Source organism: Lissotriton helveticus, chromosome 11, assembly GCF_964261635.1.
Source record: "Lissotriton helveticus chromosome 11, aLisHel1.1, whole genome shotgun sequence".
NCBI lineage: Eukaryota > Metazoa > Chordata > Amphibia > Caudata > Salamandridae > Lissotriton > Lissotriton helveticus.
In genome coordinates this window covers 202,312,971-202,889,686 of record NC_136072.1, presented here as the reverse complement: position 1 = coordinate 202,889,686, position 576,716 = coordinate 202,312,971, and the positions used below count along the sequence as shown (strand labels likewise).

At 45.3% G+C, this 576,716-nt stretch overlaps 1 protein-coding gene across 4 annotated transcripts; it reads right to left on the bottom strand.

Annotated features, from left to right (window-relative positions):
* Positions 1-175,656: 175,656 nt before the first annotated feature.
* CCNL1 (cyclin L1) lies at positions 175,657-557,663 on the bottom strand. Of its 4 annotated transcripts, XM_078667163.1 has the most exons (11): positions 442,271-442,760; positions 442,106-442,180; positions 398,770-398,879; positions 335,454-335,574; positions 328,779-328,843; positions 299,182-299,281; positions 252,090-252,194; positions 251,844-251,985; positions 228,441-228,549; positions 209,132-209,215; positions 175,657-176,405 (listed from the first exon to the last, which is right to left on the bottom strand). In XM_078667163.1, the coding sequence occupies exons 1-11, from the start codon at positions 442,646-442,648 to the stop codon at positions 176,063-176,065; spliced, it is 1,632 nt and encodes a 543-aa protein (XP_078523289.1). In that variant the 5' UTR covers positions 442,649-442,760; the 3' UTR covers positions 175,657-176,062. The 4 variants fall into 4 exon arrangements, with proteins under 4 accessions (XP_078523289.1, XP_078523292.1, XP_078523291.1 ...); XM_078667166.1 differs by lacking the exons at positions 442,106-442,180; positions 442,271-442,760 and adding an exon at positions 557,496-557,663; XM_078667165.1 differs by lacking the exon at positions 252,090-252,194 and having other exon boundaries at positions 442,271-442,916.
* Positions 557,664-576,716: the final 19,053 nt, after the last annotated feature.

Here is a 576,716-nt window from a genome sequence, read left to right as displayed (position 1 = left end):
CAGAGCATATGAGGAGACAAAGCAGCCATTTTAGCTGTATTGCGCATGAGCAAACATTTCCCACCAGAACTGCGAGTACGTCACGTGAGTGTGACTAACGCATGCGCAGAAAGAAACCCCGCCAAGCAGCGGCCATTTTCAGTAGCAAGAGTATTAATGTTAGTAAACACCGAGGCAAGCTTCACTGGGACACCCAAAATGTCGAATAAAAGGGAAATTACTAAGACAAACAGGTTGGATTACGCTGTTACATGTTATTCGAGGTTCATGAATTCAAGCAAGTCGCGTAATGTGCGAATCCTTGCTCCATCAATCCCCTCTTTGATGATATTTACTATCATCACAAAACCAATGGAACCAGATGCCAACTTTCTCTCACACCTTGTTCATTTCAATTTCTTCCAACATTCTATTCAGCTTTTCTTTCGTTTCTTTGTTAGGGTGTGAATTCTTCACCCTTTTATAAATCTGATTATTCAGTTCCTCCAATTCAAGTTCATCCACACTCCGTTTCACACCTCTTTTATTCACAGTATATTTCTTTTGGTGTTTGCGACATTTGCAACAGACAAATATGAAGAATATAATAAAACCTATTATGGCAATTGGCATCAGTACCTTAAACAACAAACCCCTACCTAATTGTGCAAACCAAGGACCTACAGCAGAGAGACCATCAGTAAGTCTTTTCCAGGCACTGTCAACCTCCAGTGGTTTAAGTTCTTTTTCCAAATTTGTAATGTTCCTTACATACCTTTGAATTCCTACACTTTTATCAGGTATGTAAGTGCAACAATGTTGCGCTTTCAACATTCGGCAGACTCCGGTGTCAAGAGCTAGTCTGTCCTGTAAAACCATTGATTTGATCGCAACCATTTCGGTATTGACCATCAGGAAACCTCCAGCAGTGTCGGTAGATAACCGATCTACTACTGTTGACAATTTGCAAATTTTGTTTGAGTTCAGAACCACTTCCACTGCAGGTATTATTGCGCTAAAAATATCTCCTACAATCTCACCAACAGATTCTCTTCTATTGCGTACTAATTGGTAAGTTTCTTCATTGCTTCCAGTGATTTTTCCCACATGGTATATCTTCGGGAAGACAATACCAAAATAGCAACTCCCGTACCAATGGTCGGGCAATTTGAAGTAAGCCTTGTTCCCACGAATAAAATAAATTCCAGGAAACACAGGCTCTGTCCCATCTTTGAAACCCCAACCTCCAATTACCTTGTAATTATGCTCACATTCACTGGAACCGATGAAAACATTGTTATAATAACTAGTCATTTCCCTTTTAAGACAGAGCTTCCCCTCCTTTTCGAAATCAAGGAGCATAGCAGCCGTAGCTCCACCATTTGAGGTGCTCCCTATACTTTCTGCCCATTTAGGAACTTTATGGTTCCTGTCTTTTGCTTTCTTTTGGAAACTCTCTCTTCTTTTCTCTACCATGTCTAGAAACTCCTTTTCCTTTTCATGTAAAGAACAGGTCAGGTTATTTTTATGTGCATCATCTATATTAATTTTTCCTACAGTTAGAAAATAATCACTCATGAACTTAGCTACATCTCTAGTCGTCTGTACAGGGTTTAGGTTTCTTCGAACAGGAAGTTCAGAAAATGTCACGTCATAGTTTGAATAGTAATACTGTAAAGGTCCTCTTTTGTAAAATAAGCTAGTCAGTACACTACAGGAAATTCCATAGGTTAAGGGCAAGTGATGATAAGTCACGCCTTCAGCTACAGAAGTAGGTAGCTTCCTGCAGACATAACAGTCGTCTATTTCCATAGTTTCTACATAATGCAATAACAGGTTTGCAAAAACGTTTAAATGAGTCTTGTTCTTAATCTTGTTAAAGTGTAATCCTTCCTCATCTGGTGCTTCTAAATTTAACTGTCTCCGTTTCAGGCTCAGTGGTTTGTCCAATGTGTCTACTCTTTGTGGTGTAATCCTAGTGTGTGTTTCTACAGTGTCGTCAGGTAAGTTATTATTCGGGTACAGGCTTGGATTCTTACTCATCAGAGAAGGAAGGGTTACAGTCAGTCCTATCCAAAGAATCAGTACTATTGCTACACTGCATAAACATACTTGGCAGCATGTTTTACAACAACTACGTCTAGGTCTTCCATTCACACTTGAATCAGACATTTTTGTTTAACAGAAGTTTTCCAACCCCTCTTTGTAACTTTGCACAGATAGTTTACACTGGGCAATTTCAGGTTGGTTCGTCTTCTTCAGCAGACTGGTCAGTTGCCTGTTCTTCGTCACTCTCGTCAGTTATATCAAGATCCTCAAATTCCTCCAACACCAAGTAAGTCCATTCAGTATCTTGATACTTTTCGTTCAGTCTTTTTATTCGGTCACTCCTTCGTTTGGAGCTCTCTCCAGTTGGCCCTGCTATACGGGAACTTTGTCTTCTTTGCTCAAGTTTTTCTTCTACTGTTTTTAGTCTCAGTCTCAGTCTTTTAATAAACCTTGGTTCGTTCTTTTTCTTTTTCTTGAGTCTTTTAGCTGGTACTGTCATTTGGCTTTCTTCTTTTCATTTGGTTGTGGCACTTCTGCTTCTTCTTTTTCCCTTCCTGTCTGACTAGTCCCAGGTCTTGTATCTGTTTCTTCTGCCTGGTTACTACGCTGGCCTTGTTCAGGTGTAAACTGGATTTGACTTTTGGGCGTTTCAATTTCTGTGTCCTGAACACATTCGTCTAGTTCTATCTGATCCTGTTCAAGCACTTCGAACCTTTGATTTTCTTCCGCTTGAACTTTCGCCCTAATTTCTGTCTGTCCCTTTTCCACTTCAGGAGTTCTTGGAGGTGTGTCGATCACTTGTTCTGTCCCTATTTGATTTTCTTCTTCATCAGATTTGACATGGATTTTGATAATCTGATTGTCTCCTCCTATTCCTGTCTCTTCCCCACTATTCCACTCTCTGTCTGCGTAGGTTTGACTTCTTGTTCTGATTGGGTCATCAGTCAGGTCGATTATGGGTATCCACTCATCTTGACTGGTGCTTGGTTGTTCATCATCAGCTACTTCAGGACCAATGTCTGGAGACCCCCTCAGCTGGACAACCTTCAGCGTAAGTTTTCTCGTCTTCGATCACCCTCTTAGTATGGCTGGCATGGATCCACTTTGGAATGCCGGCACACTTCACCGCTGTCGTGGTCACCAGTATCACTTGACGTGGTTTTCCCCACTTCGGTGCAAGGCAATTTGAACGAGTGTGTTTCTTGAGTACCACCCAATCACCTGGAACCAACTTATGGACTGGAGTTGCTGGACTGGCGACGGCGTCTTCCCCAATCTGGCGAGAGATAGAGCGCACTTGGTCACCTAGTTGCTTGCAGTATTCAAGTACCAAATCATCAGAAATGCTTATCAGTTTGTGTCCTGGTGCCCATGCCTGCCTCATCACTCTTCCCATCAGGATTTCATGGGGACTCAGGCCTGTTTTTCGGTCTGGAATACTTCGGATTCCCATCAGAACAAGAGGTAAAGCCTCTATCCAGTTCATGTTAGTAGACTCACACATCTTTCCTAGTCTCAACTTGATAGTGCCATTCATCTGTTCCACCACTCCAGAAGCCTCTGGACGATATGCACAATGCAGCTTTTGTGTAATTTTGAAAGCTTTACAGAGCTGATCAATTACTTCATTCTGGAAATGCCCACCTCTATCTGATTCAATTGTGACTGGAACCCCGAACCTGGGTATTAGTTCTCGCAGTAACAACTTGGCTACAGTGATGGCATCATTCTTTTTGGCCGGTTAAGCTTCTACCCATTTTGAAAATAGGCAGACAATGACAAGGACGTATCTCATTCCTTTACAAAGGGGCAACTGAATGAAGCCAATCTGCAATCTTACAAAAGGATCTCCTGACTTCCCAATTTTACCCATTTCAACTACTGTTCTCTTTCTAGCGTTGAACTGCTGACAAGTCAAGCACCTCTGGCAGAGTGACTCTGCTACTTTCCTGAACTTCGAACTGTACCATGTCTGTTGGAAAACACGAACCATGGCATCCCTACCAACGTGTGCATCTCCGTGTATAAGTCTGGCCATAGAAGCAAGCAAGCGATTAGGCAACACAGGCATACCATCAGGGCCAACAATGACACCATCCTCGCTTCTCTGAAGACAACCACGCTTTCTCCATTTTCCCTTTTCCTTTGGTGTCGCAGCATGCTGCCAATCTCTCAATTCTTCCCAAGTAGGCACCTCCTCAAACACCATAAGTTGGCAGCTGTTTCCGTATCCCCCCAATTTGATATTGACAGACATTCGATGTCTGGCACAATGTTGGGCTACTTGGTAAGCATATTTATTTCCTACTGTCACATTGTCGTTTCCAGATTTGTGAGCAGTACATTTGACCACTGCCAATTCTTTTGGTAACTGGATTGCATCTAATAAGTATTGTACAACTTTTCCATTTCTGATAGGAGTACCTGAAGAAGTCAGAAATTCCCTTTGCAGCCAAAATTGGCCAAAGTCATGCACAACTCCATAACCGTACTGACTGTCAGTATATACGGTTATTCTTTTGTTTTTCCCAATTTTACATGCTCTTGTCAATGCAATCAATTTGGCTACTTGTGCAGACTTTACTCCAAATAGACAGGAGGCTTCTATAGTGCGTTTTAATGTGACTACAGCATAAGCAGCACTTAGACCTACAAGTTCGTGTCTCAGACATGAGCCATCCACAAACAATTCGTAATCTTCTACAGGCAGGGGCATTTCCTTGATATCTGGGTGTGGTTTAGTACTGAACTCTGTCAGGTCAATGCAGTCATGCTCGACCTCTCCCTTTGCTTCTGCAATTAGTGAGTCTGGTAATAGGGTAGTTGGATTTAATATGTTACACCTAGTAATGACTACATTTGCAGCACCTACAAGAATCCTCTCATATTTAGTCAGTCGACTAGGGGTGAGGTACTGAGTTTTAGTTCTTGTCAGTAAGATTACAACTGCATGTGGAACATACACGGTTACAGGATGCCCCATAACAATGGATTCACTCTGTTCTAGACTCATGCAAGTTGCAGCTACAGCTTTCAGACATCCGGGTAATCCAGCAGCCACTGGATCTAAAGTAGCAGAAAAATATGCCACTGGACGTCTAGTCAAACCATGGGCTTGGGTTAGGACTGACAGTGCGCAATTGTCTCGTGTATCACAAAACAGTGAAAATTCTTTAGAATAATCAGGCATGCCTAAAGCAGGGGCTGTACACAGATATTCTCGTAATTTAGTAAATGCTGTCAGGCTCTCCTCATTCCATTCCACTGGGTCTTTTGCTCCTTTCTTTGTCATTTTTATCAAAGGCTTTGCAAGAACTGCAAATCCCACAATCCATTGCATGCAGTAACCTACGACTCCAAGGAACATTCTGACTTCTTTCTGAGTATTGGGTAACTGCAATTTTCGAATTATTCTGATTCTTTCTGAAGTAACTTTCCTGATACCCTTCTCTATCTGGTGCCCCAGATATTTTACTGATTTGGTACAGAACTGTAGCTTGTCAGGTCATACTTTATGTCCTCCTTCACCTAGATGGTTCAGTAGGGCAATGGTGTCAACAACACAGTCTTTCTGACTCTTAGACGCCACCAAGAGGTCGTCTATATATTGCACCAAAACTGAGTTCCCAGGTAAGGTTAAAGATTCAAGGCACTTTTTCAGAATTTGATTAAAGATTGAGGGGCTTTCTGTGTACCCCTGAAGGACGCGATTCCAAACGAACACGTGACTGTCGAAAGCAAATGAGAAAAGAAATTTGCTGTCTGGATGCAATGGGATCGAAAAGAATGCATGACATAGGTCAATCACAGTGAACCATTCAGCATCCCAGGGGATTTGATACAGGATTACTGCTGGGTTCGGAACTATAGGGCAGCAGGGAACAACGATTTTGTTTACCTTTCTCAGGTCCTGTACTACCCTGTACTTGCCACTAGGTTTCTTAATTCCAATTATGGGTGAGTTACATGGACTACTCAACACTTCCTGTATGATGTTGGCTTCTAGCAATCTTTTTATTTCAATGGCAACTCCTGCTCTCACTTCTGCACTCATTTTGTAAGGCTTGGTATTGGGGTAAACTGCATTTTCTTTCATGGCTACATCTTTTCCAGTAAAGTCCCATACTTCTGGTTTTACTGTCTGTTGGAGTTCTTCAGGTAAGTCTTGTATAGTCAGTGGATTAATTTCTGAGTCAGGTCTGATTAACATTAATTTGTATATGCCATCTTCGTCTGGGGTCTGAATTTCGACGCCCTTTGGTGTGCAAAAGATGGTGCAATTCATTTTGCACAGCAAATCACGTCCTAATAAGTTTACAGGACTGGTGTCACAAACTACAAATCTATGCATTTCTTTGAAATTCCCTATTGTAATCTCCATGGGCTCAGTAACTGGGGTACTAATCAATTGATTGGATACACCCACTACTTGGATTGCTTCTCCCGAGAGGGGTAGGTTTGGAACGTCTGCTGTTCTCACAGTAGAACGGGTAGCACCAGTGTCCAACAGAAAGGTGACATCATTGCCTTCAACCTTTCCTTCAATGTATGGCCCTGACTGGTCTACCGGCAAGGAGGCGCCAAGTACGCACTCCTCGTCCTCCCCCCTCAGGCCCCGTCAGTAAGGTTCATCACAGAGAAAAGTGTCATTCAACAGAAATTGCGAAGTTGCTGCATTTCTATCCTCCTTGCCTCCCCAAATTTCTATGTCTTCACCTTGTGGTGTCTTTCCCTTATAGTTCGGTCTAGGTGCACGAGGCAACTGACGCGCCTTTACCTGTTGCTGGGTCTTTCTTGGTTTTTCATTCTGCGTCAGTAGATTTAAATCAGGGGTTTGAGGATTATTATGCTGTGCGTATGGACACTCGTCTCTCCAGTGCCCTTATTTCTCCGCACTGGTGACAGGGGAACTTCTTTTTGGCTTCCTCTCGACTCATTTTCATTCTAGGCTTTCCTCCACCCCCTGAACCTTGATTTTGGGAATTCTTATTCATTTTACCCAATTGTTTTTCCTGCTGTTCCACTAGTTTTACTTGTGCCCACATGACCTTTTCTTTCAGAGCCTTTCGCTTATCAGCCATCTCGTCTTCACAGTACTTTGCGTACCGTAAGACCTCATCAATCTTCTTTGACTGCCAACAGATTTTAGTGTCTTTGATCCACTGACAAATTTCAGGTCTTAAACCGTCTACAAACCTGTAAATAAAGTGGGTCATATCCTTCATCTAGATGTTATCTATACCTCTATATGTTTTAAACACCTGTAACAGTCTTTCATAAAAGGAATGCACAGTCTCATCTCTTTCCTGTGTAGTTCTATCTATTCTGGTCCAATCAGTTTCCTTTGCAGGCACCTTTCCTTTCAAGTGTAACATCACTTGCTGGTATTTTTTCATTACCTCATCAGAAGGTGCTCTTGAAATAGGATCCCTCGGGTATTCCTCACTAGGGCAACCAATGGCAATTTTCCAATCTGTCCACAAATCTACGGGAACAACTATGTCGAAAAACCCATCCAGATCTTTCCACAGGCATTTTTGTACTTTCACAAACCTTTCCATCTGCCTGTACCATTCCACTGGTTTCTCTCGCAGTTTTGGAAAGTCATTAGTAAAAGACACAATATCCTGTCTGGACCATGAAACGTGCACATACTTCCCACTTGGCACTTCTCGCATGGGGTATAACTGTTCTGGCTTGTCTGCTTCCCTTAAAGCAAACTCAGAAGTCGTCTGTTTGGACCTAACCTCTTCCTTTTTCTTTGCCCACCTGGCTTTCCATTTGTCTACATCTCCCCATTTTTGCAACACGGTCAACAATTCTTTGATCTGAACCTTTTTTCCTGACACATTCATATTCTCTAGATCTTTATCTGAGAAATCTGCTCTATAGGGTTTTTGTAATGGCTTTGATTTGGAAATATCTATTCCCATACTAGCTGCAGTGTCTGTTAATTTCTCATGGAGCACTCTGGTATTACGGGTAAGACTCTTGCAGATAAACAGCAGCTCTTCCTCAGAATAGGTATTTAATCTGTCTAACCCCACATTTCCGACTGTCAGTTCTTCCATTTCGATTCTTAATTTGTAAATATCTAATGGTTTTGTCTGGGGAGTTTGTCTCTCTAATTCTCGACTCCATCTCTCAATCTCTTCAGGAGTCACCAAGGTGACACTCTTGGTACCTGAAGTCGATTCCATTTGAATATCTCTCGTATTGAAAGGATTATGTCTCTTCTGCAAACTCCTTCCTGAGTTCCTAATCGGCAAATCCATTAAAGAAGCTTCAGATTCACACTCACTCGTCTGATCATCTACAATTAAGGGCTCTTTTCTTGACTGCATTACATTTGGGGTAATAATTGGGGCTCTTGGATTCCCTTGTCTATCCCCATACAAAGGAACAACTGGTCCAATAGTTACTGGGATTGTCAAGGCTTCGGGGCTTGTATTTAACTGGGAGAGTTTCTGAATTATTTTGGTTCTTTGTTTGGGTAGAGCCTCTCGCTCTTTTTCCTGCAGCATTCTTTCCAGGTTTATTTCAGGTACTATTTGCGGACTCAAAGTTGGGGCAGTTGGATGCGTCATACTTGGTCCTTCACCATAATTAGGTTTTGGGAACAGGCTTCCTGTGTTTAAGGATCTCGGTTCTTCCTCATAAGGAGGTCTTGGACAAAAGTCTCTTTCACCTGAATATCTTGATTCTCCGCTAAATGGTGGTCTTAGACAGGTGTCTCTGTCACCGATGGGTCCTAGGCCCTCGGAATAGGAAGGTATTTGACAACTGTCTCTTACGTTTACAGATCTATTCCCTTCCTGACACGGGGGTCGTTGGGAGTATCCCCTATACTAGACAATCTGGGTCCTTCATTATAAGGAGGCGGATTTTTCATAAACATGTCATCCAATAAATCATCATCTGAATTCCCACTGGACACCCAATGCTTGGTCTTTTCTGTCTTTTTCTCTCCCACAGGACCATCCATTGCCATCATTGGATACAGTCCTTCTACTATCATATTCTGCCTCCACTGTTTCATTCTTTTCTCTCGGGTTTCGGGTTTCACTTTAGGATACCATTTGGTCAACCCTTTATCCATTCAGGGCTTGTCTCTCTCAAAAGCCTCTATCTCCCATTCCTCTAGGGCTTCGTACTGCGTTAATCTGGGTCTGGGATGTAAATCGTTCATTCGGGTTCTCAAGTTAAACAGAATCCTGCCATAAAATGTACCTTCCAATGGAAATGCCAAAATTCCGTCATCCTTCGTGTATTCTACCCAATTTTCCAACCACACACACGAGTGGTACCCTTTATCAAACATCATGAAAGATGCGGGAGTATTAGGTGGCGGAATGACAACACCTTCTCTGGTTTTGATAGGTTTGTCCTTTTTGAAATAATTCTTTACTTTGTCTACTAAAGTCATTTTTCTCTTGTTTCCGTACATAATGTTGTATCTACGACCTTTCCACTTCTCTTTTCCAAACCCTAAATACTTTGGATCAGGTCTAGTCTCCGGGTTAGTTATATGCCACATATACTTTTCCCGCAATCGACTCTGTTTACAAGTCACTTCTAATCCAGTTGCGTCTTTTATTTTCGTGCAACCAATCAAATGCACAAATTCAAATAATCTCGACCAATCGGTGCGCGGCCTTTCGCGAGACAGGTTCTCACGCATCGGCACTCACCCCTCCCTTTACAATTCCAGCTCCGCTACACACCCGCTGTTTCGACCAATACCAGCGCGGCACAGAGTGACATCAGAGCAGCTCCGCAACTGACTCCCTCCTTTACAAGGTAACGGAAACTTTATTTCTTTCTTAAAGTGCAAGTGCGTTATTTAATTTACAACATAGAAACATTCGCCATTGTACTAGAGTGTCTAGAAAGAAAGATTTGTTTTACTTCAAGTAAACTACTTCCATTTACTTTTCAATTACTACGAGTAGAACCCTTCTGCCTACCCTTCACTCAAGCGCTAGGGAACCTGCTACTTCTTTGACTCATCCACTTCTTTTCGGGATATATACTAAGTCTAAAGTTTCACTAGCGAACCCTTTTGCTATCACTCAAGCTCCGATGAACCTACTACTTCTTTCTCGTGTGATCCTTGCTAGGTTATATCACAACTGAAGTTTCATCAGCGAACTTGTTGCTATCATTTATTCAAACATACATTCAGAAAAACCCTAATTAGTGCTTCCAGTTCTGCCTAACATGCACCAATTTTCCTCTAGCCAATGACCTCAAAGCGACGTGGATTCTCCTCACCACTCGCTATTCAATTCCCCGGGGATTCCAGACAAACACGTAACATTGACTAACGAGTTTTTGTTAGAACATAAATCAATATAACAGCAAGAAAAACAATTTAAAACATTTCATAATTTTCAAAGCAATAAACATTTGCAAATGTGTTTAGCAGCAAAATTTTCACAATTAGCAGCAATAACTTTTTAGCAGCATACGACCTACCTAGCTATCTTAACTAATCCTGCCTAACTTTTAACTAGTCCTTAACCATTTCTTCAACTAGTCCCTAACCATTTTCTTTAACTAGTCCCTAACCATCCTCTGGCTACCAGAAAATGACTGATAGAGCGCGCAGGTCACCCAACCAACAAATTTCAATATACGTATCGGGCCCATAAAATTCAATTTATCATAAACATTAATCAGGTGACCTTACACTCTACTACCAGTAACCCAGTTACTTCCTATATATTTTCTGTTGTACCCGACTTACCAATCCACCGTTACGGGTACTTAATGACCACGATGAATCAGGGAGCTAGCTGTGAAGAAAACGGCAAACAAACACAAATACCAACTTTATATTTTCATAAGAAACCACAGACTACGGGGAAGTTTTAAAACCTTTATCTAGATTTCAGATTCAGATAGCATGAGATTTATTACACATAGGCAGTCAATAACCAAGAAAATGAAAAGCACATATCCATAGAGGAAATAAATCAAGCTAACCATTTGGGAACAAGAAACAATGCTAGTCAGTAAGTTCAGAGTTTAGACTTAAATGAAGTGACTAAATTACGGGAAATTTTAAGGACACACTAGAAAGTCGCTATGGGAAAAATACCCCTGATATACGGGTAAGGAGAAGAACTTTAGTTCATATTGCGAGACTCTGGAATACTATACACCTATAGGGAAGGTAAAAAATGGAACACACTATAATTCTAGAAACATCAATTCAGCTAGCAAAAGGAGAAATTATAAACACATCTATATTTCATAAACGAGTCTGGAGAAATGTGCTTAAAGGAAGGGTAACATAGGACCATGCTAGAAACAGCAATAACGTATGAGCTTTTCATTCAGTAACTTTTGCGAAAAGCATGGAAAATCAACTATGCGCAAAGGTATGTCTTTATTAAAGCAAAAGACAGAAAAATAGAAGGTGCAGTATGGAGTTTTCAGCACTATATTTACCTAGAATGGTGTGAAGACCAACCCTTGCCACGGATCAGTCAAGGACAGGAAAAACCCCAAGAAAGGACAGTCATCAGTGGGACAGCAGGTGCAGAATGGACACCCCAGGACAGGACAGGAAACCCAGATTAGGATCAGGACAGGACCACCAAGGCACGACCAGCACCCGCAGTTTGGAAGAAACGCCTGCGCTCCACCCTCTCTGCAGCTATCAGCCAGAACCCCGATTGGGTTATCGATTTTCCCAGCAAAGTGCTCTGCCAGCACTTTAAGGTTTTATATGCAAAACCCTGTGAGTCTATGGAAATTACTGACAGAGTGCTCCGCAGCCCTCTGTATCAGTCACCTATTGAGTGCGTTGGGTCAGTGACAGGTCAGCTATTCGGACAAGTCGGACAATTTCCCTAGCTAAACCTAGGCTAGTTATACTGTTTTTGGGTCAGTGTACCACCCCCAAAATGTTGCAAGTGTCAGAATCCCCAATTTCGATTGGTCCTCAAGTAGGATAGGTCAACACACCAATCATTTTTCACTTCTACAAGCTCCTATTTACATATTCTGGGACCGCCTATTGATTTTGGGGTTCCCATGACATGTTCTACAGAATACAATGGATTAATTACAAATGTATCCTTTGCAGTACAGTTCGGCTCAATCCTGCTGGGTCGCAGGTCACTTTCTCAGGAGCATCTTGACTGTGGCTGCCAGCTGGCTGAGTTCCACTGTTCAAGGTTGTCTTCCCTCTGCCAGGGTGACATGCGCAGTAGAGATTTTCAAGATGGATTCACGAGTGTCTCTCAAACCCTGAAGAACGCGGTACATGAAAAGTAAGCAAAAACAAATTAAAACACAGAAATAAATGAATACACTGTATACCATGAATAGCTACTCTATACCCCTTATTTTATAATATCTATAGCGTTAGGGTAAATGCGGAACAAACAACTTTACAAAAGCAGCTTTGCAAGGACAGAGCATATGAGGAGACAAAGCGGCCATTTTAGCTGTATTGCGCATGAGCAAACATTTCCCACCAGAACTGCGAGTACGTCACGTCACGTGAGTGTGACTAACGCATGCGCAGAAAGAAACCCCGCCAAGAAGCGGCCATTTTCAGTAGCAAGCGTATTAATGTTAGTAAACACATAGGCAAGCTTAACTGGGACACCCAAAATGTCGAATAAAAGGGAAATTAGTAAGACAAACAGGTTGGATTACGCTGTTACATGTTATTTGAGGTTCATGAATTCAAGCAAGTCGCGTAATGTGCGAATCCTTGCTCCATCAGCCCCCCTCCCCGCGCCGCGGGGGAATTAGCCCAGCGACGATGGGGTTAAAAGTGATTATTCAACATGAGGCGTGATATAATTGAAATTTTATTTCATTTTGTGTACAGTCCAAAAAATACATTTTCTGATGTACAACGATGACCCCTGGACCTTAGGGACTTTCTCAAAATGGTCAATAATGGGGATTTTTTTAATGTTTAATCTTTTGACTTTGAATGACTGTTTAATGTGAATCATTACTTGTGGTAATAAAATAAGTGTGCTTAGAGTAATTTAAAAGCTAGAAATTGGGCAATATACAAGTAGAAGTAAAACTCTATAAAAAATGGCAATTTTAGTCACTGTGAGGCCTTAAATGTGGTTATCCAACATGATGCGCAATACTATTGACATTTTGAATCATTTTTTGTACCTTCCAGAAAAATCAATGTTTTGGTTAAAATCGATGACCACGGACCATAGCAACTTTCTACAAATGATCAGTAATGGTGATTTTTTTTCAATGTTTAATCATTTGACAGAAAATAATTGTTGGAATTGAATCATCACTTGTGGAACTAAAATAAGTGTTTTTAGAATCATTTTCATGCTTGAAATTGGACAAAATGCTAGTTTCTCAGTAGGAGGAAAGGTCTATAAAAATAGCAGTTTCTCTCACTCTGAGGCCTTAAAAAGTGGCTATTCATCATGAGGCATGATGCAATTGATATTTTGAATCATTTTTTTGCACTTTGCACAACATTCAATGACCCCCGACCTTAGGGACTTTCTCAAAATAGTCAGTAATGGTGATTATTTTAATGTTTAATCTTTTGACTGTATATGACTGTTGGATGTGAATCGCCATTTTTGGAATTAAAATAAGTTTGTTTAGAGTCATTATCATGGACAAAATCAGGCAATAGACTAGCTACTGAGTAGAAGCAAAATACTATAAAAATGCCAATTTTAGTCAATGTGAGACCGTAAATGTGTTTATCCAATATGAGGCAAGAAACAATGGATGTTTAGAATAATGACCCCGGACCTTAGGAACTTTCTCCAAATAGTCTGTAATGGTGATTTATTTTCGTGTTTAGTCTTTTTATTTTTTTTTTTTTATTTTTTTTATTGGCAGATTTTTCCCATATTTTTACATACATACAGGGCACGACAAGAGCATTTATCTTACAAATATTTAAACATGTTATCAGAAAAGAAAAAGAGGAAAAGAGAAGAAATACAATATTTTGTAATCTCGATACATACCCAACAATATTAACATTTTCTATCCGAATCCTCCTAAACCAATAAAGACATAATTCACATATTTCAATCCAAACTCTCTTCCTTCCACCGGATAATAGGTCCCCAGATCTGCCTACCAGTTTTCCTACCATTTTTCCCCTTTCTTGCATAAATCTCTATCTCCAAATTATAAATTGAGAGTAATTTAGCCAGCCATTGGTGATATGATGGTGCTTTAGGGTCCAACCATGCCGATGCAATAGTGAGTCTTAATACTGCCATAGCCATAAACAAAAAGTATTCCCATCTCTCACCTACCCTGAGGTTACTCTGTTGCTGTTCATTTCCTTCTTCTTTTACCCCCAAGAGAATAATTGGCGCTGTAAGAGTAACATCTATTGCTAAGCTTTGAAGAAAACCCTCAATATTTTTTATCATTGGCTGCAATTGAGGGCATATTGCCAGAATATGTACTAAGTCTGCTTCAGGATCCCCACATCTGAAGCAATTAATTCCAGATATGCCACCCCATTGAGCTATTTTAGCAGGCGTATGATATAAGTGATATAGTGTTTTATAGTGTTGTGCCTGTAAAGACGCCGAGCATAACAATGTATATCCCATTTCTAAGGAAATATCAAAAGTTTCCTCACTAATATTCAAGCTATGTTTCCACTTGCTTGCCCATTTCTCTATATCATCCTCCCTTGAGGCCAACAATTCCGCATAAAATCTCTTAATGGTGCAATCCTCCCCTGCTTGTATCACTTCCATGATTGCATTTTTGTTAAACCCTAGTGGACCACCCTTCTTATTATATAAAAAACTCCTACTTTGTAAGTACTTAAAAAATTGTCTTTTATCTAGTGCAAATTTAGTTTGTAATTCAGAAAACTGGTAAACTCCCTGCTGCCCCAGGATGTCTCCAATCTTTCTAAGCGCTTTTCTTTCCCATTCTCCCAATATAGTCCCCGAAGTGATTTCCTCGGAAAGATTCGGATTTCCTTTCAATCTTGTGTATGCATTATATCGCCCTAACCCAAACTTTTTTATAAAAGCTTTCCATACAGTATATGCGGCAATGAGTGTCTTAAACCGTGTCCTTTTGTAATAACTGGGTTCAGTAAACTTCAAAAAAACATTTTCTGCTTCTGGCCCTATTAAAAACCATATATTGCCAATGAGCCTAACTCATTCCCTCCTTCATCTTCTCCCCCTCCCACCAAACCCACCATATTCTGGAGAGCTGCTGCCCAATAATAAAACCTTATATCTGGCAGTGCCCAACCACCCCTTTCCCTCGGTAGGACCATGAACCTAAGTGCTCTCCTGGTTTTTCCCTTTGCCCATATAAACCTGTTAATCATATTTTCTATCCTTTTAAATACATTATTCTCAAATAAGAAAGGGATTGCTCTAAAAAAATATAAAAACTTTGGCAACACCAGCATTTTTATCACATTAGTCCGCCCCAAAATTGTTAAATGCAGATTATCTATTCTATCTAAGTCCTTTCGTACTTTATTTATTAAAGGAGTTATATTTGTTTCCACTAAATTATCTAACTCAGCCGATATGCTCACCCCCAAATATATTCCCGATTTAATTACTCGGCCGTCTGTACAGGGGGTGTGGCGGTTCTTAATAATCTGCGTCTTAGCAGTATTGAGTTTATAACCCGAGATTATTCCAAACTTCAGGGCTTCAGCTTCTACTTGGGGAGTAGCCTCCGTTGGGTCTGGTGTAATAACTGCAACATCATCGGCATATGCCAATATTTTACAATGGCCCATCCGAGTGGGTAATGATTTTATTAAAGGGCTCACTTCTATTCTTCGAATTAATGGGTCCATATACATTGCGAATAACAATGGGGAGCAAGGACACCCCTGCCTTGTACCTCTCATTATCGCAAATTGAGTAGTAACCCCCGCATTCACCCTAACCGAAGCCATGGGATTTGCGTATAGCGCTTGCACTGCCTTAATAAAGCCCTTTTTAACTCCTACCCTTTCCAGTGTAAACCACAGATAGCCCCAGGAGACCCGATCAAATGCTTTTTCTGCATCTAATAACATAATTGCTATCGGATCCCCTGAGGCTGCTGCGGCATCAAGCAGTGTGATCACTTTGCGCGTGTGATGGGTGGTACCCCTCCCTGGTATGAAGCCATGTTGATTTTTGCTCACCACCCTATCTATTATCCTAGCGTATCTTGTCGCCAATGCCTTGGAGAAAATTTTTGTATCCGTATTCATTAGCGTGATGGGCCTGTATGAGCCAGGTTCTTCTGATGGTTTCCCTTTTTTTAAAATTATAACTATCTCGGCTCCTCCCCAAGTCTTCGGTATTGAATCCCCATTTTGTGCCTTTAGCATTGTCCTAAGCATATCTATTTTTAAGACCTCCCAGAATATTTTATAGAACTCTATTGGGATTGTGTCCGGGCCAGCTGCTTTTCCAGATGGGAGACTTAATATAGCATTTTTTATTTCTTCCTCCTCAAAGATCTCCTCTAACCCATCTGCTTCCTCATCCGAGAATCTAACCACCGGAATATCTTGCAAATAATCCCTGATTTTCCCGAAATCAGTCCTTATCGGCTCCTCATATAGCTTTTCATAAAAAGATCTAAAAACTTCCCTGATTTTCTCGGTCTCTGTATGTATTGTACCAAAGGAATCCTTAATCTCCCTTACACTACCTAATGCTTCTTGTTGTCTTGTACGAACTGCTAAAGTTCTGCCTACTGTTTCACTAAACTCGTGACAATTTTCTCTTTTACTGGTATAAAGTTTTGCAGCTTTTCTAGCGATATCACCTTCAGCTTCACCTTTCACTTTTAACAATTTCAGATATGCATTTTCTACAGGGGTTCCACTCAAAATACATTCCTCTACACCCTCCTCAGCCTTTAGTACTGCCTCGGCTATTTCCACATTTTTCATTTGTTCCTGTTTTCTCCTATACGAACTAAAACTTAAAGTCTCTCCCCGTACCCCCGCCTTAAATGCATCCCATGCTATCCCCACAGAGGTACTATCTCTATTATTCTCAAAGAATTCTTTAATCCATAACTTCATGTGCTCCACATATTTTTCTTCCGATAACAATGCTCTTTCAAAGGTCCATTGCCTTGTCTGTTTGGTAGTTCTTAATGTTCTCACCGTAAGAGTTAGCGGGTTATGATTGCTTAAAATTCGCGGTAGCCTATCTATCCTGGATTCTATTAGAATTTCATTTGAGACAAAGAAATAATCCAATCTCACGCATATTTTATGTGGGGCAGAGTAGTATGTATATCCCTTATTCCCTGGCATTTTTTTCCCCCATACATCATATAAAACATTATTTGTCTCTAATTCTTGTAAAGCACGGCACATTCGCTTTTTTCTGCCACTGTAGTTGCCAAATAAGTCTAGACCCAAACCATCAGCACCATTAATATTCAAATCTCCCGCCATTATAATTCTCAGAGCCCAAGTAGCCAATTCCACATCTAAATATTGAAAGATCTCTGGGTCATCCTCCGTTGATCCATATACGCTTATTAACGTTGTCCAGACCCCATCAATCCTACATTCCACCATTGCCCATCTTCCCCACTGATCATGTGCCTTCTTTCTCACACAGATATTTTTATCTCTGGATAATATAGCAACTCCCCTTTTTTTTACATTTTGTTGTGAAGCTACCAAAACTCGAAAACCCAAGTGCTTCAGAAAAAACTCTTGTGAGCTCATAACATGCGTTTCCTGAATAAAAATAAAATCTACGTTTATTTGTTTCAATAACAATGATACCTTGAGCCTTTTTTGGGCCTCATTTAGCCCACATACGTTCCATGTTACATATTTCGTTCCCATAAATGATTCTTTATGTATCTAATATGTACCCAGCTATACTCATATTCATACTCAAACTTTATCACTCTATGTCTTTTTATTTTTTCACTTATGCTTCTCCTTCTTTGCAACCTGCTGACTCTCATATACCTTTTTTTATCTCCCTCTCCTCTTGCTCCTGCCTTTACTTGCATTACCAATTCTGTCTTTTTCTGCTTTTTCTGCCTTTTTCGCCTTGTCGTGCCCTGTCCCTCCCCACCCTCCCCCTCCCCTAGACTGCACCCCTCCCCCCCTCCCTCCCTACTGGCAAAGAGGTCAATAATGACCTCTGTCTGACAGCCGATTCTCCCCAGAGGACCTCTCCGCTCCCACCCTCCCGAAGCATCATTTTATACAGTCTATATCAATCTATATCCTTAATGATAGCTACTCATACTGCTCCACCCTTATTGTTTTATTTTCTGCTTCTTGCATTTCATTGTTTCTTTTTTTGTGTAACATATTCTGTTTGTCTTATGGCTACTGCTCTCTCATTTTGTGTCTTTCCATCTCTTTGTGTTTTCATTTCTTTTAGGTAATTCAAATATTCCTGTGCTACTATTTCTGGAAAAAAAAAACTGAATTGGCCATTATGTCCAACTTTAAGGCGGCAGGGAAACATTAAATAAACTTCACAACCCATATTCTGAAAAGGCGTTATTAGCTGCCTCATTCGCCACCTTCTCTCCACAGTCGTGTGGCAGAAGTCTGGGCGGGTGAAGAATGTAATATCCTTATATGAGCGCTTAGACATAGGTTTTGCCTTTTTAATTATTTCCTCTCTGAGCAAGAAATTTCCAATATATACTAAAATAGCCCTTGCTTTTGAATTTGTATTTAGTCTTTTTGACTGTAAATGACTGTTGGATGTGAATCATCACTTGTAGAAGTAAATTAAGTGTTTTAAGAGTTATGTTCATGCTCTAAATTGGGCAAAATACAAGTTTCTCAGTAGGAGAAAAAAACTATTAAAATGGTAATTTTGTAGCTCTGAGGCATTAAAAAGTGGTTATTCGACAAGAGACACAATACAATTGACATTTTGAATCATTTGTTGTACAGTCCAATAAATCAATTTTCTGATGAATAACGATGGCCCGTAGGAACTTTTCCCAAATGGTCAGTAATGGTGATTTTTCCCAAATGGTCAGTAGTGGTGATTTTTCTTATGTTTAATCTTTTGACTATAATTGACTTTTAGATGTGAATCGTCACCTTTGGAATCAAAATACGTGTGCTTGGAGTCATTTTCATGCTCAAAATTGGACAAAATACAAGCTATTGAGTAGGAAGAAAAGTCTATAAAAATGGCAATTTTGGTAACTGTGAGGCTTTAAAAAGTGGTTATTCAACATAAGGCACGGTACAATTGACATTTTGAATCATTTGTTTTACACAGTCCAAAAAATACTTTTTCTGATGAAAAATGATGACCCCAGACCTGTCGAACTTTCTCCAGATGGCAGTAATGGTGATTTTTTTAATGTTTAATCTTTTGACTGTAGATAACTATTGCATGTGAATGATCACTTTTGGAGCTAAAATAAGTGAATTTGGAGTCATTTCCTGCCCAAAATCGGTAAATAAAGAGGCTTCTGAGTAGGAGGAAAGGTCTAAAAATGGCAATTTTGGTCACTGTGAGGCATTAAAAAGTGGTTATTCAACATGAGGCCCAATGCAATTGACATTTTGAATAATTTTTTGTACAGTCCACAACATTTTCTGATGAAAAACGACGGCCGCGGACCTGTTGAACTTTCTCCAGATGGGCAGTAATGGTGATTTTTTAATGTTTAATTTTTTGACTGTAGATAACTACTGCATGTGAATGATCCTTTTTGGAACTAAAATAAGTGTGTTTAGAGTCATTTTCCTGCCCGAGATCAGTCAAAATAGAAGCATCTGAGTAGCTGGAAAAGTCCGTAAAAATGGGAATTTTGGTCACTGTGAGGCTTTAAAAAGTGCTTATTCAACATGAGGCACAATCTAATTGACATTTTTAATAATTTTTTGTACAGTGCAAAAAATCAATTTTCTGATGTAAAACGATGGCCAGTTGAACCTTCGCCAGATGGTCAGGAATGTTGATTTTTCAATGTTTAATCTATTGCATGTGAATTATCACTTTTGGAACTAAAATAAGTGTGTTTAGAGTGATTTTCCTACCTGAAATTGGTCAAAATAGAAGCTTCTGAGTAGGAGGAAAAGTATGTACAAATTGCAGTTTTGGTGACTGTGAGGCTTTAGAAAGTGGCTGTTCAATATGAGGCTCGATCCAATTGACATTTTGAATCATTTTTTGTACGGTCCCAAAAATAAATATTCTGATGAAAATCGATGACCCCGAACCTGTCAATTTTATCCAGTGGGTTAGTAATGGTGATTTTTTAATGTTTAATCTTTTGACTAAATGACTGTTGGATGTGAATTATCACTTTTTCAACTAAAATAAGTTTGTTTAGAGTTATTTTTCTACCCGAAATAGGTCAAAATAGAAGTTTCTGAGTAGAAGGAAACATCTGTAAAAATCGCAATTTTGGTCCCTGTCAGGCTTTAAAAGTGCTTATTCAATATGAGGCACAATGCAATTGCCTTTTTGAATAATTTTTTGTACAGTCCAAAAAATCTATTTTCTGATGAAAAACGATAACCCTGGACCTGTTGATTTTTCTCCAGATTGTCAGTAATGGTGATTTTTTAAAGTTTAATCTTTTGACTGTTAATAACTGTTCGATGTGCATTATCACTTTTTCAACTAAAATAAGTGTGTTTAGAGTCATTTATCTGCTGGAAATCGGTAAAAATAGAAGCTTCTGAGAAGGAGGAAACATCTGTAACAATGTCAACTTTGGTCACTGTGAGGCTTTAAAAAGTGGTTATTCAACATAAGGCATGATCCAATTGACATTTTGAATCATTTTTTGTTCAGTCCCATTAATAAATTTTCTGATGAAAAACGATGACCCCAACCTTTTGATTTTCTCCAGTGGGATAGTAATGAGGATATTTTAATGTTTATTCTTTTGACTGTAAATGACTGTTTGGGGTGAATTATCACTTTTTCAACTAAAATAAGTGTGTTTAGAGTCATTTTCCTGCCCGAAATTGGTCAAAATAGAGGTTTCTGAATAGGAGGAAAAGTCTGTAAAAATGGCAATTGTAGTCACTGTGAGGCTTTAAAAAGTGGTTATTCAACATGAGGCACGATCCAATTGATTTTTTGAATCATTTTTGTACAGTACAAAAAATATATTTTCTGATGAAAAACGATAACCCCGGACTTGCCGATCTTTCTCCAGATGGTCAGTAATAGTGACTTTTTAAAGGTTAACCTTTTGACTATAAATGATTGTTGGATGTGAAGTATTAATTTCCAACTAAAATAAGTGTGTTTAGAGTAATTTTCCTGCTCGAAATTGGTCACAATAGAAGATTCTGAGTAGGAGGGAAAGTCAGTAAAAATGGCAATTTTGGCCACTATGAGGCTTTAAAAAGTGGTTATTGAACATAAGGCATGATCCAATTGACATTTTGAATTATTTTTTGTACAGTCCAAAAAAATCAATTTTCAGATGAAAAACGATGACCATGGACCTCTCGATTTTTCTCCAGTAGGTTAGTAATGGTGATTTTTTAATGTTTAATCTTTTGACTGTAAATGGCTGTTGGATGTAAATGATCTATTTTTCAACTAAAAAAGAGTGTTTAGAGTGATTTTCCTGCCCGAAATCGGTCAAAATAAAAGTTTCTGAGTAGAAGGAATGTCTGTTAAAAGGGCAATTTTGGTCACTATGAAGCTTTAAAATTTAAAAAGTGGTTATTCAACATAAGGCATGATCCAATTGACAATTTTAATAAGTTTTTGTCCAGTCCAAAAAATCAATTGTCTGATGAAAAATGATAACCCCGGACCTCTCGATTTTTCTCCAGCAGGTTAGTAATGGTGATTTTTTCATGTTTAATCTCTGCACTGTACATGACTATTGTATGTGAATATCACTTTTGGAACTATAATAAGTGTATTTAGAGTCATTTTCTGGCCCGGAATCGTTCAAAATAGCAGTTTCTGAATTTAATGAAAAGTCTGTAAAAATTGCAATTTTGGTGACTGTGAGGCTTTAAAGTGTGGTTATTTAACATAAGGCATGATCCAATTGACATTTTGAATCATTTTTTGTTCAGTCCAAAAAATCACTTTTCTGATGAAAAACGATGACCCCGGACCTGTCGATTTTTCTTGAGATGGTCAGTAATGGTGATTTTTTAAAGTTTAATCGTTTGACTGATAATAACTGTTGGATGTGAATTATCACTTTTTCAACTAAAATAAGTGTGTTTAGAGTCATTTTCCTGCCCGAAATTGGTCAAAATAGAGGTTTCTGAATAGGAGGAAAAGTCTGTAAAAATGCCAATTTGGGTCACTGTGAGGCTTTAAAAAGTGGTTATTCAACATAAGGCATGATCCAATTGACATTTTGAATCATTTTTTGTTCAGTCCCATAAATAAATTTTCTGATGAAAAACGATGACCCGGACCTTTTGATTTTCTCCAGTGAGATAGTAATGAGGATATTTTAATGTTTATTCTTTTGACTGTAAATGACTGTTTGGGGTGAATTATCACTTTTTCAACTAAAATAAGTGTGTTTAGAGTCATTTTCCTGCCCGAAATTGGTCAAAATAGAGGTTTCTGAATAGGAGGAAAAGTCTGTAAAAATGGCAATTGTAGTCACTGTGAGGCTTTAAAAAGTGGTTATTCAACATGAGGCATGATCCAATTGATTTTTTGAATCATTTTTGTACAGTACAAAAAAATATATTTTCTGATGAAAAACGATAACCCCGGACTTGCCGATCTTTCTCCAGATGGTCAGTAATAGTGACTTTTTAAAGGTTAACCTTTTGACTGTAAATGATTGTTGGATGTGAAGTATTAATTTCCAACTAAAATAAGTGTGTTTAGAGTAATTTTCCTGCTCGAAATTGGTCACAATAGAAGATTCTGAGTAGGAGGGAAAGTCAGTAAAAATGGCAATTTTGGCCACTGTGAGGCTTTAAAAAGTGGTTATTGAACATAAGGCATGATCCAATTGACATTTTGAATTATTTTTTGTACAGTCCAAAAAAATCAATTTTCAGATGAAAAACGATGACCATGGACCTCTCGATTTTTCTCCAGTAGGTTAGTAATGGTGATTTTTTAATGTTTAATCTTTTGACTGTAAATGACTGTTGGATGTAAATGATCTATTTTTCAACTAAAAAAGAGTGTTTAGAGTGATTTTCCTGCCCGAAATCGGTCAAAATAAAAGTTTCTGAGTAGATGGAAATGTCTGTTAAAAGGGCAATTTTGGTCACTATGAAGCTTTAAAATTTAAAAAATGGTTATTCAACATAAGGCATGATCCAATTGACAATTTTAATAAGTTTTTGTCCAGTCCAAAAAATCAATTGTCTGATGAAAAATGATAACCCCGGACCTCTCGATTTTTCTCCAGCAGGTTAGTAATGGTGATTTTTTCATGTTTAATCTCTGCACTGTAAATGACTATTGTATGTGAATATCACTTTGGAGCTATAATAAGTGTATTTAGAGTCATTTTCTGGCCCGGAATCGGTCAAAATAGCAGTTTCTGAGTTTAATGAAAAGTCTGTAAAAATGGCAATTTTGGTGACTGTGAGGCTTTAAAGTGTGGTTATTTAACATAAGGCATGATCCAATGGACATTTTGAATCATTTTTTGTTCAGTCCAAAAAATCACTTTTCTGATGAAAAACGATGACCCCGGACCTATCGATTTTTCTAGAGATGGTCAGTAATGGTGATTTTTTAAAGTTTAATCTTTTGACTGATAATAACTGTTGGGTGTGAATTATCACTTTTTCAGCTAAAATAAGTGTGTTTAGAGTCCTTTTCCTGCCCGAAATTGGTCAAAATAGAAGTTTCTGAATAGGAGAAAAAGTCTGTAAAAATGGCAATTTTGGTCACTGTGAGGCTTTAAAAAGTGGTTATTCAACATGAGGCACGATCCAATTGATATTTTGAATCATTTTTATACAGTACAAAAAAAATCTATTTTCTGATGAAAAATGATAACCCCGGACTTGCCGATCTTTCTCCAGATGGTCAGTAATAGTGACTTTTCAAAGTTTAACCTTTTGACTATAAATGATTGTTGGATGTGAACTATTAATTTCCAACTAAAATAAGTGAGTTTAGAGTCATTTTCCTGCCCGAAATTGGTCACAATAGAAGCTTCTGAGTAGGAGGAAAAGTCAGTAAAAATGGCAATTTTTGCCACTGTGAGGCTTTAAAAAGTGGTTATTGAAGATAAGGCATGATCCAATTGACATTGTGAATAATTTTTTGTACAGTCCAAAAAATCAATTTTCAGAAGAAAAACGATGTCCCCGGACCTCTCGATGTTTCTCCAGTAGGTTAGTAATGGTGATTTTTTAATGTTTAATCTTTTGACTGTAAATGACTGTTGGATGTAAATTATCAATTTTTCAACTAAAATAAGTGTGTTTAGAGTCATTTCCCCGCCCAAAATCGGTCAAGATAGAAGCTTCCGAGTAAGAGGAAACATCTGTAAATATGGTAATTTTGGCCACTGTGAGGCTTTAAAAAGTGGTTATTCAACATAAGGCATGATGCAATTGACATTTTGAATTATTTTTTGTACAGTCCAGGAAAAACAATTTTCAGATGAAAAACGATGACCCCGGACCTCTCGATTTTTCTCCAGTAGGTTAGTAATGGTGATTTTTTTAATGTTTAATCTTTTGACTGTAAATGACTGTTGGATGTAAATTATCAATTTTTCAACTAAAATAAGAGTGTTTAGAGTGATTTTCCTGCCTGAAATCGTTCGAAATAAAAGTTTCTGAGTAGGAGGAAATGTCTGTAAAAAGGGCAATTTTGGTCACTGTGAGCCTTTAAAATTTAAAAAGTGGTTATTAAACATAAGGCATGATCCAATTGACAATTTGAATAATTTTTTGTCCAGTCCAAAAAATCAATTGTCTGATGAAAAACGATGACCCCGGACCTGACGATTTTTCTCCAGATGGTCAGTAATGGTGATTTTTTCATGTTTAATCTTTCCACTGTAAATGACAATTGCATGTGATATATTACTTTTCGAACTATAATAAATAGATTTAGCGTCAATTTCTGGCCCGAAATCAGTCAAAATAGCAGCTTCTGAGTTGAATGAAAAGTCTGTAAAAATGGCAATTTTGTTCACTCTCAGGCTTTAAAACGTGGTTATTCAACATAAGGCATAATCCGATTGACATTTTGAATCATTTTTGTACCGTCCAAAAAATCAATTTACTGATGAAAAACGATGACCCCGGACCTGTCGATTTTTCTCCAGATTGGCAGTATTGGTGATTTTTTTAAGTTTAATCTTTTGACAGTGAATGGCTGTTGGATGTGAATTATCACTTTGCAACTAAAATAAGTGTGTTTAGAGTCATTTCTCGCCCAAAATCGGTCAAAATAGAAGCTTCTGAGAAGGAGGAAACGTGCAAAAATGTCAACTTTGGTCACTGTGAGGCTTTTAAAAGTGGTTATTCAGCATTAGGCATGAATCAATTGACATTTTAAATCCTTTTTTGTACAGTCCCAAAAATACATTTTCTGATGAAAAATGATGAGCCCGGACCTGTTAATTTTCTCCAGTGGGTTAGTATTGGGGATTTTTTAATGTTTAATCTTTTGACTGTAAATGACTGTTGGATGTGAAATTATCACTTTTTCAACTAAAATAAGTGTGTTTAGAGTCATTTTTCCTGCCCGAAATTAGTCAAAATAGAAGTTTCTGAATAATAGGAAAAGTCTGTAAAAATGGCATTTTTGGTCACTGTGAGGCTTTAAAAAGTGGTTATTCAATATGAGGCACGATCCAATTGACATTTTTAATCATTTTTTGTACAGTACAAAAAAAATCTATTTTCTGAAATAAAATGATAACCTCGGACTTGCCGATCTTTCTCCAGATGGTCAGTAATAGTCACTTTTTAAAGTTCAACCTTTTGACTATAAATGACTGTTGGAGGTGAAATATTAATTTCCAACTAATGTAAGTGTGCTTAGAGTCATTTTCCTGCCCGAAATTGGTCACAATAGAAGCTTCTGAGTAGGAGGAAAAGTCAGTAAAAATGGCAATTTTCTGCTGTACAATAAACCCCTGGCGCATGTTGCTGCCAATGGGCACATCTCACGAGACTTCCCTCTTGGCCGAGGCACGAGGCAGGGATGTCCATTGTCCCCGTTGCTCTTTACACTGATCTTGGAACCGCTTGCGATCTGGATCAGATGGGAACCCTCTATCAAGGGACTCCGTTGGACCGATGTGTGGGAGGACCGCATATCCCTATGCACTGTAGTTCCTATTATCCCAATAGGCTCTGCGCATTGGAATAATACCTCCAATAGTATAGACCTAGACCAGACGTTAACTAGGTCTTCTACTGTCGATATTAGACTTAAAGTTTTGGGTTTGCCAGCTAGCTCAGAGTTCACTAGAAACTTTCTCGAATAGGCAAGGAGGAATTGAACCTCCCTGGATAGACAAGAAGGGATTTAGTTTTTGACAACCATAGAACATGACAACTTTGCTCTCCCCTAATCAAGAGTGTATCTCTAGAGTCGTGTGAAAACAAAAGACAACTTATTTTACTCAGTCAGTACGTGCATTCTTAGTTTCACCAGTTTGTAGAGAAAAGGAAGAGACGGGCGTGTTCAATAAAAGATGTTGTTTATTGATCAGTCTCTTTTCTCGTACAAGAGAAATGGATCGATATTATCGCAATACTTATGGTTAAGTAAAGTGCATACAATAAAAGCAGAATTATGAAATAATACTGTAAAAGCATTGATATGGTTTCTAAGCCATATGCTATTTAAAATGGATAAAATATGTACATACACATATACATTCGACTAATCGTACTCAACTGGTGCTTCTAACCACGCCTACCCCGGTGTACCTGACCTAAGCCTAATACGTGGGCTGGAGTAGAAAGTAGCAGTTTTGAGTTAAGTTTGTTTTGCCAAGTGACTGACTCAAGAATTCTCTGCAAGGGGTTATTCAGTTCTGTACCTGAGATCTAGGATGGTTGAGGGATGGTATCTCTCGTCTGTGGTCTCGATATTCCAAGCTGCCTGCAAGGGCTGCTCGGAAGCGCCGGAGCTGGATTTCTCGGCAGGAGAAAGGCAGCGTCTCGTTCTCAGCGCGTCAGGAAGGCGGGGCAGCGCCAGTGGGCTTCGCTCTCTGCTGGGCTTCGGCAAGTCTCGCTGCTCCGATCTCGTCACCACCGCGTGTGTTTGCTTAAGGCAATGTCGGTAATATTTATACCTGTAAGGTGCCGAGATTGACGTAAGGATGGACATAGATACGTCAATAAGGATGTCATACGAGCTGGTCGTTAGCACATTCTTTTACTGAAGTTCTTTGAGAAATCAAAACAATGGCCGCAGGGATTTTCCCAGGTTGTCATAGGTTTGATTTGTTTTGAGAACTCCGTATGCCTTATCAGGGGCTGGAGGAATATTGCTTGTCTAATTAGATGGCAAGCGTTATGACCTAATCAGATAACGCGCTCCTGTGCCGTGGTCTGGCTTAATCAGATAACGGTTTCTGCATCATGGGATGGCTGCTAGTTAATTTGTTAACCAGAATAGGGTCAGAAATAGGGGGATCTATACAGAACCTATAGGAATACATCACACCCACTCCACGCTAACTATGGCCATATTTACGAATCTAGGCATAGTAAAACATACTGTAGAGTATCGTGTATACCTTACCACCCCAAAATACACATAATGCATTTTGAAATTATGTAATATACGGGAAAAAAATAGTCACATGTACTATATGCACTCAAGCAGTAGAATAATGCTAAATTAATCACGCATATGTATACATTATTAGTAATTGAATATGAGAATTACACATGAAATGGCTCTTAATACAGAAGAAAGGTTCGAGACCACTTCATCACAGTTCAAAAAATATTTATGAACATACCAGCGGGCAGCTAATGTCTATGAAGTTTCTAAAAATAGAAATTAGTTCTCTAAGAATAGTTCTTACTTTAAGCAGAAGATAAGTGTCCCGAAAAATGTATAAAAAAATTTTGGGGCTGCTAAAAAAATTGCTGTCCGTGAACTGGAGGAAAAAATTGTTGTTGCTACTTTATTATTAAAGTTGAAGGCCAAATTCAAGGTGTCGGGAACGCCGTGTGCTAGCTTGCTCAAGAGTCGTTATTTCTGCTCTGGTGAGAACATCATATCATTGAGACTGCTGAAAAAGCTGTCAACAGCTTCCTGTGAGAGTTCCACTAACTCGGAATAAGATGTAACCATGCATTCATGTGCATGATTGTCTCCATTGACGTTTTGAGTAGTATTGCTGACAGAAGGTCGTACCTGATCGATGCTGCTTTCATCTTGATCTTCACTACCCCTTAATCGTAGTGGTGAAGTTTCCACGAATGCCGTCATCAGGATTGGCAGCCGTTGAGGGCAGCACAATGCATGAGCCGTTACCGGACCCAACAATGTTTCTGCATCCATTGGCGCATCCGATTGTAGCGTCAGACAGGTGTCCAACACGCATTCTTCTCCGCACAGCATGCACCTTAATACAGGTAAAACACATCTTTGCCATATCGGCCGAAATGAAAGAAACCAAGTCATGTTCAGGTCTCTAAGCCGGGTTAGTCCCAGGATTTTTGATATCTGGTCCCGGTATCCAATGGCTCGGATTGTTTCTTCCCTTGTCGCAGGTGTTTTGTCTGTGACATGGTTTGCCATAACGAAATATTAGGACCAAGAATAGGATTCCTGCAATTAGTCCCAAAATGAGGGGAACTCCTCCAAAAATCGAATGGACGAGGTCTGGAAAAATACCCAGTATGGCTTTGAATGGTGTTAATGCCCCTGAAAACAATGTCTTAAATACATTTGAGACTCCACTGGTATCAGAAATATTTAAGATTTCATTCAGGATTTCTGCGAAATGTATGGGGGAATTAGTTGATAACAATGAGTGAATCTCTGCAGTCGTCCTTGCGACTAGGAGATCATACGTTTCTTTTGATGACGTGAGCCTGGTCGGCGTCTGAAGAAGCACTGTACTGTTAAAGTATCAATTCGAATAGAAGTAATTTTCAAGTTAGGCCATGTCCTTGCCTCCCTGTCTGGAAAGGAGCTGGGGAACAATAAGCGTCCACAGCACATGACCTTCGCAGTCGTACTTATGAGATAAGGAACCCCGGGCTGTAGACTACAACATCTGCGATCCACAATTAGGATGTAACTCCCGTTATAGAGTCTTTTAAAGAATGGTTCTATCTCTGTTGCAGGTGTGCCTAGCTGGTGACATGAAAGGTTATTTGAGTTCCCTTCACAGGCTCCATGCAAACTAATTCCATTACACAGAAGTGTACCGCTTAGTGACATTGCACAATTATTGCCACTAAGGAACACTTTCTGTCCTTTATTACTGACACATGCATGTGAATAGGGCAAGTTCCATGTTGACTTAATGTACCCTTTTCCCAATTTTTCGTACATGCCAGCCTGTATATATTTTTGGCAGTATTGAAACCTGAAAGTAGATATCGGAATATTAATTATCCCATGTATTATCCATTCAATGACAGGTCGTTCTGACATTGTCAATGGTAATCTCTCGAGTTTCTCAATGCTCAGGATTGTATAATCAGCACCCTTTTTTGCCATACTGATTTGTTTATCAGTAAGGTTAAAGATATTGAATAGTGACGTTGTGTTGATTAAACGCCGAGGCACATAGCCTGAACGCAGATTTTGTAACGTCCATCCAAGCTGTATAATAGAGCGCAATTGCGACTGGCCGTGTTGTAACAACAGTAAGTCTTGCGATATTATGTCGATTGCTGAAGACACAATGCTGTCCAATGAAAAAATTCTGGAGGACAAAGTCATTAACCCATTGTCCACTACAGAAAGCGATTTTTCCAAATTAATACGGTCAATTTCCCGTATACTTTCTGCTGTCTCAATTTGAGTTATCTTCCAGGCCTCGTTGTAAGCTGCATATATAGAGGCTGCTATGAAGCGTTTTTGACGCTGTTTGCGCAGTCCCATAATGAAATCACGCAAGTCAGCACCATCAGTAAGTAAAGTTAGGTGTTGCTTAATTTCTGTCAGTGTGGAAGTTTGTAGCCATTGAAGGCAGAGTTTGCCCACACTGTAGGTGGTGATTATCCCTGGGTGTTGTCTTTGGGAATATCTAGGGTCTAGCCTGGTCAATGTGAACCCCTGTGTTTTGTTCAGGAATCTGTCTTGACAGTTATTAGTATCTGTGGGCCAGATTAACCATTGTTTCCAATCAGGATTTGTTCTGTTTTGGTTTAATACATAGTTTACGTCTATCTCTTCATCTGCAGAGTTATTGCTGTTCATTGTTGGTTTTGGAATAGACGGTTTATTTAAGTCTTTGATTTTGGCTAATCCAAGACAGGTAGTTTGTTGAATAGTGTCATTCAAGAATATAATTTGTTCTGGGATCATGCAGGCTCTAAACAATGATTCTACACCCTGAACTTGCCATTCTCTTGTACCCCAAACACTTTTTACTTCCACATTTTTGTCCCAAACATCAAAACCAAATGTATTCATTTGTTCAAAAAATGAGTCCGAATATATCAATTTCGTGTTTGTAAGCATGGTTTTTGTTCCTGTCTTATTTGACAATTTAAAATAAAATGTTTCAGCTTTACTTGTATTGAACCCTGAAAAATATGAATATTTGTCATAAAAGGTTCTTGAGCTTCCTTTTGAGGGGTTGCACAATGTTCCCATTGATTATAATTTAAAACATTTCTAGGTTGTGCAGATTTATGTAGAAAATGGTTACCATAGTGGTTGTAGCAGTACATACTATCATAATTAGACGAACCCTGCAAATAATCATGTTTGGTAAATTTAGCAGACATCACTAGGTCAGACATCATGTCATTAATACTTTCAAAGTCCCAATCATCAGCAAATTAGTTTGGTTTTACAAAGTCACTCAACGAGATCTTGATTTGGTGTAGATATTTGAGGATTTCAACCGGACCATAAATTTCATAGTCAGTATTGTCCCATGCTACCCCACCCGGTATTGGATTGGCTGTGAAGTTGACTGAAGAAAGTTCTCTTTTCTCGACGTGTGTGGCTTGAGGATCAAGTTGATTTTCTGGCTTGCTGTGTCCATTTTTGCATATTTTCCCTCAATGAAGCGTCCCAAGCATAGTACCATGATGAGCCAAAGTATGAGGATAAATACACCAAAGGACACCCAAAATTCAATCCATGGAGAAATCAGATAGGTTTCTTTCAGTTGTTTCAAAAGTTCCTTAGCTTTGTCTTTAATGGTTTTTGTTGATGGCTGTGTCTTTGATTCACTGAGATCTTCAGAGGAATCATTGAAGTTTATGAAGTAGCCGGATACTGTTCTATCAATTGTTCCAATTGCTTCAGGATTACTGTTTCTTGCATATGTTACTTCATTGTAGGTTGGTGTGTCTCTACTAAACGTTTTTATTTGGGTTTTCAGAGGTGTGAGTTCCATTGCATTGTTGCATAGTCCTTGTTGTTGTTCTGTAGGTGTTTCGAATGTGATTAGCCTTTTAGTTAGCACCTCTGTACTTGTAGCAAACCTCGCTGTTCTACTACTTATCGGGAGTCCACTTGGCCTACTGTTTGTTATCGGCCACATGATTGTGGTTTTACCAGGTCGATGGATACAACTCGGTTCTCCTTTTTACCAGCAAGCGGCGGTAGTACAACTGATCTTGTCCCGTTGATGGACAAGACAGGAACTGCTTTTCTGTAAGAAGGCCCAAATTCCTTCTTTACCGCGATCTTTTCTCTGACTAGATCCCCGATTTTTGGAATCCAGACAGGTCTTGCTGGGACAGGCGGTGTTTCTTCAGTGGTTGTTGGCTGTTGTTTCAACTTTATGTTGCTTAGGTCTTTTCTTGTTTCGTTTAAGTCCTGCAAAATAGCCAAACGATCTTTGATATCAAAGCTTTTTTCTTTCACCACTGAAGTCTGACTGTCAAGATCTAAGACTAACATCCTAGTCCCAAACAATAATTCGTACGGACTGAATCCCTTCAGAGAATTTCTTGGCAGGTTGTTTAGACTACGTTGGACACTTATTAGATGTTTGACCCACCCAGCTCCCGAACCTAATACCTTTGCTGTTATAGATTGCTTTATGTCACGGTTTTTTCTTTCAACAATTCCGTTTCCCTCGGGATGAAATGGACAAGAATACCGCAATGCAATGCCCATGCTGGTCATGGCCTCCTTATAAGCTCTAGAGCTAAAGGCAGGACCCTGGTCAGAATGCAGCATGCCAATTGCGTATGTGCCGATAAAGACTCGCAAATCTTTTATAACAGTTCTGGCGTCAGCCGATCGCTGGGGCCACATCCATATGAATCTCGTGCATGAATCCACCGCAACCAAGATATATTTATAGTTACCATCCCTTTCTAAGGGACCACAGTGGTCCAGGTAAACACAGGCTAGTGGTTTATCCGAGATTAGAAGGGGCGTCTGTGCTGGTCGTCTCACTGTTGATACTTTCATTTTTTGACATATTTCACATTCTAGAACATAGTTCCTGGTTTGTCTTCTCATTTGTGGCCACCAGTATCTCTGTTTTAATAACGATACTGTGGCTGAGACGCCAGCATGTACAGAAGCAAGTCCTTCGTGTGCCGCTATGATGAGTCCTAACCTATGTTCCATGTTTGGAATTACTCTATCCCCCACTCCAGGGATTCGAGCAAATGGAACATTATTCGCATCAGTTATGTATGAGTACTTTACTGGAAAGCCTTTCGGGAGTGTTTCTATCGCATCTTTTACTGTAGCGCTGACAGCTTGTACTATATCGCTGTCTATTTTTGTTTTTGACCGGGTGATGGCAGCTACGGAAGCCGTTTGCACAGCTGCCTTCGCGGCCTCATCAGCCAATGAATTCCCTGCAACGTGAACGCCATCACGTTGATGACTCAGTGTATGTATCACGTGAGTCTTTGGTAGTTCCTTTTGTAAAAGAACTACTTGTTCCCAAAGCATTTTATGCTTGATTGTGCCTCCTTTTGCATCCTTAAAACCATTCTGAATCCAGATCTGTAAGTATTCATTGTAAGACTGAACGCAATAATACGAATCACACACTATGAGTGTGGGGAATTCCCGATCGGTATTTTCAAGCGCCATCTTGAATGCCAGTAGTTCTGCTCGCTGAGCTGTACAATCTCCTAGAGATTGTGTTTTAGTGACCGCTGGTTTGAATTTCCCATCGTGCCAGCGACCTTTTACAATCGCGCACGCAGCACTGTAGGCTTGCTTACCACCTACTGCGGGTTGTGCTGATCCGTCTGTATATATTATACAGCCGTAATGTTCTAGAGGCAGGATTTCGGTCGGCAGCGGACATTCGAACTCATATTGGAGAAACTCTTGTGTTTTTAAGTTAGGATCAAATTCGTATGCCACGTCTGTTGCAGCAAGAGAATTAGCCCATTGTATCCATCTCGGATGGAGCGCTTTAGCATTCGGTATGCTTGCTTTTGTTACAGCCTCTAGGGCTGGTATCGGTGTAACGATTATTATTCGTTTACCTTGTGACAGGGCTCGTTCTTTTGCTATAGCTGTCTGTGTTGCAGTAAGAATTTTTTCCGTTGGGCTAAATTTCATTTCAGCTTTAGTGTACAAGTGTGATTTGAATGCAATTGGTACCTTTTCTCCCTCGTTAGAGGTCAGGTATGTGAATCCGCATCGTCCTGGGATGACTCGAATCACAAGGTTGCGTGTGTTATCACGTGTTTCTAATTTTGTTTTAAGTAACATATCTGTTTGTAAGGATCTCAGAATTTCTGTGTGTATTTGAGTCCAATTGGTTTTTTAAAAATCTGGTTTTATTAGATCATAAAGGGGTTTGACCCTTTCTGCGTAATTTGCAATGTATGTTCTTCCGAAATTTAGGAAGCCTAGAATTGACTGTAGGTTTTTTAGTGTTCTAGGTGCTTGGAGTACGGCACATTTCTCTAGGAAATTGTCAGCCAGGCTATTGCCTTCACTTGATAATTCATATCCTAAGAATAGGACTGTTAGATGGACAATTCTAGATTTTTTAAAGTTGAATTTGTAACCCTCTGCTGCGAACCCAAGTATTATGGTGTTCACTCTCTTCAAGTGAGTATCCAAGTCATCATCTGTTAGGTATATGTCATCGACATAAGATAATGCTTCGTCATCATATGTGTGTAGTAACTCTGTTACTCTCGCTGAGAATAATCCTGGGCTGTTCTTGTACCCCTGGGGTAACCGACAGAATTCTTTTTGAGCGCCATTTATTGAGAACGGTGACAAGTATCTGCTCTCTGGTGCTATATTTTGACAAAAGAATCCATTAGAGATGTCTAATGTTGTTTTATATTTTTTGCGCACTATGTTATTCATTAGTGCAGCACTATGCGAGTTTTGCACTGCAAAAGTTTTGCAACATGAGTTAAGGTGTCTGTAATCCAAAACTAGACGATATGAATTGTCTGGTTTGGAGACAGGAAACAAAGGGTTGTTCATTTGTGAGGTGCAAGTTTCAATCACCCCCTGGTATTCTAGTTGATCTAGAATTTCTTTTACCTGTTTTTTAGCTTCTTGCTTGATTGGATACTGCCTTTGTGCAGTAGGTTGTGATTTTAACTGGATTTTGTGTGGAGGAGATTCCTCATCCCATCCCACATGATTTTTATATAAAGCAGGAGCTTGAGCTACTGCCCACTTTCTTGCAAGTGTATATTTTTTATGAATTGGAATATGATTTGAGAAGGCAGGCATAATTATTTCTTCGCCATGTGGGCACTCCCTGACAAACTCTGGTGGCCAATCTTTTTCAGCTAGAAGGATGTCATAGCCCTTGTAGAGATTATCCCAAAAAAGGCCCCTTATTTTTCTAGTCTTATCCCCTTCTATACGTAAAGTTATTTCATATATTTTGTGAGGTTTGCCAACTCTGGTGTCTGCAGTTTCCACTTGAATGTATTCATTCGTGTCCACTGTCTCCAGATGATTCATAAGGACTTTGCGCGCTATGCTCACTTCTGCTGCGCTGTCTAGCATTGTCTGAGCCCACTCTCCGTTTTTCAGCTGTGTCCTCAGTATTCTCGGCATTGTTGAATACTTTAATACTGGCTACCTTCTTCTTTAGAAACTGTAATTTTTTATTTGGATGAGCAGGTTCCTTGTCTTTGGACTTGACGTGCCCTTCCCTGGGTTCCGATCGTCTTCTTCTTTCCGATTTCTGCGAGGAAGTCTGAAAAGATTGAGAGGGACGTGTATCAAAATCTTGATATCTATCAGGTTTCTTTATGTTATCCCTATTTCTAAGGTTGTATCTTTTCACAGAGAGCTCCCTTTGGGGAGACTTGGGTCCTTGGTCCGGAGATCTTTCTCTCCGCCGAGGAGACCTTCCTCTGGACTGGAATCTTTTTTCTTTTGGATTGGATTGTTTGTTTCCATCCCAGTTCTTCTTTTGATTGTTTAGATTATTTTTAATAAATACTTTTTCAGGACTTTCAATTAGTTGGGGCTTCACTGGTATTCCACCCAAACTATCTCTACCTAGTTCTTCATAGGATTTTTCTATAATTCTGGCAATTTCAGCTGGTTGGTCTGCTATATCTGTCTCTTTTAACCTCTGACGGATCGCCACATTCGCTGCTTCTCCTTTTATGTTGGCCAGTAATATAGTCGAGACCTGCTTGAAGTCTTTTAGTAATTTCATACCGAGAGTTAAAGCGGGTTCTGGACCGTATTCGTCTTGAATTTGTTTTAGCACATCTGGTATTACTGACATGGATGGAACTCCATGTGTTTTTGTGTAAATGGAAGCAAAGACTGTACCCCAAGTGTCACAGTCCTCCACGTGTGGTGCGATTCCCATTGGAAGACAGATAGTCAGAATCCTGTGTTTTTCTACCGGGGTGGTATCTGGAAATACCGCCTCTATTTGGGTGATTTTTTGTGCTAACCAGAATGGTATTTGTTCCCGTTTAGCTGGTACTTTACCTAGGCAGGACTGTATGTTCTGTGGTGTAATTTTATTTGTGTTCCCCTGATGAGGGGACAGCTGTGGAATTTTAATTACTGGTTGGACAGTTGAAGTCCGCATTACATATTGGACTAATTGTCTATATATGTTAATTAATTGTTTTAGTTGTACTAAAAGGTCTGCTGCAGACATTCTTTCGATGTCTGGATGTGGTGTGTATCCGGCTAGGACCGGCCACGTTGCTCCTGGTCTACCTAGTGGACCGAGCCTGGTGATGTGATTATTATGTTTTAGGGCGCCATTAAACAAGAGCAGGTGCTCTTGGAATTTGAGTGGTACTTCCACTTCCTCGAAAGGAATGTACTCATCAGGAGGTTCCTCTGTTTTGTAATAGTGGAAGACCTTTGTTACAGCATTAGCTGCTGGAAAGTTTATCCATGAATAGAATACCTCTGTCTGCCGATATTCGTGTGCCTCAATTACGAATATGACTGTACCACCTCTTGGTGTCAGTCCATTTTCTATAAGTTTTAAAGTTACAGATTTTCTTATGTTGACCGGGATGAGTATTATATCAGGGTCTGCCTCTTGCATAGTATTATCAGCTTCTATTAGTTCAGCTGCTAATCTAACTCTCTCTCTTTCATCATCACTTTCTGACATTTTACTGTCAGGAAGGTTATTCTGTTTGTTTGCAGATCAGGTTTCTATGGAAACAAAGATAAGATGCACAATATTTTGGAACAGTGTATCCTTCAACGTTGATTGAACCAAAAACCATACATAGGAGTTCCCTCCTGCGAGGTTTGGCGGATTTTACCTCTCACCCACTCCAGATGTCTTTGGAGTATTATGGGAAAAAAGGGTCTGAGTGAAAGAGCACGACTGAGTTACTCTAAAGTCTTGCGTTAGTTTTATCGCCTTTCCAAACGTTGGGCGCCATGTAGTGTAGTTACTATTATCCCAATAGGCTCTGCGCATTGGAATAATACCGCCAATAGTATAGACCTAGACCAGACGTTAACTAGGTCTTCTACTGTCGATATTAGACTTAAAGTTTTGGGTTTGCCAGATAGCTCAGAGTTCACTAGAAACTTTCTCGAATAGGCAAGGAGGAATTGAACCTCCCTGGATAGACAAGAAGGGATTTAGTTTCTGACAACCATAGAACATGACAACTTTGCTCTCCCCTAATCAAGAGTGTATCTCTAGAGTCGTGTGAAAACAAAAGACAACTTATTTTACTCAGTCAGTACGTGCATTCTTAGTTTCACCAGTTTGTAGAGAAAAGGAAGAGACGGGCGTGTTCAATAAAAGATGTTGTTTATTGATCAGTCTCTTTTCTCGTACAAGAGAAATGGATCGATATTATCGCAATACTTATGGTTAAGTAAAGGGCATACAATAAAAGCAGAATTATGAAATAATACTGTAAAAGCATTGATATGGTTTCTAAGCCATATGCTATTTAAAATGGATAAAATATGTACATACACATATACATTCGACTAATCGTACTCAACTGGTGCTTCTAACTACGCCTACCCCGGTGTACCTGACCTAAGCCTAATACGTGGGCTGGAGTAGAAAGTAGCAGTTTTGAGTTAAGTTTGTTTTGCCAAGTGACTGACTCAAGAATTCTCTGCAAGGGGTTATTCAGTTCTGTACCTGAGATCTAGGATGGTTGAGGGATGGTATCTCTCGTCTGTGGTCTCGATATTCCAAGCTGCCTGCAAGGGCTGCTCGGAAGCGCCGGAGCTGGATTTCTCGGCAGGAGAAAGGCAGCGTCTCGTTCTCAGCGCGTCAGGAAGGCGGGGCAGCGCCAGTGGGCTTCGCTCTCTGCTGGGCTTCGGCAAGTCTCGCTGCTCCGATCTCGTCACCACCGCGTGTGTTTGCTTAAGGCAATGTCGGTAATATTTATACCTGTAAGGTGCCGAGATTGACGTAAGGATGGACATAGATACGTCAATAAGGATGTCATACGAGCTGGTCGTTAGCACATTCTTTTACTGAAGTTCTTTGAGAAATCAAAACAATGGCCGCAGGGATTTTCCCAGGTTGTCATAGGTTTGATTTGTTTTGAGAACTCCGTATGCCTTATCAGGGGCTGGAGGAATATTGCTTGTCTAATTAGATGGCAAGCGTTATGACCTAATCAGATAACGCGCTCCTGTGCCGTGGTCTGGCTTAATCAGATAACGGTTTCTGCATCATGGGATGGCTGCTAGTTAATTTGTTAACCAGAATAGGGTCAGGAATAGGGGGATCTATACAGAACCTATAGGAATACATCACACCTATATGCGGATGATATCCTGTTGTACCTCACTTGCCCCAAAAAATCTATTCTTGAATTATTGAACGTATGCGAGAAGTTCGGTAGGATGTCAGGTTATAGGATTAATTGGTCCAAGTCCATCCTTTATGTTCTCGCTGGCCCCCCACCTGTTCTACCTGTGGGTTGCCCCTTGAGAACTACTGCAAAGGCATTCAAATACCTGGGTGTATACATTACGCCGGACCCAAATGAATTTTACGTTTTAAATCTCCGCCCCCTTCTGGAACGGTTTAAGCGCGACGTTAAGGTATGGAAGGCTCTCCCTCTCACGCTCTTAGGCAAGGCGGCATTATATAAAATGATGGCACTCCCGCGCTTTCTGTATGTGTTGGAGAACACCCCGTCTCCGGTTACTGTATCATATTTCAAAGCTATAGCTGCAGCAGTTTTACAATCTACTGTGGGGCGGGAGGCCACCGCGTATCGCACAAGACAAGTTAACGAGAGGCTGGTATGATGGGGGGATAGCACTTCCAAATGTTGAGCTATATTATTGGGCAGCCCATCTCAAGCAGATTTATTCTTGGCTGCACGCCTCGCAGACCGAGCTTTGCTGATAGACAGTGTTTGGAGTGCAGGGGGCTGTTAGGAAATCTTTATAGCCGTCGCATGCCTCCGGACCTGGTTGGCCCGACGCACCACTCTGTGCAGCTTTGGTACAAAGGAAATAGGCATCTTAAATGTTCTGGTACTATCACGCAAATGACACCGCTGTGGGACTCATACAGGTTAGGCCTTCTTCGTAATAGTAAAGGGTTCCAGGTCTGGGACACCATAGGCATTTCGGTGGTGGGCGATCTCTGGAAGGAGGGAAAGGTGGTAGATTTTTCACACCTGCAAACACAATATGAGATGGCGCAGGCGGAGAAGTTCAGATACTTTCAAATTAGGCATGCGCTCCAGTCGGCTATACCGACAGGTGCCGTCCTGCAGGAGTCCTCTCCTCTCGAGGACAGACTCCTGACGGAACATATGCCGGATAAAGCCACTTCCTTGACCTACCGGAAACTGATCAACAACCTCCCGGACACGACATCCACACTGAAACAGAACTGGTCCAGGGATGTGGGCACCTTTGAAGACTCTGATTGGCAGGAGGCCCTCTCTTCCCCCCGAGAAACAGCAATACCCTCCAGGTTAAAACTGGTTCAACTTAAAAATATTACATCGTACGTACTTCACTAGAACGACACTACACAAGATAGGGAAAGCTTCACATAAATATTGTCTAACAAACTGCGGGGAGGAGGGGACGCTCTTCCATACTATCTGGGACTGTGGACACATAGCAACATATTGGACAGCAGTAATGCGTACACTTTCTCAAAATATAGATGTTTCCTTGTTGCCGGAGCCCCGTTGCTGTTTACTGAACGTATGGGAACCCAATGATCTAAACCACCGGCAACAAGACTGGGTAATGTTAGGCATGATGGTGGCGAAACGTAACATCGCCATGTTATGGGGTTCAGCAGCTCTGCCAACACTCAGAAAAAAATGCAGGGATATGAATGAGGCGATGGTGGCGTAGAAGGCGGTATTTGTCCACCGTGGATGCCCCAGGAAATGGGGAAAAATCTGGGGATCCTGGAACAAATTTTGAGGTTATATTTGTGAGCCGCCAGGCATTGAGGAAGAGGAGATTGACTCCTGAATAATAGAGAGTGGATATAAAGAAATGTTGCAATGTTTAAAAAAAAAATGGACATTTTGGCCACTGTGAGGCTTGAAAAAGTGGTTATTGAACATAAGGCATGATCCAATTGACATTTTGAATAATTTTTTGTACAGTGCAAAAAATCTATTTTCCGATGAAATGTGATGACCCCGGACCTGTCAAACGTTCTCCAGATGGTCAGTAATGGTGATTCGTTAATGTTTAATCTTTCGACTGTAAATGACTAGTACATGTGAATGCTCACTTTTGGAACAAAAATAAGTATGTTCACAGTCATTTTCCTGCCCCATATTGGTCAAAACACTAGCTTCTGAGTAGGAGGATAAGGCTGTAAAAATGGAAATTTTGTTCACTCTCAGGCTTTAAAATGTAGGTATTCAACATAAGGCATGATCCAATTGACATTTTGAATCATTTTTGTACCGTCCAAAAAATAAATTTTCTGATGAAAAACGATGACCCTGTACCTGTCAATTTTTCTCCAGATTTTCATTAATGGTGATTTTTGTAAGTTTAATCTTTTGACAGTAAATAACTGTTGAATGTGAATAATCAGTTTGCAACTAAAATAAGTGTGTTTAGAGTGATTTCCCTGCCCGAAATCGGTCAATATAGAAGCTTCTGAGTAGGAGAAAACATCTGTAAATATGGTAATTTTGGTCACTGTGAGGCTTTAAAAAGTGGCTATTTAACATACGGCATGATGCAATTGACATTTTGAATCATTTTTTGTACAGTCCAAAAAATCAATTTTCTGATGAAAAACGATTTTTCTCCAGATGGTCAGTAATGGTGATTTTTTTCATGTTTAATCTTTGCACTGTAAATGACTATTGTATGTGAATATCACTTTTGGAACTATAATAAGTGTATTTAGAGTCATTTTCCTGCCCGAAATCAGTCAAAATAGAAGCTTCTGAGTTGAAACAAAAGTCATAAGGCATGATCCAATTGACATTTAGAATAATTTTTTGTACAGTCCAAAAAATCCTTTTTCTGACGATTAACGAGGACCCCAACCTGAGAAGTTTTCTCTAAATAGTCAGTAATGGTGAATTTTGGAATGTTTAATCTTTTCACTGTAAATGACTGTTGGGTGTGAATTATCACTTTTTCTACTAAAATAAGTGTTGATAGTCATTTTCCTGCCTGAAATTGGTCAAAATAGAAGCTTCTGAGTAGGAGGAAAAGTCTGAAAAAAATGGCAATTTTGGTCACTGTGAGGCTTTAAAAAGTGGTCATTCAACATGAGGCACGATCCAATGTACATTTTTTTTTTTTTTTTTTTTGGGAAGTAAAAACTTTTATTGCATCATGTACATTACACTGCGGAATGCCTACAACCCGATGGGCCGGCCGCTATAGTGTATTTGAATCGTCCACATAACACCACATTGATTTCAAAGGAGTATTCATCAGTGCAAAACACAATACCGGTGTTTCACTGGCAGGGTGAGGCCTTTACCGCAGTTTACCCGAGATAAGTGGTCTTTGATTTCCCATTTTTACAACCAAGAAAACAAACAAATTAACTGTGTGGAACACAAATGTGGTCATTTCTATTTGAATATTGATCAGCTGTACTTAACTTCCCTAGGTTCCTATGCTAGAACATGGCGTTAGCACCTCTATCTCTATAAGGGTCTAATCTATAACCAGTCAGGTATGCCTTGAACTTGTAATCTTGTGAGTGTCTGGCCCTGTAGTCTGGCAAGGCCACTTAGTGAGGGTTCTCTTTCCTAATTCTCATCCCTCTTGCTCTCCCAGAACGTGTTGTGACCCGTCACTCCTCCCCTTCATCATCTGATTCATCCGGGTCAGTCTCCGGCAAGGGGTCACATATCTCACCTCTATACACATTCCATTTAGACCAGATCTTATTCCACTTCCCCGGGCAGGCACGATTGGAATACACCGCCCTTTCTGTCAACATCACCTTATCCATATTTGAGCACCAGTGCGACTTGGTCGGTACTTCTGGCACCCCCCAGCGCTGCGCAATATCTCTCTTCGCCACTATCAATCCCACCGCAACCCAAATCCGTCCGAATCTGGAGAGATCCGTAGGTTCCCATACATTAATAAGGCACCTCTTCGGTTCAGGCAACAGTGTGGTTTCCAGTGTCTGTGAGATTGTGCGAAGTATCTGTTTCCAGTATTCTTGGATTCGGGGGCAGTCCCATATGGTATGGAAGAATGTACCCTCTTCCCCACACCCACGAAGACAGTAAGGGTGCTCTATCCTGTGAATGCGGTGTAACATTGTTCTAGTGTAGTACACCCTATGCAATATTTTCAATTGTACCAGTCGTAGTCTCGCAGAGATGCCCACCTCCTTAGGCGACGCCAGTGCCTCATTCCACTCGTGTTCATCCATTTCGCTGATGTCCTCCTCCCACTTTATCTTTAATGTCAACGTAGGGTCTGGGAAATTGTTTATCAGTTTGCGATAAGTGAGGGATGTTGCGCGCTCAACCATGAATTCCGTAAGAAGGCGATCCTCTAGTGGGGACGATTCAGGCAGGTCAGTGTCTACGGGCAAAACCGCCAGTAGCGCATGCCTTATCTGGATGTATCTATACAATTCCCTCTCATTGAGATCATACAGTTCTTTCAGTCTATTGAAGGGTATTACCCCTCCCTTTTCCCAAAGATCTCCCACCGTGGAGATCCCTATAGTGTCCCAGTGGGAAAATCCCTTGCTGTTTCTTAGGTGTCCGAGGATTCGGGAGTCCCACAGTGGAGTTAGCTTGGTGATTTTCCCTTTCCAGCCCAGAGCAGCTGTCGCTGTGTGCCAGATTGTGACCGTTAGTCTGGTGGATCCCACTAAAGTGCGGATTTTACGGCGGTCATATAGTGGAGTCAACATGCTGACCGTGCCCAGCTGTCCCCTGTCAGCCTGAAAGGCTGGCTCGGCGTGAGAAGCGTGAAGCCATTGGTTGATGGGCTTAAGGTGCGCCGCCCAGTAGTAAAGTTTTAAACTGGGCAGAGCAATGCCGCCCTCAAACCAACCTCTATGTAGTTTTGATTGGGCGATACGAGCAGGGTGGGTCCCCCATAGGAGGTTGGATACCAACGCTGCGACTGTCTGAAAGAATTTAGGGGCTACCGGGTAAGGCGTGTTTTCAAGGACATATAAAAATCTGGGCAGAGCCATCATTTTGTAAAGTGCAGCTCGTCCCAGGAGCGTTAGTGGAAGTTCCGACCAGAACTTGACATCGCGCCTGAGCCTATCTAAGTGGGGTTTCAGATTTTTGTCAACGAATTCTGCGGGGTCCCTAGTGACGTGAATGCCTAAATATTTGAACGATGAGCCTGCTTTCCGTAGAGGACAATTCAGGTCGAGGGTCGGAGACTGCCCCCTCAGAACATAAAGTTCCGATTTATTCCAATTCAAGGTGTATCCAGAGATCTTGCCATGAGCGTCGCAGAGCCGTAATAGGGCTGGCACTCCATCGTCGGGATTAGTTAGATAGATCAGCATGTCGTCTGCGTATAGCGACAGCCGATCCTCCCAGCCCTCCCTCCAGCAGATGCCCTTAAGCAGAGGCGAGGTTCTAATGAGCGTGGCGAGTGGCTCCAGCGAAATCGCAAATAGCAAGGGGGAGAGGGGACATCCCTGTCTCGTGCCTCTCCCCAGCGAGAACATCCGCGAAGTATGGCCATTGGCTACCACTCTTGCCACCGGGTCGGTATATAACAGTCTGACCCATGCAATAAATCGGGGTCCAAATCCCATGCGGGACAGCGCCTCAAACAAGTATGGCCATTCCACCAGGTCAAACGCCATCTTGGCATCAAGGGCCAATATCACTGCCTGGGACGGTATTGAGTCTGCTCTGGCTAGTACCCCGTGTAGGCGTCGCAAATTCAACGCAGTGTTTCTGTGTGGCATAAACCCTGATTGATCCGGGTGTATCAGAGAGGACAAGTGGGGCAAGAGTCTCATCGCCAGGAGTTTAGCGAGTACTTTTGCTTCTGCATTGAGCAGTGAAATGGGGCGGTAAGATGAACAGTCTTCCGGCGGTTTGTCCGGTTTGGGGATAGTCACTATAGTCGCTACTCTTTGGTCTGGTGGGAGCGTGCCATTTCTCTGACATTCTTTAAACATTCCCAGTAGATGTGGACTGAGAGCCTCAGGTATTGCTTGGTACCATTCTACCGGTATCACGTTAGGCCCCATCGCCTTACCCGGGTTCAAGGCACGAATAGCCAACTGTATTTCTTCCGCGGTGATATCGGCCTCTAGTTCACCGGACACCTCTGAGGACAATGTTTGGACCTCGATCGGCGCCAGCACATCCCTGGCCATTTCTGGGGTGATTACATGGTCAGGGGTATATACCCGTTCGAAATGGTCCGCTAGCAGATCCACAATGTGGTCTAGGTCAGTATGTAGCGTTCCATATTCGTCCCTTAGACGTGGGATTCCTCTAGAATTCCCTTCCCGTTTGTCGAGCCACGCCAATAGTTTCCCGGCCTTATCACCCACTTCATAGATCCTGTTCTGGGTGTCAGTCATACGATCTTTAACCTGCATACGTAGGTGGTCGTTGTAAAGCTGTTGTTGCAGTGGCAGTGCATGTAGAGTGGAAGGAGTGGGGTCTTGTTCGTGTATCTTTGTTAATTCCTGCAGAGTCAGTTGTATACCGTCTAGTTCCTGAGAGCGTTCGCGCCGGTAACCTGTGATTGTGTGTATGGCTTCCCCCCGTAGGACCGTCTTATATGCCTCCCACAGTACCTCGGAGGAGCCTACCGAGTTTATATTTTCAGCGAAGTACCGTGTTGTTGCTGTTTTGAGAGCTTTACGAACTTGGGGAATCTTGAGGTAGGTAGCCTGTATGGGGTACATGCGCCTGTGCGTTCGTGTCCGTGAGGAGAGTGTGAGCGTTAGCGGGGAGTGATCTGAGATCCCTCGCGGGTGAATTGTCATTGTATCAATACGTTGGAGACCGTCTCCCAGAGTCAAAAAGTGGTCAATTCTCGACAAACTCCCATGCACTGTGGAGTGAAAGGTGTATTGTTTGACGCTGGGGTAGAGGTGCCTCCAAATATCTGTCAGGCCTATGGCTGTTAAGAAACGTTGGAGGCGGGGGATTCCTCCTGCGGGGGCCGGTATGGGGAACCTGTCGAGTTGGGTGTCAAGTATCGCGTTGAAATCCCCTCCCAGGATAACTTCCCCTTCAGGGAGAGTCAGAATAAAATCGGCCAATTTAGGGAGTTGTACTGATTGCAATGCTGGTGGAATGTATACTGAAACCAGGTTAAGAAGCTTCCCCTCCCACTGCCCCTGAAGGGCTGCAAAACAGCCTTGGTCATCAGTTTTTGTGAGTATGGGGATAAAGCTTGTGTTTTTCGGTATCAGGACCCCGGTCCCCCTGGATCCCGACGTGAAGTCTGAATGGACTATCATCTTGTATCCTCGTCTATCTAAGGCTTTAACCGTACCCCCTGTTAAATGCGTTTCTTGCAGCAATGCTATTGAGGGTTTCTGCCTCCTAATCGCGGTAAGGACCAACCCCCGTTTAACCTTGTCCCCCAGCCCTCTCACATTCCAGGACATGATACTCAATGCAGGGCAGTGCATCTCTACATCCATCTCACTCCTCTCCGGAAGTAAAACATTCGTCATTGGATATTCCAGGGCTAATAGTGTAACGATGGGGAAGTGTGGTGCGGGTGCCGGGCGCAGATTTGCCCACGACTGATTCAGAAGGCCAAATGAGAGAGTCATCTACCCGTCCTCCCTTCCCACCTTGGGTTGATCCACTGTCCAATGTTCTGCTGGGAGCCGTCCCCACCTGCTTGACCCTCCTGCCTAGTCCAGATTCATAGGGAAGTCTAGGTACCTTCCTTGACCGTGAAAGTGTGTTCCTAACTGTAACAAAACCATCCCCTCCCCAACCCCCCCTCCCTGCATCCCTGCCTAACGGACTTTCAACTGCCCGCCTCCCCAACTGAGCAGAGTGCTTTACCCATCCCGCAACCAGAGTACTTGCGCGTAAGGGGGAGAGTGTCTCCCCGAGCAGGCGGCATCCCTGCGTGCTTCCGGTACAGTGTCGCCAGAGTCCAAATGCAGCTGTAGAGTGATGTGTCGACGATCAGCAATCTTCACCAAAGCCCTTTTTTCGAGTAGGGGTCATTCCTCACCGCCAGGTCCTGTAAATCCATGTGAGGGCGATCCTTCTGCTCCACCTCGACTGGAAGACTGTGTGCCTGCTCCGTTGTTCCCTCCGCGTTCGTGATGTTGTCTGGGTGGTTTCCGCTGTCGGTCCACAGTACGCCATCCCTCCAACCAGTCCCGGGCGGCATCGGGGGTGTCAAAAAACCACACTTTGTTGTCCGCTACCACTCGCAATCGGGCTGGAAATTGCATTGAGTACTTTAATTCCTTTTCCCGCAACGTTTTTTTTACCTCCAAAAACGTCTTCCTTCTCCTAGCGACCTCCGCCGTGTAGTCTGGGAAGAACGCTATTCTTGAGTTTTGGACCTGGATGGCCGGTGCCATTCTTGCGGCCTGAAGGATGGCGTCGCGGTCTCTGAAATTGAATAGCCTTGCCAATATCGGCCGAGGTGGCCCTCCAGTCTTAGGCTTCCCCCCGGGCACCCTGTGGGCCCGTTCCACCGAGAAGAAATGTGAGAGCCCCTTAGGTTGGAGCCTGGTTTTAATCAGATCCTCTACATAGAGGTCCATTGCCCCAGTGTCTTCCGATTCCGGTACCCTCAAAATTCGGACATTGTTGCACCGAGAGCGCCCTTCCTGGTCATCCAGCTTGTCACGAAGCAGTTTGTTGTCCGTCTGTAGACGCTCCATTGCTGTTTGTAGTTCGGACACATCCTTGGCCACGGATTTAGTAACAACTTCCACCTGTTTGACCCTTTCGGATATTTTGTGGAGGTCCGCCCGGATCAGGGTGACCTCGGTAGCTGTAGCCCCCACTGTCGCTTGCACCTGTGCCAGTGCCGCCAAGACGTCTTCGATAGTGGCCTTCTTGGTCCCCTCCGTCTCCGTCATTTTCCCGGCCGTCTTGCGTTGGTCCTGGGGTGGGGAGTGTCTGTCGTATGCGAATTTGTCTAGCTTGGCCTGGGTGGCATTTTGTCGAGGGCCTCTATGCGTCATGTTTTGGAGCGCGCCCCTGGGCAGGGCACCCGAATACGCCTCGAATAGTATGGCCTGTTCTGAGGGTGTACAACAATTCCTCTTGTGTCCGCGACTGCTGGTCCTGGCCACCGCCTCCAACCCGGGTAACGCAGGGCACTACGTCCACACCAGCAATTGGCGCCAAGTCTCTCCTCACCTCTGATCAAGGCCCGTTGTTCTCAGCTCTTGCGGCCAGCGGGGCGTAATGGATCCGAACAGGTTCTAGTGTATGATCCCGAGTACTGCTTACATGAGGCGTACCCCCTGGCGTGTGTACCGCCGATGGATTCAGTGCCCTGGATAGAGTCTTAGTAGGAAAGGAAGGGGGGGAGAGAGTGGTCGCCCCCCGCCGTTCGCGGCCATCGTCGGTCATCTGCTGCCAAGGGTGTGATATTTGATGCAGCGGAGCCTTCTGTAAGCATCCGTGATCCCGGCCCAACCACCGCCAAGCTGGGGCCGCTGCCGCAGGGCCGTGACATACGTTTGGCGTTAAGAGATGGCGGCACTGTGTTTTCCGGCCTGCGGTGTAGGCGGAGGCCCCGTGTCCGTCACTACTGCCCCCTCGGTCAGTGTCGGGGGGTGCGGGGCTCCGTCCGTGTCACTGGACCCCCGGGGTGAAGGTCGCGTATGGCTCGGCAACTCTCCCGACGAGCCGGCACTTCCGGCCAGGTGCGGCCGGCGAGAGTCAATTTCCGGTCGGGGTCCGAGGTAACTACAGCTCCGCTGCCTCCCGGCTGTTGTCAGGCCCCACCTCTTCTCCGGCTTTGTTCGTCCTCCGAGTCTGCAGCCTCGCCGAGTCCGTTTCAAACTTGCAGCGCTGAATGCTGCCGGGACTCCGGGTCCTTTCCACCCCTTCCGCCACTATCGAATACAGGATTATTGTTCCGGATGAGTGCGGGAAGCCACCACCGCTCGGGAGCCTCTCTAGGCTGCGGCCGCCATCGTCGGTCGCTAGCCACGCCCTTCCAATTGACATTTTTAATCATTTTTTGTACAGTCCAAAACATCTATTTCCTGATGAAAAACGATGACCCCTAACCTGAGGAATTTCCTCCGAATAGTCAGTATTGGTGATTTCTTTAATGTAAATCTTTCGACTGACGAATATGAATCATCACTTTGGAACTTAAATAAGTGATTTTAGAGTCATTTTCATGTTTAAAATCTGGCAAAATATAGCCTTCTAAATAGGAGGAAAACTCTATTAAAAGGGTCACTGTGAGTCCTTATGAAGTGGTTATTCCACATGAGGTGCAATACAATTTACATTTTGAATCAGTTTTTGTTCAGGTCGAAAAATCAATTTTTGGATGAAAAACGATGATCTGGGGAACTTTCTCTGAATGGTCAGTAATGGTGATTTATTTAAAGTTTCATTTTTTGACTGTAAATGACAGAGGGATGTGAATCGTAACTTTTGGAGCTATAATAAGTGTGTTTAGAGTAATTTGCATGCTAGAAATATTGCAAAATATTGCTTCTGAGTAGTAAATAGGGCGTATACAAATAGCAAATTTGGACACTGAGGGTCTTAAAAGTGGTTATTCAACACGATGCTCGATACAATTGACGTTGTGAATAATTGTATGTAGATTTTAAAAAATCCACTTTTTTGATGAAAACAATTACCCCTGGTCTAAGGAACATCCTCCGAATAGTCAGTATTGGTGATTTTTTTAATGTAAATCTTTTGACTGTTGAATGTGAATCATCACTTTGGATCTTAAATAACTGACTTTAGAGTAATTTTCAAGCTCAAAATCTGGCAAAATATTACCTTCTGAGTAGGAGGAAAAGTTTATTAAATGGGCAATTTTGGTCACTGGGAGTCCTTATAAAGTTTTTATTCAATTTTCAATCATTATTTGGACAGTCCAAAAAATCAATTCTCTGATGAAAAATTATGACCCCGGACATGTCAAACTTTCTCCAGATGGTCAGTAATGGTGATTTTTGAATATTTAATCTTTTGACTGTTTATGACTATTGCATGTGAATTACGACTTTTGGAACTAAAATAAGTGTGTTTTAGAATCATTGTCCTGCCCAAAATAGGTCAAAATAGAAGCTTCTGAGTCGGAGGAAAAGTCTATACAAATGGCAATTTGGTCACTGTGAGGCTTAAAAAGAGGTTATTCAACATGAGGCACAATCAAAATATCATTTTGAATCATATTTTGTACACTACAAAAAATCTTATATTTTGATGAAAAATGATGATCCAGCTCCTTTCGAACTTTCTCAAGATTTTCAGTGATGGTGAGTTTTTTAATGTTTAATCTTTCGACTGTAAATTACTATGGCAACTAAATTATTAATTTTGGACCTAAAATAAGTGTGTTTATAGTCATTTTCCAGCCCAAAATAGGTCAAAATAGAAGCTTCTGAGTAGGAGGAAAAGTCTGTAAAAATGGCAATTTTGGTTACTGTGAGGCTCTAAAAAGTGGTTATTCAAAATGAGGCATGATCCAATTTACATTTGTAATCATTTTTTGTACAGTCCAAAAAATTAATTGTCTGATGAAAGACAATGACCCCGGACCTGTAGAACTTTCTCCAGATGGTCAGTAATGATGCTTTTTTTATGTTTAATCTTTTGACTGTAAATGAAAATTGCATGTCAATTATCACTTTTGGAACTAAACTAAGTGTGTTTAGAATCATTATCATGCCCAAAATAGGTCAAAATAGAAGCTTCTGCGTAGGAGGAAAAGTTTTATTTTTGGTCACTGTGAGATTTTAGAAAGTGGTTATTCAACATGAGGCACGATCCAATTGACGTTTTGAATAATTTTTTGAACAGCACACAAATTCTATTAAATGATGAAAAACAATGACCCCTGACCTGTGGAACTTCCTCCGAATAGTCAGTATTCATGATTTTTTTAAAGTAAAACTTTCGACTGACGGATGTGAACCATCACTTTGGAACTTAAATAAGTGACTTTAGAGTTCTTTTCAGGCTCAAAATGTGGCAAAATATAACCTTCTGAGTAGGAGGAAAAGTCTATTAAATGGGCAATGTTGGGCCTGGGAGTTCTTACAAAGTGTTTATTCAATTTTGAATCATTTTTTGGACAGTCCAAAAAATCAATTTTCTGATGAAAATGATGACTCCTGACCTGAGGAACTTTCTCTGAATAGTCAGTAATGGTGATTTTTTTAATGTTTAATCTTTTGGCTGTAAATGAAATACAGATGTGAATCATCACTTTTGGATCTACAATAAGTGTGTTTAGAGTCATTTTTATGGTTGAAATTGTGCAAAAAACATGCTCCTGAGTATGAGTAAAAGATTATTAAATTGGCACTTTTGGCATTGGGAGGCCTTATAAAGTGGTTATTCAACCTGAGGCATGATAAAATTGACATTTTGAATCAGTTTTTGTACAGGTCAAAAAATCTATTTTCTGATGAAAAACGATGAACCCGGACCTGAGGAACTTTCTCTAAGTGGTCAGTAAAGGTGATTTTTTGAATGTTTAATCGTTTGACTGTAAATGACAGACGGCTGTGAAGCATCACTTTTGGTAATATAATAAGTTTGTTTGTATTCATTTTCAGGGTGGAAATAAGTCATAATACAAGTTTCTGAATAGTAGATATAGCAGAAAAAAATGGCAAATTTGGTTACTAGAAAGTCCTCAAAAGTGGTAATTCAAATTGAGATGCGATACCATTGAACCTTTGAATCTTTTTTTGTACAGTTCAAAAAATAGCTTTTTTTCTGATGAAAAACGATGACCCCGACCTGAGAAACTTTCTTTGACTAGTCATAATTTTGGAATGTTTAATCATTTTTATGCCCAAAATCTGTCATAATACATCCTTCTGAATTTCAGTAAAAGTCTATTAAAATGGTAACTTTGGTCACTAGGAGGTCTTATAAAGTGGTTATTCAACATGTGGTGCGATACAATTGAAATTTTGAATCATTTTTTGGACTGTCCAAAAAATTGGTTTTCTGATGAAAAATGATGACCCCGATCTGAGGAACTTTCTCCGCATTGTCAGTAATGGTCATTTTTTTAATGTTTAATCTTTTGACTATAATGAAATACCGATGTGAATCATCACTGTAGGAACTATAATAAGTTTGTTTAGAGTCACTTTCATGCTAGAAATATGGAAAAATACATGATTCTGATAAGTGGATAAAGCGTATACAAATGGCAAATTTAGTCACTGGGGGTCTTAAAAAGTGGTTATTCAACATGAGGCTCAATACAATTGACGTTTTTAATAATTTTATGTACATTTAAAAAAGTCAATTTTCAGATGAAAACGATGACCCTTGACCTGAGGAACTTCTTCCAAATAGTCAGTATTGGTGATTTTTTTAATGTAAATTTTTTGACTGTCAGATGTGAATCATCACTTTGGAACTTAAATAAGTGACTTTAGAGTAATTTTCATGCTCAAAATCTGGCAAAATATAACCTTCTGAGTAGGAGGAAAAGCATATTAAAAGGTCAATTTTGGTCACTAGGATTCCTTATAAAGTGGTTATTTAACATGAGGTGCAATACAATTGACATTTTGCATAATTTTTTGGACAGTCCAAAAAATCTATTTCCTGATGAAAACGATGTTCTCTGACCCGAGGAACTTTCTCTGAATAGTCAGCATGGTGATTTTTTTTATGTTTAATTGTTTGACTGTAAATGAAATACAGATGTGACTCATCACTTTTGGAACTTCATTTAGGGCCAGATTCTGATGCGGTTAGGAAATCTTCCCGATCTAATCAGTGTGGAAATAGTTCCAGACCAACTCAGATCGGGAGAGTCGACGGACCGAGTATGAGGCATCCGGATGCTTCCAGATACGATTTGGTTGGACTTCCATTAACTTCTATGGAAGCCTATGTTCCTAACCGCATCGTAATCTGGCCCTCAGTCAGGAAGACACGTTCCCGATCCAATTTGGAAGTAGCAAATGCCATTAGGAAGCCTTCCTAACCGCATCGTAATCGGGCCGTAGGTGGGAATGTTTTCCTAAACAGATCAGAATCAGGCCCTAAGTGTGTTTAGAGTAATTTTCATGCTCAAAGTCCAGCAAAATACAAGCTTCTGTGTAGGAGGGAAAGTCTACAAAAATGGCAAATTTGGACATTGGGAGGTCATAAAAAGTTGTTATTGAACATGAGATACAATTGACCTTTTGAATCATTTTTGTACAGTTAAAAAAATACATTTTCTGATGAAAAACAATGACCCCTGACCTGGGGAACTTCCTCCGAATAGTTAGTATTGCTGATTTTTTTAATGTCCATTCTTTTGACTGTCGGTATGTGAATCATCACTTTGGACCTTAAATAAGTGACTATAGAGTCATTCTCATGCTCAAATCTAGCAAAATACAACCTTCTGAGTAGGAGGAAAGTCTATTAAAAGGGCAATTTTGGTCACTGAAAGTACTTTTAAAGTGATTATTCAACATCCATTTTCTGATGAAAAATGATGACCCCGACCTGAAGAACTTTATCTGAATTTTCAGTAATGGTGATTTTTTTTAATGTTAAATCTTTTGACTGCAAATGACGGTCAGATGTGAATGATGACTTTTTGAACTAAATAAGTGTTTAGGAGTCATTTTCATGCTCGAAATTGTGCAAATTAAAGTTTGTGAATAGGAGTAAAAAACTATTTAAAAAAATTCCACTTTTGGGCATTGGGAGGCCTTTCAAAAGTGCTTATTCAACCTTAGGCATGCTAAAATTGACATTTTTAATTTTTTTCACAGTAGAAAAAATTCATTTTCTGATGAAAAACGATGACCCCTAACCTGGGGAACTTTCTCTGAATAGTCAGTAATGGTGATTTTTTTAATGTTTAATCTTTTGATTGTAAATGAAATACAGATGTGAATCATCACTTTTTGAACTACAATAAGTGTGTTTAAAGTCATTTTCATGCTCGAAATCTGGCAAAGTACTAGCTTCTGAGTAGTAGATAAAGCATATAAAAATAGCAAATTTGGTCACTGGGAGGCCTTATAATGTTGGGTATTCAACATGTGGTGCGATACAATTGACATTTTGAATAATTTTTTGTACTGTCCAAAAAATGAATTTTCTGATGAAAAACGATGACCCTGACTTGAAGAACTTTATCTGAATTTTCAGTAACGGTGATTTTTGAATGTTTAATCTTTTGACTGCAAATGAATGTCGGCTGTGAGTGATGACTTTTAGAACTAGAAATAAGTGTGTTTAGAGTCACTTTCATGCTCAAAATTGTGCAAAATACAAGTTTCTAAGTAGGAGTAAAAAAATATTTTAAAATGCTACTTTTGGGCATTGGTAGGCCTTTCAAAAGTGGTTATTGAACCTGAAGCATGATAAAATTGACATTTTGAATACATTTTTTACAGTCCAAAATATGAATTTTCTGGTGAAAAACGATGACCCCGGGCCTGAGGATTTTTCTCTGAATGGTCAGTAGCGGTGATTTTTTTTAATGTTTAATCTTTGGACTGTAAATGACAGACAGATGTGAAGCATCACTTTTGGTACTATAGTAAGTTTAAGGGGTCCATTAGGATGGCGGGCGGACTTTGTCCGCCCGCCACCCTAACGGAGATCGGGACCGCCCGCTTAAAGGGCAGGGGTCCCGACATTGGCATTAGGATGCCCCCGCCACAGTGGCGGGCGCATTCCTCAAGTTAACATTGTGGCGGGCGGTGCTCACTGCACCGCCCGCCACAATGTCAAAAACAAATGCACGCATTTGCATAATCGAAGCGGCAGGCACAGCGCGGATTATGCCACCCCCCTTTGGCCGTCACTCTGGGGCCCACAGGGGGCCCCTGCAGCAATCACCGCCTGCCTTTCCGTGGCGGCATTTCCGCCCCGGAAAAGCCCCTAATTTCAGCCGTCGTAATATGGCGGGTGGTGTCCATTGGACACCGCCACCATATCATTCCATCACCGCCGCGGAAGCGGCGGACGGTCTTTCCTCCGCCGCTGTCCCCTCGCCATCCTAATATGGCGGGGGGGGATCCAGGCATTGGTGTCGGGCGGATTGCCTCCGCCAGGCCGGCGGTGGCCACCGCCAGCCTGGCGGAGGCAATCCGCCCGACATCATAATGGGCCCCCTGGAGTCATTTTCATGGTAGAAATATGGCATAATACAAGCTTCTGATTAGTAGATAAAGCAGAGAAAAATGGCAAATTTGGTTACTAGGAGGTCCTAAATAGTGAATATTTAACATGAAATGTTTAATAATTTTTTGTTCAGTTCAAAAAATAGTTTTTCTAATGAAAAACGATGACCCTGGACCTGAGGAACTTTCTCTGAATGGTCAGTATTGGTGATTGTTTTAATGTTGACTCATTTGACTGTAAATGACTGTCAGATGTGAATGATGACTTTTTGAACCAAAATAAGTGTTTAGAGTCATTTTCATGCTTGCAATCGTGTAAAATACAAGCTTATGAGTTGGAGTAAAAGACTATAAAAATTCCAAATTTGGTCACTGGGAGTTCTTAAAAAGTGGCTATTCAACATGAGATGTGATACAATAGACCTTGTGAATCCTTTTTTGTACAGTTCAAAAAATATTTTTTCTGATGAAAAACAGTGATCATTGACCTGAGGAACTTTCTCTGAATAGTCATTAATGTAGATTTTTTGAATGTTTAATCTTTTGACTGTAAATGACTGTCGGATGTGAATGATGACTTTTTGAACTAAAATATGAGTCTTTGGAGTCATTTTCATGTTTGAAATCGTGCAAAATACAAGCTTCTGAGTATGAGTAAAAGACTATTAAAATGGCATTTTGGGCATTGGCAGTCCTTATAAAGTGGTTATTCAACCTGAGGCATGATAACATTGACATTTTTATTCATTTGTTGGACAGTCCAAAAAAACATTTTCTGAAGAAAAACTATGAACCTGGACCTGACAAACTTTCTCCGAATTGTCAGTAATAGTGATTTTTTTGAATGTCTATTCTTTTTACTGTAAATGACAGAAGGATGTGAATCATCTCTCTAGGAACTATAATAAGTTTGTTTAGAGTAATTTTCATGCTAAAATATGGCAAAATGCAAGCTTCTGAGTAGTAGATAAAGCATATGGAAATGGCAAATGTGGTCATGGGGAGGTATTAAAAGTGGTTATTCAATATGAGGTGCAATACAATTGACAGTTGTAATCAGTTTTTAACAGTCCAAAAAATCAATTTTCTGATGAAAAACGATGACCCCCGGACATGAGGAACTTTTCCGTATTTTCAGTAATGGTGATGTTTTGAATGTTTAATCTTTTGACTGTAAATGACTGTTGAATGTGAATGATGACTTTTGGAACTATAATAAGTGTGTTCAGAGTCAGTTTCATGCTCAAAATCAGGCAAACTACAAGCTTCTGAGTCTGAGGAAAAGTCTGCATAAATGGCATATTTGGTCACTGGGAGGTCTTAAAAAGTAGTTATTCAACATGAGATGCGATACAATTGACCTTTTGAATCATTTTTTGTACAGTTAAAAAAAATTCATTTCTGATGAAAAACAATGACTCAGGGCCTGAGGATCTTTCTCCGAATGGTCAGTAATGGTGATTATCTTTTAAAGTTTTATCTTTTGACTGTAAATGACAGTCCGATGTAAATCATCACTTTTGGAACTAAAATAAGTGTGTTTATAGTCATTTTCATTCTCGAAATCACCAAAAAACAAGCTTCTGAGTAGGAGGTAAAGTCTATAAAAATGGCATTTTTCGTCACTGGGAGGCCATACAAAGTAGTTATTCAACATGAGGTGCGATACAATTGACATATTAAATCATTTCTTGTACAGTCCAAAATCATTTCTCTGATGAAAAACAATGACCCCCGGACCTGAGGAACTTTCTCCGAATACTCAGTAATGGTGATTTTTTAAATCTTTAATCTTTTGACTCTAAATGACTGTTGGATACGAACCATCTCTTTTGGATCTAAAATAAGTGTGTTTATAGTCATTCTCATGCTCAAAATCGGGCAAAATACAAGCTTCTGAGTAGTAGATAAAGCATATAAAAATGGCAAATTTGGTCACTGGGAGGTCTTAAAAAGTGGTTATTCAACATGAGAAGCGATACAAATGAAGTTTTACATCTTTTTTGAACAGTTCAAAAAATAAATTTTCTGATGTATAATGATGACCACTTACCTGAGGAACTTTCTCCTAATGGTGAGTAATGTTGATTTTAATGTTTGGACTGTAAATGACTGTTGTATATATATCATCACTTTTGGAACTACAATAAGTGTGTTTAGAATCATTTTCATGCTCAATATCAGGAAAAAAATCATGCCTCTGAGTAGGAGGAAAAGTGTACAAAACTGGCAATTTTGATCACTGGGAGGCTTTATAAATTGATTATTCAACAATGAGGCATAATACAATGACATTTTGAATCATGTTTTTTACAGTCGATAAAAACTATTTTCTGATGGAAAAAGATGACCCCAGACCTGAGGAACTTTCTCTGAAGTCAGTAATGGTGATTTTTTAAATGCTTAATATTTTGAATGTAAATGACTGTTGGATTTGAATCATCACTTTTGGATCTAAAATAAGTGTGTTTAGAGTCATTTTCATGCTCAAAATCAGGCAAAATATTAGATTCTGAGTAGGAGGAAAGGTCTACAAAAATGGCAAATTTATACAATTTGAGGCCTTATAAAGTGGGTAATTTAACATGAGATGGAATACAATTGACATTTTGAAGAACAAGTTACTTACCTTCGTTAACAATGTATCTGTAAGAGACATACATTAGTTATAGATTCCTTACCTTAGAATTACCCCTAGGCATCAGACTGGATCCAGAGAATTTTTTCCACAGCAGTAGCCTTGTGTGTCGGTAGGTGGCTGCAGCCGACTCTGCATCAGTCATTGGGGTCATGGTCGCATGGGTGACGTCGAATTGCCTACTTAGAAGCAGCCCTTGCACGCTGATGTCAGTTCTGGAACGACTTTCCATGCCAGAAGCGAAGAGCCATGAAAGACAATGACCACTGGTTCGCCACACTAGGGCCCTGCAAGGGAGTCCCTATCCCTAGAAGTCAGTTTGCAGAGCAGGGAGGATGGGTGGGGTGGATGAATCCATAACCAATATATATCTCTTAGAGATACATCGTTTCCGAAGGTAAGAAACTTGTTAATCTAAAAGAGGTCCAAAACTTTTCGTATTTGGGGGTTTCCCTTGATTTCAATTTCACGTGGAGGCCCCAGATTGAGAAAAGTAAGTTATTATTTACTCAAAACACTATACCCATCCTAAGAAAGCAGGGTGCAAGCACTAGCAAAGCTGTGTCACCAGCATTAGAGCTATTTAAATTTAAAGTCCAATCGGCAGCTCTCTATGGTGCTGAGATGTGGGGGCCCATGTCAAAGGATGTTTTCACAGTTTTGGAGAATAAATTCATGAGAACCCTTGTAAGGGCCCCCAAAAGGCACTCCTTTATTACCACTTCAGTTGGACCTAAACGTTAAAAGAACCGACCACCACACTATTGTTCGGCCCCTAATGTTTTGGGTGAGACTCTGGCAAACACCAGAACTGCTTGACTACAGCAATGGGTTAAAAGAGGTAATGTGTTTGGATGTATGGAACACTAATATATGGCTAAAACATGTTAGATTATGGTTTAACAAAATAGGTTTATCTCAATTTTGGGAGAATCCGGAAAGGTTACCGTACAATTAAAAAAAATGGTGAAAACGGCTTTTTGGGGTTTTATTAACAACCAAATAACTAACTGATGGAAATAGTGGCGGGATTTTAGTAAACAACTTTTTAAACTTCAAGGATGAGCCTCTTTTTGAGAATTTCCTTGATGAAGTCGAGCCCCCGCTAGCCAAAACCCTATTCATGAAACTAAGATATAGTAACCTTTTGACCAACTCAACCCTGGCACGTGGTCTAGAATGTTGGTAATGTTGATGATACAACGACCAGCGAAACCTGTATTATGTGCGAGGGCATTCTCAAGGAGGAAGACCAGCATATCCTTCTCTACTGCCCAGCCTATGCGTTGGCCAGAAGAAAGTGGATTAAACCTTTATGCAATCTTTTGGGAATAAGGTCATGTAAGACAGCACTAAGAATGATCAAATCTGACACAACTCGAACAATAGTATTTAGTGTCAGTAGATTTTTGCTTTCCATCCACTTTGTGCACAGTAAAAAAGGCCTAAAGCTATAAGGTCAATGTTGTATACCACTTGCCCATTTGGTTTTATTTGTTCAGTGGTTTGATAGTATGTATTTTTATGGTTCACTTTCCAGCTCCTTGTCCAAACGTATCTCTAGCCAGGTATGCCACCACGTTTTTATTTTTGTCTCTTTTAAACTGTTTTGATTTTATCAGCAACAATTGTTAGTTGTTCCAAAAATGGTTTTTGATATGCATTTTGTAAATGAAATGTGCTTGCTATGCAAATCTTTTATGGCCATGTAGGGCCGAAATAAAGATCAAATTGGCAAAAGAGACTATTAGTTATAGATTCCTTACCTTAGAATAGATACCCCAGCAATAACAACCCCTTAGGGGGGAGTGTGAACCAAATTCATACCAGAAATTCCTTGAGGACAGTACGGGCAAAGTAGCCATCCCTCCAGACTGGACTATCCAGGCAGTAATATCTGGTGAACATTTGCATAGAAGCCCACGTGGCTGCCTGGCAAATGTCAATGAGTGGGACTCCCTATGGCAAAGCAGTAGGTGCTGCTGTAGCTCTATAGGAATGAGCCCGCAGCCCCACTGGAGGTTCTTTTTTAGCTAAAGTGTAACAAATCTTTATACAAAGGACTACCCATCAAGAGATGGTACGCTTTTGCACAGCCCGACCATTCCTGGCAACCACATAGCCAACACAGAGTTGATCGTCCACCCGGAAATCCTTTGTGTGGTCAAGGTAGAAAGACAGCGCATTTTTCAGGTCCAGACAGTGGAGTCTCTCCTTCTCCTTGGAAGGGTCTCATAGGAGGGAAAAGGTGGGCAGAGTGATAGTCTGTCCAATGTAAAAAGGAGTGACAACTTTAGGTAGGAACGAGGGTCTTGTTCAAAGCACCACTTTGTCCGGATGTACCAGGAAGAAATGGGGCTTAGAAGAAAGAGCCTGAAGCTCACTCACTCTGTGAGCAGAGGTGACGGCAACAAGAAATGCAGTTTTCAGAGTGAGAAGCCTAAAAAAACAGTTTTGAAGAGGCTCGAAGGGAGCGCACATAAGGTAAGTCAAAACAAAGTTCAAGTCCCACTGAGGCATTATGAAAGGAGATGGAGGTGAGAGATGAATAATGCCTTTAAAGAACCTACTTACAATAGGGAACTTGAACAAAGAGGGCTGATCTGGTAGCCGAAGAAAAGCAGAAATGGCTGCCAGAGAGCCTTTAAGAGTGACCAGAGCTGAACCATGTGGGCCAAAGAGAAAAGGAACAAAAGAACATCAGAAAGAGGGGCAGAAAAGGGATCCACAGCCTTTGCTGTGCACCATGCCACAAACTTGTTCCATCGACAGGCGTATACCGCCTTAGTGGAGGGATGCCTGGCTGACAAGATGACATTACAGACTTCGGGAGGAAGGTCAAAAGCTGTCAACTGTTGCCGCTCAATCTCTACCCAAGGAGGTGGAGGCTGGACAGGTGTGGGTGGAGGACCGTCCCCTGCTGCTGCGACAAAAAATCTTTCTGAAGGGGCAGTCTGATCGGAGGATCGATAGCCATGCTCAGGAGGTCGGGGTACCAGAATCTTTGTGCCCAGTCTGGGTCCACAAGAATGACTTGAGCCCAGTTGTGCTTGATCTTCTTCAGCACTCGGGGCAAAAGTGGTACAGGTGGAAAGGTTACAGGAGTCAGTAACTCCACTCATGGCGAAAAGCGTTGCCGAGCAAGTGCCACCTTGGAAACTCAAACACAGAAAACTGCTGACATTGCTCGTTCTCTTCGGTGGAAACATATCTAACCAGGGCTCTCCTCACTGCTGAGAGACCTTGCACCACCTCTGAGTGAAGACGCCATTTGCGATACACCAGGCACCGATGGCGGAGTTTGTCTGCCCTGGTGTTCAGAGAACTTGCAGGTGTTGAACCACCAGGGTCATACCACCAGGGTCATGCCCTGATGTTCCAGCCATGTCCAAAGGCAAAGGGCCTCTTGACGAAGGGTCCACGACGGTATACACCCGTTACAACGGATCTTTTACTCCGCACTACCATTACAACGCGACCATTACTCCGCATACCATTACAACGCATTGCGCTGGGGGGCGCTCTAGGATAGGGAATAAGTATAATTTACTATCCAACACCTTCCCTAGGGTCCACGGGGACTGGAGTTAGAATAGTAAATTATACTTACCACTATCCAGCGCCCCAAGGCGCTATGCGTTGTAACGGTATGCGGAGTAAAAGTCGCGTTGTAATGGTCTGCGGAGTAATAGTATGCGTTATAACGTCATACATCCGTCCACGACCCATCCTGCTGTCAGAGACACTTCTATAGTACTTGCGCAGGAACAGAGATGCTTATTCCCGATGCCCCCTTTGGGAAACACCAGTGCACCACTGCGGAAAAGATGCTCTAAATTTCTCCTCAAGAGGGGGTAGGGGGATTGGATAAAATAACAAAAGACAGAGGAGACTGCCAATGGTTATTCGCTTCCTGCTCCAATCTTCTCCTCAGCAACGCTAGCTTCAGGTCTTGGCGCTCAGGAGGCTAAATAATGACTGTTTCACAATAGGTGGAGTTCCCTGTTCTATTTGTAGCAGGCTAGGATCGCTGAGGTGAACTGAGAAGGAGTATTGGAGGTATGGGCACTACTGTATATGGCCTAAGTGGGAATTATAGCAACAACAAGGAACAAATTGAAAGTCAGGAAGTAACTAATGGACACAAGAGTTAAAAGGGAAATGTGCAGAATTTATTACAACCTCCCAATATGGGTTACAGTCTAAAATATAATACAAAATGATTAAAAACCACCTAAGGCGGTAATACGGTGTATAAAATTAGTCAAAATGTAAAACAGTCGACGCGGCGTTTCGGTGCTTGTAAGTCTTGACACCTTCTTCAGGACATTAAGGACATTTGACTTGGTAGCTGTATTTTTATCTTATGTAGAGAACGCTTGTCAATTGCAGTTCAATTTTGATATAGGATTCACCGGATGAATATAGGTCTTAAAAATAGACCGGCGTGATTGTTATATATGCACGGAGAAGCCACCGAAGTCAATTCTTTATGATGATAGGGTGTTTTCTTATAAGGATTGGATTTCTTCCTGTGGCCAACATTGATGGTCGCTGATAAGTGGGTCTCTGAATATCCACTAGAGAGTGATTCCTTTTAGTCAGGAAGTTTTAATGTCTTTTATTTTCAAAGCGGCCTCCCTGCTCCTCCGTGCGTTATCCTTCCTTCCGATTCATTCCACATCGGAATAAAGGATAACGCACGGAGGAGCAGGGAGGCCGCTTTGAAAATAAAAGACATTAAAACTTCCTGACTAAAAGGAATCACTCTCTAGTGGATATTCAGAGACCCACTTATCAGCGACCATCGATGTTGGCCACAGGAAGAAATCCATTCCTTATAAGAAAACACCCTATCATCATAAAGAATTGACTTCGGTGGCTTCTCCGTGCATATATAACAATCACGTCGGTCTATATTTAAGACCTATATTCATCCGGTGAATCCTATATCAAAATTGAACTGCAATTGACAAGCGTTCTCTACATAAGATAAAAATACAGATACCAAGTCAAATGTCCTTAATGTCCTGAAGAAGGTGTCAAGACTTACAAGCACCGAAATGCCGCGTCGACTGTTTTACATTTTGACTAAATTTATACACTGTATTACCGCCTTAGGTGGTTTTTAATCATTTTGTATTATATTTTAGACTGTAACCCATATTGGGAGGTTGTAATAAATTCTGCACATTTCCCTTTTAACTCTTGTGTCCATTAGTTACTTCCTGACTTTCAATTTGTTCCTTGTTGTTGCTATAATTCCCACTTAGGCCATATACAGTAGTGCCCATACCTCCAATACTCCCTCTCAGTTCACCTCAGCGATCCTAGCCTGCTACAAATAGAACAGGGAACTCCACCTATTGTGAAACTGAAATCCCCCTCCCTGATATTGACAACAGGGGACCCTCCATCTTTTTGAAGGCTAAATAATGACAACACACATTACTCCTAACCTCTACTGTCTCTCTACGATCCCTCTATTTCTCTTATTCAACTATGGTTGACGTACCAATATAACCCTCTGCTTCTGCTTCTGTTCTATATTTCACTTCTATATTATTGGTCAAATTTAATATGTCTGTCTCAGCTTATTCTTTTCTGTTGGAATAACTAACACATTGATTATTAATTATGGTGTTATCGGTACCTCTATTGTTACTTATTATGGTCTAAAATTATTTTGACATACCTAATCTGGTGTCTTTCTCTATCTTCTGGTTCTTATTATAAATATATTTTTCTTATTTGCAGGTACAAGATCTTTGGCAGAAGTTCTCTGTTGAGTATTCAACTTAGACACTTATTTTCTAAAAGTTATATTCTACCGTAGAATATTTAGTCTGACTAACACACTGTAATTATCAAAGCTTATTCTGCAGTGCCAAGAACACATGTCTATGACTCTCTCTGACTTTCTTTCTTTGACTCTCCTTCTGGTTGTCAGCCTCTCGTCCTTTAGTGCGTCTAACGCAGACATTTGTAGCCACTTATCAATCTTCAGTTATTTCCTTTCTTGTCAGTTCTGCGCATGAGCCCGAGCAGAACGCTATCTTCAAAGAAGAAAGCGAGCGTCGGGAAATGCGTGTTGAATCCTTCCGAGAAATTCTTCTTTCGACGGTCTCCGAAACAGGGCACAAGAATTGAGGAGGGGAGAAACGAAGAAGAGGGAAACCCCTGACTAAACTAACTCAGGAACACAGGGAAAACGCTACCGCTTGGACCTCGAATTCAGGTGAAGTGCGCCAACATTCTTAGTTGAGCGCTTCACATAGAATTCTGAGATGCACTTCCAAAAGACTAGAATGTCACCCTGCCCGGAGCGTCGGCCATCTTGAAGTTCTTCACTTTCCAAGCCTAGCTCCAGGTCAGAGTTCTTCTCTTCTTGCTGCTTACAAAGGATTTTTTGGCACTTATGGAACAAAGAGAAAGTTCATTGTTTGCAGTAGTCCTCACACCTGCCCTGTTTGTTGCAGTGCCACATAGTAGTGGTGTTGTCTGGGAACACCTGCACTGCCTTCCCCTTGAGGGAGGGAAGGAATTACCTCAGTGCCAAGCAAATCATCCAATGCACAAACAGGTTGATATGGCGGCTGGACTCAGCAGGAGACCAGACTCCTCTGCTCTCTGCCTTTCCCAGGTGGCCACCCCATCCCAGGAGTGATGTATCAGTCACCACCGTGAGGTCTGGTTGGGGAAGGGAGAGAGATCTGCCTCTGACCCAATCCTGGCTCATTAACCACCACTGCAGTTGTTGCGCAGTTCCCTCCGAGATCTGGACGTAGTCGGAGAGATTCCCCTGATGGTGTGCCCACTGTAACTTCAGGTCCCACTGCAGAACCCCCATATGCCATCTGGCATGATACACACGCAGGAGGCCATGAGGCCCAGCAGCCTCAAGATCATTCTCACCGAAATTGGGATAGAGGCTGAAACATCGGTGTTATAGCCCGAATATCATGAACTCTCTGCTCGGGAGGACATGCTCGAAACTGCATTGTGTCCAGAACAGCTCCGAAGAAAAGGAGCGACTGAGAGGGAGCCAGTTGTGACTTCGGCACCTTAAGAGTGAACCCCAGGGAATGCAGAAGGTCTGCTGTAATCTGGAGGTGGGAGACGGCAGGCTGGGGCAAGCCTGCCTTCAACAGCCAGTTGTCAAGATAGGTAAAGACTGGAACCCCAGCTTTTTATACTCCTTTATAAGATTTCTATATGTTAGTAGTTTATCATCTTGATTATACTGCCCTCTCCCTATCTGCTCCTGGTGCCTATATTTTTTCTTAAGGCCCCTAAGGTCTTGTGAGAACCATGGGGCAGAAGGCATTTACCAATATTTTATGCTGCTTCTTCTGGGGGCTAGTTGGGAAACTGCACCATTAATCCATGAATCATACATTATTGACGCTTGTTCCAGATCATCATGAACTACTGGTAGTGTGTTTTTTTAAATAAATTATCAAATTTCATTATATTAATTGTCTTCCATGCCCGCTTACTACTCACCAGTCAAGTTCTAGTTTGGTCAATTAGGGGAGCAGGGATGTTCAGTTTAAACAGTATAACTTTATGATCCGCCCAGATCAGAGATAGTAGTTTATCAATCTGAATATTTGAATGACTGTAAAAAGTCCCATCCAATCTATGACTGTGTGTTTAGATTCTTTTTCATGCTCGAAATCTGTCAAAATATTAGCTTCTGAGCAGAAGATAAAGTCTATAAACACGGCAATTTTGGTCACTGTGTGTCCCTAAAAAGTGGTTATTCAATACGAGGCACAATACAATTAACATTTTGAATAATTTTTTGTACATAAAAAAAAAAATCCGTTTATGATGAAAATCGATGACCCTGACCTTAGGGACTTTCTCAAACTGATCAGTACTGGTGCTTTTTTGAATGTTTAATCTTTGGACTTTAAATGACTTTTGGATGAGAATCATCACTTATGGAACTAAAATAAGTATGTTGAGAGTCACTTTCATCTTTGAAATTGGGTAAAATACTATCTTCTGAGTAATAGGAACAGTCTATAAAAATGGCAACTTTTGACACTCAGGCCTTCGAGTGCTTAATTTAACGAGACATGATACAATTGAAACATTTTTTGTACATTCCAAAAACTCAATTTTCTGAAGACAAATTGATGAACCCTGACCGTTAGGGACTTTCTCAAAATGGTCGGTAATAGTGATTTTTTTTAATGTTTAACCTATTAACAATATATGACTGTTGGATTTGAATCATCACTTGTGGAATCCACGACTCTACTCGGCCCTGCTTGTTGCAGTACCACATGGCTGTGGTGTTGTCCATGAATACCTGCACTAACTTCCCACTTGACAGAAGGAAGAAATGCTTTCAATGTCAAACGGATCACCCAAAGCTCAAAAAATTGATGTGGACCTCTGATTCCGACAGTAACTAGTGTCCACTCATCTCCACCTCTGCCAGGTGGCAGCCTCATCCCAGGAGTGACACATCTGTCACTACTGTGAGATCTGGTTGGGGAAAGGAGAGGGGTCTGCCTCAGACCCAATTGCGATTTGTCAACAACCACTGCAGATCTTTTGCAATTCCCTCTGAGAACTGGACGATGTTGGAGATATTCCCCTGATGCTGCGTCCACTGGAACTTCAAGTCCTACTGCAGAGCCAGCATACACCATCTAGTGTGTTTTACCAAAAGGATGCAGGAGGCCATGAAGCCCAGCAGCCTCAGAGTTAGTCTCAACGAAATCCAGGATAGAGTATGAAACATTGATATCAAAACCAAACATACTGGACTTGCGGCTCAGAAGGATAGGCCTTAAACTGCACTGTGTCCAGAACAGCTCTGATGAAAGGGGAATAGGGGAATATGGAATACATCTTTGGTGAGCTGATCAAGGTCCTCTTGTAACTCCAGTGACTTCAGCCTGTGGGTCCTCTTGAGGGTCTTCTCCTGCTTCAGAGGGCTCCCCTGCTTGCTCGGGCCTTCTCTGACTCTTCTGCTTGTGGCGAGACCCTTGGACCTTGCTGGTCCCAACATTGCTCCTTCTTCACTTTTCACAACTGTTTCAGTTGCCAAGGCTTTCTGGTGCTCCTGGCAGACACAGACCCCCTGCTTCTCAAGTTCTGCTGTGGGACAGCTCGTGCATTGCTCCTGGCCTTCCTCAGCATCGCCTGGTAATTACAGCTGCAACCACAACATCACAGTCATCACTCTTGAACCTTCTGACATTGGTGGTCATTGCACTTCCGTGCCTCCTTGTCACTTCCTAGTGGCATAGACTGTCCTCTTTACTTGCAGGTTCCGCTCTTCAAGAATCCACCCTTGGATTCCACCGGACTCTTACACAGTCTTCACCAGCAACATCTTTTCTGAAGTCCTCCATTGTTGTCTATGACAGTTTCAGATGTCACTTCGCACCTATGCACAAGGCTTCCCTGGTGTAGGCATCCTGGTTCCTGGGGTATCCACGGTTTGGGTGACTCTCCAACCTTCTGTCTGCCACAGGGTTTCTTAAGGGTCCCTCTTTTTCAAAACTGCAACTTCACCATTCACGTTGACTTCTATCAAGTATGTGGCTGTGTTTCCATGCTGTACACATCCTCGGGGTGAGGGGCAGGGGGTTTCCTGGCTACTTACCTAGGGTGGTTCCTTGTGTCCCCAGCTCTTCTGAGTCTCTTGGTCCAAGTCCCTACTTCCATCACAGTATGCACTCCACCTTGTTAGTACGTGGTCTGGTCTCCTCTTAGAGGCCACTGTGTATTGAACTTACTTACCCATTTGCAATTGAAATATTGTTGTGCATTTGTGTTGATATCTCCGGTAGGAGCTATACCAATGTGTTAGTGAGTGTTGTGTAATATATGGACATTTTTATATGTGCACTGTGTGGCTCGTTTTCGTTTAACCTACACTAAGTGATTAGATCTGGTAAAAAACAAGCTGCTCAACACTCCTACTGGATAAGCACGAAGGCTGCTCCCCACAGCTACCACTTTGTAAGAAAATGCCCTCTTTTTGCATGGTTGCCCCCACTTTTTGCTAAACTGCTGATGTACTTTGACTTAGTGTGCAAACAGGAACCCAGGGCTTATGTTCTTTCCCTAAACTGCATTAAAAACAAAATCCAATTGGCAGTCTTTGGCCTCAGGTCAGTCCCTTGTAAATGGTACCAACGGCACTGTTGACAGGGAATGCCTCTAAGGGCTGCAGCACTTATTGTGCCACCCTTAGAGCCCCTGTACCTTTACACACTGTGTGTTTTGGTGAATAACAAAGTGAAGAGTCAACAGGTTGCAGATCTCAGTGTGCCATGCCTACAAGCCACTGCCCTGGCATAGGTCTGCCACCCCTCTAGCTGAGTGCACTATACCAGTGGTGAGGGTACAGGTGCATGAGCTCTGTACCACTACAGTGTCTAAGCCAATTCTTAGACATTTAGACCTTGTAAGTGCAATAATGCCATTAACCCCTTCGCTGCAGGGCTGATTCCCCCGCTGTGCTGTTGGCCGGGGGGGCGTGCACAGCTCCCCGGTGCTCATGACGAGCTCAGCTCGTCATGAGCCACGGTTCTCGTGTGCTCATGACGAGCTGAGCTTGTCACGGCCACACCCGTTTTAATAGAACGTTCAGCACAGCGGGGGAATTAGCCCCACGTGCGAGCGTTCTAACGGCCGTGACGAGCAGAGCTCCTCATGAGCACACGGGAACCGTGGCTCATGACAAGCTGAGCTTGTCATGAGCGGGGGAGGGGTTAAGAGTATATGGTTTTGGGAGTTTGTCATTACGAACTCCACAGCCTCATAATGGCTTCACTGAAAACTGGGAAGTTTGGTATCAAACTTTTCAGCACATTAAACCCACACTGATGCCAGTGTGAGCTTTAATGAAAAATTTACTCAGAGGGCATCTTAGAGATGCCCCATGGAAAATGACTTAACAGTAGTGTCTGCTTGCCAGCTGCCACCACCAGGCATGTTTCTGGACCCCCTGGGTCGAGAGCCTGCTGCTCTCGGGGTTCTGAAACAATGTACATCCTGGACGAGGAGCTAAGCCTACACCCCAGTATGGTTAGGGTCCAGGAAGGACCCTACCCATACTGGGAAGCTTGCCGCCTTTGTGAGCTACCCCAGGCCTTTGCTGCTTCCAGCAACTGGCCCTCACCAGTTCTGGCCCCAAGAGTTTGGGCAGGAAAACCAAGTGAGGAAGGAAGGTGTGCCCACCCTTGCCAACCCCACCCCTCATGTAAGGAAGACAAGGTGAAGCACAACTCTCAGTCCCCACCATCTTTCAGCTGGGGGAACCCAGCGAACCAGAGTGAGGCATATACCTCCCTCCCACTGGAGGACGGCATAATAGGGGGTGCACCCACCCCAAGGAAGGGACGCATTGGTCCCAACATTTACCTACCTGTAACACCCCTAAAACTAGTATTTCGGGGCGAGACTGAACCTTGCCCCCTCAGACAAGAACCGACCGAGAAGGACCAAAGAAGCCATGCTGAAACTAAGACGAGGACGGCCACGGACTTGCCCCCAGCCCTACCAGCCTGTCTCCACCTCAAACCTGCAACAGCAAAATGCGGGTGTGTCCTGCAGCCAGAAGCCTCTAGAACCCAAGGGACCTGCCCTGCCTTCCATACTCAAGACTGTCTCCTGTGAGCACCGGATTTGCTCAACAACAGACTCTGGCTCCAGCTAAATCTGCATGTCTGCACCACTCTGCACCCAATGCTCATGGTCCGAGTTCGAGTGGCCAACACCACAAGGAGGTCTACCTAACTATCCCGAGACCTGGTTATCTCTGACCTGCCTCAAATCTACAAGTGAAGTGTGCAGCCTCTCTCTGGAGGATCCCTCAACCGCGACTGGAGCTGGTAAGAAAACCCAACGCCTACAGACACCCCTGCATCAGACAACCCACGGCCTCAGGTGGCCCAACCGATGGTGTCCCAGCATCCCCAGGCATCCCAACTTACCTCTCCAACGGGTGGTCCCCTCAAGAAGATCTTCGTCCCCGGGCCTGCAGTCTTTGTGCGACTGAAGAATTCCCATTGAAGAATGCCAAACCTGTACCCAGCCGCCCCTGAGCTGTTGTGGGTGTACTTTGGGTGCCAACTCAGATCCCTCTTAGGCCCTTAGCCTAACACCAGGTGCTTTGCTCCCACAACCTTGTGACCTGCTCGTGAGCAGCCACCAACCGGAGACCCCCTATCCCTGTTGGATAAGATTGAGCTTCAGCACTTTGCACCTTGCCGCCCTAGGCCGATGAACAAGAGAAAAATGGCAAATTTGGTTACTAGGAGGTCCTAAATAGTGAATATTTAACATGAAATGTTTAATAATTTTTTGTTCAGTTCAAAAAATAGTTTTTCTAATGAAAAACGATGACCCTGGACCTGAGGAACTTTCTCTGAATGGTCAGTATTGGTGATTGTTTTAATGTTGACTCATTTGACTGTAAATGACTGTCAGATGTGAATGATGACTTTTTGAACCAAAATAAGTGTTTAGAGTCATTTTCATGCTTGCAATCGTGTAAAATACAAGCTTATGAGTTGGAGTAAAAGACTATAAAAATTCCAAATTTGGTCACTGGGAGTTCTTAAAAAGTGGCTATTCAACATGAGATGTGATACAATAGACCTTGTGAATCCTTTTTTGTACAGTTCAAAAAATATTTTTTCTGATGAAAAACAGTGATCATTGACCTGAGGAACTTTCTCTGAATAGTCATTAATGTAGATTTTTTGAATGTTTAATCTTTTGACTGTAAATGACTGTCGGATGTGAATGATGACTTTTTGAACTAAAATATGAGTCTTTGGAGTCATTTTCATGTTTGAAATCGTGCAAAATACAAGCTTCTGAGTATGAGTAAAAGACTATTAAAATGGCATTTTGGGCATTGGCAGTCCTTATAAAGTGGTTATTCAACCTGAGGCATGATAACATTGACATTTTTATTCATTTGTTGGACAGTCCAAAAAAACATTTTCTGAAGAAAAACTATGAACCTGGACCTGACAAACTTTCTCCGAATTGTCAGTAATAGTGATTTTTTTGAATGTCTATTCTTTTTACTGTAAATGACAGAAGGATGTGAATCATCTCTCTAGGAACTATAATAAGTTTGTTTAGAGTAATTTTCATGCTAAAATATGGCAAAATGCAAGCTTCTGAGTAGTAGATAAAGCATATGGAAATGGCAAATGTGGTCATGGGGAGGTATTAAAAGTGGTTATTCAATATGAGGTGCAATACAATTGACAGTTGTAATCAGTTTTTAACAGTCCAAAAAATCAATTTTCTGATGAAAAACGATGACCCCCGGACATGAGGAACTTTTCCGTATTTTCAGTAATGGTGATGTTTTGAATGTTTAATCTTTTGACTGTAAATGACTGTTGAATGTGAATGATGACTTTTGGAACTATAATAAGTGTGTTCAGAGTCAGTTTCATGCTCAAAATCAGGCAAACTACAAGCTTCTGAGTCTGAGGAAAAGTCTGCATAAATGGCATATTTGGTCACTGGGAGGTCTTAAAAAGTAGTTATTCAACATGAGATGCGATACAATTGACCTTTTGAATCATTTTTTGTACAGTTAAAAAAAATTCATTTCTGATGAAAAACAATGACTCAGGGCCTGAGGATCTTTCTCCGAATGGTCAGTAATGGTGATTATCTTTTAAAGTTTTATCTTTTGACTGTAAATGACAGTCCGATGTAAATCATCACTTTTGGAACTAAAATAAGTGTGTTTATAGTCATTTTCATTCTCGAAATCACCAAAAAACAAGCTTCTGAGTAGGAGGTAAAGTCTATAAAAATGGCATTTTTCGTCACTGGGAGGCCATACAAAGTAGTTATTCAACATGAGGTGCGATACAATTGACATATTAAATCATTTCTTGTACAGTCCAAAATCATTTCTCTGATGAAAAACAATGACCCCCGGACCTGAGGAACTTTCTCCGAATACTCAGTAATGGTGATTTTTTAAATCTTTAATCTTTTGACTCTAAATGACTGTTGGATACGAACCATCTCTTTTGGATCTAAAATAAGTGTGTTTATAGTCATTCTCATGCTCAAAATCGGGCAAAATACAAGCTTCTGAGTAGTAGATAAAGCATATAAAAATGGCAAATTTGGTCACTGGGAGGTCTTAAAAAGTGGTTATTCAACATGAGAAGCGATACAAATGAAGTTTTACATCTTTTTTGAACAGTTCAAAAAATAAATTTTCTGATGTATAATGATGACCACTTACCTGAGGAACTTTCTCCTAATGGTGAGTAATGTTGATTTTAATGTTTGGACTGTAAATGACTGTTGTATATATATCATCACTTTTGGAACTACAATAAGTGTGTTTAGAATCATTTTCATGCTCAATATCAGGAAAAAAATCATGCCTCTGAGTAGGAGGAAAAGTGTACAAAACTGGCAATTTTGATCACTGGGAGGCTTTATAAATTGATTATTCAACAATGAGGCATAATACAATGACATTTTGAATCATGTTTTTTACAGTCGATAAAAACTATTTTCTGATGGAAAAAGATGACCCCAGACCTGAGGAACTTTCTCTGAAGTCAGTAATGGTGATTTTTTAAATGCTTAATATTTTGAATGTAAATGACTGTTGGATTTGAATCATCACTTTTGGATCTAAAATAAGTGTGTTTAGAGTCATTTTCATGCTCAAAATCAGGCAAAATATTAGATTCTGAGTAGGAGGAAAGGTCTACAAAAATGGCAAATTTATACAATTTGAGGCCTTATAAAGTGGGTAATTTAACATGAGATGGAATACAATTGACATTTTGAAGAACAAGTTACTTACCTTCGTTAACAATGTATCTGTAAGAGACATACATTAGTTATAGATTCCTTACCTTAGAATTACCCCTAGGCATCAGACTGGATCCAGAGAATTTTTTCCACAGCAGTAGCCTTGTGTGTCGGTAGGTGGCTGCAGCCGACTCTGCATCAGTCATTGGGGTCATGGTCGCATGGGTGACGTCGAATTGCCTACTTAGAAGCAGCCCTTGCACGCTGATGTCAGTTCTGGAACGACTTTCCATGCCAGAAGCGAAGAGCCATGAAAGACAATGACCACTGGTTCGCCACACTAGGGCCCTGCAAGGGATTCCCTATCCCTAGAAGTCAGTTTGCAGAGCAGGGAGGATGGGTGGGGTGGATGAATCCATAACCAATATATATCTCTTAGAGATACATCGTTTCCGAAGGTAAGAAACTTGTTAATCTAAAAGAGGTCCAAAACTTTTCGTATTTGGGGGTTTCCCTTGATTTCAATTTCACGTGGAGGCCCCAGATTGAGAAAAGTAAGTTATTATTTACTCAAAACACTATACCCATCCTAAGAAAGCAGGGTGCAAGCACTAGCAAAGCTGTGTCACCAGCATTAGAGCTATTTAAATTTAAAGTCCAATCGGCAGCTCTCTATGGTGCTGAGATGTGGGGGCCCATGTCAAAGGATGTTTTCACAGTTTTGGAGAATAAATTCATGAGAACCCTTGTAAGGGCCCCCAAAAGGCACTCCTTTATTACCACTTCAGTTGGACCTAAACGTTAAAAGAACCGACCACCACACTATTGTTCGGCCCCTAATGTTTTGGGTGAGACTCTGGCAAACACCAGAACTGCTTGACTACAGCAATGGGTTAAAAGAGGTAATGTGTTTGGATGTATGGAACACTAATATATGGCTAAAACATGTTAGATTATGGTTTAACAAAATAGGTTTATCTCAATTTTGGGAGAATCCGGAAAGGTTACCGTACAATTAAAAAAAATGGTGAAAACGGCTTTTTGGGGTTTTATTAACAACCAAATAACTAACTGATGGAAATAGTGGCGGGATTTTAGTAAACAACTTTTTAAACTTCAAGGATGAGCCTCTTTTTGAGAATTTCCTTGATGAAGTCGAGCCCCCGCTAGCCAAAACCCTATTCATGAAACTAAGATATAGTAACCTTTTGACCAACTCAACCCTGGCACGTGGTCTAGAATGTTGGTAATGTTGATGATACAACGACCAGCGAAACCTGTATTATGTGCGAGGGCATTCTCAAGGAGGAAGACCAGCATATCCTTCTCTACTGCCCAGCCTATGCGTTGGCCAGAAGAAAGTGGATTAAACCTTTATGCAATCTTTTGGGAATAAGGTCATGTAAGACAGCACTAAGAATGATCAAATCTGACACAACTCGAACAATAGTATTTAGTGTCAGTAGATTTTTGCTTTCCATCCACTTTGTGCACAGTAAAAAAGGCCTAAAGCTATAAGGTCAATGTTGTATACCACTTGCCCATTTGGTTTTATTTGTTCAGTGGTTTGATAGTATGTATTTTTATGGTTCACTTTCCAGCTCCTTGTCCAAACGTATCTCTAGCCAGGTATGCCACCACGTTTTTATTTTTGTCTCTTTTAAACTGTTTTGATTTTATCAGCAACAATTGTTAGTTGTTCCAAAAATGGTTTTTGATATGCATTTTGTAAATGAAATGTGCTTGCTATGCAAATCTTTTATGGCCATGTAGGGCCGAAATAAAGATCAAATTGGCAAAAGAGACTATTAGTTATAGATTCCTTACCTTAGAATAGATACCCCAGCAATAACAACCCCTTAGGGGGGAGTGTGAACCAAATTCATACCAGAAATTCCTTGAGGACAGTACGGGCAAAGTAGCCATCCCTCCAGACTGGACTATCCAGGCAGTAATATCTGGTGAACATTTGCATAGAAGCCCACGTGGCTGCCTGGCAAATGTCAATGAGTGGGACTCCCTATGGCAAAGCAGTAGGTGCTGCTGTAGCTCTATAGGAATGAGCCCGCAGCCCCACTGGAGGTTCTTTTTTAGCTAAAGTGTAACAAATCTTTATACAAAGGACTACCCATCAAGAGATGGTACGCTTTTGCACAGCCCGACCATTCCTGGCAACCACATAGCCAACACAGAGTTGATCGTCCACCCGGAAATCCTTTGTGTGGTCAAGGTAGAAAGACAGCGCATTTTTCAGGTCCAGACAGTGGAGTCTCTCCTTCTCCTTGGAAGGGTCTCATAGGAGGGAAAAGGTGGGCAGAGTGATAGTCTGTCCAATGTAAAAAGGAGTGACAACTTTAGGTAGGAACGAGGGTCTTGTTCAAAGCACCACTTTGTCCGGATGTACCAGGAAGAAATGGGGCTTAGAAGAAAGAGCCTGAAGCTCACTCACTCTGTGAGCAGAGGTGACGGCAACAAGAAATGCAGTTTTCAGAGTGAGAAGCCTAAAAAAACAGTTTTGAAGAGGCTCGAAGGGAGCGCACATAAGGTAAGTCAAAACAAAGTTCAAGTCCCACTGAGGCATTATGAAAGGAGATGGAGGTGAGAGATGAATAATGCCTTTAAAGAACCTACTTACAATAGGGAACTTGAACAAAGAGGGCTGATCTGGTAGCCGAAGAAAAGCAGAAATGGCTGCCAGAGAGCCTTTAAGAGTGACCAGAGCTGAACCATGTGGGCCAAAGAGAAAAGGAACAAAAGAACATCAGAAAGAGGGGCAGAAAAGGGATCCACAGCCTTTGCTGTGCACCATGCCACAAACTTGTTCCATCGACAGGCGTATACCGCCTTAGTGGAGGGATGCCTGGCTGACAAGATGACATTACAGACTTCGGGAGGAAGGTCAAAAGCTGTCAACTGTTGCCGCTCAATCTCTACCCAAGGAGGTGGAGGCTGGACAGGTGTGGGTGGAGGACCGTCCCCTGCTGCTGCGACAAAAAATCTTTCTGAAGGGGCAGTCTGATCGGAGGATCGATAGCCATGCTCAGGAGGTCGGGGTACCAGAATCTTTGTGCCCAGTCTGGGTCCACAAGAATGACTTGAGCCCAGTTGTGCTTGATCTTCTTCAGCACTCGGGGCAAAAGTGGTACAGGTGGAAAGGTTACAGGAGTCAGTAACTCCACTCATGGCGAAAAGCGTTGCCGAGCAAGTGCCACCTTGGAAACTCAAACACAGAAAACTGCTGACATTGCTCGTTCTCTTCGGTGGAAACATATCTAACCAGGGCTCTCCTCACTGCTGAGAGACCTTGCACCACCTCTGAGTGAAGACGCCATTTGCGATACACCAGGCACCGATGGCGGAGTTTGTCTGCCCTGGTGTTCAGAGAACTTGCAGGTGTTGAACCACCAGGGTCATACCACCAGGGTCATGCCCTGATGTTCCAGCCATGTCCAAAGGCAAAGGGCCTCTTGACGAAGGGTCCACGACGGTATACACCCGTTACAACGGATCTTTTACTCCGCACTACCATTACAACGCGACCATTACTCCGCATACCATTACAACGCATTGCGCTGGGGGGCGCTCTAGGATAGGGAATAAGTATAATTTACTATCCAACACCTTCCCTAGGGTCCACGGGGACTGGAGTTAGAATAGTAAATTATACTTACCACTATCCAGCGCCCCAAGGCGCTATGCGTTGTAACGGTATGCGGAGTAAAAGTCGCGTTGTAATGGTCTGCGGAGTAATAGTATGCGTTATAACGTCATACATCCGTCCACGACCCATCCTGCTGTCAGAGACACTTCTATAGTACTTGCGCAGGAACAGAGATGCTTATTCCCGATGCCCCCTTTGGGAAACACCAGTGCACCACTGCGGAAAAGATGCTCTAAATTTCTCCTCAAGAGGGGGTAGGGGGATTGGATAAAATAACAAAAGACAGAGGAGACTGCCAATGGTTATTCGCTTCCTGCTCCAATCTTCTCCTCAGCAACGCTAGCTTCAGGTCTTGGCGCTCAGGAGGCTAAATAATGACTGTTTCACAATAGGTGGAGTTCCCTGTTCTATTTGTAGCAGGCTAGGATCGCTGAGGTGAACTGAGAAGGAGTATTGGAGGTATGGGCACTACTGTATATGGCCTAAGTGGGAATTATAGCAACAACAAGGAACAAATTGAAAGTCAGGAAGTAACTAATGGACACAAGAGTTAAAAGGGAAATGTGCAGAATTTATTACAACCTCCCAATATGGGTTACAGTCTAAAATATAATACAAAATGATTAAAAACCACCTAAGGCGGTAATACGGTGTATAAAATTAGTCAAAATGTAAAACAGTCGACGCGGCGTTTCGGTGCTTGTAAGTCTTGACACCTTCTTCAGGACATTAAGGACATTTGACTTGGTAGCTGTATTTTTATCTTATGTAGAGAACGCTTGTCAATTGCAGTTCAATTTTGATATAGGATTCACCGGATGAATATAGGTCTTAAAAATAGACCGGCGTGATTGTTATATATGCACGGAGAAGCCACCGAAGTCAATTCTTTATGATGATAGGGTGTTTTCTTATAAGGATTGGATTTCTTCCTGTGGCCAACATTGATGGTCGCTGATAAGTGGGTCTCTGAATATCCACTAGAGAGTGATTCCTTTTAGTCAGGAAGTTTTAATGTCTTTTATTTTCAAAGCGGCCTCCCTGCTCCTCCGTGCGTTATCCTTCCTTCCGATTCATTCCACATCGGAATAAAGGATAACGCACGGAGGAGCAGGGAGGCCGCTTTGAAAATAAAAGACATTAAAACTTCCTGACTAAAAGGAATCACTCTCTAGTGGATATTCAGAGACCCACTTATCAGCGACCATCGATGTTGGCCACAGGAAGAAATCCATTCCTTATAAGAAAACACCCTATCATCATAAAGAATTGACTTCGGTGGCTTCTCCGTGCATATATAACAATCACGTCGGTCTATATTTAAGACCTATATTCATCCGGTGAATCCTATATCAAAATTGAACTGCAATTGACAAGCGTTCTCTACATAAGATAAAAATACAGATACCAAGTCAAATGTCCTTAATGTCCTGAAGAAGGTGTCAAGACTTACAAGCACCGAAATGCCGCGTCGACTGTTTTACATTTTGACTAAATTTATACACTGTATTACCGCCTTAGGTGGTTTTTAATCATTTTGTATTATATTTTAGACTGTAACCCATATTGGGAGGTTGTAATAAATTCTGCACATTTCCCTTTTAACTCTTGTGTCCATTAGTTACTTCCTGACTTTCAATTTGTTCCTTGTTGTTGCTATAATTCCCACTTAGGCCATATACAGTAGTGCCCATACCTCCAATACTCCCTCTCAGTTCACCTCAGCGATCCTAGCCTGCTACAAATAGAACAGGGAACTCCACCTATTGTGAAACTGAAATCCCCCTCCCTGATATTGACAACAGGGGACCCTCCATCTTTTTGAAGGCTAAATAATGACAACACACATTACTCCTAACCTCTACTGTCTCTCTACGATCCCTCTATTTCTCTTATTCAACTATGGTTGACGTACCAATATAACCCTCTGCTTCTGCTTCTGTTCTATATTTCACTTCTATATTATTGGTCAAATTTAATATGTCTGTCTCAGCTTATTCTTTTCTGTTGGAATAACTAACACATTGATTATTAATTATGGTGTTATCGGTACCTCTATTGTTACTTATTATGGTCTAAAATTATTTTGACATACCTAATCTGGTGTCTTTCTCTATCTTCTGGTTCTTATTATAAATATATTTTTCTTATTTGCAGGTACAAGATCTTTGGCAGAAGTTCTCTGTTGAGTATTCAACTTAGACACTTATTTTCTAAAAGTTATATTCTACCGTAGAATATTTAGTCTGACTAACACACTGTAATTATCAAAGCTTATTCTGCAGTGCCAAGAACACATGTCTATGACTCTCTCTGACTTTCTTTCTTTGACTCTCCTTCTGGTTGTCAGCCTCTCGTCCTTTAGTGCGTCTAACGCAGACATTTGTAGCCACTTATCAATCTTCAGTTATTTCCTTTCTTGTCAGTTCTGCGCATGAGCCCGAGCAGAACGCTATCTTCAAAGAAGAAAGCGAGCGTCGGGAAATGCGTGTTGAATCCTTCCGAGAAATTCTTCTTTCGACGGTCTCCGAAACAGGGCACAAGAATTGAGGAGGGGAGAAACGAAGAAGAGGGAAACCCCTGACTAAACTAACTCAGGAACACAGGGAAAACGCTACCGCTTGGACCTCGAATTCAGGTGAAGTGCGCCAACATTCTTAGTTGAGCGCTTCACATAGAATTCTGAGATGCACTTCCAAAAGACTAGAATGTCACCCTGCCCGGAGCGTCGGCCATCTTGAAGTTCTTCACTTTCCAAGCCTAGCTCCAGGTCAGAGTTCTTCTCTTCTTGCTGCTTACAAAGGATTTTTTGGCACTTATGGAACAAAGAGAAAGTTCATTGTTTGCAGTAGTCCTCACACCTGCCCTGTTTGTTGCAGTGCCACATAGTAGTGGTGTTGTCTGGGAACACCTGCACTGCCTTCCCCTTGAGGGAGGGAAGGAATTACCTCAGTGCCAAGCAAATCATCCAATGCACAAACAGGTTGATATGGCGGCTGGACTCAGCAGGAGACCAGACTCCTCTGCTCTCTGCCTTTCCCAGGTGGCCACCCCATCCCAGGAGTGATGTATCAGTCACCACCGTGAGGTCTGGTTGGGGAAGGGAGAGAGATCTGCCTCTGACCCAATCCTGGCTCATTAACCACCACTGCAGTTGTTGCGCAGTTCCCTCCGAGATCTGGACGTAGTCGGAGAGATTCCCCTGATGGTGTGCCCACTGTAACTTCAGGTCCCACTGCAGAACCCCCATATGCCATCTGGCATGATACACACGCAGGAGGCCATGAGGCCCAGCAGCCTCAAGATCATTCTCACCGAAATTGGGATAGAGGCTGAAACATCGGTGTTATAGCCCGAATATCATGAACTCTCTGCTCGGGAGGACATGCTCGAAACTGCATTGTGTCCAGAACAGCTCCGAAGAAAAGGAGCGACTGAGAGGGAGCCAGTTGTGACTTCGGCACCTTAAGAGTGAACCCCAGGGAATGCAGAAGGTCTGCTGTAATCTGGAGGTGGGAGACGGCAGGCTGGGGCAAGCCTGCCTTCAACAGCCAGTTGTCAAGATAGGTAAAGACTGGAACCCCAGCTTTTTATACTCCTTTATAAGATTTCTATATGTTAGTAGTTTATCATCTTGATTATACTGCCCTCTCCCTATCTGCTCCTGGTGCCTATATTTTTTCTTAAGGCCCCTAAGGTCTTGTGAGAACCATGGGGCAGAAGGCATTTACCAATATTTTATGCTGCTTCTTCTGGGGGCTAGTTGGGAAACTGCACCATTAATCCATGAATCATACATTATTGACGCTTGTTCCAGATCATCATGAACTACTGGTAGTGTGTTTTTTTAAATAAATTATCAAATTTCATTATATTAATTGTCTTCCATGCCCGCTTACTACTCACCAGTCAAGTTCTAGTTTGGTCAATTAGGGGAGCAGGGATGTTCAGTTTAAACAGTATAACTTTATGATCCGCCCAGATCAGAGATAGTAGTTTATCAATCTGAATATTTGAATGACTGTAAAAAGTCCCATCCAATCTATGACTGTGTGTTTAGATTCTTTTTCATGCTCGAAATCTGTCAAAATATTAGCTTCTGAGCAGAAGATAAAGTCTATAAACACGGCAATTTTGGTCACTGTGTGTCCCTAAAAAGTGGTTATTCAATACGAGGCACAATACAATTAACATTTTGAATAATTTTTTGTACATAAAAAAAAAAATCCGTTTATGATGAAAATCGATGACCCTGACCTTAGGGACTTTCTCAAACTGATCAGTACTGGTGCTTTTTTGAATGTTTAATCTTTGGACTTTAAATGACTTTTGGATGAGAATCATCACTTATGGAACTAAAATAAGTATGTTGAGAGTCACTTTCATCTTTGAAATTGGGTAAAATACTATCTTCTGAGTAATAGGAACAGTCTATAAAAATGGCAACTTTTGACACTCAGGCCTTCGAGTGCTTAATTTAACGAGACATGATACAATTGAAACATTTTTTGTACATTCCAAAAACTCAATTTTCTGAAGACAAATTGATGAACCCTGACCGTTAGGGACTTTCTCAAAATGGTCGGTAATAGTGATTTTTTTAATGTTTAACCTATTAACAATATATGACTGTTGGATTTGAATCATCACTTGTGGAATCCACGACTCTACTCGGCCCTGCTTGTTGCAGTACCACATGGCTGTGGTGTTGTCCATGAATACCTGCACTAACTTCCCACTTGACAGAAGGAAGAAATGCTTTCAATGTCAAACGGATCACCCAAAGCTCAAAAAATTGATGTGGACCTCTGATTCCGACAGTAACTAGTGTCCACTCATCTCCACCTCTGCCAGGTGGCAGCCTCATCCCAGGAGTGACACATCTGTCACTACTGTGAGATCTGGTTGGGGAAAGGAGAGGGGTCTGCCTCAGACCCAATTGCGATTTGTCAACAACCACTGCAGATCTTTTGCAATTCCCTCTGAGAACTGGACGATGTTGGAGATATTCCCCTGATGCTGCGTCCACTGGAACTTCAAGTCCTACTGCAGAGCCAGCATACACCATCTAGTGTGTTTTACCAAAAGGATGCAGGAGGCCATGAAGCCCAGCAGCCTCAGAGTTAGTCTCAACGAAATCCAGGATAGAGTATGAAACATTGATATCAAAACCAAACATACTGGACTTGCGGCTCAGAAGGATAGGCCTTAAACTGCACTGTGTCCAGAACAGCTCTGATGAAAGGGGAATAGGGGAATATGGAATACATCTTTGGTGAGCTGATCAAGGTCCTCTTGTAACTCCAGTGACTTCAGCCTGTGGGTCCTCTTGAGGGTCTTCTCCTGCTTCAGAGGGCTCCCCTGCTTGCTCGGGCCTTCTCTGACTCTTCTGCTTGTGGCGAGACCCTTGGACCTTGCTGGTCCCAACATTGCTCCTTCTTCACTTTTCACAACTGTTTCAGTTGCCAAGGCTTTCTGGTGCTCCTGGCAGACACAGACCCCCTGCTTCTCAAGTTCTGCTGTGGGACAGCTCGTGCATTGCTCCTGGCCTTCCTCAGCATCGCCTGGTAATTACAGCTGCAACCACAACATCACAGTCATCACTCTTGAACCTTCTGACATTGGTGGTCATTGCACTTCCGTGCCTCCTTGTCACTTCCTAGTGGCATAGACTGTCCTCTTTACTTGCAGGTTCCGCTCTTCAAGAATCCACCCTTGGATTCCACCGGACTCTTACACAGTCTTCACCAGCAACATCTTTTCTGAAGTCCTCCATTGTTGTCTATGACAGTTTCAGATGTCACTTCGCACCTATGCACAAGGCTTCCCTGGTGTAGGCATCCTGGTTCCTGGGGTATCCACGGTTTGGGTGACTCTCCAACCTTCTGTCTGCCACAGGGTTTCTTAAGGGTCCCTCTTTTTCAAAACTGCAACTTCACCATTCACGTTGACTTCTATCAAGTATGTGGCTGTGTTTCCATGCTGTACACATCCTCGGGGTGAGGGGCAGGGGGTTTCCTGGCTACTTACCTAGGGTGGTTCCTTGTGTCCCCAGCTCTTCTGAGTCTCTTGGTCCAAGTCCCTACTTCCATCACAGTATGCACTCCACCTTGTTAGTACGTGGTCTGGTCTCCTCTTAGAGGCCACTGTGTATTGAACTTACTTACCCATTTGCAATTGAAATATTGTTGTGCATTTGTGTTGATATCTCCGGTAGGAGCTATACCAATGTGTTAGTGAGTGTTGTGTAATATATGGACATTTTTATATGTGCACTGTGTGGCTCGTTTTCGTTTAACCTACACTAAGTGATTAGATCTGGTAAAAAACAAGCTGCTCAACACTCCTACTGGATAAGCACGAAGGCTGCTCCCCACAGCTACCACTTTGTAAGAAAATGCCCTCTTTTTGCATGGTTGCCCCCACTTTTTGCTAAACTGCTGATGTACTTTGACTTAGTGTGCAAACAGGAACCCAGGGCTTATGTTCTTTCCCTAAACTGCATTAAAAACAAAATCCAATTGGCAGTCTTTGGCCTCAGGTCAGTCCCTTGTAAATGGTACCAACGGCACTGTTGACAGGGAATGCCTCTAAGGGCTGCAGCACTTATTGTGCCACCCTTAGAGCCCCTGTACCTTTACACACTGTGTGTTTTGGTGAATAACAAAGTGAAGAGTCAACAGGTTGCAGATCTCAGTGTGCCATGCCTACAAGCCACTGCCCTGGCATAGGTCTGCCACCCCTCTAGCTGAGTGCACTATACCAGTGGTGAGGGTACAGGTGCATGAGCTCTGTACCACTACAGTGTCTAAGCCAATTCTTAGACATTTAGACCTTGTAAGTGCAATAATGCCATTAACCCCTTCGCTGCAGGGCTGATTCCCCCGCTGTGCTGTTGGCCGGGGGGGCGTGCACAGCTCCCCGGTGCTCATGACGAGCTCAGCTCGTCATGAGCCACGGTTCTCGTGTGCTCATGACGAGCTGAGCTTGTCACGGCCACACCCGTTTTAATAGAACGTTCAGCACAGCGGGGGAATTAGCCCCACGTGCGAGCGTTCTAACGGCCGTGACGAGCAGAGCTCCTCATGAGCACACGGGAACCGTGGCTCATGACAAGCTGAGCTTGTCATGAGCGGGGGAGGGGTTAAGAGTATATGGTTTTGGGAGTTTGTCATTACGAACTCCACAGCCTCATAATGGCTTCACTGAAAACTGGGAAGTTTGGTATCAAACTTTTCAGCACATTAAACCCACACTGATGCCAGTGTGAGCTTTAATGAAAAATTTACTCAGAGGGCATCTTAGAGATGCCCCATGGAAAATGACTTAACAGTAGTGTCTGCTTGCCAGCTGCCACCACCAGGCATGTTTCTGGACCCCCTGGGTCGAGAGCCTGCTGCTCTCGGGGTTCTGAAACAATGTACATCCTGGACGAGGAGCTAAGCCTACACCCCAGTATGGTTAGGGTCCAGGAAGGACCCTACCCATACTGGGAAGCTTGCCGCCTTTGTGAGCTACCCCAGGCCTTTGCTGCTTCCAGCAACTGGCCCTCACCAGTTCTGGCCCCAAGAGTTTGGGCAGGAAAACCAAGTGAGGAAGGAAGGTGTGCCCACCCTTGCCAACCCCACCCCTCATGTAAGGAAGACAAGGTGAAGCACAACTCTCAGTCCCCACCATCTTTCAGCTGGGGGAACCCAGCGAACCAGAGTGAGGCATATACCTCCCTCCCACTGGAGGACGGCATAATAGGGGGTGCACCCACCCCAAGGAAGGGACGCATTGGTCCCAACATTTACCTACCTGTAACACCCCTAAAACTAGTATTTCGGGGCGAGACTGAACCTTGCCCCCTCAGACAAGAACCGACCGAGAAGGACCAAAGAAGCCATGCTGAAACTAAGACGAGGACGGCCACGGACTTGCCCCCAGCCCTACCAGCCTGTCTCCACCTCAAACCTGCAACAGCAAAATGCGGGTGTGTCCTGCAGCCAGAAGCCTCTAGAACCCAAGGGACCTGCCCTGCCTTCCATACTCAAGACTGTCTCCTGTGAGCACCGGATTTGCTCAACAACAGACTCTGGCTCCAGCTAAATCTGCATGTCTGCACCACTCTGCACCCAATGCTCATGGTCCGAGTTCGAGTGGCCAACACCACAAGGAGGTCTACCTAACTATCCCGAGACCTGGTTATCTCTGACCTGCCTCAAATCTACAAGTGAAGTGTGCAGCCTCTCTCTGGAGGATCCCTCAACCGCGACTGGAGCTGGTAAGAAAACCCAACGCCTACAGACACCCCTGCATCAGACAACCCACGGCCTCAGGTGGCCCAACCGATGGTGTCCCAGCATCCCCAGGCATCCCAACTTACCTCTCCAACGGGTGGTCCCCTCAAGAAGATCTTCGTCCCCGGGCCTGCAGTCTTTGTGCGACTGAAGAATTCCCATTGAAGAATGCCAAACCTGTACCCAGCCGCCCCTGAGCTGTTGTGGGTGTACTTTGGGTGCCAACTCAGATCCCTCTTAGGCCCTTAGCCTAACACCAGGTGCTTTGCTCCCACAACCTTGTGACCTGCTCGTGAGCAGCCACCAACCGGAGACCCCCTATCCCTGTTGGATAAGATTGAGCTTCAGCACTTTGCACCTTGCCGCCCTAGGCCGATGAACAAGTTACTTACCTTCTGTAACAATATATCTGTAAGAAACATAGGTTAGTTATAGATTCCTTACCTTAGATTCCTTACCATAGAATTACCACCAGGTGTCAGACTGGATCCGGAAAGTTTTTCATCAGAAGTACCCCTGCGAGTTGGAAGGTGGCCTCGGTCGACTCCACGTTCGTCGGCGGCGGCGTGGTCACCGGGATGACGTTGCAGTAGCTACTTAGACTCCGCCCTCGCACACTGATGTCAATTCTGTACACAACTTTCAGAGCCATGCAAGACACTGACCAGTGGTGCACAAAACTAGGGCCCTGAAAGAATGACAACCCTAGAAGTCAGTTCGCAGAATAGGGAGGATGGGCAGGGCGGTAAGGATTCTATAACTAACCTATGTTTCTTATAAATATATCTATACCGAAGGTAAGTCACTTGTTCATCTGAAAGAAACAATTAGTTAAAGATTCTTTACCTTAGAATAGATGCCCCAGCAATACCAACCCCGGAGGTGGGTCTGCGAACTAAGTTCACACCAGAAAATCCTGGAGAACAGAACAGCAAAAGAAGTCGTCTCTCCGAACTTGGTTGTCCAGGCAGTAGTGTTTGGTGAACGTGTGCAGCGATGCCCATGTAGCTGCTTGACAGATGTCATTAAGGGGGACTCCTCGTCCCAAAGCAGTGGTAGCTGCTGTCACCCTGGTTGAATGGGCGAGCAGTCGCACTGGAGGCTCCTTCTTTACCAAAGAATAACAGGCTTTGATGCACAGAACGACCCACCTGGAGATGGTCCGTTTGTGCATGGCCTGACCTTTCTTAGCGCCCACGTAACCAACAAAGAACTGGTCGTCCACCCGGAATTGTTTGGTGCGATCCAAGTAGAAAGAAAGGGCACGTTTTGTATCCAGACAGTGGAGCCTCTTTTGAAGGATGCAGAGGTGGAAAGAAGGTGGGCAAAGTGATGGTTTGACCAATGTGGAAAGAAGTAACAACCTTGGGAAGAAAGGAAGATCTAGTTCTCAGGACGACCTTGTCCGGATAGACAGTCAGAAAGGGAGGCGTGTCATGAAGGGAGGCTTGGAAGAAAGAGCTTGTAGCTCACTCACCCTGCGTGCAGAGGTGATGGCCACCAGAAAGGGAGTTTTCAAAGTGAGAAGTTTGAGAGGACAGTTATGTAGCGGCTCAAAGGGAGCGCACATGAGGTAGGTAAGAACCAAGTTCAAATCCTACTGAGGCATTACAAGGGGAACAGGAGGACAAAAATGAGTAATGCCCTTAAGGAATCTATTTACAACAGGGGACTTGAAAAGAGAAGGCTGGGAAGGAAGCCTAAAGAAGGCTGAAATGGCCGAGAGGTAGCCCTTTAGGGTGCCCAGAGCAGAGCCCTGCTGGGCCAAAGAAAGGGGGGCAAAAGAACCTCAGAAAGAGGGGAGGAAAGGGGATCCACAGCCTTTGATGTAGACCATGCCACAAATTTGTTCCATCTGCAGGCGTATACCTTCTTAGTGGAGGGAAGCCTGGCTGCCAAGATAACATCGCAGACTTCTGGAGGCATGTCAAACGACTTCAACTGCTACTCAATCTCTATGCAAGGAGACTGGACAGGTTCGGGTGGAGGACCGTCCCCTGCTGCTGCGACATAAGATCCTACCAAAGAGGCAGTCTGATCGGAGGATCGATGGCCATGTTGTGCAGCTCGGGATACCAGACTCTTCGTGCCCAATCCAGAGCCACAAGAATGACTTGGACCGGCCGCGCTTGATCTTCTTCAGCACTCTGGGTAGATGTGGTAAAGATGAAAAGGCATATAAACGACCGCAACTCCACTTGTGACGAAAAGCGCCGAGTGAGTGCCGCCTTGGAAATTCCAACGCACAGAACTGCGGACATTGTGCGTTTTCTTCAGTGGCAAATAGATCTAACCAATGCTCTCCCCACTGCTGAAAGAGACCTTGCACCACCTCCGAGTCAAGATGCCATTCGTGTTCCATCATGCACCTGTGGCTGAGTTTGTCCGTCCTGGTGTTCAGACAACCTGCCAGGTGTTGAACCACCAGGGACATGCCCTGATGTTCCAGCCACTTCCAGAGACAAAATGCCTCCTGACATAGGGTCCAGGACCCCACCCGCACTACTCTCCCTTTCACAGCAGAAAGGAATGCCTTCAGTCCAAGACGGATCACCCATAGTTCCAGAAGGTTGATGTGGAGCCCGGACTCAGCTGGAGACCAGAGGTCCCTGATTTCCGCCTTTCCCATGTGGCCGCCCAACCACCCCAGAAGTGATGCATCTGTCACCACTGTGAACTCTGGCTGGGGAAGGGAGAGGGACCTGCCGTTGAACCAATCCTGGTTCGTTAGCCACCACTCCAATTGATGTGCAGTCCCCTCCGAGATCTGGAAGCAATTGAAAGATTTCCCCTGATGCTGTGCCCACTGGAACTTCAGGTCCCACTGCATAGCCCGCATATGCCATCTGGCATGGTCCACCAGCAGAATGCAGGAGGCCTTCAGACCCAGCACCTCAGAGTCATTCTGCGAAAAACCCGGACTCGAGGCTGAAGGATCAGAATCATAGCCCGAATATCCCAGACTCGCTGTTCGGGAGGATAAACCCGAAACTGTGCGGTATCCAGAACCGCTCCGATGAAGAGGAGCTTCTGAGAGGGGGTCAGGTGTGACTTCACAATGTTGATAGAGAACCCCAGCGAATGCAGGAGGTCTGCCGTATTCCGGAGGTGGGAGACGACAGCCTGGGGTGAGCCCGCCTTCAATAGCCAATCGTCGAGATAGGGGAAGTCCGGAACCGCCTATCTGCGCAGATGAGCTGCGACCACCGCCATCACTTTCGTGAACACCCAAGGGGCACTTGTAAGGCCACATGGGAGCACAGTAAACTGAAAGTGCTTGTGGCCTACCGTGAACCGCAGGTAACACCTGTGAACCAGCAGGACTGGGATGTGAAAATAAGCGTCCTGCAAGTCCAACCCCCCCCCCCCCATCCTGTCGCCAGGGTCGAGGGCAGACTGGACCTGAGCCAATATCAACATTTTGAAATTCTCCTTCCGGAGGAAGCGGGGGATGTTCCTGAGATCCAAGATAGGACGCAGACCGTTGTCCATCTTGGGCACCAGAAAGTAGTTGGAATAACAACCACAACCCACTTCGGTGGCAGAACTTTCTCGATGGCTCCCTTGGCGAAGAGAGCCATAACTTCCTGTTGGAAGTAATTGAGGTGGCATGGATGGAGAGGTAGTCTCAAAGAGGAGGGAGTAGCCCCTTCGGACTATCTGCAAAACCCACCTGTCCGACGGGATGTTGAGCCAGAAGGGGAGGTGATGGAGCATCTGCCGCCCACTGGCCGATGGTGGCCCTGAAAGGTTGGACTTGAAGGCTGCTGTAGAGGGGGTGCTGGTCGACTGGCCCGCCTGTTAGCCCCCAGAACCACGACAGGGGGTCCCACGTCCCCGGCGCGAAGAGGCTGGACAGCTTGCGCAGGCCTGTGGCAATGGGCGGAACATGACGGGGGACCCCTTTCATAGCCATTAAAAAGGGGCGAAAAGCAGACTGAGCAGGATGACTGGTGGAATTCAGGCCTAAGGATCTGGCCGTAGCCCTGGAGTCCTTAAAGCGCTCAAGCTCCTTGTCTGCTTTGTCACCCAAGAAGCAACGGCCATCAAAGGGCATGTCCAAAAGCATAGCTTCAACATCACCCGAAAAGCCAGTGGACCTCAGCGGGGTGTAGCGTCTTAGGGCTACTGACGTTGAAATCCTCCTGCTCAGCGAGTCGGGGGAGTCCAGCCCACACTGTATGGCGAACTTTGCTGCATCTCTCCCTTTGGCCACTGCAGAGGAGAGCACGGCCCTGGCCTTCTCCGGGCACTGCGGCAGCACCTGTGCGACCGTGTCCCATACAGAATGGGAGTAATGGCCCAAGAGGCAGTCCTAAGCTGGGGAATGAAAACATTTTCTACCCAATAAGGTCCAGCTTCTTGGATTCCCTATCAGGTGGTGCAGTAGGGAACACGTCCTTGGAAGTCGAGGCTTGGATGGCCAAGCTCTCAGGGGTGGGGTGTTGAGAGAGGAAAATGGGATTGCACAGGGCCGGGCAGTGGCGTTGGGCAATCATCCTATCCACTGGAGTCTCTGTGTTGGGCTTGGACCAAGTGCCCAAAACGATGTCCGTAAGGGCCTCATTGAACGGCAGTAGGGGCTCCAAAGAGGCCGCTGCCGGTTGAAGCACCTCGGTCAGAAGGTTAGTCCTAAACGCCACCATAGGAAGCTCAAGGTTTAAGGCCTCAGCCACCCTATGCAACACCACTTTGCTTTGGCTGTTTCCCTGTTAGCCAGATGCTGCTGGTGCTGCAGGAGGACGGACTGACCCACTTCTTGTGTTTTCAGGTGCCGCCTCCCCGAGGACTCGCTGGTGTGAGCGAGAGCTGCAGTCGGCAGGCTCAGACCAGCGCTCCCAGCTGGAGTCCTCAGGGTCAGAGGCCAGGAGAATCCACACGCGCAACCCGGGGGACTGCGAGGACCAGCAACCCCTGCACCGACCAGCTGGTTCCTCTTCCCCCAGGCGCCACGCCCACCGACATGCCCACCGGCGATACGTTTATAAACATCATCAACCCCTCCGCGACGCGGGACGCGCGCGGGGCGGAGCACGGGGCGAAGCCCGGGCCAAGGGCGGGCCCGTTGTTGCCCGTTAGTGACCGGTAGAGACCGGACCGGGCCACCCCTCTTAATCTCAGCAACCCCAGAAACCTCAGCCAGTAGATCAAAACAATGCCGCCGAAAACCAGGAGCACTACAAAGACTAAATCCAAGAACGCTCAGGAGGTAGCACGAATAACCGGGCCCATTGACCTATTTATTTCACGAACTAACGAGGTAATCAACCAGAGTATCTCGCTTCTTGAAAAAAGAGTGTCACTGGACCTCATGAACGCGAAACGATCATCCCTAGGTTCCATAGCAACCGCTACTTCTCCTATTCACCTTAACTCTCATAATTGTTCCCTCCCTGTGTCCGTGTCTGTTCCTGACAGTAATACAGTCCCTTCCATAGTAGACCTCTCAGTAACTCAGTTCGAGTCTGACCTATCATTAATATCAGACGACCTAGAGGCAACCCCTGATTTGGCGGCGTGTCAAATCCAGGAAGAATCCCAGACTAACTCAGATTTGCACCACCAAGGAGAAAGGGAAGGAGCCATTTCGAAACAAGGCAGCACAAAACCTATGGACGATACAGTAGTCACTGCTTCTCATTCAGGTCATGTCACGGACTATCTAAACCTCACAACACAAACCCTCCAACAAAACACACTACCCCCCCCCCCGCACCCAATCCTCCTCATCTTACAATCTCAAACGAGGCTACCAACAACCTCTGCAGAACGTGCAATGTCACTTCACAAGTTCTGACCACAGTAAAAGATCTCATGTTCCAGTATCTGAAACCTATCCAACTTAGCATCAGAAATCTGGAAGCTCAGCTGAACATACTTTCTGCAACAATTCTTGATACCAACACACGCATAGAAATAAAGGGCCAGCGAAACGTTCCGCAGTCCTCAAAAACCTATCCCCAACCACAACCGCCTAAAGCAATAAAACGATCGAACCCGACTCCCCTACCCCCAAAAAATCAAAAACATAATACTATGAACCAAAATTCACAAACCACAACGCCCCGTTTGCAGCAGAGCAAAACCACTGTGGTCCCGAATCAACAAACACCTAACATAGGCCCGACTACCCAAGATACTCCAGGTCTTGTGACAAATAATTCCAGTAATCTGCAATCGATAAAAAAACCAGCACCTCCTCCACTAAAATCAGCGGTCCCCCAGCCTTCTCCCAAATTTCTCCCCAAAAAAACACCAGCAATCAGACGCCCAGTCCATTTGCCTCCTGAAGCCACCCCGTATACAATAATACTTACCGGTGTACCAGAACTAACTCACGATACACCCGAAACTGCATGGTCACTTAAGAACAAGGTCATGCAATGGCTAAGCATTAACAGGCCCTTAGAACCCCATCACTCGGGAGGGATCTCCTCAACCCGCAGGGTAGTATGGGTAGGTAAAACAACAAAAACGACCCGCGGGGACTGCATTATAGTAACCTGCAGAGACCCCTCCATAGTGGATCACATCTGCGCATGGCCCTCGCTGGAAAAAAAGGGGGGAATTGATGCTCGGCATCTCTCTTTCTTTTATCCTCCAGCGAGACAACATCGTTACACTCCATCTTGGAACTGGCACCAGACTCCTAAAGAACCATGGAACCAGTCGGAGTATACCTACGACCACGGCAGCAGAAACGCCCCGAGGGATTGGCCAAGGCAATACTGGCAAGATAGGCCCCTTCAATCCACCGAAGGCTGGCAGGGCTTTCCAACACAGAACCGCTTCGACTGCCTCGAGATGGTCGATTGACCACTCAGGGTTGAACCCAGGATCATAAATTCCATTATCACCCCACATCTAACCAACCCAATTCAGCTCCGAGTTGACTCGGTCCCCACTCCATGCAATCACAAAAACCTACTCCCGGTAACTGCAACTGCCCCCTTCAACATCTTTAACAACTCTACCTGCACAACCTTAACAGAACGAGACAGAACCACTACTGGCTCGTACCACCAGCAAATCACAATCCTTAAAGCTGTTTCCAACCCCGCACAGGTCCAAACACCTCAACCGTCAGAAAGTCAGACTGCGAATACCTTGTTAGTTACATCACACGTCCCCGTTGACTCCACAAACCTGACTTTATCCATTGCATACTGGAACATTGCAGGCTTATCCTCAAAAATAACATTGGGGCCATGGTTAGACACGGCCAGAGAACACCAGATACTGTGCCTACAAGAAACCTGGGGCACAACCCCATTACACCTCGCTGGATATAAAACCCTGTTCACCTCAGCGGTCCAGGGAAATATGGGTAGACCAAAGGGGGGGTTAACGACCTATGTCGCTAATACCCTCCCTATCAGAGTGAAATTATTAAAGGAGTCTCCAACATTCCAAATCATGTTAATTACGCAGATAACCGCACCCAAAGACAACATTAATTACATATTCATAAACTACTACAATAACTCTAGTACTGCGGATTGCTGGTCAAACCTTGAAGAGATCGCTACATCTTTATCCTCGTTCCAAAACGACAATAATGCATCTACAACGCATATCGTCTGGGGTGGCGATTTTAACTCCCCTTTGTGCCCAAACCGCAAAAAGGGAATCTGTGGTCTCCAAAATGAACTTGGTAACCCCATACCCCACTTCGCCCACTCGACAAGTGGAAACAAACTTAATGATATCCTATTCTCCTTAGACATGGATCACGTGAATGAATTGGTTGACCCGCAGCAGGACTTTTCACCTACCTTTCATGGGCGAGGTCATTCCACTACCATAGACTACATAATAGCTTCCAATTCACTCAAAGGGCAATTAGCGAACTTTCAAATTGGGTCAAACCCAATAAGCGATCACTATCCGCTCAGCATAAAACTCACCATCTACCGGGCAAGAGCTCACCCTGTAAAGCTGAGCTCCCTTAACCAGCAAACACTGTCCATGAACAAACTGAATGGGTATACAGTGAAATGGGCCAAGATTGACCCGGAAGAGGTGACACAGAGGGTCCTTGGAAAAACTGATCAATGGCTATCCAAATGTATGTCTCTGGAGGCACCACCACAAATAATCGTCAGTAGTTTCCAGAAAATTCAGGAAACAATAAGGGATGAGCTATTCGTCAATCTGAAAAATAAGATTAAGTTCCCTACCACGAGATGGTTCGACACCGCTTGTCGGAAGGCACTTTCATCTCTTAAAGAAGCCTTGCGTAAACCCACGAGAGATCCTCACGAAATCTCCTGCCTGAGAAAAACATACAACTCTGCAAGGCAAGATCGCAAAAAACTAATTAAAAAGGACCTTTGGCTACGTTTACACGATAGTGCCCGAAGAAAAGACAGTACCGCATTTTGGCAAACCTTAAGATCTCCTTTCCTGGCCAACAGTACAGACACCGAACATCTCGATGTGGCAATAACCGAGGAAGACTGGGTTTCCCACTTCGCAAAAATATTTGGACTATCCTCAGATTCTGCAGCAGACAACACAACATACGAGGGCCAGCAAACGAGAAATGCCGTCTATCCGATTAAAATATACTTTCATTGTAATGAAATCACAAAAGCAATCAGGGCCTCCAAAACAGGCAAGGCCCCCGGCCCTGACGGCGTTCTAATGGACTTGTTCCTTCACGATGTAGACTTTTGGTCGCAGATAATCACCCGGGTTATGTCAGCAGTAGCGTCGATCGGTCTTTTCCACTCATGGTCAACCTCAATTCTCCTACCCATCTTTAAAAAAGGCGACCGCAATGATCCCGCTTGCTACAGACCAATCTCCCTTCTGGACTCCATGGGCAAGATTGCAGGCCGAGTACTCCTGGACCGACTACAATCTTGGGCCCGGGAGAATAACATCATAACCGACCTGCAATATGGTTTCCAGAGGGGGCTAGGGACCGTGGAGCAGGCCCTTAATCTTGTTCTCCTCGCTGGCAAATACGTTCACGCCAAAGGAGGAAACATCTTCCTCGTCTATGTCGACCTAAGTGCGGCATTTGACTGCGTCCAGCACGCGAAACTCTGGCAAATACTAAGCGACCTCGGCGTAGATCCCCCGATAATAACCTTTCTACGAGAACTCTACTCAAATGCAGAAGGCCGAGTAAGATTTGGTATCAGTGGCGAATTGTCCCGTTCATTCCAAATACAGAAGGGAGTAAGACAGGGATGTGTACTGGCTCCCTTCCTGTTCAACCTTTACACAAATGGGCTCGAACAGGCTATGTTGGAAGGGAGCCAGGACCTCCCCCAGATAAACCATCGCTCGATACCCACATTGTTGTACGCTGACGATTCAGTCATTTTAGCACGGACTTTAAATCAACTCCAGACACAAATAAATAAATACGCAGCATTCATGGACTCACTTGGTCTCAAAATAAACATCAAGAAAACTTTCACAATGCATATAGGTCCCAGGATTAAAAACCCAAAACCAATAATGGTTGATAACAACAAACTGGAAAAAACCCCAGCTTACCCATACTTGGGAATCCTAGTGGACGACGCAATGAATTGGCGAAAGGCAATTGAAGCCAGGAATCTTCATTTCCGGCGTGCAACATCGGCACTTACCTCTTTCTCGAGGAAACTGGGGAAACCAGCTCCACCCGAACTCCTGACCATATACTATGCAAAATGCCATAGTGTGGCCACTTACGGAGCTGGCATCTGGGGCCATGGACGTATCGATCAGTTACAGGTCACTGAAAATGCTTTTATAAAATACATCTTAGCCCTCCCTCAAAGTTCCCCGATACTAGCTTCACACCGAGAGCTTGGCTTGGAATACATCATTGACACCGTCCGATGCCAGCCTATCTTATTGTAATTAACAACAAGGGGTGGTGATGGACAGAGTCTCTGAATTAAGCAGAAAACTCTCACCCAGTCAAGAGATCAGGGCTAGATCCAACACCGTTTTTTAGCTCACTGCATCATCCCAGTTTCAGAACCTGGCTGTATGCAAATTAGTCTGTTCCTGTCCCAGCGCATGATGGGAACAGGGCAAACCAAACTACAAAGCCAATTCTTACACTGGAAAGGAAACAAGCTACCGGGGACCGGTTTCTGGCATTTCAGCCTCTTCGGCCCGGCTTGCTTGAATCCTGATGGTGCAGTGAGCAAGGGACTCATGTCTGAGCATACCCTTCCACGCTTAGGGTGGACAAAATAATTAACAACAAGGGGTGGTGATGGACAGAGTCTCTGAATTAAGCAGAAAACTCTCACCCAGTCAAGAGATCAGGGCTAGATCCAACACCGTTTTTTAGCTCACTGCATCATCCCAGTTTCAGAACCTGGCTGTATGCAAATTAGTCTGTTCCTGTCCCAGCGCATGATGGGAACAGGGCAAACCAAACTACAAAGCCAATTCTTACACTGGAAAGGAAACAAGCTACCGGGGACCGGTTTCTGGCATTTCAGCCTCTTCGGCCGGCTTGCTTGAATCCTGATGGTGCAGTGAGCAAGGGACTCATGTCTGAGCATACCCTTCCACGCTTAGGGTGGACAAAATAATTAACAACAAGGGGTGGTGATGGACAGAGTCTCTGAATTAAGCAGAAAACTCTCACCCAGTCAAGAGATCAGGGCTAGATCCAACACCGTTTTTTAGCTCACTGCATCATCCCAGTTTCAGAACCTGGCTGTATGCAAATTAGTCTGTTCCTGTCCCAGCGCATGATGGGAACAGGGCAAACCAAACTACAAAGCCAATTCTTACACTGGAAAGGAAACAAGCTACCGGGGACCGGTTTCTGGCATTTCAGCCTCTTCGGCCCGGCTTGCTTGAATCCTGATGGTGCAGTGAGCAAGGGACTCATGTCTGAGCATACCCTTCCACGCTTAGGGTGGACAAAATAATTAACAACAAGGGGTGGTGATGGACAGAGTCTCTGAATTAAGCAGAAAACTCTCACCCAGTCAAGAGATCAGGGCTAGATCCAACACCGTTTTTTAGCTCACTGCATCATCCCAGTTTCAGAACCTGGCTGTATGCAAATTAGTCTGTTCCTGTCCCAGCGCATGATGGGAACAGGGCAAACCAAACTACAAAGCCAATTCTTACACTGGAAAGGAAACAAGCTACCGGGGACCGGTTTCTGGCATTTCAGCCTCTTCGGCCCGGCTTGCTTGAATCCTGATGGTGCAGTGAGCAAGGGACTCATGTCTGAGCATACCCTTCCACGCTTAGGGTGGACAAAATAATTAACAACAAGGGGTGGTGATGGACAGAGTCTCTGAATTAAGCAGAAAACTCTCACCCAGTCAAGAGATCAGGGCTAGATCCAACACCGTTTTTTAGCTCACTGCATCATCCCAGTTTCAGAACCTGGCTGTATGCAAATTAGTCTGTTCCTGTCCCAGCGCATGATGGGAACAGGGCAAACCAAACTACAAAGCCAATTCTTACACTGGAAAGGAAACAAGCTACCGGGGACCGGTTTCTGGCATTTCAGCCTCTTCGGCCCGGCTTGCTTGAATCCTGATGGTGCAGTGAGCAAGGGACTCATGTCTGAGCATACCCTTCCACGCTTAGGGTGGACAAAATAATTAACAACAAGGGGTGGTGATGGACAGAGTCTCTGAATTAAGCAGAAAACTCTCACCCAGTCAAGAGATCAGGGCTAGATCCAACACCGTTTTTTAGCTCACTGCATCATCCCAGTTTCAGAACCTGGCTGTATGCAAATTAGTCTGTTCCTGTCCCAGCGCATGATGGGAACAGGGCAAACCAAACTACAAAGCCAATTCTTACACTGGAAAGGAAACAAGCTACCGGGGACCGGTTTCTGGCATTTCAGCCTCTTCGGCCCGGCTTGCTTGAATCCTGATGGTGCAGTGAGCAAGGGACTCATGTCTGAGCATACCCTTCCACGCTTAGGGTGGACAAAATAATTAACAACAAGGGGTGGTGATGGACAGAGTCTCTGAATTAAGCAGAAAACTCTCACCCAGTCAAGAGATCAGGGCTAGATCCAACACCGTTTTTTAGCTCACTGCATCATCCCAGTTTCAGAACCTGGCTGTATGCAAATTAGTCTGTTCCTGTCCCAGCGCATGATGGGAACAGGGCAAACCAAACTACAAAGCCAATTCTTACACTGGAAAGGAAACAAGCTACCGGGGACCGGTTTCTGGCATTTCAGCCTCTTCGGCCCGGCTTGCTTGAATCCTGATGGTGCAGTGAGCAAGGGACTCATGTCTGAGCATACCCTTCCACGCTTAGGGTGGACAAAATAATTAACAACAAGGGGTGGTGATGGACAGAGTCTCTGAATTAAGCAGAAAACTCTCACCCAGTCAAGAGATCAGGGCTAGATCCAACACCGTTTTTTAGCTCACTGCATCATCCCAGTTTCAGAACCTGGCTGTATGCAAATTAGTCTGTTCCTGTCCCAGCGCATGATGGGAACAGGGCAAACCAAACTACAAAGCCAATTCTTACACTGGAAAGGAAACAAGCTACCGGGGACCGGTTTCTGGCATTTCAGCCTCTTCGGCCCGGCTTGCTTGAATCCTGATGGTGCAGTGAGCAAGGGACTCATGTCTGAGCATACCCTTCCACGCTTAGGGTGGACAAAATAATTAACAACAAGGGGTGGTGATGGACAGAGTCTCTGAATTAAGCAGAAAACTCTCACCCAGTCAAGAGATCAGGGCTAGATCCAACACCGTTTTTTAGCTCACTGCATCATCCCAGTTTCAGAACCTGGCTGTATGCAAATTAGTCTGTTCCTGTCCCAGCGCATGATGGGAACAGGGCAAACCAAACTACAAAGCCAATTCTTACACTGGAAAGGAAACAAGCTACCGGGGACCGGTTTCTGGCATTTCAGCCTCTTCGGCCCGGCTTGCTTGAATCCTGATGGTGCAGTGAGCAAGGGACTCATGTCTGAGCATACCCTTCCACGCTTAGGGTGGACAAAATAATTAACAACAAGGGGTGGTGATGGACAGAGTCTCTGAATTAAGCAGAAAACTCTCACCCAGTCAAGAGATCAGGGCTAGATCCAACACCGTTTTTTAGCTCACTGCATCATCCCAGTTTCAGAACCTGGCTGTATGCAAATTAGTCTGTTCCTGTCCCAGCGCATGATGGGAACAGGGCAAACCAAACTACAAAGCCAATTCTTACACTGGAAAGGAAACAAGCTACCGGGGACCGGTTTCTGGCATTTCAGCCTCTTCGGCCCGGCTTGCTTGAATCCTGATGGTGCAGTGAGCAAGGGACTCATGTCTGAGCATACCCTTCCACGCTTAGGGTGGACAAAATAATTAACAACAAGGGGTGGTGATGGACAGAGTCTCTGAATTAAGCAGAAAACTCTCACCCAGTCAAGAGATCAGGGCTAGATCCAACACCGTTTTTTAGCTCACTGCATCCTCCCAGTTTCAGAACCTGGCTGTATGCAAATTAGTCTGTTCCTGTCCCAGCGCATGATGGGAACAGGGCAAACCAAACTACAAAGCCAATTCTTACACTGGAAAGGAAACAAGCTACCGGGGACCGGTTTCTGGCATTTCAGCCTCTTCGGCCCGGCTTGCTTGAATCCTGATGGTGCAGTGAGCAAGGCACCACCCCTTGTTGTAAATTATTTTGTCCACCCTAAGCGTGGAAGGGTATACTCAGATGTGAGTCCCTTGCTCATTGCACCATCAGGATTCAAGCAAGCCGGGCCGAAGACGCCTGAAATGGCAGAAACCGGTCCCCGGAAGCTTGTTTCCTTCCCAGTGTAAGAATTGGCTTTTGTAGTCTGGTCTGCCCTGTTCCCATGATGCACATCCTTTTGTCTCCTGTCCTCTCACCACGGGGTGCCGTGTCGGCATGTCTTTTATCTTTCTGTTTTCATAATTCCCTATTCCGTTTTTATTGTTTGGTTTTCCTTCCCTCCATTTTCCTTTCCCTTCCTCTTCCCCCCCCTACCCAGTCCCCCTTCCCCTTTTTCCTTCCTGCGTCCCAGAGGGTACTGTGACGGGCGGGTTTTCATGCATTGTCTTCCGATCCCACTGTTCTGGCTTGGTAGTGTCCCGGGTGGCGGGCGTGTTACGAGGATAACGCTCAGGGGTTGACTGTCTCTCACAAATCCTGATTTCTTGAATGCATTGTGTTGTCCCCCTGATATTTTGCCCCACGCCCCCTTCTTAATGTTGAGGTTGATTACGGGATATCGGATGCCTCCGTATTGCAAGTGTGCCTGTCATATGTCCTCTCCCCTTATTGTAAAATTAAGCCTTCTTTACTCCTGTGTTTTAGCCCTTTAGTTTCTGTATTTCTTTTCCCCTATTGCGATTATACGGCCTCTGCTTTGTATTGATTGATTATGTACTATTTGCCTGATGACTCCTGACTGTTTTGTACACTGCAGCCGGCCGGCTTGGTTGTGGGCCTCGATTTGTCTTCTTTTGATATCAATAAAGGTTTTCAAAAAAAAAAAAAAAAGATTGTCACTTATGAAGTGCACAGTAATAAAGGAATCTCTGTGACAAAAGTAGTAACCATGAACCTAGGCACATAAAATGCTGCTTTTTAAGATGCATGTTACACGTTCTTTGCAGTAGGCACATTAACCCTCTGTGCTACATTAGTTAAATCAAAGCTGCCACTGAACAAAACTCTTCTCGCTCTCCAGCAGGTATATTAATCACTGGCATTCTCTTGACACTTTTATTGTTGCTGGAAAGCTGCTAATTATACAAGAAATGTTTTGTGCTTTTAAAACTGTTGCCTACGGACCCCCTGGGAATGTGTCACGGACCCCTGGGGCTCTGCGGACCACAGTTTGGGAAACACTGGTCTAGACCACTGGCCTCACCCAACTCCTCTCTCTAGTCCCGTTCTTCCAACTGGTCTGCCACAGGTCTTCGAACCCTCCCAGTCCGCAACCTCCTTTCGTAGCCACTCAGGGCAATAGGGGAGTCCACGGCAGCCACAAGAAAGCGGACAGAGCAGAAAGATAACCCTTGAGAGTACCCAATGCAGAGCCCTGCTGGGCAAGGGTGAGAATGAAAAGAAGGATAGCAGATAAAGAAGCAGAAAGAGGGTCCACAGACCTTTCTGCTGTACAATATTTTACAACCTTTTGCAACAGCAGGCATATATCTATTTAGTGGAGGGCCATCTAACCACCAAAATAACCTCACATACTTCAATAGCAAGGTCAAAAGCTGTCAACCATCGCCATTCAATTTCTAGGGATGGAGGTGGAGAATTGACAATTTCAGGTGGAGGACCCTCCCCTGCTGCTGAGGCAGAAGATCCTTCCGAAGGGGCAGTCTGATCAGAGGATCGATGCTCAACTTCAGAAGCACTGGATACCAGACTCTTCATGCCTTAGTCTGGTGCCACAAGAATGACTTGGTCATGGTTGTTCTTCATCTTCTTGAGAACTCTGGGCAGAAGTGGTACGGGCAGAAAGATGTACAGTAGGCCTGAGCTCCACTCGTGATGAAGAGGCAGCAAGCGATTGCTGCCATGGAAACTCCAGCACGAAAAGCTGCTGACATTGCACGTTCTCTTCAGAGGTGAACAGATCTAACCATGGCACTCTCCACTGCTGTAAGTGACCTTGCGCCACCTCCGACAGGAGACACCATTCGAGATCCGCTAGGCATCGACAGCTGAGTATGTCTCCCCTGGCATTCAGAGAACCTGCCAGCTGTAGAACCGCCAGTTTTGCCCTGCTGTTCCAGCTATGTCCAGAGACCTGCTTGTTGCAGCACCACATGGCGGTGTTGTCGGTGAACACGTGCACTTACTTCCCATTGACAGAGGGAAGAAATGCTTTCAATGCCAACCGGCTCGCCCGAAGCTCCAACAAATTGATGTGGAGCTCCGACTTCGCCTGAGACCGGTGTACACTGAACTCCACCTTTCCCAGATGGCAGCACCATCCCAGGAGTGACGCATCTGTCACTACTTTGACATCTGGTTGGAGAAGTGAGAGGAGCCGGCCTCTGACGCAATCGCGGTTCGTCAACAGATCCCTTGCAGTTCCCTCAGCGATCAGGACCATGTTAAAGAGATTACCCTGATGCTGCGCCCACTGAAACTTCAGGCCCTACGTTTGAGCCCACATATGCCATCTGGCGTGTTTAACCAACAGAATGCAGAAGGCCATGAGGCCCAGCAGCCTCAGAGTCAGTCTCACAGAAATCCAGGATACAGGCTGAAAGATCGATATCATAACTAACAAGTTACTTACCTTTGGTAACGCTTTTTCTGGTGGACACAAAATCTGCCTGTGGATTCCTCACCTTTTGAATACCCCCTGCGCCAACATTCCGCAGGAAAATTATTTTCTAGCTCTCCCACATCGACGTGGACGTCACAATGGACAGGCTCCGCTCGCAGCACCGTAGGACGTCATCGGAGCCACAAAAGGACCTCGTTTGCGTGCTGACGTCAGTTTCACAAATTATTTCCGTGTCACCGAGGCAAACGGGCAGACCGAAACATTTTCAAACATATACATAGCATATTAAATATATTCAGCTCCAAACGTCCCCCTCCCCCGCCAGGGAAGGAAGCGGCCGCAGTCGCGTGGAGATTTTCAAATAGATTTTATTGCACAAACAATAGGACGCGTTTCGGCAGACGTGCCTTTTTCCTCTGTGTCAACCTTAACTACAAGAGTTGCCACCATTTAAAGCTAACAATCAAAATAATTACACATTTTCTGTGTCAATTCATTAACATCAAGGACGGACAAAATTCTCATTGTGACTTTGGTGGCCATTTTAAAGTGGTTTACTTAATACTCAAAGAGATATGAAACCATTCCATCAATTGTAAGATATTAACTCGCCATGCTTTTAAGTCATGTAATATGTCATCCATGAAAACGTAAATGTAAACAATTAAGCCCTGTATGGGCAATGACACTCAATTTATAATGTTTTCAAAATTGAGCCCTATATGGGCTTAATGATGATATAAATAATACATTCAAGTTACTGAAAAAATTAATTAATAGTTCTGTGAATCAATTTTCTCATTTGTATGCAGATATTGCAACATTCCTAGTCATCAAGAACATGGAAATATTTACTTCAGTATTGGCAGAAAGCGAGATATATATATGTGTCATCGAAAACATCTATAGAGTAAGATGTTATTATCCAAGATGTATAGAAAGTTCTTCTTCAGAATTAAGGCCAAATGGGATGACAGTGTGTAAATCAATAATTTACCTCGATTCAAGCCTTCGTAATTTTTGCAATCCATCGCCACCTCGGTCACTCACTGGAATATGGTCAATACAATAGAATTTTAACAATGATCGGTCACTATTATGAACTTCGGAAAAATGTCTAGCCACCGGATAAGTGGGATCTTTATTTTCAATAGCCCGGGCATGCTCAAGGATTCTTTTTCTGGCAGGATGTTTGGTGCTGCCAACGTAAATTTTCATGCAAGGACAAATTAAACAATAAACACAAAAAGGTGTAGTGCAGGTTAAGAAAAATCTTATATTTCTAATGACTTTTGTGCCTGGCAGTTGAAATGTTTGGACCTTTGTGCTATCCTTACAGGCCTTGCATTTGGAGCATGGAAAGAAACCTGTCATAGTGTCTAATCTGGGAACAAAGGGAACAGCTTGATAATGACTCTTCACTAAATGGTCTTTCAGCGATCTACTGCGCCGTAAAGTTATCTGAGGTTGTTCTGGTAAATCATTTCCGATCACCAGGTCTGACTTGAGGATATGCCAGTTCCGGTTAAGTATCTGTCTCAGTCCCCCTGCTTCCCCAGAAAATGTAGTGATAAATCTACTTGATTCTGTATCTTTTTCTGTAGATTGTCTACGTTCTTTGAATAGACTATTGCGTGAAATTTTCTTTACCTTTTCCAAAGTCTGGTTTAGTAGACCACTCTTGTATCCCCTGACCTTAAAACGATCAATAGCATCTTGTGCTGCTTGTTCGAAATCTTTATCATTCGAACAATTTCTTTTGAGGCGAAGTAGTTCCCCCATATGGGATACTTTTTTTCAAAGATGTCTGATGACTACTACTTGCCTCAAGTGTAGAATTGCCGGCTGTCGATTTTCTAAACAGCTTCGTGCAGATTTTGTCATCTTTGATAAATACTTGAAGGTCTAAAAAGGATACTGTGGTTTGACTCATATGTCCACTAAAGTGGAGGTTCAAAGGATTGTTGTTAAGTAGTTCAAGGTATGACTCTGCCTGAGATTTGGAGCCTTTCCATAAAATGAATAAATCATCAATATACCGATGCCAAGCTACAGTGCAGTTTACATATTCAATGAAGGGTTCCGCCCAGGCTACCTGCTTCTCCCACCAGCCCACGAATAAATTTGCGTAGCTGGGGGCGAAGCAGGTGCCCATCGCGGTCCCCCTTATTTGCCGGTAATGTTGCTTATCAAAAAGGAAAATGTTATTACAAAGAACAAATTCTGCAAATTCCAACAGCATTTCATTGTGTTCAGAATATTCAAGAGATCTTCCTTTAAGAAAATACCGCACTTCCTGTAAGCCCTTTTGATGATCAATAACAGTATATAAGCTGGTTATATCTAATGTGATCATCCACATATCCGTTTCCCAGGGTATATCCATGATATTCTTGATGAAATCAGTAGAGTCTTGAATGTAAGAGGGCAATGTTTTGACAAAGTCTGCAAGAAAAAAGTCAATGTATTGGGACATGCAGTCTGTTAGGCAGTCAATGGAGGAGACGATTGGTCTGCCGGGTGGCCGTTTAATGTCTTTATGCACTTTTGGTAAGTGATAAAATTTTGATGTTACGGGGCACGGGCAAGACAGAAATTTGTGCTCCTTGTCGTTAATCATCCCGCTTCCTGCCCATTTTGTAAGCAGTTCATGGTATTGATCAATGCTTATATTAAATATATACACATATGCCAAATCACAAATGCACAATTAGTAAAAGTAAAGAGAAATAGCAAAGGAAAAGTATTTCTCATTATTAAGATATAAACATGATTACAATTTTTTTAAAAATTGGTAGAAGCAGATGGGCAAAGGGGAGGAGGGTGGGAGTGTGAGGAATCCACAGGCAGCTATTCTATCCACCAGAAAATGTGTTACCGAAGGTAAGTAACTTGTTCTTCTGATGGATACTTCTGCCTGTGGATTCCTCACCTTTTGAATAGACTCCCAAAGCCATACCTCTACCGGAGGAGGGTGTCCACCTGACTAGACCAAAAAATCTTGCAAAACAGAACGAGCAAAATGGCCATCCCACCTAACCTCAGAGTCCAAGCAGTAATGCTTTGCAAAGGTGTGGAGGGAGGCCCAAGTTGCTGCTTTACAGATATCTAGAACAGGTACACCTCTAGCCAAAGCAGAAGTAGTAGACTTCGCTCTGGTGGAATGAGCTCTGATACCTTCAGGAGGGTCCTTCTTGGCCAGGGCGTAGCAAATCTTGATGCACAAGATAATCCACCTGGAGAGAGTCCTCTTGTGCACTGCCTTGCCTTTCATCTTTCCAACATAGCCCACGAAGAGCTGATCGTCTAGCCTCAGATCTCTAGTGCGATCCAAATAAAAGCTGACAGCCCTCCTAGGGTCCAACCGATGCAGTCTCTCTTCCTCCTTGGAAGGGGGAGGATAGAAGATGGGTAAAGTAATGGACTGTCCCAGATGAAAAGGGGTAACCACCTTTTTATTTTTTTTATTTTTTTTTATTTTAGAAAGATTTTATTGAGAAGAACAAATAATAGAGCGAGCAGTATACATACAGCTAATGCATATAGTCAGTCAATGAACAACAGCTCAGCGCTCATGAATCAACAAACAATAACCACATTGCCAAAGGTCACATTGCACAATAGTACAACAGCCACACCTCACTGTATGCAGTCTAGAAAGACAAGGTCATGTTGCAAAGCAGTCCCACCCATCACGTAACATAGCGTAATCCCATTGTCCGAGGTAGTAAAGTCTTTCAACAGAGCAAAAATAAGTACCCAGTTAGGCAATCAAGTAGAAGACGATTCAGCACAGGATAACAGATATTCTCGCAGATGGGCCCAGATGTCCTGCGGCCTCGGCGACTTTGACAGTTCCTCTGCGTAAGTCTCTAATTGATCGCGACTGCATACCATATCCTTAAGCCAGCCATCTGTAGTGGGGCTCCCCCGACTGTCCCAGGTGAACAAGACACGTCTCTTTGACAATAGTAATGCTAGTTGCACAAAGTTCCCAATCCTCCCACGTAACTGCGGTCCATGACCCAGCAGACACAACAACAGAGTGTTATTCAAGCTCAGACCCGTCATGTCATTAAGCAGTGTTATAACCCTACCCCAGTATTGAAGGATCTTCAGGCAGTGCCATGCCAAATGTACAAAGCCAGCCCTCCCCATTCCACACCGCCGGCACTCATCCGTCGCCCGAAGGCCAGCTCTCCACAGTCTATAAGGGGAGTAGTATGTTTGATGAAGACATTTAAGATGTATTATGCGAAGATTGCTGTTGGACGTTAGATGCCCCGTGATTGAGCATACCTGTATCCAGTCCTCTTCAGTCAGAGGGAGGTCTACGTCGGTATTCCAGCGTTGCAGACATGTAGAAATGTCGTGTGGCGTGTCTTTCTGTACAGCCCTATATAGCTGGGTGATCAGTTTTCTTTTCGTGGGGGCTGTGATTACCAGCTGCAGCGCTGAGAGGGTCTCTGGCTCAGCGGGGAAGCCCGGGTAGTGGTCCCTAATTGCACGTCTCAGCCTGTAGCATGTGAATTGAAACAATAGTGTAGGATTATGGATGTATGCTAGATCGTCCCCTGTTAAATAGGTGCCTTCCGGGTATAAGTCACTCATCTGCGTAATACCCGCTTCTCGGAGTGCTCTGACAGATCCCTGATCCTGAGCCACCGATAACGCTGCGTGACCTTCTATGGGCAGCGCGGGCGCGTATAAGGGAAGCTTTCGTGTGCGGTCACCGATCGCCTGCCAGGCCGCCACTGTGACGTCAAGTGTATTAATTTCTACTTTGGGAGTGTGCCTGCGCATGTGCGTGAGGATACCTCACAAGGGGACAGGGTGGGCGTCACCCTCCTCTACTGCGACATGCGGTATGAAATCATGCGGTTTGTACCAATAATAGGCGTATTGGGCCTGGCAGCAGAGGTAATAAACGTAGAAGTCCGGCGCATTAAATCCGCCTCTGTCATATGCGAGTGTCAGTGAATGCCAACTAATTTGTGGTTGCTTCGCGCCCCACACCAGTCGCAGCAGTTGAGTACGCAGCATGGTAAAGAAATGCTTGGTAAGCGGGACAGGTATATTACAAAAGAGATCTAAAAACTTAGGCAGCACTATCATCTTTATGACTGCGATTCGGTCCGCTAGTGATAATGGAAGGCATACCCACCTGTCAATCTGCGTGACAAGCGTGGTGTAAGTCACCCCGTAATTCTCAGAGACAACTATTTTTGGGTCCCTGTGTACCCACACCCCTAGGTACTTAACTGGCTCTGTAGACCAAACCAGGGAGTATTCAATGGCAGGAGAGGTGGTTACCGCAGTCAAAGGGATGATCACAGATTTGTCCCAATTTATAGAAAGACCGGAAAAAAGGCCAAATTTGACATATTCGCGGAGGACAGGGGACAAATACTGATTGGGTTCTCTGATATAGAGGACCATGTCGTCCGCATACATTGAGATCACTACTGGTCGGTTGTAAAAGGTAAGAGCCGCCTCCTTGTGCAATTGCCGCACTTTACAAGCAAGTGGCTCCAGTACAGTAGCAAAAATGAGTGGGGATAGAGGGCACCCTTGGCGTGTGCCACGGCCGATCCCAAACGGTTCCGACGTGTCTCCTCCCACTCTGACTCTTGCGGATGGTTCTGCATAGAGTATCTGGATCCACTGAATGAAAAGTGGCGGAAACCCCATTCTGGGGAATATGTATAGCATGTATCTCCACTCTATCGAATCAAATGCCTTGGCGGCATCTAGGAGGACCAAAACAGCAGGCAGCTCCGGATTCAGGACATGTAGCATTGCAAAAATGGTACGCAGGTTGAGGGACGTAGAGCGATCAGGGATGAACCCTGCTTGATCAGGTAGTACTAAGAGTGGCATAAGCGGCTGTAGTTTTGTGGCAAGGATTTTAGCTAGTATTTTAGCGTCCAAGTTAATAAGGGACAAGGGACGGTATGATTCGCAATACTCAGGGGATTTATCTTTTTTTTAGGAGGGTAATGATCATCGCCTGCCGAAGGGAGGGGGGGAGCTTGCCCGACTCATAAGCTTCCGCATACATCTCCAAGAGAGGAGGAGCCAGAATGTCGGCATGTGCTTTATAAAATTCGGCAGTCAGGCCATCAGGGCCAGGCGCCTTACCGTTTGGGAGTGATTTAATAGCATCAACTACTGTCTCTATCTCTACTGGGAGGGAGAGGTATTTACGATGCGCATCTGATAACCACGCACACGCCACATCGCCCAGGTAGTCACTCATGGCCTGTTCATCCATCTCAACCTTGGAAGTGTAAAGCGTGTCATAGAATTGCCGGAATTGTTCCACTATAGCAGCAGTAGAAAAATTAGTCTGCCCGTTCGAGTCTACAGTACGCTCCACTGGGAGGTAGTCCACTCTACTCTTCAGTCACCCCGCCAGTGTTCTTCCCGGCCTTTCCCCTTCGCCGTATCTCCTGGCCACGTGGCATTTGGATAAATATTTAACCTCCGTCTCCGCTAGCGTGTTATAGTCTATGAGTTTGTGTATGTCGGCCAGGATGGCCGAGGAAGGAGTGTGTTCGTATTGAGTCTCTAAGTCTCGTAGTTGTCTCTCAAGGGAGGTTAATCTGCCCCGTATGTCACGTAGTATCCCTGCAGAAGTGCTAATGCAAGTACCCCGAATCGTGACCTTGAAGGCCTCCAACAGTGTTTCATGACTGTCTACCGAACCCACATTGACGCAAAGTATTCGATGATGGCTTTTTTTATGGTGTCGGCGTAGAAAAGGGGTAACCACCTTGGAAAGGAAAGCCGCACTGGTCCTTAGAACCAACTTATCCGCATGAATGGTGAGGAAAGGAGGTTTCGAACTAAGAGCCTGAATCTCACTTACACTCCTAGCCAAGGTATTGGCAATCAAGAAAACAGTTTTAAAAGAAAGAAGCCTCAAAGGGCAAGAGTGAAGATGCTCAAACAGAGAACCCATTAAAAAAGTAAGCACGAGATTCAAATCCCACTGAGGCATAATGAAAGGAGTGGGAGGAAACTTATTTGTAAGGCCTTTAATGAACCTCATGACAATGGGGGACTTAAACAAAGATAGCTGGTACAGGAAACATAAAAAGGCCGACAAAGCGGATAAATTGCCCTTCACAGCAGCTATAGCACAACATTGCTGTGCCAAAGAAAGTGAAAACTCCAAAATATTAGACAAGCGGGCCGTCAAAGGTTCAAAGTCTCTCTCTCCGTACCACTTAACAAACCTGGTCCATCTGGAAGAGTAAACAGACTTAGTGGAGTGTCGCCTGGATGATAAAATAACGTCCACTATCTCTGGCGGGAGAGAGAATGAACTCAGGTTACCCCGTTCAATCTCCAGGCATGAAGGTGCAAGCTCTGGAGGTGGGGGACCATTGACCTCCAGATCCCCCAGATGAGCACCCCACCCTAGAGTGGAGGCATCCATGAACATTGTGGCCACCGGCGGAGGAGACAAAGGGCTTCCCTTGTGACAAGTTGCCCTGCACACTCCACCGAGTCAGCTCCGCTGGAGCTTCTCTGGAGATTCTGATTAACTCCCTGAGATCTCCGTTGTGCTGATACCACTGCCTGCGGGGGCACCACTGGAGTGCCCTCATGTGCCATGGCGAGTGCATGGTTGACCAAGAGAATGCAGGAAGCAAACAGACCGAGCAGGCGAAGAACCTTCAGGACTGGAACAACCGCTCCATCGTGAAATAAAGGAACCATATCATGTATGTCGAGAATCCTCTGCAGAGGCGGGTATGCTCGACACACAGAAGTGTCCAGTATTGCCCCCATGAACAGGCTGCGCTGAGAAGGCACCAGGTGAGATTTGGGTACATTTATCGAAAAAACCCAATTTGAACAACAGATGAGTTGTCACTTGCAAGTGGCATGAAACCAACTCTGGAGACTCCGCTTTCAACAGCCAGTCATCCAGGTAGGGGAAAACAGGAACCACTGACCTTCAGATGAGCCGCAAGCACCGCCATCACCTTTGTAAAGACTTGAGGAGCGGAAGTAAGACCGAACAGAAGAACCGCAAACTGGCAGTGTTGAGATCCCACCGTGAACCGGAGGTACTTCCGATGCGACTTTAGGTTGGGGAGATGAAAATACGCATCCTGCAGATCGATGGACACCATCCTGTCTTCCTGTTGCAGCGCAACAAGAAACTGAGCCAAGGTCAACATTTTGAACTTTTCCTGCCTGAGGTAAAGTTTCAAAATCCTGAGGTCAAAATTGGTCTCAAGAAACCATCCTTTTTGGGATCAGGAAATATCGTGAGTAGCAACCCTGACCCATTTCCTGCACCGAAACCACCTCTATCGCACCTTTTTGAAGCAATGTAAGAACCTCCTGCTGTAAAAGCAGTAAGTGGTCCTCTGATCACCCACCCTGGCGAGGAGGGTAATGAGGAGGAAACTCCAAAAAGGGGAGGGCGTACCCATTCTCTACAAGATTCAAGACCCAACGATCGGACGTGATCAGTCTCCAATCTTGTAGAAAGTGGGACACCCGACCTCCAACCGGACCAATATGTTCTAAGATGGGGGATCTAGAATGGCTTTCCTGTTGTACCAACGATGGCGGGAGGGGAGGTAGAGGAAGAAGAGGAGGATTATTGTTGATTTGCACCCCTGAGGCCTCTTTTATTCTTCCCTCTGTATGATTTGTACAAGGGATTCTGTTGTTGCGGACCCTGTTGAGTTTGCTGGCGACCACAAAAGGAAGCAGATCTCCCAAAACCACAATACCGTTTGTAACCATATCCTCTGGACTGCACCTGGAGGCCTCGAGATCTTGCAGTAGCCCTGCTGTCTTAAAAACGTTCCAAGGCTGAGTCCGCCTTTGAACCAAAGAGTTTTGACCCATCAAAGGGCAAATCCAGCAAAGTCGCCTGAACTTCAGCTGAAAAACCGGATTATCTAAGCCATACTTGCCTCCTTGCAGCCACAGAAGACCCCATCACATGAGCCAGAGTCTGCAGTGTCCATGCCCGATTGCATCACCTGACGTTCCGCAGCCTGCGAATCCGTAAGGACTTCTGAGAAATTGGCACGATCTTCTTCAGGCAATTTCGGGCCAATTGTACAACTAAGTCCATCAAAGCATGGATATATCGTCCAAGAAGGCAAGTCGCTCCTAGCTTGCTCCATCTTCTTAGAATCCCTATCACCCAGAACACAAGTGAAGGAACCAGAAGACTGCTTTGAACAAGAAGCCTGGACAACCAAACTCTCCGGTGTCAGATGCGATGACAAAAAAAACGGATCACCAGGGACAGGCCTGTACCTTCTCGAGATGGAATGAGAGACAGCCGGAGCAGATAAAGGCTTCTGCCAAACCTCCAGGATTGGTTCTGTTAAAGCATCTGTAAAAGGAAGCAGCGACTCATAAGTTAATGATGCATTAAAAACTTCTGTTAGAATGTTGGACTTTATCTCCGCTGAGTGAAGCTTAAGGCCCAATAAATCAGCCGCCTTCTTTATAACCACATGGTATGGTGTAATGTCCTGTACAACACCTCCACTTGCAGATGGAAGATTATACTCAGGCTAAGTATTGAGGCCACTAGCTTCATGAAGGCCTTCAAACTCGTCCATAGAGTCCACAATCTCTCCTTGCACCTGATTTTTTTAATATTCCTCCTTCTCGAGGAGCCTCTACGCCTCTCTCCTGGAGCGTTGTTTAGGTAACAGCATCGGTGGAGCCACACATGGCGCTGGTGATGACATCAACGGTGTCGATGGAGGAGCCTCAGCTTTGAACCTTGACGTCAATCGAACTCGAGGTGGCGCCGAATCAGCAGCCGAAGGAGTCAGAGGAGCTGAGGTGGAGGATCTCGGCGCCGCGAAATGCCAAGCCGGAGTCGATGGCAAGAATGGCATGAAATGAGCCTGGGGATAGAACTGAGGAACACCCAGGTTGAAAGCCAAAGGACCCACGGGGCTTGAAGGCGTGCTGGATGGAGTTGAGGCTCTGGCAAACATGCCAAACATCGCATTACGGAAATGCGAAGAATCAGACCCAGGAGCAGTAAAAGGAGGATATGGATCAGTACCTCCTGAAGAGGAGTCACCTTAGGTCGAACTGGAACCTGAGGAACTGGCGATGGTGCCCGCACAGGTTAAGTCACACGGACCAGAGAGGACTCACCAGGCGCCAGAAATGTCGCTGGAGCCGGTGAAACTTCATGTTGCGAAGAAACCTCCGAAGCCGGTGACGCCGCAGCTGGAGATGGTACCGGCATCGCCTGAGGAGAAGTAGATGGAGAGATAAAGTCCTCCCTCCGAGGTCGCTCAGCCGGAGTCGGCGACCTCGAAAACCTGGCCTTCAAAGATTGATGTTGAGAGGCACGTCTTCTCTTGGATTTCTTATGCTTTCTTCGACCTCGAAGTGTGAGAAGACGAAGACTTCACTCTCTTCCTAACTTTCTTCTCCTCCTTGGCTTTGGCCATAAACAACTTGGCTTCACGCTCTTTAATCGCTTTGGGATTCATCTTCCTGCAGCTTCGGCATTCCTCGATGTCGTGGTCCAAAGATAGGCACCACAGGCAGTCATCATGCGGGTCCGTGATAGACATATGCCCGCCACACTCTCTGCAGGGTTTAAATCCAGTCTTCCTAGAAGTAGCCATCAGGAACAATCAAGAGATACAAAGTTTTCTTTAGAAGAAAATGGAGAGCCCCTAGAAGAAACCGTGAGGCGTCAACGGGGGGGGGGTTGAACCGACAGCACGCCGACGAGGTCCTTTTGTGGCTTCAATGAAGTCATACGGTGCCGCAAGCGGAGCCTGTCCATTGTGACGACCTCGTCGACGTGGGAGAGTTCAGAAAGAATTTTCCAGCAGAATGCTGTCCCAGGGGGTATTCAAAAGGTGAGGAATCCACAGGCAGAAGTATCCATCAGAACTGAACATACTGGACTCGCAGCTCAGGAGAGTAGGCCCTAAACTGCACTGTGTCCAGAACAGCTCCAATGAAAGGGATCGTCTGAGGAGTCACATGTGACTTGATACATTTATAAAGAACCCCAGAAAATGTTGGAGGTCTATCGGTGTCTGAAGGTGGGAGACGACAGCCAAGGGCTAGGACGCCTTCAACAGCCAGCTGTCGAGCTAGGGAAAGACCGAAATCACTAACCTGCAAAGTCACGCCCGGTACCGATTGGGGGTGGCGGGGAGCAGGGGGGTTAAGGAGAAAGTAAATTTAAAAAACTTACCTCACTGCCACGTCTCTCCTCCTTGCCCCTCAGTACCGCCAAAATAGAACACGAAGCACACCCAAGCGCCCTAAGCCGATCACAACACTGCACTGCAGAGTTTTGATTGCTCTGAGCGCAGCAATTCGGCGCTCAGCCATGGAATAGGAGCCTGGGCATGTTCTCCACCCAGTCTGTAAAGCAGCTTGGGTAGAGAACACGCTAAGTGCGCATGAATGTTTGGCCAGCCAGCCAAACATTCATGCGCGCTTACAAAGTGTGCTCGCCACTCCCCCTGACTCCTGTGTCAGAGCAGCCCCACCTCGTCCTGCAAAGCAGGACTAAATAAAATGATAACCGTGAGTTATTATCACTTTATTTCGCTGCTACACAGCAGTGAGGAGACGCTCCTCCGCCTTAGCGCTACTGTGCGCAGATTAGCTGCAACCACCGCCATCACCATGGTGAACAACCGAGGGGCGTAGTTAAGGCCAGAATGTAGCACAGTAAACTGAAAGTGCTTGTGGCCTACCTTGAACTGCAGGTAACGTCTCCGGCCCGGTTGAATGGGTGTAGGAGGCTGGCTTAGTATATGGTGCAAACCTATTTAGGTGGTGCACATTGCACTAACCCAGGCAACCCTTATGGCGATTTTAGTGATCTTTGATAGCCATAGAAAGCTCTGAAAGTGGCATCTGTGGAGAGCAGGCTTTTCACAAAGGAATGTTAAGCAGCTTATTTTACCAGTTTAATCTTATGGTGCAAGTTATATGAAAAAGAACCACTGTGTTTATATAAAAATACATCTATTTATTACACAACACTCACTAACACATTGGTATATCTCCTACTTGGAGATATCAACACAATACACCCATATATTTCAATTTAATCAGGTAAGTAAGCATAAAGCACAGTGGTCTCCAGGGGAGACCAAACCATATACTTTAACAAGCATTTGCAATGTTCTAGGTCTCGCATTTATGAGTTTGAGCTATTGACATTGTAAATGACAATGCCTTTTATGTGTTGTTTTTAAAACCTAAAAGGCATTGTCATTTACAATGCCAATAGCTTAAACTTTCAGAAAGGCGAGACCTATTGCATTGCAAATGCGTGCTATAAAATAAAGATAAGCGTTAGGAGACAGCATGTCCTGCCAGCAACAGCAGGCAGGACAAAGCTATTTGAGAAAATAGTGCTTGAACGCTGTAATGAAAGCCTACTGAGCAACAACACGTAATAGGGGTGTTGCCATGGGAGGTTACAAAATTAGACAAGGTGGTTCTAAGTGACTACTATGCCTTTTAAACAATGAACAGCCACAGTTTACAGTGGACCATGACACAAGCCAATGAAAAATGTGGGCGGCATGTCTCGCAGAGCAGCACATGCGCTGCCCAGGCTCAACCTAAAAAGGGATGCGATCTACAACATAGGATGGGACTTGGACCAGAATACCCAGAGAAGCCAGGGACACAAGGAACCATCCAAAATAGGTAGCAGGAACCACACAGAGACTGTGTAAAGAGTGGGAACACAGCCATGTGCTCAATGGAAGTCAATGGAGAAGTCGCTGTTGCAGTTTTCAAGGACCCTTCCCAGAGGATCCCCCATAATTCCCTTGGAGAACAGAAGGTTGGAAGCCCCCCCCATGGATGCCCCGGCAACTAAGATTACCTCCACCAGGGAAGCCAGGTGCACAGGGCTGAAGAGCCATTGGAAACCTCTATAAACGACAATCGATGACTTAGATTAAAATGCCTCTGGAGAAGACAGCGAAGTCAAGTGGAATTCAAGGGTGGATTCTGGAAGTGAAGAACCTGCAAGCAGAGGGGACAGAGTCTATGCCACTCGGAGGTGCCCAGCAGGCACAAAGGCAATGCCTACCAAGGTCGGGAGGTTCAGAAGAGTCGACGGTGAACTTGTCGCTGCAGCTGTGGGGACTATGCGACGCTGAGGGAGACCAGGAGCCGTGCACATTCTTTCCAACGTCAGATGTCAGTGACTAGGTGGTCGGTGTTCGGCAGGAGCACCAACAAGCCTTGGTAGCCGCAACTAGAATGGAGAAATTAAAATGAAGGCGAACGTTGGGCGCAAAGGTCCCATGGACTCAGCAGCAGGGACAACAGCAGGAGAGTCAGAGCAGGCCCTGAGCAAGCAGGGGAGCCCACTGAGGCAGAAGACCCTTAGGAGGACCCACAGGCCGAAGGCACAGGAGTTGCAAGAGGACCTCAAACAGCGCACCAAAGATCAAGGCCCAGGGTGCAGAGGATGCGGGGAGGATGCTGATCTTAGAGGGAAGAGATGCTGGAGGCTGGAGCTTCTTGTAACCGGACGATCTCTGGTGTGCAGAGCCAACAAGCCTTGGCAATGGCAAGTCAATGTAGTGCACAGGGGTGTGATCCCAACGGTTCCGAGGGATACTGGCCTCAAAGTTGCTGAGACTATGAGTCAGGCCTCGAAGGAGTTGCAGAACCACCACTTGTGTAGATGAGCCTCGGGAAGTCTGTGGGACGAAAGGAAAAACAGACCGGTCAGCTTTGTTGCGATTTCTGCAGATACAGGGGAGGGACTACTTCACTCCAAGGGAGATTTCTTCAGGTGTCCTTAATGCCAACAGGTCTGTTTAAGAACGTGGCAGAAGCACACACACAGATGACGAAGATTATTTGTAGAACAATGAGACAAGGAGCAGCAGGACTCTTCCTTGGTGGAGTCTCAGTTGAAGTGTCCAGGCGATCGAAGAGCGACGTAGTTTAAGGGCTGAGTCTCTGAAGAGACTAGGTCTGTCAAAAGGCATGTCCATCAGATTAGCCTGGACATCACCTGAGAAGCCAGATCTGCTTAACCAGGTGTTGCGCGGTAAGGACACCGTCTACGAAACCACTGCCCAGCGAGTCAGTAGTGTCAGGGCCACAACTAATGGTGAATTTTGCTGAATCTCTTCTGGCCTTCCCTGCCTGAGAGAGTACAGCTCTGGCCATCTTCGGGGCCTGTGGCAGCAAGCATGTAACCATCTCCCAAAGAGTGAAAGAAGCAGCCAAATAAGCATGCGTTATTCACGGACCACAATGCCAGGCTGGTGGATGAAAACATCTTACGAAGTGTGTCTAGCCTCTTGGATTCCCTACCTGGAGGATCAGAAGGGAGCGTCACATGTGATGTCGATGCCTGGACCAGCAAGCTCTCAGGGGTGGGGTGTTGGCTGAGAAACCTTGGGTCACCCGGAGCCAGGCAATGGAGACGCGCAATCGTCCTGTTCACAGAAGCCCCTGTGGAAGGTTTGGACCACATGCCTAGGACAGCAGTCAGTGCTTCATTAAAGGGCAATAGGGGTTCAGAGATAAAAGCCCCAGGCTGCAGCACTTTGGCTAGGAGATTAGTCCTGACATGCACAGAGGGCATCTCTAGTGCAAGGACTTCAGCTGCCCTCCTTACCACCATGGTATGAAGAGACAGTGGTCCAGTGCTCACTGCACCACTGGGTTCAAGCTAGCCTGGCTGAGGAGGGGTGATGCCCTGAAACCGGTCCCAGGATGATCCTTTCCGGTCCAGGGAGGACCTGGCTTGGCAGTTTGGGCTGGACTGTTCCCATGAGGAGCAGAGTCATGATGATCTACATATGGCTGGGTCCAAACTGGGAGGCGCGGTGAGCAAAAGACTGGTGGATTAAACACAGATCCTTATGACTTGGGGTGAATGTTTGCATTGTTCAGTACTCCGTCCATCATTTGTTCCTTTTGCTCCTTACCACCATGGCAAAAGAAGCCCCCTCCTCCGTCCATCATTTGTTCCTTTTGCTCCTTACCACCATGGCATAAGAAGGCCCCTCCTCCATAGCCACAGTCGGTTGAGACAGCATGCCAGAATCTGGGGATGTATCTAGTCCATTGGCTTCCCCAAGTTCCTCATGCCAGTCCATCTGTTCCACAGACACATGCTGATGTTCTAAAGGGTCCATAGACTCCTCCCAATCCTCTCCTACGCTTGAAAAAGTCCTCAAAATGCCCAGGCAACAACACAGAACCTCTGTTTTTTGCCAAAGTCTGCATCCAGCATCTGGAATAAGGATGGCGCTCAAACCGCTGCTGGGCGCCGGCGGCAAAGGCACAATACTTCGCGTCCGACCGCACAGAATGTAGCGTTTACAGGACATGAGTCATCAGGGATTATATCCATGAGGCCCCACCAAGGGGGAGGGGGAAGCAGAGGGTAGCACCAGCTCCCGGAAATGGGGGGGGGGGCGCGAAGTCAACAATGGCTTCGGCTCTGCAGAACCGTGCCCAGAGCATCAGTGCTCCTTACTTTGTCAATGGACAACAGTCAAAGCGAAGAAGAATTCCGCTTGGACTGCTTCTTCTTGTATGTCTTCCCCAAGTGTCCTAAGGACCTAGAGCAGGGGTCTCCAACCGTTTCTGCAGTGAGAGCTACTTCTGATCAGTGAAAATCATTGTGAGCTACTAAATGCCAAGCAACTCGCGCATTTTTACGAGAGACACCCCCATACGCAGCTTCATTGACTTTAAGCCTCATTTCTTCAGAGACCATACTGTGATTTCCACATGCACTGAAGTTAAATGATTCCCCGTGTAGAGAAAATGAAAAAATCAGTTCAGTCGCTTGAAAAGTGAAAATAATATTTTTTTTAACAAGTGGCTGTTTTCTTTCCATTACATCTGACAAATTCTGTGTTGGTACACAAAATATGTGGATCTTTTAAAAAACATAAAGGGTGGCAGAATCTGGTGCTAACCTATGATGGCTGCATGAAAGCAGTGCTCAACCAAACAGTTTGTACACATTGTGAGGTGCACAGCAGATTCCTTGTGATCGAAACTTGCTGCTAGTGGTGCCTGGGGATGGTGATCTGGTGATTCTGCATTAGCTCTGTTCTGCTTGGTGACTTGGCGGTGCATGGTCTCAGAGGCCTGACAGCCACTGGGGCAGTTGGTGAGGCTGGGGTAGTACATGTGTCTCTTTTGCTGTGTCGTCCAAACCTACTGCTGGTGCCCCAACAGATGAAAGTGCCTACCTGACACAGCATATTGCTGTGCTTGTGAGATTCAAGTGAGCTCAGGGAGAAGAGCTGCTCCACCACCAGTCACGTGCTGGACCTTGATGCCACAGACAACAAATAATTCAAGGGTCTCATATTTGCATGTCAGATGAAGCCTTGTGGACAATTAAAGGAGCATGCTAGCTGATTATATATTTTTTATTCACATATCACTGGAGTGACATTGGAACATGCGCCACCCACCATTCTTCCCTGCCTCGATCCTCCTCTACAACTTCGGCCCACTAATGAGTAATCCGGAGCGTGCACTGCGCAGGAGCCCACTCATGTTGAAATGCCCAGCTGAACTTAAGTTTTGAGAGCAAATTATTGCATGGGCAACTAATGGTGGACTCAGTCTGATAATGTATCATGACCCCATTCTGTGCAATGTATTAATTAATTCCCCTTTCGATAACAAACCCCTTTACACCCTCGCCATGCAACCAAGCACTGAATCCATACTCATCACGGTACTGACAGCTGACCTGCTGAAAAGCACATTTCTCTCTTAACACCGACATACATCTGAGAACCTTTCAAATAAAGTTACCTAAATATATGACACCAGCAGGCGAATCATATTACATAAGTGCTAACTGCCTGACCTGCAATGTGGTATTGAAAACAACCAGTAAAGACGCACCATGGACAACTGACTACCCCTTGAACTAAAGCACACCCATCCATGTACACGATGCAATACACATGTTTAAAATTATTGAACTCATTTCACTTTCACATTGAATAGCAGAAACTGATACTAGATCAGTCGCTTAACAAGCCCCTAGCCAAGAATACACAACCAAAGGAGATCTGGTTGAGGGAAGTCCCAAATGCCACAAAAAGGGCCCCTAGAATGTAAAAGTGCTTATTTGCAAAACTATTTGTGGGCGCTAATAACACAGTTCTGCCCCCTGCTGTCGGGAATACACGAATAAAGGTCTTCTCTAAAATGTAAATACATTTTTATGTTGCTCGATTGCGGTCTGTAGAGAAACATCCAAAATCCAATTAATCTGTTCCCAACACTGTCAATACCTGGTGCAAATTAATTTAAGAATCACGGGGCAAGGTGACACCAAGCAGGAGAAAATAGCCTTTGAGGCCAGACAGACGGCTTTTGTTAATTTCCCCTGCACTGCCCCGCCAGCTGTCACTGCTCACAACTAATAAAGCAACCACAAATATTTTAGCACATGGCTTACCGATTGATCTGTTGCGGCTTCCACGCAGATCAGAGATTCCGTCACTGGCAGCCTGGAAAAGGCAGGTGGTCGGTGGCGTAGCTAGGGAGGGGCGGGTGGTGCAAGTACTGGTAGGTTAGAAGTTCATTACTGCCTGCGCCACGCTACTGCCATGTTGTCAAGATTTCCGGCCTCTTTCTGCACTGGTGTTCCATGTTTCACCGTCCCCCGTGATTGAGCGTCCCCCATGTGTTTGTGCGCATGCGTACTGACATTGCGCATGCGCATTTGCGTTTTCATGACGTTTCACTACGTAGGCTATAATTCATTGTACCCCCTTATCGGCGCACATTCGTCGCAGACCAATCAGAAGTGTTCATGACAGTCCATCCAATCATCGCTTACTTAGATTTTGTATCCCTTGCATGTAACCAATCATCTCATTATGTGGTGTATCTAATACCATGACGTTGTTCGGAAAATTCCTTTTACGCTGCTCGTCGGTGAGTAAAGTCTTGCATCCTTTCTCCTCATGCGCATTTATGTACGTTATGTTTGATATTTGTACGAATTCTTAAGTCTTGCATCCTTTCTCCTCATGCGCATTTATGTACGTTATGTTTGATATTTGTAAGAATTCTTAAGCCAAAGTAATGTTCTGCGTTTCCTGGCAATGCATATTTGCAACTTTATTTATATATAAGCCACCCATATGTGTCTCTTTTATAATCTGCTACGCATCGAGTTACATTTGCAAATGGCGTCTGCCCGTTCATTATCGAGCGAATGTTAGTCTAAAGACCGCCATGTGCCTGTTCGGTACGTTCGAACTTTAATGTGCTTTTTTGTAATGCGCAATCAACACAAATGTAGAATTATTGTTGGATGTCTGCTGGCAATGCATATTTGCAATTTTATTTGTATTTAAGCCACCCATGTGTTTTTCTTTATAATCTGCTACGAATCTAGTTACGTTTGCAAATGGCGTCAGCCCATTCATTAGCGAGCGAATGTTCGTCTAAAGTCCGCCATGTGCCTGTTCGGTACTTTGAATTGCGTCTGTGTTCAAACCCAACATGTGCTTGTTTTGAATGCCCAACCAACACAAATGTAGAATTATTGTTCGACGTCTGCTGGCAATGCATATTTGCAACTTGACTTATATTCACCCCACCCATGTGTGTTTTTTTTATAATCTGCAACGCATCGAGTTACCTTTGAAAATGGCGTCAGCCCATTCCTTATCGATTGATTTGTACTCTGAAGCCCGCCATGTGCCTCGTCGGTAATTTTAATTGCGTCTGCGTTCAAACCCAACATGTGCGTTTTTGAATGCGCAACCAACACAAATGTAGAATTATTGTTCGACGTCTGCTGGCAATGCATATTTGCATCTTGACTTATATTCACCCCACCCATGTGTGTTTTTTTTATAATCTGCAACGCATCGAGTTACCTTTGAAAATGGCGTCAGCTCATTCCTTATCGATTGATTTTTACTCTAAAGCCCGCCATGTGCCTGGTCGGTACTTTGAATTGCGTCTGCGTTCAAACCCAACATGTGCGTGTTTGAATGCGCAACCAACACAAATGTAGAATTATTGTTCGACGTCTGCTGGCAATGCATATTTGCATCTTGACTTATATTCACCCCACCCATGTGTGTTTTTTTTATAATCTGCAACGCATCGAGTTACCTTTGAAAAGGGCGTCAGCCCATTCCTTATCGATTGATTTTTACTCTAAAGCCCGCCATGTGCCTGGTCGGTACTTTGAATTGCGTCTGCGTTCAAACCCAACATGTGCGTGTTTGAATGCGCAACCAACACAAATGTAGAATTATTGTTCGACGTCTGCTGGCAATGCATATTTGCAACTTGACTTATATTCACCCCACCCATGTGTGTTTTTTTTATAATCTGCAACGCATCGAGTTACCTTTGAAAATGGCGTCAGCTCATTCCTTATCGATTGATGTTTACTCTGAAGTCCGCCATGTGCCTCGTCTGTAATTTCAATTGCGTCTGCGTTCAAACCCAACATGTGCGAGTTTAAATGCGCAACCAACACAAATGTAGAATTATTGTTCGACGTCTGCTGGCAATGCATATTTGCATCTTGACTTATATTCACCCCACCCATGTGTGTTTTTTTTATAATCTGCAACGCATCGAGTTACCTTTGAAAATGGCGTCAGCTCATTCCTTATCGATTGATTTTTACTCTAAAGCCCGCCATGTGCCTGGTCGGTAATTAGAATTGCGTCTGCGTTCAAACCCAACATGTGCGTGTTTGAATGCGCAACTAACACAAATGTAGAATTATTGTTCGACGTCTGCTGGCAATGCATATTTGCATCTTGACTTATATTCACCCCACCCATGTGTGTTTTTTTTTTTATAGTTTTAACCATGTATGACAAATCTTATATAATTTCAGGGAGCAGGATGTATAGGAATGTCAAAATGGGAGTACTTGTTGTACAGTGATCATATGAACATACTCTGACTGTATGTAAGAAGTGAGTGGCCTGAGTTCCAAAATTGATGTTAGTGGCTCAAAGTTTTTTAAGAATTAGTCACAAACGGAAGTATACTCCAGTTCACCTACCCGAAAAGTCATGGAATAACATCATTTTGTTTCAGTGGATGAATTTCGATTTGAAGCTGAATTAAATGTACTGTGTACATTATCCGCTACATGGGTGGTATGTCTGAGGTGGTTGCTGTGAATTATTTACCATGGCCGTGTTGGTTAATTAAGTTTAGCCACCTGTCCGTTGAGATTGATGTTCTTCAGCATGCAGTTGGCTTGATGCCAGCAGATATCATCCTGTTCTGCTTCCATGTATTCACACTGGACACAATCACAACAATCGGGGGGCTCTTCTTGACCTCAGCCTGAGTCTTTGCGTTCAGTCGACTCTCCTTGTTGAACCCCAGTGTGCCTGCAGTATTGACACAAAAAACAAAAATTGAAGGCGGCACACACTTCTTCATGCCTAATCAACCGATCAAAGACTGATTTACTCGTGACACAACTGGCTCAGATGGTCCAGATTCCCCTCTTCACCAGTAAGCACTATACCTAGCAGGGGTGGTAGACGTCTGGTCACCGTTACCAACAACGTTTGAACCATAGCACTAAGTACAGTTTAGCAACATGAATCTTAATAGGTTGACTGTGCTGTGCATTATTACAGAGTCTAGTGGTTTGTTGCAGAATCATAGCTTAATTGATGGCTGTTTTCCTCGCACCAGATGTTGGTGTCAACTAGACACCTTTGGGTGTACTTGCAGTGACATCGGCACTCTTCCTGGGGACGTGCCCACCGTTGTGCGCTATCTTGAGACTCTTGTCTTTTTGAGACTCTTGAGGGTGGGGGGGGGAAGCATTTTTGGTCGCTGGATTCTTGAACTTGGCGGCTGTCTTATTGGGCAACTTCTTGGAGCCCAGCTCTTTTTTGTTCACCTTGAATAATCTAGAGGCCTGGTTACTCCAGTTTTGCTCCGAGTTTCTTGTAGTGTTGTCTAATGTCTAATCTGTTTTCTTCCAAGATGTGCTGCTACTACTACTGGTATGGACTTTGTAAATACCCGTTGTGTTGTTTTGAATCCCAAAAGGATTGACTTAGAACTGATAGTATTCACCATGTATGACAAGTCTTATATAATTTCAGGGAGCAGGATGTATAGGAATGTCAAAATGGGAGTACTTGTTGTAGAGTGATCATATGAACATGCTCTGACTGTATGTAAGAAGTGAGTGGCCCGAGTTCGAAAATTGATGTTAGAGCCTCAAACTTTAAAAAGAATTAGTCAGTAACGGAAGTATACCCCTGTTCACCTACCGAAAAAGTCCTGGAATATCATCTTTTTGTTTCAGTGGATGAATTTCTAATTAAAGCTGATTTAAATGTACTGTGTACATTATCCGCTACATGGGTGGTATGTTTGAGGTGGTTGCTGTGAATTATTTACAATGACCGTGTTGGTTTATTAGGTTTAGCCACCTGTCTATTGGGATTGATGTTCTTCAACATGCAGTTGGCTTGATGCCAGTAGATATCATCCTTTTCTGCTTACATGTACACAATCACAACAATCGTGGGTCTCTTCTTGACCTCAGCGTGAGTCTTTGCGTTCAGTCGACTCTCCTTGTTGAACACCATAGACTCAGGCTATCTTGTTTGGTCGGGTATGGCTCTGACCCTGGCAAAGACTTTTACAATCCACCTGCCTACTTGCATTTTCCATTATCTTTTAAAAAATTTCCATTTTTCCGTTGCCACCTTTGTGATAAAAATGGGTTAGTCATTAATGTAATTTAATGATCCTTTGCTGACCTTCTTGGTCGTATCGTATCAATCACCGCCGACAGATTTTGATGCAAACGTGGCGATGTTCATCGACACCTTCTTCTTTTCATTTCTCAATCATATACTACATCTTTATCAGATTGTGAGTTAACGATGCTTATGAAGGACGTTGAACATCATGGTTACTTGGCACAAACTATGCACTCCCAGTGATCAAAATCATTGGACACTTAACGCACACTCCTCACAAGTACTGACCTGTCCATAACCTAACATAATGATGTTCTTTGATTGGAGGTTAATTCAGACTTCTGTGGGCTGATGGGTTGGTGATCCTTGTCAGGCGACCTGTCAGATGTTCCCCTTCTGCTTGAAGGATCCAATATGCAACAGTACACTATATTTATGACATGAATTTTTAAAAATATGTTTTAATTGCAAATTCAGACTTTATGGTTGTATACAACAGTGGCTTGCTCTAAATATACAAGGACACTTATCGTACCACTTTATCAGGTAAATATTAAGTTTTATTATAGTACTGTCTGTCTGTCAACATTTACTTTTATGATCCCTGTGAGATGTTCAGCTCCTTGGCAGCGGGGTCAGCTTTCTGGGCCACTGAATTCTTGGTCTTGCCAGCTGCCTTTAATCCTGCTTTAAAATACAATAGTATTGATGGACATGCGTGATGTTTCAGGTGCGTCAATTTTGTACACGTTGACCACAGCATGAGTATTTTTGGAGCTTATTGGCTTGTGGCCCTTGATTGTGCTTCCCATGCAGTGTTTGACAAAGACTTTGGAAATTATGAATTGTTGTGGCATTGTCTGATGCTACCTGCTCCATCAATTTAAGCGTACACAAGAGAGTAGACCCATTGTAAGGCAGATTCTTAATCTTGCTTTGATAATCTTCCATTGCCAAAATGGTTTTCGACCTGTGTGGCGCATCTGACCAATCTCGGCGGGCAGACGGGTTGTTGACACCCTCTTTTGTTGTAATCCAAGTCATTTTCATTCTTCGTCTTGAACATCTTGCTGGATGAAACAGCAAACCCACCCACCTCCGCAATAAAGATGAGACTGGAGAAGATGTTGCACATACGTGGACAATAATAAAATAAATAAACCTTGTAGAAGGCATATTATCAAGGAATTTATCTCTTGGTTTTTTTTGCCTTTAAAAACCCAAAATGCAGAGATACAACTCCCTCCATATCAGGAACAGTGTGCTAACATGCAAATACGCATGTTAGCACCCTTTTTCATTCGCTTCACTTTGCATCTCTAAAGAGATGCAAAGATGGCGTTACAGCGAAAAAATGATAGGAGAAATGTTGATATGCGACATTTCAACCATTATCAATAATTAGCAACTGTAATGCATGAATATCATTGATTTTTCAAAGTTCTTGAGGCATGCGGCCTATTTTTGTTCCTTTTGCGATAAACATTGAATATACCAAGGTTTATCTGCGATAATTCTGGAGATGCTTAGGGTAAAACAATTTGTCGCGATGTATCGCAAGCGATAAATATAGGTTGACGTTGGTAATATTCCCCTAGATGTGTAAAAGGCTTTCTTGAATATTCGAAATTAATCGAAAATGGGTTAAAAAAAAAAAGCAAAAATAAAGCCCAATGCTGGGAGGCACTAAAGGAAGAATCCCAATGTCACGGGAAGTACAGCAAAAGGTGTGACGTTGACGCCCACATCTGGTACAAGTTAAAAATAAGATTTGGCTACGATTCCACAGCCAACTACTGGACCCCGTAATAATGCAAAACACAGGGAAAATATTATGATTCATGTTAGTGCTGTGGTTGAGACGTTGTTGGCAATGGAGTCCAGACGTTTACCAAACCTGCTAGGTATAGTACATACTGTTGATGAGAAGAATATGGACCATCTGAGCCACTTGGGTGACGATTTATTCAGTCTTTGATTGGCTGATAAGGCATGAAAATGTGGTGTGTGGACTTACATTTTTGGTGTACGTGTGGCAATAGTGCAGGCATACAATTTCTTATATACCAGGTAAGATCTTCAGCCCCTCTTTCCACATGAATTGTATTATAGGAAAAATATGATGGTATTCAGCTATGCTTTACACTTTCAATCGCAATGAAGTGGAGGCCAATGTTGCCTTGAATTTATAGGCTAAATTTTTTGTCTTTAATGTCATCATTAAGTGACAATGTAGAACTGCAGAGAAGACGGACAACGTCATTAGTTTTATTTGCTCACGGATGATTATAGACTGAATTTTTTGTCTTTAATGTCATCTAAAGTGACAATGTAGAAGGGCAGAGAAGACAGACAATGACATTATTTTTAATTGCTCCGGGGTGATTACAGTATAAGTACGCAGATATCCACTAATACGGAAGTAATGCTACAGATGTGTGCTCTTAACACATTGCGAAAGTAAAGGATTTATAGTAAACGACAACTTTAAAAAATGGGTACTTAGATTCAATGAAGGGCAGTATTTATCAGAGAACGAATAGTTTCAAATTTAAATCAAGATGCGTGTATACTATAAAAGGCAGATCATAAAAACTAAGTTTTTTTTTAAATTAATAGGTACCCTTGACTAGATTAACTTTCAGGCTCGAGTCATAAGGAATATTCGTGTTGAGCAAGCAAATTGAGAGAGATAGCTAACAGTAAGAAACTGCATAACACATTTGCAACGGCCATGGCTACATTTGTAGACTCCAGTACCTCTAGACGCCATTTGGAAGTGAAAGTGAATTTGATTTGATTTATGTTTTAAGCCATGCTTCTTCGCACCAGTTTCCGATGCTATTTCTACATGGTTCTTCCTACACTTTCGGCATCAGTGTATTAGGGATAGTTGGATACTTACAGAGAACAATTGACATACAGTACAAACTTATCCAATGTAAATCTATCTGGTTAAAAAAAGTTGTCAAGTTTTTACAAGTGTTGAAAATATCTATGTAACTCAACTGAATCTGAATACGACATCTGAATAGTAACGCAAAAAGCAGAATAACATTAATTGCCCGGCAATATAGAGGACAACACTTCCATAGATTGCTTAACATTAAAGTCAAAGGATTTATTTACAAGCATTAAAGATTATTTAGGTATACAGATAAATGTAAGTGATGAAAATATGAGTAACTTAAGTGTTTACATCCATTTTTTTAAAAGTACACTTGAATGTCTTAGTGATTTTTCAGTGTCATATATAATGTCAGCAGTCAGTACTATGTCAGGGCTGCACTGTACAGTTAGGGAAGAGATGTGGCACCACGTAGGGTGACTGACTCCGGAATCTGGGATCACATATCGATCAACTGCAGGAGATTAGGCAAGCACCATGTGACTGTGGGCAATAGCTTCCTTTATCTTCCGTGTGATTTTGCGCTTAGCAAATGTGAATTATTACTATTATTATAGTTACCAAGTTTCCATGTTTCATTTACTAACATATAGATCGAAGAATATTAAAGTTTTCATAATTCAATTGTCACCATCTCAATACATTGATGCTAACAAAAGAATGTAGGCCCTTGAAAAAAATATCAGGAGACAGCGACCATGTTAATGTACAGCCAAACATGCAAAACAAATACTTACTGTGTGAGTGATTTTGAACATATGTAACATATATCAGTACTAAAGAAAGATGTCACTGAATGACCATTCTGAAACATTGAAACTATTTTGACCTGTTCTGTACTGTTGTTTCAGTGTTTGTGGACATCATGTTCACAAATTAAAACTAAACAGAGAGCAGTACAGAATTTTGAAAAATAGTAAGAAGTATTTGTGGGCCCAAAAATTTTGCTGTAAAGTACAGAATTTTAATTTTAAATGTTACTCTAGGAATTACAAAGTTTGAAACAATTTGTGACTTTTGATACATTCTCATCAATTCTTTACTGTAATGTTTCTATTTGTGATGTATGATGTCAAATGTATGTAATATTTATTATGCTAATAAATGAATTTAATTGTTACATGTGGAAATTATTTTTAAAAAATGAAATAAAGAATATTTAAAAATAAATATTGTGACTTCATTGTCAAGTCTTTTTGTACGCAATATGCATGGAGATGGTGCATTCAATTGTTGTGAAACGCACAAACACGAGTAGACTGCAACTAAAGAACATTGCAGAAAGGTGAAAATAAACTACTTTAATAATTTTGGGATTAATATGGCATGCAAGGGTAGCATATAAAGTTGCTTCACATCCTTCTTGGTTTTTAACGAGAAGGGTGAATGAGGTCTTGCAAATACAATTTGCACGAAAAATGCAATAAAATGCAAAACAAAAAAAAAAGGGAAAAGTCTGCATGAAGATTGGCCATTGCAGGCATTTTCAGAGTGGATACGCACAAGTTGGTGTCTAATAATGAATATGAAGTGGTGGATCAAACATGAACTGAGAGGGCAACGACAAATTTGAGGGAGTACTTTCTTAGCTGTCAGTAAAGTTCTGTACTAAGGGTATCTCTGTTATAGTCACTGGATGAAAAATAAGTGCAATAAAGACAACTTGACAGAGTAATTTACATTACGCAAGGGGTCCATACAAGTAGGCAGGAATATTCATTAGATAACAAGTATAACAGAGATAACCCTAGTACAGAACTGCCATTACAGATAACAAAGTACTGCATAAGCCTTTGAAAAACAGGTGGCAAGAAAATGCTGGAAGGTCCGTGGGTGGTGAAGGCTCAGTCGATTAATCAGTGTCCTACCTAGTATGTGGAAAAAGTAACACACAGTAGCAACCGAAGACTGTTATTTTATGTAACACCAACATTTTTTAGGTTGTAGGGAGTGAATGTAAATGGGTAAAGTACATGTGCACAAATGTCCTGGTGTGTTCAGAACTCTGACTAGAGCATGGAAGAGTCAATGTCCTACATTATACATAAAACGAAGCCAAACTGCATGAAAAGGTAAGACGATCTTCTACAGAAAACGGAAAATCGGCTGAAGAAGTGTACAAAAGTACAACAAACACAATGTGGAACAGATTGCGATGACAGGTGCAAAAAAACTATGAAAATGCGGTGTTCGCAAAAAAACAAAAAACGGTAGAATATCCCAAACGCCAAGCAAACTGGGGGGGTAACAATGTAGTACAACAAAGAAATGTAAGTGGAAAAAGTATATGTCACTGTGTTTCAGGAGCTGCAAAGGACGTGCAGCAACACTATCAACGCACACTCCAAAAATACAACAGGCCTGTATAAGCTCCAATTTAAGTTTAAGGGGTACGGAGAACCACAGGGAGCAAAAACACTATCTGCTCACCATAAACCACAATGAAAGCATAGTCAACGCACAGTAGCAAACTAGAATAGGCCAGTATGATCTCCCTTTCCAGCAGACATAATACCTGCCCCCCATCAACTCAAGCCAATCCCTAGTCAACGCACACAAAAAACATGGTGAGCAGAAATAGTAGCTGCTCACAATGAACACCAGCCAAACACTAGTCAACACAAACTCAAAACCAGGAACAGGACTGTATAACATCCGTTTTCATTTGGGGGGAGGGGGGGTACAAAAAAGCTTGGCGCGCGGAAATAGTAAGTGCCCCCAAATCAATGCAAGCCAAACTTAAGTCCACGCACAGTAAAAAGCTAGAACAGACCTGTATAAGCTCCCTTTTCACTTAGGTAAAAAAAACTCAGAAAGCTGAAATAATAGCTGCTCCCCAATCAACGCGACCGAAACTCTTGTAGACACACACTTAAAAGATAGAATGGACCTTTATAAGCTCCTATTTTGACTTAGGGTGTACAGAAAAGCAAACCAGGAACAGCCATGTAAAAACTCGCTTTTGATTTAGGAGGGATACACTAACCACGGTGAGCACAAATACTACCTGCTCTGCTGTAACGCTTGCCCTACCCAAGCGAAAATACAAAAAAAGCACAGAAAAGGCCTGTATAAGCTCCCTTTTTGACTTGGAGGGTACAAAAAACAACAATGAGGAGAAATACAAGCAGAACACAATGAATGCCAGGCGAACACTAGTGAACACACTGTCGTGTATTTCTATAGGTCCTGAATCGATCCCCCTATTCCTGACCCTATTCTGGTTAAACTACCTAGCTAGTTAACTAACAGTCAGCCCATGAGGCAAGAAATCCCCCATGATGCAGATACCGTTATCTGACGCAGTCACACTACGGCACAGGAACGTGTTATCTGATTAGGTCATAACGCTTGAGATCTAATTAGACAAGCGACATTCCTCCAGCCCCTGATAAGGCATACGACGTTCTCATAACAAATCAAACCTATGACAACCTGGAAAATCCGTGCGGCCATTGTTTTGATTTCACAGAGAACTTTTGCAAAAGAATGTGCTAACGAGCAAGTCGTATGACATCTTTATTGACGTACCTATGTCCATCCTTACGTCAATCTCGGCACCTTTAAGGTATAAATATTGCCGACCTTGCCCTATGCAAAGACACGCGTGGTGACAAGACGGAGCAGCCATACTTGCCGAAGCCGAGAGCAGAAGCAGACCCCGCTGGCAGCAGCCCCGCCTTCCTGACGCGCTGAGAGACGCGCTGCTATCTCAAGCCGAGAGACCCAGCACCGGCGCTTCCGGGTAGCCCTCGCAGGCAGCCTGGAATATCGAGAGCAGAGAAAGAGATACCATTCCTCATTCATCCTAAATTCCAGGTACAGAACTGAATAACCCCTCCTAGAGAATTCTTTAGTTATTCACTTGGCAAAAACAAACTTAACTTAAAACTGTAACTTTCTATTCCCGCCCACGCATTAGACTTAGGTCAGGTACACGGGGTAGGCGTATTTAGAAACACCAGTTGAGTACGTTTAGTCAAATGTATATGTGTATGTAAATATATTTTAATCATTTTAAACATCATATGGCTCAGAAACCATATCAATGTTTTTACAGTATTATTTTATACTATTGCTTTTAATGTATGCACTTTACTTAACTATAAGTATTGCAATAATATCGATCCATTTCTCTTGTACGAGAAAAGAGACTGATCAATAAATAACATCTTTTATTGAACACGCCCGTCTCTTCCTTTTCTCTACATTCTGATGAGACTAAGAATGCACGTACTGACTGAGTAAAATAATTGCCTTGTGCTCACACGACTCTCGAGATTGACTCTTGATTAGGGGAGAGCAAAGTTGTCATGTTCTATGGTTGTCAGAAACTAAATCCCTTCTTGTCTAATCAGGGAAGTTAATCCTTCCTTGAACATTCGAGAAAGTTTCTAGCGAACTCTGAGCTTAGCTGGCAAACCCAAAAATTAAGTCTAGTATCGACAGTAGTAGACCTAGTTAACGTCTGGCCTAGGCCTTTACTGCTGTAGGTACTATTCCAATGCGCAGAGCCTATTGGGAAAATAGGAGCTACACTACATGGCGCCCAACGCGTTTGGAAAGGGCGATAAAACTAACGTAAGACATTTAGAGTAACTCAGTCGTGCTTTCTCACTCAGACCCCTTTTCCCAAATACTCCAAAGACGTCTGGAGTGGGTGAAAGGTTATTATATCCTCCAAAACCTCTCAGGAGGGAACTCCTATGTAAGGTTCTTGGTCTAGTCAACGTTGAAGGATAAAACAGTTCCAGAATATTGTGCATCTAATCTTTGTTCCATAAAGAAACCTGATCTGCAAACAAACAAAATAACCTTATTGACAGTAAAATGTCTGACAATGAGGAGGAAAGAGAGGCAATTAGATTAGCTACTGAAATAGCAGATGCTGATGCTACCATGCAAGCAGCAGACCCGAATATAACACTCATTCCGGTCATTAAAAGGAGATTTATAACCTTAAAACTTATAGAAAATGGACTGACACCTAGAGGTGGCACAGTCATATTCGTAATCGAGGCACACGAATATCGGCAGACAGAGGTATACTATACATGGATACATTTTCCAGCAGCAAATGCTGTAACAAAGTACTTCCACTATTACAAAGTAGAGGAACCTCCTGAAACGTACACTCCTTTCGAGGAGGTGGAAGTACCACTCAAATTCCAAGAGCATTTGCTCTTATTTGATGGCGCCCTAATACATAACAATCACATTACAAGGCTCGGTCCTTTAGGTAGACCAGGAGCAACGTGGCCGGTCTTAGCCGGATACACACCACATCCAGACATCGAAAGAATGCCTGCAGCAGAGCTGTTAATACAGCTAAAACAACTACTAAAAATTCATAGACAATTAGTTCAGTATGTAATGCGGACTTCAACAATTCAGCCAGCGATTAAACTACCACAGCTGACCCCTCACCAGGGGAACACAAATAAAATTACACCACAGAACATCCAATCCTGCCTAGGTAAAGTTCCAGCTAAACGGGAACAAATACCATTCTGGTTGGCACAGAAAATTACCCAAATAGAGGCGGTGTTTCCTGACACCACCCCATTAGAAAAACACAGGATTCTGACTATATGTCTCCCAATGGGAATCGCACCACACATAGAGGACTGTGACACTTGGGGTACAGTCTTTGCTTCAATCTACACAAAAACGCACGGTGTTCCATCCATTTCGGTAATACCAGATGTGCTAAAACAAATTCAAGATGAATACGGTCCAGAACCTGCTTTAACTCTTGGTATGAAATTACTGAAAGACTTCAAGCAGGTCTCGGCTATATTATTAGCCAACATAAAAGGTGAAGCAGCAAACGTGGCGATCCGCCAGAGGTTAAAAGAGACAGATATAGCAGACCAACCAGCTGAAATTGCCAGAATCATAGAAAAATCCTATGAAAAACTAGGCAGAGATAGTCTAGGTGGAATACCAGTAAAACCGCAACTGACTACAAGTCCAGAAAAAATATTTTTTAATAATAATAATTCACCAAAAAAGAACTGGGATGGGAACAAACAATCCAATCCTAAAGAAAAGAAGTTCCAGTCCAGAGGAAGGTCTCCTAGGCGAAGAGAGAAATCTCCAAACCAGAGACAAAGGTCACCCCAGAGTGACCCCTCTGGGAATAGATATAACCTTAGAAATAGGGATAATATTAAAAAACCTGATAGATATCAAGACATTGATACACGTCCCTCTCAATCTTTTCAGAATTCCTCGCAGAAATCGGAAAGAAGAGGACGATCAGAAGAGCACGCCAAGTCCAAAGACAAGGAACCTGCTCAACTGAAAAAGAAATTACAATTTCCTAAAAAGAAGGTAGCCAGTATCAAGGTAGTTAACAATGCCGAGAATACTGAGGACACAACTGAAAAACGGAGAGTGGGCTCAGACAATGCTAGACAGCGCAGCAGAGGTGAGCATAGCTCGCAAAGTCCTTATGAATCATCTGGAGACAGTGGACACGAATGAATACCTTCAAGTGGAAACTGCAGATACCAGAGTTAGCAAGCCCCACAAGATATACGAGATAACATTACGTATAGAGGGAGATAAGACTAGGAAAATAAGGGGACTATTTTGGGATAACCTATCCAAGGGCTATGACATCCTTCTAGCTGAAAAAGACTGGCCACCAGAGTTTGTCAGGGAGTGCCCTCATGGCGAAGAGGTAATTATGCCTGCCTTCTCGAATCAAATACCGATTCATAAAAAATACACACTTGCTAGAAAGTGGGCAGTGGCCTTAGCACCTGCTTTATATAAAAATCATGTAGGATGGGATGAGGATTCTCCTCCTCACAAAATCCAGTTAAAATCACAACCAACTGCACAAAGGCAGTACCCAATTAAGCAAGAAGCTAAAAAACAAGTAAATGAAATACTAGATCAGCTAGAATACCAGGGGGTGATTGAAACTTGCACCTCACAAATGAACAATCCTTTGTTTCCGGTCTCCAAACCAGACAATTCATATCGCCTAGTTTTGGATTACCGACACCTTAACACATGTTGCAAAACCTTTGCAGTGCAAAACTCACACAGTGCTGCACTAATGAATAACATAGTGCGCAAAAAATACAAAACAACCTTGGACATCTCCAATGGATTCTTTTGTCAAAACATAGCACCAGAGAGCAGATATTTAACAGCTTTCTCAGTAAATGGCACTCAAAAACAATTCTGTCGGTTAGCCCAGGGGTACAAGAACAGCCCGGGGGTATTCTCAGCGAGAGTAACAGAATTACTACAACTATATGATGATGAAGCATTATCTTATGTCGATGACATTTACTTAACAGATGATGACTTGGAGACTCACTTGAAAAGAGTGAACACCATAATACTTGGTTTCGCTGCAGAGGGTTACAAATTCAACTTCAAAAAATCCAGAATTGCCCATCTGACGGTCCTATTCTTAGGATATGAGTTATCAAGTGAAGGTAAAAGCCTGGCAGACAATTTCCTAGAGAAATGTGCCGTAATCCAAGCTCCTAAAACACTAAAAAACCTACAGTCAATTCTAGGCTTCCTAAATTTCGGAAGAACATACATTGCAAATTACGCAGAAAGGGTCAAACCCCTTTATGATCTAATTAAACCAGACTTTAAAAGATCCAGTTGGACTCAAACACACACAGAAATTTTGAGATCCTTACAAACAGACATGCTAATTAAGACAAAATTAGAAACCCGTGATAATAAACGCAACCTTGTGATCCGAGTCATCCCAGGGAGATGCGGATTCACATACCTGACCTCTAATGAGGGAGAAAAGGTACCAATTGCATTCAAATCACACTTGTACACAAAAGCTGAACAGAGATTCAGCAACAAAGGAAAAATTGTTCAAGCAGTTCAAACCGCAATAGCTAGAGAAAAAGACATAGCTGACGGTAGACATATCACAGTCAGGACAGCTGAATCAGCCTTTGAGGCATTAACAACACCGTGTAATTTACCATCAACAACATTGGATCCAGAATGGATACAATGGGTGAATTCAATTACAACGGACAAAGTATACTACTACTTTGATCCAGAACTAGAAGAATTAAAAAATCTAAAATATGAAGACGTATCCTCTGCCAATCGACATTCTGCCTCTACGACATTACGCCTGTGTGATCTATACAGACGGACATGCTCAACCCTCCGTTTGGGGAGAACATGCATACAATCCCACATGTGAGATCACAAAAGAAGTGTGGCGCGGAGGTAAACTAAGACCTCTATTAACAAAATCACACTCAGTAGAAACTAATTCAGAACTACAAACTGAAATAATAGCTTTGAAAATGGCGCTAGAAAATGCGGATCGCGAATTCCCGACACTTATAGTGTCAGATTCATATTTCTGCGTCAAAGCATATAACAAGGATTTGCAGACATGGATTCAGAACGGTTACAAAGATGACACAGATGCACCAATAAAGCAGATATTTCTCTGGGAACAAGTAGCTCTTTTGAAAAAAGAACTACCAAAGACTCACGTGACTCACTCACTGAGTCATCAGCGTGATGGCGTTCACGTTGTAGGGAATTCATTGGCTGAAACAGCCGCAGCGGCAGCCAGTAAACCGGCTCCCGTAGATCGAAAAAAGCGTACATTAAAATACATTGACGGCGAAACATTGCTGGCGGTGAAAACGTCATCAAAAGGCGACTGCTCAGCGTTACCGATCAACTATCCACTCAATTATACATACATAATCGATGCAAACTCCGTCCCTTTTGCTCGAATCCCTGGAGTGGGGGATAGAGTGATTCCAAACATGGACAGGAGACACTTGTTAATCGCAGACGCACACATGGGCGAGGGTCTCAGACACCTTAAATTAAAAGATTCTCTGGAAGAATTACAATCACGGTACTGGTGGCCAGGCATGAGCCTGCACTACACCATGTTTGTAAAAAACTGCCCAAACTGCAACAGAGATCGCAGTGGGGAGAGAAGCAGTTTAATACCTCGTCGTATCAAGGCAGATAATATTACCAACAAAAAGAATGGCTTGCGATTAACATACACAGGCTAGTTCCACTTATAATGTAGATCCACAGCACTCGGCTGACGTCCGGACTGTTATACAAGATTTGCGAGTCTAAATGGCATATACGCTAAGAGCATGCTACGTTCGACCATTTTTTTTTCACTCAGGCAATCCAGCCTGGGGGGGGAAAGAATGGCCAAATGAGCACAGCCCAGCGGGAATCTTCTCACTTCCTTCCTGAGGGTATGGGATGGTGTAAAGAAAAAACCAAGGCAGAAAGCAATCTATAATGGAAAGGACATTAGGTTCGGGAGCTGGGTGGGTCAAACATCTAATAAGTGTCCAACGTAGTCTAAATAACTTGCCAAGAAATTCTCTGAAGGGATTCAGTCCGTACGAATTATTATTCGGAACTAGGATGTTGATCTCTGACCTTGATAGTCAGACTTCAGTGGTAATAGAAAAAACCTTTGATGTCAAAGACCGTTTGGCTATTTTGCAGGACTTAAACAAAACAAGAAAAGACCTGAGCAACATACAGTTGAAACAACAGCCAACAACCACTGAAGAATCACCACCTGTCCCAGCAAGACCTGTCTGGATTCCAAAAGTCAGGGATCTAGTCAGGGAAAAGATCGCGGTAAAGAAGGAATTTGGGCCTTCTTACAGAAAAGCAGTTCCTGTCTTGTCTGTCAACGGGACGAGATCAGTTGTACTACCGCCACTTGCTGGAAAAAAGGAGAACCGAGTTGTATCCATCGACCTGGTAAAACCACAACATGTGGCCGATAACAAACAGTAGGCCAAGTGGACTCCCAATAAGTAGCAGAACACCAAGGTTTGCTACCAGTACAGAGGTCCTATCAAAGAGGCTCATCACATTCGAAACGCCTACAGAAGAACAACAAGGACTATGCAACAATGCAATAGAACTAAGACCTCTGAAAACCCAAATAAAAACATTTAGCAGAGACACACCAATCTATACTGAAGTACCAAGTGACAATGCAAAAAACAAGAATCCTGAACCAATTGGAACAATTGACAGAACTGCATCTGGTTACTTCATCAACTTCGATGATTCCTCTGAAGGCTTCAGCGAACAAAAGACAAAGCTAAGGAACTTTTGAAACAACTGAAAGAAACATATCTGGCTACTCCATGGATTGAATTTTGGGTGGGTTTTGGTGCATTTATCCTCATACTTTGGCTCATCATGGTATTTACCTTGGGACGCTTCATTGAGGGAAAATATGCTAAAATGGACACAGCAAGTCAGAACATCAACTTGGTCCTCAAACCACACACATCTTCACACGTCGAGAAACGAGAACTTTCTTCAGAACTTTCTTCAGCCAACTTCACAGCAATTCCAATACCTGGTGGGGTAGCCTGGGACAACACTGACTATGAAATTTATGGTCCGGTCGAGATCCTGAAATATCCACACCAAATCAAGATCTCCTTGAGTGACTTTGCAAAACCAAACTCATTTGCTGATGATTGGGACTTCGAGAGTATAAACAATATGATGTCTGACTTAGTAATGTCTGCTAAATTTACAAAACATGATTATTTGCAAGGTTCTACAAATGATAGTATGTATTGCTATAACCATTATGGTAACCATTTCTTGCATAAATCTGCACAACCTAGAAATGTTTTAAATTATAATCAATGGGAACATTGTGCTACACCTCCAAAAGGGAGCTCTAGAACCGTTTATGACAAATATTCATATTTTTCAGGTTTTAACATAACTAATGCTGAAACATTTTATTACAAATTGTCAAACAAGACAGGGATGAAAACCATGATAACCAACACAAAATTGATATATTCAGATTCATTCTTTGAAAAAATGAATACATTTGGATTTGATTATTGGGACAACAATGTTGATTTGAAAAGTGTTTGGGGTACAAAAGAATGGCAAGTACAGGGTATAGAAGCTTTGTTTAGAGCCTGCATGATCCCAGAACAAATGATATTTTTAAATGACACTGTTCAACAAACCACCTGTCTTGGCTTAGCCAAAATCAAAGATTTAAATAACCTGTCTATTCCAAAGCCAACAATGTTTAGCAATAACTCTGATACAGATGAAGGAATAGACATAAACCATATACTTAACCAAAACAGAACACATCCTGATTGGAAACAATGGTTGATCTGGCCCACAGATACAAATAACTGTCAAGATAGATTCCTGAATAAAACACAGGGTTTCAAAATGACCAGGCCAGACCCTAGATATCCTCAAAGACATCACCCAGGGATAATAACAACCTACAGTGTGGGCAAATTATGCCTTCAATGGCTACAAACTTCCACACTGCCTGAAATTAAGCAACACCTAACTTTACTTACTGATGGTGCTGACTTGCGTGATTTCATACTGGGACCACGCAAACAGCGTCAAAAGCGTTTCATAGCAGCCTCTGTATATGCAGCATACAATGAGGCCTGGAAGGTTACACAAATTGAAACAGCAGAGAGAATACGTGAAATTGATCGTATTAATTTGGAAAAATCACTTTCTGTAGTGGACAATGGGTTAATGACTCTGTCCTCCAGAATATTTTCATTGGACAGCATTGTGTCTTCAGCAATCGATATATTATCGCAAGACTTACTGTTATTACAACATGGTCAGTCACAATTGCGCTCTATTGTACAGCTTATTTACAACAAGGGGTGGTGATGGACAGAGTCTCTGAATTAAGCAGAGTACTCTCACCCAGTCAAGAGATCAGGGCTAGATCCAACACCGTTTTTTAGCTCATTGCACCATCCCAGTTTCAGAACCTGGCTGTATGCAAATTAGTCTGTCCCTGGCCCAGTGCATCATGGGAACAGGGCAGACCAGACTACAAAGGCCAATTCTTACACTGGGAAGGAAACAAGCTTCCGGGGACCGGTTTCTGCCATTTCAGGCGTCTTCGGCCCGGCTTGCTTGAATCCTGATGGTGCAATGAGCAAGGGACTCACATCTGAGTATACCCTTCCACGCTTAGGGTGGACAAAATTATTTACAACAAGGGGTGGTGATGGACAGAGTCTCTGAATTAAGCAGAGTACTCTCACCCAGTCAAGAGATCAGGGCTAGATCCAACACCGTTATTTAGCTCATTGCACCATCCCAGTTTCAGAACCTGGCTGTATGCATCACCACCCCCTTTTCTGTATCGTTTTTGGCCACTAGGTGTGGCAGGGTATACTCAGACATGAGTCCCTTTCTCACTGCTCCATCAGGATTCAAGCAAGCCGGGCCGAAGAGGCTGAAATGCCAGAAACCGGTCCCCGGTAGCTTGTCTCCTTTCTGGTGAAGAATTGGCTTGGTAGTTTGGTCTGCCCTGTTCCCATGATGCACGGGGCCAGGGACAGACTAATTTGCATATAGCCAGGTTCTGAGCTGGGATGGGGCAGTGAGATAAATAACGGTGATGGATCAAGCCCTGATCTTTGGACTGGGTAAGAGTGGTCTGCTTAATTCAGACACTCTGTTCATCACCACCCCCTTTTCTGTATCGCTATTGTACAGCTTGGCTGGACGTTACAAAATCTGCGTTCAGGCTATGTGCCTTGGCGTTTAATCAACACAACGTCACTATTCCAAATCTTTAACCTTACTGATAGACAAATCGGTATGGCGCAGAAGGGTGCTGATTATACAATCTTGAGCATTGAAAAACTAGAAAGATTACCAATGACAATGTCAGAACGACCTGTCAGTGAATGGATAATCCACGGAATCATAAATATTCCAATCTCAACCTTCAGGTTTCAATACTGCCAAAAATATATACAGGCTGGCATGTACGAGAAATTGGGAAAGGGGTACCTTAAAACAACTTGGAACCTGCCCTATTCACATGCATGTGTCAGTAACAAAGGACAGAAAGTGTTCCTTAGTGGCAACAATTGTGCTATGTCACTAAGCGGCACGCTTCTGTGTAACGGTATTAGTTTGCACGGAGCCTGTGAAGGGAATTCATACAACCTTTCATGTCACCAGCAAGGCGCACCTGCAACTGAAATAGAACCATTCTTTCAAAGACTCTATAATGGGAGTTACATTCTTATTGTAGACCGCAGATGTTGTAGTCTTATGCCCGGGACTCCTTATCTCGTCACCACGACGGCGAAGGTCAAGTGCTGTGGACGTTCTTTGTTCCCCAGCTCCTTACCAGACAGGGAGGCAAGGGCATGGCCCGGTTTGAAAATTACTTCTATTCGAATAGACACTTTAAGCAGAATGAAAACAGTGCTTCTTCAGACGCCTACAAGGCTCACGTCATCTAAAGAAACGTATGATCTACAAGTCGCAAGGACGACTGCAGAGATACATACATTATTATCAACTAATTCCCCCGTACATTTCGCGGAAATCCTGAGCGAAATCTTAAATATTTCTGATACCACTGGGGTCTCAAAGGTATTTAAGACAGTATTTTCGATGGCATTAACACCATTCAAAGCCATACTGGGTATTTTTCCAGATTTCGTCCATTCGATTTTTGGCGGACTTCCCCTGATCCTGGGACTAATTGCAGGAATCCTATTCCTAGTCCTTATTTTTCGTTATGGCAACCCATGTCACAGATCAAACTCTCGCGACAATGGAAGATACGATCCTAGCCATTGGATACCGGGACCGGATATCAAAAATCCTGGGACTCTCCCGGCTTAGAGACCTAAACATGACTTGGTTTCTATCATTTCGACCAATGTGGCAAAGGTGTGTTTTACCTGTACTAAGGTGTCTGCTATGCGGAGAAGAATGCGTGTTAGACACCTGTCTGACGCTACAATCGGATGCGCCGGTGGATGCAGATACACTGTTGGTTCCTACCAAGGTTCACGCACTGTGCTGCCCTCAAAGGCTGCCAATTCTGATGACGGCATTCCTGGAATCTTCACCACTACGATTGAAGAGTAGTGAAGTTCAAGATGAAAGCAGCATCGAACAGGTACGACCTTCTGTCAGCAATGCAAATCAGAATGTCAATGGAGACAATCATGCGCACGAATGCATGGTTACCCCTATTTCCGACTTAGTGGAACTTTCCCATGAAGCTGTTGACAGTTTTTTCGAAAGCCTGAATGATATGATGTTCTCTCCGGAACAGAAATAGAGACTTTTGAGTAAACTCGCACACGGCGTTCCCTGAATTCGGCCTTCAACCTTTAAAAATAAAGTCACATGAACAATTACAATCCAGTTCACGGACAGCAACTTTTTTCAGCAAGCCCTTAAAATATTTTTCTATATATTTTTTCCCCGGGACACTGATCTTCTGCTTAAAGTAAGAAACTATTCCTAGAGAACTAAGATTTCTATTTTAGATACTTTGTATAGACTTTAGCTGCCCGCTGGTATGTTCACAAATATTTTATTATGTGATGAAATGGTCTCAACCTTCCTTTCTGTATAGCTATATTAAGAGCCATTTCATGTGTATTTCTCATATACCAAAAAGCAATAATGCATTACAATGCGTGTTTACTTTTGCATTTAATTCATAGCTTAAGTGCATACAATATATATGACTGCAATTTTTCAGTATATTTGAAAATTTCGAAATGCATTTATGTATTTTGGGGTGGTAAGGTATACACTATACTCTATAGTATGTTGTACTATGTTATACTATGCATAGATTAGTAGATATGACCATAGTTAGCGTGGAGTGGGTGTCGTGTATTTCTATAGGTCCTGAATCGATCCCCCTATTCCTGACCCTATTCTGGTTAAACTACCTAGCTAGTTAACTAACAGTCAGCCCATGAGGCAAGAAATCCCCCATGATGCAGATACCGTTATCTGACGCAGTCACACTACGGCACAGGAACGTGTTATCTGATTAGGTCATAACGCTTGAGATCTAATTAGACAAGCGACATTCCTCCAGCCCCTGATAAGGCATACGACGTTCTCATAACAAATCAAACCTATGACAACCTGGAAAATCCGTGCGGCCATTGTTTTGATTTCACAGAGAACTTTTGCAAAAGAATGTGCTAACGAGCAAGTCGTATGACATCTTTATTGACGTACCTATGTCCATCCTTACGTCAATCTCGGCACCTTTAAGGTATAAATATTGCCGACCTTGCCCTATGCAAAGACACGTGTGGTGACAAGACGGAGCAGCCATACTTGCCGAAGCCGAGAGCAGAAGCAGACCCCGCTGGCAGCAGCCCCGCCTTCCTGACGCGCTGAGAGACGCGCTGCTATCTCAAGCCGAGAGACCCAGCACCGGCGCTTCCGGGTAGCCCTCGCAGGCAGCCTGGAATATCGAGAGCAGAGAAAGAGATACCATTCCTCATTCATCCTAAATTCCAGGTACAGAACTGAATAACCCCTCCTAGAGAATTCTTTAGTTATTCACTTGGCAAAAACAAACTTAACTTAAAACTGTAACTTTCTATTCCCGCCCACGCATTAGACTTAGGTCAGGTACACGGGGTAGGCGTATTTAGAAACACCAGTTGAGTACGTTTAGTCAAATGTACATGTGTATGTAAATATATTTTAATCATTTTAAACATCATATGGCTCAGAAACCATATCAATGTTTTTACAGTATTATTTTATACTATTGCTTTTAATGTATGCACTTTACTTAACTATAAGTATTGCAATAATATCGATCCATTTCTCTTGTACGAGAAAAGAGACTGATCAATAAATAACATCTTTTATTGAACACGCCCGTCTCTTCCTTTTCTCTACATTCTGATGAGACTAAGAATGCACGTACTGACTGAGTAAAATAATTGCCTTGTGCTCACACGACTCTCGAGATTGACTCTTGATTAGGGGAGAGCAAAGTTGTCATGTTCTATGGTTGTCAGAAACTAAATCCCTTCTTGTCTAATCAGGGAAGTTAATCCTTCCTTGAACATTCGAGAAAGTTTCTAGCGAACTCTGAGCTTAGCTGGCAAACCCAAAAATTAAGTCTAGTATCGACAGTAGTAGACCTAGTTAACGTCTGGCCTAGGCCTTTACTGCTGTAGGTACTATTCCAATGCGCAGAGCCTATTGGGAAAATAGGAGCTACACTACAACACAGTAAAAAACTAGAACAGCCCTGTATAACCACCCTTTACACTTAGGAGGAAGCCAATAACCACGGTGAGCAAAAATATTACCTGATCACCAGTAACAACAGCCAAACCCTAGCAAATCTACAAAAATTTACAACAGTACTGTATAAGCTGCATTGTTGACTTAAGGGGGTTAAGAAAAAGACTGTGAGGAGAAATAATAGCTGCTCACAATACACAACAGCCAAAACCTAGTGAACTCACAGTAAAAACCAGGAACAAAAACTCACTTTTGAATTCGGAGGGACTGAATAACCACGGGGAGCAGAAATACTATCTGGTCACCAGTAACGCCAGCCGAACCCTAGCCAAAGTACAATAAAACAAAAAAAGGCCCGTATAAGCTCCATTTTTGATTTTGGGGGTACAAAGAAGTACAGTGAGGAGAAATAGTAATGAACACAAACTAAAAACTTGGAACAGGCCTGTAAAAGCACACTTTTGTCTTCGGAGGGACACAAGAACCACGGAGAGCAGAATCATCACATGCTCACCAGTAAAGCCAGCCAAACAAAATTCTTGAACAGGCATTTTGTAAACTCCCTTTTGGACTTGGGGAGTAAAGAAAACCACGGTGAGCAGAAAAAGTACCTGATAACAATGAACACCAGCCAAAACCTAGTGAACTCACAGTAAAAAACAGAAACAGGCCTGTAGAAGGTCCCTTTTGACTTAGGACAGACACAATAACCACGGTTAGGAGATATACTAACTGCTCACCAGTAACGGCAGCCGAACCCTAGCCAAGGTACAATAAAAAAACCATAACCGGCCTGTATAAGCTCCTTTTCATATCTTAAGGGGGGGTGAGAAAACCTCGGTGAGCACAATTACTAGCTGCTCACAATGAACACCAGCCAAACCCTGGTGAACACACACTAATAAACAGGAACACATCTGTATGAGCACCCTTTTGACTTACCAAATAACTAGCTGAAACACCCTGAAATCACGGCCTAAAAGCACGGAAAAATATAAAACACACCATTATCGCAAAATCTACATTGGCCATAAACACACCCTTCAATTCAACACAAAAATCCAAAGAAATACCCACACCTGACACACCAGACAATACACACTACCTTTATCTCACCCAAGCCCCGTCCCCCTAGCGCAACTGGGAGACCCCCAAAACAATTTCCAAAACGCCCACTGGATAACATTGCACATCGTAACCCAGCACAAACATTGCTATTTTCAACACGAACACTGATCTGATACTCTTCAAACTTGTCATGACACTAGTTCCAGCGATTACCAACAATGACACCAAAAAACCACAAAATACATCAAATGGAACAAGTACAACTTTTGACCGGAAAACACGCCCCCCTGCAAAAACCAAAAAGGACCGTAAAACAGGCAAATCTAGACATAAAAACTAAACAATCCCTCCAACACTTCCCTACAACAATATGCCTGAAACGGAACAGGGCCATGAGCCCTAGACTCAGGGAACACTACTTAATCGCCCCCGAAGCACTAAAAAACGGGAAAAAAGACACATTAAACCCCGTAAAAACAGTCACAATCACAGAAACCTAGACCTGAGCCAAAAAACACCTGCAGCTTAGCCTAGAACCCTAGCACAAAGCCCAGGAACAGAGGCCTTAACGCGAAAACAGAGACATAAACACCATACCAGAGCCCAGTCTAAAAACACGGTCAAAAAACACCTTTCCCTTCCTTCGATTTTGTTGTAAACACTTTCAACCCAAAGTAAAACTTCAAAACCCTCACCCCATCTCTCATAATCAATTGAGAAATAGGTAAAACACAGTACAATCGCGCCCTGAAGAAGCGCAAAATCAGACTTTAAACGGCCTAAGACCACAAAACAAGTGGAAACGCACTAAGAAAGTAGACCCACAACACCCCTTTCCCTGCATCAAATTTCTTCAAACAACTTCTAATCAAAACTAGATATTCACTATTAGGACCCCAGCCCTGTCACTCCACAAACGAATAGCCGGAACACACTACATTCAAGCCGTCAAGATTGACAAAAATGAAAACATGCCTATGCCTCAAATCCCGTCAAAAAGCACTTCCACACTAGGCCAAAACACCACTTCCAGCCACCATTTCTCTACAAAACAATTACTACCAACAAACAACATCCCGGACTATCAGCCCAGTTCGCATACTCCAATACAGAACTAGCTGCAACACACACCAATCGTGTCCCGAAAACACGCTCAAATTGGAAACAGACAAGGCATCAAATTGCGTTTCTCCAAATATCAAAAATATACAAACCTCCTTCAATTTTCTAAAACACTTTTCAGCAAAAATAAACACTCCCAACTCTCACCCTATCTCGCCAAATCAGCTAAGAAGTAGATGGAACACACTGCTATAGCGCACTCAAAACACGCACAAATTTCAAAACCGAACATTTTACTAAATTCGACATTTGACAAACACACCCTTCCGTGCCAGTTAAAAATCCCCAAAATTAGGCACACCAGCCAAAACACTGTCCATACCACTCATCCAAGCCCCGTCCTCCTATCGCAAATAGAACACCCCCAAAACAATTTCTCCAAGCGCCCAAAACCGAAAATCGCGCCTTCGACAAGAAATGCTTTTTGAGCACTTGCAATGCTTGAATGATCTTCCAGATTACAAAGAAACTAGTTAGAGCGATTACCAGCAATCTCAACAATTATCAACAAAATCCATCCACTAGAAAGGGTACGAATTTTCACCCAAACACGCCCCCCAAAATAAACATCAAAAACGTCCCAAAATTAAACAAAATCTGGACCAAAAAACAAAAAAAACAATGAAAACCTGCCCAACCTCAATATGCACGAACCTGTGTCGGGCACTGAACCCTAGAATACAGGAACCCTACTTAATAGGACCCAAAGCACTAAAAAAATGCATTTTCACCCACATAAACAGCCCTAAAAACGAGTCAAAAACGAAAACACCACTCTACTTACAAACTTAACATAATTCAAAAGAAGGATTAAAACAATATTTGAAAAATAACTTGCTGTAAAACATTCAAATGGCATGTTTTCAAAATTAGTTGCATCAATTTATAAGAAAGGCTGGCGTAAATCCACTTGTAGAAACTAATGGCGGACGTGGGTAAACACATCGACGGTCTACCAGAAAATACAACGTACTACGAACAACTCCTCCACGTCACTTACTTTGCCAAAATTTAGATAATTAAAATGGTCGAATTAAAGAATATATTAATAATGAAATTCTTCAAAATTAAGAAAATAAAATGTTATCAAAATTAATTCCATCGTTTTTTAAAAAATTTTGGCTCGCAATAACAACTTTTGCAAAAAAAATAGCGGCTGTGTGTGAGCACATCAACCATCTAACAGAAGCTGCAATGAACAATGAAGAACGAAACAATTGGTCGCGTAAAACACTTTTGCAAAGAAAGAACAGTGATCCATAATCCCCTGCCACCCGTGTGGCAGTGCCCCCCTGTTTTGCGCATGCGTACGCATGCGCACATTACGGCCGATTACGTGGTACCATGCCCACCATCATTCCGTGTCATCATCATTGCGCATGCTCTGTTCAAACATGGCTCGCTTCTCGGGCAGACCGCGCCCGCGGGGTCCTTGTGCAGACACAGCCCGTCCCCGTACAAGCAGGACCCCCTACCTGCAGACCGGTATTGCCCCGCATTAAAGCTGCTACGTATTTATTTAAAATGTAAACCGTGTACCCGGGAAGCGTGTTAAAAAAAAATATTATACGAATGATCACAGTGCATGTTGCGATGCTAAGCTGCCTGCCTTACAACATCAGCGTGCCTCTTGCAAGACCCCTCTCCCTTTCCTGCTGTAATCAAATCTCCATCGTGGATGGTGATTAATATGACATTCCTTAACATGAATTTAGAACTGTTCCAGCCTCGTACACCGCCTCGGGCTGCTGGCGGGGATACAGTGTGTGGCTGCACCCCCTACGTCACGGGCCGGAGAAGGGCAGAGAGCGCTGCAGGAGATAGTTGCTTTGCACTGTATCCCCGTGAGTGGCTGCACACGTAGAAGCTACAAAGAAACAATGAACAACTCCTCCCCCGTGACGTAGGGGGAGACAAAGCGCAATGGGGGAGCGACGGAGAATAGCTCTGTTCTGAGAATCGCTGCACCCCGTGACGTAGGGGGTACAGAGCCACATGGGGATACAATGCTTCTCGGAACACCGGCACATGTCATGCAGATTGAAAGCACGGTGCCTCGGTGCGAAAGGCAGGTGGGCGTAGTGATGACTCAGATGACGAACAACGTCATCCTCTTCAGCCCGCCCCTACCCCCCAGCTAAGCTCAGTTAAGCCTATCAGAGCGGTGAGGGCGCAACAGCTATTAAAAAAGGACGAAAAACGTTAAAAGAAAATAAAGGGTTACAAGATCAAAATGCTGGGGCGAGCTACTCACAGGACCTTGGCGAGCTACCGGTAGCTCGTGATCGACCGGTTGGAGACCGCTGACCTAGAGTATGAGGAAGAAATAACTTACTTACCTGTAACTGCAGTTATCCAGTATTGGTATCTTTCATAGATTCACATGCCTGAATCATTCCCCTTCCCACAGTGCAAATAACATAGCAGTAAATAGTAAAAAAACATAGGCCTAATAGATGCAAACATGCATTGTATAGCCTATTAGTCTCCTTTTGTAAAAAGGACCAAACTGAAAAACACGACCAATCAGACACCAGCACCCTGTAGAACCTTCCCAAGAAAGGCTGAGTTCCTCAGATTTTCCGTCACAAGTGTGGTAAGTATCGTAGTATAGAGGAAGCCTCTCCAGGGAGGAGGGTAGGTGCATGTGTATCTATGAAAGATACAAATACTGGATAACTGCAGTAACAGATAAGCAACTTATTTCTTGGCCAGTATAGGGGTATCTTTCATAGATTCACATGCCTGAATCAGAATAGCAAACAGTGCCCTATATGGATAATGGAAGCGTATCTATATATATATATATATATATATATATATACACGCGTATTAGCTGGTAAGCACTATAGTGGATGGTGGGTAGTGCTAATATATTGCTTAGTAGCATATTAAATCTGAAAAGTGATGGAGCGTAAAGCAAACATGTTCCATTACTAAGAAACAGTCAAAGATGTAATATACTGTAGTAAGCATAGATTTGCTCATGTCAGTGTATTTAACAATATTCACTAGTACATGGTAAAAGAAAGATGATAGATAGATAGATAGATAGATAGATAGATAGATAGATAGATAGATAGATAGATAGATACATAGATACATACATATATAAATATCCAAGCAGCAATGTGGTCAAAGCTACCAGAGCGCTCAGCAGCAGATGCAGAGTACAGGCCGGACCAAAGGCCAGAAAGTAAATTTTTCGGAAATTATTAGTCACACACACCAGTTCTTCTTACTCCAAAAGATTTATTTCACAAACAGTCAGTCTGTCAGCTGACGCGTTTCGGCCTACTGTGACAAAGGCCGTCAGGCCGAAACGAGTCGGTTGAGAGACTGACTGTTTGTGAAATAAATCTTTTGAGTAAGAACTGGTGTGTGCGACTAATAATTTGCTAAAAACAAACATATATATATAATAGACACTTAACAAAGTGAAGAGCGAGTTATTAAACTTGGACTGATATTTTGCCCAGACTCTCCCATTGACTACGCACAAACGGGAATAGACATGTATGTGTTTGTACGTAAGCTTAAATTATTTAAAATTCATAGGAGTAAACAAGAGGGTAGTCTAGCGCAAGATGAAAATGTTACCGCATCTATCAGTGATATGGAAATCCTAAAGACACTAGAGAGCCTAGGCAATGAAGAACCCCAGATATGACACAGACCTTTACCTTGTCTAATCCTAATGCGAATACCACAGCACCTAGTTTAAGACACGACCCTGTGACTAAAGTAACCACATCATTTAGAGCCAAATCTAAATATAGACCTCAGCGACCATGAGACAATATATCCTTCACGACTTAGTCAATCATGACATCCTACAACTAGTAGAAACTGGTTGGTAGACAGAAACTGACTAGAGAACTTAGAGAGGCCCTCAGGAACCTCCAAAATGACTATACGATTATAATTAAACCATCTGATAAGGGAGGTAATATTGTGCTTTGAGAAAAGAAAAGCTATATCCAAGAAGCTATAAGGCAGCTGTCAGACACCACCCGTTAAGAAAAACAAAAACATCAAGGACATAGTTGTCAGATCCAGGATGCCAACTATGAAGGCCAAAAGTCAAAGAAGCATAGTCACTGGGGCTCCAGTGACTGGAAATCACAAATGTGGAATTTGTAAAATCTGTCCACAAGCAATTGAGACTACAGAATTTATCTTCAACAACACACCCATTCCCTTGTTGCATATGACAAATTGTAAAACCACAAACATTGTCTATCTGTTAGTTTGTCCATACAACAAGGGATATGTCGGCGAATCTTCACGTTCCGTATGTACTAGAGTCACGGAACATAAATCAGCAATTCGTACGCGAAAGATGAATGCCCCCCTAGTCTCTCACTACCTAGACAAGGGCCATAAACCTGAAGAAATTCAATGGATAGTCCTGGAAAAAATTGTGGCCAAGTCGGGTATCAACATGGATAAAATTCGCCGAAAACGTGAGGTGTTTTGGATATTTACTCTGGACACCTTTAAATCGGGCTTGAATTCCGAAATCCCTTGGCAGCAAGCGATTTTATAATCATAATATCTGGGTATGATCATAAAAAACATAGATATGTTTATCTTTGTTACCGCAGTGAGTGTCTGGTCATCTGGTGCTATGTTTGTGGTGCCTTACATCATTCAGTGTACTGAGGAGAAAATTATGAAATATTGACAATCATGTCTAGTACCAGGTAAACGTCTATAATTATGTTAATAGCCTATAAGAGCTTTTTATTTGTCTACACAGTTTATTTAGTGTTCTGAATAAAATTACCATCTATATTTTTGAAGTTCTTCGTTCATAATATATGCAGTATTAATACAACTGCCCCAGATCTTAATTTCAACTCGTTATTTACACTTGTCAATTATAACTTACAATTATAAATATTAGATCGTATTATGTATAGACGAAGAATTAGTCGTTTATTTTCGTCTTATAAAAACGTAAGTGCCCTATAAATAATCTTGAACAATAATAGATCACTGTATTTCTTATGCACATTAATAGCCGTGAACGGAAGTCTTTCTTCCTCTGCTTGGGTAGTGTTGACATCATCAACTAGGACTTCAATACAGTCTGTTTTCCGTATCGATTGTATTCCTGAGAGCCCGGAGATGAATACAACATCTTGAGACCTATGTACGTCATCAGGACGCGCTGAGGCAATAGGTATCAGCTGTTGTGCCTTAAGTGGCAGGTTAAAAAAACGGGTCTACCTATATAAAGGTAGAACTCGAACAACTCGCTTTTACCGCCGCCATAGGAGGGAACAAACGAGCAGAACCCCCGTCTGGATACGTATCATTCAGAGACCGAAGGTATGTTTCAAAAACGATTAAAACCACTCTGGTTGGACAATATCATCGTTTTAGAACAGGGATTTATAGTTATCAACATATTTTTCTCTATTCTATCTTCATGTTGCAGGTTGCCTGACCTACATGATCTTTTATCCGGCGTATCTATTCTTACAATCACGCCAAGGTAACTTTAATAAAGATGTAACTTCTGAAGTGATTCATAAACTATCAATCAGTTTGGTACAATAATGTTGGTTTATTTATCTTCTTAGACTAATTAAATAAACAAGAAAATAGATGCCGGTACCCTGCGTCTCCGGTCTATTTCGTCTACAAACGTTTCAAGTGAAGTGAAGATTATAAATAAATATTCAACAGAATTCTGAGGTAGGAATTCCCAAAGTAAAGTTTTTCTAGAAAATCAGTTAGCGGAGTGTTTTGTATCAGTATAGCCGCATTTATGATGGACTACTTTTACGCCTTGTCTGCATACAGTCTTTATTAAAATCTTATTGCACATATCCGTATATTCTTAGCGTATGTACTGCACTGTGACAACTGTGCATATGATGGGTAGAAATACACCTTAAAGGTAGGCTTGTCGCTTTCAAGAATCAACTGCTTACATATAATCATTAGACTGTAACGGTACGTTAACATTGTAGATAATCTTTTGAATAGACAACAAACGACAGAGTAGGGGGCCCTGTGATACATAAACACATCTGCAGGGTAGGCTTTTAATTCCGAATAATCAACTGTTTGCATATAATTATTAGACTGTAACGGTTATCTATTATTGTAGATTATTTGTGAACAGACTTCAACTAACACTGATAGGGGCTCCGTGATACATAAATATTATCCCTCTTGTTTCCACCTAAACAGAGTCAGGTAACCTTAAAGAAGTCTTCATGAAATTATAAAATAAGACTGGATTTAATACCCTTGGGCTACATACGAAATCAATTACACTGAAGGGCATCTACTTGGACCTATCAGGTATATTTATGTTTTAGGCTATTATTTTTCAAAGCACTATACCATTAATATCTAGTGGCTTAATAGGATTACATGTCTATCTTTCAGTATGCCATAATTTGATGCCATTTAAATAAACCTGCCCACATAGGGACCAGATTTTCCGTGTTGTTTTCACGAAGCGTCTTTCTCCATGTAAGTAATAATGGCTGCTCTTTTCTCTTTCTTTCTTTAAATAGTGGAAGTTATATGTTGACATAACCAATGCTCTATTTACATCTAGAGTCATTTGCTGCCTTTGCTTTTTCTTTAAACTTTTTACCCATTTTGGAACTGTTAGTTAATGACCCCTTTTGCAATATGGATATACTTTGCTTGGAGGTGACGGATAGAATGCAAGGAAATGTATCTTGTTGAGGCAAAAATCATAATGTATGGTAGAATTTCAAGACCTAATGTCAGTTAGATATAAATTAGAATGAATAATCTTCCATTGGGCTAAAATGAATAAATAGATGGTTTATTATATATGATTATGAGTGGTTGCACTGAAAAACAAATATCGTGTATATATGCATTTACACATGAAAAGTTATAGACCCTTTAATAACTGTACAGCTTTGATCGTGAATTATTGAAAGAGATCTTGATTTATGTGCATTTCACTTATATGAATTTTTTGTATTTGTTTTGTCTGTTTAGGTCTTTATCACATTTTTTTATATATGTTATGTACGAATGACGGTCACCTGACGAAGGCCCTTTGGCCGAAACGCGCGTAGTTCCATTCAACCGCATTGCCTTCATCCAATTTTCCAACGACTGGTTATATCGTATATCACATTTGTTTCTTCTGTTGTTGATGATATTGTGTTTATGTATTTGTTTTGTTTACACTGATTGTTTTTGCACTGCTTTATTTGTAAATAATTCTCATTTATAGAATTTGATTGTCATTTATAAAATTTGAAAACATTTTTAAAAGGAAAATATGAAATGAATAAGTAAAAATGAAAAAAATAAGAAAATGACTGAAATAAAAAGATTTAATAATTTTTGATATATCAGTGTTTCAGCATATATTTATTCAGTTGCTGTACAGTAGATATTATTGCACGTTGGTCTAGGGTCTATATATATCCTCAGAGTTTGCTACACCTCTTCTCTACATAGACACCACCCGTTACACCAGAGTAGATCCATCATATCTGGCCAAATTAGAGACTAGACTTTTTGACCACCTCAAAGAATGGTCTGATGATAATCTTCTAAACTGGGACAAAACTAAATTCCTCAGAAATGAAATTCCAACTGTCCCGACTCTTCACCTACTCCCCACGGTTCATAAAGACCCTGTGCAGCCACCAGGTAGACCTATAGTATCGTCCAAGAACAGCCTGCCGCAGAATGTCTCGCGTTATGTGGACTATTTTCTAGTAGACTATGTAAAAGACCTAACATCTCACTTCAGAAACACTAAAGATTTTCTCCAAAAAATTGAAAACATCTATTGGGAAAGGCATTTCTGGCTGGTATGCTTAAACGTAGAGAATTTGTATACCAGCATCAGGCATAATGACAGACTTAGGGCATGTGAGTACTTTTTAAAGTCCAGAAGCCCTTGAACATCTTGAAGCCCATACCAAGATGCTGTTGCAAATGATTGAACTATGCCTTGTGGAGAATATCTTCATGTTCAATGGAGTGCTATACAAACAAGCACAGGGTACTTCTATGGGCACCTGCTTTGCCCCCAGCTATGCCAACCTTTTGGTAGGCTGGTGGGAGGAGCAGGTGCTCTCGAGTGAAACCTTGGAGCACTGAACCAATAAGGTCAATATCAGGCTCAGGTATATAGACAACGTCTTTTTTGTCTGGGAGGGTAATGAAAAAGATGTCCTGATATTTGTTAATGTACATAATCAGAACACCGTTAACCTCAAATTCTCCATGCAACATAGTCAGGAAAGTGTTGACTTCCTCGATATCAAGGTCACAGACAAGGTCCAAAAATTGGACACTGAAGTTTTTAGGAAAAAACTGCTGGCAACTCGGTGTTATATGCTGATAGTTGCCATCCACCGAACTTCAGAAGGAGCATCCCCTTTAGTGAATTTCTCCATGCTAAGAGAAACTGCAGCACAGATGAAACTTTTGAGAAAAACAAAACTGAAATGAATAAAAGATTTCAAGCCAGGGGTTATCCAACTAAAATGCTAAAGAGAGAACAGGAAGTTGACGAAATCAAAAGGGTGGATGCACTGTACAAAGCACCCAAAACTGATCCTGCTAAATCTGATTCTAGCATTAGATTAATCACCACCTACAACTCCCAATCCCCACAATTTAGCCAAATAGTTAGGAAAAGTTGGGACATACTCTTACAAGAGAAAACTTTCAAAGAAAAACTAGGCCCACATCCATCTATAACCTATAGAAAGGGCCACTCGATAAAAGATCAGATTGTAAGAAGTCACATGGAGAATAAGCAACTTACCTGGCTAGCTAAAAGAGGAGGATTCCACAAATGTGGAAAATGTAAAGCATGTAGCCACAGTGATAATGTGAGGGAGGTGATACTGCAAAGAACAAACAGAAAATGGTGTATTCGTAAAAACATACAATGCAACACAGAATTTGTAGTTTATGTTATCACTTGTCCTTGTGGCATATAGGTTCAACTACCTTTCCTGTCAAGAAGAGAATATTTGACCACTGGCGAGCCATCACTAATAAAGATTTCACATACAGCACTGCAAGGCACTTTAACCCATACCATGACAGTGACTTGACTAAAGACAAATACTTTGCCCGTGACACTATCCCTAAAAATCGGAGCGGTGGGAATAGAACCTTGGCCCTACGTAGATCTGAATCCAAATTCATTCTCCAAGCTGGTAGTGTTGCTCCCATAGGGATGAATAATGACGAAGAAATGCATGTGCATCTCTGCTTGTATTAAATCATGTAAACCTCCTGCCACCTGAAGGGAACTCCGCTTCCAAATAGTTTTTAATGCACGGACGTTCTTTTTCCTTTGTGACTTACTCTCTCCTAGGTTTTAGACCTGCTTTGATACTGCCCTAAGGAAAACAATTACCTTACAATATGTACTGTATACTTGCTCTCTTGCTAAGAATGTGTGGCTAGCATGTAAGACATGTGATGCAACGATTCATACTAATCACTATCTATCTCCATTTGCCTTCCTTTAGATTGGACCAGTTGGAGTGAATGTCACCGACTACAGATAAATATACAAGCACGGAGTTTTGTGTTCGTTCCCACAATCACGTTCTACTTTACTAGTGATAGGTTTGAAATTTTGTTTTGAATTTTTTGGTTGTGACAATCTGCCTATATAGGCGTAATCCATAATGTAATCACAGAGAAGGCTCTATGATTAATAATTTTTTATAAGTTACTCTACTTTGACTCGTTAGCACTGATAGGTTACTATACCCATGATCACGTTCTTTATGACCTAATTCTCTTCTGTTGATACACTGTATATAACCTAGCACTTAGAGAGACTCATTGATTATCACATTGAGATATATATACTAAATATATATATATTTTGTTCCTTAGGTATTTGTATCTATGACGACTAATGCTCTATGAATGCTGGGTACTACACCCTGATTTTTCTAGTTTGATGTTCTTTTACTACCTTGAATCTAAAAAACTTTATTTGAGATGGAGTAAGATCATGCGTTTATTATTTATTTTTTGTTATACATATATATATTGTCACTACATGTGAATTAATTAATGTCACTTACGTGGTCTCTGGATGATAGTGTAATCCAGAGTCTGTTCTTTATTTTCATTTGTTGAAGGAGGAAAAAAAAAGCATTTAACCATGTGAGCCGGGACTGTGGTCATGTGACCAAGAGCTGGATAGCTCAAAATGCATCTGTTTTTTTGCCCGTAATTAAATATTTTTCTCGTATCTGGATCGGTGTGGCCCGTACTTCATTTGAATGGTGAAGTTGCCTGTTGTGTGTGTGTGTGTGTGTGTGTGTGTGTGTGTGTATATGTATGTATATATATATATATATATATTCACTGAAAAAACCATAGGTTATAGACCATATATAGTTAGGAATTAGCATTTACTAAACCTTATTTTACTCACACAAAACCATTGAAATTCCATATATAGTTAGTTGCACTAACTATATATCGCGCACCCGCAATCCACTGCTGATCATGTCACATATTACATCATTCATGACATGGTCAGTGACATCACTGATGACATCACTGATGACAACATCCAGTGATTATGTGTTTCTGTAAAGTTTAAATATGTTTTACATATTGAAGAATGAGTGGATGTATAAGTGTCTGAATGAAGGTTTTAGTAGGTGCGTGATTGACTGCATGAGTGAGTGATTAAATGCGTCTTACTGAATGCACGGGTTAGTGACTAAACTGTCTAAAAGTGTGCATCAGTATGTCTGTTGTTGTGCAAGCTGCTGCACGTGTTGATCAGTAGCTATATAAGTAGCTATATGGGTTATTGATTGGTTGCACAAGTATTTGTATGGGAGACTGAGTGTGTGTATGGCTGGCTGGGAGGTGTGTGACTCTGTGCAGATCAATGTGTACTTGTATCAGTGATTCTATAAGAGAGTAACTATGTGTTAGTATATGTTTCAAAAATGTAAGGTGTTCTGTGTTTAACTGTATAGATGAGAAAATGGAAGTGTGATTGATTCTTTTCAGGACTGACTAGGTGTGTGAGTAACTCCATGGATGAGTGGCAGAGTGTGAGTGTCTGTATAGGTGTATGAGTGCATATGATAGTGTTGTAAAGATGAGTGATTGTATGTATGAATGATTGTATGAGTGAATGTGTGTGTAGACATAGGAATCAGTGAGTGCGTATGTAGTAACTAGTATTGGTGTGTCAATGGTTTCAAAAATGATACTCTCTATTTAACACTGGGTGTAACGGAGGTTATATTAGAGTGTGAGGAGATGCATTGTATTATCACATGAATGATATCATCAGTGATGTGATCATTGATATCAAGTGAGATGTCATCAGTGATGTCATTTGAGATGTCATCAGTGATGTCATCAGTGATGTCACTGACCATGTCATGAATGATGTAATATGTGACATGATCAGCAGTGGATTGCGGGTGCGCGATATATAGTTAGTGCAACTAACTATATATGGAATTTCAATGGTTTTGTGTGAGTAAAATAAGGTTTAGTAAATGCTAATTCCTAACTATATATGGTCTATAACCTATGGTTTTTTCAGTGAATTTTCAAGGTTTTGTAAATGCTAATTCCTAACTATATATGGTCTATAACCTATGGTTTTTTCAGTGAATTTCATTGGTTTTTTAACAGCTAATATCTGTAGCTGTAAAATTTATTCTTCTTTAAATCCAAAAATATATTTTATATGTTTATGAATAATTATTTTTTAAAATATTTTTTTTTCTTCGTTCCCGCTTCGCGAATCGGGAACCTTACAGTAAAAAAATGTTCAGAAAAATAAAAAATAAAGTTCTTTTCAGAACTACCTCCCCGTTATTAAAAAATTGGTACAATATTTGGAACTGTGCCAACCTCTATTTCTCTTAGTTCGCTTCCTAGTTCGCTCGCTGGTACGCGAACTGGAAGCGAACCAAAAACAGTAAGTATAAGGGAAGGAAACACACACTTATGTTAAAAGAAAGACAGCTATAGGGGAGTAAACTAGAGATACTATTACCCATAATCCACTACTGATGATGTCACATATTACATCATTCATGACATGCTCAGTGACATCATCAGCAGAGGATTGCGGGTTTTTTGGCAACATGCCTTATCGACGGTTTAATAACGCTGCCTTTTGCTTTATATAAGTTTTCAAATTGTATGAAATATATACCAATAGGTCTTTATGAACCTTTAGGTAGTGCTTTTGTTCATGAGGTCTGGTCGCTTCCATACACATACAGATGTTTCAAAGATGATCAAGAAGTTTATCTGAATGGAGAGGAATGCACTGAGACGCCAGATCATTCACTAATGTGTAGGCACATACAGTTACACGATTCATGCAACAAACAGCGACCAAATATGGCTTGCGTGATGCAAGGCACGCCAGTTCCTGCTATCATCCCCACGTTCAAGTTGTTGGAAAATGGTAGTTATTTGATGCTCAATAATGAAGATTGTTCTGAGTTAATTAAAAGTATTCCTTTTATCGTAACAGTAAGTGAACGGGTTATTTGCTGCAGAAATGTTCTATTTCCTCCCACACATGAACATAGGGAGTTTTCAATCTGGCCACAAATACCAACCTTGGGACACGTTTCAACGGCATGACAAGAATAAGAGCTCTTTTGTCTCAGAGAGAGGTGGCCTTGAGTTCGGCCCGTGAAACTTTCGTACTTCACATAGCGAACACCCGTACACAGGTTTGCCTTTCAATTTCAGCAACATGTTTCCGACTATCTTTAACGCATCCTCCACAAAATCCCTGGCACACTTTTTTAAAGTTGTTACCAGTGGTCTCGTGACTTCATTTGAGAAAATCTTTGGAGTCATCCCTGCTCCCTTTCATTCCATTTTCTCCACTCTGGTTCGTGGATTGCATTTTTACTTGCATTACCAGCGGACGCTCTTGTACTTTTTTACATTTTTAAATATGGATGTCCCTCCTATGCAACCTCCGACCCTGCAGCTGCTGACACTGTTCCGCAATCGCATGCTAGAATATTATGGCACAATGCCGTTGGCGATATTAAGCACGGCATATGGATTATCTTTTCGGTTCTCCTACTTCACCTGTGTCCAGCCTGTATTTCACTGCCTGACCTGTGATTTCGATTGGGCCATTGATTTGTGTCTCTGCGGACCGGTTTCTCCTGACGTCGACTTTAATCAGCTGATGACTCCTATCATTACTCACGAGTTGATTTGTCCTGGCGAAAGGATTATGGCTGTGGCATTGATGCATGGACTACTTGGTCCCTGGAATTTACTGGCGGCAGCACAGTCTTTCTTGGAACACAGCTTTCTTGAAAACCCACCGAGCTGTCCTCTGATGGTGATAGAGGATCCGGTGCTGGGAGAGCACGTATGTTCTTTTCCGCTTTTAAATTGGATGGCTGAACTGTTTTCGGATGAAGACGGTGACTTCCTGTTGGAGGCTGTTGCAGCTTATTTTGCATACACAGTTATGTCATAGACCTTTTTCATGTTTCATATGCTGAGTACTAGCATTTCATTGACAATTCATTGACTTAATTGTCAAGTTTTTATTATTTACCTTGCCTATTGGCTTAAGACTCGATAAAGTACTTGGCTGTTTTATTTTTCTTTAGCATTGAATTTTCCTAGTTTTTAATGCTTTACCTTGCGGACCGTCCACATATAAACTTGCAATCTGCTCTCATGAGATGGCACTTCTATTATCTTATTCAGTTCGTTTCCGGATCATGAGGAGGTGTCATCTAGGTCCTGGATATCTTTACACCGTGTTAAGTTAGCATGGGCTCATTACCGGTTTAAACGCCATTTTTCCTTTTTTGCAACTTCTGCACACGACATTTAGTTGTTGCTTTAGCTTTCCACCTAGTAGTTCATCGTGGTTTACATGAGAATAATATGTTATTGGTCTACTATCTGCTTTACTTGTTAAACTATATCTGTACAGCGAGTGCTAAAGTTTCAAGAACAACACGGTACAGAATTGTTATGAGGTCTGATCTCCACGACTTCATACTCATAACATAAGTGCAACTTCTGCCAATTCTGGGCATGAGGCGGGTTTTATATTGCTTTGCCGAACACACATACACAACAGTTGATGCGGTTCACATGAAGAGAGAGCTGGTGTATGCTGATGTGATTCCTTCAAATCTAAGACACTAAAGTATGGGCACGCCCTAAACCAACACAAAGAGACCTTCTTAGCAAATAATATAATATGTGTATTAGGGAGGGTGAGATATAAGCAGCCGCGGGCCGTGGAGGGAGTTACGGTGAGGCAGGGAGGCGGGGAGGGGGAGAAGCAGGGTGGAGCCCTCTCTACCTTGCCCCTCCCCCTCCCCGCCTCCCTGCCCCACCGTAACTCCCTCCACGGCCCGCGGCTGCTTATAAGTGTTGCTAACTCTTATTCATTTACAGCATGTTAACATACTGTCACCATTCGCTTTTTATGTACTAGTAACTATGCTGGTAATTTTGCTACTGATAATATGTGTACTTGTATTCTCCACCCTGCTTCTCCCCCTCCCCGCCTCCCTGCCTCACCGTAACTCCCTCCACGGCCCGCGGCTGCTTATAAGTGTTGCTAACTCTTATTCATTTACAGCATGTTAACATACTATCACCATTCACTTTTTATGTACTAGTAACTATGCTGGTAATTTTGCTACTGATAATATGTGTACTTGTATTCTCCACCCTGCTTCTCCCCCTCCCCGCCTCCCTGCCTCACCGTAACTCCCTCCACGGCCCGCGGCTGCTTATAAGTGTTGCTAACTCTTATTCATTTACAGCATGTTAACATACTATCACCATTCACTTTTTATGTACTAGTAACTATGCTGGTAATTTTGCTACTGATAATATGTGTACTTTTATTATCTAAGATACTACGCCTGAGAAGACGGCATTAGTAAATAAACATTTCAAATACACATGTGTTCTTCTTAACTCCATGTTCTGGTTTCTAAGAAATATATAACGACCGACTGTTCATGAGTTCCACGTATCCTGAGGTACTATAAGTTCATATTCTGGATTGTCTAAACATTGAGAGTTTGTTATATCCAATGTGACACTGTACCTAGCTTGCTAAATAGTTTTTGATTACTAACGTGAGTTTTGGGACACCCTAATTCGCCGAGGTTCCAATCCTCTGTCCACAGTTCTGTGTGAGAACAGAAACCCTGCGACAGGGGCACCCCCGACCCTTGCTGGACCTTCATCACACTTGCGATACAACTCCAGCAATGCGCCACCTTTACGGCACAGATACATCACGCATCTGTGCTGTTTTTGCCCCGTGATGCGCCGCATTGTAAATGCAGCACACCATAGGTGACGGAACAGCGGCACAGAATGACTAACACATCCCTGGTGATGCGCCAGTCATCATAAATCTATCCCTATGCTTCTTATCTTGTTAGAGATGAACCGCCATATGTATCATCAAAGTTATTTGCATTTCCTAAATAGCGAACTTTAAGGAATAAATAGCGATTCTTTACCATTCCTAGTTTGCGATGAGCTATTTGCTAATTAGCCGAATGTAGCCCAATGAAGCCCAATGTAGCCCAATGTAGCCCAAAGATGGCCGCCAGACACACAAAAAAACAAATGTAGCCCAAATATCAGCCAGATGTAGCCCAACTATAGCCCAGTGACAGAATGACCAATCAGCTTCGCAAACCTCCGTTACGCGAAGCGGAGCGCTGTTACAGATATATATCTTTTTTTGAACGTTAATTTCTCAAAATCCACTGGAGCACATATATTGAGACCTAGCAAAGGCACATCGGGCTACCAGTCCCTAATATTTTGCCAAGTTTCGTGCAAATCCATTCAGCCGTTCAATTATTATTTTTATTATTTTTTTTTGCCCCGCGGGGCCCTTTTAAAACCTCCACATCAAACCTAGGGGGTCAGCGAGGATCTACTATGCCCCCTTATAGTTATTTCCCCCTTTGTTTTGACCTCCTCTTGTCTCTCGATCCTACCGAGAGACAAGATGGCGGCCGCTACGGACTGTTTGGAATGTTGACAGACGCCGGAGAACCAATCAGCTTCGCTTCACAAAGCTCCGTTGCGCGAAAAGTCCGCGAACCAGAGCGCTAACCGGTCCGCTGTTACAGATATATATCTTTTTTTAAACGTTAATTTCTCAAAATCCACTGGAGCACATATATTGAGACCTACAAAAGGCACATCGGGCTACCAGTCCCTACAATTTTGCCAAGTTTCGTGCAAATCCATTCAGCCGTTCGGGCTAAAAGTGAGGCCAACCGCCCTATGGAAAACTCAATGTTAAAAACACGTTTTGGGACCCCCCTTTTTTCTCGGCCCCCACTGGACGAACCCCCCCCAAATTTTCAAGGGCTGCTCAGAAACAAAATGTGCCATTTTCCTGAAAATTTCAGCCAATTCCGTCCACAAACGCCAAAGTTATTAGACATAGAATTTTCAAAAAACCCATAGAGAAAAAATCCTAACTATATATACCTACTGGCGACCGCCAGTAGGTAATATATATATATATATATATAGTCTCTATTTTTTAAACAGCCATCTAGAACACCTCTAGCAAAAATGGTTTACTTTAGTGAAAAAGGTTTCGTAGTACTGCCTGTCCAACAGCTGCAACAGCTCTGTGCGATGACTCAAGGCAGTGATGCTGTGAGAACGTGTGGGTTGTCTTCCACGTTGCCGTACTGCAGATTTTGTCAAGTGGCACTCCGACAAATAGAGCAACCAAAGCAGACTGCTGTAGTGGAGTGCGCCCATACAGTTCGTGATAAAGGCATGCCCGCCTTGTCGTGGCAAAATTGTATTGCATTTGCTACCCAACTAGCTATGGTAGCTTTGGTGACTGCAGTTCCCTGGCAGTTTTGACCGCAAGCCACAAACAACTGGTTTGATTTGCGGATCTCTTTTGTCCGTTGCAAGTAAAACTTGAGACATTTATTTATGTCAAGAGTGTGTAAAGTTCTTTCAGCCGGCGTGGACGGGTTAGGGGAAAAAGTTCTGAGGATCACTGGTTCATTCAAATGGAACTGAGAGGGCACCTTCGGAATGAACTTAGGGTTTGTTCTTAAAATGACTATCATTAAAAAAGCGCAAGAAAGGATGAGATATAGTGAACGCTTGTGTTTCACAAACCCTTCTTGCGAATGTGAAGAGCCACAAGGGTGAACTTCCAGGTTAAGAATTTCAGTACTGCTTTATGTATAGGCTCGAACGGTTGCCTCATCAACTGAAACACTACATTCAGTTGCCACTCTGGAGGTGGAGCCTTGATGGGTAGAAAAGTCCTAGACAGGCCTTTCATGAGCTCGTTCACTATTCTTGATGACCATAACGAGGGGGAGTTGGGCAATCGTCTGTATCTCGATATAGCAGCAAGGTGAACCCTGACCGAAGTGTGTGTGCGACCAGATTTTGCTAAGGAGAGCAAATAAGGTAAGATTTCCTCAGCAGCTGAGCGAAAAGGATTTAAGGCTTTGCGTCTGCACCATTTACAGAAACGCTTCCACTTAAGTTTGTATGCTCTTTTGGTGCTGTCAGCTCTCAACTTATAATTTCTTTACAATCCTGCGCAATGTTTGGGTCTTTAAATTCAAAGAATTCAGAAGCCAAGCATATAATTGTAGCGTAGTTGGTTCCGGGTGACACACTTGGCCCTTGTTCCTGAATAACAGTGTTGGCGTAGGGAGGAGGCGAATGGGCATCACTTCTGACAACAGGAGAAGTTCTGAGTACCAGTGTTGCCTGGGTCATCTAGGGCTATGAGCAGAATGCGACAGCGTTCCCACTTGATCTTCTTGAGGCCCTGGGAATCAGGGGTAGGGGGGGGGGGGAGCGTACACATTGGTCCCTGACCAGCACATCAGAAGCGCATTCCCCCGAGATCCTGGGAGAGGGAAATCTGCTTGCGAAGAATCAGCATTTGGGTATTTCTTAAACCTGGAACATGTTCAGCTGTTAAAGAGATCGTGTGGAGTGTTAGCCAGTCCCAAAGTTGTTGGGCATCTTGTGACAGAGATAGGAACTTGGTCCCTCCCTGTTTTTGATATAGAGAACATGCTCGTGGTGTTGTCCATGCAGACTAGAACCGAGGATCCCTGAATCCGTGGGAGGAAAGCTTGGAGTGAGATATGGCTTTCAACTCTAACCTGTTTATATGCATTTTGCATTGAGCTGAGGACCACTTCCCTTGAAAATCTAGGTCCTGTAAGTGTCCTTCCCAACCTTCCATGGAAGCGTCTGTTGTCACGACGTAGTCTGGAATAACTGGGAGTAAAGAAAGCCCCTTGGATAGATTTGATTGCGGAGTCCACCAGAGGAGAGTTTCTTTCATTAGCGGAGTGATATCTACTAAGTCGTCAAAAGAGCCTTTGGTCTGTATCCACAGACTTTGCAGCTCCTCCTGAAGAGGTCTCGCGTGTAGTCGAGTCATTGGCACCAGGTCTATAGCCGATGAAAGCATTCCCATTTTTTTCTGGACAGTTTTAGTGCTAGTGTCTGCAATTGTTGCGGTCTTTCCTGGGAAAGGAAGGCCTTGTTCTGAATGGTGTCCAGAATTGCTCAGAGAAAACCCATTCTCTGGCTTGCAATGAGGGAGGATTTTTGATAGTTTCATGATAGGTCTAATCGCTGAAACAGAGAAATGCAATCTCTCGTGCTGCTTCCACTAGACGAACTGATGGCGCTTTCAGAAGCCAATCGTCTAGGTATGGAAATACTGGATGACCGCTTTTTAGGTTTCGCCTGGCGATAGCTGCGCATGCGCTACTCTCGCCAGAGAGGACCTTTTGCAATCTATTCTCCAAAAGCCTTACATGCACGCACAGGGATGGACAACGATGGCTGATCTCGCTATTTGTCCAAACCTAACAGCATGCGCGTGGATGTAAGTACAGTGAACAGTCCGCCACCATCTTGTTGAACACGCCGGCTTCCTTCAACTCTGGCTCCAGAGATGGGCGCGCGCGCATAGCCGTGTGCTTTTACTTTAAACACGCTGCAAGCCGCTTATCTGTCCAGAAATTTCCCTTATGATTTAGGGTGTCATGCAGTAACTTGAACGGCAACAGCATTCCTTTTGTTATGTGGGCGCGACTTGTTCTAGTTAAATTTGAGTTTAAAAATCAACAGCAACGAAACTACAATGTGCCTGGTGATCTAGCTTCTAGTTTCAATAAACTGCAGCAGCGCCAAACTACTGTACAATCCCACACTCCAGCCAGGCACGTGCCAAACAGGACAACCGAGACTCACGTTGCGACAATGAAGAGGGAATGATATCGATTTATTAAAGCGCCACTGACCGCAATATCAGTGAGCAGCCGCGTGCACCACGTCACCGGGGTCAGGCGAGCGCCGCTCTCTTCCCCAGCCTGGCAAGCGCTTCCTTTATTCCAGTTCTACAAAGGAACCAAAACAATTGCTGCACTAATTGCGCTGCCACCTTTGGTTCCCCCATCGCTGCAGAGCTGCCCCCTTAGATGGGAGAACCTTGACACAATGTCTCAGAAGGCCCCAATTACGGGCCTCTCTACAGGAAGCTCTTCATTTTATTATTAATAATACTGGCTCTTGTTCTGAGGTCCTGGAGTGCTTATTCCAGCATGTGCGGCCATTACTGGTGCTGGTCCTAGTGACTTGCTAGGCGCTTAGCTGCCCGCCTGTGGCTGGTGAAATACTGCAATATTCTCCTCAGCCCGGGGGTGGGCGTGTCTCCAGTCCACGCACAGTACAGAGCACGTGTATGTACAATCGCAGCGTCCTCATATATGTGACAGGAAGTATGTACTAGCGGCCATAAGAAACATGTTAATCACTTGGTAAACAATACTCCGCCCCATTTCATACACAATAGTCACATCTACACAGTTTCAATACCCTATTTCAGACCTGAACATTGGCCTGTTTTGACCTCTTAGGACCCTGATACACACCAGCCTCAGAGAATATCTATACAAGTCTCGTCGGCTGTTCAAAACCGCACATCCCCAGCAGTTGAACATGAGGGGAGACATATTGGTCCATTTACAGGGTGTAAATGGTGGCTTTTAACTTCTCACACACTGTTGCAGAGCCCTAAACTCGGGTATGAGGTCTAAGTTTAACATGTCTCTCCTTGCTGCCGGATGAAAAGCAAGGCTTCTGCAGCTCAGTGCCCATCACTCAACATAACACTGCAGACCCCTTGGGCTGCAAGCACCAGTCTTCCAAGTCTCCTCCAGTCTGGGGGACCAGAGATGCTCTTGTCCCAGTGCCAACAGTACTTTGCACAGTGGAATATGCAAGACACTCGGAAACATTCCAAGTGACGACAGCAGCAGACAGCCATACCAAGTCAAACAGTAGCCTGCAACATATAGGCTGTTGTGTAGTTAGGATTCACATTGGATTTAATCTGGAGGACTGAAAAATATTGAAAAAGATGTCCTATAAGAAACTGGCTTTATAACCCTTGATGCTTATGTGATTATATATGAAAAATTCCACCACTATGAACACTGCACCGTCTGCACTTTAAATATTTACCTGTTGCCTGCTTTGCATTGATTTGATGAGAGGCCTAGTTTCCGTTTTTTGATACACTGATTGTTGAATTTATAGCATGATTTATTCATTTTCAAGGTACAATTTCTGTATGTTAATTCTTTGAATTAATATCCCCGGCCAGCTGTCTACATATGTATCAACATTACCCCAGTCCTAGATAGTTATATGGGGGTTGGTCCATGTTTGAAAGTATTCCCATGCCTGGATCAGCACCAAGTTTAGCATGAATGTCACACTTTAGTTTCTTGGTTTTGTGCAAATCAATATACTACTTTGAGATAATTGAATTTAACAAGCATTAAAAATGCAATAGGTCTCGCCTTTAAGTTAAAGCCAATTGCTTTGCTATACAATACCATTAGCAAAGCAAATGGCTTTAACTTAAAAAAAGGCGAGACCTATTGCATTTTCAATGCTTGTTCTTAATGCAGCTTCTACTGGAGCCATGAATTTCTTGAAAGTTCGTGGAGCTAATTTGAGGCCAAAAGGAAGTACTCTGAATTGGTAGTGGGTACCAGCCACTGTGAACCTTAGGAACTTTCTGTGCTCTGGGTGAATAGGGATATGGAAGTACGCGTCTTCGAGGTCCAATGAAGTTGTCACAGTTAAGGCGGCGCAAGATGTCTGCCAGAGTTACCATCCTGAATGTTTGAGTCTTCAAGAATGTCTCCAGATTCCTTTCGAATGAGGAAGTAATGGGAGTAGAAACCTTTCCTCCTCTGCGAAAAAGGGACCTTCTCTATTGCTCCTTTTTGAAGCATGTTCTTCACTTCGTTCTTGAGCAGATGCAGATGAGGGGGTGCAATCCCCGGGGGGGGGGGGGGGGGCTTGGGGGAAGGATTGGGTGGTATATGAATAAACTCCAAGGTGTGGCCATGAGATACGAGTTCTAGGACCCACTTGTCTGAAGTGATGTTGCGCCACTGGTGAAAATGCATGGAGAGCTTCACTACTTTTAAGGAAGAGGAGCACTCACTGGTACCCAACTGAGCTCACTGCTTGCGGCTGGAGTCACGGCCTTGGGATGCTGGCTTCTGTCTTGAGCCTTGACGAGAGAAACAGGCCGTAGTTGGTTGGCAGTTATATTGCATCTGATATCCCTGTCAAAATTGTGGCTGGTAAGATTGATCGGTCTGGGAACACTGGTAATTGCCTCTGTAGCTTGAGAAACCCCAGCCACGAACTCCCCGAAAGGGAACCTCGCGGTATTGAAGGGTTCCTAGAGCCCTAGCTGTGTCTGTATCTTTTTTGATCGTAGCCAAAGCCTTATCAATGGGACTACCAAACAGGCTATCGCCATCATAGGCCATATCCAAAATTTTGGATTGCACTTCCGGTCGGAAACTTGTTGCTTTCAGCCACCCTTGACACCGTAGGACGGCAGCACCCGCTAACTGCCTAAAACTGGTAGTGGCAATGTCCATAGTGGTGTCAATCAGTCCCGATGCTGCTCTTTCTCCTTCTGAGATGAGTTTGGTAAACTCATCCTTATTTGCTTCCGGGAGGAAGGATTTAATCTCCCCTACATCGGACCATAGCAGACAATTGTATCTGCTCAGGATTGCTAGAGCGTTTGCCGCCCTTACAGAAATCGCTGCCATCGATGAAAATTTCATTCCGATGGTGTCAAGACGCCTACCACCTTTATAAGGTGGGGAGGTAATAGGAGCGGACGGATTCTTCGAGCGCCTCTGAGCCGCCTGCAAGATTACTGAATCAGACTTGGGGTGACCAGTTAGACAAGCAGGAGAGTTCTCAGGGGCTCTATACTTCTTATCCAGTCTCGGCAGGACAGGGACCAGAGGCTGGCGTTTTATCACTTTCACCCCTTCCTGCCAAATGTGATCGATGATGGGTATTGACCTCACACTTTTTCTGGATTGCTCCTTAAAGTCATAAAAAAAAATCTGTATTCCTGATGCATGGCAGTTGGTAGGTGGAGCCGATTTGGAGCCCTGTCTATATTATGGAAACCTCCTATGTCCTCAGGAGGTGAATCCGACGGGCCTTGAGGTGGTGGTGATGGAGTTGGTATCACAGTCATCTGCGGGTGTCGCAGGGTCATGTATCTCACCCTCTTCCGGCTCTTCTTCAGAGGTAGCAGGGTCCTCTTGTGGAGGCAGGGATAATGGGACTTGGTATCATAGGAGGCGGCAGTGGTGCTGAAGTTGCTGGCGGTACTATAACTTCCTGTTCTTGAGGAGGGAACCTCCTTCTGTAGTCCTGCAGCATACTTTGGAGGTATAACAGTAACACTGCTGGGAATTGAGCAGGTTGTAGCACAGGCTGCTTTAAGTATCTATATTGCCGATAGTGAGTAGGAGGGGCTTCATACTGTTGGTAGTATTGCTCCTCAACAGTCATCGTCCTCTTGACATTTAACGTTCAGCTGCGAGGGACTAAAAGCCACTCCAAATTGACCCTTCTCGACGTCTGTATCTTCTACATCCAGAAGATTGCTGGGAGGCACAGGAGAAATCTTTGGGGCTTTAAACTCCATGCGCGCCCTCTGCAATACCGGCGTTGAAAAACTGGTATACATTACTGCTGGTGAGATTGTAGTCGTTGACTGTGGTATTGCTGCCGTCGACAGCACACAGTCGGCGATTGTGCTGCCGTAGTCGAAGGTGGCGCTGCAGATGGTGATGCTGTCGTCGGTGATGGCTTTCTCGACGAAGAATGCTTGCTAGTCAACGGTGCGGTCGACATCAAGGCTCTCGATGTGGAAGCCTTAGACGACAGAGGTGTTGATGACGATAACGGCAATGTAGACGGTATAGAACCTTTGAGACTTTCAGTCGAAGAGGTTATCGTCGTCGACTGTCTGGAAGATGACAGTCGTAGTTGAAGAAGTAGCAGGCAAGGCTATTGAACCGGTTGAGGAGGTTTTCTTACAAGATTTCGTCTTAGAAGTACCTGAAGGCCAAGGGGATGAAATCCCTGAGGAGACTATATTTTTTCTCCTGATTAAGGGATTCTTTTGCCATGAGAGAGATCTTATGTTAATTCCTTTTCTCTGCAGGCTGTCCCTCAGCTGACCTCTGTCTATTATAAGACCTGGAGGAAGTATCATTTTCCTCATCTGAAGAGGCATCATTCTTCTTTCTTAGCCATATTAAGAGCCGTCCTTCTCTATCCCTTATGGTTTTAGATGGGAAAGTGCGGCATATCTTACAGTGCCTTGCTTCATGCTTTGGATAAAGGCAATAAATACGGTCTTTGTGGGCATCATCAATGTGAACATTCTTCTTCCCACAGGACTGGCAAGGCCTGAATAATCCTTAGAATCCGACATAATCTTGATAAAGTAGATGATATACTTATCTGAATTCGCTGTAGAACTGAGCCAGGCTCAGAGAGACTCCCTTACACAACAAAGTGCGGTGAAAATCTGAGGAACTCAGCCTCTCTTGGGAAGGTTCTATAGGGTGCTGGTGTCTAAGTGGTCGTTTTTTTCAGTTTGGTCCTTTTTACAAAAAGAGACTAATAGGCTATACAATGCATGTTTGCATCTATTAGGCCTATGGTTTTTTACTGCTATGTTATTTGTACTGTGGGATTCCCACTATGAAGAGGTGGGAATGATTCAGGCATGTGACTCTGAAAGATACCCCAATACTGAATAACATGACATGGGTCTCAGGGGGGTGGTCCCACGTCCACCCTTTATTCGATCGGAACCAGGATCTCTGAGGAGTCTCGTCAGCCGGTGTCGACTGCCAGGACACCAGGAGCTTCACAGCTGACGAATAAGTTACTTACCTTCGGTAACCATATATCTGTAAGAGACACATTAGTTATAGATTCCTTAGCTTTAGAATTACCCCCAGGCGTCCGACTGGATCTGGAGAATTTTTTCAGCAGCAGTACCCTTGGCTCCGCGTTAGTCGTTGGCGTCATGGACGCCATGACAACGTTGCGGTAGCTACTTAGACACCGCCCTTGCGCGTTGAAGTCAGTTCTTTTATACAACATTCCACGCCAGAAGCACAGAGCCATGCAAGACACTGACCACTGGTGCACACAACTAGGGCCCTGAAAGGGACTCCCTGACCCTAGAAGTCTGTTTGCTAATCTATGTCTTATAGATATATCATTACCGAAGGAAAGTAACTTGTTCATCTGAAAGAGACAGTTATAGATGCCTTACTTTTAGAATAGATACCCCATTAATACCAACCCAGCAGGTGGGTCTGCGAACCAAGTTCTCACCAGAAAGTCCTGGAGAACAGAACGGCCAAAGAAAAAGTCTCTCCAGACTTGCTGTCCAGGCAGTAGTGTTTTGTGAGCATGTGCAGAGATGCCCACGTTGCTGCCTGACAGATGTCATTGAGGGGGACTCTCCGTCCCAAAGCAGTGGTAGCTGCTGCCGCCCTGGTGGAATGGGCACGCAATCGCACTGGAGGCTCCTCCTTTGCCAAAGAGTAGCAAACTTTAATGCACAAAACTACCCACCTAGAGATGGTCCATTTGTGCACAGCCCAACCTTTTTTGGCACCCACGTTGCCAACAAAGCTGGTCATCCACCCAGAATTGCTTGGTGCGATCCAAATGAAAGGAAAGCGCACGTTTCGGATCCAGGCGGTGGAGCCGCTCTTCCTCCTTAGAAGGATGCGGAAAGAAGGTGGGCGAAGTGATGGTTTGACCAATGTGGAAAGAAGAAATCACTTTAGGAATAAAAGAGGGTCGAGTTTGGAGGACAACCTTGTCCGGATGAACGGCCAGAAACTGAGGTTTTGAAAAAAAAGCCTGGAGCGCCTGGGTGGCAGGATTCGCCATCACCTCACCCACTGGCACACCATGTCGGACAGGTCGGTTTTACAGATAGTCCGAAGGGGCCACTCCCTCCCCTTCGAGACTACCCCCTAGCCATGCCACCTCAGTACCATCACATGTTTGAGGATCATCTGGCCCTTCTTCAACAGGAAGTTACGGCTCTCCTAGCCAAGGGAGCCATTGAGTGAGTTCCTGCCCCAGAAGTAGGTTGTGGTTGCTGTTCCCACTACGTTCTGGTTCTCAAGAAAGAAAAAAGCCTGCATCCTATCTTGGATCTCAGGAACCTCAACTGCTTCCTCCGGAAGAAGTTCAAAATGTTGACACTAGCTCAGGTTCTGTCTGTCCTCGACCCTGCAGACTGGATGGTAGCGCTGGACTTGCAGGACGCCTATTTTCATATTCCTGTCCTGCTGGCTCACCGTCGTTACTTGGGGTTCACGGTAGGCCACAAGCACTTTCAGTTTACCGTGCTCTCCTTTGGCCTTAGAAGTGATGGCAACCAGAAAGGCAGTCTTTAAAGTGAGAAGTCTGAGAAGACAGTTATGTAGTGGCTCAAAGGGTGCACATACAAGAAAAGTAATAACCAAGTTCAAGTCCCACTGATGCATTACGAAGGGAACAGGAGGAAAAAGCGGAGTAATGCTCTTAAGAAAGCGATTTACATAAGGGGACTTGAAAAGAGAAGGCTCATTACTAAGTCTAAGAAAAGCTGAAATGGCTGAGACAGCCCTTAAGTGTGTCCAGGGCAGAGCCCTGCTGGGCCAAAGAAAGGAGGAAAAAGAGAACCTCCAGAAAGCCGAGCAGAAAGGGGAGCCATAGCCTTTGCTGGGCACCATGCAACAAATTTGTTCCATCTGCAGGCGTATACCGTCTTAGTGGAGGGACGCCTGGCTGCCAAGATAATGATACAGACTTCGGGAGGAAGGTTGAAAGCTGCCAACTGTCCCCGCTCAATCTCCACGCAAAGAGGTGGACGCTGGACAGGTTCGGGTGGAGGACCGTCCACTGCTGCTGCGACAGATGATCCTCCCCAAAGAGGCAGTCTGATCGGAGGATCAATGGCCATGTGCAACAGCTCTGGATAGCAGACTATTCGTGCCCAATCCGGAGCCACAAGAATGACTTGGGGCCGGCCAAGCTTGATCTTCCGCACTCTGGGCAGAAGTGGTATAGATGGAAAGGCATATAGAAGACCGCAACTTCACTCACGACGAAAAGTGTCACCTAACGAATGCCTTCTTGGAAATTCCAACCCGCAGAATATCAGACATTGTGCGTTCTCTTCGGTGGTGAATAGATCTAACCAAGGCTCTCCCTATTGTCAAAAGAGACTTTGTACCACCTCCGAGTGAAGACGCCATTCGTTATCCATCATGCATCTGCGGCTGAGTTCGTCCGACTTGGCGTTCAGGGAACCTGCCAGGTGTTGAACCACCAAGGATATGCCCTGATGTTCCAGCCAGGTCCGGAGACGGAGAGCCTCATTACATAGGGTCCACGACCCCACCCTGCCCTGTTTGTTGCAGTCTTACATGGCAATGGTGTTGTCCGTGAACACCTGCACCACTCTTCCCTGGACAGATGGAAGGAATGCTTTCAGTGCAAGAGATGGCCCGAGGCTCCAGAAGGTTGATATGGAGGAGAGACTCCAGAGGCCTCTGATCTCCACCTCTCCCATGTGCCCGCCCGCCCTAGAAGTGATGCATCTGTCACCACTGCGTACTCCAGTTGAGGCAGGGAGAGGGATATGCCATTGACACAATGCTGGTTCGTTAGCCACTACTGCGATTGACGTGCAGTGCCCTCCGAAATCTGAACGCAATTGGACAGATTCCCCTTTTTCTGTGCCCACTGCAGAACCAGCATGTGCCACCTGGCATGATCTACCAGCAGGTTGCAGGAGGCCATGAGCACCAGCAGACTCGGGGTCATTCTGACCGAAACCCGGAATAGAGGATGAAAGATCGGAATCCTAGCCCAAATATCGCCGCTGGGGAGGATAGGCCCGAAACTGTGTCGTGTCCAGAACCGCTCTGATGAAAAAGAGCTTTTGAGAGGGAGTCAGGTGTGACTTCGGCACATTGATAGTGAACCCCAGTGAGTGCAGGAGGTCCACCATTGTCTGGAGGTGGGCATTGACTGCCTGAGGCAAGCCCACCTTTAACTGCCAGTTGTTGAGCTAGGGGAAGACTGGAACCCCCTGATCGGCGCAGATGAGCTGCGACCACCGCCATCACCTTCATGAACACCCGAGGCGCTGGTAAGGCCAAAGGAGAGCACGGTAAACTGAAAGTGCTCGTGGCCTACCGTGAACCCCAAGTAACGACGGTGAGCCAGCAGGACAGGAATATGAAAATAGGCGTCCTGCAAGTCCAGCGCTACCATCCAGTCTGCAGGGTCGAGGATAGACAGAACCTGAGCTAGTGTCAACATTTTGAACTTCTTCCGGAGGAAGCAGTTGAGGTTCCTGAGATCCAAGATAGGATGCAGGCTTTTTTCTTTCTTGAGCACCAGAACGTAGTGGGAACAGCCACCACAACCTACTTCTGGGGCAGGAACTCACTCAATGGCTCCCTTGGCTAGGAGAGCCGTAACTTCCTGTTGAAGAAGGGCCAGATGATCCTCAAACATGTGATGGTACTGAGGTGGCATGGCTAGGGGGTAGTCTCGAAGGGGAGGGAGTGGCCCCTTCGGACTATCTGTAAAACCGAACTGTCCGACATGGTGTGCCAGTGGGTGAGGTGATGGCAAATCCTGCCACCCAGTGGAGATTGGTGGCCATGAAAGGTCAGACTAGGAGTGTTTTGAGGTTGCTGCAGAGGGGGTGGTGGTGGACCGGCCCGCTTGCTGGCCCCTAGACCCATGACGGTGAGTGCCACATCCCCAGCCACGCAGTGGTTGGACAGCTTGCGCCGGTATGTAGCTCTGGGTGGGTCATGGTGGGGCACCCATTACGTAGCAACGAAAGTGGCAAAAAGCAGACTGCGCAGGACGGGTGGTGGAGAGACCCAAGGACTTGGCTTTAGCCTGTGGGTCCTTGAAGCACTCTAGCGCATGGTCTGCTTTATCGCCGAAGAGGTGAAGGCCATCAAAGGGCATGTCCATCAGGGTGGCTTGGACATCCCCGGAATAACCAGTCGACCTCAGCCAGGTGTAGCGTCTAAGGGCTACCAACGTTGAAACCGTCCAGCCCAGCGAGTCGGCGGTTTCTAGTCGGCAGCCTATAGTAAACTTAGCTGCATCTCTCCCCTCGGCGACTGTACGGGAGAGCATGGCCCAGGCCTCCTCCAGGCACTGGGGCAGCATCTGCACTACTCTATCCCACACATAGGGTGTGTAACAACCCAACAGACATGCAGTGTTTACTGACCGCAGTCCCAAACTGGAGGAAGAAAACATCTTCCCAAGATGGTCCAGCCTTTCGGATTCCCTATCAGGTGGAGCAGTAAATAATGTGCCTTTGGACGTGGAGGCTTGGACCACCAAGTCCTGAGGGGTGGGGTGTTGTGAAAGGAAACTGGGGTCGCCCGGAGCCGGGCGGTGGCGTCGGGCAATCATCTTATCGACAGGAGCCCCTGTGCTGGGCCTGGACAAGGGTCCCAGAAATGATTTCAGTTAGGGCTTCACTGAATGGCAGCAGGGTCTCCAAAGAGCTCGCTGCCAGTTGAAGTACCTCTGTCAGGAGGTTAGTCCTGATTGCCACCATAGGTAGCTTGAGATGGAGTGCCTCAGCCACCCTACGCAACACCATCGTGCAAGAAGCTACCTCCTCCGTAGCCATGGTAAGAGAAGACTACATGCCAAGGTCTGGGGAGGTATCCAGACCACTGACTTCCCAACTCCTCAGTCCAGGTCATACTCTAACTGGGCAGTTAAAGGGTCACCAGACCCCTCCCAGTCCTCTTCACCGTCTTCCGGTTACCAATCTGGCCTAAACACACCAGGGAACAAAAGTGTACCTGTCGGCGCAGGATCCGTCGTCAGTTGACACAGGTCCGGCTCCGTGTCAGGCTGGAGGCCGGGGTCGACGACCGCTGGAGACACAACCGCGTCGTCTGCGGACATTGTACCGGTGGATTCGGTGCCGGGGGAGGTGTTATGACAGGTGCCTATCTGGATCCAGGCCAGGATCCAAGGGCACCTTGCGGTGCAGACGCCAAAACAGTCAGCGGCAAAGGCCCAGGGCCCCCAGCAGAGTCCGTGGGGTCCGAAGGAGCGCCTGCAGAATCAGGCTGCCCAAAGACAACATGCATCGCTTCGTAAAAACCTCGAAGCTGGGCAGGGGTTGCTCTGGGTCCCAGGAAGGGAGGGAATCTTGGAGTATCACTCGTCGTGTCGGCCGTTAAGTTGAAGAAACTATGCTTCTTCTACTCCTTGTGCTTCGACTTACCTGAGGAGTGCAAAGACTTAGAGGAGGAGTGGTGGTGGTGGCTCCGCGACAGATCCCTTGACCTCCAGCGAGCAAAGACTTCGGATTCATGGTCCGGCAGTCGGAACACGTCTTGGGGTCATGGTCGAGTTCCAGGCAGCACAGGCTCATGCATCAGACATCAGCTTTCGTCAGGAACCGCAAGTCTTGAAACCGGACATCCCTTGTGCACCAGGAGTCAATGGACTCAAAAACGATGTTGACAAAAGTCGAGAAAAAGTCAGTCAAAAAGTGACTGGAGGTACAGCGCTCTCTGGATCTGAGCTGGCTGGCTACCGCAACATCATCCCGGCGACCACAACGCCCAACGACGAACGTGGAGCCGACCAACGCCACATTTTTTCGTGCCGGGGTACTGCAGACGAAAACTCTCCGGATCCAGTCGGACGGCTGAGGGTAATTCTAAAGGTAAGGTATCCATAACTGTCTCTTTCAGATAGTCCGAGCACAACTGTGTTGTGGTCGCGCTCAATCCACCAAAGACATCCAAGTTGGGTGTCTGTTATTGAGATGGCACGGTGATGGGCGCCACACAGTTTAAACCCTGTACATCTAAATTACATGCCCCAACACACTAGAAAACAAATTGTCACCAAATAAACTGTCATAAACAAGACAGAGGGGTAGCTCTTCTCTAGAGTGGCTCTTAACTTGCGTGGAAATAAAAGAACTGATGACCGTGTGCCCAGGTGCCGCCTATATAGGTGACAGACATCAGAACCGACGCAGACGTCACGTGGAGCTGAATGGAGCCACCCCGAATCCAGCAAGACGCACGGAATCTGCAGGTAGAAGTCTCCGATTCTTGCCCCCCTCCAGGATCCTCAACAGCCAAGGGGACTTCATCCCCCCAACCAGTAGTGTGCCAAAAGGCGCATTTGCAGAGTGGTTGAGAAAGGGGGCAGGACCTCAGACGAGGTCTAAGCAATCCTGCTGTGGGGGGACTTCCTTGTGTTAACAATGGGGTATCTTGGCCCCAACGGACCCTCAGCAGCATAGGGGACTCCATCCCTTAATGAGTAGAAAGCCAGGAGGAGCATTTGCAGTGGTTGAGAATGGGGACGGGACCTCCAACAAGACATCCATCAGAAATCCTGCTTTGGGGTAACAAAGGTTTCTTGGTCCCCCAACTACTCTCAGCATCCAGGGAAACTTAATTTGGGATGGTCGGGCAATACTCCGCCTGCTCACTGAACTCAACAGAATTTGGTGGAGTTATTCGCTAACTACACAAGCTCTGCCTAGCCCTAGAAGAAAAGGTCAGCAACATAAAAGTCATAAGTGAGCAGAACCCACTCAGACACAAGTGCATCCACTCACACACCCAGGTTACAGTTACAGGGATGTTATAGTTAGGATATAGAATAAAAAAAAAAAAAAACCTTTGAAAAACCTTAGAAATTCACTGAAAAAAAACAAATGTTACAGGGATATTCTAATTAGGCTCGGATTTCACTCATAAAAAACATACAAATTCAGCAGTTCTAGCTACCTAAGCTAACTAGAACTTACACACCCGCAATGCACTGCTTACAACTCCACATATTACATCATTCATGACATGGTAAGTGATCTGATATCATCCACTGAACCACGTACACTTCATGCAACATCTCCTACACGCACTCACATACCCATGCAAATACTGATGCACTAACTCACTCATGCAGAGCCACTTTCACATCTACAGCGACTGACAGCCACTCGCTCACCTAAACAAAAACACACAGCCACTCACTTATCTTTAGTCTCATACCCACTCACTCTTTCATACACCACTTACACAACTACTCAATCACCCATACACTAATCCATAGTTACTCACACATCCACCTATTCGCCCATACAGCCACACATACCCATTCACACACAGAGATACAGACACTCACATAATCTAGGTTTCAAAATAGAATCACTCAGTAGTACTCTGGTAATCACTGGTAGCGCCACTAGAATCTGGAACTCTGCCCAACTCACTCAGTCCAACCACCTGCCTAGCAACCTTTGAAAAGGACTGCAAGCTCCTCCTATTTGACAGACATCTTTGTTAATTCACCCTCAACCGGACTTTCTTCACTGTACCCTAATCTGACTTTAACTGTGTATGCCCTCTGCCCAAATTGTTGTAACAGTCACTGCACATCCACTGATGTAAATGTCTGAGTTTAAATATTACTGTAACCAGCTGCAACCCTGTATCCTCTGTGTTGTTAAGCACTCTTATGCCTTCGGGCCATGTCCGCACTATATACAAATGCAAATAAATAAAGTGAACTAATTTAACTTTTGTGATATCTTAGTATATATGCTTAACTCTCCAAAACTTTAAAAAAACACTCACAATCACTGGATGATGCCAGTGACCATGTCATGATTGATGTAATATGTGAAGTCATAAGCAGTGCATCGTGGGGGCATAAGCTATAGTTAACTCAAGTAAACTAAATCCCTGCAACCTGTGTTTTTTTCAGTGAATTAATCTATGTGTATGTATGTGCATCTGGGCGCTTGCTCCCGGGACACCGCACGTGGCAGGACTGTTTAATGCTTATAACTTTGATGAGGATCCCCTGGAAGAAAAACATGTTCTCCACCTTGTTGCAGTGAAGTGGGGAGAGGGTGAGTAAGATGTAGGGCATGGAATGATACAGAGGCAACAGAGTGAGAAAAAAAACACCAGAAGGTAAAGGGTTGCTTTAAGGCTTTCAGTTACTATCGAAATTTCAACTTTAGTGAAGAGGTATTGAAGTGAAAAATGGTTTTCGGCACAAACAAGTGATATAGAAGATTCAGGACCCAGAATCCATATTAAACCTAGATTCCCCCCTACCTTTGGCAAGTATCAAAGCAAGGTATTTTTAGGAGACATCATAGGGACAGGATTTTCCACACTTTACACTTTAGAATCTATCATTCCCTTAACAAGATCAAGAAATGTATGCAAAATACCTTTGAATAACTATGAACAAGCAAGCACAATATAATGATTTTGCTGTAAACCGAGGTTTCAAAACAATGGCTTTATAGAAAGGTATTCACTAATAATCATTTTAAGGAGTCGTATTTAATTGTAAAAATCTGTTCCTACATGTGTAGACTAAAACCAGTGTAAGAAAGTATCCACCAATGTTTTAGCAAATAGCTACCTAAATAAAATAGCATCAGCAACAACTTTGTATAAAAATAAGATGTTTTACAGAATTTTCAGAATATTCCTTACACAATCCACAACTTGCATCCAATTTTACCTAGCCATGGTTTTCAAATAATGATACTGCAAAGGTATTACAGTGTGCAAAAACTAAAAGATCAAAGTAACAAATATTAATTTTGCAACTTTGAGTTATAAACATTTTGTAATCAAATTAAGTCCTAGTTCTCGGTTTGAAATATTACATATTGATATATCAGTTTATGAAAGCTGAAACAAATGTATCCAAGCACACAGTAATCAGTGCCTGTGCCTGCTGTGCCCAGAACGTCCACTACTGTGATGCTTGCTTTTATGCGATCTGTCAGATGATTTAGATCTTTCATGCCTATATCTGTGATGACCTTGGTCATGTCTATGTTTCTTAATATCTGAATAGTCTCTTGTTTTGCTGTGGGAACGAGAACGTGATTTTTTCCTCTTGTGACCATGTCTGCTTGAATTCTTCCGGTTATAGCTGTGATGTTTGATTTTAAGATGAGGTGACCCATGGGTATGACGATGACGAGGACTTCCACTGTGACTGCACGATCTACTTCTTGATCTGGAGCTGTATGTTCCAGATCTACTTCTTCTGTTGAAACTGGTAAAAAAAAAAAAGTTTAACATGCATATGCATTTCAAAACTACATGAAAAGTATGCAAACAATTGAGAAGTTATTGGCGAATCACCTTAATTGCATAAACCATGGCATGCTAATTACTCATTCACAAGAAACAAATACATGGAGGTTCATAGATGACAATATTACCTGTGACTATGCTTGGCAAATGTAACCATATTTTGAAGGAAAATTACTTCCATCCAACTATGAATTTTCAAAGTTGGTACCTTATGTATTACCATGCATTATATGAATCCCCACTTTCAGGTTGGAAACACCGGAGAGGCTGATTCTACTAGGTCTGGAGGTCTTTTACTTCATATTTCCAGGACAGTGTCGGAAAAGATTTTAAAGACGTCAGTTCTCAATTGTGTCTACAGGGTCCACTTCAAACCTCAATGAATTCTTAAGATGGTCTGTTTTTGCCAGTGGTGAACAGGTCTCTTGATATGGATCTTCCGTATATTTAAAGAAAATCATCAACTATTGCCTTCTATTTCACCCGCAACAGCATGTCAGGACCAGTCCCTTTGCATGCATTTATAACACGGATTTCACTAGAGGCCCTAAACGAGCACACCACAGGACCAGTTGACAGCAAACCTGCATTGGCAAAAAAAAAAAAAAGTTTGACATGTATGATGGCCTTCTGGGCTCTTGACAACCATTTGCACTCTAGTGTGAGTCATCTCTTTTGGTGCAACATAAGCTATCCCAAGACAGTAGGATATTTCAGAGGCCATTTTGAAGTAAGCATAAATAAATAGGGCCATGTCCTACTCGCATAGTTCTCAATGCAGATTTTGGTTAGAGCAGACGTTTGGCAGGGTAGCTCTAGCAATGTCCAGGAGAGCCTTGGAGGAGCATGGTAGAAGTGAGGCTACATTTAGAGATGGTAGTTAAGTTCAGATATGCTTATTGAGTTTTTTTATGAAAGACCTATGCTTATGTGATCAAGGAGACGGTCATATGGTGGAATTAGCAGGGAAGCACAAATGAAAATAGTTTTTGGATAGTTATAAGAGTGGTCATAGTTTTATTATTGTGCCAACTGCTTTTACGGTAGATTTTTTACTTGATCAAAAAGATTACACAAGTACCCAAAGGCAAAAAAAAAGACGTCAAAGGTTTGGAACACGTTTGCTTAAGTGCCTCAGGACAGTGCAAGACAAAACTGAGACTGGAACCTCTGAAACCGATTTAGGAAAGAAACACATTCTTTTGAAAGGTGACCAGAAACACTACATAACCTATCAGGGAACACTAATACAAGATTCACAGCTATTTGTTTGTGGTGAGAAGTAAGTATATGCAAATAGACACCTCATAGTATTTCTAATTGGAGTGATATTGTATATAGAACTGCATGAGATAATGACAGTGTATGATCCTGTTCCAGGTCTCCTTCCACACAGTATCCTCCCGCCACACAACCTCTCTGGTTAAACAGAAGTCCATGCTGCCAAAGGGTGGGCTAAGAAGCACTGATCTTGAGCACCAGGGCTGAGACACATTTCTTGTCAGTGTAACACTGCTTAATAAAACAAAAAATACCGTAACGCATTGCAAGTGTGCCAAGAAAACATATTCTGTGTTTAGGTGGACATTTCTAACCGCTTACATAGTATTTTTCAACATCGCAAACTTGTTGATCACACCCCAGCAGGTGGCCTGCAATATAGCTGGTATGGTGTAGGCCCAGCTCTGACTTCCTGCAAAATAAGGAGCTCCCTGCTGGGCAGAGACCACTTTGCCCAATATGCTGCCGCCAACATGGCAGAGCAATTTTGGTCCAAATATGAGCCATCTGCGCCTAGGCGGTTGCAAAACTTGTGGTTCCTCCATCTGTATCAAGACAGGAAACCCGTGAGCTCAGCTAGTCGGCGGAACTACTGAATTACAGAGGTTGTACCATTCCAAACTCTAAATGATGCCTGGAAAGTACATAGTTCAGCAGGAAAACAGGATGGGGATAGGCACGGCTAAGCGTTTGAGGAAGGAAAGTAAACCTGAGCTGCCCTAACCATTCAAGGAAACCAAGGGGTAACCAAACAAGGAAGATGGAAAGGTACAAATTGGCAGATTGGAAAACCCACCAGCAGATGCTGCCAGGCAAAGTCTAATGCTCCGACTGGTATTTAAATCTTTCCAGTTCTTACTGACCAGGAAGTGCATGGTGTTCTAGCTCTTCCCACATTGCCCTGAAAGTTACGTTCTGTATTCCCTGGTGACTCCACACCATCAGCTCCCCAGTGGCCCACTTGCCATAAAGACCAAAGCTGGCCTATAGCAAGCTAATATTGTGCAGCATAATAAATGTGGTTATATTCTCTTGATACCTTAGGGATTTGGATTCAGGTTTCCATTCCAGACACAAATGCGGTCATGAGTGTATTGAGTGTAGAATCAGTTTTGGCTGTTCTCCTAGACAAATAACGTAATCATTAGGCATCTCAGTTTTTAGTCAGGCCATGTGGGATGGACAGGACTCAAAACAGACCAATTTAGAAGAATGCCTTCTTTCCTGATCCAAACTAGGTACATGACTAAACTGATAGGTTCTTGAATGTCATTATACGAGTTAATACTCGAAAGCTGTCTGCTGGGTCTGCACAAACGACCCAAGGAGCGGATGGTCCAAAATAGATTTGCGGACTTGGCTGTGCTTATAGCAAAGCGTGCCATCACAATGCAGTGGAAATCACCTCCCCCCCCCCCCCCCTACACATCTCCTATGGCAGACAGCAATGGTCCGCTGGGGCACAGCGGAGAGGAAAACAAGTTACTTACCTGTAACTTTGGTTCCCCAGTATTGGTAACTTTCATAGATTCCCTTGCTTTGTATCATTCCCCGTCGTCGGAATGGGAGCCTCGGTAAATAGAAAAAATATCATAACCATAGAAACAAAAGAGAAAATAGGCCTAGGCCTCATCTCATTTTGTATCATATCACCCTCTTTGTGTAAAAGAGACCAAACTTTCGTCAGGACCAATCAGAACAGCCTCACCCCATAGAACCTTCCTGAGAGAGCTCAGAGCCTCAGATTTTCGTACGCGTTGTGCAAACCGCCACTATCTCTGTAAAAAGACTGAGCTTTCCCAGGGGAGGAGGGTGGGCGCATGGGAATCTATGAAAGTTACCAATACTGGGGAACCAAAGTTACAGGTAAGTAACTTGTTTTCTTACCCCAGTATTGGAACTTTCATAGATTTCCATGCTTTGTATCAGAATAGCTAGCAGTAAATCACCAAAGCACATTTTGTCATATATAAACACATAGAGCATCACAGAAACAAAATGTGCAATACAGGAAGGAGGGATTGTAGGGAAAGCTCACCTCTCACTGAAACAGATTCCCGAGGACTGCTTGACCAACAGCAGCGTCGTCTTGTCCTGTAGACTCCAGGCAGTAGTGCTTCGTGAAGGTATGAGTACTGCTCCACGTTGCTGCCCTGCATATGTCCTTGATCATGACTCCTGAAAAAAGAGCCACCGAAGATGCCACCGCTCTTGTGGAATGCGCACGAACCTTTCTGCCCAGAGGTTTGCCTGCTTCCTGATGGCAGAATTGAATCGCATTGGAGATCCAGCGGGAAATGCTTGTCTTTGTAAAGCACATCCCTTCCGTGGTGCGCTATAGGCGACAAACAACTTTGAGGACTTTCTAAAGGACTTTGTGCGCTCCAAATAGAATTTCAAGCATCTTTGAACATTCAAAGAATGCAATGTTCGTTCCGCCGGAGTCGAAGGCGCGGAAAAAATGATTTTAGAATCAAGGGTTCATTCTGATGGAACTCGGACGGAACCTTCGGGATGAACTTTGGATTAGTTCGAAGGATAAGAACATCTCTTTTGAATTGAAGGAAAGGTTCCACTATGGACAGCGGCTGAAGCTCACTAACCCTCCTAGTCGATGTTAGGGCTAAGAGAAGGGCTAGCTTCCAAGAAAGGAATTTCAAGTCCGCCTTGTGAATAGGCTCAAACGGAGCTTTCATTAGTTGAGCCAACACCAGGTTCAGCTGCCAAATTGGTGGAGGTGGACGAACTGGAAAATACATCCGAAACAGGCCTTTCAAGAACTGTTTAATAATTCTGAAAGACCATAGAGAAGGACCTGATGAAGTTCGCCTGAACCTTGAGATGGCTGCCAGATGCACCTTAACTGTAGAGTGAGCCAAACCAGACTTAGCCAATGATAGTATATATGGCAAAACTTGATGAGGAAGAGACTTGTAAGGCCCGTCCGCGCCTGGACCGCGCCCAGCGCCAGGACCCCTGGCCCCCGAGAACGCCAGCCTACACGACGGACGTACGACCCCACCATCCTCAACGCACTCAACACCGGCCAGATCCCCGGTTGCTACCGAGCCACCCTGCGACGGACCCACGGACCCTTCCACTGCCGATCCTGCAACTTCTCCTGCATCCGGGCCTGCACCGCACGCGCCAAGCAGAGCAACCGCAGCAACCACCTGAAGTGCATCCTGCTCAACACCCGCTCCGTCCACAGACACGCGTGGAACTCTGGAACCTCCTCGACACCTCGACACAACATCACCAGACATCGCCTTCCTCACGGAAACCTGGATGAACGTCTCCTCAGCCCCCGACATCGCCATCGCCATCCCGAATGGGTACAAGATCATCAGGAGGGACCGCGCCAACCAGACCGGAGGAGGCATTGCCATCGTCCACAAGAACACCATCCGCATCACGACAGACTCCAACGACACCTTCGCCGCCGCCGAGCACCTCCACTTCCAGATACACACCGATCCAAAGACGACCCTCAGAGGCACCCTCGTCTACAGACCCCCGGGACCACGCACACAATTCAGCGAAGACATCACGGACTTCATCAGCCCACACGCCCTCCCCTCCGCCGACTACATCCTCCTAGGAGACCTCAACTTCCACCTGGAGAACAACAAGGACCGAAACACCGCCGCCCTGCTGGACAACCTCGGACTCAAGCAACTGGTCAACACCCCCACCCACTACGCCGGCCACACGCTTGATCCCGTCTTCTCATCCAGCAAGTACATCACCTTCAGCCACTCCACCAGACTCCACTGGACCGACCACAGCTGCGTCCACTTCAACTTCAGAAGAACCATGACCCACCACCACCCGCAACAGGTTCCTCACAGGAGCTGGAGCAAGATCACCGCCGACCAACTCACCACCTCCCTCAGCCAGAACCCACCCGCCAGCACAACGGACCCCAACGAACCCCAACGAACCCCAACGAAGCCTGCGCAGACGACCTCGCACCACTGAAGAACCCTCCCAGCAGACCCAGAAGCAAGAAGGCCTCCTGGTTCACCGACGAACTCAAGGACTCCAAGAAGACCTGCCGCACCCTCGAGAAAGCCTGGCTCCTCGACCAGACCACTGACAACATGACCGCCCTCAAACACACCACGCGCAAGCACCACCAGCTTATCCGCACCACCAAGAAGAAATCACTGAAGGAACGTCTGGACAACAACGCCCACGACAGCAAGGAACTCTTCGCATCGTCAAGGAGTTCTCCAACCCCAGCACCGGCAACAACAACATCACTCCTTCACAAGATCTCTGCGACTCTCCGACCTCGTTCTTCCACCGCAAGATCGCCGGCATCCACAACAGCTTCGGCGCACCATCCACGCACCCAACCGTCGAACCAACGCCCCCCACCGCCACCCTCCGCACCTGGACCACGGTGACCACCGAAGACACAGCCCGCACGATGAACACCACCCACTCCGGATCTCCGACCGACCCCTGCCCCCACCACGTCTTCAACAAGGCAGACTCCACCATCGCACCCCAACTCCGGAACATCATCAACACCTCCTTCAACACCGCCACCTTCCCTTAGAGCTGGAAGCATGCCGAGCTCAGCGCCCTACTGAAGAAACCAACAGCGGACCCCACCGACCTCAAGAACTTCAGCCCCATCTCGCTCCTCCCTTTTCCTGCTAAAGTCATCGAGAAGATCGTCAACAGACAGCTGGCCGCCTTCCTCGAGACGAACGGATCCCTCGACCCCTCGCAGTCCGGTTTCAGAGCCAAACACAGCACCGAGACCGCCCTCATCGCAGCCACCGACGACATCCGAGCCCTGCTCGACAACGGGGAAACAGCGGCACTCATCCTCCTGGACCTCTCTGCAGCGTTCGACCATGTCTGCCACCGCACCCTAGTTCAACGCCTCAGCAACATCGGCATCCAAGAGATGGCACTGGAGTGGATCATCTTGTTCCTCGCCGGAAGAACACAGAGTCCGCCTCCCCCCGTTTCGATCCGAGGCCACCGAAGTCATCTGCGGCGTACCACAAGGATCATCACTCAGCCCCACCCTCTTCAACGTCTACATGAGACCTCTTGCAGCATTCGCACGCCAACACAACCTCAACATCATCTCCTACGCCGACGACACCCAGCTGATCCTCTCCCTCACCAGAGACCCCGACACCGCCAGAACCAGCCTACACGAAGGGATGAAAGACGTCGCCGAGTGGATGAAGAACAGCAGCCTGAAACTGAACTCAGACAAGACGGAAGTCCTCATCCTGGGACCATCGCCCTCCGCCTGGGACGACTCCTGGTGGCCCCCTGCCCTGGGCACCGCTCCCAAGCCAACGGACCACGCACGCAACCTGGGCTTCATCTTGGACTCCTCCCTCTCGATGACCAGACAAGTCAAGTCAACACCGTCTCATCATCATGTTTCAACACCCTGCGTATGCTTCGAAAGATCTTCCGATGGATCCCAACCGAAACCAGGAAAACGGTCACCAAGGCACTCGTCACCAGCCGACTGGACTACGGAAACACCCTCTACGCCGGAACCACAGCCAAGCTACAGAAAAGACTCCAACGCATCCAGAACGCCTCCGCCCGACTCATCCTGGACATCCCCCGACGAAGCCACATCTCCGGCCACCTGAGGGACCTGCACTGGCTCCCCGTCAACAAGAGGATCACGTTCAGGCTCCTCACCCACGCACACAAGTCTCTCCACGACCTGGGTCCCAAGTACCTCAACGAACGCCTGACCTTCTACACGCCCACCCGCCAGCTACGATCTACTAGCCTCACCCTCGCCGCCGTACCACGCATCCGAAGAGCCACCGCCGAAGGCAGATCCTTCTCCTACCTGGCGGCCAAGACATGGAACTCCCTCCCCATCCACCTTCGGCTGACCCAGGACCGTCTCGCCTTCAGGAGACAACTCAAGACCTGGCTGTTCAAACAGTAGCGGACCCCCTCCCCCAAGCGCCTTGAGACCCTCCCGGGTGAGTAGTGCGCTATACAAGTGTTATGATGTTATGATTGATTGATTGATTAAGGATGGAGACGGTTTCTCTGACACCACAGGCAGAATCTCGTCCATTTTGCTTTGTATGTCTTATTAGTACTTGGCGCTCGAGCCTGGGACAAAACCTCTCTACATTCCTTGGTGAGATTCAGATGTCAGAATTCTCTGTATTCAGAAGCCACGCTGTTAAATGCAGCGACCCCGGATCCGGATGGAGCACCTGACCTTGATCCCTTGATAACAGAGACGGAACTAGTTGCAGGCGAATTGGACGATCCTGAGACAGTAGAAGAAGTTCTGTGTACCAGAACTGTCGGGGCCACGCTGGAGCAATGAGAATCATCCTGCATGGCTCCGCCTTGAGTTTCCAGAGCACTCGTGGAATGAGGGGAATTGGTGGAAAAGTGTAAAAGAATGCGCCTAACCAAGACATGGAAAGCACATTCCCCAAGTATCCCTGATGGTGTTCCTTGCTTGTGTAGAACCGGCATTTGGCGTTCTCCGGAGCCGCAAAGAGGTCTATGGTCGGTCTTCCCCAGACTGAGAACACTTTCTCCAGAACTGACTGGTTCAATTCCCATTCGTGATTCGCCTGTTTCCGGCAACTTAGTGCATCTGCTGTAACATTGAGAGTGCCTGGCAGGTGTTCCGCTTGTAGAGTGACTTTGTGAAGAATAGCCCAATCCCAAAGTCCTTGGGCTTCCTTGCCAGAGTTTGAGATCTCGTCCCCCCTTGCTTGTTGATATAGTGCATGGCCGTCGTATTGTCCGTCCGGACCAACACTGTGCGATTTCGAACTCTCGGGAGGAAAGCTTGCAAAGCTAACCGAACAGCTGTCAGTTCCAAAAAAATTATGTGGCACTGGCGCTGTTCTGGACTCCAGTGTCCACTGATTTGAAGTTCTTGGAGAACCGCTCCCTAGCCTTCTAATGAGGCATCCGTTAGGAGATGGTGGAAGTCTGAATGTTAGCCCCTCGGCGTTGTTCTCTTTCACCAACTACCACTCGCATGCCTTTTCCATCTGCGGTGTAACCAAAATGTTGTCGTTGAACGAGCCCTCTGCCTGGCACCATTGTTTGTCTAGTTCCTCTTGCAGAGGACGCATTCGCAGTCTGCAATGCGGTACTAATGGTATGCAGGATGAAATCGATCCGAGCAGGGACTTGTAGCACCGAACTGAAAGGGATTTCTTTTTCTGCACCTGGCGAGCTGAGAGCATCAGTTTTTGCTGACGTTCTTCTGAAGGACGAGCTTTGCACTGTTTCGTGTCTAAAACGGCCCCTAGGAATCTTGCGGACCTGGAAGGTCGAAGAACAGACTTCTTCTCGTTGAGCTGAAGGCCCAGGTGATTGAACAAGTGGATGCAAGTTGAAATGGCTCTGGAAGCTTCCTGGAAGGATGGAGCCTTGACTAGCCAGTAGTCCAAGCAGGGGAAACCCTCCAGGGATTGCTTTCTGAGGAAAGCCGCCACTGGTGCCAGCACCTTTGTGAAAATCTGTGGCGCCGATCGAAGGCCAAATGGAAGAACTCTGAATTGGAAATGGCTCTTGCCTACTGTGAAGCGTAGATATTGCCTGTGAGCTGGGTGGATCGGTACGTGGAAGTGCGCATCTTCTAAATCCAGAGACGCCATATAGTCTCCCGGGTTCAGAAGACTAAGAATACCCTGGAGAGTGACCATCCGGAAAGACAGATTGATGAGATAAGTGTTGAGCTCTCGGAGATCTAAAATGGGGCGCCAAGTATCTGCCGTATTTCGAACCAGGAAGAACCTGGAATAAAAATCTCTGCCCCTCTGGGAGAGCGGTACCGGCTCTATTGCCCCATTGGTGAAAAGCTGGTGGGCTTCGAGGCGTAGCAGACCCAGATGTCTTGATTGATTGGCGCCTGGAGCTCTGGTTGGAGGAAGATCTTGGAACTCCAACGTATGGCTACTCTGAACAATGTTCAGGACCCACTGGTCTGATGTTATTTTTCTCCAGCTGTCCAGACAAAAAGATATCCTGCCCCCTACTGATGTAACTGTCAGGGGAGGAACAGTAGAAAGAGCCAGGAGGCCGCTATTGTCTCTTGGCATTGCCACGACCCTGGCGATTCAGACGCCCTCCCTGAGATTGGCGAGTGTAAGACGCCGATTGGCCTTGGCGTTGATTTGAATATTGAGTCTTGTAAGACTGTGAAGTCTGCGTTGAATATCTTTGCTGGTTGCTGCCTCTATAAGCAGAGAAACCCCTGCCTTTCGCTCCTTTGAATGGGATCTTTCGATAGGTCAATGATCCCAAGGACTTTGCCGTGTCAGTGCCCTTTTTGATATTTTGTAGGGCGTCCTCAACATGTTTGCCAAACAGCATTTCACCATCAAATGGGAGGTCCAGGATCTTATTTTGGACCTCTTGACGAAACCAGGTAGCTCGCAACCAGCCCTGACGGCGCAATACCGCCGAACCGGCTAAAGCTCGGAAAGCAGTGGAAGCAATGTCCATCGCACAATCAATCACTTCCGAAGATGATCTCTCTCCCTCCAGCAGAACTCTCTTGGCCTCCTTCGCTATGTCCGGCAGTTGTTCCACAAATGGCTCCAAGTCGCACCACATCTGGCGATCGTACCTGCCTAGAATAGCCAGAGCATTCGATGCCCGGACAAGAAAGCTGGCCATGGATGAAAATCATTTACCCACGTTAGCCAAGCGCCTCCCTTCCTTGTCTGGAGGTGTAGTCAGAGGCGTCAATGGGCTTTTGGATTTGCTCTGTGCTGCCTGCGAGATCACAGAATCGGGCTTAGGCTGTCCAAGAAGACACGCTGGACTGCCCTCTGGGGCTTTATATTTCTTCTCCAGCCGGGGAAGAACAGAGATGACTGTGGCCGGGTTTTGCATGATCTTGATTCCTTCATCCCACACATGCTCAATTATGGGAATGGACCTAACTGACTTCCTGTATTCCTCCTTAAAGTCATAAAGGAAACAGTCCGAAAGTTCATTTGTAATTGGCAGTCCAAACCTCCTCGATGCCCGTTCCATGAGGTTATGAAACCCCCCAATATCAGTTGGAGGAGACACCGCCGTGTCCCGTCCCACAACATCCGGATCTTGCAACCCACTTTCGTCGAGATCCAAGTTTGGGTCTTGCAAAGGATCAGTTAAAGGATTACCCTGATCATCGTCATCATCATCCCTTACATCCTCATTGATGTCTCTCTGAGGTTCAGGGTCTACTGGCCGTGAGACCACCACTGGTATGATAGCTGGTGGTGTCTGAGGTACCACCGGAGTAGGAGGCCGTTCTGGCTGCACTGTAGACTGTGGTGGAAACCTGTTTCTGTAATCCTGCAGCATCAATTGTAGATCTGAAACTAGAGAAGCAGGCATGGCCACCATGTCTTGACCCATGCCCGAGGGATGCTGCTGTTGAGAAGCATAATGTTGTACCCCTGGGTCATCGTGATGTTCATAGTATTCTTCAGTGTCCGTCTCTTGACACTTGACAATTAAATCTGAAGGACTGTAGGCATCCCCATATTGACCCCGTCCTCCTCTTCCTCTGACTCATCATCCAGCAGCATTGTTGGAGGCAAGGATGTAACCCGTCTAGGAGATGTCATATCTGGTTTTATTTGAAGTTTCTGTATCGGAAACTGCATTTTTTGAGTCGTGGACGGCCTCGTCGACGGATTAGTCGTCGAAGGAGCAATCGTCGATGGAGTCCTCGTCGACAAAGGAATCGTCGACGGCCCACCGGACCTCGTCGGCAAAGTCATCATCGTCCACAAAGGAGCGATCGTCGATGGCCTTGTCGACGAACTCATCGTCACCAGCATACTCGCCGTCGTCGACGCTGACGTCGTTGTCGTAGTCTTCGTCGCCGAAGCAGCCGTCGACAGTACCGTCGATGACATCACTAACGACGATGAGGCAGAAACTACCGTCGACAAACATGAAGGTATCTTAAACGTCGAAGTCAAAGGCGTCGTCGCCACCACCGTCGACGACGCCAATGGAGCACTTGAAGGTTTAGAAGAAGTAATCGTCGTCGACGTACCAGCCATTTTTGTCGTCGACGGACGCTGTTTTTTATAGATTTCGTCTCTGGAGTGACTGCTGAGGGTTTTTTGCCGTCTTTCTCCTTATGGGACTTCTGAGAAGTGACAGGAACTTCCTTGTTGTCCTTTTTGGCTGTGTCCATCTCAGCAGCCTGTCCCAGCCTCTCCTTTTCACCTCGGTGAGGAGATTTAATGGGACTAACCATCTCAGACCTATCAGAGATCTTATGAGAGGTTTTAACAGGAGGCTCATTAGAAGTAGAGGGAGAAGACCTAACCCTCTTCTTGGATCTCCTGGAGGTCGAGACAGATGAAGAAGCCTCCTCATCAGAAGAGAGCACCTCCTTCCGAGTCTTCATATTCTGAAGCCAGGTCAACAGCCGGCCCTCTCTGTCTCGCAAAGTCTTTGTAGAAAAAGTTCTACATATTTTGCAATTTGTGGCCTTGTGGTCAGGATATAAGCAGTAAATACAGCGGTCATGCTTATCCTCCACAAAAAGTCTCTTTTTTCCACAGGATGCACAGGACCTGAAGAACGCCTTCTCCTTGTCAGACATTGTTGATTGAAGTTGAAGTAATAAGCTGAATAGAATGAAAAACTGAGCAGAGCTCAGTGGAGACTCCCTAGCACAAGGTGCGGTAGAAAAATCCGAGGCTCTGAGCTCTCTCAGGAAGGTTCTATGGGGTGAGGCTGTTCTGATTGGTCCTGACGAAAGTTTGGTCTCTTTTACACAAAGAGGGTGATAGGATACAAAATGAGATGAGGCCTAGGCCTAATTTTCTCTTTTGTTTCTACGGTTATGATATTTTTTTTATTTACCGAGGCTCCCATTCCGACGACGGGGAATGATACAAAGCATGGGAATCTATGAAAGTTCGAATCCTGGGGTAATATGATTATTAGACAGGCGGAATTTAGAGGACTACGTAAGATCCCCATCTCTCTAGATTGGAACCATATGCTCGAAACATTCAAAGCCATCGATATGCTGCCCCTCCAACATCGCAGAGCTGTCCTGGCCCAACCGCAAATTCCACATCCCCAAGAGCTAAACTGCATTCTTCCTGATAATACTGTTTCCCCCTTATCCCTCGGAGGATCTAGAGACCTATACATATGTATACTGTGAAACAATCTGTTATCTAACGTGTAGATACAAGCTTTATTCGCCTCACGCTATAAGTTAGTGGACCAGGAACTGGGGAGGGGGTAGTATTTTGTTTTTGTATAAAGTATATACAGTTTAGCTTATTAGATACTCATGGGGCTGCTAGGAGTCCGATACCTTGCTATTTTATTGGCATGTATGTTCCGATTTTTTTGCTGCTAAGAGAATGTATCAATGTTGTGATATGTGTTCTTGGATACGGATGTCCACATTATCATTTACATTTTGGGAATAATATGTGCACTCATGTTTGCTACCTTTTCATTCTTAGCTTCCAATTGCTTTGGAAATGCACCGAATCGATGTATTCCTATAGGTTCTGTATAGATCCCCCTATTCCTGACCCTATTCTGGTTAACAAATTAACTAGCAGCCATCCCATGATGCAGAAACCGTTATCTGATTAAGCCAGACCACGGCACAGGAGCGCGTTATCTGATTAGGTCATAACGCTTGCCATCTAATTAGGCAAGCAATATTCCTCCAGCCCCTGATAAAAGGCATACGGAGTTCTCAAAACAAATCAAACCTATGACAACCTGGGAAAATCCCTGCGGCCATTGTTTTGATTTCTCAAAGAACTTCAGTAAAAGAATGTGCTAACGACCAGCTCGTATGACATCCTTATTGACGTATCTATGTCCATCCTTACGTCAATCTCGGCACCTTACAGGTATAAATATTACCGACATTGCCTTAAGCAAACACACGCGGTGGTGACGAGATCGGAGCAGCGAGACTTGCCGAAGCCCAGCAGAGAGCGAAGCCCACTGGCGCTGCCCCGGCTTCCTGACGCGCTGAGAACGAGACGCTGCCTTTCTCCTGCCGAGAAATCCAGCTCCGGCGCTTCCGAGCAGCCCTTGCAGGCAGCTTGGAATATCGAGACCACAGACGAGAGATACCATCCCTCAACCATCCTAGATCTCAGGTACAGAACTGAATAACCCCTTGCAGAGAATTCTTGAGTCAGTCACTTGGCAAAACAAACTTAACTCAAACTGCTACTTTCTACTCCAGCCCACGTATTCGGCTTAGGTCAGGTACACCGGGGTAGGCGTGGTTAGAAGCACCAGTTGAGTACGATTAGTTAAATGTATATGTGTATGTATATATTCTATCCATTTTAAATAGCATATGGCTTAGAAACCATATCAATGCTTTTACAGTATTATTTCATAATTCTGCTTTTATTGTATGCACTTTACTTAACCATAAGTATTGCAATAATATCGATTAATTTCTCATGTACGAGAAAAGAGACTGATCAATAAATAACATCTTTTATTGAACACGCCCGTCTCTTCCTTTTCTCTACAATCTGGTGAAACTAAGAATGCACGTACTGACTGAGTAAAATAAGTTGTCTTTTGTTTTCACACGACTCTAGAGATACACTCTTGATTAGGGGAGAGCAAAGTTGTCATGTTCTATGGTTGTCAGAAACTAAATCCCTTCTTGTCTATCCAGGGAGGTTCAACTCCTCCTTGCCTATTCGAGAAAGTTTCTAGTGAACTCTGAGCTAGCTGGCAAACCCAAAACTTTAAGTCTAATATCGACAGTAGACGACCTAGTTAACGTCTGGTCTAGGTCTATACTATTGGAGGTATTATTCCAATGCGCAGAGCCTATTGGGATAATAGGAACTACACTACAAGAAGAGTTCATACTCTGGCTGTTTGGGCTGCATTTTCAATAAAATAGGAGCCTTAAAGACACCAGGCAGTAATGCTGCCAGTTGGAAATAGCTTGGCACCCCTAGAAGGTTTCCAACTGGACCCATTACCTTTCTGGCTTGGGTCATCTACCATGTAATCCTGAACTTCAATCCCCACCAACTCTTCATAGCTTTATTCTTACAACTTGAGGGACAGCATTCAGGAGCAATGATTTGTAGTTCTAGCTCTTTTCTGTACAACTGCAAGTCACACTGTTTGTCCACATACTGTGCAGGTCAGGTTTTTGGAAGGAAAGCTTTGTTTGCTGTGGAGGTAATGAGTCTTGAACTTTATTCTCTAGGTAGCACTGATCATCATGTCAATAAAGCACGACTTTCCTTTCAATCTGACTGACTGGCTTCCTCGAATGTACTAGTTGTATGCTCCTCCCCCAACTGTATTTCTGAAACTGCTTTTTAGGGCACTGGTAAAACTTCTCAGAAGGTCATGGTTTACAGGTTAGTCATCAGCAAGGTGGTTGTCAGAAAACCATGACGGCCAGAACGGTCTAGGGTGACCTTTGTTTGACAGGGTCTCCCTCAGCAGTACCGAATGAATATTCACAAAGGAGGCTGGCCTTAAATGGCGGTCTTATTGGCATGTGTTTTGGCCATTATGTTGAATGTAGAGGAAGAATATTTTCTACAAATGTTTTAACAGCTCTCAAGTAAAACTATTTGCTCTCTTAATGGGTCAAGTATTTTTTGGCTTCTTATTCTGTGGTCGACACAGTTAACCACACCTTGCTGACTCAGAGACCGCAGGATATGGGCACGGGGGCATGGCTCTGGCATGGCTGAAGTCTCACCTTAATAATCGTTCACAGAAGGTAGCGTTGCAACCCTATCAACCCTATCAGTCTGAACCTTAACATCTTTGGTGCGAAGTCCCTCAGGAGTCAACGTTGAGTCCACTTCTGAAAGAGCAGACTGAGGACACCTTCAAGAGCTGCCTGAGAGACATTGCGCTGTGGATGATCAACAACAAACTCAAACACTGGAAAAAACAGAGGTGATGTTTTTCTGGGCCGAAGTGGTTCCCAGCGCCGGATCACTGGTGGCCGATGAAAATGGGACCACCCCCTGCAGCTACTATAAAAATCTAGGCGTGAAGTGGGAGGTTGATCTTTCATTCTCGGCTCAAATAGGGCAGACGACAGCCACCTGTTTCAGCAAGCTGAGAAATTTGCGGACATTTCTGCATCTGCTACCAGAGGATTGCTGGAAAATCATAGTCCACGCCATGGTGACATCTAGGCTGGATCATGTTAATGGCCTCTAGTTGGGATTACCAAAGTACCTAATTAGACGACTACAGATGGTACAAAATGTGGCTGCAAGACTGATTAGACGTGTACCATTCCGCCAGAATGTCTCTCCGCATATAAAAGAGCTCCATTCGTTACCAGTGGCAAAAATAATAGTTCAAGGCTCTGACTTTGGCATTTCGAACTATGCATGGTAAATGCCCAGTTACCTGAAACAAAGGCTATGCTGCTATAGGCAGTCTTGCTCATTGAGGTCCAATTGCATTATCCGATATGAAGGAAACTGGAACACCTTTTATTGGTGACACCATAGCATCACGGCCTTTATTCTTTTGGCTTAGTGCTGGCTGAACAAAGATTTGGTCCTCAACCACCAGCTGCTAAGGAAGTGCTTTCTCAATATCACACGCTTAATGTTCCTTGGTTTAAATATTTAAAAAGATGCTTCACCGAGCTGGGGCGCCCGGACCGGTTTCTTAACCCAAGTATGATTGTAAAGGCTGATGTAGAGCTTGTTAAAAGAAGTTATTCCTTAAGGAAAAACTTGGAACGTGTAGAGGCAGACTTGAGAAAACCAAGCATACGTAAATTTGCTATACTTAAAATTACCCCTTTAATGGAGCCTTATTTATTGTGGCCTATAACAAGTCACGAGCGGTTCCTACTAACAAGGTTCCGGCTGGATTATTATCACTTATTATTAGCCGTTCCCAGGGGGTCACACAGAGGCCACGTGTTACCCTCCTGCGGCTGTGACAATTTGTCTCCGCAGGATGTGGTACACTTTTTATTTATCTTCCCCATCTATGACGTTCCCCGCAGGTTCTATCTGAAGCCTATACTAAAAAGATTCAATTTTAAACAGGTGCGCCCGGCTCTGTGCTACTTACAAATGGCAAAACCTGAAAGCACTTTATGTCTGGTTGGATTTCTTCAATCAGCTCTAAAAAATAGAAATCGTCGAGAAGAGTGATGATCCTTTTTAACATTGTATTTTATACTTCTGTATATGAAAAGAATTGTATAAAATCTATGGGGATTTTGTTTAAAACATCTATTTTAACAAAGTTTTACATCTATATTGTAACATTGCTTTTATGGTTTTTAACATGAAAAACCGAATAAAGTATTTGAAAATGAAACTCCCACTACCAAATACTTACCTCAAAACCGATGACACTATTTTCCTCCATAGCATAACATGGACTGTTTTTCTTGGAAAAGTTTAAGTGTGGAGCTTGAAAACCTTAAGAAATTCTTTAAAATTGTACTAAAAAAAACGACTTTACTTACCTGTTTGCAGTAAATGTCCCAGAGTAGTATCCAGGTATACTACTCTGAGTAAGAAAAGTAATCTCAAAAGAAACTTACCTGTAATTTTACTGAAAAGCCCATTCAAGTCTATGTACTGTATTTACAAAGTATTGCATTTCTCTGAAACCATACAGTAAGTCAAAGTGCATATACAATTTCAATTCAAACTGTTTATAAACTGCATTACTACTGTAAAGTATTTACTGCTTACCTGTGCTAGGCTTGCTTGGTTCTAGAAAATAAAATAACTAAAAGAATATTGTCATGCAAAAACAATTGGTCTGAAGTTCAGTCTGAGTGCGTGAATTCACTTGCTGACCAAGTGTGTATAACAAATGCTTAACATTGTCCTCTGATCGGTCTTACTACTCAACCATACTACCACAAATAGAGAGTGAGGTGGTATCCAACTTTACCTCCGTCTACCTTTGGGGTTCCACTGGACTCTGCACACTATACCTCACTTTGGTATTGTATACACAGAGCCAGCTTCCTACAATGTGATATTCTTCTTAAATATCAGCCCTTCTTTTCAGAGTCACTTTAGTGGAGATATGGCCAGTCTGTGGATCAATATACAAAAGCTTTTGTTTCGGGTCCCATTTTTCAATTGGGGCATCGAAACTGGGATTTGTAGTTTTCTGCACTTCAGTCTGTTTCTGCGCTGAAGTTTTCAGTGCCGGAGTCGAAACCGTTGATGTTTTCAGATTAGACGATTTTGTTCGGACCGAATGGTGGGGGTTGGTGCCGGACTTGTGTTTCAACCCCGAAGGTTTAGGCTCCAAACTTGGTTTGGAAAGAGTCTTTTCGGAGCCAGAAGGCTTTTTGGTATGCTTCGAGGCCGAGCCAGAGGGCAGGATGTCAGAAGCGTGGTCTTGATGCAGACAGGGGTCTGAGGGCGCAGGTTGGACAAGAGCCTTGTTTTTAGTTGAAGGTGTCTCTTGGGATGAGGGGGGCGCTTTGCTCACAGTACGTTGACCATGTGGGATGTCATCCTCTTGGTCAGATTCGAAATCTGCGTTGTCGACCGGCTCTTGATCTTACTCTGTTCCCATGGCCTCGCTGGCTTTTTCGTCCTACTGTTGACCGAAGTTGTCCGGAATGGAGCTTGTGTGCTGGCTCTGCATGTCGCGATGCCAAGCCAGAGGGTCGCAAAGTGTTTTCTTTGAGCGGAAAGCCTGGCACGCGTCGCAGTCTTGCTTTCTGTGCTCGGGGGACAAACACAGGTTACACACTTCGTGTGTGTTGGTACGCGGGTATTTCGCATGACACAGAGGGCAGAATTTAAAGGGAGACAGGTGCTGTTGAGGATCTCTAATAAACAGGACCATGTCATCCGCATACATTGGGATTCCGACCGGTCAGTGCCTAAAATTGAGGGCAGACGTTCTGTGCCTCTGCCGAATCTTACATGCAAGCGCTTCGAGCACTAGGGCAAATAGGAGAGGGGATAAGGGAAAGCCCTGCCCTGGTGCCTCGCTTTATCTGGAGTGGTATGGAGGTGTGACCGCCCACGCGCACCATGGCTGTCGTATCTGTGTATAAGATCTTGATCCACTGTAATAGGACACTAGGGAACCCCATCTTGCGTAGTATATAAAACATGTACCCTCACTCTATAGAATCAAATGCCTTAGCTGCAACAAGCACGATAGCGGCCGCAGGCAGGTTAGGATTAAAGATATGGAACATAGAAATAATAGTGCGCAAATTGTGGGAAGTGGATCTTTCCGGTATAAATCCAGACTGATCTGGAAGTACAAGGATGGGCATTAAAGGTTGAATTTTTGTAGCTAGTATTTTTGCCAGTATTTTAGCGTCTAGGTTAATTAACGATAGGGGGCGGCAAGAGTCAACCGAGGTAGGGTGTTTGTCTTTTGTAAGAAGTGTGATTATCATGGCCTGTCAAAGCGAGGGGGGCAGGCTACTGGATTCATGTGCTTCTGCATACATTTCCAGAAGATGGGGCACCAGAAGGACCGCATACGCTTTATAAAATTCTGCTGTTAGACCATCAGGTACCGGGGCCTTATCATTAGGAAGGGAAAGGACAGCATCTTTAACATCTGTTTCATCTATAGGAAGGGATAAGTATTATCGATGTACATCCGACAACCATGCACAGGCATTGTCTGATAGGTATTCTGCCATGTCGTCTTCAGCCGCACAACCTTGTGCGGTATATAATGCCTCGTAGTATTCCCTGAACTGTTCTACAACAGCTTGTGGGGTGAAATGCTCTGAGCCACTTCTGTCAACAATCTTGTTGGTCTAATTATGATGTTCACGAAACAGTAGTCTGACGGCTAGGACCCTGCTCGGTCTTCCCCCTTCACCATACGCCCTGGCTATGTGGCTCCTCCCTCTATAGCACGCTTCTGTTACTGCTAACTTGTTGTAGTCTTCCACCAGTGCTCTCATGCGGGCGAGTAACGCATTAGATAGCGCTTCCCAATACTCTTTTTCCAGCCCCTCCAGTGCTGTCTCTGTTTTGGAGAGTTGCCCTCTTATGTCCTTCAAAATGCCCGATGAAGTGCCTATACAGACACCTCTTATTGTCACCTTGAATGCTTCCCAAAGTGATGCCTGACTTTCCACAGTCCCAGTGTTTTCATCCGAATAATGGACTATGGCAGTTCTGATAGCTTTGTTAAAAATGGGATCAAGTAGTGCTTTAGGACGGCAACGCCATGTGAATGGGCGATGTGGATTAGATGGGATACGCAACTGTAGAAGCACAGGATTATGATCAGACAATGTGCGGGGAAGTGTGTGTGTGTGTGAGTAACCCAATTGTTTGCGTTTTCATTAAGCAACCAGTAGTCCAGCCAGGACCAGCTGTTATGGGCGGGTGTAATATACGTGCCTTCCTGAACTTGCCCATTCCACAGCTGCCAGACATCTACCAGACCTAGCTCTGACATAGCTTCACGGATACATTGGGCAACTTGTGGTGTACGAGCCCCTGACGGATTAGATTTGTCTGTTTGTGGGTCTAGATGTGTGCTCAGGTCTCCACCCCATAGTACTGCTGTGTCGGGCCAGGATCGCAGAATAGTGAGCATTTGCATAAAAGGTGTGGGATCATCAACCACTGGTCCGTACATATTTATGATGGTGAGAGAAGTCATCCCCAGTTTGCCCTGTACCATGGCGCACGGCAGTCTGCATCCGTGTGAGTGTGCGTGGGGCAGAACGGATACCCTTCTTAATTAGAATAAGCACAACAACTGCATATGAAGAATAGGACGAGGCCAGTTAGGACCCCGACCACCTATGGGCCATTTTGGAGTCAGTGCGTTTGTTCAGGTGGGTCTCCTGCAACAATGCAATCTGCACATTATGCCTGTCCAAGTATGACAGCACCTGCCTTGTCTTTTTTGGGGAATTGAGGCTTTGAATGTTCCATTTCATGCACCGGTATTCATCACCCATTATCTATTCTGAAAGATCCTGATATGTATCGTGTATATGGCCAACAGCACTCACTGAACGATATCTCTGTATTTATCACTGCATCAAGCACTCTGATCTCATTATCGACAGCCTCTGGATCCCCACTTCCCGTTCCCTCCCCCCTCCCACTTCAGCAACCCAATCTTGCCAAAGGCAAATCCCATTAACATACCCAAACTTAAGAATGAAACAGTAGTAGTGGGGTATACCCAATAGGGGACGTAGAAGCTACAACCACTCCCCAAGAAACCGGGGTAGGGGCTGCCTTAGGAGTTTTAGCGCTACCCCCCCAATAGCCCACTATGCTAACACTAGGGGAACATCCTAGACATTATCTGCAAACCTCTTGCCGCACGGAGCGATTGAGAATCATATCTAGTTGACCAGAGCATCGCAGAACATCTTCAAGAAAGCCCCCGCATTCTCAGTTCTAGAGAACCCAGTGTATGTGCATTCAGGCGCTGCCTAGTGCCATTTGCAAACAACATTACATTGTTATATCTCAATGTTAACAGCAGAAAAATAAATGTTATTCAATAAACACAGCCCATCTTTAGTAGTGGGTCACAGTCATGGAAAACATTGACATATTTCCAATTAGGCCGCTAACTCTGTGTCATTTATGTAGCCAGCGTAATAAAAGGATATAGAGTGGAAAATAGGGCATGCATCAGTCAATCATCAATGTCAGACGTCTGCGTGGAGAAACGCTGATGTTTTCCAATTGTTTGGCGTGATCCATGGTAAGCTTCGGGTTTGAGAATATCCTGGCCTCACGATTTGTACCTATGCAAAGCCGAGCTGGGTACAGCATAGCGTATGGGATCTGTTCTTTCATGAGAAGTTTGAAGTTTTGACGCCTTGGAATTCTTTACGCGCCGCCTGCACTGTAGCTGTAAAATCCGGGAAAAAGGACAGGATGCTGCCTTGATTTATGGTGCCCTTTTGCCGGGTAATGCGTAGTATAGTGTCCCGATCCCTAAAGTTTAGAAGTCTCGCAATAATGGGTCGAGGTGGAGCCCAAGGCTTCGGACGCGGCGCCAGGGACCTGTGCGCGCGTTCGATGGCAAACATGGCAGAGAGGCTCTCAGCTCCGCAGATGTCTCTGATCATGGACTCTATAAAGTCTTCCAGTCACCCCACGTTTGTGGATTCTGGTAATCCTAAAATACGCACATTATTGCGCTTCAATGCCATCATTTTTAGCCTGAATCACCGCCTGGAGTTGTGTGATGTCGTTGGTTTTGGCTGCGACTTGTTGTAGACCGTCTTCGTGACTGAGATACATTGTTCAGCCTCGCCGATTCGCGTCGCCTGCTTGTCCAATTTTGCGGACATGTGGTCCATCCGACCACTGAGAACCTCCATTTTCCCATCTATCGACTGTAGGCTGGCCTGGATGGCGGAGATTGTTTATTCTATGGCAGAGGGGGCCTACGCAGCAGAGTCTAACTCAGAGTCTGAGGCTGCATTTTGCCCCCTTTACGTAGTTCAAAGGAAAGCCTCGGTTGATTTTTCTCTGGTTTACCCATGGCTTTTGGTGGTGTCCGTGCAGGTTAGTGACCAAGGGTAGCTGTCAGTGGTTCGCAAGGCAGTGGATTTTTCACCAAGGTACTATTGTTTAGCTAAGGGGTCCCTCTGCGCCAGTCGAGTGTCCCTCCTCTTTGCAGTTGTATAGGAGCAGCTAGAGATGAATGCGCACCCAGACCACCCAGTCAACGCCAGCCCACAGCCAGCGCAGTTCAATAGTCGCTGTAAAGCAGCAGAGTCTCTTCAAAACGGCCGAGGGCTTAAAGTGGATTTCCCAGCGAGAAGATGGCCATCACTCAAGTGGGCTCAGCAAAAAAACAGCTGTGTCTAGGGGTAGGTCAATTATAAGAGGTATCCAGTCTCTAGGACAGGCCTGGTGCGGGTGCTATTCAGTGCTTCTGCCTGTATAATGGCTGCCACAAGCAGGACCTCAACAGTGATGGGGCGCCCTATGAGGAAAACTGGCCTAGCGCACTGCCCCATACCTTCTTTTGATGCCCCTTGTCTGTGGGAACACCCATCAATAATTACAGGCAGATGGCGCTGTATATTTCGAAGTGCCTCTCGCCGCGTGAGGAGTTCTGTCGGTCGGGCTGCGAAATGCAAATCAGACGCAGGCCCACCGTGGTCTATCCTGTCAGTGCAGACCGGCAGCTCGCGCGAGTGCAGCTCTCCGTGGCAGCCACGGGGACTTACCTCAGGATTTGTGGCACCCGTGACTCAAAATCCAGGGAACCTCAGCGCGGATCCGCTAGGCAGCACAGCTCACTTTCAGCGCCTCACCGCAGGGCACGCTTCGATAGTTTTTTCAGCGCCGCCACAGGCTGCCCTCGCCAGGCCCGTCTCACCCCCAGCAGCAGCCCGGGAAACGGCCTCAATTCCTGTTGTCAGGTCCAGTAAACTTCTCTTGCACCAACGGTGACAGATTACGGCAGCCCGCCACAGAGGCTTCAATATCTGCACAGTGGACAGAGGTAATGGGCTTTCAGGGAGCAGGATGCTGTAGGATGCTGTAGGATAATCAAGGCGGCCGGCGGAGCAGTACTACAATGCGGCCATCTTGCAGTGTGCCAAGCCCCCCCCAATGCGAAGTATTTGGTGAATTCTCTTGGTGCACTAGTGACTCAGAATGGAAGGACCTTGAATTGGTAATGGTTTCCTGCTATCACAAACCGGAGGGTATTTGCGATGTGCTGGGCGAATGGGGATGTGAAAGTTCGCATCCTTTAAGTCTAGTGCTGACATGAAGTCACCTTGAGGAAGAAGAACTGCGTTACTTACCTGTAACAGCAGTTATCCAGTATTGGTGTCTTTCATAGATTCACATGCCTGAATCATTCCCCGTCGTCGAGACGGGAGCCTCCGGTACATAAAAAAGTAATGTCCTATAGACATACATAGAGAAAATAGGCCTAAGGGTCTCACCTTAGTAGCCTTTCTTTGTCCTTATGCAAAAAGGACCAAACTCTCACAGTCAGCCAATCAGCTCCGACCTCCCTCTAGAACCTTCCTGGGAGGAGCCTCAGTCCCTCAGATTTTCGTACGCACTCAGCTAGTTAGGCGTAATATTGTGAGAGAGGGATGTGAGACTTCCCAGGGGAGGCGGGAGGGTTGCATGTGAATCTATGAAAGACACCAATACTGGATAACTGCTGTTACAGGTAAGTAACGCAGTTCTTATCCAGTATTAGGGGTGTCTTTCATAGATTCACATGCCTGAATCAGAGTAGCTAGCAATTAGAAATGCACATTTGTGATGGAAAGGTGCCCTGCAGGCATGTTAGACAATGCACACATTGTACTATAGCATGTAAAAAGACAGCATAAGCAGAGCATCACAATAGCAGATAATGTGCATACCTGGATGGCGGGATGAGGGAAGGCTCACCTCACTGAAAGAGATGGCGTAGCACCGCCTGGCCCACTGCTGCATCCTTCTGAAGTTCGAGATCCAGGCAGTAGTGTCTGCAGAAGGTGTGCGGTGACTTCCAGGTCGCCGCTCTGCATATGTCCAGGATCGGCACTCCAGCGAAAAGTGCTGCTGATGAGGACATCGCCCTGGTGGAATGTGCAGTGACACGATCAGTCAAAGGCCGTCCGACCTTGGTATGACAGAATGCAATCGCTGAGGAAATCCATCTCGAGATGCTTTGCTTCGTGAGAGGCAGGCCCATTCTTGGATTGCTGTATGCCACGAATAGTTGCGAGGATTTTCTGAAGGCTTTGGTTTTATCCAGATAGAACTTTAGACATCTCTTGAGATCTAAAGAATGGAGTGCCCTTTCGGCTGCGGTGGAAGGGTTTGCAAAGAAAGACCTAAGGACTATAGGTTCATTGAGATGAAAGTCCGAAGGCACTTTCGGTATGAACTTTGGGTTCGGTCTTAACATTACTCTGTCCTGTCTGAATTGCATGTATGGATCCTGAATGGACAGGGCTTGAAGTTCGCTCACTCTCCTGGCCGATGTTAGAGCGAGCAAGAGTGCAGTTTTCCATGAGACGTATTTGATGGATGCCCGATGAATGGGTTCAAAGGGATGCCTCATAAGTTGGTTGAGAACTAGGTTCAGATGCCACAGTGGGGGGACTTTCCGAGGCCTCGGAAAGGATCTATAAAGCCCCTTCAGGAATTGTTTGACAAGTCTATTGGACCACAGGGAAGGTCCCGTGAAAGTTCTGGTGAACCTCGATATAGCTGCTAGGTGGACTTTTATGGATGCATGTGCCAGTCCTGATCGTGCCAAGTGCAGCAGGTATGGCAATAGCTGTTCAGGTGTGACGAACAGCGGTTGCAGGCCCTGGTCCGAACACCAAATGCAGAATCTTTTCCATTTGAGAGAGTAGGTTTTGTTGGTACTGTCTGCTCTCGCTTTTGCCAGTATATCTCTGCAGTCCTGCGGGATATTTAGGCCACCGAACTCTCTGTGCTCAGGAGCCAGGCCGATAAGCTGAGCGATTGCAGGTTCGGGTGTTGCACCTGCCCCTTGGACATCGTCAGGAGGTTCGGGTGCTGTCGCAGACGAATCGGTGTCTTGATAGAGAGCCGAAGTAGATCCGAGAACCAGTGTTGTCTCGGCCAGTACGGGGCAATCAGGATCAGGGTACAGGGCTCCGCCTTCATCTTCCTGAGGAGCCTCGGGATCATGGGAAACGGAGGAAAAGCGTACGCAAACACGCTGAACCAACCGATGGAAAAGGCATTCCCCAGTGATCCCTGTTGGGGATGCCAGCTTGCGTAGCTTGGGCATTTGGCGTTCCCCTTGGTGGCAAACAGGTCGATTCTTGGGACTCCCCATTGAGAGAAGATGTGAGTCAGCGCGCTGTCGCTCAGTTCCCACTCGTGGGAGAGTGATCGTTGCCTGCTTAGGGCGTCGGCGATGGTATTGTCCTTGCCCGGCACATAGTCTGCTTTGAGTGCGATTCCCTGCAGCACTAGCCAGTTCCAGATCTTCTGCGATTCGCGTGATAGAGAGAGCGAACGCGTTCCTCCCTGTTTGTTGAGATAGTGCATCGTCGTGGTGTTGTCCGTTTTGACGAGCACTGGGGAGTGCCGGATGCGTGGTAGAAAGGCCTGTAGTGTCAGATACACGGTTCTCAGCTCTAAAAGATTGATATGAAGCTGTTTTTCTTGAGTGTCCCATTTGCCGCTGATCCGAAGGTCCTGAAGGACAGCTCCCCATCCCTCCAGGGAAGCGTCCGTGGTGATCACCAGAGGTGTTGCCGGAAGGAGAAATGACAGTCCTACGGTCAGATTTTTGCGACGCCTCCACCAGGTAAGACTCTTGGTCATTTTGGGTGTTATCCAGACAGTGTCCTCGAAAGAGCCAGTACTTTGAGTCCATTGGCTCGCGAGCGCCTCCTGCAACGGGCGCATTCTGAGTCTGCAGTGAGGGACAAGGAGTATACAGGAGGACATCATGCCCAGGAGGGATGTATAGGCCCGGGCCTTCAGGCGTGTCCTGGTCGCCACAGCCGTGGCCAGGGACAATATCTTGTCTGTCCTTTCCTTCGAGGGAAAGGCTCTTGCGCGCTCGGTGTCCAAGGTTGCTCCGAGGAAGGTAATTTTTGTCGTAGGGACGACACAGGATTTCTTGAGATTGAGGGTTAATCCCAGCCTCTGAAAAAGATTTGTGCAGGCGTTGGAGGATTTGGCTGCGTCTTCCTCTGAGGGTGCTTTCACCAGCCAGTCGTCTAGGTAGGGGAAGACCTGGGGACCCATTTGACGCAGGAAAGCTGCCACTGGTGCAAGGCACTTCGTGAAAATCCGCGGCGCGGATTTGAGGCCGAACGGTAGTACCTTGAATTGATAATGTTGCCCTGCAACCTCGAACCTCAGGAATTTTCTGTGACACTTGAGGATGGGAATGTGGTAGTAGGCATCCTGGAGATCCAAGGATGTCATGAAATCTCCTTTTTCTAGAATGCCTAGTATTTCTTGAATCGTCACCATCCTGAACGATTGGCTTCGTAGGAAGACGTTGAGCGCTCGGAGGTCCAGAATGGGCCGCCACTTGTCCTCTTTCTGGCGTACAAGAAAGAAGTGGGAGTAAAAGCCCTTCCCCTTCAGGGGTGCCGGAACGCGCTCGATAGCTCCTTTCTTCAGCATTACAGAAATTTCCTGGAGAAGCAGGCGTAAGTTTTTGTGCGCCCGCCTGCGAGGAGGAGTCCTGGGAGGGATGGTGGTGAATTCGAGGGAATGGCCAAAACGTATAATTTGGAGAACCCACCTGTCCGTGGTTATGAGTTGCCAATTGTTGAGGAAATGGGTCAATTTTCCTCCAATTTGTAAGGATGGATAGGGTGGCTGGACTGGCTGGAGTAGCTGGAGTAGCTGGTCACTGGCGGCCGCCAGTGCCCCTCTTTGTATTCTTGCCTCTGAAGTTAGATCGCCCATAGGATGATTGACGGCCTTGAGGTTGCTTGTGTTGGTATTGACCTTTGTTAGTATAGGAGTACGAGGACCTATTCTGATAGGAACCTCGATACGAGGACTGTCCTCTGGATCTGTTGCCTCGAAAGGACTGGTTCCGGGACTGTAAGGTACCCAGAGCCCTTGCCGTATCCGTGTCCTTCTTCATGGTTTGCAATGCCTCATCGATTTTGGACCCAAAAAGGTGCTGGCCATCGAAGGGCATGTCCAAGACCTTGGACTGCACCTCCTGGCGGAACGACGTCGCTTTAAGCCATCCTTGACGGCGTAGGACCGCAGCTCCAGCAAGTTGACGAAAGCCAGTCATGGCTGCATCGATAGCACAGTCTATTTCGGCTGCTGAAGATTGACCCTCCACTAGTAGAGCCTGGACTTCCCCATGGACTGAGTCCGGCAGGTCTGACAAATATGGGGCTATGTCTTCCCAGAGTTGGCGATTATAACGCCCCAACAAGGCAATGGAGTTGGCCACCTTGACGGTCATGGCCGAAGTCGTGGTGAACCTTTTGCCGATCGTGTCCAGTTTTCTTCCTTCTTTGTCCGGAGGAGCGGACAGCGGGGAGGAAGGGTTGCGGGAGTGTTTCTGGGCCGCTTGTGTGACCACTGAATCCGGTTTAGGGTGCCCATTTAGGCAAACCGCTGCAGACAGTGGGGCTTTGTATTTTTTGTCTAGGCGCGGAACAACCGCAGACACAGAAGCGGGCGTCAGCATTATTTTCTTGCCTTGTTCCCATAGAAATTCTATTATTGGAATAGATTTAGTCGTCTTTTGAGTCTGCTCCTTAAAATCGTGCAGGAAGCATTCAGTTTCTGTGGATTCGATAGCCATATGGAATCTCTTCGCCGCTCTTTCCACAATTTTATGGAAGCCGCCTATGTCTACCGGCGGCGAGTCCGCATGGCGCGGTTGGGGCGATGCTGGTGAGGACGCCACATATTCATCCTCCTCATCATGGGTAGAGTGGGCCTCCTGGACCTCTCCTTCTTCCAATTCTTCCTCCTCCTCATCCTCGTCTGACGACACTACCTCCTGAGGTTGAATCTTCTCATGGTGGGCCTGAGGGGGAGGTCGAGACGGTTTTGTGGCTGCCGCTGGGTTATGAACGATAGGCGGCTGATCTCTACTGTCAGCGTCCGGGAAGCGTTGTTTGTAATCCTGTACAAGGAATTTCAGGTCGTTCACCAGAGCAGCAGGTAGGCATATCATGGGGGTAACCTCCGTGCTGACTTTAGTGTGGACGGAGTGCTCCTGGTAAGAGAATTCCTCTACCTCCTCGTCAGTGCTTTGGCATTTGACGTGTAGGTCCGAGATGGAAGTAGCGGGGCCCAGGTGGTCATCCTCTTCTGAGTCTTCACTCTGGAAGATTTCGTTAGGCGGTTGCATCTCCACTTTGCTTGGAGACGTGGTCTCCGGCGTAATATGCGGCTTAGTAGACTTGCCCAACGCAGGACTGGAGGTGGAAGCCGCCGAAGGCGTCGTCGACGGTGGTAGCGTGAGGGATGACACCTCCACGAGCTTGGTTTTCTTCAATGTGTCCGGAAGCGTCTTCGTCGACGACGAGTCCTCTGTCGACGGCAGCTTTAACTTCGTCGACGACGACGAGTCCTTCGTCGACGGTAGGGTCCTCGTCGACGGAATCTCCGTAGACGGCAATTTGGTTGTCGACGACCGTGACGTCGTCGGTGCACTCGTCGACGGCGAGCCCGTCGTCGATGTCGTTCTCGTCGACGTTTTCGTCGTCGACGTCTTCGTCGTCGATGCCCTCGTCGATGCTGTCGTCGTCGGGGCTGTCGGTGGTGGGTTCGTCGTCGTCATCGCCGTCGACGGCGTAGTTTTCGTCGACGGAGTAGTTTTCGACGTCGACAGGGTCTTTGTCGTCGACGATTTCAGCAGTAAAACAGAGGAAATAGGCCTACCTGTCGATGACGATGATGGAGATGTCATCGTCGACGGTGAAAGAGACAACGCTGACGTCGTCGACACCGTGGTAGTTACTGAGGTAGTCCTCTGGGCAGGTCTGCTAGATGCCTGAGCAGGCTTTTTAAAAGTCTGAGTATCCTTAACAGACACAGAAGATGTCGTAGATCTTGCCTCTGAAGACTTCTTGGCTGTCTTCCTAGGAGGGGTGTCTGAGGGGCCAGGGGAAGTTACCCTTGGCCTCTTGAGAGACTGCTGAGGTTTTAGAGACACTACTTTCGGAAGATTCCAGAGTGTCTCTGTCCTTGAGTCTGTCGAGCCAGATGAGAAGGCGGCCTTCCCGGTCTCTCACGGTCTTTCTAGGGAAAGACCTACATATTTTGCAGTCTGCAGGGACGTGGTCCGGAAAAAGGCAATATAAGCATAAGGTATGCTTATCATCCACATGGAGCCTTTTCTTCCCACATGAAGAGCAGGCCCTGAAAAGGGCTTTCTTCTGGGATTCAGACATCGAAGAAAGCAGTGGAAAGAAAACACTTACTGCCTCAAAGTGTTACTGAAGTAGTCCTTGAAGATTGTAGAATGAAGATTCACTTTTCAAAGGAAAGTAGATGATTTATAAGGAATCCTGAGAAGAGCTCAGGCTGGAGACTCCCTAGCACAACGTGCGGTAGAAAATCTGAGGGACTGAGGCTCCTCCCAGGAAGGTTCTAGAGGGAGGTCGGAGCTGATTGGCTGACTGTGAGAGTTTGGTCCTTTTTGCATAAGGACAAAGAAAGGCTACTAAGGTGAGACCCTTAGGCCTATTTTCTCTATGTATGTCTATAGGACATTACTTTTTTATGTACCGGAGGCTCCCGTCTCGACGACGGGGAATGATTCAGGCATGTGAATCTATGAAAGACACCCCTAATACTGGATAAGTGGAATTACCTGTTGAAGTGGGACAATATGGAAGCGCTCTGATAGTATGCAGTGATTCAGAATATGTACACCTAAAAATCAGTCAAAGGGAGCCGACCGATTTGGGAAGAAAGTACACCGATTAGACACCTGACCCTTGATGATGGCTCTATAGCTCCTTTGAGAGAACTAGCACTTCCTGTTTGAGCAGTTGTTAATGTTCCAGAGAGCCTCTATGTGTGAGATGGAATACTAGGAGTGCTGGTGAGTTCCAGGCAATAACCATGTTGGATAATGTCAAACACCCACCAGTCTGATGTTATGGAGTGCCAGGTGGGAAGAAACTGCTGCTATTGACTACTGGCAGGTGTTGAATGATCGGGGGGTAATTAAGTCACTGTTAGTTTACCTGATTGAGCATTACAGGTTGGTGTACCTTTGCCCTGACCTTTGAAGTGGTTACTTCTATACTTGCCTCTGAAATACCCTCTAGATGGAGAGATGTGGGTGTGCGATCTGTAAGAAGATGCAGAGGCATCTGTAGATGTTGCTTTGGAACCTGGTCTCGAATAAGAGCGAGAAAAGAGCCCCGAGGAGTGGGTGTTTGAAGTGCCCCATGGATTTGGCAAACTGTCCTTTTTCATCTTTTCCAAGGCCTCATCTACTTGTGGGTCGAAAAGAAGCTCCTTATCAAACGGGATGTTAAGTAAAGTGTGCTGAACTTTGGGTTTAAAACCAGAGATACGCAGCCAGGTATGCCTGCGTTCAAGGACACTTGCATTAATGCCTTTGGCGGTCGTATCCGCGGAGTCCATCTAATGGAGCAGTTGGGAATTAACTTCCCTTATTGAACCAGTTCCTGCCCATTCTTTTTATGTTCTTCTGGGAGATATTTGATGAGTTCCTCCAAATCATTCCAGTGAGCTCTGTCATACCTTGCTAATTATTCCAGTGTGTTTGCAATTCGCCAATTATTGCTGGATTGCACAGCCACCCATTTGCCTGACACATCAACAAGTTTGGATTCCTTATCAGGAGGTGGTGCGTCAGCTGTAGTTTGAGAGCTAGCCCATTTACAGGCATTTGAAACAACGAGGTAGTCTGGTGGAAGCTGGCCTCGAATGAAAATTGGGTCAGATGGTGCAACCTTATATTTCTGATCAACCCTAGGGGTGATAATGTGAGTCTATGAAGGATCCTTAAAAGTAGCATCTGCCTGGCAGATCATTCCTTTAAGCATTGTAAGAGATTAAGACGAGTTGTGTGTGGTGCACAAGGTCTAAAACAAAAAGTCTTCTTCCATGGATTCTTTATGCAGTGTAAACCCATGGTATGTTGCTGCCCCAGCAATAAGTTCTTGATATTATGTGGTATCATTAAGAACTGATGGCTTGGAAGGTTATAGGTCTGGATATGTATATGCATCTCCGGGGGGGAGGGGTGGGGGGGGGGGGGTGTAAATGTTATAATTCTGCCAGGGGTCTGGTGGTGCAGGTGCTCCATAAGTCATTATCACCCACCCCAATCAGCAACTGGGTCTGTATGTATAGATCCCGGAGGTGTAATATTAAGGAATTCTGTGGTGAATGAGGTAGAGAAGGTACAGATAGTGGTATGTAAGATGGAGAAGTAGGAGGAATAAGGTGCAGAGGAACGGTAGCATTGTCCTTTTTCTACTTCTTGGGCAGTGGGAAATCAATAGCTTCTTGAAAAGAGGTTTGCCGCTTGGGAGAAGGCCCAGACGCAGTCTTTGCAATAAAGCGGTCAGGCTCTGGATGGATATGGATCAGATTTTGTTTCAGATTGAGGCTCTCCTGCACGGTTTCCAAAATAGACTCTGACTGTAGTGAATGCAGATTTTGGTTTTGCGACCGAAACAATTTTACTTTTCAAAACCGAAGAGGTCAGAGCCGAAGAGGTGGAATGTCTGCTCAATGTGGAATTGGAAGGTTTTATCTGTGCCTTCGTTGCCGAGCCCGAGGGCGGGGCAGCTGAAGTGGAGTCTGGAACCAGACCATGGCCAGATGGCAGTGGTGGTCCGGAAGCATTTTGCTGAAGTGGAAACCAAGTTTTAATGTAGGTAGGTAGGTAGGTAGGTTAGTGGTTTGAGTACTCCTTGACTTAGCAGCAGATCGCGCAACATCAAATCGATCTCAAAGTCGGAGTCTGTATCTTACGCACAGAAACGGTACCGAAAACGGTTTTGAACCAGAGCGTAGTAATACATTTCCAAACCAGATGGCAGAAAAAAAAACAATTTAACAATGGGAGTCGATGCCCATGTGCACTATTACCCAGAGAAGGAGTCGTGACTCGAATGTCTTTGAAGAAAAACAACTTACACACATCCGAACCCAAAACTAAATGGCATTAGTATGTAAAGCATGTGTATCTACAGCCACACATGCCTCATACATAAGCTTTCAATCTTAATTTTCCTGTTCCAAGACTTCACCCAGTTTGTAATTTGAATTAGTTTTCTGTTTTTGCTCAGAAAACATGAGGCCATGGCTACAAGTCACAGATAATCAGTCACCTTTTTGGTGGCAGTGACTCAGACAAACTTGAATCGAAAGATGCTGCTCAGCTACAGTATATTGTAATTCACATGGATCAAGTTGTTCAAAGGAGTAATGCTATCTACTTTCTAGTACTTTCATTGTAACCATGGTTCCTCATGTCTAACATTCTGGGGTTATTCGTGTACTATCTAGTTAACAAGCTGAAGGAACACACTAGGACATCACTACAATTTCTCTACATCCCCTTTCCTCCAGTCCCCAATAACCTTCCACCTTGCAGGTTCACACCAATACTAAGAAGCTCACAACCTATGTTGTAGTATCCGAAGTGTGATCCACGAATCACGGAGTTTCACAAAACATTTGGTCCATGATTAAGGGCTATGCTTTGTACTGTCACCACTGACCAATTTGGACAATACCACACATTCAAGACCAACAAGACCAATAATGAACAATGTATGTAATGAGTAGCATCTTTGCTATACAAAGTGTGACCTTTATTTTAGAACGTGAGTTACTTTGACAAGTTTATGATTACTTTTAATCCATTATTAGATGTCCCATGTTCAAAATAAGATTAACTGACATGTTGGCATGTCAATAGTCAGGATTTCAAATATATACTTACTGTCTCCTAGGGGAGTGAGATCTAGACCTTGACCTTGTCCTGGATCTAGAAATGCTTCTGCTGCTTTTACCATCTTTTCGCATGCTATGTTAAGACAGAAAAAGGAAAATGTTACTTACCCTATAAAGATCGGCTTGTAGTGCACTAGATTAATATGCTTTACGTACTGCTGTCAACTAGAGATCGGATCAGACATCAGAATTTGTGTTTTCTTCGAAGAAGCTACGAGTCATGGGCTACTGTGTAACGTCTCCTCTATTTCACAAAACCTGTGTATCAACTCCACCCTTAGATTGTTTCGAACAGCTGGTGAAAGTGGAGTGCAGAGAATAGTAGATATGTGCTCTGCGTGTTGGTTTAACATGCTTATGGAGTGAAATAACATGCCATCTCTATCTGCTCCTGGGAAGGATAGATGGGTGCATCTGCATATGTAGCACTACAGGCTATGAACAGATGCTTACATGCGAGCATTTTCTGTTCCTAACATGGGCGGCTGTATTGAAATATCAACATTTGTAAAGCACACAACTACCTCCGGAGAGGTGTGCCAACGCTGGGGGCTGTAGATACACATGCTTTGCATTAACTGTCAGACAGGTTCCCCCAGATGTTTAAAGCAAACCTTTCAATATAGTCTGGTCACATATAGCTTGTTCACAAGCAAATGTGTCAACATAGTAATGCTTTGAGAAAGTATCTGATAATGACCAAGCAGCAGCTTTGCAAATATCCGCAAACGGTATGTCACACAAGAAAGGCATGGTGGCTCTTTACTTTTTTTTTTTTTTAAACGGTCGTAGTGTGCTCCAGGGAACATATCTTTCGTCTTTGCATAGCAAGTTTGGATACATTTAACAATTCACCTTGAAATGCCTCCTTTACAAATGGACTAAGTCTTCCAGGGTTTAGCAAAGGCAAGCTCATTGGTCTACTGAAAAAGTTTAGTCCTATCAATACAATACATGACCACACATTTTACATCTAAGGAATGCAATTCTCTTTCCTCTACAAAGTTTAAAGACCACTGTTCTAGAGAGATTGGTGGATGGTAGGGACTATGGTTGTGGTAGAAGCAGTGGAGGTGAGTGGCTGAGTGCAGAAGGCAATAAAGGAGGGCTAGTTCTTCATCGAAGGAATACCTCAGCTTCTTGGGAATTAGAGGAAAGTTACTTGAGACTTACTCTTGGAGCGGATTTGCAGAAATCTTTCAGGTATGTAGACGGATAAAGAGCTGCTATTGTCTAGCACTCAGTTTTTCAAGAAACAGTGCCTCGGATCACTCTGATCTGTGTTGACTATTGAACATGGATTACGGCTTCAGCGCCAACTTCGGCCCCAAATAGTGAGCACTGACTGCCTTAATCAGCTAGGGTTTTCAACCTCTTTCCTTGAGAGCCCGCTTGACTGAATCCTTACCTCTGTGTTAACAGGAGCTAGAAGGCAGAGATGCACTAGATGCAAAGCTTTCCCTTGAGAACTTGGGCTAAATGCCCCTCCCTTGGGAGCGGTGCTCTGCCTCAGCACTAGGCCATTTAATTGAATGGGGCTCTGAAGTTGTGTTCGAACCAGGGTGGTGCTTCACGGTCTTTGTCATCTTAGTTTTCATTTCCCATAGACACTGAAGCCGAAGGGGTCCCCCCTTGAGTTTCTCTCCCTTGTAGGCACTTGATAGTCTGTCGGCTGCGCCCCAGCTGTTGGGCTGGTACTCTAGAGGGCCTGTCTCTGCATGGAGGGGGTCTAGTTCGCCAAAGATCTAAAGTGTCTCGACAGAGGTCTGGTGCTGTACCTTTAGGAATGCCCAACATCTTCTGCACCTTGCAGGTTTTTTTGCAGAGAAAAGCAATACAAGACTTACAGACCCTGATTTTCTCGGGGGAGAGACCAATAGTACTTGGTGTTGCACTATGGGCAAAAACAGAAGGGTGTGCGTTCCCTCAACCTCTACCTGCCTGCATTCTTTGAGCCGTTTCACTGGAAACGGAGAAGGATTTAACAGTCTTTAGTCAGAAATGTAATCTTCCTTTGTTTCTGTTAAATCGTTAGCTGTCAACCGAGAAACTGACAAACCACACGCAGGTTGTTTTCCTATCATCAAAGTTGAGATTAAAGGACAGCAAGGTTTGAAAAAGGCACAACAGCATGTTAATCTCTAAACTGTTACTTAACACATTTGAACCAGAGGGCGTAAAAAAACCACAATCCAAGCGTAGAGTTGGCGCCCATGTGTATTGTGGGCAAAAAGAGGAGTCACAGTATCCTGTAACTTGAAGCTTCTTTGAAGATATAACACTTGCAATGTCCAAGCCCAAAACCAAATGCCAGGAGTATGCAAAGCTTGTGTACACCTCACAAACATATTTAGCATTTAGAACTAGTAAAGATTAAGCATCCCGAAAAAAGCTCAATACATGGTCTACTAATACACCTGCAAGATATCCTGAAGATTTTTTGTTGCAAAAATCTGGAGACAGGATGCCAGAAAACAAACCACTGCTGCACCCACTACTTCACTTTACAGAAAAAAGAACCCTGTAAAAAACGTGGAGCCATCTGAGGTGAAATTTTCTGCACAATTCAATTATCCTTTCAGACTTGGATAACTAATTTGTATAATTAAAGACCAAACACCTGTGAATGACAGTTACCAGAGATCAAAGTGGTCTTGTACTTGGGACCACAGAGAGCAAAGAACTACAGTACATGGGATGGTACATAGAACATAACTTTCTCCACATGTGTGTGGTGCAGGGGTTATGGAAAGATGGGAATCAAACGTGGGGCAATATGTAGTAAGCACTAAGCTTGACCTACCAGGCAGCTGGAACAATAAAACCTCGCAGCAGCAAGACTGGTACATGTAGCCAAAATGGAGCTAAGTGACTGTGCCCATCAAACATTAAGAAGCCAGAAAGAGTCCCTTGCTTTAGGTTGAGAGCAAAGTACAGTAGCAGTCAAGCAGAGGGGACTGCATACAGGAACAGAGCCAAAATCAAAACACTACCTTGCAATAGTGAGAGGTGGGGATACTGGCACCCAGGTGAGACATGACCTGCAAGAACTCCAGGGGTGTGAAGGTGTAGGACTAGCTTCCTACCTACTGGGCCTCCTGTACTTGTTTTTCGTCATCAGAAGAGTGGTGAGTGCCTGAAGAGAGGGGCACAGAGCACTCTGCTCATCTCAAACACCTCCCTACTTCTCCAGTCAGACAAATTGAGAGGCAAATGTGGGAATAGTAAGATTGAAGAGGTGGTTGTCAAAAGCAAAGCCTGGTGCAGCATTTGGTTTTAAGCGATCTGGGCAGAGATAACCAGGAGAGCGTACTGGCTGTTAGAAACAACAACAAAGGTGTGAAATTAATGCAAATGAACTAGATGGACAACTTCACCTAGAAAGTGAACAAAATCCTTATAAGTACAATTTCACCACCTTCGGGATGAGTGGGAGAGGTGGAAAGGCGTACACAAATATCCCTTACCAGCTGATCAAAAGGGCATTCCCCTTTGACCCTGGTCAGTAGTACCTTTAGGCAAAGTCTCGGCATTTTTTGTTTGCGTTGTCCACGAAAAGAATGATGCTTGGACGACCCCATGCTTTGAAAATGCCCAACAACTTGTTGTTTAGAACCCAGTCCTGCTGGTCCTCGAAGTGCAGATAGAGTCTGCCTGTGAATTCTGCTCTCCCAGTAGGTGTATTGCTGTACTCAATAGATCTCACTAAGAGCAAATACCAGAGGGCCTGAGCTTCCAGCAATAGAGTCCTCAATCGAGTTCCTCACTGTTTGTTCAGGTAGTACATGGTGGTCATACTGTCTATCTGTACTAGAATGGAATTGGTCTCAATCGAAGGGAGGAAAGCCTTGAGAGCCAGATGCACTGCCTTCAACTCCAGCATGTTGATGTGGTACAACTGCTCTTTTGTTGACCATCGACCTTGAGTCTGGAATGACCCTATGTGAGCTCCCCAACCCTGGAGGGAGGCATCCGTGATCATTGATTGGGAGGGAGGAGCCCGATGGAATGGAACCCCTTCCAGAAGATTCTCCTGTCTCATCCACCATGGTATTGATGCTCTGGCTGTGTGCGACAGTTGTATCCTGTCTTCCCACCAAGCCGTTCTTTGATCGCACTTGCTCTCCAGATCCTGTTGTATGGGACACATTCTCAACCTGGCATTGGGTACCAGAAAGATGCAGGATGCCATTGATCTTAGAAGAGATGCAACCTGACGGACCAAAGACAAGTTCTTGCGTAGGATCGGCTTGCCCTTCAGTGTGATCTAGAACAGTCTCTCCTCCGAAGGAAACACTTTTCCTATTGCGGAGTCTATTGTTGCCTCCAGATAGTGAATTCTTTGCGTGAGCTGCTGAGTCTATTTTTCGAAGTTTATGTGGAGACCCAGCTGCTTGCAAAAATCTAGACATTGTTGAAAATGGTTCTTCACGCTCTAGGGGAGGGACCTTTCAGGAGCCAGTCGTCAAGATAGGCATACACAAAGACACCCCTGAGTGGTAGAGCGGCTGCCACTACTGCCATGCACTTCATGAACACTCGGGGAGAAGATTTCAACCCAAAGGGCAGCACCTTGAACTTATAATGGAAGGACCCCACCGAAAACTCAGTAACTTCCTGTGATGAGGATTGATTAGGACATGAAAGTATGCATCTTGCAGATCCAGCGAACACATCCAATCTCCCTGCTGTAGATGTGGATATAATTGATGAAGGGCCAACATGTACAACTTTTCTTTTCGGATTGTAAATGTAAATGTATTGCGACTTATATAGCGCACGTATCACCCGAAGGTATCAAGGCGCTTGCTTAGGGAACCCGTCCTGGTATTCCCCTGTGAGATACCCCCGCAGGGTATCCACAAGGTGAAAGCCAGGCATCCCGCCGCGAGGGGCCTTAGTGGAGATTAAGCAAGCTATTGCCCAGAGTCGCAGAGTGTGACCCCGTGAGTCGAGTAGGCACCGGAGCGAGAATTGTCGAGTCCGTGGAATTTTTGAGTCCGAGACCCGCCGAGGCGGGGAATCGAACCCTGGTCCACGGCCCATCTCAGCTTCCGGGTCTGCCGCATCTAACCACTGAGCCACGCTTCTCCACATTGACTTGTTGAGTGTCCGAAGGTCTAGAATAGGCCTGTATTCTGACTTTCAACCCTTCTTCGTCACTAGGAAGTATCTTGAATATACTCCTTGACCACGTTGCGCTGTAGGAACCTTCTCAATGGCTGACTTTCTTAGAAGGATAGATACTTCCTGCTGCAGTATTTTCATCTGGTGGCATGTTGTTTTGCTGGTGGGATTGAGGGAGGCCGATGTCGAAAACGTAGAGTACACCCACTCTGCAGCGTAGTTAATACCCATTGGTCTCTTGTAATACTCTGCCACTCCTTTAGATGATTGGCAAAACTTCCCCATACCGGAGTGAACAGCAGTGTTTGAGGAAGCGGACCCTCATTGTTTAGTTGGTGTTTTTGCTGAGGTAGTCTACTGACGAGGGGTTCCTCTTCCTCTAGGGGTACGACAACCCTGGTAATGGGCCTTCGATTGACCCTTCTGTCGCCTATGATAATGAGGGGTTTGAACGCTCTGACAGACGGGCCGCCTATCGTAGGGCCTGTAACGGCGCCGGAAATCTTTTTTCTCCTCAAATACAACCGCCTTCAGGGTATTGAGTTCTGACTTCATCCTCAACATATCATCAGTGTGAGTGCCAAACAAGGATGAGCCTGTAAAAGGAGGGAGCAGACAGCGTCGCTCCATCAGCTGCAGCGCTGATCACTTGGTTTGCCACAAAGCTGCCTTCCTGCACAATTTCTTCAAAATATCTGCAGGCTTCCCTTGGCAGGTTCTCTGTGAACCTTTGAAAGGAGTCTCACTAAGATCTGTCATAGCGCCCCAACAGGGCCGAAGCGCTAGAGAACTTCATCATGGTGGCGGACATGCCACAGACCTTTCTCCCCCATGCATCCTGTGTTCTGCTCTCCTCATCTGGTGGAACTGTAGATCAGGAGGCTACTGCGTGCATTTTCTTAGCCACAGCTATAACAACAGAATCTGGTGGAGGATCAGATCTGAGAAATAAAGGGTCTTCCTCAGGAGGCCTGTATTTCTTCACGATTCTGGCTGGCGCGGCCTTGAGTCTTGCCGGTGTCAGAAAAATGTCCATTACAGGGTGTACAGGCTGGAGCAGACCCAGGACCAGAGGTAGCAGTGATTTGGCTGCTGATCTCTGATGCAAAGTCTTGAATATGACGGAGGATGAGCTTTGCTGGGTAGGCATAGCGATGTTTAATTTGTTTGCCCCTCTTGATAGAACATCATGAAAAGTAACAACGCCACCCACCGGAGAGATTCTCAACGGTGGGCTGTCTGTCAGAGTCGGGGAGCAGTCCCTCTTCGAGGAATGGGTGGAAGAGGATGAACTTGTTGGAGACCTGTGTCTTCTCCTTTTTTCTCGAGATCTGGATCTTCTTCAGATTCTGCTGCAAACGTCGCATCCTCGACCTGGCATTGGGAACTAGAAAGATGCAAGATGCCATAGACCCCAGGAGCGAGGCAACCTGCGGACTGAAGGTTGAAGAGTGCAAAGAAGCTGGTTGCACTTCAGAATAATAAATCATAGTCTCTCCTCCAAAGGATACACTTTCCCTGTGTTGGGAGTCTAGTGTTGCGCCCAGATAGTGTATCCTTTGAGTAGGGTGATGAACTGACTTTGCCAAGCCGACATGAAGTTCCAGGCGCTGTAGCAAAGTTAGACAGGACTGTTACTGCGTCTTTGCACACCGGGGGATGAACTCTTCAGAAGCCAGTCATCGAGTTAAGAATAAATTAACAGCCTTGGCAGCGTAGAGTAGCTGCTACTACTGCCATGCATTTGGTAAAAACTTGGGGTGACTTTAATCAGTAAGGGAGAACTTCGAACTGGTAGTGTTGGGCCCCTACTAAGAAGCGTAGGAACTTTTGATGGCATGAGCGGATTGGTACATGGAAATAAGCATCTTACAGATCTATCAAGCACATCCAGTCTCCTTGCTGGAGGTGAGAAGAACTGCGTTACTTACCTGTAACAGCAGTTATCCAGTATTGGTGTCTTTCATAGATTCACATGCCTGAATCATTCCCCGTCGTCGAGACGGGAGCCTCCGGTAAATAAAAAAGTAATGTCCTATAGACATACATAGAGAAAATAGGCCTAAGGGTCTCACCTTAGTAGCCTTTCTTTGTCCTTATGCAAAAAGGACCAAACTCTCACAGTCAGCCAATCAGCTCCGACCTCCCTCTAGAACCTTCCTGGGAGGAGCCTCAGTCCCTCAGATTTTCGTACGCACTCAGCTAGTTAGGCGTAATATTGTGAGAGAGGGATGTGAGACTTCCCAGGGGAGGCGGGAGGGTTGCATGTGAATCTATGAAAGACACCAATACTGGATAACTGCTGTTACAGGTAAGTAACGCAGTTCTTATCCAGTATTAGGGGTGTCTTTCATAGATTCACATGCCTGAATCAGAGTAGCTAGCAATTAGACATGCACATTCGTGATGGAAAGGTGCCCTGCAGGCATGTTAGACAATGCACACATTGTACTATAGCATGTAAAAAGACAGCATAAGCAGAGCATCACAATAGCAGAGAATGTGCATACCTGGATGGCGGGATGAAGGAAGGCTCACCTCACTGAAAGATGGCGTAGTACCGCCTGGCCCACTGCTGCATCCTTCTGAAGTTCGAGATCCAGGCAGTAGTGTCTGGAGAAGGTGTGCGGTGACTTCCAGGTCGCCGCTCTGCATATGTCCAGGATCGGCACTCCAGCGAAAAGTGCTGCTGATGTGGACATCGCCCTGGTGGAATGTGCAGTGACACGATCAGTCAAAGGCCGTCCGGCCTTGGTATGACAGAATGCAATCGCATGAGGAAATCCATCTCGAGATGCTTTGCTTCGTGAGAGGCAGGCCCATTCTTGGATTGCTGTATGCCACGAATAGTTGTGAAGATTTTCTGAAGGCTTTGGTTTTATCCAGATAGAACTTTAGACATCTCTTGAGATCTAAAGAATGGAGTGCTCTTTCGGCTGCGGTGGAAGGGTTTGCAAAGAAAGACCTAAGGACTATTGGCTCATTGAGATGAAAGTCCGAAGGCACTTTCGGTATGAACTTGGGGTTCGGTCTTAACATCACTCTGTCCTGTCTGAATTGCATGTATGGATCCTGAATGGACAGGGCTTGAAGTTCGCTCACTCTCCTGGCCGATGTTAGAGCGAGCAAGAGCGCAGTTTTCCATGAGACGTATTTGATGGATGCCCGATGAATGGGTTCAAAGGGATGCCTCATAAGTTGGTTGAGAACTAGGTTCAGATGCCACATCGGGGGGACTTTCCGAGGCCTCGGAAAGGATCTATAAAGCCCCTTCAGGAATTGTTTGACCAGTCTATTGGACCACAGGGAAGGTCCCGCGAAAGTTCTGGTGAACCTCGATATAGCTGCTAGGTGGACTTTTATGGATGCATGTGCCAGTCCTGATCGTGCCAAGTGCAGCAGGTATGGCAATAGCTGTTCAGGTGTGACGGACAGCGGTTGCAGGCCCTGGTCCGAACACCAAATGCAGAATCTTTTCCATTTGAGAGAGTAGGTTTTGTTGGTACTGTCTGCTCTCGCTTTTGCCAGTATATCTCTGCAGTCCTGCGGGATATTTAGGCTACCGAACTCTCTGTGCTCAGGAGCCAGGCCGATAACCTGAGCGATTGCAGGTTCGGGTGTTGCACCTGCCCCTTGGACATCGTCAGGAGGTTCGGGTGCTGTCGCAGACGAATCGGTGTCTTGATAGAGAGCCGAAGTAGATCCGAGAACCAGTGTTGTCTCGGCCAGGACGGGGCAATCAGGATCAGGGTACAGGGCTCCGCCTTCATCTTCCTGAGGAGCCTCGGGATCATGGGAAACGGAGGAAAAGCGTACGCAAACACGCTGAACCAACCGATGGAAAAGGCATTCCCCAGTGATCCCTGTTGGGGATGCCAGCTTGCGTAGCTTGGGCATTTGGCGTTCCCCTTGGTGGCAAACAGGTCGATTCCTGGGACTCCCCATTGAGAGAAGATGTGAGTCAGCGCGCTGTCGCTCAGTTCCCACTCGTGGGAGAGTGATCGTTGCCTGCTTAGGGCGTCGGCGATGGTATTGTCCTTGCCCGGCACATAGTCGGCTTTGAGTGTGATTCCCTGCAGCACTAGCCAGTTCCAGATCTTCTGCGATTCACGTGATAGAGAGAGCGAACGCGTTCCTCCCTGTTTGTTGAGATAGTGCATCGTCGTGGTGTTGTCCGTTTTGACGAGCACTGGGGAGTGCCGGATGCGTGGTAGAAAGGCCTGTAGTGCCAGATACACGGCTCTCAGCTCTAAAAGATTTATATGAAGCCGTTTTTCCTGAGTGTCCCATTTGCCGCTGATCCGAAGGTCCTGAAGGACAGCTCCCCATCCCTCCAGGGAAGCGTCCGTGGTGATCACCAGAGGTGTTGCCGGAAGGAGAAATGACAGTCCTACGGTCAGATTTTTGCGACGCCTCCATCAGGTTAGACTCTTGGTCATTTTGGGTGTTATCCAGACAGTGTCCTCGAAAGAGCCAGTACTTTGAGTCCATTGGCTCGCAAGCGCCTCCTGCAACGGGCGCATTCTGAGTCTGCAGTGAGGGACGAGGAGTATACAGGAGGACATCATGCCCAGGAGGGATGTATAGGTCCGGACCTTCAGGTGTGTCCTGTTCGCCACAGCCGTGGCCAGGGACAATATCTTGTCTGTCCTTTCCTTCGAGGGAAAGGCTCTTGCGTGCTCTGTGTCCAAGGTTGCTCCGAGGAAGGTAATTTTTGTCGTAGGGACGACACAGGATTTCTTGAGATTGAGGGTTAATCCCAGCCTCTGAAAAAGATTTGTGCAGGCGTTGGAGGATTTGGCTGCGTCTTCCTCCGAGGGTGCTTTCACCAGCCAGTCGTCTAGGTAGGGGAAGACCTGGTGACCCATTTGACGCAGGAAAGCTGCCACTGGTGCAAGGCACTTCGTGAAAATCCGCGGCGCGGATTTGAGGCCGAACGGTAGTACCTTGAATTGATAATGTTGCCCTGCAACCTCGAACCTCAGGAATTTTCTGTGACACTTGAGGATGGGGATGTGGTAGTAGGCATCCTGGAGATCCAAGGATGTCATGAAATCTCCTTTTTCTAGAATGCCTAGTGTTTCTTGAATCGTCACCATCCTGAACGATTGGCTTCATAGGAAGACGTTGAGCGCTCGGAGGTCCAGAATGGGCCGCCACTTGTCCTCTTTCTGGCGTACAAGAAAGAAGTGGGAGTAAAAGCCCTTCCCCTTCAGGGGTGCCGGAACGCGCTCGATAGCTCCTTTCTTCAGCATTACAGAAATTTCCTTGAGAAGCAGGCGTAAGTTTTTGTGCGCCCGCCTGCGAGGAGGAGTCCTGGGAGGGATGGTGGTGAATTCGAGGAAATGGACAAAACATATAATTTGGAGAACCCACCTGTCCGTGGTTATGAGTTGCCAATTGTTGAGGAAATGGGTCAATTTTCCTTCAAGTTGTAAGGAGGGATAGGGTGGCTGGACTGGCTGAAGTAGCTCGTCACTGGCGGCCGCCAGTGCCCCTCTTTGCATTCTTGCCTCTGAAGTTCGATCGTCCATAGGACGATTGACGGCCTTGAGGTTGCTTGTTTTGGTATTGACCTTTGTTAGTATAGGAGTACGAGGACCTATTCTGATAGGAACCTCGATACGAGGACTGTCCTCTGGATCTGTTGCCTCGAAAGGACTGGTTCCGGGACTGTAAGGTACCCAGAGCCCTGGCCGTATCCGTGTCCTTCTTCATGGTTTGCAATGCCTCATCGATTTTGGACCCAAAAAGGTGCTGGCCATCGAAGGGCATGTCCAAGACCTTGGATTGCACCTCCTGGCGGAACGACGTCGCCTTAAGCCATCCTTGACGGCGTAGGACCGCAGCTCCAGCAAGTTGACGAAAGCCAGTCATGGCCGCATCGATAGCACAGTCTATTATTTCGGCTGCTGAAGATTGACCCTCCACTAGTAGAGCCTGGACTTCCCCTTGGACTGTGTCCGGCAGGTCTGACAAATATGGGGCTGTGTCTTCCCAGAGTTGGCGATTATAACGCCCCAACAGGGCAATGGAGTTGGCCACCTTGACGGTCATGGCCGAAGTCGTCGTGAACCTTTTGCCGATTGTGTCCAGTTTTCTGCCTTCTTTGTCCGGAGGAGCGGACAGCGGGGAGGAGGGGTTGCGGGAGTGTTTCTGGGCCGCTTGTGTGACCACTGAATCAGGTTTAGGGTGCCCATTTAGGCAAACCGCTGCAGACAGTGGGGCTTTGTATTTTTTGTCCAGGCGCGGAACAACCGCAGACACAGAAGCGGGCGTCAGCATTATTTTCTTGCCTTGTTCCCACAGAAATTCTATTATTGGAATAGATTTAGTCGTCTTTTGAGTCTGCTCCTTAAAATCGTGCAGGAAGCATTCAGTTTCTGTGGATTCGATAGCCATACGGAATCTCTTCGCCGCTCTTTCCACAATTTTATGGAAGCCGCCGATGTCTACCGGCGGCGAGTCCGCATGGTTCGGTTGGGGCGATGCTGGTGAGGACGCCACATATTCATCCTCCTCATCATGGGTAGAGTGGGCCTCCTGGACCTCTCCTTCCTCCAATTCTTCCTCCTCCTCATCCTCGTCTGACGACACTACCTCCTGAGGTTGAATCTTCTCATGGTGGGCCTGAGGGGTAGGTCGAGACGGTTTTGGGGCTGCCGCTGGGTTATGAACGATCGGCGACTGATCTCTACTGTCAGCGTCCGGGAAGCGTTGTTTGTAATCCTGTACAAGGAATTTCAGGTCGTTCACCAGAGCAGCAGGTAGGCATATCATGGGGGTAACCTCCGTGCTGACTTTAGTGTGGACGGAGTGCTCCTGGTAAGAGAATTCCTCTACCTCCTCGTCAGTGCTTTGGCATTTGACATGTAGGTCCGAGATGGAAGTAGCGGGGCCCAGGTGGTCATCCTCTTCTGAGTCTTCACTCTGGAAGATTTCGTTAGGCGGTTGCATCTCCACTTTGCTTGGAGACGTGGTCTCCGGCGTAATATGCGGCTTAGTAGTCTTGCCCAACGCAGGACTGGAGGTGGAAGCCGCCGACGGCGTCGTCGACGGTGGTAGCGTGAGGGATGACACCTCCACGAGCTTGGTTTTCTTCCATGTTTCTGAAAGCGTCTTAGTCGACGACGAGTCCTCCGTCGACGGCAGCTTTAACTTCATCGACTACGACGACGAGTCCTCCGTCGACGGTAGGGTCCTCGTCGACGGAATCTCCATAGACGGCAATTTGGTCGTCGACGACCGTGACGTCGTCGATGCACTCGTCGACGGCTAGCCCGTCGTCGATGTCGTTCTCGTCGACGTTTTCGTCGTCTTCGCCGTCGATGCCCTCGTCGATGCTTTCGTCGTCGGGGCTGTCGATGGTGGGTTCGTCGTCGTCGTCGATAGGTTCGTTAAAGAGGATGTCGTCGTCGACGGCGTAGTTTTCGTCGACGGAGTAGTCTTCGACGTCGACAGGGTCTTTGTCGTCGACGATTTCAGCAGTAAAACAGAGGAAATAGGTCTACCTGTCGATGACGATGATGGAGATGTCATCGTCGACGGTGAAAGAGACAACGCTGACGTCGTTGACACCGTGGTAGTTACTGAGGTAGTCCTCTGGGCAGGTCTGCTAGATGCCTGAGCAGGTTTTTTAAAAGTCTGATTATCCTTAACAGACACAAAAGATGTCGTAGATCTTGCCTCTGAAGACTTCTTGGCTGTCTTCCTAGGAGGAGTGTCTGAGGGGCCAGGGGAAGTTACCCTTGGCCTCTTTTGAGAGACTGCTGAGGTTTTAGAGACACTACCCTCGGAAGATTCCAGAGTGTCTCTGTCCTTGAGTCTGTCGAGCCAGATGAGAAGGCGAACTTCCCTGTCTCTCACGGTCTTTCTAGGGAAAGACCTACATATTTTGCAGTCTGCAGGGACGTGGTCCGGATAAAGGCAATATAAGCATAAGGTATGCTTATCATCCACATGGAGCCTTTTCTTCCCACAGGAAGAGCAGGCCCTGAAAAGGGCTTTCTTCTGGGATTCAGACATCGAAGAAAGCAGTGGAAAGAAAACACTTACTGCCTCAAAGTGTTACTGAAGTAGTCCTTGAAGATTGTAGAGTGAAGATTCACTTTCAAAGGAAAGTAGATGATTTGTAAGGAATCCTGAGAAGAGCTCAGGCTGGAGACTCCCTAGCACAACGTGCGGTAGAAAATCTGAGGGACTGAGGCTCCTCCCAGGAAGGTTCTAGAGGGAGGTCGGAGCTGATTGGCTGACTGTGAGAGTTTGGTCCTTTTTGCATAAGGACAAAGAAAGGCTACTAAGGTGAGACCCTTAGGCCTATTTTCTCTATGTATGTCTATAGGACATTACTTTTTTATTTACCGGAGGCTCCCGTCTCGACGACGGGGAATGATTCAGGCATGTGAATCTATGAAAGACACCCCTAATACTGGATAATATATGTGATGGAGAGCCAGCATACAAAATGTTCGTCTTTGGATGGACTTGGTCAGTATGCGATTTTGGAAAAGGGGGGTGGTGATGGACAGAGTTTCTGAATGATGCAGAATACTCTTACCAAGTCAATAGATCATGGTTTTAATCCATCACCGTTTTTTAGCTCACTGCACCATCCCAGCTCAGAACCTGGCTATATGCAAATTAGTCTGTTCCTGTCCCAGTGCATGATGGGAACAGGGCAAACCAAACTACCAAGCCAATTCTTATACTGGGAAGGAAACAAGCTTCCGGGGACCGGTTTCTGGCATCACAGCCTTCTTCGGCCCGGCTTGCTTGAATCCTGATGGTGCAATGAGCAAGGGACTCACGTCTGAGTATACCCTCCCACACATAGTGTGGACAAAACCGATTTTGGAAAAGGGGGGTGGTGATGGACAGAGTTTCTGAATGATGCAGAATACTCCTACCAAGTCAATAGATCATGGTTTTAATCCATCACCGTTTTTTAGCTCACTGCACCATCCCAGCTCAGAACCTGGCTATATGCAAATTAGTCTGTTCCTGTCCCAGTGCATGATGGGAACATGGCAAACCAAACTACCAAGCCAATTCTTATACTGGGAAGGAAACAAGCTTCCGGGGACCGGTTTCTGGCATCACAGCCTTCTTCGGCCCGGCTTGCTTGAATCCTGATGGTGCAATGAGCAAGGGACTCACGTCTGAGTATACCCTCCCACACATAGTGTGGACAAAACCGATTTGAACTTGTTGGAGACCTGTGTCTTCTCCTTTTTTCTCGAGATCTGGATCTTCTTCAGATTCCGCTGCAAACGTCGCATCCTCGACCTGGCATTGGGAACTAGAAAGATGCAAGATGCCATAGACCCCAGGAGCAAGGCAACCTGCGGACTGAAGGTTGAAGAGTGCAAAGAAGCTGGTTGCACTTCAGAATAATAAATCATAGTCTCTCCTCCAAAGGATACACTTTCCCTGTGTTGGAGTCAAGTGTTGCGCCCAGATAGTGTATCCTTTGAGTAGGGTGATGAACTGACTTTGCCAAGCCGACATGAAGTTCCAGGCGCTGTAGCAAAGTTAGACAGGACTGTTACTGCGTCTTTGCACACTGGGAGATGAACTCTTCAGAAGCCAGTCATCGAGTTAAGAATAAATTAACAGCCTTGGCAGCGTAGAGTAGCTGCTACTACTGCCATGCATTTGGTAAAAACTTGGGGTGACTTTAATCAGTAAGGGAGAACTTCGAACTGGTAGTGTTGGGCCCCTACTAAGAAGCGTAGGAACTTTTGATGGCATGAGCGGATTGGTACATGGAAATAAGCATCTTACAGATCTATCAAGCACATCCAGTCTCCTTGCTGGAGGTGAGAATATATGTGATGGAGAGCCAAGAGCCAGCATGCAAAATGTTCGTCTTTGGATGGACTTGGTCAGTATGCGTGCATCTATTTTAGGTCTGAACTCCGCTTGAGACTTTTCTTTTGCACCAGAAAGTATCATGAATATAATTCTCTTCCTCTTTGAGAGGGAGAAACTTCCTCTATGGCAGATTTTTCTAGAAGAGAGGCTACTTCTTGCTGCAGTTGTTGCAGCTGGTGGCATGTGGTTTTAACAGGCGTAATTGCTGGAGGTGGATAGCAAAACCGTAGAGTACCCATTCTGAAGCGTACTCAATACCCATTAATCTCTCGTGATGCTGCGCCACTCTTGAGTTGACCCCAATGGAGACCAATGTCTCGACGTTAAGCATTGTGTCAACGCCAATGGAGACCGGCTCCTCGACGTTGACAGTCACTGGCTTGACGTCAACGAAACGGGCTGAGTAGACGCTGGTGATAATCGCCGATGGAATGACGCTGAACTTGTCGCTTCCTTCGGTGTAGTCTTCGAAGACAAGCGGCATTCCAATACCTTTGACAGTGGTGGCAGGAGAGAAACCAGAAATGTCGGGCTGCTTTGCTTCGCGGGTGGAAGCATTTTTGATGCCGAGCCGGACAGCGAAGAAGAATAGATGGGGATCTCACTTCTAGAACTAGATTTGGTTCTCCTCTTCCTAGGAGATCTTCCTCTTGAAGTAGTGGATTTCTGCTTTTCTGAGAGGCCATATAGGCGAATCCTCTCTTTTTCTGAGAGTACATCTGGAAAGATGTTTGCAATGTTGGCAGGTCTCAGGGAGGCAGAGAATGCAAACAAAGTAAGAATCTGTTGACGTTTTTGCCACAAGAAGGGCAAAGATCAAAAAGAGAAAGGATATTTTGACCAAAAAAAAACCCACAAAATTGCGTCACAAAATGGTAGCTCCTCACTTCAACAGCGCACTAATCATCTGGTTTGCCACCAAGCCCTCTTACAGGAGAACTTCATCGAAGTCTTGACGATCCTCTTTAAGCAACTTGTCTTTGAATCTCTCCTAAGACTCCCATAGAAACCTATCACAGCGACCTAAAAGAGCTGAAGCACTGGATACCTTCAAAAAGGAAGCTGAGATGCCACAAACTTTCCTTCCCCAAGAGTCCTGGGCCCTGCCCTCTTTGTCCGGAGGCACCGTTGAAGAGGACGCCACTGCACGAGTCTTTGCATCTGCAATAATGACAGAATTTGGAGGTGGATCCACCCTCCGAACAACCTATGCGCTCCTCTAGCCAGCACCTCGTGGAACGCATCAAATCATCCACCAGGAAGATTCTTGAAAATGGACTGTCCGTCAAGGTGGGAAAATAGTTCCTTTTTGAACAATGTGTGGAGGATGAGGACCATGAAGGTTATCTAGGTCTTGTACGATGGCTACGTGACTGGAACCTCCTTCGTGGCGATCGAGTTGCTGTCCGAGCACGTTCCCGACCTCTGGGGAAAATTAGTAGGCGAAAGGTCTACAGTCTGAACCAAGTGAGCCAGAGGCGAGCGGTGCAGAGGCTAGAGTAGTCAAGAGCTTGCTCCACTTGCATGGTCAGGCCTCTAAAAATCCACTTGCAATTGCGAGTGAGGTTTTATCAGGTCGAGCTATTTTCAGCATTTACTCGTCCATGCTGACGAGTTAACTTAAGCTGAAAGTAACAGGCGTTCTGTTCATTTTAAAAGTGAATGAGCAATAAAAAAAAGTCTTAAAATCTTGTTTTTGTCTGGACACATTTACTGTCTGTTCAAGAACAGAGGTCGTATGTCAGTTTGTCTTTTTACTAATTGTAGCTTATCTGTTCCTGGAAATTGGTGTTTAATTTTCTCTTATTATAGTTAGTGCTTTTTGTCAAGTTATCGGACTGTAATTGTGAAACACAAGATTGTAAAATAACAGGTTTCTAACATTTAAACAGCTTGTAAATTAATAGTACAAGTACTGAAAAATATATCAGTAATTATGAAATAACTTTTCTACTGTAATTCAGAAGTGTGATGCAAACAAAGATTTGCATAGGAGAAAATAAAATCGGAACACTTCACTTGGCAATGTACAAATAAATATTTGCAGAAACTTGATTTCCAGACATTGTCCACTATATAGTTTAAGAAATTCTGAATTCACATTTTTGAAGTTGCTATCATATGTGATGAAGAAAGTGGCATCTCAGCGAATTAAAATACTTGCCCAGGACTACATAATTTGAAACCAGTTTATTGGTCAAGAGCATTATAATTAGATCAAGTAGTTTAAGTCCCTAGCCTGGAAGGTCTAGTATCACTTCTTGTATTTTCAAGGCCTGATTGTAGAAGACTTCTGCCAGTGGTGCACTGTTAACAGTCAACTGGGAGAAAGGTGCACTCTTACTCTGTGGTGCCCCATTCTGTGTCTGCCTATCAGGAGATGGAGAAATGGAGCTGCTCTACATCGACAGAGGCAGTAGGTTGCAGGAATCTCCCTCGTTGGTTCAGGGGTGCCCCCTAAATATAGTCTTTAGGGGACATTTAAGGGGTCTCGAGGTCAGTAGCCAATGGGATTTGACCTTAGGGTTACTACACCCTTTTGTGTGCTAACCCCACATGGGGGAGTGGGCATAATCCCGAATCCTCATAGGAGAGTGCCTGCCATCTTCAAGATGGCGGGCACTGAAGAATGGGCTTCACCTCGCCTCCCCTACCTGAGGGGTGGGGTTGGCAGAGATGGGCACACCTTCTGGACTTCTCTAATTTTTCCCGCCTGTCTTCCAGCTGAAAAGCGGGTAAGACAGGAAGGGGCCTGCTTTTGATAGCAGGAGAGGCTTGGGGTCGTGTTACAAAGTCAGAAATGCCTTAAAAGCTCCCCTGTCGCAGACGGATCTTCCCGACCTAGGGAAATTGTGACCACCTCCGCCCAGGAAAGGCTTTGTTTCTGGGCCTAGGGAGTGAAGGCTACCACTTCAGGGGTCCAGAAACAGGTCTTGTGGTGGCAGGCTGGTGTTGATCAGTCAGGGAACCCACCAGAGGCTGGTCGTTTTCAAGGGGCATCCCTAAGATACCTCTGGGTGCATTTTTCATTAAATCTCACACGGGCATCAGTGTGGGGTTAATGTGCTGAGAAGTCTGATATCAAACTTCCTAGTTTTCAGTAAAGCCATAATGATGCGGCGGAGTTCGCAACGACAAACTCCTAGCACCATACACTCTTAATTGTATTACTACACTTATGGTGTTTAAGAATTGGTCTAGACACTGTAGGGGTAGAGGCCTCATGCACCTGTACCCTCGCCACTGGTTTAGTGCAACCAGCTAGAGGGGTGGCTGATCTATGCCAGGGCAGTGTGTTGTAGGCATGGAACACAGGGATGTGTGTCATGTCGACCCTTCACTTTGTTCTGCACCAAAACATGAAGCCTGCACAAAAAAAAAAAAAAAGATATATATATATATATATATATATATATTTTACAGGGCTTCTAAGGCTGGCACATTAGGTGCTGCAGCCCTTGGAGGCCTTGCCTGGCCACAGTGCCCTTGGTAACCATGGTACCTTTTACGAGGGTCTGACATGTGGCCAGAGATGAGCCAATTGGGGGTACAAGGTACAGTTTTGGGAAAGAACACAGGCCCTGGGAACCTGATTGGCAGGGACCCAGGGCACATCAGTACTCTGCAAAAAGTAGGGGGGGGGTTACTGCAAGAGAAACCCAGCTTTCTACATGGGCTAACTCAAAGATCCCAAGAAGAATTAACATATCAAGAACAAATGTGCTCACTGATTAGAGAAATAATATAAATTATCATGCTGTGTCAGTGCAATACAATTTTTTTTAAAAAATGGGCAAATAAAGCTAGCAAGCTGAAGAATTAACATATCAAGCACAAATGTGCTCACTAATTAGAGGAATAAAATAAATTATCATGCAGTGTCAGTGCAATACAAACACTTTAAAAACAAAATGGGCAAATAAAGCTAGCAAGCCACACAGCTACCAGGTTCCCCTGTTTGTATCCAAGAGGCCACACCACATGCTGAGTTAAGTAGGAAGGTTACTGTCTGTTGTGCAGGAGAGGCAGGGTGTTTCGAGTTAGTGAGCATAATTCATTATTTTAAACTAATGATTGGTTTACCAGATCAAAAACAAAATATTCTTGTTCAACAAATGACATGTGATCACATTTGGTTTTCAAAATAGATAAATCAAATAAATATGGATTTCTGATGTAAAACACTTACTATCCAAATTATCCTCTCCTTGTTTATATCAAACATTATTCAAATAATACTCAATGTACGCAGCCTATAAGCACCTTCACCATACATATTTATCAATACAAGCACATACCCATTAAAAGGGCTTTTAGATTGCGGTCCATCTTCCAATTCTTTTTTAAAAGACTTCACATTAATAGAAATAGGTGATTTCTCCTCCATTTTCATCTCCCTTGGCGAGGCTGTAAAATGTATGAATAGACAACCAATAAATAGCTTATATTTACAAATTGAGCTTATTCTTTCCCATCACAAACAGTAAAGATACCCCATGTCAAATACAGACAATACACAGTTATTGTGATTATAGAACTCTGCTTCAATGGCGGTATCTGCACAATTGCGGATTTACCACGGTACAAAATCAACAACCTTTAGCAGAAAGCGTAGTTGTCAACAAAACATTGTTTCTAGCTTAAAAGCGCATACATTCAATAAAGTACAAAACTCTTTGAAACGAATATGCTACTTACCAGTATGCATCTGTTCTTGGCATGTAGGGCTGCTGACATTCATATCTATTGCATAGATTGCCGCCTAGTGTTGGGTCCGGATGATTGCACATTGTTGTCCTGGAAGAGTCTTCGAAGTATCACGAGATAGGTGGCTCCTCCCCTGGACTACAGTGCGCATGGGCATCGACTCCATCCCCAGATTGTTAGTGTAACACCGTGAGTGATGACCATGCTAAGAGTAAGTGTAAGTGCTGCAGCCGCTACAGGCGCCGGGGAGGAGGGCGGGCGATATGAATGTCAGCAGCCCTACATGCCAAGAACAGATGCATACTGGTAAGTAGAATATTCGGTTCGAGGCATGTGGGCTGCTGAATTCATATCTATTGCATAGAATACATAGCAGTCCCTCCATTAGCGGCGGCCGCCTGTGCCAGCTGCAGCAGTTTGAAAAAGTGTTTTTAGAACAGCCTGCCCTACAGCTGCCTGCTGTTTGGAGTGCACATCTACACAGGAGTGTTTTGTAAATGTGTGTGGTGTAGACCATGTGGCTGCTCTACAAATGTCTTCTAAGGGAATATTTCCAAGGAAAGCCATGGAGGCCCCCAACTTGTGGGTGGAGTGTGCCCTCGGGGGGGGGGGGGGGGGGGGATCGTTAAGGTGCGCTTTGCTTTTTGATAGCAAATTTGAATACATTTAACGATCCACCTGGCTATACCTGCCTTGGAAATGGGGTTGCCTTTGTGTTGTGCTGAAAAGGCAACAAAGAGTTGTTTCGTCTTCCTAAAATCTTTGGTCCTATCAATGTAATACATTAAAGCTCTTTTGACGTCAAGAGTGTGGAGCATTCTCTCCGCCACTGTCTCAGGATTTTGGAAGAACACAGGCAGTTCAATAGTCTGATTGATATGGAACTGTGAAACCACCTTTGGAAGAAATTTAGGATTAGTGCGCAGCACCACCCGGTTGGAATGAATTTGTATGAATGGCTCTTGGATGGTTAGTGCCTGGAGTTCACTAACACGTCGCAGCGATTTATTCGCTATCAGGAAAGCCACTTTACACGTTACGAACTGAATCTCACATGAATGGAGAGGCTCAAAAGGTGGACCCATCAGTCCGGTGAGGACCACATTAAGGTTCCATTCAGGAGCTGGTGGGGTCCTGGGAGGAATGACTCGTTTGAGCCCTTCTAGAAAAGCTTTAATGGCAGGCACTCTGAAAAGGGAGAGATGCTGCCTGTTTTGGAAATAAGCCGCTATGGCGGATAAATGTATCCGAATGGAAGCATATGCTAGATTGCATTTGTAAAGATGTAGCAGATAACAAATGATGTTGTGCGTGGACGCGTCAAGCGGGTCAATGTTGTGTTCCACGCAATAAATGACAAACCGCTTCCATTTTGCTGCGTAGCATGCTCTGGTGGTGGGCTTTCTTGCCTCCGGTATGATATCCATGCAGTCAGGAGGTAAGTTGAGGTAGCCAAACTCTAAGACCTCAGGAGCCAGATCGCCAGGTTGAGCTGTTGCGGATCTGGGTGCTGAATGTCGCCATGGCTCTGCGTCAAAAGTCTGGGTGTGAGGTGCAGCCTTTGATGCGGTACCACGGAAAGTTCTAGAAACGTGGTGTACCATGATTGGCGGGCCCACGTTGGAGCAACCAGGATGAAAGTCATCGAGTGTTGCCTTAGCTTTCGTGCCACCAGCGGTATTAGAGGTGCTGGGGGAAAAGCGTACGCAAATTTGCCTGACCAGTTCATCCATATCGCATTGCCCTGCGACTGTGGGTGCAGGTGCGGGAACCTGGCGGCAAAGCTTTGGCATTTGGCGTTTTCCCTTGTGGCAAACAGGTCTATCTCTGGATGACATATGCCTTGTGTGCGAATATAATAATATAAACGCATCCCTACCCCCCGTTTTTTTAACACATCAGGATCACACAATAGGACACTCACGACCTGTATGTTTAAATTACTAAAACGTTGTGAACAATGTTTCATGAGTTAAACTGGACTATGTTTGTGAATATGTGTTATTTATTTTCGTTTCTTTAGGGCTCCTTGATAAAGGGCATGATTGCCCGAAATGCATTGAAGTAGTTCATTGAATCAATTGAACATGTAAAACGATAAATGATGATTTAATCAATTTTCATTGAATATGCAAGAATAAATATTCAAAGTTACTAATAAACAAATCGATAAAACAACATTTCTAAACAGTGGAATCTGTCTTTTTTGGACGAACCAACATGTGAGTGCCCAACAGTAGGGATGCGTTTATATTATTATATTCGCACACAAGGCATATTTCAAATAGCGTGAATGGTCGGTCACGCCACCTACTGGAGCACCCAACCCTAAACTAAATCACTCAATCAACCAAGTACAACACCAAGTCTTCAAGCTCAACCAAAACGCTGTGCACCGTGCCTATTGTCTCAGGAAAACTATCTCTGGATGACCCCACTGCTGGAAGTACGGGTGGAGTACTGATGGATGTATCTCCCACTCATGCATCTGGTGGCTGTACCTCCTGAGCAGATCCGCCATCTGATTGTCCTTGCCTGGGAGGTGTTCCGCCATGAGGAAGATGTTCCTTTGAATGGCCCACTTCCACATGCTCTGAGCCAGATAAGACTACTGTGGAGAGTGTGTACCTCCCTGCTTTTGAATGTAGTACATGGCTGTCATGTTGTCCGTCCGGATCAACACGACTTTTTTGCACAGATGTACCTTGAATGCCTTCATTGCCATGAAGATTGCCATCAGCTCTAGGTGGTTGATGTGCATCTTCCTTTGCTGTGTTGTCCATAGTCCCTGCACTGTGTAGTGGAGTACATGAGCTCCCCAACCCTGGAGAGAAGCGTCCGTCATTAGGATGATCTGTGGAACAGGCTCCTGGAACGGTCTGCCCTTGCAAAGGTTGTGTGGATTCCACCAATGCAGAGAGTTGTGCGCCCGACCGCTCACCAACACTAGGTCTTTTAATTGTCCGTGAGCCTGATTCCACTGGCGTGCCAAGCACTCTTGAAGCAGACGCATATGTAGCCTCGCGTGCGGGACTATGAAGATGCAGGAGGCCATCATGCCTATCAACTGCATGAACACTCGTGCTGGAAGCGAGTGTTGCGGTCTGAATTTGTGGATCAGCGACTGAATGCTGTTGATCCTCACAGATTTTGGCTGAGCTGTGGCTGCCAGAGTATGTTATGTTATGTTGTCTTGTAAAGCGTATGGCTACCCCAGCAATGGGGCGTCCCAGCGCTGTAGACCACTGGGGAACCCGTCCTGGCTTTCCCTGTGAGATGATCCCTGCTGGGTATCTCCAAGGTGAAACCAGGCATCCCCGGTGTATGTGGGGGGGGGGGGGGGGGGGGGGGGGGGGCGTTGTGAAGATGAGGCAAGCTAATGCCCAGAGTTGCCGAGTGTGATCCCTGGTTAGAGTAGGCACCGAAGCGAGAATTATCGAGTCCGCTGCCCCTGGTCCACGACCCTGCCACGTTGGGAATTGAACCCTGGTCCCAGGCCGTCCTCTGCTTCCAGGTCTGCCGCCTCTAACCAGTGAGCCACACCACTCCACCACTCCAGTATCTATTGTCGCGCCCAGATACTGCCGTACATGGGCTGGCTGAAGGTGCGACTTTGGATAATTTAGTGAGAAACCCAGATCGTGAAGAAGGTGAATGGTGTGGGACATGTTGGCAGCACACTGCTGGGCTGACTTTGCCTGGACAAGCCAGTCGTCCAGATAAGGGTAGACGTGAACGTTTTGTCTCCTGAGGTGCGCAGCCACTGGCCCCAGGCATTTTGTGAACACCCTGGGCGCTATGGTCACTCCGAAAGGGAGGACTTTGAATTGGTAATGCGGATTCTGAATGGTGAATGAGGTATTTTGTGTGTGACTGATGTAGCGGAATGTGAAAATATGCATCCTTTAGATCTAAAGTGGCGAGGAAATCTCCCTGATTGAGCAACGAAAGAACCTGCTGCAGTGTTAGCATATGAAAGTGTTCTGAGAGAATGTACTGGTTTAGGGGCCTGAGGTCCAGTATGGGCCGCAGGGACCCGTCTTTCTTTGGGATCAAGAAGTACAGGGAGTACACTCCCGAGCCTCTTTGCTCCACTGGCACAAGCTCGATTGCCCCTTTTTGCAGCATGACGAGCACCTCTTGCTGCAATAAGTGCAAATGCTCTGGTGACATAGGACGGTGCTTTGGTGGGATGTTGGGTGGAGTGGACGTTAACTCCAGACAATAACCGTACTGTATAAGTTTTCTGACCCACCGTGTGTGGTGATGGATTTCCAGACTGGCAGGAACCGTTGGAGTCTCCCCCCGACAGGTGTTGTATGGTCGGCGGGCAGTGACAAGGCGTCACTGTTTGTTGGTGGCGGAGTATCGTGAGTTGTTGTTACCACGACCTCTGCCCTTGGTGCTGTTGCCGCGATAGCCGCCTCTACTCTGTTTGTTGTAAGAGGTTTGCACACCACCTTTAGTGTACTGTGTTTGCTGGGACATCTGGCCTCTGGAAACACCTCTATTGCTTGAGCCACGAAAAGTACTACCCCTGAACTGCTGGGACTGGAGAGCCCCCATGGACTTTGCAGTCTCAGTGTCTTTCTTTATTTTTTCCAGGGTGGTATCCACCTCAGGTCCAAATAAGTGATCAGGGTTTACAGGCTGATTGAGGATGGTGGTTTGTATCTCTGATTTGAACCCGGAGATTCTGAGCCAGGCCGGACGCCGCAACATTACACTTGTGTTAATGGCTCTGGCCGCTGTGTCCGCTGCGTCCAGTGCACATTTAATAGAAGCATTTGAGATGAGCTTCCCTTCCTGAATGAGCATCTCCACTTCCTCTTTATACTCATCTGGCAAGTGTTGTAGCAGGGTCTCAAGTGTATCATAGTGTGCCTTGTCATATCTGGCCAAGAGTGCCTGAGTGTTTGAAATACGCCAGATATTGACCGCTTGAGCCGCCACTCTTTTCCCTGATGCTTCTAGCACTTTAGATTCCTTGTCAGGGGGAGGAGCATCACCAGTAGTTTGTGAATTTGCCCTCTTCCGGGCATTAGAAACAACTAAAGAGTCCAACGGCAACTGGCCCTTGATGTAGGTAGGGTCGCCAGGTGCCGGCTTATACTTCTTTTTAATTCTGGGGTTTATAACCCTGGCACGTGTGGGTTCTTTAAAAATGTCTGCAGCATGTTTTAAAACACCCTTGAGCATTGGCAGAGTCTTGACAGTCTTTTCAGAGGTGGAAAAGGTATCAAACAAAGTCCACGTCAATGGGGTCAGCATGCAGCTGGACGTCGTGATTTTTAGCAGCCCTCTCAATTAGAGCATTAAATGCCGCAGAACCCTCAGTAGGTGAGGTTTTGACAGTATATACTTGAGTGTCCGGGGCAGTTTGCGGATCCCCTGGGTCCCCAGCATCTGCCCATGAATCATGGTGATCCTCAGGATCAGTGTCGGCAGGGAAGTTGTACTCATCGTCCCCTTCCCCAGCCTCCACATCTGAGTAAGTGGGTGAGGGTGGAGCAGTGTCCTGAGATCGTGGATTAATCGGTTCAACCAGAACTGGGGAATCCGTAGAAGCCTTTTTCCTCTTCAAAGGAATTGTGTAGGACTCCATAGGCTGTGCCGGCGTGATCTTTCGCTTGTAGATGGAAAGTTTACCGGTGTCGATAAATTGTTCCGACTGCTGCTCCAGTAGGGGTTGTCGATGTTTTGTGCTTACAACGGCACGAGGAGGCTTCGGCCCCGTGGACACCTTCATGGGCGCGTCGTCGACCGACCTGGGCTCAAACGCCTTCCGCTCCACTTTCGGCGGCAGCGTGAACTGGATTGGCGCCGTCGACTTTGGCGGTTTTGCAGCAGGCTTCGGGGTGTAAGTATCCTTCGGATCGACCGCGGAAGCCTTGTTCCTGATGCGTTGCAACGAGTCAGACACCTGCTTCGTGAAGGATGCGGACGGTTTCGTCGACCCGACTGGTGTTGTCGATCCACCAGCATGTGCTGACTCTAGTGTACTTTTGGCCTTTTCCGGCCGACGTGCAGGATCGACAGCTTTTGGAGCTCTGAGTCCTTTGTCTGTGTCGACGGACTTCGGTGCCGACGGTTTCGGGTCGGCGGCCTTGACAATCTGTTTTGGTGCCCCAGTCTTCGGCTCGACGCCCTTCAGCGACTTTACCGGATCGACAACCTTCTTCGGCTTCGGATGCCCCAACATGTCTGAAGACGTGGAGGCGACCAAAGCGACAGGCGTCTTCTGTTTCGACGGCGTCTCTATCACTTTCGGTTTCGTTGAGACCGAAGCTTTCACTTTCGGTTTCGATTTGACCAATGTCGGCTCCGTAGAAGTGTCCGTAGCCGGGCCCGTAGGCGAGACCGTGGATCCTAGTGCAAGATCTTGGGTAAGACCATGTGGCGATCCCTCGACCGGAGCCTTAGTGATTGTTCGAACGGGGCATAGCTCTTCACCCGAGCTATCTTCCGTGGCCCCATAGGCCTCATTGTCGTCTCCTACCTCGTCGACGACGTCTTCTGTATCGAGCATTTCGACGTCTGCATCGTAGTTGGAGTCGATCTCCGCCGCTGGAGTTGAAATCGGCTCCCGATCTTCCTGCTCGTCTGCTTCTTCCCCCTCGAAAATGTTCACCGTGTCAGGGGCCGTCTGCTGGGCCTCCTGGCGCGCCACGCGCCGAAGTCGAATCGTCTTCTTGGAGCGAAAACGGGAACAAGCCATACAGTTGGCCTCGTCGTGATCCGGCGACAGGCACTTGTTGCACACCGGGTGGACATCGATGTGGGGATACTTCGAGTTGCACACGGGGCATCTCTGGAACGGGCTCCGTTCCATGCTGTGTCGTCGAATAAGTCTGGCTGCGTTGACTGGGCCTCGAGCACCGAAGAGCCACGCGACTCCTCTGGATGTCCGACTCGGGAACTGAGCCGGAACAGAGCTGGGCACCGAACGCAAGACAATACCGACGCTCTAGGAAAGGCCTTCGGGCCTAAAGGAAAGTTTCTATTGATTCCGATGTTGAGTGATCAAATATGCATCCGAACCCAATGGCAGAAAAAAACAATCTGGGGATGGAGTCGATGCCCATGCGCACTGTAGTCCACGGGAGGAGCCACCTATCTCGTGATACATTGAAGACTCTTCCAGGACAACAATGTGCAATCATCCGGACCCAACACTAGGCGGCGATCTATGCTATAGATATGAATTCAGCAGCCCACATGCCTCGAACATACTGCTGCCTCCGGTGAGGGATAGGGTTTCATCTGAGGGAGGTACTCAGAGGATAGCGATGCGAGGCAGGCGGAGGAGCACTGTGAGGAAGAGAAAGAAATTAAGCTCCCCTGCTGTGTGAGATTTGTATATGTAGGAGGAGCTGGGAGGATAGCGCTACGAGGCACCGCAAGCCGCTCTGTACCTACTGGCAGTGGTCATCTGGGGTACGGGAGCATCTCTGTCAGTGTCACAGTGAGCAGTGCTGTGAGGTACAGAGAGAGGAGCGCACCTTCCAGTGGGAGTCAAACTGGTTCATGGAGGAGGCGCCCAGAGTATAGAGCTGGGAGGCACAGAGGGAGCAGCAGCGCCAGGTGCAGGTAACAGTCCTGTGAGGTACGTACATAGAGCAGCCTGTGGCGTAGATGGTGCTGCACTGTGAGGTACAGAAAAAGCATCAAACCCTTCAGCAAGTGTCAAAGATATACCTCGAAGAAGCGCCCAGAGGATAGCGCCGAGAAGCGCAGCTGTAGCGCACTGTGAGGTACAGGCAGCGGGAACACGGGTGCGAGGTACCTGCAATACACCTGTGAGGTAGCACAGGAAGCCTGTGTCATACATGGTGCAGCTCAGAGATACGTGGGTAGCACGGTGGCCTCCAGTGAGGCGCAGGCTTAAGGTAGAGTTTCACATGGACGGTGTACTCCGAGGACAACGCTGATAGGTGCTGCAGGAATGCTGTGAAATACAGCGGGAGCAGCAGGGCCAGGTCCAGGTAGCTGTCCTGTGAAGTAGGTACGTGGAGCAGTTTGTGGCTCACACAGAGCGTGAAAAATGAGTAGCACCGTGAGGTAGAGATGGTAACAAGGCAACCTCCAGGGAGGTGTATGATAGAGGCCGAGTTGTGTAAAGACGAATTACGCAGAAGATAGAGCCGAGAAGCGCAGCAGTAGCACGCTGTGCGAGGTACAGCGCGGATGTGAGGTATATACAGTAGTCCTGTGGGCTACGCACAGGGAGCCTGTGCTGTGACACACATGATGCAGCACTGAGAGGTATGGTTGTTAACACTCGGAGGATAGCGCCAAGAGGCGAGCAGGAGCAGCGCTATGAGCAGCAGGGTCGTTTACAGGGGCAGCACTCGGAGGTACAAAGGGTATAGCGGGTGAGGTACGTACACTGTGCAGCGAGGTACACAGGGTGTGCAGCACGCAGCCAGTAGCATCTCTGGGCTCTGTGAGACATGATTTTTGAGCAGCTGTCGGAGCCTTTGTCAGTCTGTCTGGAGCTCTGTCGTGTGTCCTTCGCCTTATCTCTTCAAGTCACCTCTCTTTCTTTACCTCCCATCAATCAAGCATCGTGCTTCGGGCCCCCTCTCTTCTCATGTCTCTGTTGGAAACTCTCTGCTCCTCGCTCTGTCTCTACACCCCGTGGGCTCCTCTGTGTGTCTCACTACCTCGGGCACCCCCTGTCTCGTGGTCTTATTTACCATTCTGTGCCTCGAGCTAAAGCACCCTGCAAACACAACATAACCCTACACAAATAACATAACGTAACCTAACATGACATGGGTATTTGTTAAGCACACGTTCACCCTTGGGTATCTTGGCGCTGAATAACAGATGTTTACTGTTACCCAACTCAATGAGACTCATTTTATCGTCCTCAGAAGGATGAAATGCTGAGTGGACCCGGTCTACTTACCTCTGTCTGTCGGTGTCTGACAGTGCTGTGGGTCTCGGAGTGTCAGTAAACGGTCTAGTTACTTACCTCGGTCTGTCTGTGTCCGACTATACTCAGTGCCTGACTGAGCTGTTGGTCTCTAAGTGTCTGTCAACGGTCCTCTCTAGTTTCCACTGTCTGTCTGCCTCTCAAATAACGTCAGCTCACCTTCAGGTGTCTCTGAAGCACCTCCAGCCATGCCTCCTTAACTCTTTCTATTCTTGCTTTCTTACACCCTCATCCATTTCCCATCCTCCCATTCCTTGGCGCATTTCTTCCTTCTTCCTCCTTTCATTCCATACTTTCTTTTTTTCCTGGTCCTTCCTTCATCCCTTCTTTAATTTCTTCTTTTCTTACCTTCAACCCTTCCTTCTGCTTTCCTTCCTCATTTCCTTTCTTCTTTCTATTCATCCATCATCCACTTCCTTTCTCCCTCATTCCTTCTTCTATCCCTTCATTTCTTCCTTTCACATTCTTTTCTTATTTCCTCCTTCTTTATCCATTACTCATTTAATTCCTCATTCCATTACTCACCTTCCTGCCTGAATTTGTTGCTGTCTTCTTTGATGTAATCCTTCATTTATACCTTTCTTTCTTTTAAACAGCACAGTACAAGCACATTCTCTTTAGTTTATAAAGCTGCCTCAGGCCCTCAAATGACCCTACTAATGGTAAAGTTTGAGTTTACACACATTTTCTAATTTGAGTTCACTTTAAAGTTGTTGCCATAGGCTTCTCAAATGTTACAATATGTTATATTGATTCGCAGAGCGCACTAATCAGGTGAGGTCTTTGATGTGCTTATGTGAAGAACTAAGTCTTCAGCTCCTTGTGAAACTCAAGTGAGGAGGTAGCTCTAATGTGTTTAGGCTTGTGGATGTGGGTAGAGGTCAAAAAAGGAAGTGGGTGGAGCCACTGGAGGTTGTGGACGGAGCCGGGGAAGTGGATGTGGCCTCCTAAAAAATGTGAGCACCTGCACTTCATATTTTACAAATTAAGCACTGCACACCGGAAAGCGGAAACCACTTATACAGTAACCACAATAATCCACCTCCAAATTGTTTTTATCATAACGCTGAATTGAGTTACCTTCCTAAATGAGCATTGCTTAAGCCAATGTCTCTGGCCTATAAATGAAAGAAGCTCTTAATTTCATCACTCAATAACTCATTATGCATGCTCTCTCATTCGACCTTGAACTCTTGAATGCATGCATTCATCCATTCATCCATTGACTTGATTTTCACTTCACTCCCTTATGAATGATGTGATTTATAGAGCGCAACTATCACACCGTGTGGGCATCATGGCGCTAAAGCAGAAACGAGACAAGAGGGGAGAGCAGTGGTACGATTCTACCAGATCAGATGAGTGAGAAAACTAAATTGTCACACTCCCTTTGCAGCCAAACCTCCTGGCTTTCTCAATGCCAGGTTTTACAAAGTCTTGAATTCAACGTGAAAATCCACATGACTAAAATATTGCGCAGCACACCTACAGCAATCCTAGTATTTGCAAAAATTATGTAAAAGTCATAAGGGAATTGTTTTTTTTAGCTTTGCACACCTCCCAGACGTGATTGACTGTTATGTCAAAGTGAAACATGCTGTAATTCAAAAGCTAACATATTATTAGATTGCCATGCCAAACAGATACATCTTTCTCCGTATTTCCTGAAGAAAAATGAAAATTGCATACAAGTGCACAAGGCACTGTGTAATCTGCTAACTAGTGCCGCTCCACCCCTTGAGACAAATTCCTAAACCAAGATATTTGTCACACTGGCGCTCCTGGCACTGCTCTGGAACAAATTCACATTCTGCTCATGTCCAGCTGAAATTACTTTTTACGAGTAACTTACCCAGATGGTAGCATTTTAAAGTAATAAGTATTCTGTTACACGCTTCTGTAAAAGTCATTTGAATAGGATGTAAAAATGCTCCCCCTTTGATTAAAGATAAAAAAAACGTTTTAAAAGTGGAAAGCATTTTTTGTCTGCCAAAATTGCCACAAGTCCAAACCTGTTGCAGGGTTTGGATGGGGGTGCAAACCATGAACCCGCGCTTATTGGTGGGAAACATGCTGCAGGGTGGCTGTACATCGAACAGAAAGGGCTCAGCGTCAGCTAAGGGGCTTCACTAAATCACGCTATCAGGACAATCCTCTCAGAAAGTCAAACCATATTTTCAGTTATGTCAATTTCCCCTTACCCCTGCTCTAGTCACTTATCTCTGATCCCCTGCCTTCAGCAAGTAGCCAGCTGGATGGCAGGGTGTGAACTCACGAGAACAAAACTGAAGTTATGCAGCTGGGCAACAACTTCTGCAGAAATCTCACTAGCCCTCTACAGTAAGTTGCCTTCCTCACAAAGCTTGATAGAGTCTTGGGATGTAGCTGAACCACCAAACTAAAAAACTTGCTGCCAGTTGTTACGGCACCCTGAGACTGTTAAGGAAGGTTCTTTTGTAGGTGTCTCTATGTGTGGGTGGCTCTGTCTGTGTGAGGGTGGCTCTGTGTAGGTGGCTCTATGTGGGTGGCTCTGTCTGGGTGGCTCTATGTGTGTGTGGGTGGCTTTGTGTGTGTGGCTGTAAATGCAATAGGTCATGCATTTGCGAGCGATTAAGCTATTGGCATTGTGAATAACAATGCCATTTATTTATGATTAAAAATAAAAGTAATGAGCAATGCCAATAGCTCTACCTTTAATAATGCAGAGACCATTGCCTTGTAAATGCTTGTTTTAAGATTGGGATGATCGTGGCTGATTTGTGACAAGGGGGGACAATTCCTGACTTGAGGGTCTCATTGAGAAAAGTGAGAGGAGGGGAAGGGCAGGTCAGGAAGATGTCGCGCAAGATGTAAGCCGGGCAGATGTCGGAAGGGGATCCAGATTTGACGCAGGGGAGCAAAGGGAGAAAAGTTTCTTTAGACAAAGAGGAGTTATATGATCAAGGTGGTTGGTATTGGGTGGTGAGTCGGGGTTTAAAAAGGCTGGGGAAGGAGGGGGAATGTTGGCCTTAATGTCTGCAATTTTTTTTATAAAGAAATTATTCAACGAGTCACACAGGGGCTGGGAAGGTACAGGCTTGGAGGTAGTCCTGTCTGAAGAGGCTAATTCAAAGACTGTGGCGAAGATTTCTTTGGGTTGGTTCTCTGCCCGGAGGATCTTATTAGAGAAATAGCTGGTTTTAGCGTCTAGGATGGCTTTCTTATACTCAGCCTGGATGGAGAAGTACAGTGATTTAGAGGCAGGGCAATAAGTACGTCTCCAGGCACGCTCTGCTCGACGGGCAGTCAGTTTTTTCTCCTTGAGGTCCGGGCTGAACCATTTATTAACGTCGTGGGCGCGTCTTACCCTAATACGCCTAAGGGGGGCCACCTGATCACAGGCATTGGACAGCCATTTCTTTAAAGTCTCTGCTTGAAGCGGTGTGGGAAGTTCCTCTATAGCTGGACTAGAGGCTAAAAGAGAGGAGCAGAGAGAGGGAATATCAACTTTGCCCCAGTTGCGAGCCCAGATGTTCTTGGGTAGGGGGGGTTTTATGGTTAAACTTAAATCCAAAGAAAAGGAAATCAAATGATGATCGGACCACAAACAGGGGGTGACAGTAGGAGCAGGGATAGGGATATTGAGAGACCAGACTTGGTCCAAAATGTGACCCTGAACTTGGGTTGGAGTATGAATATGTGATATAAAATTCAGACTGTGAAGTGATTCCGTGAAGTCTCTGGAGGGGGCGTCTTCATCCGGGTCAGATGGCCAAAAATTAAAGTCTCCAAGTACCAGGACTGCCGAGTTATTCACCGCCAAAGTAGTTAACGGGTCCTGAAAAGCCGAGAGGAAATGAGGCATATTTTTGGGGTGGTCGGGGCGATACATCAGAACAGAAGTGATTGTTGTCTGAAAGGAGTTAGAACGTACAACCAAGTAGTCAACTGCTGGAATTAATGGAAAGGATAATAGTTGAAAGTGTAAGTTGGAGCGAATAATCAGGGCCACTCCTCCTGCTTTGCCAGGAGGCCGGTCTGCCCGTAAAGCATAGTATGAAGTGGGCAGGGCCGCGAGTAAGTTGGGCAGGGAGTCCTGGCAGAACCAAGTTTCCGTGAGGAACAAGAGGTCCGGTTTTTGAGTGTCCAAGAAAATGAATAAGTCGAGATGGTGTTTTACAGCCGACTGTGTATTTAATAGGAAGGCAGAGATGGTCGATGTATCACTTGCTTGAGGAGTGGGGGGACTGGGGCAAGTGACAGGTCGGGATAGTGAAGGCAGGTTGGGTGGTAAGGAGGGTAGGGGATGAGTGCGTAAAATCCCGGCTTCCATGACATGCCCCATCGCTGCTGGATTCAAGTCCCAAGGGCCTTGGTGTGCGCCGAGCATATCGGGGGAGTAGGAAGTAAAATGGGCATAATGCCGTGCCCCTGACCCCGTCCGGCCGCGCGTCCGAGAAATGCACATTGTTATAGGGGAAGAGGAGGGGCGTTGCCTCGCGCCCGTGGCTTGTGGAGTGATGGCGGCAATGATTTTTCCAACCCGCGGCACCATGTGGATGATCTGCAACACCCACTTGTCCGATGTGATATCGCGCCAATGGGGAAGGTGGAGGCGGACCCTGCCATCCACCGGCGTGGGGTGCTCCACAAAGCTCGGATTAGGACGGTTTGGAGGTAGAAGCAGCGGGGGCGGAGATGGACTGACCCCCACGCTGATTCGCGGAACTGCCCCTGCGGAAGCCGCGTCTGCAGCCGTGCTGAGCCTGGTGCTACACAGGCTTGCTGACGGTACGTGCCTGGGCACCTCTGCCGTGGCCACGAAAGTAACGAAAACCGGGAGTGGCCGGGCTCTTCGCAGAAAGACCCAAGGACTTGGCCGTGGCCCGCGAGTCCTTAAAATGCTCCAATGCACTGTCGGCCTTATCGCCAAACAGGCGAGTGCCATCAAAAGGCAGGTCCATGAGCGAGCTCTGGATATCGGGCGAAAACCCGGTAGAGCTCAACCAGGCGTGGCGACGCAGCGCAACAGTCGTAGAAAATCGCCCTGCCCAACGAGTCAGCGGAGTGCAAACCACATCGAATGGCAAACTTAGCCGCATCCTTACCCTCAGCAACCGCCAGGGAAAGTACAGCCCGGACCTCCTCAGGACACTGTGCCAACACCTGAGCAACGGACTCCCACACTGAGTGGGAATAACGACCCAATAAGCAGGCAGTGTTCAGCGACCGCAGCCCCAAGCTGCCCGAAGAGAATAGCCGCTTACTGAACTGACCCAACTTCTTAGAGTCCTTGTCTGGCAGAGCCATGGGAAAGGCACTCTGCGACGTCGAGGCCTGGCTGACCAGACTCTCAGGCGTAGTTTGAGTGGTCAGAAAGGCGGGGTCACCAGGCGCCGGGCTGTGAAGCCTGGCAACATCTTATCCACAGGGGGCCCTGTGGCTGGTCGCAACCAGGTACCAAACAGGACATCGGTGAGGGCGTCATTGAAGGGCAGCAGCATCTCCAGCGAAGTAGACGCCGTCTGGAGCACCTCGTGAGGAGGTTAGTTTTGAGGGTCACCAAAGGACGATCGAGGTTTAGGACCTCAGCAGCCCTACGGAGGACCATCGTGTAGGAAGAGCCCTCCTTTATCGTGGTCAGGGAGGGGGGGGGGGGGGGGGGGGAGGCAAACCCTGGGTCAGAAGAGACAGAGGTCGCCTGCGTCCTCCAGATAGTCACCCCAGTCCCGCTCGGAGTCACACTGCCGGGAAAGAGGGTCCTCGGACCCCTCCCAGTCCTCCTCTGCCGCAGGACAAACTGTGTCCGAAACGGTGCCGTGAATGGCATCGGCCGAGGCTGGACTGGTGCCGCATCCCAATGCGGCGAATCACAGGTAGGAACAAAATGGTCCTGGAACCGGGGCAAGGGTGGAACGAATGGCACCCACTGCAGTGCCGGAAGTGGAGCCGAGGGTGGCGCTGGGGCCGGAGCCGGCAGGGCTGGACCTCGTGGCGCCGGAGCCAACGGCGCAGGATCCTGTGGTGCCGAAGCCGGATCCGACTGTGGCGCCGAAGCTGAATCTGCCGGCGGGCCAACAGGATCTGGACACGGGACCGTGGGGCCCGAAGGTACGCCGGCGGGAGCGAGAAGCCTAAAAAGGCGGTCCATGGCAGCAAGAAACTCTTGCACCTGTTCAGGAGTCGCCAACAGACCCAGGTAAGGCGGGTAGGCCGCAGGACTCCCAGGGAGCCGCAGGGGCAGAACCACTGTCCCCCTCGTCCGCATCAGAGGACCGATGGGGGGGGGGGGGGGGGACGACGTTGGAGAGCACCGCGCTTCTTAACTTCTTTTTATGGCGTCGCTTACCGGAATCCGAGGGCGAAGACTTTGAGCCCAAGGAGCGACAACTACGGCCCCGCGAGCGGTCCCGGGAACAGTCCCTTGACCCGGAGCAGCGGTGGGGCGAATCCCGGGCCTCCAGCAGTTTCCGGCGCCGCTCCCTCAAGGCCTTCGGGTCATGGCTTGACAATCCCGGGATTCGTGATCAGCCTCCAGGTAGTAGAGGCAAACATCGTGGGGGTCCGCCACCGAAATATTGCGACAGCAGGCCCCGCAGGACTTAAATCTAGGCGTCCTTACTCGCACCAGAGAAAACTAACACAAGACAAATGTCTCAAAAAGATAGTCAAAAAATGACTAAGGTACGTGCTCTATCCAGATCTGCGCTTGCTGCCGCGGAAAAAGAAAGAACTGATGTCAGTGTGCATGGGTGGCACCTAAGTAGTCTGAAGTCATCTCGCCGCATACAACGCCAGCGACGGACGTGGAGCTGCAGGACGCCACCTGCTGACGTGCAGGGGTACTGCTAAGCAAAACTTTCCGGATCCAGTCCGACAACTGGGGATATTCTAAGGCAAGGAATCTATCACTAACGTGTCTCTTTCAGATACCTGCAGCTTTGTCATCACCATTACAATGCTTTTTAAAGACCAGTTAATTAATCTGGTGCAGCCGCATGCAGACAAACAGCAGACCACAACATCTCCTCTCCCCCACGTTAGCCAGGCAGGGGGCCCTTGCTCACGGGCCGCATTAAGCAATACAAGCACATTTAAAAAACCAAGCATTCTCGGGCCAAAATTGCAGTTTGGTCTGCAATGCTTTGGCTCCATCAAGTGGCCAAGGAATGCAACAGCAATGATAATCAGTGACACACTGTTTAAACAGTCAGCTAATTTTCATCCGGTAGGTTACTGTTGGGCAGTCTGTTTTAACTGATTTCCAGACAGCCACACACCACCGAACACTACCACACACACACACACTACACCACACCACACACTACACCACACCACACACACACACACACACACTACACCACACACACACACACTACCACACACACACACACACTACCACACACTAAACACCAAATTAGTCTAAAATATGCCAAGAGTGCGGTCAAACATGATATTTGTCAAGGAAGCTTGCCCAAACTGGGCATCCGCCTGGTCCTGTGTATCAGAATCTAGGCATTAATGGCAGGAAAAGGTGTGTACCAATTGCCATGCAGTCGCTTTACATATCTCTTGAATGGGTATATTCCTGAGAAAGGCTGTAGTTGAGGCTTTTCCCCTCGTGGAGTGAGCCTTTGGTCTACCAGGGACCGATTTGTTAAGTAACTGATAAGTTAAAGGGACACAAGACACTATCCATCTGGAGATGGAATGTTTAAAGGAAGGGAGACCACTGCACATCAGACCATAATTCACACAGACTATCTGACTTTCTTCTGCTTTTAGTTTTTTCCAGGTAAAATTTTAGAACCCTTTTTAGGTCAAGGGAATGTAACTCCCTCTCAGCAGGGGTGGAGGGGTGGAAGGATTTGGAAAAAAGGTGGGAAGAGTTATAGACTGATTAATATGAAAATCCGAGATCACCTTAGGCAGGAAACTCAGGTGGGGTCGGAGGACCACTCGATTAGCATGGAAAATTAGATAAGGCTCTTTAAAACATAGGGCCTGAATCTCGTTCACTCTGCGAGCAGAGGTATTTGCCACTAAGAAAGCAGTCTTCCACGTAAGGTGCTGCAATGAGGCTTTGTGAATGGATTTGAAGGGTGGACCCATTAATTTAGAAAGGACTATGTTAAGCTCCCAGGGAGGCGAAGGTGATCTAATAACAAGGTAGACCTTTTTCAACCTTTCCAGGAAGTCCTTAACTACGGGTATCTGAAAAAAAGACCTACTTAGGTGACTTTCTATAAGCTGTAATTGCCGCCAAGTGTGCTTTAATAGAAGTAAACTGAAGACTTGATTTAGCCAAGTACAAAATGTATGGAAGAATAACCTGTTCCTGACCAAGAATGGGATTTAGTCCATTGGCTGTACACCACAATGACGATAGCATTTATTGATTTTGTTTGTAGTTATTGATGGTGCTCAGTTGAGTTTTGACAAGACTGGTGAGTGTTTTAAATTTCACCCTTTTAGATTGATATTTTAGTATCATGTGTATTGTAGGCTCACATAAATAATTATAGAAGTTTAGAGTGGGTATAAGGTTTAGTTTGATATTTAGGCACCTTAGGGAATATTCCGGGTCTTATATATCACGCTGTGGGACATAAGGTTGCACGTGTATCACTACTTTGGTGTTCTAGCGATTTCTTCTTTCCCCCGCCACTCCAGGTATTTATTGACATAAAAGATCGAATTGGTTTCCTGATTGATTGTTTTCGCGGTGTAGATATATATATATATATATATATATATATGGTATAGGTGTACATAAGATATGCTTTTTGTTGAGAGTTAAAAGTATTTCTTGACTTCTTAGGTGAAATTGAACGATTATGCACTCGACGGCCCTAGTCCTGATGAGGCCAACTAGGAAAGTGGCTGAAACGCGTCGACAAATTTTGAGACACCACAAAAAATTGAAACAGTATAGAACAATTTGGGAGTAGCTAAAAAAAATAGGGGTTTGAATTGATAAAACCGCCAGGTATCTCCAGGATGGCGATCTAATTGGGAAGGGATTGCATATTGTTGAATACAAGTGAGGTGCAACCCTATTTGAAACAAGAGCGAAGAGAGCAAGAAAACAGTAATTTTGTCTGTTTTTGTGCTTTGTGCACAAAATGTAAATACGTGTATATATATATATATATATATATATATATATATATATATATATATATATATGGTGTTATGTATATATATATGGTGTTAAAATGTTTGTGTATATGTATTTTTCTAAATATAAAAAAGATGATTTCTTTGCTTAGAAACTTATGAAATAAATACAATTCAAAGAACTTAGAATCTAGTAGACAGATTGTTTGACCATTGACTATGGATATTTGAAATAAATATAAGTTACTTAAAATTGATTTATATCTACAGGAAGAGTTAAATTAGGGTTCTCTTCATCTTACTGTTAAGTATACCTATTTATCCAGAGGCATTGTTTACTTTGCGAGTTGTATGTCCTTACCCAGGTGCCTTAGGGTTAATTGGGAAACCTTACCCACTGCCATGAGATAGTTAATATTCTTTCCATACTATCAGGTTGTTTTTAATCATGACATCTGGACGATTCTGAATATACATACTTTTAACCCTTATAGTCATTTTTAACTTTCACGTTCACATTGCACTGCACATCATCAGCACCCATATATTTTGAAAGCACTTTGGCTGAGTTGATCAGGAGTAAGAGGTCAAGTGCCAACGCTGTTAGCCGATAAGCGACATGGGCTACATAGACTCAACTCCAATGTTTTCCAGATGATGAGGCTCCGCCAGAGTGGTGGGCTGATGGAATTCATACTCATGCCAGGTGCTAGGCAAATTATCTGAGTTTGATGAACATCCCTTCTGAGCTCAATATTTTAGTTTGACTAAACAGACTAACTATCTCCCTTGTGTTATATATGTATTGTATTAGGGGTACGGAGATTTATTGGTCAGTAAATACTATCCCCTGGACCCCCTATCACATCAAAGTATTTTTCGTTAATTGGGTTGCCCCCTGTTTTAAATAGGGCCTCAGCTAGGAGGCAGCACCTAGCACAGATGCCATGCGAATAGCCATGAGCCACTAGATCTGATGCATCAGCTGCTGCACTTATGACCTGGTACGCTACAAGTCTCTTTTTAGCCATATAATGACAACCTATGAGGCTACTCTGTCCTCCTTCTCCTCTATCTCCATCATTAAAAAGTGTTTGTGAGGGAGAATTGTGCTGTTTGCAAAAACAATTCGAAATTATACGCAAATGCTTTGTGCCTGCCCTTTTTTTACTTCATGATGACCAATTTTCCCATTGTAGCCTATGTATATAGTCTGCATAATCTCTAAGTGTCTTTGCACACCTTCCTGAAGAAAAGCCAAAATTCTACACTTAAGATATATATTTAAGTGCCCTGGGGCCCCCGCATGTGGGCAGGACTATTCAGTGATTAGGACTTAACATCGAAATCCCCTACATGAGAAGTGAGTAGTACCAAATGAAAAATGTAATTGTCTAACCTACTTGTGTCTTGATATCTCTGCAATAATGTCCTGTAAATGTATGTCTTTACTATGCCTTTTGTTTCTTGTAAATAAGACATTAGCGCTCTTCTAACATATAATCTGTGGAGAATTATTTTGCTGAATCAAAAGTTTTTTTTTTTTTAAACTAAGGCTAGTAATTGTATTTTCTAATTAAAGTGCCAAAAAACACTTAAAGATAAACAGTTAACTGGTTCACGTTATCATCATCTTTGTCCCGGTTCTTTAATAGTTAGAGCCTCTAATTTGCTAAACGCTTCTTTCTGATGTAATTCCAACTGGAGACTGGTACTTTCATTTTGCTTTATGCGTACCCAAAAGACTTTCATGAATCCACCGTGGTGCTAGGATCGCCTGTGGTTGATGTTATCTTTTTACCCCTTCTAGAAATCGTTTAACAAGTATTGCAAAAATAGTTTTTGCCTCATTGCCTTAGTAAATGCTGCTAAAGGTGACAAATGCACTCTTAAGGAAGCACAGCTTAATTTAAATTCAAGTAAATATGTCATTTTGTCTCTTCTGCCAAATGTATCTGCAAGTCAAGTTCTGAGCACCAATTAATGCTCATTGTATGTACATTTCGCTTCAAGGCCACTTCTATTTGATGGTTTCCTGGCCTTTACATATAACTTCTATACACTTTTCAGTTAACTGTAAATATTGGAATTTTAATAACTGATGAGCCATGCTGCAGGGAGGTAACATTTTCCCCTTTGTAGTTGGCTTGGTATATAGGAAGTTTTGGTATTCTTTCAATGACTGACTCAACAGGTATAAAACAAGGTTAACTCTACAATGGTGCAATTAGATGCATTGGCTTGTATATCTCATCTTGTTTTGTTCTAGAGCATTAAGTGGAATTAAGGAAAAAGGATCTGCAAAGATCCCCGATCAACTGAACGCAGCACCCAAACAGACTGGGATGCACTCTTGTCTGGATAAAAAAAAGTTACTTGCAGTAGTGATCTTTCTGGTAGATACTCTATCTACCTGCAGATTTCTCATCTGTAAAACAACCTCCGACATCAGATTGGATCCAGAAACTTCAAAGCTTTGAGGTCCCCCAAACAAGGGCACTGGCCTTGCTCAGCGACTCAACTGACATCAGATGAAGCCACCGAGGCCATATAGTGCACGCACTGGGGCACAGCCGTCAGCTGTCCTCCGTTTTTTTCCAATGGATCGAGACTAGAGGGCATAATGACAGTGAAAAATGTATGCAGTACCAAAAGAATGCAGAATGGGATCTTATTAAATGTTTTTTTATAAATCATTAATCAAACAGGGAAGCAGGAGGGTCAGTGAGGAATCTGCAGGTAGAAAGAGTATCCAGCAGAAAGAGCATTACAGCAGCTAAGTTACGTTTTCTTCTGATGGCTCCTTCTACCTGCGGAGTCCTTATCTGTAGGGCAGATTCCACAGAAATACCCTTTCTAGGCAAAGAATGGATGGATTTTTATACTAGGAAGTCTTGTGGGACTAACCTAGTGAAGTGGCCATCTCTTTTCGCTTCAGAGTCGAGAAAATAAGTTTTAGCAATTTTGTGCAGGAATGCCCAAGTCCCCGCCTTGCAAATATCTGCAATTGGAAAGCCCTTACAAGAGCAGATGTGGTTCATTGGGCTATGTTCGAATGAGACCAGATTCCCTCAGGCGAGTCTTTCTTGGCCAAGGGGTAGCAAGTTTTGATGAACAGAACAATCCTTCTTGAAGGAGTCCTTTTCCGAACAGTCTTCCCCTTTTTGGCACCTCATTAGCCAATGAAGAGTAGATCATCCAACTCGTGTTCCTTGGTGCAGTCTAGAAAGTAGTTGTCTTCTAGACTATGATCTAACCGATGCAACTGCTCCTCCTCCTTTGTGGGATGAGGGGGAGGGTAAAAATTCAGAAATAGTGACTGACTGGGCAAGATGTGAGAGACCACCTTAGGAAAAACAGTAGCCCTGGCTCGCAACACCAACTTGTCTTGTGGGGAAAGGTAGTGCAAGGAGAGCGACAGCTTGGGGCTTGCAACTCATTCCAACTCCTAGCACAACCACAAGCGCAATCATCTTGATTGTTAACATACGAAGGCTACAATTGTCAAGGGGCTCAAATAGAGTCACTATAGAAAATGTATGAACCAAATGTAACTCTCATTGAGGTATCACAAAGGCACTGGGAGGAAGAAAGTTGGTTTGGCCCTTGAGTAAACCCATGACAACCAAGGACTTCAACAGGAAAGGCTGATTCAGCAAACAAAGGAAAGCAGACATGGTGGCTAAAAAACCTGTCACAGTGCTAATGGCGCGATCCCTCTTTTAGAGAGGGAAAGTCCAAACTGCACCATGAGGGATAACTTGGTCTGCAAGGGATGCACACTGTGGTTAACACACCATGGAACAAAGTTACTCCATCTGCCGGATTAGAGGGGCTTAAGGAAGGGGCCACGTGCAGTTAAGATGCCAGCAACCACCTCTGGTGGCAGCTGAAAGGAGCTCAGTTGTCCCCACCCAATCTCTAAACATACAGGTGTAAGTCTCCGAAATTTGGGTGCAGAACCATTACCCAAACTGGGAGAGAAGATCCGGCCTGAATGGCAGGTGGAGCTGGGCATATGTGGAGAAGCACAGGAGGTCTGCATACCACACCATTCTCGCCCAATCCAGGGCGATGAGAAGGACTTGGGCCCGGTCTTAGAAAATCTTCCTCAGAACTTGAGGAATCAAGGGTTCTGGAGGCTGAAAACAGCAGGTGAAAATTCCACCTCGACTGAAACATTTCCGCCAAGGCTCACTTGAAAGGATGAGGGCACTGATAATCCTCGGTGGAACCAAAGATGTGTTGGACTAATTCTAGCAAAAGATGTCACTCATGATCAGCAAGATGACGCAGGCTCAGACTGTCGCCTATGAATTTCAGTGACCCAGCTAGGTGATGGCGAGGAGCCATATCCACTGGCAATGTGTCCAAGATCAGTGCCTCAAAGCTTTCAGAAAAAGGAGACGAGACTGTATTCTTTTTTGCTTCTAGACATACCACATATTCTTTGTTTTTTCCATTAAGATCTGAACAGACTGAACCACAAGGGAGGGGAGGAAGGTCTTGTGTGCCAATCTACTCGCCTGTGAGTCTAGCAGGTTGATGAGAACCACCTGCTCCTCTGGAGACCAGAGCCCTCAGTTCTCATTGAAGATTTATCAAGAAAAGTCTTGTTGCCTTGCATTCATTTTCTGCAGTTGCTACAAAATACAGCCAATCTGGTGGAGGATGGGACTAGAGATTGAGTAAGATTTCCCAGAAAGGTAGCACGGGCTGCTGAGAACTTTCACTATTTGTCTGCCATCAATCGTCTGCAAATATCTTCAATTTACAACTTACAAAGAGCATAAAAATCTTGTTTGGTATTATTGGGATTTTCTGCCAGGTTATTAAAAAAAGAAATTAAAACTGAAAGATTTACTTGCAACAATATCCTCGCAGAATAGCAAAATATTTCCACTTTTAATATAAATACAATCATGCTGAAGCTTATGAAATCTATTAAACTTACATGGTTTGGACGCAGGTGAGAAGCCACCCATATTAGAAAGTGCTGGTGTTCCATCAGGATTTAATCCTTTTGCTTTGAGTTTGGCCTCCTGAAGGGCAGCTTTTCTTCTTTCAACTTCTTTCTCCAACAATTCATAATTAGGCTGTAAAATAAATCACCAATTGAAGCAAGAATACTAACATACTAAATATTTGTACTAGTGCAATGGGGGTGTCATTAATATTTGTGCTATTACACAAAACATACCTTTTTTCTCGTGTAAAGCTTCAGCGTCGTTATGCAGACTTCTTGAATCTCATCTTCTGTAGCTCCAAAGAGTACAAACCAGTGAGGACGGGTAGGCAGTGCAATCTAAGTAATAAAACCAAAAGGAAATGTTACTTACTTGTAACAATAGTATTCCAGAGTCACCATCTTCTTTAGAGCCACAAGCACTGTAAATTAGCTAAAGAAACAAATGGGTGGTAACAAAACATTTTAGCAAATATCACATTTTTGGCTTCACAACTTTAAATAGCCTGCTAGGTGATTTAACAGCTCTTAATTATCACCAGTCCATTTAGCAGAGTCTACAGCACAACTTGTTAGTGCAGAAAGAGTTTAATACTAAATACTCCACTGAGAAGAGACTGAGCAGTCTGTATGAGACTAGAAAAGTAAAAGTCTAATAGGGTATAAGAGGGAACCCTTTATTAAATTGTGGATGGAAGATTGAACAGAGCATGAACTGATGCGGGATCTCTTTAGAATAATTGCATGCTAGAGTGATTTTCTGGCAGAAATGGCTTGCACGCAATGATGTATAAGGCTACTGTGAAGTGGTGTGATGCTGTACTCAAATACTGCAATTTTTACTTCAAGAAACCTCACCTAGAAATACCTGGCTTCAAAACCATGATACAAAGCCTTCACTACAAATAATGTTTTCCTAAACTGTTTTCTAAAACCAAGCACTTTCCACTATTATAACAAACTTCAAAATATCTAAACTAGAAAAGATAACCTTATTAAAAACTGAATAGTCCATTAGGAAGTTTGATGGGTAACGTTACAGATTCCCTTTAGGCTATCACTGGATTTATGCTTAGTGTACTCTTGCTGCTTGATTTGAGTGGCACACACTGTTTAGGTCAGACCAGAGTCCCACTAAGGCAACCCCCAATTCAGGGTGTACGAAAAGTGCCCCTTTTTGTCATGGTAATTCTCACTGTATGAAACTGGTAGATATTTTTTGACTGGTATGCACTGGGTCGTGCTAACCAGGCCCAAGTGCCAGTGTTCTTTTCCTAAAAATAAGGTAAAACTATCTATTTGTAACACAACTGGCACACACCTTGGCACCCCTGTAAGTCCCTGGTACCTAGGGCATTGGTACCAAAAAGGGTCCCCAAGCGCTGCAGCATGTATAATGCCATTTCAAACCTCGGGACAGAGAAAACCATGTTTGAAAACACTCCATTGAAAACCCACTGTGTGCGATGCCGAACTCACTGCATGTAATTTATGTAAGTCACCCCTACAGCAGGCCGTGTAGCCCTAAGGCAGGGTCCACTGTCCCTGTGCTGTCTGGCTCAATTACTAGAATTGATAAGTGAACAGGAAAGCCATCTTAAGTATATGTACTGGTCACTGGTCAATACGAGTTCCCCAGCTACATGATGGCTTTACTGAAATCTATGGTGTTTGGTATCAATAACCCATAATCTGTATAGTTGCCAGTACTACTAGATTTTTTATAACATGCACCAAGAGTACATCTTGGAGGTGCCCCTCTGAAAAACCCATCAGTATCCTGTGTGCTGGCTAACTGGTCTTGTCCAGCCTGCCACCACAGACAAGTTTCTGACCCCTGGAAGTGAGAGCCCACATTCTGCAGCTAAAAACAATGCCTGCTCCAGAGGCAGGTGTTAACACCACCTCCAGCAGGATGGCTAGTGAATTAACATATCAAGGCGAAGGGTTTCAAAGGCCCTACCGCTTTGATATGTGACCTTGGCTTCCCCAAACATGGGAGATGTCACCCCCTTGCGCTGAGGCCCATTTTGCACCAGGACAGGAGGGAAATTAGATATGCAAGTAGGCGAGTTGCACCCACAGGCTAGTCACACCCTTAAGGTGGGCTGCCTCATATGCTTCACCAAACAAGGATTACACCATCTTTATTTAGGTTGAAATAGGAACTCTGGAACAGGGTTATGACCACTCCCCACATGAAAATGTAATATAGGGGGTGTAGTGACCCGAAGGCTAAGTAGCCCATTAGCTACTACTCTTCACGCCTCTAAATACCCCTAAATTATTCAAGTGGCCCTCTGACGCACCTAACAGAAGGACAAGGACAAAAAAAAGAGCTTAAGAAGTGAGAATTGTGGACTGAAGTGCCAAACCCTGCCGGCTCCTGTCCAAATAATTCCAACAACCCAACTCGTCCTGCAGCTGGGCATCCTCCAAAAACCTTGCATGGCCACCAGCACTTTGCTAACCAGTAAGCATCTTAAAGTGCAGGAGCCACTTCCCTGCACGCCGCTAAGTCCGGTTCACGGTTCTGCCGTCCACCGGGTCCACCAACGCACCAGCTGCCCAGGAGGTGGCTACCGTGCACCAAAGGATCCGATCCGTCTCCCCAACAAGTCTGGAGACACCAGGACCCCCAGGAGCCATGCTGCACCAACGCCCGGGCAGACCAAGCAAGCTTGGCACGGGTTAATATAATTAATATTTTTAATGGCAGGTTGAACAATACAATTAAGCTGATTGAGAATTTCTGTTACAGTTTTGTAAACGCTTTTAATACAGTCGAAATTACTGTTAGATTACTTTGAATTACTTTGCAGATTACTTTTTGGATTACTTTTTCTACTCAGCGTGATGCACCTAGATATTGCACTGGGACATTTTCTAGAGAAATGGTATGTAAGCAATTTTTAGTTAATAGCAGTATTTCAAAGTTCAATACAAAACCAACTCCACACTTAAAACCATGTTTCAAGAAAAAACAGTCAGTGTATTCCTATGAAGAGATGGAAAGGAAAATGCTACTTACCAGTATGCATCTGTTCTTGGCATGTAGAGCTGCAGAGTTGTACACTTAGTATTAGATCGCCACCTGGTGTTGGGCTCGGATGATTGCAGGTTGTCGTCTTAGAAGAAGTCTTTGTAGTCACGAGATAGGTGACTCCTCCCTTGGACAATACTGCGCATGGGCATCGGCTCCATCCTTAGATTGTTTTTCGCCATGATGGGAAATGGAGTTAGTATGAGTAAAGAAAAAAGGATGTCCATGCGTATGCATCTAAGTAAGATGAAACTGGAACGGATACAAGTCAAGGGGAGGCGGGAGGGCGTGTACAACTCTGCAGCTCTACATGCCAAGAACAGATGCATACTGGTAAGTAGCATTTTCCGTTCGAGGCATATGAGCTGCAGATTGTACACTTAGCATTGATTGTACAGCAGTGTCTCCCCTAGCGGTGGTCGCTTGTATCCGTTGCAGTGGTTTGAAAGAGAGGTTTAAGGACAGCCTGGCCTACTGCAGCTTGCTGCTTGGCTTGAACATCAATACAATAGTGTTTAGTGAAGGTGTGTGGTGTAGACCATGTTGCTGCCTTGCATATGTCCTCTAGGGGTATGTTTCCTAAGAAAGCCATAGAGGCTCCTAGCTTGCGAGTGGAGTGCGCTCTAGGAGGAATTGTTAATGTACGTTTAGCCTTTAGATAGCATATTTGTATACACTTTACAATCCACCTTGCGATCCCACCTTTAGAGAAGGGATTGCCTTTGTGTGGAGGAGAGAAAGATACAAACAGTTGTTTTTCTAAAAGATTTAGTTCTATCTATATAGTATAGGAGAGCTCTTTTAACATCTAGAGTGTGTAAAGCCCTTTCCGCTACAGAGTATGGGTTTTGAGTATGATTTAAGTGAAAAGGAGTGATGACCTTTGGAAGAAATTTTGGATTAGATCTAAGAACCACTGTGAGGATGTATTTGAAAAAATGGTTCTCGTATAGTGAAAGCTTGTATCTCACTTACTCTTCTAAGAGCGGTAATAGCAACAAGGAAAGCTGTTTTCCATGTTAGGAATTGCAGTTCACATTTATGTAGAGGCTCGAACGGGGGTCCCATGAGTCTTGTAAGGACAATGTTCAGGTTCCACACAGGAGAAGGTGGCAACCTGGGTGGGATTATTCTTTTTAATCCTTCCATGAATGCTTTGATTGCAGGCACTCTGAAGAGAGACAGATGTCTGTTTTGTAAATACGCTGCAATTGCTGCAAGGTGCAGGCGTATGGAAGAATATGCTAAATTAGACCTTTGCAGATGTAAAAGGTAACAAATGATATTCTGGATGGAACCATCCAGGAGATCAATTTGATTGTTTCTGCAATATATTGCGAATCTTTTCCATTTAGCGGCATAACACGCTCTGGTAGTGGGTTTCCTAGCCTCTTTAATGATATTCATACAGTCTGGTGGTAGGTTTAGATAACCAAACTTCAAGACTTCAGGAGCCAGATCGCTAAATTCAGTTGTTTTGGGTCTGGGTGTCTGATTTCTCCATGGTACTGTGTTAACAGGGAGGGTGTGAGCTGTAACTTTTGATGTGGAACCAAAGAGATCCAGCAGTGTGGTGAACCACAGTTGGGGTGCCCATGTGGGAGCTACTAGGATGAGTTTGAGAGACTGTTGTCTGAGCTTGCGCACTACTAATGGAATCAGTGGGAGAGGCGGAAAAGCGTATGCAAATCTGCCTGACCAGTTCATCCATATCGCATTGCCCTTGGACAATGGGTGTGGAAACCTGGCGGCGAAGGTTGGGCATTTTGCATTTTCGTGGGTGGCAAACAGATCTATGTGTGGATGACCCCACCTCTGGAAGAATGGCTGAAGAACTTGTGGATGTAGGTCCCATTAGTGAATCTGTTGTGACTGCCGACTTAACAGATCTGCTATCTGATTGTGAACTCCTAGAAGGTGTACTGCCAGCAGATGTATATTTAGAGGAATGGCCCATCTCCAAATGTTCTGTGGGAGCTGGGACAGTTGCAGAGAGTGTCCCCCCCCCTGTTTTTGTATATAGTAAATGGCTGTCATATTGTCCGTCCGGTTTAAGACAGCTTTGTTTTGTATTTGTAGTTGAAAAGTCTTCAGTGCTAAGAATATGGCTAGCAGCTCTAGATGGTTGATATGGAACAGTTTTTGTTGATTGTTCCATTGATCCTGAGTTGTATAATGTAAGAGATGGGCTCCCCATCCTGTGAGAGATGCGTCTGTTGTGAGCACTAACTGTGGAACAGGTTCGAGGAACGGCTGCCCCTTTGTCAAGTTTTTGGTGTTCCACCATTGCAGAGAGCGATGCGTGCGGCTGTCCACCAACACCAGGTCTGTTAGTTGACCTTGAGCCTGGTTCCACTGTTGTGCTAGGCACTCTTGTAACGGGCGCATTTGCAATCTTGCATGTGGTACTATGAAGATGCAAGATGCCATCATGCCTATTAGTCTCATGAACACTCTGGCTTGCAGAGATTGTTGTTGTTGGAAGATTGTGACTAAGGCTTGAATGCTCTGTATCCTTGCTGGACTGGGAAACGCTAGAGCTGTAGATGTGTCTATTATAGCCCCTAGATACTGGTGTACATGAGAAGGCTGCAGGTGCGACTTGGTGTAGTTGATCGTGAACCCCAAGTTGTGCAACATTTGAATTGTTTGATGTGTGTGTTGGACACATTGATTGAATGACTTGGTTTTTATGAGCCAAATCATCCAGATAAGGGAAGACATGTCCTTTTGGGGAATTGGAAAATACAGCGAGTAAACCTCTGTTCCCTGTTCTTCTAAAGGAACTAATTGAATGGCATCCTTTTGTAAAAGTGACAGAACTTCTTGTTGGGAGTAGAGTCAGGTGGTCTGAAGACATTGGACGCTGCCTGGGAGGTACGTGTGGAGGGGTTGCTGTAAGTTCTAGGCAGTAGCCATGTTGGATAATCTGTTGTAATGGAGTTCCAGACAGGCAGGAACTGTGTTAATCTGCCCCCTACAGGACTGGAATGCTGTTAGGGGAGCAGAGGGAAGTCACTGTTTTGTGGCGGGAGAGGATCGATTGCTGTTGTTACCGCGACCTCTTCCTTTGTTATTATTGCCTCTGTATCCTCCTCTAAAATATCCCTTGTTAGAGGATGCTTGTGTGTGAGATTTGAAAGATGTTGTAGCGTCTGCTCCAGTTTGTTTGGAGCCTCCTCTGTAGAAGGAGCGACGAAAGGAACCTCTAGCTGGTGTGGACTGTAAAGCCCCCATAGACTTGGCGGTGTCCGTATCTTTCTTCATCTTATCGAGTGCAGTGTCCACTTCTGGGCCAAATAATTGTTTCTGATTAAATGGTTGGTTTAAAATGGTAGTTTGCACTTCCTGTTTAAACCCGGAAATTCGTAGCCACGCATGCATCCTAAGTATGACACTGGTATGCACAGCTCTAGATGTGGTGTCTGCCGCATCTAGTGCACATTTTATTGAGGCATTTGAAATTAACGTGCCTTCCTGTATGAGGTCAGTTGTCTGAGCTTTACACTGATCTGGTAGGTGCTCAAGTAGCTTTTCTAATTGATCATAATGAGCCCTATCGTAACGAGAGAGGAGGGCTTGTGTATTAGCTATACACCATATGTTAGTGGCTTATTTTTTTACCTGACGCATCAATGACTTTGGATTCTCTGTCAGGTGGGGGTGCTTCGCCAGAAGTTTAAGAATTTGCCCTTTTCCTAGCATTGGACACAACTAAAGAACCTAATGGTAGGTGTCCTTTAATGTAGACTGGGTCTGTGGGTGCAGGCCTATATTTTTTCTCAATTCTGGGGTTCAAAATTCTCGAGCGTACAGGGTCTTTAAATACCTCTGGAGCATGTTTGATGACCCCTTTAATCATGGGAAGAATTTGAACAGACCGTTGAGACTGTTCAAAGGTATCTAAGAGAAAATCCTCCTCAGTCTCATCAGAATGCATAGTGACTTTGTGGTAAGCAGCAGCTCTGTTTAACAAATGACCAAAACCAATGTTATCCTCTGGAGGGGAAGGTTTTGAAGGGTATAACTGTGGGTCATGAATATCAGGCGCATTTTGTTGGTTTGGCAAGTCCCATATAACGTCATCCACATGGTATGGGAAAGGCTCATCTACATCATCCCGTCCACCCAGACTATATTCATCAGCATCATGTTGAGGTGAATGTGATGATAAAAGTGGAAAATATGCAGGAGAGATTTGAGGTGATATGTGAAGAGGAACAGTAGGAGGAGGAGGTATAGAAAAGGAAAATTGCATAGGGGATGTTGCACAGTCCTTTTTCTTGGCAGGAACCACAGGTGTGGGCGGTGCATCTGCTGGTCTCTTTTTGTGAGGTCTAGCTTCTACATGGCCTGTTTTTGGGTCGATGTAGATCTTTTGTCGAGGATCTGGCAAGAAAAGTTCCTACTCATGTACAAACTTCTTCGGCGTAGATTTTTTCAGTTCCAGCCGAGGTTGTTTTGTGTCTTTAGCCTTGGGAGGTGTTGAAACGTCCTTTTGTGTAGTTTTCGGTGCCGAAGGTGTTGTTTTCGACTTGATAGACAGGTTCGAGGCCTCGGGCACATCGGAATCAGGCCTTGTGGGCTTTGGCACTGAAGAAGGTGTTTTCGGTGTGGGAGCTGGTGTCGTCTGCTTCGAGGCGTTGGACGATGGCTTCACACTTTTAGGTTTAGAAGTGGACGGCTTCGGAGCCGGTACTTCTTTCGGTTCCGATACTTCTTTAGGCTTCGGTGCCGAGAGGTCTTTCTGTTTCGGTGCAGAGCTAGGTTTGGATTTTAGTGCCGATGGAAGAGGTGGAATCGGCACATGCGGCTTGCTCGGTGCCGAGGACTAAAAGGCTTAGTTGTTTTCTTCGGAGCCGGGCTTTCGAAGCGGGTGTTCGGTCTCGACTGGGCCCAGCGGGTGGAGTGCGGACCTTTGCCTTTGGTTTGGGAACTGTATGTGGTGCAGGGGCAGTAGTACTCACGCGCTGACCCGATGGAATGGAGTCGTCTGCCTCTGATACGATCTGGAGATCAGGTGAATCTTCTCCGGGAACGAGCGGGACCTCTTCATCGAAGAGATCTTCCAGTTCTGGAGCTGATCATCTCATTTCGCGTCGACAGGCCCTCCGATCCCAGATGGTTTTCTTTGATCGGAATGACGCACAAGCTGTGCAGGTCGATTCGTTGTGTTCTGGCGATAGAGGTGGCAGACCTCGTGGTGATTGCTATGTGGAAACTTTGCTCGACATCCGAAACCAGTGGCGGAAAAAAACAATCTAAGGATGGAGCCGATGCCCATGCGCAGTATTGTCCAAGGGAGGAGTCACCTATCTCGTGACTACAAAGACTTCTTCCAAGACAACAACAAGCTGCAATCATCCGAGCCCAACACCAGGTGGCGATCTAATGCTAAGTGTAAAATCTGCCGTTCATATGCCTCGAACATGCTACTTACCCAGTATGCATCTGTTCCTAGCGAACAAGTTACTTACCTTCGGTAACGATATATCTGTAAGAAACAGTAGTTAGTATTAGATTCCTTACCTTAGAATATCCCCAGGCGTCAGTCTGGATCCGGAAACTTTTGCGTAGCAGTACCCCTGCGCGTCGGTAGGCGTCGTCTGCAGGCGTCCCCTGCGGCTCCGCGTCGTCGGCGTCGTGCGCCGTGATGACGTCGCTGGAGTATATAGACGCCGCCTCCGCGCGCTGACGTCAGTTCTTTGCACACAGCTTTTCCGCGCCAGAACACGCAGAGCCATGTGAGAACCAACACTGGTGCCATTTGAAACTAGGGCCCTGAAAGGGATGTCCCTAACCCTAGGTATCAGTTCGCAGAACGGGGAGGATGGGCGGGGCGGTAAGGAATCTAATACTAACTACTGTTTCTTACAGATATATCGTTACCGAAGGTAAGTAACTTGTTCATCTGAAAGAAACAGGTTAGTATTAGATTCCTTACCTTAGAATAGATACCCCAGCAATACCAACCCCGGTGGTGGGTCTGCGAACCAATACAACCTACACCAGAAAGTCCTGGAGGACCGAACGGCCAAAGAAGCCATCCCTCCGGACTTGACTGTCCAGGCAGTAGTGCCTCGCAAAGGTGTGCAGCGAGGCCCACGTGGCCGCCTGGCAAATGTCCTGCAAAGGGACTCCCCGGCCCAGGGCAGTAGTAGCCGCCGTGGCCCGAGTGGAATGGGCCCTCAGCCCAACAGGAGGCTCCTTCCGAGCCAAAGAGTAGCATGCTTTGATGCACAGGACGACCCACCGAGAGATGGTCCGTTTCTGTACCGCCCTTCCCTTCTTCTCACCCACGTAGCCAACAAACAGTTGGTCATCCACCCGGAACTGGCGCGTGCGATCCATATAGAATGAAAGCGCACGTTTTGGGTCCAGACGATGGAGCCGCTCTTCATCCTTTGAAGGATGCGGAGGCGGGAAGAAGGAGGGCAAGGTGATGGACTGCCCAATGTGAAAAGCAGAGACTACCTTGGGCAGGAAAGAAGGTCTGGTCCGAAGAACCACCTTATCAGGATGAACAGACAAGAAAGGAGGTTGAACAGAAAGAGCCTGGAGCTCACTCACTCTCCTGGCAGAGGTGATGGCTACCAGGAAGGCCGTCTTTAAGGTGAGAAGACGGAGAGGACAGGAATGAAGGGGCTCAAAGGGAGCGCACATCAGGAAAGTCAAAACCAGGTTCAAGTCCCACTGAGGCATCACGAACGGAGCTGGAGGATACATGTGCGTGATGCCCTTTAAGAATCTTAACACAATAGGGGACTTGAACAAAGATGGCTGATCAGGTAGCCTCAAGAAGGCGGAAAGGGCAGAAAGATAGCCCTTGATAGTGCCCAGAGCAGAGCCCTGCTGGGCAAGGGAAAGGAGGAAGAGGAGAACCTCAGATAGAGGGGCAGAAAGGGGATCCACAGCCTTTGCTGTGCACCATGCCACAAATCTGTTCCACCGGCAGGCGTATACCGACTTTGTGGAGGGACGCCTGGCTGCCAGAATGACATCACAGACTTCAGGAGGCAAGTCAAATGGCCTCAACTGTCGCCGCTCAATCTCCACGCATGGAGGTGGAGACTGGACAGGGTCGGGTGGAGGACCGTCCCCTGCTGCTGCGACAGAAGGTCCTCCTGAAGGGGCAGGCGGATCGAGGGACCGACTGTCATGCTGAGTAGCTCGGGATACCAGTACCTTCGAGCCCAGTCCGGAGCCACAAGGATAACTTGGGCCCGGTCGCGCCTGATCTTCTTCAGCACTCTGGGCAGAAGTGGTATAGGCGGAAAGGCGTACAACAGACCGCAACTCCACTCGCGCCGAAAGGCGTCGCCGAGCGAGTGCCGTCTTGGAAACTCCAACGCGCAGAACTGATGACATTGCGCGTTCTCTTCTGTGGCGAATAGATCTAACCAAGGCTCTCCCCATTGCTGAAAGAGGCCTCTCGCCACATCCGAGTTCAGACGCCATTCGTGATCCACCGAGCACCGACGGCTGAGTTCGTCCGCCCTGGCGTTCAGAGAACCTGCCAGGTGTTGAACCGTCAGAGTCACGCCCTGACGTTCCAGCCATTGCCAGAGGCGCAGAGCCTCTTGGCAAAGGGTCCACGACCCCACACCGCCCTGTTTGTTGCAGTACCACATGGCGGTGGTGTTGTCCGTGAACACCTGCACTACACTCCCGTTGACAAAGGGGAGGAATGCCTTCAGTGCCAGGCGAATCGCCCGCAGCTCCAACATGTTGATATGGAGCCGGGACTCCGCCGGAGACCAGAGGCCTCTGATCTCCGCCTCTCCCAAGTGGCCACCCCAGCCTTGGAGGGACGCGTCCGTCACAACCACGTGCTCCGGCTGGGGAAGGGAGAGGGATCTGCCCCTGACCCAATCGCGGTCTGTAAGCCACCACTGCAACTGTCTCGCAGTGCCCTCCGAGATCAGGACATGGTCGGATAGGTTGCCCTGATGCTGGGCCCACTGAAACTTCAGGTCCCACTGCAGAGCCCGCATCCGCCATCTGGCGTGATGCACCAGAAGGATGCAGGAGGCCATCAGCCCCAGAAGCCGCAGCGTCAACCTGACCGAAACCCGGGATAACGGCTGAAAGATGGGAATCAGAGCCTGAATATCCCGGACCCGCCGTTCCGGGGGATAAACCCGAAACTGCGCCGAGTCGAGAACCGCTCCGATGAAAGGGAGCTTTTGAGAGGGACACAGGTGTGATTTCGGCACATTGATGGAAAACCCCAACTCGTGCAGGAGGTCTGCCGTCATCTGAAGGTGGTGGACGACTGTCTGGGGCGAGCCCGCCTTCAACAGCCAGTCGTCGAGGTAGGGGAAGACTGAAACCCCTAACCGGCGCAGATGAGCTGCGACCACCGCCATCACTTTCGTGAACACCCGTGGGGCGCTGGTAAGGCCGAATGGGAGCACGATAAACTGAAAATGCTCGTGGCCTACCGTGAACCGCAGGTAACGCCGGTGGGCCGGCAGGACGGGGATGTGAAAGTACGCATCCTGCAAGTCCAACGCTACCATCCAGTCGTGTGGGTCTAGAGCAGCCAAGACCTGAGCCAAAGTCAACATCTTGAACTTCTCCTTCCGGAGGAAGCCGTTGACGTTCCGTAGATCCAAGATAGGACGCAGGCCTCCCTTGTCCTTCTTGGGTACCAGAAAGTAGTGGGAGTAGCAACCACACCCTACTTCTGGCCCAGGAACGCGCTCGATGGCCCCCTTGGCCAAGAGGGCCGTAACTTCCTCCTGCAGAAGTGTCAAGTGGTCCCCCGACACACGGTGGTTCTGCGGTGGCATGGCTGGAGGAGTGGACTCGAAGGGGAGGGCATAGCCCCTTCGGACAAGCTGCAGCACCCACCTGTCCGATGTTATCGCGCGCCAGCGGGAGTGGTGATGGCGAACCCTGCCACCCACTGGCGTCACGTGAGCCCGAAAGCTCGGACTAGGAAGGCTTGGATGCCGCAGCGGAGGGAGGCGTGGACTGACCACGACGCTGGCCTCTACCGCCACCACGGCGGAAACCACGGGCGCCACCGCGCTGGGGAGCGCTCTGCGCCGCGTGGCTGGCAGCACGTGTGGGACCTCCTCTCCCTTGGCCACGAAAGGGCCGAAACGAACCCGTCTGCTGGCGCTGGGTCTGGGTCGAGAGACCCAAGGACTTGGCCGTGACCCTGGAGTCCTTGAAGCGCTCCAGCGCGTGGTCCGCTTTGTCACCAAATAGGCGACTGCCATCAAATGGCATGTCCATAAGCGTATTTTGGACGTCTGGTGAGAAGTTGGCAGATCTCAGCCAGGCATGGCGACGAATCGCCACCGTAGTGGACATGGCCCGTCCCAGTGAGTCCGTGGTGTCCAGACCACAACGGATCGAGTACCGCGCCGCATCCCGGCCTTCAACAAAGGCCCGGGTGAGCTTGTCCCGCACTTCCTGGGGGCATTGCGGCAAACACTCCTCGACCGTATCCCACAGGGAGTGGGTGTAGCGGCCCAAGAGGCACGCGGTGTTACAAGACCGCAGCCCAGCACTCAAAGAGGAAAACACTTTCTTTCCGAATTGGTCGTACCTCTTTGATTCCCGGTCGGGCGGAGCCGACGGAAATGCGGACTGCGAAGTGGAGGCCTGGATCACCAGACTCTCCGGGGAGGGATGGGTGGACAGGAAGGCAGGGTCGTCCGCGCAGGGACGGTGACGCCAGGCAACGTTCCGGTCAACCGGCGCACCAGAGGCGGGCCTGGACCAGGTGCCCAGAAGGACATCCGTCAGGGCCTCATTAAACGGCAGCAGAGGCTCCTGGGGGCATGACTGCGGTTTAAAAACTTCCGTCAGGATATTCGGTTTGACCTTCGCGACGGGGAGCTCAAGGTGTAAGGCCTTGGCAGCCCTCATCAGGACCACCGAATAGGCAGCACCCGCCTCGGACGCCACAGGGGACGGAGAGACAAACCCAGGGTTGGGCGACTCGTCCAGGCCACTGGCATCACCCAGATCACCTACCCAGTCCACATCGTACTGGCAGGCACGGGATAGAGGGTCCTCAGACCCCTCCCAACCCTCTCCATACTCCTCCTCGTCATACCCATATTCTGGGTCGACGATATAGACATCGGGGTCAACAGGCCCCATCGGCGTCGGGTCCGGCGTCGGCCGACGCCGGTCCGGCTCCGAGTCCGGAGTCGGGGAGGAAAGGGGGGTGGCGCCGCGCGGCGTCGGTGCCGGGGACCCGACGCCGGCCGGAGCCGACGGCGGAGTCGCTGCACCACGCGGGGGCGGTACCATGGGCTGGCCCACAGGAACCGACGCCGGAGAGGCCGGGAGACCAGCCGGCGACGAACCAGAGGGAACCAGCGGCGCCGGGGCCGGAGCCACCGGCGGCGCCGGGGCAGGAGCACCCGAACCGCTCGGGCCCCCAGACGGGACCGACGGGCCCGCAGGCGCCGAAGGCCCCGCCGGAGAAGACCTCGCCCTCATAGCAATGAGGAAGGCCTCGATCTCCTCACGCGACGCGCCTGCCCCAGGGACCGACAGGTGTGGGGCAGACGGCGTCGGCGACCCATGCGGGACCGCGGGGGTGGGGTCACCCGAGCCCCCGGCCGCAGCACGCGGGCGTCGGGGGGAGTCGGGGGTGCGATGGCGACGCCCCGACTTCTTGTGCTTACCTGACGAGCCGGAGGAATGGTGGCGACTCCCGGAGCGCCCATGGCGGCTCCGCGACCGCTCCCTCGACCGCTCCCTCGACCTCCGACCGGACCGGGACCGCTCTCGACGCGGGGCCGACAACCGGAGTTCGAGAAGCTTGCGGGACCGCTCCCGCCTAGCTTTTCCAGTCAAGGCCCGACAGTCGACGCAGGACTCCACGTCGTGGTCCGCGCCCAGACACCGGAGGCAGAGTCGATGGTGGTCGGTGACCGACATCATGCGGTCGCACTCGTCACAACTCTTGAAACCGGGCATCCTACCGGCACCGTAAAGAAGTTAACAAAAAACTTGGTCAAAAGACCGGAGTACTGCTCTTCGGATCTGCGCTAACTGGCGCGGAAAAAAGAAGAACTGACGTCAGCGCGCGGAGGCGGCGTCTATATACTCCAGCGACGTCATCACGGCGCACGACGCCGACGACGCGGAGCCGCAGGGGACGCCTGCAGACGACGCCTACCGACGCGCAGGGGTACTGCTACGCAAAAGTTTCCGGATCCAGACTGACGCCTGGGGATATTCTAAGGTAAGGAATCTAATACTAACCTGTTTCTTTCAGATATATAGAGCTGTAGAGCCATATGCTTTAGCATAGATAGACATCTGGTGTTGGGTCCCGATGTTTGCACTTAGTTTTTGTTCCAAGAAGTCTTTGTAGTCACGAGGTAGGGGACTCCTCCATTCGGTGATAGTGCACATGGGCATCGACTCATCCCCAGATTGTTTTGCCGTAAGGGTAATGATGAAGTTAGAGTAGAAACAGATGTCCATGTATAGTGTATCTAAGTAAGATGATACTGCAACAGTTATAGGTACACGGGGAGGCGGGTGGGCGCATATGTCTCGACAGCTCTATATGTCAAGAACAGATGCATACTGGGTAAGTAGCTTTTTCAGTTCGAAGCATATGAGCTGTAGATCATATGCTTTAGCATAAACTGAACAGCAGTTACTCCCAAATCGTAGCTAACCTGTATCTCTTGCAGTGGTCTGGAATAGTGTTCTTAAGACAACCTGGCCCACACTATCTTCTTGTCTCGGTAACAGCTACACAGTAGTGTTTTGTGAATGTGTGTGGTGTAGACCATGTTGCAGCTTTGCAAATATCATCTACGGGTACGTTCCCCAAGAATGCCATGGAAGCCCCTAGTTTGCGTGTAGGAATTGCATGTAGCATATTTGTATACATTTAACTATCCACTGTGCAATACCTGCTTTTGATATAGGATTGCCTTTATGCGGTGGTGAAAAAGCAACAAAGAGTGGTTTGTTTTTCCGAAAAGATTTAGTTCTTCCAATGTAATAAAGTAATGCTCTTTTAAATCTAATGTGTGAAGAGCACATTCTGCCACTGAGTCTGGTTGGGAAAAATGCACGTGTAACTCAGACTGGTTGAGATGAAAGGCAGAAACGACTTTGGGTAAAAATTTGGGGTTAGTCATAAGAACCACTTTATTTTGGTGAATTTGTAAACATGGTTCTTGTATGGTTAGTGCCTGGAGCTCACCAACTCTCCTAAGAGAGGTGATGGCTATGAGGAAGGCTACCTCCCACGTCAGAAATTGTAGTTCACATTTGTGCAACGGGTCAAATGGTGGGCTCAATAGTCTTGTAAGGACTATATTAAGATTCCACACAGGAGAAGGTGGAAGTCTAGGAGGAATGATTCTCTTGAGTCCTTCCATAAATGCTTTGATAGAGGGTACACGAAACAAGGACAAGTGTTATATGTTCTGTAGGTAAGCCACTATTGCAGCAAGACGCAGTCTTGTTGATGTATATGCTAAGTTAGCCCGCTGTAGGCGTAACAGATAGCAAATTATGTTTTGAATTGAAGCATCAAGCTGATTGATTTGATTGTTATTACAATAAATTACAAATAGTTTCCATTTTGCTGCATAGCATGCTCTTGTGGTAGGGCGTCTAGCCTCTTTAATGACGTTCATGCAGTCTGGCAGGAGATGAAGATAGCCAGACTATGATTTCAGGGGCCAGATCGCAAGGAATGAGTTGACTGGGATCTGGATGCCTTATCGCTCCATGGTGGTTCTGAGTGAGAAGCTTGGGGGAGAGGTGTAGTTTTTGATGAGGAACTACTGATGGTTCCAACAGGGTTTTGAACCAGGGTTGTTTAGCACATGTGGGAGCAACTAGGATCACTGTGAGTGAATGTTGATTGAGCTTCCCAACCAGTAATGGAATTAGCGGGAGATGTGGAAAAGCGTAAGCAAATATCCTTGACCAATTGATCCATAGCGCATTGCCTTTGGACAATGGGTGTGGATACCTGGGCGGGAAGTTTGGGCATTTTGCGCTGAGGTGTGTGGCAAACAGATCTATGTCTGGGTAGCCCCAAATTTGAAAAAATGGGAGAAGAACTTGAGGGTGTAGTTCCCATTCGTGGATCTGTTGTCTGATGACTGAACAGATCCGCAATTTGATTGTTTACTCCTGGGAGATGTTCTGCAAGGAGATATATTTTTTGAGGTATGGCCCATCTCCATATGGTTTGAGCTAGGTGTGAAAGCTGTAGAGTGTGTGTCACCTCTTGTTTTTGTATGTAGTACATTGCTGTCATGTCTATACAAACTAGGACAGCTTTGCCTACGAGATGCATCTGAAAAGCTTTCAATGCTAGAAAAATTGCTAGCAGCTCCCGATGGTTTATGTGGAGTCCACATGTCCTGAAAGGTATGTTTTTGAAGATGAGCTCCCCAACCAGTGAGGGATGCGTCTGCTGTGAGCACGATCTGTGAAATCGGGTCAATGAATGGCCGTCCTTAGGAAAGGTTTTGTGTATTCCACCACTGCAGAGAGCGATGAGTGCGGCCATCCACCAACACCAGTTCGGTTAACTGACCTTGAACCTGGTTCTACTGACGTGCTAAGCATTCCTGTAGGGGACACATTTGGAGTCTTGCGTAAGGAACAATTAGAATGCAAGACGCATCATTCCGATCAACTACATAAACACTCGGCTGGTAGTGAGTGCTGCAGTTGAAATTGTGATATTAGGGTTTGCATGATGCGTATTCTGACTGGATTGGGGTACGCTAGAGCTTTGCAAGTGTCTATTGTGGCTCCTAGGTATGCTTGCATGTTGGAGGGTTGAAGATGAGACTTGGTGAGGTTGACAAGTGAATCCCAAGTCGTGAAGCAGATGAACTGTTTTGTGAGTGTGGTGTATGCAGATGTGTTGCGACTTGGCTTTCATTAGCCAGTCGTCTAAGTAAGGGAATAGTGAATGTGTTGTCTTCTTAGATGAGACTACTGCTAGACACTTGGTGAAGACTCTTGGCGCTATAATTACCCCAAATGGAAGGAGCTTGGTTTGGTACTGTCCGTCCACCATTAACCGGAGATATTTCCTGTGAGCTGGGTGAATGGGAATATGGAAGTAGGTGTCCTTTAAATCTAGAGTGGAAAGAAAGTCGCCTTGCTGTAGCAATGGGAGCACCTGTTGAAGGGTGATCATGTGGAAGAGGTCTGATTGAATGTAGAGGTTTAGTTGTCTGAGGTCCAGAATGGGCCTGAGAGAGCAGTCTTTTTTTTGGAATCAAAAAGTATAGGGAGTACACTCCCGTCCCTTGATGACATATTGGGACCGATTCGATTGCATGTTTGTCTAACAGAGAGAGGACCTCTTGTTTTAACAGGGTGAGGTGTTCTGGTGACATTGCACGCTGTCTCTAAAGGATTGTTGGTGGTGTACTGGTAAGTTCCAGTCAATAACCATGTTGGATAATTTGTATTACCCACTTGTCTGAGGTGATTGACTCCCAGACAGGTAGGAACTGAGAGACGTCCGCCGACAGGAGTGGAATGATCGGGGGTAGTGGAGGGAAGTCACTGTTTATTGTAAGGGGAAGTGCAGGTGGAGATCTCTGCCTCTTCCCTTGTTATTATTTCCTGTTCTGTAACCTCCTCCAAAATAGCCCATGGAGGAGTTAGATTGGTTGTTCACTTTGTAAGAGGAGGAGGGATTTCTGACGACAGTGTTTTTGAGCCACCCCTGTAAAAGGAGAGAAAAGGAACCCCTGCTTGAAGGTAATTGTAGGGCTCCCATGGATTTGGCAGTTTGGGGTCTTTCTTCATTTTTTCTAATGAAGTATCTACTGTTGGCCCGAAAAGATGTTCTTTATCAAAGGGCTGATTAAGTATGGAGGATTGTACCGCCTGCTTGAATCCAGAGATTCGAAGCAGAGTGTCTCAGCAACAGTATGCTAGTGTTGATAGCACGAGAAGCTGTATCCACTGCATCTAGGCGCATTTTATGGAAGTGTTGGGGATGAGCTTGCCTTCCTGAATGAGGTAGTTAGCCTTATTTTTATATTCCTCGGGCAAATGTTGCATGAATTTTTCCAACTCATCATAGTGGGCCCTGTCGTAGCATGCTAACAGAGCCTGAGCATTGGCAACACGCCAATAAATGGCGGCCTGTGAAGCTACTCTCTTGCCAGAGGCATCAATACATTTTGACTCCTTATCAGGAGGAGTTGCGTCGCCTGTAGTTTGAGAGTTAGCTCTCTTGCAGGCGTTCAAAACAACAAGAGAATCTAACGGTAACGGGCCCTTTATGTAGACATGGTCTGTAGGAGTGGGCTTGTATTTTTTTTATCAACCCTAGGTGTCAGTATCCTGGCTCTAAATGGGTCTTTGACTACCTCGTCGGTATGTTTTAACATGCCTTTGAGCATGGGTGAAGTGTTAGTAGACCTCTGAGAGTGTGTGAACGTTTCTACAAGGAAATGCTCTTCTTGAGGGTCTATATCACACATAACAGGCAACACGTACCTACCACTGGCTCCTCACGCAACAAATACCTCATCCGCCCCACATACCCTCTCAAGCCATACTCCTCGCGATGGCCTTCTATCACTGCTCGCAATCTCACACACCGCCCCCATCGCGCCCTCAACCCCCTTTCGGACCACGACCTATACACCCTCCTTCGCTCATTTGGCCCTGGTCCCTTAAAACGCACAACCACTACACACCTCCCCATTCCCACAATTCTCACAAATCCCCTTAGGCCCCCCACTCTAAGCAACGGAAGTTCCGTCCCCAATAATCTCAGAATAGTCCCCCTCTCCCTAGAATACTCGACCACCCTTCTCTCCCCCAGACTCAAATGCATCCTGCTCAACTGTAGATCGGCCCTGAGACACTCCTCCGATATCGCGGATCTCATCTTAACAATGGATCTCGACCTAGCCATTCTGACTGAAACGTGGCTAACTGAATCTTCTACGCCTATAATGGACATACTAGTCCCCCCCCAACTACCACATCATTAGACTCGACAGGTCCGGCAAGTTGGGCGGTGGAATCGCATGCATTTTCAGGAGCAACCTCTCTGTCACCAAAGTCACCTCCCCTCCCTCACTTCCTGTGAACTCTTCTGCCTTGATATCTCCAGCGAGAGTAAACCTGTATGCTCTTTACATGTCATCTACCACCCACCAGGGGACAACCTCACCTTCACCCAACAACTCATGGACACGATCTCTTCCAATGCCGGCCGGCAGATCACTCAAATCTACCTGGGTGACTTCAATCTCCACTGGAACGATCAGAAAGACGCGGTGGTGAATAGTCTCAAATCCTTCCTCAACGCGCTTGACCTCACCCAAATCTGTAACAGCCCGACACATGACAAAGGCTCGATCCTCCACCTTATCATCGCCAAAGAGGACTCTACCCAGTTGGGTTCGATCCAACCCTGTGACTGGTCAGACCACCACATTATCACTTTCTTCATCAACGAAAAAGTTAAACCTAACACGGCTCAACCCACCAAACCCAAGATCTGGAAAAGGGACTTGAAGAATCTCAACCCTAACGCCCTGCCTCCTCATACTTGCAGTCTCCTCCTCCCCCCGGCGAGCGCCCCTGATGTTCAATTACTGACTGACCTTTACCTCGATTCTATGAACTCAATCATTGAAGCTGCCCCCCTGCAACTGAAGAGAGTCTCCACCAAGAACTCGAACCCTTGGTATGACGGCAGACTTAATGAAGACAGACGTGCGATGCGAATGGCAGAGCGCACCTGGAGATCTGACCCCTCAGCACTGCACCTCAAAACTCTTAACAAGAGAAATGCCTACTTTAGGAAGATCAAGCGTTCGAAATCCGACTTCTTTAGCCTTCAGCTGGACCAAGCTAAGAACCGACCAAGAAAACTGTTCGAACTAGTCAAAAGTCAAACCAAGACGCAACCTCTACAATCAAACAGCACAACAAGCGATACTCCACACTGTGAAGACTTTTCTGCTTTCTTTAAGCTAAAGACAGACAACATAAGAAGCGATCTCCTCATTGATGTAAATCGATACTCCAGTCCCATCAGCATGGCTACCACTCACCCTAAAAATAACGCATCATGGTCGTCATTCGACACCTACACGGAAGAGGCAATTCACAAACTGCTCGGCACCTTGAAGCCCTCTAATCACTTCATAGACCCCCTACCGGCTAATGCTGTGAAAGACTTCACCCCCTTGCTCCTCCCACTCTGGACCGAAATAATTAACAGCTCCCTTCAACAAGGTCTCATCCCAGACTCCCTCAAGGTGGGGCAAGTCACACCCATACTCAAGAAACCTACAGCTGACCCGGCGGACCTAAATAATTATCGCCCTATCACCAATATCCCCACCTTGGCCAAACTACTGGAAAAATGTGTAGAACTCCAATTGACAAAACACATTGATCAGTTTGACCTCCTCAACCCTCATCAATCAGGCTTCAGAGCGAAACACAGCACGGAAACGGCTATGACGCATATAATTGATGACGCCCTTCAAATCCTTGATCGCAATGACTCCTGTCTCCTCATCCTTCTTGACCTCTCCTCAGCTTTTGATACGGTCAAACACGAGAATCTATTGGAGCTGCTAAATACCAGAATGGGTCTATCCGGGACAGTCCTCAAATGGTTCACCTCCTTTCTGCACAACCGGTCTCAGAAGTTCAAGATCAACAACGTGCTATCCTCACCTCTGCCTGTAACTTTAGGCGTCCCACAAGGCTCCTCCCTATCCCCCACATTGTTCAACCTTGTCATGGAACCACTCACCACCTTGCTTCAAGCATCTAATGTACACTTCCATATGTACGCCGATGACACTCAACTCTATCTCAAGCTACAATCCCCGGAAGACATCGAGCTTCTGAACTCCACACTCAGAAACACCCAATCATGGTTGGCCATCAATCACCTCAAACTAAATGCTCTGAAAACTGAATTCCTTCTTATCTCACCTCCCGCGAAAATGGCCATCACCCAAACCTGGCTCAATCACCTAACTGCGCTCAATGTCCAACCCACCATCGTGGAATCTACGAAATCTCTAGGTATTACACTTGACGACAAGCTCAACATGCAGCAGCACATTAGCAAAGCAACTAAACGAGCAAACTTCCAAATCAACACTCTGAGGAAACTTAAACCCTTCTTCCCAGCTAAGGACTTCCAAAATGCTGTACAAGCCCTAGTCATACCTCGCATAGACTACGGAATTGCGTCCCTTAGCGGACTCCCCCTTTCAACAACCGCACCCCTAAGAGCCTCTTTGAACGCTGCCGCGAGACTCATCACTGGTTCAAGGAAGCATTCGCATATATCCCCTGACTTAAAATCCCTGAACTGGCTGCCTGTTGAAGCCAGAATACAGCTGAAAATAGCCGTTATGACACACTCGGCTGTACACCACAAGTCACCCAGCTACCTCACCCAAAAGCTGACTATATCTGGAGGCTCGAGATCCAATAGAAGTGCAAAAAATCTACTCCTGAAACCTCGTAGATTCCGGAAGGAAAAAACATACAAACGCTCCTTCTCAGGAATGGCTCCCAGGATCTGGAATGCACTCCCTCCTGAAACCAGGCGTATCTCCTCCACAGCACTTTTTAAAAAAGAGGTCAAAGCCATCCTTATGGCCAAATTTACCTAAACTCTATTGCTGATGGAACAGAGACTTTTGCACCGGTTACTGTAGTACTGGTTACCTGATTGTCTGCTGGTTTTATATTTGTTTTATATTTGTACAGGACTGATATCCGATTATGTTACCCCATCTACTACCGTTTACTATTTTGTACCCAATAGTTAGTCTAACCACCTTATGGTGGCCCCTACCCCTTGTTTCCCGTAAGTTTTAAGTACGAGGTAAAAGCCAGCCTAATGGCCTAAGCTCACCTGATCTTTATTGTTGTTGGATCAAAGACTCTGCACCGTCTTGTATTATTAGTCACTTGTTTGTGGACTGATATCATATTTGCACATGATTGCTATCCTATTATGCTACTATATTGTACCCAATAGTGTTTTAATCACCCTCCTATTGCCCCTACCCCGGTCTCTGTAAAGCGCTCTGATATCTGCAAAGATCTTGTTCGCGCTATATAAAACTTTGAATAAATAAATAAATATGTAGTTCTATCCCGTGATATTGGGCAGCCCTATTGATAAGTTTTGAAAAGCCTATGTTGTCATCAGGTGGGGAAGGTCTGGCAGGATACAGGCCAGGGTCATTAGGATTATCTGGATCCTTATCATAATCATCCCAGGGATCACGGTCATGTGGTATGTCCGGATTTTGTGGGGTATGATGATCGTCATCCCCATTCCCGTCCCCAGCCACAAAATAGTCATCCTGTAAGTCAGGTGACATTGGAGGTGGTGAATTTAAAGGTGTAATGTGTAAATTGAGAATAAGAGGAGGAGAGGAAGGTATATAAGGGGGAGAAGGGTTAGTACCGAAATCTTTTTCTTCATAGTTATAGGGATATCTTGTGGGAGGTGTAACTTCTGTTTTTTAGGAAGAGTAGCCAGAAGGTGTCCTGTTTTTGGATCCAGAGGTGTGTTTCGGATGGAAGTTCCTTGGAAGGAGTATCTGTTCCTTTAGGAGTGGATTTCGGCATCGCAGATTTGGGCTCAGTGTCTTTGCGTGCCAAGTGTTTTGAATCCGAATGCTTGTATTTAGCCAGTTTAGGCTGTGGAGTCTTCAGAGTGGTCAGTTTAGGCTCCGAACTTTTCGGCACAGAGGATGTTGGCTCCAAGCTTTTAGGTGTGGAGTGTTTCGGCTCTGAGGCTTTAGGCTTGGATAATCTTGTTCAGAGTATTTTGTTTTAGAGGTTTTCGGCTCTATGAGGTTTTCAGTGTCGAAGGGGTCTTCGGTGCCGATGGTGTGGGAAGTGGCACCAGTTTCTCTTTATGTTTTTGTGACGAAGGTGTTGGTTTAGCACCGGAATGGCGCTGACTCGAGCTCAAGCCGGTAGGCTTGTGTTTATGTTTCTTAGCCAAGCGGAGGTTGAGGCATCTGAAACTTTCTCTGTTGCGACCGTAGACCAAGGGTGAGGGTGACACCGGAGCCTTATCTTTTGTTTGAGTAGGCACAGGGGGATCTGTACTCACGGTACTTTGACCCAGAGTGACGTTCAGGTCTTCCTCCATAACGGAGTAAGCTTCGGACACTGAGATCAGTTCCAATTCTTTTTCTTCGGCTTCTGCGGCAGGACGGTGTTCTTGGTCTTCGCCGAAGAGGTCTGGTAAGGAGCCACTGCCACGTTGCATCGAGCCAGACTATCACAGAAGGTCTTCTTCGATCGGAATGATGGACATGCTTCGCTGGATTTTTCTTCTTGTTCCGGGGATAAGCACAGGTTGCAGACCTCGTGCAAGTCGAGCGTGGAATCTTAACACGACCTAAGAAGCTGTTTTGAACTAAGAAGAGGACTCCCACTGACTTGGCCCCAGCCCTACCGGACTTGTCCCCACCTCTAACCTGCTGCAGCAAAATACTGGTGTGTCCTGCAGCCAGCAACCTCAAGAACCTGGAGGCCCTGCCTTCCAAGCCAAAGACTTTGTCTCCTGTGATCACCAGATTAGATCACCCAAAGACTCAGGCCCCAGCAAAACCACAAGTCTACATCCGATGCCCACAGCACCACTTAATTTGCCAGGAAGCTTGATACCAAACTTCCAAGTTTTCAGTAAAGCCATTATAGGGCTGTGGAGTTCGTAATGTCAAACTCCCAGCACCATAAACTCTTAATGGCCTTACTGCACTTACAATGTCTAATAAATGGCTTAGACACTGTAGGGGTACAGGGCTCATGCACCTGTACCCTCACCACTGGTATAGTGCACCCAGCAAGAGGGGTGGCTGACCTATGCCAGGGCAGTGGGTTGTAGGCATGGCACACAGGTATGTGTGCCATGTCGACTTTTCACTTTGTTCTGCACCAAAATACACAGCCTGCAATGGCAGTGTGTGTGTAAAGGTACAGGTCCTCTAAGGGTGGCACAATAAGTGCTGCACCCCTTAGAGGCCTTCCCTGCCCACAAGCCCTTGGTCCCTACGGAACCATTTACAAGGGACTGACCTGTGGCCAAAGAATGCCAATTGGATTTTGTTTTTACTGCAGTTTAGGGAAAAAACGTTGGCCCTGGGTACCGGTTTGGCAGGAACCCAGGGCATACTCAAAGTATAACAGCAGTTTGGCAAAAAGTGGGGACAACCATGAAAAGAGGGCACTTTCTTACACCCATGCCCCCATGGGTGTAAGAAAAACAAAAATGTTTATGTTTCTTAGCCAAGCGGAGGTTGAGGCATCTGAAACTTTCTCTGTTGCGACCATAGACCAAGGGTGAGGGTGACACCGGAGCCTTATCTTTTGTTTGAGTAGGCACAGGGGGATCTGTACTCACGGTACTTTGACCCAGAGTGACGTTCAGGTCTTCCTCCATAACGGAGTAAGCTTCGGACACTGAGATCAGTTCCAATTCTTTTTCTTCGGCTTCTGCGGCAGGACGGTGTTCTTGGTCTTCGCCAAAGAGGTCTGGTAAGGAGCCACTGCCACGTTGCATCGAGCCAGACTATCACAGAAGGTCTTCTTCGATCGGAATGATGGACATGCTTCGCTGGATTTTTCTTCTTGTTCCGGGGATAAGCAAGGGTTGCAGACCTCGTGCAAGTCGACGGCGGCCCAAGCATAAGAGGTAGACCATGACAGCGGCCTTTGCTGCCAACGGTCCCATTAGGCTGAAGCCCTAGTAAACGACCACGACCGGCCGGAGGCCCCGCCTGGCATGGACTTTGTGCGCGACTGGAGTCCCCGTGTTGTGACGTCGCACCGCTACCGCTACTTCCAGGCAGCCCAGAGTGCAGCTATGTCTATTCTGCCAGAGCGAGGCGGTGAGTGGCGCCGGTTCTACCCTGCCGGTCATAGTTCTGTCTGGACTGTGCCCTGGTGCTGCAACAGCTGACCGGGCCCACACGGGGGTGCGAGATAGAGTGTGTCCTCATTATAATTGGCGGCGCTGAGCGGCAGGCCTGGTGGCTGCGAGCTATGCCTGCGGCGGATTGCGAGCCCAGCTTGTGCCCCCGGAGCTGATGCGATCCATCATATGAAATGAAAAACAACAATCCCAGGCAGTGAAGAACAAAAGCAATGTAAAACAAGAAATTCAAGAAAAAATCATTAAAAAACAATGGATTTTAATGATTGCAACATTTCTTGTTGATTTAAAAACAGTATTCAGTAGCTTTCAATAGTACATTAAAAATCATGACATTAAACAAATAAAGGGAAGCATGATGGTAGCTTCGACACGCGTTTCGACACGTGTGTCTTCGTCAGGAAATACCATTAGATTAAAAAATGTATATAGTCCATGTAAATGTGCCCGCCTTGATTGTTAGAGATATTAACACTGGATTTATGTCAGCTGGAGGGCGGAGTGCTCGTTCCAGAAAGTGTGCTGCAAACGATGCATTAAAAGAAGGAAGGGGAACGAAACTAAGGAATATGCTACTTACCAGTATGCATCTGTTCTTGGCATGTAGGGCTGCTGACATTCATATCTGTGCATAGATCGCCGCCTAGTGTTGGGTCCGGATGATTGCACATTGTTGTCCTGGAAGGTCTTCGAAGTATCACGAGATAGGTGGCTCCTCCCTAGGACCACAGTGCGCATGGGCATCCTCTCCATCCTCAGATTGTTTTTCGCCATTGTGGCAGAGATAGAGTATAGTATATAAAGAGAGGTCCATGCAAAGAGTGAATGCTGCAGCTGCGACAGGTACCGGGGAGGTGGGTGGGCGATATGAATGTCAGCAGCCCTACATGCCAAGAACAGATGCATACTGGTAAGTAGCATATTCCGTTCGAGGCATGTGGGCTGCTGAATTCATATCTGTGCATGGAATGTATAGCAGTATCTCCCTTAGCGGTGGCTACCTGTGTCAGCTGCAGCAGCCTGGAAAAGAGTTTTCAGAACAGCTTGTCCTACAGCAGCTTGCTGTTTTGAATGTACATCCACACAATAGTGTTTGGTAAATGTATGTGTGGTTGACCATGTGGCTGCTATACAAATTTCGTGTAAAGGTACATTACCCAGGAAAGCCATGGATGCCCCTAGCTTGCGTGTGGAATGCGCCCTAGGGGGAACTGTTAAGGTGCGTTTTGCCTTTAACATTTGGATGCACTTAACGATCCATCTGGCTATACCTGATTTAGAAATAGGGTTGCCTTTGTGTTGCGGTGAGAAAGCAACCAACAACTGTTTTGTCTTACGAAATGCCTTAGTTCTGTCTATGTAGTATAGCAGAGCTCTCTTGACATCTAGAGTATGCAAGGCCCTTTCAGCTACTGTCTGCGGATTTTGAAAGAACACTGGCAGTTCTATGGTTTGATTTATATGGAAATAGGATACCACCTTTGGCAAGAATTTAGGGTTTGTTCTGAGAACTACTCTATTTGCATGTACTTGAATGAATGGCTCTTGAATAGTTAGGGCTTGCAGCTCGCTAACTCTTCGAAGCGAAGTAATAGCAATAAGGAAAGCCACCTTCAAAGAAAGAAATTGTAGTTCGCATCAGTGTAGTGGTTCAAAAGGTGGTCCCATAAGTCTGGTTAAAACAACGTTTAGATTCCAGACTGGTGAAGGTGGGTGTCTTGGAGGAATTACGCGTTTAAGTCCTTCCATAAACGCTTTAATTGCTGGCACCCTAAATAGTGAAAGGTGTTGCCTGTTTTGAAGATATGCTGCTAACGGCGCTAGATGTATCCTGATGGAGGAATAGGCTAAATTGCAACGTTGTAGGTGCAAGAGATAGCAAATGATGTTTTGAGTAGAAACATCAAGTGGGTTAATGTCATTGTTGCTACAGTAAATGACGAAACGTTTCCACTTTGCTGCATAACATGCTCTGGTAGTGGGTTTTCTTGCCTCTTTGATAATATTCATGCAGTCTGGGGGCAAGTTTAGGTATCCAAATTCTAGGACTTCAGGAGCCAGATCGTCAGGTTCAGCTGTTGCAGGTCTGGGTGTTGGATTTCTCCATGGCTCTGAGTTAGAAGATTGGGTGTGAGTCGCAGTCTTTGATGAGGTACTACTGACAGTTCTAGGAACGTTGTGTACCATGGTTGCCTTGCCCATGAGGGAGCAACTAGGATCAGTGTTAGCGAATGTTGGCGCATTTTGCGTGCCACCAGCGGTATTAATGGAGCTGGGAGAAAAGCATACGCAAATTTGCCTGACCAGTTCATCCATATCGCATTGCCCTGCGACTGCTGGAATCTGGCGGCAAAGTACTGGCATTTTGCGTTTTCGCTTGTGGCAAACAGATCTATCTCCGGGTGTCCCCACCTCCGGAAGAATGGTTGGAGCACTTTGGGGTGAATTTCCCATTCGTGCATCTGTTGGCTGTGTCTGCTGAGCAGGTCGGCTGCTTGATTGTCCTTGCCTGGGAGGTGCTCCGCCATGAGAAACATGTTTCTCTGAATGGCCCATTTCCACATTGCTTGAGCTAGGTGCGACAGCTGTGTGTTCCTCCTTGTTTTTTAATGTAATACATAGCGGTCATGTTGTCCGTCCGGATCAACACGGCTTTGTTGCACAAGTGTGTTTTGAAAGCTTTTAGGGCTAGAAAGATCGCCATCAACTCTAGGAGGTTGATGTGCAGTTTCTTCTGCTGCACAGTCCAGAGTCCCTATACTGTGTAGTGTAGGACATGGGCTCCCCATCCTATTAGGGATGCGTCCGCGGTTAACACTATTTGTGGGACAGGATCTTGGAACAGTCGTCCCTTGCAAAGGTTTTGTGGATTCCACCAATGCAGAGTTGTATGCTCGACTGGTAACCAACAATAGGTCCTTTAATTGCCCGTGAACCTGGTTCCACTGCCTCGCTAGGCACTCTTGGAGCGGACGCATATGTAGCCTGGCATGAGGGACTATGAATATGCACGAGCCCATCATGCCTATTAGTTGCATAAAACTCGCGCTGGTAACGAGTGGTGGGGTCTGAATTTTTGGATTAATGCTTGCATTCCCTTGATCCGTGCTGCGTTGGGATATGCTTTTGCTGCCAGTGTATTTATTGTTGCTCCCAGGTATTGTTGGACGTGGGAGGGCTGCAGATGTGATTTTGGGTAGTTTAGTGAAAATCCTAAACTGTGCAGGAGATGGATGGTCTTTGACATGTGGTTGGCACATTGCTGGGCTGATGGCGTGTGTATTAGCCAAGGTCTCCTGAGATGTGCTGCCACAGTAGCTAGACATTTGGTGAACACTCGTGGAGCTGTTGTGACACCAAATGGTAGGACTTTGAACTGGTAGTGCTGTCGTTGAATGGTGAACCTTAGGTACTTTCTGTGAGCAGGGCGTATTGGTATATGAAAGTATGCGTCTTAGAGGTCTAGAGTTGCTAGGAAGTCTCCCTGGCGAAGCAATGGTAAGACTTGCTGGAGAGTGAGCATATGAAAATGCTCCGACAAAATGTACAGGTTGAGGGGCCTGAGGTCCAATATTGGTCTGAGAGACCCGTCCTTTGGAATCAGGAAGTATAGGGAGTATACTCCTGTTCCCTGATGTTGTAGTGGGACTGGTTCTATGGCCCCCTTTTGCAGCATACTGATGACCTCTTGTTGCAGTAGCGTTATATGTTCCTGTGACATTGGACGGTGCACGGGTGGTATGTTGGGTGGGGGTCAGGTGAGTTCCAGGCAATAGCCATGTTGGATAATTTGCCTGACCCACTTGTCTGTAGTGATATTTAACCAGACTGGCAGAAATTGTTGTAGCCTTCCCCCGACCGGTGTTCTATGGCCTGGGGGTAGTGCCAAGAAGTCGCTGTTTGGTGTTAGTGGAGGATCTATTTGCATTGCCTCCACGACCCCTTCCTTTGGTATTTTTACCTCTGTACCACCCCTGTTTGTGTTTTTGTTGTATGTGGATTGTGTGTTACTCTTGTAGGTGGAGGATTGCTGTGATGTATTACTTCGCGCTCCTCCTCTATAATTGGAGCGACAAAAGGAGCCCCGGTGTTGTTGGGACTGGAGAGCTCCCATGGACTTCGCTGTTTCCGCATCCTTTTTCATTTTGTCCAGAATTGAGTCAACTGCTGGACCAAATAAAAAGTCTGGGTTGATGGGCTGATTAAGAATTGTGGATTGGACTTCATTCTTAAAGCCTGATATGCGAAGCCATGCGTGGCGCCTTAGCAGCACGCTTGTATTCATGGATCTGGCTGCAGTGTCTGCCGCGTCTAGGGCACATTTAATTGAGGCATTGGTGATGAGCTTCCCCTCCTGTATAAGTTCATTTGCCTGCTGTTTGTAAGGATCAGGTAAGTGTTGGAGAATTTCTTCTAAACTGTCATAGTGCGCCCTGTCATATCTGGCCAGCAAGGCCTGTGTATTGGCTACTCTCCATGAGTTTGCTGCTTGAGCTGCCACTCTCTTGCCTGATGCCTCAAAGATCTTTGACTCCTTGTCTGGAGGAGCAGCCTCTCCAGTAGTCTGGGAATTTGCGCGCTTACGTGCGTTAGATATCACTAGGGAGTCTAGAGGTAGCTGCCACCTGATGTATGTAGGGTCTGTAGGAGAGTAGGGTCTGCAATCCTATGATCACCCAGATTTTTGCTTTTTGCTTCACTGGTTTACGACTTTCCCTGGCTGTGGGCCTGCTAATCAGACCCACAGCCTAGCTGTTCTCTCTACTCCAAATTGTACCCAGGTACTGAATTGGCACTGGGCCCTCTCAAGTCCCTGTACCCAGGGCTGAGGTGCACCCAGAAGTCTCCCAGGGGCTGCAGCATGTATTATGCCACCCCTGGGCTGACTAACTAAATCAGACACAACTGGCTGCTTGACAGCTGGGGCAAAGTGGTGTAATCATCCTTTGCTTTAGATATAGTATTCCTATATCTAAACCTAAATGGGCACACAGATCTCCTATCAGTCACTCCTATGGCAGGCCTTAACAATCCTGAAGGCAGAGTGCTTGGAATCGTGTGAGATAGTGCTCTGGCATGAGCTGAGCCTGTCTGCGGCTTTCGGGATCCATCCCTTAGCCGTTTCCATGATATCGCATACCATATACTCTTAAGTGCATTATAATCCTCGCGGTTATGTGCCAACTCTGGTATCGCTTTATCAAAACATGTCGAGTAAGGTGTCATACGAATTGGAATACTAACCCCTCGCCAATTCTGGCGACGGGGTTAGCATTCCACCCTTCTAGAGGGACACGACATGTATGTAACCTGTAACCCCGGTTAAAGTCAGACAGAGCCTTAGCTCCACAAAATGGATGCTGCCACCGAGACACAAGTCTGCCCTCCTGCTGCTGGGAGTCCTCCCAGCCCAGGAGGCAAGGACAAAGGGTTTCCTGCCAGGGGCGGTGCCAGCACCGTCCCAGACAGGATTTTGTGTATCCTAGGTAGGCCGGGCTTTAGAGGAAGGTGACTGCAAGTGGCACCCCGGTGCTCACTGTGCATAGGCCGGCTGGAACCAGTTCCAGGGGCACTCCAGCCCCTGATCTGGGGAAAGCCCGCCAAAGGAGAGGGGTGTAACCACCCCCCTCCTAGTCCCACCCATAGGGCAGGACTTAGTCGCGTGCCAGCCCCTTTTTGCAGGATAAAGGTAGGAACTGGCCCCCTTCCAAAGCAGATCATCTTTGAATCCTGAAACTACTTTCCACGAAAGGAACTCTCGACTTCTTCTCAAGATTTCTCCCTTGTGACTAAGGAGTAGTCACCCTGCAGCAGCAGGCACCAACCAAGCATCGCGGTTTGTTGCCAGTCTCTCCTTCGGATCAAGACTGCTCCAGCACGACGAGAACCGGCTTCCCTGGCACCTCTGACCTCAACCTACATCATCAGCCAAGCTGTGATCCGTGGGTGTGATGAGACCTCGAGGGACCGGCCATCTTCAGAACTGCACGACGCTTGTCCAGCACGACCACCGAGTGACCCTCGACCGAGTGCTTTGGGGTAAGAGAAGCCCCGACCCTGAGCAGCTCCAGCACCGAAGTTCAGCCCCCCTGCATCCACGAGATCTGCGTGGGGCCCTTCTGCTCTTTGCTGCCAACCGCGTTGCCCAGGTCGCTTGCCCGTTGGCTAGTGGTCCTCTCACGACGACAAACACTGCTGGTCTGGTTGCTCCAGACTTGCCCTTGCTCCCCTCCAAAAGAGGAGCACCCTGGACCCTCCTGGTCCACTCAAGACGCCATTTTAGGTCCACCGCGTGGGCCTTGCATTTGCCAAGACTTGTTGCCCAATCCTGGGTCCAGCGACGTCGACAGCAAGAACCTTCGTGGGACAGCTCGCACCTCCATCCTGGTCGCCGACAACGCCTCCTGGTCCGAGAGACTGCAGAGCCCAGCAGCGCCCACTCACCTGGCTGAGGTGACTTCGTCCGGTGCCATCCTGGTGCCCACTCAAATCACTGGCTAGTGATTCAGAACTTGGTCCCCTCTGCTTACAGGTTTCTTCTTCCCTGATCCAGGCTTGGATCACCACGAACTTCTTCACTGGTCGCCTGCCAGCAACTTCTTTCTTCAGGCTCCTGGATCTTCAACGAGGGTTTCCGACGCAACTTGAACCCTATGCAGCCGCAGCCCCTGGGCTAGGTAAACCAAGTACTCCGGTGCTTCAGCATAGTCCAACACTCTAAGTGTTCGGATCCACTCTTGTTTTCGACCCACCTAGTCGGGTTCGCCCGAGAACAGTAACTTTGTCTTTGCTAGCCTCCATAGACTTTTTCCCGCCTTACGCGTGAGAGTTCCCACTCTGCACACGACGTCCACAGGCCTCCTGCTTCTAATCTAAGGGTTTAGTATTGTAGGCCTAGCGTTTCTAAAGTCTATGAGAATAGTTACTTACCTGCTAGTAATTCGCATTCCACTTTTGTAATATATGGTTTTTTGTGCCCCTCGGGCATTTGTGTAAATTGTGCGACTTAAAGTATTTTCTTAAGAGTTTTGTTGTGTGCTTAGCTCCCTGTCTCATAAAGAGCCAGGGTAGTCTTGTTATAAATAAATACACTTTATTTTTTGATAACAACTTGTGTGGTGTCCTTTTACTTGGTGTTCAAGGGGTAATGTGATGGTAAAACAGCTGGCTTAACACGCCCTCTAGAGTCTTAGCCTTAGACTGCTCGTATCCATGCTACTAGGATAGCTGGTCTATAAGGTTGACTTACAACCAATCATCAATAAGGGTTGTTTGGACTGATGTATAATGTTCACTATTCTAGTGAGCACTCTGTATCAGGCCAACTTCTCACAGGGTCTATAGGTGCAGCCCTACACTTCTTTTCAATTCTAGGGTTTATGACCCGTGCCCTAGCAGTGTCCTTAAAAATGTCATTTGCGTGTTTTAAGACGCCCTTCAACATGGGGAGAGTTTTTACATGTCTTTCAGATGTTGTTAATGTATCAAAGAGAAAGTCTTCTTCAATAGCATCAGAGTGCATATCTACATTATGGTAGGTTGCTGCTCTATCTAGTAAAGAATTAAAGGCCACTGTATCTTCTGTGGGTGATGGCTTAGTTTGGTATACTGCAGGGTCTATAATGGGCAGAGTCCCTTCAGTATCTGGTTCTCCTCCCCCACCCCATGGCTGTAAGTTTGGGTCTCATGTTGGGTTTTGTGGATACCCAAACCCCACATCTGCATCCTGATCTTCATCTGGGTTGTAGTCAGAGCGTGCAGGTGATGTTGGGGCATATGGAGTAGTAGGCATAGCTGGAATGATAGGTTCAAAAAGTATAGGAGAGGTAGCACAGTCTCTTTTCTTTTTGAGGGGAATCTTAGAAAAGTCTTCAGTTGGCAGAGGTCTTTTCTTTTTTGTGTAAACAGTCACTTTACCAGTTTTTGGGTCAATGTACAGTTTTGACTGGTCTTCCGTGGATGGGTCTGGATGAATAATCTCTTCTTCCACAGTTTTTGGCCTTGGTGCCATAGCCTTTGGTTTGACTTTTTTCGGGTTGATAGCTTTATTGAGTTCGACCGCTTTTGGTGGTTGAATCGGTTTTTGATGTTTTTCGACAGGTTTTGTCGGTTGAACGTCTTTGGCTGGCTTCACCACCTTTTTCGGACCGAGCGGTTTGGTCGGATCGACAGTCTCTTTAGGTGTTTTCGGAGTTTGTGGTTTTGGCTCGATGCCCTTTTTCGGATCGATGGGCTTCGGCTCGACCGATTTGTTTTGGTCCACCTTCGGTTTCACTTTCGGTTCGACGTTACTTTTGGGCGTAGGCCTTTTGCTTTCGTCGACCGGTTTTTTCCCCTTGTCGAAAGTTGAGGCTGCTTGGCTCGATTCGATGTGCCTTGTCTTGGGGGTCGAGTCAACGTCTTTTGGCCGTGAGGTTGACTCGACGGCTTTCGACTTCGAGCTCGACTCGATAGCTTTTGTCTTCGATGTCGACTCGACGGTCTTTTGCTTCGAAGGGTGTATTGGGACTGTGGCCTTCGGCGCAACTCCCTTCGGCCTAATCACCTTCGGTTCGACGACGTTCGGTCCGAAGACAGTATTGTCGACGTTCGGTCCGAAGACAGTATTGTTGACGAGTTTCTGTTTCGATGGAACCGGTGTCGTATATCATGTCTCAGAAGGCTCTTTTTGTATGTTCTTAGCCGGGCGGTATGGCAGGGCTGTAGAACGAGAATGTTGATCTTGGCTAAGGCCTGCTGGCGATGCCTCGACCCGAGCCTCTGATATCGGTGTAGTGTCTATATGGGGCGGTGTACTCACGGTTCGCCCCTCGTTGTCATCGGAGTTGTCTTCAACAGCTACGATGTCCTGATCGTATTCCTGGAGATCAATGATTTGTTCCTCCTCTTCGAGGTAATATTTAGAGTCGTGCTCAGAGTATTATTGTTCGTCTTGATCAGAGGCTTCGGCGCTAGCTAGGTCTTCCTCATCGTCGAAGATGTTATCGGGCTCTGGCGCCGACCTCTGCATTTCTTACCTCGCCGCCCGTCGATTCCGGATAGTCTTTTTCGACCGGAACTGGGCGCAGGCTAGGCAACTATCTTCGTTGTGATCTGGAGATAGGCATTTGTTGCACACTGGATGCTTATCTGTGTGCGGGAACTTGGATTTGCACTGCGGGCAGTTTTTGAATGGACTTCGTTCCATCGACGGTCGGTCCACGTGGACCGACCGTCGCCTCACGGCCCGATTCGACGACTCGAGTGCAACAAATGTTCAAAAAGTGTATCGGTACCGAGCGCTGAACAATACCGACGGATCCGAAGGCCTTTTGGCCTTTTAGAGAAGTTTTGTTGATTCCGAACTTGGAGTGTTGGAAAGTACATCCGAACCCAATGGCGGAAAAAAACAATCTGAGGATGGAGAGGATGCCCATGCGCACTGTGGTCCTAGGGAGGAGCCACCTATCTCGTGATACTTCGAGGACTCTTCCAGTACAACAATGTGCAATCATCCGGACCCAACACTAGGCGGCGATCTATGCACAGATATGAATTCAGCAGCCCACATGCCTCGAACAAGACCGCTTTTTTGAAGGTTTTGTCTGCGTCGCTTTAACAGTAGATTGCTTTGGAATTGTTAAATAATATAAGAACGTGCACTGGTGATTAAAGCATTACGCCACGTGTGCCTGTATGGTGATGAGGTAACGGTCCTGGCGAGGCACAGAATTTAATAAAGGCGTGTGAGCGGCCCGAAAATAGCCGAAAAATCGGGCTTCTGATAATGCTGTCGTTCTGAGGGGCAGTGAATGCCTTGTGGCAGTCTATCGCTGCGTGACTTGTGCTGTGTGGCTGATGTCAGCTCAGAAAGGTTTCTTTCTGAGCTGACATCAGCCACACAGCACAAGTCACGCAGTGATAGACTGCCACGAGGCATTCTTTTAATGCATCGTTTGCAGCACACTTTCTGGAACGAGCACTCCGCCCTCCAGCTGACATAAATCCAGTGTTAATATCTCTAACAATCCAGGCGGGCCACATTTACATGGACTATATACATTTTTTAATCTGATGGTATTTCCCGACGAAGACACGCTTGTGTCGAAACTACATCCTTCCCTTTATTTGTTTAATGTGTCATGATTTTTAATGTACTATTGAAAGCTACTGAATACTGTTTTTAAATCAACAAGAATTGTTGTAATCATTAAAATCCAATGTTTTTTAATATAATTTTTTCTTGAACTTCTTGTTTTACATTGCTTTTGTTCTTCACTGCCTGGGATTGTTGTTTTTCATTTCATGTTTTACCCTGACCCAGGATTGATACCTAACTACAGGGGTCCTTGTTATTTACAAGGCAATCCATCATATGCCTGAGAGGGCCTGTGTGCGCTGAGAGAGCTGCGCTACTATCCTGCTGCTGGCGGCTGCTCACTGGGACGCATTCCCCAACCTGAAGCTCATCTTTTCACTATAAGTTGGCCATGTGCTGAAACAGACGAGTGTAAGGCCCACAGCAACGTGCAGCCCTGCCAGTAACCACCATGGACAAAGTATTCAGACGGGCCCTGCGCGATCAGAGTTGAGCGTGCCCTGCAGTACGCGCGCAGCTGCAGGAAAGGAAGCGGGCACACAGATAAAATAAAGGAGCAGTGCAACCCAGAGCTACATCGCTACTTGCACCCATTCTACTGCATTGGGGGATGACTGGGGCCACTGAATGCGGTTGCGAGATTTCATGGATCCTACGGGCTGCTCGCACTGTTCACAGGCCACAAGGCTACAGAGCGGGTATTGAGCTGCTGGCCGTTTCAGTGAGACTGTCCCCACGGGAGGGGGTTGGCCCCTGCTCTTCACCTCAGCCCATCACTCAGTACGCTTCTGAGAGAGGTGCCCCTGACCAGAAGCCATGCTTGCGACACTAAAGACCTGGCACGTGGGGGCCCCTGGCCGAAGTGGTCTTTGAGGCGGATTCCCTCTCGGGCGAACGGACTCTCCATTGCACGCGGTTACCCAGACTCTGTTGTGCATGCCCCGGGTGACTTTGGCGCCCCACAGCCCAGCTCTACAGTCCCCCAGGCAGGAGCTTTGCCTTATCCGTGGACACCACGGGCAAAGTTAACAAGACCTAAACAAAACAGATTTTTGACCCAAAGAAAAAACTAGGGCTGGAAAGGTGGGGGCTACTGCTCGACAGAGGAACAGGCAGATGCCCCGGAGGAAGAGCCCAGTGATGTGAAACAAATGTTTGCATCAGTGCAAAAGAGCTTGCTAATTATGGATGGTAAGATTGATTTGCTTGTCTTCCAGATGGACAGAATGTCTGAGCGTCTTGATAAGCACGCAGCGTGTATTGACATGACTGAGCGCAGCATTACTGAGGTAGAAGAAGTGCAATCAGAAACTGACACAATCCAAAAACAAATGGCTAAGGCGCTCTCGACACTACAAGACAAAGCGGAAGACCTAGAGGCTAGGTCCAGAATGAGCAACATCCGCATTACTGGACTGCCGGAGTCTACCTCGATGGGTACCGCTGAACAGTTCACAGAAAAATTCCTAATCTCCTTATTGGGCTGCGAAACCTTTTCTGATATGTTCGTTGTGGAGCGGGCCCATTGCTCGCTTGGCCCTCGACCGCCTCCTGGGGCTCCCCCCTGCCAGATTATAGCAAAATTATTAAATTATAGGGATTGAGATGCTGCCCCGAGACGGGCTGGGGAATTGGGGGAGCTACAGTACGAGAGCTCTCTTATCTCTTTACTATGACGGTCCAGGAAGCCAGGCGTCAATTTAACACACTTAAGCGGCGACTCCGCGGCCAAAACATAGTATGTAATGATCTACCCAGGTTAAGGGTTACCATAAAAGGAAGGGTCCGCATCTTCTCAGATCCTAAAGCGTTGCAAAAGGCCCTGAAGGACGCCTCAAAGACTGCGGCACGAGATGCAGAAGCAGAAAGACTTGCCGAGGCGACTGGGGGTGCAACAGGGGGCGGCCTAGATGAGCAAGAGTGATCAGACTACAAGGTGATGGAGGCCCCAGCTTTTGGATTGTTTGAGCCGGTTGGTGAAGTATTTAGCTGCGAGAGACTTGCGACCAAGAACTAATGCTCGCTAGGCTCATTCAAAGTCTGAATGAAGATCGACATGATAGCGTGAAGGAACTTGAACTCTTGCAAGTATTGCTGATGGCAACTCCTTTGGATTGTATGTAATAATCAAAGAAGACTAGCTTAAAATGACCATTAAAGGACTCTTGCTTATTATGTAACAGGCACCTTGTAGGTGTGATCATGAAGCCCTCACCCACCAACCTAGTTGGTGGCATGCTTCATCATTGGGCCCACCCAGTGACACCTAGTATGTCCCGGGTGTGCTACGACGCCTGATTACAGATGAGCTGGTATGTTACTGAGAATGCAGTGTGGGGTGTTTGGTGAAGTGTTGGTTAAAACGGCTTGGCGAGGGTCCCTGTACCCGAGGGTAAATTAGACTTTAATGACTGGGCCACCGTCAGCGGTTAAAATTAAGGCTACAGGACGTTATAGGGTGGTAGGTTACTACCCGCCACCCAGCTGGTGCTTCCTGGAGAGAAGCGGTACGGGGATGACCAGCCTTTCTAGTCAGAGCCTGCCTGGTACCTGTTGCACCGCCGTCGTTCTCCGGTACTAGCACCAGCTGCTAAACCAAAGCGTATGCATGAGAAGGGAATGACCCTTCCACACATAGATAAACACCTTAGGGAGTGTAACACAGTCTGCATTACACCCCCCACTTTATTCATTCACCACCACACTTATTTTTAAGGTCCTGAGGAAAGCCAGAATAATTTAAGGCACTGGCTGAAACATGTCGACCAACTTAAGGATGTAGGTGGTAGTAACCCGCCACCCTTTAACGTCCTGTAGCCTTAATTTTAACCGCCGACGGCGGCCCGTCATTAAAGTCTAATTTACCCTCGGGTACTGGGACACTCGCCAAGCCGTTTTAACCGACACTTCACCAAACACCCCACACTGCATTCTCAGTAACATACCAGCTCCGCTGTATTCAGGCGTCGTAGCACACCCGGGACATACTAGGTGTCACTGGGTGGGCCCAATGATGAAGCATGCCACCAACAATGCGGGAAGCCATGTTGGTTGCCATCCCCAAGCCGGGTAAATCGCAACATGATTGAGCTTCCTACCGGCCTTAGCCCCTTTTAAATATGGACACAAACATTTTCACGAAGAATCTCGCGAATCACCTGGCCCTCCTTAGTTAGTCCCGAGCATGCAGGATACGTCCCTGGGCGCACACTAAAACATAATCTATGCACAGTGTTTGGCGTGATCCAGCACATCAAGCTGGATACTAAAGTGGCTGCAATCTTCTTGGATGCGGAAAAAGTTTTTGATTCCGCAAATTGGAATTTTATGCTGCTAGTGCTTGAGCGCATGGGGCTAGGGCCTATCTTTGTTCAGCTGGTGAAAGTCCTATATACTGCCCCAACAGCTGAGTTAAAGTGGGAGATTTCCAGAGGCATCCATCAGGGCTGCCCATTATCACAACTCCTCTATGCGCTAGTTGCGGAACTATTGGTGTGCGCCCTCGGGGATTATCAGGCCATAGAGGGGGCCGGTTTCCCACCTATAACTTGCTTATCTCTTCCTACGATGATGATACACCCCTGTATATCCGAGATCCGGAAGTCAATCTCTCTCCAGTGTTACGGGAGGTAATAAAATTTGGAGAATCTTCGGGACTTAAAATAAATTGGTCTAAATCAACTATATTCCCCCTCACTCTAGCGATGCTTCCAGTAACGCTGGACTTCCCCTTGGCTTGGTCAGCTGACTTGGTGAGTTATTTGGGGATCCAAGTACATACGAACTTGGAAATAGTATTTAAGCAAAACTATGGCAGAGCAATTGTCAGACTGGAGGATGATGTAAACAGATGGATTAGCCTCCCCCTCTCGCTTCAAGGAAGGATAACACTCATGAAGATGGTAAGGTTACCTAGATTTCTCTTGTTCCTAAATATACCAATTGTCCTTTCAGCCCTTTTTTTTCAGCATCTTAAGTCTTTTCAGATTAAATTGGCGGGGGCCGGAAAACAGCCTAGAGCCCGATGGGACGTCCTCACCCTCCCATACTCGCTGGAGGGCCTGGGCGCGCCAGACCTGGACATCTACTATCGAGCAGCCCGGTACTCAAACGCTTATTAGTGGATACACCAACACGCTCAGCTCCCCACCTCCACATAGAGGGTGGCAGTGGCACCTTCCTACAGTGCTTTTTGCGCAGCAATACGTCGAACTGGGACCCTGGACTCTATAAAAGAGACAACTCACGCTTGGCATAACCTATTTAATCGTCAAGCGGTTTCCATCCTTTACTCCCCTCTCACTAACATCCGCTGGTGCACTTGGTTTCCAACTCTTACAAAACCTGAAGTAGTGCGAATTATGCATGAACTAGACATAGAAGTAATCGGGAACCTCTTTACAGACGGGAAGGGGCAGGACTAGGAGGACCTGGTTGTAAATAAGCCAGATATTCCTCTCTTAATTTCATTATTATAGAGCCCGAAGCAAACTTTGCAAATTGCTAGGAGACGAATTGTTGGAACCTACAGAAGTACCTCACCACACCGCAATGATACGCTCTGACTCTCCGAGAAGGCTAGTCTCACACATATACAGTAATACGCAGGAATTGTGTTGAAACCAGTATATTAAGCCTATGCTGGAGTGGAAAATAGACTTAGAGGTCCAATTAGATAACGAATTATAGAAGTACTGCTGTAAGGCGACAATGCATTTTCCTTAACAATAGACACTGTCTCATCCAATTTAAATTCCTTAATAGAATATACCACACCCCAGCCCCGTTATGTAGGTTTGGTCTCCGTGAAACGGACAAATTCGAAAGATGTGGGGAGGTGGTGGTCGGCTTCTTACATTAAGCGTGGTTATGCCCCGTAGTTGCACATTTTTGGATACAAATATTTTCGAAGACAAGTGTGATTACAGGTGAAAATGTCAGACCGGATCTGCTGCTGGCCCTACTGGGATTTTCCAAGCGGATCCGGAAAGATATTCAGTGCTTAATTGCCATGGCCCTCCTGATAGCAAAACGAGTGGTGGCAATGCACTGGGCGCGTGGTTCTCCCCCTACCCTCACTCAATGGTCTAGAGATATGCTCCTCTGCAATATGCAAACTGAAACACACAGCGAACTGCTCCCCCCTAGGAGTCGCCCTAAAAACTTCAGGAGCTTAATTAAAAAAAAATTTGAAGGCCAGGAATGAGGGAACATAACAGCAGGTACCCTTGTATTAAATGGACTTGATGGGGATACAGACGTCACCTATTTTTGATTATAAATGTCTGATGTAATACTCCTTCAGTAATGAAACGTGATGCATATCCGTGATAGCTGTGACTTTTTTTTGTTGCAAGTTTAATTTCATCCCCCCCCACCCTTTCCCCACCCCTTTGGAATGCAATGTATGTATTGTATATTTCTTTTTGATCATAAAAACCAATAAGCACATAAAAAAAAACTCCTTTGTCACCCGTCAAGCCAATGGCAAGACAGGTAAGAAATAAGTTACTTTCCTGTAACTGCAGTTATCCAGTATTGGTATCTTTCATAGGTTCACATGCTTGAATAATTCCCCGAAGTGGGAGTCCCACGGTAATATAAATAAAGCAGTAATAAATAACTTTCATACGCTATCATGGAGACAACAATGCATTTAATAGTCTATCCACTTCCTTTTCTAAAAAGGAACAAACTTAAACACAACCAACTAGTGACCAGCCCCCTCTAAACCAGTCCAAAAAGGCTGAATACCTCAGATTTTCCAGCACAAGTGTGGATAGTAATGCTGTAATGCCAAAGAAGCCTCTCCAGGGAGGAGAGGGGGTTGCATGTGAATCTATGAAAGAAACCAATACTGGATAACTGCAGTAACAGGTAACTTATGTCTTATCCAGTATTGGGGTATCTTTTATAGAGTCACATGCTTGAATCAGAATAGTAAGCAGTTATGTACACTTAGTAAGCACATTTAGTGGATGACGGGTAGTACCAACAATACTTCCCACTTTATTCACAAAAGGTATGCTTTTTGAAAGCGTTCTTTCAAAGTAAACTCATATAAAGGCGTAGGTATGTGCAATAAATATACCAATTCTAAATTCACCGAACATATATTTTTAAAACGCTCTATTGAAATTGACAATCTAACAGAAAAATCCTCTAATTTAAGAGACTCCCCTTATTGAAATACATTACTTAGTACTGCCTGTCCCACGGCCGCGTCAGCCCGCTGTGTCAACTCCAGGCAGTAATGCTGCGTAAACATACGTGTTTTCCACGTTGCAGCTCTGCAGATTTTTTCGAGTGGCACACCAGCAAACATGGCAGCCGAAGTACAGACTGCCCGAGTGGAGTGTGCTTTCACTGTCCTGGACAATGGTTTGCCAGCCTTATCGTGGCAAAATCTGATTGTGGTCTCTATCCATCTTGAGATAGTAGTTTTCGAAACTGCAGTGCCTTGATGGCCTTGCCCATAGGCTACAAATAGTTGTACTGTCCTGGGTATAGACTTAGTCCTTTGCAGGTATAATTTAAGACATCTCTTGACGTCCGCAGGAGTAGAAGGATCCGGGGAAAAAAGTCCTTCGAATGACTGGTTCATTAAGTGGAACTACGAGGGAACCTTCAGAATGAATTTTGGATTTGTCCTGAGAATAACCATTTCATCCGTAAAGCGAAGGAAGAGATTTTTTTTACGGTGAAAGCTTCTAGTCAACGTGAGGGCTAATAAGAGAGGTACTTTCCACGTTTGGTATCTGATGTCGGCCCTATGGATGGGTTCAAAGGGTTGCTAAATCAATTGTGATAGGACTACATTTAAGTGGTACTCAGGGGGTGGAGCTCGAATAGGCAGGAAAGTATGAAACAGTCCTTTCATGAACTACTTTACAATTCTTATAGAGCATAGAGATGGGTGTTTCGGTGAGCACCTATACCTAGAGATAGCTGCAAGATGAACCTTAACTGAAGAATATACCACCCCAGATGTTGCCAAGGACAGTAAGTATGGCAATATTTGTTCTGGAGCCGAGAGATACGGATGCACCTTATTTCGCCGACACCATAGGCAAAATCGCTTCCATTTCAGTCTGTACGCCTTTCTGGTGCTATCAGCACGAGACCTGGCGATAATGTCTTTGCACTCTTGCTCAATGGTCAGATCCTTGAATTCAAAGAATTCAGGAGCCATGCATGTAACTGAAGAGATGCTGGCTCCGGATGACATATTTGACCCTGGTTCCTGGTTAACAGAGTTGGTGTTGATGATAGACAGATGGGCTGGGCTTCCGAGAAGAGGAGAAGCGCCATGTACCAATGCTGACTGGGCCATCTGAGGGCTTTCAGAAGGCGGTGGCACTGTTCCATCTTTATTTTCATCAGGACCTTGGGTATCACGGGAATGGGTGGACAAGCTTAAGCATATATCCCTGACTAACACATTGAAAGGGTATTCCCCTGAGAATTTGGGAGAGGGAATCTGCTTGCAAACAATCAGCATTTGGAATTGATTTGGATCTCAAAATCGATCCAAAGCTGGTTTCCCCCAAACTGAAAAAATCCTGTCCCGTTGGTCTTGTTCGCGATCCCACTCGTGGCAGCAGTCTTTGGTTCTGCTCAGAGTGTCTGCCAAGTTATTCCGCAGTCCTGGAACATGTTCCGCTGTTAGAGATATCCTGTGAAATGTTAGCCAGCTCCATAGCTGCTGGGCATTCCTCCTTGTTTGTTGATATAAAACATGCTTGTGGTGTTGTCCCTACGGATCAACACCGATGAACCTTTTATTCGAAGGAGGAAAGCCTGCCGGAAGAGAAAAATGGCTTTCAACTCCAGCCTGTTTATGTGCATTTGACGCTGGGCCGAGGACATCTTCCCTGAATCTGGAGGTCTTCAAGATGACCTCCCCAACCTTCCATGGAAGCATTAGTGGAGACTATGAATTTTGGGATCATCGGCAGAAAGGAGAGGCCCTGAGACAGATGTGACTTCAGTGTCCAGCATTCAAATGCCTCTTTTATGCGTGGGGTGAGTTATCACGCCGAAGGATCCCGTAGTTTGAATCCATTGACATTGGATTTCTTATTACAGAGGTCTCGTATGCAGACGAGCTAGTGGTACTAGGTCGATTGGCGGGGGAGAGCATGCCCAGTAGAGACTTGTATGTTCACACAGAAGTGTACTTTCTTTTGGAAAGTTTGAGAGCCAGAATCTGCAATCGCGCTTGCCTTTCCTGTGAAAGGGAAGCTTTGTTCTGAATGGTGTTCAAGTCGGCCCCTAAAAAAGTCATCGTCTGACTTGGAGAGACCGATGACTTTTACTTTATTGAAAGGCCTAATTTGCTAAACAGATCTACAAAATCCTCTGTAGCAGCCTTTGCTAGACAAGCCGATGGAGCTTTCAGAAGCCAAACGTCTAAGTATGGAAATACTTGATGACCCTGGTTCTGAAAGCAACTGCCACTGGGGCCAGAAAGTTCGTAAAAATCTGTGGAGCCGATTTGAGGCCGAAAGGTTGGACTCGGACTGATAGTGGGTACCAGCCACTATGAATTGGAGGAATTTTCTGTGTTTGGGGTGTTTTGGAACATGGAAGTAAGCATCCTCCAGATCCAATGAGGTCACGTAATCTACGCTGTTGAGACATCGAAGGTCGGAGAGAATGACCATTCTGAAGGCTTGATTTTTGAGGAATTTGTTTAGATTTTCTGAGGTCTAAGATAGAAGCAGAAGAAGGAGCCTTTCCTTCTCTGAAGTACTGGAGCCCTTTCTATTGCCCAGTTCTCTAGCAAAATCTTTGCTTCCTGTTTGAGTAAGTGAAGACAAGGGGATGCGATTGCCTGGGTGGAGTGTTTGGTGGGCATTGGGTAAATTCCAGAGTGTGGCCCTAAGATATGAGCTACAATACCCATTTGTCTGTTGTAATATTGCGCCACAGAGGGATAATGGTTGGAAATGTTCGCACCGTTTGAGGGGGGAGTAAAACATAGCTGGTGCTCTGTTGTGATAACAGTTTGTGACCTGAGTCGCGTGCTTGCAACCCTGGTTTTCTGCACGAGCCGTGCCTGGAGAAACCAGCTTTTGGCTGTCAATATGATTGCGGTTGGAACCCCTGAAGATATTATGGCTGGAAGGATTGATCATTCTGGTAGCGCTGGAAATTTCCTCTATAGCCAGAAAAACCACTGCCTTGTGCTCCCCGAAAGGGCATTTTTCGGTACTGGAAGGTACCCAACGCTTTGGCAATATCCGTATCCGTCTTTATTGCAAGAAGAGCTTCATCTATATGTTTTCCAAATAGACTATCTCCATCATACGCCAGGTCGATTATTTTTGACTGCACTTTCGGGGCGAAAGGATGTTGCTCTGAGGCATCCTTGGCGTCTTAAAACAGCCGCAGCAGCCAGTTGACGAAAGCTTGTAGTGGCTATATCCAAAGCAGTCTAATTTCGGCCGCTGTCCGCTCTCTGCCAGGACCTTACTAAATTCCTCTGTTTTCCTCCGGAATCAACTCTCTCATGACCTCTACATCATACCACATTTGCAGATCGTAACCGGCCAGAATGGCTAATGCATTAGACGCTCTGATGTTTGCGGACATTGAGGAGAATCTTTTCCCAATGGAGTCCAAACGGCGTCCCTCTTTATCCGGTGGAGACGTGATGGGAGTTGACTGGATTTTTTTTCATCTCCTCTGGGCCGCTTGGGAAATCACAGAGTCCGGTTTGGGATGACCTGCAAAACATGCAGAGGAATCCTCAGGTGCTCCGTATTTTTTGTCAAGTCTTGATAGTACCAGCACCACAGAGGCGGGTGTCTTCATTACCTTAATTCCTTCCTGCCATATATAATCTATAATGGGTATCGATCTTATTGATTTTCTTGATTGCTCTTTAAAGTCCGAGAAAGCAATCCAATTGATTTACAATTGTGGACAGATGAAATCTGGACGTAGCCCTATCCATCAGATTATGAAAACCTCCAATATCCTCCAGAGGCGAGTCCGAAGGACGACAAGAAGGAGAGGACGCGTCGGTACCACATAGTAATCCCATTCATCCGCGGGTGCAGTAGGATCATTAATTCATCCCTCCTTCTCCCTCTTCTTCAGAAGTGGTTGGTTCCTCTCTAGGAGGCATAGGAATTATGGGATGTGGCGTCATCCTAGGCGAAACAGGAGGAGGCAGTGGTGGCGACAGGGGTACTGCAGGTGGAGGCGGCGGCACCACACAACGTTCCTCTTGGAGCGGGAACCTCTTTTCGTAGTCTGCTAGGATGGCCTGCAAGTCTTGAATTAGAGAGAAAGGCAGTTGAGCAGGTTCCTGTCTTGGCTGTTCATGATATCTGAAATGATACTGTGTCCGAGGAACTGGATAGTGTTGGAAGTACTGTTCCTCGACAAAATATTCCTCATCCTCCTCCTGACACTTGACATTTAGTTCAGAGGGAGTATGAGCAGTCCCACAGGGACCATCATCAGTTTCCACTGAGTCTAGCAGGTGACTTGGTAGCAAAGGTGAAATCTTTGGCGTTTGAAAATCAGGTTGCAGTGACGTTCTTGACAATCTGGAAGGAAGAGGAGTAGACCAGCTCATCGACGACTCCAAAACTCTTGTCACCGGCAAAATCGTAGAAGTCGTCTTCGAGGCGGTCGACGGTGGAGCAGTTGTCCACGATGGAACCCTCGTTGACAGTGAAGGCTTCGTCGACAGAAGAGTTTTTGTCAATGTCATAGTCGATGATGACAACTTTGTCACGGAGGTCAACGACAAGGGTAATGCCAACAGTATTGGGCCTTTTATACTCGCCAAAGTAGTCGGAGCAGTCAATGGTCTCGACGAAGAGAGACTAGTCGGCGTTGATGAAGTGATATGCGTCAACAGTGAGACGGACGCCGATGATTTGTGGATGGATTAAAGTCTGGAATGTCCTGAAGGTTCAGGTTTTTCCTTCGAATTCCCAGAAGAATGAGCCAAACTTATCTCCGAGGAGACCTTCGGCTCTTTCTCCTTTTTACAAGATTCTCTGGACAGATGAGGTTTTAGGGAGTTTCCTGCCCTCCTCAGGCTGACCCTCAGGTGACCTCGGCCTCTTCAGGCATTTAGAGGATGTGTTGCCCTCTGCATCTGATGACGCCCCTTGCTTCTTCTTCAGCCACAATAAAAGCCTGCCCTCTGTCTCGAAGAGTCTTAGCTGAAAAGGAGCAATAATTTTTCATTGTTTTGCCTCATGATGGGGTTAGAGGCAATAGATGCAATACTTGTGGGCATCATCAATATGCACCCTTTTCTTCCCACAGGATTTACAAGATCGAAATAGTCCCTTCTTATCAGACATTGTCTATAAAGGAGTGGGACTTATTATGAGAAAATTGTTGAAGAACTGATTAGAATTCAGGGAGACTCCCTTCACACATGACATGCAGTGAAAATTTGAGGGATTCGGCGTCTCATGGGAAGGTTCAAGAGGGTGCTGGTCACTAGTTGCGTTTAAGTTTGGTAATTTTTTAGAAGAGGAAGTGGATAGGCTATTAAATGCATGGTTGTCTCCATAATAGCATATGAAGGTTATTAATTACTGCTTATTTATATTACCGTGGGACTCCCACTTCGACGACTCAAGCATGTGAATCTATGAAAGATACCCCAATACTGGATAACAACCCAAAGATCCGCTTAAATCCACTTCCAGTGGTTGGGGTCCCCTTTGAAAGAGTGGGGATTGACAGTCTGTCTCCTTGACCCTCAACTGCATCAGCAGACAGATTTATACTGGTGGTAGTCCTAAGTGGAATTGCTTTAGGATACCCGGTGGCATGACCCAATGTCACTGCTCCAGCAGTGACCGGGGCCCTCATCAGTATCGTAACTAGAGTGGACTTTCTTAGGTGGTGGTGTTAGGCAGAGGTAGTAACTTTATGTCTGGCTACCTTGAAGCCATGTGGGAAAACATACATTTACCACCCCGTATCACAAAGAAATCAATAGCCTAGTTGAGCGATTCAACAAGAACCTGAAAGGTTTGATCATAGGACTCCCTGAAAAACTCAGTAAATTGAATGTCCTTTTGTCATGCCTGTGAGAAGTTGGCCTGATATATGATGTTCACTAGTTCTAGTGACCACCTTGTATCAGTCCAAACAACCCTTATGGTGATTGGTTGTAAGTCAACCTTTATAGACCAGCTAATTAACATGTAAGAAAAGAAAAATCATTAAACGTGCTTTCTGTAAAACAAACGTATAAAAGATGATAATGAAGACGACATACCTGTAGGGCTCTAGCTGCAAGATAAATACAAGCACATGCTATGGTCTCGGGTGGAAAGCGCACAAAAACATTAGTTCGAAGACAATCATTCATATAGTTCCTAGAAAAAGAAAAAAAAGGTTTACGGTTAAATATATTTATTGCTTTCAGTAACATTCACAGGAAAAATCATGACCTCCAGCAACTCTACACTTGCAGCTTATAGATTCCTTCATATATTCTTTGTGTGGAATGAGACATCATTCATCTAGGGCAGAAGTGATTGCCTCATTTGTAACCAAACAGATAAAAACAGCAGAAAATATCAACATCAAGGAATAAGCAATATAAAAAACGTACTCAAGTTTAACAATAGTGTTTTAGTCACTGTATGCTCCTTAAATTAATAATCACCAGCTAACAGCTAGGATTTAAGTAAAGTTACTTAAAAACAAAAAATAAAATGTAGTGAATGGTGGGAAAATATATTAAAAATTCCCATTAGTACTCTGCAGTGTTAAATGCACAAATGAGAGTCAGCCCTAGAAGGGCTCACAATTTGAGGAAGGCAAAGTTACTTATCTGTAATACTTGTTCCCTTCTATGGATAGCCTGAACAGTGTAATGAGCACTGAAATCCTCAGCCTGTGCAAAGCTTTTTAGTGGAAAAGTGTGCTTAAATGGAGAAACAATTGTCTTTGCAGCCTAGAGGCCATAAATGGCAGAATTGCATTTAACCCCTTCGACGCTCATGACGAGCTGGGCTCGTCATGAGGTAGCCTCCTCGCACGCTCATGACGAGCCCAGCTCGTCATGAAACATGCGTTTTTAAAAATCTCAGCACTCGAGCAGAATTCCGCTAGCGCGCATGCGGTTAAAACAAGATATCCAATTAATCCTAAATATTACATTAACAAAAGTCACTTGAAAAAATCTTCACACAAGTTTTTTTTATAAATGTTAAGGAAAAAGAAATGGGAGTTAGGGCATTGTTAGCAGTTAGGCTACACTATAATTGAAAGCAAAAACTGTTACTGTGCCTTTAAGGGCCTCACCCTTCCTCATGTGCGCCTATCATGACCCGCAGGTGAAAAGTCAGTTAATTTTTAAACAATTAAGGAGAACCTGGGTAGATGGAAGAAACAGTACTCTCTGGAAGGGTTGGGCATCACTATGATAAGAATTCCCCAGGCACAGAACTAGGATAACGGGTAAGAAGGAATATGCTACTTACCAGTATGCATCTGTTCTTGGCATGTAGGTCTGCTGACATTCACATCTGTGTATAGATCGCCGCCTAGTGTTGGGTCCGGATGATTGCACATTGTTGCCCTGGAAGAGTCTTCGAAGTATCACGAGATAGGTGGCTCCTCCCCTGGACTACAGTGCGCATTGGCATCCCCTCCATCCTTAGATTGTTTTTTGCCATTGTGGCAGAGGTGGAGTGTTGTACAGTAAGAGATGTCCATGCAAGAAAGTGAGAGTTAGAATGAATGGTACAGCTGCGACAGGCACCGGGGAGGAGGGTGGGCGATATGAATGTCAGCAGCCCTACATGCCAAGAACAGATGCATACTGGTAAGTAGCATATTCGGTTCGAGGCATGTGGGCTGCTGAATTCATATCTGTGCATAGAATGTATAGCAGTTTCTCCCTTAGCGGTGGCTACCTGTGCCAGCTGCAGCAGTCTGAAACAGAGTTTTTAGAACAGCCTGTCCTACAGCAGCTTGCTGTTTGGAATGTACATCTACACAATAGTGTTTTGTGAAAGTATGTATGGTAGACCATGTGGCTGCTTTACATATTTCCTCTAGTGGAATTTTTCCTAGGAAAGCCATGGATGCCCCCATTTTGTGTGTTGAATGCGCTCTTGGGGGAACTGTTAAAGTGCGTTTTGCCTTAAGATAACATATTAGAATGCACTTAACAATCCATCTTGCTAACCCAGATTTGGAAATGGGGTTGCCTTTGTGTTGCGGTGAAAAAGCAACAAACAACTGTTTTGTTTTCCTGAAATCTTTTGTCCTGTCTATGTAATATAGGAGAGCCCTTTTAACATCTAGTGTGTGCAGGGCCCTTTCAGGTACTGACTGTGGATTTGGGAAGAACACTGGCAGTTGTATTGTTTGATTGATGTGGAAGTGGGACACTACTTTTGGCATGAATTTAGGGTTTGTCCTAAGCACGACCCTATTAGCGTGGATTTGGAAGAATGGCTCTTGAATAGTTAGGGCTTGCAGCTCGCTAACTCTTCTAAGCGAAGTGATCGCTACGAGGAACGCCACCTTCCATAATAAAAATTGTATTTCACACGAGTGTAGAGGCTCAAAAGGTGGTCCCATTAGTCTGGTTAAAACGATGTTTAAGTTCCAGACCGGTGAAGGCGGGTGTCTTGGGGGATCACTCGTTTGAGTCCCTCCATGAATGCTTTAATTGCAGGCACTCTGAATAGGGAAAGGTGTTGCCTGTTCTGAAGGTAAGCTGCTATCGCAGCAAAGTGTATCCTTATAGACGTATAGGCTAGATTGCAGCGATGTAGGTGTAAAAGATAGCATATGATATTTTGAGTTGATGCGTCTAGTGGGTTTATGTAATTGTTGTTACAGTAAATGACAAAACGTTCCACTTTGCCGCATAGCAATCTCTTGTGGTAGGTCTTCTCGCCTCTGATAATGTGCATGCAGTCAGGAGGTAAGTTTAGGTAGCCAAACTCTATGACTTCAGGAGCCAGATTGCAAGGTTCAGCTGCTGTGGATCTGGGTGCTGAATGTCTCCATGGCTCTGCGTTAAGAGACTGGGTGTTAGTTTTAGTCTTTGATGAGGCACCACGGAAAGTTCTAGGAACGTGGTGTACCACGGTTGCCCGCCCATGTTGGAGCAACTAGGATTAGCGTCATGGAGTGTTGGCGCAGTTTGCGTGCCACTAGCGGTATCAACGGTGCTGGTGGAAAAGCGTAGGCAAATTTGCCGGACCAGTTAATCCATATCGCATTGCCCTGAGACTGCGGGTCTGGGAACCTTGCAGCGAAGTACCGGCATTTTGCGTTTTGTTTTGTGGCGAACAGGTCTATCTCTGGTTGTCCCCACTGTTTGAAGTATGGTTGAAGCACTGTGGGATGAATCTCCCACTCGTGTATCTGTTGGCTGTGTCTGCTGATTGTCCTTGCCTGGGAGGTGTTCGGCCATGAGAAAAATGTTTCCTTGAATGGCCCACTTCCACATGCTTTGAGCTAGATGTGACAGCTGTGGAGAGTGTGTTCCTCCCTGCTTCTGTATGTAGTACATCGCAGTCATGTTGTCCGTCCGGATCAACACGGTCTTGTTGCACAGATGTACTTTGAAAGCTTTCATTGCCATAAAAATTGCCATCAGCTCCAGTAGGTTGATGTGCATTTTTTTCTGCTGCGTGGTCCATAAGCCCTGTACTGTGTGGTGGAGGACATGGGCTCCCCACCCTATCAGGGATGCGTCTGTTGTCAAGACTATTTGTGGTACAGGCTCTTGGAACAGTCGTCCCTTGCAAAGGTTTTGTGGGTTCCACCAATGCAAAGAGTTGTATGCGCGACTGGTCACCAACACTAGGTTGTCTAATTGTCCTTGAGCCTGGTTCCACTGACGTGCTAGGGACTCCTGCAGCGGACGCATGTGTAGTCTTGCGTGAGGGACTATGGAGATGCAGGAGGCCATCATACCTATTAGTTGCATAAACACTCGGGCTGGGAGCGAGTGTTGGGGCTTGAACCTTAGGATTAGCGTCTGAATGCTGTTTATTCTGACAGAATTTGGCTGTGCTTTCCCTGCTAGAGTGTCTATCGTCGCTCCCAGGTATTGTTGTACGTGGGCAGGCTGAAGATGGGACTTTGGGTAGTTCAGCGAGAAACCTAAACTGTGCAGGAGGTGAATAGTGCGTGACATGTGGCTGGAACATTGCTGGGCTGACTGTGCTTCTATTAGCCAGTCGTCCAGATATGGATAGACATGAATATGCTGTCTTCTGAGATGTGCAGCTACTGTCGCTAGGCACTTGGTAAATACTCTGGGGGCTGTTGTCATCCCGAAAGGAAGGACTTTGAACTGATAGTGCTGATTTTGTATGGTAAACCGGAGATATTTCCTGTGTGCTGGGTGTACCGGTATATGGAAATATGCGTCCTTGAGGTCTAGTGTTGCGAGGAAGTCTCCTTGACGCAACAGTGGTAATACCTGCTGTAGAGTGAGCATGTGGAAATGTTCTGATAAAATGTATTGGTTTAACCCCTTCCACGCTCATGACGAGCTGGGCTCGTCATGAGGTAGCCTCCTCGCACGCTCATGACGAGCCCAGCTCGTCATGAAACATGGGAATGATCAAATCCCAGCACAGGAGGGGAAAATGCATAGCATCGATCTGGTTAAGGGTCTGAGGTCCAAGATTGGTCTGAGAGACCCGTCCTTTTTGGAGATTAGGAAGTACAGTGAGTACACCCCCCCTGTACCCTGGTGTTCTAAGGGTACTAGTTCTATGGCCCCCTTTTGTAGCATGCTGATGACTTCTTGCTGCAATAAGTGTAGGTGTTCTGCGGACATAGGACGTTGTTTTGGGGGTATGTTGGGTGGTGTGGAGATTAATTCTAGGCAATAGCCATGCTGGATAATTTGCCTCACCCACCTGTCTGTAGTTATGTTTTCCCAGATTTGCAGGAACTGCTGTAATCTTCCCCCGACCGGTGTTATATGCTGGGGGCAGTGACAAGAAGTCACTGCTTGGTATTGGTAGAGGATCTGGTGGTGTTATTCCCTCGTCCTCTACCCTTGCTGTTATTGCCACGGTATCCACCTCTACTGTTTTTGTTGTAGGTGTTTTGCGTGTTCCCTTTGTTGTATGAGGTTTGCTGCGCTGACCCTCCTCTTGCAGCTCCTCTGTTGCCAGAGTGACGAAAGGAGCCGCCTCTGTATTGTTGTGACTGCAAGGCTCCCATAGACTTGTCTGTCTCGGTATCCTTTTTCATTTTGTCTAATATTGTGTCCACATTAGGGCTAAACAAATAATCAGGGTTTACTGGCTGATTAAGTAAAGTGGTCTGAACCTCAGTTTTGAACCCAGAGATGCGGAGCCACGCATGTCTCCTGAGCATGACACTGGTATTGATAGCCCTGGCTGCTGTGTCAGCTGCGTCTAGCGCACACTTGATGGAGTCGTTGGAGATTAACTTTCCCTCCTGTATTAGGAACTTATAAGGTCAGGTAGATGCTGGAGAAGGTGCTCAAGTGTGTCGTAGTGTGCCCGGTCATACCTGGCTAACAGGGCTTGTGTGTTTGAGATTCTCCATATGTTAGCTGCTTGAGCAGCTACCCTTTTGCATGAAGCCTCCAAAACTTTAGACTCTTTGTCTGGAGGTTGAGCCTCGCCTGTAGTTTGAGAATTAGCATGTTTGCGTGCATTGGATACTACCAAAGAGTCCAATGGCAGCTGTCCTTAATGTATGTAGGGTCCACTGGTGCCGGCCTATATTTCTTTTCTATCCTTGGGTTAATGACTCTTGCCCTGGTTGGTTCCTTAAATATGTCCCCTGCATGTTTAAGCACCCCTTTTAGCATTGGCAATGTTTTCACTGATCTTTCAGAAGTGTTGAAAGTGTCAAAGAGGAAGTCCTCCTCAATGGGGTCTGCATGCTTTTCCACATGGTGGTTGTATGCTGCTCTTTCGATTAATGCATTGAAAGCAGCTGTGTCCTCTGTAGGCGAAGTTTTTACAGGATATGCAGTAGTATCTTGCATGGTCTGAGAGTCTACAGGATCTACATGACCAGACCACGGTTCATTTTGGGTGTCCTGGTCATCGTCCACTGGATAATTATACAGTTCATTACCCTCATATTCCACATCCTCCTCTGTGCGTGTGGGAGAATATGTATACGTTTGTTGCACATGTGTGCTGATGGGCTCAAAGAGAGTTGGAGATGTAGAAGAGTCTCTTTTTTTTTTAGTGGAATTCGGTAGGTTTCAGCAGAAGTATCTGGTCTGATTTTCCGTTTTAATACTGTAGGTTTGCCAGTATCTGGGTCCACATACAGTTTGGTCTGCTCTTCTGTCGAGGGCTCTTGCTCTTCTTGTGCTTGAGCTCTTTTCCTAGTTATCGCCTTTTTTGTTTGTGTCGGTTCGATTTCCGTCGTTGGTTCGACCGTTTTTCGGCGTATGTGCATTGGAAGTCCGAATTTTATCAGTCCGAGGGTCTTTTGTGCTTCAAGTCTTTTTAGGCTGTATGACCTTTTTCGGTGCCGGGAGTGTTATCGACTCGACAGTCGTTTGTTCGATAACCACTTTGTGGCCTTGTGTCTTTGGAGCTTGGTGCGTCGGAGTGATGTTTTGCCTCGATTCGATCGCCCCTTTGGCCTCGATTCTTGCCTTCGGCTCGAGTGTTCCCGTCTGCACCGCCTTTGGCTGGTCACCTTGTTGTCTCGGCTCGACAGCCCTCTTCTGCTGGAGTCCTTTGTTTGTGTTGCCTGGCGTCGACATCGATCTCGTCGGTTCGACGGCTTTCAGTGTAGGCATGTCTCTGGGCGTATTGGCTCTTGGCTCGACAGCCCTGATATGCGACCCAGCTATGTCGACGGCCATTTTGGGTTTGGTCGGCGCCGATGGATCCGCACCTTTCGGTCCGAAGAGTGGGAACTCTATCAGTTTCGGTTTCTTTTTTGCTTCTGTAACTTTCGGTTTCGATATTACCAGGGAATGGTAATGGTGCACCGATGGCTCTTGCCTTATGTTCTTAGCCGGGCTGAATTGCGGGGCTATAGAATCGATGTTTAGATCTTGGCTAAGGCCTTCCGGTGATGCCTCGACCTGAGCCTTTGGAAGCGTATCAGTGAATGTACTGGGCTCCGTACTCACGGTTGGCCCAGTGTCCTCGCCGGAGTCGTCCTCGACGGCTCCGATGCCTAGATCGTCGTCCCCTACCTCGACTATGTCGTCGTCTTCGTCGACGTAGTAGTTGGAGTCATGTTCCGATCCCTGCTCCGACTGCTGGTCTAGGTCCTCAGCTTCGACGACCTCCTTGTCGTCTTTAAAGATGTTCTCCGGGTCAGGCGCTGGCTTCTGCATCGTCTGCCTCGCTGCTCGACGAAAACGAAGTGTTTTCTTTGAACGGAACTGCGCACAAGCTAAGCAGTCGGCTTCATTGTGTTCAGGAGATAAACACTTGTTACACACAGGGTGTTTATCTATGTGTGGGAATTTTGAGTTACAATTGGGGCATCTTTCGAAGGGACTTCGTTCCATCGACCCTTGGTGTCGAGAAGGCCACGCGGCCCGATTCGACGATTTGAGTAGTAAACAACCGAAATAAAGTAGTCGTTACCGATCGGATAACAATACCGACGACCCCGAAGGCCTTTTGGCCTTTTAGAAAAAGTTTTTTATCGATTCCAAACTCAGAGTTGGAAATCACATCCGAACCCAATGGCGGAAAAAAACAATCTAAGGATGGAGGGGATGCCCATGCGCACTGTAGTCCAGGGGAGGAGCCACCTATCTCGTGATACTTCAAAGACTCTTCCAGGACAACAATGTGCAATCATCCGGACCCAACACTAGGCGGCGATCTATGCACAGATATGAATTCAGCAGCCCACATGCCTCGAACCAATAGTTACTTACCTGTAATCTGTGGTTCTCCAGTATCGGTGTCTTTCATAGATTCACATGCCTGAATCATTCCCCGTCGTGGGAGTGGGAGTCCCACGGTACATAAAAAAGCAATAATTTGTACAAGAGAAAATCCAAACCCTTGTTAATACCAACCAGGAAGTAAAGTAGCCCTAAACTACAATGGAAAAAACTTCAACACTCATGACTATCCTAGGCATTTTGTATAGACCAAACTACAGCCAATCAGGCGCCAGCACCCACTAGAATGCTCTCTCCAGAGACTCAGGCTCTCAGATTTTCTCGCACAGGAGTGAAAGTAATAATCGCCTGAGGAGCCTCTGAGGGGAGGTAGGCGGGGTGCATGTGAATCTATGAAAGACACCAATACTGGAGAACCACAGATTACAGGTAAGTAACTATTGTTCTTCGCCAGTATTGAGGTGTCTTTCATAGGTTCACATGCCTGCATCAGAGTAAATAGCAGTACATACCATCCTGCTCATAGACGCTTTTTTGCATTCCTATGCATATGTACATTTTGCAAACAATATTACATGAAACATAAGCGTCTAGAATAGCATAGAGGAGGAGGGAGAACAGAGGCATTCCTATGCATATGTATATTTTGCAAACAATATTACATGAAACATAAGCGTCTAGAAGAGCATAGAGGAGGAGGGAGAACAGAGGCTCACCTTATTTAAAAAGATAGTGAAGCACTGCTCGTCCCACTGAAGTATTAGCATCGCTGGCAGCATCCAAGCAATAGTTTTTGGTGAAGGTATGCGTGCTGGTCCAGGTTGCCGCTCTGCAGATATGAGTCAAGAGGCACTCCAGCGAAGAGGGCTGTTGAGGAAGAGACCGCTCTTGTAGAATGCGCTCTTGGCAATGACTGCAATGGTCTTCCTGCTGGTTGGTGACAGAGACTAATTGCTGAGGACACCCAACGGGCTATCGTCTGCTTAGATACAGCGTATCCTTGACGTATCCTTCCGTATGCTACAAAGAGCTGATCTGTTTTACGCAATGTAGCTGTTCGATGGAGGTCAAATTTAAGACATCTCTTGATGTCCAGGGAATGCAAGGCCTTCTCCGCTCTCGTTTGTAGATTAGGAAAGAATGTCTTTAAAAGGACCGGCTCATTAAGGTGAAAGTCGGATGGAACTTTAGGCATGTAGCTTGGATTGGTACGTAGCACCACCGAATTTGAAGTGAACTGTAAAAACAGAGCTTTGATGGTGAATGCTTGAATGTCATTGACTCTACGTACCGATGTTCGAGCTAGAATGAGAGAAACCTTCCAGGAAAGGAATTTGAGATCCACTTTATGAATAGGCTCAAAGGGGTGACCCATGAGCTGAGAGAGTACCAGATTAAAGTACCAGGAAGGAGGTGGACCCCGAACAGGCGGGAACATTCGAAAAAGTCCTTTGAAGAATTGCTGAATTATTCTAGTGGAATACAAAGAATTAGAGTGTCTATGGAGACGGCTAAGCCGTTCTAGGGAGCACAAACACCAACCACACTGGGATGTTGAAGAAAGCCCTCACTCACCACCTAGTGATGACATGCTTCATCATCGGGCCCCACCAAAGAGACCGAGTGTCTCTTTGGTGTGCTGCAACGCCAGGATTACTGCGGAGCAGGATGGTGAGTTTAGGGCGTGTTGAGTGCAATGTAAACTAGTGAATGGTGGGGGTATTAAAATAGTCAGTAGTGTATCTGAGGTAATAATTTTATTAAATGATCACTAAAGACAAAAGATATTAAAATATGTGAGGAAACAGTCCACTTTAATTGAGTGGTGGGTTCCTAAAGGGTAGTCGACATGTTTCTTGCCATCGAAACGGTGTTAATTTACCCGGCAATTCATCAGGACTGTGTGTGGTAAACCCTGGCGGTATGGGCACACTAAGGCCCACCCTTACCTAGGGACGCGAGTGTGAAAATTAAATAAAGGTGAAAAAAGTGCAAAAAAATTAGGAATGATTGAACTATTCCTAATTACTCCTGGTTTAGGAGGCTTCTACTTATCGTTTCTGCACTTTATAGGTGTTGGGAATGAACACCATGGGTCTCAGGAGGGGGGTGGAAGCGTATTCGGCACACCGCCCTTGACGCTCAGCACCCGCAGTCTACCTACGTCGCCCTCGAACCGGACCCCGACGAATGGCGTTGCAGCACACCAAAGAGACACTCGGTCTCTTTGGTGGGGCCCGATGATGAAGCATGTCATCACTAGGTGGTGAGTGAGGGCTTTCTTCAACATCCCAGTGTGGTTGGTTTTTGTGCTCCCTAGAACGGCTTAGCCTTCTCCATAGACACTCTTCTTTTGATTATTGATTACTGACCGGGGAACAAGAGTGTCGGTGTACTCTCCCTACCTCTCTCCTTGTTATTTACAAAGAATTAGAGCCATCTTGACGGAATCTGGAAATGGCTGCTAAAAACACTTTCAGTGTGGAATGAGACAAGCCAGATTTAGCCAATTGAAGAAAGGACGGTAAGATTTGTTCAGGTTTCGCATGGAGTGGATGTAAGTTGGCCGCGAGACACCAGGCACAAAACCTTTTCCATTTAAGTTTTTAAGTCTTAATAGTAGCAGGTGCTGGAGCGTTGGCTAAAACCTCTTTACAATCCTCTGGGATATTTAGATGGGCAAATTCAACGTGTTGAGGAGCCAAGCTGCTAATTTCCAGGAAGCTGGGTCCGGATGACAAATATGACCCCCCTGCATTGTTAGAAGATGTGGTAGTGCTTGAAGTTGTATGGGATTGCACTCCGAGAGAAGTAGGAGCTCGGTGAACCAATACTGGCGAGGCCACCTGGGCGCGATGAGGATGAGGCAGCATGGCTGCGGTTTCATTTTCCGGATGACCCTGGGAACCAAAGGAATCGGCAGAAAAGCGTATGCAAATATTTGAGACCAATTCATCAAAAGTGCTTCTCCGCATGAATCCTTGTGGGGAATCCAACTTGCAAAGTATGGGCATTTGTGGTTCTGCTTTGTCTCAAATAAGTCCAGGTCGGGATGACCCCACTTCTGAAAAAAACTGTTCAGAGTCGGCTGATGAAGTTTCCATTCGTGATTTGTCGCTGTCGCTCTGCTGAGAGAATCAGCGAGGACATTGGACATCCCCGGAACGTGTGTTGCTGACAGATTTATCCTGTGATCTAGAGCCCAACTCCAAATCTCCTGGGCCTACTGAGAAAGAAGGGCCGATCTTGTGCCCCCTTGTTTGTTCAAATAATGCATACTTGTTGTATTGTCTGTTCTGATTAAAACGGTGGATCAATGTATTATTGTTCGAAAAGATTTGAGGGCCAGAAAAATTGCTCTCAACTCTAGAAGGTTGATGTGCCACTTTTGATGTGCATTCCATTTCCCATTGACGGTCATTCCCTGTAGGTGTGCCCCCCATCCTTCCAGGGAAGCACCCTTGATGATGGTGTAACTTGGTATCTCCGTTAGGAATGAACGCCCTTTTTGCAGATTCTTTTTTCGGGTCCACCATAGAAAAGCCTTTTTCATACTGTGGGTTATGGCGATCCCGTCGTCGAATGACCCGGACACCTGAACCCAGTTCTTCTTGGAAAGGTCTCATCCGGAGACGACAGTTAGGTATGAGAGGGATGCAGGATGAAAGCATCCCTAGGAATGACTTGTACATTCGTACTGAAACGTACTCTTTTTGACGTAAGTTGAGGGCCATCTTGCAAATCATGAGTTGTCTTTCTTTTGAGACAAAGGCTTGGGTGAGGCGAGTGTCTAATGTTGCCCCCAAAAACAATATCCTTTGATATTGAACAAGATGGGATTTCTCGAAATTGATTGAAAGTCTTGTTGCTCCTAGAGAACTGGCCTTGATAAGGAAATCATCTAAATACGGGAAGATTTGTATGCCTTCCAAGCGAAGATGTGCCGCCACTGGGGCTAATACCTTCGTGAATACTCGGGGCGCTGAACGAAGCCCAAACGGGAGAACCTTGAATTGAAAGTCCCTGCCAGCCACTCTGAACCTCAGGAATTTCCTGTGCCTGGGGAGAATGGGCACATGAAAGTAGGCATCTTGAATGTAGGAGAGTGCGGTCTGCAATCCTATGGTCACCCCAGATTTGTGCTTTTTGCTTCACTGGTTTACGACTTTCCCTGGCTGTGGGCCTGCTAATCAGACCCACAGCCTAGCTGTTCTCTCTCTAAATTGACAACCATGTACCTTAGGTGCATTTACCAATTGGTACTGGGCCACCTTATCAGTCCCTGTACAGTGTACCATAGGTACCCAGGGCATAGGTGTACCCAGGGCCTACCAGGGGCTGAAGCATGTATTATGCCACCCCTGGCTGGCCATCTAAACAGACACAACTGGCTGCACGACAGCTGGGGCAAGGTGGTGTAATCACCCTTTGCTTTAGATATAGTTACCTATATCTAAACCTAAAATGGACACATATATTCCTATCAGTCACTCCTATGGAAGGCCTTATCAATCCTGAAGGCAGAGTGCTTGGAATTATGTGAGATGGTGCTCTGGCATGAGCTGAGCCCGTTTGCAGCTTGCGGAACCCAGTCCTTATAGCTGTTCCATGATAACGTTATACCATATACTCTTAAGTGCATTATAATCCTCACGGTTAAATGCTAACTCTGGTATAACATTATCAAAATATGTCGAGTAAGGTGTCATACGAATTGGAATACTACCCCCTCGCCAATTCTGGCGACGGGGGTAGCATTCCACCCTTCTAGAGGGACACGACATGTATGTAACTGAGAACACCGGTTAAAGTTAACTCGAGCCTTGGCATCACAAAATGGATGCTGCCACCACAGACACAAGTCTGACCTCCTACTGCTGGGAGTCCTTCCAGCGAGGGCGGCTTGGACAAAGGGTTTCCTGCCTTGGGAGGTGCTAGCACCACCCCAGACAGGATTTTGTGTATTGGGTAGGGTAGGCTTGAAAGGAATGAGACATGCCTGGGGCACACAAGGTGCCCTGTGCATACACCGGTTCAAACCAGTTGCTGGGACACTCCAGCCCCAGCTCTGGCGGGAAACCGGACAAAGGATAGGGGGTGTAACCACCCCCTTCCTGGTCCCACCCAGGGGAGGGACCTAGTCAGTAGTGCAGCCCCCTTTAGCAGGATAAAGGTAGGAGCTGGTCCCATTCCAAATCAGATTATCCTGAACATATTCTACAAGAAGAAACTCTGGACTTTGACGTTCTGCTCCACAGAAGACTGAAGAATCTCCCTTGTGGGCAAGGAGTGTCCACCCTGCACAAGCAGGCACCATCAAGCGTCCAGCGGCTTCCCTTTGTCGTCTTCCTTCCAGGATCCAGACTTCAGAGCCCGACGAGACCCGGATTCCCAGACCTCGCCGACCTCAACCCACATCTGCAGCAAAGCTGACACCCGTGGGTGCGACGAGACACGTGGGACCGGCCATCTTGGAAGAAACTGCACTTCGCTTCCAGCACGACTCCCGAGGTAAACTCGACCAAGTGCTTTGGGGACTGAGAAGCCCCATCCCCGAGCAGCTCCTGCACCGAAGATCAGCCCTCCAGCATCCACGAGATCTGCGTGGGGCTCTTCTGCTTTGTTGCTGCTTGACGCGTTGTCTGGTCACTTGCCGGCTGGCTAGTGGCCTCCTAGACGACGAACCTTTGAATCTTTGCTGCTGGTCTGGTTGCTCCAGACTGGCCCTTGCTCCCTTCCAAAAGAGGGGCACCCCGGACTCTCCTAGTCCGCACCAGACGCTTTCTCCACTCACCGCGTGGGTTGCCTTTGCCAAGGCCTGTTGACGCCGATTCCGGATCCAACACCGCCGACAGCGAGAGCCTGCGTGGGACAGCTCGTGCCTCCATCCTTGTCGTCGAAGACACCTCCTGGTCCACGTGGCTGCAGAGTCAAGCGTCCACACTTCACCTGATCGCGACGTCGACATCTGGTTCCTTCCTGGTTCCACTCCAGTCACTGGCTAGTGACTGAACATTGCCCCTCTGCTTTCAGGTCGCCTTCTTCACCAATCCACCCTTGGATTGCACCGGACATCTTCCTCTTGGTCGCCTGCAGCATCTTTTCTTTCAGGCTCCATTGACTTCAATGCGAGAACCCGACACACTTTGGCACCTATGCACCCGCAGCCCGTGGATGAGGTAACGAGAGCATTTCGGTGCTCAAGGGTAGTTTAACTGTCCTAGTGTCCAGTTCCAGTCGTTGTTGTCCTAACTAGTCAGGATTGTCCGTACTCACCTTTAACTTGAACTGTACTGTCCATAGACGTTGTTACGCATCTCGCGTGTGAGTTCACACTCTGCACACGCGTTCCGTGGGCCTCCTATTACTTACCTAGTGTTAGTGTAGCGTGGTCCCATCGATCCTACAGCCTCTGGACAGCTCCATTCCTTCTATTGACTTTCACATTCCACTTACTTAGTATATGGTTTGTCGTGCCCCTAGGGCACCATTGTAATTTTGTGCAACTTGTCGTATTTTTCGTACGCGATTGTCATGTGCTTAGCCCTCTGACCTCAAAGAGTTCAGAGGTGTTGTTATTAATAAATATACTGTTTATTTTCATAACAACCTGTGTGGTGTCCTTTCATCTGGTATTCAAGGGGTTATATTGTGGTAAAACAGCTGGCTTCACATGCCAAAAGAGTTTAGCCTAAGACTGCTTTGTCCATGCTACCATTAGGATAGCTGGTCTATAAGGTTGACTTACAACCAATCCTCATAAGGGTTGTTTGGACTGATACAAGGTGATCACTAGAACTAGTGAGCATCAAATATCAGGCCAACTTCTCACATTGAAGATCTAGGGTAGCCATGTGATCGCCTTGGGAAAGAAGCTGGAGGAATTCTTGAAGTGTTAACATCCGGAAGGACATCTTCTTGAGGTATTTGTTGAGGGCGCGTAGGTCGAGAATGGGGCGCCACTCTCCTGTTTTCTTTCGTATGAGGAAGAACCTCGAATAGAAACCTCTTCCTCTTTGTAATTGAGAAACCTTCTCGATTGCACCTTTCCGAATCATTATATTTATTTGGGACAGAAGCTCCTTGAGGTGAGCTGGTGGTGGACCTTTAGGAGGTGAATATGGAGGGATTTTTACAAATTCTAAAGTGTGTCCTACATCCAGGACCTACTTGTCCGTAGTAATCTTGGGCCAATTTGATAAGTAATGGGATATTCTTTCTCTAACTTTTGACTTTGGTACTGGCAGCGGTGGCGGCAAGAGGCAGTTTTCAGTTCTCATTGCCTTTTAGCAGAATCTCGTCCCCGATAGGATTTTCTTTTTCCTTGCGAAAAGTTGTTGCTTCGCTGTCCGTATGTCTGTTTATACGGTTGATATCGCTGATTACCTTGTGATGAATGGTACGAGCGCTGCTGAGAATATCCTCCTCTATTTGCATAGGACCCTCGTCCTTTGGCACCACGAAAGGACGATTTGCGAAACTGCAGGTTTCCCAGCGACCTTGCGGTGTCTGTATCTTTCTTTATGGCCTGCAAGGCTTCGTCAATGTGCTGGCCAAATAGATATTCTCCATCGTAAGGCATATCTATTATCTTTGCCTGGACTTCTTGCCGGAAGGAGGTGGACTTCGGCCAACCTTGTCTCCGTAAGACTGCCGCGCCCACCAACTGTCAGAAGCCAGTGGTTGCCACATCCACAGCTGCGTCAATCATCTCTGCAGAGACGCACTCCCCTTCATGTAACACCTTCTTTGCTTCTGACCTCTCCGGTTCCGGAAGCTTTGCGATATGGAGATATGTCTGACCACACCCGTCTATCATATCTCCCTAGTATTGCTAGGGAATTTGCTGCTCGGATAGTAGTCGCAGCTATTGTTGATACCTTTTTCCCGATGGAGTCGAGATGTCTTCCATCTCGGTCAGGTGGGGCGGTCACTTGTGAGGACGGGTTTCTGGCTTTATTCTGTGCCGCTTGAGTGACAACGGACTCTGTCTTAGCTTGTCCGATAAGGCATGCAGGTGATGTAATGGGCGCCTTGTACTTTGTCAATTAGATGTAAGACTGCTGGTAAAGAATTTGGAGTGGACATGACCTTCAAGCCCTCCTTCCAAATGAAATCTATTATTGGGATTGTCCTCACTTGCTTGTATGGCTGATCTTTAAAGTCATATAAAAAACAATCCTGCTTTTTAGCTTCCATAGAAATCTGAAACCTTTGTTGCTCTTTCCATTACTAGATGGAATCCTCCAATATCAACCGGTGGAGAGTCCGCCGTATGAGGAGCAGTAGGTGATGGCGTCTGCGTCTGATAATTATCCCACTCCGACATTACTGATTGGTTGTCCACCTCTCCTTCCTCTCGGTTGTCATCAGTGGTGTCACATGTATGGTGGGATTGTGCTGGAGAAGGTGGATTAGAAGATTGTATCTCAGGTACTGGTGTCAAAGGAGACTGTCTTGGGACTCTCAAGGCTGAGGCAGGTGCTTGAGTCATGGGTGTCGCCGGAAGCAAGTCTGCCAACTCAGACGTAGGGAACAGGCGGTAATAGTCATTTAACATGTATTGTAAATTTGTAAGAAGGTCTAATGGCATCTGAGCTGTTGGTACTGCTGCAGGGGCTTGAGCAACTGGTGCAGGAAAAAAACCTCTTCCTCTTCGTGATCATCCTCCTGCGTCTTTATTAATAGTTCTGACGGACTTCTGGCCGCCCGGAAATTGTCGTCCTCATCAGATTGCTCCCGATTGTCATCTTCCTCTGAATCCAGAAGCTGTTCAGGCAACTTGAGAGGTGAAAGAGGCGGTAGAGTAGAGCCTTTTCTTTGTAATAATGAAGCCCCCCGACAGTGAAATAAAAGAGGCAGCAGGCGGAGCAGCGGACCAAACCTGTAGATCTGTACATGATGACAGAAGAGGCGTCGACGGACCCACCGTCGACGGTATCATCGACTGAGATATTTCATGCTTCGTCGACAGGGCTTTCAATGTTGATGTTGTCAGCGACGAGGTTAGTTTCGTCGACGAAGCCTTCGACGACTATGTTGACTGGTCGACGACGGTAGAACTTTCATCGACTAAGAACTTGACCACAACGGTGGAATCTTCGACGACGACTATGGACTTCTCGTTGACGGTGTGGTCGTCGACGACGGCAAAGCTGCTTTTGTCGACGAGGGAACTGACGACGGGATGACTTTAGTCGAAGGACTAATCTTTGTCGACGTTGTACTCGTTGACGATATCATCTTCAACTTAGACGACGAAGGAACGTCGACGCTTCAAGGTTGAATCTTCGTCGACGAGATGGGTCTCACTGAAACCAAGACCATCGTCGACGGTGAAGAAGCAGACGACATCACCATCTGAGGCTTTGGCGAAGAGAAACTAACAGTCGACGTGGAGGAAATACTGTAGACTGGACCCGTCGACGGAGCAGCCGTCGACTATGAGGTCGTCGACGAGGTCTTTATCTAAGGTAATTTTTTCTCTGACAGTCTTTTAGATGGTAAAGACTTAGCAGCCTTTCTCGGGGGCGTTTTAGATCCACATTTAGAAGGTGGAAAAGCCTTTTTTTGCGGTAGAAGAGAAAGGCAAGCTAGAATCCTTAGCTTTTCTCAACACCTTAGCCCCAGGAGAAGATACCTCTTCCTCAATCTTTCTCTTTCTGGAAGTTGTAGAAGACCCCATAGCCAGACTTCCTAGCTCAGATAGAGGATCATCCTGGTCCTTAATCTTCTGCAACCATAGTAGAAGACGACCTTCTCTGTCTCTGAGGGTCTTCTGAGGAAAGGTCCTGCAGATCTAACAATCCTTTACCTCATGGTCTGGATATAGGCAATAAATGCACTTTTTGTGGGGATCTTTTTCAAAAAGCCTAAGCTTGCCACAAGACTCGCATGGTCTGAAGAGAGATTTTGAAGAAGACATTCCAAAAATAGGAGAAAAAAACAGTCAGGTACAGAAGTACTGAGCAGAGCTCAGGGAGACTCCCTTTCACACTACGTGCAGTAGAAAATCCGAGAGCCCGAGTCTCTGGGGAGAGCATTCTAGTGGGTGCTGGCGCCTGATTGGCTGTAGTTTGGTCTATACAAAATGACTAGGATAGTCATGTGTGGAAGTTTTTTCCATTGTAGCTTAGGGCTACTTTACTTCCTGGTTGGTATTACCAAGGGTTTTGGTTTTCTTATATACAAATTATTGCTTTTTTATGTACCGTGGGACTCCCACTCAGACGACGGGGAATGATTCAGGCATGTGAATCTATGAACGACACCCCAATACTGGAGAACTAACTTTCTTCTCTTCTAGGGGATACACAAATAGTTATATCCACTGAATGGAGTAGCAAGCATATCCCATTAGAAATTATGGACAATAAAGTAAAGCAGCACTCGTTCACATTCAAATTTCTCAATAGGCCTCACTTACTTGATCATCTGCCTTGGAAACCAAATCTAAACAGTCTCTGCTAAATGCAGCTGTTGATCTCCAGTGTTTACATATTTTTGTATTATGGAATGAAACATTTCCTAGCCAACGTAAAGGAAAGTTTCAATTCTATTAAGGGGGCGCTAGAGGGCGCACACGCAGACAGGCCGCACGAATGTGAGGCTCCTGCAGCCTGGAACAATAATCCTTCTTTTATCAGACTAAACCGACTCCTTACCCGACAGAAATAACACACAAGTGCAAAGATAGCTGTTTGCTACCCTCGGCGAAAGTTTGGAGGCTCCACGACGTACTGCGACGAAGTTAGAGGCAGCGGAGTTCTTTCCCGGGACCTGTGCTGGAGCTGGGCGTGGAGAGCTCTGGGGACCGGAGGACTACGCCAGGCCGCGGCGCTCCACGAGGCGCACAGGCCTCAAGACGGAGCGCCGGGAAAGTGCCCACCTTTCGCCGCTGCTGAGAGACGACACATCGCAAGGCACCGGAGCACTACTGCCGGCTGACGATATTGGCTGCGAGGCCCGGCGGGGCTCCTGTGCCACCGACGGCTGCACTGCGCAAGGCTGGGAATCGTAGGACTGCGGGGAGAAGCGCGGCCGACGGGGGTGACTGCAGGCGGCAGCATACCGTGAATGCCAGATGGCGCATTGGACGACGGCCGGCGTTCAGTGGGGCACGGACATAAATAACTGCCCCCCCGCGCAACTGACAATCGATCAGCAGGCTTTGAACGTTGGCGGAGCTGCTTTCGGAGCGGCGCGGCCCCCCGTCTGTGCTGCCCCTGTGCATTTCTCGGGCGGGGCCTGGACGTTGCCGGTGAGTGGAACACTGCTAAATTGACCTTGCCTTTGTGAATGCTTAAGGCAGCAGCTGCGGGGGTTTTGCACGGCCTCACCGCCTGGAACGGCGGGCTACAGGACCTATGAGCCGCGTGTTAGCACACCCAAACAAGGATCGCGAAAAACTGCTGAACGTATGGTATATATGCTGAAAGAACCGGCAACACTTTAACAGTCATGATACATGGCCGTGGAGCGGCTAATAAGAATTGGATAAGGTGCCTGCTCGAACTTTTATCACTACAGTGGTAGCGTGAAGGCAATTTGGTGACTTTGCACGGCCCTTACATGCGCACATTGACAGCCTAGGCGACCGGATTGCGCCCAGGAGCTGAGATACTGCGCGGGAGGGGAGCACCACGCACCGATGCGAATTTGGTATTCCATATGCCCCAGGGCGCTGCCTGACACGATACCGCGGCTGTACAGACGGGCCCGGGAAACGCTGGGCATTAGCTGTGACACGCCTTGATAAAGCAGAGGGGCAGCGGTGGCACGCCATTCGCAATACCACACAACGCTGGTGTCATAAGTCTATGTGCTGGCGTCTACGGACATAGTGGAGGTACTGTTGTGACTCGTACTCTGCATGCTGTGACCACGCTTTATTGGCCTACGAGTGTAGGACCCACGTTGCTCCATCATTCGTCCACAGCGTGAAGAAACTACTTATGGTGCCGGATGGTCAGGCCCCAGTTACTGCCTTGGACCGAGAGCGTCTATTCCTCATTGCCTGCTGAGACGTTGCGGTGAAAGGCGCTTGCTGCCTTTATACGCCCACCCACCCACTGGGATTGATATAAATACCACGGGGCTGTATGAGACTGAGATTACTCCACTAAACTAAGTGTGTTGAACCTCCTTTCCCCCCCGCACGCGGAGGTGGATATCACTTGCTCGGACCTCTCTGCACGCCGGTGGTGGGGACGCCCTGTTGCATTGCACTGTACTAGTGGGCACTGGCTCTTGCCCTCTCTGGTAAGAACTTGGGCAGCGACCCTCGCCGACCGTCGCAGGTCCCTACACGAATCCCACTATGGGGAAGCCCGATAACCGGCAATCTAAGCTGTCATTCGATTCCACCGCTCCCAAAAAAGGGCTGCGAAATGCGCCGGACACAGGGGGATCCCAAAGCCCAGCGACCACTGGAGCAAGTTCTAGCTCTTCTGCGTCTGACATGCAGCAACTGATGCAGGAGATACGGCAGGGGTTTGCCACAATAGTAGACAAGGTCGACCGGATCTCGTCGAGGATGGACGCCATCGCACAAAAAATGGACGTCCATGAAGAGCGCATCACGGAAACGGAAAGACGAATATCTGATAATGACAACACCACGGCCTCGCATACCACGCAACTCTCAAGAATGGACAACGTCCTCAGAGTTATTGCTGCGAAGAAGGAGGAGTTGGAAGCTCGCAGCCGGCGAAACATTCGCATGATCGGCGTGCCGGAATCCACCAACACAGGCCACATGGAGTAGTACGTGGAGAAGATCCTTCTTACTGCAGTCGGACCTGAAGCGTTTTCCAAACAATTCATCGCTGAAAGAGCGCACCGATCGCTTGGCCCTCGACCTAAGGCTGGAGCCCCACCAAGACCCATCATTGCACGGCTTTTAAACTACCGAGACCGGGATACTGCACTGAGGGCAGCACGCACCAACCAAAATCTCTCGTGTGATGGGGTCAATTTTTCCATTTACCCGGACTTCACGCCCATAGTGCAGGAACAGCGACGTAAATTCCTTGATGTCAAGAAAAAACTCCGGACACTACAGATTGACTACGCACTGCTGTACCCAGCCAAACTAAGAGTGACCCACCAAGCAAAGCAGCATTTCTTCACAAATCCGCAACAAGTAGCCGATTTTTTGAAAACCCTACGACGGGCACGTTCTGGACATAGAAACAATGACGAAGGAGAGCAGGAAGATGCACAATCGCTGAATGGAGACGGCTGAGCTGGAGGTCTGATTGATGAGGTGCATTGATGGCCCACTGGCACTAGCCTGGGGGCTCACAGGAGGACTTCGATTGTGAATGAACATCGCTGCTGACCGAGAATGCCATGGACGGGTATTGGATGGTTGGTGCTAATGTATTCCAGGCACCACCCCCTTCCCTTGATTGTGCCCACTTGAGGCCGCACAGGACAAAGGGCAAGGTGTAGGGGGTGGCTATGTGTATACCCTAGAGGACCCCCATAGGGTGTACCCCATTGGACATGTTGACTGCATTGCAGATGTTGGGGTGTTTACTTATTGTTCGGGGTGGAGGGTGGGATGGGGATTCTGGTAAGTTGGGGCTGCTTTAGTGGGAGGTGGGTTGGGGGGGACCTCTGTGCATGATTTGAAGCTTTATGCTTCTAGGAGTGTTATTGATGTATCTCGGACAAAAATGTGTGATTATAGATGGTCCCAAACTGAGCAATGTAACCTAGTAGCAAATGGGAAGAAGAGGCCAAGTTCTCGGGCCTCAATTGTTATGTTCATTAGGGTTGAGGGAGGAGGAGAAACAAGACCACAGTTGTCTCCATGCGAGCCGTGCAGAACTCGAGACCTTGTCCTGCTTTGTGATATGTTTCCTGGCCTTAAGACATGCCATTTGTTGAATGTTTCTATTATTGTCAAGTTGGAGATGTTTCAGCTGGGGAAGGGAGGGAGAAGGTTGTTTGACGGCACTGGTACAAACTCTGCATTGTGTTGGGTAGGACCTATTGCAGTCAATTGGAAATGCAGTTGGGGTTCTTCTTTTGGAATATTGGGGTTGTTTCAGGGGGGGGAAGGGATGGTTGTTTACTGATTACGGTATAAAGTTGGGCGCGATGACTATCGAAGAGTTGCTACACCTGGATCCCACAGGATTTCGTGATGATGATATGCGGGAAAGTATTCTCGCGTCGCATTTTGTACACACAAGCATTGATCCACAAGACTGCACTAGCATGTATGTTACTTTAGGACCCGGAATACTTGATCATTGGCCTGTACTTTTTGTACACACAAGCATTGATCCACAAGACTGCACTAGCATGTATGTTGCTTTAGGACCCGGAATGCTTGATCATTGGCCTGTACTAGATAGGTCACCTAGTGTTGAGAGATAGCACCACTCATGGGGGACACTGATCTGAATGTATTGACATGGAATGTGAGAGGCTTGGGAGACCCTAGGAAAAGGCGTCAAATTTTATCATACCTGGACCGCCACTTGGTGCACATAGCCTTTCTCCAAGAAACCCACTTCAAGGTACAGACTTCCCGCACATTTGCCAACAGATGGGCGATTCACACGGTATTCTCGTCCTTCTCGACATACGCTAGAGGTACAGCGATACTGGTAAAGAGAGGTACGCCCTTTGCTATGGCTGGTACCAAAATGGACTCCCAAGGGAGGTATTGTATGATGTGGGGTAGACTAGGACACATTGCAGTCACATTGGTGTGCTGCTACGGTCCCAACAATGATGATCCTCAGTTGTTCACGTCGCTGTGGGCGGCGGTTGTGGGAACCGGTCTGCAACACCTCATTTGGGGGGGAGATTTCAAAACTACACTGGACCCTACCATGGACAGGTCGCACCCATCCCCTCACCATTACACTAGGGCTAGGACGGCACTGCGTGCGGTACTAACGGATCACAGTTTGATAGACACCCGGAGACACTTGCACACTGACACGCGGGAAGGTACACATTTTACGGCACAAGCACGTTCATGGGCACGGCTTGACTATATATTTCTGACACCACAGCTTTATACTTCACTTGTTAAGTCACAGCATCTCCCAAGAACGTACTCTGATCACTCCCCTGTGAAGATAACTTTACGCTCGGCAGACTTAGGCCCCCCCACAACTGCTTGGCGATTGCAACCTACGATGTTGCTTGACGCTTCCTTTCAAGAAGAGCTTTGCGATGAATGTTTAGACTTTTTTAAGAGGAATAAGGATTCTGTTAATGACGTGGAAACTATCTGGGACGCGTTCAAGATAACTTTGAGAGGGTTTTGTATTGCTAAGGGATCCGGAGTTTTAAAGAGCATCGTGACACGATTGGCGACACTAGAGGCCGAACTTAAACGCCTTGAGGCGTCATTGACTACAGGGCCCGATGATACCGCCCTCTCGAGTATACGTGAGTAAATCTGAGTACGCGGAGAAAGCCGCTAGGGAATCGAAATTTAGGGGCAAGTACTGGATCGCGCGCCGATATGGCGAAGGTGAGAGACCAGAGAAGGCCTTGGCTGCAACGATTAAACTGACACGAGCACCTAATATTATACTAGAACTCGGAGGGGGAGGTGATTAAAGACACCGCACAAATCCTCAACTCGTTTGTGATGCACTACAGCTCGCTATACACTTCCACTAGAGCAGGTGACCTCCGCTTACAAGACTATCTGGCCGATGTTTCCCTTGGTTGGCTTAGTGATGCACAGAGGGCATTTTTGAGTGCCCCTTTCAAGGTGGACGAGGTGCGAGACGCGATCATGAGTATGAGGTCGGGGAAAGCTACGAGACTAGACGGGATCCCGATAGAATTTTATAAAACATACATAGACTTTATGGCTCCGGTACTGCGGGAGGTCTACGAAGATGCCCTTGAGGTGGGCCACTTGCCGCCCTCTATGCGTGTAGCACTTATTACATCACTACTTAAACCCAGGAAACCGGCGAATAAATGTGACTCTTACCGGCCCCTTTCCTTGCTAAATTGCGATGTAAAAATACTTGCCAAACTAATTGCTACTCGTTTCAGCCTCCTGCTCCCTACCCTGATATTACCTGACCTATCGGGTTTTGTACCTGGCAGAGCGACATCACATAATTTACGTACTTTCTTTTCCGTCCTAAACTCGGTACCCGAAGACCAACCGATGGCTGCCGTCTTCCTTGACGCCACTAAGGCTTTTGACTCTCTGGAGTGGGACTATGTGTTCCGGGTCCTGGAGAGAATGGGCTTTCCGGCAATATTCATCTCATGGATTCAGCTCCTATATGAGCATCCTGTGGCTAGAGTGCTTATTAATGGCAGACTCTCCTCTGAATTCCCCGTCACCAGAGGAACTAGGCAAGGATGCCCCCTATCACCGCTTCTATTTGCTATAGCTACGGAGCCCCTAGCCGCGAAACTGCGACATCATAGGGACAGCGCGCTGCATTGTTTTCAGAGGCAAATACTAATATCAATGTATGCGGACGACATCACGTTATATGTGCGCGACCCCAGCGAAAACTTGAACCCCATTCTCAGAGAGTTTATACGTTTTGGTAGACTCTCTGGAGTTCAGATCAATTGGAGTAAGTCATGCATATTTCCACTCACAACGTCCACGACGCAGTTTGGGCTAGATTACCCCATCACTTGGTGCGAAGGAGATTTCAAGTATTTGGGTATCCACATAGAGAAGGATAGAGATGCATTACTTGGAGCCAACTATGGCACTACGATGAATCGCATAATTGATAACATTACAAGGTGGATCACCCTGCCCCTTTCTATGGCTGGTAGGACGTCTTTGATTAAGATGGTGATCCTCCCCCAATTGCTATACCTGTTTTTGAATATCCTTTTTACCCTGGCCGGTATTTTTTTCAGCAACTTCGGACGGAACTCATCAGACTGGTGTGGGGCGGGAAATCGCCTTGACTAAAATGGGACACCTTAATTCGGCCCTACAATCGGGGCGGGTTTGGCATACCAGACTTTGAAATGTATTACCAGGCTGCTCAGGCTCACTATGTCTATTTTTGGGTACATCAGCCTAGATACATGCCTCAACTGGCTGCGGAGCACTGGCTGGCCCATCCTATCCCCATAGAAGGCGCATTATACGCCTTGGTGCCAGGCAGAGACAAGATGCCCACGACGGTGATAAGCACAGTGACCGCGTGGTCCCGACTTGCTACTAGGTTGGAGACTGTAATGCTCTATTGCCTCTGGCTTACCACCCACATATGCCATGATTACAGGAGGCGGGATTTCGCAGGCTACTCCACAACATGCATGTTGCGACATGGGGAGACCGGTATCACAATGGAACATTTCGCTCTATGGAACATTTATACGAAGGCATTCAACCAACTCCGCTTGATGTCTTTCTATAAATTAGGCTTAGTCAGGGACTGAAAGCACTTACACCTGACTTTCCACATGAGCCTCTAACCTTCGCTCCTCTGCAGCTCATACTTCAAAATGACACCCCTTGTAAACTGGTATGGACAATATATAGATCAGTATATACACAAATAGATTACCTACCATTAGCGGCTACACTAAAATGGGACCAGGAACTGGGGACACCGCTCACGGATAGGCAATGGGAATTTTGTCTCCAGCAGACAGAGCGCATTTCTGCTAGCAGTAGATATAGAATTATACATTACAAATGTGTACACCGACTGTATTACACTCCAGCCCGAATGTGTAGATTCCAACTTCGTACTACTGGCAATTGTGACAGATGCCACGCTCCGGGGGCTGATTTTTTGCATCTGGCATGGGGGTGCAGTGCGGTTCAGCTCTACTGGAGTCAGGTGCTCGCAGCATTGTCTGCAATGATTCATGCTGAGATAGACCCCTCCCCTACTCTAGCTCTCTTAGGGTATGTGGAGCCCCTACAGGCGGCACACCGCAAATTTATCGCGCTGGCCCTCTTGGTGGCCAAACGAAGAGTTGCATGTAGATGGGGCAAAGGCAGGGCCCCCAAATTCAAGGACTGGCTTCGTGACCTTACTTATTGCCAGGGACAGTTAAATACATATTCCAAATTGTTGCCAATCACCTCACGACCCAGGGATATCTGGGCCCCATTACAATGTTACCTATTACAAGAGAATGATGATGCCGAAGCTGGGGCGACCACTTAAAGGGTGCCTTGAGGGCCCTCACTAAGGTATTCTTCTAGTGCACAAGTGTGTACAGGGTACTGAGAATGTGGACCCGAACTGTTGCATTGGGTGCTGGGTACCTTCTTGTCCGGAGGGTGGGGCTGTCTTACTACACAAGCATGCATAGGCTTAACTGTTCTGAGGTTATCTACCCTGGGCTGAGGTGGGTCAAGCGCTTTCTTTCGGATGTGCTCATTTATGGAGGATCTCCCTTTAAAAAAATATGTTGTTGATTGGGTCTCCTGAAATGTAATGTGCACTATAACTGCATACAATACACGACTAACTGATAATGATACAGTATTACTGTGCTGAATAGTAGGTATCCGGTTACCTGGTTTTATACATGGATTGTGGACTAAAATGTGTACATGTGAATGCACTCTTTGACGATATGTTGTAGCTGAAAATTTCAAAATAAAGTTTTTAAAAAAAAAGTTTCAATTCTATTAAGGACACGGAGGCAAGGACTAGAGTGTTTTCTCTTCGCTTAACATTTATTTTTCTCGAGCAGCCATTTTTCAAAAGTTATTACACAACAAAACTACAACTCAGCACTTGGGAAAAGTAGTAGAAACAGTCCATCCAATCTTAGAGTAGGACTCAGTATAACGGTCCCTGTAGCGCCTCTATTTCCCTCTTTCTTCCTATGTAGGCAGCATTTCACCATTCTATTCACTCTAGCTTGTTAGATTCCGGCCCGAAATAGATAAAAAATACACAATGTCTGTCACCACGGAAAAGAACGCACTTGAAGCATAATCAACAGGAAATGACAGGAAGCCTTACTTCCCTTTCAAGGTAAGCAAGCCACCCGTACTACAAAACATTGCATTATTCTAAAACTTGAAGTATGTTATCCTTTCAATAGGGAGGGAATAGGTCTACCTGTAGTACCTGTAAAGGTATAGGGTGGGCTAACAATCGCCTCTGTGTTCTTTATACAATTGAAACTTTCATTTACATTAGCTAAGACATTTTCATTGTATGTCAGACCGGGACCGAGTCCCCAGAAAAGCAACGGTCAAGGCCTCATTAAATGGCAGCAAGGGTTCCACTGTGGAGATGCCAGGCTGCAGGACCTCGGTCAAGACATCGGTCTTCACTGCCACAGTAGGAATCAGCAGGTCCAGGACCTCCGCAGCCCTATGCACCATCATGGCTAAGAAAGCTCCCTCCTCTATAGCCAGGTAAGGAGGGGAAAGCACGTCAGTCCATTTCAAGGCGGGACTTCTTAGGGGTCCTGTGCCCCCCCCCTCCCAGTCTTCCTCCAATCCTAGCTCTTCCGGATAAGGCTAGAGGACACCGACCAGCACTGTGTGGTTGAGGATCAGAATGGGGCTGGCTGCGCCAGAGATGTTGAGGGTCTCTGCACAAGACGCGCTGTTGTGGGAAGGAAGAATGGGTGCGGCCAGCGCCAGTCCGGGGACGGATCCATGAGGAGCCTTGGGTGCCGGGCCAGAGTTGCTAGCTCAGAACCCAGAGGAGCTCCTTTCGCCTTTTTGGGTCAGGCCACCCAAATATAGCGCACATGGTGTGATAAATCTCCTTTAACTGGCTGGGGCTCTCTACCGGTCAGGAAGGGAAACACAGAGCTGACCCAGGAACCCACTCCATGGAGCAGGGCCTCTAACACCAAGATTCACCATCTCGTGACGGACAGGTGAAGTCTAAGAATGCTTTGACTTTGGGTTTCTTATGGTGCTTCTTACCTGACCCCTTCGAAGATTTCAAATGGAAGGACGAAGACATGGATCCCCGGAACAGTGCTCAGACCTTCCTCTCGACCGGGAGCGAGAACAAGATCTTCAAGGAGATCTCAGACTCTGGACACTAGGGCACAGGCAGCTTTAGCAAACGCTCAATCAAAGCTTTCGGCACTATGGCCCAATAGTCTGAGCACAACTTCGGGCATGTTTGCGCTTCAGGAACCAAAGGCGCACAAGGTTGGGGTGCCTGACAGACATGGCACAGTGACAGAGGCCACAAGGTTTGAGCCCAGAGGTCTTCTTGGACGACATCCTAAACAAACGATTTTCAACTTTTTGTTGAATATTTTTGTGTCAAAAAATGATAGGGGTTAGCTATGACTGATCTACACTGACCGGAGTGGAAAGAAAAGAACGGACATCAGTGCACCATGGTGGCGCCTATATAGGCTACGCAGACATCACAGCGACATACTCGACGCCACACAGTCTCGACCGCCACCACCTATTGTTGCGCAGGGAAACTGCTAAGAAAAAATCTTCCAGATCCAGCCAAACGCCTGGAGGTTCGAATGCAAGTTATCTGCAGCTAGATATCTCGATCAGATTTCAGTATTGAGGGTAGTCCCTAGCACCAGAGAAGCAGATCCTGACTACCTAAGAAGAGAAGACACAAAAGAGTCACAAAAGCAGAAAGGAGATAAGAAGTAGCTGACCTAGTACCTGCCCTGCCGACCTGTCTGCATCCCTCATCAAAAATTGCACCAAAGTCGACTCGTCCTGGACGGACTGCCTACCTTCGCAAAAGACTCAAGACCTACTGTGAACAGCAGACATGTGAAGAAGCCCAAAAAGAGAAGACAGAGGCCTCCGGAACCACCAAAACCAGACACCCCCAAACCACCACTACACCTGTCACCTCCATGAGTTGAAGGTGACCTCCGGTGTCAACATGGTCCTCCAGAACTTGAGTCCATTGTGGTTTCACCCATCTTGGAGTCCCCAACGTTGCCTGCAGCCTCTGCACGCAGACCCCCTCAACTGTGACTGCTCCTGTAAGGAAAAACTCGATGCCAAAGGACACCCCTGCACCCGTCGCTCCTGGACCTTGGAGAAGTGGACCAAAGGTGCCGCCATCCTCATGCATCGCAAGGACTGAACCCACTTGCTGGTTCAGCCCAACTGGCCAGAGTCTGCAGCCTCTTTCCACAGTGACTCATTTCCATTGAAATACACTGGGCTCCAGACACAATTTTGCACCCTGCCTCTCCCATGCCACTGGTCGTGTAGCTTGGATAATGCCCACCACTCACTTTTAACTCCTGGAGATGGTCTTGTAAGCCACTATACTATGCCTGTTTGCAGAACTTGTTCTTCCTTCGATAGGATAACATTGCAGAACTCAAATTTCAGTGTCAACGTTTTAAAGTGAAAGGAATTTATATTTAAAAACCTACTTACCTAAATGATTTCTCTCCGATGCCTAAACATACATAAAGGATACTTGCTATTTTTATAAATTGTTGTGCATCTCTGTCTTGAGTAGTGTGTGCCATTTATTGATTACTGTGTAATTGCAAATGTCTTGCACTCCTCTCGAGTAAGCCGAAGACTGTTCGACCACACTACCCCTAGTACAGCACCTTGTGATTGCTAGAGCAAGCCGCTGTCCATAAAGAAGGGAACAACAGGACTCTTTACACTGTATATCAGATTGATATATCCCAAAGAGCCAGCTTCCTACATGCATAAAGAATGTGTAGGGGGTGGTGGATACTACGCAGATACAAAGACCTTTAGGTGCAGGACACAGGGATATGCACCACCAAGTCTTTAGACACAATACTTATGGCATAAATCAAGACACTACATAAGCTTTTTAACAATACTGGCAGGAGAAAGGACCCAAAAGGAAAACACAAACAGAACAAACACTGTCCCAGACATTAATTTCTGCACTACAGTAATTAATGGATAAACGTTTCAAATTTTTCTAACCAACATAATATTAGCTTTCTTGGGTTACAATGTTAGGTACAGTTCACTATCCTGGCGTTACCTCCCAGATTTGTGGGTGAAGCAATAGCACATAACTACTACTGTTTTTAGAACAATCACAAAAGCTTACCAGGCTGTCTGAACAAGCGTTTCATTCCGTTCACATTCCAAAACTTGAAGATACATTACTATAATCTATATGAGGAAGAAAAACAAGCAATTTACATTAGTTTGATACCACAATATGAAGTAAAACGCTTCACCCATCTTTAAGGGGGCGTGCACACACACACACACACCACAACAATTAAACCGGTTTTATCAAGAAATCGGAGGCTGCTCTTTTTTATAAAATGTTTATTTTAAAAGAGGATTACATGTTACTGTCAAGTATGAAAAAACATCTAAAACTGAAAGAATAGGTCCCCTGGGCCAGCTCCATCCACTGCGTCTGTTTCACTTGAATGTTCTTTCATTAGTATAGTCAATAGTATGGAAAATGCTACTTACCAGTATGCATCTGTTCTTGGCAGGTACAGCTGTAGAGGTGTATACTTTAGCATAGATCGCTATCTGGTTGGGCTCGGATGTTTGCACTTTGTTTTTGTGGAAGAAGTCTTTGTAGTCACGAGATAGGGGACGACTCCTTATGGTGATAGTGCGCATGGGCATAGACTCCATCTTCAGATTGTTTTTCGCCATAAAGGGTGATGATGGAGTTAGTAAGAGAACAGAAAAGGATGTCCATGTAATTTATCTAAAAAAGATAATACTGCAACAGATAGAGGTACCCGGGGAGGTGGGTGGGAGTATACAACTCTACATGCCAAGAACAGATGCATACTAGTAAGTAGCATTTTCTGTTCGAGGCATACGAGCTGTAGATTGTATACTTTAGCATAGACTATAAAGCAGTTTTTCCTCCCTAGCGGTGGCAAGGGAGCTTGAAAAAGTGTTCCTATTACAGCCTGGACCACAGTAGAATGTTGCTTTGCTTGCGCATCTACACAATAGTGTTTAGTGAAAGTAGACCAAGTTGCTGCCAGATGTCATCTAGCCCTCCAACGTAAACTGCCACCATTTCGAAGCTGTTCTATTTTTAATTCAGCATTCATGTGCATTAGCACGTTGCAGTAGCGCATTTGCGCGTAGTATCTGTTTTATCGTATCGCTTTTTAAACATTTAATTTGCACCGTATTTTGGGGGTATTAATTTGGGGAGGACCACTCACCTGCACCTTAATAGGCACTCCACCGCTGTTTGGCGGGTCCTGGGTGATGATTCTGGGTGGGTGACATCTTGGGGGAGGAAGGGTCGTGTTTGGGCGAAATTTTGGTCGGCATTCTAGTTGCGGCGGGACGCGCCTGCTGCTTTGAGGCTATTTAAAGCTGCCAAATGCAAACGCACAGCGTTTGCGCGCAGCGGGCACGCCATGGGCGCGCCATAGGCGAGCCCATCTGTGCCCATTCGTGACCTACCGGGGCCTGGGACCATGACCCCTGGTTCCCGTCGTATGTATACCAGAGGTGAGCTGTTGGAGGTTAATCGGGGGTTTTTTCCACCATAGCCAGACATGTGTAGCCAAACTTAGTCAGGAAGGGCTGCTTAAACGCCATGGCACTAAATCTGGACTTAATATTGAATACCCGGCACGAGGTCTGTGTTATGGCCTCCTAAACACGCGTTCCTTACAGAAGCACAACCTGGAAGTGTTCTCCTTATTACAGGATGGTGAGTTGGACTTCCTGGGTATTACGGAAACATGGCTAGAGGACTCCTCGTTGCCGGACTTGGTAGCCTCTATTCCGGCTAACTATACGTCATTTTGCCTTAATAGAGCAGGTACCATGAGAGGGGGAGGGAGTGGCCCTTCTATACAGTACGCGCCTGAGGGGTGAAAGATTCTTTGCTGAAAGCCTGGGAGGGGCCGAGGTCTCGGGCGTCAAGCTCGGAATAGGGATGGATTGCTGATCCATTCTGTTAGTCTACCGACCCCTCTGGGCGCTGCCGGTTCTCCCGGATCTATTCCTGGAATTGGTCCAGGATGTTCCATCTCGGTATAATAACGTTATCATTATGGGGGACTTAAATTTCCATTGGGAACAATCCCCAAAAGTAGGCCAGGCCAATCAGATAGATGAGGCGCTTAGGTCCTTTGGGTTAGTTCAGAGGGTAATGGGCCCCACACACGAGAAGGGTCATACCCTGGATCTCGTTTGGATTACAACCCCAGAACATGGCCGGGATCATGGCCCAGTAGTTGCGCAGCTTTGTGCATGGTCAGACCACTACCTTGTGAAAGGCACGATAGTGGTTGATGAACAGAAGGGGAAGCCCGGAGTAGGATGGAAGGTCGTGAGGAAATGGAAACATAGACGGGGATGAAATGGTAGCTCATCTCCTAGCTCGTCCTCATATTAACAAGATGGAACAGAATCCAGAAATCATCTGTAAAGACTTAACAGACAAACTAAATAGGGTAGTGGACCTCGTGGCACCAGCGCGAAGGATGAAGTTGGTAGACAGAGGAGCTGGGGCCCCGTGGTATAATGAATCTTAGGGAGAAAAAGAGGGCGCTACGTAAATCTGAGAGAGCATGGCGGAAGGATTACAGCCTCAACATGCGGAGTCTTTATATACAGGAGCTCGCCTCCTATAAACACGCTATCTTGATAAGGAAAGCCGAGTTCTATGAAGACAGGATTTCTAGAGCACCTGACCCACAGAAAGAAATTTTCAAAGTCCTTATGGAACTCAGGAAAAATAAGGAGCAGAGTCCTGAGTTTAAGCAAGAAGACTGCCAAAAATTTCAGGACTACTAAGATTAAAGACCTCTTATCTGAAATTGCTACTACCCCAATCTTGGACTGCCCTCTACAGATTGTCCCGGTTATCCGTCCAGTTGATAACCCCTTGGTCACTCTGCCCTTGATTACAAATGACAGACTGGCAAATCTTGTGGGGCGGGTTAAATCTGGCTCTCGGGCCGACCCTTGTCCCCCGGAGGTCTTCAAACTGGCCATGCCAGGTATTGAGGAAGATGTTTTGACTCTCCTCAATAATTCCCTACAAATAGGACTGGTTCCATCCTCCTTTAAGGAGGCACGGTTGATCCCCTTGCTGAAAAAAACTGGGGCAGACGTAAAGAACAAAGAACTTTAGGCCGATTTCTCAGTTACCATTCTTGGCCAAAATTTTGGAGCAGCACGTCCTTACGTATCTCGTTGACCATTTGGAGAAAAATGTCTTACTCGAGCAAAACCAGGCTGGGTTCCGTGCGCATCATAGCACGGAGCTAGTGATGCTATCCATCCTGGATGAGTTCAGGAACAGAGCTGACAAGAAACTCCCTGGGGCCCTGGTGCTATTAGACCTCTCCGCGGCTTTTGACACCGTTTGTCATAGTCAATTGTTGCTGCGGTTGAGGGACTTTGACATCCAGGGCACAGCACTTGTCTGGCTCTCCTCTTTTCTCCAAGGGAGAACTCAGAGAGTTCAACTGGCGGACCTATCTTCAACCACAGTGCCAATCACCTTTGGGGTACCACAAGGCTCAGCCCTTTCTCCCCTTTTATTTAATGTTTATTTACAACCCCTGATTTCGGCCCTTAACCAGATGGACTGTCAAATTTACAACTATGCTGACGACACCCAAATTGTCATCCAAATGGAGGATTGTTTGGATGCACACGCAAGAATGCAGAACATCCTAAGATACACTGCTAATTGGATGTCTCTGAATTCGTTGAAAATCAATCCAGACAATACAGAGGTGTTGCCAATTACCACCATGGGCAACCCCTGGAATGATCTGTTCTGGCCATTAGAACTAGGAGCGCCTCCAGAACTTGCAGTAGTAGTGAAAAGCCTGGGCATCTCCTTGGATGGGAGCCTGACGATGCAAAGGCAAGTCTCTGGGGTGGTGGGCACGTGTGTAGGCCTCCGACAACTCAGGAAAATTCTCACTTTTGACCTTTGCCACCCTAAGACGCGCTGTTTCGGCCATGATCCTAGCCAAGATGGACTACGGTAACTCACTTTATGCAGGGCTCCCTCAAAAACACCTGAACCGTTTGCAGATTGTTATGAACGATGCTGCTAGATTGATTTTCAAGAAACCTCGGAGAACGCATGCTTCTCCTCTATTGCGTGAACTCCACTGGCTACCGGTCAAACAGAGGGTTTTGTTTAAAGGGCTCTGCATCACACACAAAGTCCTGTATGGAAAGGCGCCAAGTTACATCAAAGCCCGTCTGGCCCCATACAAACCTGGTAGAAGGCTGCGCTCTTCAGATGCTACCTTGTTAAATCAACCGCGTTTCAAACTATCCACTCTGGGTGGTCGTGCCTTCTCTAACATTTTCCCAGCTGTCTGGAATAATTTACCTACCGAACTGCGCAAAGAACCCAACTTGTTGCCATTTCGGAACAAATTAAAAACAGTGCTTTTTCAGCAAGCATGGGGTGTGCTGTAATTGGACGATCGGCTCAGAACTCAGAGTTGGTATATACCTGGTAAAGCGCTTAGAGACCCCTGGGTGATTACGCGCTATATAAATTAAATTAAATAAATAAATCTAGCGGAATGTTCCCGAAGAATGCCATAGAAGCCCCTAGCTTGCCTGTAGAAGGAGCTCTAGGGGGAATAGTTAATGTGCGTTTAGCTTTGACATAGGAACTGCAAGGTGGATTGTTAAATGCATCCAAATATGCTGTTTTTTAAATGATTGCCCTAGTGAGGTGGGGAGAAAGCTACTAAAGTGGTTTTGTGTTTCTAAAATGTTTAGTTCTTTCGATATAGTAGAGCTCTTAACATCTAGTGGGAGGAGAGCGTGTTCTACCACTGAGTCTGATTGAGGGAAAAATACTGCAAGTTCAACCGACTGATTAAGGTGAAAGGCAGATACCACCTTAGGCAGAAATTTTTAATTAGGCCTAAGAAACACTTGGTGCATTTGTAAAAATGGTTCTTGTATGGTTAATGCCTGGAGTTCATTAACTCTTGATGTGATGGCTACCAGGAAGCCTACTTTCCAAGTAAGGAACTGTAACTCGCATTTGTGCAGAGGTTCAAATGGGGGACCCATGGGTCTGGTGAGAACTATATTGAGATTCCATACATGAGAAGGTGGAACTCTAGGTGGAATTATTCTTTTAAGTCCTTCCATAAACGCTTTGATACCGGGTATTCGAAACAACGACAAATGTTGTCTTGTTTATGAGGGAAGCGGCAATTAAAGCTAGATGTAGCCGTATAGATGTATATGCTAGGTTACATTGTTGTAGATGATGTAAAGATCTTGAGTGCGCGTGAATGACTGGTGCGACAGAGAAGGGTGCTTTTAGTCTGTATTTTCACTGTGCCTGAGCAAGCAAGCAGGCGTGCAGCAGCAGGCGGCCACCGCAGGAGCATCCCGGTTTCCCGGTTGGGAGAACCACAACTTCGCCACGATTGTGCCGCACCTGGCAGCGGCGGCCGTGGCATCCCGGTCCTCTCGGTCTATTGAGCATCAGGGGCGGCCGCCGCAGGATCTCCCCAGTCTCCCGGTTGGTTGAGGTGGGTGAGGCGAGCCACAGCTCCGTAACGGGTAGAGGTCTTGTGGTCTTAAAGAGGTCTTGAAGACACTTGGAGTGCCCCGAGCACGATGACAGAACATAAGAAAGTATAAGTCACCTCCACCTCGACTGCAGCCTGAAGGAATCAGAAGTAAGCAGCAAGTGGGCTGTGAACGTGAGCCGTATACGGCTGCAAACAATCTGCTAACTCCTAGACCCTGGGGAGTAGTGTCAATTCAAGGTGCTCATCCACACCTACAAGGCCTTACACAACTAAGGACCAGCATCCATCAACCACTGCCTGAACTTCCACCAACCCTGTGCATCACCTCCCTCTACCATACCCCCAGCATCCGTTGAAGTAAAAGTTGAGGACGCTCCTTCTCATACCTCTCTGTGAAGTCCTGGAACGACCACCTCTGGACCTCATCCTTCATGCTGGAATTAAAGAAGGACTTAAAGACTTGCTGTTCAACCGAACCCTTCTCGTTGCAGGGCTCCCAGCACCAGGATACCCTCAGGGGTAATTAGTCACGCTATACAAATCCAGTTTGATTGAAGGTTGGTTGATACAGCCTTCTGTTTTTCCACGCTCAATAGGATGACCGGATTTTTTAATATATATTTTGACATTTTACAATATAAGCACTGTAAACAACTTACAGACTTGTGATGAAATTCACATACTTTCCAGGAATTACATTCTTTAATACACAACTCCAAATATATCTACGTCACATCAGGGCAACAATACATTCAGTCATGCTGTATTGTTGGTTGGAATTCTCTTGGTACAGCAACATGGTGTCCAGAGGTATATAATTTAGGGAAGTCAGAGTTTTTTGGTAGCACCATTGAGTGGCTGGCTCTTGGCATTCCACAATGATCGAAGTGGGAGTATAATTCTGAATCTGCCAAGGGCCGCCCCCCCCCCCCCCCCCAGAATTAACATTTTAAAAATGCACATTTATATGCAGTAGCTTCTGTTTTGACTAGAATAATTTCGGCAACAAAAGAGACCCTCTGTTATCACTTGATATGGCTTTGCAAACCAGATGTTAAATTTCCTGACATTTCTGAGTACAGATCACAAAACCCGTATCTACCCTTGAAAATCCGTTTTGACTGGTCACCCTAAAGTGAGGTGCCTTGTCTATTCAATTAACAGTAAATATAATACCCTGAAAAGTTACAGTGTTCAAAGTATACAAATGATTAAGCTCAACAACTTAATACCATACAACTCACCTTATGGGGATGCTTGACATGAACACAAAATCCCAATTCCTTTAATATCCGTCGCTCTGCTTTGATCACTTGATTTTTGGTGTTTATGTAGTTCTGATCAAGAATCAGTGGGCTCGGAGTCCTAATTTGTAGGGAATAAAATCAAAACTGGTTTGCACTTTGACTGTCGAACTTATGATTTCAGTTTTCCCTGGCAACCATCTTAACAGCAACAGAAGCTACATTTTAAACTCCTGCAAACAAGTGTAAGCATTAATCTTATGCTGTCCAAGGTCATCCAATTAGGGATATCTTAAACTAATCACTATCTTTAAGGAGCAAACTTGAAACTGCCACCTAGGGTAATTTGTATTTAAACATAATTCACCAGGTCCAGTTGCAAGCAGGAAAAACTGTGGCAGGTTGTGAGTGTGTGGGGTGTGGGGTGTCCAGCAAGCCAGTCATACGGCACAATGTTATAGTACATAGACAAATGGGTCTGCCTCAATGTTCACAGATGTTCAAGAAATTGGCATCCTGGTTACTACCAATGTCCTGCACAATGCCTTAAAGGTCAACGTGTAACCATGCCCACAAAAATCCATAGGAAGAGGGACTGACGTGAGGTTTGAAAAACACCAACAAGACTACAGTTTAGAATTTAGCAGTAAAAATGTGTTTAAAAGGCAATTGCTACTGCCAGGTACTTATCTTAGTAGCACTGATTTTAAGCTGTAGCCCAAATATACTGAGCCCCTAAACCTGCAAGCATATGGATTTCTTCTGCATATCTCACCCCACCCAACTAACTCTGTAAAGAGTAATATTCCAGTTAGCTAATTCACTGGGCTACGAAGATTTTCTCATGCGCTATACGGCTCTCTAAAATGAGACCATTTGATATGCTAATCAGCTTACATTCAATCACTCAATGTGAGACACAAAATATGGATTTAATTAATCAAGTGAAGGGCAGCTGGAATCTTCCCAAAGCCTGAAAACGAGGAATGGAAATTCCAACACAAAATCGTAATTCTTCACAAAAAGCAAAAGGGTGGTAGAGCCTGGTCCCAAACACAACACATACTGATAAAAGCTTTTAAAACAGAATTGCCACCTGTATGGCAATGGCCTTCAGTGTTAATGGCACTCATCCTTGCTGAATAAGCAAGGGCTCTAAATTTTAATGCAGGTCAGCTACAAATGATAAACTGCTCTATGACCATCTGCTTATGCCTTATGTGGATTTCTTAAGCCAGTGAAATGAAAACTACTCCAGTGACAGAAGAGGCAAGTGCAATGGATGGGGTACCAATTCATGTGGCACTCATGGAGCACAAGTCAGAAAGGAGTTGCAGCTAACAGCCATAAGGAGTTGCAGCTAACAGCCATAAGGAGTTGCAGCAAACCGCCATGCACAGTTGCACCGCACTTCGGGGTGCATAAGTGAGGGCACAGACTCCCTTAGTGCTTCATAGAAGTCAAAGGTCTCTGACAGTACTCATGAGGCCGGTCACACCCTAGACAGTGTATTTTCCAATTTCAAAAACATATCTATAAAAGAAATACCTCCATGAATGCAACAACCACATTTAAGGTATGGAAAAACCTAGATAATCAAAAGCTTTCGGAACTCCTGTCCTCGTCACAACCGGAGGCTCATGATGACCCAGACACAGCTTCCACAGACTATACTAACTGGCTCTCCAATGTCATGAATAAACTAGTGCACACTAAAACGATATCTAAAAACTGAAGCTCTCCATTGGCCCCTTGGTTCACCAATGCCCTTAGAGACCAAAAACAAAAATGCAGATATCAGGAAAGACACTGGAGAAAGTCGTACACAATTGAAGAAAAACTTATTTACAAGAACGAACTAGCGAAATACAAAACAATGATCACTCAAGAAAAAAGCACATATTAAACCGTGCAGATAGAACTTGCCAAAAATTCCAACAAACAAACTTTTTCAGGTAGTAACTAAAATCTCAACAATCGTCACAATCTATTCCAGTACCCTCGCAAGCATTCTGTAATACCTTAGCTGACCATTTCTATGACAAAGTGAATAACATCTACTCCAATTTCTCAGGTCACAGAAACCCGTCTGCCCAACTTTCATCTGCAAATACCCTGAGCCACTTCTAGGGCAGTTTCAAAAGTCACCAACATCATGGACTCTATTAAATCCGGCTCAGCCAATGATCCATGCCCTCCAGCTGCTCTTGCCCCAGTTGCAGAAATCATAGTCACTGTACTGACAGATATATAACTCAATGTTTCTCTCCGGTACATATCCGACTATCTGGAAAAATGCCATTCTTAAACCTCTTCTGAAAAAATCCTGTCTGGATCCTGGGGATACTAAAAACTATAGGCCCATTGCCAGCTTGCCTTTTCCGGCCAAAGTGGTCGAAAAACTAATAAATACCCAAATCTCCAAGTTTGTAGAAGATTACCAACTACTAGACGATACCCAATTTGGTTTTCGTAAATGCCACAGCACCGAGACCGCATTGATCAAGGCGTCAGAGGAAATAAGATCTATCCTGGATCAAGGAGGGACGGCTATTCTCATCCTGCTGGACCTCTCTGCAGCATTTGACACGGTCGATCATAACACCTTGATCGACCGTGTCACTGCAATGGGCATCCAGGACAAAGCCAGAGACCTACTGTCCTCCTTGCTCTCCAATCGAACCCAGACGGTTACACTGGGCAATTTCCACTCTGCCCAGATGACCCTACCGTGCGGTGTTCCACAGGGCTCATCCCTAAGTCTGCCGCTTTTTAATATCTACGTATCGAACTTAGCCAGAGTCATCAAGGCATATGGGATGGACCCAACATCGTACGCAGATGATACACAGCTGGTATTCGCTATAAAAAATAATGGAGAAAGGATGGCAGCCAGCTTCCAAAAAGCCATGCTGGCCATTAGTAACTGGATGGGCCAGCAATTGCCTTAAACTTTAACTCCGATAAAACTGAGGTCATGATCTTCGGTAAGCTCTCTCCCACCTGGTCAAGCTCCTGGTGGCCCTCAAATCTCAGTCCTCCACTAAACCCAGTCCCCAAAGTCAAAAACTTGGGAGTTATCTTCGACGACAAACTGACCTTCGCACCCCATGCGAATGCAATCCTCTCTGCCTCTTTCTACAAACTTAAAACCATCAAAAAGTTCCTTCCTTACCTTCCCCCTAATTCAGGAAGAAGGCTGGTTACTGCCTTTGTGATGTCCTCTCTGGACTACTGCAATGGACTCTTTGCCAATGCTCAACAAAAGGTCATTCTTAAACTGCAATCGGTGCAGAATGCCGCAGCCAGAATGCCTTCAGGCACCCCGAAATTCAAGCCCATTGCACACAATCAAAAGCTACCACTGGCTTCCGGTCAGAAACCGAATAAAATGTAAGGCATTGTGCATTGCCTATAAAGCCTCTCGAAACTTAGGTCCACGTTTTCTTCTAAACTCCTTAGTCATTCATACCCCTAACAGGCCACTTCGTTCTTCCAATGCCTACTTTCTGCCAGTGCCTTAGACCAAAACTGCCTCCCGGGGAGATCGACGCTTTGTCGTCTTGACGGCAAAACTATGGAATTCCCTCCCTCTGGAGATCAGATCTTGCCAAACTCTGTTGGCTTTCAGAAGAAAAATAAAGACCTGGCTGTTTAATCAATCTCCGCTGTTCTGTCACGTCCGTAGCGCCGAGACGCCTTTCCGCATTTGCCCGCTTTACAAGTTTAAAAAATAAATAAATAAAGCTCTCTGCAGGAAATGGTCTCAAAGGGATATGCTTAAAGAGCTATCATGTAGTATATGAATAGAGTTCGGTTTCTCAAAGACACAAATGCTGAACACCTAGTTTTGGCTAGGACATGCTTACACCATTTCAGAGATACATGGCAAGAGTTATTCTACCCAACTCAACTGATCCCAGTTGAGGTTTAACCAGTAACCTGCAGTTTACATGCAGATAAGTGCAGAACTATCACTATAGACAAGTGTATTTCTTTTATATTACAAAGACTAAACAACTGACAGGACATATGACATTAGAAGAATGTATTTTCTTCTAAAGCGGACTCCAATGGTTTGGGCACCGTTAGGTGGCACAGGCAATTTTTTCTGCTTTCCTAAAGCTATTTCTACAAGATCCTACTACCACTTTGATTTACAAGCATGAAATGCAAAAGCAAAGTGTAGAATAAAAAAAAATGCCTCTGAAAATCTTCATTAATCTGCGGGGCAGGAACTCAGCATATAATGTTCTGCACAATGGTCAGTTTCAGATGATATAATACATCCCTTAGTGTAACCACAGTACAAAGATGCACCACGTCTTAAGTATACCACACATAGGTCAATGGGTACCAATGAGAATAAGTTTGCGCTATATAAAACTTTATAAATAAACTGATTACAGGCCTCATTCAAAGATGGACAGCCCAACCTTTGTAATGTTGTCGCAGTGAAGGTGGAGCTCAGGCCATACCAACCTCTGCTGAATGTCTAATCATCTACCTTCATTGTGGACAATTACACCCTCAAGCAGCTCTTGCATACATAGCAGGAGCTGCTTCATGCAGAAAAAATCCGAAGTGGCATGTGCCCCGTACCAGTTTGAAAACTGATATTTTTTTTTTACAGATACTAAAAAATGGTCACCAGGTATCTATAATATTTGCCCTGACTGCTGAACTGGATGCCAAGAGACAGTAGGATGTGATAAGCAGAGGAAACCCCGAAGCGAGACTTGAGGGCCAGGTGGTACGTGAAAAAGTAGACATAAGAGCACCCTTCAGCAGAGAAGGGGCAGGGGGCTGGAGCAGCAGGGGAAGTCGTAAGGAAGAAAGACATTGCCCATAGCAGCAGGTGCACAGGCAGTAAGGACCAGAAAAATAGCAGGGCTTGGGTGGGGTAAAGGGGGTGGTGGGTAGTGAAGGGGGTAGACTGGCAAAGGTATATTTAAAGGGAAATAAACAGCAAAGGTTTTAATCACTTGCAGAGTGGACAATGGGAGAGTCACTTTGGGAAAGGGCCAAGAATAGAAGATTTTTTGTTTTTTTAAAGGATGAAATGATAAGAAATTGGAGGGATAGAAAAAAATGTATGACACTTGTGTAATTACAATTTGTAGCAATGCAAGCCACCACTTTTTTAATTTGCGGTTTAAATTTTTCAATTGAGATAGCTACACACAATCGTAATGCAACCTGCAGTCGCTTGAGTTTATCCTGGAGATTAAGAACAACATACCTGCAGTACTCAATGTGCAGGGTTTTTTCTGAACAGCAAAGAGGTCAGTGAAAATGTCCGGCAGTATGTGCTATTGCAAGAAGCACATAACAGGGAGTCACCTGGACCCTCCCAGTCTGACACATTACATGGGAAACATCCCAGCCAATAGGAAGAATGTTCACCTACATTTGAATGGCTGGGAATGGCTGTCGACTGATTTTAGGGAGATGTTTAACACACACCTGTGAATGAACCCCCTAAGATTGGCATACGATTAGTTACATCTAAACACATCACTGCTGTTTTCATAGATTCACGAGGCATGGAAGGCATTATAGAAAAACAAGATCTCATACGTGTGTATCACACTAATGTGGGGTTCTTAGGAGGAAAAAAACTCTAGCCCTACTTTCATACTTGGGGAAGGGAGGGGGGGGAGGGAGTTGTCGGTCACTTCCAATGGAAGGCTTGAAGGCAGAATAATCCACCAAAGAGCATGAAAAAACAGGAGGGTACAACTCCTATGGGTGGAGCCAAACCTCCCTGTGTATGTTTAAAAAAATGGTAACCATAGATATACAAATAAATTCGCCATTAAGTCAAACCTAAAAAGTGTGCATAGACCATTAACAAGGCTTAAAATAAAACATGGCCAAATTGGAAATAAAGTGTGCTGGAAATCAAGCCAAAATCAGTTTGTTTTTTGTAAACAGAAAATAGGTCTACATTAACCTAAATAGTAGTACTAAAGTAGTGATGAGTTAAGAGTAAAAAAGTAGAGAAAAAAACAAAAACACAAAAAGTGTCCCAAAATGAGACGAAAGGTGTCCTAAAAACAGAAAGCGACCTCCAATAAAAGCGGTACTATGCCATATAAAGGTGGGGCTTTAATAAACAGGAGCATAGGTCTAAGGCAAGTGTCCCCTAAATTCAAACATTCAACAGAATATCTTAGTGTTGGTTCATGCACAACACAAAAACCCCATACGGACTTTCTGTAAAAGGAACCTAGTCACCAGAACAATTTCAGGAACCCTGTAAGGAGCTATTGCTTTCAAATATGTGGAGCTTTTAAAATAATTCACTACATTAATAAAAGCAAATTCAAGATATACATAAAAAAAATGAAGTTAGTACTCACTCATTTGTAGCCTACTCAGATGAATTGCAAACCAATTCAGACTAACCACACTTACTCCCCCATATCTCTTGCCAACACTGCCATTTTCTGTAATCCGCTCCCTTGCTCCTAGTCTTATGCTCGGACTGTAAATTCAACCCACCTATTTACTCTTTCAACTCCATAGCAGTTATTGAAATGACCCACACGTCTTTCCACTCACAACAATCCGATCTTGACTCACACCATCATCTCTCTTAGCCCTTTCTACTTGTAAAGCCAAAAGAAAATTCTTATGTTTTCTGCAAAGCCCCCAACAAAGAGGCTTAAATAATGAATACCTTATAAAACGTAGAAACTTTTGTACATTGTCTTGCTTGTGCCCCTTTCAGTTCAAACATAGCAAAATAGTGAGCACTTGTCTGCCAAAATTACCCACAGCTTATATTTTGCTATCACTCCGCTTACATTTACAAAATGTCCACAGCAATCAGTCCGCACAGACGTCTGTTTTACCCAGCTTCTGCACACAGCATTTTTAAGAAGAGGATGCCAGGGATTCATGGGCGGCCACCTAATAAGTATGGTATCACGCATAAATATTTTACAATTTAACAGTGACTCCAGATTTTGAGATATATTTTAAAGAACTCAGGACTAGGAGAACACAACAAAATGAACTTGAGTAAGTGATAAAGAATGGAATAGCTGCAAATGGTTTGCATCAAAAAAAGTGCACAGATGACAATCTGTATTCTCATTTTCTTAAAATAGGCCCATGGACGAAGGATTGAGGAAACGCATTTTACATTCAAGTAAAATATAAGCCCTTTGATAATTACAGTTAAGAGACCTGGGTTAGTGCTAATGCAACAGGAGGGCAGGGCAAGTACAGGTATCACTATTTTGGCAATCACATTTTTAACTAGCTTGTCTTTACAGTACTGTTGCAGACAACATTTTCTACCTGGAAGAGAGTGGATGCGACAAAGCATGCACTTAACCTCACTACTTAGAATTAAAACAGTATAGGCTTATCCTTCTCCCCAGATTGATGGGATATTTGTGCGCCTTCAGAACAAAGTCTACCAGGTGAGGCAAACTAAACATAACTAAAACAGAGTTATTTCATGAGCGTAAGCTTGAAAGTACTAAGGTTGCTGGTGTCCGTTATGCCATCAGATGCTCAGACAATGCCACCATTAGCACAAAGGTCAGGGAGTCTTAGAGAACAGTAACAAATTCCCTGTAATCAATATTTTTTAGTACACACTGTCCATACCAGATTAGACTTTTACCACTATCTGTATTGTGATGTGCCATTTTGATTCTAAGCAGCTTGAAAAACAGTCAATTATGGTACCTGGATGGTGCCACATTGAATGGCTTGCACTGGTTACACCAATGGGCGAGCAACCGTCAGAAGGGTAAGTCATCCATCTTAAATTCTTTTGTTTGAACTCTTCTCCTGGTATGCTGCATTAGATGCGGAGATAATTCTCAGCTGTATATGAGCATGTTCTCTAGCAGACGTCTGAGAAGTTCTAACTACATACAGTCTAACTGGACCCTAAATCATAACCAATTCTGATGAACATCTAAGATTTCAATTTGTTCTTAGTGTATTGATTATTGGTCTTGTATCAGGTCCACATTTCCAATTTAGAACTTTTTCTGCAGAACGGGATTTCAATTTTGTATACAACAAAAAATTGCTTGGTCAGGCAACACAAACCTTTTGTGCAACTTTAATGGATGAAAGACGAGACAGTAACAAACATTTATTTGTAAACAAATAATTTATTGCGGAGAAAAAACAAAACACCTCATCTCCAGGGCACAAGTCCTTTAAAACGAAGTGGAGGAGCTAACCAAGTTAGGCAGTATGGAAGTGACATCATGAGGCATGCCATCACAGCACATGACTACACGATCTGTGACATCGCACGTGGGAATCACAGGAAGTGACCTCCCTGGAAGTGAAATCCCATGAAGTGACATCAGATATTAAGACCTCACACATTTTTAGCAGGAGTACATTTAAGCACATAACATTTAACAAAGGAGATTTTGGATTGGAAGTTGTGCCAAAAAAGTGGTGCAATACAGATGCACAATCTGGACCCCAACTAATATTATTTTTTTTTAATCCTGCCACAAAGAAACGATCAACAAGGAGAAGCATGGTATTAGATCTGTTCTTAACTGGTTGCAAAGTCTGCATTTTAAAATATTTTATGGGGGTAAAGCATCAGCTGCAGAAGTGTCCAAAAAAAGTCAGTGAATAATAATGCAGAGCTAACTCTGGAGGTTAAAGCATTTGTTGGGGAGATCTGTGTTTTGTGTAGCCCCAGATTTGAATTAAAGCAGTCTAGAAGGTTAATGCGTCTCCAGCAAAGCACATCATGTAACATGCAGGTGACAGATTTTTCTTTTATGAAGCTAGGTAAGTGGGTTATTGCTTTGAACACAGAGATCACTTTGTTACTTGCAGTTCCTAAAGTGTAATCCTTCTAATATAGCACAGTGAGGTATGAAGGGGAGGTAACTCCACCTTGTAACCCTTACTGTATCATGTAACATCTTGCACATTGATTTACACACTTACATGATTTATTGTCAATGTATAATGTGTACGTTATGTAAAGCGCTGACACCCTGCACTGGGATGAGTAGAGCTATAAAAGAAATAAAATAGTACTATATAAATTACTTGTTTATATACAGGAACAGACCAACATCGGACATTCGTACAGCCCATGCAATTATATAGAGAGACTGAACAAAGTCAAAAGCATGCCTCTCAATTACTTGTGAAGAGCTAACAAGCTCTGTGATTCTGTTTCCCCTACATAGGATTTGCCTTTAAGTGTGAGATTCCAAGCCATGTCCAGTCAGGGTACCTGATCAAAAAGAGGCCTGATGGCCCCTTACCATGACCTTTATCCTGCCCCCCCCCTTGCTGCCTGACCATTACTGCTGGGAATGGAAAGCAGATGACGTGCAGGCGCTAGTGAACGCGTCTCAGTGCCTGAAATTCACACCACAACATGTTCAGCATATTTCTGTGGGGTCCAACTTCTTGACCGGGTGTGACAATTTGGTGGATGCCGTGTAACACCCCCCCCCCCCCCAGATTTGCAGATTTGGGGTTAATTAATGGCTATCGCTCATGTAAAAAGCTTAGGTCTATGAATTCTGGTGAAAGCAGCAGCAACTGAAGTACCAAACAATTAAATTGTAAACAGTATTCCTAAGGAATAAAGTACCTCAAAGGCACATTATATGCATTTTGCTATTCTGAGAGATGCAGATTGAGGAGGACACTTTAAATATCTTCACACTTGCCTATATGGGGTATTTTACGCCATATTATGTAAGGAAGCCTCCCTCTCAGAGCTCGCAAGTTATCCACGGTCACCTGGACAATGCTTCTCTATTCTCGATGTTGTCACTTGCCATTCTTAAACTTGCAGTTGTGAAGAATCCAAAAGCAGGATTCCAAGTACCAGAATACAAAGAAAAAACAAAGAAAACAGGACTGGATGCAGTTATGTCTGACCAGAGACGACACAGAGTACTGTTTTAAATCCATTACTTTTTAGGCTCCTGTATTTGTCAAAGATGGTCAGGTGTGCTTAAGCGGTCAGGCTTTTCCAAATGATTTGCTGGCCTCAAAACAGACCTGTTTGCCCCGCACCTTCCAACCATGGCAGTAGTGAATGCATCTTGGTTACCAAGAACCACAGATCCACCACAATTTTGTTTTTTTAGCAGCTTCCCTTGGGAGTGTCTGTAGGTGGAGGGGTGTCAAACAGGCATCACTCTACGCAGCCTGCCCACTCTAACTGGAGTGTCCCGAGAATTGGCTTTTAGCCAACATGGGTCTCTGTCCCACGTATAAGGTTTTAGCCAGAAATTCTCAACAAGTAGAATGAAGAGAAGTTGGCATCTTGACAACACTTCTCGCTTAACACATTTTATTGATTGAAAGGTGAGACTTTCAGTTTCATTTGTAGGAAAGCAGGCATAGAATATAAACCCCTGTCACTGGCACAATGATTTAATTTTGAAGGGGTACATACTTTTTATGTCTTCTATTTTTGTAATTGTGTTAAGTTGCGTTCTTTGTCCCAGCATGTGTACTTCACCTGCAGATTATCAGATTTTGGTAGGCTTTTTTTCTTAGATGGAATGGTTTTAACACTTTTTTTTTGTTTGTTTTTTTGTATTCCACAAATAGTCATCCCTACAGTTGGAAGTCTGACATGCCCAACCATCTTGTGTTATATGAATGACATTTGCCAATTTTTTGGGACGTTACTGTCCCCCTCTTGAATAGTTCTACCCTGTCATCTGTCAAGAGCACCAGATCTAATGCCTTTATCAAAGGCCAAGCCATTGCTTTGTCTATTTGATAGATAGTTCTCATGATCTGTAAATCAAGAGAGACTGATCGCACAATAAAGGTGCATAATATAGCACCATTATCTTGTAGTAATATTTGATTGACTAATTCATCTAGCCTGTTGGATATTTTGTGTCTGAATATAGATCAAATATGACTGAACATGAATGATCAACAATCCTAGATAGCCTGCTATGGATAAAGCTTTATCCTCATAATGAGATGAATGGTGCTGAAAAAGATTTTATGGGTGCTTTGCCTTCCAACGAGCACTACACTGTAATATTTGACAAACTTTGACTAGCTAGTCATTGGCCTCCACTGTGCTGTAGGATTTAGAGAATCTGTTTAAAGTTTATTGCGAAGAAACAATGTAAGCGACTTCTGGTGAAATACATTGCCGATTTTTAAGTTATGCCTTAATGAAATTATTCTCTAGCAAAGGAAAGACATTGTTTAGGCATAAGTAGGTGTGATGCATATTTTATATCTACAAATAAAAACAAACCTTCCACTGAACTTATGCTATAATCTTATGAACTCCTGCAAATATGGTTTGTTCCATGATTCAGTACTATGTGATCACTATTTACTTAACGTTTGATGGCATTGATGGATGGGTGTTAAAAAGGGAATTTTAGAAAAATCTTACATTAAAAATGTGCCTTATTTTTAAATGCATATTGATAACAATTTGAATGGATTAAATGTTCTGGTCAAAACTGATGCTCTTTTAAAAAAATGTTTGACTTTTTCAAAAACGAAATGCTTCGTACAATAAAATGCTATGACATTTAAAAAAAAAAAAAAAAAAAAAAAAGAAAGAAAGGGGGCAGTGATAAAGGATTCTTCTGAAAAGTTCCATCTGGTATCAAAAAAGTTAAAAAGATAGTACCGCAAATGACAGCCTATTGACATCTATGTACAATGTGAAGCTTTAAAGAATATCGAAAGACCTATAATTTCTATAATAAACAAAATGTTTCAAGGTTTCAGGTATTTATTTCACTTCAGCCATAGCATTTAGCACATAGTGAAAGAAGTCGGGCAATGTGTGCAATATCAATTTCCTGATAAAGGCTTAATAAATTGTTTTAGAAAATGAGAACACTACAATACCTTCATCTTGAAAAGATAATCTGCGTATGATGTAGCCCCATGAGGTTTATCTCAAATAAAAAGGCATGCTTGTAGTCCGTCTGTACAGGCTAGGTTAAATTATAACCTGTAAGGTTAAAGGTAAAGGTGCATATGCCCTCTTCCTCATGCGATCAACACTTGTGGCACACTGTAACAGGTACACACTGATGAGGTGAAACATTTAGCAGTGTTTACATTGAAGAGTGCTTTATGAAGTCCTTGGCAGCGTGCGTAATATGGTTTGTCAAAATTATCTACTGGGAAATTTAAACCAGGCTCAGGTGGGCAACCAAGGCGCGTGTGCACGGGTTCACCTTGCCACAAAACACACATGTGCGCGCACAGGCTCACCTTGTCAATCAACGTGTGTGCACACACGGGGAAGGTGATCAGCGGAGGGGACGCGCCTCTTCATTAGGAGGAGACGCATCCTTCTACGTAGCAAACGCTTAACAAAATCAAGGCATAAAACGATGTTTGTGATAATCCATAATACATCTGTAATAACCTTTTGCATCACTTAAATAAAAAGCGGAGTATGGTGCTCCTTATAAAAGGGCTGCAATATTTTTCACGGGAAAGGTTTCAGCCGTTCGGGAACCCTGTGAACTTGCCCGACTCCCCATCGGCTCTGTAGCGTTTGTATCTTAATAAATAATATGACTTTTACCACCTGGCGATAATATTTGTATAGAATGTAGAGGGTTGTAAAATGCTTGCTGGGGTTTTCAGCAAGTTCGTCTCTTTTGCATATTTTCTATGCAAAACGACTTTACTTCTAGGCGAACACAATTGTTTACTGTGAAGCATATCTTATGCAGGACCATTTTGATATTTTTAAATAAGTTACTACGTGGTATAAAGTATTACAACAAGTCGCGATTTTCATGTGGAAAACGTCTCTGATTTGCAGACCTTTCCATACAGCTTTGTGAAGGTTGCAGAGAAATAAAAACAAGCGGATGCCATCGAAAATAGAAACCCGTCTCCCCTCAAAGATATGCGCGCCTTTCCTGCCATATGCTTTGAATTATCGCACACAAGTCTGGCCCGATAATTGAAAGCAATAGGTCAGGAAATGCGCGTAACAGACACCAATAGGCCAGGGGCGGAGCTAGGCGCCCGCCTCTGACCTATGGTATGCTCGCTTTAAAACAAAAACACACGTGAAGGCCAATAGCAGACCGGAAAGGAAAAAACACACGCACAAGCGTGTGGAATTTACAGGTCCATTTTTAAAAACGCCAGTAAAAGCGCTTTTCGCTCTGCGAGCCCGAAAAAGGGTAAGTACTATCACTTGCTCCCTCTGAAGTTTAAAAATGCAACCACAGAAAGAAGCGAGTCACCTGCTTCAATAATGACTTGAAAAGCTTTGCAGAACTAGTCTTTTAGTGCAATGTTAGTGGAGTGTAAGGGTTTTCACATTCGTGGAGGGTGAGGGGGGGTGGGGGGCAATATCAAGTATTTCTTTTGAAGTACATTAAATAAATAAAATGTAAATCAGCATTTGTAAAGCGCAAAATACTCACCCTTACGGGTCTCAAGGCGCTGTGGGCAGTCGTGGAAATTAGGTGAGCTATTGCCCAGAGTTACATGGTGCGGAGCTGCCGCCGGAGCGGGGGTTCGAACCGTGAACCCTGTGCTCTGAAGTCAGCTGGCCTGGCTGCTGCACCACACCTCTCCACACTGTTAACACTTCGATGGAAAATACAATAATGCACTTTTTGCTGCTCCAAGTCTTGCCATATGTTAAATCAGACTATATTGTGCTCTTAAGTGGTGAATAAATCCTTATACAAAGGCAAAGGGCAGCAAAAGTTCCCTTTGATCTTATGATGGTAACAGTATACCAAAGATAATCTATAACTTGAAGCCTGACCAGCAAAGTTGAACAGAGCATTTTCAGCAGTCGTCGAATAATTTCTCTGTTGGCCAACCAAACTTTTTGACTTTATATAAATATTTCAATAATATCTGGATGTAAAAATGTTTAATGCAAGTCTCTTGCAAGGATTTAAGTCCGAACTTTGCAGCCCAACACTTTAAAGTTAACTAAAAGAAGCAGAAATTAAAGAACACTGTCACAACTCATTGGGTTCTTTCAGCCAAATCAGTAGATGTGTGCAAGCCTACTTTCTTTGCAGACAAAATAAAACCGCAAGTGGTTTATTCTTCTGGCTAGTATAGTGCAAGTGGAACAGTTAGCATGAAGCGTTGTCCGTATGGATGTGAATGGGGGTTAAAGCAAGAGTGGTAAGCACAAAAAAGTGAAATTAGATGGTTGTGTTCATGTATCATGGTCAATGTAGAGAGGAGCAGGAAGTGAAGCCATGAAGGAGCTAGGGTTGGAAGAGGGGGTGGAGGTCAAGAGAACAGAACTTAAGAGTTTTTGGTTATGAGTGCAGAGTGGACTGGAGCATGCATGAGTGGGATTCGGGCTGCTGGAAGAAGTGCCTTGAGTGAGCACTCCGGGCTGGTTAGGACTGTTGTGGCCATGAAGTGACCCTAGTTTGCTGGAGAGTAGTGGCAGGGGACAAGTGGCGTTTGTTGGGAGCATGGATATCAAGCATGAGAAGAGTGGGTCGTCACACGCTTGAAAACTGGAATGGGTGTTCCATGAGTTGACACCAGGGAAACTCGAGTGCAGAAACTGGAAAGGTATTTCAGTACACAAAGGCTGGAAAGGGAGGGAAGGCTCTAGTGCACCCTCTCGACACTGCGCGAATATATGATTTTACAACGCATGGCTTTACCACGCGAATTTTACTTCGCATGTGTCTTTACCACGCAGCAATTCATAACGCAGGATTCTACTCCGCAAATTTTACGTTAACTAACCTCTTACGTCCCTTCTAAATTTACATAATGATACTGATAGGCTACTAAAAATTATTTCAAAACTGCCTAACAAAGCAAAATATCGATGTTTATTACATACCAATACTACAGATTACCTTTTTCTAAAAACATTTTTAATTTACAATGCGCTTTAATTATATTTTTGTATGTATAAACATTGGATCCTTATCTCACCTCTCCACTGCCCTTCACGGAAACGAGCGTCAAAACACGTTTTGAAAAATAGAGATAGGACTATTATTATGACGTACACGTCACGTCGCTGGGGAGGCTCTTTTCTTGATCGTCAGAGGCACTTAATATCTTTTTTTTGTCAGTTTTTATTTTTTTTCAAACCGCTTGTTATTTTTTGGGAGGGAGACCCCGCCTAACCCCCTGAGCCCCCCTTGTTTTTTATAGTTCCTTTTTCTTAATTATGAAGGAGCACGGCCGAGAGAACGAAGACTGGAAGGAAAGAACGTTGCGTGGTGAAGACGGTCGTGGAATGCACCCACGTTGTAAAGACTTTTGTGTGGTAGGTGAATCGTACTAAACGTCATGCGTGGTAAAGACTTCGTAGTAAATGATGTTTCCCCACTGCGCACACTTCCCAGCACCACCGTTTAAGCAACCAAAGCAGACGCAAGAAACACAGAATCGAGGAGTAAGCAGTATCAAGCACTAAGTCATCTAGCATGAAAGTAATAATGGTGCCCTATAGCAGTACTTAAAAAGTACTGGAGCCTTCTAGCAGCTAGACTAACACCATTCCAAACCTGCATTATGCCTACTTCAGTACCACAGTCTACAGTGACGAGTCTATCTCCAGCGTAACAGGCAGCAGTGTGCTGCCCAGGCAACAGTAACCCTAGAGTCTACTCCAACACCAAAGCTTCTCTCCGTGAAAGCGGAGGCACCCTAGTATCAGTGGCATCAAAGAGACTAAACTTAGCACCAGAATCCATCCAATTAGCTTGCCTGGCCGAATGTCCTTTTCAGTGGCTAATATGCAACAGCAGAACCCACTGTGTCCAGATAACCAGACACTTCGTGACCATCCGCCTTTACTAATAAGCAGAGACAACTAGGGAACTCCCCCATCCATTGTCAACTGATATTTCAAGGCATCAAAACCATATGTTGTACTTTAATATTGCCACACCCTCTAGTTAACCTCAACTCACTTGCTGAGAATCCAGAAACATTATGGGTTCTCCAGGATTGTGAAGCTGGTTAGCCCTTTTCAGTTGGAAAACAACCCCCTACCTTTGTCCAGAGGTAGGAGAGGAGGCATAGCAGAAGATGCAATGAGAGAGAAGAAGGTTGTTCTTCAACATTCATCCCTTTCCTCTTCCAATCCTTTATAGGAATCCAACAGTTTTCATAAATTGCAAAGCCATCCGCCGCTCCCCTAGTTTTTAGGACATCCAGTGTATCAACTGGATTTAGAACATATTTAATGTCACCACAATACAACTACATGCCTCGAAGAAACAGTACCATATCACAATGACCCCCTGCAGTTGGATTGGATTAACTTTTTTTGCTTCCAGTTAGGATTTCTAAGCATGTTACTGAACTAAAAAACGAAGCTGCTCCTCATGTAATAAGGTTTTCTAATCAATTTCTTTTGCTTTGCTCCCATTATAATGTTCATTAGAGTTAATTAGTTGGTATTGTTATTAATAAGCAACAAGGGGGGCTTAAGATTGCTTTACATCTCTGTAGATCCACAGAGAACGTATCTATTTGTAAGTCAAACACTTGCAGAATCCTTGGACAAGATAATCCAAAATGTATTAGGCTGATGCGATGATAGCCTGCTTACGTATTTGCACAAGTGACTTTACTTTGCTTTCGTACATGAACAGCTGCTAGATAATAGGGTTTTGTTGAAAGACCCTATTATGTTTCTTGTTCATTGGAAGTACAATTTTCTTTTAATGCGGTTTGTTGAATTGAAATGTTTATACTCAGACATGTTTTTAATCCTATGCTGCTGTGTACTTTTATGGGTTTTTTATAACCAAAATAAAGTCAAATGATGACGATTACTTTACAGGTTACCTAATGGAATGGTGTGTGTTGAGAATATAAATACGACCCTTGCAACAAAGCAAGAGTACCTAATAAAATTAAGCAATTAACACTAGTACAATACAATAAACCTCAAGACAAATAACTGGTAATCAGCGAGGTAACCAAGTTATTAACCTTGCAAGACAGATCAAACAAGTCTGGAAACGGAAAGAGGCAATGTATTTGTTTTCATATCTCTCCACATACGAGAATTATGTTGAACAGATTCTTTTTACCATTTGTACCTGGTTGCCTGACAAATATCCTTGCCAATGGGACACAATGATGCAATACAAGAATGATTATGAATCACAGTACATATTTGAACTAGACCATGGCAAATTGGTTAGCACTCTAGCCTGGGAAAAAGATCTGGTCCTGGCTTCCTAATGTACCTAAAACAGTCACTGAGCAATTTGTATAAACGTGAAATAAATTGTATGTTTGAAGCATGTATGTGCAGTTTATCATTATATGTAATGTGCAGTCACTGAACTGGCAAGTTCATCCTGTACACTAAATCACTAACATGTGCCACATTTGTAGTAAAGCTTCACACGTGCCTTTGAAAAAAAAAATTTCGTAGCTGGTAGTACTCCTGAACATATGGCAAGCTCCAGATCTCCCTGGAACACAGATGTGTGCAATCAGTGAACTCTGGAGGAGGGGGGGGGGCGAAGGGGGGGGGGGGGAGGCAGCTTTCAGGACATTTAAAGCTCCAAAAATTCCACTGAACATGGCAACTTGGCAATGCATTTGGTGAAAAATGAATATGGTTCTTAATTTGTAGTCTTAGGGCTTCTAGGGGGATGGGGGGTGGGGGGGGGGGGGGTCTGCCAAACCTTCTCGGCAGGTCCCCAACTACTTAGAAAATGTATTAATGATAACATATTAAAAATGCATATAAAGGAGCAATAGGTACAATTGCACATTTTTTTACTTTCTGTAAAGTGAAGGAATTTTGAAATTGGAGGCTGAAAATTTTAGTATCCTCAGGATTGATTTGTTTAAGCAGTGCAAGTCTACCACACAATATAGTATGGACGAGGGGCCTCAATTGAATTTTGAAAAGCTTCATCATCATTAAAATTCTGATACCAAAAAGGTTATGGTTGTGAATTAAATAAAATATTTAATTATTAGTGTATTTGTCTGACGAATTCTGGTTTCTGCATTTTATTAGTAAATTTTTTGCCATTAGAATAATCTAAAATGCTTAGGGTGGTCTCCCCGGCTTCTAGTAATGACTCAGCGGGGGGCCACGGTTTCCATTAATGGATTATCTTGGAGTCCACAGAAATTAAAAGGTTAAGAACTAGATCATTGCACGTCTCAAGATATGATGTGCAGATAAAATCTTTTGTGGAAACCAGAGTGGGGGTGCTTCATTTTAAACATCTTCCTGTATATTTCAAGAGGGAATGCAACTTAGCGTCCACAGTGGCTAACAAACAAGCATTTACAATGCAATGGTCTCGGCATTATTTAAGGTAGAGCTATTGGCATTGCTCATGACATTTTATTTTTATTTTTTTTAAATCATAAATAAATGGCATTGTCATTTACATTGCCAATAGCTTAATTGTTTGCATATGTGAGACCTATTGCATTAGCACCCACACACAGGGGGCAGTGGCAGGAGAGCAAGCACAACGAACGAGGGGGCAGGGTAGCAAGCACAGCGAAGGGGTAGGGGAGCAGGCACAGCGAGGGGTAGTGGCAGGAGAGCAAGCCCAAGCAACGAGGGGCAGGAGAGCAAGCACAAGCAACGAGGGGGTAGTGGCAGGAGAGCAAGCCCAAGCAACGAGGGGCAGGAGAGCAAGCACAAGCAACGAGGGGGCAGGGGCAGGAGAGCAAGCACAAGCAACGAGGGGGCAGGGGCAGGGGAGCAAGCACAAGCAACGAGGGGGGGGCAGGGGAGCAAGCACAAGCAACGAGGGGGCAGGAGAGCAAGCACAAACAACGAGGGGGCAGGAGAGCAAGCACAAGCAACGAGGGGGCAGGAGAGCAAGCACAAGCAACGAGGGGGCAGGAGAGCAAGCACAAGCAACGAGGGGGCAGGAGAGCAAGCACAAGCAACGAGGGGGCAGGAGAGCAAGCACGTGCAGCCAGGGGGCAGGAGAGCAAGCACGTGCAGCCAGGGGGCAGGGGATCAAGCACGTGCAGCCAGGGGGCAGGGGAGCAAGCACGTGCAGCCAGGGGGCAGGGGAGCAAGCACGTGCAGCCAGGGGGCAGGGGAGCAAGCACGTGCAGCCAGGGGGCAGGGGAGCAAGCACGTGCAGCCAGGGGGCAGGGGAGCAAGCACGTGCAGCCAGGGGGCAGGGGAGCAAGCACGTGCAGCCAGGGGGCAGGGGAGCAAGCACGTGCAGCCAGGGGGCAGGGGAGCAAGCACGTGCAGCCAGGGGGCAGGGGAGGGGCAGGGGAGCAAGCACAGCCAGGGGGCAGGGGAGCAAGCACAGCCAGGGGGCAGGGGAGCAAGCACAGCCAGGGGGCAGGGGAGCAAGCACAGCCAGGGGGCAGGGGAGCAAGCACAGCCAGGGGGCAGGGGAGCAAGCACAGCCAGGGGGCAGGGGAGCAAGCACAGCCAGGGGGCAGGGGAGCAAGCACAGCCAGGGGGCAGGGGAGCAAGCACAGCCAGGGGGCAGGGGAGCAAGCACAGCGAGGAGGCAGGTCAGGAGAGCAAGCACAGCAGAAACATTACTCGGCGCCTCCAATGCCTGCCCAGATTGGAGGTTGATGAGGCACCCTTAGCTCCAGTACCACAGCTGCAGGTTAGTCTCGTCCTCCAGGAATGGTCGAACCTGGACAGGCACCCCCCTCTCGGCTGCCAGTGAGTAGAGAACAGGGGAACGTGTCGACTTGTAGGAAGAAGGGGGAAATCGAGGATGGCGATACACAAAGGTATGTCCAGCTCTGAAGAGAGGCAGACCACAAGGATTAGCTGAGCTCTAGCTATGTACAAATAGTAAAGGCTGCCCCAGTTCGGAAGGCAACTGAATACAAAAGAAGGTCTCAGCTCTGACGATAAACCATCCACAAGGGAAGGCCCTGCTCGGTGGCCAAACTCTAGGGAGAGGTAGATTATAAGAATTAACTATGATCAGGGCCAGGACAAAGGATAATAATGGACCCTACTGTTTTGGTAATGACAGACACGTTCTGCAAACTGACCTCTCTGAAAGTATTCAATTAAAGGACTTGTTCTGAAGCCTTTATTGTTGATACTCGAGTTATTACTGTCCAAATACCTCAAAAGATGTGAGGCCCTCCTGTGCTTAGCCTTGGATACAGGAAATGCACAACAGTACTATGCTAAAAGGACACGTTCTAGTTGTTTTGCTTTTTTAATTATCATACACAACTTGATACAAAAAAAGGATACAATTTCATAGCTTTTCATTATTTGATAGAGCTCTTTTTCATGCATGTCGAAAAAACTAAAACCTAGTTTTGTAACGGAAGAACGGAATTAGGGAAGGAAAGATGGATGACAAGGTGGATGGATGAATGTTTACCACTGTAGTGATTAAAATGCGGTGTAGGAGAGCTTTAGAAAACGGCGAGGTATTTTATAAGTCAGTTCTGAACACCATGTGAAACGTTTTAATATCCAACAGTTCATGAATGTCACAAAAACATACACATCAGTATAATTTGCCCAAAACGGCTGGGATATAAAATAATCAAACTGCGAAAGCAAAGAGCAACAGCTGAAACATGTGTGAGAAAATGCAAACACGTGACTCGGTATGACGTGACACATAAGACAAAGAGAAAATAGCCTTTGACATATTGCAAGATACTAATGCAAAGAATTGTCTGCACACTAAAAGAGCAGCATAGCAGCTTGCACCTGCAACAAACTAAACTCTTTACCGCTGATTTTGTTTCCCCGCAGTTTAACATCACGCCTTGTTTGAAACATAAAAGCACTTGGTGTTAAATATTCCTTGTGCCTGGATAACTTCGAGTGACGTCATTGAATGCAGCACTAACAACAGAAAAAACATTGTAAGCATGAACTGATATTGTGCTACCACTGCATACGTGTCATGGCTTGGAAGACAGTAAAAGGCACAGCATGTACCTATTGGTGCCGAAGTCTAAGAAACCGGAAGTGACGCATTCATAATATACTGCTAGTGTCACTGACACGATTGCTAGGCGCAGACCTTGAACCATCATTCTGTCGGTAGGCAGCCTTACATTGCATACCCTTTAAGCACAACTGAAAGCATTAAAGGTGGCCTGTAGTGTAATGCGCGTCGTCTTAGACGGCATAAATTTCACCTTACAGTAAATTAGCATTACTCTTGCGAATTGTTATACAGAGTCATATTAGTGTCACTTTTTAACCGTTTTACCCCGCCCGCAAAGATATAATTTCTATTTAATATAAACACTTTCCGTCGTATTCTGTAAATAGTTCTTCCCTAAGGTCTTTCAGAATACTTCTCGCGCCCACAACCCCCTACTCCGCGCCTACAGCAATGCCCCTGCCGATCACCCTCCCTCCCCTCCGCCTCCCCAATTCCTACTTCACACGTGTTGTTTCTCATTTAAATGAACAGTGGGATTCTTTCATTTCCTACAAGTGCCGGATTCGCCTTATCGCCCGAGTTCCTTTGGGGGTTGCCAATTTGTTTTATCCACAGATGTATCACTTCTCAAGCTTCCCTTTTTTCGCGCAAAGAGAAAGAACCACTTTGTCAACAAGCCTCTCCAGAGTGGAAGATTAACAAAAGGGGCTTCTGGGTAAGGTTACCCGCTGGCTCAAAGATATAGTGCTTTAACCTTCGGGTTTAGTTTACAAACATGATGCATTCTGGGAATTGTAGTTCATTACAGCTGATTATATAATTGAAATAACACGCCTGAAAACAATGATTTGCAAAATAAACGCCCAGGACCGGAACACTGTCACCGGAACACTGACCACAAAGGACGGACAGCCTACACACGCGTGGGCCTGGCTCCAGAGAGTAGATATGACACTGGGGCAGACTGCGTGAGTTCCGATTCCAGGCCACTGACTGCGATGAAAAGCTGCCGGTTGCTGATTTGTTTGAGCCCCACCACTCCCCTGAAGACATTTCTAGTGAAGGCTCCTTGAAGAGCACAATCTTCGCAAAGAATAATGCCCCTGGTGCAGTGAGACTGGCGTATTATTTTTGGCACGACATCTTGATGTGGTAGGAAGGCCGCCTCTTCCTTATAAATCCGCTGCTGATTCCCATGTGGGCGCTCCGTCAGAGGCTGCCTTCTGCCGCATGATTACGGGCCGAGGTGTAATGTACTGCTTCGACTGACGTTCCTTAAGCCGCTACCATCATGGAGTCCCCTTCCGATAGACAAGTTCTCTCATCCAGAGTTTATTTCCACATATGTTAAAAAGGGTAAGCGATTGGCTGTTCTATGCAGCGCCTACACTGGACAGAAATGTTTCCAGTGTAGGCGCTGCATAGTAGTGCGACTTGTCTATCGTAAGGGGACTTCGGAGTCTCACTCACTGGCCCGCTATCAAGGCTGAGAAGTCACTATATGGCAGCAGTTTTCCTTAAAGCAGCGGGGAGGGTGCCTCGTAGCACGGCCTGCTCAGAGTGTTAAAATCCGAGCACAGAACAGAGGATGCACATATAGAAACGTGGTGCACAGGCAGAGGGGGGGGGGGGGGGGGGGGGTGAGCGGGACGAAGGAGAGCTGCGGGCGGAGGGAGGGGGGGGGGAGCGGGACGAAGGAGAGCTGCGGGCGGAGGGACGACCGGAGCAGCTCTGGAAACCACCACCGTCTTTCTCCGAGGTAAAGCAGAAATGCCTCGGAGAAAGCATGGTAATTTTCGCATTCGGGGGCGTGTGTTTTGTTGTTCTGAGTGACAGACAACGTCACTGTCTAAAGAACTTACGCCCCCGAATCCGAAAGAGACGGGGGTTGTTTGGAGTGACTCCCTTCTCTTCCAATGGCTGGCCTCCGTTTAGGAAGCCAGCCAATGGAAGCGAACGGAGCTGAGAGGCGGGTTTAAACTGCCCTACTCCAAAACATAATTTCTCTGGACCGGCGCAGCTTATAAGTCCCTCGACCTAAAAAGCACCGACAATGACAGTAGGTTTCATTGCTTTTCCAATTTTTTTTTCTTTTTTAGTATCTACCCCTTATCTGCCTTGCCAGCTTCTGACTTCTGGAATTGTAACCCCTTGGCTGCGGGGCTGTTTCCCCCGCTGTGCTGGGGGCACACACAGCGCCCCCGTGCTCATGACGAGGTCATGAGCCACGGTGCTCGTGTGCTCATGACGAGCTGGGCTCGTCATGACCACACCCGTTTTCATAAAACGCTCGCACAGCAGGGGAATTAGCCCAGCGTGCGAGCGTTCCAACGGTCATGACTAGCTCAGCTCGTCATGAGCACACGAGCACCGTGGCTCATGACGAGCTGACCTCATCATGAGCATAGGAGGGTTTAATCATGCTTCTAAACTCTGAAATGATGCATCAATTAGGTGTTGTTTCATCTTCTTGCAATGGCAGAGCTTAACATATTCATCCCCTAATGCCGATAAAGGTCAGCATGGAGAAAGTAATCATCTGGGATGCAGCACATGGCTAACCTAAAACATTGCAAGCAGCCTTAATGTAGTATGGGGTTGGCATAGTGCAACTTGCCTTAATCTTCTACTACCAATAAATACAGATTGCAGGTTATAAGACATGCAGGGCATCCTGACGACATGGCCAAATACCCAGGAATCAGTAAAGCTAGCCAAAGGCAAAGTAACAAGACTTAGTTTAATGTTTTCCAACAATATGCCTGTACAGCCTAAGATCAGAGTTTTAGTATGAAGACGGCAGGCAAACGCTCTGCTCTCTCAAGGCAGACCTGAGCTGCAGTATCTAGATAGACTTAACACACTGAAGGCTGTAGCCAGCATTCAAAGTGGCTGAATTAGGAGTTGTGCACGTTAGGAAATGACACCTAATTGCTCTCTTTGAACTAAAACAATAGTAGACGAGTTAAAAGGGCAGAGTGTGTTAGGAGGAAGGGGGTGTAAATATTAAAAAAGCGCTTTCCATAAGGCTCACAGGTCAGAAGAGAGAGGAGCTAACATTGAGGAAATTGAGAACTACATAACTGATTTGCTAGCCGATATAATGGAAGCAGAGTAAGTCCCTTTTCACCAAAAAGAACAAGGGGCTCTGGGACCAGAGAAAAGTATTAGGTTCAGGAGCAAGAGCAGCTGGGTAACATGAGGCAGGCCAATTCTCTCTTTTGCCGTCAGGGTAGCACCCCACAAAGTGATTAGTCTCTCACCTAGTAGTGTGTAGAGTGGCAGTCAGGCTGGGGCATGAGACAAAACTCTACTAGAGCTAACCTGATTGGCGATAGTTTGCCTTTGAGAGCTTTCGAGTGCTAGAGAGGGGCTTGAGGTGTGAACTCCTGCTCAACATTCTGGCTTCCTTTTGGCCTAGTAGGAGGAACCTGGGGCTCTTAAAGTTTGTGTAATTTCTGCTTAAGCAGACATACTGAATTGCTCTTAGACTTTATCCTTCATGTGGTGAATTTATTAAGGAGTAGGCAGTATCCCTGCCTTGAAGAAAAAAATCTAAATAAATCAAAAACAATCAAATGGTGCATAGCTACTGCTTAGAACACCAATTCCCACTGCTACTCATTCAAGAGCATCTCTGTTAGACACATGTCAAAGTAAGGAACACTAGGCCATCTCACGATTACCCCCTTTTTGGTGTATTGGCACACAACATTCTGCTTCCCCTATGGCTAAGCTGGTTAGACTTCATTATAATTAGAATGTGAGCCTCTCATCGGAGGTACAGCATTGTTTAACACAATAACAGCACCTCAGTGGTCATAATTCGTGCCATGAAAACACTTCCAGTGTAGATTCAAAACACAAATATCCACACACCCTACAAAGTGTAGTTTGCCATCTATGTAGGCAAGTGCTTCAGGGTCCCAGACAAAGGAATATGTGCTATACAAATGCTACAATAGTAGACTATCATGCATTGCAATTAGTTTAGGATTGCTTTCACTTCTGCCATTTGTTAGATATACAGGTTTAGTATATGTACACTATTCTGGATAAAGATTCTGGATGAAGTTCAATAAATAAAAGAAGTTAAATATCTACAAAAGGATCCACTCCCCGTAAAATTGCGCTCAAATCAAAACCTTCAGAATGAGAAAAACTTCCTAACTGCATTAGTAATGAATAACACCACAATGCTTCACTGTGCGTTATAAGTAGAGAACAGCTTACTTTGTCACAATTAGTTATCAGGAGGGAACAGCACATTCCATCTTTGTGCATCAATGGAGAGTAAAAACACTATTAGCAGAAAATGACAAGAGTGCACAACCGTGCATTTGAGGAGCGTAACGTAGTTCTGCATCATGGGGCAATAAGATTAACCTCTGGGTTTTGATTGGCTTATTGCCAGAGGGTTTCCATCCATCACTTCTAATGACATGTGGAAAGTGTTGATTATATAAATGATAGATATACATATATACACATACACACACATACATTTGGATAGTGACAAAAATAAATCATTACATTTTTCAGAAATAATCACCAATTGTCGTGCAAGTGGACTTCTGGTGAAACTGTTGTGCTGCCTAGACTGCATTACTGCTGAGGGGCATCCTGATGTACCGCATAGCCAGGTTAGTAAGCAACACGCACTCTAAAATACAGTCATCCCAACCTTCTATTGCTTGCAGGCCAAGTGAATAGCTAGTCATGATATCAGGTGGTTAGAGGGGGCTTCTAAGTTGAAAAACTTGGAGTTTGAAGTTTGATCTTTAAGTTGCTCTAAGGAATTGCTGTAATTTCTCACTGATTTGTTTTACTTTAGGTAGCCAGAGAACTTCGCTCAGCAATGGATACTAAGTTTCAGAATGGCTGAATCTGCCTTTTTTTAAACAAGTTAATTGCTTATTAATTTTTATTTTAAATGCAATCTGTTAAGTTATTTTTTGAAATTTCAAATTTAAGACTTTCAAATATGGGTCTTTTGTAATCATAAGGCTTTTGCAAGTATATACCGATTTAAATTAATCTGTGTGCAAACATACTGAAAAAATATAACTAGATAGAGATACAAATATCACTTGGGACCGACAGCCCTTACACTTCCACATGTAAAATGTTTTACTTGTTTGTAGCTTCTTGGTGATCCACAACATTACGGAGAAAGTTAACCCACCAGTAGGACTTCACAGATCCTCAGTGCACTTTAAGCAAAATGACACAATCCAGATTCTGACAGAGGATAAGGAAATCACAAGCACAAACTGACTTGAGCGCCTAAGTGCCAGTAGAGTAAGCATAGATTTGAGAATAGGACACCCCTGCAAACTAAATTTCTAGTCTTCATTAGCTATGCAGATGGCCGTTCATGAGTTTTAAACAGCACTGTTATTTGTGAAGCATTAAAGAAGTAAAATTTCATTGAGAAATTGAACTATTGATTATTAAGGATCCAAGTGCTATACATAGTTAAAAAAATTCTTACGTTTCTTTAAAGTACTTCTGACACTCAATTTTCAGTACTTCCAATGTTCAGTCATAGTAGAATTTCTGATGTGAAAGTGTCTCACTAGAAGCAAAAATGTTTCTCAGAAAGATACTTTAATCAGTCTCCCAATGGTATAATCATACATGCAATTCTGTTTGATACAGAATGGCGAAAAGCTTGTGAAAAGCAAAATTCAGGTCTTACGCATGACTGCATGGAATGATTAAGACACTTTAACCCTTTAGGTGCTGCCGTCGGCCAACGGTCGTCACGGGCACTACCTCCCCAGTGCTGCGTGCGACCGCTGGACGTCCAGTTCAGCACTGGATAATGGACAGCGCAGCACTGGGGAGGTTTGTTTACGAGCTCCTAAGGTGTTAAGCCTAAACAGTACCCAATGATATGCTCCGTGAATACAGGATACACCAAATTTTAACTGTGGAGTTTTCTTTAAATGTCTCTTGGTTTAAACCTCAAATAAGAAATCCATGCTTTAAGGGACTAAGATAATCAATCAAGCACCATGGGTTCCAAAAGCCGGCACATTATGAACGTAAAGGACTGCCAACTGCAATACTGATATTTGGTAGGGTTCAATTGGATTGCTCTCAATTTAGCTTCTTAACGTTACAGTGGTGTGTGACACTTGTAGTACATTTCTCAATTACTGAGACCAGTGGCAAAAAAAGTTTCTCTTGGGTAAACTAATCGTGCCACCTGCCAGATCACTCTTAAATACCAATGATACCACTGAAGCATCAATACTGCAGATACATGCAGTAGCACACATGTTTCCTATAGATTTCAAGCATAATTTTAGACCATTTAGGATCGCCTGTAGATTAACTTTTAAACTATCTTGCCAACATAAGGGCGAGCCCTAGCCGATAAACATGCGGAACAGGTGCATAAAAGAGAACACTAATTACTTAGTTAACTTTGCTATGCAAGCTACTATTCAACTGATCAATGATGAACCCCATGCCATCCCATTTTAATTTGACCTATTAAAACTGGAACATTGCTATTTATGGGTTTAAAGCTCCAAACGCATGTCAAGAGCAGAGGAACTTAATGGAGACATTTGTATTAAAACAAAGGCTAAATCTAAATGGGTTCCATGCTCAAAAACTACGAAACAAAACCGTAAAGGCAATATTCTTGGAAAAGATACTGCTGAAAATGCTAACACTGCAATTACTGTCTAGCAAACTAAAGCCAAGATTTCTCTGTCCTCAACATTTTTGCTTTAGTTTTAGTGGATTCTTTTGTTAAATTTGAAAAGGAGAATGTGAAACATACATGTCTAATGATAACGCAATAAAAACAAGTTGGATGGCAAGAGAGGACGCATGATGTACAGCTAGTGCACGAGACAGAACACCACAAGACCTACCAAATCTACGCCATGCTGCCGTCTTGGCCAAACCAATGGAAGCAGGACAATTTTCCTTTCAGCACGGTCTTTTTTAACCTAAAAGGTCATTCCCTAGTAATAAGGAAACTGAGAACTGTACAGGATTTTTTTTCTTTTCTTATTAAGGGCAAGACTAGGTCTGTTCATCTAAACTAGAACGAGCAAAGGTCTCTGGGGTATAAAAAGAAGGTTTGGCTGGATATGCACAGGTGAAACCATTGAGGTAGCACAGGGTTAGTTGCCAATAAGACCGACCTGCCTGCCAGGAGCTCAGTCTCTCTCTTGCAAGTGTAGTGTGCCAGTCTTGCTAGGGTTCAAGCCATGACCAAACTAGAGCTCACTTGATTGTTGCTCGTCTGTCCACATTTGGAAGAACTGGGGCCCTGGTTGCTCTTCGACTTCTTTCCTTGCTCAGGAGGTATATTTGTATAGAACTAGGCAATCTATTTAGTCCCTTCTTTAAACTGTACTACCACCTATAATGTGGACTCCCTCCACAAGCTCTCCAACCACATTCTGAATATTTTTAATTGTCCGATCCAACTGTTGCAGTCTGCTTCAGATATCAACTGAAAAGCAGTACAAAAATCGTGAGACATGGCAAAAAACCTGCAGAGTAACTAAAAACCACTAGCTACTCGCAATTACAGTTTGAGTGCCCAACTCTCACGATTCCTCCAGCACACAGACAGGCACTGGGAAATAAGGTATGTGCACCAGTCTGATCATTCATGCAAATCACAACAGAACACATGGGTAACCACACACATCCCCCACAGTGCAGAATGTATTATGTCCAATGCACTTCAGGACCACACAATGGTGTAAGAAGCTCCACATACGTGCTACAATACAATTCAAACCAGAGGCCTCATTTTAATTTTTTTATTTTGCATAGAGTGGCTAGTGAACAGGCTTCACAGGTGTTCACTTCAATACTGGCAATCCGGGATGTGGCATTACAAATTCAGTGCAGTGGCGAGTTAAGGAAATACAACTAGTTTGAATGTAGCAGTTTAATGCACCTGAATAATAGCATTTAAAATGTTCACATTGGTGAACATATTACATTTTGATGGAAGTTTGTCTTTGGAGCATGAAGACCTAAATCTTCTAGTTACAATGAATGACCCAATTAAAATCTCAATTGGACCAGTGAGTGTATTGGGGACTACTAAATGTTACTAAAGATAAATTCTATCACAGTGTGCCTAGTTGAAACAAGGTGCACTGGCTTAACATGCAGTTATCCCTCATCTACCAATGACCATCTATTCCACACGTAAATGGTGAGATGTTTCTATATTTACACTCTAACTAATGTCAATAATCAGACTTTGCCTCTTGCCCCCAAATCGTTACGTTTCTTTGCCATTACTACCAAAGCAAGATTCAGATACTGGCAGGCTATGGAAAATAGCAAATAGATTCGAAGTTAATGTATAAGTAATTTATAGTTAAGTCACTGAGCACACGTTCAAGTTAAAAGAGCAGAACATCTTGCACTATTTAATTCAGCTCGACTATAAACTAAGCAAAAATTTAAAAAATTTAAGGTGGTGCATGGTTTTTAAAAACAAATGTAGTGACAATCATCAGCATTGATTTAGAATGTCTACATATCTAATCATCTGGCCTTCAGGAAGCTACTGAAGACATTCCGGTTTCATTGAGTGTCTTTACTTTTGTTCTTGGGTCTTACAGCACTGGGATGCCGGAGGGTAGCCATGCGCTATAGAAGAGCGTACTCATTCATTCACTCACTTCATTAAGCTCTTATGGTATTTCCTTTATTTAAATTAGCATGTATTCTGTATTCTCTACTCATTTACACATCAAACTCTACACTGAAGGGAAAAAAGCTTTGTGTGAAAAATATGGTAGAAACAAACAAACGCCTCCCCCCAACCTCTCCAGACGTATGCTTTGTGAACACATATTTGGAAGCACTTTCAGCTGAGAATCTACAGCCCTGGTTTTCTGCGAAATTATTTGGCAATATTTAGCAATCCTCGTTACTAAACAGTTCATCCTCTGGCCAAATTTTTACAAGAGCATTGGTGAAAAGTGTTCCAGTCATGCAGCAAACTTCCTATTTATTTATGTAGAGGTGCCGAGCGCACCATGCAAAGAAAAGTTGTAATTTGCTCATTAGTCACTCTGATATTGTTTTATATGTTAGCTTCAGTGGCTGTAATCCAGAGAGGTGGAATTCTGGTGGGGGTTTGCATATTTCAAAAGGGACGAATGATAAGCGGTCTTGAATAAGGTTTACTTCTTGCTTCCTCACCATACAGGCAAGATTTGTGGTTCTAGGGAGATTGTGGCAACCAGCACATTGGACAAGTCTTGATCATTTAAGCCTGGAGTTTCTTAAAAGTTGCCACAAATCTTTCAGATCAGGCTTGTCATCACCAGTCATCCAGTTTTTACAAAGACATGATGATGTCTGGTGCCTCCATATACTTTATCACCTTTATTGCACAACAATGTTATTAGGTTGAGCCTGGGCAGCGCATACGCTGCTCTGCAAGGAATGCTGTATTAAGAGTATGGACTTGACGCTCTGCCTACTCTGCGAATAATTTTCATTGGCTTGTGTCACGGTCCTTTGTAAATACTGGCTTCCGATTCGTTAATAGGCTTGTTAATCCCTCCTTAGTACTGTCTTGTCTTCATTTGTAACCTCTTATGAAGACTGGCCCTTTTACTTCTGTTACACAGTATGTCTTAGTCTAACAAACTATTTTCTTTAATGAGTTTCTCCTACTGCAGGCAAGACGTGCTTTCCTACAACATTCAGCGAGCCATGCGCGCTTTCACTTTCCAAGCAGCCCGGGACAATTGCGGCCCCTTCTTTGAAATGAAATAGGTCTCGCATTTACAAGAGTTTGAACTATTGGCATTGTAAATGACAATGCCTTTTATTTGTGTGTTAATTTTCCAAACCGATAAAAAAAAGGCAGGCATTTACAATGCCAATATCTTAAACTCTCGCAAATGCACAACCTATTGCACTGCAAGTGCTTGTTTTTTTATATCTAATCCATGATCAGTTGTTTCCCAGGACTTTGTCTGACCTAGTTTCAAAGCTCCTTCCCTTTCCTTTGTTGGGTAACTGCTTCGAAATTTAGTTGGAAAAGGTAACCTAGAAGAACTGCTACATTATCCTGCAATCAAGAGAAAAGCAGGATCTTAGGTGGAAGATAAATGACTTAAAGTGTGATACAGATGTCACCTGGTTATATTCAAACCAAATTGTCCATTGGGCTGCACATTTCACAACCAAGCACAGTAATTTTCCAAAGGTTCTAAAATATATTTTTTTTAACTTAAAAGGTGTGGGTATGATGTTTGGATGAATGTAAAGAAAATGTCCATGCAATAAGGCAACAACACCTTCTATAACCAATGGAATGCTTCACACGCAATTCTGATTAATCAAGTCATGTGAAATGGCCACGGAATACCAGCTACAGAAACTGTCAATAGTAGGAGAAAGCACTGGAGCAGTCTCGGCTACATGGCTGACCAAATTATTAAAAGTAGTGAGATTAAAATACATGTAGAGAGCATCTAAACTGCATACAGATCTTATTATTTTAAAGCAGACTGACTGGTCGCCAATTTATACTACAATAAGGTACACTACTCTGAAAACAATTGATATTAAAGTCATAACTGAAACAAATTTCACTATATGTTCTGAAAGAAAAACTATTTCGCAAAACCTTAAAACTCCAGAGGTGCGTATGTATGAATAGATTCCGAGCTGGATATAACATGGATATTCCCACCAACCCACAAAAGCTTTGGCTAAAAGCTGATGATAACCATGATGAAATGTGTGCAATCAGTTTCCATGCTTCGTGTGCAGCAATGTCTTAATGATTATAAATTAAACAATTTACACTTGGACAGCAAAGAAAAAAGCTTAGAACAAGATACAGGAGTTCCTCCAAATGGTTCACCAGCGGCCAACCTGTTAGTCCCCGATTCCAGTGACCTATTCTCAGAACACTGGCTTCTCCGTGGGGATTTTCGATACTTCGCTCATTGTTGCCATGACGACAGCTTCATCTCTATGTACCACTCCACATCACCCAGGCATTGGTAAATGTAGCTGGTTGCTGTATAGGTGGTTGCAAGGGAAAAAAGAAATCAAGTCAATAAAATGTACCACAATAAAAGCGTGTACAGAGCAATTTTAAAACAAATGTTAAGAAATTCAGACTGTTCCCAAACTGGTTAGCTAAAATTGGAGTATGAAAAATTGTTATGCATTTGAAAAAGCCTCATTACCCCGGCTAACCACTACCTACCACTAAAAATGCAGTAGCGCCAGATAACACCAAGCTCACATTACCAAAATTCAATAGCATATACACCAAAATGAACAGGACACATCAATATGCAAGATTTAAGTAGGCCTTTAAAATTAACAGAGGTCATGACCCTAAACCCAAGCAGTCTGAACAAATGTTAGGAAAAAGTGGGAATAAAAGTGCATTTAAAAAAAATGTAAATGTGTTGGTTTTTTTAACTTGGTCAACAGAAGGTTTTGTGAACACATCAAAATAATTCTCATTACTTGCGATGGGCCAGTGAAATTATCTCGAGCTTGTCAAAAAGAAAGGCCCCACACACACAAAAACACATCCTGAACTACACTTACAAATGGTGTGAAGCTCAATCCATTTAGATTTCAAGACAATCATAGTTTACAAGAGATTAGAGCGATGCACAAAGTCCTAAACCTAACTTATACAAACCCTTCTCTTGCTTACAGCTGAGCGAAATAAAACTGCTTTCAACTCATGCTCCAGCTTTAGTCCCATCATTGGGGAAACATTAGGACTGTGGCTTAAAAATTTCCTTTTGCAGCAGAAGCCAGGGTTCATTAAGAGGCCATCATCTTAGTCAACTGATTTTTGGGAAAAGGTTTCGGAAAAGTTTTATTACCCAGCTATAAAAGGCTGCCTGGAGAGGAATGGACTTCATTATGGCAAGGCGTTATGGTATTGGGCTAAAATTCAAATGCATGCATGTGCCCAATAACTTACCTTAAAGCTAAATAAGGAAGTGTCTTTCAACTAGGCCTGTTCATGTTCAACAGATTAGTGGCCTTCGATATTAATGTTGATTGGTTACTGTTTTGGTGCTTAGGGGACCTGGAAGGTACCATGGTGTAGGAAATACTGGGATCATTACTAAAATATTTGCTTAATCCACATATAAATGCAGCATGCCACCCGTGGCCTTGTGTGCTGTGCAACTAGAATAAAGACAGTAACGTCCATGAGATTCGGTACAAAAAAAATACAGGAACCTGCAAAAGCAAGTTTAAGTTCTTGATAGATGTCAAACTGGGCTGTGATCTTCGATGATAATGAAGCATGTTCCACAGTGCTGAACTCACAATAAAAACGTATTACTTCAATCCTCATAGTTTTGCTTTGGAAGACATAAGCGGGAAAACAAGGTTGTTTGTGCAATCATGCTTTAGATCCGGTTTTTAAAAACATTATTCTTCAGTTTAGAAGTAAAATTATTCTTGAAGTCCCAGGTAGAAAGACTTTGTCGTTCCATTTTTAGGCTAAGATGAATCTTCATGTAATCCCGATGCAAGCAAGAACAAAGGTTGTCCTCATTCAAGGCGATATTGGCAGCAGCTGATTAGAAACTTCAATTAGAGCATGATTTTAAAATTCGCTACACTAAGAATTAAATACATTAAAAATTAACCAACAAAATTATAGGTTTCACAGCTAAAAATCACAAGTAACCATAGATATTTTTTTTTTTGGGGGGGGGGCTGGTTTGCAAAGGCAGTACATGCAAGTAGCAGCAAAATGTTAAAAGGGAAGCCCAAAATGAAAAAAGATTTTGGTCTTCTCAAAGGAGATATTGACATTTTTCTTTCATTTGACAAAACTAATTTGGTCGCATTCAGTCATGCACCAAAATTAAATACACTGTGACCTTTTTCAAAGGCATCAACCTTGCAAGGTAAAGCTTATGATGATCTCTGCAGAGGGGAAGCAGGCATGCCCGCTTGTAAGAAGTGAAGATAACAGGGGGTGGGGGGCAGATACAGGTGGTCACATTTACAGTGCAACCTTGTGCTGCAGCATGGCAGATGAGCCGAAGTACAAGTAAGGGCCCATGGGAATGCTTGGGCCAAAACAATAATGAAAGGGGAGGGGGGGGCACACTACAGAAGAAAAAAAACGTGAAGGATATAGATAATGAGATAATGCCCTCTATAAGTGACATTCGTTGGAAGCTAGTAGGACCCGTGCCCGCTGAAGGCTAATTCCTAAAAATACTCCCATGCATGCCATCAGCAGCATATTAGCAAGATCCCAGCTACAGGAACCGAAACAAAAATTCTATATTATGATAAATCTCTGCACAGTCTTGTGCACAGAACAATGAACAGACTGCTTACCAGAATGTCAGCAAATAAGTGCAGTACCCCTGATCTCCGATAAATTAAAAGGTGTCCAATGGTGCTTGACTTCTAAGGCCTATCCATAATATTACTTCAACTCCAGAGGACATTTATGCCCATAGCAAAATACAACCGCAAATGGCTAAAAAAAAGTTTACATACATGCTAAAAACGCAAGAAAAACAATTCCTTCCTACCAAAGGATAGCATTGTTTAGCTTCCAAAAAATCGGATTACATAAGGTATGCATTATACCGCCAGAGATTTGACCCAACGAAAAGTAGGACAGACCGTTTAAGATTTAACCACTGCCTCAGGGACCTGCAAGTTTAACAAGGGCTGCTGATATACTCAAGAACCAGGTAGTCCAGTAAATCCCCAGTTGCTTAAGGCTGACAGATGGAAAGCAAATGTCTGTAAAATGTGTGCTTTCACTGAGGTACAAAGACCACCTACAGCAAAATGGGAAGAGAAACATACAATTAACCCTTTCCTGGTTTATTCGGCTGAAAAAGTGAAAAATAAAGATTAGAAAACCTAAATAGGGCAGCCAAAAATGTATCACAAAACTAAAAACCTAAAGGGGCTTTTTTAGGCAAAAAAACAACAATAAACAGACATCCTAGCCACTAAAATTAACCAAATACATTTGATCAAACGGTTTACTTGATGGAAGGCGTGGGCAGTGACCCACCCCCTGACAATGCACCGCGCCGACACAGTCGTGCCCAACACACTGCAGAGTTCGCCACCAAGATATGTACCGTCAGAACCTTCGGACACACAAGAAAATTGAGAAACCGGTCAATACTACCCCAAACTAGTCCATGACTGGCATTTGTCCGCGGCGGCAAAACAGAGCGCGGGGGTGGGAAGAGGACATATGGAAGGTTAACGGGCAAGGTTGCAGATATACAGACCGCCCACCAAAAGCAAAACTACTAAGTATTTAATTGACTCCACTGTGATACAGATGCGGTAGTTTAATGCCTCAACCCCTTGTATATTTAATTATTTTCCAACACTACAAGGTACTAAATTTAAGGTAAAGCCTGCAAGCAGTGCAGACCGCTAAACCAGCTGCCTCTTTTGTACCCGAGGCTGAGAACAGTTACTTTGACAACAGAACTCGGGAAGCTAGGTCGAGTTTGGTGCGTGGTAGAGCTTACACGTGGCTTTGGGGAGGGTATCCTCTAACGGACGAGTGCTGACAAGGCACATGTAAAGGCAATAATTAACCCTATTAAATAGCGAGTGCACCCAGAGGCAGGCCGATGGAAGGCAAAAAATGTGAGTAGTATTGAAACAGCAGAATTTAAATATTACCTGCAGGACTGTCAGAGAAGGGTGGTAGCAACGGAAGCCTCAGAAACAGAGTCAGAAGGGTGAGGTAAGTGTAACCGTCTGGGTGATTACATACATGATTTAACAATGTATCTAATGCATGGCGTAGCTGGTACACTATGGTATGGGGAAGACATTTAAGCTAAGCTTCATAGCCTCCAAGCCTCCCGTTGGAAACAACCAGTGGGCGTATATATGCGCTTATAGGGACAGAATCCAAAGGCAGAGTGTATGGCCTCTACAAGATCCAATACACCCAAGCAGAAAATACACAACAAACAAGGATGTAATGGGAAACTCACCAAGTGAGCTGAAGAAAAATCTCATAAAGAGGGAGGGGGGGGGGGGGAGTCAATCGGTAACAAACATTTTGTGGACAAACATTTCAAATTCAAAAAGCGGGCATAAATAAGCAAGGAAATCAGCCCCCCTGAATCATTCACAGTTGGTATTCGCACTCTCAAAATGACCACACCTGAAAGCTATATCAAACGACCCAAGGTTCGTGGGGTTCACGAATGACAGAGTAACAAGGAAACAGAAGTACTTCAGCACTTGGTAACAGTAAATAAAAGCACTGGAGACAGCGGAAGCAGAGATGTTAAAAGAGGTTATTAGGTTTGTAACAGAAAATAAGACCTCAAAAGCAGGAAGCCTCACCAGGCCCATCCTCAAGCGCCATGCTGGTGATGGTATAGGTTAAGTCATTTCCGACAAACATGGAAGTAGGATTAAGAGGCACATGGAAAACAGTAGGAAGGGAGTGTTAAAAGTAACAATCCCATACCTAAGCCCAAAAGAATACAACGGAGCAAGTAGCAGAAGCAATTAAAACCTCGGAGCAGGTCACAACAACTGTGAACCAGGCTGGCTGGTTGAGCGATGTTAACTAGAATGAAGAGGAGTCGCACAGCCTAGGGATCTTATCCTGGAACATCATGGTATTCATCAATAAAAAAAATTTTAAAAAAATCATGGAAGAGAGGCTGAAAATGTATTAAATCTTGTGCTTACAGGAAACCTGGATGTGTAATAAATCTCAAGCCATAGACTGGTTCTTGCAGGTGAATAAAAGTGCCAAGAAACGGAGCCAGGGACGTCCAACAGGGGAGCTGCTAACTCATATCAACAAAGCAGAAAGAAAGATAACAATGAATGACAAATGACAAAACTGAATGCGTCCATCTGTAACTAAACTGGCGCTCATGTAAAGCGCTGCGATACCCGAGAAACCGGGTCTAGTCGCACTATAGAACACTAAACAAAAAAAAATGATAAAAGAAAGTTATAGATGGATAGTGCCTTGCAGAGTACACATATATGATGCAGACCCAAGGTACGATTGTATGACAATTAATGTATGTATATATATATATATATATATATATATATATATATATATATATATATATATATATATATATATATATATATATATGTATATATATATCCAAGTGATGACCATGGATGAGAGATCAGAAGATTTAGAGAAGATGTGCAATGGATCTGTGCAAACAAGACCTTGTTGATGGGAGACTAACAATAGATTGAACCCGAAAACCTCAGAACTCTGGTGAAAGAAACAAGGACAGCATATAATATCAACTATGCCAGATTTCCTATGTGTGCGATTGCAACACAAGATCTAGCTCTTGTGAATTATCTCGAGTCACCGGGGATGTTCTGTTCAAAACGGACGCATGGATCAAGACCACCCAGCAAGACAGATGTTTAAGTATGGAATGCAAGTGAGATCACTAATCCCTGTATTTGGCAATCATGCTCGGGGTTGGTATAGAATGAGAATCGGTCCTCCCTGTAGAGGTAGGGTACACTAAACGGCTATCCACTATGATTGCAGAGAACAATTTGGAAGAATTGGCTAACTTCCAACAGAGGCACAATATGGCACTAACCCCAGATCTTTTGACTGGGTGTGAGTGTTTGATTGATTCAGATGCTCCGTCCATCACCACCCCCTTTTGTACCGCTTTTGGCCGCCATAAGTGTGGCAGGGTATGCTCAGACGTGAGTCCCTTGCTCACTTTGCCACTGGATTCAAGCAAGCCGGGCTGAAGACGGCTGGAATGCCAGAAACCGGTCCTCGGAAGCTTGTTTACGGTCCAGGGAAGACATGGCTTGACAGTTCGGGCTGGACTGTTCCCATGAGGCACAGGTTCAGACTGATTTGCATATAGCCATGTCTTAACTGGGGTGGCAGAGAGGGCTAAAGAACGGTGATGGATTAAACCCAGATCTTTTGACTGGGTGTGAGTGTTTGATTGATTCAGATGCTCCGTCCATCACCACCCCCTTTTGTACCGCAACTCATATCAACAAAGCAGAAAGATAGATAACAATGAATGACAAATGACAAAACTGAATGTGTCCATCTGTAACTAAACTGGTGCTCATGTAAAGCGCTGCGATACCCGAGAAACCGGGTCTAGTCGCACTGTAGAACACTAAACAAAAAAAAAAAAATGATAAAAGAAAGTTATAGTTGGATAGTGCCTTGCAGAGTACACATATATGATGCAGACCCAAGGTACCATTGTATGACATATATATCCAAGTGATTACCATGGATGAGAGATCAGAAGATTTAAAGAAGATGTGAAATGGATCTGTGCAAACAAGAACTTGTTGATTGGAGACTAACAATAGATCGAACCCGAAAACCTCAGAACCCTGGTGAAAGAAACAAGGACAGCATATAATATCAACTATGCCAGATTTCCTATGTGTGCGATTGAAACACAAGATCTAGCTCTTGTGAATTATCTCGAGTCACCGGGGATGTTCTGTTCAAAACGGACGCATGGATCAAGACCACCCAGCAAGACAGATGTTTAAGTATGGAATGCAAGTGAGATCACTAATCCCTGTATTTGGCAATCATGCTCGGGGTTGGTATAGAATGAGAATCGGTCCTCCCTGTAGAGGTAGGGTACACTAAACTGCTATCTACTATGATTTCAGAGAACAATTTGAAAGAATTGGCTAACTTCAAACAGAGGCATAATACGGCACTAACCTCAGCCAATAGCACCAGCTGGAATAATAAAATAATTCTCCAGGTATTACAAGGTTTAAAGATTAAGTTAAAAGGCAAAATTAGTTAAGAAGCAAAAGGCCCAGGAAGATGCAAGGATGGGGTACGTTTGGTTTTCTAGAGACTGCAGACACTTAAAAAAGCTCATACGGGAAGCAAGAAGGAACAAACCACACAGTAAATTAGGATTACAAGAGGTATACAAGCCTCCTGAACAGTAAAACTAAAAAAATAAATTATAAATGACCCAAAAATAGAGCTTACAAGGATAGGTGATGGAAAAAATTTAAGAATCGATCATAACAAAATACAAAAAAAGTTCTGGCAGCTCGTGAAAGAGGGTTGCAGAAAGAGATTCGCTCCTTAAGACATGTAGTGGAGTAGAAGCACTGGTTGATTATATAAAGGAATTTTATGAAGCAGGTCAGGAGGAAGAGAGTAAGATAGCCTGCTCTGATAGAGATTAGGAGATTAAAGGGCAGTTTTCGCTAACAAATATTAAAGATACCATAGTAGCCTTGAAACTAACTAGAGTTTCAAAAAACGGGAGCAACCCAAGAACCCAGGGACCTGATCTGAACAATATCAAGGGGGAAGTGTAGCCCTGGAATTCCACAGCAATAGTGATATATTAAAGAATGAAACAGTTCTGCCTTTGATTTTGCGATAAGTGCATTAATAGATTTACATAATTGGCAAAGCGTTCATACTTTGTTTTTTCAATCCTTTAATTCTCAATTTTTCTAAAATTATTTTCAACAAACAGAATAAGGTGCTCCTATAATTTGTTGGCGCAGTGAAAGCGGATCAAGTAACTAAGTGGTGCACTTGTGTTATTTACAGCGTTGGGGGTAGAGTATATTTAAATAAATGAATGCACTTATCGTAAAATCAAGAGGCAGAACGGTTTCATTCTTTAATCACTATTGCAGTGGACGTCCAGGGCTACACTTACCCCTCAGAGACCACCTGTTTTGATGAATATTGAAACTCACTAGACTAGAGCGTCTGACCCAGATAGTCTACCCACCGTCATTATCAAAACAAAAGTTGACTGGTTGGCAAAATTCTTCCATTGCTCATTTCAGGAATTCCTGTCTACCAGCAAGTTCCCTGAAACATGGAATCATACATAAGAAGACAAAAAATCCTAAAAAACTATAGACTGATCAACCTCCTTGATGGGGGCGAAAAACTTTTCGCAAATATCATCCAAGGCAACTTTAAGGATTGGACAGAACTCCATAAAATTGGAATAGGTGACGTTACATCGCATGCCGTTGCAACGCAAACTTTTACTCCGACTTTGTCGGGGAGGGGCGCTGGAAGTTGGAATAGATTAATTTTCTATTCCAACACTAGTGTGTGCAACAGTAGGGAAGGTGTTGGAGTTAAATCAAACACCTTCTACCCACTGCTGCACACCTTTTGCGTTGCAACAACATGCAATATAATGGCGTGCGTTGTAATAGTTTCGTTTTAAAGGCTGTCTCCCATAAAATTGTCCCACTTGAACAAGAGGGGGGTGGGGGGTGTTCAAGGCAGATCACTCAACGACTGACTATGGTTTCAGCCTGTAGTCATGCGCAAGGAAGGCAGTAGAACAAAGGGGAAACCTATTCTGTTACTTAGTGGACTTCCATGCAGCATTCGATTTTGTAGATCAGATATGCCTATGGGATATGCTGATTAAAATGAAAATCCCTCCAAGTCCTTTATCCATCAAACAGGGTCTGCACTCACAAAATTGGGCACAGGAAATCATTGACATAGAAGGCAGATTTACCAGTAAAATTCCAATTAGGAACGACTCACGTCATGGGTGTGTCTTGGCCCTCTTGTGATTTGCGCAGTTTCTTTTTTTTTACTTACCGGCAGGATTAGCTGAAGCAAAGGGCCTAACTAAGCCCAAAAATTGATGGTACCCATATAGCATGCCTCCTGTATGCAAATGACCTGGTCATAATGGATATGATGGAAAGAGGTCTACAAACAAATTGAATACGTTTCTGGAGTATTGTAATAAGAAAAAGCTAGTGATAAATATGGTAAAGCCAAGGTGATGGCATTTGCGGAAAAACTTGTAAAAGCTGCATGGCACTTGGGATCTAAAATTAAAACTGAATAAGCATAAGAATTTAGGTGTATGGTTGGAGAAAACAACATATTGAAAAAAACACCTGAAAAACAGAAGGGCAAAAGATATTGATGCGCAAAAATTAGATGCTATATAGCGAGCTGAAGTTGGGCCAAGAATGCCCCAAAAAATCTGGGCAAAATATGCAGGATCCTGGGTTTAGATTTTTCTAACGGGAATCTAAAGATAGGGATCACAAAGGGTGAGCTTAGCACTTTGGTAAATAAAGCAAGAGAACAGGACATGCAGTATCCTATGGGGAAATCCTTCGTCCAATTCATGCTAATGTCCTAGCAAAACAGAGTGGTTTCCCTATACTGACGCTCTAACCCAGTCTAAGAGCAGACATTAGAAGACTAAGAATTGGTTTAAACCCGTGCCATCTTGGCAGCAAAGTAAATTCAGCAATGATGGAAGTGCTGGGAAAATAAACTTGTGGGTTACAGGTAAAGTACAACTGCCTGCACATTCTTTTAGAATGTTTAAAGCTGCAAATACCTCCGAAGGGAATCTTAAATCCACTCTTTTTTAAATACAGTACTTATGAACAGAGGCAAGCAGTAACACTATTTAGGGAAATGTGCTTTTGGAGCGTGACAAGCGCGTAGGAAGACTTGCAGTGGCCATTAAAAGCATTTGATCCGATTCTTAAAACGGGCTTTCAAAATTATTGTATGCTATGTAGGAATTTGTCTAGTTGTGTAAGCGATTTTAATAGTTTTTTTACGTAAGATGACGATTTTTATATACTGTGGTTTTATGAGGAGTAAAGAGTAGGGTCAAAATAAACATTAACAAATCTGAATTACCTAATGGAAGCACTCGAAAGCGTGACAATGAGCTCACTACAGGAAAAGTAAACAATGTACCAACTAAAAAGAAACTGTCATACATAAAACAAAATCGAGCTATAACGTGAAAATATATTCCAGGCCAGGAAAACAAAAATGCATGGTAGACATATGTAGTAATTGAAAGGGTGAAAAAGAACAGGAGGGAGTGGGAGACAAGAGGATTGTGCATGATAAAAGATTAACAGAAGGCAATTGTAAGCCTTATGTGAGAGGTGTTAGCGGCAAAACTGAAAAATGTAAATCATGTGACACTTACAGGCTACCGCCTAAACCGAACTAGAATCGAAGGATGCAGAATTCTATATATTGCCTAGTTAACAGTCGTAAAAACTTTATCATGTAATTCAAGGTACAAAGCATTCCACAAGGAAAAAAATATTTTTGGGAAGGAAATGGACGCTGAAGATTTCCTAGCAACCAAAATGACAATGCCCACAGAAGTAGATAATTTGTAAGCGGATAAAAGACAAAAGGAACACCATAGTAGTAAATGCTGCTTTACAGGAGGTCGAACACTAAGAGGACCTACACTGTGTCATACATATTAGAGAACACCGGACTTGAATAAGGTACCTCACACGATCTAAAAAGATGCATATACATCAGAGGTGACCTGAAAAAGTGCTGCAGCACCAGTGGTTAAGGGAGGAGCTGAAAAACAGTCTGTAGCATAAAGATTTACTTAAGCACTGCAGCTCAACACTGCAATAAAAGCCCTAAACAAATTGTTCAGTCATTGTGTTTTTCTGGCATGTGCTCATTTTTGTCACATGTGCACTTTATTTAGTCGAACGTCAAACTTCTGGTTTGGTAATACTAGCCATGTGTGAACTTTTGATTACGCTGGCGTAATGTCAGTAATTTTGCGTGACGTGAAATTACCAAAGATTACACCCGTTTGCATAATCTGGGGCAAAAATAACTGTCCAAGTGCACAGGAACAGAGAGAAGAGGCTGCTGGGGTACTGTAGCATTTACCACATTTTCTTGCCCTAAAATGCATCCGCTGGTTCACTCTCGACACGAGAATCCCTTTTTGCGCTGAGAAAATAGCACTAAATGCCGGATTACGCCCTTTGTGTAATTCAGTGTAATTTGCTTTAATGGTGTGTAATTAAGCGAAAGCAAATTACACGAGTTACGCTCATCCTTAGAAATTACTCAATGACCCTTTCCTTCTTTTGTAATTCAAAGAAAAAGTCTCAGCTTCCCTATAGTAATGCAGTAAAAGCAGTGTATTTAGCATTGTTTATAGAAAACTAATCACATGGCTTTGGATTAGGCGTGCTAAACTGTTGATATATATCCAATAATTGTAGCAAAACCCTGCGTTTCTGAGGGGTGCAAAAAGGTTACTCTAATCAACCTGTAGTTCTAAGAGCTCCCATATCTGGTTACCGTGAGCGGTGCGGTCGGCCCTCCCCCCAAAGATCTGAACTACAGGACGGCAGAGTGTGTCTTTAACATGTCGTTAACACCCATATCTCAGTCGCCTTCCAATGCATCTCTCAACTCTCTAACACTACCCAAGGCGTAAACAGTCACCTGGATAGAGAAGACAAACTCAATTGAGTTACAATAGTACTGATGATAGTTCGTTAGGAGACCTACACCACACCAAGGGAACAAAGTTTTGTTAGTTTATTTAGAATGTGTCAGATGAAAAAAATAAAAAACTGTTTCTAAGTAAAAGGGTCACAAGAAACAAATTGTGGAAAAGAGCAGCTACACATTTGAGCAAAAAGATTCTGAAACCACAACAAAAAGAAATGATAAAGAACCGGTGTAAATAGATTACCAAGCCAAAAAGACGTCTGAAACTCAGGAGGATTGGCACTGCAGTTTAATAAGCACGAACGTCCTTGTGGTTGCACCTCGAGAGAGAAGGACCATTAATACAGTTTTGCATGAACGACATGCACCAGTCTCGGGGAACAGGGGCAGCCTTTTCTTAAATATTTAGGAGCCTGAGCGTGCAGGCATACACAAAAAAAAATGTAAAAAACTATTCTGTCCTAAACTGTTAAAAGATAGGTGTCCTTTCTTCCCTTGCTCTTCTTTTTTGTTCAAGGTTAGGTTGCATTTTTATGGTCTGGCTTGACAGCAAAGCTGTAGCCAGACAATTATGTGAGACCACCAGAAGGGTTTGACACGGCCCACATGTTGGAAGCCAGGTGTAGATGTTTTGGTTGAGCAGAAGTTGTTTTCTCCCACAAAAAAACATGCCCTCCACACAGCTGTCTATTTGGTTTATTTACCCTGATGATGAGCTTGAACTTTATGGGGCACACACAAGCAACTGTAATGCTATTAAAGTGACTTAGATAACTAGAGCATGTATGGTGTTTTTCTCTGGCAGCAGCATAGACAGACGTAGGCAGTCAATCGCCCACATGGATGTTTAGGTCTAGCTTGACAGTGCATTATAAACGACCTATTGGCATTGCGAATGCTTATCAATACATTGCTGCTATTGAATGCTGGAACTCAGATACACATTGCATTGGTAAAATCAAATTAAGAGTTAGTAAATGGGCAGATTACTTTTGGTTACATGAACAGTAGAGCTCGTCAAGCAGAGGCCACAAACAGCAAAAATACCTACTATGATCGAGTAACGGAAGCAAGAATACGTATCCAGCAATATGGAAACATTTTACTTTACCTTTGACAGCAAGTGGTGTGTTAAACAAGAAATGGAAGCACTTGTAGAATAGACCCCAGTTTTTCAATTAGGACCAGAACCGCCCGATTAGTTGTTACTGAGCTACCAAATACAAGCAAAATTACTCCGTGACTATCCCAGAGAGAGAAAAACTAAATGAGGCAATGATGATAGAAGCATAATCCAGTGTCAATGATCATTATCAGATCCACCTAAATAAGAAGGAACAAAAAGCAATTCTCCGCTTAGAAATCCTCTCCGACAGTCCCTTGTCTTATCTGTGATACATCTTCTCTGTACAAAACTTGGGAAACAGACTAGATTGTCTGCTATCTAGCAAACAGTAACCCTCCACAAAATACTGAAAACTGACATACTGCCATTTTCTACACTATTCTGGAAGCCTTATGCAAGCTTACTACAGGTCAAAATTGTGCATAAATCAAAAGGCTAAAGCACAGCCTTGGCCCCAAGTGAAGTTAGTGTGTCGTACAGCAATAGGGAGAAGGCTTAATTTAACAATTGACTTTCAAATAATGCAACCAAAGGTGCTGAACAATCAATTCCCTGTCCTGCTGCGTTCTCTCGGTCACCTAAAGCTGCATTACTTGTCGCTTTTATGTGCAACCTTTGTATCCCCTTAGGGAGCTGAGCTGCCTCAAAAAATTTACTCGCCACAACCAATTAAGCTTTACTATCCAAGAAAAAACTGCAGTATACAAAAAGATGGTTCAGATCTCAAACCATTAGTAGAGTACTGGGTCAAGCCACCTTAACTAGAGAAAGGCACTCCATGCAAACTGTTCCCATAGGCCGAACAAGGAAGCTCCCACTAGTGCATAGTGATGTTGCTTTAAGTGGAGATGAATATCAGGCATTAAGTATTGAATCAATTTCTAAAACCTACAAGAGTTACTTTTACTACCATGGCAGATTGAAATTTGGCTGATACCTGCCTTTAAATCCACGTATGTTCCACTCCATCCGGGATCCCAATCTATTGTGTTAGCAGTCCAATACAGTGAAATGTTTCTTCAACGCTGAGACTGTAGACAACCAAAATAATGGATCACACACAAAATTGAATGATTTGGCGAGCAGGGACAGCACCATGTGTGGAATGAGCAAGTTTTAGACAAGAGATGAAGCGCCACGCACAATGCAAGTCCACAGCAAGATCCGTTCTGGTTCTACCTCGCCTCCTCTAGTTTATAGTTCAGCATGTACAGCGCTTGTGCAGCACTGCGAGGCAGGTTGTAGTCAAGTCCAAGGGCATTCAACACGCCCAGCACTTTTGGTTGGCCTGCTTTTCGAAATTCCTTAACTCTGGTTGGTCAATAGTGTCCATCTGTCCCGCCTCTGGGTGCTTGGTTCCCTCCCACATGACTTCACAGATGTATCCTTTAAGCTGGCCATCTCTTGCCTTCATGCTTACATATTCCAACAGCATTGCTGCTGTCCTTCCCGTGCCCGCTTGTTTTTTAAAGGGAGTTTCCTCGCACTGCTTTCTGTTGGACATCTCTGGTCATCTCTTTCCTTTGCAAGCAATTAGCCCCCTCCTTCACAGCAGACAGGCAGCCGCATGAACATGGCTGACGTGCTGCTGACAGTAATTGCGGCGATCTGAGGAGGATGTCTGCATGCCTGGCCTCGGTTTCGACAAAGCCAGACACAACATATTCCACAATGCACACTTATCCGGATCACAAGCCATCCTGTGTGATGTGTAAACGTCAGCAAATGCTGCTCTACTAACACATCTGATGCGGCGCACCTGGCCTAAAGAGCAGTACATAGTCAGTTTTCTATAGTGGCTCCAATTACTGACCTTGAATGGATTTAAGGCCGAGTCGACATTGCTAGGATTTGAAAACGTGAACTGAGGCCACAGTTCGCGGGAAGTGTTAAACGCAGCCATTTGTCTGGTATTGTGTGCTATGGTATAAACCTGGGAGAAAACTGCATGTGCAGAATAAACTAAACATTGTGACTCTTTTTAGTATGTACGTTTACCTATTTCTGAAACTGCTTTTCTTCATAGAAATAATGTTTATTTAAATAGCGCCCTAATTATCACACGTCATTACACAGCTTGATAGCACTGTCTCGATCTCTGAAACATGAAAGGCAGAGTCGGCTATTTTACAATTCAAGTACAAGACTTTCAGTATTACCAAAATACTACTGCATCGGGCGCATTAACCAATTGAGCTTCCTTACATGCTGTGGCGTAATTAGGATCTGAAAAAAGGATTTGAACAACTGGATGCTTCAGTAGGTGGAGATGTAAACTTTTCTGCTGTGTATACCGCACCGTGCAACTTCCTACACATTGAAATGGGATATGGGGTGACCAAATCACAATGTTCTGTTTTTAAAACACGTTTTATCTTATTACTGGAGGGGTTTGCACACAAGCCCTTGCTTTCTCAACTTGTGGTATTTTAGAGAGCTGCCTTGCGGCAGGAACCAGAACTGTTTGCAATCTGAATTCAATCTGTCTTTAACAGTGCAAGTGAGCCCTCAATCGGTTTTAAAATTAATTTCAGTTTAAAATTACATGAACCACGGTTAACCAGAGTGAAACTGGGAGCAGGGCCACGAGAAGGTATAGAATTAAGGATAGATTAGCTCTTAATGAGACTATTTTACACTAAGAGTGAAGCTTTTTTTTTAGCAATTTATTGAATTTTCCAATCATTTTACATAAAATTGCATTTAAATACTGCCCGGGTCTCTCATTCGTATACACCTGCCCCAAGTAAAAAACATTATCATTTACAAGAGCAATAGCTCTAACTCTGATAAAGGCAGACCGATCGCACTGCAAATGCTTGTTTACCATTGCATGAACAGGCTTTTTTGGCTTAGGATAGAACTAATACGTCAGCTTACGGACCAGCTTTGTGGTCTTGATTCTTTAGAAAAGTTGTGCACTAGGCATTCAATTATTTTACCACGAAGGAAAAGCAAGAATGAAGTAATTTGTTCAGATCTTTTCCAGGCAAGAGGTCGCAATTCATCTTCTGGCTTCTTTCATAGTGATAAAAACATGGTGCTATCAGGGAAACAGGAAATTACACTCTGCATCAAGCAGAAAGCAGGGGAAGAATTGTATTTCACTTTGAAGGCAGGCTTTATCCTACCAAACGTTCGGTTAGATTTATCTGGAGAAGACATGGCCATATTGGAGCATGGAAAACTGATCAGTTACACTGGAATCTTAGGTGGCAAATGCCATAATGCAGGTTCACACCCAGCTTTGTTGTAAAAAAGAAGCACATCCCCCCCTCTGATGGTTACTGACAACTCATGCACAGGGGTGTCAGATTACCTCGTTTGCTAGTTGTTTGCTTTGCAATTTACTGTGCAGGCCATGTCTGCAATGCTGGCAAGGCACTACATCCACTGTACAGGACACATACATTCAGTAGATGAGAACCGATGGGTAATGCCTCTGAGATGGATAGTTCGGGTGGATCCCAGGGAAGTGAAGTGGTAGACCAGAGTGAGAGGGGCCTGTAGATGCATTTGGTGTCCACATTGTGAATACAACAAAAAGGAGGACGGGTTGAAAGTAATGGAGATAATGGGAGGTAGCAGTCTTCTGGTTGTTTTCCTCTTGGCTTTCCCTCCCCTAGTCCTCATCCAAACTTGGAGGCAATCAAACACTGTGTCAACTTCCAGTTAGAAGTCTGGTATTTTACAACCCCAAGCCTCCCTTGTAACATTATATTGGTGTGCAAAAAATGGAGATCTTGATGTTTTCGCTGCAAGCAATACAGTGAATTGAATCTGTTACATCAACCATCAAAATCTCTTTAGGACTGGAGTACACCCTGGCTCTTTGAACCACTGGAACTTTGCACATTTCGGATAAGAGTAGGATTTAACTTCCTACGATTCTCCGATGCCCCTCTGAAAGAATGGAGATCACCGCTTTTAAAGAGGTCTTGCAAGTCTCATTCTTTTCAATGTATTGCCACTATTTTGTCAGTAAAATTTGCTATTTCTAATTCAGACAAATGAAAGTTTAGCCCATTACCCATCCAAAGTACTTGAAAACTGAATATCCGCCACCAGGAGGATTTCACTCTCACCTGCTAGAGAAGTTTAACTATGTATTTAAGCTATCAACTGAAGGAAATATTCAACTCATCCTACAAATGCCCAGATCCTATCTGCGTATGACCCTACAAAGGGTATTTAACTAACAAAACGTACGAACACAGCAGCAGACCACGGTCAAGCACCTTCACCCTTTTAGTTTCAAAATTTAAGACTCTGTACAACAACTTCCGACATCTGCTGCTAAAAGATGCCTATTTACAATCAAGCCATCATGCTGCTTGTTTTCTTATCATGGAAAATCTGATCTTTATTGCCTAGGAGGCCGAATTCGCTACTCACCAGAACCTACGCCTTACCAGTATCCTCTCATATTTGGACTTTATCTTTTGCTCTCAACAGGACTGCAGTGAATTCCTGTTCCAACACCCTTGACTGAAACGCACTGATCACAAGGTCTACAAGCTGCTATCCTGCTTTTACGCATATGGGATTTCTCTCATCCGTTAAATTTAGTGATTGGTGACAGATCGCACTGGTCTGGGTTAATTTGATATCTGCAACTCAGCTCGTGGTCGTTACTAGCGGTTTCGTCATCAGCAGCTTAATAAGGCTTTGCAGAACCAATCTATAATTAATTCTGCAAACTTGGAATTCCCTCTTGAACTCTACAGAGTCTCGTCATAGCATTAGGACGATGTGATTTGGCTGCTTATTCTCATTGATTTATGAGTGATTACGAAATTAACAATTTTTCTGGTTACTGAACCTTCAAATACTATAAGCCCTGACGAAGTTCCCGTGGCACGGGGAACGAAACGCGTTGGCTGTGTGCCGGTGTCCTTTTCAAAGAATTCAATAAAAAGAAGAACTTTCGAAGCATTTACTTGTCCTGACTTCTATGTAGTGCACCTTCCTTTTGTTTTTTTTACTTGATTTATTTAACCAATCTCTGATACAGAAAGTACTGGAAAATCACTAGTTCTAGAGTCAAGTGGTTTACAATGCATTTTTATGTCAATCAATAATTTATGAAGTGCAGCTCTTCACACCTGAGGGTATCCAGATGCTGAGATTTCACTGATCTCAGTTCAAAAGCCAGGTCTCGAGTCTCCTTCCGAAATCCACTAAGGAGGGGATGTTCATAGGTGATGGGGCTGGTCGATCCAGGCCTTGGCGACAAGGTACAAGAAGAAACTACCTTCGCTGTGGCTAAGACTAACGCGGCAGAGGTGCCCCCGAGGGCCATAAAAGCAGAGTGCAAGTGAGTTGGTGAAGTTAAAGCAGTTGTTGACGTATGCTGGTCCATGGTCGCGTTGGGCTTTGTAGGCATGCCAGTACCTTGAACTGGCATCCCTACAGGACAGCGAACCAATGGAGGTTCCCATGGAGGGGGGGGGGTCTATTTGGTAGGGGGGTTAAGGAGTAGTCTGGCTGCTGCACACTGTATGGTCTGGAGTATCTTGAGGGGTTGGGTGATACCAGAGTAGAGTGTGCTTCATGTAGTCTAGCTGGCTGTGGACTGTCTTTCTGGTGTTGACTGGGATCCTTCTGGAGATTTCGGGGAGCATGGAGGATGTGGAAGCAGCAGGAGGCAACTGCGTTGATTTGGCCCTTCATGGTCAGTTTCCTGTCCAGAATGATGTAGAAATTGTGGGTGTGGTCTGCTGGTGTGGGTCTGAGCTCAGAGGGGCCACCAGCTGTTCCTCCACGGGGAGATATTCTTCCCGAAGATCAGTACTTCGGTCTTGTCCATGTTGAGCTTCAGGAAGTTAGTCTTCACCTAGTCGGTGACCCTGATGAACAAGCTACATACCTTCGGTAACAATATATCTGTAAGAGACATAGATTAGTTCTAGATTCCTCACCTTAGAAATACCCCTAGGCGTCAGACTGGATCCGGAGAATTTTTATTCAGCAGTACCCCTGCACGTCGGTGGGAGGCGTTGGTCGACTCAGCGTTCGTCGTTGGCGTCGTGGTCGCCGGAATGGTGTTGGGGTATCTACTTAGACGCCTCCCCTGCACACTGACGTCAGTTCTTTGCACGACATTCCACGCCAGAAGCGCAGAGCCATGCATGACACTGACCACTGGTGCACAAAACTAGGGCCCTGAAGGGGAGTACCTTAGCCTATAAGTCAGTTCGCAGAACAGGGAGGATGGGTGGGGCAGTGAGGAATCCATAACTAATCTATGTCTCTTACAGATATATCGTTACGAAGATAAGTAACTTGTTCATCTGAAAGAGACAATTAGTTATGGATTCCTCACCTTAGAATAGATACCCCAGCAATATCAACCTCGGAGGTGAGTCTGTGAACCAAGTTCATACCAGAAAGTCCTGGAGAACTGAATAGCCAAAGAAGCAGTCTCTCCGGACTTGGCTGTAGGCAGTAGTATTTGGTAAATGTGTGCAAAGGAGCCCACATAGCTGCTTTCCAGATGTCATGAAGGGGGACTCCACGTCCCAAAGCAGAAGTTGCTGCAGTCGCTCTGGTGGAATAGGCACGCAACCCCACTGGAGGTTCCTTTTTTGCTAAGGAATAGCAGATATTTATGCAAAAAACAACCTATTGATTGATGGTTCGCGTTTGTATGGTCCGACCTCTTGGTGCCCACGTAGCCAACAAAGATATGGTCATCCACCCGGAATTATTTTATCCGATACAGATAGAATGAAAGCGCACGTTTTTGATCCAGACGATGGAGCCTCTCCTCCTCTTTAGAAGGATGCGGACTGAGGCAGAAAGAAGGTGGGCAAAGTGATGGTCTGTCCTGTTTGGAAAGAGGTAACCACTTGGAAGGAATGAAGGCCTAGTGTGAAAGACAACTTTGTCCGGATGAACAGCCAGGACAGAAGGTTTGGAAGAAAGAGCCTGAAGCTCACTCACCCTGCGAGCAGAGGTGATGGCAATCAAATAGGCAGTCTTAAGAGGTAAAAATCTGATAGGACAGTTAAGCAGTGGCACGCAAGGAGCACACAAGGTTGGTCAGAACTAGAATCAAGTCCCACTGGGGCATTATGAAAGGAATTGAAGGAAACAATTGAGTAATGCCCTTAAGGAAGCTATTTACAATAGGGGACTTGAAAATACAGGTCTCATCAGGAAGCCGAAGAAAGGCAGAGATGGCCGAAAGATAGCCTTTGAAGGTGCCCAGAGCAGAGCCCTGCTGGGCCAAAGAAAGGAGGAAGGGGAGAACCTCTGAAAGGGGTGCAGAAAGGGGATCCACAGCCTTTGCAGAGCACCAGGCTACATGGTTTTTCCACCTACAGGTGTATACCGTTTTGGTGGAGGGACGCCTGGCTGCCAAGATAACATTACAGATTTTGGGAGGAAGGTTTAAGACCTCCAGAATTGCTGAAATTGTGCGTTCTCTTCGGTGGCGAATAGATCTAACCAAGGCTCTCCCACCGCTGAAAGAGACCTTGCGCACCCTCCGAGTGAAGACGCATTTTGTGATCCATCATGCACCGGCGGCTGAGTTAGTCTGTACAGGCGTTCAGTGAACCTGCCAGGTGTTGAACCACCAGGGACATCCCCTGATGTTCCAGCCACTGCCAGAGACGAAGTGCCTCCTGACATAGGGTCCACGACTAGGCCTGGCTGGTGAACTTCACTCCGTTCGCAGTTTTTGCCCCAATCGGTACGTTTGCGATCAGTAAGTTCGCGAGCACGAGCTGCTGCTCATGTAGGATTTCTACCTGAGCTGCAGGAATACCAACACAAACTGCAGTTCACACAGCACTCCGCAACTCACGGAACTTCGCTGAGTTTTTGTGTAACTTTCCGGAGTTCAGCGTAGCAAAACTGTGAACCACGCCCTGGTCGATCCACAACCCCACCCCACCCGGTTTGTTGCAGTACCACATGGCGGGGGGGGGGGTAGTCTTAACACCAGCACTACTCTCCCTTTAACAGAAGGAAGGAATGCCTTCAGTGCAAGATGGATCGCCTGAAGCTCCAGAAGGTTGATGTAGAGCCCGGACTCCGCCGGAGACCAGAGGCCTCTGATCTCCGCCTCTCCCATGTAGCCGCCCCAACCCAGAAGTGATGCTACTGTGATCTCTGGTTGGGGAAGAGAGAGGGATCTGTCGCTCACCCAATCTTGGTTCATGAGCCACCACTAGTTGGTGTGCAGTGTACTCCGAGATCTGAATGCAATCTTAAAGATTCCCCTGATGCTGTGCCTACTGGAACTTAAGGTCCCACAGTTGAGCCTGCATATGCCACCTGCCATAGTCCACCAGCAGGATACAGGAGGCCCAGTAGCCTCTGGGTCATTCGGACCGAACCCGGGATAAAGGCCAAAAGATCGGAATCATAGCGCAAATAACCCAGACTCGCTGTTCGGACGGATAAGCCCGAAACTGCGCTGTGTCCAGAACTGCTCCGATGAAAAGGAGGTTCTGAGAGGGATTCAGGGCTGACTTCGGCACTTTGATGGTGAACCCCAGCGAATGCAGGAGGTCAGCCATAGTCTGGCAATGGGAGATGACAGCCTGGGGCGAGCCCGCCATCAATAGCCAGTCATCAAGGGGAAAAATTGGAACCCCTGATCTGCACAGATGAGATCCGACCGCCGCCATCACTTACATAAACACTCGAGGGGCGCTGGTAAGGCCAAAGGGGAACACAGTAAACTGAAAGTGCTCATGGCCTACTCTGAACGGTAGGTAACGCCAGTGGGCCTGCAGGACATGGATGTGAAAATAAGCGTCCTGCAAGTCCAACGCTACCATCCAGTCTCCAGGGTCATGGGCAAACAGGACCTGAACCAGAGTCAACATTTTGAACCTCTCCTTCCAGAGGAAGCGGTTGACGCTCCGGAGATCCAAGATAGGACGCAGGCCCTTGTCCTTCTTGGGCACCAGAAAGTAGTGGGAATAACAACCACGACCTACTTCTGGGGCAAAAACTCGCTCGATGGCTCCCTTAGCCAAGAGAGCCTTAACTTCCTGTTGGAGAAAAGACAAGTGATCCTTCGACACACGATGGAATTGAGGTGGAATGGAAGGAGGGTTAGTCTCGAAGGGGAGGGAGTAGCCCCTTCGGACTATCTCCAAAATCCACCTGTCTGATGTGATGTTGAGCCAGTGGTGGAGGTGATGGCGAATCCTGCCGCCCACTGGCGAAAGGTGGCCCTGAAAGGTCAGACTAGGAGGGTTTGGGGGCTGCTGCAGAGGAGGCGCTGGTGGACTGGCCCCCATACCCACGATGGCAGGACCACGTCCCCGCCTGCTTAGAGGCTGGACAGCTTGCACAGGCCTGTGGCTCTGGGAGGAATGTGTCAGGGACCCCTTCCGTAGCCACGAAAGGAGAGAAAAGCAGGCTGCGCTGGGCAGGAGGTGGAAGCGAGGCCCAATGATGTGGCCGTAGCCCTGGAGTCCTTAAAGCCCACAAGAAAGTTGTCTGCCTTGTCGCCTAACACGAGACGGCCATCAAAGGGCATGTTTAAAAGTGCTGCTTAGACACCACCCGAAAAGCCAGTGTACCTCAGCCAGGCGTAGCGTCTCAGGGCTACGGACGTTGAAATCGTCCTGCCTAGCGAGTCGGCGGTGTACAGCCACATCTTATGGCGGACTTCGCAGAGTATCTCCCTTCGGCAACTGCATGGGAGAGCACGGCCCAGGCCTCCTCTGGGCACTGTAGCAGTACCTGGGCGACCGAGCCCACAACGAGTGGGAGTAATGGCCCAAGAGACATGCGGTGTTCACCGACCGCAGTCCTAAGTTGGAGGAAGAAAACATCTTCTTCCCAAGGTGGTCCAGCTTCTTGGATTCCCTTTCAGGTGGTGCAGTAGGGACGCGCCCTCAGAGGTCGAGGCTTGGACCACCAAGCTCTCAGGGGTGGGATGTTGAGAGAGGAAAATGGGGTCGCCTGGGGCCAGGCGGTGGAATCTGGCAATCATCCTGTCCACAGGAGCCCCTGTGTTGGGCTTGGACCAAGTGCCCAAAAGGATGTCTGTAATGGCCTCTTTGAACAGTGAATGAAGCAATAGATGTTTTATACTACTTACAATGAGATTTAAAATGTTAGTAGTATTGTTGTTGCCATACTGAATCTTGATCAGAATAAATAATGATATTTGAGAAGAATCACATGTATTGTTCAACATATGTTCACTTGCTGTGACTATTTATAAATAAGAAATAATTGAGAAATAATTCCTATGGGGACACTTATGTAGATTTTTCAATATTGTACCCAGTCCTCGCGGGATAATTGGGTGGCTCTGTGTTTTTTACAACTCTTTGAACAGCAGCAGGGACTCCGAAGAGGCTGCTGCCGACTGAAGCACCTCAGTCAGGAGGTTAATTCTAACCGCCACCATAGAAAGCTCAAGGTTTAAGGCCTCAGCTGCCCTACGCAATACCACTGCATAAGATGCACCTTCCTCCGTAGCCACGGCAGGGCGAGAAATCATGTCAAGGTCTGGGGAGGTGACCACAGGCCTCACTCAACTCATCTGTCCAATCCGGTTCCTCCAACTGGTCTGCTAAAGGGTCCACAGATCCCCTCCCAGTCGTCCTCACCCTCCTCTGGCAGCCACTTGGGCGATAGGGAACACCAGGGGAGAACAGTGGTACAAAAAAACCTGTGGCGGCGATCAGAGCAGGCTCTGTGGTGTGGTTGGCACGGGAGGCGTCTAGAAGGTTATTTTTCTTCCTGGGTGTTCAATGAGCTGGATGTTGATGGCCTTCGAAGACTTTGGGGGGGAACAGAAGAAGCAAGATGGGGTGGTAATTTTTTAGCTTACTGTGGTTGGCGGAGGGTTTCTTCAGGAGGGGGTCAAACCTCTGCGCGTTTTCATTTGTCAGGATGGAGGCGTTGAGGATGTTGGCGATCGCTGTGCTGGTGTCTTTGGTTCAGAGGTTGAAGAAATAGCTGGGTGCTCCAGAGTGGATGGAGGACGTGATGGTCGTGGTGAGCAGATTCCATGTGGCGATCGAGTGGCTGGTGCCCGTAGGTGGGCGGAGGTTGTTGAAGTCGTTGGGTTGGGTGTCGAAGTTGTGGGTCGCTGGTGGCCATTTTGCTGTGGAAGTAGTCCGACGGTGTTTCATAGTTCTTGGGAATGGCGAGCCATTTTCTCTGTGGTAGACAGGCAAAAAGACTCAGACTATGTTGAAGAGACGTTCATGCTGTTGGCACTTTTGTAGTTTTTGCAAACATATACAATATAAAAGAAAAAGTGTTACCACTTAATGGTGTGAGCTAATGCTTGGAAAGAAACATTGCAGCTGGGAACGATCTTTGAATGGTATTGAGCATACTTAGCAATTTTTTTACTATTCCAAGATGGCAGCCAGGTTCAGAAAACAGGTCTGTCATTCTGGTACATCAAAACAACGAGACTTTGGAAACACCATTTTTGTATCATTCCTGGAGACAGATTCATTGATTCTAAACCTGGAAGATTTTTCAAAAGTGCCCAAAGAGCTACTCAGAATCCACCTGCCTACCCTATTAAGTGCCAGCGCAGCGAACACAGAGCCTGCATACACAGGAAACCACCTAATGCCCATTTAATCTAACTTTTGCTGGTTCCTGTTTTCTCCTTTCTCAAAGCTTTTGTCTTGTCTCCGCCCTTATTTCCCGTTTGTATGCTCTTCTCTCTCTTCCACTCGGGAAATGTCTGATGGGGAAAAATAAGTGATGGTGACCTTTACCAGCTCAAATTAAACACTAGCTGGCACAGTGAGAAAGAGTTGAAAGAGTCAACTGCAAAAGCAGCTGGCCTATTGCTTCAAACCATATGTTGTCCTGGGTGGAATCATAAGACGAATGGCACCTAAAGGCCAATGGATAAAGATGGCTGAAGCAAAGTCCCTCTATGTATATTATTTTTATGCATTTGAGTACAGAAGGCTGGTGAGGCAACAAAAGATGTGTCTAGACCAGAATTAGAATATTATGCATATCAAGAATGTCCTAAATCATTGGTTCTTAACCTTTATTATGTCAGTGGATTCGTTATGAAATCACTAATAGGAGAGGTAACCATGGCCTACGCAGTATTTACAATTTGAACCACAAAACAATGCAAAACAATCACAGACACTACTATCTGTCAAACCAACACACAAATTATCAAATATATTTCACTTAATTTACCAACAAAAACAAATACAAAAATAGAAATTTTATAAGAAAGGTTGGAGCATTTCAATATTTTTTTTTTTTTTTAAATGAAGCAATATGCTAGACTGTGGAATTTCATTTAGTTTTTGCCCCTGGTGCATAGTCGCTTTTTATACAGCATATTAAAATTTTCAATGTTGCTTCATGTATACATACCTTCATTAGGCTTAATACTTTTTCTAGAAATTGGAGGGCCCCGTTAGGATTTTTTGGACACCAGGCATCGACGGACAACAGGTTAAGAACCACTATCCTAAATTATCCAAATGTTTTGGTCTTTTGTTTTCTTTCGGCTTTCCATTAACCTTGCCTGCCCTTGCAGAGAGCTGGTCTCAATGGTGCATCTGCCCCTTTGTTTTACAATAACCATGGCCTAAGCTTATGTATGGCCAAGTCAAATGTGCTACATTTACCGTACCTCCCGTTTTTCGGCTGAAGCTCATCCAGTCTAAATTTTATGTAGTGTAATTTTTTGACAAAGGGATAAACTAGCCCAAAAAGTCCTCCTTTCTATTGCAATAAGTCACATTATTTATTTATTTATTTATTTCAGGATTTATAATGCGCATGGCTGCCTCAGCGACGAGGCGTCCGCGCTCAACCAGAAACCTAACCGGAACAGGAAAGCACAGCAAGCGAAAGATATCACAGAGTAGGGAACAGCCAAGTCTTCAAGGACTTACGAAACGTCAGAAGGCTGGGGGTGGCACGAATACATACTGGAATAGAGTTCCACAGTTTGGCTGCCATGAGGCCAAACAACCGGCCCCCCCTGCCCTTGCTTTCCTAACACGGGGGACACAGACCAAACCTTGATTAGTCGATCGTAGAACTCAACTAGGCAAGTATGGCTTCAGTAGGCCCAATATAGAACTCAACTAGGCAAGTATGGCTTCAGTAGGCCCAATAGCCCCTCTGGGGCTTGCAGCCTCAAAATTTTGTGCGCAATACAGAACACCTTAAACTGTATGCGTGCTTCAATTGGCAACCAGTGCAGCTTCACAAGAACTTGGGCCACAGAGTGCGATTTTGGGAGAGCCACTAACATACGTGCGGCTGCGTTCTGGACCCTCTGCAAGCGCTTGATGCTGGCTTTATTAGCACCAAGATATAAGGCATTGCCATAATCAAGCCTCGCCAAGATGGAAGCCTGCAAGATGGTCTGACGTACTCTGTGAGGGAAGAAACCAAGCAGAGGTCTTAATCCTCTCAGAAGCCCAAAGCAGACTGCGGCTACAGCTTTTGTCTGCTTATCAAATGTTAGGCCGTTATCGAACCAGACACCCAGGTTCTTCACCGTCTCCTTTGGCACCGGTGCGGGCTTCAAATGATCGGGCCACCATTGCTCTGACCAGAGTCCCTGGTCCTTCCCCAATCAACAAAATCTCTGACTTGCTGCCATTTAATTGAAGGCAATTAGCCTTCATCCAGGCCGAGATAAACGATAAGTCCTCCTTGAAGTTTTCCAAATTGGTCCTGATTTTTTTTAGAAAAGGCAATCACCAGCTGGGTGTCGTCAGCATACAACACCAAGGACAGCCCCCTGTCTCTGGCCACCTTCGCCAAAGGTCCCACATACAAATTAAACAGAAGGGGGCTCAAGATGGAGCCTTGAGGGACCCCCCTGCCCAGAGCGTGTTCGTGCGAGTGGAACGGCGGAACAGACACTTGGAACGACCGCCCGGCCAGAAAGGACCGGAACCATTTCAAGGCAGCATCCCGAATACCGATCGTCCAAAGACGATGAAGGAGAATCTCAAGGGACACCTCATCAAATGCGGCGCTTAGATCCAATAGGATCAAAGCCGCTGAATCATCTGCATCCAACCTAGTACGAATGGATTCCGTGACCGCCAAATGAGCGGATTCCGTACTATGGCGGGGACGGAACTCATGCTGGGATGGGTCCAAGATGTTATGCTCATCAATATAGTTGGATAGGATGGAATTTATGTGAGCCTCTACAGCTCTCGCCATGAAAGGGAGCTGAGATATTGGGCGATAGCTGCCTGGGTCATCTGGGTCTAGGGATGGCTTTTCAACAGTGGAATGATCTTAGCATGCTTCCACGCCCTGGGAATGGAGGCAGACTTCAGCGACAGATTAATCAGTTCCAAGGCCACCGGGGAGATGAGAGGTAGAATCTGGCGGAAATGACTCGCCGACAGCGGGTCAGCCGGCGAACCAGATTTGATCTTGGCGCTTATAATCTGGAATTCTTCCGGCGACAACAATGGCAGAGTCACCACACCATTATTCATCGCATTAGCCGACCCTGCTAACCCAGCGTTTTCAGTGTGGGTATTCCCTGGGGAGAGGCTCCGATAGATCTGATCCACTTTTCCCACAGTGCTAATGCCTCACATTGCTGATTAGAAGCCCTGGACTGACCAGCATTCTTCATGTTTTTAAGCAGTTTAAAGATGGTTTTTGTGGGGTTAGAGCTTGTCAGGATTTGGTCAGCTACAAACGCGGAAGTAGCCCACGCCCAAACGCGGAAGTAATAATATTATTTATCCACCGCCGGTACACCGAGTCGGTACCTCCCCACGAAACAGCTTCAGAGGGACGACCGGTGTACCGACGGAGAGGTAAGGGCCAACCATACACCAAGGGGCTCCAGTGGTGTTTTGCGGTATATCGAGTGCATTTCTCCCCATTCACTCACTGGGAAGGATGCGTGTGATTTGTTGTGAGAGCCTACTCGGAGACAGGGCCATCGAGCATGACTATATTTGAGAAAGAAGCCGGTGATTTTTAATTTATCATGCTGGTTCCCATAATAAGATGATTAAGATGTAACTAATGAGAGATTACAGCGCCGGTTGCGGCGTGTGAGAGACTGATGTAATGTGGAATATGAGGTATCTAAATAATACCTCTCCTCTTTTTTTACTGTAGCGCGGTGCACCCACTACCTGAGCTGGTGCCAGGTGAGGTGGGGCTGTTCCTTCCCAGCAAATGGGTGAGTGAATCTAAACTATACATCTGTGATAAACTGTGATTATCCAGCACTTATCGATATTTCCTAAAACGGCTTGTGGTAAATCGCTCTAATCACAATCAAGACACATTGTTACTATCACCGACTGTGTCTTTTTCTGTTTTGTCTTTCTTTTTATGTACCCATATACCTTCCTTTTCACGTCCTGGCTGATCTTCTGGACTTAAAGTTGGGAAGACTAGTAGATTTATACATATCAGGTGATATTACTTACCTTTTTCATAATACAGCAGTAGCACTAAATGGTCCCGAGGAAGCAGACGACACCTACAGGCTCCAGTAACTGCAGAAACATGTCGACCTAGCATTTCTATCAGTAGTTATTTGTTACACTACTAGTTGCACTGTTTTTATTGATTTAGGAGTGTAAGGGTGCATATTAAAAGTTTTTTTTCTCCCTATCACTACCTAATTTTAGAGCCTTTTCTCTTTTTCTTTTTCACTTAACTTTTTTTCAGCACTGCTATTCAGTTCCACACTAGACACACCCTGTTCACATTTGTGGTATTTATTTGGGACACTCTTGACTTGGTTATCAAAATCTGCCATGTCTGTTGTGGTTTCCCAACCTTGAGATGAACAAGAGATCCCAAATGATGAAGGGCGGTCTCGATGGTGGACTGATGGGAACTCGTTTTTGAATTTATAACTTTTCTTATTTCTCGTCTCCTGGGTACATATTTTGATTGGTTACTTTTTGACTCACTGCTAATTTCTGTTGGTGTCAGCTACAAATTCTGTGCGTGTTTTACGGATAAGCTTATGGTAATCCTTTACTGCCTTGCGGTATACAACTTTAGCCGATAGTTCATAAGAGCGACGCCAGGAGCGTTCCCTCTGCTTACACCCCTTCTTTGCATGCGTTAAAAGGTCAGAGAACCAAGGATTTGATGGTCCACGACCCTTACCTCCCCGCTTGGCCGGGATGCAGCTATCCAGGCCGGCTATCAGCCAGTCCTGAAAGCACGCATGCACTTCCTCGATGTCTGAAGGAAGCTGAGGTCTAGATTCCGCTAATCGCTTGGCGAGCTCCTCGTGCTCAAGCTTGTGCCATGATCGTTTTACCACAGCAGCCGGGCGGAGCACATCAACTCTACTCTGCCACAGTAGAGAGATTGAACTGACTGAATGGTCAGTCCACGTCAGCGGGACCGGGGGAGGATATTTAGGCAGGCAGGCATTCTAAGAGTAAAGCCTTTAAAGTTATAAAGCTCAGTGGATAGGTGGTCTGTGGAATATACGCATGAGAGGACACATGCTCTAATATTTTAGGTATGTTCCCTACTGCCGGAGAATCCCCAATGATATTAAAGATTTTACTTTAAAATGATATGTATGATTAATAAAATTAGGTCAGTCTACATTACGCAATGTTGGCTTTCGCATCAGATAGTTAAGGCATCAAGTAAAGCCATCATTTAACTTTACTGCACATGCCGCAATCCTCTAAGCATACATTCATAGGTATTACACATAATTTAGCCACAACATCACAATAGAAGCAAATTTGTAAAATTTGGGAGAAATACTTTCCCAAAAATGTGTTCTGGCTGAAAAAACTCTGGGGTGGTTTTACTATGGTAATTTATGGTGCTCACGCTACGGAAAAGGACAAGGATGCTGAGTGCACTTTTGAAAAATTGAACTTTTCTTCTGGAGGTACAAGTTCAGGGGAAATTCTTAAGAGAACACATTTTTAAATATCGGAAGCCCAGCTGGTAAAGTCACCAAATTTGCACTCTCTTGGCAATAATTGTATGCTTATCACATTAATAAAATACACTGCAGCAATAGCGGAAATCCAAACCAAGTGCTTGATTTGTGTAACACAATATTGCAAGATTAGTCAATCGACTTTTAACAACATGCACACACATTTCAATCACTTCAAATAAAATGTTTAAATATTTGCTAAGTAATGTACATAAACATGTTCATATATATGAATATCCTCCAAATGAATATGAACCTGCTTTTAAGCAAGCAATTGCACTAAAGGCTATTGACATTTAACCCCTAAGCATGCTCGGACAGCAGACATTTGTCTAGAGTTGTGTGCTGTCCAGATGTATTGTTACAAGTTCACTACACACTTTCCCTGAAGTCGCTCTACTCCGCATATGTAACTCCAGGTCGTATGAGTTATTCCAATTCAACTCCCTTTTCTCACTGAACATTCAAAACTCAAATCCTTACACAGTTTGGTTAGCACAGACTGCTGAATCTGAAAATTCTTCTGGCAGATCTATTCTTTTCACAGGGCTTATTATCTTGCAAGATGAGCTACAAAGGAGATGGTTAGACCCCAATCTCCTCAGTTACACTTGTAAAGTCATGTGTGAAACTACCAAGTCAAGGGTAATAACGGGTCATACCAATAGATTCAGCTTCAATGTACATTTGAAAGAATAACAGAAAGAAAGGGGGAAAAAAACACCCTTTCCACCATGCCAACCTGAAATAAACAGAATGCAACTGTGCCATCTCGCAATATTTGTATATCACAACATCTGGATTAGTCCTCCTCAGAAGAAGCACCTTGAATCCCAAAAGCATTAGGGCATGAACCATTTGGGAACACGATAAAGATTAATTTAGATTATTTGCAATTACACAGCAAGAGGCATACATTGCCTCCTATTGATAACTGGAATGCACTTATAAACACAAATTATCGAAAAAAAATAGTGTTAAATCAGGTACAAAAGTATCTGCTATGTCCAATGAATTGCTTTGCCGAAAAGTTAAATAGATTAGACTGACGCGAATAGCGGCTACCACTGTATTAAAAACACTTCAAAAACATATGACTTGCTTAACCAGAAAAATGTAGTTCTTGTGAGGTTCACAGCACATCCAAAATTCAACAGACCACTTAAACACTATTTGATACGGATGCTCAATTACACAGGTAATACTATGCTTAGCAGCCAAAGTCACTTCAATAACAAACAAAAAAAAAGAAAGCATTTAGTTGAATTCAAGTTTAAGTCCTCCCCATTACAAACAAGTTGTGCGTTCATAATATTGACATAACTCATGTAACTTAATAAGTTCTACTTAAAAAAGAAAGCAATACCCGAACTGTGTTCCCTTGCAACTGTTTAGGCTTCGAGATCTCGCTTCCAAAGAGGACCAGACTTATTTAAAACACACATATTTAACTGAAAAAAGCCACTGAGGAAAGTGGTGTTACTAGTAAGTTTAGTGCATTGTGCAATAGTGAAGATAGTCTTCAGAATTGCAGAATGAAGATGGTTCAAACTGGATGTTTAAGTCTACAAATCTGCATGTAGCCTAGATAGGAGTATTCGGACTCAGTTACAAAATGATTACTTCCATACAAATAAAACACGCTCTACCATCTTGCGGGCAACCATGCTCCAAAGTAAAATTAAAAATTTAGAATAGTGGTCAAATAAAATCTGCACTTGGCGGATAAAAAGATAAGTACATCTTCAAAGAATAAGGCCAGATGCCCATTGTAACACAATTATGTAATTCGTTATCATGACCTATATGAATGGAGACCTACAGCTGCCACTCCAAACACCTATCTAAAAGTAGCACAAAAACACAATTTCTTAAGCACAGATTGTCTTTTTAGGGGTTATCTTGTCCCAAACAGACTTGCCCTGTGTCATTTTTTTTTGGGAGGGGGATAGATGGGAGATAGGACATTTTTAATTCCTTTTATAAACAGAAAGTACACATTTCAGATGGTATTATAAAAAGAATATTTACCAATACAACTAGCACATTAACCTCACTTTATATTTAACAATGAAAATTAATGTACAATTAAATATTCACATAATAAATTGCCTTACCTTTTTCCTCTTAACTGCCGTAAATGATGAAAAACGTTTATTACATCTCTTATACGTCGAGGTGCTTCTTCAATTTTGGAAGCGAGATTAATGCAAGCCATGGCAACAATCTGAAAAGAAGCCATTCAGATGAAAAACTGTTTCCACACTTATTCACGCTCACATAAAAGAAAATATTCTTTTTGCAAACTTTCTAACAAATTTGCAAACAGAACAGAAGTACCATTACCATTTAAAATATAGTACTGCATGGCTTCATTTGCTAGGAGTTAGCGAAACAGGAAAAATGTTACGCTGGTGAATGTAATGCAGTGCACATGCAAGTGTTAAAACGCAAAAAAAGCATGTTCCTCTCAGACTTCATCAAACTGCAAAAATAGAATGGTATAGAAAATAGGTAGGGGCTGCTGAGCAGAGTGAGAAGTTACTTGTCGTACAGAACCTATTACTCTTATCAAAGAGGAAGGATTTATTCTCTTTCAGCAATACTAGTTTATCTGAGGCCAGCAGTTCATAGACAATCAGAGGACGCAATGATATCTACAACAAAGGGAACAAATCAGCGCACTCTTTCAAGGAGTATGTGGAAACTATGGTTTAATTCAAACATCGAGATCAATCTTTGTAAATCAGGTACTAGGCTTTCAAGAACAATTTTAAGCAGGCCGGAGTACAAGGAGGGCAAACTTACAGGTTGAGAGGGGACATGGTTCAACAGGATGTGAACATGAGTATAATAAAAAACAACATGTTAACCGAATTGTGGATGAGGAGGGAGATATGGGAAGATAAAAAGATGAAAATGCGCCTACGGAAATAGCTGGAGGACGAAGAGAAAGAGGTGCAATGGACCAGGTAGGAAAAGTTCACATGGATGGGCTTTGGTGTGAAAAGTGAGGAACGTATTAATGTAAAAAGCAGCTAATTCGTTGAAAAAGGTGCAATGGAGGGACAAGAGTGAGGAGATATAAAGCACCAAGCATGTACATACAGGGTTGATGGATAGCTAAGGGGCTGGCTAAAAGAAAGTGGGTAAAGATGGACAATCAGTTAGGAAGATGATGGAGCAAACCCTCACAAATCAATGCTTTGTGAGGGTTAAGATGAATGGAAAGGAAGATATTCAGTAACTAAAAATCAAAAGGGAGTCCAACAGTACAGTGAAGAGCAGAGGTAAATAAAGTGGATATTCATTTGTGAGTTATGATGTGGAAACGACAAAAAAGTGGAAATCTCGAGTCAGTTATCACAAATGAAATAGAACCGAATTAATGGTAGACACCAATAAGAAAATGGAAGGAACAAGAGGAATAGTTAGTAGTGGACACTGAATAAGAGCAATTCTTACAATGGGACAAGAGACAGGCTTGAGTAAAAAAAAACGTGGATGTGCCGTTTCATGCCATTGCAGAGTGCATAAATGAGAACCTAAACTGATGGTGTTATAAGAGTCAGACTGGGATATGGTGGTGGGACAGACTAATAGAATAAAAAAGGTGTCAGTTAAGTGAATCTCTGAATAATGGTATTGGCAAAGTCAAAATGTCTGGGTTTTATTTGATAACTCATGCAGGCTTAGCATACTCGTGTGAGAAAGAAGAGCAGGGATTAGCAGGACAGGATAGAAAGGGGTAGAGCTGTAAAATAATTTCTCGTGCCATGAATCTTAAGCACTGGAGTGGAAGTGGAAGCATATCCCAAACATCCAATAGCATAAGGTGAGAGGAATATTCTTCAGGGCCGAGCCAAGATGTCACAAACCAATGCCTGAAAAAGGATGATCCATGAAAATTTATGGTTGAAATGGGTGGGCACAAACCATACTATGCATAGTGTTTGATAATGGAAAACAGTATGTTTGATAGCTATGCTGTTAAAACTCAAAACTACACAAGCATTGGCAAAGCCAACTGGTCTTGCATTGAGGACCTATTTGCACTGGCAATGCTTGATTTACTGATGTAGTGGAGCACTGGCAAGAAGGAAACAAAAAAGATAAAAAGTATAGACATGTCATGATGCTATTATGGCTAATAGTGAAAAGCTGTGCGCATATGCTTAATCATTCGTCCGCCATTTTTCTAACATTTGCCATACCAAGATGCCGGATGGGTTAGAGATTTAATGGTAGGCAACGGGCTGGCTTACAGCCACCAGTATCTTTAGTTAAGATTCACAATAGGCTTTTTGCAAATAGATTACTAAAAGCTGTCTGTATGTGAGGCCTAAAAAGGTTTTAACGGGGTAATGTTAGGAACTTGATGGATGGTAAACATGTATGTGGGCAGTGAAATACAAGTACTTAAATAAGTTCAGATGCGGCAACAGAGGTGAACAAATAACAAAATATGAGTGATGGAGAGGCCAGACTGACCCTCCCCCCATAAAAACAATAATGATGGTATTTCCATGAGGTTCCACAGAAAGGCCTGAAGCAGAAAAAGAAGCAATCAGAAGTTGCAGGAGGGGAGCAAAGGACTGCCCAAAAATATACAGGTAATGAAGGTGAGCGAACGGAGCCACAATCCGAACTGTGGAAGTAAATGTAATAAGCCCAACTGAGAAAAAAAGGTTTGAGCTTTTGCAGGAATGGGGAAGTTGGGGAGGATATAAAACTCCAAATGCAAGGTTTGAGAAGCTAAAGGGATTTTGAAACTTTTGGGAGGATAGACAGTCAAGGAAAGGAAATTGTGTTGAGAAGCCTACATTTACAGAATTAGGCAAAGAAAGGCTAAGGGGTGGGTGGAAGGGACCACTATAGCACAGACTAGGAAAGTTGGATTCTATGTCAGGACCGGAGGCGAGGATTATGCTCTCATCTCTCTTCGCTTTATTTCAATTTTTTACACAGCAGCTTTTATGAAAACAACAAACTACATTTCCCATAACACCAGGGAAGAAAAGCTACAGTCTCTCTTAAGTCCTTTAACAGTTTCCATGCAGGTCTTCCACAAAACATGATGTAACTTCCTGCACTTCCTCTTTCTTCGCTGCTCATCAGCTAGAGATAAGTGCTTTTCTTTCTCCGTTATTGTGGCTTGTGTTTGTGGTGACTGGGGATCATTTGGGGTAATCGTTTGCCTTTCAGATTCCCTAAGCCCCGCGGAAGCGCTCGTGCGCTCCTTACGTGGTGTCCCATTACTGCAGTTGCGGACCGCGGTGCGGTCCTCCGGCCGCCAGAGGCCGCTGTGGGGGCGTCGCGACTTGGGTCCCGGAGCGCGTACTGACAGCAGATGACATTAGACGCGCTCCGGTCCCCGTTGAGTGTCCGCGCCCGGTCGCCTGAAATCGCCCAGTGAATGTGGGTCAGTACAACCTTTTGCCCTGTTTTCGGACGCCCGCTCTGCGGGTAGGTAGCGGTGCGGTGCACCGAGGGCTCAGCCCCATCACACCAGAGTTTACAATCGGGTACGTAGCGCTGTGGGAGCCTTGGCGGAAGGACCTGAGGACACCGTGTCAGGCGGCAGTTTTCCCCTGGGAAGTGTGGGGAGCGTGGTGTCCAGAGGCTGGGAAGCCGTAAACGTGTGCCTCTCGCCACCCTTTCACTGCTGGGAAACCCTCAGCCCCAAAAGTTGCCGCATTAGCGGGCCAGTGCTCCTGGTTCCTAGTACATTGGGTATTGGTCTTTGTGTGTCACATATAGTGTAGTGTTGGACATGGAGCACGAATATTATGAGGAGGAAGACTCCCTACAATACCTCCAATGGGACGATGACTTTTACGCCAATGTGGACGATTCTATCCATAAGGCAGTGTCAGACCTTATGACGCCTATGGAACAGCGTCTGGCTGACAAGATTGAGAGGCTTTGCGCAAAAATGGGGACCCCCCTCCCCGCAACCCCGGACCCTTCCGGGATGTTAGGACAGGCCTCAGACGGTCAGGGTCCCCCCCCTCCGAAGAAGTGCGACAGAGAGGTGGACACGGACGCCTTCGAGCATCTCAAACAGGCGTTTCTAGAACATTCAGCACCCATCTTACCTCCACAGGACCCCTCGCATGTAGGTGACAACCCCCCGCCGCCGTCCCCCGGGACGCAGCAAGGGGATTCCCCGGACGAGTCGGATGATGAAGCGGGCTCGTCGAGGTCGTGGCGACCAGCAGCATCCTCCGACCCTCCCAAACCGATGATTGCCAACATGTTGGACTCGGATGACATTGTTCATCCCCGCTCTGCGGAACAGGTGCCCGCCGAGAAAGCGGCATTATACCTGGATTCTAGACTCCGGAAACCTTTGGAGAATGAGGCACGGAGCGGACTTAGAGCGGAGTGCCCAAGGCCCTCTTTAGACGGCAAGGTGTCGACTAAACCAGAGATTGAGAGTAAAATGGCGACGTTCTTGTCCAAGTTCATTAGGGATCCCAAGAAGTGGATAGATCGTTCCTGGCGCTCCTGTCAGGACAAACTATTAGATGCTGTTGGTCCACTCGCTAAGATCCTAGACATGGCGGAAGACGCTCGCGTTTCTGGTTCCTCGATTGATCCCGAGGTCCTGTCCGCCTGGGCGCAGCGGGCGATCTGTTTTGTGGGCAACGCCAACTGCGCTCTCTCAACGGAGAGACGGAGGTCTCTGTTGATCAAGGTCGACCCCAAACTTGGAGACTTGGCAGGTTCCGAAGCAGGGGCCTCGGCTCAGGGAGGGCTCTTTGGTGAGCCATTTATAAAAGAGTTGGGGAAGTTCATGGCTACGTTCACGTCCCTCGACAAAGCCCAAGCGAATATAAAGAGGGTTTTCACGCCGCGGGTTTTCAGCGGGGCCGGCCGTGGCCAAAACTAGCAGCCCCAAGGGAGGGGGCAAGGCACCGGGCGCGGACAATATCAATCCGACGAGCGCTTCTCCCAACTTTTACCCAACCAGAGGCCAGCGGTTCCGGGGACGCGGCTATAGAGGACAACTGTAATGCCAACGGTGAGTGTCTTGACGGCTGCAAGTTGGGGGGCAGGCTGGCGCAGTTCTTCCCCGCTTGGGAAGCTCCGACAGGGGACGCTTGGGTACTCCAGACAGTCAGAGGGTTTCAGATAGAGTTTTATGGGTCCCCTCAGCAAGTGCGTCCCTCTCGGCCAATTGTGTTCAGTGCAGCAGACGCAGCGTTAATAGACGAGGAGGTAAGGGAGTTGCTCCGCAAAGGAGCGGTGTGTCCCACAGACATCCACCCGTCAGGGTTCCTAAGCAATCTGTTTCTAGTGGACAAGACCGATGGAGGTCGGAGACCCGTGATCAACCTTCGGGAGTTCAACGAGTGGTTGGTGTACAGACACTTCAAAATGGAGGGCATTAATTTGCTCAGGGATGTTCTCCAACCATTCGATTTGATGGTACGTTTGGATCTGAAGGACGCGTACTTGGTTGTGCCGATCTTTCCTCCTCACAGGCGGTTCCTCCAGTTTCTATGGAGGGAGCAGGCTTACGAGTTCCGGTGTCTTCCTTTCGGCCTCTCCTCGGCCCGTGGTGTTTTACCAAGGTTCTCAAACCAGTGGTGGAATACTTAAGGACTTGCGGAGTCCGCTTGATTGTCTACTTGGACGACATGCTTCTCCTAGACCAGTATCCTTCGCAGTTGCGAAGCCATCTCCAGATGGCGGTGACGCTGCTGCAGTCACTAGGGTTTGTTATCAACGAGAAGAAGTCTCTCCTGGTTCCAACTCAGAAGGCCACCTTCCTAAGGTTCGTGCTAGACTCCATTGCCGCCACCCTCAGTTTACCCTCCAGGAAAGTGGCGAAGATTCGTCACGAGATCAGTCAGACCTTGGTCAAGCAGAGAACTTCTCTGCGGCAGATTGCTCGTTTGGTGGGCCTCTTTTCGGCTTTAATTCAAGCAATCTTTCCGGGGCCGTTACACTATCGCGCCCTACAACGGCTAAAACCTCAACACCTCAGGAAAGGTCTCACGTACGCGCAAGTTGTTTCCTTGACGGAGGAGGCGCGCGAGGAACTAGAGTGGTGGCTCTCCCACATGGAAGCATGGAACGGGAGGGCGATTTTTGGCTCAGCACCGGACTTGGTGATAGAGTTGGACGCCAGCCGAGCGGGCTGGGGCGCGCGGTGTGGAGCGTTTTCCACCGGCAGTACTTGGTCTCCACAAGAGCAGCTGCTTCACATCAATTGTCTGGAACTCCTGGCGGGTTCCTTTGCCGTCCAGTGTTGGACCAAGGACCGAGTCCAAGCTTCGGTCCTCTTGAAAATGGACAATGTGTCGGCGGTCCGGTACATAAACCACCTGGGAGGTACTCGGTCCAAAGCGTTGGCGAACATGGCAAAACAGTTTTGGGAGTTCTGTCTTGCGCACCAAATTTCGGTGACAGCGGAATACCTTCCGGGGAAGGAGAACCTCGTGGCGGATTGGCACTCCCGTTACCTTCGGGACGCCAGTGTTTGGAAGCTGGACCCGGTGATTTTCCAATACCTTCAAGAGTGGTGGGGTCCGTTCTCTGTCAACCTCTTTGCATGTTGTCTAGATCGGCAGCTTCCCCGGTTCTTCAGTTGGAGACCGGATCCTCTGGCGGTGGCATGCGATGCGTTCAGCCAGGACTGGACAAGGGAGAGGGGTTATGCCTTCCCTCCGTTTTCCATGATAACAAGGGTAACAGCCCAGGTTCGCAGGCAAAGAGTGGCCGTGGTTCTGATAACCCCGTGTTGGAGGTCTCAAGTGTGGTTTCCGGTTCTTCTGGGACTTTCTTGGGATTTTCCAATCCGACTCCTCTCAACTCCCCATCTCCTGCGGAGTCCGGAGGGGAGTCCCCACTGTCTGGTGGAGGACGGATCCCTGCATCTCATAACATGGCGGATTACAGGCAACGTTGGAGATTGCCAGGCCTTTCGGGCCACGCTGAGTTCTTGTTGTCCAAAGCCTGGGCGGACAGTACTTCGAAACGATATAAATCAGCTTGGAAGCGAAGGGTATGCTGGTGTTTACGACGGGAAGTGGATCCCGTGGTCGCAGATCTGATCCATGTGCTGAATTATTTGGCGGAGCTAGTCCAGAAGGGCTTGGCCTATAGGTCGATTAATGCGGTTCGGTCTGCAATTTCTGCAGGGCATGCGCAAGTGGAGGGAGCACCCTTGGGGGAACATCCCTTTGTGTGTAAACTGCTACGAGGCATTTGGTTGTCCCTTCCGCCAGAGCCCCGTTATTCGGCTATCTGGGATGTCAACCTGGTTCTGAATCAATTGTTGTCATGGCAACCTAACAGGTTTCTTTCACGTAAAGAATTGTCGGCCAAATTGGCCATGTTGTTGTGTTTGGTGTCTTGTAGGAGAGTGTCTAATGCTCGTGCTTTGGACATCACGGCTAGAGTTTTTTCCCCGGATGGGGTGACTTTTACGGTAAGTAGACGGACCAAGTCAAACACGCGCACAATTTCCTATCCTGCTTTTGTGGAGTCTCCGAAGCTATGTGTAGTGCAATGCTTGAAAGCTTATGAGGAAGCTACGGAGGAAGTTTGTCTTCCGGAAGGACGACAACTCCTTATTGCCCTTAAGAAGCCTTTTAAGGTGGTTTCCCCGCACACTATCGCCCGTTGGGTACGGTGGGTAATGCAGGAGGCAGGTATTAATACATGAGCTTTTGGTGCGCATTCCACTAGGGGTGCGATGGCTTCGAAGGCATTCAACCTTGGCGTGCGTTTGGAGGATCTTATGAGAGCAGCGGATTGGTCGTCGGACTCGACCTTTAAACGGTTTTATTTTAAGCCGCTGCGGAGTATGGCGCAAGTGGTGGTGAGTAAGCTTTGAAGGAGCATAATCCTCGCCTCCGGTCCAGACATAGAATAGAAATTTGCCTAGCCTACGAGAAGGTAAGTTTCAATTCTATTAAGGACGTGGAGGCGAGGATTATCCCACCCAGCAAGCACGTGGGTTGCTATCCCTCGCCGTAATTGGTGTAAGTAACCTTGTTTCGTGATTGAATATTGTTCACTGTGTCATGCTTGGTGTTCATATTGCGTTTGCAAAATGCTGCTGGTATTGTCATACTGATTGCTCAAATAGTTAATGGCGCCATAAGTAATTGGTGCGGTTTCTTTTAGGGAATGACCAGACGAAGCAGAGTGCCTAACCTTGGGGGAGCTCCTCCAGCGAAGAAAGAGGAAGTGCAGGAAGTTACATCATGTTTTGTGGAAGACCTGCATGGAAACTGTTAAAGGACTTGAGAGACTGTAGTTTTTCTTCCCTGGTGTTATGGGAAATTTAGTTTGTTGGTTTCATAAAAGCTGCTGTGTAAAAAATTGGAATAAAGCGAAGAGAGATGAGAGCATAATCCTCGCCTCCGCGTCCTTAATAGAATTGAAACTTACCTTCTCATAGGCTAGGCAAATTTCTATTCAATAACATGTAGTTGCTGTAGAATGAAGGGCTGAACAGATGTTTAGGGAAAGCATTTTGGCAGCGGTAGGACACTATAAATTATAGAAAACAATATAGCACACAGCGTGAAATTAAGGTGGTGATAGTCATGAGGTCTCGGCCCTCGTTTGAGGCAGTTACAGGACAAAATTAAAGGAGGATTCTGTCCATGGTCACTGGTTCTCACGAACTTTGACACTGATGCATTTCAACTGGATAAACAAAGTACTCTTTATGGGTGCCCGACTCTTTATGGGTAGAAAAGTGGATCAATCAAGATTTACCCTGGAGTACGTTAGAGGGTTACAAACAGATCCATCTTGATGCAACTTCAAAAAGGAACGGTGTTTGGAGGAGAGCAATTTAGGCAGTAAAATAAGGGAGAAAATGGTTTAACACATTCCGGAGCAGTAACAAAACACCTAAACAATTCTAGCTCTCACTCATTAACAAGCATTACACTAAAATAACAGGAAAGGCAGGGAGAGGTCAGTGGCCAATATAATCCTAGGGTAAAGTTGAGTTATGGTCCCATCAGCTGCCTTCATAAGTTCTCAGGTTTACTACGGAGTGGGTTTCTGTTGCAGTAACCCCCCCACACACTTTTTGCCAGACTACTGATGCACTTTGACTCAATGTGCCCGGGGTCTCTGCCAATCAGGTTCCCGGAGCCTGTGTTCTTTACCCAAAACTAACGCAATTGGCATCTCTAGCCACAGGTCAGCCCCTGGTAAATGGTACCACAGGTACCCAGGGCACTGTGACCAGGGAAGACCTCTAAGGGCTGCAGCACGTATTGTGCCACCCTTAGAGGCACTGTACCTTTACACACATACACTGAGTGATTTGGTGCAGAACAAAGTGAAGATCCGACATGGTACACATCCCTGTGTGCCATGCCTACAACCCACTGCCCTGGCATAGATCATCCACCCCTCTAGATGTGTGCCCTATACCAGTGGTGAGGGTGCCAGTGCATGAGCCCTGTACCCCTACAGTGTCTAAGTCCATTCCTGCCATTAAGAGTTTGTGGTGCTGGGAAGCTTGTCATTACAAACTTCACAGCACCATAATGGTTACACTGAAAACTGAGAGGTTTGGTATCACTTCTCAGCACATTAAACCCACAACGATGCCAGTGTGAGAATTAATGACAAATTTACACAGAGGGCATCTTCGAGATGCCCCCTGAAAAACAACCAGCCTCTGGTGGGCTCCCTTACTGGTACACACCAGCCTGCCACCATGAGACATGTTTCTGGACCCCCCAGGTGGGAGCCTTCGCTCCCAGAGCCCAGAAACAAAGCCTTTCCTGGGCAGAGGTGTTCACACCTCCCCCAGACCAGGAAGAGCCATCTGCGACCCCCAGCCTCTCCTGCTACCAAGAGCAGATTTCCGCAACCCAAGAAGAACAAGCATTTACAATGCAACGGTCTCGCCTTTGCAAAAGTTAGAGCTATTGGCATTGTAAATGACAACATTTTTATTTATGTTTTGGTTTTGAAAACAGATAAATAAATGGCATTGTTATTTACAATGCCAATAGCTTAATCTTGCAAATTCGAGAATGTATTGTGCACTGAGAGGGACAGTAAGGAGGCATTTGCGCGGAGAGGGGCAGTGAGGAAGTATTGTGCGTTGAGGGTTCAGTGAGGAGGTATTGTGCACGGAGGGGGGCGGTGAGGAGGTATTGTGTGTTGAGGGTTTAGTGAGGAGGTATTGTGCACTGAGGGGGGCAGTGAGGCAGTATTGTGCGTTGAGGGGGGAGTATGGAGGTATTGTGCACGGAGGGGGGCAGTGAGGTGGTGTGGTGCACTTTAGAAATAATCTGAAACCAAAACCACAGCCCACTCGAGATGCATGCCGGACAGTGGGATCTCGCCTGGACACTGTACTCACAGACCCACCCCCTCCCTGGAAGCTTGCTGCAGGAGATGAACTACGCTATAGCCCGACATCTCTCTGGATGTATGCTGCAGTTGAGTGATAAAGGCAATAATACCAACGGTGGCAATAATTTTATTAATGATAAAAAAGGCTACAGTTGTACAGCTGTAATAGGACTATTATTACTATAATGATAATAGTAATATTACAGTGGTAGTAATTGTATCAATAATAAAGAATGAAAAAATAACAATAATAATTATTATATTATTAACGATAATGCCGATAATAATAATACGAAATAAAACTTATTATTATAACATTACGTAGCACCTATATGTGTGATTTTCAGGGGAAGCGGAGAGCACCAGATCGAGAGAGAGAGTCGTTTAGTCAACATCTCGTCTCCTACAATTATGCACCATTAATTAACAGAATGCCATATTTCCCAACGTGCACATGCCCGCGTGTGTCACTGTACTGCCAGTGCCGCATAACACCCAAGCACAAATGTAACACACGCACCGCATATGCTATCATATCACACATGCACATAACGCAGACATGCACGCCGCCATGTTAATGTGTACATTGGCATACGTACACAAGGAAAACTGGTACGGAACTATACATTCGCATATCTGTAACGTAATAAAGAAACAAATACACGTGGGTAGCGTGCAGCGATACACAAGTACATATGTGAAACCTAGCAGACAACTCGCTATCTAACTATTAACTATAGATTTATAAGCATAGCCCCCACAGTCACAGGAGTAATACTCGTATGTACAAAATGCGCAGAACAGACATGAGCACACATGGCAATATCCGTAGGACAACGCTTACCCAGGTGTGGCAAAAAACGACTCCCAGTGTCTTATATGCACACAAATTACACACATTCAAATGCGAGCGGCCTTTCCCCGAAAACGTATATGGTCATAATAACAAACACACATATCCACACTCGTCAACTCCCATCTACATCAAATTCACAGCAGACATATACCTCACACTACACCAAAATGAAAAACAAAAGACAAAATATACTGACAAACAACGCAGACATCGGTGCCCGGAACACGACAACACACAAACGCACAACGTTTTCAACGCGCTGGCTTCGGAATGCAGTTTAACTTCTTGGAACGATTGCAGATTTGGAAACAACGCTTTCAGTGTGTCCTAGGAAAATGTATTTTATGCTGTTTTGTCGAAGTAGTTTAAACAGGAAGAAGTCGAAATTGAAACATGGCGACAAAGAGCACGTTTACTCATCTCTGTGACCTCTGATCGGCTTTTAAACCGGTGTTGTCCCTTCCTTCCTTTTCTGCCGTCTCGTTTTCATAACCTCAATTTGAATAGCACGGGAAGATCTATGCTACGCTGATTGAAGTAGCTTGTATTGATTGGCAAGTTAGGACTTGATTGCGTTATGCAGTGTCCTCCTGAGGTTGTGAAATGAGAAAAAAAAAGCAGCTCTCCCCTTTTGTCTCTAAGCCCCGTCCTTTTCAGACTGGGGGGGCGTGTTTTTTGACTGAGAACGTCACTAGGTAGAAAGGATGTCAAAAACACGCCCCCAATCCGAAAAAGACGGGGCTTCGAGCAAACAGAGAACGTCACTGAGACCTCTTCTCCAATGGCTGGCTGCCGTTTAGGAGGCCAGCCAATGGAGAAGAGGGGCGGGGTTAACCCTCGCTACTCAGAGTCATTAAATCTCGCGAGCTCGAGTGCGCACCAGACGCCACGCGAGACCTAAAAAAGGGACAGATGGACCCCATAGGGTAAACTACCTTTAAAACTCAAATTAACTCTGCAGAGCAAATACACAATCCACAAATGCAACAAAGGTCCAACAATGCACGGCAATAATGCTGCTGCAAAACCTAAAATACAAATGCAAACAGATGAATTTGTGGCAGATGCTCAGAGCAGTGAGAAACAAATGCTGGTTTAATGGACGAAGAACAAAAGCACATTAACTTGAATCCAGTATAAAAAAGGAGAAGGGACCCAACACGCAGAAGAGTGCACAAAACTATTTTTTTTTATAAATTCCACTGTATAATTTAACTTTGATAACAGCATTAACAATACAAGACCCTCAATCTGAAGGAAGGATTTAGACACGGGATGATAAATATTAAACCAAATTAGATATGCCCAAGTCTTTTCATTTTAGAAAATGAAGTGCAAAAGTGTTTTAATGATAGATTTGATGGAATTAAGCTTGCAAGGTTAAACAGGTTGCTGTACAGTAGTGTTAAACATGTGCAGCACTAGGCCCCACAAGGGCATGTGGGGCCTAAACTGCCGGACAATTAATACATTATGGGATCATCCTTGAGATTGTAGGCAAATGAATCAATCTTGGACCTCAGGACTCGGCACTTCCTGGGTCCAGATAACTGAACTGCTTGTATTTGCCACCCGCCTCCTGTGGACTAAACATCATCACACTGGCGACGGGTGCGGCTGCGTTACTGCGCCCTCATCTCAAGTTCAAGCAATGGAATGCCTCGATCAGTGGCATTCACCTTACTCAGCCTCTTACTGTCTGCTTTCCGTACACACAATGCAGTTTATTCCCCGTCTCCCACCGCCTCCCCAGCATGAAGTGCACTCCAGAGGTACTTGTCTCAAAGCATCCGTCGCCTCTAACTCCCTGCGCCCACGCCGGCAAGGCCAGCTGCATAGTGTATAATCCACGCAGATAAGCGTGGTTCAGTCTCACACATGAAGAGTACGTAAAGGGAACGAATGGAAATATACTGATTCGGTACAGCACTGGAAAACACAGGAAAAAGGAAGAAAAGACAACATGTGCAATGCAGCCAGGAAGGTATGGAAAGCATATTCCTACCTTTCCCAAGCAATACTTTCAAAGCATCCAACTTTTACAGGTGTGAAGCTGTGCACCAATCACACAACATCACCAGGCCAACTACCTCTAGACCCCATAATCACACCGACAGCACACGCTCAGCAATCAATCAATCAATCAATCATATCATTTGTAAAGCGCACTACTCACCCGTGAGGGTGTCAAGGCGCTGGGGTGGGGAATGCTGCTACTGCTCGAAAAGCCAGGTCTTGAGGAGTTTTCTGAAGGTCAGAAGGTCCTGGGTCTGCCGTAGGTGGATGGGGAGGGTGTTCCAGGTCTTGGCGGCGAGGTGGGAGAACGATCTGCCGCCTGAGGTCGCTCTTCGGAAGTGGGAGGACTGTAGCGAGGTTGGCGGAGCTGGCAGGTGGGGGTGTAGAAGCGGAGTCGTCTGTTGAGGTACGTTGGTCCAGTGCTGTGGAGTGCCTTGTGTGCGTGGGTGAGGAGCTTGAAGGTTATCCTCTTGTTGACCGGGAGCCAGTGCAGGTCTCTCAGGTGGTGTGTGATGTGGCTGCGGCGAGGGATGTCGAGGATCAGGCGTGCAGAGGCGTTCTGGATGCGTTGGAGCAGTCTCAGGAGTTTGGCCGAGGCTCCTGTGTAGAGGCGTTTCCATAGTCCAACCTGCTGCTGTGAAGGGCCTGGGTGACTGTTCTCGTTTCAGTGGGGATCCACTTGTAGATCGTACGGAGCATGCGGAGGGTGTTGAAGCAGGAGGAGGAGACGGCGTTGACCTGTTTAGTCATGGAGAGGGTGGAGTCGAGGATGACCCCTAGGTTGCGTGTGTGGTCGTTGGGTGTTTGAGCGGCTCCCAGTGCGGTCGGCTCCCAGTGCGGTCAGCCACCAGGAGTCGACCCAGGCCGAAGGGTTGGATCCGAGGATGAGGACCTCCGTCTTGTCAGACTTCAGCTTCAGTCGGCTGTTCCTCATCCATTCAACAACGGCCTTCATTCCTTCGTGAAGGTTGGTTTTGGCGGTGTGGGGGTCCTTGGTGAGGGTGAGTATCAGCTGGGTGTCATCGGCATAGGAGAGGATGTTGAGGTCGTTCCGAGGGGCGACGTGCCATGTAGATGTTAAACAGGGTTGGGCTGAGGGATGAGCCCTGGGGTACGCTGCAGATCTCTGTGGCTTCGGAGCAGAAGGGGGGGGAAGGCGTACGCTCTGTGTTCTACCGGAGAAGAAAGAGGTGGTCCAGTCCAGGGCCTTCTCTTGGACTCCAGCTTTGTGGAGGCGTGTTCATAGTGTGTGGTGACAGACCGTGTCGAAGGCGGCTGGCAGGTCTAGGAGGATGAGGGCCGCCGTTTCTCTGTTGTCCAGCAGGGACTGGATGTCATCGGTGGTGGCCATGAGGGCAGTCTCGGTGCTGTGGTTGCTGCGGAACACGGACTGTGAAGGGTCCAGGATGTTGTTCTCCTCGAGGTAGCGGGTCAGTTGTTCGTTGACTGTCTTCTCGATGACCTTTGCCGGGAACGGGAGCAGGGAGATGGGCCGGAAGTTCTTGAGGTCCGCCTTGGGTTTCTTGAGTAAGGCGTTGATTTCGGCGTGCTTCCAGCTCTCCGGGAAGGTTGCAGTCTCGAAGGAGATGTTGATGACTTTCCGGAGATGGGGTGCGATGGATGTGCTGGCTTTTTTGAAGAGGTGGTGTGGGCATGGATCTGACGGAGATCCGGAGTGGATGGTGTTCATGATCTTGATGGTGTCATCGTCGTTGATGTTGGTCCAGTAGAGCAGGCGGTTGGTGGTCGTGGGGGCGGAGGTCTCAATGGTTGTCGGGGCAGTTGTGGCGTTGAAACGGTCATGGATGTCTGTGATCTTGTGGTGGAAGAAGGTGGCCAGCGAGTCGCACAGGTCTTGCGAGGGTGGGACGTCGTTGGTGTTGGAGCTGGGGTTGGAGAGTTCCATCACGATGTTGAAGAGCTCTTTGCTGTTGTGCGCGTTGTTGTCTAGGCGGTCTTTGAAGGAGGCCCTTTTGGCGGATCTGATGAGGTGATGGTGTCTGTGGGTGGCATTCTTGTGGGCGGCGTGGCTGACCGGTGTTCGTTCACGGAGCCAGATCTTCTCCAGCTTTCGGCAGGTTTGCTTGGAGGCCCGGAGGTCTTCAGTGAACCAGCTGGCTTTCTTGTTGGTATGGTATGTTGGAGGGTTTCTTGATCGGGGCAAGGGTGTTGGCGCAGTCGTTGATCCACTGTCTGAGGTGGCGGTGTCGGGGTCAGTATGGTCGGCGGGTGGGCTCTGGGCGAGGGTGGTGGTTAGCTGGTCTTCGGTGACTTTGCTCCAGCAGCGGTGAGGCATCTGTTGGGTGCGCTGGTGCGTGGTGGGTTTCTTGAAGGTGAAGTGGATGCAGCGGGGGTTGGTCCATTGGAGTTCGGTGGTATGGTTGAAGGAGACGTGGGGGCTTGCGGAGAAGATGGGGGTCAAGCGTGTGACCGGCGGAGTGGGTGGGTGTTGTGACGAGTTGTCTGAGCCCGAGGTTGGCTAGGTTGTCGGGTGGTAGAGTTGGTGTCGTCATTGTTCTCGAGGTGGAAGTTGAGGTCCCCGAGGAGGATGTAGTCCGTGGTGGCGAGGGCTTGTGTGCTGGCGAAGTCGGCGATGGAGTTGCTGAACTGTGGTCGGGGTACAGGCGGTCTGTAGATGAGAGTTCCTCTGAGGGTGGTGTTGGGCTCGGTGTGGATCTGGAAGTGCAGGTGTTCGGCGGTGCTGAGGGTGTCGTCTGTGTTGGTCGAGACTCAGAGTGTTCCTGTGGACTATGGCGATTCCTCCTCCCGCTCTGTTGGTGCAGTCCTTGTGCGTGATCTTGTAGCCTTCCGGGACGGCTATGGCTACGGCTATGTCGGGAGCAGAGGCGGGGTTCAGCCAGGTCTCCGTCAGGAAGGCAACGTCTAGGGAGGTTGAGTCAAGTAGGTCCCAGAGTTCAACGGAATGTTTTCGGGCAGAGCGGGTGTTGAGAAGAATGCATCAGAGGTGGTTGGGTTCTTTCCTGGTCGGCAGCATGGTGGGGCGGATGCTTGTGAAGCTGCAGTTCCGGCATGTGAAAGCTCCGTGGGTGCACTTCGGGGCGGCCAGTAAGCAGGTGTGTGATCGTCCGGTGTTGAGTGAATGGAGGGTTCTGGCATCGTAGCGGTGTCGGGCGTCGTGGCGTTGGTGGTGTCCAAGGGTCCTGGCTCTGGGCGCGCCCAGGCACGGACGGGCACAGACAGGCTTGCCTTAGGTGCGCCAGCGGCGCGCCAGAGGCGCGGCCGCGTAGCGGCTTCCAAATGAGGGCATGTGGGAGGGAGGAGCAGCTGGGAGGCGGGAGCGGGCGGCGAATGGGATTGCAGGTGGGTGGGGCCGCAGGGACGCAGCAGCAGGAAAAACGGGTGGGGGCCGCGGGAGAACTGGGCACAGTAAGGAAAAACAAGTTTAGGGAAGAACACAAGTACAGGCACAGGGGAATAAAAACAAGTCTGGGCAAGAAAGCAAGTACAGGCACAGGGGGATAAAAACAAGTCTGGGCAAGAAAGCAAGTTAGCACAGGGGAAAAATACAAGATTAGGCAAAAACAATGCAGGCAGAGCCGTGCAGCAGTGTGGGGAGCGACCTGCCTGCGAGCAGGGTCATAGGTCAAACATCTGCTTCAAACCTGGCGAGTGCAGAGACTATGTGCAAGGTGATTGAAACCACAACCACCTGCAGCCTTCTCTTTTGCGAAGTGCCATCCATTCCAGCTATTACTCCTTTGAAATGTCAAGTCTACTATCCTTCCAAGCTTCAAGTTAGAAGCTGTGGATCGAATGGCGGGAAATGTAATTTGCAGTCACAAATGCCACAGAAGAAAAAAGGCCACTGCTACTACGGTTGGCAGGAGAAGACATCATCAAGTTGTCTCGGACGTCCACCGAAGCAGACTCACCCTTCACATATGCAACTGCTGTAGAAGCTCTAAATTACACTTCACTCCTCTACCAAACCCAGTCTATTCGAAGTTTTAGTTGCGCCAAGCAAGGTCCCTGCAAATCTGAAGGCACATTCCATGCATGGCTTAAAGATCTTGCCACCATGTGTACGTTGCATAATAGAACAGAGGAGAAAAGAACTCAATTAATTCAAGGGTGAGCAATAACAAAATTATGAAGGCAGATCCTAAGAAGACGAGAAAACTTATCAAAATCCTGCATTTGCCGTCCTGTGCCAGTCAGGTTTCACAGACCCACTCTCAGAACACCAGAGACTCACCACGCAAGCTTAAGAGCAATTTGCAATTGAAAGAGAATGTTAGGCTAGAAGAAACATGCATTCGCCCCTTCCCATGTTTCTAAAGGAAAGCATAGAGCCAAGGAAGAAGACTACTGCCTACAACTTGCCACTCCTGAAGCCTGTGGTGGGAAGTTGAAGTCCCCGATGTCCAACTACTCAACCTGCACTCCAGGAGCGAAACAGATGCCTGAATCCCAGTATAACACTCAACTTGATTTAGCTCCATCGCACGAAGGATGCCTCCTTCATGGCACTAGGATATAATTTCTTAAACTATCTTGTTAACAGCTGTACATCTATCCCATGCTGGTCATCAAAAGACTAAGTCTAAAAGTTGGTTCGGTAACAAAAGCCGGATTCCCTCAGTTAGACAAACTAGCTCAACTGTTGTGAAAGAATGCAATCAAGGCCAAGTTTGCACTGTGACTGAACCACCAGTAGTCGAGTGGAGTACATATTAAAATATAGCATAGATTGAAACCAAGTGCGCACATGCACAGAGTGGGTCAACGTTTGCGTTTCCAATGGATGTACTTCCCAATTACCCCTCATTGGAACATTCACTTCCGCAAGACAGTAAAATAATGGCGTAGAGGAAGAGACAAATTCTGTTTGAGGCACTGAGCTCAACATTCTTCTGCAAGCATAAGCACTGGAGATATATAGTGTTTCTCAACAACAAATGTCCCTCACAGCAAGTTTTGCCTCCTGTATGAGCTGGCTCCCTGCCCTGGAGGGGAACCCATATGCAAGGTACTAGACAACAGCAAGAACAGTGGAAGAGGTTGTGACCGTGAAAGTATATGTCTTAAGTTAAATTTCACATAGATATCAGAGTGTGAACTGCTTAATAAAGCTCCATTTCAAGAAACTGGTGCGGGAATTCCATCCCCTGCAGCCTAAACATCATGCGTTCATATATATATAAAGTACGAGGTTATTCCTACTTGCAAATCTGCCCCTTTCATGTCACCTATGATGACGCGACTATTCAATCCCATTGATGTGTTACTGCAGGTGATGACCCCCCCTTCAACTATGCCCCATCCAATCCTTGCCCCTCACCCTTGTTTAGTGTCACCTTTTATACTCACCCACCCCTGTGCCGACTATCTCATCACAATGATGCAACCCCAAGTCTTGCCCCCGGCCCCATAAACATATTCTCCAGCGCGAACATTGACACTGGATAGGGTGTTACTTCCTGTTATAATCTGTCTATGCACCTTTAATGTGTACGATATATTGTAGTTCTCTATTTGGAATGTGATTTGCATGCTATGCAGTAATGTCCTCTTTACAGACAGTTGACAGATGGCTGGAAGCTTTGCTAGCATACACTTCTAGTGTGCGTCATCCCGTGCTAACGCTTGCAGTCAGTAGCTGTCACCTCTATTGCTACACTCACACGTCCACTGTCACCTCGTCCTACGTTGACAGCTGTCAAGTGGTCCATGACACATGAAAACCATAACCACTCTTCACATTGAGGTTATAGAGCCCTACTCCACACCAACAACGGAGCTACAAGTTCCACAAAGCAACATTCGGTTGACAAAAAAACAGATTTAGCTAATAGTGTGAAATACGACAGTGACACTTAACATAGTCGCGTCAGTACATCTATTCACCGTCGCCCATTTTTATTTTCAGTACAACAAAACGACACACACCCTTTATGATTCTCTCGCCCCAAGACCCCATTTCTTCCAAGACAGGCACCCCAACAGATTCAATTGTTTTCACAGTGTGTCACTGGTATTTGGCCTCGCCTCTCCTCGCTGCCCATCCGTCAAAAGCCTGTACCGAGCCTTTTTCCCCTCTTCCTCCACCTACTCTCCAACTACCATGCCTATGCCTCCCGGAGTCCTCTGGCCACACCCCTGGTGTCGTTTTAATGTGTCATGCACCTGGTCTCACTACCAGTCCAGTTTCAAACCATCCTTGCATGTCCAGGGTGCCCCTATCTCACCCCGCAGCAGTTCTCCCTCACCTCCGGGCCGGTCCAGTTTTAAGATGTCCCGCAGATGCTGTATGGCGCTGATATCTATGCTGCCCGAGGGGTCCATCACTCCAGCGCTCTAGGCATCTCCCGGCGATGCAGCCAGGATACTCACCACTTCTGGTGAAACTGCCAGTAACCCTCCCCCTTGGCGAAAACTTTTGGTGCAACAGCAAGAAAGCGCCCTCATGGAAACACTGACGAAGACGAAGATTCCCACTCGCAAACTTAAAGGGACTGTGAGAATTTATTTGTTTATTTATTTAATTCGTTTTTATATAGCGTGGACTTTACCCGCCAGTGTCAGAGTGTTTCACGGTAGGAACAGTAACGTTACATGAGGGGAAAATTACAAGTGGTCATGTTACTAAAGCAAACGTTACGTTACATGAGGCAAACAAGATACAAGAGGTAGCCAACGATACGTTACAAGCGGAACAAGCGCTCGCCATTTTCACTAAGCCCCGTCCTTTGCAGACTGGTGGGCGTGTTTTTCTTTCTCCCCTCTTCTCCGTTGGATGGAGGATAGGAGAGAAAGAAACGAAAAAAAACACGCCCCTCAATCCGAAAAACACAACGTCACAGAGACCTCTTCTCCAATGGCTGGCCGCCGTTTAGGAGGCCAGTCAATGGAGAAGAGGGGCGGGTTCAAGCCCCACTACTAGAGACATAAAATCTCGCAAGTGCAGCCTACGCTAGCCGAGACCTAAAAAGGACAAAAGATGATGCCCAGCAGAGGAGACTGCAGAGAACAACTGACTTAGCCCCAGCCCTACCGGCCCGTATTCAGTTTCCAGAGATCCTGTGCCACAAATAGTCTTGTCCTGCAGCCAGCGATCTCCAGAACCCCTGGGAGGGCTGACTGCCTTCAAAGACCGGATCTCCTTTGAACAGCAGCCCTGTTTAAAAGAAACTCCGAAAACAGACTGAGCCTGCTGAGGAAAAGAAACCAGATGCCTGGAAGTACCACTGCACCAGTCGCCTACAGCCCGAGTTCAAGTGGCCCACCGGTGCCAGCGAGGCCCCCCAGCGTGTCAGAGTCGACCGTGAGTTGACCCCTCCATGACTCCCAATGTTGCCTGCAGCCTCTGCACGGTGAGCCCCCCCCCAACCGCAAGTGGCCCGATAAGGTGAAATCAGACCTCAATACACACCCCTGCATCTAGCCTCCCTGGAGAAAAGAACAAGAGGTGCACCCACATCTCTGAGCACTCCAAATGACCTGCCCAGCTGTTGGTTCCTCCCGGAAGTCTTCCTGGACCGAGCCTACAGCTAAAAAACAAAACCGAAAATCCCCATTCAAATACAGGGCACCAGACGGCAAAACAGCACCCTGCACCCAGCCACCCCTGCGCCGTTGAGGGTGCACTTTGTGTGCTAAACCGGATTGCCCTTTGCCCTGAGCCTAACATCGGGAGCTTGGCTCCCACAACCAAGTGGCCTGCTCGCCAGCAGCCACCAACTGTAGGCACCCTATCCCATTGGATAACATCGGGCCTCAGCACTCTGCACCCGGCCTCCCTAGTGCAGCGGAGCAAGTAACAAGAGTGCATCCCTGACCCTGGGGGACCCAGAACCTCAACTCCCACTACCAGATACTTACCTTAAAAACAATAACCATTTTCCTCCAAATAATAACACCGACTGATTTTCTTGGAAAAGTTTCTACATGTGGAGTTTGAAAACCTAAAGAAATTCTTTAAAATTGTGCTATTTAGCAAAAACGATTTTACTTACCTGTTTGTAGGAAATGTCCCAGAGTAGTATCCAGGTATACTACTCAGAGTAAGAAAAATAATCTAAAATGTACCTGGTACTTTACTGAAAAGCCTATTCAAGTCTATGTACTGTATCTACAAAGCATTGCATTTCTCTGACACCATACTGTAAGTCAAAACAATGTGCATACGCAATTACAATTCAAACGGTTTACAAACTGCATTACTACTGTAAAGTATGTATTTTTTACCTGTGCCAGGCTTGCTTGGCTCTAGAAAATAAAATAACTAAAAATATTTGTATACAAAAACCATTGGTCTGAAGTTTAGTCTTTGAGTGTATGTGACGTGGGGGACCCGGATGAGGGGCCCCCTGGTATGCCTATTAATGTGTCTGCCCTTTTTATCCAGCATACAGAGGCATGGAGTACAGCTGATGAATTACGACGACGGTCCGATGCGGAGGAGCGACTGGCGTACACCTTTAAGGGGGCGGATCTAGAATGGCGGCACGCCCTTCCCGAAGAGGTAAAACCCATCCCAGAATCAAGCCAGGTGTGCGAGACACCCGGAGGCGGAGTAGGAGACTGGTGGCGTGAGTGGAGAGACAGCGGAGCGGAGTGGACGGAGGAGGAAGACGAGCGGAGGGCGGAGGAAAGACTAAGAACGGAGGAAGAGGAGGACGGAGAGAGCAGCACGGAGGCGGAGGTAGCAGAGGAACATCGGAGGACCTACGAGGGCATACCAGCGCAACCTCGGAGGAAGACGGGGAGAGAAGCAGAGGCGGACCGGAGCTACGACGAGACTCCAGGGGAAAAGGCGACGACCGGACCGGTGGACAACGCTGAGGGCGGCTACCGCAAGAAGCAAGAAGGCTCTGTGGGACGCGCATCGCCCAGCCACACTAACACGGAAGTGTGGCTCGACCAGGTACGGTCCAAGTTTACAGGGTGGGCAGGCATCAGGCGAGGGAAGCCCCCTTAATGCACGATCCTCCTCTACACACCCTTGTTGTGTTTACTGAGCACAAGGGATCACGTCACAGAGCAGGAGAAGTAGCGAGCACGTGTGTTTTCCTCACCCCCTACCCTCACACGAAGTATATCACAGAACCCGAGTACTGAGGCTTCTTCTCTTTTCTTTTTCACATACCGGCACGTCGAGGACTACGAGACGGCGGGACTAAGACCTACAACTCCCAGGAGGCATTGGGATCGACGCTCCGGAGGGGGAAGAACCACGACGGAGGAGGCTGAACAACCCCTACCCTTTTACCGGGTGCCTGTACAAAAACGCAGGCTGTACCAAATAAAAAAACCTGCTCTACCTCGACAACCCGTGTGTGTGAATCTATTCGAGACGCCCCCTGAAGCCCCACAGTGTATGAATTCATTTGCTGAGTGTGTACAGCAAATGCTTAACACTGTCCTCTTATACTGCCTTACTGCTCAACCACACTACCACAAATAGAGAGAGAGCTGCTATTTAACTTTACCTCTGCCTACCATTGGGGTTCCTCTGCACTGTGCACACAATACCTCATTTTCGTATAGTATATAGAGCCCAGCTTCCTACACCGCCCTTCGTTGGATCACTTCGTTGTGGCAAAGACATTTCCAGAAGTAGCAACAAATATCCCACATACTCTGTACAGGGGTGTGGAATTTAATAAAATATCTACTTGTCCATGGGGTACATTACTTCATCAATCTACTTGTCCTGTAAAAAAATCCACTTGTCCCTTTGGTGCCATGTAGTGTGGCAACAAATTATGGCAGCAATCTCATTATATAAGAGCTCCGATATAGCCTGATTATGCCAGGGCTCATACCATAGTAGTATTTGAATACTTGCAATCCCCTTATGTTGCCACGTTTTTGCAGATCTAAATACTGGGGCTGAAGGCAATAGATCAGGGTTAGAATGCCCTTCTGAGTCTATGCAAACCTACTAACTTGCATGTTTTAATTCCCATATGAGAAATGTTGGAAATGTACTCCTGACAATGGCAGGCGTAAGCATTCTTCAGGAGTTGGGAAAAAAGTGGTTGGAGGGAACGTAAACTTGCAAACACTCCAATTTCGCATGAGCAAATCTACACATGCATATTTACTCATGCCAAAATGCAGTTCACAAATATTTTCTAGGAGTACTAATTCTTGTCCTACTTCTATAAATTCTTGGGAATTCACGAAAGCCGTACAACTGCACTTAATGTAAGGACATATACCATGGGTGCACTCTTGAGCCTTCCTTTAATTGCCCCCTAATTTGGTCTGGCGTTGGCCATGACCTTTTGCTTTTTTAAAATTCTGCCTCTCTCTCTCTCTGTGTGTATCTGTATCAGCTGACTTCACTGTGAGTGACTGCATTCTGCTCTTTCACAAGGAGCATATCGGCACACAAAGCAGTTTGTTCAGTGCCAGTAACTACTGTGGCAGCGTGTGCTTTTTGAGACCAAAAACAATTTTTGCTTTTGGTAATGTTTGTTATAATAGTGAGGGCCCAGCAGCTCCCACAACAATAAGGTTTCACAAAAACCATGCCAAAACAATTCACCCGGACTGTTTAACAAGGAGGTGAAAATTTCAATGTGATAACCCTGCATCCATTTAAAGTTGATTATTGATGTCAGTTTTGCTGTTACAATGTATATTGCTGTCGGTGCTCCATTTAAGGATATTGTTTTATATCCACATAAAGATTATTATTATTTTTTTAAAATTCACACACTGACCAAACTAAAAAGCCAACAACCAATTTCAGACCTACTGTCTTTGCCAATACTTGTTTATTTTTGATTCCCCATAATCTTATTGGAACTGGTTACACTGTTTTTCCATTTTTAATACTTTTGGGAAATACTAGCATGTATCAACACATGTTACTAAATTGTGCTGCAACGAAATGGAACCTGAAATTTTACAGCAAAGCGTAATTTTTTTCTGCTTTAATTTATTTATGAGCATTTTATTTTGAAAGCAAAAAATCATCAATCTTGCTTTCAAGCTTCTGCAAATATTTGTGTCAAATCAAGAGAGCATTCTGGGAGCATTATACAAAACCTAGAGTAATGCATCGTAGCACTGATCATATTGCTAAACTTTGAAAAAAAGTGTGTATACATTTTTATACTGGAACCACGGTCAGTAGTGCAGTCAGAGCTTACAATAGTTACTTAGAGTTGTCACCCTAATAATAAAGGCTTTCAATTAATGAAGTTTGAACAGCATTAACATATGGACAAAAATATTACCTTAATTGCGGACAGTGCCCTTCTCTGATCTATAAAGTGGTACTGCAAACCGGCAGCCAAAGGGTTTGTGCTAGAGGGGGGTTAGGCCTACTTGTCCCAAGGACAAAATACACATGAAAACTTGATGCCCTTAATCCCAATGTGACCCGGGCGTCAGGCAATAGGAATTCCACATCTCGGTCTGTAACCGATCAGATCCTAAATTGGCAAGCAAAACTGACCATTTATGAACTTCTCTGGTGGTATGAACCTGTTCTTATGTAACAAACTCAAAAAAACGGTTGGGAATGGGTAACGAGGAAAGAAGCATATAAGTAATGATTTGGATGCATTAACCTAACACTTCTTGAACCTGTGTATGGATTATGTTACTTACCCATTAGGCATCTGTACTTAGCATGTAGCGCTGTAAATGTACATGCTTTGCATATGCCTGCCATTTCGTCTTAGGTCTGAATGTTTGAAAATTGTTTTTCGTCAAAGAAGTTTTTTCCATTCATAAGGTAAGGAGACTCCTCCTTTTGGTGATAGTGCGCATGGGCATCAACTCCATTGTTAAGATTGTTTTCCCACAAGAGGGTGAGAGTGGAGTGAGTGTAGTACAGAGATGTCCATGTGTATGTAATGTAAATAATAAGAACTGCCACGACTACAGATGCACAGGGAGGTGGGAGGGTGCATGAGAATCTACCCTATAGATGCCAACAACAGATGCTTACTGGATAAGTAACAATCTGCTTGAGGCATGTGTACTGTAGATAAACATGCCTTGCATAGACAATATAGCAGTACTCTCCCAAAGCGGTGGCTAACCGGTAGGTGTTGCAGTTGTTTGAAAAAGTGTCTTCAGCACTGCTTGCCCTATACTGGCTTGTTGATGTGCTACCACATCCACACAATAGTGTTTGTGCTGTGTGGATCATGTTGCTGCCTTGCAAATGTCAGCTATAGGAATGTTACCCAAAAAGCCATAGATGCTCCTATTTTAAGAGTGGAATGTGCTCTAGGAGGAATAGATAAAGTTATTTTAGCTTTAGTATAACAAGTTTGAATGCATTTAACAATCAATCTTGAAAAACCCAGATTTAGAGATGATGTTACATTTGTGAGTGAGGTGTAGCAAATGCAACAAATAGTTCCTTTGTCTTAGAAATCTTTTGTCCTTTTAATATAGTACAATAATGTTCTTCCAACAAAGTCTGTGAAGAGCTCTTTCTGCTACTGAATCAAGTTGAGGGAAGAAGAAATGCGTTACTTACCTGTAACTGCAGTTATCCAGTATTGGTGTCTTTCATAGATTCACATGCCTGAATCATTCCCCGTCGTCGAGACAGGAGTCTCCGGTACATAGAAAAGTAATGTCCTATAGACATACATAAAGAAAAGTAGGCCTAAGGACCTAACCTTAGTAGCCTAGCTATGTCCTTTTGTAAAAAGGACCAAACTCCAGAAGGTAGCCAATCAGCTACCACCTCCCTCTAGAACCTTCCTGTCAGGAGCATCAGTCTCTCAGATTTTCGTACGCACCAAGCTAGGTAGGCGTAATACATGTTAGAGAGAGAGAGGTGAGACCTTCCAGGGGAAGCGGACGGGTTGCATGTCAATCTATGAAAGACACCAATACCAGTATTATGGGTGTCCTTCATAGATTCACATGCCTGAATCAGAGTAGCAAGCAATACACTATGCACATTTCTGATGGAACAGCATAAGCAGTCTGAGATAATACATATCATGCGGCTAAGAACCATCAACAAGTAACAAGAAGTAAGTAAATAAATGTGCATACCAGCGAAGGATGGTGGGAAGGAGGAAGGCTCACCTCACTGGAATAGATGGCGAAGCACAGCCTGGCCCACAGCTGCATCCTGCATCAGTTCCGTATCCAGGCAGTAGTGCCTGGTTAAGGTGTGCGGCGACTTCCAGGTCGCTGCCCTGCAAATGTCCAGTATTGGCACCCCAGCGAATAGCGCTGCCGATGTGGACACAGCTCTTGTAGAATGAGCTCTTACTTTGGAGTGCAATGGCCGTCCGGCTTTATCATGGCAAAAGGCAATTGCAGAGGATATCCATCGTGAAATACTTTGTTTGGAAAGTGGCATGCCTTTCCTCGTTCTGCTGAAAGCGATGAAAAGCTGATTTGTTTTCCTGAAATGTTTTGTTTTGTCCAGGTAAAATTTAAGACACCTCTTCAGGTCCAAAGAGTGCATGGATTTTTCAGCTGCAGTACTGGGATTTGGGAAGAATGATCGGAGGACATGGGGTTCATTTAAATGGAAGTCCGACGGGACCTTAGGAATAAATCGAGGATTAGTTCTTAGAACCACTCTGTCGTCCTTGAACTGCATGAAGGGATTTTGTATGGAAAGAGCCTGTAGTTCGCTGACCCTTCTAGCTGAGGTCAGAGCCAGAAGGAGGACTGTCTTCCAGGAGATGTATTTGACATCCGCCCTATGGATGGTCTCGAAAGGGTGTTTCATCAATTGGTTGATTACCACATTGAGATGCCATGTTGGTGGAACTCTCCGTGGCCGAGGAAAGGATCTGTAGAGCCCCTTAAGGAATTGCTTTATTAACCTGTGGGACCAGAGAGAGGGCCCTTTTGAAGTTCTTGTAAACCGGGAAATTGCTGCCAGATGAACTCTGATAGAGGCCTGCGCAAGTCCCGGTTGTGCCAGGTGTAACAGATATGGTAGGAGCTGCTCCGGAGTAACCCGAAAGGAATGGAGACCTTTGTCCTTACACCAAATGCAATAGGTCTTGTTTGTGCTGTCTGCTCTTGCTTTCGCGAGGACATCCTTGCACTCCTGCGGAATGTCTAGTTGGTAGAACTCTCGGTACTCAGGAGCCATGCCGATAATCTGAGTGATTTCAGATTCGGGTGCAGTACTTGGCCGTTGAACATCGTGAACAGGGATGATGTTGGCCCAGACGGATTGGCGGTTGGACTGAGAGGCGATGGAGGTCTGTGAACCAATGCTGCCTCGGCCAGAACGGGGCAATCAGAATCAGGGTGCAGTGCTCCGTTTTCATTTTCCGAAGGACTCTTGGTATCAGGGGAAATGGCAGAAATGCGTATGCAAACACGTTGCGCCAGGCGATGGAAAATGCATTTCCGAGGGTCCGCAACTGGGGATGCCAACTTGCAAAGCTGCGGCATTTGGCGTTCTCTCTGGTGGCAAAGAGGTCGATCTGCGGTCTCCCCCATTCCGAAAAGATGCGATTCAGCACTTTTTGTTCGAGTTCCCATTCGTGGGACAGCAATCTTCGTCTGCTTAGAGCATCTGCTATGACGTTGTCCTTGCCAGGGACATACTCCGCTATCAGCGTGATATTGTGGAGCACAAGCCAGTTCCCAATTTTCTGCGATTCGCGAGATAGTGTGAGCGAACCTTTTCCTCCCTGCTTGATCAAGTAGTGCATTGTTGTGGTGTTGTCGGTCCTGACAAGCACTGGGGAGTTCTTGATTGCGCGGGAGGAAAGTCTGCAGAGCTAGGAAAACTGCCCTCAGCTCTAGGAGGTTGATATGGAGCTGCTGTTCCTGGTCCGTCCACTTGCCGCTGATCTGCAATTCTTGAAGGACCGCTCCCCTTCCCTCTAGGGAGGCATCCGTAGTTATCATGTGTGGAGCTGCAGGCAGCAAGAATGGTAGTCCTTGCGAGAGGTTCTTGGGCGACCTCCACCAGAGCAAGGCTTTGGTCATTTGCTGAGTTATCACGATGTGATTCTCGAAAGAGCCTGTGCTTTGAATCCACTGCCTGGTCAAGGCTTCCTGCAGAGGGCGCATTCTGAGCCGACAGTGTGGAATAAGCAGGATACACGAGGACATCATCCCCAGGAGGGACTTGAAAGTACGGACCAGTAGGGTTTTCTTCAAGGCCACTGCGGTGGCCAGAGTGATAAGCTTGTGCTTCCTCTCCCGAGATGGGAATGCTTTTGAACATTCCGTATTCAAAGTTGCCCTGAGAAAGGTAAGAACTCGGGAGGGCTGTACGGTAGACCTCTCGTGATTGACCGCCAGGCCCAGTTGCTGGAAAAGATTGAGACAGGCGTTAGAGGACTCAGCTGCGCCTTTCATAGATGGTGCTTTCACCAGCCAGTCGTCCAGGTAAGGGAAGACTTGGTGTCCATGCTGTCGTAGGAAAGCTGCCACAGGGGAGAGGCACTTGGTGAAAATTCGAGGTGCCGATTTGAGGCCGAATGGGAGGACACAGAATTGGTAGTGCTGACCTGCTACTGCGAATCTGAGGAATTTCCTGTGGCGTTTGCGAATAGGGATGTGATAATATGCGTCTTGCAGGTCTGAAGACATAATGAAGTCTCCTTCCTCCAGTGACCCCAAGATCTCCTGGATAGTCACCATACGGAACGATTGACTCTTCAAGAATGCATTGAGTGCCCTGAGGTCTAGGATGGGCCTCTATTTCTTCCCTTTCTTTTGTATTAGAAAGAAGCGGGAATAAAATCACTTCCCTTTCTGAGCTGATGGGACTCGCTCTATTGCTCGGATCTTTAACATTGAAGAGACCTCTTGAAGGAGTAATCGTAAATGTCCGTGTTGAAGCTTGCGAGGAGGAGTTGTCGGGGGAATTGAATTGAATTCCAACGAATGTCCGAATTGGATCAAATGGAGCACCCACCGATCCGTTGTAATTGATCTCCAATTGTGGAGGAAGTGTGTTAGTTTTCCTCCAAGTTTGAAAGAACGAGATTGTGGACGGACTGGCTGCTGGAAACAGGCATTGGCGTCCGCCAGTGGGTTTCCTCTGTTTTTTTCCCCTGTAGTTGGACCTTCCATAAGAGGTCTGGCGACCTTGTTGATGTTGTCGCTGTTTGTTTTTCGATCGGCCTTGGTTATAGGAGTATGAGGATTTGCTCTGGTACGATCCGCTGTAAGAGGGCTGACCTCTACCCCTGCTCCCTCGAAAGGACTGGTTTTTAAACTGCAACGTGCCAAGCGCTCGTGCCGTGTCCGTATCTTTTTTGATTGTAAGGCCTCGTCGATTTTTTCCCCAAAGAGGTGCTGGCCGTCGTAGGGCATGTCGAATACTTTAGTTTGGACTTCTTGACGGAAGGCTGTTGCTTTAAGCCACCCCTGTCTTTGCAAGACCGCGGCGCCTGCTAGCTGTCTGAAGCCGGTCATTGCAACATCTATAGCACAATCAATAAGTTCTGATGCCGATGTTTGGCCCTCCTTAAGGAGTGATTGAACTTCCTCCCTCAAATTATCAGGTAGTTCCGTCAGATATGGAGCAATATCCTCCCACAATTGCCTGTTGTAGCGGCCTAGTAGCGCGATGGCATTAGCTACTTTGACAGTCATGGCCGACGTGGTGGAAAAACGTTTGCCAATACTGTCTAGTTTCCTGCCTTCCTTTTTCCGGAGGAGCGGACAATGGGGATGACTGATTCCTAGAGTTCTTTTGAGCCGCCTGGGTAACCACGGAATCTGGCTTGGGATGCCCAGTAAGGCAGGCTGGTGCTGTCGTTGGTGCCTTATACTTCTTGTCCAGCCGTGGTACCACTGCGGAGACCGAGGCTGGTGTCTGCATCAGTTGTTTCCCTTGTTCCCATATGTGATCAATGATAGGAATTGATCTGGTTGTTTTCCTAACCGGGTCTTTAAAATCATACAGGAAACAGTCTGTTTCAGTGGTTTCCATAGTCATATGGAATCTTGTGGCCGCTCTCTCCACTAAATTGTGAAATCCGCCAATGTCCACTGGCGGCGAGTCAGAGGTAGTGGGTTCAGGTGTGGCCGGAGAAGGAGCGATGTAGTCCTCATCGTCCCTATGGTCGGACAGGTCGTCCCGTACCTCCCCTTCTTCTGGTTTCTCGCCCTCGTCGTCAGAAGACGGGATATGTTGTACTGTTTCTCTTTCCTGACGGATCACCAAAGGTGACGGTCTAGGTCTTGAGGATGGGGTCGGTCCAGATGTAGCTGGATTCTTCTCCGTTGATGGGGCCGATGTCGATTCAGGAAATCGCTGTTTGTAGTCTTGGATCAGGAACTGTAGGTCTGAGACTATAGACACCGGAAGGCATACCATAGGTGTGACTTGTGTCTGGACCTGTGAATGTACAGTCTCCTCCGTAAAAACCACTTCATCGCCATCCTCATCAGTGCTTTGGCACTTTACTATGAGATCTGAAGGACTGGGGGCCTGACCGTACTGGTCATCGTCCGATTCCTCGTCTTGCAGCAGACAAGATGGGGGTAACTTTTGCACCCTGCTTGGAGACGTTAAGTCTGGTGTTATTGGCTTTTTCGTACTCTTTGTCGTTGGTGGAATCGTAGACGGCTGACTGGCCGCTGACGACGGTGGCGTCGTCGTCGACTGAATTTCGATTGACGATGGCGATTTCGTCGACGGTACCTTCGTCGACGGTGTCTTCGTCGTTGATGGTGCGCTCGTCGACGGTGCCTTCGTCGTTGATGGAGCGCCCGTCGACGGTGCCTTCGTCGTTGATGGAGCGCCCGTCGACGGTGCCTTCGTCGTTGATGGAGCGCCCGTCGACGGTGCCTTCGTCGTTGATGGAGCGCCCGTCGACGGTGCCTTCGTCGTTGATGGAGCGCCCGTCGACGGGGTCTTCGTCGTCGCCGATGTCTTTACCGTCGTCGATGTCTTCGACGACGACACGCTGGTCGACTAGGGTCGACGGTTTTGGTTTCGTCGTCAACGCTGATGTCGTCGGCGACGTCCGACGGAATTTTAAACATCGAGTGCTTTTTAATGAGAACAATCGACGACACAGGCTTACCCGCCATCTACGATGGAGTAGTCGTCGTCGATGAAGATACTGACGACGCCGTCGACACCATCGTCAATGTAAAAACAGACTGTAGAGACGTTTTTTTTCAGCACTGAGGGAAACGTCGACGAAATCGTCGTCGACGACGGCACAGGCTTCCTGAAGGCAGGAACCTCCTTGTCAGACGTTACAGATGTTGCCTCTGAAGACTTTTTGATAGTCTTTTTAGGAGGAACGTCTGTAGGGCTAGAGGAAGCAACCCTTGCCCTCTTCAAGGATAATTTAGAGGAAACTGAAGCCATCTCACCGTCCTCTGAAGACTCCAGGTTGTCTCTGGTTTTCAGCCTGTTCAACCAGAGGAGCAGCCGTCCTTCCCTGTCTTTAAGAGTTTTTGTAGAGAATGTTCTACAAATTCTACAATCCTTAGGAGAATGGTCTGGATAAAGACAGTATAGACAGGTTTCATGCTGGTCATCGACGTGGAGCCTCTTCTTACCACAAGAAGAGCAAGCTCTGAAGAGACCCCTCTTCTGTTGATCAGCCATTGTTGATTTATGAAGGAAATATCCAATTTCTGTGAGGAAAAGAGATAAAACTAGGAAACCTGAGGAGAACTCAGGTGGAGACTCCCTAGCACAACGTGCGGTAGAAAATCAGAGACTGAGGCTCCTGACGGGAAAGTTCTAGAGGGAGGTGGTAGCTGATTGGCTACCATCTGGAGTTTGGTCCTTTTTACAAAAGGACATAGATAGGCTATTAAGGTTAGGTCCTTAGGCCTACTTTTCTCTATGTATGTCTATAGGACATTACTTTTCTATGTACCGGAGACTCCCGTCTCGACGACAGGGTATAATTCAGGCATGTGAATCTATGAAAGACACCCATAATACTGGATAACACCAGTAACTCAACTGATTCATTTGAAAAGCAGAAAATACTTTTGGGAAGAATTTTGGGTTGGTGCAAAGAACTACTCCATCTTTATGAAGCTGAAAGAAGGGTTGCTCTAAGGTTAATGCTTGTAGCTCACCAATCTCCTTAATATAGTGATAGCAATGAAGAAGGCAACCTTCCAAGAAAGAAACTAATGGATAATTGTGTAATGGCTCAAAAGTAGGACCCATGAGTCTTGTAAGCACAATGTTCAGATTCCAAACTAGTGCAGGAGGTACTCTAGGTGGAATTCATATTTTAAAGCCCTTCATTAAGGCTTTAATTACTGGAACCTTGAACAAAGATAAATGTTGTCCGTCTGTTTTGCAAATATGGGCTACTGCCGCAAGGTGCAATTGAATGGATGTGTACGCTAGACCAGCTCGCCTCGGACAGATGCATCTAGCGGATTAATTTTCTTATTATAATATACAACAAATCTTTTCCATTTTGCTGCATAACATGCTCTAGTGGTAAGTTTTCTTGCTTCTTTAAAAACGGACATACAATCTGGTGGCAAATTTAAGTATCCAAACTAGGACTTCAGGAGCCAAATCGCTGGATTGAGTTCCTTGTAGTTTGGGTGTCTGATTTCTCCATGGTTCTGAGTGAGAAGGTTAGAACGGAGATGCAGCTTCTGATGTGGAACCACAGTTCATTCCTAGAGTGCTGTGAACCACAGTTGAAGGGTCCATGTGGGAGCCACTAAGATTAATGTGAGCGATGTTTGCCTGAGCTTCTGAACCAGAAATGGGAGGAGAGGCGGAAAAGCGTAGGCAAATATCCCTGACCAATTCATCCATAGGGCATTGCCTTTGGATAGATGGTGTGGGAACATGGAAGCGAAGTTTGGGCATTTAGTGGGAATACCCATTCTTGAAAGTATGGAAGGAGAACTTGGGGATGAAGTTCCAACTCGTGTCTTTGTTGCTGCATCCTCCTGGAGAAGCTCTGTCAGAAGATGGATTCTATGATGGATTGCCCAAATCCCAATGGTCTGAGAGAGGCGTGACAGTTGCAGAGAGTGCATCTCCTCCCCCCGCCCCCCTCTGTTTTTGTACATAGCTGTCATATGGTCTGTGCGGACTAAGACAACTTCCCCTATGAGGAGACTAAAAAGCTTTCAGTGCTAGATACACAGCTAAAAGCTCTAGATAGTTGATGTGAAGACATTTGTGCTTGTTGTGGCATAAACCCTGAATTGTAAAGTTCTGGAGATGGGCACCCCAACCTGTGAGCGATGCGTCTCTTAGCACGAAATATGGAACAGGGTCGATAAAGGGCCGCCCTCTTGATAAGTGTTGAGTGTTCCATCACTGCAGAGAGCGATGGGTGCGGCTGTCTACCAACACTAGAGCTGTTAATTGACCTGGAGACTGACTCCACTGGAGTGCTAAGCATTCGTGTAGGGGACGAATGTGTACTCTTGCATAAGTCAATATTGCAATGCAGGATGTCATCATTCCTAACAGTTGCATGAAAGTCCTGACTGCGAAGTATTGGTTGGTTCGAAACTGTATTAACAGAGGTTGAATATTTTTTAATCTGGCTGGATTTGTAGAGGCTAGATCTGTGTGAATGTTTAGAGTCGCTCCCAGATAGGACTGAATCTGCAACGGCTGAAGCTGAGTCTTTTGCATTTGGAGCGTAAAACCCAATTGATGGAGTAGGTCATATATAGTCTGAGTGTGTGCTGGCTTTGACAAGCCAATCATCTAGATATGAGAAGACATGAATCTGTTGTCTTCTGAGATGAGCTACCACTACTGCTAGACATTTTGCGAACACTCTGAGAGCAGTAGTTACTCTGAACGAGGGTAGCTTGAACTGATAGTGTTTTCCTGCCGTCAATAATCTGATATTTGAGATGTGTTGGGTGAACTGGAATGTGAAAATATGCATCTTTCAAGTCCAGAGTGGACATAACATCGCCTTGTTGTAAAAGTGGAAGCACTTGCTGAAGAGTAACCATATGGAAATGTTCTGACAATATGGTTTAACATCCTTAGGTCTAAAATTGGTCTTTAGGAGCCATCCTGTTTGAGGTTTAGAAAGTAGAGAGTAAGCCTGTGAACCTTGATACTGTAATGGAAATGGTTCTATGGCTCCCTTTGTTAAAAGAGCTTGCACCTCTTGTTTTTAGGAGCTGTAGGTGCTCTCACAAGAGTTTGTGAGCGCGAGGTGGAAAATTGGGAGAATTGCTGGTGAGCTCCAGGCAATAACCATGTTGGGTAATGTCTAGTGTCTAGTAACCATTTGCCTGATGTTATGGATTGCCAAAGGGGGAAAAATTGTCTTCCTCCGACAGGTGTTAAATGATCGAGAGAAATGTAGGCAAGGCATTGCTAATTAGGGGAAGGGGATTTCCGCGCTGGTGTGCTCTTACCCCATACCCTTGAAATGGTTTCCTCTGTACCCTCCTCTATAGAAACCTGTAGAGGGAGAGGGCTGTGTGTTTTATTTATAGGAGGAAGAATTCAGGTCTAAAGATGTACTTTTGGACCCTCCTCTATAAAATGAATGGCGAAAGGAGCCTCTGTTTGATGGGGACTAAAGCGGTCCCTGGACTTCGCCACATCTGTGTCCTTTATCTTTTTTCTAGGGCCTCATCTACCGGAGGTACAAAGAGACACGGTTTATGAAAAATGGTATTTAAAATAGACTGCTAAACCTCTGGTTTAAAACCTGAAATTCTCAAATAGTCTTCTTCCAAAGACTTTGTAAAATGTAACCCCATAATAAGTTGCTGCGCTTGATTAGCTACATCATCTGGAGGTGATGGCTTCGCAGGATATAAATCTGATTATCCATGGGTGGATGAATTTTAGTCATCCCATGGATCTGCTGGTAAATGACCATTGCCATAGTAAACATCATCCCCTTTATCAGTCTGTGTAGGAGTAGACCCCTGAGCTGTTAAGCGTAGAAGATCTGAGCCTGGCAATTGTGGTAGGGGTAAAAATGGTGGTGGGGGTTGCGGATTAGGATGAATAGGTTTGTAGCCATGTCCTTTTTCTTAAGAGGAATTTTATAACTAGTGTCCTCTGAACTAACTTTCCTTTTGGAAGGTGTTTTTGCCAAAATATGTTCAGTATCTGGGTTGATGTAGATTTTCTTCTGCTACAAACAAAGAGCAGAGAGGCAACAATCTATAGTACAGTACATAAATTGAGTAATTTTCAGGAGAATGTTCATCTATGTTCACACAAAAGAAAGAGTAATGATCCTTCAAGTGATTCTTCAATTTTTATTTCAATCTTCTAACATGATCTTGACAAAGAAGACAGCCAACGCGTTTCGCCCAGAACAGGCTTCCTCAGGGCAAGATGTTTTTATGAGTATCAAAGAAGCTTCAGTATGATGTCACCATGTGGACAGGCCTAATTCTTGAAGGTTGGTCAGCTAAACAAACAGCGCTGTTTGTTTAGCTGACCAACCTTCACGAAGACTGACAATCGGATGCTGGATGGCCGTTTCTCGCCTTGAGATTCAACTTCTTTCCATCCAGTGACACCTATTATAGTGTCAACCCGGAAATCCATGTATTACCTGTTCTGACCTGACTACTTTATAATTTGGAGAAAAATCGACGTGTAAAGAAAAAACTTTTCTTGCATCAGTGCCGTGTTCATTCATAAGGCTTACTGGCATCCATCACTCAGTAGGAAACCCTCGGATCGTCTTTATTTATAGACAGTTTCTAATACAATACTCAAGAATTAGGCCTGTCCACATGGTGACATCATACTGAAGCTTCTTTGATACTCATAAAAACATCTTGCCCTGAGGAAGCCCGTTCTGTGCGAAACGCGTTGGCTGTCTTCTTTGTCAAGATCATGTTTGAAGATTGAAATAAAAATTGAAGAATCACTTGAAGGATCATTACTCTTTCTTTTGTGTGAACATAGATGAACATTCTCCTGAAAATTACTCAATTTATGTACTGTACTATAGATTGTTGCCTCTCTGCTCTTTGTTTGTATCTGTTTAACTAAGGTTCTTTAGCAGTGGACCTAAGAGGTGGGCAACTGTGGCAAAAAAAAGATTTGTTTTGACTTTTGTGTATATACTAGGGTAGTGCAATTGTTGTCTCCTACTGCTAAGTGTTGCGTGTTTGAACCTAGATTTTCTTCTGCATAGGGTCTAATTTCTCTTTCATAATGTCCAAGATCGGTTCTAGAGGCTTTGGAAGTCTCTTACGATTTTGGCACCAAAGGTTTTGGTGCTGAACCGGACTGGTCTTTCAGAGCGGAAGGTTTCAGTTTCAAAGACTGCTTTTGTCGACTCGGTCCAGACCCAGAAGGCTGGACTGGTTGTTTCCGTGCCAGGCTCTAGGGTGGGGCAACGGAAAAACCACCTCAGTGCCGACCAGGGACTGAAGGCAGAGGTGGTGCCGAAGCCTTATGTTTGGTTGAAGAGAGTTTGTAAGGTAAAGGGTCTTTAGTACTCACAGCACCCTGTCCCAGTGGCACGCCTTCGGACTCCACTCAATATGCTGCAGACACTTCGACCTCTTCATGTTCGTATTCTTCTCCAAAGATATCTAGAGTAGGTAGGATGCTTTGTTGCTGCATTGCTCTTCGTCGAGCCAGACGATCCCATAGTCTTTTTTGATCGGAACGACAGACAAGCCTCACAATCTTCTTCCTTGTTCTCCGGTCAGAGGCACACAAGTTACAGACTTTATGTAGGTTGGTGCGAGGGTGCTTAGAGTGGCACCGAGGACAAAACGGAAACAGAGTCTGTTCTATCAACAGAAGGCTGTACCAACGCAGCTAGGCTCGAAGACCGCCCACAAAAGTTTCGACCAAAGATGCAGCTTCCCGAATGACTATACGCAGAGAATATGGAAACGCATACAATAATAGCGTCGAGGGTACAGTGGATTGCGCGCACACTGAGGGAAACCCGAAGGACTGTTTCGAACCGGAGCGCAGCAATACACGTCCAAACCAAATGGTGGGAAGAAAATGAACAATGGAGTCAATGCCCATGCGCACTATCACAGAAAGGAGGAATCGCCTTATCACATGACTAGAAAAGACTTATTTGAAGAAAAACAGCTTGCAAACATCCGGACCTAACACTAGATGGCTGGAGTATGCAAAGCATGTTTATCTACAGCACACATGCCTCAAAAACATATATATAACAGTTTTTAATATGGCCCAATAGTGCCATGAAGAGATTCTGGTGACAGCAGAACCCAGAAATGGAAATTCAGGAACAGTATATACATCACCCGTTATGTATTTTTGATGACGTTTATTCCGTGGTAATGGCCTTGAAAAAGTTCTTTTTTTCAAAGTGAAGCCAACAGTGGCCCCTGATTAAGATATTGAGGTTGTTTACTCGAGTAAATTGTTAGTAAAACAAAGGGCAATTCTGAGGGCCAGTGAATCTGGGATTCTGTGGCTGCTCCGAGTTAGCGATAGATCGGAATGCACAAGTGGTCTGTCAGGGCATCTGAGTTGATCAGACGCTGTTTAAACAGATGATGTTCAACTTATGATTGCTAGAAGATATACCATGCAAAATTAGGCAGGGTGAGGGAATGGAGGATTACGAGGTGGGCCCAGAACATGTATGGGTGTATGCTGGCTTTAGAGGTTGTCTACAAAGCATGAGGCTGTCCCCAGAAATTTGCTAAAGTCTGGGGCCTGTGAAGAGAAGCCAGTGAGCTGAACTATAATACCAATGAAATGGAGGTAACCATGGGAGTGGGTGCGCCAGGATGTAGCGCCTGTAACAGGATATGTTTAATGTTAGAAAGGTTGTGTCGTGGAGGTACCAGCTCTCCCTTTAGATACTTACCTATACTTACACGCTTTCATAGATGACGCCAGGAAATTGTAACAAACTGGCAAATTATGTTAATTTGGTTTGTCCCCTGCACATACAAAAAGGGATATTTTTAAAGTAGCACACCCTGATCCACTGCAGTGGGATGGGGGGGAGAGACAGAGACAGCCGGTGGTGGGACACTCAAAGGGCTGTCCTTAGTTGAGGAAAGAAGACTAAAAAAAAGAACACACACACACACACACAAAGAGCAAACAGTTCCGGGTGTCTCATTTCTGACTTGCTAATCTCCTCCACTTATAATGGCAGCAAGGATATTGGTACCTGTCTTGGTACTGTGGTCCCGAGCAATCATTTAACATGTCGGTAGTCAAGAGTCAGAAATCAGACTCCCAATTCCTAGACATTCTTCAGTGGGTGAATCTTGTGCTGGATTCGTATGTCCGGTTCAGGATTCCCAAATCCCAAAATAAATAGAAAAATGAATATAGAGAAATGGCCTAGCCAAAGGGCAAGCACCGTGGGTCAAACCTGGCACATAGGCCACATGCTAGGCCCTGCGCCAAAGGTTGTGCTTAGTGGAAGTTGACAGTCTAACAGGCGGGGTGCAGAGCCTAGCCCCAAGGCCATGTACAGCAGTGATTAGCTCCCACCCTGGTGGGTTATGAATTTGAAACAAAGGAAAACTCTAGTGTATGGCGACCTAGGGTAGGTAATTGGTAAGCAAAAACACTGGTCCCTGTATGGGAGACATCAATGATACTTGTAATGCACTGAAAACTGAAAGATAAAGTTTCAGAAATTGTATTCCGTACTTCATTTTACAATGCTATAAATCTATTACATTTACTACTGGTGAAAAGAAAGTGGTCTGTACTCAGACTTGATACAAACTGTGATAAAGTCATTTCAATGCACAACAGTGCTTTTACATATGACCACAACAAAAAGAGTTAATTAAAAAGGTTTGTAAGAGAGCAGTTGACATCGATTGATTCTATTCTCTCTAGATATACGTTTGTCATCAATACTGGGCAATTTGTAAAGGAAGCTCGAAAACAAGTTGATAATACAGAGTTCGCTTTCAGTCCAATATAGAAATACTTGCCATAATCAAGCGCAAGATGCTGAGGAGCGTTGGAGAAGAGTAGAGTAAAGTGGCTCTTGCAGAATTTTAGGTTTAAAACAACTGGCGTCAGGCCCAACTCACCAGAAAGGTCATACATTAGAACTAATCTTTGCATCGGACGATTTGATTTTGGTCAAGGAAGTGTCCCCCCCCTATGTTGGTCGGACCATGCGCTAATAGCATTTAATATAAATATCTTGGAATGCCCTACCAGCAAAAGAGCATTAATGCCCGGTAAAAGGGTGAGGGCTTGACATAAGCTCGTAAAGCCTTCTGGCAGAAGGGTCTTTTTAACTGTTTTAATCCCAGTGATTCAATTGAGATCAACTGTAGAAAGTTCCAGGAAGATATTAGTCCCCTTATTAAATTAATCCCCGTAATTGTCCAACAGCCCCTTGGTACAAGGAGTCCCTAAGATTAACAAAACTAGAATGTAGCCAATCAAAGAAAATGGCGCCGTTTTTAAGGGACGAAGACAAATAACATCTTAAGTCAGTACTAAAGAAGTACAAAAAGGAAATTGGGATAGCAGAAGCGAGTTTCTACACAGACTATTCCAGCCACAGATAAAAGTGCAAGCAAGATTTTTGACATATTCCACGATCTATCTAAACCGCAGTGTTTAAAGAAAGATTTGATCTCCACTCAGCAGCTGTGTGATGATCTGGTGATCTTATTTGATGAAAAGACAGGTAAAATGTTGTAAGATATTAGTAAATTGTCTGACATGAAACCAGCTCCTTCTAGCGAAAGCACAATTAAGTTAGCATCCTGGCGCCTTTAAGAAGAGGTCTCTGAAAGGCTAATGCCTGTGAATGACATCAGATTTGACCAATCTGAGAATACTCTCTGTGGGATTAAATCCTTTGAGCCAATGACAAAGGAAAAACTTAACAATTGCTATGTCTACATCGGGATCTCCATTAGATCCTCTTCCGCCATAGGAGTGGAATAAGTGGATGGACGAGTTGATGCCACCACTATTACAAGTCTGTAACCAATCTCTGAAATCAGGATCAGTCAGTATCTTGCAGCTGGAAGAAGTCGGTGGGCACACTTCTGCTGAAGAAGCATTTCACAGACCCAGCAGTTTTGAGTGACTATAGGCCAATCTCTTGTCTGCCTTTCCTGGTGAAGATCCTGGAACAGTATGTTAGCAAGATCTTATCGTTTCTCGAGTCGCAAGCCTTACTTGAAGAGAAAGAGTTCCGTTTTAGACCAGGCTACGGTACAGAGACAGCCCTACTAACTGCACTGGATGAGATGTGTATGTGGGGTAAAATCTTATTTGCATGATCGCGATCAGGCAGTAGCACTGCCCCAATAAACTTTTAGACACACTAAACAAGGTGTGCTTCAAGGCTCAGCACTTAGCCCAGTGACCAAATAAAAGCAAGATTTAAAGGCATCTTTATTGCTCATTCAACTTTCGAAATAACAGAACACCTGTTTGTTTTTTCAGCTGGAGCTCTCTTGCCAGAATGTGCCAGCAGACTCTGAAAAGAGCTGCAGGAAGTCTCAACTGTGTCAGACCCATTCTCCATTGAAATGTTGCTTCCTAGTCCTCAGCTGTAGTCACATGGATCTCACCGACAGCCTTTAGCGTCCATCCAGTCAAGACAGCCCGCCACCTCTTTCCTATGCACCTGCGCACTGTTGCTACACAAGCACATGTACTGGTGGGCTGCCATTCTAAACCGATTCCGTTTCTGGCATATTCCTTTTGCTCTCGATTTGGGGTCGCCCGTTAACATATCTGCGCTTTGGCTGCTAAAGCGGTTTATTTTGGATGTAAGTAAAAAGTACTGTGTTAAGCATTAAAATTAATCACAGCGTGTACCACATTTCATCACAGCGCACTTTGTTTTCACCTGTAATTACTGAGAATACTATTGATTTATGGACATGAAATTTAAAAAATCTGGCATTTTCTCTTTCAAAATGCAATCTATAGTAAGTACCATTGGTATCTCTTCATACAGGGACCAGTATTTTTGCTTGAAAGAGCTGTGGGTTCAGCATGGGGCCTTGCACATGGCCAGGCACTGCTGCGGATGGTCATGCGCAGTAGGTCTGCCTGCCCTGCCGCTTGGGTACAGGGAGTAGAGACAGTTACTACATAAATAAATTATAAACAAACTCACTGAAAAAAAAATTACTTAAAAATGCGTCACAGATCTGGCTCAAATGCATAAAACCACAGAAATTTGAAGATTGCGGTTAACACACGTGCACACACACACTACAAGTTTTAGCAACCGCAACGAACAAATCGCAAACAACATTCAAATATAAGAACATTCATCAGGAAAACCACATGGGGAGTGATGCGAATTATGGATTGTGTTGTGTGCACACTGATAAACAAAACTTGTGTAATTTTTTCCCAGCAAATATATGTACAGGTGTTTCAGGTAATAGGACAAAGTATGAACAAAGGTCTAAAAATTCACTAAATACGATTTAATCAATGTCATTCAACATGTCTAGTTATATGTTTGAGGTCATAAGAAGTTCATGGAGGAGTAACAGGCGAATTTCAGTGGTTTTAGAATTTGATTTATGACCATAACTGTAGTTAACTTTTTTTTAAGTAAATATACATCCCTAACACTTACAAAGTAATTAATGAAAATCATATATACTTATTTCCCTAACATACATACCTACCTCTTGGACACAACATTTTAGCACCCAAAATAATGGGATCCGAAAATTTTGTAAACTACCAAACTACTTTAGTTGGGAAACGGAGGATCCGAAATTACAAGGTCACAACAGCAGCGCTTTGTCGGAATCGAGGTTTTAATCCCAAAACCTTAAAGAAGACCGTTGCAAAAACACTGTCCTTGGCAGAAGTTTATCGCAACAAGTGCAGACCATGTTTTTTTAAAACCATAAGTGCGTGTATTAGTGGGTAGTTGATGTATCACTACTGCTGTAGGGGGAACTATTCAAAATGCAGGCCGAACACATCACAACCTTTGTTTAAAAAAGCAAACTTCCACTTAGAACGGGAGGCACAGACTAGTACTGCAACACAATTAAGCTGCATACTCGTGCCGCACACATCACAAGCTACATGATGTCAGGCCAGACACAGGAAATGCAGCCATGTAGGTTGTCAAGTTCACAGGGGATATAAATGGCAAGCAACATTGAAGGAATAACATCATTCACTCAATGGCCCCTGCTAAACTGTAGCCTTCCTTACACACAGCACCCAATTTCGATGCACTAGGAGCGGCCACAGTTAAGGTTGGAGGGTTAGTAAGGGGACACTACATGATGTATACAGGTGATATAAAATGCATTTGGCCCGGAGACCATACTTAAGCAGCAACCTACAAATAGGCTAGCACAAAGGGAAGATAGTCATCACTGGCTAAGGGTGGGTATACACTGTGTGTAACACTTTTCCTTTGTTGGAGTAGTGCACAAAGGAAGACAAACTCCTACAGCGTAGGTAGTGTAGTTGGCCAGTGCTCCTGAGCAACAAAAAAAAAAAAAAGGAAGTGATGTATGGGGGGGGGACCAACCTATGAGGAGCTACCAAAGAAGACCGACTCAGGGTTGGACCAATTGTAAGTAGCAGGCGGGATTACACTTCATACAGTGATTACAACAAGTCTTGCAGACAGTGCATGCGCACTGCCTAGGCTCGGCCTAAAACACTAAAGTAAGCAACAAAAAAATAGTCCAATTGAGAAGGTAGTGATGGTTTTCCAAACTCAGGTTTGATGGGAAAATTAAAAAGGGGGAGTGTCCAAAGTATGGGCAAGGGGCTCTGGTGTGTAGTTAGGCAATCATTCCCACTATTTTATGTTCAGTGAATAGCGAGCACTACAAAAACAGGTATCTAGCTTAACTTACTTATAGTCATGCCGGTTTTTAGCCATATGCGTGTCTCAAACATAACGTTTATGGGGGTAAAAAGCCAAAGGGTAATAAAACGCATACCCTAGCTTCAACTCGCACTTTCTTGTCGTGAACTAGACTGCCTCATCGAAACAGAGTTCTCGAAGGTGGCAGTCCTTGGGTGTGAAGCAATTACATTTTGGAATGTGCGAGCTAGCTGGACGCGTACAATTAAAAAGTTAAAGGGGCGAACATCGAGAAATGTATGGCAGACACACTTCCGTCAAACTACAATGACCAGCTGTCACATGCAGAGTAAGAGGCTATCGCCTTAAAAGTCCAACAACATTCAAAGACACAATATGGGAGCTCCGTGTCTGGTAGAGGACTGGGTCGTTCCCTGGGAGGCGACAAGAATATACGCACCAACTGAAATTGTAAACAATCGGACTCGAAAAAGTAATAACTTTGGAGCAGGAAGCATATGACGTGACTACATAAACTGTCAGCAATAGCGGACGAGACAAATGGCACATGCTCACCTCGAAGTTGTGTTTCACGAATGACTTCGAGTAAAAGAAGCGGTGAAAGAGCACCTGGCCAGTGGCCATTGCCACCTGTGAACAGAGAGAAGAGAGGTATTACTCGGCCGGTCCTTCCTCATGCGCCATGTTCGTGGTTCCCCCGTCCCCGGAGTGCTCACTCACCTGCGGTAGGCGGAGTAGGATGCCGGCGGACTGTAGCATCTCACAGCTTAGGACACGAAGGTCGGTCTCAGTGTTCAGATCCAAGCCATCCAGCATGGAGGGGGTGGGCGACAGCAGCTCGTCCGGGATCAGCGAGTTGTCAATGGTCAGGTGCACCTTGGAGTACAGCCGGTCGCCGATGAGGATGCCGTCGGCCGCGCGGGACGACGTGGTAGCGGCGGCGGGCGCCGGGTGCTGGCCCGGGCCTGTCGCCATTACTCTGACAGACGTCCTCGCTACGATCCACGGGGGAGGAAGGAGGCGCAGGCTGCCGCCGACCAGTGACGCTCGCAAGGCGCCGGAACGAACGCCACCACTCCAACCGGAAGCGATATCCATCCGCCGAAGCAGACTGACTCAAAGAAAGAGTCCCTTTGGAAGGAGGCCCAGTGACGCTTTGGTATCTGCGCAACGGGTCTGTGATGCAGACGCTGGTCACAGGAGCCGGAGCTGTCAGCGAGGGCAGTTTCTTCCACAGGAAGGGAAGACGGACTTTCCCTCTTTTAGGAGGGGAATCTCCCTGTCCTGTCGGATGACACCAATTGGACGAATAAAAGATAAAAACCGAAATGGTTGAATTTTCCGCTGTGTGTACTGTACACACGGAGCTCCAGGAACGACCTTCCTTCACAGCTGAGCTGTCTGGAAAGAAGGGAACGTTTGCTGCCAGACAACAAGTGGAACGGAAAGACGATCTAAATTCCATAAAGGGAAAGTATGCGATAAGCGAAGTTCAAACACAGCGTTTCTCCCTTCATCACAAGAAAATTCAAAAGTTGCAAACACATAAAGAATAATGGTACTATACAGTGAATAGAAAGTTGAGGAAGGGCATTAATATAAAATATATTCTTGGAATTTGTACTGATGCCTCTTTCACTCCAAATGATACTCGTGGGGCAAGGTAGTGTGAGAGAAAGTGTTTATTAATTATTAACAACAGCAGGAGAGCGCCAGGCGTCCGGTGCTCTCCAGGTTTATCCTCTGACTCGCGCTGCGAGTCTACCAAAATGGCCGCCTCGCGCACTACGTCATGACGTAGCGCGCATCAACTAGATCGCGACACTACATATCTCCCCCTTTTGCCTGCCAACAGAAAACATACAGTCTAAATGTGAAGGGAGTCAATTAGCTCCTCCAAGTTCAAAGTCTCGAAATCGGGTAGGTCCTTACCGGAGTAGTAGAAACTTCCCTGGGACTGTTCTCTGCTGGACTCGCCATCTCATCCCCTGGAATACCGGGCCTTTCTCTCCTCGGAGTCTCACTCTCCTCTACCTGATGTTCTCGGACCGAGGGGATGTCACCGTCTCCCAACTCCTCGCAGCTTCCACCTGCCCTAGGGTTCTCTTCTTTTCCCAGGGTGATTTCTTCCTTCTCCTGTGACATCTGGTCTTGTGATGTCCTTCTACTTTCTTCATGAGACCATTGTAGGATCTTACTACATTTGGACATGTGGTCTTGAGACCATACGTTTCCGTCGCTGAGCAGCGCCGCTCTGTCATATACCTCCTTTACTTGTAAAGGTTGGCTGTATTTACTGTCCCCCTTTCTCCGCAGCACTGCCAGCTTGACTCTAACCCATTCCCCTCTCTCAAGGGCTGTTTCTTTCACGTTCCTTCTTCTGTTATAATGTTCAGAGTATATCTTTTGGGCTTTCTCTAGGTTATGCCGCACCACTGCAGGGGACCACTTGCTTGTTACTGCCTTCTCCTTCCACGCCAGGTTGTCCTTGGTGAAGGAGTCCCTTCCTCTCAAAATCTTGAAAGGGCTATATCCTGTGCTTGTAGGGGTGATGCGGTAGGTCCACATCATACTTTGTACTTCCTTTTCCCAATCTTTGCCCATTGTGATGGCTGCCTGGACAGATCCCATTATGACCCTATTAAACCGCTCCACTTGATATATATACTTGGTATATGGAGGTGTGTTTGGTTTTGATGCCATTCCTCTCCATGTACTTGTACCACTTCTCCGATGTGAACTGCGTTCCATTGTCGCTCAGTATGGATCTTGGAATGCCTTCTCTAAGGAAGATGGATGTAAGGAATCTGAGCACCGTTTCTGTGTCCATTTCTTCCTGAATGTGCACTTCCGGCCACTTTGAGTACCTGTCGACAAGGACGCATATGTATTTTGGCGTGCCCAAGGTGTCTAATATGGGCCCCAGGATGTCTACGGACACCTCTTCCTTGAATTTATCGGGCTGGCAAACCTTCCTAAGGCTGGTCTCAAGGGTGTCATGGTTTTGTCTGCCCTTTGACACTGATCACAGTCTCTCACATGTCTTTCTATTTGGATGTCCATCCCTGGCCACCAGTACATTTGCTTTGTTCTCATTTTTGTCTTTACGATTCCCAGGTGCCCTTCATGTAGTACTGCCAACAGGTGAGGTACCAGAGTTGTCGGTGGGACTACTTTGTCTCCTCGATACAAAAATACGCCTTTGTCGTCTATAGACAGTTCCTCTCGCACCTTGTAGAGCTTCCTGAGGGTTGCCCATAATTGTTTCTTTTCAGGCCATCCGTGTATGATACGTTCTTTTACTTCTTCGATATCCCGGTCTTCTCCATACGCTTCGGTCCACTCTTGGTTGCTTATCACCTTCTCCATGTCTTCTGTTAGGGACACCATCTCTTCACTTTCTTCCGCACTGCCCGTGGCTTCTTCCATGGCTGCAGCTCTGCTAAGGTAGTCCGCTACCTTGTTTCTAGCTCTTGGGATGTATTCTACATCGTACCTGTACTCAAGCAGTTTCAACGTCATCTTGGCGATGCGTGGCGTGGCGCTTGCGTGTCCGCTCGATGTGAGGACCTTGACCAGGGGTTTGTGGTCCGTCTTTAGTTGGAATCTCGTACCCCATAGGAACTGGCGGAACTTCCCCATGGCCCACACTGCCGCCAACATCTCCTTCTCTATTACGCTAAATTTCTGTGGTCCGTGGGATTTAGTGTCCTTGATGCGAAGCTGAGGGTCTCCATTGTTCCATCCTTCCTCTCTTGCATGAGGACCGCTCCCAGCCCTTTTTCGCTGACGTCCATTGTCAACACTGACCTCCCTTGGGGGTCGTAGCCTTGCAGCGGTATGGCGTGGCTGATGTCCTTTTTCAGGGCATTAAATTCCTTTTGTGTCTCTTCTGTCCAGGTGAATACTGTCTTGTCTCTTATGATTTGCCTCAGGTGATGCGTCTTGGTGGCGAAATGTTGTACAAATTTGCTGTAGTATTCAGCCATTCCTAAGAAGGATCTCACCTCCTCTTTGCTGGTGGGTGCGTCACAGATCGCTTTCACGTTGGCCCTTTTTGGCGTGATGCCATGCTCTCCTATCTCATGTCCCAGGTATGTGACAGAGGCCATTCAGAGACGGCATTTCTCCCGCTCCGCTGTTGGGCCGGTGTCTTCCAGGATTCGAAGCACCATGTCCAGTTTCCTATCGTGATCCTTTAAGTCCTTCCCATCACCAATATGTCGTCTTGGAAGTACTGAACACCATCAATGTCTTTGAATAGGCGGTGCATTCATTTCTGGAACACTGCCGCTGCAAGACCAAATGGCATGCGGCGGAATTGGTAACATCCGAAGGGTGTTATAAACGATGTCAGTTTCCGGCTTGCAGGGTGCAAATCTATTTGGTGATAGGCGGAAGTGAGATCAATGGTGGAGAACCACTTTACTCCTTTTGTCTTTGCTAACATCTTTCAATGCGTGGTAGCGGGAATTTTTCCACGACTATGCATTTGTTCAGTTCTCTTAAATCCACACAGAGGCGGACCTTCCCGTTAGGTTTCATCGCTACTACTAGGGGCGCCAGCCATTCTGAGCAATTTATTGGTTCGATGATACCATTCTCCTCCAGTCTATGCAGTTCCTGCTGTACCGCTTCTCTCACTGCTATGGGTAAATTTCTTACTTTGTGGGAAATCGGCTTGGAGTTTTCCTTGAGGTCTATCCGGTGCGTAAATTTCTCTAATTTGCCAACTTTCCCGCCAAATACTTTGGGGAAATCACTCTTCATCTTCTCGAAGTCCGGCCAACGTTCTGTGGCTGTCATTAGAACTTGCGTGTCTCCTCCTGGATCCAACTGTATACCTAGGCTGTGGGGTTTTAGGTTTAAACCTATAATAACTGATAAAACCCCACTGAAAGAGAAATAGCCCCCACCAGTGAAAACATATAAACACTGAAAAAACACCTGCACAACCACAAACTAAATGCCATTCAAAGAAAGGAAAAGGAGAGTAAAAGAGTAATTTTTTCTCCCTGAAGGGGCCAATACAATGTAGCTTTGTTATACAAGCTAGTAGTAAGAAAGACTGGGTTAACATTATTCTTCTTGAGTTTTGATGTTTAGGGATGCCACTAAAATATTGTTTCTTCTTCCTTTTGCTTGTTTCAATTTTTGTGGTCTTTGGTCTAAAGATGCGGGATTTAGAAGCATGTTTTAGGTCTTGTTTAATTATTTTATAAACTGTTGAGCATCAGGAAATCTCAAAATCACATTTGATATTTTGGCTGTGTTTGATTCTTTCACTGATAGGTAAAATGGCTGGTTTCATAAGAATCTTTCCTAATATGTGTCATCACATTTACCCACAGAGCATGGGTAAAAACCCTTAATAAATCAGCCCACAGTTTCTAGTGGGTCAGTATTGATAGTAGGTGAATTGCCAACACCTCAGGCTTTCAATATTCAATGCAAGGTATAGTGACAAGTATATGTATAAAGAACGCTATCACCAAGCATCAGGGATAGTGGTGAAAACATGACACTAGACTTTTGGAAAACATGGAATGCAGTGTCACTTGGAATGCTCTGCAAAAAAAAGTTATTTTCACGTTCAACATAGATTGGAGTGATATTGTTTGTATTTGCAGTGATTCAGCTACGTATATGAAAAAGTTGTGTGATGACCTGTCAAAATTGATACCCGAGCTGAGCTAATTCCCTGTAGGAGATCCTTGCCACTTGTCAGATGGTATGCTGAAAGCATCTTTACATTCTTCAGCGTTAGTGAGGGATGCCGTTTACTTCTTAGTCCATTCTGGAACACTGTTTTCTTATGCACAGGAACTGAAACGCAAAAGCTATGTCAGTGGCCAAAGTTAACAAATTGTGTACTGGCTGTTTTGGCTTTGCCCATCTCAAGTGCCGTTGTTGAGAAGGCCTTTTCACAGAAGTTTACATGGGAAGGAAAGAGCGAGCACACATGACCAAAGATCAATGAAGAAGTATTGTAGGGTGTACTACAATAAGTTTAATTTGCAAAAATCTATTTGGACCTCATATACACTGCACGTACACTGTCTATATACCATGTTCTATCAGTGCAGAAAGCAAGCAATAGTAAAAGCAAAACATTCCAAAAACACCGGAAAAACACTTTTTTTGTTGTTTTTAGTGGCACGCAAATGTGTAACCACTGATAACAACTGTTTTTTACGGTATTGAAATCACTGGAAAAACCCCACCAGAATTTACCAAAAATAGAAACTGAAAACAGGAAAGCCTATGTATACCTATGTCGCCTTGGTCCATCCACCCCAGGACTGACGGCCCCTTCTCTGCTACGTACAACTTGCACTCGGCGCTCCGTCCATTGAACTCAAAGGTTAGGACTCGGTAGCCGGCCATCGGAATGGGCTCTCCGGTGTACATGACGGGTCTAATATCCGGTGGTTCTAGTCGTGGCCTAGGCTGGGTCTGAACTTTTCATTCCACACTGCCCTTTGGACGATCGTATACGGAGAACCAGAGTCTACGACGATTTTAATCTGCACTCCACCTATTACCATGTCGCATTGTGGTTGACGGGGGCGTCTGCAATCGATGCCCAGTACCTGGCCATCCACACACAGTACGGTGTCTTCTTCGTCTTGTTCTCTATCTTCTTCCTCCTCGGGATCCTGCGCTACATACTTCACCGTGGGTCTTTTCGTCTTACGACGGCATATCTTCTCGTAGTGTCCTATTATGCCACAAAACATGCATTTCGCTCGGAACGCCTGACATCTTTTGTCGTGGGCCGCATGGGACTGGCTTCCGCACCGGTAGCACGTGAACGTGCTTTCTCTGTTCTACTTCTCTCTTCTACTTTCTCATGCTTAAAGTACTTAAGAACAGCCTAGTAATTACAAATTAGTGCACTAACTGCAAAATGCCTTGAAAGCCATCAGACTTCATTCAGTAGTCGAAAGGAGACCACTTCACTCTCAGTGACTGATGCGATTTCATCCAGCTTGGACTTCTTTGCAGGAGATCTGGAGAACACAGTGAATACAGTCTTCAATAATGTCTCAATCTCTTTAACCCTTTCACTGCTGGGTGTTTTCGCCCGGGGGGCTGCGCGCGGCGCCGCTGTGCTTGTGACGAGCTGTGCTTGTGACGAGCTCAGCTCGTCATGAGGCACAGTGGAGCTGTACTCATGACGAGCAGCCACACCCGTTTTGGAACGTTCAAAACAGCGGGGAAATTATCCCCGTGTGTGAACGTTCCAAGGGCCGTGACGAGCTCAGCTCGTCATGAGTGCAGCTCCACTGTGCCTCATGACGAGCTGAGCTCGTCACAAGCACTCAACGGATTAATATCGGAACCCTCTTCCAGGCATCATCAACTCCCAAATCTTCCCGAGGGACGACATAATACTGCTCAACTAGATGAGGTACGGATTTTTTAAGGCGAGTAGCTACATCATTATTCTTGCCCAGCATCACAGACGCACAATCGGATGTCAACATGACCATTTTCATAAGGTCCAGTTCATTGGCAGTGTAGAATTCTTTCACAGCAGTAGTGATAGCCTGAGCATTACAACTAGTCAGCTTCACTATGCCTCCAAACAGTGTTTTGTGCTCTCTTGATGTTCCAGGTCAAAACTTGAAGTACAGGATGAGCATTTTTGTAACGGAAATATCTGTGCTCTCATCAATTATCTAAGTGTGTTACAGAGAGTTGCGAAGTTCTGCCATAGCTTCACAGTGTATCAAGCTATTGACGGCCTCAAGGAACTCAAAGGCATAGTTCTTGCTCCTCCAGCTGTCTGGTATCTTCACATACAAAGCTAGGTGGTCATGGATGTCTTCGACAGACAACATTGAAGTATTCATCTTGACTGCCAACAACACATTGTTGATGAGAATCTTTATCTCCTCAGGCAGGGATCTTTGTTTTTTTTTTTTTTTTTATAAACCTTTATTTGAGTATGCAATAAAATACAAGGATGGGCCTACAACCACACGGGCCAGCCGCTAAAGAGGAGAAAATACACAATATACACTTCCGTAGCGGTAACGATCAATCGTCAATGCAATACTCCATATAATATACAGAACAAAAAACAGATTTTGTTTTATAAAAAAGAACAGACACACAAAAAAGGCGAAAGTGTATTACTGAAGGTCAGCCCAAAGGACGGGAGGGGACAGCAACAAAAATGGAATCAAAGCTATAAGCTCCAAAGAGCCCGGATGGGGGGGGGGGACGGGGCACGAAGGAGAAAAAGAAGGGGGGGGGGGGAGCCGGAAAACCAGCACAACCCCTATATGCAAGGTTCCAAGAACGCTCGCCTAAGGAGACCGGGAAAGCTCAATGTCATCCACAAGGGGAGGAGTACAGATGGCACCACGATATTCATTCCATTGACCCCACACCCTAGTCCATGCCCTGGGTCTGCCCCTAGCCACGTAGACAGTCTTCTCACGGAACATAGACCAATCCATGTTGTCTTCCCATTTCGATAGTTCAGGGGGCTTGGAGGCCCCCCAAAGTTGAGCAATATCTCGCTTCGCAACCATATAACCCAGGGTGGCCCACCTAGTCTGGGCCACCGAGCAGTCAGTGGGCTCCCAAACATTCAAAAGACAACGACGAGGTTCCGGACACAAGGACACCCCTGTCACCACAGCCATAACCTCAAGCACAGCCGTCCAGTAAGCAACCACCATCGGGCATTCCCAAAGAATATGTAGGAAAGTCGCACTCAAACCACATCCACGCTTACACAACCCATCGGAAGAAAAACCCATCACAAGCAAACGAGGTCCCGTAACATACACCCGATGAAGGATCTTCAATTGGACCAAACGGAGACGAGCCGGGATAGCCACCTCTTTAGGAGAAGAGAGGGCCGACTGCCAATCCTCGTCATCAAGCTCCAAACCATCACGAACCCACGCCTCCCGGAGTCGGACCAACAGATCAGTCCGATTATTAATCAGTTTCTTATAAATCAGGGAGATAGTGCTGTCAGGAAGATGTCCGTCAAGGACACGGTCTTCAAGGGGGGAAGAATCAGGCGGAATCTCACCAGGAGCAAATACAGCGGTCAAGGCGTGCCTAACCTGTAGGTATCGAAAGAATTCCCGACCACTCAAGCCATATTCAGCCTGGAGGGCCTGAAATGTTCGCACAGAGCCCTTGGAATACACATCTCCCACTTTAGAAATTCCAATCATGTCCCAGCGATCGAACCCCTTGGTAGACCAAAGACCGCCCAGACGTTCGGAAGCATAAAGCGGCGTGGCTAACGTCAAGCGATCCTCCCAGCCCAGGCTCCGAGTCGCGGCCCGCCACACCGCCAAAGCAATCGACGTAGGACCCACAAGATGGCGCCCAGCAGGGCGAGAGTAAAGCACTCTGTTAAAGTCACCTCCCGGAAGCTGAAGTCTATCCATCTCAAACGCCGGATTACTACCCGGCGAGAACATGATGTGGTTGATAGCGGACAAGTGTGAGGCCCAATAATACCTCTTAATATCGGGGAGTGCAATGCCACCGTCATACCAAGGAATGGAAAGCTTAGCAAGAGCAACACGCGGGCGTCCATCCCAGACAAGTTGTCTCTGAAGGGTCTCAATCTCCCGAAAATAGGACTGAGGGACAGGATCATAATAATTCTGGAGAGCGTAAAGAAACCTCGGTAACGACATCATCTTAAACAGGGCTGCCCGACCAAGGGGAGACAAGGGAAGCCTGCGCCAACGAGCAACGTCCAAACGCAGTCGAAGCAACGGAGGAAGGAGATTACGATCAAAGCGAAGAGACGAGTCCAGAGTAACGAAAACTCCCAAGTATTTGAAACCATCCCGGGCCACCTGAAGAGGGAGCCTGCTCGGTAATGGAGGCAAGACACCAGACAAAACATACACACAGGACTTGGTCCAATTGATTACGAGGCCCGAGTTAGCACCAAAGGACACAAGAACGTCAAATAGAACAGATAAAGACTTACGAGGGGAGGTAAGATACAAGAGGATATCGTCCGCATAGAGCGAGACTCGGTCCTCGAAGTCCGGGGCCCAGCGGATCCCTTTAAGGGACGGTTCCCAGCGGAGCCAGGCCGCCAACGGCTCAAGGGCGAGCGCAAACAGTAGCGGGGACAAGGGGCAACCCTGGCGGGTGCCCCTGCCCAGGGGGAAGGGAGTAGACACCCTACCATTCACAACAACCTGCGCCAAAGGTTCCGCATACAATAACTTAATCCAGCTAATAAACTCGCACCCGAAACCGAATTTCTCAAGAGTCGCCCATAAATAAGGCCACTCCACAGTATCAAAGGCCATGGAGGCATCCAAGGACGCCAAAATGGCCGGTTCAGTCAGTAGCCCCGCCCTCGCTATCACGCCGTGAAGACGACGTAGATTCAAAGCAGTGTTGCGATGCGGGATAAAACCAGATTGATCCGGATGAACTAAGTCCCCAAGAACCGATAGGAGTCGGGTCGCCAAAAGTTTCGCCAGAACCTTGGGTTCAACATTTAACAGGGAGATGGGTCTATATGAGGAACAAAGGTCGCGAGGTTTACCGTCTTTAGGGATGACGACTATCGTCGCCAAACGCTGATCATAGGGTAGGAGGTTACGCTCACGTGATTCCAAAAACATATCGCGGAGATATGGCGCCATTTTATCGGGTCGCAACTTGTACAACTCAATAGGCAAACCATTTGGACCCAACGCCTTGCCCGAACGGAGCGAACGAATGGCAGTAGCTATTTCATCAACCGTAAAGGGGGAGTCCAAAGCGATACGGTCCAAATCAGAGACACAGGGCAATGCAATATCACGCAAAAGGAGGCGAGAGTCAGCCACATCCCTCACCGACACAGGAGCATACACAACACGGAAATGTTCCGCAAAACGATCTACAATGGCGATCGGATCAATCACATTCTCACCACTCGCAGACTGAATCACAGGCACCACACGATTAGCTCTTTCTTTCTTGTCCAACCACGCCAGGAGTTTACCCGCCTTATCACCAACATCATACAATCTGCCTTGTTGCTCACGAAACATCACTTTTGCAGCGTCAGTAACTAGGGATTTATATGCAAACTGTTTTAGACCCAGGGCATGAAGTTTCTCAGGCGTGACACCAGATCCCAACTCGTCCTCCAAGGCAGAAATTTCCCCCTCGAGGTCCACTACCTCCCTCTTCCCGGCTTTCTTAGCTTCAACAATCAAAGAAAGGGCCTGTCCACGAATCACAGTTTTGAAGGCTTCCCACAGGGACACCGCCGAAGGGACCGACCCCTCGTTTTCCAGGAAATAAGCATCTATGGACTTGAGCAAGAGGGCACGAGTCTCAGGGGAGGAGAGATACCATGGGTTAATGGGAGCCACTCGGCCCACTGCCTCTATCCCAACCTCAAAACGAAGCCAGAGCGGCGAGTGGTCAGAGATGCCCCTTGGCAAATGTATAATCTCACGGACCGCCGACGACTGGGCAGCGGGCATCAGGAAATAATCTAGCCGAGATAGGCTACCATGGGCACCAGAGTGAAAAGTGTATTGAAGCTGAGTAGGATGTAACAATCGCCAGCAGTCCACAAGGCCAAAAGTATCCAAAAACCCACCCAACCAACGCTGGGCATGCGGGGTATCCCTGGGGGGATGGCGATCGTGAAGGCCAGAAAGCACTGAATTAAAGTCACCGGCAAGAAAGAGTACACTATCAGGAAGGTCCAACAAGACACGGCCTAAATCAGTGAAAGTAGCAGTTTGCAAGCCTGGGGGGACATAAACATTAAAGAGGGACAGGGTGCGGCCCTCATATCTACCCACCAGAACAATATATCTCCCACGATCATCCCGAATCACCTCATCTATCGCCAGAGGGAGGGAGTTACGAACAAGGATACCCACACCCCTGGATCCTGAAGTAAACCCCGAGTGTGCCACAAGGCTGTAGCCCCATCTATTCATTGCATTACATACATTCCCAATCAAATGGGTCTCTTGCAGGAAAACAATGTCCGGTGACAAACGTCTTATATATTTCAACACCACACTGCGCTTGATGCGATCTCCCAGGCCATTAACGTTCCAGGAAACAAATTTCAACCCCCTACCCCCCATCCCACCCACCCGAGCCAGGACCCCCCATCCAAGAGCTAGACATCAGAAACATCAGTAAAGACAGAAGCAATTCGCCTTGAAAACAACACACAAAAAAATAAGAACTTCCCATCCCCCCTCCCCCAAGCTGAAAGGAAACACCCCCCACCCTGCACCCCTGCAAAAAGCTAAAGAGCCACCCCAACCTGCAGTGTGCCTGTCGCCCCATAACCCCTAGTCTACACAAAGACCCCGGAGGAGGAAAGGTCTCCGTTCCACCCGCCCCCAGACTACAGTAAGAGCAAGAAACAACACACAAAAAATAAATAATCACATTGCAGAGGTACGCCGGCCACCACTCCTGGGAACATATTCAAAACGAGACATCAGAGTCAAACAATCAGATCTCCACACCACCTTCGGCACCACCAGGGTGAGCGGCAGACTCAGTATCAGGAGGACGGTCAGGCAAGGAGTCCAGCCAGTCATTAACAGCATCCGGTCTATCAAAGAACAGAGTACGCTCATTATACTCGACACGAAGTCTGGTGGGGAAAAGCATAGCATAGCGTAGACCCCGATCTCGAAGACGTTTCTTAGCACCACGAAACTCCATCCGTTGTCTTTGAACCTGTTGGGAGAAGTCCGGGTAGAAGTTCACTGTGGCATTCTCGAAGGCCACCGGGCCCTTCACCCGTGAGGCCTGCAGGATAGCATCCCGATCCCTATAATGAAACAGTTTAGCCACAATAGGCCTTGGCGGAGCACCCGGCTTAACTTTGCCCCCCGGGACACGATGTGCGCGTTCAACCGTGAAAAATTTGGTAAGCCCGGAGGGGGCAAGATGGTTTAAAATCAGACCCTCAACCAGGAGATCAACAGAGTGGGGTTCAGGGTTTTCCGGTACACCAACCAGGCGAACACTGCAGCGACGTGCCCTGTTTTCAAAATCCTCCAGGCGTCGGGTCATGAAGTCGTTCACCCGACGAAGATTCCCAACCTCTGTCTGGAGCTCCGAGACGTCCTTCGTGAGGCTAGATGATTTAATATCCAATGACTGCACCCTCTCATTCGTCTTGCCGAGATCAGCACGAATCAGGTTCACCTCAATGGCCACGGTGTCAAGTTTGTGGGCCAAGGCCTCGTACTGAAGGCCGGTGGATTCCCTCACTCCCGAGATGGCGCCCATGATATCCTGTAGGGAAGGCTCCGCCGACTCTTCCAAAATTCGTTCAGACGCCGTACTGTGGCCAGGTAGGGCAGCTCCGGGGGACCCCTTAGATTGAGTATAACGGTCCATGACGTTCGTCTGAACCGGCGCTCCGCGCAGAGGTGTTTTCGTCTTGCGCGTTTCTCTGTCCCCTCTGCCCGCCATTTTGAAGATGCGTCACGGGACAAGCCACCAGGGTCGACGGGCCAAACACCCAAAACTCAGGATCAAAAGTACACCAAAAAGAAGGGTTCAACTCGGGAGGAGGCCACCAAACCAGCAAATAGACAAGAGGAAAGCCCCGTGTCCGAACTGTCTCCAAGTCTCAGCCAAGCGCGATACGCACACTCGTGGCACAGGTCGAGACAGAATCGAAACCGAAACTCAGGAAGGGGGTCTCACAAGGCCAGATCTCCTGCCGTTGTTGTTCAATTCCAGGACGGCCACAGATCTGCACCCCGTCCCGGGCGCACCTCAAGGGCGGAGCCCAAAAGTTCAGACCACCGTAGCTCAGGAGTACGAGATCCAAAGCAAATTCCGGAAAGTGCCAGGGTAATCAGCCAAACGTCCTCTACTTGAATTCTTACAAGAAATCAGGATCTAGTCAGGATAAATCGCCGGGAGCGGCGAGGGTCCGGAGAGCGCTGTGCTCAAGCGGCCATCACGGATGCCCGCCAAGCTCCTCCTCCAGGGATCTTTGTTGTTCACCCACTTCTATTATGTTTGCTTTGTCACTGCAGTTTCTTGTCAGCATTGCCCGTACTCTATAAACAAACCTGGCAGCAGCACTTTTGTTTCTCAGTAGCACCAAAGCAGACTAGTGAACTTTGCTAATTAAATGGCGTATCAGATAATCCAGTTTCCAGCCATCACTCCATTTCTTCCCTATAGAAAAGTCCCCAACAGTCTTGGCTTCGGCACATGCTTTGCAGATCAAGCCCACATCTGGAATGCATTGAAACAGTTCCCCAAGCTGCACACAAACCTTGCTTCATGATTTCTGTGTCTCAGCCTCCACAATTTCTTTCATCCACTCTTCCTTGAATACAAGGCTACATTTCTTCCTTTGTGGTGATGCAGAAGTTACAGCTTTGCGCATGAACATTTTTGTGCTAACCAGTTTTAGCCTGCTATGCCACAAAGCCTGGAAAAATAAAGAAACATGGTTAAAGTCGGTGCCTATGCTCATGAATGCAATCTGTTACAGAGTATTCATTGAGGCATTGCCGGCAAAACGTAGAGCATAATTAACCGGATTTTTCTGATCTCTGCCCTGCCAAACTTATATGTAGCACTGTCCATACAGCCTGTAATAGAAGTAAAGATTGCTTCAGCACATTGTGGGTAAGGTATATTGTTATACTACAATGTACAAGATGCACCACAGTTGAACTCTACCAAACAATTACCTGTTCTGCTTGGACTCACGTATGCCCGTTCAAATGTGTATGGTACTGTCAGCGAAACCTGCAACAGAAGAAAACATAAAGCATGTTGTCTTTTTTGTTTGAAATTTTTTATTGGGATTTTGTATTTTGTTACATTGATCACAATTACCGGTAAAAGAACATTTCATTGTGTATTACGTAAACACATGTCAATTATTAATCGAGTAATCACATTAAGAGGAATAAGTTACACCGTGCATTATGCGCTCTAATAGTACAGGTATGGTACTATGCCCACATCAAGTGTTATCCTGTGTCCGGCCTCAGATTTGGTGGTTGTGTGAGTATCTGCCATTGGTTAGGTATGTCAGTTTTGATCAGGGCCCTTTAGGTATTCCTTTCCTGCTCCTTTGTGGTGCCTTCTCGCTCGGTGTTGCGTTTGTGTATCCCTATTACGAACTCATCGGATTCGGAACCACCGATGTAGGGGGGGAGAGAAATTAGGGGAGAGGAAGGAGTGAGGGTTCCACATTGAACCTGGGGATGAACTGGGAAAACTTTGGCGGAGCTACTAGTGTATTATGATTATGTATTTGGTTGCGGGTGTGATCTATGTTTCAATGTCAGCTACGTGCGGAGGGTCCGTGTGGAGTTGGTTTTATATGTCATTCGGTGGCCTGAAGTCGTTTCATTGCCCTGACTGTTCTAAATGGCTGTGTCTGGTGGTATATTATCTCCTATCGGTCTCTGGGGGGATGGGGGTGGAATCTGTACTTGGGTGGCTGTCTGTGATGGCGGCTGTGTTGTCTCATGAAGAAATCTGTGCATCAGTTGCTCCCACTCAAGAAAGATTGGATGTTTCCGCATGCCCTTCACCTCCTCGTCCCATATGACTTCTTCCTCTGCCGTTCCCCATTTCTTCACGGCTCCTATCCAGGCTGCCTCAGTGGGCCCTTCTGGGGCCCGCTAATGCATGGCTATACCTCTTTTTGCTAAGAGAATGGCTAATGAGGCGAAGCGGTACTGCACCTTCTCGGTTTTCCGCCGGCGGAAAATGCAGAGGGCACTGGCTTCCCAGGAAGACATAGTCAGAATGTTGGTCGTTTCACGGAGTATATGGTGTATTCTGTCCCAGTAGTGGTGTATAGTACGGCAGTCCCAGAACATATGCTTAAAGTCTGCCTCGGGAGTCTGACATCGAGGGCAGGCAAAGTGTATATCGGGGTAAAAACGGTGGAGGCGTTGTGGGGTGAGATAAGCCCTGTGGAGTATATTGAACTGTATATTCCTAAAGCGTGCGTTTCTGGAAACCTTTTTGGGGTATTCCAGCGCTTTTTCCCACTCCTTCTCGTTGAATACCCGACCTACTTCATCTTCCCATGTCTGTCTTAATGAGTCCAGCGGGCGGATAATTAGTTCCCGGATGGTATTGTATAGCCAGGTCACTAAGGGGCATATGTAGGTAGGGGTTTGCGAATCGCAAATGCCCCTTTGGTATGTAGGTGGCACTTAGCAAAATAAGGAATCGCAAAAATTGCGATTACTTATTTTGCTTATAGCATTTAAGGAATCGCAATTTTGCGATTCCTTAAATGCTATATAGGGGTGCCTTAAAAATTGCGATTTTGGCATAAGGAATCGCAAAATACCACCTACTTCAAGTAGATGGTATTTTGCGATTTCCTTTAAAAATTCATTTTTTTTAAAAATTCAAAGTGCCATGTGGCGCACAGACATGCCCTTAGGGCATGTATGTGCGCCACATCTACTTACAGGCACATTCCAGGGGTGCAACAGGTGTCCTTTGGACACCCTGGCACCCTTGGAATTGCGATTCTCAAATTGCGATTTTCTCACAGAAAATCGCAATTTGAGAATGTATCCCCATTCATTCCTATGGGTCTTTTGGCCCATAGGAATGAATGGGACACTCATTCCTTAATTGCGATTCGCAATTTGCTAATCGCAAATAAGGAATGTTAGAGATTCGCAAAAAAATTGCGAATTATTACCTACATTCCATTTTGCTATTCTCAAATAGCGATTCCTTAAAAATCGCTATTTGAGAATCGCAAAATGGAAATTACCTACATATGCCCCTAAATGTCTGCCTACTCCCATGTGTAATATTGTGTGTATCTACGGGTGAGTCGGGGGTTCCCCCGCGTTTAGATCCCAATATTGACGGGCGCTGTTTAGTAGCTGTTGATGTAGTAGGAACTGCCCCGGGGGTAGGTCAAATTGGGCAACCAATCGGGCATATGTCATTAACTGTCTGTCTTCAAACAAGGACTTCATCTCCGTAATGGAGTGATCAGTTCACACCTAGAGGGCGCATGTTGTGTAGTATTTGTCGTTGCTGGGGAATCCCACTAACGGGAGTATGGGGGTTTTCCCTTAGACATACGATGTATTTTCAGCATACACGTGCGTGCTATGGTCACTTGTAGAGGGTAAGTACGAAGGGGTTTGGAACCTGGCATCAGCAATCTCCTAATGGCAGGGAGGGGTATCCGTCCCTCTTCTGTGATTGTTTCCCCATCTAAGCGTCCCGCTGTCCAGTACGACATCCATTGGAGTTGCGCCGCAGGAAAGTAGGCTTCGAATGACGGGGCTCCCAGCCCTCCCTGAGTTGGGGGTAGGTAAAGTGTGGTCAAGGCCACTCTGTGCCTTCCTCCCTCCCAGATCAAAGTGGTCAGGAGCGTGTCTAATTCTCGAAAAAATAAAAAAATTAACGTGGTGGTGTCACCGGAAGATTGGTGAGATGGTAAAGGAGCCTGGGGACCATTATCATTTTTGCTAATGCTACTCGCCCAATGGGGGCGAGAGGCACACACGTAAGCCCGCTAACACCTTGCGGTGATTCCCCTCGTACAGATCTGTGGGGGAGTGAAACAGTCTCACTCCTAGGTACCTAGGTGCAGCCGTGCTCCAAGTGAGTGTGTGGGTTCCCACCGATGGGTCCATTGGGCTCAGTGGGAATATCTTGGATTTGGCCCAATTGACCGTAAGGCCCGAGACTGTCGCAAAGTCGCTCAGCGCTGCCCAGATGGGGGTGAGATCACTTGTGATGTCTCTGACATAAATCAGGAGTTCATCTGCGTATAGTGACACGCAATGCATTGTGTCTGCTATCGGTATACCCCATGCATCACCCCCCTGTCGTAATCTGATGGCTAGGGGTTCTACTGCTAAGGCGAACAAAAGGGGGGACAAGGGGCACCCCTGCCTAGTTCCTCTTTCAATCGCGAAGGGGGCAGAGATGTATTTACCCATCCTTACTCGTGACATTAGGCCCTGTATAGAAGTTTTGTGTACTTCTTCAGGGTTGGTCCCACATTGAATCTGCGAAGAGCGGCAAATAAGTACAGCCACAGTAGAGTATCGAAGGCTTTTTCGAGATCTAGTATTAGACACGCCGCGTTAGGAAAATTCGGTTTTGCCCTGTCTTGGACATGGAACAGTGTGCGTATGTTCTGCGAGGTGTTCCGTCTCGGAACAAATCCACTTTGGTCGGGGTGAACCAACGGCACCAGGATCTGGGTACATCTGTCCGCCAGGACTTTTCCTAGTATTTCCTAGTATTTTGCAGTCTGCATTTAGCAGCGTTATGGGTCTGTATGAGGCAGGAAGGGTAGGGTACCTGTGGGGTTTGGGAAATGTGACTAGGAATGATTCTCAAAGTGAATGCGGCCTCGTACATGGCCACTACCCTGGGGATTAGGTGAGCAGAGAATGTGCTGTAATATTCAAGCGGAAACCCGTCCATTCCTGGGGCTTTGTTCCTTGCCAGTGCTCTGACAGTTCGGGGGACTTCTGGTGCTTTGATCTTTGTCTCTAATTATTTTTTATCGGCGTGTGGTATACGGGGAATTTGAAGCGGGCGAAGGAACTGAGTGATTACATGCTGAGTGTTGTTCGTCGGGGCCCGGTAAATATTAGAGTAATAGTCTTGAAAAATATGTAGTATCTCTACTTGCGAGTGTCTAATGGTTCCTGTTTTGTCAAGCAGTTCCATGACCGGTTTGATGTTTAAGTCCTGCTTTGATAGCCATGCTAATTGTGTGCCTGCTCTGTTACCCTCTTTATGGACTCTAGCGGCATAAGCTCTGAAATTATATTTACTTTGGTCTGTCATTGCTTCTGCGTGTGAGGTTTTGGCTGCTGCCATTTGTTCAGGGGTGGCTCTGGCTGTATCCGTCTGTTTCGTGAGCTCTGCCAGCACCAACTCTGAGTTTTTTAGCGTTCTTTCGAGTGTCTTGCGTACTCCTACTATTTGCTGTATGCTGTGCCCCCTGGCCGCGACCTTAAATGCATCCCACTCTATTAGTGTCAATGTTGCTGTACTTAAGTTGAGGGCAAAGTGTTCCTGAATATAGTTTCCGTGTTTGTGTCGAAATACCTGGTCTGTGAGACAGTCACGGGGTAATTTCCAGGTGGGCACTGGGGGTGTGGGGGCTTCCATTGGAGCGTCATTATATGCGCGTCATGGTCAGAGAGTACCCTTCCCAGATAATCGGAATGTTGCACTTTAGGGAGTATTGTAGGGAGCAGAGGAATCTGTCCAGATGTACTCGCAAATTGTGTGGGATGGAATGGAAGGAATAAATGTCAGTGTCTGGGTTACGTTCACGCCATGGGTCCGCCAGTGACCAGTGTTTCACCCATGTTTGGTATTGGCTTGTCTGCTTGTGTCCCGGTGAGTGCAATGGTGGGAGGTAAGACCTGTCGAGATGAATGTCTAGAACGCAATTGTAATCGCCCCCTAAGAACCATGGGACTGAGGTGTGCTGAGTGAGTACCCCTGTGAGGCGCTTCCAGTACTGATCCTGGTCTACGTTGGGAGCATATATGCTTCCTAGGAGAACGGCCTGGCCCTCCAATATTCCCTCTATCAGGGAGTATCGGCCTTCTTTATCTATGGTACGTGCCTGTTCCTTGAAGGGGATCACTGGTCTAATCCAGACTAGGGTGCCCCTGGCATATGCTGAATATGTGGTGGCGCAGATGGTACCCCGCCATCTCCTGCTCAGTCGATCTACCTCAATTGCCGATAAGTGTGTCTCTTGTAGGAGAGCTATCTGTGCTTGCTGTCTTTTTATATATGCATAAACGGCGTAGCGCTTAGTTGCTGTATGCATGCCCCTGACGTTCAACGTGATGATTTTTATATCTGTGTTGGGGATTTTAGTTGTCATTGTATTTTGTGACTACAGGTAAGTCGTACTGTGAGTACCACCCCACCGCCCCCTCCCGGATTCCTGCCCCCACCAGCAATTGACCACCCTCTTATAATGTGCAGTCTCACGATTTCGCTCCGCTAAGGGTGTTTGGGGGACCTGAAACAAGGGAAAACTAAACTTTAACAAGAGGGAGTCTTCCCAACTGAGGGGACATGTCGTAGGGGACGAGTTGTCCAAACAGTACTTCATGTACTGTCTTTTAGCCGTTCTTCGTGGGGGCTGGTTGTGCGGTATCGTCCGTCTCTGGCGTCCCGGCTGCCCGCTTTGTAATAATGAGTCAGAGTGTCCATGCGAGCTCCCCGCTCATGCATCCCGGCCCGGTTTGGTGTGCCGCGTTGTGCCGTGTCTGAGTTCTGGACTCGTTACTTCACATCCTTACGACCTCATGCATGGTTCAAGGGTTGAAGTCATCCCATGCAGCACCCTAAAATGACAGCCTTGTGGTCAAATGAGGACAATATCAGCGTGTCTGCCGTTTGCGGAGTAACTTTTGGAGGTGTGACAGATCCATTGTGGGAGGAGTGTGCATCGCTTACTTCTTCTTCTGAGGTGAACAGATGAGGAGCGTTGTCTGTGTTCTGGCTGTCTTCCGTTGACCTGACTACTGCCGCCGCTCGTAGTGCTCTTCTGCGTTCTGCTATAATTTGCTCCAGGTCATGGGAGTGACGTGCAATAGAATCTGAGTGTGAGCTCATCTGCGTGAGGGCGATTTTCTTAAGCTGACGTCGTGGGTGGCCAGTGGGTCGGCGTGTGTTCCCGCTGTCGCATGGCCCCGACAATTGTTGTTCCACCCAGTCACATGCCTCAGTTGGGTCCGTGAAGAAATGTGCGGTTCCGCCATGCAAGAATTTCAAGTGGGCCGGGAATAGGAGAGCCTACTGCACATTCCTTTGTCAGAGAGTCCGTTTGACTACTAGAAAGGTGGTCCTTTGCTGCGGGATGGAACGGGAATAATCTGGGAACAGCATTAATTGTTTGTCTTCCACTCGTACTGGTCCTTTCTGTCTGGCCGCTCTAAGAATAGTGTCTCTGTCCTGGTAGTGGAGTAATTTTAGAAGAAATAGTCGGGGCGGTGAGCCCGGTGGTGGTCTTTGGGTTGGTACTCGATGTGCCCTCTCTATGGAGAAGTATGGGGTCAGGTCCGCCACTTGGGTGAACGTCTTGATCCATGTTTCCATGTATTGGATGGGGTTGGACCCTTCTGATCCTTCCGGCAGATTTACAATGCGGATATTACTTCTTCTAGAGCGGCCTTCAAAGTCGTCTGTTTTGCTTTCTAGGGATTTTACTCTCAGTTGGAGATCTTTTATGACGTCTTGGTGTATCTGTAGTTTTGGTTCTATGGTTTGGAGCGCTGCCTCGCCCTGTTTGACTCTGTCCATTAGTTTCCGATGGTCATCCCGAAGTAGGTTGAGGTCAGTGGCCAGTTCTCCGAATTTGTTTTCCATCGTCGTCCTGGAGTGTTCAATTGCTGCTAGGACCTTATCCAGTTTGGCAGACATGGTGTTTGCGTGGGAGGGTTCTCCTTCTGTTTGTGCGGTCGTGGGGTCTGGGGAGTTCTGTCTCAGATTCAGCACTTGCGTCGTTCCTATATTGCGTTGGCGCCCCATTGCGCTAAGAGATATCTAGGTTCAGCCCAGCCTCGGGTGGGTGATGGGGGGCGCAGGTATCCCACTTGCAGTTAGCTTCCGATGTTAGCCTTAGGTGTGTGTGGGTGGACGGCAGGCCCGGGTCGAGGAGCAATCTGCCTGGATGGTGCCACTGCTCTCTGCTCCCGAGCTTCCACCTTAAATTCCAGCACAGTGTGTGGCGGGGACTTCAGGAGGGGCCCTTTGCCCTCCGCTTGATCCAGGCGCGTTGCTGTGCAGAAGAGTTCCGTCACGGGGCCTAGTGCTGCACTCGCCACGTTCTGCTAGGGTGGTAGGCCGCTATCGCATAGCCCCTCCTTGCACGTTGTTTAATGTGGACTGCCGTCTCCACAAGGCCCTCTGTGTCTGTTAAAGCCTCTTGCTGCACCTCTCCCGGGCGTGGGGGGGTTTCCCTGTATGAATTACCCCCGGATTTTGTTTTGGAAGGGGAGAGGGATCACCACTGGCTGGAAGTTGCTTTGGTCGGGTGTGCCTGGGTTCGCACGCGGGCCCTGTGATTTCACCTCGCGCCTCGAGTCCCGGTGCCGAATGGAGGGGGAGGGCGGAGTACAGAGGTGTTGGGGAGCGGCGAGGTTGACGCTTTATTGTGGCGGTTCGAGGGTCGCTACTACCGCTGGTGTGGGGGTCTTTGGTTGCTTTGGTGAGGTTTGCGCCTGGTACACACGTGGGCATTGCAGTTTCCCCTCCTCCCGTCTCGTGCCTCGAGTCCCGGCACAGAATGGAGGGGGAAGGCTGTGTGTGAAAGTGCTGATGAGCGGAAAGGTTGGTGCTTTATTGCGGCGGTTTGAGGGTCGCTGCTGCCCCTAGAGCGGGGGCCCTTGGTCGCTGCGGCAGGGTGTGCCCGGGTTACTCACGTTGGCCCTGTGATTTCACCTCCTGCCTCAAGTCCCGGCGCTGAGTGGAGGGGGCAGGCTGCGTGTTGAGGTGTAGGTGAGCGGTGGGGTGGGTGCTTTTTTTGTGGCGGTTCGAGGGTCGCTTCTGCCACTGATGCAGGGGGCCTTGGTCGCGTCGGTGGAGTGCGCCTGGGTACTCACGCGGGCCCTGTGGTTGCTCCTCCCGCCTCCCCTCGCGCCTCGAATCCCGGCGCCGAGTGAAGGTGGGGCGGTGTGCTGAGATGCTGGCGAACGGCGGGGATGGCGCTTTATTGTGTTGGTTCGAGGGGCGCCGCTGCTCCGACCTCCCGGGCGGGGGTGTCTTCCACCTTATGGCCTCCCGCGCTACTACGGGATCGCGCTCTCACCTCCAGTTTTCGGCGTTCTGTGGGTGTGTAGTTGAGCGCACATGACCGCTCCTTCTGTTGCCTGATTCGGGATGCCTGGGAGTGTCCCGGGGCCCCGTCGCGGGTCTCAGGATCACTCTCACCACCGCCACTCGTCCCCGTCTCAGGGCGCCCAGTGCTTGACGGGTGCCGCCATCTTGGCCTCACACAGGAACACGGACGGGCTGTACTCGTGCTGGAGGGCGCAGTTCAGTCTCCCGCTTCAGGGCCAGCAGGAGGCCCGGGAGGGATAATCCGTATGGGCATGGGGGTCGGGACTGTTAGGGAGGGATATGGCAAGGATTACCGCGGATTGCGCAGGCAGCTGGACGGAGCTCAAGAGAGGCGCGTCCGCCATCTTAGCTGGCCAGGCCACGCCCTGTGTAACGTATGTTGTTGTACTGAAATGTACAAGATGCACCACAGTTTAACTCTGGTGAACAATTACCTGTTCTGCTTGTACTCACGTATGCCTGTTCAAATGTGTGTGATACTGTCTGCGAAACCTGCAAGAGAAGAAAAAATGGGTAAAGTACGTTGGTATGCTATAATGTCCAAGGTGCACCACAGTTTAACTCTGCCAAACAATTACCTGCTTCTACTGCCTGCTCTCACGTCTGCCTGTGCAGTTGTATCCGTAGTGCCATCTCACAAACCTACAAAAGAAAAAGGGTGCAGATTGTGAATCTATTTACACAGCAACCCCCAAATCCAACCAGGAACGTAAACTGAGTTACCATGTCTTTATGTGTACCCACACCTGACCATTCAAATCCAAATACCTTACAGACACAGACTGCAAACCTGCAATTTAAGACAAGATCTTTAGCAAAGGCTCTAAGAGTTACAAACAATGTATGTGACTGTTCCAGAGACTCCAATAGGAAAAGCGACCAAATAGTTACCAGGGATTCCAGTTTAGGCCAAACAGGCATGTGCCTCTGTGCTTCATTATTAGCATCAATTACGCTAAACTAGTCTATAAATCTGCATTGTATGTTACACCTTTAGTGATGCAGCTTTTCCCTGGAATTCAAACTGCGAAAGTTGTTGAGCTTGGTGAACAAGGCTTGAGGAGTCGCAGCTGAGCTATGGGCTGCTAGCAGGCTCACACTGTGTGCTACTACAATGTATCTTGTGATCCCCGTGATGCGCCTGGCTCAGAGTCAGGTTGTAATACAAAGTCTGACGTGGCACCGCAGGGATCGGTTCTGCTGCTGCAGCGGGGACCTTGTAAGGTAGGTGGCTGCGCTGGGCACTGGTTTGCTGTGTGCTGCCACAACTGTCTGCATCAGGCTGCCTTCCAGAAAGTTCACATTGCAATAACCGGTGTGTTGGGCAAGCTCACTCGGGTGTTGCTATGGTGACCTGGTGCCCGCACAATCTCAGACTCCCTTCTTGGGTACATTTCCGTGCCACCTGGTAAAAACAAGTTGTCAGGTGTGGGCCCGGAGCGTCTTTAAAACACACATGAATATGGCACTAGATGAATCTGGCTGCGGGCGGCTTGGAGAAGCCTTTAAATACACAAAGTGCAAGTGCTGGGTCTAGCCTCACAATGACCCCGGCGCCTTTTCGAGTTTTCCGGATCCTGAAACTCCTGAGCTTAAACACAGAGTTGCATGAAACCGTGTTCAATTGTGCCCTGTGCAATGGCTTGCAATGCCAAATGAGTGTGTAGTAATTACAAGGAGACTGAACCTGCACCACCCAGCTTGTCAATGAGGTGATTTACACAGTGTTTGGTTAAAGTTAGAACACCCTTTCAAGAAATAATACAGTAAATTACCTTTGACACAATTCTGTTCTGAGTCACTATCAGGAAAGGGTATTTGTTGTACTTGATCCCATTAAAATGGAAAAGCTCGTAAGAGTGGTGGATTTCCGAAAGATACGTCTATTGTGATTTATTGTAGTCCTCTGTCCATATTAGTTTGTTTTGCTTAATTTTGATTCTTCTTCAACCTGTACACTTGTAAGCGATAAAAGGTTCACACCTTTTAACTGCTGCCTAGTACCAGTGATCCCTCATGTTCAAGTGTTAGTAGTTGAATGGTGGTTATTGACGGTAGATGTGACGAAGTCGTCTTTTTCTAATAAAATTCTGCAACACCTTGTATTGAAAATGTATTGTTTCACTATTCGGTATGCTTAAAGTGTTATGTAGATGCCTTTTTTAATTTCAGAACAATTTTTATTTTATATGTAAAAAAAGCAAACATCATGAAATGCAATACAAGCTTAGTAAAGTATACAAAGGCCACGCACACTAAAATCAGATGTGAAATCACAAGTTCTACAGTATAGTAGCAGCGCTAATAGGGATTAAAGACTATGTTAATTAGTTTGTTGTTATATTAGTTAAGGATCAAAATGTTTTTGGAAAGCAATATATTGAGACGCATCAGACATAAAAATTTAAAAGTCACACAACCACAAGGAAAATATGAAAATGTGACACATAAGGGAAATGAAACTTGCCAGCTATCTTTTGCTCGAAAGAAAGCATCACTCACAGTTGTTGAAATGTCACTAATAATTACACTGAGATTATGAAAAGGTCACACAGAGCAATCTGAAACCTTCACAGCTATGCATGTAGTTTCTCTATATGTTTCCCTCCTCTTCATGGCTTGATTTTGCTTGCGAGAAAGTGTTACTCTCAGCCCTGCCAAGTACCACGCATCAGATATTAGACTAACGCATTTCAGTGTGGTGGTCCGCATCACTGCACTGAAATGCAAATTCAGACATAATAGGCATAGCGCCTGCCTCGCTGTCAAGCCATAGCACCGTTATACTTAACCTGGAGTGGCAGCACGCCCGTGCGAGAGCACTGCTCCTGGTAGGCTTTGCAGGATGCTGGCTACAATGTATTAATTAAAATAGGAAGTAATCCTCATGGATGCGCATGGCATTATGCAGTTTGTCACGTAAAGTTTGTGGGAGGCTGTGGCAATGCCAGGGCAGTGCTTACAGCATAGCACGGTAAATGAAACATAATCATGAATGATCCCTGCCACCGCCGGGACCCAGCCCCATGGATCCGGGGTGGCTGCTGGAGCCCAGAGCACGCACTGTGCAGTGGCTGAGTCTGAATGCAGCCCGGGCGGCACGTTTGCTAAGGGAGTCATTCGTTTTGGCCAGGAGGTCTCTGGTTTCTATGATTTGAAAGGGGGCAAAGCTGTGGTAAAATAGGCACGTTGGTGCTCGTTGGTAAGTGTGCCCGCTTTTAAGATGCATGCTTTTAATAAATATGCATACTTTGACTCATGGTATTTAGAGGAAAAACGTGCCTTGGAGTTGAAAACATTCCCGACTTCAGCCTAATCTATTTCTAATCACAAGTGTATGATTTGTTATGTTCCGGCTAGCTCTTTAGTGGGGTGATCAGTACCCCAGTTGTATGCCAGGGGAGCCAGAGGACAAGGCTGTGCCCCCTCCCGCAGAGAGCGAACAAAGGCTTAAACATGCGAGGGGTGCTCCCTTTAACCTTTAGCAGTATCATTCCTAAACCTAAGCGGAGACAATATTTAACAGTATTTAACATTATTCCTGCACTATTGAGCATTGTATTGTCTTTCTATTTCTCAAATCTTGCTGCCAACACAACCCCTCCAGGCACCCTCTCCTCTTATGCTGCAGTCTGGCTGTTTTCGGCTGCTTCCAATGCTGCCTCATAGCAAACACGTCCCCCAGTTGGCACTTACCAGAACCCCTTGGGGTGATCCAGGCAGGCCCCTGTGTCATGACCGATCGTCTGTCTTGAACACAGCATAGCCGGTTCTCCCCAGGGGCTCTTCAGTCCCCCAGGGCACCCCTGCAAAAAGACACCACCCTCCACTGGGTCAACCCTCCTTCACCCAGCCTCCACTTTGGGCATCTTCTCCTCAGGGGCATCCACACCAGTGCCTTGCTGCAGGCCTCACACCACTTTGTTTGTTGTTAGCCCCCTGTTTCGGCTCTCTGTCCTAACCCAGATGGCGGGGGACTGCAGGATTCAGCGTGGGACCTAAAAAATACAGTTTTGTATCCAGCATGAAGCACTTCTTGTCGACATCTTGCCGGCCATGCCTTTCCAGGTGTGGGCATTTTAATGTCAAAATGAGTGTTTCTACTTATGCCTCGCGCACGCAAATGCATCAATAATATCATCCTGCACCTAATATGTCTTTGGACTCTAAGGGGAAATGATGGGTAACTTAATCTAGACCTATGATTTAGTGATTTTGTAAATGCCATGAAAAAGAGTCCACTTCAGCAAACCTGCCACCAACTTTTATTGGATGAGGTTGGGCTTTGACTATAGACTACATGTTTTTGTCTCGTAGGCTTTTAACATTTAATTATTTAGACAGTAGCATCCTTGAAGCTAATTACAGGGATCATAATCTACTCACCATATCATTATTACTTCCTCAGTTTCTTGTCAGCAGACATGCTAATTATGAGTACTGTTCCGTTATCGAAATGAATGGCTTAACATTAGCATGGTATTTAGCCACGACACCTCTGAAAAAACCTAATTTGTCCATTTTTATGACTTGTTTATCTGATACAGCTAATCACTCACATGTTCTGGAGTCTTTTAATAGCTCATGTGGTTGTATTAATAGTACATTGTTAAAACCTGCCCTGTTAGTTGTAGTTCTGCAGTGACACCTCACAGTTTCTGGTGGTCGCTAGTTTTCACGAACCATACAATGTACTTGCAATAATACAACACCCTCGCCCACTCCACTGCCGCCCGGCTATGTGTGCCCCTCAGCCTATCTTGCACCCCAATCAATTCCCAATGCTGTTTGCCATGGCAGCGGCTAAACTGTGAATTTTAGTGTGTTGATTTTGCGTGCGAGAATATGTCACTCATATTACACAGAAACATATGAAAATGTCACACATAGCAAACTAAAACCTTGGCAGCTATGTACTCATGATCCTTAAAATGTCACTCATAATTACACTGCAAATATGAAAATGTCCCATATGGCAATCTGAAACCTTGCCAGCTATGAAGCACATGTCGTGCTTTAGATTTGCTGCATTCCTTTTGCTAATAGTGGGTGGCTGCAGGCTGAATGTGGGCCTGTGAGATAGTATTCATGTTAATTGCAGAGCCCGTATGCGCTGCAATTAACATGAATACTACCTTAAAGGCCCATATTCAGCCCCGTAGCTGCCCACTATTAACAAAAGAAATGCAGAATCAAACACAACGTGTGCTTTCAGAATCATCTGAAAGCACACATTGTGCTTTACATTTGCTGCATTCCTTTTCCTAATAGAGCACGGCTGCGGGGAAGATTGTAGGCCTTTGTAAAAGATTTCATGTTAATTGCAGCACATGACAGCGCTGCCGACTTTCACAAAGGCCCACAATCTGCCGCGCACTATTAAGAAAAGAAATGCAGCAAGTGCAGGCGCCACTTGCTCGTAAATCCAAGCCCTCCCTAACCCCACAGGCCATAAGGGAGATACTTACCTGCTGTTTGTCTGTGTTCATCGCTTCACCATCTTCTCCAGTTTTGCCTCCCGCAACCAGGAAATGATCGTTTTTCACAAAAGCGGAGGCGCAAAAGGTCGCGCGGGATGTGCTGTGTGCGCGCTACATATGGGACTCTGCAAGCTCGGTTGATTTCGGTGCATGCACACACTTTACAGGAAACAGTGGTGGCACCACTTGACAGGGTAGACTCACAGGTGGCAGAGTCTAGGTGCAGGAGTTGGAAGCCTCTAATATCCTGATGCTTCAGATCAGGAGGCCAGCCAACTAGCCCTTGGAGTCAGTCTGGGTTCTGGGGTCAGAGATGCAGGTCCAGTGCTTCTCAACCAGGCAAGAGGGCAGCAGGCAGCAGATCAGCACAGCAAAGCGGGAATCCCAGAGTGTGGCACTCCTTCAGCAGCACAGTATTCCTTCTTCCTGGCAGAGTATCCACAGGTCCAGAAGTGGTGGTGTCTGACGTCCAGTACTTTTATCCAGTGCTCCCTTTGAAGTGGGGGAGACTTCAAAGACATGCCTTTGAAGTGCACAGAGATCCTCTCTTCCTGCCTTAGCTCCAGACTCCCTACAGGGGGGGTTGCAGCCCTTTGTGTGTGGCCAAGACACAGCCTATTCAGATGTAAATGAGGTTGTGCCTAGCTCTTCCCTCCCATCCTGCCAGACATGGCCATTGCAACACACATAAGCTTCCATTGTGTGTGGCAGGCTAGGTGGAATACACAAAGCCCAACTGCCAACTACACCTAGTTATATGATCAAAGAGAGGGTACATGTACCAAATGGCTAAAGCAAGAAAATAGCACCTTTCTGTAAGTGGTATTTTCTGAATTTCAATCTAAAATCAGGGTTATCTCTTCTAAATTGGAAATTAAACTTATAAAATGCAATGAAGTAATCCCAATGTTATCCTTTGTTAGCGATAGGTCATGCAGGAGTGAAAAAGGAATTTGAGAGTTTTTCTCTACCAGGACATGTAAAACTTAAAAGTACATGCCCTGCCTTTTAAATACATTGCACCCTGCCCTCTGGATTGTCCAGGGCCTACCTTAGGGCTAAGTTATATGAATTAGAAATTAAGGTTTGGGCCTGGCAAAAGATTTATTTTGCCAGGTCGAAATGGCAGTTCAAAACTGCACAAACATGCGAGTGTAATGGCAGCCCTGAAACATGATTAGAGGGCAAATGCAAAATTTGGGGACCCCCTCTATAGAACCAATGTGGTCAGGGAAAAGAGGAGAAAGAACATACAATAGTATCAGTGTTTCCCTCGTAGACCATAGTACTTATATCCAATGATTAATTCACATAATTTACAAATTCAATTCAAAAAGTACACCCCTAAACAAATCAGTTTATCTCAAAGTATCTTTTTAATTATATCAAAAGGTTTGTCATTATAATATATTTTTTGTTTTTGTCTTTTTTTCATCACATCAATTCATCAAGTAACCGAATGAAGGCTTCAGTCCTACAATACATATGTTCATTGATACATAAATTTCTTTTAAGCCATGATAGTTATAAAATATACAGATATAAAAAAACATGTCTTACTACACCCCCCTGGATCACCTCACACACAACCACTCGATCGAGAGGTGGTGGGGGCAGGGTGAAGGGTTAAGGGGTAGGGAGAGACGGCACAGGCTGGGCAGGCTGCGATGGGCTGGTGGGAGGAGAAATGCGAGTGAGTCACGGCCTGGCGGCCGTGAAAAGTGAAGTGAATAATTAGGGGAGGAGAAATGCCAGAGGCCGGCCGAGCGCACGCTGGGGGAGCCTTTGAAGTCATGCGAGGCTTAGACAAGGAGGCAGGAGGCAGGCAGAAGGCTTGGGGATGTGCTCGTGCATGAGCAATACAAAATAGTAATACACCAAAAAGTAGCTGAACAAAACAAAATGCCCATGACAGAACACACAATGAGTACACTAACAACATAAAACATAACAATGGAGTGGAGTGAGATCTCTGCGTGGAATTCGGGGAAGCCCCCACTTGAGATTGTAACACAGCCCTGTGCGGTTTCCATGTTTCCAGCAATGAAGGACTCTGTATAAACGCTACGTGTTTGGCTGCTGCTCTTTAGCCACGCCCATGTCCCGCCAGCCTCTAAGGTGCCGACCGGGAGAGGATATGGCGTACGGGCCTGAGCTTCCGGCTTTGGAATTGGGAAGCTGCGTTTGGAAACTCCATTGAACGTCCTGTGATTCTGCGCAAGTCACTTGCTCTCCCCGTGCCTACAAAAATGAACGTGTCCTTGTGTGATGTAGCTGTTGCTCTATAAAGCGCTCCAATGCCTTTGGGTCGGGTTTGGGCTATGAGTGGAAGAGGGGAAGTGAGTAAACCAGAAGGAGAGGCGGGGAGGAGGTAGCAGGAAGACCGGAGGCCAGAGCGAGGCCTGGGTAGGCGCGTGACTCATGCATTAATTGGATGGCTGGGCTTGGTCTGCGTCCCCTGTAGCGTGCACGAGGGAAGGAAGGCTGGCACTGGCAACCTGTCGGCTCATGTAAGCTCACAAAACACACGCATTACGAGCTCGTGGAAAGGGAAGTGACGCATTAATATAGTGAGTAACTATAGGGGAAAAGGAGAGAATAAACACAGAGCGTAAGTGAGCGAGAGGAGAGGAAGACGGGAGTAAACACTGAAGTGTAAAGGAGAGGGGGGCATGAAAAAAAAGAGGATGACATGTGGCTCGGGTCTGATGCAATTATGCGAGGCAGCCTGGTTGGGGAGTGCAGGCGGGGGGTGGGGGGGGGTGGGGAAGGTAGCCTGTGGGAGGCTGATGCCTTTGATGTGAGACCAGGGGGGAGTAGAAATGCGAGTCACGGCCTGCGGCAGTGAAAAGTGAAGTGAATAATTAGGGGAGGAGAACTGGCAGAGGCCGGCCGAGCGCACGCTGGGGAAGCCTGTGGGAGGGAGGCTGACGCCTTTCATGTGCGGAAATGCGCGTGCCTGTGGTCACGTGATTCACGTGAACTGTTGGAAATCCGCTTTTGGGAGCCTTGGGTTTAAGTCTTGGTTTGACGGCAATAGACTCGCATATTCATTCCTGCGGAATGGAATAGGCGAGACCTAAAAAGGCCATTTCTAGCAACGAGAATGAGTGAGGAGCATTTGATGAAGTCAGAGTTTCTCTGTAATTATGCCAATTTATTTTCGTTCGCTCCTGAATAAAACAAATATATATAATCAGTAATCTAAGCTGTATACATTCCTTGTCTGAACAGCTAATCAACTTAGCCACCTTCCCTTATGTCCCACTTTCATTGAACATCTTAAATATTCCAACTAGCTCTCTAGGACCGAGAGGTAAGCTCATGAGGCGGAAAGCCGGGAGCGAGGTGCTATCGTTTTTAAAAAATTTACTATCACAGATTACTTGTGTTTAAGAATTTTACTGTGTCATATTGCTTGTGTTTTTAGTTTTTTTTACGATCACAGATTGCTTGTGCCTGGTAAATCTCACCTTCCTTAGACACAGGCGGTGTACGCAGCGGAGCCAGCGCTGACGCTGTACGCTGGTCGCATACTCCCCCTCGCGCCCTCCCGCCACGAGCGGAGGCCACGCCCCTTTCAGGCCACGCCCCCAGCCACTTTCGCATAAAGCCAACACGCTCCAGACACCTAGCAAAACCGAGAGGTAAGCTCCTGAGGCGGAAAGCCGGGAGCGAGGTGCTATCGTTTTTAAAAAATTTACTATCACAGATTACTTGTGTTTAAGAATTTTACTGTGTCATATTGCTTGTGTTTTTAGTTTTTTTTACGATCACAGATTGCTTGTGCCTGGTAAATCTCATCATCCTTAGACACAGGCGGTGTACGCAGCGGAGCCAGCGCTGACGCTGCATGCTGGTCGCATACTCCCCCTCGCGCCCTCCCGCCACGAGCGGAGGCCACGCCCCTTTCAGGCCACGCCCCCAGCCACTTTCGCATAAAGCCAACACGCTCCGGACACCTAGCAAAACCGAGAGGTAAGCTCCTGAGGCGGAAAGCCGGGAGCGAGGTGCTATCGTTTTAAAAAAATTTACTATCACAGATTACTTGTGTTTAAGAATTTTACTGTGTCATATTGCTTGTGTTTTTAGTTTTTTTTACGATCACAGATTGCTTGTGCCTGGTAAATCTCACCTTCCTTAGACACAGGCGGTGTACGCAGCGGAGCCAGCGCTGACGCTGCACGCTGGTCGCATACTCCCCCTCGCGCCCTCCTGCCACGAGCGGAGGCCACGCCCCTTTCAGGCCACGCCCCCTCAACCCACTGCCCGGAATAACATAAATTATGTGCTTTCATCGGTCGCGCAGCGGGCGCGCCGTTTGCGTGCCGAAGGCGCGCCTAAGGCAAGCCCGTCTGCGCCCGTCCGCGGCCGGGCGCGGTCCAGGGCCCCAACCCCTGCCCATTCTCCTGATGACCCGATAACGTATAATAGACAGGACCTATGGAACTTAAGGCCACCGATCAAGGAGTGCTGCAGGCACAAAATGGAGGTTGTAGCCTCTATCAAATGCCCACATTGCCCATTTAAAACCACTAAACAGATAGACTACAATGAGCGGACAAGGAACCTCAGAGGTGGCTTGTTAAATTGTCGATCCCTCCCGAGACACGCCTTGCAAATTTGGGACCTGCTCTCAGAGGAGGGTCTCGATATACTCTTTCTGACGGAGACATGGCTGGGTGCCGACTCCGACCCTGAGATTATCGAATCCCTTCCACCCGGCTATAATATAGCCAGGGTGGATCGACTATTAGGCCGTGGAGGTGGGATTGCAGTGATCAGCAAGGCCCCTCTGGTATGTTCCCTCGAACCTCTTGCAATAGAGAACTGCGAAGCTGGCAAATTCGCACTGAAACTGGGCCCTCAGGACCACATCTCGGGTGTCCTTCTTTATCGACCTCCTGGGACCTAGGGACATTTTAGGCAGAGCTTACAAGAACACCTTGCTCACCTAGCACTCAGACATAGGAAGGTCCTCCTTCTAGGTGATTTAAATATTCACTTTGATGATATCCAGCTAAGGGAAGCCACGGACATGAGGCAGGATTTACAAAATACGAATCTGATACTAATAAATCTAACTCCCACACATACTCATGGCCATTTATTGGACCCGGTGTTTGCAAACTGGGAGGGCATAACGACGAACATTCCTAACCCACTTCCCTGGACAGACCATTTTCTACTCCCTTTCTAAATTTGCACTTTAGGTAAGCCGGCACCCCAGCTGATTGGCAACAATAGCTACCCATACCGCAAATGGAAAAAAAATTCACAACCTATCTTTAGCGAGATGCTAAGCTTAGGAGGGATGCCGGGAGGCACGGATAGCGAAAGTGCTAATCTAAACCTAGAAACCCGGATCCTTGAGGCCCTGAACAAGGTAGCCCCTATATCCACCCCCAAACAGGGAAACAGAGCTAGGAGATCAGCCCTATGGTATAATACAGATCTGCAGACTATCAGATCAGAATGTAAAAAACTAGAAAGACTCTGGCGTAAGGATATGAATGAGTCCACTAAACGTCAATATAGAACAGCACTGAGAAGTTGCCAAAAGCAGGTCAGAGCTGCAAAAACCACCTTTTATGGAAACAGAATCAGTGAGGCGGACTGTTCATCTAGAGAACTCTTTAAAATCTATAAAGAAATCTCAGTCGTCTCAAACTCCAATGTCCCGGAAACAGACTCCATCATTGAATGCAATAAGGTGGCAGATTATTTTGCCAATAAAGTAAAAAAAATATACAGCTCCTTCTCCAGTTGTCCTGCTAATGGAGAAACCTTCATAGAACTGAAGGCAGAGGAGCTGCTGAATTCAGAGCCGAGGTTAGAGTGTTTTACCGTACCATCCAGTAAAGAACTTGAAACCATCTGTACTAGTATAAAATCGGGCTCTCCTAGAGATCCCGCTCCTCCGAGAGTCCTGGGTGCTAGCATAGCTGTTTTAGAACCTTACATCCGCCATGTCCTCTCAACATCCTTCGACTCCCAGACCCTTCCGATAAACTGGAAAAAAGGCTATTGTGTTACCTATTAGGAAAAAACCTAATGTAAGCCATGATGTTCTGGAGAACCTACGACCTATCTCTCTGTTACCATATACTGCGAAAATTGCAGAGAAAATTGCTAATATGCAACTGATGGCATTTGCGGAGAAGAATAATCTCTTGCACCCCTCTCAATCGGGGTTCCGAAGAGGTCTCTCCACTGAGACGGCCTTATTACGAGCCACCGAAACTCTACGGTTAGGAGCTGATGCAGGCCAAACCATGGCACTAGTCATGCTAGACCTTAGTGCAGCGTTCGACACTGTAGCACACATCACCTTGCTACAGTGTCTGAACAAAGGAGGTGTGACTGACAGAGCACTCGGTTGGCTAAAATCGTTTCTGACGGGCAGAAGCTTTCAGGTCCAACGGGGCTCATTTCAGTCAGAGGAGAGGATCTTAGAACAGGGGGTGCCACAGGGCTCCGCTCTAAGTCCTACCCTTTTTAACCTATATATGGCCCCCCTGGCTGAGCTAGTTCATTCGTTCGGCGTAGAGATTGTCTCCTATGCCGACGATACGCAGCTCTTACTCACCCTCACCCAAACTCCTGCAGCTGGAACCAATAATTTCCGAGCTTGTCTGCAAGCATTGGCCACGTGGATTGAGTCACTGCCTTAAACTAAACAGCTCCAAGACAGACGTCTTGGTGGCGGGTGGTGATCAACGGCTCGGGACTTGTGGCCTAGTTGTCTAGGCGCTATGCCTATACCGTGTCATGAAGCAAAGAACTTAGGGATATGGATGGATCCGACACTCTCTTACGAGACACACATCAATCGTTTAGTAGGCAAGTGCTATGGAGTCCTAAAGACTCTCAATAAAACCCTGGACCTCCTCCCTTTGGAGGCTCGGCGCACTATGACCCACGCATTGATTACTTCACGCCGCGACTATGGGAATGTCCTCTTCCTGGGAGCCTCTAGTAAAAGCATAGGCCGACTCCAGATACTGCAAAATGCTGCAGCCCGCCTAGTGCTTAGACTCCCAAGAAGAGCCAACTCCGCAACCGCCCTGAAGGCCCTCCACTGGCTCCCAGTGAAAAAAAGAATAATGTACAAAGCCCTCCTAACATGTCATCGGATCCTATGGCATAAAGCTCCCAGTTATCTGGCAGGTCTGGCTACTTGGTATGAATCACGCAGATCGCTTAGATCGGGCAGCAAGGGCACGCTTGTGACCCACCGCTATAGGAGAGAAAAAATGGGAGGCCGATCTTTTAGAGTAGCGGTTGCCATAGGATGGAACAAACTCCCCATCAGTCTCCGCCTGGAGCCTGCAGAACCTATCTTCCGACGGCAGCTGAAAACTCATCTGTTCTCCTCATAGGCTCCTCTGTTCCCTGCCTCGCATCTGCCCTCCCCTCGGACGAGCTTTTCTTCTCTCTTTAGCGCGGGGACACGCCGGGATGGCGTAATCCATGCGCTCTATAAATGTCCTTATTATTATTATTATTATTATTAGGGCATATTGGGGCATTGATATCATGAGACTCATATCTCCCCTGTCCCCTTATGTATTTACTGTCCATCCCTATGTCTGAAGACAGCTCAAAAATCCTCTTCAGGCACCATTGCCTACATGTTAATGGGTTCATAATAATGGAGTATTGGCATGGCTACCTTACACCTCACACCTTCACTTAAAGGGGTGGTGACCTTGATACCGTGAGTTGATCAATAAGTTTGCTCACTTCCAATATAATTGGACTCAAGATCTTCATTTAGCTTTAAGGAGAACCATCTACTTTGCCCCCTACCTGTTCAATAAAATGGTCTCACCTCGTTTTTATGTGGAATTTGCAGTATATTGTTAACTTGGATTCTTCAATCCCACTCGTGCTTTTATTCAACAGTGCCGGAAACTGGTGACTTGGACCAAAAAAGAAAGAAAAGGGAACAATGGTTCATGTGCCATTTAAATACAGTGGAGGCAGGTTTGAATTCCAGAGAGGAATGGATGAAAATTATACAACCATAGAATTTTGGAAGCCTCACTGGATAGGCGAGTGGAGATGGTCAGAATACCCCACGAACAAGACTCAGAAACCAGGACCTAGGAATAGCACACTCTGCCTTATTTCAAATGAGTAGGGCTAATACCCTTACATATTTGTAGAAAAGAAGGGAAGATGGAAGTTCTAAGAGGATGGGCACTGAACAGATATTTAATTAGACACTAGTCGTATAACATTGATTGTATAAGGGCGAAATAGAATTAAACATTAGGAGTTCGGCCCAATTACAACCAAATGTTATGAGGTAACATCAAGTAAATCCTCCCATATATGTATACCTAACGGGGCTTATATAAATAGAATATGGAAAGTACAAATAGAATAAGGAGGTTCTCAATAGATCCTCGAAGTACTGTAAAAGGGCAAAGACGGAGTGAAAATGTAGGGTCTGATTAAGCAAGGTTAGAACCCGCCCTTTAAAAACAATAATAACAAATATTTAAGGGTATTAGCCTTACTGGAATTCAAACCTGCCTCCACTGTATTTAAATGGCACATGAACCATTGTTTCCTTTTCTTTCTTTTTTGGTCCAAGTCACCACCTCTTCTGTTAACCACAATTTTTTCGAGAATGAACCATTGGAACTCTTTGCAGTCATGGTTCTTTTCTCGAAAATGATCTACAAGGGGAGCATTTTCTTTGTTTGTTTTAATTGCTGATCTATGTTCTAGGAGGCGGGTGCATAGCTCCCTACTTGTCTACCCCTTGTCTTAACAGGAGGCAAAAGCAATAGGATAAATGCAATAACGGGGGTTCGCCTCTTTCTTGTAGGCCTGCGTAGAGGGGCAGCCGCGGATGAATTTAAATAGCTTTCCGGCACTGTTGAATAAAAGCACGAGTGGGATTGAAGAATCCAAGTTAACAATATACTGCAAGTTCCATGAGGTGAGGCCATTTTATTGAAAAGGTAGGGGGCAAAGTAGATGGTTCTCCTTAAAGCTAAATGAAGATCTTGAGTCCAATTATATTGGAAGTGAGCAAACTTATTGATCACCACCCCTCTAAGTGAAGGTGTGAGGTGTAAGGTTGCCATGCCAATACTCCATTATTATGAACCCATTAACATGTAGGCAATGGTGTCCGAAAAGTATTTTTGGGCTGTCTTCAGACATAGGGATGGACAGTAAATACATAAGGGGACAGGGGAGACATGAGTCTCATGATATCAATGCCCCAATATGCCCTAGAGAGCTAGTTGGAATATTTAAGATGTTCAATGAAAGTGCGACATAAGGGAATGTGGCTAAGTTGATTAATGTATACAGCTTAGATTACTGATTATATATATTTGTTTTATTCAGGAGCGAACGAAAATAAATTGACATAATTACAGAGACAGAAAAAATAATGTGTCTTGATAAAGATGGTGTGAATTGATTGGAGCCATTGAAACGCGTTGACGCTGTTGATAAAGCACAATTCAAGGACTAGCACGAACAGGCATAATATTGATTGTATCAACTTAGCAATTGTGTGTCTTTGAGTCCATTTGAATGTGCAACTGTAACTGACAAGGGTTGGGTCTTACAAATTATCTGTCTCTTTTATGCTGGTCATAATTGAAAACGAAAAATATCAACAAGGGGAGTGAAGAGGTGGTGCAACAGGGCACCGCGGTGGGCTAATCCTCCTCTTATGAACGTTTAAATAATCAACAGAGACCACCTGAGACAAATATACAATACATATTCCGATGGTGTTGGAATACACTCAGTGTGTTAAAATACCCCTCACACACCAAAAGGGCCCTTGGTGTCATGCTTCATCATCGGGGTCTTCCCGCCCCCGCTGCGGGACGGGGCAGTGCTGCGACAAGCGGCTACGCCGGAGCACCTTTTTAATTGTGAGTACTATGTGAGTGATAATGGAGTGAGTGTCAGTGAGGTCAGAAGTGATGAACAGTGAAATTAAAATTAAAATTAAAAAATACCTGGCCTGGTGTTTTAGAAAAAATTATTTAATAGGCACTGGCTGGTATCGTTAAAAGGGGTGAGGCGGAGTGCAAGATCGGGTTACTAGTCTTGCTCTCCTGTGTGGGTCAACATGTTTCGGGGCGACATGCCCCTTCGTCAGGACCGGGATATATAGATCCCCCTGTCACTCACTAATGCGCTCCCACAGATGGAGAGTGTTGAGTATGATCAATGTGTATAAATAATTTAAATACACGTGAAAAAGCTCGGTCAGTAATACTGATGATATAAGCCTGCAAGGATAAGAACACAGGGTTTTAGAAAGAGCGCGGATCCCAATGCGCTTTACTAATGAATACCTGTAAGGGATGAAAATACACATAGGGGAAGAAAACACACTTTAGGCTGTTACATGTCACGCCAAAGATTTCTTGGGAGGACCTGGATAGCCGAATATGAAAAAGACAAAATATATAGAACTGTGGAGAAAAGCATTCATGGGCTTATTGCCTGGCAGGCCAAGGATTTCCCAGAGGGGCCAGGTAACTTCACAGGGAGCGAATGGGAAGGAAAAAACACACATAAAAATATACACACAAACACACACCAATATAAAGCGTCAGAAACTGCTTATTCAATTTTGATACATACTTATTGAATGGTGAGACAATGCCCCATGAGCCAAGCTGGGCGAAGGGTATAGAGGGTCCAACTGTGGGGAGACATGGAGAAATAATGCCAGGACCTAGATTAGCTATTTACACTGAGTGGGTTAAGGTAGTGTATTCCAGGACAGGACTGTCGGCTATGCCGTACTTACTCAACCCCCACACCTCAGTGCTTCCTCCTTCGTCAGTGGCTTCCGTGGTAATGGTAAGCCAGGGCAGGGCGGGTCTTATATAGTGAGGCAGAGGCTTGTTAGCAGAGCCTTAATTGATTAACTCGGAACCGATGTGCGTGTTCGGTCGAGTGGTTTGGACGTGTGCCCAGAGCGGCCATTGTTAAATGTCCGAGGTTGGCTGGGCCGGGATAGAAATTGGGCAGAGTAGGTTGCATTTCACTTCCGGTAGGTAGTAGTCGGCGGGGGAGGTGGATAGAATGTTAGAATACACCCTCGGTCCGCTCTGATGTTAATCTCAGCGTGTAAGCCGACACACGCGCCTGCGCGGTGGAGTGTATACACTCCGCGCATGCGCGGTAGTGCTGCATAATGATTCTCTTGACGCGCATGCGCGGGAGGGAAGTGTTCCTCCGCGATGCTCGTCAGGAGGCAGGGAGGATTCTCGATGGACACACGGAGGGACACAAATCATTGTAAAAGCGGAAACATGTGCTATTTAACAACCGTCCATGCCGGCAGGCTTTTTACATGGGTGAAGACACCTATTCTCAAAAATATGCACCTCTTACTAATAGGTGGGAAAATAAAGAGGCTCTTGTTAGTTACAGCTGTTCAAAGGCGAATACCTCTTATTTTTGCACACAGTTTGTAAGAGAGAATGAATAAACATAAAAATTCGAGATTATCATACACATTTACACATCATGTCGGCCAGGACCACCTTGCAGGTTCTGTGGTTGCTGGTGGGACACGATGGTGTAGAGTTTTAAATTAGTACTGTGTTACGGTCCCGAACTGTGAACAGGCATGGGTTATAATCATGCCCTAAATTGTGACCACGGAATATCATCATTTAATCCTGTGAGATGCGTGCCCAAGCGATAGACCCAACGTTGCTCTTTTGCAAGAAGGTCCTTATCACTCCCGTAGGCTTCTATGACTGTCCATTGCAGATCGTCTATACTGTGACCCATTGTGGCATAATGGGTGGCCATTCTTGTGGTAGTTTTTTTGCAACGTACGTTGCTTCGATGTTCGCCCATTCGTATCTTGACCGGTCGTGTGGTCATGCCGATGTACTCTTTCTTGCATGGGCAGGTGATCAAATATACCAAATTCCGGCTGTTGCAATTGGTAAAGGAACGTTGTTCCCATGTGGATTTGTTGGAAAAAGTTATATTCTGACTTTTTCTTGTATATTGACACGATGTGCACGAGCCACATGGGTGGTGCCCTCCAATGGTTGAAATAGCAGAGGGTCTCTCGTTCGTGAATTGTTTAGGTCTCGTGTGGACCAGAAGATCCTTCAGGTTCTTACCACGCCTGTGTGCAAACATAGGTTTAGGGAAATCTAGTTTACCGCAATTCAAAATTTTCCAGTGTCTGTTCACAATTTTTGTGATCTGGTTCGAATTGGTGTTGTACGTTGTGACACAAATAGGGCGTTGGTCTTGTTCTTTTTCTGCTGTAGTTTCCAAAAGGGCATCTCGGTTGTTGTTCCGTGCTCTCTTAAAACCCTTGTTGACTACCTTGCTAGGATAGTTCCTGTTACTGAGCTTAGTTTTCAAGTCAGCTGCTTGGGTTTTAAAGTCTTGGATAGCGCTGCAATTACGCCTTAGGCGAAGGAACTGGCCATAGGGTAAATTGTCGCGTAGATGTCGTGGATGGAAGCTACTATATAGCAACAGACTGTTTTTAGCCGTGGGCTTGAAATGAGTACATGTCTCTAGTTTGCCATTAGAGGGGTAGATGTTCAAATCGAGAAAAACTAGGTTTTCATTAGAGGCTGTGTGGGTGAACTTGAGGAACCGATCTTGTTGGTTCAGCCAAGTCATGAATTGAACCACAGAGTTTTGATCACCCCTCCAGATGACTAACACGTCATCTATGTATCTTTTCCATGCGACCACATGGTTCTTATAGGGGTTCTGGTCATTCAGGATTTTGGTGGCTTCGAGGTGGTGCACATAGAGCCCTGCTAGGCTCGGCGCACAGGTGCCCATTTAAGAGGGATTGGTCTCTTATAAGCTGGAAGTGTACTAGGGACTGGCTAGTCCTTATAGTAAAAACTGCAACCAAACTAACACAAGAACTCAAGATTGAGATAACCCAGTTAGAAGTGAAGATAAAGAGTTACCTTGCCCCAGCCATTCTGAAAAAAAGACTGGAGGAACTAAATCAAGAAATGACAGAATTTGAGTGCACCCTCAAAAAGAATAAGTATAAAAAACACAAAAAAGACACAGAGAACTTTACGCATGAGCGTATTTACCCGTACATTAAAAAAGATCATGTATCTAAAAATCAGAACAATGACCAGGACACTGACATGTCCGATACCAGTTCTAACGGGTCAAACTCCAGTAGGAACAGCAACCAGAGCACAAGAGGAGGTACACAATTCTCTGGCAGAGGCTACCCACGAGGTGGAAGAGGTTGGGGCCCATATCAAGGACCACCCCCTTCATGCAAGGACCTCCCGGCTTCATGCAATATCCACCAGGGCCAGTCTTCATGGGGAATCAATTCCCACCGTGGGACCAACAAATGCCCCCCTTTAACCACTATGGCCAACCGCCTTTTTTAGGCCAGCGCCAAGGAACAAGAAAGGGCCGCAACCGGAAAGGCACACAGGTACACTGGAATCAACAGCCAGCGCAACCCCTAGGGGTATCAACCCGGAGCCAAACAGCGTCAACCAGTCGAGGAACTTAGTAGTAAACCTGTCTGACCACTTACTAACGGAAGCTCAGGAGGATGTCCTAAGTAAGGGCTTGGGTTTCGTCCCTACCCATAAAATGGATAAATTCAAACTCTGCCAAGAGATGAAAAAGTTTACACGAAAACTTAAGCTAAAAGCTTTTTTTCAGGACTCTAACACTGAAACGAATATCCAAACAGATACAGGTCTAAAGAACAAATCCTCTTTCACACCTCTAGACTCTACGCTACCGGTTGAACTGTTAACTTTCGAAAAGGCAGTTATGGCAGATCTGGAGAAACTAACCACTGACAGTGGGGATGTCTTTAACAACACCTCCACAGCTGAAAGAACGGCCCTGTATGAACTGGCTAATGATGAAACGATTGTAATTAAGCCTGCCGACAAGGGCGGAGCGACGGTGATACAAACATATACCAACTATGATAAGGAGTGTAGGAAACTACTTGAGGACAGACGCAATTATCAAATACTGAGGGAAGACCCGACTGAAGAAGTCAGGATCTGTATCCTCATAATGATTGAGGAAGCAATGGCACACGACTGGCTCACGAAACAAGAGAGCGATTTTCTGATTCAAAAGAATCCAAAAACTCCGTATTTCTACACCATCCCCAAGATTCACAAAGACGCCCCGTATCCACCTGGGCGCCCTATAGTATCGGGAATCCAGTCTATCCTTGAACCCTTATCAAAATTTGCGGACGCTTTCCTTAGACCAATAGTACAGAAGACGAGTACTTATCTAAAAGACACGAAAGCAGTCCTACAGTTGGTAAAAGAGATACCTTTTGACCCCGAACACGACCTCCTGTTGGGATTGGATGTAGAGAGTCTCTACACGAGTCTCCCCCACCGAGAAACACTAGAAATTATTGAGGAAGTCCTGTTCTCAACCCCATGGGCGTACCACACCCCGAGGCAAGTGGTCCTTGAATGCATCTCCATGACCCTTAAAAAGAATTTCTTCATGTATGAAAACACATACTACCTACAAAGACACGGCACGAGTATGGGCAGCACCTGTGCGCCGAGCCTAGCAGGGCTCTATGTGCACCACCTCGAAGCCACCAAAATCCTGAATGACCAGAACCCCTATAAGAACCATGTGGTCGCATGGAAAAGATACATAGATGACGTGTTAGTCATCTGGAGGGGTGATCAAAACTCTGTGGTTCAATTCATGACTTGGCTGAACCAACAAGATCGGTTCCTCAAGTTCACCCACACAGCCTCTAATGAAAACCTAGTTTTTCTCGATTTGAACATCTACCCCTCTAATGGCAAACTAGAGACATGTACTCATTTCAAGCCCACGGCTAAAAACAGTCTGTTGCTATATAGTAGCTTCCATCCACGACATCTACGCGACAATTTACCCTATGGCCAGTTCCTTCGCCTAAGGCGTAATTGCAGCGCTATCCAAGACTTTAAAACCCAAGCAGCTGACTTGAAAACTAAGCTCAGTAACAGGAACTATCCTAGCAAGGTAGTCAACAAGGGTTTTAAGAGAGCACGGAACAACAACCGAGATGCCCTTTTGGAAACTACAGCAGAAAAAGAACAAGACCAACGCCCTATTTGTGTCACAACGTACAACACCAATTCGAACCAGATCACAAAAATTGTGAACAGACACTGGAAAATTTTGAATTGCGGTAAACTAGATTTCCCTAAACCTATGTTTGCACACAGGCGTGGTAAGAACCTGAAGGATCTTCTGGTCCACACGAGACCTAAACAATTCACGAACGAGAGACCCTCTGCTATTTCAACCATTGGAGGGCACCACCCATGTGGCTCGTGCACATCGTGTCAATATACAAGAAAAAGTCAGAATATAACTTTTTCCAACAAATCCACATGGGAACAACGTTCCTTTACCAATTGCAACAGCCGGAATTTGGTATATTTGATCACCTGCCCATGCAAGAAAGAGTACATCGGCATGACCACACGACCGGTCAAGATACGAATGGGCGAACATCGAAGCAACGTACGTTGCAAAAAAACTACCACAAGAATGGCCACCCATTATGCCACAATGGGTCACAGTATAGACGATCTGCAATGGACAGTCATAGAAGCCTACGGGAGTGATAAGGACCTTCTTGCAAAAGAGCAACGTTGGGTCTATCGCTTGGGCACGCATCTCACAGGATTAAATGATGATATTCCGTGGTCACAATTTAGGGCATGATTATAACCCATGCCTGTTCACAGTTCGGGACCGTAACACAGTACTAATTTAAAACTCTACACCATCGTGTCCCACCAGCAACCACAGAACCTGCAAGGTGGTCCTGGCCGACATGATGTGTAAATGTGTATGATAATCTCGAATTTTTATGTTTATTCATTCTCTCTTACAAACTGTGTGCAAAAATAAGAGGTATTCGCCTTTGAACAGCTGTAACTAACAAGAGCCTCTTTATTTTCCCACCTATTAGTAAGAGGTGCATATTTTTGAGAATAGGTGTCTTCACCCATGTAAAAAGCCTGCCGGCATGGACGGTTGTTAAATAGCACATGTTTCCGCTTTTACAATGATTTGTGTCCCTCCGTGTGTCCATCGAGAATCCTCCCTGCCTCCTGACGAGCATCGCGGAGGAACACTTCCCTCCCGCGCATGCGCGTCAAGAGAATCATTATGCAGCACTACCGCGCATGCGCGGAGTGTATACACTCCACCGCGCAGGCGCGTGTGTCGGCTTACACGCTGAGATTAACATCAGAGCGGACCGAGGGTGTATTCTAACATTCTATCCACCTCCCCCGCCGACTACTACCTACCGGAAGTGAAATGCAACCTACTCTGCCCAATTTCTATCCCGGCCCAGCCAACCTCGGACATTTAACAATGGCCGCTCTGGGCACACGTCCAAACCACTCGACCGAACACGCACATCGGTTCCGAGTTAATCAATTAAGGCTCTGCTAACAAGCCTCTGCCTCACTATATAAGACCCGCCCTGCCCTGGCTTACCATTACCACGGAAGCCACTGACGAAGGAGGAAGCACTGAGGTGTGGGGGTTGAGTAAGTACGGCATAGCCGACAGTCCTGTCCTGGAATACACTACCTTAACCCACTCAGTGTAAATAGCTAATCTAGGTCCTGGCATTATTTCTCCATGTCTCCCCACAGTTGGACCCTCTATACCCTTCGCCCAGCTTGGCTCATGGGGCATTGTCTCACCATTCAATAAGTATGTATCAAAATTGAATAAGCAGTTTCTGACGCTTTATATTGGTGTGTGTTTGTGTGTATATTTTTATGTGTGTTTTTTCCTTCCCATTCGCTCCCTGTGAAGTTACCTGGCCCCTCTGGGAAATCCTTGGCCTGCCAGGCAATAAGCCCATGAATGCTTTTCTCCACAGTTCTATATATTTTGTCTTTTTCATATTCGGCTATCCAGGTCCTCCCAAGAAATCTTTGGCGTGACATGTAACAGCCTAAAGTGTGTTCCCCTATGTGTATTTTCATCCCTTACAGGTATTCATTAGTAAAGCGCATTGGGATCCGCGCTCTTTCTAAAACCCTGTGTTCTTATCCTTGCAGGCTTATATCATCAGTATTACTGACCGAGCTTTTTCACGTGTATTTAAATTATTTATACACATTGATCATACTCAACACTCTCCATCTGTGGGAGCGCATTAGTGAGTGACAGGGGGATCTATATATCCCGGTCCTGACGAAGGGGCATGTCGCCCCGAAACATGTTGACCCACACAGGAGAGCAAGACTAGTAACCCGATCTTGCACTCCGCCTCACCCCTTTTAACGATACCAGCCAGTGCCTATTAAATAATTTTTTCTAAAACACCAGGCCAGGTATTTTTTAATTTTAATTTCACTGTTCATCACTTCTGACCTCACTGACACTCACTCCATTATCACTCACATAGTACTCACAATTAAAAAGGTGCTCCGGCGTAGCCGCTTGTCGCAGCACTGCCCCGTCCCGCAGCGGGGGCGGGAAGACCCCGATGATGAAGCATGACACCAAGGGCCCTTTTGGTGTGTGAGGGGTATTTTAACACACTGAGTGTATTCCAACACCATCGGAATATGTATTGCATAATTGAAAACGGCCTGTTTACAACATTTTTTCTGTGTGAAATGTTATATATGCAATCATTTTTCTAATATGCAGCAAGGAATGATTTAATGTGTATTATTTGTTAACTTTTTATGTGATTTTATTTTTGATAAAATGTATTATGAACTGAAGAATATTTTTTTATAATAAAAAATTGTAATAATGTATTGGATATAATATTCAATAAATGTCATTCGTAATCGATGTACTTCAAAAAATTGGGTCAAGGGAATCCTTCCTTCTTTAGTGCATTTATAACCCCAGAAGAATCCCACCAACGCACGAGAATACCATTTCTGTTGGCCAGTGCTGCCTCACTATTCCAGATATCGATGTAAGAATTAAAGGCAGTATCAGGAGCCTTGGCATTCTAAATGACAATCTAGCTTTTGGTGATGGAAAAGATGATGACGTACAGGAATTGGAAAAAGTACCTGAACTGCTGGAAAAGAAGGATTTTTGGAGCACAGCATATAAAATAATGGAATAAAGCCAAAAACAGGTCATGTACAAGCAATTTTAGCGACACCAGCTCCCTGTGCAAAAGAGCAACTGTGTTCCTATTTAAGAATGACAGAGTTTTATGCAACCTTTGTGAAAGACTATGCAGGTAAGAGTGAAGCATTTCAAAAACGATATTAGAAAATGCTAGATCTGAAATGATGAGAACAAAGGGAGGCATTTGGAACAATGAAGAAAGAACATCATTGGCAGGCACTTTTTTTGAAGTCTTTTGTGGTTGATAAGAAATAAATTGTGGCAGTTGATGCATGGAATCAGTCTTGCTGCAAAAAACATAAGCATGCTGATTGATTTTTTATGACTTCACAACGCTTAAGGTACTGGAATATAATCATTCTTTTATTCAGTGTGAAATGCTTATATTTATAGGGCACTGGATCACTCTGGAATGTTTTTGTGGGGAACCAGATTTGTGATCTGCACCAATCGCAAACTATTGTTCAACAATCTATCTCTAAGCAGGGGCAGGAGGCTCATCATTCGCTTTGGGTGGTTAGCAGCCAAATTTCAAATTTTGCAGTACAGATTTGAAAATGTGCCAGGAAAACGTACTGTACACATGCACTGCACATCTAGAATGCTGCTAAAGAATGTGCATGAGCAGGAAAAGCTAACTGCGAGTAGCATGTACCAGGAAATATATAATTGCTATCATCACAGAATTGAATGATATTATACGAAATGTAGAATCTGAAAATGGATGAGCAAATGTTCTTGGCAATGGTTAGAAAATATCTTGAAGGATGGGCAAAGGGAAAGAAACTGAATAGTGATGTTAAAGCATTTGTCAAAGATGTAGTAGAGCTTGCTGAAACAAAATATTATAGCAGGAGGAGACAAAATAATTCTCCCCTTTGGTTTAAAGGCAAGGGTCATTGAAATGAGCCATGAAGACTATGGTGGCATGGTTAGAACAAAAGTAGGACTCATGAATCATTTTGTTTGCAGAGCTTGCATGCAATGATAGAGAGGTGGATATGTGAATGTTTGGTTTACAGTAACATTCACAAATTTGCTAAGGCACATACTGTGCCATTATATACTATTAAGTTACATACGGGTAACATATAGACAATGTGTTTTTTTACAGTTATTCTGCAGAAAGAAGTGTTTGCCTTTTTCCTTGCATATTATTATTCTATGTGGCCAGAGGTGGGTCTTATATATTTGCAGTGCTGAATAAGATGGGATTTGGCCCAAAATTCATGGTCTAGATGAGATTACCATGCGGAGACCCACTGTTGCAAGTCGTGGTAAACAATCGAACGTACCAAACCTTCCACCTCCAGAGAGGGATGAAGCAGGGCTGTCCCTTGTCACCATTACTCTTTGCCCTAATACTCGAACCCCTGGCAACTTGTATCTGCAGGGATCCACTGATACAGGGCCTACACTGGACAGAGGACTGGGAGGACAGAATTTCCCTATATTCTGACAGTATACTGTTGTAACTTGTATTTCCCTGCTGCTCAGCTTGTATGTATGATATGTGGAATGTTAGATGATTGGAATGTTGATGTGCTGTGAATGTCAGTTGAGTGAGGGCTGAGCAGCAGGACAGCTGCTCCTGATGGGGTTTCCTTTATATCTTAACTAACTAACTTAAATAAAGTAACTTGATCTATCTTACATGAAGTATCCATGATCTCTTTGAGTACTACATTTTGGCGACATTTGGGGACTGTTATGTAAAGAATCAACGCGTGCAAAAGAAAAAGACTATATAAAAACTTCATTCTGACCAAAGAAAGATGGGAAAAGGAATAAAGATACTGATGAAGAGGAAGAAAGAAGACTAAAGGTAAATTTAAGTTTGGATGAACAGTGCGTGTGTAACCCCGTCTGGCAAATAAACCCCATCAGTGACCCAGACATCGGTCGCCCTGAAGCCAAAGTTTGCCAGATTAGATTTGTTTAATTTACCAACAGCAGTGTGGAGTATCACTGTAGACTACCAAAAGATCAGTATATGACATCTTGATAAAGAAAAAGACATTAGCTCTGTGACTGTAACTGTCAGAAATGAAAAGATTAGCACTGGAGATTAATACTGTCACTGTTTAAAAGAAAATAAAACTTTATCAAGGCAAAAGAAAACAGTGGCTGAACTAACGCTATGACTGTTAAAAGGAAAATAAAATTGTGACGAGGCTGAAGAGATTAGCGCTGTTACTGTCTAAAGGAAAGTGTGCTCTGTGACTGTTAAAAAAAGGAAAATAAAACTGTGGCAAGGCTGAAGAGATTAGCACTATTACTGTTTAAAAGAAAAGTATGCTCCAAGCAGAGAATGGACTGAGACTGATTGAAACTGTGAAGGAAAGTTTTTTTGGGAAATTAATAAAAGCGTAACTTGAGCGGTAGAAACCGTGACATCAAAGCATCTTTTGAAAGTAAGATAAACGGTGGCTCGAGCAGACAAACACGAGCCTGACTCACAGTTGGAATCTTCTCCATGATATATTTCGAATCAGACCTTCAGCATTGTGATTCTGTCGAGAGCTGGATGTTGGCGTCACAGCAGGAAGCGACAGTGATGCAACGATGCTACGTGGCAGGCATTTTGGGAAAATATTTCGTTGCTAAGCAACGCGTCTCTCAGAGTCATCGCGTCGCGTCTCACAGTGATTTACAGAAACATCACGCCTCAAAGAAGGAACGTGTTATTGACGCAAAACTCGGTGAATGAAGCGGTAACAAGAAGAACAACGTGGTTTGCAGCGTCTTGCTGAAGCATCGCGTTACCGTGAAGGAACGTGATATTGAGACAAATCTTGGTGAGTGGAGTAGTTATAAGTTCCGTTTGCCTTGTGAAAGAGGAAGGGAGTACCTCAATCTCAGCTTAAGAAACGAGTTGGAGAAATATTAGACTCTACCTGTGGAAAATAAGTGTAATTCGCAATGAAGAACTTTACTGTCCAAATGATGAAGAGGAACAAAACAGTATCTGCAATGGAGAACCATATTGTCATCACGACGCTGAGGATACTCTGATGAGACATTTGTCGCTGAATATCTCTTACAGTACAATGCTATGGGTGCTTGAGGATGGGTGAAGTTTGCTGTAGTGTGTGAGTAGAGATATAGGAGCGGTTTCACTTTTAACTTAGTGTATGAGTAGAGATCTAGGGAATGTCTCATATTTTGCTTCCTGTGCGAAGACTATATTGGTGTTGGGGATTGTTTCTTTAGGAGTTGTTACACAACTGGAGTTGTGTGTGAGTGTCTCTAGACGTTAAGCAACTCATTACTCATGCTTGTAGGAACTATGTAATATATAGTCACCCCTTGGTTGTGTTGTTTGGGTGTTAAAGTTTATTTAGCAAGAGTTGTTACACAGCTTATGTTGTGTGTGAGTGTATCTCGACTCATTAACTCATGTTGGTAGTGGCTAAGTGGTAAGTAGTCACTTGGTATATGGTCACTCATTAGTTATTTGTAAGCCATGCTGTACATGGTCACTCTTTGGTTATTTAAGGGCTATGCAGTATATAGTCACTCATTGGTAATTTGAAGACTATGCTGTATATGGTCACTCATTGGTTATTTTGTTTTGGTATCAATGATTGTTTCACCAGAGAGTTGTAACACCACAATTGGTGTTGTGTGTGACTATAGGTTCGCTGTGTGCACCTGGTCACTTGTTTTTTTTTTTTAGGGCTATGCTGTATATGGTCACTCATTGGTTGTTAGAGGGCTATGCTGTATATGGTCACTCATTGGTTATTTGTGGGCCATGCTGTATATGGTCACTCTTTGGTTATTTGAGGACTATGCTGTATATGGTCACTCAGTGGTTATTTGAGGGCTATGCTATATATGGTCACTCATAGGTTATTTAGTTTTAATATCAATGATTATTTCACCAAAGAGTTGTTACACCACAATTGGTGTTGTGTGTAACTGTGGGTTCGTTGTGAGCACCTGGTTTCCCGGCTACCCATGAGTTTGCTGTGTGCACGTGTAGTGCCGAGGTATGCTTGTTGTGAGTGTATGTTTTCCCATAGAATGGATGTGTCATACGAGTACTACTACATATGGTGTGCACGTTGTTTCCTGAAAATTTTGCATTAAGTTTGTTCCTTTGTGCCTTGCTTCTTATACTTGTCTGGCCAGCTTGTATAATTAGTAGCATAAGGATATAGGATGAAGATAGTTGTTAATGTCAGGAAACAATGCGCTGCGGGAAGTGTTAAAAAAATTTATTGTATGTGTTGTTAATGTATACTTTGGTACATTGTTTTTATATCTTTGACTTTGTGTACTAGAGTGCATCTTATTGACAGCCGTTTTATTGCTTTATGCAATTGTACCCATAACGAAGGGAGATATGTTGTAACTTGTATTTCCCTGCTGCTCAGCTTGTATGTATGATATGTGGAATGTTAGATGATTGGAATGTTGATGTGCTGTGAATGTCAGTTGAGTGAGGGCTGAGCAGCAGGACAGCTGCTCCTGATGGGGTTTCCTTTATATCTTAACTAACTAACTTAAATAAAGTAACTTGATCTATCTTACATGAAGTATCCATGATCTCTTTGAGTACTACATATACCTCTACATCTGGCATCGCCTAAATCCTCTATATATATATGTGGGAAGGGTATGCCCAGACGTGGGTCCCTTGCTCACTACGCCACTGGAGTCAAGCTATCCTGGCTGAAGACGGCTGATAGCCAGAAACCGGTCCTAGGATGCTTGATTCCGGTCCAGGGAAGACATGGCTTGCCAGTTCGGGTTGGACTGTTCCCATGAGGCAGAGGGTCAAGACTGATTTGCATATGGCCATGTCTGAACTGGGTGGCTTGGTAAGCAAAATAACGATGGATTAAACCCAGATCTGTGACTGGGGGTGAATGTTTTGCCACTGTGCAACATCCCGTCCATCATCTTGTTTGTTTTGCTGTTCACCCTATGTGGGAAGGGTATGCCCAGACGTGGGTTCCTTGCTAAATTCACCACTGGAGTCAAGCTATCCTGGCTGAAGACGGCCGATAGCCAGAAACCGGTCCTAGGATGCTTGATTCCGGTCCAGGGAAGACATGACTTGGCAGTTCGGTTTGGACTGTTCCCAAGAGGCACAGGGTCAAGACTGCTCATGAGGCACACGGACAAGACTGATTTGCATATGGCCATGTCTGAACTGGGATGGCTTGGTGAACAAAATAGCTATGGATTAAACCCAGATCTGTGACTGGGGGTGAATGTTTTGCCATTGTGCAACATTCCGTCCATCATCTTGTTTGTTTTGCTGTTTGATAGCCAGAAACCGGTCCTAGGATGCTTGATTCCGGTCCAGGAAAGACATGGCTTGGCAGTTCGGGTTGGACTGTTCCCATGAGGCACAGGGTCAAGACTGATTTGCATATGGCCATGTCTGAACTGGGGTGACTTGGTGAGCAAAATAACAATGGATTAAACCCAGATCTGTGACTGGGGTGAATGTTTTGCCATTGTGCAACATTCCGTCCATCATCTTGTTTGTTTTGCTATTCACCCTATGTGGGAAGGGTATGCCCAGACATGGGTCCCTTGCTCACTACGCCACTTGAGTCAAGCTATCCTGGCTGAAGACGGCTGATAGCCAGAAACCGATCCTAGGATGCTTGATTGACGTCCAGGGAAGACATGGCTTGGCAGTTCAGGTTGGAATGTTCCCATGAGGCACAGGGTCAATACTGATTTGTAAATGGCCATGTCTGAACTGGGGAGGCTTGGTGAGCAAAATAACGATGGATTAAACCCAGATCTGTGACTGGGGGTGAATGTTTTGCCATTGTGCAACATTCCGTCCATCATCTTGTTTGTTTTGCTGTTCACCCTATGTGGGAAGGGTATGCCCAGACGTGGGTCCCTTGCTCACTACGCCATTGGAGTCAAGCTATCCTGGCTGAAGACGGCTGATAGCCAGACACCGGTCCTAGGATGCTTGATTCCGGTCCAGGGAAGACATGGCTTGGCAGTTCGGGTTGGACTGTTCCCATGAGGTACAGGGCCAAGACTGATTTGCATATGGCCATGTATGAACTGGGGTGGCTTGGTGAGCAAAATAACGATGGATTAAACCCAGATCTGTGACTGGGGGTGTGTGTTTTGCCATTGAGCAACTTCCGTCCATCATCTTGTTTGTTTTGCTGTTCACTCTATGTGGGAAGGGTATGCCCAGACGTGGGTCCCTTGCTCACTACACCATTGGAGTCAAGCTATCCTGGCTGAAGACGGCTGATAGCCAGACACCGGTCCTAGGATGCTTGATTCCGGTCCAGGGAAGACATGGCTTGGCAGTTCGGGTTGGACTGTTCCCATGAGGTACAGGGCCAAGACTGATTTGCATATGGCCATGTCTGAACTGGGGTGGCTTGGTGAGCAAAATAACGATGGATTAAACCCAGATTTGTGACTGGGGGTGAATGTTTTGCAATTGTTCAACATTCCGTCCATCATCTTGTTTGTTTTGGTGGACACATTGAACCCTCAAGAGGAACTTCAGGAAAAAGTTCCAGTAGTTTGGAGCAACTCTTAGAAAAAGCTCTAGAAGGTGACCGACTCGACGTTGAGAGTCAAGCCGACTATCTCGCACTGCAACCAAGCCTGGATTTCAGGTTTGTCCCACTGAAAGCTCTGGTGCTCAAGACTTCCAGGAGTTAAAGTGGGGCTCCCGATGAACCAAGCCACTGTGTATCCAGCATGCTGGGGAGGCCCGCTCAATGTCAAGAGAAAAACCTCTCCAAAATGTTTCTCAGTGCGAAGGTACATTTTGACAGAGGCCTTCTACTTAGTGTATTCAGCCAGGGCTCCATCATGGTCTGCTTCAAACTTCGACTTGGCCACGGTCAAGCGCGACTAGGTGTCCAAAGTTGGCGCTATATGTTTTTAAGCACTGTTTTTTTTTTATTCATATCTCCGGTTCCCTACATTGGATTTTTGTCATTTTGGTGTCATCTTAATCATAGAAATCTCTCCTAATTTTGTAACTTGGTAGTGGATTTTAATTGTGTGTTTTGTCTTACTTATTTAATGTATTGGTGCTTTTAAATGCTTCACATTCCTGTCTCCTCAGTTAAGCCAGCCTGCTCGTTGCCCTCTACCAAGGGTTGAGAAAGGGACTAATTTAATGAGATCTTGTTTGAAGCTTTTATTGCATTGGTGACTTTATTGCTAGTGGTAGGTGCATATTTACTGCTACTAATAATCTACCTTCACACACACTGAGAGAAACCTACCAAACCTAGACATTTTTGAAAACTAGATAACTAGAGGACTCCAGAATCGTGTGACATGTTCAGATCCCATGACATTTTCTTACTATAAGGCCTGCAAACCTCAAATTTTGGCAAAAACATGGTTTTTCCTCTTATTTCTGTGAGAGATTGAACTGGAAGCTACAACGAATCCAGAAAACTCCAACCACCAAACACGTCCACTCTTCTCCTTATAAAAACAACGTGCAACTTGTTTGGATGGGTCCAGCACTTGCAACTGGTATAGGTTATTAAATAACAAACAAGTAATATTTTTATATATTTTAACATTAATTTATATTTTAACTATTTTAAATAATTTAATTTAACATAATTTCGTATGGGGTTTTATTTTAAGTCACCACTTCCATTATTTTCCATAGGAGGGTGTTGCAGTACTGTAGTGCTGGACATACTACAAAAGTGTAAGTTATTACAAAAACACAGTTTGTGAATATAGAAAATTAGTAAACTTTCGTATACATGTAAACTTAATCAAAAGTTCAGTTTGTAAATCAGGCCCTTTGTGTCAGAGGTAGTACAAGCAGTTTGCAAGTTTCCAGGGATAGAACAGTATTTCCATTGTGCATATTACCACAAATCAGCTGGAAAAGGAGAAAAGTACAATGGCACTCTTCAGAGCAAGATAGCAAAATATGCTTTGAAACCCAACTCAAATGGCCTCATGTCCTTCCACCAGTACTAAGGTCACTGAGGGAGATTCCCTCCTATAAAACAAAATGAAGCCCTCATGAAATAGTCATGGGCAGATCAATGCTACTTTCAATTCCTCCACTCAACCACAAAGTTAGATTTACAACTTTATAATGATGCAGTCTTGCAGTATTGCCGAAAGCTTATAAAATGTCTACACTTTTCGTTCTCCGATTCAAGTACTTTAAAAAATATATATATTTATATATATTTTTATGCAGTAAAACATGCCATTATCCACAGACATGCAAAGGGAGTACACTACAATTCCCATCATGAAATATACAGTTCATAGAACATCCAAACAGAGTAGAAAAGAAAGGGTGATGAACATTTCGCATACATTGGCCCCTAAGGCCATCAATATCAAACAGGCTTCTGGGCTTGAAGCAGGGCCGGGGTTGACTTCCACTCACTCCAGTCCGTAGTACTCCATCCAGCTCCACCGTTCCCTTACCGACTGCGGTAAGTAACCTTTTCCACTGCCATATAAAGATCCCTTACCCACCTCCATTTGTGAAGGATGGTACTTCCAGCGCCCCCCAGAATCTGGTTACATCTCTCCGTGCCACCACCAGACCCATGGCGCTAAAGAGGAGCTTAAAGCACAGGACGTCTACATCATTCAGGATCCCGGCAGAACAAATTTCGGGTCAAGTGGAAGAGTAACTTCCAATATAGCACTGAGTTACTACATAATTGCAGTCCAATATGCGTGTGCAAGAGGGCATTCCCAGAGTCTCCGATTCAAGCAACCTTTGACACTCCCTTCATGCCGGGAGCTGGTTGTTCTTATACATGCATCAAAGGATCACATTTCAACCACACTAGCAGGGACCCTACATTATTTTGCTCATCACCAACACAGATGTTAAATATTGAGGTCTGGTGACATGGATCCACTCATATCACTGCAAGCAAGCTGTTCCTCCTAGATATGACAGCGTTACTGTACTTCTTGACCTGTGCCTGGTCGTGGATAGGGGTGGGCAGAGCACGCAGAGTCCTACTACGTGGAATCTTGTGGAGTAAAAAACTCTGCTGTGCTACGCTGAGTTCCGCTTGCAGGAGGAGCTTGCCGACACGCCTGTTTGCGTTGGGAATGCACTCCAAAATCATGCGTGAACGGCACCACGTAGTTCTCAAGTGTGTTCTTGTGTTCTAAATCGTGCGCAAACACCACCACATGGTCCGCATGGGCGATGCCATCTTGTTTTTCTACGCATTGTTATGGGCCTTAAGCTTTCTAATCCTCCTCCTTTACTACTTTTCTACACCTAATATATATATTTTTTAATAGTGTGTCTTTGTGTACTTTACGTTTTTGGGTAAATATTTTTGTGACTTTATTTCCCCTTCTTTCCTTATTTCTTTCTTCTTTACTTTTCCCTTCCTTTTCCTCCTTATTTCTATCCCACCTTGTGCTATGGCAGAGGGACGACTTCCTTGTAGGCGGCCATGCTTCCCAGGTGTGCAGCCCCAGGCGATCTTTGGAGAAGAGGAGGTGGCAGCCCTAGATTTTGTTATGCAGTGCCACCTCCCCTCTATGTTGGCAGTAGACGGCAGGCCCGGTAGCGGCTACTATCTGCGGGATCGTCAGCGGTGCTGAGGGCCAGTGTGCCAGTGAGAGCGGCACACCAGCCAGGTTCGGCACATCACCCAGTAGCTGATGCACCACTGAGCGAACATTCTGGACTGGGACAGGACCTGCTGGGCGTCAAGATTCAGGGGCTTGGTGAGTATTAATTATTTGTTGTTTGTGTTCTAAAATGCAAAAAAACAAATCCGACTAGCATGCTGCTCAAACTCAGAGGTAAGTTATGTTTAGTTTACGCTGCTATATTATTATGTGATCTCGTTTTTCCTAGGCAGGTGCTTAATGCTACCGTATCGCACTCATCAGGCGCCCGCTTTGGCTGATTAAGAAGCCATTGCAGACTGTTCTCCTTCACTAAAGTGAGTCAGTGAGTAGCGCGTTCTCTCTGTGACTTTGTTTATGTAGCTCGTACAGTTCCAGGTTATTTAATTGAATTCACAGTGATGTGAAGTATGCATCTATGCATTGCAAAAAAAAGGGAGACTGAGTTGGTCCATTAGCGGTGTTGAGAAATGGGAATAGAATTAAAGATTATTCACTGCAATACATAATTCCATTTGTAGTTTTTGTTAAGAAAATTTGGAATATGGATTTAACGACAGTCGATAGACTTGAGTCGAAACTAGTAGTACTATAAGTGACCTGCTTTAGCGAAGTATGTGACTGTGTTTGCTTTTCATAAAACATTTTGTGAAGATTATTAACTGAATCACTAATCTATTTTTATTCATCTTAATTTCTTTCATGAGCACCCAAGGGCAAGAAGAGGGATGTTTCTGAGGGTCAAGGAGACAATGGTCAGACGGCGCCGTCCACCAGCACTGCTGCAGATGCTCTGCTGAACACAGTACGTCCTTTTATGATTGTTGTAGACTTCATAGGATAGAATCTTGGGGTATTTGAATGTTGATGCTATCTATTATGAAGATTCCAATAGCAGGCCCAAGTAAGCTAGTATTATAAATAAAAATCACCATGTATGCTTGTTGAGAAGGCTTTCCTTCTCCTTCTTATGCTTAGCTCCAATACAGTGGCCATGGTCCTCATGGACCCCCTCAATGTAGTGTGCTGCAGACTCGTTCATTTATAGTTACAGTATACCACCAGTTTCCCATGACAGTGCAGCAAAGCTAGAAAAAAAGTTTGGGATTCCACTCCCATTGCATTTGCCAACCAATACCATGTGTCATTCATTGACCATTATTCCATGACTGGCTTGTTTAACTTTGTGAACCAACCAATCAAATACCCAGAGTGATATTTGGAAGATACTGACGTGCTAACTGAGCTGTAGAGTTGCATTGCAGTTGTATTTGGGGTTGGGTATTTGGCACTTAAATTATGTGTAATATTTTATTCTAGCCACAAAGAACATCAGTGATGCCAGCTCCAGTGCCGCTGCAGAAGGAGACTGGTCAGGTGGAGGGGGAGATGAGGCAGCAGGGCACTGGTAAGTCACATAATTTCTTGTAACTACTATGCTCACTAGCTATTGCCATGGCGTTGATCATCGTCATCAACATATGACCTTGAATGACCCCCCCCCCAGCATTACCAGCCACAGCGGTGGTGGAGTTATTACTATTATGGCCTCTTCTATCTCTGCAAATTCTCACATAATGAGCATGGATGTCTTGAGAGAGACATGAAAGAACAGAAAGGAAATGGTGGATGAGTGAAAGGGTGGGTGGGTGAAAGGGATCGCGGGTGGGTAAAGGGATGGATGGACATAAGGATAGTTTGATGAAAGGGTTGCTAATGAATGGGTGGATAATGAATTGGAAATTTTGTTGAAAGACTGGATGGGAGAAAGTAAAGCTTAATCATGGTGGCTATGGGTGAATTAGAATGAAAGGAGTTGATCCAGCGCCCTATAGAAAATATGTCATAGCTACACTACCCAACTCTACAATACTTACCATTAATCATAAATCACTCACAAGGCCCATAAATTAACAAAGACATATTTTGAGCAACTGAATCATATGACTTAATTAATAAATCTTATTCACAACTATATATATATACAATTATATACAACTGCGATATGCTGACTTTACCATAGTTTTATAATTCTTCATTTAATTAAGCCACACAGGCGATAAGATCAGCTGATGGTAACCAAGTTCTCTAAATAACAAGGCCAGCTTGTATTTTCAAAAATGTATTTATTAACTATTTATTCAAAGAAAAGTGCATTTTATTAGAATTTTTTTATTTTAAGTAGCATGATTTGAGGAATTGCAAATTAGTCAAACAGTCTTCAAGCAGAATGAAATAGCAATTATAAAGAAGAATAAACAGTTTTCCATCACCTAAACTCTATTTCCCTGTCTAAAACTCACTTCACCTAAAATAATTTGTAAGTCTTTTAACTCTATTAATTCTTACGTGCTTCAAAGAAGTCCGTCAGCACGACACGCCCATCTGGATTTGGAAAGCGACCGGCGTTCTGTAACAACGATTCCACTCGGCTTGGCGATTTATGACTTAGACGCGAATTAGGAATCTCCAAGATTTTCCCCAGGGTGATTTAATTTCCCCGGCACAAAGAAGATAAGAGTATATTTGGACCATGTTGTTTGAGACCTAGACATCTTAGCCTAGAGGGCCCGACTTGTGTGCACCGGACGAGGAGGCTTGCTTTGTCCCCAGGACTGCGTCCCATGTGGGGACTACATTGGTCTTGAAAGTACCCCTGTCCTGATGAAGCCAAAAGAAACTACTGGCGGAAACGCGACCGCGACTGCGTCAACACCTTCCTAAGGAGTCCCACTATATTGTATATTTTCTGAATGATGTCAGGCGCCTTGATCAATTATTATTTTTGCTTGTGGTTAAAAGAAGTTACAACTTAGGCGCTACAAGGACTTCCTTGATTGTGATACTCCACTCAAATTTAGGAGTGGGTATTGATAGAAAATTGATTTCCTTTTTCTTTTTTCTTTTTCTTGTGCAGGGTACATTGTTGTGTATATATAATGTATATATTGCATTTGTAGGTTATTGCTTATTGTGTATATTTTGATTAACACTTTTTGGCCACCTTGTCTTGTGATCCGTATATATGTCCTTATTAAACTGTACCATTTAATGATGATACAAATAATTGTATAAAACAGGATAATTAAATGTGTCTTGTTGTGAAGAAACCCATGTTTCATTGATTCCTCAGTACCTTTAATTCTACTTTTTCATCCTTGTGATGCTCCTTGCCCAGGTATGGGAGGGTAATTTGGGCAGAACCCCTGTATATTTTCTTAGTACTCCTTCCAAAGAGGTCAGTTTTTATACCTTTCCTAACTAACTAATCTAAGTAAAAGTATACTTTTCTCATTTGAGCAAAACGCTGATTGGCTGTCAAGCGACAGACCACATTGAATCATCACATTTTCGAAGCCCAGTTCAGACTCTTTCGTAGAGTCTATTGTCCCTTATTCTCGTGTCACATAGCTTCCTTCAGTTTGCAACAATTGAAATAATGATCCGTGACTTCCTTAGCTTGTCAGTCTCTCTGCCGGTTCCTGACCTTGGTCAAGCCGACCAAGGCACAAAAAGTTCACTTATTTAATCAAGTTTGTATTTTTTCTTCCTTTTTAAACACAGCAGAAACTTTCCACACTGGGCTCTTGCTTTCACTGAGCAGGATTTTGCCAACTGCATAATAAGTTGAACTAGGCCTCAAGCCTCTTTCTTTGCAACTAGTATATAAACAAACACAAAAGAATAATTAATGCAAGAATTAGAAGTCATTCTGTTACCCACCCACCTTTGCTAATTTATTAACCCATTAATCTGTTATCTAGCAGAAGCAAATAAAGCAACAAAACAGACTTGTGCAACGTTTAAAACGAAAGACAAAACATGAGCACACAAAAATAAGCACATACCATTAAACAGCCGTATTTAATTCTGACATCACAATTTGACAAAATTAATTTATTATTTCTCACATGCAAGCACTTTGCACATAATGCACATGTATGAGCACACATATTAGTTTCCCGCGTGTGTTGATCTGCAAGTTTATTCTAGGTTGGTTAGTATTCTTCACTGCACACATTATTAATATTATTATTGATTATGGAAGTTTAACTTTGCGAGCTGAAATAAATATATTTCTAAATCTCGCTCCATCAGAGTAATGAATACTTGGATTGTTTGGATGAAAAAGCAAGGCAGCTCTTATCATGAGGAGCATGCTGCTCACTTACTTTGCTTACTTGGTTTATGTAGGGTTATCAATATCACTCAAAGGTATGGTTCTAAGTGGGGGTTCTTTATTTTTATTATGTGTTCTACTCCCTTGACTCGCTGTATTTGTTAAGCGAGCCAGATTTATCATACCTACCATTCATCATCCCCCCTCTCCGCCCAGGGAATTTTTGCCAACTATGACTGAAGTGCAGTATGGGTCACTCAATTTGTGACTGCGGTGTTGTATGTTTAATGTGCCTCTGCTTCAGAACAATCATCAGCTGATTCCGAGCTTTAAAAGAATGGCTGAAATGAGTGCAAATTCTTCTGAATGTGGTCAGTATGTTGCCGACTATGTCTTCCACCACCAGATTGATGCAATGGGTGAAACACAGGAGCCTGAAATAGCCTCCATCTGACAGGCCTTGACTATGTTATTGCCATTGTCTGTGGCAACAAATACAATTCTACGACCTCTTGGTCGCATCCATTCATACACCTTGCTGTTAAATTACTCCAATATGTTTACAGATGTATGTGATTTCTCCATCGCGAACATGGCCACCGTTGCATGCCGCCGAACACTCTTAAAACTTTCTTCAAATTCAAGACCTGAAGATATCTTTTGCTTTACCCCTGTAAAAGAGATCTAGTGTGCAGTGACGCACATGTAATAGGTCGCCTGACAACTGGTCCACGTGTCTGTCGTCAGATGGATAGTGTGAACAACACTTTGCTGCAAAGATTGTCAAACCAACTTCAGCACATCGTGATGCAGAGCTGGAACAGCCACTCTGGCAAAACCGGCCCTACTTGGTACTTTCCATTTTGGGCAGATGGAAGCCACAAATTCCAAGAAACCCACTCCTTCCACTAAAGAACAAGGGTGGAGGTCCAGTGCTACCATTTTTGCCAGCTTCCCATTGTACAAACGTGCTGTTGGGTGGTTTCGCTCGTAGGGCCCCTCCTGCCTAAACGTGCCCATAATAGTAGCCTAGATTTTCTTCTTTTTTTGGGGCACTAACACAGATGTCTTTTGAAAAGTAGATGCTGGTGGGAATCTCACTGCGCATCGTGGTGGGGCAGTCACTGTATGCTGTGGTATCTCCATCTCACTTTGAGTCTTCTTGTACCATTGTAAAGTCGCTGAGGTGGGCGAATCTGCTGGGTACAGGGCTCTTTTGGGTGAAGATGATACCCTCTTCTTCCTCGTCATCACCTTCCACCGTGATTGGACTTGTAGCTGGTGTTCCCCAGCTCTCCCCACCACCACCACCACATTCAACCATTTTTTTATGGTGCTTCTCCCACTTGTGTGGTGTTTTTTCATATGGGTATTTTCGCCTCCAGTACCATAATGTGTACCAGGCTTACCTCGGCAAACATTTGTGTGGCAAATGGTGCACAGTGCAATGTGCTCACCCTCTTTGCTAACTGTAAAAAAGGCCCTAACTAGGGAGGAGTACTTTTTAACTCTGCCACTGCCAATGTCTGTGGAAACCTGGAGATAGGTGGGCATGTCTTTCATTGCCTCTCTGCATCTACTGAGGCAGGGGTTGGTGCAGGTCTCAGCTGGGACTTTGCAAATATGAGAGCTGGTGGTGGGGCTACCTGTGCCACATCCCTCGGCACCTGGTTGAATAGCAATGTCAGATTCTTCTGTGCCACCTTCCACCATGATAACCTCTTCATCATCTTCCATAAGTCGAAGTCTTTCTGGAACTTTTCTTCCCCTTACCTTTCCTGTTGTCTCCTGGACTCTGTCGGGGTTCACCCCATGTCCCTATCATCATCATCACAAGTGGTGCTTGGAGAAGATGGTGCAGTAGTACCCTTCCTTTTCCTTGCTGGAGACCTGAAAGCCAATGATTCTAAAAGAGGAGGCTCAACTTCTTGCTCAGAAGGAAGCTCAACCTCCTGTTCTGCTCCAACATCAGACAAATGTACTACTGCGGGCTGTGGCTGCTGTTCACTTTGCAGTGTTTCCGGAAACGATTGTGTACTAATTTGAGAAAGCGATAAATTCAATTCAACATCACTACTCGTCGCCGTCGACATGATTGTACTGGCTACCTCACTGACATACATGGTCCAGCGCTTAGGTTGGGGGGGGGCGTGCTTTTGATGCAGGAGCGCTGCTCTCAGCTTGCTTGTCGGAGGCCAGTGTGGCAGGCCCCACTTTCCTGAAAAAGGTTGCAGTAAGGCACACCAGAGGGGAAATCTGCTTCTTCTCCCACTGGCCACTTTCTTGGCAGCACCTTTCTTTGGGGCCATCCTGAAGCTGTTACTGGATAGTGGCACTAAGCTTCACAACAAGTTGAAGAGATGACTGTGATACGAAGCCAGTCATGCGTCACGTCACGCACAGGCATTCTATCTGGCAATACTGTGGGTGATGTCTCTTCTATTGTGCACCTAAAAGCAAACAAGCAAGAAGAACATCAATGAAACTTGGCATGTTTGCAGTTCAAGTAGTAGTACAAACAAACAATATCATTTAGTGTGGTTACTTAGCAATATACAGTCTAATTATCCATTCGTTAAACTACACCAACATAAACTTTCATAGTGTGCATTACACTCAGGAAGGATCAGAAAGAGCAACAACAATATACAGATGTAACTTTTTTCTTTATGTGCATCATGTTGCTATGTGTCACTAAGGGAGGTGAAGGTGACAATGGAATAGAAATAAAACTAACATTTAAAAAAATATATATTTAAAAAAATATATAATAAATGTAAAATTAAAAAAAAGTCAAACAATCGAAACAAAAAAATGAAAGATAAGTGAAAATCTCTAAAAGCATATTAATTTATCAAACTGCTATCATTGTCAACTATTCATGCAACCCTAGGGCAAAGGACCACACTGCCTGCATGCACAACACGGCTGTCAGCCAGTGCCACATGGTTAACAACACCTAACACTGAGCAAGGAGGCATGGGGAAAGCACACTGGCTGGCTACACATAATGGCCGCCAGCCACATGGTCACAACAACAAGCAGGAGGCCTGTAAAACAAAGAACACACGCAGAGCGATGATGGACACTGACTATACAAAATGGCCACTGGCCACATGGCATGGGGAACAACAAAGGCAAATGGTGGCCTATGGCAAACACACACAGACACGCACAGACACACGCACAGACACAAACACACAGCATGGTAACACAGAGAACGCAGCATTGATTCAGCGATGCCAAAAATTAAATTTAACAGGGCTAAAAAGGTTTACAACAACACACATCCTCCAAAGCCATTACATCACTTATACACTTGCGGGTTAAACAAACGTGAAATACCACTTAAAAACACATTTTGTATTTTAAGCTAATGTCATCCATGGCCTAAATGATGTTTCAATTCAACAGACACCACAGAAACAGTTGTTACATGCACCCATGAATAGTACAGGGCCTTCTGGCTGGAATGCCCATTGGCAGTACTGTTTTGCATTCATTGTTTTATAGACTCCCCTGACGAAGGGCAATGAAATGCCCGAAATGCATTGGGTTTTTGAATAAACAACTGCTGCTTTGAACCATCTGTTGTACTGAAATCGTATTTGCGAAAGGGAGGCCCAGATGGGCACACGCTAATACTAGATGTTTTTCAACTACAAATTGTCGAAATGTGTACAAGTCAAAGAAGAGGAAGCGATAAATAAATATTATGGACAAGATTGAAATAATGTTAAAATTGGATTTAATGAGAGATGAATGACTGGAATTAGTATCCGCAAACACGCTGTGCAGCTAGGGAGTGGAGGGTTAACCATACTCTCCCCATATGTTTGTTCATTGGCAGAATAGGCCACAAACTAAATTAAATCAAAATTGCTAATTTATTAAAAATATGGAGAAAATGTAGTAAACTGTGCAACATTTTGCCTTTATAAAAGAAGATAAACTACATGCGAAAAAATAGCTATGCCCTTACTGAAACTGCAGGCCACCCACCACAATCAATTTTTAAAAAATCGATTAAAGGTACAAATATATCCAGGTGCATGCCCCCAATCAAACAAACAACACCCATAGACATCAGTTTTTAAAATCTACTTCTGAAATCTCCAATACACAGTCCTTAAAGCCAATTGTAAATATACAGCAGACAAGGAGAGCAATCCTTCCAGCTCCAAATCCAAATGAAAAGTGACCAGGAGAGGGACAAAGCACTGTGAGGAGCCTGCCGGACAGGAACAGGAAGTTGGAGTATCTGGGGCACTTCCACTCCACTCCAAATGCCTCTCATCTGCATTCTCAAGCAGAAAAGCTGCTCGACCGCTGGAATTGCGATCGGCACTAAAAATACTAGATTGGCGCTGTAGCTGCCATGCAAGTGAGCGGGAAGTCTTGCGGGTGCTCGCTATCGGTGTGAGAGGTCTCGTGCATGCCCGCAAGCAGCCCGAGACTCTTGACGCTCACGGTTGAGACTCAAAAGGAAAACTTGAGCATGCGAACGAAAAAAACCTCTGCTTTGGGCAGAATGACAGAATTCGGGAATCCCGCGCAAAGTGCCCAAATTACACAAACTCCGCGAACGGAGTTTACCACCCGGGCTCAGTCCTGGATCTCCTTCTGGGAGTGCCTTTGTAGCCATCATCCCACCTGCCAGTAGGGTAGGCCCTTCCTGCCCAACCTCTCTGCTTGCTCCCTACACCGCCTAATGCTCTTCCTGCAGTCTCTCATAATTTACACCTGTGTCCAAGGTATGCAGCCCTCTGCCAGACACTGGATACCTCTGGGGTCTGGCCTGCTCTCTTTGCCTCTTACTTGACAATTTTGGTTGGTGGTGGGATACATCCTTGCTGTGGAATGGGAAATTATTCCAAAGTCTAACTGTACTGAACTTATTTTTGGGCAGAGCTACCTCCCTGCTCATGATAACAACTCCTAAGTGCCATTGCTGGACAAATACAAACAATTAATCTTGTTTCATACTGGATATGCATGCATTTAGCCGTTGATATGGGGGTTGCATTCCATTCCCTTGATTGGTATGCCCATCAGTCAAAGATATTCTTGCCTTGAACTCTTCTCTCATGGAGTCTGACTGCCAGAGTGTGCAGGCAAATCCCTCAATTCTAATCAGTGCCTTTAAAAGTTTAACCAACTTCTGTGCCAGAGCATGCCAAATGTGACTAACCTTGCACTGATTGACCCAGGATACATCTGTCAGCATCAGAACGAGAACATCCCTAGTTTTTTTGATTGAAAGATTGAATGTGACCGTGTTGTAGAGAACATTCCTTTTCAAACTCTCTCTTATGAATTCTGTCTTCCTACTAGACTGCTGTTCCATAAGCTTCTTCACCAAGGGGGCTATGCACATTTAATTTGTGCTCCCCTAGCCTCTCCTTGGCTGCTTTGGACTGGGACATGTTATCCCACACCGTCATACCTGCAATGAGACACTTTGGGGGCCACCCATTACAGTGAAGGTGTGGTAGGTGAGCTGCTTCTACTACCAGATTATTTTCTGCCTTAATCCCAACACATAGCATAACTGGTGCTTTAGACCATGGGTACTCACAAACTTTCTCTCGGGGGCCAAATTTACAGTGTGGTTTGTGTTCGAGGGCCGCACCGGTGGGGGCGGGGTCAGTGGGGGAGGAGGCGGGCTAGATCAACAAAAAAAAACTATGACCATGAGGTTGATCACAGGTCCCTGCAGCGGATGCCTTCATCCACTGAGCCACCAGACCCGGCATACACACATCTCTCTCCATCCCTTGCTCCCTCTCTCGCTCTCTTTCCCTCCCTCCCTCTCTCCCTCTCTCGCCCCCTCTCTCCCTCCCTCGCTCCCTGTCTCACTCCCTCTCTCTCCCCCTCTCTCTCCCACCCTCCCTCTCCCTCCCTCTGTCACTCTCTCACTCCCTCTCCCTTACTCCGTCTCACCCTCTCACTCCCTCTCTCTCTCTCTCCCTCCCTCACTCCCTCTCACTCCCTCCCTTGTTCCCTCTCTCCCTCCCTCTCTCTCTCTTCCTCCCTCCCTCCCTCTCCCTCACTCCCTCTCTCTCACTCCCTCTCTCCCTCTCTCACTCCCTCCTCTCTCTCTCCCTCCCTCTCACTCCCTCTCTTGCTCCCTCTTGCTCCCTCTCCCGCGCTCCCTCTCTCTTGCTCCCTCTCCCTCCCTCTCTCGCTCGCTCTCCATCTCTCGCTCCCTCTCCCTCTCTCCCTCCCTCCCTCTGTCTCCTTCCCTCTGTCTGTCTCTCTCACTCCCTCCCTCACTCCCTCCCTCACTCCCCCCTCTCTCGCTCCCTCCCTCTCTTGCTCCCTCTCTCGCTCCCTCTCTCGCTTCCTCTATCTCTCGCTCCCTCTCCTTCTCTCCCCCTCTCCATCCCTCCCTCTCTGTCTGTCTCTCTCTGTCTCCTTCCCTCTGTCTGTCTCTCTCTCACTCCCTCCCTCTCTCTCTCACTCCCCCTCTCTCACTCCCCCTTCTCACTCCCCCCTCCCTCTCTCACTCCCCGTCTCCCTCTCTTCCTCGCTCTCCCCTCCCTCACTCCCTCGCTCTCCCCCTCCCTCCCTCTCTCTCTACCTCCCTCTGTCATCTTACCCTTCCTGCGTGCCAGCTGGGGCTGAGACAGCTTCCAGGTGCAGACACACACACACACACACACACACACACACAGCCGCACCCAATCACTTCACAGGTCGTTAAAGGCCTCACCTCATCTTAGGCCCCTCCACTCTGGCTAAGTGAGAATCGCCCGGCCCCCACAGAGCAGCAGAGACTCTATGAGTCGCGCTGCAGCAGACACTCTTTAAAAAAAAAAATAATAATACATGGGTACTGATGTTTGCAAGGTCCGCGGGACGCCGAGGAAGGCTTGCCGGGCCGCCCCTGGCCCGCGGGCCGTACTATGAGTACCCATGCTTTAGACGAAGAAAGACAAAATGCAGAAGTCATTGACGCGATCGCTAACTTTGGAATGAGTGGTGGATCAGTTAGACACACCTGCTAAAATGCCAATCCAGAAAAGGATTGCAATAGATTACATTTTAGCAGTAATAAGGGTTTAGGGCTTGTGCTATTGTAGGTTCTGAATGTTGCACCCATCTGCCCAATACCTACCTTAGCATACACAAGCAAATAAACGGCATTAGGGATAGTACTAAGAAACCACTGCAAGCTTCAGAACGGATTATATTCCAATGTCAGTATCACCTGGACATGGCTGGGTGAAATATTTTTGCACTGGGGAATTAAATCATTTGACAAACCCATTGCTATTGTTTTAACTGTGGTTGGTTTGTAAGTGCTAATAAAATCAATGATGTTCATCATCCTACACACTTGCCTAAATAAAGGCACTGCCAATACCTTGCCATTTGCTACCTTAGAGGACGGTGATAATGAAGATGTAAAAACAGAATGTTTTAGACTATTTCTGATGGAATTGTGGTGAATGGTTTTGCCTCCTGAAAAAAAGGGGGGGGGGGGGGTAACAAAACAAATCCATGTATTCCTGTTGCCTTAAAAATTAATGCTTCCTTGCACATGTATATGGCAATGTGCACTGTTATATTACGAAATCAAATTAGAATTTTTTTTTTATATCCACATGAAGTGTTCATCAGCCTTAACACGCAAGCTAAGTTGCACGATTCCTGTAGGACTAGAAGGGATGTTATTTGAGGTAATACACATTTCCTACATCACAGTAAACCGTATCCTCACTTTCAATAATGGAAAACAGAAGTGTGATTTTAGGAAAACGATGAATTCAGCTGTATGTTTATGTATCTTTGTCTTAGATTCAAGGCCTTCTCACATTTTCTCAGTGAGAAGTATCCTGACTCATGCTCATTAAAACGGTCTTTCATTTGACTGATGTTTTGCAATTTGGTATCTTGTGTTATTACTCACTCCCTTTCGTTCTTCCTTTTTGTAGTTTAACTTTTAGTTTACATGTATAGTTCTCATTGTTTTTGCCTAGGCTGATGTATTTTCTGGTGCAATTTTGATTTTTATTCTGTAAAGCATTGGGACGCCTTAGGCTTAGGGCCATGTTTGCATAATATAAAACTGCATAAATAAACAGATAAAATCACCTGAGCACGATCAGAGATAATCTGTGTGTGTGTGTGTGTGTTGAAATTGCATTTCATTAAGTGCCTTAAAATGAAGTAAACAGTGCATGAATACATTTACCTCAGAATTAAGCACTTTGTGCATTAGTACATTTAGTATACGTTCGCCTCATCAATGGTGTGAATACGTCTCTGAATATTTGTTAATTCCAGGTCCTCAATCCCTTTTAATAATTATGGAGAGTCTCCAACAGTATGCATTTAGAAAGGAATAAACTAGAGTTGGATCAAGCATTGTATTGATATCACCCCCTACAGTCAATTGTCCTCTTGCAAAGGCAGTTTCTTAAGCCAAAGAAAGGTGTACAATTGTTCTATTATCATTATGACCATACATTTAAAATACTGTTACAGATTTATAACCTAATTTGGCCTGCAAACCCGGCCTACGTATCGCCTTGTCATGGCATTGATGTTCTAACTGGAAGAAAATTATTGTCTTGACGAATACTGCTAAACCTTGTTTTCTTTGAGATGGATGAGTGCAACTGGACATGAAACCATCAAGAGCTCGGTTTCAGCATGTCGTCTTTTTTCTGAGGTGTATGTTCTGTAGCAAAGCTACACGATTAACTTTATTGTGAAGCCACTGTAACGTCACAATTATTCTAAACAGGATTTAAGGCTCTGAATATTTAGGGTGTGTACTTTAAGCATATACAATTAGTGAATCCAGGAAAGCTCATATAAATATATTGTACATAAAAAAGGGAAATTTGAGAACTCCAGGAGTCCCTGGGATAGAGGAGGTGGACATTCATGATCCACTTAACTGCACAATACATCAAGGGTGCCTGAATTGGTTTTACACATGCTATATGGCTCATTTCACACTTTGCTAAAGAAACCATCACGCACCAAAAAAGATAATTTGCCAACTTCGGGACACATTCAGCCACGCCCACATGTTGTCTGCTTTCCGTTTGGAAGAGCATCCTACAATGGGTTTCCTATTTTCACTTTCAGCTCGGCCCAACACATATGCCTCACTTACAAAGGTCATCAGCCCTCCTTTTCTTGGCGTCTCAACCTGGCTAAAAGCTAGCTGGAGTTCAACACCAAGGTACCAATGCAATGGAGGGAAACAAAGGCACTCATATTGGTATCTCTTCACAAGTTCTGAAGAAAAACTTTGATTTGGAGGCAGGTTTTTGACTTTGCTCAATGCCTGTATATTTAAGTAGTAAACATGAAATGTAAGAATATCAGATATATCTGTCTGTATGAATAATTTCATTCTTAACGATTAAACACACACTTTCTAATAATCTTTTTTTATTTCTTTTAACATGCTATTTATTCCAATGTAGGGCGTCACAGTCAGTCCTGCCAAGTACCACGCATAAGGCGTTAGACTGACGCATTTCAGTGTGGTGCTCTGCATCACCACACTGAGTGTATTGTCAAGCATAATAATGGAGTCTCAGCTGTCACACAAGTGCTGAAACTGAGAGTGTGTGGTCATGCCAGACAGCTGGCGATGCACGCCTGTGGCCTGCGTCACTGCTCCAGCACTCCGAGCCACTAAGCAGGGTCACAGACTGCGCCGCTGGGGAGGGGGGGGGGGGGGGACTTCACATCCTGCCATAGTGCGGGGAGTGTCAGTGATATCAGGAAGTGGAGGTGACAGTCCGCATGGCTGCTCACTGCCTGTTTGCGGGTCGTGGCAATCATGGTGCACGGCTTGCTCCCAGCATTGCTCCTCATACGTGCAGCCTGGACGGGCCTGGGGGCTCAATTATTCTATCTATGGCCACCGGCTAATGATTTCCAGGCCTCTGTGGCAGAGCGAGGAAGAGTGAGTGCTATAGCCAGTGACTGGTCACTCGTCACGGAATGGTTGTAGCGCCGGCTGCCAGCCAGAGTAGTGGAGTGAGGCAGTCTGTACTCTACCCATCCAGCCACACTTGACTGCCATTAAGAAATTGTCACACATAGCAATCTGAAACCTTGGAAGCTATGCACAGTGTTTACATCACACACATATTATATGGTGATAATGAATCACACAAGTGTGTAAATCCATGCACAGGACATAATATATAAAACAATGAGGGTTACAAGGTGTAGAAGTCACAGATCATCCATGTAGGTAGGAATTATATGTTGAGAGTGCTTGGTATGGAGAAACCCAAAGTTAGGATTTAAAATATAATGCAGTGATTGGGAATGTCTGTACTAATAAGGCTTTATTACTACCCAAAAATAACTATTTTGAGCAACCTTAGCATAAGAAAAGAGTGAGAAAAAAATAATACGTTTCTAACGCTATGCCTTGCAGTTTGCACGCACCTCTGTGATGTAGGTTCACAGCTCACTGTGCTTTATTAGAAAGATGGTAACTTCTGAACTGCAAGTAGCAAAAGCAGTACCCGTTGACCTATCTATATACAATACAAATCTGTGATCTGCGTATGTTACATGTTGTAGTTTGCAGCAGGCACACAAATCCCTCTATGCTTATTGAGAAGTCAATCTCTCCAGAAGTGCATTAACCACTAGACTAGAGTTATCTTACTGTAATTATCCTCTGAAAACAGCTGGCCACACGATAATCTCTGTAGCCGATGCCTTCACCCCATAAGATCATTTTTAATGCAGCCCGTTTGCGACCAAATATGTAAGCAAGAACATATTTATTGTCACAGTTCCCCTGGTTTCCAATTTCCCAGCAGCTGAAAAAAAATGTAGATGTTGAATGTTGGATTTCACCCCTCCAACCCCACCTCCTTTCAGATGCCACACCTTGGTCTCCAATGTACGGGATCCTGAAGTAAACCTTTTTTCCATTTCTATTACTAAGCCAGTAATTGGAAGTGTGGCAAGGCTGAGGACATGGTGGCCTACCACTTTGCAGGTTTGTCTTGCAGTCTTGGCTCCTGACCACCTGGCCATCTACCTGCACAGAAGTACTAATGGACTCCAACTGCCCGGCAATTTGGTTTCACACATGTTTTAGCCCCCTAAAATGACAAGCAACTCTCACTCTTCAACCCCAAACGAGCTGTAAAAGAGGTACCTACTGATGAAAAACCACAGGGGGTAACCGGATATCCTGGGAGTATGCCTTTGGTGTTTGAGCTTGAAAGTGATACTGTCAGATCAGTGGCTAGAGGAACAGGGAGAGTACTAGCCACCCAGGATCAAACAGTTGGTTAAAATAATAGACCAGAGACTGCAAAACACTGCTACTTGCTGCAAAGACTATAGATTTGCTACCATATTGCATTTTGGTGAATACACCGTGAGGCTGCACACTTCTTTCCCCACATAATATCCAGTACATTTTTAATCACATGCTTACTAGCAGCTTTACACTGATTCTAAATCTTACAATGTAGCCTAAAAGGCAGCAGAAAGAGAAGTTAACTAGCATTGAAAAGTCAATAGGTTTCACCTATGCGAGCTCTATTGGCTTTGCAAATGTTTTTAGACATGGTGCACAGCAGCATGGGCTGCTGAGCAACTTGACTGAAATGAAAGAAAATAACAGCCGTATTGTGATGTATTCGTATAGGTTCTGAATCGATCCCCCTATTCCTGACCCTATTCTAGTTAAACAAACCAAACAAGTTAACTAGCAGTCAGCCCATGAGGCAGAAAACCCCCATGATGCAGATACCGTTATCTGACGCAGTCACACTACGGCACAGGAACGTGTTATCTGATTAGGTCATAACGCTTGCGATCTAATTAGACAAGCGATATTCCTCCAGCCCCTGATAAGGCATACGGAGTTCTCATAACAAATCAAACCTATGACAACCTGGGCAAAACCCTGCGGCCATTGTTTTGATTTCACCGAGAACTTCAGCAAAAGAATGTGCTAACGAGCAAGTCGTATGACATCCTTATTGACGTATCTATGTCCATCCTTACGTCAATCTCGGCACCTTAAAGGTATAAATATTACCGATATTGCCCTATGCAAACACACGCGGTGGTGACGAGACGGAGCAGCCATACGTGCCGAAGCGAAGAGCAGACCCCGCTGGCGCAGCCCCGCCTTCCTGACGCGCTGAGAACGAGAAGCTGTTTTCTCCTGCCGAGGAATCCAGCACCGGCGCTTCCGGGTAACCCTCGCAGGCAGCCTGGAATATCGAGACCAGAGAGAGAGATACCATCCCTCATTCAACCTAGATGCCAGGTACAGAACTGAATAACCCCTCGCAGAGAATTCTTTAGTTATTCACTTGGCAAAAACAAACTTAACTTAAACTGTAACTTTCTATTCCCGCCCACGTATTAGGCTTAGGTCAGGTACACGGGGTAGGCGTATTTAGAAACACCAGTTGAGTACGTTTAGTCAAATGTATATGTGTATGTAATATATTTTATTCATTTTAAAACATCTTATGGCTTAGAAACCATATCAATGTTTTTACAGTATTATTTCATACTATTGCTTTTAATGTATGCACTTTACTTAGCTATAAGTATTGCAATAATATCGATCCATTTCTCTTGTATGAGAAAAGAGACTGATCAATAAATAACACCTTTTTATTGAACACGCCCGTCTCTTCCTTTTCTCTACAATCTGATGAGACTAAGAATGCACGTACTGACTGAGTAAAATAAATTGCCTTTTGTTCACACGACTCTCGAGATATACTCTTGATTAGGGGAGAGCAAAGTTGTCATGTTCTATGGTTGTCAGAAACTAAATCCCTTCTTGTCTAATCAGGGGAGTTAATTCTTTCCTGAACATTCGAGAAAGTTTCTAGTGAACTCTGAGCTAAGCTGGCAAACCCAAAACTTTAAGTCTAATATCGACAGTAGTAGACCTAGTTAACGTCTGGTCTAGGCCTTTACTGCTGAAGGTATTATTCCAATGCGCAGAGCCTATTGGGATGATAGGAACTACACTACATGGCGCCCAACGTGTTTGGAAAGGGCGATAAAACTAACGTAAGACATTTAGAGTAACTCAGTCGTGCTTTCTCACTCAGACCCCTTTTCCCATAATACTCCAAAGACGTCTGGAGTGGGTGAAAGGTTATATCCGCCAGACCTCGCAGGAGGGAACTCCTATGTATGGTTCTTGGTATAAGTCAACGTTGAAGGATACACTGTTCCAAAATATTGTGCATCTAATCTTTCGTTTCCATAAGAAACCTGATCTGCAAACAAAAGAAATAACCATCCTGTCGGTAAAATGGTAGACAGTGATGAAGAAAGAGAGGCAGTTAGATTAGCAACTGAACTCGCAGCAGCTGATGCTACTATGCAGGAAGCAGACCCGGATATAATACTCATCCCGGTCATCAAAAGGAAATCTATAACCATAAAACTTATAGAAAATGGACTGACACCTAGAGGTGGTACAGTCATATTCGTAATTGAGGCACACGAATATCGGCAGACAGAGGTATACTATTCATGGATAAATTTTCCAGCAGCAAATGCTGTAACAAAGTACTTCCACTATTACAAAATAGAGGAACCTCCTGAAACGTACACTCCTTTCGAGGAGGTGGAAGTACCACTCAAATTTCAAGAGCATTTGCTCTTATTTGATGGCGCCCTAAAACATAATAATCACATCACCAGGCTCGGTCCTTTAGGTAGACCAGGAGCAACGTGGCCGGTCCTAGCCGGATACACACCACATCCAGACATCGACGGGATGTCTGCAGCTAACCTGTTAACACAGCTAAAACAATTAATAAAAATACATAGACAATTAGTCCAGTATGTGATGCGGACTTCAACAATTCAGCCAGCGATTAAACTCCCACAGCTGACCCCTCACCAGGGGAACACAAATAAAATTACACCACAGAACATCCAGTCCTGCCTAGGTAAAGTACCGGCTAAACGGGAACAAATACCATTCTGGTTGGCACAGAAAATCACCCAAATAGAGGCGGTGTTTCCTGACACCACCCCATTAGAAAAACACAGGATTCTGACTATCTGTCTTCCAATGGGAATCGCACCACACATAGAGGACTGTGACACTTGGGGTACAGTCTTTGCTTCCATTTACACAAAAACGCACGGTGTTCCATCCATTTCGGTAATACCAGATGTGCTAAAACAAATTCAAGACGAATATGGTCCAGAACCCGCTTTAACTCTTGGTATGAAATTACTGAAAGACTTCAAGCAGGTCTCGGCTATTTTATTAGCCAACATAAAAGGTGAAGCAGCAAACGTGGCGATCCGCCAGAGGTTAAAAGAGACAGATATAGCAGACCAACCAGCTGAAATTGCCAGAATCATAGAAAAATCCTATGAGGAACTAGGTAGGGATAGTTTAGGTGGAATACCAGTAAAACCACAACTAATTGAAAGTCCTGGAAAAATATTTTTTAATATTAATTCTGCATCACCAAAAAAGAACTGGGATGGAAACAAACAATCCAATCCTAAAGAAAAGAAATTCCAGTCCAGAGGAAGGTCTCCTAGGCGAAGAGAAAAATCTCCGAACCAAAGACACAGGTCACCCCAGAGTGACCCCTCTGGGAAAAGATATAACCTTAGAAATAGGGATAATATAAAAAAGCCTGATAGATATCAAGACATTGATACACGTCCCTCTCAATCTTTTCAGACTTCCTCGCAGAAATCGGAAAGAAGAGGACGATCAGAACAAAGAGAAGAGCACGCCAAGTCCAAAGACAAGGAACCTGCTCAGCTAAAAAAGAAATTACAATTTCCAAAGAAGAAGGTAGCCAGCATTAAAATAGTTAACAATGCTGAGAATTTTGAGGACACAACTGAAAAACGGGGAATGGGCTCAGACAATGCTAGACAGCGCAGCAGAAGTGAGCATAGCTCGCAAAGTCCTTATGAATCATCTGGAGACAGTGGACACGAATGAATATCTTCAAGTGGAAACTGCGGACACCAGAGTTAGCAAACCTCACAAAATATACGAAATAACATTGCGTATAGAGGGGGATAAGACTAGAAAAATAAGGGGGCTATTTTGGGATAATCTCTCCAAGGGCTATGATATCCTTCTAGCTGAAAAAGACTGGCCACCAGAGTTTGTAAGGGATTGCCCTCATGGCGAAGAAGTAATTATGCCTGCCTTCTCAAATCACATCCCAATTCATAAAAAATACACACTTGCTAGAAAGTGGGCAGTAGCTCTAGCTCCTGCTTTATATAAAAATCATGTAGGATGGGATGAGGACTCTCCTCCTCACAAAATCCAGTTAAAATCACAACCTACTGCACAGAGGCAGTACCCAATTAAGCAAGAAGCTAAAAAACAGGTAAAGGAAATCCTAGATCAGCTAGAATACCAGGGGGTGATTGAAACTTGCACCTCACAAATGAACAACCCTTTGTTTCCGGTCTCCAAACCAGACAATTCATATAGTCTAGTTTTGGATTACCGACACCTTAACACATGTTGCAAAACTTTTGCAGTGCAAAACTCACATAGTGCTGCACTAATGAATAACATAGTGCGCAAAAAATACAAAACAACATTAGACATCTCTAATGGATTCTTTTGTCAAAACATAGCACCAGAAAGCAGATATTTAACTGCATTCTCAATAAATGGCACTCAAAAACAATTCTGTCGGTTAGCCCAGGGGTACAAGAACAGCCCGGGGGTGTTCTCAGCGAGAGTAACAGAATTACTACAAATATATGATAATGAAGCATTATCGTATGTCGACGACATATACTTAACAGATGATGACTTGGAGACTCACTTGAAGAGAGTGAACACCATAATACTTGGGTTCGCAGCAGAGGGTTACAAATTCAACTTTAAAAAATCCAGAATTGCCCATCTGACAGTCCTGTTCCTAGGATATGAATTATCAAGTGAAGGCAAAAGCCTGGCAGACAATTTTCTAGAGAAATGTGCCGTAATCCAAGCACCTAGAACACTAAAAAACCTGCAGTCGATTCTAGGCTTCCTAAATTTCGGAAGAACATACATTGCAAATTACGCAGAAAGGGTCAAACCCCTTTATGATCTGATAAAACCAGATTTTAAAAGATCCAATTGGACTAAAATACACACAGAAATTTTGAGATCCTTACAAACAGACATGCTAATTAAAACAAAATTAGAAACACGTAATAACACACGCAATCTTGTGATTCGAGTCATCCCAGGGAGATGCGGATTCACATACCTGACCTCAAATGAGGGAGAAAAGGTACCAATTGCATTCAAATCACACTTGTACACAGAAGCTGAACAGAAATTCAGTAAAAAAGAAAAAGTTGTTCATGCAGTTCAAACCGCAATAGCTAGAGAAAAAGACATAGCTGATGGTAGACATATCACAGTCAGAACAGCAGAATCAGCCTTTGAGGCACTAACAACACCATGTAATTTACCAACAACAACATTGAATCCGGAATGGATACAATGGGTGAATTCAATCACAACGGACAAAGTATACTATTACTTTGATCCAGAACTAGAAGAAATGGAAAATTTAGAATATGAAAGAACATTCCCTCTGCCACTCGACATTCTGCCTTTACGACATTACGCCTGTGTAATTTATACAGACGGACATGCTCAACCCCCCGTTTGGGGAGAACAGGCATACAACCCCACATGTGGGATTACAAAAGAAGTGTGGCGCGGAGGTAAACTAAAACCTCTATTAACAAAGACACACTCAGTAGAAACTAATTCAGAACAACAGACTGAAATATTAGCTTTGAAAATGGCGCTAGATAATGCGGATCGCGAATTCCCGACACTTATAGTGTCAGATTCATATTACTGCGTCAAATCATATAACAAGGATTTGCAGACATGGATTCAAAACGGTTACAAAGATGACACAGATGCACCAATAAAGCAGAAACTTCTCTGGGAACAAATAGCTCTTTTACAAAAAGAACTACCAAAGACTCACGTGACACACTCGCTGAGTCATCAACGTGATGGCGTTCACGTTGCAGGGAATTCATTGGCTGAAACAGCCACAGCGGCAGCCACTAAATCGGCTCCCGTAGTTCGAAAAAAGCGTACATTAAAATACATTGACGGTGAAACAGTGCTGGCGGTGAAAACGTCATCAAAAGGCGACTGCTCAGCGCTACCGATCAACTATCCACTCAATTATACATACATAATCGATGCAAACTCCGTCCCTTTTGCTCGAATCCCTGGAGTGGGGGATAGAGTGATTCCAAACATGGACAGGAGAAATTTGTTAATCGCAGACGCACATATGGGCGAGGGTCTCAGACACCTCAAACTAAAAGATTCTCTGGAAGAATTACAATCACGGTACTGGTGGCCAGGCATGAGCCTGCGTCACACCATGTTTGTAAAAAACTGCCCAAACTGCAACAGAGATCGCAGTGGGGAGAGAAACAGTTTAATACCTCGTCGTTTTACTCCAGAAAAAATCAAGAGTAAAAAGGAAGGCTTGCGATTAACATATACAGGCTAGTTTCCACTTATAATGTAGATCACCAGCACTCGGCTGACGTCTGGACTGTTATACAAAGATTTGCGAGTCTAAATGGCATATACGCTAAGAGCATGCTACGTTTGACCATTGTTTTCACTCTAGCCCTCCAGCCTGATGGGAAACATGGCCAAATGAGCATAGCACAGCGGGAATCTTCTCACTTCCTTCCTGAGGGATACGGGATGGTGTAAAGAAAAAACTAAGGCATAAAGCAATCTATAACGGAAAGGATATTAGGTTCGGGAGCTGGGTGGGTCAAACATCTAATAAGTGTCCAACGTAGTCTAAATAACTTGCCAAGAAATTCTCTGAAGGGATTCAGTGCGTACGAATTATTATTTGGAACTAGGATGTTGATCTCTGACATTGATAGTCAGACTTCAGTGGTGAAAGAAAAAAGCTTTGATATCAAAGACCGTTTGGCTATTTTGCAGGACTTAAACAAAACAAGAAAAGACCTGAGCAACATACAATTGAAAAAACAGCCAACAACCACTGAAGAACCACCACCTGTCCCAGCAAGACCTGTCTGGATTCCAAAAGTCGGGGATCTAGTCAGAGAAAAGATCGCGGTAAAGAAGGAATTTGGGCCTTCTTACAGAAAAGCAGTTCCTGTCTTGTCTGTCAACGGGACAAGATCAGTTGTACTACCGCCACTTGCTGGTAAAAAGGAGAACCGAGTTGTATCCATCGACCTGGTAAAACCACAATCATGTGGCCGATAACAAACAGTAGGCCAAGTGGACTCCCAATAAGTAGCAGAACACCAAGGTTTGCTACCAGTACAGAGGTCCTAACAAAGAGGCTCATCACATTCGAAACGCCTACAGAAGAACAACAAGGACTATGCAACAATGCAATAGAACTCAGACCTCTGAAAACCCAAATAAAAACATTTAGCAGAGACACACCAATCTATAATGAAGTACCAAACGATAATACAAGACACAGTAATCCTGAACCAATTGGAACAATTGACAGAACTGCATCCGGCTACTTCATAAACTTCGATGACTCCTCTGAAGGCTTCAGTGAATCAAAGACACAGCCATCATCATTAACCTTTAAAGATAAAGCTAAAGAACTTTTGAAACAACTGAAAGAAACATATCTGATTTCTCCATGGATCGAATTTTGGGTGGGTTTTGGTGCATTTATCCTCATACTTTGGCTCATCATGGTACTTACTTTGGGACGCTTCATTGAGGGAAAATATGCTAAAATGGACACAGCAAGTCAGAAAATCAACTTGATCCTCAAACCACACACATCTTCACACGTCGAGAAAAGAGAACTTTCTTCAGTCAACTTCACAGCCAATCCGATACCGGGTGGGGTAGCCTGGGACAACACTGACTATGAAATTTATGGTCCGGTCGAAATCCTGAAATATCCACACCAAATTAAGATCTCATTGAGTGACTTTGCAAAACCGAGCTCATTTGCTGATGATTGGGACTTCGAAAGCATTAATAATATGATGTCTGACTTAGTAATGTCTGCTAAATTTACCAAACATGATTATTTGCAGGGTTCTACAAATTATGATAGTATGTACTGTTATAACCACTATGGTAACCATTTTTTACATAGATCTGCACAACCTAGAAATGTTTTAAATTATAATCAATGGGAACATTGTGCAACCCCTCCAAAAGGAAGTTCAAGAACCTTCTATGACAAATATTCATACTTTTCAGGTTTTAACACAAGTAATGCTGAGGCATTTTATTTCAAATTGTCAAACAAGACAGGAACTAAGACCATGATAACAAACACAAAATTGATATATTCAGACTCGTTCTTTGAAAAAATGAATACTTTTGGTTTTGATTATTGGGACAAAAATGTTGAATTGAAAAGTGTTTGGGGTACAAAAGAATGGCAAGTACAGGGTATAGAATCCTTGTTTAGAGCCTGCATGATCCCAGAACAAATTATATTTTAAATGACACTGTTCAACAAACCACCTGTCTTGGCTTAGCCAAAATCAAAGACTTAAATAAACCGTCTATTCCAAAACCAACAATGAACAGCAATAGCTCTACAGATGAAGAGATAGACGTAAATTATGTATTAAACCAAAACAGAACACATCCTGATTGGAAACAGTGGTTGATCTGGCCCACAGATACTAATAACTGTCAAGACAGATTCCTGAACAAAACACAGGGGTTCAAAATGACCAGGCCAGACCCTAGATATCCTCAAAGACAACACCCAGGGATAATAACCACCTACAGTGTGGGCAAATTATGCCTTCAATGGCTACAAACTTCCACACTGGCAGAAATTAAGCAACACCTAACTTTACTTACTGATGGTGCTGACTTGCGTGATTTCACTATGGGACCACGCAAACAGCGTCAAAAGCGTTTCATAGCAGCCTCTGTATATGCAGCATACAATGAGGCCTGGAAGGTTACTCAAATTGAGACAGCAGAAAGGATACGGGAAATTGACCGTATTAATTTGGAAAAATCACTTTCTGTAGTGGACAATGGGTTAATGACTCTGTCCTCCAGAATTTTTTCTTTGGACAGCATTGTGTCTTCAGCAATCAACATATTATCGCAAGACTTACTGTTGCTACAACACGGTCAGTCTCAATTGCGTTCTATTGTACAGCTTGGCTGGACGTTACAAAATCTACGTTCAGGCTATGTGCCTTGGCGTTTAATCAACACAACGTCACTATTCCAAATCTTTAACCTTACTGATAGACAAATCAGTATGGCACAAAAGGGTGCTGATTATACAATCTTGAGCATTGAAAAACTCGAAAGATTACCAGTGACAATGTCAGAACGACCTGTCAGTGAATGGATAATACATGGGATAATAAATATTCCAATCTCAACCTTCAGGTTTCAATACTGCCAGAAATATATACAGGCTGGCATGTACGAGAAATTGGGAAAGGGGTACATTAAAACAACATGGAACCTGCCCTATTCACATGCATGTGTCAGTAATAAAGGACAGAAAGTGTTTCTTAGTGGCAATAATTGTGCGATGTCACTAAGCGGCACGCTTCTGTGTAACGGAATTAGTTTGCATGGAGCCTGTGAGGGGAATTCATACAACCTTTCATGTCACCAGCAAGGCGCACCTGCAACAGAAATAGAACCATTCTTTCAAAGACTCTATAATGGGAGTTACATTCTAATTGTAGACCGCAGATGTTGTAGTCTTATGCCCGGGACTCCTTATCTCGTAACTACGACTGCGAAGGTCAAGTGCTGTGGACGCTCATTGTTCCCCAGCTCCTTTCCAGACAGGGAGGCAAGGGCATGGCCCAATTTGAAAATTACTTCTATTCGAATAGATACTTTAAGCAGAATGAAAACAGTGCTTCTTCAGACGCCTACAAAGCTCACGTCATCAAAAGAAACGTATGATCTACAAGTCGCAAGGACGACTGCAGAGATACATTCGTTGTAATCAACTAATTCCCCCATACATTTCGCAGAAATCCTGAATGAAATCTTAAATATTTCTGATGCCAATGGGGTCTCAAAGGTATTTAAGACAGTATTTTCGATGGCATTAACACCATTCAAAGCCATACTGGGTATTTTTCCAGATTTCGTCCATTCGATTTTTGGCGGACTTCCCCTGATCTTGGGACTAATTGGAGGAATCCTATTCTTAGTCCTTATTTTTCATTATGGCAACCCATGTCACAGACAAAACTCTTGCGACAAGGGAAGAAACAATCCTAGCCATTGGATACCGGGACCGGATATCAAAAATCCTGGGACTCTCCCGGCTTAGAGACCTGAACATGACTTGGTTTCTATCATTTCGACCAATGTGGCAAAGATGTGTTTTACCTGTATTGAGGTGTCTGCTATGCGGAGAAGAATGCGTGTTAGACACCTGTCTGACGCTACAATCGGATGCGCCAATGGATGCAGAAACATTGTTGAGCCCGATCAAGGTTCATGCTTTGTACTGCCCTCAAAGGCTACCAATCCTGATGACGGCATTCGTGGAAGCTTCACCACTACGATTGAGGGGTAGTGAAGTTCAAGATGAAAGCAGCATCGAACAGTTACGACCTTCTGTCAGCAATGCAAATCAGAATGTCAATGGAGACAATCATGCACACGAATGCATGGTTACACCTTTTTCCGAGTTAGTGGAACTTTCCCAGGAAGCTGTTGACAGTTTTTTCGAAAGCCTAAATGATATGATGTTCTCACCAGAGCAGAAATAGAGACTTTTGAGCAAGCTCGCACACGGCGTTCCCTGAATTCGGCCTTCAACTTTAAAAATAAAGTCACATGAACAATTTTCCCTCCAGTTCACGGACAGCAATTTTTCAGCAGCCCCAAAATATTTTTGCACATTTTTCGGGACACTATCTTCTGCTTAAAGTATGAACTATTCTTAGAGAACTAAGGTTTCTAAACTTTTAGATAGCTTATAGACATTAGCTGCCCGCTGGTATGTTCATAAATATTTTATTCTGTGATGAAGTGGTCTCGACCTTTTTTCTGTATTAAGAGCCATTTCATGTGTAAATTCTAATATACCAATAGCAATAATGTATACAAATGCGTGATTACTTTGGCATTATTCTACAGCTTGAGTGCATACAATACATATGACTGCAATTTTTCCGTATATTTGAAAAATTTCAAAGTGCATTTATGTATTTTGGGGTGGTAAGGTATACACTATACTCTATAGTATGTTTTACTATGCATAGATTAGTAAATATGTACATAGTTAGCGTGGAGTTGGTGTGATGTATTCCTATAGGTTCTGAATCGATCCCCCTATTCCTGACCCTATTCTAGTTAAACAAACCAAACAAGTTAACTAGCAGTCAGCCCATGAGGCAGAAAACCCCCATGATGCAGATACCGTTATCTGACGCAGTCACACTACGGCACAGGAACGTGTTATCTGATTAGGTCATAACGCTTGCGATCTAATTAGACAAGCGATATTCCTCCAGCCCCTGATAAGGCATACGGAGTTCTCATAACAAATCAAACCTATGACAACCTGGGCAAAACCCTGCGGCCATTGTTTTGATTTCACCGAGAACTTCAGCAAAAGAATGTGCTAACGAGCAAGTCGTATGACATCCTTATTGACGTATCTATGTCCATCCTTACGTCAATCTCGGCACCTTAAAGGTATAAATATTACCGATATTGCCCTATGCAAACACACGCGGTGGTGACGAGACGGAGCAGCCATACTTGCCGAAGCGAAGAGCAGAGCAGACCCCGCTGGCGCAGCCCCGCCTTCCTGACGCGCTGAGAACGAGAAGCTGTTTTCTCCTGCCGAGAAATCCAGCACCGGCGCTTCCGGGTAGCCCTCGCAGGCAGCCTGGAATATCGAGACCAGAGAGAGAGATACCATCCCTCATTCAACCTAGATTCCAGGTACAGAACTGAATAACCCCTCGCAGAGAATTCTTTAGTTATTCACTTGGCAAAAACAAACTTAACTTAAACTGTAACTTTCTATTCCCGCCCACGTATTAGGCTTAGGTCAGGTACACGGGGTAGGCGTATTTAGAAACACCAGGTGAGTACGTTTAGTCAAATGTATATGTGTATGTAATATATTTTATTCATTTTAAAACATCTTATGGCTTAGAAACCATATCAATGTTTTTACAGTATTATTTCATACTATTGCTTTTAATGTATGCACTTTACTTAGCTATAAGTATTGCAATAATATCGATCCATTTCTCTTGTATGAGAAAAGAGACTGATCAATAAATAACACCTTTTTATTGAACACGCCCGTCTCTTCCTTTTCTCTACAATCTGATGAGACTAAGAATGCACGTACTGACTGAGTAAAATAAATTGCCTTTTGTTCACACGACTCTCGAGATATACTCTTGATTAGGGGAGAGCAAAGTTGTCATGTTCTATGGTTGTCAGAAACTAAATCCCTTCTTGTCTAATCAGGGGAGTTAATTCTTTCCTGAACATTCGAGAAAGTTTCTAGTGAACTCTGAGCTAAGCTGGCAAACCCAAAACTTTAAGTCTAATATCGACAGTAGTAGACCTAGTTAACGTCTGGTCTAGGCCTTTACTGCTGAAGGTATTATTCCAATGCGCAGAGCCTATTGGGATGATAGGAACTACACTACAGTATGATTGGTCACGTCCGAGCTTTTTTTTCTGTACTTTAAGCCATGTTGTACAGCAGAACGTACTGTTGTGCAACATGGCTTAAAGGAATACATTTCAAAAGTACTATGGCACAGCCTGTGCAATACGACTCAAAACAGCCAAGAAGTTGGGGGGGTCAAGCAAAAGTGGAAGTAGGGTGGGAAACATAATGGAGAGTGGGAAGGGGACAGCAGGAGCAAGCACAGCAGCAGCCCACTTGCCCCTGCTTGCCCTGTGTCCCTCAACAATTCCAGACTAACTTTATTGATCTAATTAGAACAATCAACTTTTGCAGTGTAATGCAGGAAAATGTAAACTGGACAATAACTTTCTGTAATCTGAGGCGTTATAAAGTAATCTTAATAATCAATTGGTGTATAGTGCATGCTAGAGTAATCTGAGTAATCACAATCTGTAATCAAAAGCACGGAACAGAAATCAGAGTAGCGTTCTTTATTCTCAAGTGGCAATCTCTACAGAGTAATTTGCTTCTGCAATGTAATACAAGCGAGCAGAGGCAATTACTTGCTCTAAACTGAAATGTAGTAAAGTAATCAAAGCAATCTCTTGAAAAATATGATAAGCTAAATCTTCTGTGATTTAATAAAGGGTTAGTGTATGTTTCTTTGAACTAATGTAGAGCAAGAACAGCAATCTAAGAAGGGCTCAAGCGCAACTTAAACATCCTACAAGAGTAAAGCGAGACATTATTTATTGATGCCGAACACATACAAATCCTTTCCGATCATCTCATTGTAATACTAGAAATCCTCAAACTCCTTCTCAGGGGTCTTACCAATAAGTAGTCCATTCAAAAGCAGCAAAGAAATCAACAGAGAATCTGAAATATGAAAAGACATCATCTTTATTACAATTAATTGTGAGGCTACGTCGCCCAGTCACACCTAAAGCAACTGAATGAGGCAGCCTCCTGAATGGTCTCAGCACAGACCTTTTATACCATTTATTATGCCCTAGGCACACATTTTCTCTTTAAAGTACATTATTGTTGGTCACTCCCAGGACCTGCACACAAAGCACTGTATGATGACAAACCCACTTTCAAGATAAGTCCAGGCCATAAACAATGTCCACATAATGCGTACATTCTCTAGCTGACAAGGCCGGATAAACCCAAAACAGTAAGATCACAGCCCATGTCATAAATAGCTTGTGGAGGCAGGAACAGGAACAGATGGAAGTAGGATAGGCACGTTTGTGTGTAGTAAATCTTTACAATGTCCTGTGCTCTGATCTATAATCTTGATCAGCTAAAGGGCAGGAACTGGCTTGGCAAGGTTAGCCTCAAGCAACAGGGTCAGCTTTCGCCAGGTCATGCAGGAGTCAGCACAAACCCATGCTAAGGTTATGTCCTTAAATAATTGTTCTGCCACAGTGAGGGCCTACTGTAAGGGCAATCCACAAAATGGCTGCTATGCACAAGATGGAACCCGAGGGCTCAGAACAAAACCTTCAAATACACAGTGAATCCATTGGTGTAACATGACGAAAACACTTGCACTTGCTGAACTCACTGTTTACGGTCTGCTGTTACCAAATTCATAACAGAATCATGATATTTAAAACACAGGTTCAGAATTCAAGGAACTACAGACCATCCTTTTGCCCTTACATAGGCAATCACTCAGTCTATATCTGCAACTGTGCCCAAAGTCCGTTATAAGCCTCTTTGGAAGGCATCTATTGTCCATCAAATCCGCTTCCATTGTCTTCTTCCGCGTTGGGCCTCTCGATTCAGGCCTTTTCATGAGAAAAAGTACTGCTTAGTTGGAGTGCCCTCCTGGCAAACACCCACAGCTCACTCGAAAGTCTCAATGTCTCAAAACAATGCACCAGTGTCTCTTCTTTGTGGCAGACACTACAAATGATGTGCTCTTCATTGATCATGGGCACAAAACATCTCGTGCAGATCCAAGCACTACTGAGAAACAACCTCTCAAGATCAGCAGCACTTTCAGACTCCAACACTCATTATTTAGTGTCAGAGGACGCTGAAGCTGCTCTCTCATGGGCACCAGAATATAGTGCCTTTCCGTCGGAGCAAAGGGAAAAGAGGTGTGTGTGTGGCCAAAACTCGGGCCAAGGGCTCAAGGGACTATACACTGTCAGAGGTTTCCAGCACATAACAGGTAGAAAGCTCAAACAAACAGAAGCTCTCATTCTGTGGCAAACAAGGAACCAGCTCCTTTTTTTTTCTGCAACGCCTTCCGATGAAGCAAATGCCTTGCTTGGGAGGTACCATTGACGGCACGCTGATGATCGCTGTCCAGCCTCGCGACTTTCTGGTTGCAGGAATTGTAGAGCCAAGAAGTCTGTCATTCATCTGTAGCGGTCACTGATGGGGAGTGGGCTTAGTCTCGATCACAGGTCTGCAGGGTATCACTCTTCCTTTGACTCTGGAAGATCCCGCAGAACCTAGTGATATAGGAAATGTAACACAATTGTTAGTTTCCTTCAAATCAAGCACAAAAAACAGTTCATGGGTTTTAACAAGGGGACTGCAAGCAGGTGGCCTGCAATCTGCAAGGGAGTGGCAATACGCCATGGGAATCTAAATGGATGTCCTCACACAGTGGCATTGTCTAATGGGGTAAATACATATTTTCCTCAATGATTAAGCCTAGGTGTTCCTAAATTCCTTATCTAGAACATCTCAAATAGAGAAATGACATAATACAGATTATAAAGGACATGAAGAAAAGTCCCTTTAAGAAATGTGCATCAAGTGCACTATGCAATACAAAGGCTAATGATCAAATGTGCAGACAAAAAGACAAGAACTAGAGAGTCCTGGTATTTGCATGATTAGAACACATCTGATCCCACCAAAAATTAAAGCAGCAGGAACAGAAGAGAACTGAAAAATTAAAATAGACATTGAAAATTCGTCATGTTCAAAAGGTAAACTTAAGATATCTCCTATCGAGATGGAAAACTTGTCTTACTATAATATTGGGTCAGTTAACCAGTCTATCACTACCCCGACAGTCAGTCTGAAAAAACATTGAAGTAGGCCTGAGGAAAATTCTTGAAAACCAGTCTGGTCATACAAAAGGGAATTATACATAACATGGGGGGTCCCTGATACATCACTGCAGTCTAGAAGTGTGAACATAAACAATACGCCCACAATAATAAATGGGCTGACTGGTGAAAGAAATATGGAAAAGGGAAATGGAACTAGGACACAACCAAAATCCCCAATAACTAAGCATGATGCGACATCGGTCAGGGGAGAAGCAACAAAAGAAAAATCTATAGGAAGAACAAGAGTTTGCTTGGGTGCCTCAGGCATGTGACACAGCACCAAGAGTACGGGGGATACACAAAAGACCAAAGTTACACAAATTTTAACTCTACCGCTGGCAACTACACCATATGCGGTGATCCTAACTAATGTTCCTGTTCTCTCTTCAGGGAGAAAAAAATGAAACCTGGTTTCCTTTCAAGGGACAAAGCCATATGCTATTTGGGAAACAGAACATGATTAAGTAATGCAATATAGAAATTAGGCCACCTTGAGTCACAGATCTATAATTCCATCCTTAGGTCCAATCAAGGATACATAAATGTAGGGCTGCCTGTTCCTTTAAGGGAAGGGGCAGTAAGTGACTAACAGCAGTTGACACACTTTGATCCTGTATATCTTTTTAGTTTTCTTCAATATCATTATAGCCAAATTTAGGCATGCACTGGTAAAAGTGCTGCCTGTCTTCCTCACAGTATGAAAACCATATCTGTGAAATTTATCATTATACCAAATCCATCCAACTGTTGTGCAACGATACGTATCGTCATACGGGTCCCTTCACAACACAGGGGAACTTGTAATAGTAACAACATAAAACAAAACATACACACAAAAAAATGCACATGTCAAGCCATCAGATATACTTGCTGTATATCAAGCACAAAAAAAAAGCACAGACAAAACAATAGCATATGTTAATAAGCGGTGACACACAGCACCATGGCACATGTACTTTATGCACTGTAAACCTGCAGCCCAAAACCCAATATTTGGGCCTGTCTAAATTTGTCAGGTCTAAAATCCTTACCCTCCTTTTGACAGTAGAGCACCAGGCAGTGGGAGTCTGCTGTCAAATATAACTTTGCTGTCTCTCTTCTAACATACAGGACCAGCTAAAATATTTCACGATAGGGCCAAATACACAAACGAAAACATGAACATTTCTTTCCAAAGAAGTTGCGCAAAAAAAAAAAACATCTCATTTCAACCAACCAAACTCACGTGTCTTGTTAGGCTTAAAATCCCCCAGAGCAATCCAGGAGTGGTCTGTGAGCAGAAGCGAAAAGGAAAAAAAATACACAGCACACAAAAGAGAGACATATACAATATGTACAGATAATAAGATAATAAACAGACATCAATTGTAACTTTTAAGCAGAAGACAAAACATGATACACATTAACAAACACAAAAATAAATTTCCATTACTTAACTGTTACCATCTTGTCAGTCACCTTGCAAAATGAAGCCTTTTTAACTTTTAGAGGTAAAATCCTTTCCCTGACACCTAAAATTAGCCTTGTGCCACAATCTCCATGATAAAAAAAAATTCTTAATTGGCAAATCGTTCTTACTTATTCATGTAGGCTTCAAAATTTTAGTAAAAGGCTGCATCTTATTTTTTGTCTAAGACGTAATGCAACACTTCGTTTTCTGTACTAGCAGACATTATTTTTTTTAGAGCAGAAATACAAATGTCATGATGTTGGGTCTTTTAAAGAAACCTTTCAAGAAACCTTTTTTATATTTCCCTTTGGAATTAAGTCTTTAACTTTAAACCAGAAATTCCACCTTTCAGAGGCCTGTTTAGCAATGTTATTCTGCATTTCACAGAGACAAGGCTCGAATTTAAAAGGTCACAATGTCAATATGACAAAGACAGAAGGCCTACTACATTTACTGTGAAGGGTTCACACATACCAGTTTTTAGAACAAATGCTTGCTACCACCCTATACAATGGTACTCATTTTAACCACCTAACGTCTAAATGGGCCCCGCTAAAGTTAGAACCTTCAACCCTGATATTAAACACAAACCTCTGCACCGGGCACATTGGCTCACCGAGCTATGAAAAACAACCTCAATAACAACCCACAAGTTTGTATTATACACAAGTGTATGCATTTACTGAAGCCAGAGACACTTTCAAGCTATGGTAAATAACAAGAATCTGTGTTAAAAACCCATTTAACTCAATTTCGACTTTTATCTTTGGGGCACTTAAAAATAAATATCCTATAATTGTTTTACATATTAATCATCCTCAGGATGTAAAGACACATTACAGATATTAGACATAGTCATATCTCATGTAAATCCTTGGAAAAATGAGTTTTTTACGCCTGCGCCAAGTGAAAACCAACATGCAAATTACCTAATTACACCGTAACACATAACTTAAATCAAATTTTAATACTAGGAGGTCATAGTATGAGTATTAAGCTTTATAAATATTAAAAAACGATTTTTGTAGCACTTATTTTTAATAATTATTTTTCATAATTAATAATTTTTTTCTTCTAATAAAACCAATTATTCCTTTTTGTGATAGTTCTACATATAAGAGCCCGCTGCATCCCTTGCCTATCATTTAGATGCATTAACTCACAAACCTAAGCGCATATGCCAAACTTAAAACGCGTCACATTCCTGCGTCACATTTTTGCGCCACATTTATTTAAAAGGACGGTTATGCAAAATTCCACCCGTGTTTAACTGGAAAAGTGCTGGCTGAATGAACATTCCTATCAAATATACTGCAGCTGAAATGTTTGCCTATGAACATCTAATACAGTGCATCTAAGGAAAATGCTGTAAATTTATTTATTTTTGTAAAAATAGACAATTTCGTTTTTTTTGGGGGCCTTATTTATATCTATTGAATGTTTTTCCTAATTTTATCCTTTAAGCGTGGAACGGCAGTTTTGTATATGTGCACAATTGCTCATTCTACAAACTAAAGAGCAACACATACCCATCTTAGCACATTACATGTTTCATTTCTGTATCTTTTACTCAAGTTTCTACTCAACATTAACCAACCAGCATTTTACTTAACAGACTGAAAACATCAAGAAAACCAACAAACACACATTGGGCCCACTCCATACACAAACAGAAAGGAGGTCAAACACTCAGGACACACAATACAGCGCGCTTTAGCTAAATAGAGCTCATAAGTTGGAGTTCCAACCGGAGGTATCAGACATGAACCCTCCAATCGGGAATCCCTGTTGCAACTTAAACAAAACCAAATACCAAATTTGCTATGATTAGGCATCTGCGCTCACTAACCAAGCTTCAAACTTCAAGGGGCTATCTCTATCAATACACTCGCAAATGTACGAGACCCTCGGTTTTTGAATATTGCAATGTTCAAATAAACTAAGAACTAAGGACTGGGAGCGACCCACTTATACTTCAACTAAAGCAGATGGAGAAAAGTCTCTTCATTACCTGCCTACACAAATTGCAATTCGCATATACAAACCTATACGAACCTATCAAAGCTATACCAAACAAATAGTTGTCCAAATTCTAACTGCCACGTTCTAACTGCACTAACAGTCTCTTTTTTTAAAAAAACACTTACGCCAAAAAGGTTCCTCAGTCAGGAGTGACATCTTTTGGAGAGTTTAAGTCAGAAAAATCAAAAATATACTGGGCCGCAGAGACAAAGAATCCCCCAGAACCTCTGTGCACAGAGTACCTCTTTTAGTAGATTTCTGTCTTGCCTGCCCCAGTAGATTTCTGTCCTCGGACAAGATTACTCCTCCAGATAGTCACTTCTTGATGAGGCCCATCGTTGGTCGCGCCATCTGTAATACTAGGAATCCTCAAACTCCTTCTCAGGGGTCTTACCAATAAGTAGTCCATTCAAAAGCAGCAAAGAAATCAACAGAGAATCTGAAATATGAAAAGACATCTTTATTACAATTAATTGCGAGGCTACGTCGCCCAGTCACACCTAAAGCAACTGAATGAGGCAGCCTCCTGAATGGTCTCAGCACAGACCTTTTATACCATTTATTATGCCCTAGGCACACATTTTCTCTTTGAAGTACATTATTGTTGGTCACTCCCAGGACGTGCACACAAAGCACTGTATGATGACAAACCCACTTTCAAGATAAGTCCAGGCCATAAACAATGTCCACATAATGCGTACATTCTCTAGCTGACAAGGCCGGATAAACCCAAAACAGTAAGTTCACAGCCCATGTCATAAATAGCTCGTGGAGGCAGGAACAGGAACAGATGGAAGTAAGATAGGCACATTTGTGTGTAGTAAATCTTTACAATGTCCTGTGCTCTGATCTATAATCTTGATCAGCTAAAGGGCAGGAACTGGCTTGGCAAGGTTAGCCTCAAGCAACAGGGTCAGCTTTCGCCAGGTCATGCAGGAGTCAGCACAAACCCATGCTAAGGTTATGTCCTTAAATACTTGTTCTGCCACAGTGAGGGCCTACTGTAAGGGCAATCCACAAAATGGCTGCTATGCACAAGATGGAACCCGAGGGTTCAGAACAAAACCTTCAAATACACAGTGAATCCATTGGTGTAACATGACGAAAACACTTGCACTTGCTGAACTCACTGTTTACAGTCTGCTGTTACCAAATTCATAACAGAATCATGATATTTAAAACACAGGTTCAGAATTCAAGGAACCACATCATCCTGTCATTGTAGAGATGGGCTCAGATTAATCTGGGACCAGATGCCCGAATATTCCATTATGCGACTCGCAAAATGCGACGTTTTGTGACTAGCAATTTACAACTTGCAAAATGGAATGTACAACAGTGTCTCAGGCACTGTTTGCGATTATCAAATGGGTCACAAGGGACCTGCCTCATTAATATTCATGAGTCAGATCGCAATTTGCGACATATTGGGAATTGACTGCAAAAACGGGGATGGTGGCTGCTGGGGACAGTAGACCCCGATGTCTGTGTTTGAGTTTTCAATAATTTACAACAAGGGGTGGTGATGGACAGAGTCTCTGAATTAAGCAGAGTACTCTCACCCAGTCAAGAGATCAGGGCTAGATCCAACACCGTTTTTTAGCTCATTGCACCATCCCAGTTTCAGAACCTGGCTGTATGCAAATTAGTCTGTCCCTGGCCCAGTGCATCATGGGAACAGGGCAGACCAGACTACAAAAGCCAATTCTTACACTGGGAAGGAAACAAGCTTCCGGGGACCGGTTTCTGCCATTTCAGGCGTCTTCGGCCCGGCTTGCTTGAATCCTGATGGTGCAATGAGCAAGGGACTCACATCTGAGTATACCCTTCCACGCTTAGGGTGGACAAAATAATTTACAACAAGGGGTGGTGATGGACAGAGTCTCTGAATTAAGCAGAGTACTCTCACCCAGTCAAGAGATCAGGGCTAGATCCAACACCGTTTTTTAGCTCATTGCACCATCCCAGTTTCAGAACCTGGCTGTATGCAAATTAGTCTGTCCCTGGCCCAGTGCATCATGGGAACAGGGCAGACCAGACTACAAAAGCCAATTCTTACACTGGGAAGGAAACAAGCTTCCGGGGACCGGTTTCTGCCATTTCAGGCGTCTTCGGCCCGGCTTGCTTGAATCCTGATGGTGCAATGAGCAAGGGACTCACATCTGAGTATACCCTTCCACGCTTAGGGTGGACAAAATAATTTACAACAAGGGGTGGTGATGGACAGAGTCTCTGAATTAAGCAGAGTACTCTCACCCAGTCAAGAGATCAGGGCTAGATCCAACACCGTTTTTTAGCTCATTGCACCATCCCAGTTTCAGAACCTGGCTGTATGCAAATTAGTCTGTCCCTGGCCCAGTGCATCATGGGAACAGGGCAGACCAGACTACAAAAGCCAATTCTTACACTGGGAAGGAAACAAGCTTCCGGGGACCGGTTTCTGCCATTTCAGGCGTCTTCGGCCCGGCTTGCTTGAATCCTGATGGTGCAATGAGCAAGGGACTCACATCTGAGTATACCCTTCCACGCTTAGGGTGGACAAAATAATTTACAACAAGGGGTGGTGATGGACAGAGTCTCTGAATTAAGCAGAGTACTCTCACCCAGTCAAGAGATCAGGGCTAGATCCAACACCGTTTTTTAGCTCATTGCACCATCCCAGTTTCAGAACCTGGCTGTATGCAAATTAGTCTGTCCCTGGCCCAGTGCATCATGGGAACAGGGCAGACCAGACTACAAAAGCCAATTCTTACACTGGGAAGGAAACAAGCTTCCGGGGACCGGTTTCTGCCATTTCAGGCGTCTTCGGCCCGGCTTGCTTGAATCCTGATGGTGCAATGAGCAAGGGACTCACATCTGAGTATACCCTTCCACGCTTAGGGTGGACAAAATAATTTACAACAAGGGGTGGACACTATAGGTGGACACTATAGGTGTGGCAGGGTATACTCAGACATGAGTCCCTTTCTCACTGCTCCATCAGGATTCAAGCAAGCCGGGCCGAAGAGGCTGAAATGCCAGAAACCGGTCCCCGGTAGCTTGTCTCCTTTCTGGTGAAGAATTGGCTTGGTAGTTTGGTCTGCCCTGTTCCCATGATGCACTGGGCCAGGGACAGACTAATTTGCATATAGCCAGGTTCTGAGCTGGGATGGGGCAGTGAGATAAATAACGGTGATGGATCAAGCCCTGATCTTTGGACTGGGTAAGAGTGGTCTGCTTAATTCAGACACTCTGTTCATCACCACCCCCTTTTCTGAATCGTTTTTGGCCACTATAGGTGTGGCAGGGTATACTCAGACATGAGTCCCTTTCTCACTGCTCCATCAGGATTCAAGCAAGCCGGGCCGAAGAGGCTGAAATGCCAGAAACCGGTCCCCGGTAGCTTGTCTCCTTTCTGGTGAAGAATTGGCTTGGTAGTTTGGTCTGCCCTGTTCCCATGATGCACTGGGCCAGGGACAGACTAATCTGCATATAGCCAGGTTCTGAGCTGGGATGGGGCAGTGAGATAAATAACGGTGATGGATCAAGCCCTGATCTTTGGACTGGGTAAGAGTGGTCTGCTTAATTCAGACACTCTGTTCATCACCACCCCCTTTTCTGAATCGTTTTTGGCCACTATAGGTGTGGCAGGGTATACTCAGACATGAGTCCCTTTCTCACTGCTCCATCAGGATTCAAGCAAGCCGGGCCGAAGAGGCTGAAATGCCAGAAACCGGTCCCCGGTAGCTTGTCTCCTTTCTGGTGAAGAATTGGCTTGGTAGTTTGGTCTGCCCTGTTCCCATGATGCACTGGGCCAGGGACAGACTAATTTGCATATAGCCAGGTTCTGAGCTGGGATGGGGCAGTGAGATAAATAACGGTGATGGATCAAGCCCTGATCTTTGGACTGGGTAAGAGTGGTCTGCTTAATTCAGACACTCTGTTCATCACCACCCCCTTTTCTGAATCGTTTTTGGCCACTATAGGTGTGGCAGGGTATACTCAGACATGAGTCCCTTTCTCACTGCTCCATCAGGATTCAAGCAAGCCGGGCCGAAGAGGCTGAAATGCCAGAAACCGGTCCCCGGTAGCTTGTCTCCTTTCTGGTGAAGAATTGGCTTGGTAGTTTGGTCTGCCCTGTTCCCATGATGCACTGGGCCAGGGACAGACTAATTTGCATATAGCCAGGTTCTGAGCTGGGATGGGGCAGTGAGATAAATAACGGTGATGGATCAAGCCCTGATCTTTGGACTGGGTAAGAGTGGTCTGCTTAATTCAGACACTCTGTTCATCACCACCCCCTTTTCTGAATCGTTTTTGGCCACTATAGGTGTGGCAGGGTATACTCAGACATGAGTCCCTTTCTCACTGCTCCATCAGGATTCAAGCAAGCCGGGCCGAAGAGGCTGAAATGCCAGAAACCGGTCCCCGGTAGCTTGTCTCCTTTCTGGTGAAGAATTGGCTTGGTAGTTTGGTCTGCCCTGTTCCCATGATGCACTGGGCCAGGGACAGACTAATTTGCATATAGCCAGGTTCTGAGCTGGGATGGGGCAGTGAGATAAATAACGGTGATGGATCAAGCCCTGATCTTTGGACTGGGTAAGAGTGGTCTGCTTAATTCAGACACTCTGTTCATCACCACCCCCTTTTCTGAATCGTTTTTGGCCACTATAGGTGTGGCAGGGTATACTCAGACATGAGTCCCTTTCTCACTGCTCCATCAGGATTCAAGCAAGCCGGGCCGAAGAGGCTGAAATGCCAGAAACCGGTCCCCGGTAGCTTGTCTCCTTTCTGGTGAAGAATTGGCTTGGTAGTTTGGTCTGCCCTGTTCCCATGATGCACTGGGCCAGGGACAGACTAATTTGCATATAGCCAGGTTCTGAGCTGGGATGGGGCAGTGAGATAAATAACGGTGATGGATCAAGCCCTGATCTTTGGACTGGGTAAGAGTGGTCTGCTTAATTCAGACACTCTGTTCATCACCACCCCCTTTTCTGAATCGTTTTTGGCCACTATAGGTGTGGCAGGGTATACTCAGACATGAGTCCCTTTCTCACTGCTCCATCAGGATTCAAGCAAGCCGGGCCGAAGAGGCTGAAATGCCAGAAACCGGTCCCCGGTAGCTTGTCTCCTTTCTGGTGAAGAATTGGCTTGGTAGTTTGGTCTGCCCTGTTCCCATGATGCACTGGGCCAGGGACAGACTAATTTGCATATAGCCAGGTTCTGAGCTGGGATGGGGCAGTGAGATAAATAACGGTGATGGATCAAGCCCTGATCTTTGGACTGGGTAAGAGTGGTCTGCTTAATTCAGACACTCTGTTCATCACCACCCCCTTTTCTGAATCGTTTTTGGCCACTATAGGTGTGGCAGGGTATACTCAGACATGAGTCCCTTTCTCACTGCTCCATCAGGATTCAAGCAAGCCGGGCCGAAGAGGCTGAAATGCCAGAAACCGGTCCCCGGTAGCTTGTCTCCTTTCTGGTGAAGAATTGGCTTGGTAGTTTGGTCTGCCCTGTTCCCATGATGCACTGGGCCAGGGACAGACTAATTTGCATATAGCCAGGTTCTGAGCTGGGATGGGGCAGTGAGATAAATAACGGTGATGGATCAAGCCCTGATCTTTGGACTGGGTAAGAGTGGTCTGCTTAATTCAGACACTCTGTTCATCACCACCCCCTTTTCTGAATCGTTTTTGGCCACTATAGGTGTGGCAGGGTATACTCAGACATGAGTCCCTTTCTCACTGCTCCATCAGGATTCAAGCAAGCCGGGCCGAAGAGGCTGAAATGCCAGAAACCGGTCCCCGGTAGCTTGTCTCCTTTCTGGTGAAGAATTGGCTTGGTAGTTTGGTCTGCCCTGTTCCCATGATGCACTGGGCCAGGGACAGACTAATTTGCATATAGCCAGGTTCTGAGCTGGGATGGGGCAGTGAGATAAATAACGGTGATGGATCAAGCCCTGATCTTTGGACTGGGTAAGAGTGGTCTGCTTAATTCAGACACTCTGTTCATCACCACCCCCTTTTCTGAATCGTTTTTGGCCACTATAGGTGTGGCAGGGTATACTCAGACATGAGTCCCTTTCTCACTGCTCCATCAGGATTCAAGCAAGCCGGGCCGAAGAGGCTGAAATGCCAGAAACCGGTCCCCGGTAGCTTGTCTCCTTTCTGGTGAAGAATTGGCTTGGTAGTTTGGTCTGCCCTGTTCCCATGATGCACTGGGCCAGGGACAGACTAATTTGCATATAGCCAGGTTCTGAGCTGGGATGGGGCAGTGAGATAAATAACGGTGATGGATCAAGCCCTGATCTTTGGACTGGGTAAGAGTGTTCTGCTTAATTCAGACACTCTGTTCATCACCACCCCCTTTTCTGAATCGTTTTTGGCCACTATAGGTGTGGCAGGGTATACTCAGACATGAGTCCCTTTCTCACTGCTCCATCAGGATTCAAGCAAGCCGGGCCGAAGAGGCTGAAATGCCAGAAACCGGTCCCCGGTAGCTTGTCTCCTTTCTGGTGAAGAATTGGCTTGGTAGTTTGGTCTGCCCTGTTCCCATGATGCACTGGGCCAGGGACAGACTAATTTGCATATAGCCAGGTTCTGAGCTGGGATGGGGCAGTGAGATAAATAACGGTGATGGATCAAGCCCTGATCTTTGGACTGGGTAAGAGTGGTCTGCTTAATTCAGACACTCTGTTCATCACCACCCCCTTTTCTGAATCGTTTTTGGCCACTATAGGTGTGGCAGGGTATACTCAGACATGAGTCCCTTTCTCACTGCTCCATCAGGATTCAAGCAAGCCGGGCCGAAGAGGCTGAAATGCCAGAAACCGGTCCCCGGTAGCTTGTCTCCTTTCTGGTGAAGAATTGGCTTGGTAGTTTGGTCTGCCCTGTTCCCATGATGCACTGGGCCAGGGACAGACTAATTTGCATATAGCCAGGTTCTGAGCTGGGATGGGGCAGTGAGATAAATAACGGTGATGGATCAAGCCCTGATCTTTGGACTGGGTAAGAGTGGTCTGCTTAATTCAGACACTCTGTTCATCACCACCCCCTTTTCTGAATCGTTTTTGGCCACTATAGGTGTGGCAGGGTATACTCAGACATGAGTCCCTTTCTCACTGCTCCATCAGGATTCAAGCAAGCCGGGCCGAAGAGGCTGAAATGCCAGAAACCGGTCCCCGGTAGCTTGTCTCCTTTCTGGTGAAGAATTGGCTTGGTAGTTTGGTCTGCCCTGTTCCCATGATGCACTGGGCCAGGGACAGACTAATTTGCATATAGCCAGGTTCTGAGCTGGGATGGGGCAGTGAGATAAATAACGGTGATGGATCAAGCCCTGATCTTTGGACTGGGTAAGAGTGGTCTGCTTAATTCAGACACTCTGTTCATCACCACCCCCTTTTCTGAATCGTTTTTGGCCACTATAGGTGTGGCAGGGTATACTCAGACATGAGTCCCTTTCTCACTGCTCCATCAGGATTCAAGCAAGCCGGGCCGAAGAGGCTTAAATGCCAGAAACCGGTCCCCGGTAGCTTGTCTCCTTTCTGGTGAAGAATTGGCTTGGTAGTTTGGTCTGCCCTGTTCCCATGATGCACTGGGCCAGGGACAGACTAATTTGCATATAGCCAGGTTCTGAGCTGGGATGGGGCAGTGAGATAAATAACGGTGATGGATCAAGCCCTGATCTTTGGACTGGGTAAGAGTGGTCTGCTTAATTCAGACACTCTGTTCATCACCACCCCCTTTTCTGAATCGTTTTTGGCCACTATAGGTGTGGCAGGGTATACTCAGACATGAGTCCCTTTCTCACTGCTCCATCAGGATTCAAGCAAGCCGGGCCGAAGAGGCTGAAATGCCAGAAACCGGTCCCCGGTAGCTTGTCTCCTTTCTGGTGAAGAATTGGCTTGGTAGTTTGGTCTGCCCTGTTCCCATGATGCACTGGGCCAGGGACAGACTAATTTGCATATAGCCAGGTTCTGAGCTGGGATGGGGCAGTGAGATAAATAACGGTGATGGATCAAGCCCTGATCTTTGGACTGGGTAAGAGTGGTCTGCTTAATTCAGACACTCTGTTCATCACCACCCCCTTTTCTGAATCGTTTTTGGCCACTATAGGTGTGGCAGGGTATACTCAGACATGAGTCCCTTTCTCACTGCTCCATCAGGATTCAAGCAAGCCGGGCCGAAGAGGCTGAAATGCCAGAAACCGGTCCCCGGTAGCTTGTCTCCTTTCTGGTGAAGAATTGGCTTGGTAGTTTGGTCTGCCCTGTTCCCATGATGCACTGGGCCAGGGACAGACTAATTTGCATATAGCCAGGTTCTGAGCTGGGATGGGGCAGTGAGATAAATAACGGTGATGGATCAAGCCCTGATCTTTGGACTGGGTAAGAGTGGTCTGCTTAATTCAGACACTCTGTTCATCACCACCCCCTTTTCTGAATGAGTTTTCAATAAAACAACTTTTTTTTCCAAGTGCAGTCATCCGTTTAAAAAAAAAAAGAAATACTTTTCTTTTCATTTTTTAAGGGTAGGCTGAGGTCCCTAGGACCCATTATTATACACAAGCGGACTCTCATAGGGCCTTAACTCAGTATCAAGGAAGATCAAAGAATAGATTCACTACATTCTCACATACCTGAGACCGCATGGACATGTGATCATGTAGATTGCGTTGTCTGTATTACAATTGGTATGTGGACATGACAAACCACAAAGTAATGACCAGAATATGTGAGCATAGAAGTACGATTCATTGCAAGCGACAAACAACTCGCATGACGAACCACTTTCTGGAACAAGGTCACACCACGAATGACATGGAATGGGTAGTAATCGAACACATGAAAATAAAAAGTGGGAATATCCAGCAACAGTTGCTAGAAAATTAACAACGTTGGATCTACTGTTTATCTACCCACCACAGGGGTTTGAATGACAATATTCCTTGGAACAGCCTGAGTATATAAACACCGTAGACATTGTAATCACAGGAATAGCTTGGGCTTAACACTGACTTTTAGGGGGGCGGAGCCAGGCCGGCGGCCAAGATGGTCGCTCGGGCTCTCGGCTCCGTGGTCCTTCATCCCCCACCGCCTGTTCCCGTCGTCTATCCTCCGCTGCGACGGTGTTCCCGGAGGTCGGACGGCAGGCTGAGCTGCCGCGTCCGACTCCGGGGGTTTTCTGTGCTCTGAGTACGGAGATGTGACCCCTCGTACTTTGCGGCCTTCCCGGGGCTGGGAGCCGGGACCTCGCATGATTCTGCTGCCGCCCGCGAGTGCAATAACAACGGCCTCGCTGACCCACGAAGTACCGGTCTACCGTCACGGAGGTCCGCCCATCTTGTGAGTGTGCCTCCAGCGCTGGCCTCATGGAACCAGGTAAACTCGCTCCCCGCTGCCCCCCCTCTACCGATTGTGCCTCCCCCCACCCTCATCGGACGGCTGATGAACGCTATGGCTGCCTGGACGTTGCTCTTTCTTCCCGGATGGGACCCGGATTTGCCTGCGTGGAGCGTCTTTATTCTATATTTCCAGCCTTCGTGGCCGCTTGACTCGCAAAGCAGCTGTGGTATTTTCTGATGTTGGGGAGGAGTTCAACTGTGGCCGTCTGCGGGGAAGTGGACGTGGCGGCCATACCTTGTACGAAGCGGGGGGCGCGCTGTTCTTATGCACCTCACTGAGTCATGGACTGGCGGTACCGGTGTTGATTCGGACGGCGGTCGATGGGACACGCCTGACAATGGCGGTGGCAGACTTTATCGTTGCTCGAGGGGTTGGGACGGTCTGCCCCCTGTGTATTCGATGGACGACATTTGATCTGGACCGACCCGGAACTCCCCGGTTGCTGTGGATTGCACCCGAATGCCCGATGCTGATATTATCCTGGTGCTACTTTGTGTGTATGGGCCCTTCTACAACTTCCCGAGTTGCCTTTGTTGTGTGGTGCGAGAACGGCTTTCTCGGCGGTGGATGAGCTGGACTGTTGCCCGGAGGATTCCCGGTTACTTCGAAGTGGTGCGACGCTGCGCTGCCTACTCCCGTGGATGCTTTGTTTCTTTGGTGATGCCATTGGACATATGTTCCTCGTTTTTCCTTTCCAGCCCTCTTCAGATGGCTGGCGTCAACTTGAGACCTTGAACTGGGCCTTGACTATTCTGTTTGAACTTACCTTTGCTCTTACACTGTGATTGATGGAGTGGCATGGATGATCTTCGAGTGTACCGTACACTGGTGTCCTGTGAGATTTTCAGCTGCCTTTGACTTGCCGTGTTGGTTTCCTCCGGTGCTTTGATGGCGGGGCCCTACACCGCATGAACTGGGATGGGCTGCTGGCTCGGGCTGTATGGGTGTCATGCATGAAGATGATCTGTTCTTTCGGGGTGTTACACAGGGGGATTTTCGTTATGTTTCTATCTGTTAAGCGGCCGAGCAGTGATTTTATCCTGTTTTTGTGGACATCCTGAGACTTTGCAATGTTTTTGGCGTATTGAGTTGTTGCGCGGCGGTGGGGGGGGGAGGGGGGCCGGGAGTCTGTTCTGGGGACCCTCCAATGTTTTTTCTTCTTTCCACCTTTTCTTTTGTATCTATGTGGATTATTGTCTTTCCTTTCATCTTTTTTCTTCTATATTTCGGGTTTTTTGACATGGGGCGACAGGCACGCTGCTAGGGGGGTGGGCCGTAGCCATCAGCAGAGGTGCAGGGTGGGGGGGAGTAGTGTTATTGTTTGTATCTTTCTCCTTTTTGTTCCTATGGCCTTTTTGTTTCTGTTGTTTTTGGTTTTTCTGTCTCTTTTCTTTTTCTCTCTTTTCTGGGGTCCGACTTGCTGTCTTCTCGTTTTGTTCTGCTCCTTTGGATACCGGGGGTTGCTGTTTTTTCTGGTGTTTCTGGGTGCAGTGGGCATCTACTATTCTGGCGGGCGGGCTGTGTTGTTTATTTTTATCCTGATCGGCGGTTCTCATGTTACCTTCTGCTTTACCATAGTCCTGCCTGTGTATGTCTGGTAATGTGCTTATCTCCTGTTTTGTGTGGGCATAATTGTGCGGAGTCGGATCCTGCTTATTTTTATTATCAAAAGAAACCTTCTCTAATCCTGTGATTCTTATGTACCAACAGCATCCTTGTGTTGTGGGATATCTTGGGGGAGGCGGGTTTACGTCTTTTTTGGGCTTCATTGACTTGATTATTGACTTGATTGCCCGCCACTACTCTGCTGGCCGACCGTGATGGTATGTAGGCCATAGCCTGTAACTGCATTATGGAACAATAAAGGTTTTCAAAAAAAAAAAAAAAAAAAAAAAACACTGACTTTTAATTAACATCTTAAATTCATCAATCTATAACTCCTGATATAAGAACTGCAGATTGGTCGCAGTGTATTTTCTCAGACAGCGAGACTCCAGCTCGCCAGTACTTTTCTTTGCACAAGCAGTTTTTACCGAGTTTATTCCTTAGTCTTATTTTAAACGCATTCTGTCTCCTTGCGCCAATCATCCATATCTATAGGTAATGGACACCCCAAGACCACACGCTGGTTCTCCTCTGATAGCGAAAACGTAGGTATTCCAGCTCGCCAGTACACTATGTAGCACTAGGAAGGAGCCCGTGACTAGCAGCTTAAATTGTGTTGAATTTCTAACAATTCCTATTTCTTATTCTAAACGCACCCCGCCTAATCACGCCATGGGCGTTAATAACTTGTAATCGTATTCATAGGCAACAGAGTCCTTAAATGTCTAGCCGATCACTACACAACCCGGGTCAGCTTTCTTAAACATTTCTTGAAATATTGAGAAAATCGTGTTTAAAATATTTTAATTTCCCTTTTTAAACGGGCGTAGTATGTGTATTCATATCCATAGGCAACATACGCCTTAGGTGCCCATCCATTGTACTGCACAGCGCAAGTCAGCTTTCTAGTCAATACACAGGGACCCACGCACTGACGCCATACACATCATCACGGGTCTGTTGTTTCCGGCGGTCCCAGCTCACGACGTGCGGCGCACTGAGCATAGGTTAGCGTTTCAGCTCAATGCGCGCAGGTGCCACCAATAAACTTTCAACGCTCCCACCCAGCTAGCGCTCTTATACCGGCGCCCTCTGGCCTATGGAGACCATCTTGTTCCAGAGGATGCCGAAGTAGGTTTAGACGCGGAAGAGCACCGAGACAAAGTAAGAGCTTGCCTTTAAGAGCAGAAAAGTGGTCTATTTAGTCACCACTTTACTCCAGCGCCCAGACATCTTTCTCATCTACACTTCATCCTTTTGAACCCTTTTCTCTTAGAGTACCTATTAGGAGCTCTTCCCGCCCTGGAAACGTATAACCACGGAAATTCTGTGACTTACGTAAACACTAAGCAGTCTTAGTTTACGCATAATGCGCAGGCCGTTTGCTTAATCATTTAGCATCACGGCCCCCTCAGTATCACGCAGATTAGGGGACAGTTTTATAGCCCCTCACTTTGGGATGCTCACCGATTAGGACAACAAACATGCAAGTTTATTTAGCGAAGACATGTCGCTTTTTTCACTACGTCAATGGATAATCCGTGCAGAATGAACCCTTGACCTGCCCACACCGCAAGCATGCTCACAAACATCGCGAGCATGCACTGTTTTTAACTGTGTTATTTGTATTACTGCTCATATGAATGATCTCACAGGTATGAGTGACACCGAATGTGTACTTCACCACTGGGGGGAGACGAGTATGGATGTGACTGCAATCTACAAACAAGTGTTTTTATATGTTACATGTCGTTCTGTCTTGTCATTTTTCTCTCCACAGGGAATTTTTACTATCGATGGACCATTGATGATGGTTAGACCATCGCCGCATGGTAAGCACGCCTTAACGAGTGTGTAAAAATGCATTACACACGTGATTTAATTTTTACCACTTACTTTTTCACTCTTGCACATTAATCACTATATTACAAGGTCCTGAAGAAAGCTCCCACAATTTTTTTTTCTGCTGAGCTGAAACATGTCGACCTGACCTAAGGATAATCCAGACACATACAGTTCTGAAATATTATCCACTGTACCTTATTTTAAACATACCCTGGGCCACTGGGAATAAAGTATCGTATAGTGAGTCTCCCAGAGGTATTTTTAACATCACCACACTCACTACATCACCACACAAAAACCAAAAACCAGCTCCACTGTAATCAAGTGTCGTAGCACAGTTGGGTAGCACTCGGCTACCCAACTGGGAACCCAATGATGAAGCATGGCACCAACTAGGTTGGTGTGTGAGGGTTCTTTTAAACATCTCCTGTGGTGTTAGACACTACTCTGATTTACTAGTCACTCTATAATGGTCGATCTCTGTTGATTATTTGAATACTACATTGGGACAAGGACGGCCCATACACTGTCCTTACTCTTGTTTGTTTTTTGGAGATTTTCTTGCTTTAGCCATTTCGTGCCTGCTGCCTGTCTCTGATCACGTCTGCGGCGGGTGACAGCTGGGCTTTGTGCATTCTCCTCTACCAGCCACACATAATGGGAGCTCAGGTATGACTTGATGGGCAATGCTGGCAGGATGCGAGGAAAAAGCTGGATCCGCCTCACTTACACAGACTGTGCCCTGTCCCCGTTAACTAAACACAGCATACCCCCCTGTAGTGAGTCTGGAGTCTGGGCTGTCAGATTCAGATTGGTTACCAGCAAATAGCCACTAACCTTCAGGAACAGATCCAGCAGGGGCGATGTACAGTTCCCATTTCCCCCTTGCACTACTCCCCAGGGAGAATGTAACACCCTTCCCTACACAGTAGTACGCAAGAGAAAGGAGAAACAAGAATTGGCATAGCCAATAGGTCTCGCCTTTTGGGACCTTGTAAGTGTTTAGCCATGCAGCACACTATCCGAGGTGCTGTGCCACTAGGGATTGAACAGATATACAATTACTACACACTGAGTCATGCAGGCCGATTCAGGAATACATGTTTGCTTGACACACGGAATGGAAAGTGTATCAATTAAAGTGCACAGTTTAAAATATTTTGCAAAGGACGCCCTACTGCTCCTTAGCTTGCCCCGGGATTGAGCAGCAAGACCATGGTGGGTGGCAGGGGTGGTTTGGGATTGTTTAAGAGTTTAAAACACCTACGTGAGAGCAGTACATTATGCATAACACCACAAATGTATGAATTGCTCACTCAAGGATTCCACTCCTGCAAAAGAACATACAGCAGTCACTGGCAAACCAAACCTCCTTGTATGGGCGAACATCGAAAGTGGAAGCAGCATCAAAATAATACCATCTGCACTTAGAATTAGCTACCCATCTGTGCAAAGCCAGGAATGCTATGTTAAAACGTATTCACAAAGACCATGCCCGTTTTACCCTGTAATGTGCGCTTGCGCCAACAGCAACACAAGGGGCAAACCCTTTAGTAGTTCAGCTGCAGATGGAAAAAGGTCAAACCTAGCGAACAGCAGAAAGTTATAAACTACTGAAACTGCTCACAGGTGCCTAACAAGAATGGCTGAGTGGCCAGCAAAGCACTTGCCTGCAGCAGCTAACTACTCAGATGGCACCTTCAATTCCTTATCGCAAACATTAATGTAAAAGAGAGCGACAACAACAGAAACCATATTGCTTTGGAGGCTGTAAACAAACAGCGATTAAGAGGTATTAGGATTCTCTTAATAGCATGTGGACTTCGAGTCCGAAAGCGCAGGGAAGGGGCAGCCGAGCAATAAACTTAGCATGTGGTATTCAAGATCGTAAAAGAGACAGTCTCAGCGTGTGCATATGGACTAAACATTTTAGAGACAATAGAAAACAAGAGCACACAGGATCCTATAAACCCTTACTAACCGCACTGGTCCTGAAGTAGAAGTGAAAGCTAAGTTGGCAGAAATAGTTTGCTTTATCCGCAAGACAAAGAAGTCCCATAACAGGCCTACTGTGGCTCAACGTACCCCCCAACAAGTGTGTCCATAATGTGCACGTTTCCATATGGCAACGTAATTAGGCGGACCTCAAGTGCATACAATGGCAATACTATCAAAATAAGGTCCAACCATTCAAAAATGGCCGCAGATCTTACTCAAACAGATCTGCAATGGATAAAGAAAGACATTTTAGTGTACATGTTTTCATGTAGCGCTCAATACTCGGAGTTAACCTTTTTCTAAGAGCTCCTAACTTTGGCAAATAATGAAAGAAGCTGTTTTGACTTGACGAAGATCGCACAATTTAGTCAAGTAGGGATGCTGGGATTAAAACGTCTCTACTGATCGCCAAGACCATTTGTAATTGCATTTATATAGTGCGTACTGCCCGACCCAAGGTTAGTGGTTAATCTAGTGGTTCTTGTAAATTAATGTGATTAACTGGAACAAAAGGAGAGATTCACTCTCAGGTTGGAGGGGAGAAGGCAGAGAAACCCTGTTTGTTGCTCCTATTCATACTGGCGATGATTATCCCAATGTCAAAAGGCCCATGGCTGCAGCAAGTTATTAAATTAAAAGATGGCATTTAACATCTAAACCCCATATCATGGTGTGAAACTCAGTTATAGTCTATGGGTTCGTTGTGGTTTACCTGGAGCGAGGCTGGATTTCAGGGTGAGTGAGGTGTCTTTGTGTGTCAGTTTTGTCAATTAGCATTTTTGTAGAGCATTCCACAAAATGGGCTCTCCCATTGCAGTTTAAGTAATATACACTGGCGTTATGGACTTGAGAAGCATGTTACCAGAACAGATGCGCGTTCGGATCTCCAGTGCGTCTGCAGCGGTAGTCAGCGTATGGGGGCAGACTGGTGTTCCTGTCCTCGGAGTGGACCAGTCCATAGCAGACTCGGGGAAAAGGTAGGCTTACGAAGTGCTGCTCTGAGTTCCTGTCCTCTGTGCTGACGTGTCCGCGGACGGCCGAAAGCAGCGCTGCGGCAGGCTTCAGCTGTCGGCGTAGACTCCTCCAATACGACGGGTGGGGCTCCTTACCATAGAGTTGCAGCAGCACTCAGAGTTGCAGCAGTACTCCTGGCTTCCGTGGCTGAACAAGGGTCGGCACCGCGGTTCTTCTTTGGTGGAAACAAGCGCTGCTGCAGGGCAAAACTCCAACTCAGAGCCAAGGACCAACGGATCAGATACTAAGATTGACAAGCACTGGTTCTCTTCGGGGAGGGGCTATATAGGTAGCTCCAAACCCCAGAGAAGACACCGTGGTTGGCCTGTTGCATGCTGGGCCTCTTAGTATTGCAATCATGCCTCATTCATTCCCACATGCATACTGTGCCACAGAGGATAATGACAGGGCAGGACTGAGTACTGAAATCCCCTGGGAAAACGCCATTCGGTATCAATAATGTTAAGAGTACTGATTCCAGGAGGAGCTACGCTTGCGAACGAGATGCCCGCTTAGGCTCCCGGCTCCGCCGACCTCCGGCTCCCGTCAGATAATCCTGTTATATATCCTGATCATACGCCCGACCTCCAGGTGGATGAATAGTTGCTGACCCCAGTGGTGCAATCCCGATCGTTTTGCGGACTTGATCGACAAAGTTACACCGTGTAGCAATTCTCGACCTAACCCGGCTGGTGAGCTGGGGCCTTGGGTACTGGCCCGGCCGAGCTACAGTTGAACAACATCGGCCGTGGGACCCAGGTTGGGTCCGGTCTCTGGCTGCGGAGGGCATTTTGCCTGATTCTGATGCCAGTCGCTTGGCTCGCTTAACAACGAAAAAGAGGTGCCGCGACGCTCCTGTGGCCGCGTACCGGAGTCCCCCGTCCCGGAGACCGGGTACGCCCTCCCCCCCGGGTTCGAAGGGCCGGGGTCCCCGTTCGCGGTAGCGGAGAATAGACTGCTGTGCGGTGCAAGATCAACCGCCCTTCATGACCATCCGCTCCGTTCTGGCCTGTTTCCCCGGATAACCGAGCTCTGGGGACCAAGATCCTGCCAGTAACTAACAGAACGGAGATGGGTCGGACGGAACGCGAACCATCGCTGAGGACCGTCCTGATGGCTATCGGGGCTCTACATTCACATGTGGAGGTTTTGATCCACAAGATGTCTGCTTGTGCAGCAGGGACTGAGCGCCTGAGACCGGACTATGTTTCATTGCAAGAGCCCGAATGTGCGGGGCTTCCCACGGTAAATGCCTTGCCGGTGGATGATAGCCTAGTGCTGGATGCAGTGTTGGATCCCTTGGTTAGTAACCAAATATCTGAATGTAACCTTGGTATTGGGACGGTATTGCCACATCTATTAGTTCTTCCGACGAAGATGGAACCGCTCATCCCTCCGTTCCCGGAACCTCTCGTTAACTACTTTCGAACTGCAAAAACCACTTCTTCCCCTCCGGCAGCTTCATCGTGTCTTTGGAGGAAACGGTTTTGGGACTTGCTGTCGGAGAGGGGGTGCGTATGTGAGACTGGGATCCGTGATGGACTACTACTATTGACCTTATATGGACTGAACATTTTTACCCCTTTTTTTCCATCTCGTTTATCCTGTAGAGAGAGTGGTTCCGCCTGAGGGAGTTTGTATTGTAGACCGTAAGGGCCAAAGTTGAGATTGACTGAAAGGGGCATGTAACGTCACTTCAATGGACATGGGTTTGCTACCACTATTCTTGAGGAGGGTTGGGCGGTGTCTATAACCTCCCCTGTTAGTTCTGTTTGAATATCCTGATTGCTTTTTGGTTCCATGTACAGGGGTCGTTGTTTCTGACGGGGGGAGGAGGGACCGGGAGCCGTATGTCAATTTCCTCCCCCACTTTTCTTTTCTACGTTTAGAACATAGTTAGTTGGGGCGACAGGCACACTGCTAGTTGGGGTGGGGCGGAAGCCTTATGCAGGGGTGCAGGGTGGGGGGTAGGGGTTTGTTGTAATGTCTTTTTTTTTTTTTAAGTCTTTCATGTATAATATCCTGTTCCTCTTCTGTCATTAGATGCCTTCCTGAGGGGTTGTATTGATTGGTGGGTGGACGGGTCCTAGGGGTGGTGCTGCGCAAGAAATCCTTTATAATGTATTGCCTTTAAGTGCTGCGAACGGGGAACGATTGTTGTTTTGCTATGGTTCAATTCTTTTACACTTGCCTGCCACTCGAACTTTTTGATTCTTTTTCTCCTTTAAAATTCTGCTTCTAAGGGTGGCGGTTTTACGAAATGTGTTGAACTGGTCGGTATGATATATCCTGTGCTCTAACGATCGCATGCCATGGTAGCTGGATATTTTGCTTTCGACTTATGGGATTCCGTACCTTATCCACTGTTGGTCTGTATAAATGTTGCTTACTCCGTAATGTAAGGCATCTGCCGTTTGTTTTTTGTATTTCTTTAATAAACAGAATTTTTTAAAAAAGAGTACTGATTCCTCACAGAATAGAGCTAAAAACGTATCTTCAGATCACTATGGCGACTGGAAACAAGAATCAATCCCATTTGGATCTGCAACATGTTCTAACCTGGTGTACTAACAAAAAGATGTGTGACAGAATAGCTCACCGGAGTCATGATTTACCCTAGACAGAATAACTTGAGTCATAAGGACAAGGACACTCACCCAGGAGAGTCACCTGTCCCCATTCTACAGGTACCAGACATGGGGGCAGTAAGCATAATTGGGAATATTCAATGCCTGTAGACCAGCGGGCTCATCGAGTCCAAATATTGAATATTCTACCCATTTTTTAAATGGTGGGCATTGCAAAGAAGCAGGTCTGATTTGGGACCTTTAAGAACAGGACCCAAGAATTAAGGTCATTGTAAGGATTGTGTATGGGAAATATCCCCAAAAAGACCGGGCGCTTAGGTGTGCTCCATTTGAACATGGCTGGGCACGTAATATTATGAGGTGCAATAGTTTATTGAGGCCATGTGGACAAGGATATTGAACCTGGCTGTTTAAGTGTCCCCAATCTGTAGACGTTTGGTATGAGGAAAGCACCTATGATCATCTTTAACTGGGGATCCCGGTGTATTAGGTTTAAAAATTGTACATTTTGTGTCCTTTGCAGGATGGCTACCATGGAGAACAATAGGTGAAATACAAGACGCGTCCCTGTGACACACCCACTTCTGGGGATTTATACCACGAGAAGCGAAGGCGTTCACAGAGTCGGTACAAACCACGCAGAGATCCTGTTTGAATCGTAGACACGCTGTTACAGAGAGATACGGTAAGGTGCCTTTCTGCATGTTGGGAATTTGTCTTGCGGCATCATTGCTTTACGGCATAAGGAGGAGGGAATGTGAGAGAAAGTAATCCGAACCATCAGCTAAATTTAATACGTGGGGCATTATTTCTGCGAGAGTCGCATTAACGAGTGCTTTACTGCACAATAAGATGGAACAGGAGAGTGCTGACATTGACTCAGTTTACGTATTGTACAAAGGGCATTTCTCTGTGACACTAATCAAACCATCTTATTCCCAGGTTACAGCAAGAATGGGAGCAAATGTTTAGAGGCAAGGGATCCATGAGTCCAACTGAATTAAGGATTTGCGCGCAATACCAATGGAAATAGTATTGCTGTAAGTTGGATAGTTTAGCCTGGGGATATGCACCTCATACATTTATTGCATACTTTTAGCAATTCAAAGAAGCTCTAATGGAATCGCCTACTATACATTGGAGATGGATGTCTCTTGTGGGTAAGAATTTGGGAAACAAAGTTAAAATAATCATTGCATAATCTCCACAGGTATTATGCCACCTATGGTTTCATTTGCGTCTTTGCAGTTAAAGGCTATTAAGTAGTCCATATAATCAATGTGCTAGTTTATTATTTTTGCAGCCCTCATTTCTTGGCGGCCCTTAGTATTCATATCTTGCTGTGGAGCCTTTGCATGAACCTTGCACTGGCTATCCATTTACTTAATTCCTGCATCTCCTATGGTAGGTCAATAGTAGCCCACACATTTGAAGAAGCGTGTAAGCAGGATCTCACTGAAGCCACAGCACAGATAGGGGCTTCCTTCCCAATAAGATATGTTTTAATAGTGAACACAGGTGTTTTTGTTTGGGACATAAGGGAGCATTTTTATTTTCCCATACGAACTAAAAAATCATGCTGGGGTGAAGGAATGATTGAAGGTGGTGGTTCTCTAGTACACTTTATAGAGTTGATGGAAATATGAAAATGATTTTATATGTGCGGCTCAGTCAGATTTATGTTGTTTTGCAGGTCAAATTAAATATAGTGAGGTCTTGGATTGTGGCGTTCCTGAGGAAGGAGTTTACCACCAAAATGCGCGTTGAAGAGAACTAACTTAAACCACAATAGTGAGAGAAACAAATTGCTAACCATTGTATTGGTGATTGTAAATAAGTCATGATAGGATGTCTAAATAGCTTTTTTCCCATTATGAGCTTCAGATTTTTCAACAATCATGAGGACATAAATTAATCATTATATGGGAAGCAGTGCAAAAGGGGGGCTTCAGGGCCAGTGGAAAGGAAATGGAGTGCGGATTGCGAGGGATACTTAAAACACAGTATTTTGTAAAATACTCATGTTTTAAGACCTTCAGAACTGAGACGAGAATGAGTGTGTTTATTCTGAGTGAGTATTTAAATATTGCAGGTGAAGTTGAACAGACATCTTACTATAACCGCCTGAAAGCTCCTGTACCCAACTATTTATTAAATAATACATTTATTATGGAGGTGTACACCTCAAACACACCCCCTGAAGCTACGCCCTTGCCTGACTACTCTGTGCCAAGCGACCAGAGGGTTAATTTGGGGTTTGCTTGTGGTTTACCCTGACTAGGAGTGTGGTTGCTGCTAGACCAGGGCTCATACTCCAGTCAACCATCAACCACATTTTTGACAGGGACTTATAAGTAAGTCAGTCTCTGCCAATTGGGGTTAGACAATTCGACATAAGCTTTATAATGTGGTAGAACACTGGCACTGAGTTCTGGTTAGCAGGACTCAGTGCACTTTGGGTCAAAAGAGGCATTAAATTACAAATACAGTTTTTTTCAACAATATTTTCGGTAAAGTGGCAAAGCTGACATTTTATGTCAAGTGTCTAGTTCTGTTTCTAAAAAGCAGCCAATGGACCATGTCCTGTGGCAGTAGGAGGTTAATGGGTTGTATGTGTAGTATATACTGATATTTGCCATGGTGTTTCAAAGCTCAAGGCTATTTCATTCAACTTGGTTATCAGAGTTGGCCAACTGCTAAACCTGCCTCTCAAATGTTGACATAACTAGCAGCCACGGCTTACTTCAGCCGGTAGTAAGGGGACTCAAACTCATATAGACTATCATACATGACAACCCTCCCGATTCAGACAGGAGACTACCAATTTCAAGGCTAGTCTCCCGCCACCAAATTCCTGCATCCAAAAACCAGGTTACTCTGACTGCTGCAGACAGGGACAGGTCTAGTGAGACTTGTAGTATTTACTGCCAGTAACAATCTCATGCAGGGCAGTGCACAACATTTTTGCCATGCTCTCTCTGCCTGCCATAGCACTTTCTCTGTGCTCCAGACAGGTAAGGTAAAAACAACTATGGGGCATATCATCAACGACCAGCGATAATTATCGCTGGCCGTGCTTAGCGATAATTTCATTATCGCAGGCTATCTCCGGAATGTATCACCCTGGTAGCGTGTTATCAACAACGTGTTACGCCAGGGCGATAAAAATTCCAGAGATAGCGAGGTTATCTCAGTTTTGCAGGGAACATCGCTGGTTTCCAAGCGATGTTCCCTGCAAAACGGCGATAACCTTGCTGATACGACCCACAGGGTTGTATCAGCATAATCCAACCCAATGTTGGGGATAGGTAAGTCTGCATTTTAGCAGACGTTAGATTTTGGAGAAAACAGCTGTTTTCTAAAAAAAAACTAACGTGTGCTAAAATGCTGGGGCAGCCTTGTAAATATTGCAATGTGAAAATCAGCGATATTTGCAAGGTTGTCCATCCAGGGTACGCCCGCTTTGCATCTCATTAGAGATGCAAAGGGAGGTGTTGGGGAAAAAGGGTGCTAACATGCGATTATGCATGTTAGCACCCTCTTGTAAATAGGGTGATCGTTTTATCTCCGCTTTTTTGGCTTTTTAAGCCAAAAAAGCGGAGATAATGCCTTTGTAAATATGCCCCTATATTTCTTTCAATCCCAGTACATGACAATAGACCAAATTCAGGCTTTAACAGAAGTCAATGGGAGGTATACATTCTCCCCATTTTTTAAAAAAAATCTCCCAGTTTCCCATTTTAAAATGTTGGCATTTATGGAGTATGAATGGTGATCACATTCAATACGTTTGTCCTAACATGGAGTTATATCTTTTAAGTAGGCCTGATTTAGAAGAGGAGGGTTAAGAATGCTCAGTCTTTCCCCCTCCTTGCCCACTCCAGCCTGTACATGCCCCAAATAGGAGAAACTGGGGTAGGACTACCCACCATCTATCCAGAAACAGACAGCAATTTTAGAGGCTCTCCCTTCCAGTAAGGGCACAAAAGCTGCTGAAGTCTACTCCTTCTCGAGGATCTATTATAATGTGTGTCTGATGCAACCCATATAAAGAAGACGTGCAAAGCACAGTCCCTGATGGCTGAAGAAAAAGGGACTGCGTGTATGTAGGTCCACCAACTGTCTGAAAATGGACCATCGTTTATCGTTTCATATGTCCTTCGTCTGCGCTCTATATATACTGTTGTTTGTATTTCATAATGCTTTGCTATATTATATCAATATGCTATTTATACATTCTTTGAGCTCACTACCTTAAACCTGCCAATACTGTTTGTGCTCACTTCCCGCCAATTTTGGCAGATATCTACGTTTTTTGTGTGTAGGCACATTGTTGTATTTACCAAATTGTATTTAATCTTTTTCCCCCGAGTAGTTCTTTCTTAATTGGTTTAGCCCTTTCTCCCCTCAAACTAACCTTTCATTCTTTTGCCCGGTCGCAATGTTCTACTCTGCCTGTTGTGTTTCAGTTGGTTCAACGGCAGTTGACAAGTCTATGGATGTTGTGTCAGGAGTATTAAAGCGAACCTGATAACCGGACTTACTTGTTTCGTCTTCATTCCACACGTGTATCTGTTTCTTATCTTGCATGTGATCCATGTACTCTGATGTCCTCATGCAGTCCTGCCAAGTCTCACGCATCATGTGTGACGACGCTAACGCATTTCAGTGTGGTGCTCTACATCACCTCACTGATATGCATTGTCACGCATAATGCCGTAGTCTTAGCTGTCACACAAATCACACTACAAACAGTAGTAGCTGTGTGCTGCAGTGCCTGGCTGGCCGCTCCCACAGGCTTCGGGCAGTTCTGGCAGCTGAGAAGGCGCTCTTAGCCTCACAGTGGCAGTCAGTCAGTGCAGTTACAAATGTATCCGTTTGATTTCTGCGGCGCTACGGGGCTGAGTGACAGTCTCAGACTGGCTGTAGCGCCGCAAAGATGTGACGTAACACGTCCTGCTAACATCGCGTGAAGTTATTGAGGCCTCTGCTGCTAACCGGCTCGTCCTCATCTTGCGCAGTGTGATTGTTTTGCGGGCCTGGCCACGCTCGCTCACACCACACTGCTGTTCGCAACTCCTCAGACCTGTCCTGCCCTGCAGAGGTCCCCACGCTAGGACAGGACAGGCCCAGGAACTAAATTAATAATGGCAATGCTGCCCGCCAGCAATTTTAATTAAGAGCGGGCCAGCAGGCCAACTCGAGAGCACTGGGTGAGGGAGACAGTCCTGCTGCATTCAGGAGACTGCAGTGCGGTGAAAGGGCCCGTCTTCACCGGTATAGAGAGTCACGCCGTGCCGGTTCAGCAAGCATGGGGGCAGAAGAACAGAAGAAGCTGAGAGGATTCATTCATTACCCCCCTCAGGTTGGTGTGACAGCTTCTCTCTCTACGGGAGGGGAGAGTCGGTGCGCGGACAAAGGATTGTGGAGAGACGCAGCTTACTGTTGCTCGTCTCTAACTCTACCGAGGCACATACTTACCAAATGTAATAATTGCTTATGGGAACGAAGACTTTCTTAAGCCAAAGAAAATAGCGCCAAAACTACTTTTAGTAGATGTTCCCGGGCCTCGCCAGGTCCTCCTTCGGTTGTCCCAGTCTGTGTGAAAGGATGTCACATTTCCTGCCTCCCAGCCGGGCCCATGGCACCGAGGAATTAATTGCTGTTCCTCTGCGCGCCCTGCTACATGGCCCAGAGTTAAAGGAGGAAGCCTGAGTTCGAGAATCGATCACCTGTTCACCTCCTCATGACCTGGGCACATACTATTGCTGTGCTCTGCCCAGCCAGTCAGAGCCCAACTAGTGACCCCACGCAACCGTGATTCGTGATTCTCATAGTGAGAGCAGGTGGCACAGATTGAGGATACAGTGCAGCAGGGCTCGGTCTGACTCTCTTAAGAAGTGACAAGCTTACGATCTCCACTGTGACACTCAGGCAGCTCCTCTCAGTGGATCTTTCGGACTACCAAGAGACCACACCAGGTAAGTCAGATATTAATTTAATAATTCGCTGATGAAATTCAAAATGGTTATTAAGACAATGGGGAGTGGGGCCTCCAGCACAGGATAGCACTTTGTAAATGGGTACACTGAAGTTGTCTGTTTGTGCTGTAAATGCAGGCAATCTCGTATTTTTGCCTGCACTAATAAATCATCAAAACCGCTTGTTTAGGTAAAGGGTTTAATATCCTTACTAGACAGTGGTACTACAAGCAGCAGCCTTTTTTCCCCAGCACTGTGAGACTTGCTTAGTTAGAGTTAAGGCAGGTGATTAATATCCCCGCTAGAGAGCTGTCAGAGTTTTATCTCATGGATGTTTTCACTAACTATTAAGAAGAGCAGAGAGTTTATATGCATACTGCAAAGAAAGTCTAACAGCATATAGTATTGTAATGAACTGTGTTATGTGTAGATAGCTTGGTGGGTTGCTGCTTTTGTCACAGAGAACCCTTTGATTTGTGTGGTTCAGCCACACCTGAAGCTGAGGTTGGGGTGGAGGGTGCTGATTATTTAAAAAAATAAATAATTGCTTTAAAAGCACCTGCTACTGAGTTCGCCTTTCTTATTTCTCAAAACAGTGTGATTTCTGAAATGTGTATTTTCATGGACTTCTTTGCATGATTTGGCCACAAGACGTGTAGCTCTAACTGTTATGCATTTAGTTGTTCAATGTATTTTGTAAATCCACCGAATCTATGAAAATGTCACACATAAGCAAACTAAAACATTAGCAGCTATGCTCAAAGAAATGTAATTTCTGACATTTAAATGATTCCCTCGTCTTTTACTGCTTAATTTTGCTAGCGAGAAAGTGTCACTCATAGTCGTTGAAATGTCACTCATAATTACACTGAAATTATGAAAATGTCACTCATAGCAATCTGAAACCTTGGCAGCTATGCTTATGTAATGTAACTGGATCTCTTGTAAAGCAATCTGACACTTTCAGGTAAAGTACACGCTATATAAAAATGCATAAATAAATGAAACCCTTAAAATGCAATCCTATCTGTAATGTACCGATGGTGAACTAGAAGGGACCAACAACTAAGTAGGATAGAACAGAGACCATACCAGTTTGAGTGGGTGTACAGTTGATATCACTTTCTTGTGCATCGCCAGACTTTTCAAATTCACGCTTGCACGAAGCTTGGCTCGCCCATTCCAACCGCATAAGAGGTGATCTACCACAAAGTCGCCAATCCATAAACTCAACACACCGTAAACATCAGGTTTTGGACAACTTTCTGTCTTGCAGAAAGCCGCCAACCGGCACACTGTCAGTGCCAAGAGAATAAAGTTAACAACTCTGGGGCAAGCAGAACGGTAATCAGCGCACAGAAAGTGCTAGAAGATGACGTCAGATAATGACACGAAGTGCAAAATGCGCACCTACACCGGTGTTCTAAGAACCGTAATCAGCGCATAGAAAGTGCTAGAAGATGACGTCAGATAATGACACTAAATGAGAAGTGCAAAAGGCGCACCTAGACCGGTGTTCCAAGAACCGAAACCACTGACGTCATTTCCAGGAAGGTCTCGCTTCAGGTGTGGTTTCCTTCTTGATTGGGCAATCTGTAAATATCCCTCCGCCATCATCACTTCCGGAAACCGCGCTGTCTCCGTTGTGAAAGTCTGCAACGTTGCGCAAGACATAACAACTAAAACCTCCGAGTGGTGAGCATACACAACTGCACACATAACAAGGAGGACTGTAACGTTAAAAAGAGGACTTGCGAGTGTATCGAAGGTGAGGGCCATTTTGCAGTAGATAGTTTTGTGTCTCCTCGCCAAGTGCAAAAAAAGCCAGTTTTCAAATATAAAAACTTCATCTTTGCTTCTACTGCAGAAAAACTCACAAACGCAGTAAATTAATTTGAAGCGAATGGATGTATTTGAGAAGATGCCCGCATATTTTGATGCACGCTTCGCACCTCCCAAATAATAATTGTAATATATAAAATGATATTTTAGAATAATTTTTTAATTCAACGGAAGAATGTAAAGTTGTTCCTTTTTATTGATGGAACGCTGACCGATACACATTTGTTAAAGGGGAGAGACGCTATCTAAGTCTGCTGAGATGGGTTGCCACCTGACAGTTTTTTTGACCAGCATCACTCCCACCCAACTACTCCTCAACTCAAGTTGGGCATAAAAAGCAGGGGCTTTAACTGTGACATTTCCAACAGCCTGCTTTGTTGCTGCGACTGGCTCGATTACATGTATATGTGCTCTTCAGTTTATTTTCGTTTGTGTTGGTGGGCTTTTTTCCCACCTATGCGATCGCCTTCAACTTTGCGCGCCCCTCCTTTGTGTGATTCATTCTATTGCAGGACCGAAGGCTTTAGATTATGCTTCTCAATCTTTATTGAAGCTCACAGCAGCCAATGAAAATGCTTGCTTTTCATTAATAAAACGTTAAACAACTACACATCCCTTCATGCCTAGCACCTAGGCACGCCCCCTTAGTCCATAAGAGGCCTCTGCCTGCCGCCATCTTCCTCTTTCTTTGCTGCTCACAGCAAGAGTTAAGTGCACGTTGTTTCCTCCCTCTGCTGTAGGCAGATGTTAATTGAGTGTGGCTTATGCTAAAGATTATTTAGTACAATGCTAAATTTATTGAGTAATATTGCTGATTAGACAAGATTTGTACTGAGCAAAATATTGTTTATCGAGATTACCTGTTTGCGGGGTCAATCGGAGTATCAGGGGGTGTTGTGCACGAACGCTAGCGTCGCGGCGCCTAGCGATTTGTTTTCATTCCTCGGTGGCTTTTGAGAGCGCCTAGCGGCGCCAGGTAGCAACGGTCGCTGACCGGGAGCAGACGGGCGCCGCGCTACACACGGTGAGCCTTCTACCATTGTCCCGGCTGTTCCCCCAGTAGAGCGCGTCTCGCGCATGCGCATACGGCATCCCTGATAGGCCGATGACGCAAGTAGGGTCCGGGTGGCTCTCGGCCGCGGCGTGCGCCTAAATGTGCTGAAATTGGGCTACCTTTTAGTAGGTTTTCAGTCGCGTTTGGGCTGCACGTCCGGCGCGAATCCCCAACTGACAGTCATAGCGTTTTTGATGCGAAAACATACCGGTGGTCCCTCTGCTCTAGTGACACGCCTGGAAAGGTTGTAAAATATTGTGGCCAGTATTTGGAGTGTGCACACACTCTGTGTATATTGTTTTTGGCCTGGGTCTTTGACCCTGTGACTACAGCTTTGCTGAGGGGGTTTGAGCTTGTTAAATTGGGTGTGCTTAAGGGGCTGACCCCCCCCCCTGAACCTCCTGGTGGCTGGACAGTTTTCAGTGAGTAACTTCATTGAGGTGCAGTTTAAACCAACCACCCCTGCAATGTCGGAGTGGGAGCAGTACAATGAAGAGTCTGCGGAGGAGGAGGTGTATGATGGACGGCAAGAAGCTGTCCTTGAGGACAATTTAGTCAACGCTTTGGACGCATCTGTACAGTCGTCCGTCAATAGGGCTATGGAGACTACAGTCCCACAAACAGTGCAGCAAGCCCTAGCTACAGCCCTTCGCCCAATCAGAAAAAAATTGGAGGGCTTTGCCAAGAGGCATGGCTATGCTAAGCCACAAAAGAAGAAAGCGGACGCATCCACTTCCGGTCAACCGTCGGTTGACGCTGCCACATGGCCTCATGCACAGGCCCTAGCTACCCTACCAGACACGGCGGAACATTCCTATTCTGGCAGCAAGGCCAAGTCAAAACGTAGGGTCCATGCAGATATGGACACTGACACTGACACGAACACTACCACAGACACAGATACCTCAGAGGAGCATCCTCCTCCAAAGATGGCGAAGACGGCGCAGGTCAATATTCCTAAGGTAAATACACCTTTTACCTTCGATCCATCTGACATCATGCACCCCAGGTCACAAGACTGGGTGCCACCTCCGGCGGTGGCGGCGGCGGCGGCGGCATATATCCACGACAACCTTAGGCGGAACTTCCCCAGGGAAGTGAGGAATCGTCTTAAGTCAGAATGCCCTCGCCCGGACATCCCGGACAAAGTAGCGGAGACACCAGAAATTGACGCAAGTCTTTTGACCTTCTTGAGGAAGTTCTCGAAGGACCCCAAACGAGGTTTGGATAGGGCATGGTCAGGATGCCAAGACAAAATCTTGGATGCAATTGGACCTTTGGCCAAAATTCTGGAGATGGCTCTGGCAGCCAAAGAGGGTTCCTCTTCTGTGGCCGGACGTGCTGGCTGGTTGGACCCAGCGAGCCATCTGCTTGCTGGGCAACGCGAATTGTGCCATTTCATCAGAAAGGAGGAAATCGCTACTCATGAAAATGGATAGTAATTTGACCGAGCTAGCGGATGCTGAGCCGGGACCCCTAGCAGCGGGTCAATTATTTGGGGACAAATTTGTCAAGGACGTCTCCAAATATGTGGGGACCTTTACGGCGCTGGACAAGGCGCAGTCAGGCATTAAGAGAGCTCTCAGCCAGAGAGTTTTTAACAAGGCCGGACGAGGCGGGGGCCGCTCGTTGGGCCGTGGAGGTCCACAAGGTTCCCAAAGAGGCGACTTCGGCAGGGGCAGGAACGAGTACGACTCCACCCGTGGTGGAACCTTCTACCCCTCCCGCAGGAGGTTCGACAGGAGCAGTTATCAATCAAATAACAACAGGGGGACCTTCAAACACCAGCAGAACTCAGGTGAGAGTAGCAGAGGTTTATCTTCTTCCTTTGAGGGGACGGACTCAACACTGCCTAGCGCAGTGGCGGGAGCTTACACAGGACGCATGGGTGTTACAGACAGTTCAAGGTTTTCACTTGGAGTTCTATTCTCGTCCTGTTCAATCGGGGCTTCCTACAGATCTCCATTTTTCCCAACAAGATCTCAGTTTTATAGACGAAGAGATCACCGAGTTGCTGCAGAAACACGTGATAGCACCGGTCCACCAAGGTCCTCACGGTTTCTGCAGCAATATATCTGTTATACAGAAGAAGGGAGGCGGAAACAGATTGGTTCTGAATCTCAGAGATTTCAACCAGTTTCAAACATACAATCCGGAAGGAGTTTCTTTTTCCATTTCAGGACGCACCAAGACATTATCACTCCATATTTCATATAATGCTTTTCAAGAGAATGACAAGTTATGTGTTGTTAAATGTTTGAAAACTTATGAGGAATGTACAGCGGCTAATAGGCCGCAGGGCTGTTCTCAACTATTGATTGCTATACAAAAGCCCTTTAAAGCGGTGGCAGCTGCCACCATTGCCAGATGGCTTCGTTATGTCATGAAGGAAGCTGGTGTTGACGTCACCATTTTTGGTTCTCATTCAGTCAGGGGAGCCATGGCGTCAGTCATTTATGTTGGGTTCCAGTATACAAGATATCATGCGTAGCGCAGATTGGTCGTCAGAATCGACTTTCAAAATGTATTATTATAAGCCGGTGGGGGATATTACCTCTGTTGTATTTAATAAGCGTTAAACAAGCATAATCTGAAGCCTCCGGTCCTGCAGTAGAATCACAAATTTGCTAGCATTCGCGACAAGAATTTGCAATTCTATTACGGACACGGAGGCGAGGATTATCCCACCCGGCATGTTATGTATAAATGCTTGCCCACCCAGTGGTTATGGTGGTTACGGTCTCATATCCTTTATTGCAGGTTCAGATAAGAAAAATGACTGAACGTCGACGACTGCCAGGATATTACGCCTGAAAAGTTAATGTTCTTCCACGTTGGAGGAGTTACCAAGTTATCCAAGTTGTTGTTGGAGCTGTTCGCCTTAAAGAAAGAGGAAGATGGCGGCAGGCAGAGGCCTCTTATGGACTAAGGGGGCGTGCCTAGGTGCTAGGCATGAAGGGATGTGTAGTTGTTTAACGTTTTATTAATGAAAAGCAAGCATTTTCATTGGCTGCTGTGAGCTTCAATAAAGATTGAGAAGCATAATCCTCGCCTCCGTGTCCTTAATAGAATTGCAAATTCTTGTCGCGAATGCTAGCAAATTTGTGATTGTCTCCCATGGCGACCTCACTCATGGTTCCTTTTGGTCACCCCTCTATCACTTCCACAATCCACACATGGGCGTTTTTAAGCTTAGTCCACTCTCCATGAGCCCTCAGCCCCAGCAACCAACAGACGATGACGCCCATACCAATAGTTCACACGAAAGCCGCCACCAAAGATTAGCTAATTTGCTCAAATAAACTGTAAATGGAACAATAAATTAGACAAAGTTCACAAACAAGCCTCTAGTGCCATCTGCTGGGTAATAATCGGACACGCAGGGCTGCAACTTCAGCTCTATTTATTTCCACAATTTTAACAAGCATTTGCAATGCAATAGGTCTCGCATTTGCGAGAGTTTGAGCAGTTGGCATTGTAAATGATAATGCCATTTATTTATATGTTGGTTTCAAAATAAATAAAAAAGACATTGTCATTAACAATGCCAATAGCTTGAACTTTCGCAAATGCGAGACCTATTGCATTGCAAATGCTTGTTTAGTGACCTGGCCATGCAGCACATCATCAATTTGGGATGCCTGTTAATTCTTTAACAGCTAAAAAAAACCAAAATGTACAGGTGATTACGATTCTCTAAAGCCTCACCCCATGCAAAAATATAGGTAAGGGTTTATTTTTTTATTTTTTTTTTGTATTCTGCATTTGTGATGCTGAAGTGCTAAGTATGTCTTTCACGATCGTCTTTGTCAAATAATAACTTTAGTATAAAATTAAAGGAATAGTAAATTATGTATACCGTGCGAGAAGTCTGTATGAAAACCTAGCTTATCTGTGTTCAGCTCTAGTTGCTGCCCCTTCTTTATGTGGTTGTATTTCTTTTGTTTTCTTGTTAAACTTCGTTTGCCATACAAAATCCACACATTTTATTTTGGTCAGTTCAGACGATGGTTGGGTTACCCTGCGCTTAAGTACAAATATGAGTCCTGTTGCTGGAAAGTAGCACCGGGTCAGAATAATCACATTGTGATTTCTAATACAACACTTGCTACCTTGTTTTACTGTTTCTAAGAGCTAGAAGTTGTAGCATGACCACCCATTCTGCATTCAGAGCTCTCAAGTTGCCTATTTCCAATGCCTGTGTAGCTCATTCAATCCAAATTAATTATTTGCATTCTGGGACTTGTAGTTCTTTAATTTTTTAAATTTTTTTTTAAGAACCTTTATTTGTTACCTCAAGTAAGTACACGTATGGGCCTACAACCACCCCGGCCGGCCGCTAGTCAAGTCGGAAGTACAGCAAATCAATATAGAAGAATACAGCAACCCGAAAATCGGGGTCTAACAATTGTACAGGATATAACTTGTAGTCAAGCGTACAATACAAGATTCAGTATTCGAGAAGGTTCATTTTACAATAAAGAAAAATTCAGAATCAATGCCACACGGTCATACAAGGTCCTACAATAGCAAGCATAAGGCAGGAAATCCGCAAATAGTGCAAATACGTTTGAGATATTGGGGGTAAGGCATACAAGTCAGGATAAATGTAAAAAACAAAAACGTTACGTAACAAAGTTGCACCCCACCCCTCAAAACGAAGCACACTGTAGGAAACATGAAAAACGGCGACACCAAAAGGAAAGAAAGACAAAGGGCCATAGAAACAAAGAAAGGACAAATTAACAAACCCCATCCCTCTACCCCCCATCCTGCATCCCTGCAGAAGGCTACGGCCTATCCCCCCCCAGCAGCATGCCTGTCGCCCTAACTAAGAGACCCGAAATATAGAAAAAGAGAAAAAGAAGAAAAATGTGGGGAAGGGCCATCGAACTGGCCACCCGCCCCCCCCCCACCACCGCGCACAGTAAACATCCTAAAAGCAAGATCAGAATAGCCATGGAAAACAATAATCATCGATAGCACAATCAAGAACATCCCCGCTGAGTGTCCCCCAAATCACCGGCAGCCAACGTTAAGTTCCATTATGTCCTAGACGGTTTCACCCCTGGCCTTTTCTATCAGTAGTACCAACATACATCCACTTATCAATCGACATACAAAGCAGCGTGGAGGGTCTAAGAGATCCTGACGGACCGGGCAGTGTTGTTACTCCATGGGACCTCAGCCACCAAAACCCAGCCGAATATGTATAGCGGAAATCCAACTGTGTCTGTATCAACCCCGAAAACATCCTCCAGTCCGGACACAGTCTCGTCAGCCAGGGAAATAGTCACACCATCCGATAAGCGCTGAAACGCCGCCAGGGCAGCCCAAACCATAGAACGACGTTGTGTATCCAGCTGCTGAGTAGGTAAGTGCCCAGACGAGGCACTCGCATGTACAACAGATCTGTTTAAAGCGATCTCATGAACCGGGTATTCCAGCGTCTCCACGAACCTAGGCGTAGCCGGACAACTCATCACTGATGAAGAGGCGGGCACATCGGCGCTTCCTTGAGATCGAACTATGTCCGTGTGGAACGGCGGTACAACAATGGCGGCCATCCTTCTTCCCAGATCTCGGGCGTCTCGGATCAGGGTCATATGCAGGGTTGTTAGCGCAACCAATATATCTCTGGACGTGGGCTCCATCTCGTTTCGCCAGACCTTAGGACTCTCTTGCACAGCGGCTTATCTATCTGGATGTGGTCTGCACAGGAGGGTGCCATCCGCCATCTTAGCTGATCCGGCCTCGTCCTTCTCCATCTCACCTCGAGACCGGCCCCACACCAGGGCGCAACAGGATTCACCACGGGGACCCCAAAGGTCGAGGTAGGCTTCCCAACGAAGGGCCACCAAAGGGCTAAACAAAATCTCCACCGCTCCCCGTGAGCCGCCCGTCAAGTCCGGGAGAAGTCATTAATCATGCCCGGACACAACACTGCAAAGGGGGCCAAGTATCGCGCATTCCCCCGACCCTGCTTTACCGCACACCTCACAAGGCACTCTGCTAGACGCATTGGGTCGGCACTGTCGCCATCGGCCCATCAGATCATCGGTGCCCTCCGGCCGACTCCCCACCTCCACCAGAGGCCGCTGTTGTCGCAGTCGCGGCCGGCTGCTCTCCTCACTCGACACCCCGGTCCCAGCTCCGTGAAGGCCGCAAAACAGTCGGGGACATTTCCACGGGTCTGCCGCACGTAGAAGCCTCAGGAGCAATCGGTAAGTAAAAGTTATCCTTCGCCTACTTAAATATGCCGTTACGACTCAGGATATTTGCCAGGATGTATGTGCGGGGTGAGAAGGCTCACGGAGCCGAGCGTCTAAGCAGCCATCTCGGTCGCCAACTTGGCTCCTCCGGGACTTGTAGTTTTTATGTTGTAATGGTGAACAGGACTATACATCCCAGAATGCAAGAGAGAAACCTGCACAGGATGAATTGTTCATCATAGAAGTAATCTTCAGTTGTGTGATAGTGATTTCAAACACACCCTGAAACTTTAAAAGTGGTGTTATTTGGTTATCGGAACTACTTGGTTTTGTTCACATTGTAATTAATACATTTTTACTTTTACCACAAAAGGAAAATATTACAGTCGGCTGAAATTTTAGTTGCACGGTCGCAATCTTGCATTGTTACACGAAATCCTCAAAACTTTTTTTTTGTTTGTTTCTTGATTTTCTTAGGTCCATAACACACCGAAAAAAGGTAGTGACGCCCAATGCTGCACAATACAGGTAGATACTATGGGGGCACTAGTGTGTCTTAATGTATTGCTGGCGCTATCATACACAATACATTAAACTGCATTCATTACTTCTATATAGTGCAAATCTGTTCCAGTTTCTGCATACACCCTGCTATAAATTTGCGGTGGAATATTAAGACAGGATGATAGCTGCCATCTTAGAAGCTCTTCAATCCCTACACATTCCGTGACATCCGTGAAATAAGCTGAATGTGATAGGGCCATTAATCTTCAAAACTATGTTAATGCGTTTCATAATTATCTGCGGTTCATGGCAAGAATTGAGCACCAGAACAACATAAACAACCAGATCATGAGTAACCTTTGTGTGCTGCACTTGTAGTTTTTTGTGCTTATTTTTTTATCATGAAATGCTTCCTCTCATCCAAAATTGCTGCAAGGATGTTAATTTATGGCGCCAAATTCCGATTTTGTGTAATTCTGCAAATATAAAAATTTTACGCACCCATAGAATTTTACATTAATAAACATGTTACATGAAACAGATCATACGCCTCATCCCAGATTTGCAACATTACTTTACAGTCACTGATTCCTTGTTTACACAAAAACAGTTCCGAAAGTGTAATTTCAGATACGTGAGCGAACACTTCACTTTCTAAACTAGGTGCATGAAAAGATTTGAAGGCAGGAGAAACAGCAGAAGTATCTAAACAAGTCATCTGGCAAATCCTTATCATCCTGATCAAAGAAGGGATGTTTGAGAATCTTTAAGGTTTCATTCAATGAGGTCGCCAACACCATTTTTTTTTAATTAAAAAAAGGAATTCAGATGGGAAATCCATGTTCCCCAACGCATTTTGTGACTTTCACTTTCCTTGTGCCTTTACTCCTCTGGGAGGGGGAGGTATTTGAGAGATGTACGGGAACAGACGGGCGGGGGGGGTGAGGACGGAGGGAAAGTGAATGCGTGCTGACAGGAGATGTGCTGTGGCTTTGGTGCGCGAAGGGAGGAGATGGCACGTGTGGACAGGAGATGTGCACTCCGTACGCGTGCACATCTCCTGTCTGCGCGTGCCACCTCCTGTCTCCCTTCGCGCAGCCAAGCGGCAGCAATAGAGCTCCCTAGCAAAGTAGAGCGCCCTAGCGAAGCAGCTGCGCTGCATTCGCACGCGAGCCCTAAAAGGAATATATAGACTAAGGCAATAGTTATTACATTTAACCCACACTTTACAACTCATTTAGTCTCAGGCTTGAATATTGTATTTTTAAAGTTTTGCTAACGGTGCTTTTAGTACTTCATGTATACAATAACTGCGAGTGGAGCAACAAGATAAATAAACTGCGAAGGAGAACAAGACGATTGTAGGTTGTACATGCCCTACTATTGGGAGGATGAGGATCATTTCAGTTATATATGTGAAATAGTTGCCTATGGGTGGTCCTAGCCAGCCCTTTCTGCCAGTGTTTATTTTGGTTGCACGTGACGAAGCTTGTGTGTGTGCATTGCGATATGCGACCCCACGCCTGTCATAGAAGATGTAATGTAACTGTTTATGTGTTCTTCTGGCTTAACTTGTTTGCCTGATCATGCTTAAGTAACTTACTTAAATGTTCTCTTGTTTGGCTATAAAGTGGATATTTAGCCCTGCCGGTACATGATATGCGCTGCCACGAAACATAAATAAAAAACATTTTCGTTTAAAATGCCAATAGTTTTAACTTTCAAACATACAAGACCGATTGCATTGCAAATGCTTGTTTTTCTTAGCGGGTGGAGAGACCGATAAATGAGGTGACCTGGGCCTCAACAATTTTATCACCTCTTTAGTTGGAGGACGATGAAGAGCCATGGATAGGGGGCTCTAATAGAGAAGGCTCGCTGTGCCCAAATGGTCTTTGAGTATTTGTTTCTCATTATTCAGGACCCCCATGCCCCTTGTAAGAATGTTTACAATAGAAGAAGGTGCAGAAAAGGCATACCATCGGACATGACAGAGGCTTTCCATTTCATCATAATATAGATGAAGATGGCAAATAGAGAAAAGTCAAGAGACACCTCTAGGTTCTGATGGGCATAGAAAGGCCTTCTCGTGGCCCTTTCTTTGCTTGGACACACGCCCAGAATGCCCTGAGCACATGCCATGCTGCGGGGTACAGATGCACTCTATGTAAAGTGTTGTGGTCGGTCCTTTTCCCATGGCTTAGAGGGTTTATGGACTAGCGAATCCTGTTAAAACCAGCAAGTATCCTCTGGTGCATGGTATAACGTTGTTGCCCAGCCTCCTCCTGTGGCTGAGAGGGCTAATGAACTAGCAAGTCCTGCATCAAGCCCCACAATGACCAGCAAGCATCCCGTGCTGCGCGGTAGAGATGCACACAATGTAGAACATTGTGGACCCCCTCCCCCTGTGGCTGAGAGGGCTAATGTACTAGCCAGTCCTGCATCAAGCCCCACAATGACCAGCAAGCATCCCGTGCTGTGTGGTAGAGATGAGCACAATGTAGAGGGCTGTGGACCCCCCTCCTCCTGTGGCTGAGAGGGCTAATGAACTAGCCAGTCCTTCATCAAGCCCCACAATGACAAGCAAGCATCCTGTGCTGTGTGGTAGAGATGAGCACAATGTAGAGGGCTGTGGACCCCCCTCCTCCTGTGGCTGAGAGGGCTAGTGAACTAGCCAGTCCTGCATCAAGTCCCACAATGACCAGGAAGCATCCCGTGCTGCGCGGTAGAGATGCGCACAATGTAGAACGTTATGGCCCCGCCTCCTCCTGTGGCTGAGAGGGCTAATGAACTAGCCAGTCCTGCATCAAGCCCAACAATAACCACCAAGCATTCCATGCTGCGCAGTAGAGATGCGCACAATGTAGAGGGCTGTGGGCCCCCTCCTCCTGTGGCTGAGAGGGCTTATGAACTAGCCAGTCCTGCATCAAACCCCACCATGACCAGCAAGCATCCTGTGGTGCGCGATAGAGATGCGCACAATGTAGAGCGCTGTGGACCCCCTCCTCCTGTGGCTGAGAGGGCTTATGAACTAGCCAGTCCTGCATCAAACCCCACCATGACCAGCAAGCATCCTGTGGTGCGCGGTAGAGATGCGCACAATGTAGAGCGCTGTGGACCCCCTCCTCCTGTGGCTGAGAGGGCTAATGAACTTGCCAGTCCTGCATCAATTCCGACAATGACCAACAAGCATCCCCTGCTGCGCGGTAGAGATGCGCACAATGTAGAACGTTGTGGCCCCGCCTCCTCCTGTGGCGGAGAGGGCTAATGAACTAGCCAGTCCTGCATCAAGTCCCACAATGACCAGCAAGCATCCCCTGCTGCGCAGTAGAGATGCGCACAATGTAGAACATTGTGACCCGCCTCCTCCTGTGGCTGAGAGGGCTAAGGAACTAGCCAGTCCTGCATCAAACCCCACAATGACCAGCAAGCATCCCCTGCTGCGCGGTAGAGATGAGCACAATGTAGAGGGCTGTGGACCCCCCTCCTCCTGTGGCTGAGAGGGCTAATGAACTAGCCAGTCCTGCATCAGGCCCCACAATGACAAGCAAGCATCCCGTGCTGCGCGGTAGAGATGCGCACAATGTAGAACGTTGTGGCCCCGCCTCCTCCTGTGGCTGAGAGGGCTAATGAACTAGCCAGTCCTGCATTAAGCCCCACAATGACCAGCAAGCATCCCGTGTTGCGCGGTAGAGGTGTCCATAATGTAGAGCGTTGTGGCCTCCTCCTGTGGCTGAGGAGAGTAACAAGTCCTGAACCAAACGCTCGATGACCAACAAGCATATTTCTCTAATGGCATTGCTTAAAATGTATAGGATTGAATGGCTTCTTTGTCATAGAGTTGTCGCCAAGAAATACTTTGGGCATTGGTGGTATATGATTTTGGTATATGTCCTCTTAGCTAGCCTATATCGTGCTGGTTGCTGGTATTTCTATTTATTGAAAGATAGTAGCATATATACCAACAATGTGTCATTGTTAGTGCATAAAGCAGTACAAAAGAACATATTCTTATTAAGGGGGTACATTTCGAGTTAGAGGAGGTATTTCCAGGGGTGTGATGAGAGGGAGCACTAACAATAGGTTTACAATGTACCCAGAAGTTTTAGTGTAAGGTAGTTTGCCTGCTATTATTTTAATAGAATCACCCTCTTTAGTTCACCTCAAAGGTCTTCAATGTAGTCACCATTTCAACAATTCTTCATCGCCCGCTAAAGTTTCACCTCTCCTGGCTGTATCTCATCACTGTTCCAGCAAACGTGTTGTAAGATATCAGGTTATTAAATGAGAGGAATGGAAGCCCTACTCAAATAATAAATACAATGCTTATAAGGTTGAACCACAAAAGTCACTAAACTAAGCTGTGTTTAACCCTCTGTTAGCTTGGAACAAAAGAAGCCGTGTTCAACTTAGTCAATTTGTAAAGTATTTATGCAACACACAAACAGTAATACATTGCAACTAAGAATCTGGCTTTACCATTAAAGAGCATTTCAAATTACAATTAGTTGAGTGGAAACAACATATTTCTTTCTGCTCCCAATCTGGAGTTAGCACTTTTTGGCCCTCATGTACAAAGATTCCTTTTAAGGAATTATAAATTATGACGTTTAATGATTCGCATTTTGTGATCCCTTAACAGGAATATAATACACAGCTCTAGCACACACAGTCCTTATACAGGTCTAGATATTAAAATAATCAGTACAGTTATAGAGATTGGAAAATCACAATTGAATACGTTTCTTTTATTTTCAGCCTATTGGAATCTTCCTTTGTTTTTATAGCCAGCCAACACGTGTTTCATCGTATGAGGGTGTGCCTCATGACTTCTTTAGGGATACAAAATAATGAGAATGTTTTCAAATAAAAATGTACATTCATTATATTGGATTCGCTACACGTTACATTATTCCAGTGACTTGTTGTGTGGTTTCTAAATATTGCAACACATTTGTGACATTATAGTGGAAACCCATGCAATCTATACTGATTGCAATTAAGCTTATATATTTTTGTCTAACCTATTACAGAAACATAATGATATGCTTATTTTTTTAAACCATAAGGAGCGCGGCACGATGTCCAGGAATTCACCTCAACACAATAAGTTATCCTCTGTGCGCCAATGACTAAAGCAATAAGTCAAAATTAATTACTGTGACATTTGAACTTATCCAAATACCTGCAAAGTTGACACTCTGTGCTCTTGAGGAAACCTGTTTATCAACCAATAGAATCTCATTATCCACATGTTATGTATTCATCCGTTTCCATTCCTTATGCTATCAAATATGATCGTACTTGTAAACCAGTTCTAATTCTGACCCAGCAGTCTTGTATTGAAATATACCACATATGAATCCTAAGTAGATACAAAACAAAGCGTTCTTACTATAACCCTCATCACCATAAATCTCCTTTTGTTGCGCGCCAAATAACATAACATGTAGACTTGCATCTATAAAAATCTAAAAACAGTGCACAAACTCACCCAGTCCACTAAGAGTTCTCTGTCATGTGCAAAGCAATCCTATAGTGTAAGGCTGCTGCTAGTATAAAGTCTGCATTACCTGTTAAATAAACATAAACTACATAATTGACTATCCCCATCAGATCACTCGTACTATACTAGTTCTCCAAGCGCATATACCCGCTCACCTCATTCAACTGTGTAAACATGCAAATGTATGTGGATATTTTTTTTACAACCCTTTGTTGCTAATTTACCTTTCTACATCAAAGACACTAAACATATATTAATTTAATCTCTGATGTGACCTGGGAACAGGGTATTATTTTGGTAACCATGGATGTGGTAGCTTTATACACAAGCATTAGACATTACATAGGTAGCAAGGCATTGAGACACATATTGAATATAGGGTCGGCAAGCCTTTGGGAAACACCAATGTGTTGATCCCAATGACTAAGCTAAATCTTGATAATAATGTCTTTCTTTTAACAAATGAGTGGTACCCACAGATACAAGGTGTAGCCATGGGCTCAAGATTTTCTCCAGCATATGCAAACCTTGGTATGAGGTGGCTGGAGGAGGAATGGACCTGGGGCCCTAAATGTAGTCAATGGATTGACTTTATTCTTTATTGGGGACGCTACATGGACGACTGCCTTATGATCTGGACTGGTACAGAACATAAACTACAACAATTGTGTGATTTTCTTAATACAAACAACACCAAATATTAGATTCACATATCACAGCATTAAGGAGTGAATTTATTTTTGGATACAGAACTCTTCATTCAGGATAACACTATTCAGAGTAGGCTATACTGTAAACCTACCTCCTGTAATTCTTTTCTCCATGCATCTAGTGCACACCTGAAGAGTCCAATTAAAGCAATCCCATAAAGGGAGATGATGTGTGCAAGGTGAATCTTTAGTCAGGATTCAGATTTTTAGGAGTGTATACAGAACAAGGGAGAACGTTTTGCCAATATGGGTTATGACACACACACCATTGGGAAGGCCGAAGACAAGATTTTGAAAATCAAAAAACAGGAAACACCTAGGACTAGACCACGAGAGAGAGATAGGTCAGACAACTATGCCTGATAATGGACTTTATGGGGGTATCCGACTCACTGCTTAAGAGCACGAGAAAATACTGGCACATACTTAGAGGGGATAAAACATTATTGGACTACACATCATTGAGCCTGGACATTACTTTCCGTGTTAAGCATTTCAGAGCACCAACATGGATGATAAGTAATTGACACGATTCGAAAGAAATTCGACATCAATTTATAAAAATAGAGCTACTATTTATATAAATTTAGACACCAAATTGAAATCAATACAATGCGTATAACCAGAGTTACCGAGTTTAAAGTGTGTAGGAAATCAGTACTTTGCAGAACTGTCAAATCTTACCATTTCGGTCAATGGAGAAAACACTAGATGACACCCTGTCACTTGTGGGGTCATTTCAATGGACCCCCCTTGGAGTTAAGGTCTTGCAGTTCCACAGACCAAGTTTCGACAGGCAGAACAATTTTACCTTGCCCAGGAAGTCCAGATGCAGAGGTGACTTGGCTGTCCTTGGTGCTGAACGGGGATCCACTCGAGCTGTCAAAAACAGTACTTGTGACACTCGGTCACTTGCAGTTTGAGTTCAGGGTAAGGCCTTGGAGGTTAAGCCTGGAGGGGCCTCAGGACAAGGAATCACCAGGCAGAATGGCTCTACCCAGCTTAGGCGTCTCAGGTGCAGAGGTGTACCTGGCTATCCGCGATGCTGAACCAGAGCTGCAAGGGCTGCTTTGCAAGGCTTGCCAACGCAGACAGGTTTGAGATGCAAATACTTGACAACTGCACCACAGAAGCCAGCGGTTGAATAAGTACGCAACTACCTCTTCTTGGAGTGTGGAGTAAAGGAGTTGGTAGTCAGCAAGTCGACCAACCAGCCTTGGCAACAGCAAATGCAGTAATTGAAGCAAATCTTTAATGGAAAGATTACTGTAGGGACATATATGCTTGCACATAACTGTCCACACCATTAATATATTTCCCCCTGCCTCCTGTGCTATAGGAGGCCTGCCTTAGGGGTGGCTTACTTATCTTTAAGGCAGTGAGGAAACCCTGTTACACATGGTGTGTGCAGGGTCGGTCTCAAGCATAGAAGCTGCTCATGCAGGCTGCAATGGCAGACTTGCTGACTTCTTTTGCTCGGGTCACTCAGGGGGGAACAAATAGTGATGCAACCTTTGTGATCCCTTTAACACCCCTGCCCTGGATACCACTGGTACCATATACAAGGAACTTACCAGGGGGGGTTATTGTATATTGTCATTTGGGCGTACCAATTCACATTACCTTTTGAGGGCTCTGGTGCTAGGACGTCTAGACTATGGCAATGCCTTATACCTCGGCTCACCGTCTTATGTGCTTAAGAGGTTTGAGATTGTCACGGACGCACCCAGATATCAGCTGGCCTCTAAAGCTCTCAGGGATCTCCAGTGGCTTTCGGTGGAGCACATAGTGCAGTTTAAGTCCCTATGCATCATTCACAGGGCATCAAACAGTAGAGGACACCCACTATTATGCTCACTGGCCTCCCCCTATGTACTCAGTAGGCATCTCATATCAGCTTCTGCCCACCTACTAAAGGTCCCCAAGATTCGAAGAGCACCCTGGGGTTGAAGCTCAATGTCCTTTCTGGCACCCATGCTCTGGAACTCCCTCCCTCCGCAGTTTAGTCAGCTGGAGCAAGCACTCCTATTCCGTAGAGCCTGGAAGACCCGGCTAGTCAAGGAATAGTGTCACACCCGAGCCATTATTCGGTAGCTGAGAAATGCGCTGGGAAGCCTACGGGTAGCCATGTGCTATACAAAAACTACAGAATAGAATAGGGAAAGGGCACTGGAATTGGAACCTGGTTAGCAATCTCCAGTGAACTTTCTTATAAATTACCTCTGCATCCAAGCAAAAAGTGGGGGGGGGGTTTGACCATCCAAAAAGGGGTACTTTCCTACAATGCACGGCACTTATTATATTGTCTGTAAACACTGATATCTACTGGAGCAATAAAACATCTACTGTCAGACGTGAGCCCTGTACTATGGTTCATGTGGACATACTTTGGAGTCAAATAGTGCTCTGAAGCAGAAATTAGGATTCTTGGGCTAGTCACTAGCAATATTTTGCAAATCTTTTAACAGGAAGTTTCATTTGGCCAAAAAACAAGAGCAGCAAGACTGGAGGAAATAAAAGAATTCAGATGCAATTTTGCAAACATTATACGTGGGTAGGTGTGTACAAAAGTACATACTGTGGTGGCGGACAGTTATAGGGGAAGGAAGCTGCTACAAGAGAAACATACCCATCTTGACACACGGAGAAGCGGCAATGGTTGCTTTTAGTTAACTAGAGAAATGAATAACGCATAAATGATCTGCAGTTCGCCCTGCAAGCTATGTTCCCATGGAGAGTGGGATGTTGAGGTTTTCATAACCATTAGCTACAGAACTGGTCTAATGTTGCTCTACTTTCTGCCTCTCTTTTCATGCAGTTTAGAAGAAAAACGAAGGGCCATCTTGGTTGCTTATTGACCGTGGCAGCTGTGTCCTTATAGAGTATTTCAGTGATCAGAACACCATAAGGATATTAGATATCTGTTTAAGCATCTATCCATCCGTCCGTCCGTCTATATACATATTCACTGACACACCATTGCTGCAAAATATGTAGCTTTTCCACGTAATAGATATTGATTAAGCACTTAAAAAAAATATTCAATATTCCCTTGTGGTCTACCTGCAAACTTATTCCACTAATATATCTCACTGTGATGATGTAAAGGCTGCAGAGAAACACGTACACATGTGGGTCAAATTGCCTAAAAGGGTATAACAAACTTGGCCTTTTATCCTTCTAACTTTGAAAGATGAGTGCAAGCAGAGCACGGTAATAGTATATCTAGAAAATATCTGATTCTGCACACTGTGCAGTAGTTGTTCAAATTGTAAAAGTATATTAAATATGTTGGAAGAGTTCATATTTTACTTATTTTGAATTAACATCTGATTGAAAGTAAACAACATCAGCTGTCGTGCATGTGTAATATATTTCTACAATTTCAGATTCCAGGTCCTTAAAAAAAAGCAAAGGGGAGGCTAGGTGGAGGGAGAACTGTAGAAGACAATATCACTCAATGATTGTGCTTGAGGAAGGCTCTCAAAAAGGAAAAATCAAATGTGTTTTAAGACACACTTAAGAAGCTTTCAACCCCTTACCCACTAGATCATCGCCACAGAAAAACAGCTGTCGAGAAGCCTCAATATCTTTTGCCTGACAATATGGAATTTCAATTGATGTGTATACTCATCAAAACCCATCTCTTCCAACCCTATCTTCTTGATCTCCACATAAAGGGAATTCCCATCTGGTTCTACAGTCTGATAGTTGGACTGTTGTTCCCCAGTCAATAAAGGAGCCATGTATTGGGTCTAATGTTCCTTGAGCAAGATGGAATTGCTGGCTACCTTCTCGAAAAAGAAAATCTGGGACCTCCCCACCTGTATACTTTTATGATATAGAGGATGGCATATTGGGTAGACCAGAGTGATGGCGTTAATGTCTATGAGCTGAGTGGGAGTCTTTTTATGTTTTTCATTAGCCGCTTGTTATGAGCCTTTTGTAGTTGGATGTTTTGTTGGAAGTTTTGGTCGATCTGTTTCGGTCTGCTGCTGGTACTGAACAGCTTGGCTTAGTTGTTGATGGTGTTCTGTAAGTTTCTGTAGTATTGACTGTATGCTGGTTTGATACCACTCCTGATCCCACTTTATACACAAACTACTGAGGACTCGCGTAGTTTTCTTGTAACTTTCTTTATTTAATACACGGTCTCCCCACTGGGTATTTTTTCATACCAGGTAGGAATACACACATCTAAAATCAGAATTCATTCTCTCCCTCTGGGTGGATTGAGAGGGTTAAGATATACACATATATTCTGACCCCTTCCACTCTTTTACGGTAAAGTCAACAAAATCACCATGTCTCTTTCTCTCAGCACCATGAAACGTCCACTTGACAAAGATAGGGCTCGTGGAAGGTAGAGGAGAAACAGTTATTAATGAATATGCTCCCATCCCAGCCCCCTCCACCCTTTCTACAAACGCGGACAGTTCCTTCCAACCTCCACCTTGGTATCTTTCACATGCACGGCGGGTAGAA

Bases quoted from the DNA above. Each gene is read 5' to 3' on its own strand.
- CCNL1 (XM_078667163.1), bottom strand. From the start codon at position 442,648: ATGGATATCGCTTCCGGTTGGAGTGGTGGCGTTCGTTCCGGCGCCTTG. The intron at 442,181-442,270 runs GTGAGTGAGCAC...CTCTGTTCACAG, and splicing joins TCCTACTCCGCCTACCGCAG to GTGGCAATGGCCACTGGCCA. The intron at 176,406-209,131 runs GTAAGTATATAT...TTTTTTTACCAG, and splicing joins TCTCACTCCCCTAGGAGACA to TTTCAACAGAAGAAGTAGAT.